At 40.3% G+C, this 480,285-nt stretch overlaps 1 protein-coding gene across 5 annotated transcripts; it reads right to left on the reverse strand.

The window, feature by feature from the left end:
- Positions 1-3,580: 3,580 nt before the first annotated feature.
- Positions 3,581-245,561, reverse strand: nlgn1 (neuroligin 1). Of its 5 annotated transcripts, none has more exons than XM_084548188.1 (10): positions 244,548-245,561; positions 175,265-175,324; positions 166,778-166,930; positions 13,528-13,740; positions 10,551-10,817; positions 10,094-10,455; positions 8,821-8,981; positions 6,757-6,913; positions 6,036-6,117; positions 3,581-4,340 (listed from the first exon to the last, which is right to left on the reverse strand). In XM_084548188.1, the coding sequence occupies exons 1-10, from the start codon at positions 245,083-245,085 to the stop codon at positions 3,751-3,753; spliced, it is 2,583 nt and encodes an 860-aa protein (XP_084404314.1). In that variant the 5' UTR covers positions 245,086-245,561; the 3' UTR covers positions 3,581-3,750. The 5 variants fall into 5 exon arrangements, with proteins under 5 accessions (XP_084404314.1, XP_084404315.1, XP_084404316.1 ...); XM_084548189.1 differs by lacking the exon at positions 175,265-175,324 and adding an exon at positions 243,627-243,686; XM_084548190.1 differs by lacking the exon at positions 175,265-175,324 and having other exon boundaries at positions 3,581-4,353; positions 6,040-6,117; positions 13,555-13,740.
- Between the last annotated feature and the right edge of the window lie 234,724 nt (positions 245,562-480,285).

Below are 480,285 nucleotides of genomic sequence, written 5' to 3' on the forward strand. Positions count from 1 at the left end.
TCTTCTTAGCTTTACATCCCCAAGCAAAACCGAAATAATATGTGCTCTGTGTATATTAAAAAAATAAGTGTTTGCATGTAGTCACCGCACAACTGCCACCCTGTACTAGACCGTCCACAGTTTATAGCAGTTTTCATTTATGATTTCAGATATATCAGGTGCTGACGAGCACTTCTGTCACGGTCCTCGTGTTAGAGCTGGCTTAGATTTTCATCTATCATCAATCAGACCATCGGAACGCATCGCAAGTTATTAATTATGATTCACCCTCAGCTGTCGGCTACTTAGCATGGCCCCATGTGTTACTATTTACATTAACAGTGTAATTATATGTTTAATCTAGTGGGTGTCCCTTGCTTTGCCACGTTGTTGTTTCTCTGGAGAGCAGTGCTTAAATTTAGTGATTTTTGGTTCATGATTGCTAAGTAATTACTTGGCAATTACTGATTTAGTCACGTAAAGCCAATTGTAGTTTTTACTACAGTTACAGTGTGGGGCAAGGCATGACAAATTGTTAATTATGTGCGCAAACCATCAAATTGAAAAGGTTTACTGGTGTCTTGTGATGCAACATGACAAAGATGTAGATATGTCATGTTCAGAATGATTGTTAGCCAGATGATCTAACATTAATATACTAGAAATAACCCTTAAATGGGATGGAAGGTCATGCAGGCCTTGTTCTTGAAGACAGTAACGTTGGATTCAGACTACACAATGTTTTTTTTTTATCTTGGAGAGATATGGTTGATTGCACATTGGATCTCAATCAATCAAAGTGTGTCATCTTTCACAGCATGTGTAGCAGGCCTTTGGACGTAAACTACCATTTATATATTTAAATTAAGTGTTTTTGAATGAAAGCAACAACGGCTGTTGGTGTTTTTCCATTCCAGATAGTAAGGGGATATTTGATCCGATTAATTAACATGATGAAGCATATCATGGACTTTTGGAATACTCTTAGAGTCTGAATCACTATCAGTAGTCTGACCTCAGCAACGGGTAAGCTCGGTGCCAGAGCTCAATACAGTGCCAACAGACCCACGGGACTGACATTATTTTTTAACCAGATTCAAAAATTTGCACTTTTATTTTGCAGCTGCCGTTGTTTTAAAGAAAAAGCAATTAACGAAGTCCCTAGCCCCTGAAGATAATATGGTAGAAAACCCTGGAATCTTTCTTTAGTTTCAGCACCAGATCAAGTGGTTAACTTAATGCAGAGAAAAAAAATCTGGAGCAAACTGATATAATTAGTATATTCAATTTAAATGATATTCCAAAATGTAACACGCCTTATGACAGACAGTATTTCATTCTCCCATCCAGCTTGTTTGCCACAACATTATACGGGCTAACAGCAGTCTGCACTCATTATTTTGAATGACTGCACAGTGCCTGTGAGCAAACCTAAAGGGGCAGGATGTATTCACACAACAGAGGCCTCCACACATCCACATTTTGGTGAAGAGAAAACAGGGAGACAAGCGTTTCAGCTTACTAAGTACCATCTCTGTGGCGGCATACTGAGTTCTGTATCTGAGCACAATAGGCTTCCCGTCTAGGGTATTCCTCTCTCTGTCTGTTGTGAACATTACCACTTTACCCCACAGTGACTTCAGCCTCCGAAGCGGCCAGGATCGACTACAATCTTCTCCTTTTCTGTCTGACTCTTTTCTACACAGGTGGCTAACGTTGCTTCGATGCCGAGGCTTCACTGACCTAAAGATGTTAAAAACGGCCGACAGCCTTGCAGGAGATGGTCAACTCAAGACACTGTGGATGCGAGATCAGCCGTTTTGCTAAACAGCCCAAGCTGTCAGTTCAGTACAAAAGATGAGATGGAGAGAATCTCAGGTAGAATAAGAGTGGGGACAAAAAAAAAATTGCTCTTCAAAATGAGGTACGTAACTGTGGATCTCTGCTGATGTGGGGAGCCTTTCTGCTCCTTTCACACACACCCCCCTGACATGATCAACCTTGACTAATGAAGAAAACTAGAAGAAAGTGCATCAGGGCATTTGACTTACCCCGGTCCTAGCCTTCCTCTCACCCACCCGCTGTGTGTTTCCATAGAGTTCCACCCAGTGTGACCTGTCTGTGCTTGGCCTTTGACTTGTATTAGTCACGTTAGGCATTCGTTTTTGAAACGGCTCTTCAAAGTGAGCAGAAAACCGACATAGCCCAGAGTGTCATTCTTCCACCACATTTTTCCACTACACATCTGTGTTTCTTGTCGCTGGGCCTCCACTGTGTCATTCAGTCGACATACTTCCCAGGTTACAGTAAAGAAAAAATGGGCAATTGAATAAACAGTGCAGGTAATTACTTCTATACGGTATAGTGGTCCAATAGGTGGAATAGCAAAGAACACTGATTTCAACTGAAGGTACAATGAGTTTGATTGATACAGTGTAATGTGATTTAACCACTATCAAAAAGTAGTACCAACACACGGAGTACAAAACTAGTCCTTATATGCTCAGCTCCACTCAAGCTATATTATGTTATGCAAGAAAGTTTTACCACATTCCCAGCCCCCACTTCTGTCCCCATCTCCAGCCCACAACATCCACAACCTGGAACCGCATTTCCCATGGTCCTGCAAGGGTGTGTGTGTGTGTTTTCCTGTAATCCAATCAGGAAATATGTCTGAAATTTCTCCAGTGCAAGGGAGAGGGTGAAAATTATTCTCAATAATGACATAATCAGCAGAGCAGCCATCAAGCAGATAAATTGTCATGCGCATCGTGCTAATATTATCCAATTATCCTTTGTCCCCAGCTCTCTGTGTTGAAGTTGGAACTGCCAGAAAGCCAGTAGGTGGATCCCACTTCCCACTGGTTCAGTCCGACTGGCACGTTTGTAGTATGGTCGCCCCTCCCAAGAGGGAGTCTCGGCCTCGGTGCTTAGTGTACAGATCTAGCTATGTAAATTAGTCATATACAATAAAATTGTTCCCAATCCTCAAAAATAAATGGATGAAAAGTATTTGCAAGATTGTTTTTTTTTTCTTCAAAATGGTTCTGTTGTGCATACAGCGTTTCTTTTTCTTAAGTTTTCAGTCCTTTCTTCTCAGCAACTGTTTTTGCCTTATCTTACATAGCCTCCTTTTATGATGTTAAGACATGCCAAAATTGGTTTGCATGGCATTTACTTTGTGCCCCACCAACAGAGTAATCTGCAGTGTGATGCCAAAGGAAAACAATGTTTTCTTCCTTTTACAAAGTGCTGCCCTCTTCTCACCTCCAAGGCGTGTCTGATGCTCTGTTCTGCTTCCAGATAATACTGCCAAGCAGTCATTTGTCAAAAGATCCCGAAGGCCATATCTGTCGCTATAAAGAAAAGTATTTTACTGTACCTTGTTTTGCTGCAATATTAGAACAAAAACAATAATAAAAAAACATCCTCCTCTTTGTTTTAGCTTGTGAGGTTGTTTTTCTTCTTTATATGTATTTTTTTTTTTCTTCTTGTCTTACTTTTGTACAAAAACATAGTTTTCCTTTTTTTTCCCCTCTGGTCCAAACCCTCAGAAACCCTTGACTATATTCCCTCAGGTATGAACAGGGTGTCGTACAATCCCAGTGTAATTCCATAGGTGTCTGGCAACTCCAGGCTGGCGTTTCAGCTCCTGACACATCTGTGTTTGTCAGCAAGTCAGCCTTACAGTAAGTCTCTGCTGCAGCAGCAGTGTTAGCTGTTAGCTGCCTGAGCCGTCAGAGTCCTGCCTGTGTGGGTGGATCCACTGGGCTATACTCGCGTGGTGGAGTGTGAGTGTGGGTGTGGGTGGGGCAGGGTGTTATTCTGCCCACTGCTGGGGAAGGTGTTGAAAGAGTGGAGCGAGGTTAGCCCTCCCATGGTGCTGGGGATCATGGTTATGGTGTTTGGCGTCATCAGCGGGATGTCGTCCGGTGAGCGCCTCATGGCCAGTGTGTAGTCTGGTGGGCAGGCAGTCCTCAGCACCACATCATGCGGGTGCAGAGAGTCACCCATGCCTCTGCAGTCCCGGTCCAGGTCCGAGTGTTGCTTCATCTGTAGGGACATTATCTCCTCCTCCTGAGTGTGGGCCAGGTCATTGGCGGTGCTCCGCTGGGGACTGCAGCGTCTGTGGACATCATGCCGGCGCTTGTCCTTCTTGTAGTAAAGTGCAGCAAAGGCCAAGATATTGAGGAAAAGCAATGAGGCTCCCACAGCAATGGTCACTGACAGCTCAGTGGAGTAGTCACGCTGGTCCACTAGGTGTGGCTGGTTGTGGCTGTCCTGGGTCTCGGTGGGGAATGGTGTAGGGTTTGGGCGTTTGGTTACCAGAACTTTGGTCTTTGGGGTGCGGTTGGTGGCTTCTGGTGGAGGGATCTGATCATAGGAAGAACAACAGTGAGTATATAAAGGGTTTAAATAATATATAATATGTCAAAGGATATCACAGACATCAACGACTTGTTGTCACCACAAGACAAACTTCTGAATCATACGACTTTAAGAAAAAGCTCTGCACACGCAAGGAGCAATTATGGTCCGTTGGAGCTGCATGCGGGATGGACAATTTATTCATTTATTCACCACTATCAATTGCATGAGCCTTCTCTGGTGCTATATTCAACCTTCGTACATCAGACCACATAGACTCACTAAGAACCCCATTTAGACTAGAGGATTATCTATTGCTATAATACTACTATCCTTTCTTAGAGTACACAGTCATTGTCTGCAAGACTTTGTTGCCTTCTTGAGTGTTGCAAACATCAGCGTGTGAATTAAATATAGAGCAACAGGCTGAAGCTTAGCATGGCTAGCTTAGCATAAAGACGATAGATGCACACGTATATAAAAGTAGTGACTTTCTGGAAACTGTCACTCAGGTTTTTATAAAACCATAATTTTATAGCTATGTTATGTTAATTATATATATTATATACTGTTGGCAAAGTATATTCCCAAACCTACTTGAAGCCTTTGACTAAAAATCCATTGCTCTCCATTGCAGATAATTCTTGACTCTCTTAAGTTCAGTTATGTAGAATATGACATATACAGTCATGCATAATCAAATCAAATCATGCAGTGGTTTCAGAAAGTATTATCTGTAGCACTAACATCTATTCATAGACTGTAAAAGTGAACGTGGGTTGCTAATGGAAAGTATATTACGGCGTCTTTGTTCGCTTTAATCCATTGCAAATCACTATCTGGAAAGCCCACCCAGGGACGCTGCATGTACATATACAACTACCCCCCCCCCCCCCCCCCCCCCCCCCAAGTTTACCAGTCTATATTTTTATTCAGTCGATATTTTTATTTTTATTCTCATTTTTTTTATTTTATTTTTTTTATATTCTATTTCTCTATCGGTGTACATTACACTTATATCGCTTACCTTGTGTGCAACTACTGTTTACTGTAGTAACTTCTGTTTACTGTAGTACTTATATATTTTTTTACTACTGGCTGCAGGTACAACAGTACATTTCACTGTGCATTGTACTATGTATAACTGTGCATGTGACAAATAAAACCTGAGCATAAAATAAATCTATCTATCTATCTTCATACATTCTGATCCACTAGCTCTTAATCCATTCTAACACATGACAAACTGCTTCTAGAAGTGGTTTGAATGTACGGTTTAATGTACTAATCTACTATGTACCCTATATTCTTGAAAGGTCTTATTGAAAATGTTAATTTTTCTCTTTTCTGTGACAACGCACAGCAAAGCTAATGAATATGGCAACGTCTGGTTCACTTATACTTAAATGACAACTCTGTGTGACTTACTAGAATAAGTTGTTCTCAAATATAATGGGCACTTTAATAGGCAATACCAAAAACATCTAACCACATTGGTAGGAGGAAACAAGGCTCTTGAGGACAGGATTTGACAAGCACTGCCTCAACAAACAAAGAAATGATGATTAAAATACCACATTCAGATTGTTTATTAAGTTGTTTGGGTCTACTGCAAAACCTTTAGTTTGGAGTGAATGATTCGGGTAGTTAATTTTTAGTGGCATGAAGAGATATAGATGATTTAGTACCGACCTTGGTGGTGGTAGGTATGAGCTGGGTGACCTCATTGAGGCTGTGTAGATGAGGAACCAGCTCCAACCACAAGTTGACCTAAGATGAGGAAAGAATGTATAAAGCTTTAGAATGATCATCCTAAAGAACTACAGTACAACTAATATCCCAATTTAACGTTAGACTCATACGGAGGAAAGATCAACACAATGACAAACTGTCAATTCAGATCACTTCAATTCAACACAGTGTAATATTAGAGAGAGAAAGACAGCTACTCCCACTTGAGCAACATGTGCTAAGAGCATGGAGGAAAATCTCCATTTTAACCTCCAACAGAATGAGACTCAGGGTGAGAGGCTGTCTGCCTCAACCAGTCAGGGAGAGAGGAGAACAGAGCAGAAAAAAAATGAACATTTGGATAAGATCTAACAGGATTGTCATGATTTGAGGATGATATGAGGATTTCTTTAGGTTACCTGGGTTCAGTGGTTGTAACGTCTATGATCCCGGATTACCAGTATCATAGATTTACTAAGCTGATTTAACTTTCTCAATCCAGTTTTGAGCCTACTCCCAAGAAATTGATAGTGTTGTGAAAACAACCTGGCCAACTTTCGTTCAATGTTTTCGGGAAAATCTATATCTAAATTTTAATATTCAGGACTGAAGGTTTTACCCTGGATTTAAAATCAAACAGAAAGTGAGTCAGTGATAGTGAGTAGTAGCCAGGATTACCTTGTTGGCACGGTAGTGTTCTTTGACCCGGGGCTTTAGGCCAATGTGCAGGTAAAGCTGGTCTTTCTGGTTGTAGCGTGTCCATGCCACTTCTTCAAAACGATTGGGCTTGGTGTGGATGAACTTGGTGTCCTGGGGGACAGGCTGGTTTGGGTCCCTGTGAAGAAATAGTAAAGAAGGAAATCTTTTTTCAGTGAAATACTCCACAGAGAGCTGAGATCAGCTGATGGTCTTATACAGGAACACTACATGTGGGCATTAGAAACGTTGCAACAGAAGGCACAGAGCCTCCCTGGACTGTCATGTCTCCTTATGGTTGTTTAGTCTAGATGACAGGAAGAACTAAAACTAAACTAAAAGTGGAGTGGATCTTTCCAGACACAACTGTCTGGTTATTACATTTTTAATTTTGACCTAAGTGTAGCATCAGCCTCAGGCTAATCAGTATAATTATGAAAATAGTGGGATGGAGTGGTGAAATGCAGCCTCTAGGTTTCATCAAATTTTAATCAACAGTGTCTGAGATATCACACCTGATAAAATCCTAAAAAAGGTCAAAAGGGGTATTACTGCTCACAGATGATTGGTTTTCTAAAGATTCTGATTGGATTAAAAGGTCTTAAGGTAGCTAATAACCTCAGATATTTTCCTAATTTGAAATGCATATGCCTTAGCGGTGGGTATAAAGTATAAATGTAATGTCATTTTGGTTAAAATTAGAACTGGGCCATAATAACACAAGGCTCAAATGTAAATGCAGGTCAGCAGCTCACTTGAATGCTTCTCTTATATTTATATATATATCTGGTCAGTCAAGAGGGGCTTACGGATCACATTCAGCATGGCATCCTGTGCTAAATAGAGTCACTTGTACTTGATCTGAGTAGAACAGACCCAGCCATCTGAGCTATGGAGGCCCATTCAGACCTACTAAGCGCCCCATTGTCTGAGGCCGGCATATGGAGCCAGCCAGACCTCATCAGGAACACGCTTAACCACTCAAATCGGTGGCATAAATCTCCCAGGTACCCAGCATTCCATGTCAATTTGGGGTTATATATGTAGATCATTAGTGCCATTCTGTTCCCCTCAGGGCTACTGGGCAGTGCACAGAAAAAGCCAATGTCCCCCTATTACGGCTCCGGAAAAACAATTACCGCCATGACTATAAGCTGGAAGGAAACATGAGACAGAAGGGGAAAAAGGATTTTAATTTTGCTGCAATGAGAATGCCGCTCTTCAGGCTATGACCATTAATTAATAATGTATTTGAAGATATGTAGAGGGTATCTGCAAAGAATACCAATTATACTGCACAGTTCATAAAACCCAGCAGCATGATTCACTACTAGTAGTCATCAGCTGTGGGTTAATATTGAGGAAATGCAATTACACACAATTGAAATGATCAATTAGTTAATGGTCTTGTAATATTAACCATGTATTGATCTGGTGTTGTAAGAGTGAGCGATAAGCAAATGCTCACAAAAATGGTTTCTATTACCCTTCGGCAAAATAATTTTATAGAACTGTTACGTTTGCTCAGAATGTCTAGGGGATGAGTGGAGTAATAGTATAATAATAATATAATAAAAAAGTTTAATGGGGAATAATTGCTATGCTATGTGTGATACTAACATGTACTGTGTGGGATCATTTGTTATGCTATCACTCTTTGACTAATGTCTAATGTCTAATGTTGAATCTCATATATCCTTTGAGACATAGCAATAAAATCAGTCATATACCTTTAAAAGCTAATATCTGCGAATTCTACCTAGAGTCAACACCATTTGCACCCAACATTGTTTTTATACAATGGAAAATACTTAATATACATTTATGGCGAAAACAAAAACTGTGTAAACCTGAGGTCAGCCATGCATGCGGTCAGTACAAAGCTACCTGTATCCGGATGTTCTGGTCATGCAGCAAAAAAACTGAGACTGGCATAAAATCTTCCTATCAATTTCCACATGTTCCAGTCGAACAGTTCAGCTGTGCCCTTGTTAGGCTTTCTGTTATTCTACATACATACAAGTCAAAGCTGTAGTGTCATCATACCCTGTCTTGGCGAAGTTGGTCCAGTAGGTCATGACCACAGCACTGAGCATCACGTCATTCTTGGAAAAATTGCAGGGAAACAGCTCTGTTGGTCCGATCATTGGTAAGCCAAAGACGTAGGGGATCTCATCTCCATGTGCTGCATCTGCCCACGGTGGTACCTATTAAGCAGCAGATACATTAAAATCGCATTAGTATTGTTATAGTTATCTGACAAATACAGGACATTAATACGTATTATTTCTGTATATAGCAATGACATACACAGATAGAGCCAGATAAAATAGATGGGACAATGTAATCTTTTGGATAAAGAAAATGGCACAAGAAACACTTTTTAAATATTTTACAGAAAGAGATAAGATGACAAATAAAGATATGCTGATGACAAAAAAAATGAAACTGCTGTGTGATAAATTTCAACTCAAATGTAGAGTACATGCTGTGAGTTGCTGAATAAATAGTCTGAGTAAAGTTTGAAAATAACTGATGCTGCAAACTAAAACTTTTCCAGACTGTCAGCTTTTCATTAATGTTATTGTTGGTTCACTCTACTGTGTAAAGTGACTCTTTATTTCTGCAAATCTAAAGCCTCAACGTACACATTATGACCACTATCCTAATATTGTGTAGGTCTCCCTTGAGGAGTCCAAAACAGTTGTGACTCATCAGAGAATGGACACGGGCGTTCTGAAGGTGTCCTGTGGTGTCTGGCAACAGAATGTTGTTAGTGGGTTGAGGGGAGGGGCCTAAAGGTCAACACCTTGTGCTGTTCTTCATGTTTTTGAGTTGTTCCTAAACCGTTTTTGTGTGTGTGCCTGTGTCAGGCTGCATCTTGCTAGGGATGGCTGCTGCCATCAAGGAGTATCATTGCTATGGGGTGGGGGTGACTGGTCTGGTCTAGGTGGGTGGTACATGTCTAAGTAACATCCACACGAATGTCAGGTCCAAAAGTTTCCCAGCAGAACATTGAATTGTAACAAGATCAATGTTACTTAATTCTCCTGTCAGTGGTTGTAATGTCGTGGCAGATCGGTGTATGTGTGGTTATTATTTAGAATTAGAGCTTTAAATGGTTTAGTTTAGTTTATTTCGAACATGTGCGGGTAACATAACAAAGTAAACAAACAAATCCAATAAGAATAGTCAAAACAAAAATAATAATGTGAACCCAACATGTCCGAAAAGTTCTTTTCTATGCCAGTCATCATTTTCATTTCATGAAGATCACACATATAGTAGATGCACCTTCACTCTGGTAGCTACAACCCACCTGTTCTGTTTGACAGTGGTGGTAGAAGGCGTAGAAGTAGGTTGGTGACCCAAAACTGGAGTGCAGGTCAGCTGTGGCAACAGCTGGTGCCACCCACTGGTGATCGGTAAAAAGGGCCAGCAGCGTCTTCCGGCGGGTCTCTGGGTTGTGCCTGTCGGCCCAGTCGGTGTACATAAACTTGATGGTCTCTCTAAGGATGTCTTTACCCTCTGGGTAGCCATAGAGATCATCAACAAAGCTGGACACGGCGTAGTCAAAGTCATTGGCCTGGACACCATTTTCGTTGTCTACGATGAGCTCCACAAACTTCAGGCCCTCGCCTTGGTTCACTCCCAGCATGATATCATAGTTGAGGAACTCACCTGATAACAGACAGTGCGTAAGGTTGTTAAATGACTAATTCTAGGTAGAAAAACGTTTGGCAAGTTGTAGACTCTTAAGCACAGTGAACTGATACCTTGCTCCATCAGTATCTGAGGGTCATCAGGTATTACATCCCCATCAATAACAGGACCAAAGGCAATATGATAACGGGCTGGCTGGATGTCTTGATCCACAAGCTCCTTGTAATGTTTTCTCTGTAGGCATGCCACCAGCTCGACAGTGTCTTCCAGGTTGCAGCCCACCTTACGGGCCAGCATCCGGGCATACTTGGCTGGCTGAAAACTGACGGCCCAGCTAGACAAAGCAGTGCCGCTCTGGGCGATGGCCCTCTGGAAAAGGCCTGGAGACAAAAAAAATAAAAAATAGCAGTGGCACGGAGGAAGAATTAATTACTATTCAGGAAGCCTTTTAAATTGCCCACAAAGAACAATCTGAGGTCATTAAAGTCTGCACACAAAGACAGGCTGTCTCAGTTGAATCCTTTTTAAGAAGAGAATAAAGAGGAAATTAAGCAACAATCTGACAGGTGGTTGAGATGAAGAGCAGTGAAATTTAAGCTGTAAAATGATCGCCTTCTAAAAGCACAATCTCATGTCTAATGCTAAAAGATCTGCTTGGTTAAATGGTACCACTTTTTGAATTGTATATTTTTCTTATTGTCAATAAAATACAAAGAAACAAATCACACATTTGTGAATCCAAAGCCTCAGTGTATCGTTCCTTCATACTACTCCGGGGGACATGCTCCATTGTGACCATGAACATTGTTAATGTAGTAATGGAACAAGAGGATTTAGTCATTCGAAAACCATACTGTATACTTACACACATAAGTACACACTTTCCTCCAGACAAAAAGTAAGACGGTTGTTTCTTTTGCTTGTGTTTGCCTGTGCTCACTTGTATTTACTTTTGATAAGTACATTGTAACTCCAAACCAAACAGATAAAAATCTCTGAATGCCAATCTCACTCCAAATGATCAATTTATGACCCTCAGGTGTGTTGATCAAATTTATTTTCCATTTTCTGTTTTACAGTTGTATTACACTGTTATTCCTGGATCTCTCCACCAGAGAAAGGCCTCTGCCGGCTTTGTCTTTGAGAATTGTCAGATAATTTTTACATATTACTTTGTAAAACATTGCCAGGCTCACAGCCGGTGTTGTCTGCTGAATATCTTTGCCTGCCTGCCACGGTGGCGTTAACCTTGTTACCACTGTCATGTCATCTTCATCATACAGGTCACAGATGTCCTTTTGCACGAAACCTGTGTTAATCTGCAGGTGAAAATAACTTGAAATAAGCCAAGCCTTTCTCTCAAATCATAATATTTCATTCCTAAAGTGAGTGTTCCACACATATTATTTGTGGCATGTTTCAGTTTTCATTATGAGCACATAAAACACAGTGCAAGTCGTTCATTTTTCTGCAACAATAAATTTAAAGAACTACACTGAGTCTGCACTATTTTCATTGGTTCCAATACATCTGGCCTTATCCTAATACAGTCAGATAAATGTATGTTAGGAGAATAAGTTAATGTCTTTACACTGACATAAGCACCCCCCATCTCCTTCCTTGTTGTTCTATGTGTTACAATTAATATTTCACTGTGTAAACTGTGAGTTCAGGGTGTGAAAATGCACAGCATCCCACTGAATAAAAGGCTCATGTGGGACAGATCTGGTAGCTTTATTTGTACAGTTTTTGTCTATCTCACTGCTAAACAACATAACACTTTCAAACCTCTTTTAATTGTAGGTGTTCAGTCACAGTTTAATTGTACTTGTAGTATTTCAACTGTGAAGTGTTTTACCATTAATTAGTATTTTATTGTGCCAGGTGGAAACAACACCATTCATTCAGGTGGCAATTCATTTTGTGGTATTTACGTGAACTGTTAGGGTAAAATTATTTTATTTCGACAGTCACACTTGAATTGACTTGGCACAGGTGAGACTGGTGAGGGCAGAGAACACGGAGGACAAGGAGAAACCAATCAAATAATCGATATAGGGAGAACATAGGAAGCAAAACATCAAGAAACAGAAACAGGAAATGCAAAGAAAACCAAACAAGATTACAGAAAATGTTTGAAAGTCAGTACCATGACAAGACCAACCATTTCAGCTGACTCACAACAACAGACATGATCGACAGGTAAAGGAGCAACACCCATCAATGAAGTAATTTTGTGGACTTGGTAATTAACTGGGCATAACTAGAATAGATAGTGATTATTGTTGTGACTTTTTATAATTAAGTTTTGGGTAAGTGGCTGCGCGTTGATGAGTTCTTCGCACCTTAAGGATCACAGACACAAGCTCAGGCTTCTAACACAATCACACATGAGCAGGGTGGAGATAAATCTCCCGCCAAATAGACTCCCTTGTCATGCAGATTCCTGCATCATGGGTCCACACACATTACTTTTATCTCACTCGCCACGTGTTCTTCCATTCGATTAAATGCATATATTATGTTTTCAGGTATTATCTTGTAAATACATGTTTTTGAATATATAAGATGGTCTGTTTAATGTTGCACAAAAGTAAACTCTGGCAACCTCTACTATGTACAACTCCAAATCCTTCAGTAATTTTGATTGTAGTTATCATTTAATTATCAGATTTCAAATTAATAGTTAAGAATATATGCTTTGAGACTGAACTTCATATTTGGTTATTAGTCCCTGTTGCCATGGTGGTGTCCCGCAATATTTTAAGACATTAATGAATATTAATTATTGCTAATAACAATATTTGCTCTGACAAAGCCCAACAACAACAACATACAAAAAAAAAAAATATGAAATTCACATCATATTTAGTCCAAGACAGAATTTTTTTGCATCCTTTTGCAAATGTTGTATTAATACAGTGTTTTGTGTTTGCTCATCCCAATGGGGCCACATGATCACACGTTGCTGATGTACACATACAGTATTTCATACAAACTTCTCAGAAAGGCTTCTCTCATTCTGTGGGGGTAAAAACATCAATCCCTAACAATACCTCAGGGTCTCACATGAATGCTTGTCAGTTTTACCTTTGGTGGAGTTGCTCCAGCGGTTGCCCTCAGAGTAGTGTGACAGCGTGAGCAGGTTCACACAAGAAGCTCCGGCACCTGAGCCGAACACCGTGATACGTAACGGGTCGCCGCCGAAGGCAGCTATGTTCTCACTGGTCCAACGTAGAGCCTGGATCAGATCCAACAAACCGTAATTCCCCTTGGCTGCCTGGTCACCAGTACTCAGAAATCCTGAACGAGAGGACAAAAGAAAAGAGGACATGATAGTTTAGTGGCTTAGATTCTTTGTATTATATTGCTATTATTGCTGTTTTAAGCAGAAGACGGAAGCAATTGAATGACTTTACCAGTTAACAACTGACACAGGAAAATATTATATTATATTTTCATGACAAAAGGAAATTCCTCTTTTTTTAAAAAACAGGATCCATAGGTCCCTTGTGTATTTGGTTTTATGGTACATGTGCAAAGGAACAGACTTTTCATTGGTGAAAGCAATGCATGTCATGAAAACAGCTCTTGGTTTGGTTCAGAGTAACATTAATTTGTTTTCTCAAAGCAAATAAATCTGATTTCCAGTGAAATCAGTTGTGTAACTTGTCTTCATTCTTTAGTTTCAGAACTAACAACATAATAATAAAGGATCCTAAACAGATCCAGCTATGTACCATCTAACACCATGTGAGTAACATGGTACGTTTATTTACTTTCTATCACATCTTTAAATATTATTACTTTAAATTATAATTAGAATCCACCCCTTATACCTAATAGAAACTTAAAGATGATGGTCCAGCTATATTTTTTCACAGCAGACATTTGGGCTTGTAACAGCAGGGAAAGCACAGGTGGAATTAACCCCGGCTCAGTCTAAGCCTATGACAGGCCTTTTATGTTGTGGTGAAAATGCAATAATAAATGTTTAATGTTTAATTTCAGTATGTTGCAAAGAAATGTCACCAAACTGGCCGAGAACACAAAACCTTTGCAGCAACAAAGTAAGCTACATGTGCAATCAGACCATTTAGTAGGTGTACTGAGTCTATATCTAAACCAGTGTCCTCGAAGAAACTGTGCCAATCCACTAATCCGGCAAGTAATGAACATGCACATATTCATTTATTCTTTAAATCCATAGACTTTTATTAGAGTTTATTTAAAGCTCAGTGAGTGTTGCACATGTCCTTACATGGACCCCATCATTAAACCCCTCAGGTACTCCTGGTAAGTGAGGCCGCATAAAGATCGAGTGCTAGTGAGGTATGAATGTACTGACGAGACAAGGGCCCCCAACTATACCCACAGGAAAGCTGTGGTCTTTGAGAGCAATTTTCTATCCAGCCCCAACGACATCCTTCTACCTCTAATTTCCATGCTAACAGCTCCGTAACCTGCTGCAGGTATCCAGGGAGCACCCTACACCCACCAACCCCGTCCATGGACTATCCATCTCCACCCCACATGCTCGAATACAGTATGTCCTATGCTGTCGTCTTTTATGTTCTTATTCTCTCCACTGTGTGACTATATAAAATGCTTATTATCCCGTGCCAGTCAATGCTACACTCATGTCCACTGGGATGTATCCAGGCCACGTGAACAGAAACACCCACAGTGATGTGTTTGAGGAGGCCATATAAAGCAGAAAGAACAAATAAATACAGAAAATAAAGCAGAACGCAAAGAGGTGTGAATTACAGGGAGAAACTTAATCAGGAGCAAATTAAACTTACAGACACTACATTTAGTGTGAAATCAGTGACGACCTCCCCCAGGTCTGGACACTGAATAGAACAATGGTAGATGTGCACCACCATCATTTGGCAGCATGTCAAAAGATGAGAGCTTGTCTGTTTTGTCTGCAGGGAAATTAAAGGCTTGCTACGTTCTGAGAAGAAATCAGGGCACACTCGGGAAAAGAATGTGATATCATGGCGTGGCGCATACAGTAAAAAACACATCACTTCTGGCACATGTCACATGTAAGCTTTTCATAAGGCAAGATTTCCAGTAGGGCTCAGGACAAAGGTGGGCATCCTTCATGGGCGTGAAATAATGTCAGTGCATCAAATTCTAGGTGGCTATGGAAAATCCACACACACAAAGTAGTTTGCCTCGTAAACAAATGGTGGGAATAGTCCAAGCAAGGCAAAAAGAAACCCCATCAAACAAAATGCAGCAGGGCAGTTGGCTTCTGATTACCGGTTACTGAGGAATTGAATCCACACCTTTTGTGACCATCTAGAATTAAAACTGCTTTTTACTCAATGCACCTGGACAGAAACAAGCAAGTGAACTCAACCAAGGAATTTCAGGTCCATGTTTTCTTAAGGTAAAACAATGTGTATTATTTGTAAATGGTCTTGGTTAAAATAGAATATTACTGTGTCTGGAAGTTGTCCTTAATGGCAAACAAAACTGATGCAAGCTTCAAAAAAAAAAAAAAAGAGAGGAAAATTTTTTTTTTTTCCCCCACAGAAATATTAAACTACACACTACTACAATTACATTGCAACAGCGACTTTCTGGCTTTCTGTGTGTAAATATATGGAAACTGAAAACATCTGGTTTCTTTGACACCTCTATGCATATTTAAGAACGGCCAAAAATGGAACAAATTCACATAAGAAAAGAAAAACAAAAAAACAGCAGTCCCTAATTCATCTCAGGAGATGTTTTCATTGATGTATTCTTTTATATTCTTGCTGTTCCTGTATAACAGAACAAAGAAATGAACAGACCAATTATAAACACATACAGTGCATCTTCTTTTATACCTGGATCCTGTCCATGTTAACATTAGCTTTGAGCTGAAATCACTGTAGTGTCTCTGTGCAACCTCAAAGAGCTGCTGCATACCTGTAGACTCTAAGTCTTCTCAATATAAAGCCGATATCTTTTCCATACAGGTCTAACATACTATGTGCAGGATTCATCTAAAGCTGAAATACATGGGTTGGTGCTGAACCTATTCTACACAGTTTTTCACTACAATAGCGTCATAAATGTATGAATTTTTATTGCCTATTACCGAGTAATTTCAATTACCGTGGCTGTTAAGAGATGTATTTATGACAATACTGCGAGTGTGACTGTAATAACCATAAGGCATATGTTTACAATTGCTCATACAGAATCCTCTTAATGGTACTGAATGCAAACCTTTACTGCAGAAATGTGTTTAATTGATTGCTGGGTAGTATAGAATCACTTAATAATGTGTGTTTTATAGAATAGCGCTGGGAGATACACACAGACATGTTCTGCAGAAGCAAAAAAATCACAATGCCTTCAGATCACAAGTAGCATCCCGCTCTGCATGACCACTCTGTCTCAAACATACACTCGTGCTTCACGCATGCAGCACTGAAACAAGCCACGGTGCCACGGCACAGTTTGCGCAGACTCCCACACAATCCAATATGCCACATTTGCATCCACACACTCTCCCACCGACACCCACAGACAGGCACGTACCCTTGGCTGACTGTTTAATTGAGTTCATTCCTGTTCTATTCCCTTTCCACTGGCTTATTTATTTATTTGTGTGTTTCTTGATCAAAGCCTAATCTTGTGGAAGCAACGGCAGCCATCTACAAGAAAGATTTTAACTGATTCAATTTAGCTGCAGTGCAGGGATGGGCTGGCAATCACAAAGAGCGAGGCAGGAAGAATGATTAGTACGGCAACAGTGTCGGGGCAGCGGGTTAGGGCTCTCCCTCCCTCTCTGTTCAACACGCACAAGCACACTCACTCACATGGTGACTGGTAATGCAGACATGTTGTGAGGAGAAGATTATTTTTCATCTTAATAATCTTGCAAGGGCATTTTCTCCTCCTCGTGGATGAACACATGAACACACAAGAAAGAAAGCTAAGATACCAGAAAAAAAAGAAAGAAAAAGAAATCTCAGATATGTGAATAGTAAAAACAACAGCAACCAAGACATTAGCGTATATTTTACGAACATTGTACGACTATATTGTGGTCATGCAGATTTGCTTCACAATTGGATTTTTTCCTACTCTCATGGTCACACGGACTGCTTCAAGGAGCGGTTGGCATGGGAACTTGTAGTCGTCATGATGTCACATACTGTTTCTGTAGCGTCAAATAACAAACTAAAATGAAACCTTTAAAAACATAAAATGCTTAAAATTCATGTATTATGTTAAAAGTAGTTCAATACTACGGGGATGCACCATTTTCCTCCCCGAGGTTAGATCACACGCGTCTACACCTAAGGTTTGGCTAAAAGCGTCCGTCTCTGATCAGTGAGACCGCGATTCAGCCGCTCGGCCTCTAAGCTTCTTGGGATGACAATATGGAGGTGAACCCTGATCCATGAATCCTGCTTTTATCCCTGCTATCTCTGTCGAACCAGAGAGAGAAGGCTAGACGGAGAGAAAGATGGGGTTTCTTTCTATACTTCTTCCTCTGCACACATCTATTTTTCACAGTCATGGTCTGTATACTATAATCCTCTCTCTGTTCTCTCTCTCTTTCACTTTCTGTCCTTTTGACTCTGTGTGTCAGAAAAGACGGAATGAGAAGGAAGAGGGACAAACGCCATCACTGGAGCATGTAAACTCTAGCTGCAGATGTGGGTCGTTACAGGCAGCGAAATTAAAGTTAGAGTGAAAGAACAAAGAGAAATCGTGTCACAATGTAGAAAGGTTAACATGCACGCTGAAGACAAGACAATGAGTCTAGAGGAGAAGAAGAAATTAAGAGGTACAAGAAATAAGACAAAAAGAGGAAGAAAGCAAGAGAAAGAGGCTTAGCAACAGAACAAGAATGCCAAACCAGCCATTGTTGCTCCAAATGATGAATAATTTAGGTATTTTAATGTCTGAAGTGGCAGTGTTAATCTGCCTGTAGTTTTCAATTCAAATCCATTATGTTAAATATGACCATGTTATACTTAAATTTTCCCCAGTGTAATGCAAGATAACAAAGTGAATTCCTTCATTCCTGTATCCTCTGGAATATAACTCTTAGTACTGTAGCATTTCAAGAAAGAGCCCAGTGATCCACCATGGATAAGAAAGGTTTGAGGTACTGTTCTGTGAAGAAAAAAAATGGAGTAAATAATTAAATTAATTAATAAAATACACATACAAAATGCCATAATTTGTGCACTTTGATTAGTAGATTCTAATCTCAAATTACCAAACCTAATTACTAAAGTTGATATGAGAAACTTGTTTGCAAACAGTTGCACATTTAAACATCCAGTGTGTCTGGCCACCTGATGAATTTAAGCCCACTCTCTTCTTGCTTTACGTTTGCTCTCTGCTTACTCCAGAGGGAAATATCTTAGCTACCAAATATTCCACAGCTAATTGCTGGTGACTGCACTATGTCTGTCTGAGATTGCAGCAAAACAGCCAAACAATGAGATGAAACTGTTCTATAAAACCTGAGGGGATTGAGTTGGGCGATAATTCTGTGTGGGCTCTTCACATTGTAACTTTTTATTTATTTTTTTGTTCCCACATTGTCATTGTGTACACTGTTATGGAATGGAGGATTATAGCCAATTTAATTTGTGGTAAATTTGGAGGTTTTGTAAGAGATTTCATAAAGTTCCCCCTTAAGCTATGAGAGACACGACAAAGCTTTTTTAATGTGCTAAATAGTACAAATAATTTAAAAGATTGCCATGAATAAATTCATTTTTTTATGAGTCTGGTAACAACTCATTTTTATTTCATTATGGGGCATGTTTCAACTGATACAGAGAAACAATCAGAGCAAGTCAAGTTCTCAATAAATGCCTAAATTGCTGTTAACTGTTCGTTCTTTAAGATTTACTCGTCAATATTCTTTAGGCATGATAGCGGACTCTAAACTGCAGCCAATTTGGAGTAAAAAAAAAATTCAACCTCATGGCAGTCAGATGGCGTGTATGACTACATTGCCGTTACTCTTCTGTCCATCACCATATGAAGCCTGACCAAGCAATTTGATTGGTCCATCAGATCTTTGCATGGTTCCACACCAACTTTCCACCACAAAACAATCTGCGGTCAGGGAAGCTGATCCTGCTTCCAAGGCTAAGAGGTGCATTACAGGAATTTTTGGCTTAATTGCGTTAAATAAAACCAAACGTATCGTCAAAGCGTGGCCTCACCTCATGTCCACCCACCATTCCCTGACCCACATCTGCCTCTGAGGCTGTCTAAATAAAACAAATGGTACAACAGCAGCTCCAAACATTTACAGTACCTCAGCAGTGCTACAACTACACTATCTCTGCTCCATGCATGCAACAACACCGAAGACAACGGCACACACAGGGCAAGTGTCTGGGGAATATGCTGATGGGGCACAAAGCATTTCGCACTGGATATAATGAATCCAGGGCTGCGGGATATTCACTCATTCAACCTTTATTTAGACAACGCTGGGGACGAACAAATAGCAAGTCACATTTTCAGGTGTGTTCTGTTTGCACAGTGACTGTGAAACGTGTGAATCAGTGACAACGGCGACAAAAGGGACAACAGTGTTTAGCAGTGTATTATCGCATGGCTGAGTTTAATATGTGACCAAACAATTCTAAAAACATGACATGTAGTAGTGTAGTGTATTGTTACTACTGTGCCCTTATGCTTGACTTTATAATTAGCTGCACTGGACCTTTGGTTACATCCCCCAATAAATAAATAAATGAATAAAATATTAGGGATATTTCCCCAGAGTGATTTCCAGTGGCCTTGCACTGTTGGTGCACTGTGTGAAATATGTATCAGTGAGGACACAGTGTTTTGTTAAGACGAGTACTGGGCAATTATATAACAACAAAAGGAGTGAAATTCATACACACAGAAGGAAGCAATGATAGACTTGTCTATCTAGTCCATCTGAAAGTGTATTTAATTGATTTTCCAGTCAATCTGGAAGTTGAAGAACTAACTAACTAATGTCATGGTGTCTGCACCCTCTATCTCCGTTTCATTAATCTGTGTGTTCTGAATTCTCTGTAACTCAGTTTGTGGGTCCCGTTTTATTTTTTCCTACTGTATTTTGTATTTTTCCATCCCTTGTGATCGCTCCCACGTGTCTTTTCAGGTATTTGATCTTTGTGCCCCTCCCCTTGTTAGGTTTACATGTTTCTTGTTATCCCATCAGCCCCCGTGTGTATATTTTACCCCGTCTGTCTCACCGTGTGAGCTGTCAAGTTGTCCCGTCGTCGCTGCCTGAATTCACAGTTTCTGTGTGCCTTTATTTTCGCTTCCCTTTTGGATTATCCTGTTTCTCCTTTAGTTTACACCTTTTGTTGAAGATATGTTTTGAACTTCCCCCGTCTTCGTTTTTGTAAGCGTTCCTTTAATTGACTTTGAGTTGCTCATCCCCCCTTTCCTGACTATCTTGCATTTGGATCCTCCATTGCTTGATACACAAATGGAGTTTAAATGGACAGAAAACTGAAGAATAAGTAACTGACATATGAGAATAGAGGTGAGGTGAATTGCACAGTTACTGCATGTGACCATTCTCTGTCCTCACAACATATAAACGTTTCACATCTGCTCATGCTCATCTGATTCTATATTAATATAAAAATTTGAATGATTCGACTTTAAAGCAGGGCGGCACAGTGGCGTGGTGGTTAGCACTGATGCCTCACAGCAAGGTCTGTCTCTGTGTTAGCCCTGCGATAGACTGGCGATAGACTGGCCACCAGGGTGTACCCCGCCTCTCGCCCGATGACAGCTAGGATAGGCTCCACCCCACCACGACCCCTCACAGGACAAGCGGTTACAGAAGATGAATGAATTACTTTATAGCACTGATATGCAGCGATGAGAACATGCAAAATGAAATGACTCGTCGTCAATATACACTATTTTTTTTATTCATGTCATATTACACTGTGACTCGTGAGAAGCGCTGCTCATTTGACAGCAGAGACATTTTCACTTGTCTTTGTGTTTTCCTTCAGTTCTGAACTTACTGTCTACAACTTAATTGTTATATTTAACTCTCGCTGCCCTCGTGAGCAGCTGTTTCCAGTGGAAAAAAGCTCAGACAAAGCCACCGTATGCTACAAACCCCAAGCAACAGACAGGCAAAATTAGCAAGTAGATTGTGAACATAGTGGAGCACTTAGCTGCTTAAGAGCCAGAAATGTCCCTTAAGAGTGGATGTTCCAAATTAGTGTTAATGTCCCTCTGTTTTTATGTAAACCGCTTCACTGTTATTGCGAATTTAAAACACAACAGGAGAGAAGAAAAAACTGAGTATTCACTTTTGACCAAAGGTAGATAAACACACAGCAATTCTTTCGTATGGGTAAAAAGAAAGACGGAGTCCAGAGACTTCTCTGAATGTGTGTCGAGACAACTCTTACGGACACACAAATACACACAACTGACAGGTTGAAATGTCTGATTTATCTTACCCCTGTAATCCACTAACTAATTCAGTTTCAAGGACAGATGTGTACGTGAGTGTGCGTGTTTGTGTGCGTCTGAATTTGCATTTAAAAGGGACAACTTATCTTCAGTAAGAAAAGTGACACTGCAAAAGCTAAAGGTTCATCTAAATAACACAGCCAGAGAGAGAACACACACACAAACTCAGGTGCTGGTTAACATATGCGACGTGCTGTATAGGTCAAAGGTATCTAGTTCTGTAAATATTTTGTGGTAAACCCCCAATTCATTCATCGTCCATCCATCACTTTCTGTCTTGCTATGTTAATCTACCATCTCTGTTTCCTTGTCCATCAAATGCTCCTCTCCATTTCCTCCCTCTCTCCCTCCCTCCTCGTGCAAATCAAATTATGCTGTCAACTTCAAAAATGAAATGAGCCACTGTTCATATTTCTTGTTCTGCACAAACACAAACATGTGTTAATTTGTGTCGCTGCCCTAACAGATTTGCCTGCAGGACAAGCTGGTATAGATTACCTCCTTCTGCCGGGTTGAAGGCGGTGAGGGAGTGGGGAGGGTTTCTCTGTGTGGGTGTGGATGTGATTAAACTGTTACTCAAGCTATTCCAGCTTTGTGGAGTGAATACATAATAGCCTGTAATTAAGAAAATGTAAAAAATGATTAGACCTTGACTGGTGCCACATCAAGTGTTCTACTCCATAATGTAGAGAAAATGTTGAAAAAACTGAAAACTGAATGAACAATTAGACTACCTGAGCGATGAGGAAATTATTTAATGCTTAAATGAAACCATGCTAGGCCAAATTAACTGCTTAGTTTACAGTGGATTTGAGCAAAAAGGTAAGAACACACCAAACATGGACGTGTCATTCTTTGTGATTGAATCACAGCCAACACACTCAAAAGTCATGGCAGTAATCTGAAAATTCGCTCAAGTCTACCGCTTTCTGCAGGCCACGACAAACACTACAGGTAGAAGCAGTTACATTCATTCAGCAGTGGGGGGAAACAAACAGAACCCATAGAGTAGAATCGTCTCCCTTGACCTGGGACATCACATGTTTATTAACAAGTCAGCAAGACTAATTTGCAGCTCGGATCAAAACACGGGAGCACTCGGGATTACAAGAACACATTTTAACACCGGGTGTAAACAGAAAGACCCATGGATCACATGTCAGGATCATAACAGTGTATCCACATACAGATAATGCCAGGTGTTAATACCAGGTGTAAATGAGCATTGGTCCTACATCTGCATTTGAAAATACATATCTGCATATATGGAAGTATAATACAATACCATTGCATTTTTTCTTTATATTTATCAAATACCTTCCTGGCAGCTCATTCATTAATTATGGTATGTAATTTCAATTTTAGGTAATTCCATGTGTGGGTAAAATATCCTTGCAGAAGAAGAGGATGAGTGCTTTGCTTTCACTGAATATGAAAGATTGCCAAGTTAATGCATTGGTTGACATACGTAACCAATATCAAACGTGACATACTGCAGTTATTAATGAGCACTTGTTTATAATTTGAAGAGCTTTGGAGATTACTGAATACATTAAAACAGATATTGGGGCGTCTCAGTATAGATTAAACCATGTGGATACTTTCAAAATCTGTAAAGCTTTGATTACAGCACGCAATCGCTGTGGCATTGTTTCAGTAAGCTTCTGCATATATTTCCATCCAGTGTTGCATTAATTTTTCACCAAGGTCTTGTATTGATGATGGGAGAGTCTGACCACTGCACAAAGCCTTCTCCAGCACATCCCAAAGATTCTCAATGGGGTTAAGGTCTGGGTAAATCTGGACTCATAAGACCACATGACCTTCTTCCATTGCTCCAGAGTCCAATCTTTCTTCCTTGAATACGATGGTCCCCCACTACCCTTCCAGTTTTTAATAATGCATTGGACAGTTCTTAACCCAATTTTAGTAGTTTCTTCAATCTCATTACATATTTTCTCTGCTTGATGCATGTCAATGATTTGAACCTTCTCAAACAGACTAACGTTGTTTAAGAAATGAGAAGCTACTCATTGCATCAGTTCTGGTGAAATAACTTGTTGCCAGTTGAAAGATAATCACCCATGCAGTAATTATCCAATAGGAGGCTCGTACCTATTTGCTTAGTTAAATCCAGGCGGCTACTTTTTTTTTTTTTGGCCAGGCAGTGTATATGCATTAGGTATATGTGTGCAGTAGACCAAGCATTAATGTGAAAATACTGACACCACTGGCACTTCAAAGAGAAAGACAAAAACAAATCATAGCAATCCCACAACATGTGCTATTACAGAAATACAACTAAATATCACACGTTTGTTGAATAGCAGTGGAGCATAAGACTGCAGGAGAGAGAATTATTATATTATTTTCTGTTTGTAATAATGGCTTCTAGTAAATGAAAAACTGTTTAGTGGAAGGACAAAAGTGATGAAGCTCTGCAGGATGAGAAGACATGAGGGCTGCTTCACTACAGGATGGAAGGGAGGAGAGGAATGAACACTTCCACAGGCAAAAGACTATTGTTTGTGTGTGTGGTTGTGTGCGCGCATGCGTGTTTGTTTATGCATGCGTGCGCGTGTCGAGTCCTGATGTGAATGGGTAAGCAGCTTCCTTTCTTAGCACAGGGACATTATTAGCATACAGGGAGAAGTGCACCCCCAGACAGTGAGAGATGAAAACAGAGTGGTGAAAACCAAGCGGACAGATAACAAGACATTTTAGTGAGGGACCAGAGAAAGAGAGAATGAGGAGTGCGAGAATAGATGACAATGTGAGAAAAGTGTGTGGGAGGTGCTGAGAGAGGAGAAAAATAGGAGTAAAAAAAAAAAAAAGGAAAAATGAAGGAAGAGGGCACTTAGAATGGAAAGCGGCGTTTCAGAGAAACATGAAGCCTGCAATGGAAGTGAAGACGAAGATAGCTCTGACATGTTCAGTCCTGTAGATGGATAATAAAATAAAGATGGAGGCAGGCACACAGATGGACAGAAGGAATGAAAGAGTATGCAGCCACTTTGGGTTCAAAAGGCTTTGGTGGAGAGTGAATGGTACAATACAGTACCATGCACTTTCTCCTTTCTCTGAGGTGAGGTGATGTTTGTTTACCTCTTTAAATTGTAGTAACGTAACACAATAAAACCACTGAAACATTAATTCACGGCATATTGAAATGTAGTACACACATAATGAAGAGACCTAAATGCAAAGAATAATATCGAGCATGTTCAAACATTAGCTAACATTAGCCCCAATACTGGTCACAGCAGGTCAAATAAGCACATGTACCGCCCATAATCCCTAGAGGCCCAGTCTGCTCTGATTGGTTGGCATCAGTGGCCTCAGCAGCACCACATATACAGTATGTGTTCAAGCTGTGAGCTGAAGCCACCGGTACTATTGGTGAAGGACAGATGGGAGGAAAAGAACATTTTGGGAAATCAGTTACATTTGTGCTCGGATTAGAACACGCCCCCTAGTGCAGGATGACTCATTGACATTTTACATTTTCATTAAAAATGCCCTCATAATAACTTTGCTTTTTAGGCTACCCCATCTGTTTGACAAATAACAACACAAAGATGCCAGCAAGTACAAAAATAATCAATAGATTTCCAATAAAATCTATGCTCAGTATACTACATCACCAGGGAGAAGAAAACCTAAGCCCACACAGCCTGAGTGTGACTTAAGTGTGATTTAATGTGACTCAAAATGCTTGTCTTTGGTGAAATACACTTGAAGTGAAGTACTGTGCATCCCTTTGAAAACCCTGAACCCTCTTCAGATTTTACAATACTGGCTATTAGAACAGAGTACTGGTTCAAAGGTCTCGTCAGCTTCAATCCCTATCAGGACTGGTCTTTAAAAGGTCAAATAGGTCAAATCTTGTGGCTAGGTGGCTTTCAGATATGCATGTATTTTATAAGAGCAGCATAAGCTGCTTAGTGCTTTTATAAAGAAGGCTCTTTGGTGGATTCAAAGCCATTGAGCTGTGCATCACCAGCCCCTGAAGAAGAGACAGAACATGTTATCTATGTTATCTTATATGAGCTGAATGAGAGACTCCAGGACAAGGTGGGAAAAGAAAGAAAAGAGAAAGAAAAAAAAAAAATCCAGTGAGACTGAAATTGCCCCCTGCGGTTTCTCTTTCCATCAGCCTGGAAATGTCCCGGCAAATCATTTGCATTAATTCAGTCTGAATAGCTGGTGAAAATCTTGGTGAAAATCTGGACCACAAGTTGACAGAGAGGTGGTGACATGCAGTCGCAGGAAGTGAGTGCATTAAAATGCTGCTGTTGTCTCTACAAGGGCCTGGCCATACATCTACTGAAACAAGCATTATTTAAAGGTTAGAAAGGCCACATGGTAGAATAATGACTAGAGTGGATGTAGTCTCCTTCATTTTGGTTCCTGGAGATGTGGTGGAACTGCAGTGGAGAATGTACAGGCTCAGATGCATCAGTGTGTACTGACTCATTGTTTAATAGCTGTTATTTGCTACTGTAATTCTGTCTGGTGATGGAATACACTTAGGGTATATCTAAATTCTACCAGGTAGAGCCCAATCTTGCTCAAAAGTAAATAAGCAAATGTTTAAATAGAATATTGAGTTATTGGACTCTAGTTAAATATTAATGCCACTTACTTAAGACATATTACTTCACAGAAATCCCAGTTATTGTAAAGATAGGATTTTAAGTACACAAGACAGGTTTGGCATATTGATGGTATCACTGTAGATGTAGATGAAGACGTGTTGAAAGTGTTTATGGATCAATGATGGTATTCCAATACCAGACTATATACAGTACATGTACACCGATCAGCCACAACATTATGGCCACCGACATGAGGAGTAAATAACATTGATCATCTTGAGACAATACAATGTTCTGCTGGGAAACCTTTGGACCTGGCATTCATGTGGATGTTACTCAGGCATGTGCCACCCACCTAGACCAGACCAGGCACCCCCACCCCATAGCAATGACACTCCTTGATGGCAGCAGCCATCCCCAGCGGGATGCAGCCTGACACAGACACACACACAAAAACGGTTTACGAACAACTCAAGAAACATGAAAAACAGCACAAGGTGTTGACCTGGCCTCCAAATTCACTAGATCCCAAACTGATCAAGTATCTGTGGGATGATCCACAGAGGCCCCTCCCCTCAAACCCCTATGACCCAAAGGTCCCCACTAACAACATTCCGTTGCTAGACACCACAGGACACCCTCAGAAGGCCCATGTCCATTCCCTGATGAGTCACAACTGTTTTGGAGGCACAAGGGAGACCTACACAATATTAGGAAGGTGGTCAAAATGTTACCGCCTAACCTTGGGGGTGGCTGGAGCCTGAGCGGTGTGAGGTGGAATTTGACCAGGACATCATTCTCACTGACATTCACACCAAAGGACAATTTACAGAGGCCAGTTAACCTAACCCGTGTGTGTTTGGACTGTGGGAAGCTAGATATTTACTGGTGAATGGAGACAGCAAAAAATGATGCTTCCCACAAAAAAATACACTGTACTACAAAATACTGCCAGTATATCCATGGCAAGAAAAAACTGTGCAGCTCTAACAGATAGTCTGTTGCTAATGATTTTAGACACCAAACCCCCGAGTGACCCAATTCAGATTATGCGCAATCATTGGACACTGATTGTACACTGTCAGAAAGTCAGATTTTGAAAATATACTAATTTCAACATATTAAAATCCAATTATCCATGTGAACTAACATTTCACCATTTGCTGTTGAAAGTAGTTTCACACTTAGAGGCTTTTGGCTACATATGTGCAAATCATTACCAGTCAAGTCTGGGGTCTTGAAGGCTACATTTCTCTCAACTCCCCCTTTGGTAATTACATTATATTGGCATGAAAGTAAAGAACAATATCGCCCAAAGCAACAGAGCACAAGATCAACATTTAAGGTGAAATCCTTTTCTCTCCACATATTAAAGTCCTGCATTCTTCCTCTCCATCTTCTTTTCTCTCTCTCCCCCACAGTCTGACAGTGCTTCCTCCCTAATGAGGCCCTGGCCACCCAGGAGGTGATGTCGCTGTGCGGCTGTCCATTGCCTCCAGTCATAAACAGGCTGGCTGGAAATGTCAGTCCGCGTCTTGCACTATCTCGGCACTGCACACACACACACACACACACACACTATTCTCACCTCAAAGGTAGCTTCACACATACTGTTATGCATAGTGCTGCAGCATTACATCTTCCTTTCCTTTCTGCCGTTACTTTATAAGCTTTGACAATTTAAATAAAAAATAAAAAGCTTCATGTCCAGCATCCAAACAAAATCACACTCAGACAGAAGCATCCCTGCCCTCAAAACACACTTATACAGTAAATACCTGCGCACAATCACCCCACATGAGTCCCAGTCGCCTGATTGGTGACTGGAGAAAAGGTTACTTGCCCAGATGGAACACTCTGCTCTTTTCTCTCTTCTTCTTTTTTGTCAATTTGGGTGAGGCTGAGTAAAGGTTAGCATCGCTGAGGCACTTCTCTGTGGCCGTTTTGTCATTCTTTGGCCTTTACTACTTCAGACTGCACTACTGGCTCTCTAGTGAGAATCCAGTTTGAGCTTTATTGGAGGCTGCAGAGGAAAAGGGGAGTGTGAGGTGACTAAATACAAAAGTCATGTGTGTTAAACGAGTGACAGGTATGGTACCTGTCAATGATACCACTTTACCTCTATATGGAAAAAAAAATGTGGCTGGAGCGTATAAGCGACGTATTTAATCCTGAATGTCTACATATTGAAGCTTTGATTAGTGTTTGTACCATCACTCTGAAATACATTACAGTGTTCTGTCAAGTGGATGAACGTGGTGGTTAATTCAGCTTGACACTGTGTTATCTCACATCAGTCAACTCATGCATTGCTGGATGCATGATTGTAACATCAAAGTACAGAACACAAAGAAGCATTTTGTATTTACCATCATAAACAGAAGAATAATTGCAGCAGCAAACTGACATTAGACAAACTCAGCAACCAGCCTTATTTTCAGAGAGGCTACAGATGTATGGGAAACACTTACGCAGGTCTATGCAGCGCCTACGCCAGTGAAAGCATTTATACCTGTGCAACGCGTAGCTGCATATCTGGGGAGGTGCACGTCACGCTACGGCATAGACTATACTATTAATCAAACTTTGAACTGTTAAGGCAGTGTATTCTAAGCTGCACTGAAACTAATGTAAACTAACTATGTGTAAATTTGACTTAAATTATATTATTTGAAATCTTTAAATATTTGTGGACATGTACAAATTAGGGTATTTATTATCATATTACACCCCTGATAGTACCATATTAAAAATATATGATAACCTGTCAATATACAATGACATATTCCATTTTGTCCCATCGCTCCTATTTAGAAATAGTAAATTGCAACTGAAAGCTAGTTTCCTGCTGACTGACACCTATTTTGATTGTGATGTTTAACTGGGCATCAAGAAATTCATAGCAATATTTCTCCAATGATAAATTATTTACCCTAAACTGAGAGGAAGGGCACAGTCGAGTCTGTTTTCCTGACTTGACACAAATTCCTAATGTGTGTTATATAAAGAGGCTTTAATTAAACTGAAGGAACAGGGTGAAGCTCTCCTATGTCTCTTGTGGACGTTTGATTTGCCACCTTTTAAATTCAGTTTAGTTGGTCTTATGCCCCACTTTCTGTGTATAATGGTTACTTCCATCAGATCCTGCTCAATAAAATCCCCACTGGCTTAGAATCAGGTTTATTATGAAATACAAGAAAGCTAAAAAAGCAAGGCTTATATTCCTTAGGCTACAGAGGATTATCTGTCTTATACCAGTGTTTACGCACATGGCATTTCCTGAGTTTATTGAGCTGTGTAGTACATATAACACCAGGAAACTTAACAGGATCTGCTAAAGCATGTGGAAAGTTGGCCACATTAACTTTGGAGTATTGTTGTGTGAATATTTCATCACATGCATGGATACCTGTGTTTGTCCAGATTATAAAAAACAAACCAAAACACAACAATATGTGCTGAGCCAAAATAAGGACTTTTGTTTGCTGCAACAGTCCCAGAGTAAACCTCAGACATGTTTGTCCAGAAGGAGGATGAACGTAAATGTGATTTCAGTAATCTACCCCGTGTTTGTTTACAACACTATCGTAGCCAACTGCTATTGATCCCGAGTTGCGTTTGATGAAAAATCCTTTCACTGAATCCTTTATATACAGTCTGCGAGCATGTCTCCAGGGCTATCCGATGACCTACCAAGATAAGCCATTGTTCAACATTTTAGTTAATAAATAGAGGAAACAGGTAATTTACCCTCCATTGTTATTACACATTATACAGTTGACTGACCGCTCTGCAGATTGTACCTCAAAAATATGGAGTCTCCCTACTTTCAATGTACTGAACCTGAGTTATGTTTAGTAAAAGTTATTCTTCTTACCTCTTTTACCAAATGACTATCCTAACTGAAAACCTGAAGATATTCATGAACTTGTTTGTAGTTTGTCTACATAGTTCTGTCCTGTGTAAATCGTAAATCGTTGGCTGATTCAAATTCTATTTCAGTTAATTTCTATGACTAGGACTATATAGTTTGCTCACTTGTTCTCGTGGCCACATCGCTGTTCATATTTACTTTAGTATCCGGCACTTCGGTACAGTATGTGCAGGCAGAGGTGAATGCATCATTGTCCTCACTGCCAATGCACAATTGAGCACTTTTAGTTTGTTATTGGTGTAAGCTGCTATGTTCACTTCCGCACCAAAAAGTACTAGTCCAAGTTAGTGCTGTAAATGAGGTTAACACATCAGCAGGCCATCTAATTTATTTATCTGGTAATTGTTCCTTTTGTGATATGGGGAGATACTGTATTGACAATCTGCTGACTGAGGTCAATTCATTGGTGTACCCAATGAAGCAACTGCAAGGGCAAAAAGATTTTGCCCTTGCAAGACAAGTTTAATTTCAACCTAAACGGCAAAGGACAGAATAAAACAAACAAGCAAAAAGATATACAAAAACTAGTTTGATCACGGCAGAGATGTGAGACAGGATCCCAGATGTAAGACTGTTCTAGAGGGAGAGCGAGTGCAAAATGTCGTTGGTCCCTGCCTGGTTCTTCAGAAAAATCTGTTCTCATTCACGGTGTCCAGCAGAGACTTTGGCTTGACTTTCTTTTCCTCAGATTTCTGTTTGAGTTGAAGCCTCCATGCTGAGCCGAGTGACATAGATAGACTCACTGTCATATGCACACATAAACACACACTTACTCACTCACTCACTGAATGAACCACAGACACCGACAAATCCTAACAGATGAAGACCGAAAATAAAATCAAGCCCATCAAGAGGGAGTATGTTGCAAAAACTTCCACAAATAAACCCAGAGCAAAATCATACACGCACAGAGAAAAAAACCAAAACAACTAAAAGGCCTGATGAGAGCTGACAAACTCTAAATTAATTCTGGAGCTGTAGAAGGAGCAGAAGTAGGGTTTAGCTTTGATTCGTGAAGCCCGTCAGTTTTTAGACTGTCTCTGCGTACCTCTGCTGGGAGGATTTCTTATGATTAAAAACCATTTGTCTTGAGAAGAGACAATGGATTTGACGTCAAGAAGAGAGTCCTTCTACAATGGCTATATTATATTGCTGTCTGTCTCTTCTGCACTAGGCCCTAACTGAAAACTGTTAAAATATGACGGTAAATATAAAAAGCATGACAGTATAAACAGTGGCTTTGCTGAAATAATTATCTAAAATAAAGACAGGTTTGTGTTTTAGTTCTTTTTCTCTGCAATACAACTTTTCGCTCCATAATCAAAATGTCACTTTGTGGCCCAACCTCTCTCTCTCTCTGTCTCCTCTCTGCTGTACTCGGACGCTCTTGCTCATATGTAGTTATCGATCCTCTTCTCCCCATCGCACTGCAGGGAGACTCATAATCCACTTCATTATTCCACCTACTGCATACATACACACACGCTCGCAGACTCACCAATAGGGAGAAGAGCAAACACACAGGCATTTGTGCAGCTACACACCACGGAGGCACACCCAAACAGAAGCGGCAGATAATTTTTCAATTAAACCTCAAAGTCCCGCAGACTACCCACCATGCACTGCAGCTACCAACTGTGAGCCTCATTTATCAAAGCGTGCCTGGAACAAGTTTTAAATACACAAGAGCTGCACATACCCACAACAAAGACGCGATAAATCAAACGTATGTACACACGTGCGCAATGCACACTGATAAATCTCACCTGTCTGTGCACAAGTAGGCCTATTTCCAAAAAGGGATCACTAGTAATAGAAAGCTCCCATTTAATATAATAGCATAGCTTAAAATGCAGCTACTACAGACAATGGTTTTGAGTGTTTTGATTTGAGTTTTAATATGGGACTCCTCAAAAGACATGCCTTTAATATACACTGTTGTACGCAAGGAAAAATATATCTCCAGGTATTACAGAAGGGACTGCAGTGGTAATATAAAGGGTAAAATCAGGGTGAGATGATGGAAAGATGGGCATACCACTCTGTATATTTAAACTACATCAAAGTGCATATCAGTAATTGTTTGGAGTATAATAAAATAGCAAGGCTGGTGTGGAACTATAGACTTGACACATGTGTCTTACCTATATAGATGGAAAACCAGTAATTCTGTTTCTGAACAGAAGTGAAAATGTCTGACAACAGCTGTAAACAATCTGTCCAAATATACTGTAACTGCAACTTAATGTAATAGTATGAAAAAACAATCATCATATGTATTGTGTTAGCCTCTAGTGTCTGTCAGTTACTTTATGGCAAGTTCCAAATCAATATGTTTGTCCTTATTTTCCTCTCTGATCCTGGACCTACTTCTGATTTAGCTTTTTGCCTTCTTTTGTTTAACATTACATGAGCTGGATATTACATGGACTGAGATATAATCTGCTGTTTGAGGACACCTTGAGACCAGACTCTTGGCTTTGAAAAGTAGCAGTAAAGTCTATTTTTATTAAAGAACAACATAACTAGCTTCACATGCTACTTGAGTTGTCTGTGCCGTTTTCTCCATCAGGTTAAACTCAGTACAGGTGAGTGATGGGTGTGTGTGGAGGGTCTGGGGGGAGGCGAAAAAACAGGAAAAACTATGCAAGCACAACATTGTTTGAAGCATGCAAAATATTTCCGTTATGAGACCATGGCGGAGCGAATTAGAGCCTGGCACAGTATTAACATTGTATGGGGTACTCTGGTTAAACCGTTCATTGCAGAAGAGTAACAGTATCAGAAGAGGTTCCTCTAACTACAGGAAAGTAGCTGGTCATTGACAGACCCTAGTCATGTGGTTTCAAGGTGGACCTCACCCACAGATGTTGTAGATTAAACCCCAACTCCCCACCACACATTTAAAACTGAAGAAGCGACATGGATGGGTGGTAAAACGTCTTCAAGAATCTTTACAAGTTGAGTTGGCCTCAGTTTAAAAGCCACCTGTGTGCCAAAGCCATGCATAGTTTCAGATTGGCAGTTTAATGTAGTGTGAATACAGATGATTACATGTAGAGCAACTTAGGGATAACTTATGCACTCTTTGATGTATAAATAACTTTTGACCCACTTAAGCGCTCACAATTTGTAGTCACCGTGTGGACTAGGCTCTGCCTTATGAGCATGGCTCCTGCATAGTTAACACTTTAGTTGCTAGCTTCAGCCAGAAGGAGGTGTTTTAAGTCCCACATGCAGGAAGGTTGTGTTTATTGTTGCAATGTTCCAGAGGAAATATTTGGGGTGGGCAAGATTTGGGGTTATGTAAATGGTATTTCAGTATTAAGGTAGAAAAGGTATGTTTATTTACTTAGCTCTCCTGCCAGTTTTGAGAGTGGTGGAAATGATTAAACAGGGTCCCAACATATAACTTCAATCAACAGCTTTAAAGCATATAAAGATTTTTCTCTCAAATGTTGATGAGCTTATCATGCATAAAACGCTTCGGCTTCTGCTGCAAAACAACAGAGACGAACCAGAGCCATATTCACATATTAATTAAGCATGGCCCGTCTCATCGTCACCCGTCAACAGAGGCATCTTTTATTCATCTGTCGTATGGCTGGCATGTCTGCAAACAGATGCGCACGGCAAAACTCAACACACAAACAGGCTTGGCGGGGAGTTACACACAGTCAGTGCTGCTGAACACAATTCAGTCAGAGTTTAACTAAGTACCACAATGCATTCAGCTGGCAACATTTTGTTTCCATATATGCTTTTTTGTACCCCAGTTATCGTTCTATAGTTCTATACTTTTCTTTCTACTCTTGTCCATTGCAGATTACATATCAACTAGATAGAAGTGGTGCACCCATGGGTGAGTTGAGTGACAGCGACTTGTCTAGACAAGATTTAGAAACTGCAAGGAAGAGGCGACTATTGAACAAATGACATTAGCTGACAGTGTTAGTGTCTATCATTGAAATAAAAATCCCACAGTAATGATGGAGGCATGGTGTACACTGGTGTCTCTTGGTGTCTCATGTCATGGCAAGGGTTTTCTTTTTGAGCTCATGATGCAACCTTGGAGCATAAGCTGAACTCCACTGAACGGATAGGATCTTGTTCACCCCACCTGCCATACTACTCCCCATTACACTGTCTTTGATTTGTTTTGTCCGTCCTCCAAGTCGGGGACAAGTGACAGATCACTGCCGATAGCCCAGCTTCCATGTGACTGTATCATGTGCACGTGTTTCTCCTCTTTTACAAGGAATATATTATGCATGCCAGGCTTGATTGTAGGGTTTAACCTTCAGAGTTGCCATTGACCACTTTCATGCTCCAATTCTTAAAAAAAATTGGTATTCACTACGAGAGTTAAAATAATTATAGTGCGTAAAAAGTAGAATGGGCTCAGGCTCCTCTCCTGTGGAACCAGCTCCTAGTTTGGGTTCGGGAAGCAGACACCCTCTCTACTTTTAAGGTCAGGCTTAAGACTTTCCTTTTTGATCAAGCTTATAGTTAGGGCTGGACTAAACCATCCCTTATGCTGCAATAGGCCTAGGCTGCTGGGGAAAGATGCACTGAGCACATGTCCTCTTCTCTCTTCTCTCTCGCACCCAGCTCCTATCCTCTCATTTCTTTTCTCTGGCACTGAGCTCCTGTCCTCTAATGTCTTATCTAATTTCTCTATTACTAGTCATGCAATTCTGTGCTACTACTGTATAGAATGTTAACTGCTGTGGGTTCTGCTCAAGGTTTCTTCCTGTTAAAAGTGAGTTTTTCCTTACCTCCGTCGCATTCAGGCTTGCTCTGGGGGTTTTAGGCCGGGTTTCAGACCGGATTTTGTAAAGCGTCTTGAGACAATTTGTATTGTTATTGACGCTATATAAATAAAATTGAACTGAATTGAAAAACAGCATCTTTATAGCCACTTCTGGTAGGTGAGCAGCTGCTTGATGAAGCAGGTTTTCCACAGCCCACAGGAGTGATTTCTCAGTTCAGACATATGGTATAAAATAAGAAAAGCTTATTGACGGGCTGCGGGTGGCACTGTGGCGTGGTGGTTAGCACTGATACCTTAGAGCAAGAATGTTCCGGGGTTCCTGAGGTAGACTAGCGACCTGTCTAGGGTGTACCTCGCCTCTCGCCCAATGGCAGTTAGGATAGGATCCAGCCCGCCCGCAACCCTTCACAGGACAAGCGGTTACAGAAGATGAATGAATGAATGAATGAATGAATGACGGGCTGCAGTCTGCAAAGATCCCATGCCATATCAGAGGCAGCTCACTCTGGCTGATATCTGATTTTTAATTCAGGGCCAATATTGGCAAATCCGTATATCACCAAAAGCAAAGCCACGTGTGCACAGATACACACACACACACAGATGGGGAGCAGATTTTGTTGTTTTGCCTCAGAAACAAGGAGCTGTGAGGCTCCACATGAAACTGTCAATGAATACGAGCGCAAAGATGAGAACTCGCTGTCGGATTCCCTATGCATGCTGGGAAAGAAAGATTGGAGCACCAGAGAGAAAGAGAGAGGGAGGACACTGGAAACGACGGCACAGAATGCAAAGTAGAAAAAGAGAGAGAGATGGAAGGCGACGTATGGAGGGAAAGAAGAGACAGAAGCCTCAGTGTGGCGTCTTTGGGGACTTGCTGTCAAACCTCTCTAGGAATGTGAGCAGAAAGAGAAACAGCTTCACATGCGCAAGCGAACAAACACACACACACACACACAAACACACACACAAGACACTGACAGCAGGTCCACGCAGATTGATGTCTATTGAAGTCTTTGCACAAACATCACTAAGCAGTACTCCCATACGGCTTTGCTTCAGCCCAGACATCACCTTATCACGAACGAAATGCTCAACATCCACCGGAGTGATGGGCAAAGTGCATTCAATATCAAAGCAGCAAGATGTCCACGGGAGACTTAAACTGACAAAAACACACACAGACAGACAGACATATATTCACGCAGAAGATATTTGACCTGCAAACGAGTGCTGTTAAAAGTTTGTCACAGGCTGGCAAGGAAATAACATACAGTACCTTCTTCATCTTCACCAACTATTATGCAGGATGAAGTGTTTCCTTTTTCTTATTTATTTTATTCTGATTCAGGTATTTTTTCTCCTTACCATGCAGAAGGATTACAGAATGTCAGTTCTGCGTGTTGTCTTATTGTTATGCATGTCTGTTGTTATGTACACTTTTCGGGCCAAGAGTAAGCACATTCAGCAGTGGAAGTCAACTTATCCACTATCTCACCGTACAACTGAAGCCTTGCATTTTAGGAATGTAAACTATGGTCAGTATGAATTGTGTTCAGGCACTGCTGCACAAAATTTTGGATTCCAGGCACACGTGGTGCCACAGTAACAGAGATGCAACATTTTGAGAAGATGGGCCCCTAGGCCTTGTCAGTGCAAAGCCCCAAACCCACCATCAAGTGTCTACACAGTTTATTGTAACTTTCAGAGGATTCTGACAGAATCAGACCATATAGACCTTATTTCACAGCGGACAGTAACTTCTCATGGCAGCAGACTGTTGAATATTTGAAAAATGCGCATGGATTTCAGAATACTTTAGTATTTGCTGCCGCCCTTTTGCATTGATGACAGCAGCACTAAAGGTCAATATATCAGCCCAACAATATTCCATAGACCTTCTTGTGATGTCAGGAATGTTGGAAGTTCACGACAGTCAGCACTGCTTCTTCAGTCTTCGTTGATTTTCTTGTAATTCTTGCAAATCTTCTAAGGTGTCTTTTGGAGCATTATCCACCCTGGTCAGGAATGGAGTTAACTGTGCACGTGTCCACCTCCACAGTGTACGCAACACCGTGTTTTACTGTGTATTAGAGACACTACAGTGAAATACTTGTATGTCTTAGATCACCTGCAAGTGTTTGCATCACTACTCCACCAGTTTCTTTTGACGAGACGTTAGCTGATTGGAGTCGTGTGTTCTTTGTAAATTTAGTAACTGTGATGAAGTTTATTTTCTAGTGAACAAAGCTTGTATTTACATTTTAATGGTGTGCTCACTTTAGGTCAGTCATCCAGATTATGGTAAGTCCTTGGGATATACAACTAAGATAGTTTGTGTTAGTTTACCATACAGTGCCCATTTAGAAACCTCAAGTTTTCAATGATTTGTGTGTTTTCAGGTGTTTTTAAACATATATATCTAAAGACTAAAACCTGCGGCAGCACTCACAGGCAATTAATCAATGATGGGTCGGTATAGTTTTGCTGCATCTTTTATTATACCCAGATGAGTTTCATTGGGTAGAATTTGTTTACTGCTCACATTTCTGAGGCGGAAAATAAAAGCTAACATGCAGAAAATCATTTAGGATATTTTTCGTGGCCGCCTTTAACATTTCGAGATGCATAATACCATGCTAATATGCTAATATGTTAGTAAGATAGACACACACACGCACACACATACACACACACTGATTTGCCAGCCGCTAGCAGGAATGGCAATGCAGTGCTATTAGCCTAACACAGCCTTTGAAAGACACACACCGTGTCTTTCAAAGGCTGTGAATGACAGATACTGCTCCACGTTTGTGTATGTGTGTTTGTGTGTCGTTATTGGTGAAACCAACAACCGCCATAAAGCCATGGTTTCAATAACACATTTTCCTGAAAAAGCACACAAGGGGCTCTTCAACAGCCCACAGCTGTGTGTGTGTGTGTGTGTGTAGAGGAGTTGTGTAGGTGTGCGTGTGTGCGTTGATTATAGCCACTGAGGGGGCCATAACAGTCTCAGTGCCTCGGCACCATGAGTAAACTGTGTAGAAGTGTAGCCAAACAAGCGTGCAGACTCTCTCTCTCTCTCTCGCTCTCTCACACACACACAAAGTAGATATATGACCTCAGGGCTGGGTATGAAGGGCCAGCCATGGTGATGTATAGGCCAAGGCCCAGGTCATAGATCTAATAGATACAATGGAATGGACCTTGGCGTGCGTGCACACATTTCCTGGCTAAGGCTGAGGACTGGCTCATGAAAGCTGATGATCTCCTTCTCTCTCCCTCTCTCTCCACTCACACACACACACACACACACACACACACACACACACTGGATCACTTAACATTTCAGCATCATGTCAGTCATTTGACATGCTGTTCCATGGCGTAACTGGATGTAACTGGTGTACAACTGGTTGTTTCACAGCATTGTGCAGCGTCATCTCGTCCACTTGCTCCGGGCGAGCCATCTGCTGAGCTGACATGTGATAACCAGGCAGATAATCCACTCTCAAGTCTCTCGCTGTACTTTGAACAGCGCATTTCAGAAGGTTTCAGGCAACTGTTAAAACTGCTGAAGGGACAACCTTATTTATTGTCTCATGACTGGAGAGGGTGGTCTCTGTTTTCTGTTATATCCTAAATGTAGCCGTACAATTATTGGTAAGATTGAGTATGTCAAGTTTCTTTTATCCTGATAATCTCAGTTTTCAGACGTACATTCCACCACTTTGAATCTATATTTCTTTTCTGAATTGTGACTGTTTTACTTTACTTTCAGTGTGGTCAAACAATCAACTCAGCCCTTTCTTTGTGTTTACCTGCTGTCTAGAAATTTGGTATAATGTACATTTCCACGCTACTGATTCCAACTATTCGGTGCTCATACGGTGGTCATACTCTTTCTGGTGTCAAATCTGCATGAATAACAGATGGATGAAGATTAACACCTTCATAGTGCCACAAAAATCAGGTTTGGGTTGGCAAAAAAGCGTCTGCAACAGCTCTGCACCTTCAACATGGGCCTCTGCAAATACCTGCTACTGCATTCAATAATGACAAGATTATCTTGCAATTTTTGTACTTGTTCTGAAGAACACAAAGTCATTTTACATCTACTTTTATTCTTATTTCGGAAATAAGATTACCTACATTACTGGTTCATGATATGGTTTTAATTTGTTTTTTCAAAAAGCAGTATTTTGCATGCATATGTGTGTTATAAAAGAATCCTGCAGCAGATCCATGAGTGTGACAGGCAAGCATCTGGGTCACCCACTGACACCCCAGCACACATTTACACTGGTTTGGACTGTTTGTCAAGCAGAGACTATGATGTAGCAGCACACGTACATGCACAAATACAGACATACACAGACACTCGTACACAATCACCAGCTGACAGAAAGTGTCAGCCGTCCTGCTGATCTGATGCAAAAAGCAATACTGCTGATGGACATAATCGCTTTTGGGGAGAGGGAGTAGGAGGAAGAGATGTAACACTAGATGACAGTGAACTTGCCCCTACAGGGGGAGGGGCAGAAGACCCAGCTGAGGGAATAACACAGCCATGACAATAAATGATGGCTTTAATGAAGAATGGATGGAAGATACTGCTGCTGTGCATAAACAGACTGAGTAGGAAAGTCCCAGTGGCTAAGCACAACATGGCTGGACATGTTTAAATCACTTCCAGAAAGGGAATAAAAGTATTTAGTGTGTGCGTTTGTTTATGTGTTGATATTCGTGGGGGCAAACTCTGCTGTTAGCAGAATGGAAAATGCTCCACATTGACTTTGTGTGATTTGCACAGCACCTTACCCTGTCTGATGGAGCGGGTATGCTTCATCTTTGCTGTCTCAAAAGGTCTTTAAGGTCGCTGATTGCAATGATTTGGCCGGCCAGGTACATCTAGCTAAAACTAATGCAGCTTAATACAATGCTACAGCAGTAAATTGTCTCTTCATTACGGTTATAAATCTTAGTTTTAGAGATGTGATGATTCAACTCATTTAAGAGGCTGCAGTTTCTTGTGCAGCTGAGTTGTTGTTGGTGCTTCGTATTATTTCACTCTCGCTCCATTTATATCAATAAAGGTGCCCTAAAGAATATAAGCACCTTGGTATAATGTAATACAGTTCAACAGTACAATAGCTTTACCTTGATACACTTTATAAACTGGCAACTGAGCAGATCATCTCTTGCACCTGCAGTGTTTTTTTGGGGTTTATTTTCCTCTCCTGGAAACACCTGCGCTATTCACACCTGCTCATTTATACTATACATTTATCACAACGTGCAACCTAAATTAGGATTTAGTCGAGTTTATTTTAACAGTAAATGCTTTGAATTTCGAGGTAAATACACAGTTTTTATTGTAAGGCATTAATATATGTCATTTATACCAAACCATGGAATGGTAGAAAAATACTAAAAGTGGAAATACTAAAATCAAAGGTGCTGCATCCCATTTATCTTCCATGATCTTAGTGCCATAGTACAGAGTTTGCTGGCTGACAGTAATTGTCCCAATTTAGATTTTTTATAATGAACCCTATTCAATCATTTTGCTTGCTTTATTGTGTCCCGTTTGCTTTTACTTCCTGCCGTTTGTTATTTTAACTGCCTTCTGTGTCCTGTATGCCTGGGTACTTCTTCCCTGAACCATCATAGCATCTTTCTGTACCAAAAAGCCTTAAACCTCTAGTGAAAATACCTGCATTTATTACAACAAATACTGTAATGAAATATCCAATTAGAATTATCCAGTTCTTATCAGAACATGAGTCTAGTAACACGCCATGTGGATTTCATTACGAGGCATGTTTCAACTCACACAGAGAGTTATCAAATTCAACTCAACCACACTGAGATGATGTGTGTGCCAATGTCTGTCCATCACCACATAAAGCCCACCTGAATGATTAGACTGGCCTGGCAGATCCTGGCAGGGGCATAATCAGTTCCACCGCAAAATAATTTTGTGGGTGCAGCACCATGAATTCATATCATCACTCATGTTGTGTTCCATTTACTTTGGAAGTTGTAGAGAAGAGCTGGGAATGAAGTTACACCCGAGTTGACCATGTCGTAGCTGAATAACCAAGAGGCTAAGCCTTTGTTAGCATTAGCAGATGATGACAACTCATCAGATGGTATTTTGCACATACAAACACTGTGATTTCCTTCCACCATGCCCTCTCTATACCATCAGAAATGAGCTTTAATTATGCTGCATATTTGTGTGGTACTCATGTCTCATCCATAATTAAATGGGATGTGTTGTTTTATCCTTGAGCTAAGCTAAACAATCAGAATGATGAAAACTATGAGACACCTATAAAACTATAAGCAAAATGATTGCTTGGGGAGGCGTGCATATTCTTTTCAAGGAGCAATGAATTAGTAAGAGAGACAGAAAAGAGAAATTTAGATCCACAACAGGTTGAATCACCCATGATTAGCCAAACACCAAGCTGATGAATAGCATCGACACATGAACTTAAAGGTGAATAGTTTTGTCTCATTTTATAAAAAGACAGCAGGTGGATTCCAAGGTTTGACATTTGCTGGGGCGTATTTAGTATCGCAGCTTAGCTGAATGACATCGTCCTTTTTGCTCAAAACAGAGTCAGTAAATGATGTGTTGAATTTGAATACATAGGCATTACACGCAAACATCTCAAGCCAGAACCAGTTGAATACTTTACCGCCACGAACTTCTCTTTGTTAACATGGCCATGAAAATAAATTAATTTAAATGCAATATGAAAATCCAGATAACTGCAACAGCAGTACAGCTGCCTTTCTCTTCATTTACTCTTCACTCTGACTCGAGAAAGAAATCAAATCATGCCACCTTTTAAAACAACATACATTTTCATCATTCATTTGATAGGAGGCTGTAGAGGTATATAGATTCACTGGACTTCATGTCTAAAATAATATATATAATATATAATATAATGATACTCAATAATATTAAATGGTGCAAATGTGTGGCCGATCAGAGCAAATGTGTCACCTCAGAGCGGTGTACAGATGGTACAGTGAGTGACTTTGGACAACACAGCCAATTGTCTTGGAATTGTCAGTCAACCAAAGTAAAGCTGGCATTTCGTTGTCCATAGATGAATTGCCTCAATTTTTCGTTCTGGAGAAATTGTAATCTGATAAAGTCTCAGTCTTTTTTCTTGACCAAACAAAGGATGGGAAGTCAGAAGAGAGGGCAGAAATTAGGAGGACAGGCAAAGGCTATTAGTCTTGAATCCTACAACGTGTACTCTTTCAGGAGATAACGCGAAATTGAATGGGAAAGTGCAGTGCTGCCTTCTTTTCAAATGAAACATTCTTGATGTGTGATGCTTGTGTGCGTGCGTGTGTGTGTGTGAGAGAGAAGGAGAGTACGCTTGTATATATACGTGGGTGTGTTCCTTCAGATGAAAGGTTAATTGGGTGGCTGCTGTTGTCCCAGAGACAGAGACAACAAGATTTGTAATAGCTGTGACATTCCTGCCTGCTCCCTCTACACACTCCAGGCAATGGTGTGAGAGCGTGTGGCGTGGGTGGATGTGAAGGGAGAGGCGGGAGGTGTGACGTCCCTATATAAAGTCTACTTTTCACTTGCAGGAGAATAAAGAAAAGACACAACTCTGATGATTCCACAGTGATCCCATTTGTGCCATGATGTGTGTGTGTGTGTGTGTGTTTCCCCCCCCAGGTATCACTACAATTCATACTAATTTGTCTTACAAGGAAATCATGTTACAGATTTCCACTCCATCCCAATGCAAATGGGAATTTGTTTTTTTAAGGGCAGTGAAAATAGCCTTGTAAAAACAGCAGCATCTCTATACATGAATTAGCGTCTCTGAATCCCAATCAGTCCCAGTTAAGTAGCAGTGAGATCTGCAGATCAAATCAAAGCTAGCTGGGATGCTAATGCACTGTAACCTTCTGAAAACCTTTGAATCACATGCACAGCTACATACTTTTATTTATTTATTTATTTTATTTTTATTTTTTTTACAAAAAATCAGAGCTTTTATTTTGAGAATGTATCCACTTGTAGCCTGACACTAAACCACAGCAGCAGTTAAAAAAAAAAAAAGAAAAAAAATCCACTGTTGCCGAGAGAGATATCCCACATCTGAGAACAGCTCACCGATCTCTCATTCCGGACAAAAGTGTGGTGAGACATGCAAAACGCATCCCTCTTGTGGGCCAAGGTGATGTGAGTGCAGGTGTCATGAGCCATCAGCTCAGTGCATGTGCAGGAAAATAGCCAGATATAGACACAGGCGCACGAATGAAAGTTGCATTGGTGTGAACAGACAAGAGAAAGCTCCTAGCTAAAATGAGTCGGCGCTCATCTAATAATGATGCTGCCTGAGAAAATCTGGCCTGATAGAAGCTTTCATCACCATCACATGTATAATGTACACAGAAAGCGAGAGAGAGTTACTGTGACAAAGAGGCACTGATAAAAGTCTTTTTATAGTTTCTATTCCCTCCATATATGTCTAAGCACACACGATGCTGTATAATTTAATTTGGTTTATCGGTGTCGGGAGGTTTTAACTGTCGCCATTCATTTTCTGGAAGTCATAATAGATCAGCGAAAGGGAATTAAATGTAATATTGTGAAACACACAAAAAAAAGCTCTGGTAACATAACAACGTTTAACAAAGCTCCAGAGACTAATGAAATTTACTGACATACAGTGTGATGCAAACAAAAAGTTTCCCCTAAACTGAAACACTTTGGTTTCTTCCACCAACATTTGGAGTGGTAAGAACGTCCACTGGTGTCCCAGTGTCAGCTGCAAAGTGATGGACAATGAGTGAATCATCTTTAGGATAGGGCTTCATAAATACTAGCTAATAGTAATAAATAATAATGAGTGAAATACAACTGAGACGAGCCATATCATTTCTTTTTCTTTTTTTTGCAGCTAACTAGAAAAGTAATAAGTCCAGTAGAGTCTCACTGCAGTGACAGGTAATGTACTTTGGAAAGGTTTCCAATGCAATTTGCCAGAATTTGCATTTAAATTTCTGTGCTAATAGATGACATTACAATATTATAAAATCCTTTAGAGAGCCAAACAATAGCGCAAACGCTTTACAAGCAGGCTAATAAAACCAACAATTATAAAAGCTTAGAATGAAGAGAAATGGAAAATATAATGAAGCAATACGGTTTGCTTGTTTCAGGCTCTAGCATAGACTGCAAATAAATATGGATGAATGCGTCCCCACTTCCTTACATTGACTAAACTGACACTATTTTCCGCCAGACTCACTCACACTTTCGTTTAATTAATACTGCGCTCTACCTCCACCAGTGACAAGGAAATGTTGGATTATACACTGTACTTATTTATTTACTTTTTCCAACTTTTCTCTCACGGTCCTACGGGAGGCTTCATGGAGTGGTTGGCATGGAAACTTGTAGTCATCATGATGTCACATCCTGTTTCTATAGCGTCAAATAACTAGCTAAAACGAAACTCATCAGAAAAATGGACACTTGATTATGCATCAACATTATATTAACTACCTAAAATGTTTTTATTTGATGTGTACTTTCGTATTTTAGTTTGGCCCAATTCCCATCCACTAACACAAAGGGGGTGGAGCTTATGAAATATACCGCAGGCAACCACCAGGGGGAGCGCTATTTGTCTTGGCTTCACTTTTGAGGAGGTGTTCCGTCATCCATCTTTATACTGTCTATGGGTTCGAGAATGTGAGAAAGTTTCAGTTCATGTAGTTTATAATTAAGGATTTAAGGCTTTTAGTTGGAGAAATTTTCATTTATTCATTTATTTATTTATTTATAAATTAATGATACAACTAACCAGGTGATTATGCTCAAGAATGTGTTTTTTTTAAATCATTTATGACACTGTCATAAAAAAAAAAGGTGTGTGGAACGGTTTCAGGGGCAGTCAGTGAATCAGTGAGTGAATCAGACGCGCCTGAAGCTTTCAAATGGGTCGTTTCATACGGAAGGGAAGAAACCTACAGAGCGTTGACTGCTCACGCTATGAGCAAATTTACACTCATTCAACTCAGATACACACATAAACACACGCTTGGCCTCTGGCTGAAAGTTGCCATGTGGAAGTCCTTCCAGGTCACTGACTTCAGTTCTACAAAAACACACACACACACCCATACACACACCCTCACACACACTTTTGTCCAGTTTCTTGCTTTTTGTTTTGTTGCATTATTCTCTCTCTGCTTCTTCTCTTTACCTGTTTTTTTTTCTTTAATATCTGCTAATTCATAAAATTGACATCAGCATGATGCCACCTTATCGTCCTGTTGCAGTAAATCTCACATTAAATCTTTACTTGCACACTATTTTACCATTAGTACAAGTATTTCTCTCCGTGCTTTTATTTCTCTCTCCTTAGCTCCCTCTTCTCTGTTTGTAGAAGCTGAAGGCAGCAATCATCTTGCCACACCATAACCGTTGTGACAACTCAGTATCACAGTGGTCAGCAACCAACCAGAGAGAAGGAGGCAGGAGGAAGGAAGGATTGATGAAGCGGGAAAACAGACAGGAACGTCAGCTCAATCTGGTTTGTGTTATTGTGTTATATGTGATCTGTCACATTTTGTCAAGGCACCTCTTCTGCTGTCTGGGTTGGTGAAATCAGGACTGTTCCACTGTCATCTCCTTTAAAAACATAACAGAAACTGAGATAAAAATAAAAAGATGTAGATATTTCTGATGATACTCTGTTAAACTGTGATTTTTCTTTCTGTTTTACAATAAAACAGAAAACTTAAGCTTTTAGCAATTCTATTTTTTCCCTATCCAGATTATAAAAGCCTCTGAAACAGCATCACAACATCTGGCACTAAAACTCCGAAACCACGGAAAAAAGCAATAATGAAAATTCGGTGTGGAATCCAATCAAAATGTGTCAACAGCAGGAGTACTTATTAGACTCTTCCAAATGACAACCTGTGTGATAAAACAGAATGAATGAATAATGAATAAGGAAACAAAGAGGTGAACAAACAGGCAGAGAGAGAAAGAGACAGCAGATGACAGGATGTACTGTAGGTGCCATTCAAACAGTGTGTAGCTGCTGTCTTTCCTCTCTTTAACTGCTCTCTCCATATGACTTTGACGGTTCTGCTTAACGAGGCCACGGTGGCTCTGATGTGGAGCGTCTGCTTATTTACACCACATATGATGGCTCTAATGTGAACACTTAAGATGCCCATTTTCGTACATTATGATGTTTTCTTTCACGGCCATTTTGGCTTCAGTTGCTGCATTGGTTATGGATGTCATAGAGATAGAGAGTTAAAAAATGACAATTTAGACAATGTGTAAACAGTAAAAATTAAACCATAGACTGTAGGAAAAAGGGACGACGTGTCTCCACTTCCTCCCGCTGGCCACACTGACGCTAGTATCCCAGGGATACCGGTGCAGCCATCTTGCAAGTTTGGAGTTAGAGTCTGAGCTGTCTGAGAGTGGAGCCACATTACCGGTGACCAACCCTTACCTCCACTAGACTCACTGCTGTTTGCTGTGCTCTGCTCTACCTCCACCAAAGAAATACTGGATTATACACAAAAAATATATATTTTATTTTTTCTACTCTCAGGGCCTCTTAACAGAGCGTTTATCAATGGCAACTGTTAATCATCATGATGTCACATCCTGTTTCTATAGGGTCAAATAACTAAAGCTAAACTTCTCAGAAAAGTGGTTACTTGCACATTCATCAGCATTATGTTTACTACCTAAAATGACAGAAACCATTTAGTGTTGTAGTTTGGTCAAAGTCCAATCCACGGACATGGAGGGGACAGGGCTTGTGACCTACAGTGCTGCCAGCCACCATGGCGGGATCCACATGCTTTGGCTTCACTTTTGAGGAGCTGTCATAGCGTCCACTTTTACTACCATCTATGAATTAAACACAGTCCAGCAAGGTTGGACAAACATGTTCATGAGTCTTTTGTAAACACACAGATGTTTATAATCCCTAAAAACAACATAGCCCCTGCAATAATCATTGCATTCTGTGCCATGACAATGGACAGTGGAACACCAGAAATACCTCATTCATGTAACAAAGTAATCTACCAACGCACTTGCGTAGCGAGTGCAGTGCCTTGTCGGATGATTGTGTTGGAGTAAAGGTTCAATCAAATTCAAGTATTTGCCAGATGACCCAACATTAGTTGGAGTGCTCATTCAAATGAATAACAGAGTTCCATTGTAGTCCTGTTGTGTAACTAAAGCAAAAATAATAAAAAGTTCATTTGTATTAGGTCTAGTTTGCATTCAAGATTGAACTTAGCACTTCTAAATCAGCAAATGTGTAAAAGCCAATGTTTTGTGAGGTCACAATGACTTTGACCTGTGACGGGAGATCTGGAGGACGTCAGCCCATATAACCTCACAATTATATTCATTTAATGAAAGTATCTCCAATTTTAGTTGAGATGAATTTTAGTTAAGGTGTCACTGCACTGGCAACACAACACAGTGTACCTAAAACACAATATATAAATTCCCTAAAAGATCGGATTTCATATAACTGAATGGATCCCTTTTCTCAACCCCACTTCTACATTCGTCTTCATTCTTCAAATTACAGGGATCATTGTCAGCTGAAATAGGACACAACCTACCTTCTTTAATTGGGATTTTCAGTTTACTTGACACTTTTACTCAGACCAATTTAATTTTAATGGTTTAAGATACATAGTCATTCTTTTAGCAGTCAGATAAGGCTTTTAAACCGACAAATGCAAAAGCTTCATCACTGTGAGGGGCTGGCAGTCTAATTATCCAGCCTCCTAACCAGGTATTGGACTAATTAGTCCTGAAATTGACAATGTAACTCACAACAGAGACTATAACGGCTTTGAGGGCTGACACCTCAACACGGACCCTTGACATTGTTTTACAGAACTGGAACTGAAAATTGGATGTTTATGTGTGTTCTTTTTGAAAGACGATCATTGCAGAGTAATCAGACAGCTATCCATTGGCCAACTTTGTTGAGATGTATGAAATAGGTACCAATACATTCAGACCCTGAGACTGTAGTTTTCTCTGTGTGACTCAGTAACTGTGATCAGGACAGAAAGAAGGCATTCCAGTTTTCAATGCTCTCTGCCCTGCTCCAGAAACGTTCAAAATTCCTTTTAAGAACCACTCCCTCGATTCATGTGGATTTGTATGGTGCCGAAATCAAATTAGTCTCAAGATGCTTCACAAAACCCAACCCCTGATTCGCCATTGGTACAAAATGTCTGTTCTTGAAGCACTACTAACTCATCTTTCTTTTCTATCATACTGTATCAAGCAAGTCCATCAGTCGCCAAAGGCAAGACTCTTGGTCACAGTTTGACTTCACAAACGGAGAAGACCTGCCCTCTAGATAGCAGTTAGACCACAGGCAGATCACACGCAAACACTAACACAAACCCAGAGCTGTCTTGTTATGACTATTATTACAAGCACCATTTTGCCTAGGAAGTTACCGCCGTCGGGAGGTATTTCTTTGTGAACGTAGCTTGTTTAGATTTGAAGGAGGAGGCAGCGAAGGGGAGAAGGAACTGGAAAGCAGGATGAACATGGAGATAATAAAGACAACATAAGGAAAGGGCATGGAGGAAAGAGTGCAGTAAGGAGGAGGAAGAGCAAAAAGAGACGCAGGCATCTCAGATAAAGAGGTTTAATTGACTGTCACAGAGCCTTGTGGTTGTGCTGCAGTTACTAATAGCCAGCTAGAGGCTGCTGAGGCTAGTGGACGCACAGTGAAGCCGGACTCGCCTCTCATTATCACTGCTACCCTCAAGCTTTTGCTCTCGTTTCCTCTCTGTCTCCCACACAGTGTGTTTCAGCTCCATTTTGGCTTATTCGGTTCAACACACTGTGCTTTATTGGAACAGATGTTAGAAGAATCCAATTGTCAAGGAATCACATAATGAATAGAAATCATAAAAATAACTATCACACAGTAATTGCCTGCATGCTGTGACTGTGAGCCTGTATATCTGCACGTATGCGTGCTGCAAGATCTTGCTGTGTGTGAAATGTGTGTATTGCCTCCATGTTTGTGTGTGCATGTCATGCTCTCGATTTTTGGTTCAATTTACTGCTTTGTCGGAATGAATGTTAGATGAAAGGTGCTGCAAAAACATCACAATGTAATTAAACAAAGATAACAGAGAAATTAATTAGTACATCTCTGGGTTTTGTATTATAATGTGTCTGTGTGTGTGTGTGTGTGTGTGTGTGTTCTACAAAGAACTGTTTGGGTTTAATATTTCTTAAAGACTAAGAATAAATGTATCTTCTACTCACCCAGTACCATCTCCATGCCTTCTCACCTCTTCCTAATCCTAACTCTACCCCCCTACACCTCCATGTCCCTCCTGCCCTGTACACTCTAATAGGCTATTGATTTTCCATCTGCCCACGAAGCAGCCTCGACTTTTACCTTTCACTCATGATATTAGTTGTCCATTAACAGCAGCAGGCAGCTCAGCATTCACATCAGCGCCTTGGTTCACACAGATCTTTGACACAAACACACAGGTCAGTTGTATTTGTCCTGTCCAGCACTTCGAATTATCTGGCATTTCTTTTTATTGTTCTTTTAATAAACAAGACAATTAGAGGTTAAAAATATGTATTTTAAAACTTAACTGCTTGGTTTTGACACACATGATATGCAAGCAATAACCTGCTGTCATAAATGTCAGCTTCATAACCAATACTTCAGGTGTTCTCACAGTTTGCTTGTAAACAAATGTGATTTATCCATTAGCTTAACACAAAGGGTTAATATGTTGCATCCTTTATTCTTGTGTGCTGCCTGACTACAGATTTCTGAAACCTGCAGCTTAGAGGTGCACCAGAAATGTAACCTCTCTGGTCTTAATGAGGACCATGGCCTGAATTTATGTGAAAGTACTTTTGTTTATTATAATTATTATTTAGTTATGATAATTTGGAGTTACACTATATTACCAAAAGTATTCGCTCACCTGCCTTTACTCATTCTATGAACTGAAGTGCCATCCCATTCCTAACTCATAGAATTCAATATGATGTCGGTCCACCTTTTGCAGCTATTACAGCTTCAACTCTTCTGGGAAGACTGTCCACAAGGTTGAGGAGAGTGTTTATAGGAATTTTTGACCATTCTTCCAAAAGCGCATTGGTGAGGTCACACACTGATGTTGGTCGAGAAGGCCTGGCTCTCAGTCTCCGCTCTAATTCATCCCAAAGGTGTTCTATCGGGTTCAGGTCAGGACTCTGTGCAGGCCAGTCAAGTTCATCCACACCAGACTCTGTCATCCACGTCTTTATGGACCTTGCTTTGTGCACTGGTGCACAGTCATGTTGGAAGAGGAAGGGGCCCGCTCCAAACTGTTCCCACAAGGTTGGGAGCATGGAATTGTCCAAAATGTTTTGGTATCCTGAAGCATTCAATGTTCCTTTCACTGGAACTAAGGGGCCAAGCCCAGCTCCTGAAAAACAACCCCATACCATAATTCCTCCTCCACCAAATTTCACAGTTGGCACAATGCAATCTGAAATGTACCGTTCTCCTGGCAACCTCCAAACCCAGACTCGTCCATCAGATTGCCAGATGGTAAAGCGTGATTCATCACTCCAGAGAACGCGTCTCCACTGCTCTAGAGGCCAGTGGCGGCGTGCTTTACACCATTGCATCCGACGCCTTGCATTGCACTTGGTGATGTGTGGCTTGGCTGCAGCTGCTCGGCCATGGAAACCCATTCCATGAAGCTCTCTGCGTACTGTACTTGGGCTAATCTGAAGGTCACATGAAGTTTGTAGCTCTGTAGCAATTGACTGTGCAGAAAGTCGGCGACCTCTTTGCACTATGCGCTTCAGCATCCGCTGACCCCTCTCCGTCACTTTACGTGGCCTACCACTTCGTGGCTGAGTTGCTGTTTTTCCCAAACGCTTCCATTTTGTTATAATAGAGCTGACAGTTGACTGTGGAATATTTAGGAGCGAGGAAATTTCACGACTGGATTTGTTGCACAAGTGGCATCCTATGACAGTTCCACGCTGGAATTCACTGAGCTCCTGAGAGCGGCCCATTCTTTCACAAATGTCTTGTTTCACAGTCTGCATGCCTGAGTGCTTGAATTTATACACCTGGGGCCAGGCCAAGTGATTAGAACACCTGATTCTGATCATTTGAATGGGTGAGCGAATACTTTTGGTAATATAGTGTATCTTTCAGTCTTCTTCCTGCATGGAAATGAAGCAATGAATTTTAATTCGCCAACCCACATTGCTGGCTGAATGTTATTTATCTGACTGTTGCTTTGCGGCTGTGCATCAAAGCTCCGTATCTAAAATACTGTACAGGTTAAGTCACTTTTGAAATAATCGTAAAATTATTATTATTATTTTTTAAATTTTCATCATTATTATTACTGTAAAGATATGTCTGGACAAAACAGAACTTCATTTTGTCTTGCGAATTTAAAACCATTGAATGCAAATTGCCTTGCTTTAGTGAAGAGAAACTACCCGAGGTGGTGCACTGCTATTCCCGCATGTCTATGCACCTTTCACTGAGCCAGAATTAAGTTATTAGCCAGCCTTGGTATGGCGGTATCACAGCAGCTATTGGTTCCTGTTGACGTGTTACAGTAAGTGTTGTCTCTTTTTCTGTCCCAACTCCAGCTGGATACCAGACGTGTTAATTGGGTAGCTCCTGGCGTACCCTAGAGGAGTTTAAAGCATCGTCTGTGAACCATGTCATCGTTGACTCAAGCACAAGCCAGGGACCTTTGTCATTCCCTCTCCTTGCTTGTCATCTGTCTGCTGTTGATTCACTAATAAAAGGCATGGTACAGTCAGTTAGACGGCTGGATAAGTTCTTTTAATTCTTTGTATTTGTATCCATTTCAATGATATAAGGCAGGAGATTGAGAACAACTGCGCTAAACGTAGTATATACCCTAAACAGATTTAAATATGATTTCCGTGATGATATCTGTCAACCTGGGATGATATGGGAAACACGTAAGGGATGGAGACGTAATGTAGCAATATAATTCATGTAAGGCAGTTCCATCCATTTTCTTAGTTGGGTCAAATGACAGTAGGACATCTGAGGGAGGTTAATGATGTATTTTGTTGTAAGTTTGGGAGTTTGTCTTTTTCCACTACCATCAATATTATTATCACCTGAGGGCTGGACATCTTGACAGGTGAAGATGAGTGAATGTGCACTTGGAGTTGGACTACTACACACTCAGTGTAATTCGTTACCCGTCTTAAAATTCTTCTCATTTTCAAGTTCCCTTCCCTTTTACTGCTCTGTTAAATTTTTCCACTTTATCTTTGATTTATTTTCAATCCCTTTTGATTTCTCATTTCTCTTCTCCTTTCCATCTTTAAGGGAAGCCAGAGGAATGTCTGAGCAGTAGCTGTCTGGATGATCAAGTCCCAGCTTTCCATGCATCTTTTATTGTTTCTGACACAATAGCGCACAATCGAGCCTATAGACTCCTACTTTTGCTTTCATTCTCTTCCCCTGATTGACAGCGGTGGCATTAAGAAGCATTAGCGTTATTCTTTTTAATACAATTGAATTTATCACTTCACATAACTACACACATGTATTAGTGTGTATGTATTCCAGCCAGGCATGTTTTTATTTGCTTTGAATGCACATCAGTGACTCATCTGATGCTTTCTTTTCAGGTTTCACCTGTGTTTCCTAATGACTAGGGATTACATAGCAACATGGAACCGAACATTTATCTCTGCTTGAAGTAGCACAAGGTTAATAAATGGTAATACAAAACTGGCACAGGAAATGCAGAACCAGTGGAGCTAATTCATCTGTTTTACAGTGACTAAATTCAAGAACATATCATTAGAAAACTTAATTGAAACCGAATTGCGCAAGAGTTTTAAATGATTTGAGATTAGCAGATTGTAGTATAATTATTTCTATCTCTCTGTCAGTCCCTCACTATTTATTTTCCTCATGCATAACTCTTTGTGCATCTGTGCCTTATTTGTTCCACTGCCAGCCCATGCAAGAGAACAGTTGCTTTCGTATTGAATATGATCCATGTAATCAGATATTCCAAAAATAGGAGATTTGTCACATTTCCTGCCACGTCGCTCCACAAAACTCTCTTCTCTGTCGTTCTTCCAGTCATCTCATTTCCCCGTGCTCTGTTCCTCCATTACCTGCTTGACGCCTCTAATCTCTCTACCCACGATTAAAATCACACAATCCAAAACACACAAAAGCAGCTCATTTGCGATCCTACGCTTTACTGGCCTCCAAATGTTCAACTCCCAAAAAGGCTAAAGAGGAACACGCAACAAAATAAATATACACTATCATTTGTGCTCAAAACAAAACTAAGATACTGTATGTAGCCATGGGAAAAAAATCGATTACCAACTATTACCAATAATTAAGTGAGGTTTAATAACACACAAACAAAACTAAAATCAGCAGAAGCTCTATTTAGAAGCTGTTCTGGAGGTCATCAACTGAAAACAAGTGCTTAGTCAAAATAAAATGCTTGGAAAATTATAAATGAACAACAGAGCAAACCATGAAAATGATGTGACATGGTCAAAAGATCTACAGCTATTTGATTTACTACCAAATCTCCAATGACTCTGAAGTTTGTGTTTGCATATTTGTTAATCTCAGTGATTAAGGAAAACAGATGTTTAAGGCTGTTAACATGCCATGCCAGTCATCACGCTTGTACGGAAAATATCATAACGGCTCCTTCGATGTCACACGATCTGTTGCATCAAAGCAATTTGCAATTTATGAGCTTTTAACTGGCGCTAGCCTGACCATAAACTTTCAAATATTTGACTTTACAAGTTGAAGAGCACCTGAATGCACCATTAGCCAGCTTTGTGAGCCACATCCTTCAGGGGATCCAGATGCAGCTATTTAAGTCATCGACTTTATTATCGACACACACCTTTCAGCATTTCAGGACCTCAAATGCAAACACTTTTACGGGCAAGTGAGACAGCCATTGTTCGGGAAACTTGCAAGTTCAGGTCGAAGTTTAGAATCAGGATTAAGTTTGTTGGCTTGGGAATGAATTTAATCAATGTAAGGTCTCTACAAGTGGTGTGCCACAAGAGTGCATGCAAGTGAGTGAGTATGAATATGTGTGCGAGATGAAATTGCGTTGGCCTTTACGGAGCCGAGTTAATTGTCTGATTGGACGGTTCGGCTCCCTCCTGGACGGCTGTAATTTACGGATCCCCCGGCATATGTGGGGCTGCCGCAACACATACTTGACCTTCTCAAATACCCGGGCCAGAGAGAGGGAAAGGCAGAAAGAGAGAGAGAGAGAGAGAGAGAGAGAGAGAGAGAGAGAGAGAGAGAGAGAGAGAGAGAGAGAGAGAGAGAGAGAGAGAGAGAGAGAGAGAGAGAGATGTCTGTGTGAGCATGCACACATGTCTCTGTGTGATGCGTGTGCTGACAATTTGTTTAATGCTAAAGTGGACAGCTGGGCCGACAGCTCTCTCTTTGGAGAGCTAAAAGCCTCTTTTAATTTAGAGAGCTGGAGCGGGGGAAAAAGAGCGAACGATTGACACCGTAGGAAAGTGCACGCTGCCCAGTGAGAAACAAAATGAAATGAGACAGATGTTGGTTTCGGCTCCTAAGTCGAAATAAATAAATAGATAAAAAAAAATTACATGGAGATAACACATTAAAAACAGATTAAATCCAAATCCCCCTTCTGGTTCTCATAGTGTTGACCATTTTTTTTTTTTTCCCAAAATAATGCCTCTTTTACATAATTCATTTGAGGTAATATTCAGTTTTCTCTGGGCTGAGTTAAATCTGGAACACAGCTAAAACTAAACATGTGCGAGTGTGCATGAAGTGTATCTATATCTTTCCATCCTCCATTACACTCACCAAGCTGAAAGCTTTCTGACAACACCTGCACTAACATCACCTGAGCTCCAGAAAGGTGTGCGTGTGTGTGTGTGTGTGTGCATATCTGTTGAAATATTGAACATCACTGCACAATTTCTCCAGCATGAGAGCTATGTAGGACACCTTTTCCACCTCAGCTGCATTTGGTCTGCTTTAAAACACCACTGGTGCAACATGACGTGGCTGTAAGATACAAAACTAGACTGAAGAACCAGGTGAACTCAGAGGTTGGATGTTGCGCGAATCCATTCGTGTTGGGGAAATTGTAAGCCATACAAGTATGATCCAAAGTTTCACTTTCATCACTCTGACATGAACTACACCGATTAGGCGTAACATTATGACTACCTTCCTAACATTGTGTAGGTCTCCCTTGTGCCTCCAAAACGGTTCTTGCTGTCCAGGATTTTGTTGAATGACTTCCTCCCTGGACAGTCTTTGTGGTGCTATAGCAGCATCTAATTAGCACAACTCTAGATGAAGCTTAGGAGAAAGTTCAATAAGGAAGATCTGTCCCCTCAGGTGAATGTGGGCTGTCACCCTATTTCCTTACCTCTTCCATTTTCCCACACAGTCAAAATCACCCTGTCCTCAACTGTCACGTCACTACTTTCATCCACTGAACTATTAGCCTGCCACTCATTCAACTGGTTTGAATCCACTCTCTCTGCATGGTCATCTCAGAAAGTCTTCAGCAGATGTCCCTGATCGTTACCACCTTTATTGTTTGGGACTCAACTCTGTGACACCATCACTCTTTGGAGTCTAACAATTACCTGCGTTTCCTCTAAAAATGTTCATTCTGCACCCACTTGAGCTCCTATCATAACCACTAGAGCTGTGGGATGGAGGTGACACACAAATTTGAGAAAATGGCAGCTAATGACTTTCTTTTTGGGAGGACTGCCTATTCCAGACATTTGGTGACTCTTTGCTAAGGAGCAATGAAGAAAGGCCATGGTCTTTTTTTCATATTAATAGTGAATTACTACAAAACCAAGTATTAATCATAGAAAATGAAACACACCGCTGTAGCCTGTTGTAAGTTCTCACTGGCATGAAAAACTGAAAAACAAAAATGCTCTGGGAAGAAAACGGCATTTATGATGTTAAATGTTTGATATACTCCCATCAGCTTACAGACATGTAGACATGCGGTATAAAACGCCTCTTCCCTCTGTTCCTTTCCTCTCCCCTGTTCTCACACCCTCTCTTTCACCCACACTCTCTCCTCCTTTTCCATCTACAAACTTAAACACCATCAAATATGTCTTTGAAGAAAAGTTCTGTCAAATAACTTCCAAAGAGCTTTCATTCAGAGGGAGCAAATTTCACAGCTTCAAACTTCGATGGGCAGCCATTACAGCATGCAATTCTAGCTTTAATATGCAGCATTTAATACACACTTCACAATGATATATTCAGAACATGTCAACATGTGTGTAACTTTGTATTTATGTATGTGCATATTCTACCGTGGCTGCTCTTGCGTGCGTGCGTGTGTGTAGGATGGATGGGCATGCATATGTGTGCCTGTTTGTTGGCGCAATGACTGCAACATGAACTTCCAAATTATTCATCATATTCCTCTGAAGACACCACAGGGAACCCAAAAAAAGACTATTTATACCGCTGAGACACCATGCACTCATCCACCCCTCTGCATTTTAACTTGATGTGGACTTAGTGGAAAATTCTATGCAATGTAAAAATGTACCAGAAACCCTTCTTCCATCCTCTTGTTCGCAGTTAAAGATCCCAAACCAGACAGGTTTGTGGCACAATGGCTCCACTGTGGTAACCATAGCAAAAGTCATCCATATTCCATGAAGGCTGAGAGTAATTCCACAATACAGATTTATGTCTGCATCACTGCCAACAAGAAATTAATTAAATATCCAGTAAGCCATGAAAGCACATCTCAAATGACTGGATGGGAAAGCAACCTTTGCCTGTGGAACAGGCAAAACAGTTGTGACTCATCAGAGAATGGACATGGACCTTCTGAGGGTGTCCTGTGGTGTCTGGTAACAGAATGTTGTTAGTGGGGGGGCCTTTAGGTCCTACAGGTTGAGGGGAGGGGCCTCCGCCGATCAGGCTTGTTCCAGTGCATCCCACAGATACTTTAGGGTATCTGTGGGATCCCCAGCAGGCTGCATCCTGCTGGGGATGGCTGCTCCCACCAAGACGTGTGGAGTGGGTGTGCCTGGTCTGGTGTAAGTGGGTGGTACATGTCTAATGAGTGCCAGGTCCAAAAGTTTCCCAGCAGAACACTGAATTGTCACAAGATGGTCGATGTTATTTACTTCACCTGTCAGTGGTCATAATGTTTTGCCTGCTCAGTGTACATGGCGTTAAGTATCTTAGTGCTACATTTTTTGTTTTTATTTCACGAGCAGCCAGTACACAGTTCCTACCTACATGCAGAAAAACCAACAGCTGTTTCAGCAACAAATGCCCAGCATCACATACTCATCCTGAACCTTCCTTATTGCCGACAGCAGTAAGCCACTCTATGAGTCCAAAGGGAGTCAATTTCTCCAACCAGCAGTGCATCTAAATTTCCCAGCTGGTTGCAGCTCCCTCCTGGTGGTGGCTCTCTATCTGTTAGCAAAACCCAGTCTTGTAACCCCTCCAGCTATCCGCTTGCTGCCTTGTTGATGCTGGCTCCTCTGCTCTCTCTTATGGGACTCCTTTCAGCCCTGCTAATCCTTCACTTTCAGGCTAATCCCACTCGTTCGCACAGCTTCTACTCTCTCCTCGCTCTCTCGTATCTACAGACCTTGTTTACTCAATCTCTCTCACTTTTACCAGTGTCTTTTTCGACAATTTTTTTTAAAGTACCCATCTGTTCCGTTCTCATAGTCCCCCTCTTTTGCTCTTTTGTAGTAACAGCTCCTCTCACCTTGCTGCCTTATGTTTTACTTGCTGCGAATGCTTACCTCAGCTGCGGGGAGAACCATGCCTACGTCTGAACAGGAAATGGTTCAAACTGCCAATAGTTTCACACGATTCCAGTGATCAGTGGTCCTAACACGCTCAGATGTACTGAAATCATCAACCTGTTTGTTTGCATGAGACACTGACAAGTGGTTGGACCAGTGTAGCCAACTGATAAATGTGACTGGGCAGTGATCTTTTATTTATCCCTGGATGTAGTGGTTGTGCTCCAAATCTGATGTATGATCCTCTCTCTTTGATACACACTCACTGAATAATTAACACGAGAGTGTACGTGAATGTTTCCATGGATCTGTCAGTGTATGCTGATTCAAATGAGATATTTTGATCATCTTTCCACACAAGCACACATTAATATGTATGGATGCAATAATGGTTTTTGCTATTCAGGTTTTTAATGGACACTTCAAAGTCCGAGGCTACATGCTGTTCTAGACACTAGTGGCACATACACACACACGAACGCAAGCTAACTACGCACTTGGAGATGGAGCTGGTTTAATGGTCACCAGCTTTCAAATACATGAGTTGAAACCGAGTTTTCACTGAGGGTTCATGTTTGTGCTTTACAGCTTTGTTTAGATGAAAAACAGAATGATTTTTTTCTTCCTGTGTCTTTACTCTCTGCAGTGGAGCCAGTATTGGAGATCATTTGGGCAAGGCCGAGGGAGGTTATTACTTTTTCAGCCCTCTGATGTTACTTCAGTCCTTCGGTGGCACGTAGGGAGGGCAGAGGAGCTATTAGACAGACAGCCCACCCATGTATGGACTGAGAAACCACTCAGATGCTGTCTGAGGCTAAAAGCTCTGTATGTTGATGCACTCCACTCACAGTTACTCTGCTGGGTGGGTTGACACAGTGAGTGGATGTGGTTACAGAGGAAGCAGTAGTTGTCACTGCAGGATAGAACCTAATCTGTGTTTGTGGGGTTTTTTGTGTGTGTGTGCCTTGTGCTCCTGTGCGTATCCAGCAGCAATTTCGACATGTTGAAATTTTGGATTTAATTTCTCTTCTGTTTTCTTATGAGAACCAAATATTACATTTTTATTTGTTGAGGACCATTACCCTACAAATCAATCCCACAAAACTCACTATATGCATCCACAAATTCTCTCTTCAGAAATATTGAGCTGATGATTGCTCTGCTTTTATAAATCAGTGTATGGATACAGACATATCAGCCTTAAGATGCAAGGATAAATATATAGATTAAGATGCTGCCCTATTAATGCATCAGACAACCATACAATTTCATCAAACAGCACTGTGTCAGCACAGGCACGTAAAACCGAAAATGCGACCGCAGAAAAGCAGCAAAGGGACATGTGACAGTCCTAATACGTTTGAAGTATTATTTCCACGAGTACTGAAAATCCATCTTGCTCCTGTCAGCTGTGACACAAAGTTTGGAGTATGAAGACATTTGGACTGATGAATGGCCGTCATCTGTCATCAGTAAGTGGTAACGGTGGATGAGTAGTTTGATGCCAGTGCGCCGTGTGATGATACCATCAGAGGTGACCGCCCGCCCTGCCTGCGGCGAGGGTCGGGTAAAGCATCCTGGCAAGAACAAACCACCTTGTCAAAAACGTGATTCGCTGTCTCTCTCTGTACAGTCATGAGATTAAGGTTAAGCTCTGCCAAAAACCACTGTCAAAACAGTATCAGTGTGTGCGTCTGTGTGTGTGTGCTGACATAACACTGTTATTTCTCTACAGACAGCTCTGGGCAGTTGTGAGACCTATTCCTCTCCGAAGCCATCTTGTGGAAATCGATTCACCTTTCGCCTCATAAACACACGCATTGACACATCCACAATTGCACTCAGACACACCGATCCTTCCGCGCAAACACACTGAGGAAGAACCTCACATCTGGTGCCGTGGCGGAGGCGCATTTGCGAGAAGTTGGAGTGACATCAATTGCGCTCAGATAAAAATGGATTTGGCCCCGGCTGTTGGCTCGGTAATACATTCTGATACCTACCCTGCAGAGGAAGATTTATCAGGAGTCAAATCAGATGCCTCACTTTCACACCCAAACACACATCACGTACGGCGAGGCGCCAAACGGAACTCATGCATAGCATTACACCGTGCTCACTGCCACGTTCGTTTCATTTCGAGCTCCTCAAAGTACCTCATTACTTCTGGAAGGTTTGAGAGTATTAGAGGTAAAGGGGAGTTGATCTCTTCTAGTTGAGTGATAATGTTTTGAGCATCCTTGGGATCAGTTTCAAAGCCAACCCACTTCACGCCTCTACTGGCCCTGCTCTTGATTTAAATTATTAAGATTAGTGATTTATCTCGGAAGCATACATTTCATATATCACCAAAGTAGTGTCACGTCCCAAACCCCAACGGCATTTTAGAGGTGATAAAACAAATCTCGCGTTTATATGTTCCGTAATTTTCTCATCAACGATACAAACAACCCATAGATCATTTGAAGCCAGTAATCAGCTTTTAATGGTCTATTTTTATATTGATGCCAAATTCACTCCCTTAACCTTGCTGCGTTTCACTTTTTTGTTGCATCTAGGACATCGACTTTCTCATCTCAGAGAACTCAGTTTTGTCAAAGGTTTTAGAAGACTGAACTGCATTGACTCGAATGCATTCTTTTATTCTACTGTCATAATGTGGTGTGGTTGTTCTCAGCTGTGTCAAAACTTAATAACTCCAACTAATCAAGTTCTCATATTTTCTAGGAATTCTACACAATTGCCCCTCCATTCAAACAACAGATCTTGTGGCAGCATATACAGTTCAAACCTGAGTATCCAGGTAACAATGAATATGTCTTTTTCTTTAATTTATATGACCGAATGGAACAATTGACACAATGAAACGTAACAAGACACAGGTTTGGCTGTGACGTTTTCTCTGTCCTTGACAACTTGTCTTTGAGAAACAACTGTACATTTTCTCTAAAAATGACATTATTAAAGTTACACTTGAAACCTCAAAATGCAGGAATAGCCGTTATCTAGCAGTTGCTGGACACTACTTCACAGTACACCCGAGTGTTGGTGGAAGAGTGTTCTCCTACTTTCATCCTTGTGAGACCTACTTTAAGGTTTACACCTTAAGGGTAAGGATATTTTTGAAAAATCGGAACATTTCAGTTGGTCCTCACCTCCTCAAGAGGCTTAAAATGGGAAGATGGCAAAGAGACTGAGGAAAGAACTTGCCTGGACAGCACACAAGACAACAGCAGTACCAAGTTACATAAAGTATATGGCTCGGAAGAGCACTGCAGACGAGGCGTAGCAGCAGGTCTCATCCTCACTCTGCACTCATCCAATACCTCTACCCAGTCTTCTTAATGAACTGTCTCAACTGAACACTGGAGCTGGCTAAGTCAGGCCTCATGATCACCCAGAAGTCTTGATCCTCCCTTAGTGGCCTGTAGTGAATGCAGAGCTCCATTGGTCTGAAGTGAATGGTGGGGTTGGGTTGGCTGGGGATCAGGACTCTTCATCATCCAGATATCCAGCTGATGGTCTGTTATCTGAACAGTGTGTCTGGCATCCATTTTATGCTCCAGTGGACCCGTTGTTGGGCTACGGTTCAGACGCTGCATTGCCCTGCTGTGGAACGCTTACAACTTTGATCCTTAATTGACATAAAATCCTTTGCAGCAGACTACAGAGGAGAACAGCGAAAGAGATGGCAGGGACGGGTGTTTCTTTGGGATTTAAGCCCGGCAGACATTTGGGAAGAGACATTTGACTCTACAATTATGTGGCAATAAAAAAAAGCTGAATAAGCCATGACCTTTACTTGAGTCAAAGAATTTGATCAACAATTCATTTTAGTTGTTTCAAAAACAATTAAGCTACACGACTGCAAATGAAAACTTGAAGCGTTTGTGTGTTTGCCCTCCATCACACTCATAATGATGTTCTCTGTTCTGCTACCAGACACAAACTTAATGGATTTGATTGATTGTACGTGGTTCAGACTACGCACTCTCATACTGTAGCTTTTCCTTTGAGCCAGCCATGGTAACACTGAAATACACCGTTGTATTTGGTTGAAACTTAAGCTCACAGAATTACCAGAGTGCATTATGAGTTTAAGGAACATTTATAAAAACGGTTATATGTCAGTTGACATATACATGAAATAACCCAAAAGATAGTAGTACACTAGTCTTATATTAAAACCACACAGACATATGCAACACCATACATTCCAGTTGTTAGGTATTCTTCTTTCAAGTATTGTCTTGAGCAAATTCCACATTTTAAATGACTGTAGGTGCTCACATATCATAGTACTGTACATCTATTTGTTATTACTCTTTCTACCACACGAAGAAGAAATGGGAGAGGTCAGCATGACGTTTATTCTGTATTTCATCTGACAAAACATTAATTTTATCAATTTTAAAATTTCTGAGATTCAATCAAAATCTTGGACAAGTTCCAGGAGGTTTATAGCACAGTCTTGATGCTTCGTAAGGTGCATGTTTTATGCTTTTACTATGGATAAAATTTCATGATTAATTTCTGATAGACTGATGGAATGGCAAAAAAAGAGGGTCAGAGAGAAAGTTAGAAAGAAAACAGCCGAACTAGCCTGAGGTAATCTAATAGTACAGGTGTATTTTTGGACTTGAAAAGACAGCTGGGGCTGGGGGACATGAATGGAGCACTGAGAGATAACAGGGGAAAAGGTAAACCAAGGAGTCTAGATCTCATGCCAAGCCTAATTACCTTTACCTCAGAGAGAACAGTAGGGGGAAACTGTTCCTCCACAATGACTGGACGGAGGGAAAATTACTCTCTGGAGAAGAATGACAGAACAAAACCCCAATCTGTCCAAAAGGTACATCTGTGTCACGCACTATGTCTCAATGTGTGTGTGTTTGTGTCTTTGTTCCACACGGACTTGCAGATATGGGGAGTATGCACACATACACAAACCAGTGATTGTCAGGTTTATAGGGGTACTGCAGTGCATCTTTCTAGCACGGTTGTGAAATTAGCTAATTGAGAGACTCAGAAGGGCAAACAACAAGCAGACGGACAAGTAAAAAGGCAGACGATGCAAATATCTGGCATGTCTCTCTGGTTGGTTAAAATACAAATACTTTAGCCTGACTGATTCTTAAGTCTGCTGAATGTCTGATCAGTAGAGAGCTGTAGCATCAGTTTGGGAGAAGGTGAATGACAACACCTCTAAGAGGCTTGTACTACCAGTCATGTACTTAAAAAATAAAAAAATAAATAAAATAGAAAGGTCAAAATAGATTTTTTTATTTATTCACTTATCTTTTTCGTTACATATAGCCATTTGGAAACTTCCATTTGTAGTAATCTATGGAAGTGCAAATCTCTCAGATTAAAATTTCTCATTTTTTTGCCCACTGTTTTTTCTCATTACCTTTGAACCAAACAGTGAGGAAATATGAAGCAAAGGTTAGATAACACAATGGGAGAGTACGGCTAGGTTTAATTTTCATCTCATAGTGTCTGATCACAGCCTTCCACATATCCCCTGGGCTTTTGTAGCACATGGCAGGGCAGACGGGAACATGGGAGTAGGAGATGGACAGACAGGGAGGAAAAAGGAATGAAGGATGACAGGGAAGGAGAACTACAATAGATAGGATACACTGTACATTTTGTGGCACAAGGAGAGGTAATGACACAGAGAAACTTGTTAAAAAATGTAAAAAAGAGAAGGAAAAAGGAGTGGCAGAGGTTGTTAGGATAAGAAACAAGACTAAAGTGGGAGTGAATAGAAAGTGGTGAGAACCAGATGGTGGAAAATACCAATACTCAAAACTGCACTATAGACTGTTAGATCTAAATGGTGATTTTTAATCTGCCAACTCTACTGGCGGGAAAGCATCGCTCATCAGTGCCTTCCAAATGAACCATATGACAGCTCATACTTTGTGGTGTATAAATACATTCTTCCGATTTGCTACCTCTGCTATTTTTGACCATATGCAGTTTTCTAAACATCATGTGGACATGGCAGATAAAAAAATGGATGGGACAAAAATAGAATTGTTTGGTTTAAATGAGAGGTTCATGTCTGGAGACTAAACAACGCTGTATTCCAGTATCGGAACCTCATCCCGTCCATGAAACGTGGGGTGGTAATATCCTTGTTTGGGGCTGTTTGGCTTCATCTGTGCCAGGGCGGTTTGCCATCATTGATGGACCAATGAATTTTGAAATATATCAGCAAATTCAAGAAGAAAATGTCAGGACATCTGCCCGTGAGCTGAATCTTAAGAGAAACTGGGTCATGCAGCAAACCAATGACCCCCAGCACACAAGTCGTTCTACAAAAGAATGGTTACAGAAGAATAAAATTAATGTTTTGGAATGACCAAGTCAAAGTCCTGACCTTAATCCAATAGAAATGTTGTGGAAGGACATAAAGCAAGGTTCATGTCAGGAAACCCACCCTGGAGTGGTTCTGTACTGAGGAACGGGGTAAAATTCCTCCAAGCTGCTGTAGAGGACTTCAGAAGTTACCGGACATGTTTAGCTGCTGTTATTGCTGCACAAGGGGATCACCAGACACTGAAAACAAGCATTCACCTACTTTTGCACCTCACAGATATGTACAAATGATTAAGTTTCTTGAATAAACAATGAAGAAACAAAAGCATAATATTTTCATTTGTTTGATTGGGTTCTCATTGTCTATCGTCAGGACTTATGTGAAAGTCCGCTGATGTTTTGAGTCATTTTTATGCAGAAATGTAGAAAATTCTCAGTCCTATTTACATACATACTTTTAAGCTGCACTTTTATCACCAGAATAAAACACCCAAAAACTCGTATCAACTTGCATTATGGGTAATGCAGCCAACAGGCTTTGACATAGATAAACACATGGTATAAAATGGACACTATCTGCTGCATCTGTTTGAATGTCTGGTTTTATAAAACTATGAAAATCTGATTTCAGATAACTGTCAGTTAAGCTTCAATTCAGGCAGAAGTTCCTGGAACATAGTGTGATGGTACAATAACATAATAACATAATAAACAAAGTATTAAAAGGTGAGCTGAGTTTGATGCGCTTAAACCTCTCCAGCTCCAAGTATGTCATCAGGTTCAAAACTAATTTGAAATTAGGATGATTCCAGTCACCGCTTACGTAAAACTTTTCCCAGCATTCGTGTGACACTGCATGAAAACCGGCAATCACTTGACTAGCCTGCACAGCAAGACATACTGTAAACAAATACACATGCCAAAGAGGAATGGTTTTCGTGTCAAGTACTGTAGAATGAAGAGAGGCCAGAGGCTGTGTTTTAAGTAATGCAATCTGCATCAAGCTGAGAAGTACCTGGCACTCCTCAGGGTCAAGCATAATCACAGAATGATTTTGGCTCCTGTGCAAATATAGTATTACCTTCTGCTAGTCAAACAACTAAGCCATGATTCTCAAGTGCTTGACAGTTCAGTGCAAGTGCAAAACATGTACAGTCCCTGACAAAAGTCTTGTCACTTATCCATTTTGTAGAAACAACAGTTTATAACCTGACTTTTAATTAATCCATTGGTTTTAGAAATGGCTCATATGAAAGCTAAAACCCTCCCAAATTATGATTGATATACTAAAATAAATTTGCTTCACTGAAGAAAGATTGATCATTTAATGAACACAGAAAGGTCAGATTTTGGCAAGACAAAAGTCTTGTCGCTTGGGTACAAGTTGACCCTAAGTGCCCCTCAAATATATGTATTATCAATTTGTTTTACAAGCAATGGCTAATTACAATCCCAACAGCTTTTGAAATAATGTTTTGGTGCCAAACAAAACTGCTAAAAAGCATTCTAACGTTCACAGCTTGGTAAAGCCCACTGAGTCAGTTTTTGCAAAGACAAAAGTCTTGTCGATTGTCATATGATGCACCCAATCCTAGATTACAGCCTCAAAGAATAAGAAAAAGATTTGAAGAGACTGGAGATGTTTTTGACAAGCCCAGGTCCGGCAGACCCCGCAAGACAACTGCTCGGGAGGACCGTTTGTTGGCTCGAAAATCCAAGGCCAGCCCCTTTTCCACTGCAGCAGAGCTCCACCAGGCCTGGTCACCTCAAGTCCCCTTGTCAACCAGAACAGTTTGTAGAATTCTGTCTCGAAATGGCCCAGAAACCAGCACTAAACAAAAGGCAATTAAAAAAACGTGTGGCATTTGCCAAGGCCCACAGCCTGCTAAAAGGATGGACGCTGGAAAAGTGGCAGAAGGTGGATTTCTCAGATGAGTCTTCGGTTGAATTACATCACAGCCGCCGCAAATATTGCAGGAGACCTACTGGATCTCGCATGGATCCGAGATTCACCCAGAAAACAGTTCAATTTGGTGGCGGAAAAATCATGGTCTGGGGTTACATCCAGTATGTGGGTGTGCAAGAGATTTGCAGGGTGGAAGGCAATATCAATAGCGTAAAATATCAAGAAGTATTAGCTACCTCTTACATTCCCAACCATAAAAGGGGTCAAATTTTGCAGCAGGATGGTGCTCCATCGCATACTTCCATCTCTAAATCAAAGTTCCTCAAGGCGAAGAAGATCAAGGTGCTCCAGGACTGGCCAGCCCAGTCACCAGACATGAACATCATTGAGCATGTCTGGGGAAGAATGAAAGAGGAAGCATGGAAGACGAAACCAAAGCATCTTGATGAACTCTGGGAGGCATGTAAGACTGCTTTCTTTGCTATTCCTGATGACTTCATCAATAAATTGTATGAATCATTGTCAAACCGCATGGATGCAGTCCTTCAAGCTCATGGAAGTCATACAAGATATTAAATATGGATCTCACAGCACCAGTACTTCATTCACTGATGTTATGCATCATATTTTTGTATTTGAAGTAAATGATTTGTTCAATTTTCACATTACTTTCTGTAGGCGACAAGACTTTTGTCTTGCCAAAATCTGACCTTTCTGTGTTCATTAAATGATCAATCTTTCTTCAGTGAAGCAAATTTATTTTAGTATATCAAACATAATTTGGGAGGGTTTTAGCTTTCATATGAGCCATTTCTAAAACCAATGGATTAATTAAAAGTCAGGTTATAAACTGTTGTTTCTACAAAATGGATAAGTGACAAGACTTTTGTCAGGGACTGTACACTGTGTTTTCTCCGTATTGCAGCACACTGTGATGGTGAGCAGCATGAACCTCTGCTCATAACAAGTAAATGCATTTGTGCTCTTTAGTTGCTCAAGGTGGAAGTGCGTAATGGTAGTATGAATTTACAAAACTAGAGAACTTGTGAAACTTGTATTCAAAGACATGCTGTTTTGTTCATAGGATTCACATGAATCATTCCTACCTCCCGACTGGCCAGCTTGCTACATGAAGAGTGGATAGTATGCCAATTATAATGAAACTTGAAGCTATATTTTTTTATAAAACTTTTACGCATCTGACTTTGGCGGTACTTTGGTCCTAAATTTTGGACTGAAAGACCTTTTCATTCAGACCAAAAATGACATGGGGCAGTGGTGCAATTTCTAGTATTACCAGAAGCAGGTGATAGACCAGTAGCACACATGATCAGTACAGAAAGAACAAAACGTATAAATAAGTACCAGTTATCATCAATACAACTGTATTATTCATGCTTTTACTGACACAAGCACTGCTCTAAGTGTTATAGTACTTTTCCTTTTCTTCGCTGTTGCTGTTCCAAGGGGATAGATACGGGATGTTGATAGGAGAACTGTTATAGTGCTGCTGTATTTCATCTTAAGATTAAAATGTGTCCATGATAATGCTGGTTGGAGAGGAAGGGTACTGTAAAGCACTTCAAGTCCATCTTAATCTCGCTCTAACAGCTAGAACGAGCTCATTTCCACACAGATGTACCAACCCAGTGGACTGCTCCTTTAGTGCTGTCTGACGGCTGGGGACCGTAAAGCACAGCTCTGCCACTCAAGTAGGGGTAAACACAGAAATATGTGCAATCACATGATGATATACATGCACCCAGAGGGGATACAGATGAGAGTTTTTAAGTCATGATGAATTCTGCCGTCACAATGTTTTCATTTTTTTCTCCCTCCCTTTTTTCCTTTCTATTTCCTTCCATCTCACTTCTCATCTTCTTCCTCCCGTTTGCTTTTCTTCCTTGCCGATACTACTACACAAGGTCCTACCTACCTTTTAGTCCGTTACTCCTCCTCTTCCCATTTCTCTTTCATACTGTCAAAATCCAATTTATGGCAAACCCCTTCAAACGTATACATTTTTGTGTTGTGCGCACGTGTGAGTTTTATGTGCACTCATGGTCATGGAAGTGTGCACACGCTTTCATAATGTATGTATGACCATGCAGTATGTGCACAGAGGGTTTTGTATGAACCTGAGATGAAGTTAGCCCTCCTATCTCAGGGCTCCTGGCAGAGGAGCAATAATAGCTGCCGCAGCGACGAGGCCACGGCAATCAGACTCCCAGGATAGTTGTAAATGTTCAATCACGTTTCCTCTTTTCTCTCTACCTTTATCTGCCTATGGCCAAATGAAGGGGGAGGGGATAGAGAGACACAGAAGAAGACGTGGAGGCTGAATAGAGAGAACAAAAGCGAAAGAATTTGACTTAATTAATGAACGGATGGAAAGGGAAACTAAGATAAATGCACTGAAGAAGGGGGAGAATAAGTTGAAGAAGAGTCAGTGACAGAGAGAAGTGAGTGCACACACAGCAAGGACATCTTGGTGTTTAACACCTCTCCTAACCCCGGACAGATGGCCCTGAGCTGGGAACAGAGAGGGCTGACCAGAATATGAATTTGTCCGTGCGTATGTGTGCATGGTAGTATTATTAGTGCGATTATATTATAGGGCGGGGGTGACAACGGCATTTCTATCACAGCTGTTATAACTTGTGGTTTTCTGAAACCTAAACATCTACTTCTAGTATTACTGCTACAACTGCAATCAACATCCTTTCTACCGTTACTTCCACTGTTTTAAGAGCTGCTGCTACAGCTAATGCAATGACTACAACCACCACTCCTACTCCTCCTCCAATTCAACAACTGTCATTACTGTTACTATACCCTGAACTGCTACAGGGAAAACAGCAATACTGCTACTACTGCTACTGTTCCTACCAGTTTAACAGCTCCTTCAGCATTCAACTTCTATGCTCCTGTGCACTATAATTTCTTCTGCTGCCACCATTAATACTGCTACAGGGGCTAATATCGCAAGTGTGCCAGGTACATCCTCTAATATTGCAAAAAAATGACTTTTTCTGCAACACCAGCTTCTGCTAACCAAGAACTGCATCTCTACACCTTTTACCAATCCTGCAACTACCAGTACTACTGCTATCCATGGTGCTGATACTCGCACTACAGGTAATACTGCAAGTCGTCTGCTGCTGTTCCTATGAGTATAACAACTCCTGCTGTTACTACAACTATTACAGTAACTACTATTCAACTACTACACACCTCTGCAGTGCATCTGCTTTCCCTACTGCTACTTCCATACCTCCAGTGTGCTGGCAATGACCACTGCAACTACTGCCACTGTTGCAGGTACATCCATTAATATTGCTAAAATTGCTACTACTATTTCAGTTTGTCAGCCTACTACTGTTCCCACTATTACCACTGCCATCTGCTTGCCAAGATATTGTTGCTTCTGATCATATTAGGCTTGTTGCAGAACTACTTTGTTATTGACAGTACTCCCAGCACTTTCAATCTTGCTGAACTGCTCAAAGTAATCACATCCTATTTATCAAACTTTTTTGAGTATCACGTATTTTCTAGTTATGTGTACCCTGTAGTTTTTCTATGTACACGTACCCTAGATGGAGGCAAAGCAGCTGAGGATTGAGCCATCGGTCTGTCTGCGTGACAGAGACAGCTTCCCCTGCATCATTCCTAGTAAGCAGCAGACTCAATCACAATAAAAGCCTGCTGCGCTGGCACTACACACTCACAGCGCCTGCTCAGGGGAGATCCATGTGATGGGGAGGATGAGGACAGGGCGGGCAGAGAGGAAGAGCAGGCAGAGGAGAAGGCCACCTCTGGGCTTCGCTTTCTCTCTCCTCATCTCCTCTGTCGCTCTCTCTCTCTCTCTCTCTCTCTCTCTATGGATAATGAATCAAGCACTGAGAGTGGGGTTTCACAGAGAGTGGCCAATGCATAAATAACGCCTGCAGAATAGAGGCCCTATTATAGTGTTGCTGCATGAATCCAGGTTGCGCACACACACACTTGAGACACACGCACAGACACACACCTCTAGCAGAGAATAGATGGTGTGGTACCATAACAAGGTCTGCACAGTCATAAAAAGCTTTCAGACAAATGGCAATCTGTCCTTTATCATAAATTAGGTGACATGAGCAGGGAGATCTTTGTGTGTGTGTTGGGGCTCCAGCTCCTGCACATAAAACAAACAAACAAACAAAAAAAGTAAGCTAGAATGAAGGATCACAACTGGTCTTTACATGATACATCCCGGTGGACAGACTAACAAATTGCTGTAAAATGACGGCCAAATTCCGACAGTAACATGCAGTATGTTACTGTAGAAAACGCTGCATTCTGGGTAACAATTACAAAATACTGTCTTAGGCTGTAAATTGCATCACACTGTGGGAGTGAAGTCAGAGTCAACAGAAAAAAGGCCTTGCAAATAGAGAATTCTACCGTATTACATGAGGAGACATGTGGAACAACAGTGGAAGGCCACAAGCCGACTGTCCATCAGCAATCGTCCATTAAGATCCCATACTTTGCAGAAAAATTAGATGTTAAGTTTTGACACACCTCCGTTTCTTGCTGCTGGAATCTAAGCTAACCTATTTGGCGGTTTGTCTACCCTTTGTGCATTATTACCTGTGTGATTAAAAAGAAGTTACAACTTATTCAGTTACATATGTGCTGTGTTGTTGTCATCAACAATCATGACGTGAAGACCACATCACAAAGTAACAGACTATATTTATGTCTGTCCTCTATGTTGTGCTTTTCAGGTGCTTCTTGGGGATCAATAGAGAAAGAGATTCAAAGGCCATCCCAGGCAGGGTTATCCCAAAAAAGACAAGGAAAGTTGTTCAGAAGAAGTCTTGCACTGTCAATCGCCACATCTCGTCTTTTCTGAGGAAACTTATTGACTTTAAATGGCATTTCATAGATCAGTGAGATCATCACTGCAACCACATTTGTCATTTTGTGTTAAATCTATCATCATATTGCTGTTCTCTTGCTATATTACATTTAAAAATGGGACATTTCCTGTACAGTGCTGCAGATGAAAACTATATTATGTAAGCAAAACTGAACCGTAAACTAAAAATATGACTTCTCTTAAATATATGTTGGTATTTGTAAGTGTCTTATCTATCTATCGATCTATGTAACCTAAATCATTTAATGTTGAAGAATGTCATCGTAAATGTGCTAAAGTAATAGTAAAGGGCACCAGTATGTAATTTTATGTAAAATATAGACCTATGATGTATATTTGAATTTGGTTATAAAAAAGTAATATTCTGTAAAATAGTTATACAACAAACTAAAAAAAAAACAAAAAAAAAAAAACGGTAATTTACTGGCGAGTACCGTATTTTCCGGACTATAAGTCGCACTTTTTTTCATGGTTTGGCTGGCCCTGCGACTTATACTCAGGTGCGACTTATATATTAAAATATATAATTTCACGTGTTCGTTATTTTCACACTGACAGCCGCGAGAGGGCACTCTAGGCTTGTGTGCCAGTATCTGCTACTCCTTTTACTCCTGCGTAATAGCGGCGGCGTAGAAGTGACACAGAGGATGAAGAATTCAATGGATTTCGTGATTTGGAGTGAGATCAAGAGTTTGGTAAACTTGTTATGTTATGTTGTTTATGCAATAGTTATCGGAATAGCTGTTAATATGTTACGTTAACATACCAGACACCTATTCAGCCCGTTGTTCTCTATTCTATTGTTATTACTATAACTTGCCTTTCAAGATGAAACGTGTTCTTGGTCTCTGATTTTATCAAATAAATTTTCCCCCAAAATGCGACTTATAGTCCAGTGCGACTTATATATGTTTTTTTCTTCTTCATTATGCATTTTTTAGCTGGTGCGACTTATACTCCGGAGCGACTTATAGTCCGGAAAATACGGTAGTAGTAGTAGTAGTAGTAGTAGTAGTAGTAGTAGTACTGGTGCTAGTAGTATACTGTAAATTTACGGCACAATTTGTTACAGTGATGCTGTGTAATTGCATGGCAGCAAAATCTTTTTTTGTGCAGCCATATATTGCAGAAAAATATCCTCTCATGACACTTTCATTTTAATTCTTGACTCCTTTCATTTTTCTCTTCATAACATATCTTTAAAGTCACCACATACCCCTTTCAGACTTTCTTTCTTTGATTGCTCTATCCCACACCTGTCTTTGTGTTCCCGCAGGAAATACAACAAACACCCTGCTCTATATTCCCTTTGAACCGATGATTCAGGTTCATTTATCATTTACCTAATCTACTTTTTAAGGCAGACTGGGGAACAACAAAAGAAAAATACCCAATGCATTTCATCACAGATTCTGCCAAACACATTTTCAAATTGTTAAATAACATGCTTTTATCTGTCTTTTATCCATCATGTCAGTGTTGCCTATTATCTCTGCAGTCTCACAGACTCTCCACCTTGAAGGACACAGGGTGAAGTGAAATCCCTTCTTTGCTCTTTGTGGGGAATATGTGCATATGTCCTTCAGCAATGCCGTCTTTCTGTGTCTTTGGCATAGTCAGAATAAATATTGGTCAAATGCTACATAAAGTATTCAGGGACATAATACTAAGACTAAAAGCATTCACATTTATTCCATAGTCAGGGGTTTTTTTTTTTTTTTGTTTTTTGAAGAAGAAGAATTGGCATAGAAAACAACATTGGTTACAATTGAAAATCTTTAAATAATAATTACAGTGCATGCTTACATTCATAATCATATATTTATATTGTGTAATATTATTATTATTATTTTGTTATTTAGTTATGTACTCGGCTAAATGTGCCACTTCATACAGTATGATTTAGTGCCTCCATTTCTTGTTCAACCTTAGCATTAATAAATACTAGGAATATAACAAGTAAAAGTTTTTGTTTTCATATTACCACCTCCCTCTAAACATCCGAAACCTTTTCTTTTTGATTAGTTGCCCTCTGACTGAAAGCTGAAAATTTTCCCAGGCTACTTGTTTTTCCATTTTAGCTTATTACCAGAGCATAAGGTGGTAAAAGTGGAGAAAAATGGGCTATGAATGCAATGCCGCAGTTGGTAATATGCTGACAGGGAGGAGTTTCGTATCGGAAATGCATCTCTCTCTCTCTTTCTGTCTTTGTCTATTTCTCACAGTCTTTTTCCTTTCCTCAGAGGCCTGGGCTGAACAAGCTGCTACAGCAGAAGCTATTAGATGAGGAGTGTGTGTTAAGTGTGTTTGAGTGCATTTGTGTGTGGTTGGGGGGGTCAAAACCTGTTCATCAATGCATGAATCTATGTGGATGTTCATTTGTTTAGTTGTAGAGTATTTTGCAGCCATTTGCTTTCGTTGGATGTGCTTGCTTATTGATGCATGGAGTAAAAACGTGCACATATCTACACACCATATGGACGTACGTGTACGCGGTGCGTGTGTGATACACTAAGAAAAACAGGGGGAGTTAGCTGCTGAAAAGAACAATGTCCGACTCCAATATCCAACTCCCACTGGCTCACTGCAGACAAAACGCCAAGCCAGCAGGCCAGCAGATCACGTCTGAACCTTGCCCAGCCACACACACACACAACTCACACTTAGAAAGCACGCTGAACACACACATACCCTCAGGGCAATGCAACAACAGCCGTTGCCCTGTGGCATGGGACACTCGTGTGTGGAGCTGGACCAAAATGCAACAGAACAGACTATCAGAGGCGGGCAGATCAGTGTATTCCCAAACACATCCAATCACACACACAGGAAAACACACACACTAATCTATTGTCAACAACACAGTGAGCCAGGCTAACCAGACCAGCCACGACCAATATCAACCAATTCCACGAGGAGTTACGCTAGTCCTACTACAGCTGCAGTTCTGATTGTGGCAACCTGCACCATCTGTGGGCATGAAAAGGAACAGCACGTGACAGCAGATAATACACAAGTAAACTGAAATAATGTCATCAAAACTATGGCTTAACAAAACAACAAAAAACAAAACAGCAACATAATAATAAAAAGAATATCTGTATTATTTCACTCTTAAATAGGAGAGGAGTATAAAGAGAGGTATTGTGAAAAGCCAAGCATTTCTCACACACTGATCCAGCATGAAGCTGTTCCATTAAAGAAATCCAGGGCTAATGTTATCAGCCTGGATTAAGAACTGCTCATTCCCGGACTTAGATGTCTCCACCTGATACATCAAGCACAGATCCCTCCATGGTTAGTGTAATTAAGCTCAGTGATTAGTTACAGAGCAGCCTATATAGTGTGGAAATGCTGTTTGAAATTAGCCATCTGGCATTCTTGTATAAAACACAGACATGTAAGTCGATGTTATTTGTTACATGCTACTTTTTTTTGTTTTTAATTTGTTTCAAGAAAAATTAAAGTGTTGAGGATAAACTCATTTACCCAATAAATGTAACCCTGCTGTAGCTGTATCATAATTACTATTGTGTATATGTATATAATTCATTTTGACACAGCTAAAAATAAAACTAGCATATCTTTCACTCTGACAAGCCTAATAAAGCATATGCACATAATTTGTTCAGCCTGATTTGTTCTATAGACATCTCCTGCATTATGAACAGCTGAGCAGAATCCACAAACTCTCTTTTGGCAATTAGAACTGAAAGGAGTTTGTGTAATGAGGCTGGTTTAAGACTTTAACCCACTGGTGATGCAACCAGCTTAAATCTATAGCTGACACCTACAGTAATTAGGCTGGGTAATATACACAGATAAACAGTTCCCTGCATGTCAAAGTACAGCGAAAGAAAACAGCGTAAATAAGTGGGAGAGAGTCTTGTTCAACACCCTGACCCTTCCTGTACAAAATGTAAGGAGACTGTGTTTGACCAATTAATAAAGTGGTGAGGAGAAAATGAATTATATATTCTACTGCAGATGCATGTGTCTGATCGAGTAGTTAAAAAAAGAATTCTCATGTGTCACATGTTGAAAATCTGTATTGCGAAATACATATCGGTATGTATGTAACTCTGCGCCCCCAGTGGCCTTGCAGTGGCAGTGCAAGTGTCCTTGGGTTTTTTTTGTGGGCATAACAGCCCGAATAGGCTCTGTCGTCTTGTCTCCACTTTAAATTGTGGCACTCGAGACATTCATTCATTCATTCATTCATTTTCTGTAACCGCTTGTCCTCTGGAGGGGCTTAATATGGGGTCCTATACTAACCCCCAACCTATAACATGCTGGTTAACATATTGGAATCTCTCTATAGCTATATCAAGCATATAGGTGGCTAAAATAAAGAGGCAACCGTCATTATATAGATTTAATTTTAACATCAGTTTTTGTGTAATATCTGTTCTGATAGAAATACTGTTAGACCTGCTGTTAGTTGACATGGTCTTGTGCCAATGACTGCAGGTGTTTTCATTTATTCAAAGTTGTGTCCAGTGACATTAGTTCATTTAAATTATCATTATTATTATTATTATTAAATGTTCAGGTAATGCTGTGATTACTGTCTTTGTTTTGACTGTGTTTCTGTGCATTATGAGCAACACAGTGCAGATGGATGTGAAATTTCTGACATGACAGAAAATTATCTGATGAACTGATTTACTACATTATACTCCTAAAGCTCTCTTATTTGTTTTTTAAAAATTGCATTAAACTTGAAGTATAGTGTCAAGTCTAAGTGTATACTGTAGACTCTAGCACTTAATACATCTTTATTCCGCAGGCTTCTCCTCTGCAGCCATATCTCTGTATTTGACCAGCCAAGGCCAGCACTGTATCGTTTGGCAGCGGCCGGAGCGAGTGCAGAGCGGGAAGGTGAAGGTGAGTCAAACTGGTAACGTAGTCTGGAGCCAAGGTGATAATTCTGTTAGCTTGCACAGCCATAGGAAAAGCGATGCAGCGTTCTGCATGCACCCGTCTTTTAGAGCAATCTCCCGAGACCCAGACAAAGAGCGGGCGAGAGATAACGGGGGGGGATCGAGGAAATGGACACATGAGGGAGGCCGAATAAAATAAAGAGAAAAGGCGATAAAAGGGATTTCTGTATTCACTTGGCTTCCATCCTCTCTTCCCCAGCGGGCCAGGACTGCCTCCACTTATTGAAGAATAAGAGCCATTGGTGGACTAGCTGATAGCTAAGACAATATATGGGAGGGCAGAGGGAAGGAGGACAAAAGTGAAGAGTATGCCTGAGACTTAAAAGGGTGGAGAATCGCAATGTGTAATAGTTTCCCTCTATGACTACGACACACGAACACATGGAGGGCTGCACACTCCACACAATAGTCTAACTAGAGTATTGGGTCACTGCAGCGATGTGACATTGCATCACATACCAAGGTCATATCAGCATAGTACAGCCGGAAAGTGTACAGGGGAAAAAAAAAAAAAAGTCAAGTAGAGATGCAGGAATCTCTAAATCTCTATTAAAGGCAGTCACATTGGCTCCCATTAGCTTCCCCATTCAGTGATAACCAAACAGGCTTTGAGGAGGCTATTGTAAGCACTTGTAGCCTAAAAGCCTTCTTTCCCCTGAAGGACCCACCACACAGAAAACTCATTGAAATGCATGAGGTTAAAATGTTATCATTGATGTCTGAAAATTGGCAAAAATGAAAATAGGAAAATACAGTACTACGACACAATTGTTGGAGAGGTCAGCATGAATAAAGCATATTTCATGTGTATTTATATGTGGACCGCGACTTGTTTTTATACCTGGTATGAATACAACCTAACAACAAAAGAAAGAAAAAGTGAATAAACAGACAAAGCAGAGGATATATTGTAAGGTCCTGAGAATAGCTCAGACCTGAAAGGAGACACATTGTGTTTATACTCTGTCATATCTGTGATGTGACAATGTTGGATATTCATACCGTTTTAAAACATGGTCAGCGTTTTCAAATAATGACGTACTGCACTGTATCTATGCAAGTAATTTCTGTGAGCCAAAAGCTCAGGCTATAGACTGCACCAGCCTTAAAACAGTTTTCTAGTTGTGTTACAATCTGATGTCATTTCGTCACAGATTTATTTATGCAGTCATCTGCTGTAAGCACAGCACACGCATAATATTTCAAGTCAAATGTCTTTCAATCTACAGACTTCTCTCACAAACTTTTACTTGCGATATTCCTGGTATTTGTCACTCACTCTTCTTGAGTAGTATTATATGCATTTGATTTACTTTCACAATACCATTTACTATACTATATGATATAGTTGTTTGGAACAGAGGGTCCTGCTGTATTCTTTGAGCATCATGTGTCTCCTTTAAGGACTTTAGGGATTAGAAAGTGAAGAAACAAATGCTAAAAAAGATTTTGACAAAATGTTAACTTGTCTTTTATGTCCTGTGATGCTGATTCTATTTATTAAAGTCAACAATTTATGCTGTCAAATGTGCTTCGATAAATGTATTGTAATATAGTATATAGCTATTGCATGCTATGTATAAACTAAAATGGACTATAAATGACAAAAATACACATCAGATCTGATTACACACTATTTGCTATCTGTGTGGCTCCCATTTTGAGATTTGATTTCTTGGTAGTCTATCTCAATTGTGAAAGTACCCAAGTTTAGCACTCCAATGGAATATATGTTGAACCTAACCCATTTTTATTATTTGTTATATACACGGTTGCCCATGAAGTTGGAATAATTTTGTTTTCAGACACATTCCTCTTTTTATTCCTAATTATATGACACATGTCACAATCATTTCATGAGAAGAGGCAAAAAATATTTTATTCTTTATAGACAACAGTGATTATGATCTTGTTCTACCCATAATCCTGACCCTATTAGCAATGCTGGGATAGTGTAATTTAAACCATCTACCTGTCAAGCCAGATGATGAGACTGTTTAGGAGTCACATTAAAATAAATAATAATAATAAAAAAAAAAAAAAAAAAACATCTAATAGCAGGAAGGATTTAAATACTATTCTTTTTAATTAATTATTGTGGGTGGGTTTCAGCTTGTGCTGCTTCATCTTAAATATCTGATGTTGGTTCATAGCTTTTAGTTTTGTTAGGTTTAAAAAAGAAAAAAGAAAAAGGAACGGCTACAATGCCAGAAAGGAATAAAGAGCTGTTTTGTGAATGAGAACCTTGACGTTTGTCTCCCTGGAGAGGCACAGCCATTTGCGGATAAATTAAGGCTCTTAGTTCAACGTTAATTGGATCAACTGGCAGCGCACCTTCCCAGTCACCGGGGTCACTTCAGGATTATTCATAAGCAGGTAACTATGTGTTGGATGTTATTTTTTTATTTTTTTATTTTTTTCAGCCTGCTACTTTATCTAAGGCCTAAACTCCTCACAACATGTGAGAGGGTTAAACCGGCCTCCAGCAGCAGGGCATCGAGAACAAATAAGGTGAAATATTGTCACAACATGGCACTGAAATCTGAGGGAAAAATAGAGGGCCTGGTAAATGACTTAATTTGTGTCAGCGACTCAGAACAATACGCATGTGATTGTATACCCAAACACACATGGTTCTATTTCCAATATAGGTTCTTTTCACATAATTACAGTAATTTCATTTCTTTTTTTCATTTCCTGACAGTTACCTCATCTGCTCACCCACACACTCTCTGCTTCACTCTGTCTTGCTCACACACATCCTTACACACACACATACACACACCTTGTCACAGCTCACCTACACACATACTCACACTTTCATGCCGTGGGAGACTGTGGCTTCTGTCCCGGTGAATAAAAACCCCATTATTCAGCTAATTAATAACTTAATTAAAGCTCGCTGGCACGTCAGCCGTGCTTGATTACATCATTATTAGGAGTAATTGGGGATTTCTTTAATGGCACCTTGAGAGAAAACGAGAGAGAGCGTGAGCGAGATGGAAAGTGAATTAGAGAGTGAGACGGAGAGAGATGTTCTTGCAGCTAGAAAGTGTTTGCTTACCCGTAAATGCTCAAATTAACATTTGAGAAACATCTCAGGAATAAAAACAATAAGAGAATTCAATTTCACTAATTTTAGTCATCACATAACAGCCGCCAGCTAGTGCTGTTCCCTTAAATACATTTAACCTTGTGTGTCTCCAGTTGGAAACTATACAGTAATTCCATGTCAACAATATAATATCTGTGCATATCAGCTACAGAACTGTTAACAATAGCTGAATATTAATATTAATTTATAAACAGGAAAATGTCAACTGCACGTCGGTGACAGCGTGCAAACTCCAATTGCCCAACATGGACGGATGTATTCCTAGCAATACATGTACAATAATATTCCTCTATTTTTCCATTTAAGGCAAAAAATCAAATTTGATGCAAGAAATGTAAACAGAATATTCAATTGAAGATCTCAAAAAACATGTTTGAATCCGTAACTTGGTTTTGGATATGTGCAAATATTGTACAGTCTCAGACATTTTCCAGAAAGGGGCTGAAGGAATGAAAGAGGAAGACGTGTTTCAACAAGCATGCCACTGGTGGAAAACTTAGTCTAGTGGGATTTTTTATGTATTTTATGTTTTCAAAAATATTTTTAAAAAGTACATTTTATATTCACTGATATGCTCTACAGATAACTGTACCCTGTTCACAAACACAAACTGAATGACACTAATAAGCATTTTGAAGGTCATGAATGTTTGATGGAAGACTCAATACAGTTTCATTACAGAGATAAAATATCACAAAAAATATGAGAATGGTGTGTATAAAAGTGTTACCCATTTCCTCTTTAATTGTGATTACCGGGTTCATTGGTCAGACACACACTCTTCCCAGCCAGCAGTCCATAAACAATCTGAGAAGGTCCTCTTTATCTCTGACTACAATGACTGAGGACAGGAGGACTCTAATGAAATTAGTCCCAGCAAACCCCTTTCTTCTTGCCTCATTAGAGCCTGATGTCCACTCACTGTGAACCAGCCAGTTGCACACTGCCCACCCCACAGTAGTCAAGTATTAAGAGATGTAGTAGTAGCAGCCGGAAACACTAAAGTGGAAACACACTACTACCAAGCGGACCAATAACAGCTCTTGTGGTCTACATCACTGTGACGTGCAGTCTCATTTCTGGGGAGGTGCACATCAGGGTACAGCATTAGGGTCTGGGCTGTCGCCGTAGCTACGGCGTCAAATTGACGCAGAAGCCTAAACTGCCTATTACAAGTCTCAATTCTTACCACTGACATACTGACGTTGAGAGAAGTCCAATTCGTAGGAAAACACAGGGACTTGCATAACTAACTAACTAACTAACTAACTAACAAAGCAGATTCAGAGGTTAAATAACAAGCAGAAAGTAAAAATCAACATGACTGAGACAAAGGCAATAAGCAAGATACATAGCATGAATGGAAGCCTCAGGATTAGACATGTTTAACAACTGGCCAGAAAAGACAAAGCAAGATGCGACTCAGTGTCTAAAGGGATAAGGAAGTCAACTGACAATCAAACAAAGTTTAAGAGGGGTGTGACAGATCTGAAAATCCCCTCCAAAAAGAAATCACTGAAAAAGTCTGAATATCTAAGAAGTCAAGTCTTACTTCTCTTCACATTCTGTCTCAAATATGGTTTTAAATCCTTGATTAGAAACCATAGTCTTTTAAAATCAAGTCTTCCAGTCTCAAATCATGTCCAAACAATCTTAGATTAAGTCTCAAGTCTGTGAGTCTGTCACATCTATGAGAGTTTGAAGCGTATAAGTGTTTAAAGCTCGTCAGATGAATTGTGCCAGATCTAACTTTTCAATCATCAAAGGGATATAGATGCATATGGAAATGGCACGGAGCTTTGTCAGTGCTTACGATTCCTTTGTTTGTCTCCCAGCTATTAACCATCTCTAACGCACCTTCCATTCTGTCAGATTAGCTCACAAACATTTCTGTGTGGAGTAAGACAAATTGGTCCCTTTGTACTAAAATAAGGAGACGGACTGGGGTAGGGAGTGGAGAGAACAGATGAAAAAGAAGAAAGTGAGAATGTGGTATGGTAGATACTAAACTTGTCTGGACTTTGGTAAATGACTAGCCGTGCAATAATGAATGTGTTTAGACCATCTGAGGGGACTAGAGTGTTTGTGCAAAAGAGCTATTATTAAGTGGATTTTATTGTTTCCCTTCCTCCTCTAAATCCCTTTTGTTTTTGTGCTTTTCATGCTTTAGCAGATGAAGAATAATCACCAAGGCACAAGGCTGGGTATTTCATTTACAAAGCACATTTAAACAGATGTTAAATCTAACCTGTGAGAATTAAGGAGTCGGCATCTTTGTCTAAAAGTTGCTGATCCACTTTTAAATCCTTATTTATTTAATTTTACACACTTAGGAGGAGTAGATTGACTATAAGCTTATCTGGAGATGCAATTTTCAACTTAATCTGCATACACAGAGGCAAAGTAAGAAACAAACAACTATATTACCCACATTACCTTGTTACTATCGCAATCACACCTGCAGTATTTATTTTTTAAAGGATTTAAATGGCTCTTAAGGTTTGTAAATTCATTCCCATACTGTGAAATATAAGGCAATACTAAGTCTGAATGTGCATTTTAGATGTATAACCAGTGTATGTTAGAGAGAACTGAATTAGGAATTCTAGCTTTCTTTTTTACCTAAGTGTTTACCTAAGTATTTAACTCTGTGCCCTGATGTTACTGAATACATATTTTTATTTTACCTCCTGCTGTTAGTGTTCCCCTTGCAAATATGTGACAATTGCTCTCTTGGGATGAGCATGCTCCATAAAACCCTATGAGTCCAGCACCGCAGGGAGATGGAGTTGGTATTGTCACACTGAGCGGCAGATTGTTCTCTGCTCAGAAGAAAGAAAGAGATAGAACTGAAGTTGTCTGCCAACAGGACTACAAAGGGACTGAAATTGACACCTTGCAGGAGGGAAGAGGAATTTGCATAAGTTTAGGTGTTCACTAGTTGAAAGATAAATCAAACTCAATATAAAAGTTTAAGAAGGAGAGATTATTAAGGGAGACATATTGGTGCAGCATTTAGACTGCACCATTCTTTTCTTCCAGTTCTCTGTCAGCTCTCTGTCTCTTTAACTATTATCAAGTGCCATCTGTTATGCTTTTTTTCTTCCTCTTTTAGGAGTTTCTGATATTTCTACACATACAGCCCCATACTGATCTTCTTATTAGCAAAACTGCATGTTTCTATGAACATCTGCGTCACAGAGGGTTCATGTGTAAATCACATAATCTCACTACAAGTGCAGTTGCAATCTTTTTTCATTCCTTTGTCTTGAGAATAGTGTTTACTCTTTCATAAATAAAGTTAATTGCATAATTGAAATTTAATTATTTAGACAAGTCATGGATAATTTAGCAACTCTGTACGCACATATGTACTCACTTTCAAATAGCTGCCAATTACATTGACAAGTGCTTTATGCCCTACTGAGTAATTCATGAGGCAGGTCCACTAAGTGTAATCATTCTATCAGTCAGTCAGCTATTCCTATTGTCTAGTAGTCAACTTAGTTTTTGGCATGTTATATAATTTGTCACATTTCTGAACAGACAGGACACACTGGCAGCCAGTCTATTGGTGTAAAAACCTAAAGTCCAACTGGACAGCAATAGGCTATCAAACTGAAACAAAGTGGAACTGGAACTTTATCTGGTGCATATGGTATAAATTGGTCCATCTAGACACAGAAGAAAATGATAAACAGTATATTATCAGTCTAGACATTGTGGTTTCATTATTTAACAATTTTGGTCCTACAAATGAAACTACAGCAAAATGACTCATTTACACAGGAAGTAAATGAAACTTTGTTTTCTTTCTTCATGTTCACCTTCCACATAATACCAAGGTGATGGTGGTGATTTTGACATTGTTGTTGTTGTTGTTCACTCCTCACCCAAAACTCGTATGTATTATTTCTCATTTCTTTCCAACTCAGCAGTGATTTCAGCCAATACATGCTAGGAAATTCAATAGCAAGGATGAGACAAAGTTGAATAACAACATTTGATTCAATATTACATGTAAACATTTGAAAATGGAGTGAATTATGATTTTTATCAACATCATGTCTTAGCAACTGATAAATTACCATAAATTAAGAGTATTTACATAAATATGTGGAAAATAGCAGTGGCCCCGATGTAGAACCATGGGGCACACTCTTAAAAAATTCTTTTAGCATGTAGCTACACAACTAGGCTACTAATGAAATGAAATGAAAAATAAAGAGTTGCTATCCCATCATAACTGCATTAGAAACATTTTGCCATAAAGAATACATTTGTGATTATGCCCTTTAGGTTCGTATGCTGAAAGTAAACCAAATGCTTCTGTTACAGGCACCAAGAGCAGCTTTAATCAGAGCTGAACTGGTAACACAGATGTCAGTTAGGAATCCATGACAGCTGCTGCTCATGTACAATGATATGACAAGCAGTGTTTCATTCAAGAGCCCTTTAACGCCTGGACGCATTTGTCAATTTAAAAAAAATAACCGGTTAAATATTTATGTATGTTTACCGCACGAGTCTGTCTAACTGGCTGTCTGTTGAACGGCCCCTGTAACTTCATGCCACGTGCTAACACGTTCTGTCACATCAGTGCTGGCTGCCAGCCAGACACTGGCTAATCACACACTGTCCGTGAAAGCATTTGCATGTGTGTACACAAGTCTGCAAGCTGAGACACTAAGCAGGAGGAAAAAAGCAATCCAGACTTCCTGCGCAATCAAAGTATAAAACAGTCATCATCTCACTGTTTCTGCAGAAAAATTACATTTTTGGGCAGTCCTTTAATTGGCTTTAATGCATCTATAAATCAGGAAGAGATACAAATGTTCCATGATATGTCAGTAAAGTCTTCAAGCACGGAAACAGATGGGAGCGGTTGATGTAATTTCAATTTCAAATAAAAACACGATGAATGCACATATCCATCCTCTGGTGCCGTCCGGCTGAGGCAAATAACTACTTCTCTGATGACTGCATGCCTCTTCACATGCAGACAGCGGTCATCTCTCAACGAGTACACAGCTGCCTGCTGGCACAAATCAAGCACACCCAAATTTAATCAGTTTCACATGAAGGCAAAGCAATCCTCAGGAAACAGGGAAAGTGTACAGTAGATTTTATTTTGTTTTTCTGTAAAATCGGCATGTTTTGGCATGTTGAGGGTTTTTTTTTTCAGTTACTTTCTTTTCTCTCTTTCCCAGTTTTGTAAATGTCCGTTCAAGTTGGGACCATACCACATTGAAAAATACTGAAATTATGGTGATGGTGAAAATAAATAAAACTGTGTAATTCATTATTAAAGTTTAGGCTTTATCTTAATTGCATTATATTATGGAGAAATTAAACTGTGGCTCTTCGTCTCAGGGACTGTTTGGACCCAACAATCCCTAAGGGTGTGAAAACCCCAATTTGAGAAGCAGTGGTCCATATATCCTCTTCTACAGAGTACAAAGAAACAGCTCTGGCCTACATTTTACAGCTCATTAACTATACGAAGGCGAGCTGCACAAAATATACAGACAGAGAGCATGACTGTTTTGTCTCCAGGCCGATCCCCGACAGCAAATGTGTGGGTAAGTTACAGTGTGTGTAGGCATGCATGTACATAGAAGAGACATGGCAAGACATAGAGGTCAAAGATGTGGGCTTGTGACTAGAAACTTACGAAATGAGAAAAACAGAAACTCGTGTATTTTCTAACCCTCGACAAATATGCGTTGAATATGTATTGGGAGGTGAAAGTGAAATAACTAAGTGAATAACATTGATCATCTTGTAACAATACAATGTTCTGCTGAGAAACTTTTGGACCTGGCATTAATGTTACTTAGACATATACCACCCACCTACACCAGATCAGGCACCCCCACCCCATAGCAATGACACTCCTTGATGGCAGCAGCCATCCCCAGCAGGATGCAGCATGACACAGACACACACACAAAAGGAACAACTAAAAAAAAACATGAAGAACAGCGCAAGGTGTTGACCTGGCCTCCAAATTCACTAGATACCAAAATGATCAAGTATCTGTACGATGCACTGGAACAAGCCTGATCCACAGAGGCTCCTCCCCTCAACCCACAGGACCTAAGACACCACAGGACACCCTCAGAAGACCCATGTCCATTCTATGATGAGTCACAACTGTTATGGAGGAACAAGGGAGACATACACAATATTAGTAAGTCGGTCACAATGTTATGCTCTATTAATTAAAGTGCATTTCATTTATCTGGAATAACTGACACCAACAAAAAAAATTAAAAAAAATCCAGATGGTGTATGTTATAGATGTGTATTTATCTACATCTACTCTAAATATGGATATGTATACAGTAGGTATGTGTTAATATACATGTGTTAAGTGTAAGTAAGAGGTTAGAAACAGACACTTCTTTTATGTAAAAGATACATGCCTTGCAAATGAACCATATTCAGATGGCTACACAAACTGTATAGACTTGTGTCTCTTCAACACGTCCTTTCTCTCTGTCAAATGCATTTTCCCCTCCATTGTGTTTCTGGATGTCACTGAACCATCATTAGCTGATTAATGATTCCCTTCTGAGATTGTTAATTGACATAATCTATTCTCCATTAGTGCTTGCCCTCAGCAGACAGAGTCAATGTGTTCATTCACCCCTCATTTCACCTAAGGGGGTCTTGCCCTTCACCTTGGGCTAATGGTAGCTTAGACCATCTCAAGGTCCTTGCAGGGGTGCTTAAGGGAAGTATGGGTTAAATTTAGACATTGTGGGTTGTGTTAGCACTGGTCAGATTCTTAGTCACATTTGAAGTTCCTTGTACAGAATATACAGAACTACTTGAGCAATGTCAACTGAATGACACCACTGATGAGAGAAACAGCATGAGCTGTCTCAAATTCGGCTTCCCTGTGTGACTCTCTTAGAGCCCCAATCATGGAAAAGAAGAGCTGTTATCATGAAGATATTACTGATCACAGAGTGCATTGGGATGAGACAAAAACCCAAGCTTAAATATTCAGAAAGACGTAGTGAAACCCAGTGAGGGCATGACATAATACTGCACAAGACAATGAAGTCCTCATTCTTAAATCCATGTGCAAAGCTTTGGTTTGGCTATTTATTTATTTTTTTGGCAGCCACTGAAGCAGCCATCAGTGACACAGCTAGGATATGTTTATGAGGTTTATAGAGTTGATTTTTGGGGAAGGTGCTCAGTTGAATAATTGAGTCAACACAATGTTCTTTCTTTTTCTTTAGGGAAGTCAAGAAAATCAACCAAATGAGGACTTGTCAGCTGAGGGAAATGAAGCAGAGCTGAACACTGTTCATAATGCGTAGAAAAGTCCAAAAAAAACTTTAAATGTTTTTGTGAAGTCATGAAAACCAATCACAGCCAGGCTGACTTTTGGTGTATATTTAGCCAGCACAGAGAGATAGAAAGTAAAAGAGCAGGAACGGATCAGGCGAGAGAGTAAAATGAAGTTGAGAAGAGTGGAAGGGATTGGTTTTCACTGACATTTCCCACTGAAAAAGTTCTGAACTTGTCACACAGACTTGGGAAAAAAAGACTAAAGAAAGCATATCTAATACATACACTGGCTCCCCTATCCGTTTCTTAGCAACAGCCTGCACCCGAGGCGAGAACGACGAGCCATGGAGATGGAGTGATAGAAGCAAAGATAGCTGCAGAGAGGCAGAAAAAATTTGATATTGGAGTGCACACCCTACAAAGTATTTGGATGATGCTTTGGTACATATTGATTTTAGCCGATACACTTAATCCTTCAGGATATTTTGAACATGCTTATTTTCACCACTGGATTTCCTGAAGCAAAACATTTTTGAAAACCCTCATCTACCTTATACCTGGGTGTTATGTCACCAGAGATGGAAGAGGGTACAAGGGGAGTAACAATAAAAAGCAACCAAGGAAGAAAAACCCCAATGCACACAGTACACACAGTTTTGCAACTATAATACAAACACGAAGAATAGTTCCACACAAACTAAAATATAAAACACATCAAAGCAACAGCTTCTCTCCATGGGAAGGGAGTAAAGTACTAGGCTAAATAAGAAAACAGTTAGATTTTCCCATGAGTTTGTGTCTATGTGATAACATTATAAGAGATGGTTAGGGACACGAATACACAGCTGTTCATCGAGATTCCATGGCATAAAGCAATACACCAAAAAACACAATGTGTAGTGATAGCACGCATCTGCTTATATTCTTAAATGATATCAGGCTCTTTGTAGAAATCAAAGGAGATCCAAAAAGACTACATAAATTGCATTTATCAAGTGATAATACACATTCACTACTACTACTTGATGTGCAGACTGTGTTTTTACGTTGAAGTTATTTTTTCTCTCCTTTGGCTACAAACTGAAAAATGTAGCTGTGCAGTTTTTCTCTATGGTCTTGTATTTATATGGCGCTTTTTTACCTTTTGGTACTCACAGAGCTTTACCGTTACAATGACAAATTCATTCACACAAGCACACACACACAGTCACACACCAGTGCCAAGCCCTTGAGGTTCAGAATTTGAGGTTCAGTGTTTTGCTTAAAGACACTTTGGCATGAGGTCAGTGCACCAGGGATTGAATCGCTCAACTATTTTCGTAGGCTACCAATTCTACTTACTGAGCCACAGCCGCCATATGAAACGGTTTATTTTCAGCAGTCAAAATAATGAGATGCAACAAATGTAACAAAAACAAGTACTAAAGCTGCATTTCTTGTGACCAGTCATGTAATGTACAATGAAGTACACGTAGTAAGGAAACACAGTTGCCTTTGTCACCAGTACACACAGTTGACACCATAGCATCTACAAATGGAATCCTAGGGATTCTAAATTTAAAAGATTAAACAAATACTATTTATAGAAACAAATAAATCACATGTGCATTGTATGAACTACTGCTCATGGTTTATGAGCCAGTCACTCTGGTGACTAAAATCACGAGAATCATGACAATATAAATTTAAATCAATCTTTCAAGACAGACATAAACGATATTAGCATTGTGCATATGGACATTTGATAAAGCTGCAAAATTAGATCTTTAACAGTCCAAACATGCTGTCGAGTGTTTGTGGTGTGTGCCTGTGTGTATGGTCATCAGCATAAAGTGAGTATATGACCTTGATGCCAGCATGGCAGCCACCAGATGGCAGATGACCCATTGACTACAGATGCTGTGTACAGGGTGCAGACACGTCCTTTACCCATTATCAATGGGGGAAAAGGCAAAAAAACACTTTTAAGGGACTGAGGCACGGGAAGTAAAGACAGTAAAGAACTGTGGAATACAGTGAGCAAATAACACAATTTGCTTTTCCTTTTTAAATCTACTCTGGACACAGTTGTCACTCATGTGATTGGAACCAGCACTGGCTAATCAGATTTGATCCTCAAGAATGAGCTTTGACAATTTGTTTGTCCCTACTAAAAAACACTGAGCAAAATCATTTGAACTTATTTGCAGCTAGTCAAGGCTTTTTAGATAAAAGCTTCACCAGGGATGTACAATATCTCTCTATATTTGCGTCCTCTCCATTTTCCCCCCATTTTATACGGAGACAGTCTATTTAGGACAGCGATGGCAGCTAAAGATAGAAGTCGACTTTGAGAGGCGAGGACAGGAAACATGGGTTGTTTCAGAAAAATGTAATGTATGATCTAAGCCTGAATCAAGGCAGAGAATAACAGATTATAAATAAGCAATGATTCTCTTTCTATATATCATTTCTGTCTTGTTAAGATCTCCCTCGCCTCTTGCTCTACCTGTCTAGATACTTCCAGACGTCCTCGTGTGTTGTCACAACCCCCGTCTCCTTCTTCCCACAGATTTATTTTTTTCCATTTCTAAGTATTGCTGGTTTACTCTCTTGTATCTTTCTTCCCATCTTCTCTACCACAACACCCACCATATGTGTAAAGAAACAAGGTTGCTTTCAAGGAAGACATGAGGCCTTGTATTTTCTGCATTTCACACCTGCATGCTCTTCATTCGTCTTTTATCAATCCCTCCTACTTCTTGTCTGGCATACACGTTGCCGTGCCAACAAGCAGAACTCCTGTTCTCAATTGCTGTCCTTAATTCTTCAATTGGATGCTACACTGCAACTAGCTACTTTATTTACCTCAAATACAAAGGAAACTCTTCCTTTTCTTGGAACAGGTGTCAGGCCTCATGCAGATGGCAACAATTACTATTACAGAAAGAACATTTATGACTTTGTTCTCCCAGGACATGAAGATGTATCGGGTCAGAGGAAAGGAATTTGTGAGGCAGGAGATTTGAGCCTCCTTTGTGCATATGTGAAACGCTACACTCTCTTCTTGTTTATCCTTTGTTTTCAAAATGCTGGAATTGTGGAAATACGATGGGTCCCTTATGTGCAGTAAAACTACTTTTACGTAAGTCTCAAGAACAAGTGGCTTCAAGGAGGCAAACAGTTCGATGTCAGATCAGAATGTCTAATGAAATATGCTAGGAAGTTTTAGCTTAAGCCCATCCCAATCCAGTATTATGCAGAATTAACTTGAGTAGTTGAGGGTGGATGGAAGGGTGAGAATTATTTTTATTTCTATCACCCACGGTGTTAAAGCAGTGCTAATGAAGCTATTTTTGCTTTGTTATTTAACATCCTGCTAAAGCCTCAATGTGCAACATTAATTTCTTCACCCTTCCCATTCACAATCAGACTCCAACTCATGGACCTCTATATAGCTCCTTGCACCGGATACTCCATAAGCAAATTTCCATTATTCATGAGATTGTTTGCCAATTGGCTGGTGGTAAACGTGAAGCCCTTTGGAGTAAGTGTGGATGAATAATACAAATTTAGTGTAAATAGCTTCCAAAACTGGCAGCTCGAGGACAGAGGGGATTTGGGCTGTAAAGAAAGATAGATTTAGAGAAATCGAAACAACTTTAATGAATAAACTGTTGCAAATATTCAAATAGATTCAGGTGTTTCCCTTCAAAGGCCTTCCAGGAAAGCATTAGACTGTGGAAATATTCAAAACACCTCTTCATTTAAGTCAGTCCTTATTAGCCCCATCCTTGACTTCCTCGTGCTGGTGGCTATTGTTTAAGACTCTGGTATTATTATAATGTGTTTATTTAAGTTAAAGGCACTGAAAACTATGATAAAGTAAATCAAGGTTTATTGCAATACCAATGCAGTGATGACAGAAGCGAAAAGACAGTGCCAATCTGCATGTCTGTCACCCTGTCGGTTTGCTGAAGTGACTATGCTGTCACAAGTCCTCTCTTGGCCAAACCACAAATCAACGCTAATAGGAATAAATATAAAATATGCATGAGTAACTGCAAGCCTACTCATGCATGCAGTTATCATGGTAGTGCCGCAACAAGAAAACAAAAACCCAATCAAGCTGAAGATGTTGGGAATGACTCAACAGACTAAGCCATGAAGTTCTGGACTAAACCTTTTCCGCTTTTCTACAGCATAAGCACGCACAGTGAAGCCACAGCACCCTGAGATATGCTGCTTGCAACACAAATCAACCAGAAATAGTTCTGGCAAACAGTAGTATGCTTAAGTATTCACTATGGAAACTCTGCAGGACGTTGCTTGGCCTCTTAGCTCTGCTCGTATGATTCTTTTACTGGTTTGTTTACTGGTAAGCTTAAAACACATGAGGGGCTGAAAGTGGCTTCTGTAAAAGCACCACCAAATGAAAGTGATACCAGCTGATAATTAGATTAGATTAGATCAGACTGGAATAATAATAGCATAGAAACACTGATAATAAGAGAAATACTGTTAATAAAATGGCAATAAACTATTAGATACTATTCCCTTACCATTTACAGTTTCACAATTTACACATTTTTGTCTGCTTCTTGCAAAAGGTAAATCACACAGAATCTGAGAAGAAACATGTTTAATAAACAACTATTTATTTATGTTTACCATTTTGAAATTAAGAATCAGGCAACCACTCACACTGAAGGTCTATTATGATTTTGAGCTTGATGCACACGGACATCTGCCACATATGCCTGTATGGCTCCTACAACATGCTTATTATCTATTTCCTGGGTAAAAAAAAAAACAAAATAAAAATACTTCCACCAGTATATAAACAGCTGAAATAAATATAATGGTGTGGATTTATGACATGCGGTGCTGATGATTGGATGCTCTGTTTTCTTGTCATTCCACTGATAAGGCCACTGAACTTTGCTCCTGCCATCAGGCTGATTTAGCACTGAGGCTAAGTGCACAGCAAGCACAGATGAGTCTATATCGGGAGGAGCCATGCACCTGTTGGTGAATTATTCCAGCTATATCACTTATTCGTATAACTCAGGGAAACTTGGTTATAAGTAAACAAGCAGTAACTCCAAAAATGTATGTTTTAGTGCTCTTGACATTTCAGAATTGAAGCTTTTGCAAAACTGGTCCCTGCTCTTTGCACCATAACCAACAAATATAACATATTTTTCCACTCCATCAAAGCAGACTAGTGTGTACCCAATCTCTGCTGCATTTATGTCTCTGTGGGGGAAAATACAGAGCGTGTTACTTGATAATATTGTTCAGTTCAACTTCCAGAGGTTTAAGTGAAGCTACAGTTACAGATTCATTTATTGCTTTGTTATAGCCTTTCATACACTGCGTCAGCTGTGAGTTGACAACAAATCATGTAGATTGGGTTAATGATGTAAAGTCATCCTTAACAATGTCATTAATCCTCCATGTATTACTCCTGTATAAAACTGCCATTACCAGTTAGGCTGCGGTCACCTTCTTGCCAATTTGGCATATGGTAACTACAACTGATGTTTGTGAAATGACTCACATTAGCGTGAGAAAACAAAAGTGCAATATTTTAATTAACCCTGAATGGTGGATGATGATGAAAAATCCTGACTCATACTGTCATATTCACTGATGTTCATGTGTCTTGTCATGGATTTTAAAAGTAAAGTGTAATCAAAAAGTTACCTAATAGAAAGAAATCCTTGGTTTGAGTGTTTTACATAAAGTTGATTCATCATTCACTCACTAGCCTAGGAAGTGTCATAAAACCCTCAGACATCAATATTTTTCCTACTTTTCTTTCATAAATCTCTTCAGACTTGTTCATCTGGTGGGTTTTTATTTTATGGAAGATAATTCAGTTTTTGTGTTTGTTTTTTTTTGTAAAAAGGAGTAAATGTGAGAGTAAACACTAGATTTCAAAAATGTGACTAAAAAGAAGTGTTCCTGCAGAAATGTATGCCACAAGCTGTAACACAGCCAAAATGATCACCAAATGAAAAAGAAAAAGTTGAAAAAAATGTACAGAAGTGCCCGAGGAGGGCATAAGGGTTAATCTACCTTTGTACATTGCACTTCTTCAGTGTTTTATCTCAGCTTTACTTCAGAATTGTACTACGTCTCTATGGCGATAAACCACTTTAGAGGCTCGGGCTGGCCCCATATTTTATCTCAGCACCATCACAGAAGGCAGGTGGAACTGATTGAAAAGAAATTATGAAAGAGGAGAGAGAAAAAAAAGAGGCACACAGCATCTGCAGAGCCTGGCTGAGGACATTGGAGAGAAGATTGAATACAGGTTATCAAATCTGAACCCAAAATAAATCTCTTTCATCAAGCTCTTCGTCTCATTCTCTCACCGACTCTTTTCTTTGAGTTGCCTGTATACTCCGTATAACCAGATCAAACCTGCAATGAACCGCTGACTCAGTCAAGGCTCTGGCACCGAACCTCGACACATAGAATTATCACTCCTACTAAATCCTGAAATGGAAGACCCATTCTCCTGGAATCTTTTCTAAGTTTGAAATATAAGATTACATACTAACAATGCAAACATTTATGAATGCCAGTTGAACCTTAAATGATTTATATTATAAATTACGAATGATATATAACACTCTGTGTTTGATGATGATCTAAATTACCACTCAAGTTTAATGATACTTCCTGTATTTGCTAATTAAAACATGTTTGCACCTGAGGAGGAATATACTGTATGGCGAGATAATAATAATAATAAGAAGAAGAATACATGTTCATGTCTTGCTGTTACACAAACAACTAACAGTCACAACAACTGGATGGATGTGATCTCACATGATGTGATACTTATCTCACCTGTCTTAACTCCATACTGAGGACCAGCAAGCCTTAGTTTAGGGGTGTCAGACTCATTTTATTTCAGTGGCCCAAGTCAGCCCAGTAACATAATAGAATAATAGCCAAAAAATAATGGCGACTCCAAATATTTCAGCACAAAAAAGCACATTATGAAAGTTTACATTTAATGAACTATCCTTTTACAAAACATTTTACGAACAACCTATTTAAAAAAAAAAAAAAAAAAACAGTGCAGTATTAGCACGTTACCGCCACCTGCTGTTTATTTCCGGGTCTTAGTGTTGTGTTATCTCCGCAACTCTTACTAAAACATTTTTTGACAGTTTTGGCCCCGGGGCCGTATGTTTGTCACCCCTGCTGTAGTTTTATAATAGCACAATAATGGAGGGTCGTACCTTGATCACTTAGTGTTCCCAGTTGTATTACAAAGTAACTATCTGGAAGGTGTGCCATTTACAGATTTTTAAAAATTGGTAATGTATGACTATTCTGACTGTAAGGCAAACACAATCTTTTAAAAAAGCTAAAAGCAGAAAAGTAAACACATCTAAAAATAGAGAACACTGTATTTTCCTGTATAAGAAATGTGATAACTTCATCAAATTTGTTGCATGGATTTTCTCTGTAGGGTAATTTCAGTATGATGATGATTTGTTTAAAGTAATATTTGGTCCCCCATCAAAAAGCCAACTATATAAGCATTTTTTTTTTTTTTTTTTTTTTGCAAAAATGAGAATATGGTCTACTTAAATGTACCTATTTATACTGTATAATAACTGCAAATAAACTCTTATTGATGGGGGAAAATATTAGTTAATTGACTTGTCAGGGACCATTAGTGATGTCCTGATCGGTATCGGGGCAGATCCAATGATGGGATCGGTATCGGGCTTCAGCCAAGCCCAATCTTTTGTAGTCATTTATTTTAGCTCTGCTATAAACTAAAACCACATCCTTGTAGCGTCAAAAACTCTTCATCCTCTTCTGTTTTAGTGGCGGTTGGCTAGCGTCAAAGCTGCCAAAAATCAGACAAGGCCAAACATCACAAAACTCAACAACTAAACTAAACATGTCTGCTAGTAGGAGATCGTCACACAATACCACCACAAAAAAACAGAATATGTGGAGTACACTCTGTTCTAAAAAGTTTCCTCCAGATAGCGTCAACGCCAAAAATATTACAGAAGGGGTTACAGAGTTTATTGCACTGGATGACCAGCCCATTTCAGGAGTACAGAACACACATATTTATGAATCTCCAGGGGAGGACATTTTTGTCAATTTAAAATTAGATAGGTCATCAGATCAGAAGATACTGAACATAAATGAACATAAAAGATCTGTACCAGATCGAGGGGCAAAATAACTTGATGCACACAAGCACACACACATTCACACACCAGTCCTAAGCATCGGGAGTTCTTCGAGGTTCAGTGTCTTCCTCAAGGAAACTGTACTGGTCCATTTACCAGGCTATCAAATCACTTATCCTCTGGTTTGTGAACAACCTGCTCCGCCTACTGAACGACAGCCTTTGTGTGTGGCTCTCCATTAGAGTCTCTTCAGTTCCCCAGCAAAGCTATACATTTAGATCCATGACCACAACCAAATAATTTGTCTGTTAAAGGAGTAGCGTTTCTGATGTATAATTATTTTGACATAATGAAGAACAATACTGAAGCATATATTATTCTGGGCTTTAAACTGTGAGACCACACGCACAGAATCACTCAAACAGTTTGTATTACATGGAGGTATTTTGTACGATAACACCAGCAATCACGAAGCCCCGAACAGTGAACATCTGGCAGTCCTATATGCAAACTAACACAGAGGCACTCATCTCAACAGCACCTTTCATCAGTATTCTTAGGACAGTGTGTTACATGTGGCAGACAGGTCGTGGCGGGTCTCTGTGGGCTGTCTGAAATGTGATGTGTCCAGCCCAGCACAATTAACGCACTCATACATGCACGCCCAGACACAGACAGATGAATGCACGAAGCCAGGCTGTACAGATACAGGCTTGCGAACACACACAGATGTGGGGCGGAGCCACTCTGGTAATTGCAGTGTGCCCTGACAGCCATCTTAATGAGATAACAAGAGAAGGAGAGGGAGTCAGTGCCATCCTCCTCCTTCCCTTCCTCCTCCTCCTCCGCTACAGAGCCAGAGACAGACGAAGAGGTCGACCTCAGAACGAGCAAGATGACAGAGGAAAATATAGATGGGGGTTAAAGGAGGAGAAAGAGGAGACATAAGACAGAGACTGGAGAGAACTGGACAATTATAAAAGAAATGCATAAAGGGAACAAAGATAAGGGAGGGAGATAGGAATGTAAGAGGAGGACGGGAGATGGGAGTCGCATATGTGCAAGAGGCTAATACAGACTATGGAGCTGCACATCCTGTGGTTATGATCCTGAAACCTTGATTTGCCCCAGGCAGGAATGGCTGATTGGATCCTACTTGCTTGGCAGACAAATATGAGCAGCAGCAAATAGGGCTGAACTAAAGGAAATATTCGACAGTGAGCTACATCGAGCTCCAAGAAACACACAGTAGCTCTGACCTGTCGGACAAAGCTTAGCAGCAGGTAGCAATATTATCTGAAAAACCTTTGAGCTCCGATACGTCAAGTGGAAGACTGAAGAACCTTGTTAAGAGACTCAAGGAACAGAAATCCACTTTTATGATTTTCTATGTTGTGCTGTAACTTCAATTCCATGACTTAGCCGCTGTGATCTTTTGAGCTGCAGTTCATCTTTGCCTGATAAACTGGGACAACAATGGGATAACACATATCGGCTCAATGAAAACAAAGGAGCACGCAGATCCAGACTTTTACAGGTGTGCTGGATTAAAAGAAAGATTGTCTGTCTCAGCTCAACTTGTCCCAGTCTGAATTTGTACCTTTAAATGATCTGAATCATTAGGAGTAATCTTTAACGAGGTGGAAGATATACATTATGAATAAAATACAACATTTCCTGATTTCTTCATCCCTACAGGCCACAGCAGAACCCTGAAAAATATGACGTTCAATGGCTGTGTGCTTGATAGTTTGGCCCACAAAAAAAAAAAAAAAAAAAAAGCATTTCTTTTGTGTAGTGTTTGTATCTGGAACTGAACTTTTTTTTTTTTTTTTTTTTTAATCTCTCCCTAACACCACTGACACACAAAACAACACAGTCTCATCTCAGATTTTCTCTTTTTTGTGCTAAAACACTTGTATTTCCTAATCCTGCCCTCAGGTGTTTTATTTCACCAGGTTACTAATATGGAGCGAAACAGCTCTGAACTAGGGCTCATTGTTCTTTTAAGCCACACACACGCGCACACACACACACAGATGTGTGTGAACATGCGCACATTAAGGTAAACACACAGATGACACACATGTATTTAAACATGCACACATACACACTCCGAGTCAATGCCAGATGGCCACATCTGTGAGCAACTGCCATCTCATGCAGACCAGGTGCTGAGGTGTTCCTGTGAGCGTATGTGTGTGTACCAGTGTGTGTGTCATTATTTTTACACAATGAAATCGCATTAAAAAACCCTTTACTGGATTGGATAGCCATCCTCAGATTAGAGAATGTCTTTGACCTATTGTGTACCATGTGAAATCTAAAGCATGGATTAATTATTATTATTTTTTATTATTATTTATTTTAAATGGACCACCAACAAATATAGATTACATAGCATCGCCGACTCCATCAACTGGGGATAAATATTCTGATACGTAGACACAGGTATGTAAAATAAACTAAAAAAATAAAGAAATGCTCCATATTCTCAATAATTATACCATTTCCTATACATTTTAAGGATCTTTGCACCCATAAAACAATGCACCATTGAAGCTTTCATCTGCATCACCCACCCTTACGTAGACTAAAGACCCACACTGTCCTAAAATAGCTCTGAATTCAAAGTCTCTTTCTTTGCCTCATTCTTTATGTATCACTTATTTCCTTTCCTCATTCTCCTTACATCAAGCATATATTAAGGAAGTATGTGTTTTTTCAAGGGAGCACTTAAGTCTTCCATATTAAAATCGCTCAAATTATCTCCCTCAATTATAGACCCTTTGGTGTCAAAGCTGAGGAGTCAAATGCAACACAGTTCCCTGTGAACTCTGTTGGAGTCCTTTTCATTTAAAAGTGCACACTTATTTCTGTCTTCCTTGGTTCTGCTTGATGTTCCTCTCAAAAAGTCACCCTTAGAATAAATTCCTCACCACCATGGAACGCCGTTTGATGCTAAAGATGAATGTTCTGTATCATCCTAAGTCACAGTCCAAAATTATTGTTTTGCTTCTAATAGGTGTTTTAAGCTTTTGCGTCCTTTTGACACCGTAGCTACGGCAACAGTGCAGACCATACACAGACGCCGTAGCTGACGTGCACCTCCCCAGAAATTTAACTATGCAGCATGTCGATGCTGACTGCAAGAGCTGTGATTGGTCCACTTGGTAGTAGCGTATTTCTTCTTTATTATATCCGACTGCTTCTCCATCTCCGCAATTTTCGAATCGATTGCCTTGGATCAATAAAGACGGAACACATTGAGGAAATGTTAACTGAGGAGGTTCAGAGATACACGCATTTGTATGACTCATCTTCGGCAAAATTTCGGTAAAACTTTCAGTTGCCATTGTTGAATGTGATGCAGGAAGTAGAAACAAAAATTAACCCGACTGGCAAAAAAGACACAGCGCCAACTAGTGTTTGGCTGGCGTTCTTACTGAGCGAGCCAGACTGATGAGCACACTAGTACAAATGGCTCACACCGGTGTAAGCTATGTGCTTTTGAGCCTTAAAATCAAATACTTTACTTTCCATAATGTTTCTTTATGGTCTTTACCAGGTCCTCACACTCGCACTGAAATAAACCCATACCCCAAGTTTCCTGATGCTATAGAGTGGCACGTGCTGTCAGGTTTCCTGGAGGTGATGATGGTGAAACTGATGCTGATTTATAGCAGGCACAGAATGACTGCCTTAGATGGATGCAGCACCACACACAGTTTTAATATATCACACACATGACGCACACACTCCCATATTGTTTTAATTCATCATAGCTGAGTGACCCATATATTGCTACAAACAGCACTAAGAAAAAAGCTAAAGAAAGGAACACAGAAACAGAGGGGTAGCTAACGGAGTGGGCTGACAGCTGAGAAATGGGGGAGAACATAACAGATGGAAGGAGGAGGGTAAATAATGATCCATGCTGGGCAATACAAGATGATACCAAAGAATAAAATCATAGATCAGACAAAGGACAGGTCATCAAAAATCTTCCATGACATCAACTAAACGCACCTTTCGCCATTAATATCTTACTTAACGTTATCACTGCAACATATTGCTTCGTCCACAATAAAGAAGCTGCTTTCCTAATCAACCTCTATACACTAACAGGTTTTTGCGAAAGTTGTTGTAGCTCATCAGCCTGGAAAGGGTTACAAAACCATACAAACCATACAAAACGGTTATAAAGCCAGACCCTCACGGCTTGCCATCATTGATAGACCAAACAAATTCTGAATTATGCCAGCAAGTTCTAAACGAAAATGTCAAGATAGCCGTCTGTGACCTGAATCTTAAGATAAACCGTGTCATGCAGCAAGACAACGACCCCAAGCACGCAAGGCAAAAAAAATAAATAAAAATGGTCAAAGAACACAATTAACGCTTTGGAATGGCCAGGTCAAATTCCTGACCTTAATTCTATAGAAAGGTTGTGGTAGGACCTGAAACAAGTAGTTCACATGAGAAAACGTCTCAGGACTGAAACGGTTCTGTACTGATGAACGGGCTAAAATGAACTGGAACCGTTTAGTTCTGTTTTACTACACAAGAGGGTCAACATTCATTTTCATTTAATTGTGTACTCTTTCTCCACTTTCAGGACTAGCGCTGAGGGGGGCAAATACTTTTAAGCAACACTGTATATATCACTACATCACAAACCACAGTGGTACATGTGTTTGGGTATATACTATTAGTCTTGTACTTCACATTAACTATTGTGAAGTCTTAATGTTTGTGTGGGGTTGGACATCTGCTGGTGTTTATTTTGGCTGAGGTGAGTTTTAATGCCAACTTCCAGACATTAGAAAACTACGTACGGATCAACATCCAAAGGATCTTTCACAACAAACACTTGTGTCCATATGTATGGGGTCAATTATTACATAAAGATGAAAAACTTGATCAACAGCAATTGTTTTTTTATTGTATAAGGTGCTTAAAAGTTTTGTCGTACTCCTGACCGGATTGCAGATCACTGTAATTAAGACTCCTTCTGAGAAAAGTCTAAAATAAGGGAGGTAGGGTATTGGTAGACGTGGAGTAAAATTAACTGCTATTCCCATCACGAGTCCACTTCCTGGATGAATATGTTTTCAGTGCTCCAAAACATATTCATCCAGTCTCAACAGAATACAGGCCGACATCTTATAAAACAAAATCGGAACAATTTGATGTTTCATTGCCAGATTAAGCATCTGTGTCTGGATATTTTTGTGCATTCAAGAAAAACAATAATCTTACAACATGTCACGCTTGCTTCCCGGCGTACAATATCTTATTAACCCCATCCAAAACAAAGCACAGAGTGATAAACGAGGCAAAAAACCTGTTGTGATGGATGATGCATTTCTACAGAAAAAGGCTACAATGGCATCACTCCTCTTTGTCACAGAAACCGAGCTATTAACATTTTTTCCATCTCTCTATTGATCTGCAAGAAGTTACTCTCCCCCTCTCCCTCTATCTTTCTTCCTCTGTCTCTACTCCTCTCCCTCTCCAGTGTGCAGATTACATCTGTGCTTTCATTACACGGCTTTATTTTCCATCGCAGAGTTGAAATTGTGTCTTGCTGTTCGCCATCATTCGGCTTTATTACTGAAGCAGCCAGACAGTGTCAACAGGCTGTTCCTTCTGATCCTCTGCTCTGTTGGTTGTTAGACTGTCATGTTATGGAAGCTTGTTGACTTGGGAAATTCCTCGAAGCTATTGCAGATATTAAATATCAAAATATTGCAAGCAGGCCTTGAAATTAACACAAACCGCCAGCCTGCAGTAATCACATTATAAGTCTGTTAGGATTTTATGTCTGTCAGTTGCTTTGGCAGGCAGAAACCCCCAGCTGCGCTAAACACTTATATTCTGAATCGGCTGAGGTTCTTTGATCTGAAATAATACACGGTCATGAGTGAACGGTCACTGTCATGAGCTTGTTTATGCAGCTTCCTATTTTCACAAGTACTTTCATTTCTTCTCTGATGTCCGTTTGATTCCTATGTGTTTCACATGGGCCACCATCCATCTACAAATCCATCACCACCGCGAGTACGAACTTATTCAGTTACTGTACCTCCAGTATTTCATAAATTTTGTTAACACGTGTAACATAATGTACACATGCATGCATGGTTGACAGAATTGTTTGCAAACCCTCTGGGGATATTCTAGACCAACAGATAAAATCTTACAAATGAGAACATTACTCTGGTTAATAATACTAATAACTGAAACTTGGGAGTTGAATGCCATATATGGTAACTATAGTACACATTTTAAATTGCGTCCCTGTGCCTCTCAGTGAGGTTTAGAAGCATGTGGTTTCCACCCAGCGAATGAGCAAAGATCAAGGCAACATTCTCAGGTCAAATCAGGGTCACATGTGGTCTGCAAGGTCCACCTCTGCATGAACACCGAGCGTAACTGCTTTATTGGGTAGCACAAAGAAGTGGCCCAATGTTGTCTAATGTGATAATGTGTATGTTGACACGTGCCTGAATCAGCATTTGTGTTCTAATGGTCTAAATACATGTTTACATTTGTTTACCACTTAAGGGCAAGGAACCGTATATGGCAACTTCATTGATCTTGATTTTCTACATGAAAATTAAAAATTTTGAATAATTTCACACAGGTTAAAAAGTCTTTTTTACGCCCTACAATGACACTCTAGGGTTGAAATTTGGAATTTCCAAGTATTTCAATGAATGTAGGTATAATAAACGTAATCGATATCATTAGTTTATTTGATTCCTTTTAACCCTATATTGGTCTTTTTTGTAATATCTACAACAGAGTTAAAAATGTATGATTAGCATTTTCTTCTTTCTACTGTAAGTGTAGAAATCTGAAACACAAATGAGATCACTAATATAATGAAAAGAAACTAATATGTAAACATCATTACTCACTACTCACACATACAGCAGTAATGATCTGTGTCACAGCGAGAGCCATCTGATAGAAGATGAAGGACAAATCCATCTTTCAGGCATTTGAGGATATAACAACCTCTCTGCTCATCAAAAGACTACTGGCCAATATCCTGGCTCAATGGGGCGCCAGGTTCCTGGTTTTCACACATACACACACACGCACACTTACGGGTCCCAGGCCTTGCCTCTGGGCTGGATAATAACCGTGGTGTCAGAGATCTAATCAGAATGTCAGCTACAGCAGACTGATAACAGAAATAAAATGCTGAAATTCAAAGAATAAGTTTTTACTTATTTTACTCTTTCTTTGTGGTATTTCTATCTGTGTATTTTTACCCAAGCTAAATTTGCGTCACATCTCACTTTGGTATAACATTAAACATATTCTTATCTTAATGCCTTTGAAAAAGCAACTGGGGAAGACCCTGTCCCTCATATACAAAAACTGCATTTATTTTTTTATTTTTATTTTTATTTTTTTTTTTTTAAGAAGAAGAAGAAGAAGAAGGAATTCAATCATAATATTTGTTGTTGATCCATTTCAGACCGACTGTGGATGGTTCAAGAACCTGTACATCCAAATGAGCTTGAAACTGTGACACAGCATATAAAAGATACCATTACCACACAAAAACATTGAGTGTGTGAGCGTGGTGGACACTGTTCATAAACGCCACTCCAAAAGGACTGAAAACCACACATCTGATGAATCATGAGCCTTTACTTTGGGAGGTGAGTAAACCCATCCTCAAACACAACTACAGTTTTGGCCAAAGTGCATCAGAACACAGCAGAACTACAGATATGGTAACGCATGGTACAGTAAATGTTTATAACACTTGCAATTTTCTTTAAAGTTGCTGCTTCCTGTGCCTTTCCATTAGCTCTTACTCAGTCACTCTCCAAGCTGATTTGTCTCCTGCCTTCTCACAACTCTCTCCTGTTACTTCCTAGCATTGGTCAGTGCCGCAATTAGTGTTTGACCAAGATGTATTTTTATGGACTTGCAGTTCTGGATAGAAGCTTCCAGCGGAGCCTATTCAACACAAAATTATATTATAACATGTAAATTAACTTTTTCTTCTTCCATGTCATGTGTTTGCCTGCTACTCTCTCTGCACTAAAATTAAAGAAGCTGAAGAGGTTCTGACTAGTGCACTAGCGTTTTATTTACAGCACACCGTCTTGACACCAGGTAGCTAAAATACATCTTAAACGGTTACAATTTATGATGCTGTAGGTTGTAAATAAAATATATACAGTCAATATTTGTGGAATCTGCTCACATTAAAAGCTACCACTTTACAACTACCATAATGGTTATGACTAAAACACATCCCCAACCACTGTGATGGTGAGTATTGGTGTCTCTCTCGAATTCTTTCTGCGTTTTCCTTTGTCGCATTTTATGGAGGACATGGATTTCTTTGGTATTCAAGATGTCAGTGTCATCACTAAACAGAGCATTCTCTCCTGATTTCTATGCTACACCTACAGTGTAATGTGACCAATCGGGTTCAGATTTGGGGAGAAACGTAAGAAATTAAATACTGGGGCTTGTCAAAGGCTAAAAATAATAATTAAAAAGACTTCTAGGTGTTTATTGTCCACAAACAAGTCAAGGACGTCACTGTTCTCACTTAAAACCATTATACTATAATTCTACAAGTCCTTACACATTGATATCCCACAGTTCCTTGCTCCTCTGACAGAGAACCACATAAACTTCCAGTTAATATTCATAGAGAATATCATTATTACATGCTGTGATACACGAGAATAAATCATGCAACAAATGTAGGGCTGGATTGCATACATTAAATGACAACATGGCATTTACATTTACTTACCTTTCTCACTCATGATAAAAGGTATCACACACCAAGCCACTGTTAAAACATATATGGTCATTAATGAGAGCTACCTATTTTTGTTGCATTCAATATATTGTTACATTTATGTAGTTGTGTGTATTTTAATACTTTGTCTATGTTTAATTATTTACCAATTCAAGCAGCTATTATAAAAGGGATGTAACTTATTATATGTCACCATGGCTTTTTCTTTTACAGAAAAATCTTTTATCTTTTAATTACAGAACTGTTTGCTTTCCATGATTTCCTTAATAAACACACAATTAAATGCAAATCAATCACAGATTAAACTGTTAATACTCCGTCCATATTAAGCATGAGAGACAAATATGCTTTCCATATGCAAATGTATGTTATTAGGACTGCAGCAATTGCAAACAATGACAAATACCGTCCGGCATATTCTCCAGAATAACCTCAAAGTTAATGCATGCTCCAAAAATCTGGTGCATATATATATATATATATAGCGGGCTGTCTGTGGTGGTCTGCCTTTGGTGAGGGGGGAGGAAAGGATCTCTGTTTTTAGCTGTGTGCTAGCGGGTGGTTTTTGGGACTCGAGTGATGCGGTGGTGGCTCTGTTCTCGACGTCAGTAAACGCAGGTGGCTTTGTTCTCGTCAGGAGAGCCATCTGGCAGCGCTTTGGGCCTGAGCTTGCCATTTGGACAACCATTTTCTTTGTTCATTTCCGCTCAGGGTGGCTTGTGTCTGCTTCCTGCACGGGTCGGACCGTGGGTCAAATCAAAGAACGTCCAGTAATTGTGCGTCAAAAAGAAAACAACAGCATCAATTATACTTCTTATTAGGACTGTTAAAGTGGCGTTATCACACAAATTCCTCTCCAGTGGACGGGAAAAGTAGTTTTCCTTTGAGAAACCCCAACACTATAGTTATTTTTGATTTTGGCACTGCCAGTCTGGGATGTTTTATTTCATTTCACTAATTACACCAATTTGTTAAAAATTTGTTGCAATGTATTTTCTTTCTTGTCGTGTTCCTTCCACATATTAGGCATGAATGGCTAGTGACCCTTGTCTTATCAAATGTCAGCCTCAACAACACACAGCCCCCCACCAACACACTCTCATATCTCTTTGATATGAGCCACGCTTCTGCACAGGAACAATATTTTTTATCTTGATACCATCTGTTATGTTTTCTGGCTGTGTTTGTGTGTTCATCTCTTGCATACATTTTTGTGAGTGCACATTATGTATATATGTATTATATACCTCACTATACAGTAATTTAGGTGTGTGTGTGTGTGTGTGTGTGTGTGTGTGTGTGTGTGTGTGTGCTGTTTGAGTGAAATGTCACTGGCTGTTGCCACTGAGCTGTGAAGTAACACAGCTATCCACTAATTGGCCAAGGTTTGCAGGAGCTTGTTTTTGCTTCCATTCTCCTCTCCGCAGATGTCTGTTTGAAAATGGAGGAATAGAGCCGGTTAGAGCCTGTCTGAGAAAACCAAAAAAGGAAATGAGGAGACGCACTTGCTATAAAAGAAAGCTAAAGTAAAAACGTCACTGAGCTACAATGCCGCTTCTAGATTTGTCACCTAGATGGGTAATAAGACTGTGTTGGATTTATGTAGCAAAGATGACAAAGGCAGTATAACAATCTTTCTTTCTGCTTGTCTGTCTGGCTGTCTTTGAGGAGCTCAGTCTCTTCTGGCACACTCATGCTCTCCGTGTTATGAATTTTCTCTTCTCTCTTTTCCAACCCTTTTCTTCTTCCCCTGTCCATTTCTGAGTTACTTCACCTTAAGCACTGTCTGATTTTCTCTGACTCTCTCCGTCACTTGTATACAGTGTACACCCATCAGTCACAACATTTAAACCACTGACAGGAGAAGTAAATAACATTGATCATCTTGTGACAGTTCAATGTTCTGCTGGGAAACGTTTGGACCTGACATTCATGTGGATGTTACTTAGACATGTACCACCCACCTAGACCAGACCAGACACCCCCACCCCATAGCAATGACACTCCTTGATGGCAGCTGCCATCGCCAGCAGGATGCAGCCTGAACAGACACACACACAAAAATGCTTTAGGAACAACTAAAAAAATAAACATGAAGAACAGCACAAGGTGTTGACCTGGCCTCCAAATTCCCTACATCCCAAATTGATCAAGTGTCTGTGGGATGCACTGGAACAAGCCTGATCCACAGAGGCCCCTCCCCTCAAGCCATAGGACCCAAAGACCCCCCACTAACAACATTCTGTTGCCAGACACCACAGGACACCCTCAGAAGGCCCATGTCCATTCTCTGATGAGTCACAACTGTTTTGGAGGCACAAGGGAGGTAGTCATAATGTTATGCTCTATTAATTAAAGTGCATTTAATCTATCTGGAATAACTGACACCAACAAAAAATAAAAAATAAAATAAATAAAATTCACCATGTTCACCAACATAATATTTGTCACATTACTCAGATAATCCTGTGCAGGATCACAGTGCCTGTATGCGCATATACAAAGTTTATTTTATTTCCCCTCATCTGCATGACCTTGGGACATTGGAGAAAACTGCAGAACCCAGGAATGGCACTCAGTAAGCTCATTTATCAAACTGAAATAAATGTACAAGTTGCAAGTTACAGTTGGGTATCATGGACTACATTCACTGGGTGGCAGGAAATACACCTAAAAATACGTTTGTTGTTTTGTACTCTGTGTGTAAACCATTTTAAATACGATTTGCTGTATCATCTTGACAGCATTATAATCTTTCAACACCCTGCACTCCCCGATGCAACCAAAAAATGAGTTAATACGGGTTTAATCTCAGCATATGGTATGGATTGCTACTAGGATCAGATACAGCCAGCAGCCACCGAGCTGGAGCTGCTGTTAATTCAAAATACGGAACATCAACAACTCCGCAGGTCGCTGTGTGAAAGCTCCACAAGACTATATCTCTCTGCCACTCTACTGTCTCGCTCCGTCACTCTGTTCCACTCTGCTCGTCCTTCTTCTTCACTGTCCTTTTCTTGCTCCATCTCTCTCCCCTTCTCCTCATCGCTCTGCCTCACAGATACATGCAGCTATCAAAAGGGGGAGACTGTGTGAGAACAGAAAGTATGCGTTTTTATTTCCATGTCACAGGACAGACAGACAGGAGACAAAGTACATGCATGTAGTCTGCTCTGTAGTGATGCCGTGGAAATAGCTGGCCCCTCAGTGAACCGTTGAGAGTGCCTCATAGCTCTGCACGCATAGACACTCGGAGAGCTCTTGGTTCATTCTACCCCGGTGTTCCACTTCCTTCAGTGTTTTCCGATTTTTAGCGGTAATGAAAATGAGTCAGAAATAGCTGGCCTACTTTCACTTCAAACTGTCTAATAACCTGCAAAAGCCTAATTTCCGTTTTTTTTTTTCTTCATGCTTCAGGGTGACAAACATGTCATAGTTTAAAGAGTAAATTTTTGGGTTAAGCGCTGTGCCGTACGCCAGCGAGTGACACATGACTAGATTAAGTGTAAGAAGTGAGAGGTTTAGTTTCTGCTACAAGTTGTAAAAAATATGAAATGAAATAACTTTAAGAGACAAAGAGTTAAGAGCGAGTAAGGCATATGTCACTTAGCATACATCATATCATTTGGAATATTTGGAATTATATACATACACCAATCTGGTGTAGCATTATGATTTCATTCAAACATCTGCTGAGAGGACAATACAAGCAAAAAGAAGCTCCAGCGCACCTTGGCCAATTAGTGGATAGCTTACTTCACAGTTCAGTGGCAACTGCTAGTGACATTTCACTCAAACCACACACAATATAATGATTTGTCGCTCTGATTGGTTGTTGGACTCTCCAGTTGTGGGCAGAGTATTTTCTCCCTGAATCAGTTGAAGCACGGACCGTAATAAAATCCTATGGCCAGTAAAGTGTTTCTTATTCAACACCTTTATGTTTTATGGATCAAACATAACACATGCCATGTATAAAATGACTCCACTTCCACTTCATCCATAACTCACTGGAAAATTCAAACTTTCAAAACAAATGGTCTACGGCTAATTTCACTATTAGTGTCCTGAAAGTTGTATCACACGTCTTTATGCCTTTTGGAGTTGGTTGTCTTTTAATTTAATTGTTGTGTCATAAATCATGTTTTTGATGTGTGCATCTTTAAATTAGTGAATTCAGTTTCCTTCTTCAGTGAAAAAAAACCTCAGGTGTTAAACTGCATTAGCTTCATTCTGACCATAAAACACACAATTTACAATTATTAAATAAAATGGTTAAATATAAAGAAAACTGTACATTTTTACAGGTGCACATTTTACACATGGGCTCTAAACATTCTTCACAAATGAAGTATCAGAAATTTTGCTGGGCGTTTCATTGACTAGCTGTTAACTGTTGTTAAGAATATTTTATCCATACATTGTATTTTATTTTTTTGTGAGTGACCCTTCTTAACACTATGTCCAAATTCGCTGTGATGCTTTAAATTAATAATGAACAGGTTCCTTTGTTTTTATTAAAGAGTTAATGGGTCTGTCACCTTTGAGAAAAAAAAATAAAAATAATAAAAGACTCTCGTATGCTCTTCACTCAAGAGACTAGAGGGAAGTATTTTCACTGAAATATGTCTCGAGTGTTTCTGAGCATCCGCAGCCTCTTAAGTGTTGTGTCTTGATCCATTATGCAAGAACTGTTATCTCAAGTGGAAACTGAATATTTTGCTTCTCAGCACTTCCTCAAGTTGCCCTCTCAGACTCTGATTTTTGCATCTTTGAATATCACAAGGTGAAAATTGGTCAAGTAATAATAAACTGGCATAAACAACTGGAACAAACAACAGAGTAGGCCTACCAGAAGGGCCTCAAATAGCTGTGCTTGAACCACTTAGGGTTTCATACAATTAGGTACGAATTACAAGAGGTGTGAAACTAAGCTCAGTTAAGAAAAACAAAACAATTACCTCATTCAGCAGCAAGACAAGAAGGTCATAAGGTTTTTGAGGTCTCAAATTCTACCCAATTACCAGGAGCATACAAAGAAGCTCAGGGCAGAACAAAATGATCCCCACCGAAAGTGAAGCAAGATCAAACTTTTTCAAGAGGATGCCACCGAGATCAAAATCAATCAGTCAAACCAGTCAAATGACCTGAAAATCCATCGGCACAAACAGACAACACAGATGTCACTGTGAACTGAAGGAACTGAAGGAGGCCTCCAACAAGAATACCCCTGAACTCCTAGAAGATGTATTTCAGGAAGAAGCTGTAAAGAAGAAGAAGAAGGAGACCTTCAATGGCACCATATTTGAAATGCGATGATTAGAAAAACAAGTTCAGGTAAATGGAGATAATTTTACAAGAAAAAGTGAACAAAATAGAAGCGAATAAAATCAGATCATCTTGGCACACTGGCCATGGCCTCAGTCAAAAAAAGCCAACAACCTTTTTACAAAGTTTCTTTTTTGGTTTCGTTTCTTGTGGTCTCGACGTTGTCTCAACAATTTCTACCAACCAAAAGGGAGAAAAATAATCAGTAACATTAATCTAATCATGTACGACAAGTTTTTCTTCAAAGTTGCACCACTGTCGTTATCACTGTGCCCTTGGGTCAGGCGTTGTCCCTATAAACTCATCTCACTCCAACAGGACATTAGGATGCATCAACATGTCTTGGCCCTGGTAATCAGCCAATTTAGGGATTAAATGAGCACAACGAAAGGCAAGTGGAACATTATTTCAGCAAAGCATAACTGGACAAATACAATCAGCCACATATTAAAATGTACCCCCCCCCCCCCCCCCCCCCATTATCACTGACACCATGTCTGAAGTGTTGGGATTTGAATCTGGCTCATATAAGTGAATGTGTGAGTGTGTGTGTGACATGAATCAAGTGTCTGCTTGTTGCTGTAGGAACTCATCAAACATCATTTAGACAAAGTTGCTTCTAAAACAGAAGATGAATAATTCTCTTTGAGCCCCCTCCCCTCTCCTGCTCTCTTTCCCCTAGCCGTCCTTCCCTTCCTTTAACTCTTCCTCCTCCCCTCACCCCCAACACTTTTTTTTTTAAATAATTTTTTTTTTAGGAGACGAGCTGCAGCCTTGAGATGCTCTTCCTCCAGGCTGAGATGGATTTATGATGTGCTGTCAACTTGTGGAGGGAGAAGGAGAGAGAATAGGAAAGCACAGTAAACATGTTTTCCTCCTTGCAACCACAATATGAGTTGGGTGGAGGGAAGAAAAAGAGAACACATCTGGGTGTTTTTTTCCATAATCCTTAACAGTTAAAATCAAAACTAGAAAATATCCTAATGCAAAGACAGGATGAGTCCAAGTAAGGACCATATCATCAGGTTTTGGGTTATTTAAATGTATTTAAGAGAAACACAGGGCACAATGTGTGAGCATTTTACTGACCGACCTTGACTGAACTTTCATCTAAACACTACTGCAGAGGTTTTGTCATAGGTAAACAGCATGCCAATTCATTTTTTCATGTTGAGAATGTGTTAACTCCTTGACACAAGTTAACCTCTAATGTGACCAGTTAAAACTAATGTTATGCCTCATCGGTGAATGTGTTATGAGAGAGACAAATAACATTATGGCCTATGGGGTGGGGGTTCCTGGTCTGGTCTAGGTGGGTGGTACATGTCTCAATAACATCCACATGAATGCCAGGCTGAGGTTGTGGCTGATCAGTGTATGTGTTTATTTTCATTACATCATGGATTTTGCTTTTGCTGCTTTATGCTTGTTAAAACATCCCCTGTTAAGGTAAAAGTAGATTAAAATGGGATGATATTTGTCCACTGAACGCGTTATATAATTGATATTTTTCAACCAGAAAATAGTAGTGAACAATCTGTTGGGATTTCCTTTTTTTTTTTTTATTCAGTTTGCATTCTGGCTAGCGATCACTCCTGTCATCCGACAAGTCAGTGTGTTGTGGAGTGCAGACTGAGCCCGAAGACAAAAGCAGTAAACCTGAATACATGTCAAGTGAATAAAAAAATATGTCATTCTTTCACAACACTATTTTTTCAAGTAGCCACTCTAGCCTAGTCTTTCTAACCTGGCGTCCTTCCCACTCACAGCCGACACCAGAGTTGTGCTATGTGCTTAAGGAGGCTTTGCATACATGATAAAAGTATGGCTTCATTGTATGTGTCTGGCTTCAAGATGATCACATAAGCCCATCAAACAGCGACTTTCTCTTTTTCTTTTTACCGCCATTACTGTTTAGCGTATATGCCCTGACACTTCAAAAGCCTGGAATCTACTGTATCCTGTACCGTGGGAGTTGCTAGTGACAGCAGTTGTCATTGTAACAAAATGTGACATGCTTCACAGAAGATGGCATTTCACAGTCATGTTATAATTGACATAAATCTGAAAAACTGAAACAACTAATAATTACTGCATCTGATCTCTTTCTGTGCACAAGGAAATCTGTATTTAAAGGACTGAAGCCTATGCACACAATGATGGTGGGCCACTATGATCTCTCTCTCTCTCTCTCTCTTCCTCTGTGTAGTACTTCCTCATACTCACGCATCCCCCTCTGTCTTTCCTATTTTGGCTGATTAAAATGTTCTTTTACTGCCTTTGGACAAACAGAATCTAGATAAGGCTGCATATTAGCAAATGCAATATTTCATCCTCACAATATGATGAGCCTGCGGGAGCCTAAGTACGAGTAGGAGGTGACTGCAGCAATATCAATACACGATCATCACATATCCATGAACAGAACTAGCTACTGTTTCATACGTATCACCACTTTCCAGTTAAAACCATGTACAGTGTCTTTAAACGTTCTGATTTTGAATGTTTCACTTAAACTGAACTTTCTTTGCACTATTCCCTAACTGGAACCCCATTTACTGCTACATGTAGATAATGTATGTTGCATATTAACTCAGCCATACTCAAACACAAGCATACTGAAATGGTTCTGACCTTGAGGTTTATGGGATTTCATTCCTAAAAATGAGGCTTTTATGTAAGTTAGTGGAGTGGTTACTGATGTTTGTTAAGGTTATTATCCATCTTTCAAAATAATTTGTTTGTCTGGCTGGTTAATACAGTCTAAAGAATTGTGTATGAAAGTGACAGAGTGTGCCAGCATGGTTAATTCATTTCACATTTTCTAAAGCCAGTTTGTCTTGTGTCTTTAACCCGAATCAAGCGAATCAATGCATTTCACTCTACATGTACCCAGGATGATTCTTGATGCAAGCGGATTTACATTGGAACTAAGTGAAGTTACTCACTTCAATGCTTTTTTTATCCCTCTTACTTATCATAATAAAAGCTGGATTTGAAGCCACTGAAGGCTTGAATAAATTACTTATTAAACTGACCGAGACCTCTCCTTTCCCTTCCCTCTCTAATGCAAACAGGATAAACTCACCCTTCAACTGGACTGAAAAAAAGGAAAAAAAAAAAAAAAAGGAGAAAAACACCAATTCAGCATCCCATGATTTGCCCAGAATGCTGGTTTCCATAGCAACGAGTGTCGATGATAAATTAGCCCAGTGGCGCTAAGAACTCCACTCACACACCGGTTCTGCCTCACTCATACTTTCTCTTCTACTTCTCCATTTCCATTTTTCCTCTACCCCCTTGCAGTGGCCTTAGTCGCATGACTGTTCATCCAAAAAAATGAAGGCTGCAAATGATGGGAACACAGTGTAATCTTTAAAATGAACAAAATATGAACATGATTTCTACTCAGTCAGAGAGTTTTGAATAGCACTGGTTTGTGGTTACAAATTGTTCAGACAACAGTGGGGACACATACAGGTCACCGCAGTAGTCAATGAGTGTCTCTGCTTGGCCAGCATCCTCCAGCATTTCTCATTGGTCTTGTTTTGACAAAAGCAGAGTTTTGGAAAGTAGAGGCATCCACTGGAACAGCTTCCCGAACTTGTAAACCCTCCAGCTAATTTAATTAAGGCTTTTGTGTCTGCAAGGTTTTTCCCAGTATTAGTCAACTAAAAGAACAATTACACTATAGTGGCTGCTGCAGCTTTGGTACCCCTGCCGACTGGGACACACATTTGTGCGCACACAAAAACGCACTCAATGTTATGACCTTCTGGTTCACAACCATTCCAAGTTCAAGACATTTCTTTGAAGGTCTGTGTTAATTAGGTAAAATCCTCTGGCTCTGACACAGTCCATCTTCTTGTTGGGTAACATCATACTGAGGACTCGAAAAATTTTATTGTCACTTTCTCAGCTAGTGTGAATGCACCATTACAACATGGGTTGTCTGCTACAACATTAAACAACGTTGAAAGTCACAAATGGAGGGCTACTATGACCAAAACAAGACACATTTAAAATAATAATGTTATACACTGATCAGGCAAACTGTCAGGCTGCATCCTGCTGGGGATGGCTGCTGCCATCAAGGAGTGTCATTGCTATGGGGTGGGGGTGCCTGGTCTGGTCCAGGTGGGTGGTACATGTCTAAGTAACATCCACACAAATGCCAGGTCTAAAGGTTTAACAGCAGAGCACTGTATTGTCACAAGATGGTCAATGTCATTTACTTCTCCTGTTACTTCTCCTGTCAATGGTCATAATGTTGTGGCTAATCGGTGATAAAAACTGAAATAGTGCACCCTAAATCAATTTAAATATTTGGATAAACATATCAGTTGATGTTGGAAACGGCTCACAGCGGTGAATCTTCTTGTATTCATTTGGTGCTTTTTCTACTCAATGCGCTTTACAGTCCTGTATGTTTGTGATTTGTACTTAGAAGCCACCATATTTTGTATTTTTGCAAAGAAATCCTTGGAGAAACAGCTCTGGAAGAAATATGGATGGAGATATACGGTAAGCAATCAAACAGCTTGAAAAGAATGTCTCTTTTCATTCCAAGCACACTGATTACCCCGAAGAAACATCAGTTGTCAAATCTTAAACATGTAGTGTGATTTTTGATATGGATTTGTTTGTTTGTTTCGTTTATTGCTTACGTGTCTATCATTTCTCAGAAGAATTATTGTTTGATTGTAAAACAAAATATTGATTTTAACATGTTCCATGTATATTTAAGGTGAAATATACTGTTAAAATGTGTAGAATACATACACATTGACTGATATGATAAGACCCTGAACAAGTCTATCCATTCATTATTTCCTTCCACTGCTATTTTTCTTAAGAATTGACACCATGCTCTGCATCAGTAATTGCTTTTTTGTGTCGACTCAATTCAAAAAGGAATATCGGATCTGTAACCACATTAAAACTGTTGAGATTCATTTAAAGATAGCTGAATATACACTATATTACCAAAAGTATTCGCTCACCTGCCTTTACTCATTCTATGAACTGAAGTGCCATCCCATTCCTAACTCATAGAATTCAATATGATGTCGGTCCACCTTTTGCAGCTATTACAGCTTCAACTCTTCTGGGAAGACTGTCCACAAGGTTGAGGAGAGTGTTTATAGGAATTTTTGACCATTCTTCCAAAAGCGCATTGGTGAGGTCACACACTGATGTTGGTCGAGAAGGCCTGGCTCTCAGTCTCCGCTCTAATTCATCCCAAAGGTGTTCTATCGGGTTCAGGTCAGGACTCTGTGCAGGCCAGTCAAGTTCATCCACACCAGACTCTGTCATCCACGTCTTTATGGACCTTGCTTTGTGCACTGGTGCACAGTCATGTTGGAAGAGGAAGGGGCCCGCTCCAAACTGTTCCCACAAGGTTGGGAGCATGGAATTGTCCAAAATGTTTTGGTATCCTGAAGCATTCAATGTTCCTTTCACTGGAACTAAGGGGCCAAGCCCAGCTCCTGAAAAACAACCCCATACCATAATTCCTCCTCCACCAAATTTCACAGTTGGCACAATGCAATCTGAAATGTACCGTTCTCCTGGCAACCTCCAAACCCAGACTCGTCCATCAGATTGCCAGATGGTAAAGCGTGATTCATCACTCCAGAGAACGCGTCTCCACTGCTCTAGAGGCCAGTGGCGGCGTGCTTTACACCATTGCATCCGACGCCTTGCATTGCACTTGGTGATGTGTGGCTTGGCTGCAGCTGCTCGGCCATGGAAACCCATTCCATGAAGCTCTCTGCGTACTGTACTTGGGCTAATCTGAAGGTCACATGAAGTTTGTAGCTCTGTAGCAATTGACTGTGCAGAAAGTCGGCGACCTCTTTGCACTATGCGCTTCAGCATCCGCTGACCCCTCTCCGTCACTTTACGTGGCCTACCACTTCGTGGCTGAGTTGCTGTTTTTCCCAAACGCTTCCATTTTGTTATAATAGAGCTGACAGTTGACTGTGGAATATTTAGGAGCGAGGAAATTTCACGACTGGATTTGTTGCACAAGTGGCATCCTATGACAGTTCCACGCTGGAATTCACTGAGCTCCTGAGAGCGGCCCATTCTTTCACAAATGTCTTGTTTCACAGTCTGCATGCCTGAGTGCTTGAATTTATACACCTGGGGCCAGGCCAAGTGATTAGAACACCTGATTCTGATCATTTGAATGGGTGAGCGAATACTTTTGGTAATATAGTGTATATAACTGCAGTTTCTGCCTCCAGCATACGTTGCATTCATTACTGCTTAATATATTGTTGACTTTTGATCCAGCTGACACAAGCCAATCAGAGGAAAGCCCATGGAGTTGATGAGATCAATAAAAGTCAGACAACAAATAATTGGAAAAAGGGAAGACAACCTCAGCATGCCACACACACATTCAGCGAGATGAGTTGATACAACACAGACTAGTTCTGGCAGCAGCCTCTTCTGGCATCAGCTACCAACAGCACGTTACACTTCACGATCACCTTGAGGTCATTGTTTGACTGCTGCGTTCGGGATGCTTACAGCGTGTCGGAGCATCACCTCAATTAGCATATAAAGTGTGAGGGAGATCTCCCTGTGTTTTCTCACTCATCTGCCTATCTCTTAATGTTTCCCTTGCTGTTTCCTTCTGGGTCAACTCCTCCATCTTTAGTAGAATGCTATAGTTACGATGATGAAGACACAACTATATGCATGCAGGCTTACAAGTTACCGCAAGCTTGAAAATACACGATCCAGAATGCAATGATTGTATTTGCAAAATATCATTAACAAACTAAAATGAAAATTACGTTAATCACATGTTATTGTAACATACTTGTCAAAAATCTTTATTAGTAACTGCAGTATGGAGGGCAACATATCTGCAATTGAGCTGCGAATGGGACTGATGTAGCGTGGAAGTGAGCCCGACTTCACCCGGTCACAACATTTTTGCAGCGGAAAGTTGGTCTGGGGTCACTCTTTTGGGATCTGATAAAGCGCCAGCAAAGATCAGCCAATCAAGTAGTTTGGGCGGCCTTTATGCGGTGATCGACAGTGACGTAGTCATACCCATCATCTGAGTGCTGTGGAGTTGAATTTGTTTACAATAAAATGTCGCCGATTAGTCAGTCATAGGACTGTCCAATTAAGTATTTTACATCTGACTAGGACTGAGGAACAATTGTCCAAATCAAAATCTCTCACGACTAGAAGAACACATAATCTTACATTTTCCAGATATAGTCCCTATTTTTAAGTCAAGGAAAACAAGAGATAGTAGAGCTTCATTAAACATGTCTGTTGCAAACAAATACAGAACATATAAAGCAAGGAAAATATGAAGCCCTTAAAAATGTGTCAAGAATTCGTAATCTGTTTTCAAACATATGAACCTTTAAGGGTTTGGGGCTAAAAGGATTTAGTGCCTTGCTGCACGGTTCTGCCTGGCATCAACTACTGAAGGAGAGCACAGTTTTTCTCTTCCACCAAGACTGACCGGAATTTGCATCAGATCCAGCCGTTCAAATCAATGAGCTGCCACAAGCCTGCTACTCACAGCCATTACATTCCCTCCTACTCCATTTTGCTATTGTTACCGCAGAGTGGAAATGGCAGAATAAATTGAAGTGGGTTCATATTTGGGGCCTAATTTTTCAATGATGTTGCTTTTCTCTTGTTTTATTGAAAACGGTAGCAGGTGCAAATTGAGCTGACGCCTGCCAAGGTTATCAATTTCATAATAGTTATTAGTCCCCAAACTCCTCTAGCTGTGCCTTTCAATCAACACAGAGTCCATTACACTGATGTCTCGGCTGTCAACACACATAAACACACACACACACACACACACCCAGCACTGATTTCTGCTTCCAGCAACTGGTGTCTGCTGCCACATTAAGTGGCGCACCATAAAGCCCAAATCTGTCCATTCATCCTCTGCTCCTTCTGCATGACAACCACAATAACTCGGCCATTTTAAATGCACAATTACATACAAGGGCTCTCGGGCAGACGGGCTGATGGCACACTCGGCTCCGCTCGCTCAACCGTTTACATGTACAATTTGTCAGAGCAATCTGAGAATCTCCTGACCGTATCTGTCTCTCCGTGTTTATGTATTCCATGCAAGTCAGTGTGAAGTTAGAAGTTAGTCTCTCTTGAGATACAACTTTGCAGTCAAGAGTGGTGTGAACATAAAAACTTAATGTGCTTTGTCTGTAAATGGTGACAAACTTGGAAAAGCGGTGTATCTGCTAGTCCTACATGGAGCACTGTGCACCCTGCCCACATGGGAGGAACTGAAGAAAGATTTTAGAGCTGAAACTGAGAATGAAGCAGCAAAAAAAGGTAGAAGAACAATCAGTCATTTGAAACAGTAAGACTTGAACAAATTCCACATATACACCTATCAGGCATAACATTAAAACCTCCTTCCTAATATTGTGTAAGTCTAATTTGTCCCTCTACAACAGTTCTGACTCATCATAGAATGGACATCACCCTAATGTTAGTCGGGGCCTTTGGGTCCTGTCGGTTGGGAAGGGGCCTCTGTGGATCAGGCTTGTTCCAGTGCATCCCGCAGATACTTGATCAGTTTGGGATCTAATGAATTTGGAAGCCAGGTCAACACCTTGTTTTGAGTTGTTCCTAAACCGTTTTTTGTGTGTGGGCATGTGTCAGGCTGCATCCTGTAGGGGATGGCTGCTGCCATCAAGGAGTGTCATTGCTAAGGAGTGTCATTGCTATGGGGAGGGGGTGGTCTCGGTGGGTGGTACATGTCTAATTTGGGCGCTAGCACTTCAAACATTCAAAGTTGAAGTTAAACAATGTGTTGCACCTCAAGGGTTTCCACATCATCACAGAGAATGCGTTCACAACACTCCAAAGCCAGTGAATCGCTCAGGGTTGCATGGTAAGCTTAACATCCACATGAATGCCAGGTCCAAAAGTTTCCCAGCAGAACATTGTATTGTCACAAGATGGTCAGCGTTATTTACTTTTCATGTCAGTGGTTTTATTGTTGTGGCTGATCGGTGTATATATTTAAAAAAAAAAAAAAAGAAAAAAAAAGAAAAGAAAATGCCATAGCTGTGGTTAAAAAAAGGATAATTCAAATTTCATTCTGAAGACACTTCATAAGTGTGTGTGTGTGTGTGTGTGTGTGTGTGTGTCCAGTGAGTTGAATAATTCTTCTTCTGCCTCTTCTTCATGCTGCTGCATCTTAAGAACCGCTTATCCATCCATCCATCCATCCATCCATCCATCCATCTATTCCTCCATCCATTCACGCATATACCATGGCAGTCATCCAGGAATGCCCAGTAGGAACTCAGTGATGCAGAACTCTAAAATGTTGTCGACCAGTTATTCTCAAACGATAGTGTTCGGGGGTAAAAGTCACCCTGAGGGCCGAAGAGGAGTTGTCCGTGTCATTGCTTCTGAACAGAAATGCTCTTACTGCAAATATGCAGTGGTCCACTTACAGTCTCATGCCTTCCTACTCCTTGGACACCAACATTAGGAGTCAGATGATTAAAGAGGTTAATTCATTTCAAAGGTACTGAGCTTCTCTACAATTATCAGTGTCATATGATCTGACAGACGTTGTTCTGTACTCTCCTTCAAATGACAATAATTTGGCAGTTTTACTAACACCATCACTATTTTAGTATTGTTTTTTTTTTTTTATCACTTTCTATTACTTGGTTTATACCACTCACTATCATACGCTGTGAATTTATATTAAAACTCTTCAAACTGTGCGAGAACTGCGGTCCATACCCACACAGGTACATCTGATAAAACGCCTGAAAAACCGTGACACAAAAAGTCACTGCATAAAATCAAATGGCCCCTCAAGCTTTTTAGTTTATTTTGCATTGTAAAGCCAGTTTATTTTGTCTTTCCCTGGCCCTTGAGGCTTAAACCTTTCTCTGCAGGTGTTGCACCGGAGGGAGACATATGGCATGATCAGCACACTCCTGCTGTGTCTCCTACCGAGCTCTGGGCCATGCTGGAGGTGGTGTTTATACACAGTTAGCTTTCCCTGGATGGGTATGCACACACACTCAACAGCCACCAGATACAGAAAACAAGCCTAGAGTGCTGGGCTAGATGGGGAGTCAGTGGAAGTAAACTCCGGGCATTACTATATGAATGCTAATAAGAATGCATTAGTATAATGAACTCACATTTGATCACAGTTTCCAGTATTTCCATTATTAGCACCAACACAGGGATTCTATTATGAGGACAAAGCAATAATTACAAAAGGATATACGATGCATTTTGAGGAATGGATATGAAGAGAGCAAAGCAATAATACTCAAGTACATACTGCACTATCATTTGCATAAAACAACAATTAGCTCATGATTAGAATGAATGCCACAACTAACGCATTGCATTCCTCATTTTACTATTCACTCAGTACTTGTCTTTTTTTTTCCTGCAAGGAAATATGCCTGATACTATTCCTGAATGGAAATGAGCTTTTTGATTAAATTCCTGACTTGCCATGTATGACTGGCAGCTATCTCACTGTTTGAACTGGAGTTCATCCTGTTACCTGAAACAAGACAAGCGAAGGACAAACAGCTGCCTTGGCTCATCAAGCTTGGCCTATATCACATTAATTCTGAGTAGAAAAATCCTAAAGCATGCCAAATACAGTTTACAAAGGGTCATCACAAACAGTGCATGAAGCTCGTCCCACAGCAGGAAGGAGAAGGACTACGACTGAGAGAATGGACTGAAAAAGAAAAAAAAAAAAAAACCTCATTCAAAGTTACACTGGAAAGGTATCAGTTATTTATTGTATTGCTTTTAAGCTACAGTGATGCAGACCTTTAGATTAACAATGGATTAAATGTATGTATAATATGAAATGTACTATTTATAGCAGCAATCCATTCATAACCTTTGCTGTTCCCCATGAGCCAGATGTAGCCAGACTCAATTCCTATCAGAATATGAGTCTGTTAACATGAGCCGTTGACACCATTAGTAATTTTCTTTATTGGGTGTGTTTCAACCAATATAGAGATTTGCACACAATTGGATAGTCCTACAACCAATCACAGCCAATTTATTTTAAACTAATTAAATTCCACAGTGCTCAGATGACATGTGCGACTATGTCACCACATAAAGCTCGCCCAAACGATTTCATTGGCTCGTCAGATCTTTACTGGAGCATAATCAGTTCCCAACAGAGTGGCACCTGGCCAACCTTACACTGTAAAAATTAAAAGGGTGGATGAAGTCAGGCTAGTGTTCAGGCTAGGTCCCCATAGATCTACAAATTGTTTCACTGTCTTTCATTGCTTCTCAAACTGTATGAGACAGCAGTATGTCAATTTTATTTACAGTCCCCAAACCAGTAAGGTATTTTTCGAACATTAACAGCTAGCTAACCCTTTTGGTTGAAGGTCAGAGTTAGGGCCAAGATCAGCATGAAATGAAACATATAAACCAAAAAAATGTGTAGCAATATTATTCATATAATTAGGCAGCTTCTTTGCTTGTTTGTTTGAACTGAATTGGTCAAATGCTACAAGAGTCCCGGACCAACCCAACAGAACACAACAACACTAGAACAGTACTAGATATTTATAGGTTACAAATATGGTTTGGGTGTTTATGGTAAACTGTAGATTATGTTGTTGCAGTTATGCGGTTGTGTTAAGTCTGTACCACATGGATTTAACTTGAGTGATGTTTTTCTAGTTAGGGTTTTCAATTCTTTATGCGATTCATCACTGGAAAGAAACAAGGGCATTGTAATGAATTGCTCTTGCATTACTGCCACATATAACCAGCTTACGGTCATACAACACATTTATCCATTATGTACCACCTACTCTTGAATAAATTCACCTGATAAACGAAAAAGGTGTGTGTGCGCATGTTCTTCTGCACAGGCTGATTTAACAGATTCTCCACTAGAGGTATTTCTATGCTCAGTGGCTGGGGTGAAACAGTACTCACACACCATCATGGGAAGTGAAACTCTCCACTGACACTGTGGCAAATGAAATTGTTTTAGGTGGGTTAGCAGCTCCTTAAGCTGGGGTAAGGAAGCTTTCACAGCAGCTTTTACTGACTTGTACCCTCCAAGCTGCTGAGAAAAACCATACCTTCCCCTCTATTTTATTGGCTTGGGACAGAAGGAAATCGGAATTTTAATAAAAGGCCAATATCTTGAGGATAAAAGCGATTTATTTTTTTTCCACAGACAAAAAAGTCAGACAGTGCAAGTGAGGCAGCTTTCAAGAAACGATAGCACAACCTATCTAAAAACTAGCCTGAGGAGCAAACAGTATGAGTAGCTGTAAGCCAAACCAATACGATTTATTAAGCTATATTGAAGAAAATTACATTTTTATCACCACAAGAAATACCCCTAACACACTTCAGACATGATACACTGACCAATCACCTGCAAACTCGTGCAGCTGTGTATTAACACCACTGCACTTGAGGACTTGTTGACCATTGGATGTTGGGGGTTTAATGTTGATATACAGTATTACTGGGTATTACAGCATAACTTGGAACTTTATCTACAGGGAACTTTTTTTTTTTTTCTGACCGTTACTGTTCAGGCTGCAATGTAATATCAATACTGCACAGAAGGTTGTAGCTGTTATGGCTTAATGGTAAAGGTTTATGCCACATGACTACAATGTCCATGATTTCACTCTGAGCCCTCATCTGCATCGCTACACCCACTATAAAACTGACAAGATCTAGAAAATAATATTAACATGAGAAAAAAAAGAAAAGAAAAAAAACATTTTGACGTTACAGGGCCAGACATTTCAAGTCATCCTCACTGAAGCACATCCCATCTCATAGCACATTTTATCCCCTTGCTGCCCAGCACCCTTCTTGACATGACACGTCTGAACACATCACTTGCAGGTAGACCACACAGTAGGGGCCTGGTCAGCTGGTGGACACATAGATTTATTCATACTACATGTATGTTGATGCTTTTTGGACCAAAAAACAGAGGAAAAGGAACTCCTCTGTTTTTCACTCTGTCCTTACGTCTGTCACTTGCAAGACCCCTGCCCTTTTTCTCCAACCTTCTCGGCACATGGGAGATATTAATAATTAAATCCTGAGTCATTGTTTCAAATATTAGAAAAGGAAATTGACTTTTTGAAAGCTTCCACAGAAAAAAAAAGTCAGCCACCTTTCATAAAGAAAAAAGCCAATCACCTTTCAAATGAAAATAAATGTGAAGTACAATCATTGTCTCAGTTCAGCTGTGGTTATTCCACATAAAGAATCCACTCGCATCCCTTTGCTGTGCACTGTTTACTGTCTGCAGCTATTGTCATTCAAATCATTAAAGTTTGATCTAACCTAATCTAATCAAACAGAATTTTATTGTGATAAAATCTCGTCTTATCTAATAACAAAGGTGTTAACCCATATATTTACAGCCTGTGACACAACATACTGCATTATACGTATGTGGTGAATATAATGCACCCAATGCTTAGAAAGTGCTTTCCAAGTCTTATCAGCCACAGAAATGTTAAAGGGATTAAAGGCCTCGGCTCCTTCCATCCCTCTTCCCTCAAGTAAATCCCCCACATCCCTGCCCTTTATTTCCACTGCAGCTTCATCTTTATCCACTTTTTCCTGTCCATACACAAAAGAGCAATGTTTATTACCCTGATTTCCCACACATGGGTCTGCTGTGTAAAATCATTAGCGGAAAGGCCTTTCATCGTGTAATTATTATTGATTTGGCAACAAGCCGTTTCAGTCGTCAGAATACGCTGATGGCAGCAGCAACAGCAGCTCTACAAGTTATTAGCATTTATTTATTTATTTATTTTTAATCTTGAAAAGAGACGCCAATATAAAGGACTGAACTAAGACGAGTGAGCTCGGGCTGATGTTTCAGACTTATTTGGAGAGAAAAGAGAGTTGGATAAAAGATGAAGGGAGGGATGTCAACTGTAACTACTGTCAGGAAAATACATGTGCTTGCTACCCATTAAAGTCTTAACAGACAATATAGCCAAGGCTGCGCTAAAACAAACACACAGCAGCCTAATGGTGACATATGACACAGATGTGATGTCATGCAAATCCAGATGTCCAAATATAAGGTCCTGTAACTTACTACCTCATATGTGATCTATCACCAAAGCAGTAAGTACAATCACTCAATTTGTAATTTTTAAAAGCAACCCTAGGTGATGCAAGTTTGCACTGAAACACATCTCAAAAGTGCTGCTGCTGGTTCAAAGCTTGTATCAAAAGGAAACTGTAATGATTTTATGATGATATTTATCAAAGGGCTTCTCAACTGTAAACATCAGCCTCATACCATCACCCAGTATCAGTATCTATGAGTTTGTGCATTTATATTTTAGGCCACTTAATCTCAATGAAGGACCTACTACTACCCTTGTCCTTCACTCCAACCATCTCGTGTGTAGTTACAGCATTGACATGAGAAATATGCCAGGTGTGCTATTTATACAAATTCCAATGGTATCACACAGGTAGCCATATACAGTATGAATTGCAAAAGGTGTGAATTTAATGGTGGTACAAAACTAAAAAATATAGAGTGAAAAATATGTGGCTATACATTTTTGTCAGGACTTCCCAAAGTGATTATATACTAGATGCATTCAGTATATGGGCTGCAAAGTCAAAGGCAGGCTGAATGATACAGGTGCATGCATCATTATATTTTGTACAGTCTCTCCTGACTATAACACTCAAAACAAGGGCATTGGTGTGCATATAAAAGTCCAAATTTGCAGGCTTTTGTTGTTTGATGACAAGACATTGATCATGAATTGGGTACAGCTGAATAAAGCTGTAATAATTTATCAATGTGAAGTGTAGCAGAATAGAGTAGACCTTCAGTCATTAATAACCTCATCACCCCCACATTATTAGACTAACCCCTCACACCCGGCGTGTTTTCAGAAATATCCATGAGAATAATTTGAACCCAGCTTCTTTTTCATTGTTGTTTTTATTCTGTTTTGAAGGTTCACAGTTTATGTGCAGCATACACTCATCTAGTTTCTTGTGTGTCCTGTAGACCTCCAATATCTCTTAACACAGTCCGCAGTGCTATGTGCGTTAACCTGTGATTTCTGACCTTCAACTGAAGACTACTGGGAGATCCTGGCGCCTAAAATAGTAATGTCCTACTGTGATTTGCTTACTGACAAGCAGTGATGTTTAGTCTCTGATTAGATGACTCACACAGCAGGGCTCTCTGTGTTTATTATCAGCTATTTAAACTATTTAAGATGAAATGAATTTAGGGGCCTTGTGTACTGAAATTAACCACAAAGCGGGGGGGGAACAACCTGACTAATTTCCACTCAAAACAAGTAACAAAGACCAGTAACACCTAGTAATTAACTAACATTTTTCACTCCAATTAAATTGCACTTATTTATTCAAAATAACCAAGAGTCTTTTTGAATTGCAATTAACCAGAACAAGGGGGTGATGTGTACCTTGTGTACTTCAATTAACTCAATCAAACTGAGGACCAATATGCATCTTCTGCCCTTGAATTAACCTAACAAGAGACTTAATGTGCATCTTTTGGATTACAACTTATCTAACAAATGAGTTATACATATCTTTTAGATATAATTTATTAAAAAAAAAGGAAAACAATGTAGTGATGTCTGAATTAACAGTAACAAGGGACGCCCACTATTGCTAAATATGTCCCATAAAAGATCCTGGAAAGGTAGTGAGCAGTAACCTGAAACGTGCACTAAAGCCCAGTGCAGCTGAAGTTCTGGATAATAAATCTCTGTAGGTTCACCACTATGACAAAAATACTGGCAACAGCAATTTTAAACAACAGAACATTAACTAGTCATTGTATTGGTCACATGCCTTACTGTTCTCACACGATTCCCTGATTTTATTCATGTGTACTATGTGTACTACAAATTAACAGTAACACTGTATGCCTGGTTGTGTGTGCAGAACCTCAGTAACGCTCTTGTAGCTGAATGGGAGCACAGTTGCCTTGATTCTCACAATTTGGCTGTACGCCTGCACACCTGTTGTTTGTTCCCATGATTTATGGAAACGCTTTGTGCCTGATGGAGATCTATCACTGGATGAAACTAGAGCAGTGAATAAAAATAAAATTATTTGTTTAATTTTGCAAGTAATCAAAATTAGGTTCCATTATTTCTCATCCAGTTTGCCTGTTGGTGAGTTTGTTTGTTTTATGTGTGTGTGTTTGTGCACTGTGAAGTGGAATGATTGATCCGATCCAACTGTCTGCATTATTTTTTTATTTTTTATCATAATGCCTTATTCAATATTGAATTAAACAAAGAATGAATAAAAGTAGCAAAGCCCCATACAGTAAACTCATACAACGTGCTAGTTCTGTGTTCAACTCAGACTTTTGTATGTTTTCTTCTGTAATCACTGCAGGATTTTGCTCTTTCTGTGCCTTTGCTTCTTCCTTCATTGTTTCTTGTGATTTCTCCTCTTTTTGTGTTATTTGTTCAACTGCCAAACAGTTATGTTATGTTTCCAAATGCTGTAAAAAGTCACGTCTTGATGAACAGCTTTTTGTTGTGTTATGTGTTGGGTTATTGTCTGTTGTATTTTCCCATTAAACAATACACTATCTCTCAGCAGAAAGAGACCATGGATTTGCTAGTGGTAGTTTTTATGTAGCCCGAATCCCGAAGAAGAATCCTCCTGCAGCTAACTGGCCCAGAGTGCAGATTATCCAACATTATAATGGGTTGATAACCCTGTAAATACCGTATCTTTTCCAGCGTATGTGTGTGCATGTGTGCACACATCCGTGTATGGGTGTGTGTGTGTGTGTGTGTGTGTGTGTGTGTGTGAAAGTGCCTATATCAGTCACAATAATAATAACTCTCAGCCCTGCTAAGATAACCCTAATCTGACACAGGAAGTAATTCCATGTCTTCCTCTAACAACAGTGGGATTTGCCACTGTGGCTGCAGGCTGATAGTGTCATGGGAGAAGAATAAGGGGCTTCTGCCCCCACAGTGCATGGATTATGTTAAGACAATGTGCCTCTGTGAATTGGCTTTCTCTTTATCTGAACCGTCATATTAAATTATACTACATAGATAGGCATTGCAATTGTTTAATGGATTTGTAATTACACAATTACAAGGTGTGAAATGTAAATTACTTCAATACACGCTGAGTAAAAGAAGGCATGGTGCTGCAACAGACTCTTTATTAGACGTTTTATTCCTCTGCAACTCTTAACAGTTCTAAAGCTGAACATTGATCTTGTTATCTAGAAAATCTACCACTGCTGCCACATTCTAAATGAATTTACATATACATGCAATGGATATGTATGCATATTTCTTTGGATTTACATTTTGTTATTTGCATATTTTGAAATAGATATTACTCACAGGATTACTTCCACATGTTTTTACAAGCTCAGCTGCAGCGCAGAACATAAAAGCGCTGCACATATTCTGATTAAGCTGGAAATTATGCTTATTACAAATCATCACTGTGCTAAATAATAAACCTGGTACTGCACATATTTGTTTTCTATTGAATTTTATGTGTAGCTCTAAAAAAAAAAAAAAAAAAAAAAAAAAAAAAAAAAAAAATGCGAGTGAGTTTGATCTATAGTATACACTTTTTGGATGTTCGCCTTGTACTGTAAGAGTGGCAGTGCAATTCCTGAAGTCGAGCACATTCTTTCCGGTCAGACAACCAAACAAGCCAGTCCACAACAAATTGCCTGTAGATAGTTCTCCATTTATCTGTCAACATCCAACAAATACAATTACCCTGATGCTTCCAAATGATCAGTTCATATTTTGTGAAAAATACACAATTTTTAACAATATTTTAATTCCCTAGGGAAAAAAAACACATCACTGCACAGCAAAACAACATGGCTTTGTGCTTCCAGGTGTATCTCTACGCTGCTCCCCAAGATCCGTTGAACTCACAGGGGTATCCCACCTGGCTACATACGCATCCGTCTATTGGATCAAATGAGGGTCAATAAGATTTGGAGCTTGTAAAGTGTGAGCATATCAAATAGTTCCAGAGTTATTATTTCTAAATCAACCTCTGTGAACCTAGACACTGCATAAAGATGAATTCCGACCCTGTCTTTACAGCTTAATCTTATTGGACAATGACAAACCACAAAGCTCATTCAATCTGTCTAATCAAAGGGCAAACAGTTCCACTTCCTTCAACTCCGCTCAAGGTGATGGAAGGCGTGGGAGATTTTCCAGATTTAAGATGGACAACACAACAGTCTTTTTAAACCCAAAACATGGAAGATCTCATTAACACTCTTCCCCCAGTAAACATATACAATCATAGTCTATGTATTCTGTATAAAGAGGTTAGCTTATTTTATGTGGATCAGAGCACTTGCATTATGCTGAAGTGGTTTATTAGAGTAGGTAAACTGAGGGCTATCCTGCCAGGATGAGGAATGGATGGGAAAACACTGTCTGTGGAGGATAATCCAAAGAGAGGGAGCATGAGCAGAACAGGATGTCAAGAGGCAGAGGTAAAACATGGGGACAGTATGTTGAGGTAAATCTAACGCCATCTGTGAATTACATAACTGTTGAAGCAGCTTGAAAACATCACCGTTGTTACACTATAACCTGAAATAAGACGAAGCTCTGATAACACTCCATATGTGCAGTGTCATCCCTGCACATTTACAGTCCCAAATTAAATGTTTTACATACTGAAGACTCCTCAGAAGAGATTCTGTTGATAAAAATGACCAGCTATTACCTTGCACCAACAACCAGCCCCAACCTATTAGTTAATACCACATGACATTTCATTTTCCTACCAACATTTCAATGTTGACATCATAAATAGATGCAGAAGTGGCAGAAAAGGATTTTTTTTCTTCCTGCATCTTAAGTTCCTTACAGGCAGTGTTTAGCATCTATAAAAGGTACATCATAAATGTAACTTAATGTGATCTGAAGCAATGTGTGATTAAAATACTGAATTAAAGGCAATAACAATTAAAATATCTATAGAAATCAGGGCTATTTCAAGAATAACTAAAACAAAAAAATTAAAGCCAGTGGTCAGTGATGTGGTTTTGCTTTGATTATTCCGTTTCATTTATTTGTTTAATCAAAAAAAACTAAAGATGTTACACCAAAATGTCAGACTGTTCCTAGCTGCCATTCAGCAACAACTGAAAGTTTTCACTAATGAACAGAGACTGTGTAATTTAGCTTTTTTTGTGGGAGAGGAATAAAAAGAGGACAGCATCCTCAAGAGAGCTCCATTCTGTTGGATGGCATGCAGTTCTGATACTGGCAGTCGAATCAGGACACATGTTCTTTCTTTAATCATGTCACACATTCTGCTTCTCTATTTTTCCGTGTTACGTATTTCTCCATCATTACTATGGACGCACAAACTCGCAGCGCACTCCCATTGGCACATACGTATGCAAACAAACGCCTGCCTGACAGGAACACAGCGGAAATCCACACACACAGGAGTATAAGCACTGTGTTGGTCAAAGAAGACAGCCATGACTTTGCCAACGGGTGTGAGGACAGTAGAGGGGTTAAGGGGGAGGGACTCAGAGATTAATGATCTGAAACGCTCTGTTTCTCCTGTGTGTCTGTGAATGCATCTGTGCATCTGTGTGTGTGTGTGTGTGTGTGTGTGTGTGTGTGTAGCCCCTACGGTGGAGACATTATGCAGAAGAAAGCTCCATCTCTGAAGGATGGGCTCGTTTAACGGTGAGAGGCTATTTCCACTGTGACTAGCACAGGGGTGGAGGTTTGGCTGAGATGTCTCCCACACTCACTCAGGACACACACACACACCCACACACGTATACTCTGACACAGTAAGCAGTGCCGCTGGTGCAATGTGGGGTGTCACAAAAAGTCAGCTTTTACCAGAACCCCCAACTGAGTGACATATTAACCTGGTACCCTCACACACACACACACACATACCCACACACACACACACACTCACTTGTCAGTATTTACCCTCAGCATGTAAACCAAGGCAGGATGCCAGCATGATAAGATTACTGTGGAGCTTGGCAAAAGATTTTGCCTATTTAGACACACACATACACATATGTACAGACACATATACACATAAACGCATGCAGAGGCACACACCAAAGTAGGTGTGTTACATAATCAACACAGCAGACACACGACATGAATTAAAGATTGATTGACATTTAGCATGTTCTCCCTTGTCAGATGAGTAACTGTGGTTTGTTTGACATTCTAATGATTCTTATTTTTTAACTCTCCTTACAATACTGTTTCTTGAACGTGGGCGGGCCTTGCCTGAAGAAGCAGCATTATGCTGCTAAGGTCGCCGATTGAGCGACTTGGAACAGCTGGGAAACTTGTCAGCTGTGCTGGTGGGACACACCAGAGAATGTGGTGCCTTTCAGTGAGGTGCTTACTGTGACCTTTTAGTGTTGGTTTCTCCTGGTGGAACCCATGTGAGGATCCATATAGCTGCATGAGTGTGAAGTGTGGTAACTGAAGCGAAGAACACAGAGAGAAGCTATGACATGCCATCCCTGAACACTGTAATAGATTTAGATGATAACTGGTGAAGCTGAGAATCCTCAGAGAATTCTCCATCACATTCACAATTTCATATCCATCATATCCAAAATAAAGGAAACAGAAAAACTCTTGTGTCCTCCAGATCCCACTCACTCCCTTGCTGTAATGTTTTAAATAATTCTGTCACATGACAGAATCGTAGCTTCTCTCATTTTTTGAGACTTGATTATAAATTGTTTCATTGTAATCTTAGTGGGCGGCACAGTGGTCATGGTGGTTAGCACTGATGCCTCACAGCAAGAAGGTTCTGGGTTCAAATCCAGGCCGACTGGGGCCTTTCTGTGTGGTGTTTGCATGTTCTCCCTGTGTCTGCGTGGGTTCTCTCTGGGTACTCTGGTTTCCTCCCACTGTCCAAAGACATGCTCGTTAGGTTCATTGGTGAAATTGACCGTTTGTGTGCATGCGAGTGTGAATGGTTGTCTCTCTGCATTAGCCCTGTGATAGACTGGAGACTTGTCCAGGACGTACCCCACCTCTCGCCCCATGACAGCTGGGATAGACTCCAGCCCCCCCGTGACCCTTCACGGGACAAGTGGCTACAGAAGATGAATGAATGAATGAATGAATGTAAACTCAGTTATCTTTCCAGCTTATTGTACATTTTAAGGACGATAATGTCTATTGACCATGTATCTCAGAAGCTGTGACATTACAATCCAATACATCACAATGTATTATTATTACAAAAGCAGTAGCGATCCAGCGATTACAGATACAGATGGTATAACATATAAAATATACTGTGCTAATGTTTTGATCAGGAGGGTTTCTATCCACACTTTATACTCATGGTTTTGTTTTGCTCCTGGCTGACGAGCTAAAATCTAAAATCTTAACCCTAACGCATCACAATGTGCAGGAGAGAAGTGTCGGGTAAGCAGTTTAGCCACAACGTGCCTCGACTATACATATACTGCTCAAACTCATGCATCCACTTCACGTAATACCTGCTTGTCCAGTTGGGATTTCATTATCTTTCATCCAAACCTGTCATTCAGCTCACTGTAATTTGAGTGTGACTGGGGTCTAAAGCTTAATTTGTGATTTATACAGTGGAGCACATCAAACAGCAATCTGTCAGTCACTGTGTGGTACCGACGGAAAAACAACAACAAAAAAAATAAAAAATAAGGCAAGCTAAGCTCTCTCTCCATTATAGCCTCGCTGTCACCTCTGATTCAAACCCGCAGGCAGATACAACAAAAATACCCACAATACACTATGTGTGAATTACAGCAGACAAATTGGCATCATGCAAATGGGAATCGTGTTGATCCTGATGCGGATGAATCAACACCTGGTGAGGTGTACATGGAATGGAGAGGAAGGGTGAGGAGAGGAGAAATACAAGAAGGAGGATGGGGAAAAAAAAATTATGACTAATAGGTACAGTAGGTAGAGGGATGTGGGCAAAGGTAGAGAAAGAGAGAGAGAGAGAGAGAGAGAGTGTGTGAGTGTGTGTGTTCCAGCAAATGAAATCCATCTCCATAAAAATCCAATCCTCTTACTCTGCAATACGCTCCAAATGGACAGATTGACATTAGGGGTCGCAACCCTGACTGTAACCCTGGCAACCATTCTAGTTCCCATCCCAGGGCTCACACCCCGCTCCCCATATCTCCTTTGCCTCCCGTATCTTATCCGTTTTACCATTCTTAGCTCTTTCCCTCCACTCCTCCCCATTTATATAAACGTGCAAACTGCATTTCACTCAGATGTATTGCCTGTGTTGTGGATATTAAAAGATATATAGACCACGACCTTTGGCCCTTGTTAAATGATATAGGATTGCTCCCTACAAGATAAAGATGGAAGGAATGACTGTAAATATGTCAAAAAGGAACTATAAGAAAACCCTAAGGGTCTCATGCAAGACATTTTTGTATTCTTATGCTAAATTGCTCATACGCCATTCTGTGAGAGAATTCCAACTCGGGTTCATCAAACTGTTAACGGTCACATATCACTTGTTTCAGTTTGAAGAGCGTTGTCTGTTCATAAGGAGATCTATGGTCATGAGCTTTCAGCTTTAACATAATCAAAACCCCTCAAGTTTCCATGTAAGGCCAAATGTTCCACTCCATTTGTGAACAAGTGTCATTCATCAAAGGACACAATGCTTCAAGTGCTGCTTTTTGAAAGCAGAAGACAAAATTACTATGAATTTAGCAGCGTCAGTCATATAAAAAGGACATGAAATAATTACAAACTATTAATATCAACTGCCACTGATAAGCTGTCAAAGCAGAGCTGTGACAGATTGAAAGTTTTTGATTTTGTTTGGGCTACAGCTGATCTCATTATTTAAATTCATGCATTAACATTCACTAGTTAAGCAATTTTGTCAAGCATTCACTATTTTGAGAATCAAATCAATCTTGGTTTGAAACATTTAAATACCACAATTTCTTGGATCCTCTCATTTTCTTCTTCAAGAAACTTCTCAAGAATGGTTTTGCATGACAAATTTTGTGGAACCGTGCAATGATATCAGTCCACATGTGAGGACACCCAAGACAGAAGTTATAATGCATCGCCATTGAATTTAAAAAGGATGACGAGTTGCACGTACAAGATGTGAAACTAAAGTTGACATATTGTGGAAATATCACAAATCTCTGGAACTATTATCAATATTAGTTTTTCCTTTCATCACTAAGTAAAATGGTTTAGATACTGAAATATGTCAAAATTAACTGACATCGAATTGAATCAAATTGAATTGGGACCCTGAGAATTGGAATCAGATCGGTTCAGGGAATAAGTACCCAGCCCTAATGTATAGTATATGGTACAGTGCAGTACAGCTCCCATTCAGATGCCGCCTTCATTCAAGTCCATTATAGTGACATATAGAGCTTTGTCTGAGGAAGATAAAATGGAAAGCAACAGAAACACGTAGTGGTTTGATGGAGCATACCTTTCATATGAACAGATTTAGAAGAAGTACAAGGAGACCTGTAACCCTTCAGTGTCAGCTACTAGGTTTTAAACATACAGGACTACATGGTAGAGTAGCCATTAGGTAATGGTAATAGTCACCTTAAAGTGCAAACCCCATTCCATCATGATGATGTCTTCAATACCGCTCATGTCATAGTGAAATCATCAACCACAGTGAAGCCAGAGTCCTTCCATTACCACCAATAGCAGAGGTATAGCAGAGCAAAACCATTCACAGACCAATGTGACTACAGTACAAAGACAACAAACAAATGGTTATGTTTAGGACCAACTTTCATTTATATTACACAGCATGAACTAACGCATCAAAAACACAAAATGTGTACTGATAGCACCTTGCATGTGGTGGATGACACCAGGTTGTTGTGTCACATTTGTTTTTATCACTCTCTCTCTCATGCTTGCACAAAGCAAAGTTAAAAGAAGTATTATTAATACTTCTTTTAACAAAATCACTAGAAATTACATTCATCCATGCCAAAAAAAAAGAAAAAAAAAAAAACAGTCTGCCAACTTCAAAGATATATTTTACACTTGCTTTTATGTAGGACGATAACTTATCAGCTTAAATCAAGCACTATCCCCAAAACTCACTCATTCCCACTGTGCACCAAGACAATGAGTCCTAAAAATACCACAACAGTTCTGAATAGCTAAGATGAAAGAGGAGTCTTGGAAAGTAAATTATTTAATTCTTCTCACAGTATGTGTCTTACTGAGGCTACAGGTAAACAACATAAGTGATGAGATGTTTTCATCATTACCATATAGTGTAGTGGAGACATGGACGAGCTAGCTTTGCCTTATTTTAAGTACATTTATTTTACTGGGTATATTTGCGTCACTTTGCCTACTGAACTGTATTTGCACAGTACACAGATATCATACCACTCAATGCAGGGAACAAAGTAGCACAAACCTGGCCTTTATTTGTACTCTGTAAAATTTATGTTAAAAATAACAACACTTTATTTTTTTCCCGCCAAGCTTCTGTCTTTTCAGTGGTTTACATGATTCATAGAAAACCTGGCAGAGCATGCAGAAGGTGGGATGCTGCCGCCTCAAAGATTTTGGGAAACTCTCAAATTCCCAAACAGAACCACATCACAGATAAAAGTCCTTCTCATTTTTTCCCCCCTTTCTCCAAAATATTAGTCAAGTCACTCATTCAAAGAGACTAGTATCTATTCCCCCCCTGCACTGTGCAGAGTTTGTGGCAGGAATATATATTTTAATATTACTTCTTCATTTATCTTACCAGTCTTTGTACTGTTCTATTTTTGCCACTTCAAACACTGGGAGACATCACTCCACAGGAATGAACTAACCAGGCAAGGCTCCCCTGGCACTGAGAATTATGCAGCAAGTTACTGGAGCAATGTTTCTACTATTCACTGCAGTATTACAAAGATAGTCACATGCACTGAGAAAACAATACCCTAAGAAAAACACACACGCAGAGGCACACAACTGCAGACGCAGACAAACACACATGGAGGCATGGCACATTTTAAACGGGAAGAATTATAGTGGTTTGTTAGGGGGAGGGAATAGACAGAATTTACAGACAGTGCATTGGTAAACACGAACATGCTGTGGACATCACTATGCCAGATTTGTAGTCCTACATTTAAACAGGTTCCTCTGGCTGCTTCATCATGTAAAGTGCCGTTTTAATATGGACTTCTCATCTTGTCCTGGTCTCTGTCTTGTCACATCATTTATAATCTAGCAAATGGAGCAGAAGATGAAACGCATAAAGACGATTTTCCTGGTCCAAACAACCAAGTGTGGAATGCTAATAAAAGTGTACCGATCAATTGCTTGATCGGTCATTCTCATATGGTCAGTCAAAACACACATATTGCAAGGAACACGGGCGAGTTGTTGAATAAATAAATAAGATAAAGTACAAAAAATATCTTCAATTGCAATATATACAAAACAGAACGGGACGTAAATGCAATAAACATGTTATTAAAACTTCAGGAAAAAGCAAATAAGACATCTCTGACCTAAGATTATTTTCAGTGTTACCAAGGCAATGGACTTTCTGGCTCTTGACAGATTTACTAAAGGACATCTGCATTCATTTGTGCTTATAGAGCTGCTTCACCTTGCACCGGGTTAGTCTGCTTCAGACTTTTTAATTACAATTTTAGAGCATAATAGTGCAAATAAATGAAGCAGCTGACTGCTTTACTATACGTGATGCAAGTACAGTAGGTATTAAACTTATCTATTGCCATATTCATTCATTCATTACATTCAGCTAACTAAAGTAAAGGCATGCAATTTAAATAAGATTCAGGTGTACAATATACTGTATATTTATTTGCTATTAAACAGCAATTCAAACTTAACCTTAGCTCTGTATCATTTTGTTTTATTCTGTTTACAAGTTTCTAAAAAGTTGAATTCTGAAACTTGAGAAAATAATCCTTAGTCCCCAAGTCAAGTTGAAGTATTTCCTTTTTTTAAGACTATAAATCAGACATATCGCCCAACTGTAAAATGTTATTATTGCATTTCAGCTTTTGAATCAAAGAGTTAATGAATCCAGGAAAAGACAAGGCAGTACGACAAACTGAAAGATGAAAAATGACCACAGGCGCTTGTCTTAAACACTACAGCCGGCCACAATAACTCACTGGAATAGGTTCAATGCCCATCAATCATTCCCCCATCCAATCACAGAAGCACCGATGGCGGGGCTCGCCATCAGCAGAGTTGTGATTGGGTTAGAAGGTACATAGCATGGAATCTGTTGGTGCATTATCGGCTTCAATCACTGTAATGCACCATGGTCCCACAATGACCTCTGTGGTGTGCGAATTGGCCGTATATCATCTTTTGCTGGACCCACTGACCAAAACACACTCACTGTCTCACCACATATTCTGGAACAGAGGCCACAGACAAACAGGCAGTCAACATAGCACAATACGCGTGAAATAGCTCATACAGGCTATTGCAGAGCATGAATGCAGCCTAAAGTAGTCTATCACAGAGCGTGTGAAAAAGGAAACCGGATTAGAGCAGTGGTTGGCTGGGGCAGGAACCTGCGGCACAGACGCAATGCTCCATTACGGTTAACAAGCACACAGACAGACAGAAGGCAGGAAGCAGATATGGAGGCAGGGGCAGCCACGAGACTGTTAGAGGAGTCCCAAGATGTGACCATTACTTGACAGCAGTATACTTATGCATTAAAATCCACCACATGCATTCCCTTTCTTTTGCCATCTCCACAAATAGGGGCTACTCATCTGCACTAGCAGAATGCTGGTTTTATACTTGTAAACTGTCCAATTTGGGTGTAATTGATACGCATCATTACAGTGCAGTGACGTGCTGCTTGGATGTTCTTGGATTGTGATTCTTGACTTAAACACCAAAACAGTAATTTCCAGTATTTGCATGAATGAAACGCAACAGCCAGGTGACACATGACATAATTGTTATTAATATCATGTCTAATATATGCATGATTATGCAAACATCTGTAGTTACTCATTTTGTGTTTCTAGGCCCTTGTGCGAAGGGAACACACAGCCTGCAAGTGACCAAACTGGCACCTGTGCTTAAAACTAACTTCTGCTGTTGTTCCCAGATAAAGCTTTACCCTTTCAACTACGTGAGGCATTTCTGAGGAAAATATTTTTTACTTAAATGATATGCATCGGATGGCATGGAGCAAAGGTTGTAAGGAGCAGATTTTTTCTTGTATTCAAAACACGAAGCTTGTTCAATATGCTCTGTCAAAGTTTAAAGTCTTTGGTGGGACAGAAAGGAAGGTGTCTGCTTCAAAGGAACTTTCATTTTCATCAAGTTTTTTTTTTTTTCCCAACAGCAAAAAATGGTTTAATGTGGAGTCAGACTTCATAGAAAACAGAGTCTACTCTTTCTTGATCATTAGTGGATGAAATGAAATGTGTGTGTGTGTGCGTATGTGCTTTCATGTTACTGTCTCTTCAAACAACGTCCAATATCAGGAATGTATCAAGTAGTCAGACCGCAAGATTAAAACATGCATTTGGAGCAGGGGTGTCAAACTCATTTTAGTTCGAGGGCTACATACAGCCCAATTTGATTTCAAGCTGGCCGGACCATTAACATTATAGTATAATAACCTATAAATAACGACAACTCCAAAGGTTTCCTTTTGTTTTAGAGCAAAGAAGTACATTATGAAAATGTTTACATTTAATGAGCTATCCTTTAACAAAATATTTTATGAGCAACCTGGAATTTCTTTATAAAAATAAAGTGCAGTTGTATTGCTGTCTCCTGGGTGTTGTGTTCTGTCTGCTACTCTTACTAAAACAGTGGACAAATTAGGAATAGCAGTTACTTTTGTAGCGCTCTGTTCTCTTATTTTACTGGAGGGTGGAGGACAACGTGTCTAAAAACTATTTAAAACCTGGTTAGCTTCATATACAGCTATGCTGCCCATGAGAGCTCAGCATCCCATACATTAACAAAACATATATATTTTGAATAGGCCTACCTTTAATTAATTATGGTACCAAACCGTTGGTGCACGCGCATGTTGGAGCTCATTTGAATCCAGTTCAGTGTCTTAACAGTACTCACAGTTCCTGGGATGCAGAGTGCTGTAAGATATAATTTGGCAAACCCCTCCATCAGCAGTGTCCCGTCACTGTGGTGTAGAAACACGTCCTCAGGCTCCGTCCACGTCCATAAGCATCCAGTAGGTTCTCAGCAGCTTGGTGCAACAAGTGTTTCCCAAACACAATTGTCTCTTACTGCTAGCACAAGGAGCTAGCTAGCAACATTCCGCAGTGTGGTCACGGTTTAGCATCAATTGAGTAGAATTCCCGACGGAAAAAGGCTCCCACGGAGCGTCCAGCCTCTCCAGCAAACAAATACACTAAACCGGGCAGGTAAGCACGTAACTAAATTACATATACCTTACTGAACCAAGTTTTAGCGGTGACTTTCGTTCTCACTCCGTCTTTCTCCTCTCGGTCGCACCCACCTGGAACCCTGGTAGGTTAACTTGAACATCACTAATTGGCTAATCAAACAGACACCTGTCCATACCATTTCCAACCAGAGACCTATACTGCAGCCAGTCACCAGGGGGAGCCCTACTTTGCGTTGGCTTCACTTTTGAGATGTTTTGTCATCTATCTTTATATAGTCTGTGTTTACCACAGTCAATGGTGTTTACCCATGTTTACCACACACAACACAAGACTATGGTGCATTCAGGAACCATGTTGAACATAGGATATTCGATATACTTAATGAACCTTCCCAAAAACTAGTAGTCCTCTATGTTATTCTTGGATTTTGCACTTTGCAAATTCATGCCACAGGCCAGATTAGACCCTCTGGACGGCCGGTTTTGTCTCTGGGACCATAAATTTGAAACCCCCGATTTAAAGGTTTCGTTTTGACATTGGATTTGAATTAAATACAATCTAATTATTATATTTGTGACACAACATGTGTAAATGTGTAAATGTGTATATTTTCCTAAATATATTCCACCATATATATATATTTCATACAAAAAAAGTTACACTTATGTCACGTTCATTTAAAAGAATGTGAGGAATTTGATTTTCCAAAGTGAGTGAAATATTTCACCTGCTGAACATTAACTCAGACTTCATCAGTATGTTCATGGAAGTGGCAAAGCTGCACTGGTTTGTAACAGCACAGCAAAAACTTGGCAAAACAGGGACATTACCGGTTAGCAGCAACACGCTGTGAAATCATAATGGCAAAATAATTAGCACGCACAATTACACAGTGTAATGGGAAGCTCGACAAGCGCAGAGCTAAACCTGAGAGATGGTGGGAGAGACGGAGAATGTGAAAGACAGAGAGAGAATTGTGTGCACTTCATATAATAGAAAGATTACATGATTTAATTCGATTAATTTATGTATTTATTTTATATCTTAAGGCTCTTGATCCCAAGAGTAAGCCATCCTGAGTGTATATACTGTGTTCTCTATTGGAAACAAAACTCCCACATACAACTTAACTTGGTACTGATGAGTCATTATTTATGAGCGGAAGGGCATGGCTGCATTTGTTTGTTCAGTGGGTTTTTAACTTGTCTTACATATCATCCAAAGTGACTTCCTTGAGCCTCCTAATGAATACAGTTTAGAGTGGAAGCTATTGCTTTGAGTACTTACAGAAGGACATTTTGTCCGTGTGTGCATGCAGATTGTACTTGTGTGCGTGCCTTCTCCTGTAAAGTCAATTTAACAGTCACTTGAGCATCAGGGACGTGATTGAGAAAATCAGAAGTAAGCAATGGAGTAGGTCAAGTAAAGTAGCATCATCCTGGCCTGTTTCATTTAGATTGATTTACCCTGAGCAAAGGGTCTGCAATTATTGCGGGAGCAATCTCTTCAAGTCAAGAGCACAATTACAGTGGAACCACACACCTCCTTCTACGCTACTTCTCTTCTTCTCCAGCTGTAGACGGCCTCAGCGGTGAAGTGGATAGGCAAACTGGCAAACTCAACAGCCACAGAACAAGCCTCGCCAGAAAGGAAATCTACCCAGGGTATTCTGCGACAGCTGAGACAGAAATGCACTAAGGCCACAACGGCCAATAAATTACATACAGTGGTACTGTGCTGGATCACAAAGCTCCCCTGAGTCATGGTGTTCCTGGAATATAGAGGCATTTCATTTTGTTAGGTAGGTACTAACAGAGGATGTTGGGAGTGTGGTGAAGGCAGATCTCACTCAAATTCTTTCCCAATGTGCAACACTCCACAGAAAACACTGTAATCAATCATTTTTTTTTGCATTTAGAAACCTTTTATGTGTGGGTTTGTGTCTGTGCACACTGGTCACACTTTGTCAAGTCAGCTGTGTGCATGTCGAGCAGGGATTCCCAAAGTGTGGTGCGTGAGCTGCCTCTAGGGGGTGCATGAGGTGAAAAATGTAATGGTGGAAAAGAAATTATCTTCTTCTACGCACTGTATATGCGCACCTAGCTTGTGGCCTCTTACGTCATTCATTTTTGCAAATATGATCAAATGGCAGAAATCAGGGAAACTGTCAGGTGGGATATCTCAAGCCAAAGTTAGTGATGAAGGATATTTATGTTGTGGGTCGTGTGTAACTTTATTGCAATTTAATTCAAATTACTGGTGTCCTAATTTCATTTCAATATGATGAAGGGGTTGTGTTAGCTCCACGGTCATTTAAAGTTGCTGCAATTTTTGTTTAACACGGCTGAAAATGTTAGAACATTTCCCCCAACTTATCTGCTTTCAGCCTCTGAGCCTGAGATCCATTCTCTGTCCACTGTGTCACAACCCATGTATTTCCCAATACTACACAGCAGCATAATGCACACTTGGCTTCAGAGGGTGTGGGTAGGGGGCATGTGCGTAAGTATGTGTTTCTGCAGATGTGCATTATGTCTCTTCATAATTTGCATGCACGTATACAACTTTATATCTGTATGTGCTGCTGATTTGTGCTGGTATGTTCGCGTGGTTCGCGCTTATATATGTACATGTGCGTTTGTGAGCCATCAATCCTATAAACCTAACTAGATGTAAGCAGAAGGGCCAGTATAATCCAATGGATCCCCCTGTAAATAGGATAGACAACTATATAGATTAGCTAGGAGTTATAACTCCTAGCTCTAATCAGATAGAAAGAGAGATGGAATGGAGAGGAAGGGGGAAAGAAGAATAACTGAAGGACGAGGTTGCGGGGGGGGGGCATGATGTGAGTAAAGGAAACTGGGGATGGCGATTGGAGAACGTGAAAATAAAAAAAGAAGAGAGCTCTTCATTACGTCTGCCCTGGCTTGACCACTTGACCTGTGCACTAAAATGAAAAATGTGTTGTGTGCCTGTGTTTGAGTGTGTGTATATTAATGTACATGTATGCGTGTGCATGTGTCAAAAACAAAACCAGAAACAACCAAAAATAAAAACGGGCATAGTAACCCCAGCCACTGTTTCTCTTTCTGCGTATTCAAGCTTTAAACACAAAAATCCCTTCAGGATTAAGATTATTCCTTCACCTGTCACTCCCACCCTCCCTCCCTCCCTCCCTCCCTCCCCTGTTCTCCTCCTTCCTCCCTTCCTTCCCCTCTCTCTGTCAGTGGTGATGGATGTTGCCTGTGCTTCAGACTGAAAAGGGAATAGACTGTTCTCTCTGTGCGTTTCACAGCAATCTGGAGCTGTCAATAGACACACACACACACGCACACACATAAACACAACTGTGTGAAGCTGTCATGTCTCTATCAAACAACCTGCCTCATGCATCAAAGACAGAAAGCAAAACACCCAGAGAACACACAAACAGCATCAACAACTAAAAGTTTGTCCGAGCAATAGAAAAGTTGCTTCTTTTTTTTGCATTAAGTTGAGCTTTGAGTTATTTTTTTTTATCATTATTATTTTTGTTAACTGCTGTTTTCTTGTCATTTTAAATCTCCTTCCCTGACTCTGTGTGATTACATATACACAGGACATTGTCAGTGAGGCAAAGTCATGATAGCGACTTCTCAACTTGCTGAAGAGGTGAGTTCAACTCAGCTTTTTACCCTGACCTTGACATTTGACCTTACTGCAGAGAGGGGTGCTGAAAGGAAACTATTGTGATCTCGTTCAGTTTTGCAAATCACTGGCATCCAACCTCAATGCAAGGCTTCACAATGTTTACATTGACCTTCCTGTGTTTCAGTATGACTCATACACATTACAGTAGCCATGTCACTCTTTTTATAATATATATTTTATAAAATAGCAGTATTTTTTTTTTTACTATTATTATTGTATTTATTTCTCTCAGTTACCCTCAGACTCCAGTTTGTTTTTGTTGCTTCACACATGCAACACATACGCATGTATTGCAGCCCTGTGAGTAATGCAAGTGCAGATTGCATGTCCCTTCTGATCTCATTCTCAGTCTTCTGTGCCGTCTCGTTACTATTTGTCATTGCGCCCCAATACACAATTACGTTAATTAGTGCTACAGCTTCATTAAAAGAATTAAAAATTCATTAGGAGTTCATTAAGAGTTTCGGACATTCATCCAGTTGGGGTTTTGTTTTGTTGTAAATTCTGCTCAGTTCATTCATTTTAGTTACTTCGTTTTAGTTTAATCTGGTTTGTGTTTTGCTTACTTATGTTTGTAATCCTTTAGTTTGTGTATTACCTTTGTTGGGCTACTTTTTGATTATCCTGCCTTAGCTCTGCAGCACCTTTTGCTGTAAGGTTGTCTCAAAAAAAAAACAAATCGTTATTTAATCCAGCCTTGGCTCCTTGTGCGTGTCCTGCAATTGGGTCCTTCCCCTTTTTGCACCAATCCTGATACATGGTTACTTCAAGCAAGATTGTGTGTCTCTACTCTACACAGGCAATGAAGAATTTAATAGATTCAGTACAAGTGTGTCCCAGTGTGCTGTAAGTGAAAAAAACAGAATTCCCATCCTTCCAGTGAACAACAAGAATGCGTCCCGTATGCTGTGTTTATGAAGCGATGGCAGAAAGGGAAGACGTGTAAAGCGGCACAATACAATTGTTTAGCAGTGCACAAGCCGAGACACGAGCTGTGAGTGTAGCGTCATTGTTTCAAAACCATTCCATATTGTTGTTTACCTTTCGTGTTCCTGGAGGATTAAAACGTAGACTCCCTTGGCAGTTTCTCTTCACAATTTATTCCATTGTTCTGAGTTCCAAAGCTGCTGCTGAGTTTAGTATCTGCCCCTGAAATGCTTCCTGCCGACAAGTAGCACTGAGGACACACTCAATGAACTGTCAAGGAACCCAGGGCTCCTGTGAAGTCAGACACTGGTAACCATAATGTGCATGTGAATGCCTTATTCGTTGTTATCATCATTCACCGTCACACCAAGATAATGTTCTCTTTTACAGGAAAGGGAGCACTGACCTAGTGTCTTTCTCAAGGGCTGGTTGTAATGAATACAAATACTAAGGTTTGCACTACCGTTTGTACTGTACATGTTCTCTTGTTTTTGGTGATATGGTAACAACTTAGACTGCTAGTCACTAACTGGACAGTTTAATTCAGATCTATTCAAGGGCAAATATGCTGATCAGCCACAACATTAAAACTATTGACAGGAGGAGTAAAAAACATTGACCATCTTGTAACAATACAATGTTCTGCTGGAAACTTTTGGACCTGGCATTCGTGTGGATGTTACTCAAACATGTAGCACCCACCTAGACCAGACCAGACACCCCATAGCAATGACACTCCTTGATGGCAGCAGCCATCCCCAGCAGGATGTAGCCTGACACAGGCTACTTTAGGAACAACTAAAAAAAAAAACATGAAAAACAGCACAAGGTGTCGACCTGGCCTCCAAATTCACTAGATCCCAAACCGATAAAGTATCAACCCATAGGAGGCACAACGTAGACCTACACAATAAACGTATATGGTCTGGCGATGGCCTTCAATTTTAGACCCTTCCAACTACTAGCATTGCCAAGGCAGGGTGCCTTAAATCAACTGTTGGAATTTTGATGGTCAAAGTGTGACACAAAAACACAAGTATACCTTTACATTTGTCACACGCTCAAATGAATCAGTGGATATTGTGGTTGCTGCTGTGTCTGGCAATGAATTCAGAAAGATCTCCAAATTATTTAAACTAAATCCTGCCACTTTTAAGTTAAATTTTCTACAGGGAAAGTAGGTTTTGAATAACTGCCATGCCATCCTGAAATGGACCTTTCATCAGCATAATAAACTTAAGCACATGCATGCCAGGAAATGCTCAAAAAGAAGAAATGGGGGGTTATGGAATGGCCTAAATCAAAAGCATAGATTTCAGTTCCGTTTGAAAAGAAAACACACAAACATCTGAGCATATGATAGGAACTGATGGGTAATTATGCAATAAAAGACGTCATTCTGCTAATTGAGCCAATTCTAGCTTCTTTTTCACAGGAGAATGTTGCCTCTATCAATATTTTTGTCGAGTAGATGATTGAAAAGCTATTCATGTGAACATTTTCTTGTTCAAATGTGTCAAAGAAATTGACTATTTTTATGGGAAGCATTTACCTGTATTCACTCAGACAATCAGCACCTCCAAGTGCCAATCAGGATGTATTCACTGCTTTCATCCCTAACAAATAAAGTAATTTCCTGTTTAGTTCTTGCTTTCCAATCAAACCCACATTACTGACTAACTAGCCTGACTGGGTAAACAAAACAGATCAGACTGAATTTGTCCAACTCCCTGATCCGTCTTGGCTGCAGAAAGAACAAACAAACACTGTGATCAGCATGACAAAAATGCTCAGACCGCTGCGTAACCAGCTTGGCGGGGATATAAAGATAGATCAAATTTGATTTTCTGCATTCCACAGAATATTTGTGGATCACTTAAGTTGCCTTGACAGGAACAATGTATCTGGTGGAGCACTTCCAAATATAGCTAAATGAAGCCCTGCGTCAATATTATTCTGGCCTAGACCTGTGTATTCTAGAGATGCCTCTGGAATTTAAGTGACATGTGTTCACAGTGAGGGGACAAGGCTGAAGGGTATGATTTCATATAGTTTACATGATTGTCAGCCTGTCCATCAAGCCAAATTAGTAACACCATGTTTAAACACTTTTAGACTGGCAAAAGATGGATTAACTGATATTGTACTACGTTCATTTTATCTTCATCCAGCATTTATTTATGTGTTTTTTTGCAAATGGTCTGAAAATGCAAAGTCTTGTGGGTGGTAATGCCTTTTTTTTTTTTTTAAAGCTGTGTTACTCTAGTCTTGTGCTTAGTAAACACTTGACTTAAACTACTAATTCAACTCCAACTGAAATGATCCACGTCCCTCTTTCACTTCTCTCCCCCGCCATGCGCCAAGTGTGGCTGCGATGCTCGAGATGTGAAATTGAAAAGCCAGCCAGCTGATGAAATATCCCACTTATTGTCACTCGCTAATGAAAACGATCTTTCACTGTTATATCTGAACAGGCGAAATTGTATTTAAAAATACATAAACGATGAAAGCCTGACAAATGTGAGATGACAGATAGGGCCGGTTTTAGATCGGGGGGAAAGACAGCTTTCAGACAATCGTACCGACAATTGGAAGAAGAAAGAGCTCAAAATGATTTTCCGGTCAAGTATGTCCCCTGACTTGAATCCAGATCATCACCAACAAAACCCGTCAGCAAAGAGCAGATTAAAATAATCCTCTGTGAATGATGGCACAACATCTCTCTGCAAGACTAGAATCATCGGGATGAACTCTCATTTATGGACATAAAGAGATATGTGGGAAATAAAGCTGCTGAATCTCACTAATGAAGGGTGCATTAACTATTTATAGTTTTCAGTCATGCGTGTAGACCTGGAGGGCTAAATATCAGTCAAAAATGCCGTCTCACACCAGACTCCCCTTAGAGAGGCAGCAAAAAACAATTTGTTTCCCTTCAATTTCAAGCCAAAAATATTTAGATCAACTCTCAACTGACAAAAATCGCTGATATAAAGACAAACTACAAGTTTTGGGCACCTGCGATCCATGAACAGCACCCGCCACGGTATTTCAATATATAAAAATGGCGAGCTCCTTGACAGAGCTGGACTTCGGCGATGTTAACATCTACCTCACTGAGAGTCTACAAATGTACAGACCGTTACATGTACTTTCAATCTGGATGGGTCAATAATGCAGTCGTTTGGGAGGAGAAGAACAAGAAATTCTTCATTGTAAAGGCAAAGGTGAGTACTAATTAGCAAACACTCGTGATTAAATGTTAGCTAACGTTAGAGTAAACATTAGTTTCAGGGAGAGTCAGTATATAAGGGCTGTAATTATGTTATGTTACAGTGATATAACATACATCTAAGCCAACCTTATTTTCTAAGCCAACTTTAGCTAAAGCTAACTCAGACGCCTCTGTGGTGGGCCGCCACTGTAAAATGTCAGAATGACTACGTAAAAATAAGAATTACGCCTAAAAACATACAATTAATACAGCTTATAGTGTTTACTAGAGCTTACCTGCAATAAAGTGTTTGCTGCAAATACTTGTGTATTTGGACGGCTGCCATTGTTTGTCCTCCCTGGGGACAGAGGTATGTTTAATAGCGCAAATCCACAAATCTCCTCCTCTCTGGGTTTTCTGTTTTGGACTGGGATGTGGAAACAAAGCTCAGGTTTGTCTTCTCATCAGTTTGCACGTCAACTGTCTGCTACGTAATGTAGCAGGCACCACAGGGAAGTATGGAAGTAGTAGTTGCCCTCCCCTGAGAGCATGAGGTCACGTAAAAACTACTGTTTGTTGCTTTTTGGTTCCTAAATAACATTACAGTTTATGTCTTGACATGCACTTTCTTCTGTCTTACTCATTCCTTTATGACTAATTTATCAGCTTGTCTCATTACCACTACACTTCATTAAATCTAGACACTGACATTGTAGGGTAGGTTATTTAGTAAAACCATCCTTGGGCTTTGGCTAAAAATAAATAAAATTGCAGTTGTACCCAAACTTAACTTATCTTCACCAAGCTTTCTTAAATTTATGACTCTAAATAGAGTGCCCAGTTCCAAAAAGCTCATCATCATCATCATGTAAATGGTGCTGAAGGTGATCTGAAGCATTCAAGTGCATTAGATGACACTGTGCCAACGACTGTGTGATGGTCCCAGAAGTATTGATTTAAACACAAGTGTGATCATACTACCGAGGAGATTGCAATATGATACTGCTGCTCACACTGTATCAGCCTCATAAAAGTTAGATCTCTTTCTAAGAGATCAATAGCTGTGGCCAGATAAGGTTGCAGAGGTCTACAGCCTGGGGAAACAATCCCATGTTTAAAAAGATAGAGTGACACTGATACAAGCACAGAGGAAGTTGGTTCTTATTTGCGCTTGGGATCTGGTGGAGGATCTTGTTGCAGATCAGTGTTTATCCAATAAGTTTAATTGACAAACAGTGACTGAAAACAAAAGTGTGGATCCAAAATGGTATAATAAATCAGCTACGTGAAAATGGAATGTTCCAACATAAGATTTAACCCAAGCCTCCTCACTTAAAGTCCAGCATTTGACTTAAGCTGCCATCCACCACACCTCCTCTCACCCTTTATAAAACCTTTGTACATTTTATTTCATCAACAAATGTTGGATGCAAAGAATTGACTGATTTGTTTATGCATGAAGATGAGTCGACAACATCATCAACGGAAGATGATTACTAGGAACATCTTACTGCGATTTTCCATCAATGGGATGAGTGACTTTAAGATGGACAGCAAGAAATTCAAATTCACTTAAGGCCCTTTCTATCAAGACTAAATCAGTAATGAGATAAAATATATCCCTGGTTAGGACAAGAAAAAACACACACAAAAAGAAGTTGTTTTTTAGAACTGTACTCATACTGTCAGATTTAGAAAGGGGAGTTTATATGTGTCTTTAACAATCAGCTGGTTAAGATAATTTCAGTGCTACAGAATACTGAACACATACAGTTGAAACCAGATGTTTACATACACTGTGTTAAAAGATACATAAACCTTTTTTCCTCACTGTCACCTCACTTTAGGTCAGTTAGGATTACCAAAATTATTTCTATTTGATAAATGCCACAATAATGAGAGAGAGAATTTCTTAGAGAATTCTTTATTACTTTCTTCAAAGTTTATGTCTTTAAACAATGAAGGAAAGCCCTGATGATGATGTCATGGTTTTGGAAGCTTCTGACAGGTTAACAGACAACATGTGAGTTAACTGGAGGCACACCTGTGGATGTATTTTAAGGCTACACCTCAAACACACTGCTTCCTTGTTTGACATCATGGGAAAATCAAAAGAAATCAGCCAAGCTATCAGGAAGAGAACTGTGGAGCTCCACAAGACTGGTTCATCCTTGGGTACAATTTCCAGATGCTTGAAGATGCCACGTTCATCTGTTCAAACAATTATACGCAAGTAGAGACACCATGGGAATGTCCAGCCATCATACCGCTCAGGAAGGAGACGGGTTCTATGTCCCAGAGACGAACGTGTTTTGGTCCAGAACGTGCAAATCAACCCCAGAACAAAAGCTAAAGACCTTGTCAAGATGATGGCTGAAGCTGGTAAGAGAGTGTCATTCTCCACAGTGAAACGAGTCCTGTATCGACATGGGCTGAAAGGGCACTCAGCGAGGGAAAAAGCCATTACTCCAAAAGTAAATGCACACAGGGACAAAGACCTTAAGTTTTGGAGACATGTCCTGTGATCTGATGAAACTAAACTGTTTGGCCATAATGACCATCGTTACATTTGGAGGAAAAGGGGGGAAGCTTGTAAGCCTGAGAACACCATCCCAACTGTGAAGTATGGGGGTGGTAGCATCATGTTGTGGGGCTGTTTTGCCGCAGGAGGAACTGGTGCACTTCATAAAATAGATGGCATGATGAGGAAAGAACATTATGTGGAAATATTGAAGCAACATCTCAAGACATCAGCCAGGAAGTTAAAGCTTGGACGCAAATGGGTCTTCCAAATGGACAATGACCCTAAGCATACTGCCAAAGTAGTTACAAAGTGGCTTAAGGACAACAAAATCAATGTTTTGGAGTGGCCATCACAAAGCCCCGATCTCAATCCCATAGAAAATTTGTGGGCAGATCTGAAAAGGCGTGTGCGAGCGAGGCGGCCTGCAACCCAGACTCAGTTACACAAGTTCTGTCAGGAGGAATGGACCAGAATTCCAGCAGACTATTGCGAGAAGCTTGTGGAAGGATACCCAAAACGTTTGACCCAAGTCATACAGTTTAAAGGCAATGCTACCAAATACTAAGGAAATGTATGTAAACTTCTGACTTTGAAGAAAGTAATAAAAAATTCTCTAAGAAATTCTCTCTCTCATTATTGTGGCATTTAGCAAATAGAAATAATTTTGGTAATCCTAACTGACCTAAAACAGGACAGGTTTAGTCTGATTTAACCTCAGACAGTGAGGAAAAAAGGTTTATGTGTCTTTTAACACAGTTTATGTAAACATCTGGTTTCAACTGTATGTAATTCTCTTAAAAGGTTCTACTACTGGGCAGAAATGATTAATCCCAGTTGACCAGGTCATCCAGAGTCACAATATCACGGTGCAGGCAGACACTGTAATAATGTTCACCAAGAAGACAAGGCCAGTGACAGTCCAAGTCAAAACAACAAAAAGCCAATGTGACACAGTGGCGTTGAGGTTTATGAGTAATTTTGATGCCATGTCCTACTGTAAGGAGCCCTGATCACCGTGTGTGTGTGTGTGTGTGGATGCTGTGAGATATCATTTACAGTGCCAGTGACAGCTATACACCAGAGCACAGAGTACCATGTCTGGTAAACCATTATTATTTCTCCTTCTCTTGCCAACTCTGTTGTTCACCCGTTCCCTTCCTCTTCAAACCGGTGATATCAGAAGCACACTCCATATCCAGGCTCAAGCAGCTTAAACAATTTCCTTCGAGCCAGGCCAATCACAATCACTTGAATGTGATTGCAGCTCTCACAGCGAGGCCGCACAGTGCCAAAACGTCTTCAGTCCTAGCCCACTGTCACTGCTGACTATGGGGCTGATAGTGATGCCGACGAAACCACACAGGGTTCCGTTGCAGGTTTTCCTTGGACCCTCAAATTACTTTAAAATTCAACTGCATAATGCATAACACCTACTTTTAAGACGTCAGCACTTTTGGGTTTAGCTTGTCTTCCAGAATACTTTGGGCACTGTCAAGTAATATCATGGTTTAAACATTTTTGTCCCCAGTGCCAAAGTAGTTATTTCACAAAGAATGCAGATTTCACTGCCCAACCGCATATCTGCAGCAATTACATGTGATGTTGGCAGTAGATCTAATTTAATTATCAGTGCTCTGAGGATTTATTTTGCATTCAACTCAACAGTAGATGTCTTCATACTTTTAGCTGACTCCAGGTCAGAAACTCCTAAGCTAACCTGAACAAGTGAGGTCTAGATTCTCTGCATTGACACTTTGGATCTTACAGTGTTGAGGTTGCCAAAGTTCAGTCACACCTTAGCAATAGATTAATTGCCGTACTTTACAATTGGTTGCTAACCTTAAATGCACCCTCATACAGTTTTCTTTAACCACTTAACAGCCTTTGTGAATATCTACCACCATGTAGCTGTGAAAGCAGACTGTACCTGTGTAATTAATATTTTGTCTCGACTAAGGTATGTGGTTGGCAAGAAGGCGTGTGTGGTTAAGAGAGACAGTTAGTGGGTCAGCTATCTTCCTGCAGCACCATGTCTATGTGAAAGCCCCTCCATGTGTAACGCTCATTCACCACTGCAGTGGGTACTGATAAAGAGAATTGGATTACTGTAATTAATTCCATGTGTCACTTGTAATGTCTTTAACGGTATGAATCACAGAGCTCTGTGTACACAAAAGTAAACACACTCACTCACCTATTTGGACAGTCTTCTCAAAATATAAGTTGCACAACAGAAAAAAGCTTGTGTCATCCATTCCAAACAGGTCTTATATCCAATTTAAAGGTTAACACACACTGGCAGTCTCTCCATCTCCCGTCTCCCCCCCCCCCCGCCACACACACACACATGCACACATTGTTACATAGTGTATGCTGTCACCCTTGGTGATTAGTCACAGTTTGGTAACCCTTGGGGTTCAATAAGAAACCAGTCACCATGTGAGAAATCTAAACATAGAAAAGGATTTGTGTGTGTGTGCGTGTGGTTTATCTGGGTGTTCAGGGCTATTTGGCAAATCCCAAGTGTCCTGTAGTGTGTGCAGAGTCCCCAAATTGAGAGCGAGGGGGGGACATAATAAGTGAGCAAACACATGCACACAGTGAGAGATGTGTCAGTAACCTGAAAGAGGTGTGCGTGTGTGTGTGTGTGTGTGTGTGTGTGTGTGTGTGTGTGTGTGTGTGTGAGTTTCCTACATGGGACGGACTCCTGGCTGAGGCTCTGTCTGGCCCTCAGGCACAACAGATGTTGCTCTATTGCCCAGAAATACACACACACCCACACACACACACACAAATAAACATATTTGTTGTAGTGAGGAAAAGAAAGTGGTGTTGCACTTGAACTCGTAATGACCGTGGACTAAACTGAGACTAGACAATGTCTGACGGTGATGCGATGATAGCAGTCATATGCGAGTATAGTCACAAGACTTGATTGATTTGGATTACACGTATATTGATGTGTCGTGGATATATTTTCAATTATTCAAACCGTTTAATTTTTAAATGTAGGTGGGACTTGGGGACTGCTAACCCATGCTCAGCACAGATGTTCCTGTAAACGATTCCAGCCACTTTGAGCTGTGCCTCTCAGTGTGCACTGCCCCAGTTTGCATCTTCCACCCTGCTACTGCTTGCTGGACTGTCTCAGGGGCACCTCTGTGCAGCCTGGATCTCGGGTCCTCCATGCTGTGGTAAACGCTGCCTCTAGACCTGGTGCGTAGAACAAGTTGTTGTACCGTCATGATCGGAACATCTGTTTTTCAGACCCTTAACCTGGGAGGATTTCTTGGTGTTCGATTTTTAGATCTCTATCTGCCAACGATAGAGCCAATGTGGTGGCTTGGTCTCCCATCATGTTTCCTTCAGCGCTTCATTACCCTCTGTCTTCTGCTGCCTGACATATTCATTGATACCCCTTGTTCCATCCTGGATAGTGGCCTTGACATTCCCTAATCCACATCCAGCCTGTTGCTGTTGCTTGTAGAATTCTGGGGTGCTGGTGTTACGGTGAAAGCCTCCAATCATTGTCAGGAGTTTGCACAGTTCTGCTATTCTGGTGCTTGGTACTTGCACACCATCAGCCCTGATCACCATGCGGCTACACTTATCCAGTTCAAATGATACCCTGATGTCCTCACTGTAGGTCCTGGTGAGGTGAATAATCAGTGAATATATGTCTTCTTCATTCTTTGTGTATAGCTAATGTGTACGAGGGGTCTGATGGTTGCTTCATTTTTGAAGTTGTAACCATACAGTATGTCCGACGTATGCAGAACAGGAGGACTTGGTTTATGCTACACTACATGAGGACTTGAGCCATAGCATTGGTTTCCAGGGTTGTTTTTTCCACAGCTATGAGTAAGGCTATCAGCATTCTTACCTTTGTACAGTGCAAAGGCCTCACGTACCCATGTGCGTTAACCCATTCATTATTTTTAGTGATCTGATCCATACCTTATTAGTATTCTTGCTACTTTACAAAAGCGTTAATTAACACTATTTGAAAATGTCCAGCTTCCCCAAAATTCTTTGCTCGGTACAAAGTGTGCGCGGTGATCCCGGACACACAATACTAAGGCTGTAGATTGAAAGCAGGGGTCAGCTATAGGCTCGGAGTATAAGCTGGGTCAGCAGCGGTTAAAGTGTAAGTGTCAATAAATGTATGATAGCGGAAGGTCTCCCCGGGGCAGTAAATGAAATGCTCCTCCGCTTTCATTTCTCCATCAGTGTAACCACGGACACACCACCTTCCTCTGGTACACACACACACACACAAACAAACAACTTGTCAACACTGTGACCAGTTCACGACTCCCATGGGGTCTGTTATGAACCTGCAAGGCCAGCGCTTATAGATCTCTGCTCCAGTTCTCCCCACATTTACACACACAGACCTACACAAACTCTCACCATGCACAAAGGGGTAATTGGTACCTAATATGTGTTGGAGGTGTATCCTTCCAGTTGCTGGTTAGCCCCACAGTGCAGAGCAACAGTTTAGACAATTTAAAGGCTGCGGTTGTTTCTTATCCATTACGTACTACCATCATTGTGTCTCATCAAATTTACTGTGCAGCATGACAGCAAGATACAGCAATTAAGATCTATCTTCAGTGACAAGAAAAAAACAAGATGTCAACACGAAGTCAGTCAGGTATTACATGAAGAGAGCGATGCATCCGAGCCAGCTTACACTAAAGCCACGGAAACAGTGTAGTAGGTTCTCTGCTTGCAACAACATTCCCACGGAGTCCTTCTGGAATCTGTGTACCAAATGAAAACGTGTGCTGTCTTCTAACAAATATCAGTTAGATTTTTGAATGAATGTTGAATGAATTTTGTATAAATTTAACTTAAAAACTATGTCTGAGCAAATAAAACCATAACTATATCTGCATGGCAAGATGCCACAGAAGTTGATGGGTGATGTTTGGATTTACTAAGATTAAGATTCACTAATTATTACTGTTAGTACAGCTGACTTCTGTTTGAATACTGGCTATGAAACGATCTTTGAAATGCTTCCTGAATTTTATTTATTTATTCTTTTGCTTGTTTTAGCTATTGTAGTGAGACTTAATTTAAAACCGTAATGTATGCCATCCTAATTAAACTGCTCCAAATGGACAGCAGGCACTAACAGATCATTTGCATCCTAAAAAGTAATCAAGGGAGACGCTTCAAATTCTGATGACAGCCACATACAGCGAGTGAAAGAGAGAGAGAGATCGAGTGGAGAGAAAAATACAGTGGTGAAAGGAGACACGGAGATGATAAATAGAAGGTGTATAATGAAGATAGATGCCGGCGTAAACACGAGAAGCTGAGGCTCTGCAGTGCCGTCGCGTTGGTGTGGGAAACAGAATTATAAATAATCATGCATATTAATATTGATGATTAAGTGGTTGATATTAATGGTTACTTCTCTAATTAGCATCAGTGGAACGGAATATGCTGCGGATTAATTTTACACATGCAAATCAAGCGGTGAGTCTGCAACGATGACACTGCACCTCACTCTCTCACTCTTTCACTCTCTGTAATTTAACCAGTGTGTTGACATGCACAACCGGCTCATGGGTGCTTCTGGTTGACAGCTACTGCTAGTATTTGTTTATTTTTTTGCGTCAAATGTCCTCAGCGGCATTGACTGGGTATAAAATTCAAATTGGAAGTTGTAGCAATGCAAATGCAAACTCATCATATCTCACAATGCAAACATGACATACGTAACTATAACAATATGGGGACAGTGTGTCGAGATATATGATAGGTGTATATACTGTATACCAGTTTAAATTTGTTTTGCTTTTCTGCTTTGAGGGTACTGATCGTCACCAAATTATGGGTTTGCTCAGTTGTGATGCTTTACCACAAATAAAATTAGTATGTTTTAGCAAACAGAAAAAACGAGTTCAAAAGTATATGGATCTAGGGATATACACCGATCAGCCACAACATTAAAACCAATGTTAGTTCAAGTGAATAATATTGACCATCTTGTGGCAATGTAATGTTCTGCTGAGAAACTTTTGGACCTAGCATTCATGTGGATGTTACTTGGACATGTACCACCCACCTAGACCAGACCAGAGACCCCCACCCCATAGCAATGACACTCCTTGATGGCAGCAGCCATCCCCAGCAGGATGCAGCCTGACACAGACACACACACAAAAACAGTTCAGGAACTATTAAAAAAAAAAAAAAAAAAAAAAAAAAAACAGCAAAAGTTGTTGACCTGGCCTCCAAAATCACAAGATCCCAAACTGATCAAGTATCTGTGGTATGTACTGGAACAAGCCTGATCCACTGATGCCCCTCCCCTCAACCCATAGGACCCAAAGGCCCCCCACTAACAACATCCTCAGGACACCCTCAGAAGGCCCATGTCCATCCTCTGATGAGTCACAACTGTTTTGGAGGCACAAAGGAGACCTACACAATATTAGGCAGGTGGTCATAATGTTATGCCTGATCTGTGTATGTTTGGATTTTGATATCAGGTTCTTGCATGGACTTTGTGAGGCAACACACTTCCCTTCCCAATCAATTCTCTACTTAATTATGAATCAATCCATTAACAAAACTCTCCATTTTATTTTATCACTGACAATGGTGGGCTGTGTTCAATGTAATGATTTAAGTTCTAAAACCAAACATGTCTATCCAGTGAAGTGCTGATTGATGGCATTTGAAAATCCTCCTTTACACCAATACACAATTCAACTGAATCCAAATGAATTAAAACAAAAAGAAACAAAGAGAGAGACTGAACAATAATGCATAAGGGAGACGGCGAGAAACAACGGGATCCTTCTCGTCTCCCCCACCTCCTTCTTCTCTTTTATCTTCCATATTGTTCTATTATTTCCATCGGGGAAAACAAATGAATACACAGAGTGTGAGAGAGGTAGCGGGGGGAAAAAAGAGAAGTCTGACCTTTGAGAGGATTATGGGATTTGTTTTAGAACAAAGCGAGGAGGCAATATGGTAGCTGGATTCTGTAAAATAGACCATTTAGCAGCAAAAGCCCAGAAGAGCAAAGAAAGCAAGAGAGTGGAAGACAAAAAAGGTAATCTAAAGGTTTGTGGATGTTGACTCTGGGCCACAGGGGTGATGCACGCGTACTGTCAGATAACACAGTCTGTCATTGAAGTTGAGTGGTCTCCGGAACATTTGACAGATTGCACATTTATGTCGAACTTACTAATTTTACAGTGGTAATATTGGGGGAAAATAATTGAAAATTGTACCAGATTCCAGGTCATGGCCATGAATATTTTTTATTATGATTCTACGTTTGTCTTTTTAATATAAATCTGTCAGATTTGGAAATACTGAATATCAGAAGTTACATGCCATGTTACCTAGCAAAGATTGTTTCAAGAGCAACAGTGACGGGAGGATGAAGAAGACTGACAAAAATATTGATACTGGCTGAGCTGACTGTAGCAATACTTCCACCATCCACTTAAAATCTGGTAGGCAAAGGCCAACTCTTTTAACCCCCCCCCCCCCCCCCCCCCCCCCCCAAAAAAAAGAAGAAAAAAATAAGTTGGATAAATACACACAAGGAACACTCTCTCAACTCCAACACAGACTAAAATGGCATTCTGGCTTGTAGTTGCTTGGGTACAACAGCATTAACCGGTGATTTGGCACAGGTTATTGCTGCCGTTGGCAGATTTGATTAATGGCCTGTTTTAATGGCACTCATATAGATTTTTTAAATCTAAACTACTTGTTGCAACTTGGTTTTTATTTTCAGGCAAACATCGTCCAAACTGAACATTCCATGTTCTCCTTGTGGGGGAGCAGCTTTGACCTTGCAGATCAGAAGTAGTAGTCCCGTTAAACTTGACGCTGACAACATGCCGATTGAACTATACCGGTAACATATTACCAATACGGCTGAATTAAGGAAATCACTGTTATGTTGCTGTTTGTTAAGGCAAGTTTTTCTGCATGAAAGTCACATGTGCTACATGCTCATCCATCACCCCAGCATCCCCGCTGAGCACTTTCAATGATGCAACATAAAGGACACACTACTTTTTCCACTGACAATGAAAGTTGCCACTGTATGTACTGTAAGTCAAGGACAACAGCCTCATTTGGCCTAATTAATGATATGTATCCTTTAAAAACAACTTTTAAAGAAAGTATTTATTCTATTATTCATTGAATACTTCGTTCAGGATGAAAGATACATCCTTTTAGAGACAGAAGTATGGCTCGTCAATATCTCTACATATTTAATAAAAGCTGCGTATTAACCTAACTAGTGCCCGAACGCAAACACACACACACACACACCATTTATCTCTTTTAAATTTTAACACATCCCCTCCCTGTTTCCCCCTCCCTCCGTGACTGCGTGGCGTCTCAGCAAGACACTCCTATCTGACCTCTAAAAATATGGCGACGGCAGATTTGTGGCTCGTGCTGATAACCAATCAGATGGCTTTTGTCGTGCAGGGCAGACAACCCCCATTGAGTCTTAAATCACATTTTCTCTTCATCGTCCTCTCCCTCGGACCCTCTGTCTTCTTTATTGCTTGTTGGGGATGGTTTTATTTGGTGCATGGTAGATAGTATGGTGAGTTTCTCAGGGGCTGTAGAAAGGCTGACAGCCTGAGAAACAGAACCGATCAAAACGGGGCTTACCAGGAAACACATCAGACCAGTGAAAGAAATAGAATGATGCAGTTATATAACATAAAGACATTAATAATCATTTAGACGGGCAGGTGATCGCAGGTAAGACTGCACCAAAGAAAGGTCTGTATATATGTGACTTTCAGTGATCAGAAATGTTAATACTCCTGCTGCCCTGTCCATCTAGTCCGGCAGGATTAGCCCCATTACAGCCACATAGGCTCAAACACTCAAGCACATACACTTATGCTCAAGCATGCATTCACACGCAAGCCCAAGTCAGAGCTTTGATCAATAAATAACTCTGTCACAGGGGGTTCTGTGCACACACACACGGGTATCTACACGTGTCGCCCGCAAAGAGGTGTCTTGTAATAGCTCAGTGTGGATGGATGTAATCTATTTCTCGACCCATCTCTCCATCTGCCCCCACTCCCTCCTTCCCTACAGAGCTAATCAGCTTTGGTCCAACCTCTGGCAATCAGCTGACCTCTCTCAACCCTACGGACCCAAAGGTAATGTTGACACAAGGCTGTATTTGAGACAAAACCACAAAGAACGGAGAGCCAATCTGCCCAGGAAGCCAGCTTTGTGAGCAGCCATATTGATCATCCAATCAAATCCAATGTTATTGATGTAGCAGCAGGCTTAAAAATCCAACATATTTTAGAGGACAATAAATCTCTGGGCGAACACTACACTACAAAGCCAGCAGCATGTGCCGGATTAGGATAACTTCATTTTGAGGGTTCAAAGCCATGAATGTACAACTCCAAGTAGGAGGGGGTTGAAGTGTTGACATGAGGTCATTTTGTACAGAAACCTCTAATTTATCAGTTGGGTGAATTGGACGTTGCATAGGCATATGTCAGATCTCCCAGGATGAACTCTGCCTCAAACCCATGCATGCTGGCTCCTGCAACCCTAAGACAGTTAAATGGGAGCAGTTGGGAGGATATTTCCAGGCGCACATGTCCATTTCTCTCCCTCACTGAATGATTGTTCATTAGACTTGCAGGTTTTTGGTTCAGAGGAAAAAATGTAATGTCAACCATTTCAACCAAAATGAAAGAAAACTAACAGGTCTGACTTTCACGAGCCAAGATTGGTCATAGAAACTCACCATTAATTGCAGCCTAACACACTATTTTTGCAGTATGCCCAACACATTGGTCTGATTATTGATCAGGCAGGGCAAAAGAAAATCACACACAATTGATGCAAAGTTATGCCCACAAGGAAGACGGTAGACAAAAACAAAGAACATATAAAAGAAAAACAGGGACAGGCTTAGTCTGAAAGCTCATACGGGCTCTGAATGTTTGGGCAGTGTTTATACAAAATGCAGAAAAAACGTAGTGCTAGTTGGATGTGAATATTTACTGCTTAATTTCTGAAATGTTGGTTGTATGAGATTTCAGACATTACAGGGAAAATTCCAGTTAGATAAGCAGAAAGGAATACAACAAATAGCTCTAATACTGGCATTTCTATTGCATAAAAACAGCACATTGAGTAGTTGGGTTAGTATTTTTGATATTAGTAGCATTAGTAGCATTTCAATAGAAAACATTGGCTCTTGTTAGTATATTTAGTGTTAGTATGTTTAGTATATGTACAGTCAGTTTTATAGTTGAAGAGCAAGGCAAGAAGTAGAAAGAGGATTTAAACAAGTAGAGGGCTCATGGACACCAAGCATGCACATGCAAGAATACAACTACTGGTATTAGTTACTGGTTTCATTTGAACACTTTTTGTTCAAGAATAGGATTGGTAATTGTTTTGTGCAAGAACAGGAGACACATGCCGTGTGGTTTCTCCAATCTCCACTGAGGGTTTTTAAGTACTTGAATTAAGTTAGCTAACTTAATGAATTTGTCAGTTGGTCAGCGGTTTCACCTTTGGGTTTTCATGACTGAAGACTGAGGATGCCAAGAAAATGATCTGTCAGGAAGTCATGGAGTAATATTATTCATGCAGTCACATTTATTTTGGTAAGTACAGACTGGGTTTTGGAAATGGCTAGTAAGTGGACCTTATGATTATTTTATCAAAACACTATTACCAGCGTCACTAATCCACGCCCAAATGGATCTTGCTCAGTTGTCACAAAGACTAATCTGTTGCAAGCTTAATGGCCATTAATATTTTATCTTTTTTAGAACGACTCTTGTTGGCCTAATAAGCTTTCACTCTTAAACATAGTGAGAGGATCTTGAATAGGAACATTTTTGTTAAACTGGTAATAACGGTTTATGAATTGTTGCACACAGTTTCTGTATCCTTGCATAGTTTCTAAATACATATCTTTATCCTACTTCAAGCACTTCCAGTACATCTTCAGAAAAAACTGACCGAATGAAACCAGTAGCTTTGTTTGTGCCTGTTTGCTTGATCAATTTTAAGAATCATTAGGAAGCAAAGAAACATGCATGTAACTGTGTGCAGTGGTTTAGCAGCAAGGTGCAATAGCTTTGGTTACAGACCTTGGCACTGTGAGGCACGGCCAGATGGTTGTTTGTTCTCCTGGCCCGGGCGAGAATAAGCCAATCCTCGACGCATCACAGAGCTGCTGTAAACTTCGCCAACCCCCCCTCCTCTCGCCAGATCAACATTAGCATAGCATAGCTTCCATTAGCATTGCTGCCCACTCACTGAATAATTCATTATGCCAATAACACTGAGCCAAATGAGTAGGACAAAAACAAACTGAGCAATGGCAGACAGAGACAACCTCCCAACCAGAGACTACTACAACATAATGACAGGACAAGGCCAAACAAAGCAAAGAGCGGGTTCCGAATAGTGGACACAGTCCATGTGGTTTCAACTGCAAGCTAACTTGATTTAACTGATGTTCATTATTGGATTCTCACACAACTAGATTTGTAATATAGATGCTATTAGCGGACGCTATTATCTGCTATAAACACCATTACACACCAATAACTGCAGAATATCTCAAGGACTGAGTGTCCCACAAAACTGAGCATTTACCATTATAGGCCAGAAATTGCCTCCGCAAAACTGGCTCATAATAGCACACAGTATGTATTGGATTTTCATAAGAGCTTGAATTGTGACCATTCAGTTTGAAAAATAAATCTGTTATTAAATTATCATATCAAACATAGAACCACACCGACTGAAGCAGACTGCCTTCTAATCAAAGGGCATATTTGGGCCAATTTCACACCTAATGGATGAAAAGCTGTGTTTTTTGACCACGTTATCTATGTCTCTTTTTGGTCTGAGGTTTGATCACACTGCAACGTCTTGCAATGAAGATCTGTCTGTACCTAGAAGCAAAATAAAATTCAAATAAAAGATGTAAATTTCACAGATTTTGACATCTTTCTTCTCAGCAGCAGTGAAAGTGGGACATATTCCATGTAGCCTGTCCATAGATCAAACTGCATTGAATATTTCTATGTAGCTTTCCATGTACTCCATGATATCTAAAGTATCAGAGGGAATGTTTTAGCCTTACTCTGTAAATTTACTGGAACACCTCCAATGGAATGAAACATTTCAATGCACAAACTTAAGGCTCTTTTAGAGTACTGCAGGACACAGACAACCTACTCATGAGCTTGTCACCACCCAAACGCTAGTCTGCACTGTGTCTTTTTTGCCAGTTGGGTTAATGTTTGTTTCCACTTCCTGCTTCTCTTTCAACAATGGCGACTGAAACTCCTCAGTTAACCTCCTTGATGTTCAAATTCGAAAATTGCAAAGTTGGAGAAGCAGCCGTAAATACTAAAGCTGAAACACGCTACTACCAAGCGGACCAGTCACCGCTGTTGTGGTCTGCGTCGCCGCGAAGCGTAGTTACATTTCTGGGGAAGTGCACATCAGCTACGGTGCTAGGGTCAGCGAATGCTCTGCACTGTCGCTGTAGCTACGGTATCAAATTGACATAGAAGTCTGCTTATTACTGCATACTACACAATGTCGGTATCATCAGATGAAAAAAATTGAATGATACGGTGGGATAGCTTTCATAATGACCAATACCCACAATAGCTATGAACATTGCTAACCATGATTATCTGTGCCATCAGGTTAAGAGAAAGCCTGGGACAAGCAAAGAGATTGCTAATAGGAGTCCCAATGTTTGGAGGGGGACTAATCACTTCGCACTGATGAAAACTCAAGTGAATCACTTTGTTTAAGGGTTAGATGCTTTCCATGAGTCCCTGAACAAGCTGTGTCAGGGGTACTAGCAGGAAAGTACGCAGAGGAGGAGGGAAGGGGGGGGGAGAGAGATGGCACGGAGGCACCACAAGAGTAATGAACCTAAATCATTGGGGTATTTGTTTCAGGGAGAAAGAAATTAATAAGCATGAAAATAATAGTTCTCAACATTTAGCCAGCAGGACAAAATCTAACGGGAGAGAGAAAGCCCAATTACTGTGCATGGTGTGAAGGAGAGAAGATATATGAGAGGGAGAAATGGAGGGAGAGGGAGCAATATTTGGGAAGGGTAAACATTAGGGATAATGCCTGTGAGAGAAGAAATGCTCTTCAAACAAACACACGCAGTCCTAATTTGGACACAATTAAAGCTGTTCTAACTGGAGCTGATCTACGTGTGCTACGGGCTGAGAAATAACAAGTATACAATGTGTGGAATTTATCAGCGTGTGCAGTTTATCAGCATCATGGGACCGAAATCACACAATTGTCCATAAAGAAAATGAATAAGGTCCTGTTTGTTTGCGCCTGTGTCTTAGATGAAACCCTTTTTATAGATTATTCAGTAGCTATCATATTAATCCAGTTCAAATAAATCAGTTGTTTGAAACACCTACATTTTGCATCTCAAACCAGGACTTTGTAGATGTGATCACAATGCTGGAAGCACAGCAGAATTAGAGGAGCGGTACCGTGCAGAGAAATGGATATTTTACTGGCCAGGTATATCTTAAAACAATCAGAGGCTTGATGAATTGGCTGAATGGCTGATGTATGGCTGGAATGGAAGGGGTATTTGGAGAAGGTTTGAGTCAGGGAAATGCACCTCATCAATCAGCATGATTAAAGGTTTTGGCTCGGCTGAAACAAACTCAACACTGCGAGGGCCTGCCCTTAAAGGCATAGTTCGCTCTTTAGACGTCCAGGTCTAACAGCTTTGCCCTGCTGGGGCTTTGGTCTCCTGTATTGGCACTTTTCTTCCACTTCTGTCCGTTTTTGTTCGGCAGAACGGCACTATAGTGCATGTCTGAGCATTAAAACTATTCTTAGGATTTACAGATACTATACCCTCCTTCAAAAATGTTAGTCGCTTACTTGGATTATTTTCAGAGTACTGTATCTGGGAGCTAGAATATTTAAAAGTAGAGTACTAAGTAAAACTGCAGCCTGCCTGATTATAAACCAAGGAGGAGAGAGATGACATGGACAGTAACCACTTGTCACTTTCAATAATAACACTTTGACAGCAGTATGTTTCATTAGCACTCAATCTGCACACAGGACAAACTCCTAATTCATTAAACCCACACAGGCTCATACACACACTGACAGTTGCATAGTATATACATGCCCCACGGCCAAATCCATTGTAGCCAAGGTCCTTAACCAATAAATACAGCTTCGCGTCAGCAGCTTTACATATTTAAAGCCACTAATGGCTTCCTGCAAAGTGCTCGTTCTTGCACACAATCACACTAAGCCAAGAAGAAAAATCACTGGTGCGGGAGTAGGGAGTTCTGTCAGCAGAGCAGCGTGTCCATGCGAGCAGGTTCGGCGATGGCTGGTTGGGTAAGGTCAGCCGCACGCTTTAAGACGCTGAGAAGCTAACTGGCTACAGAACATAATTATGAGGCTAAGAGGCAGCTGGAACTTAATCATGGTATAAACTGTCAATAGAGTCTCAACACGTTTCTAGTCTTTAGGCCAATAAACTGTCAGTCTCCGTTTCAGATGGCTCTGTTAATGAGATACAACTGTCCTCTTGTGCATAGCAGTCACTCATTCATTATTTTTTTTGGTGCATGGTCATCCCTGCTCTGACACTGGATAATTACATGTAACAAGCGATTTGCTTAAAAAAAATCACACATGATAGGAGAGGCTTTTCTCAGGTGTGCACTGCAAACCACTCCACTTCAAAATGTGATCTGGGGTTAGCTATGAGTGAGTCCCTACCAAATGTTAAAGCTAACAACTGGTCAACATGGCACATTAATGTTATACTACGCTTAATTTTGATGTTGTATGATGAGTATATGCGATATATTTTACAGTATTTTTCTTATGGTGGATCTGTGTGGTCTTTATAAGATATACACTTAAATCCAGTCAAAGCCTGCATTATCAGAAACCTTGCTGGATGGATATGGTGCTTGATTAAACGTGTGGCTGGATTACAACATGGAACATGTCCAAGAACAGTTTCATTTTATTTTTTTTTGCATGGTACTGGAACCAAAGGAATACCCCAGAGGTGAAGAGCTGTTATTGTAAGCTAGCCATTTTTCCCCTCACTTATATACTTAAACTGGATGACTAACCGGAAAGCCCCGTGGTTATGAACGCTAAAACCGACTCTCTCCCTGTCACTCACGCACACACACACCATGCCGTACACACCACATCACGTGTTCCGGTAAGGTACAGTCGTATGCTTTTGTCCATTGCCAGGGGGGTAAACACAAACACACAGAGAGTCTAATCTGAGAGCAAACAGCAGTGCCTCATGTTAACCAGCAGGACTACAGTTTCCCTCAACACTATGAGGCCTGCAGCGGTTAAGAGCTTGCACATCAATGAGAGAAGAGACGGACACAGAGAGACAGAGAGACAGAGAGCGAGAAAGCAAAAGAAATTACGTTATAAGGTGTACCCACACAAAAAAAGTGTATGCTTTTGATAAATTTATGACAGTGGCGTGGTGGTTAGTGGGTTCAAATCCAGGCAGACTGGGGCCTTTCTGTGTGGAGTTTGCATGCTCTCCCTGTGTATGTGTGGGTTCTCTCCAGGTTCTTCGGCTTCCTCCCACTGTCCAAAGGTTCATTGGTGATTCTAAATTGGCCGTAGGTGTGCGTGTGAGTGTGAATGGTTGTCTGTCTCTCTGTGTTAGCCCTGCCATAGACTGGCGACCAGCCCAGGGTGTACCCCTCCTCTCGCCCGATGACAGCTGGGATAGGCTCCAGCCCCCCCCGCGGCCCTCCACAGGAACAAGCGGTTACAGAAGATGAATGAAAGAATGAATGATTTAGTTTTAAACCGCAGTTTGTAGAGTTTCACACAACAAATCCGACAATTCATGTTAGCCTTCCGAAGCCACTTGACTGGTGGATGCAAATTTCAGCTTGTCTTAAAACCCATTATCATTTAGTGCAAAAGAGAAGGTCACATGTAAATCAAGTATTAACTGGCTCAGAGATTTCACTATTCCGTCGCAAATGCCACGCAAGGTCCACGCAAGGTCCACAATCTGGATCATCAGCCTGGACAGCTTTGGACCGCGGCGTTGAGAAATGCCCACAGCTGGGAAAGCATGGATCAGCGTGGGCAGATGCGTACTTTGAGCAGGTTTTTCCTGCACACTGGGATTACCTACAGCACCACTGTGACACTGAAACTGAATAAGCAGGTATTAAAAAAACAAAAAAAAACAAAAAAACATTGCCGGTAAGTGCAGATGATTGAGTACTATATTTAATTTCCGCTTTTGTGGTTTTGGCAGAGCTCGACGTTTGCCAAGGGGGCTGTCCGTCTAGTCACTGGATGGCTGACTGTTATATCTCTGAGGGACATCAACCACAATCGCCCAGCCTGCATTCAACAACTGAATGAAATCTACTTTAGCTTTAATGTTTATAGCTGGATTTCTAGCTGTCAGGAAATCAGTATTTCATCGGAATATGTGTGAGAAAGCAACAGGCGCACTCACCGATACTCAGTTTCTGCAATTTAAACAAATATATGTCTTGTAAAAGAAATCTGAGTCTGAATAATTGAGAGAACACAGCAACGATCTGGACCACCTGCAGACAGCATGAATATTTGATACTTGTTCAGCTTCTGCTCTTTCTTCAAATGCATGCACAAATATATGCATGCAAACATGTGCTCAGAAAAAAATAAAAATAAAAAAAAAAATGACTGAAAGCCGGATATTGCCCTGCATCTTTATACTGGTAAGCTTTAATCAAAGAGGGTGAAAACCCCAGTAGCCGAAACAACATGGAAATGAAATTGGTTCTTTCCATTCAAAACAAATGACAGCATAATCTCATTCAGCACAGGGACAGGACCGAGGCAGTGCACCTTTGTTTCCATCATGTGTTGCAATATTTACCTGCCCTCTGGGTATGGCAGTGACATCCATACGCAGGGGGAAAGGAATTAGGAATTAGTTTGATGAGAAGAGCTGGGGTAGAGATGAAAACAGAAGGGAACGAAAATAAGAGAAGACGCTGCCATGATAGATTAAAGGCAACTAAATACACTGCCTGGCCAAAAAAAATAAAAAAAGTTGCCACCAGAAAAAAAGGTCACACACTCTAAAATGTTCTATATTTTCCATTATATTCGCTGTGGCATTACTTCGATAAGCTTCTGCAATGTCACAAGATTTATTTCCATCCAGTGTTGCATTAATTTTTCACCAAGATCTTGTATTGATGATGGGAGAGTCTGACCACTGCACAAAGCCTTCTCCAGCACATCCCAAAGATTCTCAATGGGGTTAAGGTCTGGACTCTGTGGTGCCCAATCCATGTGTGAAAATTATGTTTCATGCTCCCTGAACCACTCTTTCACAATTTGAGCCCCATGAATCCTGGCATTGTCATCTTGAAATATGCCCATGATGGAATAACCTGGTCATTCAGTATATTCAGGTAGTCAGCTGACCTCATTCTTTGGACACATAATGTTGCTGAACCTAGACCTGACCAACTGCAGCAACCCCAGATCATAGCACTGTCCCCACAGGCTTGTATAGCACTCGGCATGATGGGTGCATCACTTCATCTGCCTCTCTTCTTACCCTGATGCCCCCATCACTCTGGAACAGGGTAAATCTGGACTCATCAGACCGCATGACCTTCTTCCATTGCTCCAGAGTCCAATCTTTATGCTCCCTAGCAAACTGAAGCCTTTTTTTCCGGTTAGCCTCACTGATTAGTGGTTTTCTTAAGGCTACACAGCTGTTCAGTCCCAATCCCTTGAGTTCCCTTCGCATTGTACATGTGGAAATGCTCTTACTTTCACTATTAAACATAGCCCTGAGTTCTACTGTTGTTTTTCTTCCATTTGATTTCACCAAACGTTTAATCAGGATTAATCAGGATTTTTTTTCTGACCATATTTCTTCCTCGAAGATGCTGGTTCCCCACTATCCTTCCAGTTTTTAATAATGCCTTGGGCAGTTCTTATCCCAATTTTAGTAGTTTCTACAATCTCCTTAGATGTTTTCTCTGCTTGATGCATGCCAATGATTTGACCCTTCTCAGACAGACTTTTCCGTGACCAAGGGATGTGTCTTTCAGCATGGTTGTTTGCTCATTGCATCAGTTGGGGTTAAATAACTTGTTGCCAGCTGAAAGATAATTGTCCATGCAGTAATTTTCCAATTGGAGGCTCGCTTAGTTAAATCGAGGTGGCGACTTTTTTTTTGGCCAGGCAGTGTATAAGGAAGGAGGCAGGGAGCGTAGATGCACAACTTCTTGGTAGCCGAACCCAAGCTGTTCAGCCCTGCCAATGATGCATGTGCACAACGTGATATGTCCCAAAATAAACATGCGATATTGAATAACCCAGACACTGATATGTTATAATACCACGTTAATTTACAGCAAAACTCTATGTGAACCATCAAACTGAAAATTTAACACTTTCTTTTCCGACAGTGAAAAATGGGTTTTGCAGCATTGGTGTGGAGTTTCTCTGAACTTTTCTAACAGCATGCTATGTCTTTAAAGTAATGTAACAACAACAACAACAAAAGCAACACATATCCAGTGTTTGAATCAGACTAGCGCAAAGACCAATTAATCCAAGTGAAAAGCTCAAGCCTTAGTTTAAGGAACTGAGAAACAACAACAAAACGTTTCCCTCTAAAAGTATTAGATGACAGAGGAATCAGTGAGAGAAATAAGTTGATTCCTAGTCTTAGCCCGCACACTGTGCCAAAGGAATAGCCAAAAAAAAAAAACCAAAAAAAACAAAAACAGAGAAAGAACAGATATAACAACAATGGCGGTAGGTCACATTGGGTAGCAGGATCCTTACCTAGGACGCCCAGTCGGTAGTTGACAGTTATGACAATCACATTCCCATAGCTGGCGAGGATGCTGCCGTCAAACATATTCCCAGTTCCTTCCATGTAGGAGCCCCCGTGGATGAAAACCATCACCGGCTTGGGGCTTCCACTCTCCCTAATGTCTAGAGGAAGGAGGAGGAAGAGGAGAAGACGGAACAGGCAGAAAGACTGATTAGGTGACAGATTGAAGATGACAGCCAGAGATGCATTTTCAATACTTTAGGGGGCTGTGGCCACCTCTTTAATTTTATATATATATATATATATTTTTTTCCCCTGAATAATCTTGGCACACTGGCTTTTTTTCTTTTTCTTTTTAACATCGACACCTTGTTAGTTTTAGGCATCAAACTGTTTCCCTCCATGAAGGTATGACATTTTGCAGTAATTGGAAAATTTATATTTATTTATTAACTTACTTGAAATTCCACATAGGTTTTAATGAAATGGGACATTTAGTGCGAGGAATTTTAATTTTCCTTGCAGGCAATGGACTGTCAACATTCAAGAGTGGCAATTTGCGATGTCACGTCATGTTGAGGTAAAGCTCGCGTGATGAATCTTGAGAAATGAGAAAATCGCACACTATCTTTGACAATTTTATTGAATTGTGGTTTAAATTCATGCAAGCACATTTTAGCACTGGTAGTTCACTGTAGGGAAATGTTTGTCTCGACTTTGCTAATATAAATTCATGTATGCACTCTTTTTTTGGTTTTTGCACCAGGGGCAATTACACAGGTCTAAAAGACTAACTAAACCGCTTGTGCTTTTTAAATATTTTAAAGGGTTTTGTTAACGTGAAAGACAGAATGTTTATTTCGGTAATGCAGGGAAATAATAGGAGATAGAGGCTGAGTTGTGATACTGAAGTTACTTATACTGCAGTACAGCAAGAGGTGTTAATCTCAACAAAGGGATTTTATGTGTCGTTGTGTCTGTCATGGCGAGAAGAATGGTGAACCAGCTGTTAGCATCACGATTAGCTGTAATAAACTGTGTTACAGCTCACTGATTAGAGTGGAATAAAGAGCGGGTTTATTGTAAAGCTTTAGCCCCTGTCGTACTTTGGTCTGTACTGGTTTGTGAGCAAAAAAATAAATAAAAAAAAAAGGATGAGAAGAGCTGGGAAGATCTAACAACATGCCGCAACCCGCGCTCAAAACAAGGTTTCACTTTCATCTTCTGTTTCGCAGAGATGAGGCTTTTCATCTTGCTTCCTAACTATCTCCATCAGTACATGTATGAGCACACACCGTTTACCCCACTGATGTTTTTACCAGAGAGGGACTCGGGTCCAGGGAGAGATCAGTGAGTCTACGGGGAATTAAAAATTAACCAACCAGGAAAATGGGAAAGTGTTACCCCTGAGAGAGGAGAGTGAAAAGATCTGCTGAGGGAGTGTATGCTAAGCAGAAAGATACCGTTTGCGTCTCAAAAATTTCCTACACTGTGTGTTTTAAGTTCTCCAAATCGAAGGCTAAGACAATCAAATTATGTAAAGACCTGGAGGAACAATTTGGATCTTATGGTAGTTAATTGCAGCAACGCATGACGGTGACTGATTTGATTTTAAATTGCGTGGAAGTGCCCGAAACTTTACTGTACACCCATGACACTCGCATAATTGTTTTTAATTTAAAAAAGGATAATGTTAAAATGTTGGACAGCTGCAGAAATGGTTTTCTTCTAAACAGAAGACGCAAAATTGACATAAGCTTATGAACTCAACTGAAAAAGGGAAATGAAGTATAAGAAAACAAAAAAATCTAGCAGGAAATTGAAATGAGGCATATTTTCTCTTTATAAGCATGTGTGTGTATACTGTGTTTGCCCTTCCTCTATTTCTCTCGGTGCAAAGCCCATTACATCACTTCTATCATTCTTTGTCCTTTGCAGTGTTTTCTTTTTTCCTTTTCTTCTTTTTTTTTTTTTTGTCATAGTTGTTCTCCTCCCACTGTCGCAGCGGGCAGCGGCCACATGGTAGCGGCACATCATAACTCTCCTCTGGAAGGCTTCCAGAAACTTCTGACAAAAAAGGTCAGGAGATTATGGCAAGTGCGTATGTGTGAATGTACCCCGCAGCACAGATATGTGTGCAGCCTAATGAAACGAGAGGAGGGGAGGACGAAAGGAGCGGCTGGTGACAACAAACAAAAGAGGTCACGGTGACGATTAGGAATTTCTGTTTGAAACTGTGGTAATGTGATGATGATGATGATGATGATGATGGCGATGGTGTTGGCAGTGGCAGTGGGTATGATGATTACTGACAGCCTTGATAAGTGAAAGCGGTGCCGGTGATGACATGGTGGATAATTACGATGATAACCACAACACTGTTGATAATATTGATTATGATAATGAAATCAACCTGAATAATGCTGACAGTGATGATGGTAATAAACCTGTCAATGATGCTGATGATAATGTCAACCACGGCAGTGATGAAATTTGTACTGATGCTAATAATGATTACAATCAATGGCCGTGGCTGCTTTGATCACGGCGGTTTGCATACCATGACACTGATAATGATGACACTACTGGAGCTGATAATGCTCATTGTAAGCGTAATGGTGGGAATGATCTCAGAGACAAAAATGGCGTTTGTTGGACTGCTATAAGAGTTACACACTACAGAGATGGAAACACGGATAATGATGATAATCATGATTGCAGCCAATCATGATTAGGACAATGCTGAAAATGCTGAAAAGGACAAATATGGTGGCAATATCATGATAATGGTGACAATGCTGATAACGCTGATAGCAACGGCATCATAGACGTAGTGCTGTTGATTCGTGATAATGGTGATTACGTTGATGAACACACTCCATGCAAAACAATAGATCTGTTTTCATGAGAGAGTACCCCAGTTACAATGGTATTTTTACATTTTTTTTTTTTATGGATCCCAAATTAAATTTTATTAGTGCGTGAACTTCTCATCAATTTTCACACACCTGGAAAAGACCGTACCCCTGTATTCAGAAACCTAGTTTTCTCTAGTTGGAAAACTTCCTACGAAAAAGGGATACTGTCGCATTTAAACATCCTATCAGGGTTTCTGACAATTGCCAGCTACCCACAGTAAGTAACTAACTCTGGCAACAAGTGTCCGAGATACTGAGTTTTACGGCTCTGTACGGAATAGTTAAATATAAAAAAGACAAAACATTTAAGTGCTGACCTATTCAAGACTGTAAGGGCAAGGGTGCAGGATAGCAAATGTCAAACAAATTTAAGGCTTGGCTAACAGTTACAGGAATGTCAGATTAAATTTAAATTAAACGGACGGTTTTTGTTGTAAATATCACAGGCACCCATGGGAATCAGTAAGGGGCATACTGGGATAACACTTATCCTGAATATTACCAAAACTGGGAAAAGCCTCATAACTGGGATACTGGTGCACATGTAAACACAATCAGCAACGACAGCTGATTTGAACCGAATTGCCTCGAGCAAGGACCTAACTACCAATTTGCTCCCCCGGGCGCTACACAAGTAGCAGCCCACTGCTCCAAGTGTACACACTACTGTGTGAACGAATGGATGGGTCTAATGCAGAAAAATAATTTCCCCATGTCGGATATATAAACATGTGAATTATTTTCCTCTGGAGTGAGCTACATCCAGCGTGGCTGTTATAACTAGCCCTCTTTGTTCTGTGTAGGTGCCCTGAAGGTCAGCGGTAATGAGGTGAGGTTAGGATAAAATTGCCTTGGCAATGTTGGAGCATTTGATGGATTTACCGAAAGTTATCTGGATTTACAGACTAAAAGAAGTCCCTGTGTATACCGAATGTATTATACCTTGAGGTTTTAGGTTTATGCTATCCAGTCTGTAGAATCCTACACTGACTGTCAGAGCCAAAAACTTTCTAGCTATTAATCCTCATTCAGCTGATTTCAGTGGTCATTACTTTCCATCCTCATGGAGAAATCTGTTAATGATGCATATGAGGTAATTACTGGAACTATAGGCTATATTTACCATTGTATTATATTTCTGTGTATTTATCATGTTATCCCTCTGTTTAAAGCCACTCTAAAGCAGTATATTTTAGTGTGGTCATGAACATCGAGCAGTCCTCTTGTTTTTTTGGCTGTTTTTATTTCCACAGTGAGAGGCAAGATGAATGCTTGTATAAGAAGAGTGAAAATGAGATGCAGTCATGTTGCAATTCGACCGTTCAATCTACTGTGCGATGAGTACTGGTGCAGGAGAGTTTGTCAGAGGATAGGTACCATGCCGGCATGGAGTAGATCATTGCTTACTCGTGGAGGAGTTTATGATCAAAGAGATTCAGGTGCTTTAGATTTCCTAGAGCAAACCCTTAGAGATGCCCCCAGGCTGTTGCAACAACTTCACTATCCTCTCCCTCGGCCAGTGTAGAGGACTTACCAAACCAACAACAGTTACCAGGAGCAGTGGAGTTCTTTTTTTGTTTTGCTGTATATATACTGGCTTCAGCTTGCTGCTGCAGGAAACAAAGCTATGGGGATTCTCAACAGAAGCAACAGGTACCAAAATGAGGCCCAGTGCTCAACACTGATTCAAATGCTTCCAGATGAAATGCTCCTGTGTAACCAGTGCAACTGTGCTGATGTAACTCTTTAGAGTGTGCATGTACGATCATCAATAAGCAATGGGCTTTATACAAAATGTGTTAGCATATGGATCTGATGGCATATTTACTTAAATCCACCATGTGCAAATCAATATTTGCTTGGCACAGATGACATTTTGAAATATTCCTTGTATTGTGGAAATTGCTCAGTTATTTTAAATGCTGTGCCGCAGTGCAACACACCATTGAACACTGCTTCTTAACAACAGTAGTGGAAACATATCGATATGCACCGATCAGGCATAACATTATGACCACCTGCCTGATACTGCGTAGGTCACCCTTGTGCCTCCAAAACAGGCAACAGGATATTGATAGTGGGGGCCTTTAGGTCCTATGGGTTGAGGGGAGGGCCTCTGTGGATCAGGCTTGTTCCCATACATCCCACAGACACTTGATCAGCTTAGGATCTAGTGAATTTGGAGGCCAGGTCAACACCTTTTTCATGTTTTCTGAGTTGTTCCTAAACCAGTTTTGTGGGTGTGCCTGTGTCAGGCTGCATCCTGGGCGGGTGGTACATGTTTAAGTAACATCTACATGAATGCCAGGTCTCCAAAAACTCAAAGGTTTCCCAGCAGAACATTGTATTGTCACAAAATAGTCAATGTTATTTACTTCTCCTGTCAGTGGTTTTAATGTTGTGGCTGATCGGTGTACATGCTTGACTGCATTTCTTGCAGCCAGTGAAGTGGTAATTTAAGAGAGACTGGGATGTGACTAATGACATACAGGACTGTGTAAGGTTGTTTAGCCTGGGGAACTTACGTGACCAGACATTCACCATTGAATAGTTTATTTTCATAAAACACCAATGGCTGCATTATAACACATACATAGCAATGGTAACAGATCTATGTATGTGATATCATGGAGTCTCCCCATTTGGGAATTGCAAGCATGAACCGGATGGAACAATGCAACATTCTTCCCAGTTGATCTTTTATGATCCTCTTTCTTTCTTTTTTTCTGGCTCCAGGATCATCTTTGTGGGATCAGCAAAATCTATACCCCTGTGCCCTCCACACTCTATATACTATATCCTTAGTGTATAGGGAGATTAATATCTCACAGGTATTGCCATATAATAGTTTTTAGGGTACCAGTGGCCCCATAAGATAGCACTTTCCACCCTTAACCACTCCAGCAGCCTTTGCTGTAAAAACAGGAGCTTCTAACAAATCCTCAGCTCTTGGGGACTTTCCTGTTTACAACGCTATTCCCAGCACAAAAAGGATTACAAACGCCATCTTTACTGAGCATAAAGAGATTGCAAAGTGCAAAATACCCTGGGCGGTAGGGGTGCTGAGGTTAGGGGATGTCATCGCCGGGCTTGCATCTACAAAGCAACAATGGGTCAAAGGTTAAGAGCATCAAGAACCATGTGTAATGGTGTGTGTGTGAGTGAGAGGGGAAGAGCTGATTGGAGTCGGCCTGACAGAATGTGTGTGTGTGCGTGTCCTCAAGCATATTTTCTTCAATATTAAACTGGATTAGTTGTGTGCCCTGCATACTTTATCGAGATAATACTTGGGGCTTGCTGGGATTTTATTGAATAGATCTGTTTGAGCTGTGTGACTCTCTCTAATCTCATTGGTGTGTGCGCGTGTGTTTGTGTGTGAGCTCCCAGAAAAACAGCATGATGGCACAGATCAAAGGGATCAGGATGGGTTGTGAGTCTTATTTGGATGTAATTGCTGTTTACTTCGTCACATTATACAGTAGAGGTGCCTTATTAAGACTTTCTGCCTGTCATTAAAATTACACTGCAGCAGTCTTAAGGGGATGCGACTCTATCTCTGGGTTTTATCAAGGACATTTTATTCCTTATAAGACTTTTCAAAGGGCGTTTTTTTATGGCAATTAAGCTAAGGTTTCTTTTTTTTATATTATTGAGATTAATGGGTTTCAAGCCCACTGCCACAGCTTTTACACTGCGCTTAATTTAAATATCAAGTGGAGCAATTGCAATGTTTCCATCCTGTGTCTTTGTTGGGCATGCACTGGATGCTTTAATATTCGTTTTTATCAATATGTGCTCACGGATTAGGCGCCTTTAAAGCATTACCAGTATGTGGAAAATATTAATTAATTTCCGCAGCATTTATCTGGGTTTTCCATGTGAATGACTCCCAAACATTTAGCGAGTTTGAGTGAATTAGGCCATGGATATATGAGATAACATGGCGTGATACTACATATGATCATATACTGCTCTGCACAGTTAAAGTGCATTGCAGCCGGGTTGGCATCTGTGATCACTGTAATCACACAATAGACTTCTTTTTTTTTTTTTTTTCATTTCCCTCCACTTTGAAATTGCAGGTGCCCTCACCAGGGCCGTGGCACAGGCTGGAGTTTGATTTAGATCAAAATCACAAAGGCAGAACTGGTGAGGACATTTATTTCACAGTTATTGTAGACACACTATAGAATCCGAGTTTTTACAGTGAATAGGATCGGCTCATTCGATTTATCGTTGTCAAATGACAACTGAGCAAATGCTGGCGATGGCTCAAGGGGTGATCAAAATCTCCAGAAAAAGGTCCAGAAGACGGAAATATTTTAATCATATTCTCAAAGTCAATAATGAACTGAAATGAAGTCAGTGTTCATGGAAATGAAACCGGGTGAGCCATTCCACACAGTGAACAATGATACCTTTGATGTTGTTTGCACATTTCACCGAGTTTGAATTTTGTCTGAGAGTTTTGATTGGAGTGTCTCTAGTTTTCCAAAGAAGTCGATACAAAAGAAAGAAATATATGAACCACGCTTTATTTTTCCTTTCATTTCACTGAACGGTGAAGGAGGAGATAACGTACCCGTATGTACGTCACCTACGTAGCTGGAGGTAAGCTCAATTTTCTCTTACCTTTTGCAGGAGATTTAATTCCACCAGTATGGTATTACCTCCTCGGTAGCAGCTTTGTTTCCCAGACGCTTAAAATGTTTTATTACAATCCGATGTCAATTTCCAAGTGACGGAGAGTGTGCGTGCCCTATTTTAAGAGTGAATCCTCCAGAAGGCACTGAAATGTAGAGATTACTAGATTACTTCCAACTAAAGGTCGCTTGAGATGAGCTCCATACTAATGTTAGCTCATTTCATTATTGCAAAAACTGTCATGTTAGCCAATCCACAGTTCATGTACCTACAAAGCAACTGATTTGACAGTTCGGGACTTAAGGTCTAACACCCCCTGTGGGTGATTCACTACAAAGTTAGTTTCAAATACTGATGCATGGCAAATTAGGTCTGACTTAGCCCTGTAGGAGAGGAAACCGTGCCTGGAGAGACAGCAACCCACATTTCTCTGCAGTAGCCAGCATTTTTGTGTCGCACTGGTTTGATGCCCAAAACTTGAACAGGTCTAAGTGTTAGTATAGACGCGAGCCAGTTAGCCAGTTGTTGATCTCTTTTGAACATGACCAGATTCATAAAGGAGGAGAATTAACAGAAAAAAAATATATACATGCAAAAATGTGTTAAGAGCTGGCTATAGGTTAATAGTTACTCTATCTGCTGGTGGGATGCAACATAGAAAAGTAAAGAAAATGTAAAGGAAACAGCAAATCCAAGCAGAGAATCTATGTTACAGTGGGAGACATGTAAACTTTAGACATCAAGCGGAAAAGGACAAAACACATCCAGCCCAAAAAGAGAGTTTACGAGTAAAGAGCAAAAAGAAAATGTCCATCACTTTCAAAAAAAGGACAAGAAATGTAAGAAAATCAAAGAAGATAAAAATTGGAGGAGAAAGGGTAAGTTTGGTTTCCCTTGTCATGCAAATCAGTTTGGCATTGGGGGAAAAAATACCTTCATCATCCGTGCGGTCATTATCACCTAAATCATCAGTGTGTTTCTTTGTAAGGGGACCTATAGGACCAAGAAGGAGAAGATGGAGGAAAACAGGGTGATCAAGAACACACACAGCTTTCAAAAGATGCTCTCAAAAGATAAGAAAGTTTCTCAGTAATTATCCTCTTTATAGCCCCTTTCATTTTTTTTTTATTTGAAAAATCCTCACACTGACAAGGAGACTGGGTAAACATTACCACAATGTCCATTTCACACGTTCACAGTCGGAATTTACTGTATTCACTTAAGAAGGTTAAAGAGCAAGAAAAGTGGGACTTTGAAAAAAAAAAAAAAAGAGGCCAAAAAATATAAGCTCTCTCTTAAAAACAAAGACATAACTGAAGATAAAGCACTTAGGATCAAAAGACATTTCAAAGAGTGCATATAATAGTAGCACAAATTCAACTTATCAGAGACATTGTGTTAAGCATTGCAGGTGATCAGAGCAGCGAGGAAAAACATAGAGGCTGTAAAAGAGGCAGCATTTGTAAGAGCAGGGCAATCAAAAGAAGCATGTGACAAACTGCCCCTGTGGTACTTGTCAGTCGTTCTGCATCATGCAAATCTTTGCAGGTTTCAAAGAATTTAAAAAGCAGAGAGAGAAATAGATGAGAACAGAAGGTTTTTTGTTTTCGATCGTCTTTGTTTTGATGATAATTATGATGTATTATTCATTGACGTATTCATTTATTTTACTCCTTTTGTCACTTTGCCAATGTAAACTGGAAATGCGCATAAACTGGAAAGTTATGAAGAAAAACTCGACCTCAATAGGAATTAATGAAGACTTCCAAGTTTTGGAATAATCCTTATAATACCAAAGACAAATAAATCCACTGTCAGCATCAGTAGCGCTTGGTTGTTTGTTTGGAGAAAAGCTCATAACTCCGAAAAATCCTTTGCAATTTCCGTTCCAAGAATTAGATGAGTCCGAAAAAAAGTTCAATTTAAAGTTACAAACTTTCTCTTTTTAGCTTAGCTGATCAGGTAAAGGTAACAGTGTTACCTTTGGACAGAGCCATAGCCACCTGTCTCCAGTCTTTATGCAAAGATAAGCTGACGTAAAGCTGGATGTTAAAGTTTGACATGAGATCGGTATTGATTCAAATGTATCGTTGCCATTTTAATAGACACTGGGGCTTTTTTCATTTTTCCTTTTGGTGTTTAAGCACCCGCTCTAAATGTTTGGCAGGGGAAGTGGTCAGGTGCTTCTTCATTGATAGTGACCAGTGGCGGAGCTAGAGGGGAGGCCGGGGTAGCACTGGACCCCCCTGAAATCTGATTGGACCCCCCAGATGCCACCCCAGATGATTGACATATCGCGGCACCGGCGCACCGCACTTCTTGTCGGAAGGAGCCAGTTGCATTTTTAAATCAGTGAAGCCTATTGACTGCTAAGTCCCTCCTGTACAGTAGTTGGCGCTATATACCACAAAGCGTTGCGAGCCACCTTCATTAGGAGAAGAAGAAGAATCGCCACTGAAGAAGAGGAAGATTTGAACTGGAGTCGGTTATCGTTGCCTGTTACCGGAGATCAACGAAGTGACAAAGAAAAAGAAGGAGAAGAAGGATATCCTTCATGGACAGAGAAATCCTTGTCGTAAAGTAAGTGTGTGTGTGCCTGTGTGTTGATATATGAGGGAGAGGGGGAGAGAGAGGGAGGGAGGGAGACAGAGAGGTGTGAGTAACTATGAATGTGTTGGTGCATTTTCACCATTTTTGTAAAAAATAGTTATTATTAAGTAATTATTGAAAAATTGTTGCCAAGTTGTGTTTGATATATTGATGCCTGTGTGTTGATATTGATGCCTGTGTGTGTGTGTGTGCCTGTGTGTTGATATGGGAGAGGGAGAGAGGGGGAGGGAGAGGGGGAGGGAGAGAGAGGTGTGAGTAACTATGAATGTGTTGGTGCATTTTCACCATTTTTGTAAAAAATAGTTATTATTAATTAATTATTGAAAAATTGTTGCCAAGTTGTGTTTGATATATTGATGCCTGTGTGTTGATATATTGGAGAGGGAGGGAGAGAGACAGAGAGAGATGTTTGTGTGAGTAACTATGAATGTGTTGGTGCATTTTCACCATTTTTGTAAAAATTAGTTATTATTAATTAATTATTGAAAAATTGTTGCCAAGTTGTGTTTTACATTTTCTGCATTGTTAATAAACTGCAAATTATACACAAATCTGATCTCCTGTGTGCTTAGTATGTACATTTCAACATTTGACACTCCGATTGCAATTGATAAGTCAAGAAACAAATTCATTGTTATAGTCTGTGGACCCCCTGAAATAGCCTTGGCCACCCCCTGGCCACCCCAAGGATAAAAGTCTAGCTCCGCCACTGATAGTGACAGTTCCACATTTTAATACACGTTTCTGTACGTATTGACACGTAAACACATGCCGTCCTAAAAAAACAACGACATGTACACAGAGGCAAACACACACACGCACAAACACACACATACACACAAAGAAAACAGAGAGAAAGAGAGAGACATACATGTGTGTGTAACATAAAAGATCAGAAACATGCGGTCTGGAAGTCAGAAATATAAGCTAGCATGGTGCATGATACACATGACATTAGAATAGCATACTGTTCAAGTCTTCAAGTGCACACACACATACACACACACACACACACTGCTTCACAGCAGCGCATTCATTCCTAAATAAAAACTTCTGCGGCTGTGTTGACTTCAGTATCTGTTTATGAAACGGAAAATGGGGGGATTAATGAACTAAAAGGCTTGAGAAAGTTCTCGTCAGTAATTCACTTTGATGGGTAATAACGCCTCCATCATTCAACATCCTGCAGGTTTATTTTAAGACCAGTGATTTCTTTTTCCAGGGAGTTTAAAATGGAAGCCGGCTTCCTGCATACCATTCTGTCCTACAGCATTCTCCCAGCTCTCTTTTGTGAATCTGACAAGCAATTTGATAAGCGGGCGCTGACTCGCTCTTTCTTTGTGCTGAATAAGCACCGAGACGTGAGAGTCGCTTCTTTTAAATTTGTGAAACGTCTAAGAAACACAGAGAAACTGCTGTCTAGGGATGTGTCACCTGTTTATGGAGTTTACCGCATAGAGACATCACCGTCTAAACGGCGCATAAAGGTTGTGGCGGGATTCGTGTTAACCTTTTAGCATACATCACACTGAGTGACAGAAGGCTCAGCGTTAATAACCAAACATACATGAGTCATTTCGTCATTAACCTCTTAAGCTCTCTCCTGTCACTCATCTTTGCGTGCATGTTGGAGTTCAACACAAACTCCCGATTCCAGTTTGTCTGTTTTCTCTTATCCCTCTATGTATGTACATGTACATACACATTCTTATATTCTTATCAGAATATGAGTCTGAGTCCGGTAGTCTGTATTTGGATGCCGCCTGTCACCGCATAATGCCCAAACTATTTCCCCTTCGCAGGCTGGCATCCAGGCTAACATATAGTTTACATGTGGAAAATAATTATGTGGTAAGTTTTGGAAGGGTGAAAACTGAAATCTTGTGAAAATAAAAGACTCAAACATAAAATGTCGGATGTTTTTTTTTTCTTTCTTTCTTTTTTGGGAGACTGCACATGTGTGTCCATTACACAAGCATCTTTTTTGACTGGGGGGGTTAGTGGGGATCAGAGCAGACAAGACCATGACAGCATGACAGCTCATTTGACACACGCACACACGGCGAGAGAGATAGAGAGAGATAGAGAGGGAGAGAGAGCATGCAGCAATCATGTGTCAGTTCTAAACTGTCCAGTGACAAGCAGGCCTTGACTCTGACCCGTACTCCACCTCCACCTCCACCTATGTCCATGTGTGTTTTCGCAATCTGTGGCTATCTCAAGCACAGACGCTGGTGAGGTCTCAGCTGGCACCAGCTCCGAAGAGTAATTAGGAACGTGAAATGTTCTATCTCTGACTCTCTATGGTTTCTTATAACTTTATTTTGTATCCTCTCTGACTTACATACTAACACGCGCTCTTTGCTACACCTCTGTCCTGGTTATATATATGGTTATATACAAATATATACAAACAAAAACACGAATGAATTGACTGAGAGGCAGCATGACTTCCAATTGAGTGGTATAGCTTTATGGCATCAAACAGGAGGAGACTTCCATAAAAGAAGTGAAAAGCTACGTGATTACGAGCATCCATGAATAGAAGAAGGAGTAAAAAAGCTAATGTACAGAAATGTTTTTTGTTTTTTTTCCAGGTAAGAAGAAAATAGATTGTACGGAAATTACTATTTTAAGTGTATTAATCATGTAAGCTTAAATCTAAATCCGATGCAATACAATTAAACATTTGCATCTATATTTATCTCACCTCAGTTTTGGACCCGACTGTTTCTCAGCATTAATCTCCCTTTTAGCAAATATAACCATGAGTGAAGCTACAGAGTTGTCCTAGTTGTATGAAACTGAATTTCCTTTTTTTATGTCCAAAAGAACTAGAAACAGCACATGCAATCACCCTGTGCTGTGATTTCCATTCGCCAATCAGTGCAGCAAAGAGATTTGATTTCCAGTCCCTCAGTGTATAATCTGCACTCTCTGCTTTCTCCGGTTCCTTGTTTTCTGTGTCCATCGCTCTCTTCTGTCCTCACATCTCCCTCTCTCCACCAACAGCATTGATTAGAAACTGATGAAGAGGAGTTTCACGCTCTCTGACACCGCAACAATCCATGACTTAAAAAGTCAGCTGGGAAGCAAGAAGGACGCACACACACACACACGCGCACACACACAAATACACACTCATGCTCAACCCTGAGGCTTTCCCCTCTCCTGGATGAGGTAATTATTGCGAGGAGAGTCTGTGCATCGATCGCACATTCCGCACAAGAGCTATCCATACATATTGCTCTCCGTATGCATCAGTCAGGACCCACACTGGCATAGAAACACACTAGCTTAATCAATCACCAATGCACATTAAAAAAAAAAGAGGGGGGATCTAACACAGCGCATGGCTCAATGAGCCAAATAGGTAATCTACTACTGACCTTGGATAAAATCCCTACAGGGCTGTAAAGTATAAATACAGAAGTCATTCCCCAAGCTAAAACTGAGAGTCTAATGCACTTCAGCAAAAACTCTGATGGGGGAAAATTAGACAGTGCCCTGTAAGCGCGGGATCAGAGCTTTATGGTGGGCTCGTATCTGAAAGCACCGGTAGTCTGATACTCCACATTGCATGTTTGTAATAGCTAATATTTCATGCATATACTGCTGTTTTATGCATGAACACATACTGGGTTTGATCATTTTTCACCACATTAGCTGTGTAAGCGTAAAATACCCCACGGGTTCATTTTACCTCATGATCTCAGGTTAAAGTATGTCAATTTGAAACATTATATTCACCTGGACAGCCTCTGATTACATACAAAACCTGTAGTTTTTAAAAGAAAAATATGAAATATGACTCAGTGGTATTCTGGCCTGTGTTTTTGTATTATTCTCCGGTCACATTGTTTTTCTTCCCAGACCATCATCAGTCACACTTTTAGTTAGACTCAGTTTAGATTTTACTTTCTTCTTGTGGAGGCAAATATTTGAAACGTATTGGTGAGTGATGAGTCCTATCCCTCATGGCAAGCTGCGACATGACAACAATCCCTAACATACATGAGCCATATTGGGTTAGCACAAAGCAGAAGAAGTAGTTCTGATGGTGTGACTCCCTTAACTCTACGGATTGCACATTAAAAAAAGATTACATGAAGAGAAATGTCCAGCTGAAACAGCCCATAACGTCCTATCTATGGTTGGCCAAAACGCAAAAGAATGCATCTTCCGGATTTTCCATCCAGCCACAAAGGCTCACCGATGGGACGTGAGTTTCCTAGGCAGAGAGGAAACCCCTGTTTATGTTACGCCAAAACACAAAGTTGAGACAAGACATTGGAGTTACACATATGAAATAAAACAAGCGAAAATAGGCAAATGAGAAGCGGTGAGTCATGGCTCTGTAGCTGAACAGTGGGGTCTCCTCAGGCCGCTTCAGCCATGTCTTTTCGCCGTTCCTTGACAGGTCTGGCCAATTAAGGTGATTAAGGCCATGCACCAGCGGAAAACACTCGGGCTGTCACTGCAAGGCCAGTGAAAGGTACAGAGGGACTCGACACCTTCCCCCACAAAAGAGTTCCTAGATCTTCCAAGACATGCAAGAATAGATGGCGCCGCACATTAGAACTATGCAAAACGCTCCACAGCAAAGAGTATCACAGACGAGCCCGCATTTATGAAACGAAGTGGCTCGAGGTCTGCAAATGTCAAGTGGTGACATGACGACAGAGTTGCAAAAGCAAAGTGTTTATATCATTTGAGACAGGGTGAGCCTCTGCAGGCTGAAAGGTGGTTTCTAATGCGGCCTGCTTAGTCAAATCTTTAAGCCATACCTTCACAGCTGTGACTGACTGAGGGGATTAAGCCCCAGTCAGAAACAGTTGGCGGTGCAAAGGGACGTAAAACAGCCCAAATCCATAGAAGAACTGTGAAGTTCTCCAAGAAGCTCAACATCCTACCTGCTATAGATCTGATTTGGATTGTATTTTTCTTTTTTCCCCTCTTTACTGCTCAAATTAAACCTATTTATAGCATTATTTTTGAAAGCACCCTACTTTACATTAACTACTTAATGTTGGCAGTATGGTTCCATGCAAAAAAAAATAAAAAAAGATGCATGTGGCATTTTCTTCCAGTGTGTATATATACATTTTATTCTCTTTGCTTATGAGCAATTTTATGGCAACTGCAAAACTCAACCAAGTAGGTCAATAGCCAATCGACACAAATACTACAACCTTCTAAGGTACATATTTCTTTCTGAGAACATATGCTGCAGTGAACACATTATTACCAAGTTCTTAAAAAGCTAAAATTGCTTCAGAATATCCTTGAATATCCCATTGAAAACACAAACAGTGATCTGTAAAGCTGGTCTGAGCTGTAAACCAGTGATGCATTGGAGAACAAAAAGCTTTCACGCCCACTCTAATGTTCCTCTCACCTTGTGTCGAGTCCACCCTGCATTTCCTCCTGTCACCCATTTCATCTACTCACATTTCCTGCTCTCCCTCCTCTCTTTCCGCACTACTAATAATTTTATTCTCACATTCCTCCGCTGTTCTCTCTCCTTCTGCTGCTTGCTGACGAAACAAACACCCACGCTGTCAATGTCAGTGAGTCAATTCGAAGCGGTGAAAAGTCCGGGAGGGGAGGACATGAGTGAAGATGTGTGACTAGTGTGCAAACAAGCAAGAAAGCGGAGAGCTAGAGAAAAGGAATAAAATGATGAGCTCCTAGCTTTAATTTTCTAATCTTTCTGGGTCATTCATCTGCTAAGAACATGTGAACAAGTTTTGCTACGCAGAGACTAGCAGCTGAAGCCTTGACAGAGGTCTTACTGTAGAATATTATTCTATGTCCATCACACTGAGATGCAATTAAAGGACTTTAGTCAATCATAAGGCATGTCATATCATCAAATAACTGTCTATCATGTGTTTTGGACAAAAAACTGTGCATATTATTAGCAATAGAACAGTATCTGGAATGCCTTGCTCAGTTAATGTCAAATCTCTACAAGAAAGGCAGTGAATAAGATGTTGTGCGTCATACAAACGAGTCATTTCGGCGTGTCTTGCAAACAGATCTGAAGGCCAAAAGTGTTAAAACTTGTAACCAATAGCAACACTTGAAAACTGTCCAAAAAGCCTGCCATGTTACCCTCCTGTCACTCGATAGACAGGACGAGCCAAGCCAGGGATCAAGCTGCCAACCTTGCGATTAGAGGACTTCCTGCTGTGACTTTAGTCGTCGTCAGCCCAAATAAGGCCAAGCACAGAAACACCTGTACTGTGTTGAATCTGAAATCAAAACGAATCAGATTTATCGGCCTTCTACACAAGTACACATGCAAGGCATTCCTTCCCTGCATTTAACCCATCCATTTTGTGCACACAGAATAGTAAGCAGTTGGCAGCCATGCGTGGCACCTGGGGAGCAGTTGGGGGGGGGGGGGGGGGGGGGCTTTGGTTGCTTGCTCATCAGCTACAGTCAGAGAGATGATTCAAACCAGTGGCCTCACAGTCACAAAGCACTTTCTCTAACTGCTATTCCATCCTACATCCTGATTTTTTTTTTCCCCTATCTTTCATGTGTTCTTCTTACACCAAACCATGTCCAGTGGTGTGAATTCAAATATGGACACTATGTACCCAGTTACACACCGGGTTGTCACACTGGATTTCCATTGGAGCCCATCCCAGCTATTATCGGGCAAAACGCGAGGTACATACGTAGGCAGCCTAGCACGAGGATAACACAGAAAGACAAAGAACCATTCAGCAATAACCCTAGCAAACGTCACCTGGAAAAAAAACACACAAACTCCACACTGAAAGGTGGTGGTTCAAACCCAGAACTCTTCTTCAGTGCTAACTACTACAACCACTGTGCCGTCCCCAGTTGCCAAAATGCGTATTTCAAACTAAGGGTTGAGGTTTGCAAAAACCACACAGCTGGCATCGCCCATTGTTATGCTAGATTTGTAAGACTTGACTCAGCTTACTACCAGACATGACTGAGCCTCGGCCAAAGTGGTTCGGTAGTCACCAACCAGTCAAACCAAATACATCTCAGGATGTGTCAGAGCAGCATGTCTCACATCCAAAGAGACACGTGTTGTTTTTTCTTCATTTTATTAACTGACTCATTTTGACCAACATTGTCAGCTAATAGGCCAGAGGCCAGTCCATTTATCAGGGAGTCAAGCTGTTTTTGAACTGAGCCTTCTCTCCTCATGCAGAGAGACTTGTCAGCTCTGCTCTGTGTTCACCCACTGCTCTGTGAAATATGGCATGACAGGAACTGCAGAGGTTTTAAACCCGAGTTTGTGACCCTACTTACACAAGAAAGAAATATGGATTTTGACTTCAGGCTTTGAGGAAAGGAACTCTACAGAAAAAGATGTTTGTGTAATGCTGCATAAGAAATGGCTCCAGTGATAGAATGTATTGTACTTTAAGGGTGATTTAAGGTTCCAGCTACATGAATGTTATAGCTTTTGCTTTTGAATAAGGAAAATAAGAAAATGCTTCAACTCATCTTCCCTTAAAAGTGGATTATGGGCCCTGATGTGCACTTTTCGCTGAATGTTTTTGCATTCGTTGGAGAGTTTAACATTTGACTGTTCTCTTAAGACTGACATTTCTGCGCCTTTACTGGAACATCACAGCACTGAATCGAAAATCTCAAGGATTATCACACTATAAACATGAATCAAAAGTGCTCCGTAATCCTGGTTCAGAAATAAAGTGCCAGTGCCACCCAGGCTTTCATCTACATCTGCATCTGCATCTACTCTATTTTTGTCACATGAAGTGGATGGTCACAAAAATGCACTCTATCATGAAATGTCAGTACATGATGCACTCTTTAGAAATAATGAAGAAATAAAAAATGACAACCTAGAAGAACGGCAAACAGTCACAATGTCAGTTTTAATCGGGTTTTGCTTTTGTTTAGACGTCTTATGATTAGGCTCTGTGTTATGAGTAGTAATTTAATGACTGACACACTTACTGATTTTAACTTACTATAAAACAAAACAATTAAGACTTAGCCATTCTGCTGTAAAAGCAGAAAAATAAATGCTGAAAATATCCTGTGGGGCTGGATTTACTTTCCCCATTCATTCACTGCCTCTTTAGAAACCCCTGCAGACAGAACGATGTCTGTTATCCAACATAAAAGCCTACTCTTTATTTTCTTTAAAACAATTATTTTGAAGTTGTTTTCATCGGGCAGGGACGTGGCATGAAAAGTGAAAGGTGGTAAGGATATAGTAGATACACACAATGCCTGTACCTTGGCCTCCTGAGCACACACAACAGCCAGAAGCCACACTTGAGCGTAAAACGCCACTTCTTGACTGTTTCCCCTGCTGTGTGTATGTGATGTGTGTGAGATCTTAAAAAGGAAGCCCTGGGCTTCATGGTGACAAAACCAATTAGTATAAAAGCTGCGTACATACAGCTGCATGGGAAAGAATCCCAGCTCATTTTCTGCTGTCATGGCTTTTTCCTCTCGCCTGTCCCTACAGCATAACATCATTGAAGGAATTATTAAAACATTCAAATAAGGCTGACCATTCACCCTCTGATTGTAATTAAGAAATGATATGTCTTTAAATCAGAATACAGCTAATTTCAGGAATTCATATATACGGAGCAAATTGTTTTTTAAGGTCGATGAAAACTCATAGTATCTTCTGTGACCGCTTGTCCTGTGAAGGGGACAGGTGCTGGAGCCTATCTCAGCTGTCATCGGGCGAGGGGTGGGGTACACCCTGGACAGGTCGCCAGTCTACGGCAGGGCTAACACAGAGAGACAGACAACCATTCACACTCACATGCATGCCTACGTCCAATTTAGAATCACCAAGGAAGCTGGAGTACCTGGAGAGAACCCATGCAAACACAGGGAGAACATGCAAACTCCACACAGAAAGGCCCAAGTCGGCCTGGATCCCGAACCTGGAACCTTCTTGCTGTGAGACATCAGTGGTATCTGGATGCCACAAATATCCACAAAGTTGTATCTTAAGATTAAGCCTGTGAAACATGTGGGCCTGTGTTTGCATCCTGTATTAGCACTGACCTCAAAATACTGTAATACATTTTGATCGCACCCTGCCTCTTGCCCGATGACAGCTGGGATAGGCTCCTCTAGATCCCAAACTGATCAAGCATCTGTGGCATCATCCACAGAGGACCCTCTCTTCAGAAGGCCCCCCACCAACAACATTCTGTTGCCAGACACCACAGGACACCCTCAGAAGGCCCATGTCCATTCTCTGATGAGTCACAACTGTTTCAGAAGCACCAGGGAGACCTACACAACATTAGGAAGGTGGTCACAATGTTATGCCTGATGGGTGTATATTTAAAGCAAATCATTTGTTTGACCATAGTAAAAAAATATTCCCAGTAACTCAGTCACAAATATAAACCGTACTGGTACTTTGTGTAATTTATTTACTTCTTGGATATCAAATGTCACTAAATGTCACAACATCTTAAAATACACGTGTGTATGTGCGTGGCCACTCCATGTGTGTTTGATTGGAGAATCTCTCGGGGGGGGGGGGGGGGGGGGGGAATCTATTATGGACCTGAAGAAGTGAAAACATCAATGAGGACTGTGATGTGAGGAGCTCATTAGTCTCAAAAGAGGCCTATGGTATGGTTGAGAAAGACATGCTGTTGAATTATTTACACATCTAGACCGGATAGTACTGCCCCAAGCCGAACCCAATCTCAAGAAAGACATTTAAAAAGCACCAACAACTTTGGGTAAGGGTGTCATTAAGTGATGACAACAGGAACTGGTCATGAGGGAGTGGCTGAAAACATTTACATTAAACTGATAGTCAGCATCTGAGCATGCTGTAAATAAATACTAGATTAACTGAGACTGCTCTTTACTGTATAAAACAAATCAACCCTGCACTGACTAAAAAGGTTTTGCCAAAAAAAAAAATGTCTCGGAAATAGGATTTCTTTTTTTTTGATTACATGATTAGTATATGTCGTCTGGGACAAAAAAAAATTGCAATTGAAAGCACATTAAAAACTAGAACCAAGCTGAACATACAGTAGTAGTGGTGGACTGAGAGGAATTATGTTTCCATAGCAGCGGGTGGCAATCATCTATATTCAACATTCAGAAAGGAAAACTGGAGGAGCAAGGATTATCAAATATGATAAGGTGACCTCTTATGAGTCATGCTGATTAGTTGGTCTTCAGTTCCTTGATCCCAGATGATTATGTCGTTGTGAGAATATTTGCCTTTTAGAATGTCCCGATGTGATGAAAAGTCGTGAGTTTAATCTCTCTTCTTGTGGACTGATTACCTTAGCTGAACAGCTAATCATAGTGACCTCTCTCAACAAAGGGGCTCACCAGCCAAAAAAGTCAGTCAGGTGCCCAACTAACATCTGCTGGGCAGATGCTCGACGCACCGCAACTACTAGGACCGCAGACACCCACCGATGGCTCAACATTGGCTAATGGCTGACCATTAGCTTGATGTTTTGTCAGGCTGAAAAATACTTGCTCATAACTTTAGTGTTATTCAGTTTGAACTTGTTTCCACTTTGCTGGTACATTAATGTTTCCTTATGTTTACAATAAATGTGACTGCATTTTACTTGTACTTTACATAGTACACGAATAAAATCTAAATTGTCATGTAAGGTGTATTGTCCCCATTTATACCCCTGCTTTAATTGGCTGTGCCTCAAGTCCCATCTCTAAAATTAGCCTCATATGGAAAAGGTCAAGTGTGTCTAATTAGCTCTGTGAGGTTGATGTGATTCTAACTCAACAACATGACTCCGTGGTGCTAATTGCCTCTGGCAAATAAGGGGATGCCATATTGACAATTGGAGAGTTAAGAAGACATGCTGCTATTGGCAACACAGTCGCCTGTCTTTCTGCAAAGCTCTCTACATTTTCCAATTATTGACTGAGAATATTCTTCGGACTGATTCTTACCGCTTATACATCATTACCAGCAGTGATCAATCACTGATTATTAAATGAAATGTCCATTAAGGCTGAAGGGTATTTCCATACTGGGCGGCGGGCCAGGGAGTGATGCTGAAGGCAGTAGCAGCAGCAGCACAGAGGCTGGAGTGAGGCTAAGTCAGGCCACGCTACCGTTTCATATGCATCCAACGACTGTGAAGTTGAGGCTCTTTTTCTTTTTTTTTAAGGACAGAAACCGACTGATTTGCGAGCACCAGCACATCAGCCAGTAGACATACGGTGCATTCACATACTGTTATAAGTTCGTATCTTCATTCACAAAATCTGTTTCAATCACACGCACATAGTGACACACAGTCACGAGTTTTCATCTTACTGTTTTTTGTCAGTTTATCCTCTGCAATCAAATTTTCCTAATTCCGTGACTCAGTTTCATTGACTCATTAATTCCTTCAATCACACTATGAAATACTTTACAGAATATACAGAGAAAACATATTTGCACACACTTGACTTGAAGCCCTGTGGAATCTGTCTGTCTGTCTGTCAATCAAAAGGTTTGTTTCATTTAGACAAAGAAGAGTGAAATACTGTTCAATCAGTCTACTCCATTTAATGTTCATACTCACATGTTTAATCAATCCATAATGATTATTATTATTCCTATAATTATTAAGGCAAGTCAGCCCTTCAGTGGACTGTCATCCTGCATCAGCTCCAGTGACTGACGGCAGGTCATTTAACTTTATTCACTTTACTGAAGCTAATGTGTTCATTCCTTCCCCATATTATCTAATATTATATTATATATTATCTAATATAATATTTATATGATTTAATTTAATAATATCTAATATCAGCAATAATGGTCAAGGCTCTGGACTGAAACTAATTTGTCCTACACAGCAAGAAACAAGTCTTTTGTGTTATAATGTTATGGGAAGAGTTCCCATGTAGTGTCTGTATTAAATTCAGTTAAATAATATTTCATTTTTTCTGTGTGCCATCTTTCTATTGAGAGCCGTATCCCAAACTGACAACATTTATACTCCTCCTTTTTATATAACACAGCTTTGCTGCACTGTAGCCTGCGTGTGTGTGTTCTTGTACAACTATCTTTCTGAGGACCAGTTTGAATTCCATCAAAGTGAGAACATTTTGGCCTGTCCTCACTTCTGTACAAGGCTGTTTGAGGGTTAAGACTTAGTTTTAGGGTAAAGGTTACAGTTAACTTAAGGTTAGGGGTAGAGGTAGGCACTTAGTTGAGATGGTTATGGTAAGGGGCTAGGGAATGCAGTCACTGAATGTCCTCACAAGAAAAGCCATACAAACGTGTGTGTATGTGTGTGTGTGTGTGTGTGCATTTGTGTGTATCAAAGGCAGAGAGCATATTCAGGGGGATTAGAGCCGTTATCTAAAACACTGACATTTAAACGTTCCCTCTTCTCTTCTGACATCTCGGTCAAGCCCGTGTCTTCACTTCACTTTTGTCTCTCTTGGTTTTCTTATTTCTCTGTGTATGTGCTTCTCCACTCTTTCTCTCCCGAGCATCTGTCTTTCGTTTGTGTGCGTGTGTCTTTTTCTCCACACGAGATACTGTTGATGGGATTCCTTGTCAAAAAGTTTTTTCTGCATTTTGTTTGTAACGCTGACAAGTTTTCCGAAAATGCTCATGACAGGTGTGTGTATGTGCATGTGTCCTATCCCTATCTACAAAGCTGTCCGTTGTTTTGTCTGTGCACTCTAGCATATTGAATTTGAAATGAAACATTGTCTATGAGCTGTAAAGTGCTTGAAGATGTTTACGTCTTCACTATGGGAGGTCCATAATAGACCCACAGCAAAAGATGACATGTGATAGTATGGTAACTACAGTAAAAACATTAATGAGTTGCTGTAATATATGCTTCATTTGTTAAATAAAATTTTAGTAGATATTAGATTTTGATACTTTTAAGTTTTAACATGAGATCTGAATACCCTCTCATATTTCAACACTGTTGTACTCCTTCTTAGTGCCTTCATACATTCGTGTCAAAACCTCTGTATGCTAATGAGTTTGTTTTGAGGATGCTCATGTGCAAATGTGGCTAAGTTTAGATCCACGTGCGTGTACGCTTGTGTGAAAACAAAACTCCCTTCCATTCAGTTTCGGCCTGATCCCCTCTCCACTGGGAGCTCTCCAGCTGACGTGAGAAGGGAGGGGAGCACCAGAGAGACTGCGGCCCAGAACAGGGCCCCCTCGCTGGGGGAGAGACGCGTTCAAAGGGCTCGTTTGGCCCCGACGGTACCAGCAAACACAGCTCATTTGCCACTGAAATTCTATTTTCACATCATTTCAATTTCAAAGAGACTTCTGGCTGCATTAGCATTTGGCTTGGATAAAAGAAGAGTTAGTGAAGGGGTGGGAGGGTAGGAAAAGAAGGAAAGAGTGGAAGATGAGGAAGCAGAGCAGTAAGTCTATGCCTTATGCACTGGTACTGCCACAAATTTCTTCGGCATTTCTAAAATTAGTGGCAGAAATTTATACCCACTGCGGTGGGCACTCATCCAGTGCTGGATGCTTTTATGTTGGTCTGTCACCTCAGTGAGTTAATCTACATCTCAGTGCTTGGTCTCTCCTACTTAGAAGGTTTACTGTCCCATTGGTCAACTGTCATCTTCTGTTATAAGTGCTTACCATTATACACCATTAGTGTTGCTGCACTAGATATTGCAATACAATAGCAGTGCATGTGTTATGTAATTAGCCTGTTGTATATAAGTGGAAAAATAGGACTTAATATTTCGACTTAGTGTCAATAGGGACAGCAAAGAAGCAGATTTTGATGTACAAGTGTTTTAAGTCTGTTCTGCATCTGTTCCTTTTGCTGTTGAAAATCAGTCACATTGTACTCATTCACTGCTGTGGAAGGAAGTGGAGCTTGAGGAGTGGGGCCGATTCTGGGACCTCGCAATGCTGCTAGCACAAAAATTGTTCAGCTAAGGATCCCAGAGTGGTTATGACTGTGACTTTAAATAATACTCAAATTGAATTTCGAATGCCCAGGGTAAGGGGATAATAGCGGGTGTGGAGAAATTTATCACACCAATAAAATGAATCCAAGTGAGCAACAGACTCCAGAGTACTGGTTCTCCACCTTAAAACTTTCTGAACGGCAAAGGCAGTTTTTCAGCTAAGCCAACAACGACTCACTTTTATGAAGCTGCAACAAGGAAGTATTTATAATTGAAATGATGGTTTAAGTTGCTATTAATATATTTGTGCATGAATACCAGACTGGTCTAATGAACATATTCATGCATTACATGAGTGGGATCCTTATCACATTAGGTATAAATCTAGTGAGATATACAGTAACATAAAAACTACAAAAAGACCACTGACATTGAAGTGTTTTTGTATTCCCGATACCATACAAAAAAGAGATCGCCTACCATCCTGCAACATGATGTTATCAGACTGTCAGTGACTGAATTCCTTCACGTCTCGTCATCATCTGTGCAGGTTTGGATGCATCTATACATCTTCCTTGTCTCTCCCCTCCTCTTCCCTCCTTGCTCCCTCTTCCCCTCATTGCACCAGTGAAGCAGATGCCTTTGATGCCATGCTACAAATCACACATTTAGCTTTTCATCAATATTTCATCTATCCATCCTTGGCCCTGCTCTTTCCAGCTCTCTAAATCAGCACTGGCTGCGGAGGAGACGGCGAGGATTTTGGAAGTCATTTGCCGCACGCTGGTAGGGAAAGACCAGAGCAGGACAGGGTCAAACTATTCCGGTAGGAAGGTCAGGTTAATGGCTAGGGTGCGGAATGCATGTCACACCCCATGTCACACCCTAAAACAACTCATACACACCGAGCCAACCACTATTCTGTATGTAGCACGGTTCTGAAGGGTAACATAGGACATATGGTTGTTGCAAAACCATACATAGACGGATGTAGTAAAACCAGCATGATATCCCTTAACACTAAAAGCTAAAAGTAAAGCCAACTCCCTGACATTTCTGTTAAATAAATAAGTAAATATAAAGAGTAGGGATACTGAACATCAGCAGAAGCCATGGACAAAGATCCATGAAGAGAAGTGTGTATCCACAGGACAGAAGAGGCCTTTGGGCCTGGCAATATTTGGAATGTTTCATAATATCATAACAATTCCCACAATGGACCGAACCACTAATGAACTGACATTTCAGTCTAAGTCATCCGTAAACCTGCTATTGCACAAATATGACTAAAAGCTTTTATTTTGAGCCAGTCCCAGTTGTGGTGCACTGTAGAGTTGTGACTTTCGCGAACGAACCAAATCTTTTAATCAGCTCTTTAAAACGAATGATGGGAAACGGGTCACGGTTGTGAGCTGTTCGTTTTCTTTTCATTTTTGTTTCTCTGCATTTCACACGTGAGTGCCTCTGTATTTCCACAGGGTGAATAAAGTATCAATCTAGAATCAATATTTCAGAATATTTCAAACGTAGATATCTACCAATAGAATATATATTGCCAGGAGTTCAGTTTAGTTTCTAAGTTTAAATGACTGTGATCCGAATCTTACACCATCATTCCTCCCAGTGATTATTTCCCGGATAAAATGAATTATCCACAGGCAGACATCTTAAAAATATCAAAATGAGCCAGTCATTTGAACGGCTCTTTGAAAGGAAAGGATTCAAAAGATGCACAGGAGCCACAAGAGCCTTAAATCCCATCTCTGCTACCCTGCTATCTGATGCACTCATGCTAAAATATTGAAAATATGAAAATATTGAAACGTCTGTAATTGAAAGGAGAATCTTCATAATCCATGTTAAACATTCACAATCCAGGCAGAGAGCCACAGAGAGGGAATTGTGTCAAAGTCTGAGAGGAGTGGGAGGACATTTCATGCAAATTGTTGATAATAATAAATGTATAGAATACCACCAGCTATAGATTTAGTCAGTTTAAATAGACTCTTGACAGCTGATAATGCGGAGAAAAACAGAAAGTAAGGAGTAAGACATGGACACCATTAAACTAAATCTTTAAATTCAACTGGTAGAAAATGTAATGAGCTGCTCAGTAAATGCTGGCAAAATTTCAGCAAGAGAATGACGCCTTCATCATTCAGCAAAGAAAAGTAAGATGTCGGTCTAAATACAAATAAAGTTATATATACTGTTATATACTGAACAGTTGAAAACTCTAAGAAATGAAGGAAAATAGTATTAATTAACTTAAGTTGTGGATATACATACATAAAGTAAAAAACACATACTTGTATGGGGTGATTTACCTCAACATAGGCTACAGTCCTTGACAGCAGAACTGGGAGACATTAGCGAAGAAAAGCAGGAACACCCCGAAGCAAAATTTTACATCCCTTTCTTTCTTTCATGTTCTTTTTCTTTTTAAAGCAGGAAGGCTTGGGAGAGAGAACGGAAGAGGATAATGAGCTAGAGAGAACTGCTGAAGATATACAGTATCTTTACAAAAGACAAAGTCAAAGAGAGGCAGATATTTTCTTGTTATGACAAAAAAAAAAGACAAAACGCATGAAGGGGCAACAAAAAAAGCAACGCATTTTTCTTAGTTTGGATGCTTTTTGTTATCTGCACTGCCGCAGTTTGGGGGGGGGGGGTGTTGATTGTTGATTCATTGTTCTCTGCTGTGTTCGTTGTTTAGCCAAGCGACTGCACACTATTTCTTTCTTTGATATTTCTGTTACAGCAGGGAACTGGCAGTTAGAGTAGGACCCATTCTTCTGAAAGGTCTGTGTAGTAGTTTCAACAACCTGCATGACATGAATGTGTTACAAAAAATAAGAATTCTTTGGAACAGGGAGTTTTACTGACACATTCTGTGACATTACAGCGGCACCTTAATAGGACATTTTTTTTTTTGTTTTTTTTTCTTCACAAATTTAATGACGACATCTGTTACAACTCAAACCTTAAAGACATGAGTGAAATGAACTTTGACCACACAGACAACACAGAAGTCCTGTCCTGGATTACTTTAATTTCTGAATATTTCTCAAATTGAGTTCACTATCAAAAACATGTCATTACTATTGGGGTTAAAGTGAAGAAAAAAGTTCACCTGACTTGTTGGGGCTGTAATGTTTTGTAGTGTAACCACAAAGACAAAGAAATAATAATAATAATTTTGATGAATTTCCTGGTCAATCATGGTAGCAAAACTCAGTTGATAATGAAATAAGTTCATTGAACCCCCGGAGGCCCACTGTTGTAATGTTAAAACATCACATTTTGGTGGGTTTTGGTGGTTAAACTACTGCAGTCTATTCTAAAAGCAATGCAGTGAATCCTGCTTTTGTGAAGGCTTACATTTCAGAGAAGTGTAGTACACTAATGTTTCACCTATGACATATCTGTCAATGAACAAATAATCACGAAAGGAGCTCCATGATGTGAATACTTGCAGAGCTATCACACTGAATTCCATCAGTTTGAGCGTTCAACATTATCTGAACAGCTGATAGTAGACAGGAAACAGTCCACAACCACTAGTCCACAAGGACATCCCAGGCCTGTCTGAGGCATGTCAACATGGAAAGTGTTTCATCACAGTGTAGACTGATTTTGTTCATTTTCGATGTCTAAGAAGGCAAAACTACACCACAAGAAACAAGACAAATATCTATCAAATATCTCCTGTTTTTTTTTTTTTCTTTTCATTAATTACCTTATGAGGGCTTAAATTGCAGAGAGCATTCATCTGATCATCATGTGCACTGAAGTCACAACAGTCACCACCCTCCAATGGAAAACATGCAGCAGTTAGCGCCATCGATGCATTCACATGGAATAAAATGTGGGAAACAGTGCTAAAACGGTGAAGAGCTGGGCTGTGTAATCGGCTGCACAAACAGACTGAGTAAGAATTCAGGCGGAGGATTTTATAGACTGCTGAGGGATAAAGAGAAGGGTACAGAAGAGAGTAAAATGTGAAGCAGTATCTTTTCACAGACAGAGACTATGTTTTTTTTTTTTTTTTTTAAATCATTTAAATAGAACCTTTTCCCTCCTTGATTTTGATCACACAGACAAATCCTTAGATAACGTGGAACTAGGGGTTATTTCCTTGGTGTGACATGACACAGTGTGTAAAAAATATACAGTAGGAGGATTTCAATCTCTTCAGACTACCCACTGTATTTGGAGAAGAAGTTAAAGAAGGTAAAATGCAATAAGTAAATATGTGTACAGTATGTGGGGGCACTACTATGTAGAGGCCTTTATTCATTACATGCTTTTACACGTACTATAACCGTTATGTCATCATAGAACTATGACATATATTTGTTAAAACCAACTATTCCAATGTCCTTAATTTTTTACCCTTGGATATCATCTAAAGACATCGTATCTCAAGAGATGCCTTCAAAGCTAAGACTCTGTTAGGAAAAATGTGCCCCACACCCAATTAAATGTTGGTTAAGTGTGAAGCACCTGTGAAATGAATCTAAGTGTTCGTTATTCTGCTTATTATTCAGTCAGTAATTTTAGTGTGCGGCCATAATTCCTCTGTGTAATTATAGGTGCACTGGCTGAATGACAAATCTCGCTCATCTATCTTCAGGCACGCACCGAAGGCTTGGCAGCCAAGCACTGTTTCCTCAACAGTCCACAGAAAGGACAATGTGTGTCAATGAATCAGATATATTTTAGTCACAGCTGCTGCCGCACTCGCTAACATTAAGTATATTTGCATCTATCCACTTTGACGCTGAGAATTCTTTTTTTTTTTTTTTCCAGTGATTAATACTCATCTGGAGACACTAATCCCCGTTAGAAACCATTCTAATAAATTCCCCTTAGGTAGGTTAGCTGTTCTCTGAAGGCACACTAGGACAGGGTTTAGACGCGTTCCTCGCGAGTCAGACATCCTCCATGAAATTCTAAACGGTGGTGGTCGTGGCAGATATATCAAATCAGATGATAACCTCACCGACTGGGTAATCCACTAACTGGTTAATCCAACTCAAGTATCACTGACAATAAAACAGTCTATTCCAGCTTTCTTATGTGCGACTGCACCTGGCTCACTTCTCTATGACTAATGGTTGGGGCTCCTCATTGTTGCAGTTTGGGCAGAAAATCCTTGCTTGGCTAGAGAATGAAACGGCGCAGCTGGAGGCCCAATCCTTGCCCCCTATTTGCATTTCCTCCAGCGTCAGCACTAAGGTCTGGCTAATTGATCTCTTCCTCCTCTGGTCAGTAGCTCAATGAGCACACATACAGTAACAATCCCAAATGAATCGGAACTAAAACTTTCAATGGAAGTGTTTCAATATTGCAGACAAGGGTCTAATCCCCACTAGTTAATGCAACCAGGTTATGGTTAGGGTTTTTTATTTCTCTAGCCCTGAGTTAAGGAAATGGGTTACCTTGAATGTGAAAAAATAAGGGGACCCTCTGCTTCTATTCCGAAAACATATGACCCTACTCTTTTTCTCACTTCCCTCCATCACTAATCATTTTCTTACAGTCTCTTACTAGAATACTTCCAGAGCTACATCTCATGGCAGATGGGGTTTGTAGAAGAAAGGAAACTAGTATGCCTGCCAGCACTGTCTTTCCTAGGTTTTAAGGCCAGCCTTCTGTACTCACTGCACAACATTTATTTTTGTCTGTTCATGTTTTGTGTATGCAGAGTTTTACACCACGCATTAAAGATTTTCAAATTACAAATAATAATAGTATTGTCTCATGGTTCATTTGTGCTCTTGCCTTGTGTCTTCATAGCAATTTCACTCCCCTCTTGAACAAGTCAACAAAGCCGAGACTAGTAGTTAGAGACTGCAATAACTGATTGTTGGCTATGAGAATGCATGTTACCCGTCGCCCCGGAGAAATGATTATGTAATTTAAATTATATAACCAGTCAGTTTAACTGATAGTTACTCTTCCAAATACGTGACGGGTGAATAGGTCGTCGTCTTCTAAGCAGCTGTGCTCCTTTTCAGCAAGTACTGAGCATTACAACGCTCAAGCTGAACATGCCGTTCATTTAGAGAACACTGGTGCATGAACCACAGTACGGCAGTAAATGCTGCTGATGCTCCAATTACGGTTTGATTGTTTCCTGATTTCCTGCAATGCAAAGTGCCTGCAAAATTTCAACCGATCACAAAACTGTTTGCAAGCACGTAGTGTTTTGGACACAGTGTTGCCAGATACACAATAATTATCATATTTATATGATAGTTTCAAGGCCCATACGTTATAAAAGGGCAAATATACAATAGCTTGCCATTTGACTGACAATGAATATGAAAAGCAGTTTTTTCATTCAAATTGTCAAGCCTCTGTGTTTATTCCTAAGGTTGTTGAAGTTCCATGCACATAGACTATAGACACATAGATGTTAAATGCACTGTATTTGTGTGTGCTTTTTTGAAATTCTGTTTGTACATATGATAGTTTGGGTCAAAATACGATAATTTTAAAGCGACAATACGATATTTATTCATTTCCCATCTGGCAACACTGTGAGGGAATGTCAGAACGTTGTCTTGATTACCCTGTGAATACATCAAATCAAGTTAAATGCAACGCTGTAACCATATTGTAATAATAACTCTCTGACCCGGTATGAAATATCAGTGTAAAAGCACTCTAAGGCATGCCCCATCAACTGAACTCAACTGTTTTCTAAGTCTGTTCTCCACGCCCTGCATACTGATATGAGCCAGTCACATAAAGACAAAATCACAGCATAACAAATCCGAACTGGAGAAACTTTCTGTTCTTTAGACAGTCTGACTGTGATGCGACTGATGGCATGTGAGCACTTTTCTACAAAAAATACCTGAAAGCACATTTTATCAAATTACTGCTCATCTCTTTAGCATTCATTTATTCACAGAAACACCTCCTCGCCTTTTTAAATGATAAATGCGATCTACATAAGATGCCATGTTGTACTAAACTAGTCAACGTGTACTGTGTACAATATTTTGACAGTTTCTCAAAATGTAATGTGTGAAATTACGACCTCGTGACTCTGAAGAGCCTTGAGCAGATCCAGAAGAACATTACTATAGAATAAAACTGGAAAGGATTGATTTGCTCTTCATAACCTTCAAAACCAAGTTTGACCCTGTAATTTAAATTAATTGTCTAATAAACATAATAGTAGACAATTATGTAGCATATAAAAACAATAAACACAATTAAAAAAATTGTTTTGTTTTTTCTTTAGTCGAATGTGTCATTTCGAGTCCGACATTATTAATTCATAGTGAGGATTTATTGTTATAAATTGAAGCTCTTTTGACTTTCATAAAGTGTTAGGCAGGTAATTATCACCATTTAACAGACCAATGTTCAGCAGCTCGCTGTGTGTATGTCCATTAGTGAAAATAGTTACTAATAAATGGCAGTACTAATAAAATAATAAATAATAATAAATAATCATTACTTTAAATGGCAGAAATATACATTTATACATTTATACAAGTATACTCTGTGCAGTATGAGCTGACACTGAAATCTAATGTGTTAGTGACCTTTGCATTCCCTCATACAAACACACAAGGTAAGCTGAAGGAAGCCTCCTTGTTTCGGGAACAAAAATAAATCTCTCACACAGTATATATCCGTGAGTGGAAACGCTGTGCAGGTAAGATTATGAGGTGTACAGAGACCGAAAACTGTAAAATAACTATGACACCGTTTCCCCTGCCAGCTCCATTCACAAGCAGTTTGGTGTTTGTTTTGCCTCTTTACCAATATGTACTCTGAACGGTCCCTGGACATACAAACTCTGCTGGGACGGATAAAAAACATTTGGCACAGGAAGGCAAGAAATCGAGACGCACGAGTGAGAAAATGACAGAGAGGAAGCCAGACGGCGCGATGAACAAAGCAGGATGAGGGGAAAAGACAGAGAGCAAGTTAGAGAGACGATGAAGGTGAGGGAGTGAAAAAAAAACGACAAGGTGAGGGGCACGGTGGAGTAAAGAGAGGAGGGTTCCCGGCAGGAGTAGAGAGAAACAAAATGGCCTTACAGCAGACAATGGCACTTAATGTAATTCACTTAATGTAAAGCTTTATTGGATGGGCCTGTCTTTTGGTGTGTTGCACTTGACAAAAAGAGAGAAATTGGTAGCTTTAAAAATACAAAGCTTTCATCCCCATCTCTAAATGTTTCAAGCAAATTACCCACAAAATCCCAATTAGCGAAAAAGAAGACAAAGCAGAAACATTTACAACCAAAGAGGCTTTCAAATGCCTTTCTCTTTTTCACCATTACCCATTTCTACTCCATGAGTAAAACATGGAGTTACTCCTTTAAATAATGCATTTAATGGCTTAACTAACCAGTGCTGGTTAAATATGTAACTGATCATTAGAAAAACTGCGACTATTTAAATCACTACTGATGAGTCATGCATGTTAAAAATCGTTTTTTGAGTGTGCTGAATCATAGCTCAGGTTTCTGAGGAATAACCAGGAGACTCTCCTGTCTGCCTCAGACTTGTAAGGAAGCAGTTCTCTGTAGTCTAACACATGCGGGCTGTTGCTCAGAGGATCCAGACAGATGTGTAGCATACCTCATAATGTGTGCTAAGTGTTGTGAAAAGGGCTGCTTTGATACAAATCTATTCCTCTCCCTAACCAAGCAGCTTTAGTGCCTAACCCCAACCTAAATATTTGAATTGCCCAAACCTAATAAGTGATTTACGACGCACCTACGACGACAGCCCAGACCCTAACGCTGTAGCCTGACGTGCACCTCCTCAGAAATGTAACTACGCATCATGGCACCGCAGACCACAAGATCTGTGATTGGTCCGCTTGGTAGTAGCGTGTTTCTGCTTTAGTATCTCCGGCTGTTTCTCCATCTCTGCAGTTTTTCGAAATCATTGTTTTGGATCAATGAAGATGGAACACATCGAGGAAAGGTTAACTGGGGAGGTTCGGGGATACAAACACTTTCGGCAAAAGTTTCAGTCGCCATTGTTGAAGGTGAAGCAGGAAGTGGAACGTGAAGCAGGAAGTAAAAACAAAAATGAACCCGACTGGGAAAAGAGACGCAGCGCTGACTAGTGTTTGGGTGCCGTTTTTACAGAATGAGCCAGACTGACACAGAACACAAGTATGAATGGCTTGCACCAGCCTAGGCTACGTGCTATGTCCTGCAGTACCCTAAATGAGCCTCAACCAAGCAGCAACTGAAAACAATCAATCAATGGAGCAATAAATCAATGATGTGGTCCAATAAGGGAAATGAAAAGTCTCCTAGGTCAAAGCCAACATGAGACAAGGTTGCTAGTGTCAGTACCAACCCCTGCACCACCCTGCCATCCTGCTGTAATGCCATTAAAGTTTTTCAAGGTACTTGGCAGGTAGGTTGTTGCCCCAGTTTTTCTATGACTTTATGCTGTCTAATTGTTGAAGAAGCTGAAATTGTTGTCAAGCAATCCAGAGCGTTGCAACATGAAAAGGACGTGAGCGTCACAGAGCTTTTAGAGTAACAGCCTTGTGCGGCTTTTACCTTTGTTGTAATATACGACTTCAACTTCTCTCTTCCATCTCTCTCACTTGTTCTCAGATCTGAGATATATTTTCTCCCCCACAATCCTTGCTCCCTCCCCGCCTCTCTCTTTCTCTCTCCCCCCTTCATTCCTCTGTCTATTTTTGATGACCTGAGAGGCAGTGGCCAATGAAAGACAAAAGGTAAAATGGATATGGATTTTTCTCACTCAGCCAACCATCCCCAAGATGATTAAGTAGTTCATCAGGCAGAAATATAGAATTCTTCCCGGCGTGCTCATCGACCTGTCCTATAGATACATTAAAATGTCGGCAGGAAATCGTTTCAGAATGCACCGCACTACAGATAGACTGCGATCCTCTCCGACTCAATTGATCTCTGTTATGTCTTTGTGTGCTTGTGTGTTGAATATGGCTACCCCGCGAGACGAGTCTTGCTTATCACACATGAGCTGTTACGCATGGATTCCGCATGACTGATGGGTTGGGAATTAGTCCTCAGCATGTTGTCACAAGAACAATTTCTTGGCAGTACAAAACATGTGGGCGTCTGTTAAAAAAACAAAACAAAAAACCCCCACAAATTTATGATATATTCATTTGTTCTAATCTTATTACCTAATACAAGACATACAAAATTAATATATTGTGTTTTTTTTCTGCAAGTCCAACAGATTTTGTGACTTAGCAGTCGAGTGTTCAATTGCAAGGCTTGAGTCATTGTCTTTTTTATTATTAATAAAGTAAAAAATACTTTGAAAGCTACTTTAAAGAGGCTTGTTTCACTTGGAAGTTGTTGTTTTTTTTTTTTATGGGGATATTTTCTACCTCTGCTGTGCATCAAATCCATATTACCCCTGCCCTGCACATGTCACGCGTGCAACGCATAGGCTGCACCACTTGTCCCCCTTTGTGTCCTTTTTATAGAACAAATCTGCACACACGGTGGCTTTACTGTGCGTCGCGGTGGCTGCAGAGGCACAGGTAGAAAATGTGGATCCTAGTTTATTATGAGCCAGGAATAATAAATAATCCCAGCAGTGGGACCTCTGAATGATTCAAGAGGCCCAGAAATACCGCCCACCTCCACCCAGGCATGGTAACAATTCCAACACTCCTCCTGCATCTATGCTACATAACCACTAGTCATGGATATCGCCCGAATAGATTTACTGTCTTTGGCGCCTCTAGGACTGTATATAAAGCATCTGTGACCAAATTGATGTAATGGAAATGACCATTCAGCCTATTTTTGCACCTCATCAGATAATTTTTTTTTTGTTTTTACACTCATATGTGTACTTTACCTGACAGCAAACCAATTTAATCTCAAATTCTAAATTGTTATTCAAGGAATGTATATGCAACTTGCCTCTGGTAACCGCTACTGTAATTATGTACTCACATATTTTTGTACATCCTGTCCCTGCATGCTCCAGCTTCTTGCAAGAGTCCAGAGGCGCGCTTGTTAGGTTAATTGGTGATTTTAAATTGCCCGTTAGCGTAAATGTCTGTGTAACTGGTCATCTGTCTCTCCGAGTTAGCCCTGTGAGGTCCAAAGTGTACCGTGCCTCTCCCCTGATGCCAGCTGGAATAAGCTCCAATTCCCCTGTGACCCGCTACGAGATAAAGCAGTACATCTAATGGATGGATGTCAAATACAGGGCACCAGTGGACAAACAAGTGAGAGAGAGGTCTGCACACTAGCTCAGTGCGTCTGCAGCAGATTTTAGTAAGCTACCTTGAAGTTTGCTAGCGCCCTGAAACAAAGTTATATGCTAGTTAAATGGAAATAACACAACCTGTTTCTGAATTTAATAACATTTAACAAGTAGAAATAGGCAGCACAAGACAAATAACGCCAGAAAAGTAATTGTTAAGGGACCTCTAGCCCAGCTGTGCTTTGCATATGACGCATCGTCTTACCAACTCTGCCCAGTATGAAATTAAAAAGTGGGTAGGTATGACAAAATAGGAACTTTAAGAAGGTTAATACAGTGTAGGCCTAAAATTAGGACAATTAAAGAGCTTATAGACACACTAGATTTTGTCAACCATACATACTTTGTAATTAATGTATTATTGTGGATAACAGTCTAATCATTGTTTTGAGCAGGTTAAATGATTTGTCATCTACTCAGGCAATGCTCTTAATAATTAAACAGTTGTTGTGATTACGTTAGCCATATAAGTGCATAGGAATTGAATGGAGGGGGGAGAGAGAAAGAAATGGAGGAGCAGATTTAATTTCAGACCTCGGAGTGTGTTGGCTGAGATGGTGTACATACTGGGTCCCTGACAGATCTGAGCAGCTCATTATTCTCCCTCACTCCCTAACACACACACACACACACACACACATACACACAGTCCTACAGGTAATTTTGCTGTTGCCATGGAAGCAATGTCAGTGTGCCCACGCTCTGACTAATACGAGATCATATGCTAAGCATGAGAACTGTATGGATAACCAGCGTTACTTGTCTCGGGCTCATAACGCTGTCTTTCTTGCTTTTCACAGCACACTGAGGGATTTACATCATTGTTCTGACGCTGTTGCAAACTTATGCCAGGCATCCAAACATTGTTCCGTTTGTCTCAGTGCAATCGACGTATGCAGTTCCTCAGCAGGGAATGAGATGATTTAAGAGACTTAAAGCTACCTACGGGAGAAACAGGAAAATGAAAGAGACAAAGTATGTATAGCGGTTACGGTGGGGCGCTAATGAAGTGACAGCAGCGACTGAGACTGAATTCTCATCATAAGCCTTGAAATCAACATCCAAGCTGCTGCAATGAAAAAAAAAAGATAAAATAAAATAAATGATAATAATAAAAAAAAAAAACACTCATCAAAGCAATGCAGAACTGGATTTGCAATGTAGAAACTGTATATACACATACACCAATCAGGCATAACATTATGACCACCTTCCTAATATTGTGTAGGTCTCCCTTGTGCCTCCAAAACAGTTGTGACTCATCAGAGAATGGACATGGACCTTCTGAGGGTGTCCTGTGGTGTCTGGCAACAGAATGTTGTTAGTGGGGGCCTTTGGGTCTTATGGATTGAGGGGAGGGGCCTCTGTGGATCAGACTTGTTCCAGAGCATGTGTGCCTGTGTCAGGCTGCATCCTGCTGGGGATGGCTGCTGCCATCAAGGAGTGTCATTGCTATGGGGTGGGGGTGCCTGGTCTGGTCTAGGTGGGTGGTACATGTCTAAGTAACATCCACATGAATGCCAGGTCCAAAACTTTCCCAGCAGAACATTGTATTGTCACAAAATGGTCAATGTTATTTACTTCCCCTGTCGGTGGTCATAATGTTATGCCTGATCGATAAATAATCCCAGCAGTGGGACCTCTGAATGATTCAAGAGGCCCAGAAATACCGCCCACCTCCACCCAGGCATGGTAACAATTCCAACACTCCTTCTGCATCTATGCTTCATAACCACTAGTCATGGATATCGCCTGAATAGATTTTCTGTCCTTGGCTCTCTAGGACTCTATATAAAGCATCTGTGACCAAATTGATGTAATGGAAATTACCATTCTGCCAGTAGCCTATCTTTGCACCTCATCAGATTTTTTTTCATATGTATACTTTACCTGACAGCACACCAATTGAATCTCAAATTCTAAATTGTTATTCAAGGAATGTAACTACTACTTCAACTGCGGTAACCACTACTGTAATTACGTACTCACATCTTTTTGTACATCCTGCCCCTGCATGCTCCAGCTTCTTGCAAGAGTCCAGAGGCGCGCTTGTTAGGTTAACTGGTGATTTTAAACTGCCCGTGCGTAAATGTCTGTGTAACTGGTCATCTGTCTCTCCGAGTTAGCCCTGTGAGGTCCAAAGTGTACCGTGCCTCTCCCCTGATGCCAGCTGGAATAAGCTCCAATTCCCCTGTGACCCGCTACGAGATAAAGCAGTACATCTAATGGATGGATGTCAAATACAGGGCACCAGTGGACAAACAAGTGAGAGAGAGGTGCACAAGCTCAGTGCGTCTGCAGAAGATTTTAGTAAGCCACCTTGAAGTTTGCTAGCGGCCTGAAATGAAGTTATATGCTGGTCAATGTTATTCACTTCTCCCGTCAGTGGTCATATTGTTATGCCTGATCGATAAAAGTGTAAAGTCCTGAGATCTTGGCCATACCATGTAATGATCCCTGAGCTCACTTACAGTATGTTATGATTTGGAGCTATTAATAGATAGACTGAGAGAAAAGGCTGTGTCATATACTTTTTTTTTTAACCTACCCAACCTTGGCCTCCTTCCAGTAGACTGAAGTTCAAATCTGTAATCATGCCACCTCGGCCTTTTACAGCAGCCTTCCTTCACACCATGCCTACAGGTATGAGGTAAAAATGTTTTAATTTCCTTTACAAAAAGTTAGGATTATTTTCAACTGGTACAAAACGAAAGCAGTGAAACTATTTTTAGATTAACTGATTAAAACTACTGCGACACATGTTTGGAGCTATTTATCCATCATATGTATAACTTGTAACATGACTACTCATTGCACCTCCTTTTTTTTTTCTTTCGTCCCTTTTCACTCGGCCATGCAACAGTTTGACTTGGTCCCTCTTTTCTAGCTCAACAGGCCTACAGAGGATTGCTCTGGTGAATAAATGTTGCCTAACACTCCTTGACCTCTCCTCGGACAGAAAGGCTGAATCTCAGGCAACCTAAATTAAGGCTTCCTCTCTGTGGAACTGAAGGGCAATGTCAAATTTAGTGAATGTCTGCGCACTCTCCCATCTCATCCCCGTTCCGTCTACAGTGGCATAATAATCACTTGGATGAACAAAGGCAGATTGGCCGATCGTAATAGCCTTATTATGTCAACCTTTAACAGTGTTGCCTTTATTCACTCACTTTGTTGGACCGTTCTATCATTTGTAATTACAGAGAAGATGCCCTCTCATCTCTCAACTGTGTCCTAATGTTCTCAAAGTGTCAGATCCACTGTCAGGTAATGTGCATATTTAATCATTAACTCTCTGGGTCAGGTGACACACTTGTATGAAGTTCAAAATACCTGTAAAATACTGCTGATGAAGGTGTTGAGAGTTAATTCACGCGGACAGTGTCACAGTATACTCTTTGTCTGCATGGGGATCCCTGCTGTAAGCTCAATAAATTGGTTTGTCCTTTCTGGGCTACAGTATAAAAATGACATGGAAGACTCTTGACTCTAAATACCTCCAGCCAAACAATTGCCTCTCTTTTTTCATCTGACACTCCCAGCTCTGTGTCCTGAGACTGTGAATGAGTATACAAACTCCTTCATAACTAAACATTACTGACACCTAGACAGTAAGAAAATCATAAATAATGACAACACCAGAGAGATACCCAAAGTACCATAATCTAACCCAGCCCGTAGCCCTAACCCCTTTCGCCCTTAGTTTTCAAATCACTTAATGCTGTAAAATGACACGCCCAACTGAAAAGCTTAATATGTGTAGCATGACACGCAAAATGTGCTGGATGTGTCATGCTATGTAGGGTTACCAAAAATGTGTGTGGGGGAAATCAACGTACATTTAGTTTGCATAGTAGCCTGCAATTTCCAAAACTGCGACCGCAACCACTATGGCTCAGCAACGTTGCTGTTAAAAATACCTGTATTTTTACAGCCACCTGATGTAAAGGAAGTCTGGAAGTCTATGCCAGATCAGGATAGAATAAATAAGAGTAAATAATGTTGATCATCTTGAGACAATGCAATTATCTGCTAGAGAACTTCTGGACCTGGCATTCATGTGGATGTTACTTAGACATGTAGCACCAACCTAGACCAGACCAGACACCCCCACCCCATAGCAATGACACTCCTTGATGGCAGCAGCCATCCCCAGCAGGATGCAGCCTGACACAGACACACACACAAAAACAGTTTAGGAACAACTTAAAAAAACATGAAGAACGGCACAAGGTGTTGACCTGGCCTCCAAATTCACTTGATCCCAAACTGATCAAGTATCTGTGGGATGATCCACAGAGGCCCCTCCACTCAACCCATAGGACCCAAAGGCCCCCACTAACAACATTCTGTTGCCAGACACCACAGGACACCATCAGAAGGCCCATGTCCATTCTCTGATGACTCACAACTGTACAAGGGAGACCTACACAATATTAGGACATAATGTTATGCCTAATCGGTGTATTTTCATTCATTCATTCATTCATTTTCTATACCCGGTTATTCCTGTTAAGGGTCGCGGGGGTCTGCTGGAGACTATCCAAGCTGTCATCGGGCGAGAGGCGGGGTACACCCTGGACAGGTCGCCAGTCCATCGCAGGGCTAACACAGAGAGACAGACAACCATTCACACTCACACGCACACCTACGGCCAATTTAGAATCACCAACTAACCTAATGAGCATGTCTTTGGATGGTGGGAGGAAGCCGGAGTACCCGGAGAGAACCCACGCAGACACAGGGAGAACATGCAAACTCCACACAGAAAGGCCATCCGTTAACACTCAACAATTGTATAGTCATTCAACCAATCAGAACCATTTCATGTTTCTCTTCCGTCCATCACCACATAAAGTCTTCCCAAAAAATATAATTGAGCTGACTGATCTTTGCAGGAGCATCATCAGTTCCCAACATAGAGGTTTCGGACCAACTTTCTGCCACAAGAACTTGCGGATTTTTGTCTGGCTTCCAGGCGACTCCCGTTCAGGAGATGGGCAGCTCATAGAGGAGATGAATGACTTTACTTCTACCAATCCCACTACTGTCAACAAGTGAATACGGATGAGAAAATGTTACTGATCAGTAAGTTGCAATGAGTTTAATACATCAGACCACACAGAGCTAAATAAGAGCCAAGGAGCACATAAAGAAAGCACTGATTCTTATTAAAAACTAATTTTCACCACCACTGTAGTTATCTCTCTAGAAATATTTCTATATCTTCCCTGTCAGTCCTATTTTTGGCATCTTATCTTACTCTCATCCTCACACGCTCATAGTCTTCCATGCTTTTCATACCTCTCCCCATCACACCTAAAGCCTTCCGAGCCTCGAGGATTTAGAGCACAACTCTCTTTTCTCCAGCTCCTAATCTAAACCTTTAATAAAGCACTAAGCAGTGCATTATACTTCATCCGTGCTATTAAGAATTCTACGCGTGTCTTATTTTATCCAGCCTCTCGTTTTATTAGAAATGTTCAATATGCTAAGTCAGACCGACAAAATGAGGGGTTGAAGGAGACAACAGTTGTCTTAGTCTAAATGACTGCAATAATTTAAATACTCTCTCAGGGCAAACCGTGAGGCAAGCAATATGACTCGTAGGAGTGGACCGAGTGTGGCCACAGACATGTACATCACAACAACTAACTGGTACCCTGACTGCTAACTACTCTGAAGGGAAAGAAAGGACAAACTGTAATAGTCTGAGTTCAAGGGGGGGGGATAAAAAGTGGAAAATGATAAAGAAAGGAGTCTACGATTGAAGCAATGAGAAAATGATGCAGGAAAAAAGGTGAGTGGGTGACAGAAGAGATGAAAAAATAAGACAGAAGAAAGAGTGAGGGAGCTATCTTCTTTAAGTAACAAGGGTCCTTGTTTGATCCCTTTCACACACACACACACACACACACACACACACTCCTCCTTGGTGACTCAGTCACCACGGCAACAGAGCAGAGGGTAAATCGCCGCAGCAATTGCCCTAGGACGTGTCGAGCATGGGAATGCTGAATCCCTGCTGCCACCACAGTGTGGCACACACGCATCTGCACGCACACAAACACACACATCAGTATTAGTGGCCATGAACAACTCTTCTGAATCCCCTAAAGGCACACTCCACAACCCAATAACCCCACTCGCCACTGTCATAAACAACCCTGACATGCATGAGATACCGTTTAGATCTCACCATATAGCTCAGACACTCACTCATAGCATGTGCTCGAGAGAATTGTGTTTGCTCTATATTTGCGCCAGCCTCGACTACCTAAATGTTTTTGTTTGTTTTATTTTATGACAGAACTGCACATTTGCCGGAAAGCAGCATTTTATATTTAAACACTACTTTGTCTTAAAAGCCCAACAGACTGGCACACCGGAGGAGGAGAGCTTGAAGTTTATCATCCACAACCCAGAGGGTGACACCAGTAAATTAAAAGTCCTCTCCTGATGATGAAGAAATAATGGAGGCTTAAGTATGCCAGTGGAGTAAATACAGACTTTTTTTTTATTGGTTTATGTCAGTCAATTAACTTATACAGTAAAAACTGTACAAACCATGATCAACTAAAGTACTTTTGGCTCATTAGCATGAACTGATAACGGCTCTTAATGTTTTAGTATGTACTTAAATGAAGAGTGATATTAAAGTAAGAAACGGATATGTAATACCAATTAAAATTAGTGAGACAAACCCGTCATCTGACAGTACAAATGAACAATTTCAAGATATGGAATTTAAAAATTTCAATAAACTGTTTTTAATTAAACTAGTTTTGTCCAATGGTAATAGTAATTAATAATTACTAAAATGACACAGACTGCAAATACTGCAATAATCCCTCCCTCTATATAATCCATTAATTACAAAGACAGGAAAAAACTTACTAAATGAAAGTATACCACGTACAAATGCAAATCAAAATTTATAATGTTGGATTCACCTTATTTTTTGTGTTTTCTCCATTGCATTTATATTCATATATATTTATATACTTATATGGAAAACATAGAGACAAATAGTTGACTGGAATTGATAAAGAAGCTCACATAAAGACTAAATAAAATAAAAACTACACCATGTAAACAATTCAACCTGATTACTTTCTGTGCGTGGCTTTCAGATAAATTTGTGGGGATGTATGTGTCTCCACTTTCTAAAACCGGCCTCCTACCGGGTCCTAAGCTGAAAAGGAAATGGTCTTCTGTTGGGAGTTTATTTTTTCTTTTAATTTTTTTTTTAATACAAACTCTTAAAGAACTAAACACAGTGTAAAGTTCAATATATCCAATAATGAATGCCTTATGGGGCAAAATGATAATTAAGGATGTGCAGTCTTTGATTGATGGCTAAATCACATGTTGGCTTTGCAGAAATGTAAATAGCAAAGTGTCTCTGTCGATTAATGTAAATTGCAGAGGTCAGTTTATTTGGGAGTTTAACCTATGTGAACTATCCTCTCCAATCCTGGTGTAAAATCTGGATATGTACACACACAAAAAAAGCTGCATTCCAGCTTGAAATAAAATCTCGGTCAAAGGAATGCCTTAAGAAACAAACTTTAAAGATATTAAAATATCATATAGTGTAGAGCAACATGTGTTCCTTGAGAAATAAAGAAAGAAAGAGAAATCTGTTTTAGAGTGTGAATACAAGCTCTGTGGGACTTGAGGGAATTGCCTTTACTTATAAATAGCACAACAGACTGATGACAAAAGAAGTGTCTTCTTACTTCACAGCACCATGTTCTTGATACTTTGTGTTGTCACGCCTTAGCTGTTTGGAGAAATCTTTACCATTCATAATGTGCATTGCAGAGCTTTCAATATGTGATTCATCACGCGCTCAGGCCCAACTATATATGCAGCCGGTTTGCTGACTGACGCAATGTCCACAGAGGGTTTCTTTATGTATGTGTGGTACATATTTATGAGTCTCCTGAAGTAAACTCAGACTCCTTTTTGGGCCCAAAGGTATACATGTAATAGATCTCAAAGTAAAGCTTGTGAGCAGGAGAAACAGCAATCAATTGCACCTCAAGCATCTGGAAAATATGCATTAGAGAGAAAAATATTACTCCGTTACACTTGGGAATAGCAGTACAGAGGTTTACACTAACCCAGAAACACCTTCGCTAGTGTAACCTTGTGCTTATGTAACCAATTCTCATTCCAGAAATCTCAAGTTTTAGAACACATACAGTATATGAAACTGATGTTTTACATGATTTGTGTATGCCACTTATAGGTCTCTTTTGAGAATATAAATGCATGACCTAACTGTTACTATATGTTTATCCACTGTGTCCTTCACAAGGCCTTACAGCTCAAGAACCTTAAATCACATTGCCTTAAAGATGTGCATGTAGAAAATGTTGAAAATAGATTGTGACATGACCTCAAATGGTCTGTGTATTTGCCTCCGATAACACTGCAACAATGCATTGCAAAGATTCCTATGTAAAGAGAAGAGCTGTTTATGTCTGGACTCCTTGTCACTTCTTATTAAAACACTGCTTATTCAGGTGGCTAAAAATCAATTAATTATCACTTAGAAGTCATTAGTTTCACACAAACTCTCCTCCAAGTAGGAAAACAATCATCGCTGTCAAAGCTTCATTAGTTAACTTTGTTTTTTTTCCCTTCTGATTTATTTTTTTCCCCTCGCATAACGTTTAAGTTAAAATGGTAAGTCAAGTGCGTGAAGACCATGTCAGTGGGTAAATTAGCTACGTCGCTTTGATGAGTGGAGAAATAATGAGACGTTGCTTTTTCCTTAATGGCTGTAGAGGCTTAACCAGTCGACAGAAACCTTAAACGTACACTCGAAGGAGGCACTTATTTATGTGTGATTAAAATAAAATACTGACATGCATTCAAAAACACGAACCCTCTCTAACACTCAGTCTCACCCGCTGCTACACACTCATCGTTTCTCCTGTCCTCCATGACCTTTGTGTCACATTTCTCATTCACTGCATGCAGTAGCTGTCGACTTAAGTTCGTGGAATATGTAAGTCTAACTTTTTTAGTTTATTTCCTAGGAAAATCCTCGAGGATACTGCGAAGAAAAAAATGACAACAAGCTGCAAGTCTTTTCGACGAGCTCTTCAATTATTTCTGTGACTGACATCAGTGCATAGAACAGACAAATTTGGATAAGACAATTAATGCTGATGCCTCAACAAGGAGACCGGCCAGTTTGAGAGCACTGCAAACTGGGAAAAATAAAAGGAGCCGTGAAGGGTGGTGGGATTTAGCTGAGCGACACTGCATTTCAATTCGATTCAATTCAACTTTATTTCTATAGCGTCAGTGGCAATACAAATCGTCTCAAGACGCTTTACAAAACTTGGTCTGAAACCAGACCTGAAACCCCCAGAGCAAGCACGAAGGAAACGGTGGCAAGAAAAACCTCCCTTTTAACAGGACGAAACCTTGAGCAGAACCCAGCCCATATGGAGGGACACATCTAGTTGAGGCCGGCCGGGTAGAAACAGAAAAAGAGAGAGAAGAGAGAGGATAGGAGGAATGTCATATATACATACATCTGACTAAAGCGTGAATCTAATTGTGATATGCAGTGCTGTTTTCACAGGAAAGTACAGAATTTCATTGTTAACAGTGAGAGACACCTATCTGATCTGGTTTTAAGGCTTCCATTAAAAACTGATATTTTGTTCATACATAAAAGGATTTCATTATGGGGAATGTTTCAACCGACACAGAAAAAACGAAATAAAACTCGCAATTGCTCGCAATTAGAGCCAATCTATCAATCTATCCATCTATCCTTGTTCTTCCTAAAATGGGTCAACATGATGGCCATGTTGATAACGTAGAGTAGATTGCATTTCTCCTGAAATAAGATCCCATGGCTGGGGGTTGCCTCTCTATAAACATAAAAATCACAAAAAAGTGATACAAAGAATGTCACTATACTGTGCATGTTAACTATCCTTACTAACGAGTGGGTGGGTGAATGAGATGCAAAAGAAAATGGAAAGATATGGCTCAAGAAAGCTGACCACATTCTCAGTTGAAGTTCTGAGTTCATCCCTAAAAAGCTACATTAGTTTTGATGATGCTAAGCTACTTATCTACAGTATATTGAAAAGAAAAACTAAAACAATGCTCATCTCTGTCTTTCCTACATTTCTATTTTCCTAACCTAGGCAGGGACGTCACTGGATTGTGGAACTTGTAGCAGTACATTATGAGGGGTTGATGAGGGGATGATTGAGTCGCATCAACTGTAGAAACCTTCAATATCCCCTGTAGCTGGCGGGTGATCACAATAAAGGGAGAATAAGAGCAGGTAATTTGGCGTCTTTTGACTCCGGGCAATCTTTGGTATTTTCTGAGAGCTTTAGACCGGAGCAGGGAGGAGAAAGGATAAGAAGGTAAAAGGGGTAGGCTCAGACTAATTGCCTAAGCAGTAGATCAATATCTGAGCTAAGAAGGAAAGACCACAGCTCAGTGACGAGACAGCCAATAGCTCCCAGGAGTTCAAATGTTCCCCTGGGTTGAGATTTGTCATTTGCACTAGAGCAGTCAAAGCAGTTGTTGAGAAAAATGTGGTAGACAATCAGTTGTTGTCAATCCGGGTGATCGATCAACTCAGGATAGAAGAACTGACTCAGAAAGTCATGGAAAGATCCTTATAGTTTGGAAAAAAAAGGTGTAGGATGTGCACATTTTATGCCTTTTGTTTTCTGAATGCAAGGGTGCAGTAAAAATACACATTCTAATTCCCATAGGATAGGGGAGGTGGGTGTAGGGAGGGCAGTAATCAAAGTGCTGTTAAGTGAAACTGAGCATGCAGACGACAAGCATTTATATTTCTCCGGTTTGATTTAAAAGCCATTCACTTCAAAGCAACACCCAGGTATTTGTGCCATCGTTTAATTAGGAGTTTTCCAGAAGGACATCATTATCATAACACAGGGCTTTCATGGTGTCCCTAGTGACCATTAAAAAAAGGCACAAATGACTGTATATTCGTTTTACACTGTCCACTCGCAGTAGTGTGAGTCAGGGAGTATGAAACTATATTCCAAAGGAGAAATTAGTTTGGAGGATTTTGAAGCTAGGGTTTTGAGAAGTGTGGAGTCAACGTGGAGTGGAAATCAAATAATAATTGTCAGCTTCAGCGCACAGTGAACATCACTAATTCCTGTTTTTGTGTATTGCCAATTATCCAATTCAGAGCCTCGCATTCGGCAAGTATCACGCTGGAACACTGCGTCTTCCAGTCCTGATACGGAAGTTCAGACACAACGCCTCGTAGAAAACAAAAAGAAACATTTGCGAAACCAGCTGATTTTTTTTTAATATATATATATATTCCTGCTGTGAAAATACAGAGAGTGAGGTGGAAGGCTCTGGACAGTGGAGACAGCGGATGTAGTGGGAGGTGTGCTAGCAGACTAATTGCCTAAGGGGCATGGCCGGGTGATAAAGCAATAGGCTGAGCAAGAGAAGTGGCCATGGCAGTGAAAAGACCCTGCTCATAGCAACATCATAAAAGCTAATTACCGTCATACTAAAAGACGCCCCCATCATTGTGCCGTTTCAAACAGAGCAGAGAGAAAAACTGTGAGAGAAAAGGAGCACGAGAGAGACAAATAAGTAAAAGGACTTGCAGCAATAAAGACTTAACCAGTAACAATTAGTCTCCGGCGCTGCTAATGAGAAACCTGAGATAAAATGGTGGGCTAAATTTAAACATATGGCTTGCATAGCGCCTCCCAGGGGTCCAATACTCTTCCATGGCAATAATGGTTAAGTCGTACTAGCTTCAAAGGTAAGTTCGAAAGAGAGTCTGAACCACAGATCCTTCTTACGGGTAAGAATGTCTTGAACTTTGGTGAGCAGTGGCACTGGAATGAGCCGCAAGCCGCAGGGTGGAAGGGTCCTCTCAAGGAAAATGGGTGGGGTGCAGTTAAATAGGCGAAATAAATGCCACAGGTATGCACAATATAGAGTACAGCTCAATTATACCATGAGTGACAGTACATCAGCAACTATTTGGATTAACCCTGGCTCTAAGAAATCAAACTAATACGTGGAGCTGATAATAAAACAACTTGGTGAACTGAAATTCAGCTTAAGACTGAAATGAAATTAACATGTCATCATTCTAAAGTAATGTAGTAGTACAGTTGAGCTTATGAATTTAATAAAATGTGAAATTAAAATATTAAGTTTTAATGAGGACATTCCACATTGTCTAATCCACAATTGCATGTTCAGTATCATCGACCGAAGCTGCAGTAAGCAGACACAATTACTTATTTTTTCCTAGCCGGCACACATATGGCAAGGTTGTGTAAGAAGGCATGCATCCTGGAGTGTTGCTGAGACAGGACCCCCTGCTTAATGTTTAAAAAAAAAAAAACACATCAAGACAGCATTAATGTGACTACTAGATATAAGAGGAATCAGCAGGGTAAACCTCCCCATCTATCTTTTGTTTAGGCAGCTATGTGCCAGGAGCTGTGCGAAGATCAGCCAATTAAGGAGAAAGCCCCGATCTGGTCAAATCTGTTGGAGTGGAACGCTGAGAGTAAGCACTGTGGACTGCTGTGTTTTGACGAAACAAATCCTTAGTCCTCAGTGTGTATGTAAACTAGCTTCCCAAGGTTGCTTTTATTCAGTCAGAGGTTGGCATTTTATATTCAGTTCATTGCTTTTTTGAATGTTTTTAAGGAAATGTATGTATATTTATAGTAAGTGGTGTTGAAATGCTCAAGGATTGCAACACCACTCCGACTAGTGGTGCCGTAGCAGCTGTAAACATTTCTATATATACAGCGTACAATAATGTATGAACAGACATTGTCCAAACAATTTAACAGTGTGATATTGGTCAATCATAGTGATGAACCTAGATCAAATTATCACATTATCTGCTGCTCCTCCAGTTTTAGAAGTATACTTTGATATAACTAACTTTCAGCTTATTGTTTAGCTCTCCAGCCCCCAACCTTACTGTACACTCTTTTCTTTTTTCCTCACAATGGAAAATTGGTCTGGAGTCACTCTGTTGGGAACCGATTATGCTCCAGCAAAGATCTGCAGGGCCAATCAAATTGTTTGGGTGAGTCTGATGTAGTGATGAACAGAGGAGTAAGAGCAATGTCCTCATACCGGTCATCTGAGCGCCATGGTGTGGATTTTGTTTACAACAAAATGGCAGTAAGTAGTTGTAATTGTGCACAATTGTATTTTTTTCTTTCTCTGTATCAACTGGAACACAACCCTTCGCTCCCGAAATAGCAATGTTGTGACTGCAGCAAAAACCAGGATGAGCTTGGATGAACAGACTGAAAGCAGGGTCACAAATGTGTGGCCTACCAAGTAGCCTAATGGGTTTTTACTAGAAATCTGAAGTATGAAAGCTGTTTATACAAAGATACACCAGGTAGATCCTTTCCTGCAAATGGCTGTACCTTCATTATCTTCAGTTAGTGCTCGTCAGAATGGTATTCTGAGAAGCTAACACATATTGTACGGAGATGTTAGCTGTCATGGTTAAGGTTTAAGCACACAAATTAGTTTTGCATGTTATACAAGAATGTTTGTTTTAATGTATATTGAAGATGTTTGTGGCATAGGATGTGCATTTTCCAATTGTGATCATGACAAAAATCATCATTCACAAACATTAGTTCTAGGGCTGGCAATCGACACAAATCCTACCTTTCCTGTCTAGCACAAAGAACATATGATAAATGTGGGAAGAACGCCAAAGATGGAAGGTATGCAACACACACACACGCAAGCATAGAAACAGGCCCTCGGAAGTCTACCTGCATCCAGCTATGAGCCAGCTTTCTTTGATACTGACATCTTGGAGAGAATGGAAGAAGCAGCAATTCCAGCAGGCCCTGACTGTAATGAGGGGGCAATGAGGTTTGAAGTTGCTCATTACCAACACCTAGAGCTGCAATGAAGCTAGGCTGACAGCCGTCAAGGCAAGAAGGGGCCCTGGGAGGACCACCACAGGTGGTAGAGGAACTGGAAGAAACAAATGAAGGCCTGGAATAGATATCACCTCCAGGGTTTCAACTGACAGTAGGTTTTTCTTCAACATCAGTTCCTGTAATTTTGGCCCGAAGCTACTGGTTGGGTGGAATTCAGGATTTAGACCAATATAAAAACCTAAAAATAATTAGACCATAAAATTAAGTGAGATAAAACCGGGAGACTAGTGATCCCCCACAGTTTGTGCTGTCAAGGTCCAAAAGCCCTTGAAAGAGAACATTAAAACTAAGGTTAGCAGTCGCTGAGGGCAGGGTGACCTGCGCAGTATATTTAATGGGAAAGGGAAAAGTTTTTAATCTTGCAGGGAGGATGAAGGATTCATTTAGTAAAATGTTACTAGACAACTGATTGGAAGAATTAAAACAACAAAGAATTTAACTGCAAGTTTTATAAACCATTTTAATGGTGTAGTTATGAGTAAAAACAGGCAGTCCAGCCTGCCTGGATATGAAATCCGGAATTTACTTAGAATTTACTGTACACGCTAATCCTATAATTTTCTGCATAAATTAAATCAATCTGTGGAAGCATTTAGTAACACACCGATCAGCCACAACATTAAAACCACTGACAGGTAAAGTGAATAACATTGACCGTCTTGTGACAATACAATGTTCTGCTGGGAAATTTTTGGACCTGGCATTCGTGTGGATGTTACTTAGACATGTACCACCCTCCTACACCAGGATGCAGGCTGACACAAGCACACACACAACAACAGTTTCGGAACAACTCAAAAAACATGAAAAAACAGCACAAGGTGTTGACCTGGCCTCCAAATTCCCTAGATTCTGAACTGATCAAGTATCTCTGGGATGCACTGGAAGAAGCCTGATCCACAGGGGCCCCTCCCCTCAACCCATAGGACCCAAAGGCCCACACTAACAATATTGTGTTGGCCGACACCACAGGACACCCTCAGAAGGCCCATGTCTATTCTCTGATGAGTCACAAATGTTTTGGGAGCAAAACGGAGACCTACACAATATTAGGCAGGTGGTCATAATGTTATGCTTGATTGCTGAATATGTTACTTGAATAGATTAAAGTTACAATTCATAGATTGATGCATGTATCTACGCTTGTGTATGCAAAGCCAACAGAGAACTGGTACATCTGTGGTGAATAAACTGGCAAATTTGTGAGTTTGTCAGTAGAATGTTTGCATTTGAGTTTTATTATAATCTAGCACACATTCAATGGTAGACATTGCTTCTAGGAAATAGTCAGAGCCTGACAATGCCGAATATAACACTGACAAAATCTCCTTTCCCTGTCAACTTGTCTTGAATATACCAAACTAACAGAAACAGTTCATCTTGGCACCTTCAGTACTTCCAACAAATGCAGTAAAAATGCCAAATGTAAAACTAGGCAGCTGCAGGGTTTAAATCTCAACACAATGTTATAGGTGAGGCAAAAAACACGACAAGTAGGAACAATAAAACAACACAATATACATAAATGGCAAAATGTGTTATATCTATAGTTTCCAGCAGTTTCACATTAATCAGTTAAATGGTTGACACTTTCGGTCAGGCAGTTGCCAGATCACCTTGTTTACTATCTCTTCATGCCTGTACTTGACAAGTCAGGTACAGGTCCCCTGCCTATACTTTGTTTGAACACACATGCTCATTGCCAGTCACTGAACCTTGCTCTAATTATTCTCCAAGAAATGCCACCTCATATTATTCACTGACTGCACAGTGGCTGACAAATAAAGCTCGGCTCCCCTTCCACCACACGCCTGGTCCTCTGCATCAGAACAACTACATTCTTTACAAAGCCCAGTGAGGATCTGGCACCAGCGGTAACAATTAAAACCGCTTCCTTAATTCAGCATGATTCAGTCATATCGTCTGCTTCTCTCGTTTATGTCCCGCATTTCTGACGAGCCCTGGGGTAATTAATACTTGTCAAACATCTCAACACACAACCTCCACTTTCCCATTACACGCACGCACACCCTCCCGCACACATTAACAAATATTCCATTGTGCCACAGGAGTAACCACAGGGCTAATTGACTCTTGACTGAGAAATCACAGAGTGAGATCTGGCTAATTACCCAAGTCTGCAGCCACATTAAAGACAACATGCACAGGCAGATGCACATACACATAGGTTCCATGGACATTCGTATTCAAGAGCCGTCATTTGCTGCCATGCAGCACTGTCTTGATTAACCCTCATAGCATGGGTACAGCTGGCTGAGAGACAGCTCAGAAGCAAACTGGTCCATATAAAAAATAAAAGAGACACAGAAAAAGAGAGATATATACTTATTTTTAATAGAGTTCTGAGTGTTTTATCTTTAGTTTTTAGACATAATGATATTTGGACTGCACATGTCTTATCTCGGTTATTATCAACATCAACCGGCTCTGGGTTTATTGTTTCCCATTTTTTCTCTGATTAACCTTTGTCCGTGTGTCCTCCATGAGTCTGGTTTTGTTTATTCTTTCTTGTTTGAAAGGTGTCTTACCCCCCCACTGTCACCAAGTCCTGGTCAATGGGACATTGTTAGGTTTCTCTTTAAAATATTGTAGATTGTTGACCTTACTATGGCCAGAAAAGACTTGTGTTATGGATTGACCTTACATAAATCAAATTTAGATAAGTGGATTGTGGTTTTACTGGATCTTTAACAAAAACAAGCACTCATCCCATAATTATGAGATGGCAAAATTCTGCCATCAGACATCACATTAAATCTGAATGTGGTTCACTCTTACAAAGTGGACTGTGTTCCAAAACCAGGACATTTCAATTAAGGTTCACATACCAGCCTGAGACTTTAAAAGATAACTACAGTATTTTTGCCGGAGGGCAGCACAAGAGACTAGTTTCTGACTGCGCTAATAGACAGAATTTACACAATTAGTGCAGGCAGAGAGAGAGAATGGATAAAATGTATTACTGCCACACAATACAGCTGTTACCTTGGCTGCAGGAGCCCGGGCAACATCTGTGCCGTGCAACAAATATCTGAAATGCACTTCACGAAACAAAAGACACAGAGATGGGAGCACATCAGTGAAAGGCGTTGTACGTATTCTGTCTGGGGCATCTAAACACATGCCAAGTTTAAATGACAGATTGAATCACCACTTGGTTCTCTGGTAAAGGGTTAACAAAACTGCCTATCCATCACAGATTGCAGACTAACATTCTTGTTTTCCTTAATAGGACTTTCACCCAATTTTCCATCGGTTAAAGTTTCCTGCACTGTGATTATAACCACTTCAATAAATATGTGTGCTAAATTTGAATTTTACATCCTATTTTACATGAACAATAGTATGAAAACAAAAAATACTATACGCACTTTGTTGTTCTTTTTAGGATGAGATAATCCTTTAATTTGTCCCCCACAGAGGGGATAAATTGTCTAATAAGCAGGTGCACATTAATCCACATTCACTATACAACAGCAGGATAGAATGAGTTGAAATGAGCTACAGTTTGTTTCATGTGAAGAACAACATTTAAAACAATAGGTTATTGGCATTTAAATCGCATCCTGCAAAACAGGAAATGCAGGAATGCCAAAATGACCTTTTGATTCTGACGTGTGAAGGAGAGAAACAGTGAAGGATAAAAGGGTCAGGCGGCATGTGATTTTTGGGTCAACACATCCGATCCATGACGTGTCAGGCTAACTACCTTATATAGCCAAGCTTCTCCAGCTCACTTCCTTATTCTTTACATACAAATCCAAGTCAGCAAACACAAAGCTAGACCAACGCAACCACATTTGTGTATATACACAAACTGGAGATATTCATGTATGAATCCACACATAACCATGACCAGACTTCATTCACACTCTGAGGCTGTGTTGCCCCCAACAAAGAGCTTTCACAGAAGGGTGGTTTCCCAAGCATGGACCTCTAGAGACTATGAAAGGGAACTATACAAACATGACTGTGTGTGTGTGTGTATAGTGTGTGTAGCAGAAGGCAACATCCTCTCAGGGTGCCTGTACTTTAGCCATGGTGTTATCCCTGTGGATGACAGTGAAGAGGAGTCTTTACTGCTGCTGACTTGAGTCCTCATATGAGTGCCTGGAACAAATGGATTAAAGAATGGTACAGTCTGAAGCAGTAGTATGCCACCTTGCTCCTGCACCACACTGGACTCATCTGACGTCAGTTCTTGGGAATCGCTGCTTTAAGAATACAACAGTGCTTATGTAAAGTCTTTATTTATATTGAAGGTAGACTAATATAAACTGGATAAGGGTTTAAATGTACATGTTTGTTAAATTATTTGGGAATAGGAAATGGTGGGGTTTATGCATTATTGATGACTTATTAACTACGTTCTATCTTATTATATTTATTAGAGACATATGGATTAACTAATGAGCACTCTAAATATTTAACGTCCTAGACCTTGACTGTTACAATGAATACATTAAGGTGCCATAATTAAAATGACTCGTGTGTCTGGAATATGAAAAGCCAAACTGACCTCCATACAACTTTAGATAATTCACTTTCAAATACTTAAATACATAAAATATAAGTAGCACTGTAAAAAAATCTTTTAAGCTAAATGAAGTAATACAATTCCAAAGTTCCACAGTTTTTATTAATTTAACTTGCAGTTCCATAATGGGTTCAAAGTACAGACTCTGAGCTTTAATACAAAAGGGTCGTGAAGCTCTTAGGAATAGTAACCAGCTTTATTCAGTCTCTTATGTTCAGTGACTCAAATATAACTGGACAAATTAACCTTATCAGGAATCAAAATGTCACATCTAATAGTTCATCAAGAATCATTTGCAGGCAATGACTGCTTGAAATCTGAAACAGATGCCACATTAGCAAATAATGGATTTCCTCCTTCCTTCCTTCCTTCCTTCCTGGCGTTAGTTTTCTCTCCAGCAAGTTAAATGCGTGCTCGAATTCCGTTGTGATCAAGTGGCTGATTCTGCAAGATATGCCACGACTTAACCATTAAAAAAAAACACCTGAATTGCTTTCACAGTATGTTTTGGGTCATTGTCCATCTGTACCGTGAAGCTACATCCAGCGAACCTTGCTTCATTTATCGGAGTCTGAGCTGAAAATATTTCCCCTGCACGCTTCTGTCTTCTACAGTATCATCAATAAACCCTAGTGGCACTAGTAAAATAACAGAGTGAAATAACAGAATCATAAATTAAGAGGTTACTGACACGAAAAGGTTGGACAGCCCAGGTGCAAGCAAACTATTAAGAAAACTGCACTGTTGTAGAGGAGCACAGAAAAATAGTTCCCCGCCTTCTGATCAGTGACTGTGGCATTAAACGCAATGTATAATCAATCAATGGACTGGAGGAAAATAAATAATACAGTAAGGAAATGACTGCTATTGTAAGTGTCAGCGTTCTGCAGTCATTTGCCAGAATGAGAGGTTCCGTACCCCCCGTCCACCTCCCCACTCTGTCCCTCCTGCCATCTCTCCATCTCCCATCATCAGTCCCAGGGCTGCCTGTCCTTCTCAAGGTCTGCTCTGTCGTTAATCATCATTCCCTCCTCAATTTTGTTTTTTCACGAGCACACAAACGCACCAAGACACGATGGGTTAATCAGTCATTCCTAACGTAGCGCCCTGACAATAATTATTCAGCGCCGTGTGATCTTTTATCACTGCTCTAGTTGTGCTTGGAGCAGATTGTCCCTAAACATTAAAATCCCAGTAGTGGTCCATTATTAAGTCTAGAAATCTAAAATAAGAAAAGGGTACACTCAGTGCACTGAGTTGTGACTCGCTCATGCCTGTATGCACGACAAGAAAAGTTGAAACACGTCAATATACTTGACCACAGAGGACGTGGGAAACTGAACTATTCAGCCCTTTGGACTGTGTAAAATGTTAATTGATTAAAAGTAGAGATGATGAATTATATTATTTGAGTCAAACAACTGAGTTACTGTAAAAGGCTCTGGTGTCATTTAAGTAATTAAAACACAGTAAAAAATTATTTAAATTCCATAATTTTACAAATTATGAGTTATTACTACTCAGTCTGATGACAGAATTAATTACATATCCATTTATATTTTCAGCGTCTGTCAAGGCTTTTGAGCTACTGTGGATATATCAATACACACATTTACCTCAAACTGAGTTTCTGGGACAGCGCTTACAATTAGATTTTACATATCGGTGGACAGTCTGAGAAGAAATGGGACTTATGGACTTCCATCAAGCTTTTTGGCAACAGCTTCACAGTGCAATTCAATGAAAATGCTTGAATCATCTTGCACTTCACAATACCTTGGGAAAATTGCTGATCCTTCTGACTTTAAACGACACTAAATAAATGCAATTTCTGGGTGATGAACAAATACAATTGTGCAGACAGGAAAAAGAAAAACTGCAACAATTCTGCTGTTCTGTTGTACCACTCTGTATATTCTGGTAGTTCTTATTCTCGTCATTTCATACACTAAACTTATCGTCCTATTTAGCTGTACGTTTGTGAATGAGTGGGTGTGCGCATATATACATAGTTACACACCACATATGCAATCACTATCTAGTGATATTATATTAATGTGACATCATGGCATATTAAACTTAAATTGTGTTATGTACCACTTTAATATTACACAGATGAAACACTGAACTCTTACACATGATCATGAATATTATCATTATCGAATGACATATCACCATATGCATTACAATGATCAGTGTTACTTGTTTTTAGCTTTTTATTTTTTCTCTCTCATTAATTCCTTATTTGTTAACCCATACTTTCTTCCAGACTGAGTCCACATCCACATGACACAGCACAACCTTATAAACATCACAAACAACCCCATGACACAGTGCAAGTTTGAGGCCAAATGGGGGAAAGTGAGTTACTGAACCAGAGAGAAATAATTAGAGGACCATGTCACGCTGTATTGAGTCTGGAAAAATACATGTGAATATGCGCTCTGGTTCTGATCACTGGGCAGCAGTGCAGTAATGACATCTCCAGATTTCTGTGAGTCCGAATGCAGGGTCACGGCATTATTTTAGGACTTCAAGGCTCAACTCTCAAGGAGTTAAGAAGTCTATACCTGCTCAAAAGACAAAAAAAAAAAAAAATGGCATTTCAGCTCAGTTCCACCTTAACTCTTCAAATACTGTCTCTTTCATGTATGACATTCCCTTTGGAAAGCTCAGATAAGGCTTCAGCCAGGTGATGGGCTTTGATATGCTGATATCAAGTTGTATGAATTTCAGGTAATGATATCCTTGACATCCATGTGAGGAGACTCTCTCTCTCTCTCTCTCTCATTCTCAGTCTGTGTTCATCTTGAGAACTCCTCTGAGGTCAGAGTATTGAAGCCGTGGCCTACTGGTTAGCGCTTTGGGCTTGTGACCGGAGGGTTGCCGGTTCGAACCCCCGACCGGTAGAAAGCGGCTGAAGTGCCCTTGAGCAAGGCACCTAACCCCTCACTGCTCCCCGAGCGCCGCTGTAGCATGGCAGCTCACTGCTCCGGGTTAGTGTGTGCTTCACCTCACTGTGTGCTTTGTGTTCACTAATTCACGGATGGGATAAATGCAGAGACCAAATTCCTTGTATACACAAGTATACTTGGCCAATAGACACTTAATCTAATCTGAAACGGATGCCATGGTTAGATTTAAGACTTTTCAGTTCATGTCCTTTTTTTTTTAAACCAGGGACATGTTGCGGCTACCATTTCTGAATTATTTCACCTATTTTTTGAAACTGAATCCAGAACTAACCAGTAAACCAGTTAGTAGCAGGAGAATGATAGAAAATCCAGAAAGTCTTGTCACGCCTCTCAAAATGCCTTACTTATAGATATATACAAACCGATTCCAACTGCTGATTGTTTTGTCTGGTTTCCACCATGTCTGATGTTTGCAACCGTGTAGCTTAGTGTAACCAGACTCAATTTGTGTAAGGACATGAGTCTGGTATCATGACATTTGGAATTCAATTATGGGTCATGTTAACTGATACAGAGAGAAAAAATACCCCTGCACACAATTGGATAGTCCTATAACCAATCAGAGCCATTTAGATGTAATCAGATTCAACTCTATGGTACCCAGATGACATGTATGACGATGTCACTGTTACTCTTTTGTCTATCACTGCATTAAGTCCATCCACACAATCTGACTGGCCGGATTTGATCAGTTTGCCAGAGCATAATCCAGAGTGGCTTCCAGGCTAGTTAAACTGATGATCAAATCACGGGAGCTGCTATTGAGATGTTTCAACTGAACGTACCTTTAGATATGGTCCGTCTCAATACAAAGCAGAGAAAGTTAGAACTTTTCTGATATAGAGTTTGTGTTCTTGTGCAGAGTGTACAGAAACTCTGGCTAAACACTAAGTCAAACCAATGCCAATGAAGAGTGTAGTAAGTTCAAGCATTTGCTGTGACAATTCCTCATTAATGTGTTGGTGAAAACCGCAAATAAAAAGAATACAAAAACACTGCAGTGTACATGTACTATAAATATACCTGTTAAACAAATAATATACAATCAAATCAATGAACTCACAGCATTTTGTCTATGGTGATTCAAAGCAGATGGTAGCAGGTTGCTTCAGGACCATGCACACCTCCTCAGAGCCAGGTAAAATGGTGAAACAGGAAGTGACTGAACAAGAAGTGACTTTAACATGCTGTGACATCACAGGAAGTGATGTCATTAACTAATTCTACCTACTTGTGCAATTACCCAAAAACAAATCTACACCTATCTACACCTTAAAGCAACAAATAATCAACATATAAAGAGAGAATGTGAAAATGACTTAAGGGCAGCACATTTTGCATTACCAAATATGGTTTTGGGGTAAACATACAACAAACTTTTCAGCAAGGTATCACAGCTCAGAGGTCCATTAAAGGATTACACAAACTGCACATTCCATATGTAATAATAACTGTATCAAAATACACAAGCAGTGTAACAGGTGCTTTTCTGTTGCAATCCCCACACACTGAATAATGCTCTCTGAAGTTGTCATCATGTCCTATATAGGGTATTATGTTGTACTGTGAAAGAGTGCCATGCCGTGGCCGTGTTGAACAGGATGTGGCCTATTTTCTGTTTGGAGGAGACAGAGAGAACTAGTATTTCTAGCCAGATCCCATGTGACAGGCAGACATGACAGCGAGCCCAGCTGTGCTGAGGGGGATGCATTTCCTCTCACGTCTCTTGTCTCTCTCTTTTTTCACTTATTCCCTGTCTAATTTTCCCACCTTCTCTGAGTCTCCTTCAGCTTGTCTACATCAGACCTTCTGTTAAACATAGAAACATGGAAGAACTCTTAATGGGTCCTGTTTTACCCCCACCATTCATATTGCTGCCTTTTTGATTCGACAGTGTTGTTGTGTTGCTACGCTGACTGCACAGTTAGTGTATCCTTATTATCCTGTATGTATGTACCCTTCTGTGACGTCCTGTCAGCCTTAAAGTGCCAAATTTGATTTCAAACAAGTACTATACTGATACCAACGGATGGCAGTGGTTGCATGAGTTTAGATACTTAACGGATCCATTTGCTTTCTTAAGGACTTGCTGAGTGACTTGATAAGTAGGAAAATTATGTGAACCATTTGCTATGGCCTTCATAGTCAGATCTCAGCCTCGCGGACCTTTTATGGATTTCAAAAAACAACTTGTAATGAGCACTTCTGTGTTATTTTCTGTGCAGGGGGTAAGCTAACTATGTAGACAGACGTCATTCAACATTGTTCCACATGCATATAATCAATGCTAAAGAACACTGAAGTTGCTCTTCAAAGGCTTGAGTTGGAAAAACACCTTACTAAGACACTTAACGGTGGTTCCTACTTTAATCTTTCAACCACCGTTATACACTGCCTGGCCAAAAAAAAAAAGAAAAAAAAAAAAAAAGTCGCCACCCAAAACAAAAGGTCACACACTCTAATATTTCGTTGGACCGCCATTAGCTTTGATTCCAGCACTCATAAGCTTCTGCAATGTCCATCCAGTGTTGCATTAATTTTTCACCAAGATCTTGTATTGATGATGGGAGAGTCTGACCACTGCACAAAGCCTTCTTCAGCACATACTGTACCAAAGATTCTCAATGGGGTTAAGGTCTGCTCTCTGTGGTGGCCAATCCATGTGTGAACATGATGTCTCATGCTCCCTGAACCACTCTTTCACAATTTCAGCCCGATGAATCCTGGCATTGTCATCTTGGAATACGGCCGTGTCATTCAGTATATTCAGGTGGTCAGCTGACCTCATTCTTTGGGCACATAATGTTGCTGAACCTAGACCTGACCAACTGCAGCAACCCCAGATCATAGCACTGCCCCCACAGGCTTGTACAGTAGGCACTAGGCAATCTGCCTTTCTTCTTACCCTGATGCGCTGGTTCCCCACTAAGAAATGAGAAGCTACTCATTGCATCAGTTGGGGTTAAACAAGGCTATGAGAGAGTTTCTAATTGAAGTGTTTGAAAACAGTCCACTGGCAATAAGGAAAAACTAATTCATAGATTCCATGTCTGTGACGTTGCACTTTTCAGGTACAGAATCCGATAAAGTATCGTTGCTCGTTACAGAGTGGGCCACAATACATAATTTCTGGAGACTTTGGAGCCATTGTCTTGCCAGGAGTTTAACAGCACCTGGGTGTCCTTGCACTGGCACAATAAATCTCCTCACACAACCTCTCTTCAAAACAAGCTGGTTCCTTGGTGCTTGTCCAGTCATTGCACTTGCACATGTCAGAAATCTTTGGCTGCACATGGACGTCTGCTGAGGGGTCCACGTTGACCGTCACAGACATGGACAGGTGAAAAAATGTACTTCATGTGGAAAGGGAGCGTATGAATTGGCCTCAAGTAAAACATGTAAATGTGATCGTATTCCTTGGCTCCACTCCCATTTAACCATGTTAAATATTCTGAGGAGAGGAACAAGTAAATTATTCTTATTAAATGCTAGAAACAATTAGTTGCCATACAGATTGGAAAACATCATAAGTCGATGGCTGTCTTCCTCCCTGCCCTCTGCCTCCATCTGCTTCACCTTTATCTTAGTATATATAGCATTCTTGATTTGGTACATTAACTGGTGGAAGCACTGAGTCTGGAAGAACATGGGGGAAAAGTATAAAAAGGAGGCACATGGGATAGGCGATGAGCACATAAACACAAAAGACGCATGAATAAGGAATCAGTCTGCTCTCCCCACAGAGCATCACAATGACTTTCATTACAAAGTTTAAATGACTGTCTATCTACAAAAACACTCCCATAAAAAACCTCAGTTGGTAAATAAGCACTGAGCTCAGAGGGCTCTCAGGCATTCGTGTGTGCTTTTGTGCACTGTAATAATATCAGGGACTGTGTGAATAAAAGGGTGCAGCTCAACACCTCCTTGATATACAGTATTTACTAAATAAAATATCTGACATCGTATTGGAAATATACATGTAATGTGCACGCAGTAAATTGTATGACATTTGGTATGCTTGCCAATGACTGAACCTAAAGTTAGGATGTTTTTTCTCCAAGCCTAGTGTATAGTGTAGCTGTATTTGTATGTACACGATTGTACATATCCATTTAACACGTGCTGCTGCTAAGAAAAGCCACACACATGCAGTCAACACATTCTTTAAGAAGTAACGAGTGCTAAACCATAAATAAGGGCGTTCAAAGAAATATTAAATGGTAGCACTTCTCAAGCGTCCCAAATCAAGGACAGAATACTCTACACTTCGTTTTTTATTTGTCTCACATAAAAAAAAAAGGTTACAGCTTCAATCACTTAGGGCACAGCTGATGGATACCCCCCAATCACTTTTTTTCATCACATGGCTCTGGTTACACGTACCAATGACAGTTTGTAGATTTAAGGTAGCGGACAGTCACTAATTTAAATAACTGATCTGAAATGGAAGCTGTCATAAAGTCCATTTGATGTCATGGCGTTGGGCGTTTGCATCCAAAACATTTCTCTCTGAGACAGTTTCTTGAGATGTTTTCTTCAGCATAAGGTTTTGTAAATGGAATAATCCGTGTTGCCTGAATGGTTTGCAGTTTTGTGCTCTAATATTCATAGTTTCAGAGAGTGTTCGGTCAGTCCCACATACGCAAGGCTACACGGTTGTTCATCACTTTATAAATTCCCTGATAGGTCTTCTCTCAAGCTTTTATAGGATTGAGAAGGCCATGACGCCCAATGACCCTCATTTATGCATTAAGTTTGTATATTTAACTGGATTGAAGCTGTACAGCTGTAATGCACTGAAGAAGGTTCGAAGCACGATCTGAGCCAAATAAACAGGTGAAATGTTAAGCATTTTGTCTTGATTTGGGAAGTTTGAGGCGTGCTGCCATCAAGTATGCTTATGAACGTTTACTAAAGTGGCTCCCATTACTTCTCTGTCCCCCTCCGTCCTCTCTTTACCTCTTTCTGTTATCTAATCAACAGCATCCATCCTCTCCTTTTCCTATTTTTGTACATGATGACAGGTCCGGAGTTGCAGACGACAGCCTGTCCATCTGCGGCTTTTCCCTTGCTATGCTGCGTCGGAGAAAAACCTTGAGGCTCTTAGAAAGTGTCAGCTTGTCATCAGTGACAAAAAAACTTGCTTCGTGTTTGGATTACGAGTTTCAGACTTTGTACAATGACCTGAGTGTCTGAGTTGGGGCCCTTGGCGACGTTACATTGTGCTACACGAAAAGGACCTTGACACTACTAAGGGAAAGAAATATATAAAAATAAGTTAGAAAGGATAAAATAACTTTAAAAATAACACTGCAAAACCAATATGTCCAATGCTGACTTTGTGAAGCTATAGTCTGGCCGTTATTTAAATGGTGGATGCTCAGAAACATTGTCCAAAGCAGTAGGTCTCGGTTACACAGACTCCGTGGGTGTCTTTAAGTGCCTAAGCTAATTAGGTTCATGTATGTGCAGCAGCACTAAGTGCAGACATGAAGTGGATAGATGTTGGCTAATTAATAAATACACTCTCAGGCCGTCACATTACTTCTCTCACAGCTCTGAAACAGCAGAGCCAATCACAGTTAACCTGTCCATTTGGCGAGCAAATGACATCTACTCACGAAATGGAAACGAATAACTGCATTAATTCAGCAGTATTGCTTTACATAGTCAGATCATGCTGTAATGAGTACTTTCAGAATGAATTACAAGAAGTCACCTGTGCTAAAAAAGAAAAAAAAAAGCTAGAAAGAAAGCTTTGATATATAAGCTTAATCAGCCCGGTTAATTTGATACCTCCCACGTAAATATGTAATATAAGTGATCATTCAGCCATGTGTGCAGGCGTGTCAGGATCATTTGTAGCAGCTTGGTACAGTTTGCGGGAGATTTATTAAATCTATTAAATGCAGCGGATAGCAACGGGAAATGGTGGCTGCAGACATAGAGACAGATGTGACCACTTGATGTCAGCGCAAAGATTTAATAAACTGAAGGATAACTTTTACATGCTGTATAACTCAGCTGTAGTTAAGGATTTAAAAAAAAAAAAAAACATATACATGCACACATTTTAAACGCGGTACATGTTCTTCGCTGCATGATTTTTGGGTTTTAGTTTGGTTGGGCTAAATAACCAGCTTGCCGCTCAACAAAAGAGACTTTGTTTGGACGGTCACCCACCAGGGCTAATTCATTATTCGCCCCGACCTCACAGTTGATCTCTTGTTCATGGTTGCTAGCTCCTGTTCAGCCTCCACCCCCGCCCTCAGTGGAGTTAACGTGTTTACCGATGCTCTCTTAATACATCATCTCCTCCGCCTACGTCAGTCCCCTCCACGCTACCTAGCATTATCCATCACCTTTGCTTTTACCTGTCAGCGTGAACCTATTCACACTGCACGCTCATTCCCTTGTGCTACGGCTCCATCTGTTTGGTCTTCTCACGCACGCACACACACACACACAGAGAAGAAGCTTAATGGTTAAATGGGCCTTGAATGAGGCAAAAACAACACAGGCACACAGTCACTGAACAAGCAGGAACAGAGGACACACGCACCGCACACACAAACATGCACACGCGTCCTATTTGACAGGCTGCCGATACACTTAATGAAAGAAGTGATGAGTTATTGACGTCTGCTGTATATCTAAAGCTGCTGAGGTGTCTATTGCTGTCTCTTGTGTGCTGACACACAGACACGCACACAGGTGGCCCTGGAATTTAGATCAAATGTCCAATACAGCGTTTTAAGCAAAACAGTTGTGTCTTATTGTGTGTGTGTTTGCAGTGAGAAATACTGAATGCATCATCTTTGAGCACACTGGTCCTTGAACTATCTATCATGGTGTGAACTGGTGTGTGTTTGTGGGTACCTATAGGAGGAAACATGCTTTGATGGTTCAATAATGCACAGCATGTATTTGTTGGCAGATGTCTTTCAGCATCTTTATGTGATGCACAATGAGATATTTGCGCGGCACTAGGTTTAAGGGTCCAGTTATCGCCACTGACTCGCATTCTTTACAATAATGACTATATTTCTACAAATGCTACTGTGCTACCACCACCACCACCACCACCACCGCACAGAGGCAAGAAAATCTGCTGCTGTTGGAGAGATAAGGCCGATGAGGCATTCACAATTTGTGATGACTCCATGCATGCCCCCAAACACACATAAAATTAACAAACATATCCACCCCTGTGTGATCCTCTACCCTCTGCTACTTCCACGCTATCCTCCTCCTCCTCCATCCTGTCCTCCTCCACTCGTTTGGTGTGAAATTAAACGTCGAAGCCGAGCAGCACGCTTGATGATGTCAACTTCTGGACAAATTTCTCTGGAGAAGCAGGCAAATACAACATACAAAGGCAAAGACACACACTGAACACATGAACTACACAGCATCCACATTGCTCTTACTTCATAAGTTATTTCAAGGAGATAGGGCACAGACTATCTAATACATCTATCTAACCTGCAACTTTTCAGAATTTTTCATCATCCTTTGCAGCACTAAGCCAGTGGCTTTCAAAATCCGATAGCAGATTGTATATATACACATACACCGATCGGGCATAAAATTATGACCATCTGGGTTGAGGGGAGGGGCCTCTGTGGATTATCCCATAGATACTTGATCAGTTTGAAGTCTAGCGAATTCGGAGGCCAGGTCAACACCTTGTGCTGTTCTTCATGTTTTTTGAGTTGTTCCGAAACCGTTTTTGTGTGTGTGCCTGTGTCAGGCTCCATCCTGCTGGGGATGGCAAGGTGTGTCATTGCTATGGGTTGGGGGGTGTCTGGTCTGGTCTAGGTGGGTGGTACATGTCTAAGTAACATCCACACGAATGCCAGGTCCAAAATATTTGAGGCAGAACATTGTATTGTCACAAGATGGTCAATGATATTTACTTTTCCTGTCAGTGGTCATAATGTTATGCCCTATGCCCTACATAGTTCCAGCTCAGACTGTCTCTTCCAGGTTTACTAAGCCTATGATTTGAATGAAATTATCATACATGCTGTGAGCTCATCTGCTCTAACCCTTTAGCTTTGGTTTCCGACACATGGATGATTAGCCAATTGCACAAGCAAACATGTTCCAAGAAAATGGACAATATAAATGAGCCGTAGAGAACACATCAGTCATAAACTGCAATGGCATCCCTGCAGATTACTGGAATGATTCGGTGTCAGTCAACACACATGATGAGTATATTTTCTACTTAAGTGGCCTCATGTTGCGCGCTGATGCAAACTGAGTGGTACATGCTATGCTGTCAGCCAACCGAGTACTGAGATATTCCGCTGATTGTGTAAAATAAATCTACCTTTAGTTTAATGGTAAGTAGAAAATCTATAAGTTTATAACACGATTTATTTATACATTTAGTCTACTGACCTCCACCATGGACCAGTGGTCTTTGCGAACTGCCTGGGGTTTAACATGTGGTTTTATTATAATGCTTTGTCTTTTTCCTGCTATGCAGCCAGCGGATATTTTCATCTTTGGCAATGAACGAGTTGTCTCACCAGTCTTAAATAAGCTTAACCATGACAGTCAAAAAACAAAATTGGAAACTTGTCCCATAACGTGGCTGAGACACCAACATGATAAACCTTAAAGAGTATATTAAAACGGAGTCTACAGAACAGACAGAGCGCAAGAGAGACAGACAAAGAGAGATCGACTAATGCCAAGGCCGGGCCATTGCAGAACACCTTTGCAGTGGGTATGACTGCAGGCATTTAAGTGATTTATGTAGTAGTGCAACAGCAAATTACATCTAATTACTTCTCATCGTGGCAATAAGCTGTTCTGTCATTCTTGTGTATTTGTTAGTGCAGCACATAAATATTACTGATGAGACACTAGGTAGCAATTTGGGATAGAGCTAATGACTTTTCATCTGCTCAAGTGTGAGTAAACAGCAAGCAGTGAGCACAGGGAAGGGGATTCGAGGGGGGGTTGGTAGACAGGCGCGCATTCCAAAATAAAACATTTTTTAAATATTAAAATCAAATAATCAAGATAATCAGAGAGAGAGAGATGTGACAAGATGTGTGATTTGACAGAGTGGATGCCGCCGTGCGTCCTCCAGTGAAACTAATCTGTTTTCTAAAGGCTTATTTATATGGCAGCGACACTAATGAAGGACTTTTTGACAGCATTACAGCTCATTCATGTGCACTCAAGCTGAGCTGTTTCCCTATATGAGACAGCTTTACTGTATATAGATCACAAACATGACACACAGAAGTTCACTCATGCTTAGACATACAATATAATGAGACCTCTACCACCTCCAAAAAAGCCTCTGTAGAACCCTCCAGGAGGTATAAACGTGACACTGTAATGGATTGTAAAGCCTAAGCAGGTACGCATCAACAAATCACTGGCTCTTTTGAATTGCTTTAAGCATCCACAGCAGCCACCGCACCACTCCCTGTCTCATTATCAAGCTAAGGTGACACTTTGGCTTCTGTGTGGAGCATCCAACACACCATCTGGCCCAGCATCACCGTATCCATTTAGTTTCCAAAGCACACACACTGTAATGTGGACGTGCACGGAAACAAGCACGTTTACACTTCTACATATGTATGAACACACACATGCACACCTGTCAGTCCAGTAGCTGTCTGAGCCTAAGCAGAATCCATTAGACTGGAAGAACAGGGCTATGGTGAAGCCAGAAATATACATTATATATATATATATATATATATATATATATATTTATATATATATTTATTTTATCTTTTTACTATGGATTTAAATTTGCTAACATGTAATAATACTAGCTTTGCAACACAAGGATTTTCTTTCCCTGGCACCAAAGTGTGACATGCTAAGTTTAGACTTCACTCTGCCAACAAGCCCTGTAAAGGACCGGGGAGCAGTGTCAGGCCCTATGTATCTATGGGTACAATAAACCTGGGCGTGAGGCCAGTGCTACAGTGTGCAACCTGCTCTATTCCTCCATACCTAATTTAACATCACAGCATAATTAAAGAGACTTGGCAGTCCCTAACAGCAGATTTCATAGTTCCCTGGACTCTGTCCCCAGGACAAACACAGAATACCACAGCAACGTGGAAATGGCTTACTGTTTCCTTAAATAAACTAGACCACAGAATAGTTATTGGTTTTTGAAGAAGTTCAGACATCTTAGACAGCTTTCTCTGGACCGCAGTATATGTTTGCATGATATTCTAATGTAATCATAAATCCTAAGCAAAAACAGTTTACAGAGTGAACAGAAAGGAATTCTAGGATAAATGTATACCAGTGGATTTCTTTCCCCCGATTGCACTATTGCACATCCATGTTTGTTGCGGCATACTCACTCTTTCCTGGAGTTAATCTTATTTAACCTATTAGCTCTTTTGGTCTCACTACCATGTAAGATGTGAGAGCATCTGCAGCTCTTTCAGATCTGTTTACAGTATAGAGCCCACTTCAGTGCTTCTGAGATGATGCAAATCTTGCTTCCACATGAACTCAAGAAACTCCAAAAGCAAAGTCATTATCATGCAGGGTAGCCGGCTAAATAATTAAGTGCTATAAAGAAGAATGTTCAGCAAAATCGCTTGCCTCATAATTCAGTTTTGTGTGTAATCGCTGTTTCTTTGCATCTTATTTCAAGTTGCTTGCTGCTAATTGCTTACTACAGTACAAATATTATATGCAACAATAAATCATATTTACAGTATATTATAAGCGCAGTATCGATTAACGTTACAATTCCTCTGAGATGTAACTGCATTGTGCATTACAGTGCATTGTGTGGATTTTCTTAGATGATTACCTATTTATTTTTAAGCTTGAAAAATATCTCCACAGACTAATAAAAATATTTCACCATAAATACCTGTTCAGTGTAGATTTTTGAGGAAAATTGTCAACATCAAATAATGAAAAAGGGAAAGGGAACAAAGAATGAAGAAGTACTCTAACAGCTTAATGTTCAACGTATTGTTACTAAGAGGAATCCTTTTCATACTACGATGTTGCCTGCCTTACTATCAGCCTTTCTCCTCGAGAGATCTATGACTGAAAGGTGTAACAGGAAACGCCTCACTGATCTCTTGTTTACTCCAACTCCACTCATGGTTCGCCTTATTTATAGTACATTGTGGAGTCAGGCTGCAACAAATAGACACCACTGGCCAATTACAATGATCAAAACAAGACTGTGGTACAATGGTAACAATACGCTCTAGTTCATTCTATTTCATTCCCTTTTTCCTGACGTTTGAGTGCAAAGGCTAACATCATTGCTTGCATTTACTTTACAGCTGCCAGTTCATCGTCCCTGAAGGAAATGCACATCTCCATCCGATACATATTTGCATGACCGTTTCGGAAAGGGTCCCCATAAATAATAACTTGGGAGTGAAATGGAAACAAGGGGAAACGCTACTTCCGTTGTTAACAATGTGCCGTGTCTGAAATATGCATGAGACAAAATGTGTCCCCGCTTCAGCTATAATGATGATGTGCTAAAGACAAGGGAGGAAAAAACACATTGATCTGCTGCGATCGATCTTAAAAATGGGGTAATGTTATGACGTTCACACCCCTGCTTCTACGTGCGACTACAATGGCTTACGTTGGCAGTGTGCCGAAGATTCAAACGCCCTTCATTTAATATTCGGGGGGGATTAAGCTGCTTATTTATTTATTGTAATGCAAGTGACATGAATATGTATGAGCAGCTATCAATGCTGTCACCTTGAGCGGAGTAGCTTGCATGTACTGTACGTGTTTGTGTGTGCCGTTTGAGTTTAGGTGGGTGGATACTGATGTGTTTGTGTGTGTGAGTGTGAGTGTGACTATTTAGAAAAACAAAAGGCTGGAAAACTGTTAAAAACAACTAGTCAAGGTCATGCGCTTCTCTTTCTTGGCCATTCACCCGACCAAGCAACAAACAAGGCTATTATTCAGCAACCGCCGAACCTCAGCATTTAATGAATGATTTAAGCAGAGTGATGGTTTAATTCTGACTGCACTCCTTTAACTTTAAAGGTGCTGTATTTATTCATACTGCACTGACCTTTACTGCTTGGGACTAAGCTTATGTAAAAATGTATTTGGATGTCAGTGATGACATAAAATGCATTAAAACCAAATGAGAAAAATACAGTAGTATTTCACTTAACACTTGGGCAGACAAGAACAGTGATAATGACAATTTACATTTGGTAAAACGGGACTGTACAGCTTGTGTCATATCAACCATCTTAGAACCTTTCTTTGTGGTTTCTGACACCACAGTTCTAAAACATAGTTAAACACATCAGATTTTAAAATATCTCTGTATCTGTGATTGGTGTTGAATATATATTAGCACTGAGAGTAGTTATTAGATTATGTGTGACCCATATACCTGATAAAACATGAAACATATTGTGTAAACACAGCCTATTAAAATGCAGATACAAATTTAGAGAGTAAATGAAAAATGGCAACTTTAATTGCTGTTACTTTTTCAAAACAAGTGAGGGAAAGGACCGAATACTGACTACTATGGGCGTAATGTAGATTACCTAGTCTGTTACTGTGATAGAAATGAGGACAGTCAACATTTACACTCAACCGACTGCGTATTTGAATTTTGCTTAAAGGACCGATATCACAGACTGATATCACACGAGCCTATTCCAAACTCGTGTCTCTGATTTCCAAGAGCTTGACACTCCGCTAATACATGATTTAATACCGGTGCTGTTGCAATGTAGACAATTTTTCATAATCCTAAATTCAAGACTTAAGGGCAAGGCCTTACAAAAGAGAATGTTGTTTGGAAGCGATACGCTGCGCACACAAGAGCCCACACAAGACTGTTATCAACTTTCAGAGCGAGTAAATCAAATACGTTGGCCCAGTTTTTTTTTTGCAAAAATATCTTTCAGTCTGTTCTTAGTAGTGCAGAGATATTCTGCCAATTTACTTTCTCTATTATTTAGCAAATCATAACTGAGTCTGCTTTGGACTTGTTCATGTTTTTCTTTTTTCCCCATGAAGTACTCAAAAATACTCTAATCTGTGTCTTGGAATAAATTGGCTGTGATTAAACTGTGATTTTTCAGGAGATGGCATTTAAACTGAGATTTATATGTGTGCTATACAAAATGTGGTAATCTAATAAATTGATATTTCCACTCACTTTCAACCACCATGTTTCTCTTGCAAGGAGTTAAGGCTGTTTCCAGCAAGAAATGCCTTAGCATTGCAAAGTCTAGACTAAAGGTCATTGTGGATTCCACAAATAACTCATACATACATTTGCACATTTTGACTAGGGGTTAGAGAAGTGGACTGCCCAGTGTGCTCACTGTTCTTTGCATGTACAAAATATGCATGTGCAAATCAGCACCTGATAACTCAACAACAGGTGAGTATCTAGCCGCTAATGGACACTAGTCGTGCCAGTTTCTGGTCATTCACAGAAACAAGTCAAGCAAGTTTCTGATGGGCTACACCCACAGATGCTCCTATTTAAACCTCAATTTCCAAGTTACAAAATATATTTAAAAAAAAAAAAAAAAAAAAATTCTATATACTGTTCATACAGCCAGTCTATGACTATTAGTATTACTTTCACGCTAACATGCTTATCCTACAGTGTCAGATGTAGTGCAGGCAAACGTTATCGTTGACAATGGAGGGTTTTGAGGACTACAGTTCTCAAACTGAAGACGCACCGCATTTATTTTTTCTTTTTGTGAATCAGATCACATAAAAGCAGACTTGAGGCACAAGAATGAGACAACCTACGTCCCGAATTACCTCTACCTTGGGAAGCCTCACAATCTCAAAAGCAATCAGTACACTTTTCTGAGCTGTTAAGACTTTCAAAAGCTTTATTTATTTATTTATTTTTTTTTTATTATATCATTTACAGGAACAAAGCACTTCAGGTTAGAAACTTACACACAAAAATGCTAATCACAGTGCATATAATGCTAGACTCTGTTAGACTGAGATGTTTTAAATAAATAAAAGAAGGAAAAAAGTTTGGTAATAAAATCTTATATATTTTTCTTTCATTTTAATACCAGTTTCTAATTATGACAAGAATTAATTAATTAACGTATTATCGTACTTAAAGTAATAGGCTGTATTATTAGCTTTAGATAATGTAATATTGTTCTGGTTTTAAGTTTTGTTGATTTTAAAATTTAAATTAAATCACAGCACCTCTGTCACTTTTGCATGATCACAACTAGAAAAGGAGCGTTCCATTTAAAGGAACAAGGATTTGACCACATTACAATGAATTCTTTTTTTCTGTATTTCCCTGTCCGTTTACTTCTAAGATTCAGAATCAACTCAAGGTCCAGTGGGGCTTGAGTTGGAAATGACAACTCCACCACCTGTCCAGCAGCAAGCATAGATAGTCAGCCGTGCTATGACACAAAACCTGTTAGACAGGACCGAACTAAAAATTCTCCTGACACATATACACATACCCAAATTCATGCATCTGTCGAGACAGATACTGACACACACCCAAGAAGAACACCCTAACATAAGAAGAAATGGAGAAGTTAAGTTGTGAGTGGAGGTGACAGAGCCCCTCAAGGGAAACCCAAACACAAGAAGGGCCATGCCTATTCCTGCATTCTATTTCCTCCACTCTGTTTGTGTGTGTATATGTATGAGTGTGCGTGTGCAGTTTCCCACGGGATCTTCCCTCAACGACTACAAAACTAGGACAAAGCCTGAGGAATAAGAGAGGAAAAAAAAAGTACGAGCAAGAGAAAAAGGACATAGGAGGAAAGTGAGACGGTGGAGGTGGATAGGTCAGGATGGATGGAGACAGACTTAAGGGAAAAGGCCAACCTGTACTAAGGGAGATCAAGAAGGATGGAAAGAGAGGCAACAGAACAAGAGAAAACAAAATGAGGGAAAGAGGGAGCTGAACAGAAACAATTGTGAAAAATTCCCCACCTCTGAAGTTGACTGCTATCTTGACGAAAATCACATCTACAGTGGAGCTTCTATTCTAAACCCCTCTGGAGCGGCGACAGAAGTTTTCGAATAATGCAACATGTAGAAATATTTCTAGAACTGTTTGAGATATTAAACTGTGTACACGCACTGGGAAATGGCCTAGTTTGCAGTTTAAATGCCCTAGTTTGGTTTTTGAAAGTGCTACCCTTAATTCATCATAAAGTTAATGTAAAGTCAGCTATGACATGAAACAGAAATTCCTTAAAGCGATTTTTTTTTTACCCCCTTTTTACAAGGTATGACAGAATTGAAGGGTGAGCAATACATTCTATCATGCACACAAGCCATATGCCATGAGGCACAGAACATAGCCAACATGCTTCACAGCAAATAGCAGTGTAATTTGTACACCAATCGGGCATAACATTATGACCACTGAGAGAAGTGAATGACACTGACCATCTTGTGACAATTCAATGTTCTGCTGGGAAACTTTTGGATCCGACATTCGTGTGGATGTTACTTAGACATGTACCACCCACCTAGACCAGACCAGACCAGTCACCCCCACCCCATAGCAATGACACTCCTTGATGGCAGCAGCCATCCCCAGCAGGATGCAGCCTGACACAGACACACACACAGAAACAGTTTAGGAACAACTCAAAAAAACATGAAACATAAGCACAAGGTGTTGACCTGGCCTCCAAATTCACTAGATCCCAAACTGTGTATCTGTGGGATGATCCACAGAGGTCCCTCCCCTCAACCCATAGGACCCAAAGGCCCCCACTAACAACATCCTGTTGCCAGACACCACAGGACACCCTCAGAAGGCCCATGTCCATTCTCTGATGAGTCACAACTGTTTTGGAGGCACAAGGGAGACCTACACAATATTAGGAAGGTGGACATAATGTTATGTCTGATTGGTGTAAGTCATAGGTATCCGCAAGTCCACAGTGGTATGTCATAATCATCCCAATCAGAGGCCTATGCATCAAAAATAGTCATTTAGTCATTTATCTTCTTTCTGTCACCCTCTTGCATGCAGAATATCTATTGCTGCAGTGCAGGTGATGCACTATAAGTAAATAAACTATATATTTTTAAGTTAATTTATATGACTTGACGTTAATGCAGGGCATTTTTATATTACTGTTTCAACAGTGGTTAATAAAGCGATCGCATATCATGCTGCCTACAGTGTTGGTGTTGTTTCCATTTTATTTATTAGCTCCCTCAGGTCCATTCAAGTCTGGCTGGACTCCATTTTTTTTTTTTTTTAAGTTAACTTATATACATCAGGATCGTGAGGTTTAAGACCAGATCTGTAAACCTCTCATATTGCCAGATAATCTGGGCAGAACACTGCTACTTACCAAGGTCCAAACTGGATTTCTCCTCCGATTGTCAGGACAGGTGAATGGGAGGATAAATCAGAGCCAAAACTCCTTTAGTCTGAGCACAGCTTTAATTAAATTAACTCAGAGCTGTTTGAATGTCAGAGATCCTTTTTTAGCCCCTTTAAAGCTACCCTTCAGAAAATATGAATGTGCGTGTTGCATCAATTTAGTCGACTTGGATAGCTAGCCTAAATGTTCAAAATGTGAAATAAGGCTGATCTCATCATCAAATGCCACGTTTGGTAGCTTAAAAAAAAAAAAAAGAGCCTTAAATACACACTACATTGCATGCTTCGGGTTGAGTTTTGCTGAGCCTGACCGTTTGTATATGAACTTCTGGCCACTGGTATCCGGTTATTTCAATTTTGAAATTGAACTGAGAATGCATGCTGCTGAGGGTGATGGAGACCAACCACTGCGCGGCTTGCTCTGATCTCAATGCAGAAACCACTATCCCAGCATGTCATAACTTAATGACCATCCTCCCTCCCAGGGACATCAAAACACTGCTTTTAACCACAGAAGACTTCTTTGAACCAGCGTTGCACAGGACAGTACAATAGTGTTTATGAGGACAATGAGATGAGTCCCGCAGCAATTACACTCTGACTCACTCACTTTCACCGCTGCCCCATTGTTTTGCTCTGCGTGTCTTGGTCTCACTTTGTCCTTCTCACCATTTTTGCTTCACTCCATGTCTCCCTTTACCTCCTGCTCTTATTCGATACTCATTGCTGGCTCTCGTCCTGCCCCTCCCCCTAACTTAGTTTTTCTTTGCTCAGTTTGTTAGCTGTGGACACAGGGACATGAACAAAGGCACTATTTAATCTTATGTTGGATGTAGATATGAGTTAAGTCATACTGCAAATGAAGTAGGTGAAACATAGTTATACAGAATACCATGATGTATGTGGTATAGGGGAAGTGATTGGGGGCTCTGTCGAAGCATCAGTCCATGGATCTTAAAGATTTTGGTAACAGTGTCGGCAGAAGTTCCTAATTTCAGCCTAAGCAGGTGAAATTTCAAGTAGCACAAGTTCACCTGTGATAAGTTTGCATCTGCAACTCAGTGTCAGCATCCCTTTTCATCCCAGAGTGAAACTATTCTTTTTGTTAAAAAACAGTGGCTCTCAATCGGTCATGTTTACAAAGACATTACACAATTGATTGAGTCACATTTAATCATAAGGTATTTCTTCCTATCCAGCCTTGCGGGGAAAAAAACAAAAAAAACAAAACTATACACATCTAACCACAAATCACTGTTAAACAACATACGTTTAGGTAAAAATGTGGTTGTAACATGACATATTTCTAGCCAATCCTGTTTATTGTTATGATGCCTGTGACAATACTGATCTCCTTGGTAAGGAGGCTGGTAAGATGATGTTATTCACTTCACAAACGGGTGCAAAGCACGCTATAAATTGTGCTTTCATAGTTTACTATTGTAGTCCTCAGTTTAGTGAACAGCTATGCTTTCTTCCCCAATGGTACTTGGTTACTGCCCCTTCCCAGGCGTGACACATCTTTGTTAATCTTGGGCTAATAATACAAGCCTGTGGCACAATACTTCAACATTTCCCATCTGGCTACACTGACACCCACCCAACCAAGTAATATCCAACTACATGTAGGCCACACTGTTGCCTGTGTTAAATCTGGTGATCGGCATCAAAATTAAATAGCGAAGTTTAAAGTCTGAGTGTGGAAGACTGCCAAAGGTTATACCCTGACACCTCATCAACTTAGCAGACAGATGTGGAAGCTGTCATATACATGGTGCAACATCTGAAGATACATCTTAAGATAGAAACTTATAATTAAGCGGTTGCTCCGAACCATATTCAAAACTTGTTTTGCGTGAATTAGACATACTGCTTTAGGTGACATATTGTTACTTTTACTCTATTTTAGCTGTTTGATTAATATGTGCCTTCCTTCCATTTTTTCCACTCAGGTCTTTTCTGGTCTTGTCTGTATTAAAAGCATAAAGCTTCTATTTGCAGACAAATCGATGACTCTTTGACCAGTAGAGGAGTGTAGGTACTAGCGTAATACCCATTAAACTGTAAATCGTTAGTACTTTCTTTTACTTGTATTTGGGGTACATAGTGAAATTATTGTTTATATTACATGCTATACAGAAAAATCCCAAGTGGCCTATGTGCATTAATCTTTAATTTAATTTATGCAGACATGAATTATGTAGGGGATACCGTATAGAAAATCGGACCATCTGCACAGAGCATTGCCTATTATGAAGTGTATTCAGTAGTACTGTACGAGTTAAGAGTTGTCTTTCTACAAGAAGGAATATTTTTTTGCTTAGTGAAAGAGAAAAACGGTTCTAGTAATAACATATATGTTTTTTTTTATAATAAGATGAAGGAGAAAAAAAGAAAAGATATGCAAGTGATCATCTGGGCCTTGGTTTCAAAATGATAATGTGCCCTACTGTGCGACAATATGTGTGTCAGATAATCTTCCAATTTAAGTTAATTTTCCATCCGTGCATTTGTGTATGCAATATGTTTGAAGAGAGGAGGAGAGAGGAGAGGAGAAAAGAGGAAGAGTAGTGAGGTCAGAACGTACATGTAGCGCTGTAGTGAGAAGAGAGAGAAGATACAATAAGTGATAATGCAGGTTGGTGCCAATGACATTATCACCCAACCTTATCAAGGACAATGTCAGCATCTCTCACTCTCACTCACTCATTTGCTCTCTCTCTCTCTCTCTCTCTCTCTCTCTCTCTCTCGCACACACACACACACACATCTATGCACAAACACGTGCACGCATCCAGGAAGGGAGAGGCTGAGAGACAGAGAGAGAGAAAGAACGACAGAGAGGGGGCTGAGGGCATTATCTTGATGAAACAGTGCTTGATACAGTAGCCTGAGCCAACCCGAACACAACTCTGCTTTCTTTTAATGGAGATTACACAGTCAAGGTCCAGACCGCGCTCCTCTTACTTAACACTGCACACGACTACAACGCTGTAAGTGTGTGTATGCTCCTATCGGGTCACACACAAGCCAGTGTAACAGCACATCTTCTGACCTCTGATCTGGCATCCCATCAAAACCCCCACCCCACTTGAGCAGACCAATGAGAGCACACATTAATACCAGGGAATGTGGTTGTAACACACCTCACCATTGTTCCATCATCACAAGGTCTACAAATGACATGTCTGATTCAGGGTTTTAGTGGCAAATACAGTATGGTGTTGTTATCGTTTGCAGGATATGAAAGGGACCTTACAAGGCGTGACACGTCGGAAAAGGTCTGCCCACTTATACTTTCTGTTATTAGGTATGTTCAGTCAGAAGAATACAGATTCTGACATTTTGGTTTTCCTGCTAAGGTTTGCTAAATTGGTCTTCAGTCCAATTCCAGATAGTGAATAAAAGGTCTTTTCTTTTAGCTATAACATTTTAAAAACCAGAAGATGCCCTGAGTCAAGACCTGAATAATTTGTAGACCTTGATCTCACGACTGCTTTCTGTACAGTGAGCTGTTCATCATCTTGTTTTTAGGATGTGTCTTCTTTCTTGCAGCATTGTATAGTTTGCATTCAGATTATACATACCTCCTTGTCTACATATTTTCTTGCCCGGTTTCCTGGCACATTCCTTCGATATTCTTTTGACTGTAAAATGAATAGAAAACTAAAGAATAACATGGAGCCCCTGGACGCGCAATGCACACAGGAGCTGGCATGCACACACACACACGCAAACACACACGCAAACACGCGCACACACACACACACACAAAGCTGATTGACTGAAAAAGACTCAGAGAGGAAGGAAGGAAGGGAATAATAAAGACAGAGGGAAAGAATGAATCACACCAGCTCAATCAGAGCAGTATTCACTCTATCAGTCGGCCATCCAGTCATTCAGCCAGTCAGCCAAATCAATCTGTGATTATCATGACAACGACTGTCTTGTTTAATGAACTGTAGCTATTGTGGCAGAGCACAATACGCCATGATGAGCTACAGACATGAGAGAGGAGTGGGGAAGGGGCCTTCAGAAGAGGGCAAATAAAGCAATGAGGAGAAAGAGGAGCTGGGGATGAGAAGATAATCTGTTTGAGGAGCAATAAGAGGAGGATGGTGGGTGAAAAGGGGTCAGAAAGGATGGAGGATGGAAGAAAAAAATATTAAGGTAGCTATTAAGTTAGCTATGGGGTAGAATGAAAATTGAAGAAATGTGTCTAAATGAATGCCGCGCAGACATGAACATGATGTTTTCTCTTCCACAGATCCCTCTCATACACACATGTAGTATAAGAAGTATCATGCACATTAAACATGCACAGGGTCATGCTTTGCCTCTACTGACAGAGAAACAGGGACAGAGACACAAATGCACTCTAACATCTATGACAACACACCCCAACAACACAGTCTTCTCTCTACCGGAAGGTTGTGGGTTTAATTCCCTTAGCACTTCCTCCCGCTGTACCCACAACCATCCTACCCTGGTCCTGCAGGCTAACTCACCATCCTCAGTGGGGACGTAGATGTTAAGATAGAGGCAGTCCTCACTCTGGTCCTGGACATATGTGGACACCACGTCAATGCTATTGGTAAACCACACCGGCAGCATGACATCCGGAAGGCGTCCCTCCACGATGCTCTGAGGACACACCGAGGCAAAGTGAGTGGCGTTGCGTATGTCTGGCCACGATGTTGGTGGCTCGGGAGGCTGAAAACGGCGCTCGCCAGTGGGTGGCGCAGCATATGGGACTCCTAGAAACTGCACGACGGGACCCAGGATTTCATTGTTCAGCTCCTTCTTGATGCCACGCAGCTTGCCATAGGCGGTGGTGACGACCGGGTCGTTCTCATCAAGTTTCTGAGCTGACACGGCAGCCGGACACGCCTGCAGAAGCAGCAGTCCCAACCACATTAGAGTGGACGCCCACCACCCTGCGTTTAAGGAAACTTCAAGCCCAACATATCCCATCCTCCTGCTCCCACTTCTGGCAGTCTTAAGTAGTCGACACCCAGTCTTCAAATGGTGCCTCCACTGGGACATAGCTGCTACTCCCCTTTTTCAACTTTTCTTTCTTGTCCTTTGAGAGTTAAAATCCTTATTTGCTATCTCACTTATGCCATGCAGATACAAACACAAACACTCAATCAAATTTAAATCACATTCACACACAGGCACAAGCAAGAGGGGTAACTCTGAAGCAGATGATGGCTGTGGTTGCTAAGGATCCTTTTTTCAAAACCCAGGCAGTGCCAACCATCCAGTGGAAAATGTAGCAACCATCAGTTTCCTCCGGCTCGGTGAAGACGAATTTGAGAAATATTCCTCAGAATGGAGAAAGTATTCCTCAGATAGGTCCTGTCAATAACCACCGGAATGAAGAAGAAAATGATAAAGATTTCATCTTTAGGCACCGCTTCTCAGAAGGTAGACAAACCAGTCAGTGAAGAAGGTTTCCATTATTTTGAGATGAACATACTGCCATGTGCAGCAGTGGCTGCAGGAATAGTGGTGCGGTGGTTGTGGTTGCTGAACTTGATGTACTTAGTCAAGTCCAACGTCTGTCCCCTGCAACATACAAAGAAAAGAACAACACTCTACATTAATACAAAGTGATGGTATTGAAAAGGTAAAAGTATTCTCAATTCAACATCCTTTACTTTCACCTATTATTGAAGAGATTAAAAGATAAACCATTAACAAAAGTGTCATTTTTAACAAACATCAATCACGAGAATAAGTGGACAAACCATTTTTAGATTTTGTAACCTTCAGGCAAAGGGAGTGTAGCCAATAATAGGGCACAAGGTATGAGAGGAGTCCATAAAAACACAATGCCCAGGTTAAATAGTTGTCTTTGAGGAAAGTGGGAACCAGCCACTTACACATGCAGTGCCAAAAGTCTTTTTGTCAACCTTAGTGTGGAGGTTTGGCTGTGTTTATTTCTCATGGAGGTTTTAGAGAGTAACCTCCATGAAACATTCAACATTCATAACATCGTATCTCTCTGATATATTGCTTCGTTCTCACTAACACCGCTCGCTCCCTCTATTCATTAACATTCATTCTACTCTTTAACTTGCCTAACCACCTCTACTGTCTCTTGTTTGTTCGGTTTGTGTTTACGAACAGCAACCGACAAATGACACCAATTATACCTTTGTTAAAGGTACAATTAGTGTGCAACAGCATAGTGTGCAACAACGTGCCATTGTCCCATTTTCCAGTGCTGTTGCACTTAATTGTCCAAATGAGAAGTCATGTATGACACTCATTCCCCATCGTATCCTAGTTGCTGCACCATGACCAATCCTTGTCAGGTGAGATCTAAGGTTTTCAGTATGTAGCACCAAAAAAAAATTAAAAAATTAAAAAATCCACTTAAAGAAGACGACAGAGTAGGAAATGTGTATGTTGTTTATGCTTGTGTGTATGTGAGGGCGTGGGTTTGCTGTTAATAGTGTGTGTACATGTGTGTTTGCTTGTACATGCTTGGAGTACAACATGAAGGCTTGTCATCTCCAGTCTGTGGTTTTCTATTTTTTTGTTTTCACACTACTTAGGAGTCAGTGTTCCACCTGGATGAGCTCACCTTCAGATTTCATACACTGAGGTAATCCTGTTTAGCTGCACACACTCACACATTCACAGCAAATCGTTTGGTTGGATATAAAAAACTTGCACTATTTTGACAGACACACAAACCCCCAGAAGCAAGCTGAGAGGCCTTAAGACAGAATTTACATAATTACACACACGCTTCGGGATAGACAAAATTGGCATTAGGGCTGGGAGGTACAGTATATTGCTTTTCATGGTATACCAATATTCTTTCAAAGGAGATATAGGATGAGACTATGGCATTCATATCAATAAAGTTGGATGTTACATAACTGTTTCTTCAGTAAAGCTGTGCCAGTGTTTGGATCGCTCCGCTCTCGGTCTTTGCGCAACCCTGTACTCACTCTCTCTGTGTCTGTGTACAAACCCATCCCCTATTGCTCACCAGTTCACAGTGTTGAAATGCAGAGATGGTATACACTTTGAAAGAAGATTAGTGGCCAGTGGAAAGAAAAACAATGCAGTTATTTGGAGGTTTGGATTTAAAAGATCGGATGAGCGACAGCACCATGTCATCTACGTAGAATGCAATATGCAGGTTACACCCAAAAAGGGAGGCACCTCAGACCTCTACCATTTACAACAATGCCTTAAACTGCCATGCAAATAGGTTTTTTCTACTGAAAAACTCATGAGCCAGAAAACTTGGGTTGCTATGACAACCAAAGCATGACACCAGCCTTAGTTACAGATCAGCACGTTCCTCATAGTTTTGTAGGATTCTTCAAGTTGTGCTTTTTCTGGGCTGTTTTCTTCTCTTTTTTTGTTGAAATGTTATTTAATATGATAATGTGAGGCGACATGGTGTACGATTAAATGTAAACACCTTTGGCTAATCCTAAATCATCCCACTGCTTTACGGAGTATTCTCACTGTGCAGCCAAGATAATTCAAAGGAAAGCTGTCCAAATTATCATCTGGGTTTCGCTCCTGGCTGGGGACTCGTGGCATGAGAAAAAAGATCAGAAACGTTTGCATAAAGACTAAATAAGACCAAATAAGTGCAATGCAGCGGAGAACACCTTTACTGGGATGGATTCTGCTCTGCAAAATAATGGAAAGTAAAATATGACAAAACATGATTCAAGTATTTGGCCTGCATCAGTGAAACTAAAAGGGACTTAATTTACTTAAAATGATCCCAAACAATATATTTAAAAAACATTTTTAGTAACTTTTTGCTGAAAGTGTATTCAAACCATTATAGAAACTACGACTTGTTTGTTCCTGTTGGAATGATTTACTGTATTGTAACTATTATTGTCTACTATTGTTACACCACTTTTGACAAAAACGCCTTCTCCTTTCCTCTTATGCCACGACTGGTTGGTCTACACTGGTCTATGTGTCTGAATTTGATGGCTATATTCGTGAGACCTCAATTCCAGAAATTACAGATTCAGTTTCTCTTTGAAGCCAGGGGAGTGGAACTTTTAATGAGCGACATGGCTGCGCAGGCAGGAAAACAGAATGTTTTTGGGATATTTAAATGCAGATAGAATACAGACGTTACTGCAAATCTTTCCTGACAGTTTCCGCTAACAAGTCAGTATAAATCACACTCCACAATTCAAACGGATTTGTGTTAAATGGAACAAATCAGGGCACTAATATGGTTCCCCATTCTCAAAGACTCGTTTTGGTGTTAGCTGTTTGAATGAATGCGTCGAGTTTCTTGATAAGTGGCCCCAGATTACACTAATAATGGCACACAGTCTAAAATCAGTCCACATGGATTGTACCTTGATTAGCTAAGTCATAGGAGGTGCAGGAGGTGTGACTGATACAGAATTGGTTCAACAGTAACATTAGCTTGGAACTGGAAACTGGGAAGGCGGCAGCTGTACCGACACCATTTAGTCAAAATTACAAATGCAGAGCAAAAGTACAATAAGAATAATTTCTCTGAACACAGATGCTGACCTTGCATCCTCTGTCTAGGACACCATTACAAACACACTGGGAAAAGATAGGTTGCAATTACTGTAGCTACAGATTTCGCTCCAATACTGTTTCTTTGTTAGTTGTTGTTGTTTTTTTTTTTTTTTATCAACAGCCATAAGGTTACCTGCTGCACACACATGCACACACAAACAGAGGATAACAAAAGAACACACACTCAGTGAGGCCAAAAACACAAGCCATTTAATTTCCTGTGCTATGTTTCTCTCTGTGTCTAAGGATACATCTCTCAAACACACTGCATATGTGAGGACACACACACACACACACAAATGTTTGTACAGGTATCTTGGTGAGGTCATTCATTAACATAATGCATTCCCTAGACCCTTACCCTAACCATCTCAACTAAGTGCCTAACCCTGACCCATACCCTAACCATAAACTAATTGTAGCCCTAAAACCAGGTCTTAACCCTCAAATAGCCTTGTGAGGAAGTGAGGACCGTCCAAAATGTCCTCCAAATGTCAACGGTCCTCGGAAAGATAGCTTCACACACACACACACACTAGAAATATAATAAATGTTATGCTTAAAGTCCATGTAATATCATTGATAATGTAGTAAATCTAATCTATTAGTAATCTAAAACATAAATAAATAAATAAATAAATACTAATACTAATCCTTTTACTGCTAATAATAACAAAACCAGCAGACTGTGGTCCCATCACATGCTATTTACTGAACATATACTGCATTAGTCCATATTCACAGTGTAAAACCATGTTGGCTGCCATGTTGATGCCAGGGGGACAAACTGCTTCGTCGGCCGCCTTTAAAAGTCAGCAGTTTTTGTTATTTGTTCAGGGACACAGAAGAATTGCCTACTAAACCCCTTTTACTTTTAGCAAACTGAAGCATGCTAAATGGTCCCTTCGGATCATGTCAAACAAGGGAACCAGTGGAAAATACCCACTTTTCATGCATAATGATGGAAAATTACAGCAGTTTCAAACACAGAAGGCGCTTGGATTTGAACCCTGCCATTTTAATATCACGGCCGTGCTTTAGCCAAAGAAAACGTTCAGTAAATGTTGACCCTACCTCTATTTAAAATTCAAATTAATCCTATTTTCTTGATCAGGTTATTACACTGACCAGTGAGAAAATATATTCACACACAGTTTCTTTCGGGGTCCAGTTTTGATTTTCCTGACTTCAAACTGAACCCATACGAAACCATCGTGTCCTATCATGAAACTTGCTCATCCCCGGGACAAAACCCCAAAAGAAAAGCAAAGAAACACTAAATGGCTCAGCGCAGGAGAGCCAGTTCTTCAGGTCTGGACTTTGCAGTCCAAAGAGGACACTCTTTTGAAGACGTCCTCATTTTAGTCAAAGAGCACAGATGGTTTGAAAATATTTGGAAAACTCTTGTCTAGACCATTCATTCATTCATTCGCCTTGAGTCTGGAAGGTTGTCTGGCCATTGATGGGTTGTTAGAGAACCACTAAGTGTGGAAAAGCAAACAGCCCACAGGTTAATATGAAAATGTTTTAAATTATCACATTATTAACATTTAAAACATCATAAAATACAAGCAAAATAAATGCCAAGTCATGTGAGTTTCAGGCGGGCACCACCAACTTCCCACCAGCCATTTAGAAGTCATTTGGAAGACGTCATCAAGAAATGTCAAACATGTCCAGTTGTCTTAGAAAAACAACTTTTCAAAGTGCAGTATTAAAACAATCCATGTAGACAGACTGTAAAATCAGATCCAACGTTACAAATGAAGAATTATTTTTTGTTTGTTTTTATCAGCATACCTCTTACTTTTTAGATCCGGAAACAGACCATGAATATGACACTGAATATGGTTAATGTCTGTTTTTTTTTTTCACCTTAAGCTAAGGGATGTGACAGTTTGCATCTGCTGTTATTTCCTCTCGGGGCTCATGGGAGGCAGGCAGCAAGCCGTCAAGTGGCCACAACGTGGGAGTAAAGGTGAGGCATTGAGGGAGCAAACAATTTCTCTTTCCCATCTGCTAGCTCGAGAAACAGGAGCGAAATCCCCATTTTTCCTCATGAAACATCTGTTGAGTCAGACCGAGAAATCCCAGACGTGGGGCCCTCTCTCCAGTCAAACCACACAGAGGAGCGAGAAATGAGAACTGCAAGTACACACGATGATGGAGCAGACGACAGCACAAACAACCACACTGGCAGACAGAGGTCCCTCCTACCCCTCATCCTCGCAGCCATATTTCTACACAAACCACCGCTTATCGACAACGGCGCATAAAAGATATGCACACAAACAAATGTAAAGCAGGGATCCGGCACTCGCACAATAATGGCAGACAGACAACGAGAGGCAGAGGCAGCACTGAAAAGAAAACTGTTTCCATTGATTGTTGCGCTATTTTGTTAATGTGCCCATAAAAGCGGCTGCAAGTGTTTTTACAGTGAGGCTGGAGAGAGAGAAATGACATGATGCCCTTTGTCATTATGAGCACATGAACTGCTGGAGGGGCACATAAACCAGTCAACAAGTCAAGCGCTGGTCATTCTAAAAGAAATCAGGAAAATGTTTACAACAGTTTTTCTTTATGTAAGTGACACCACATTTCTTTATCAAAATCCAAATCTGATCTGATTATGTTGCTTGCCCATGGGGAAACTGCATTGTTTCTTGATATACCACATGCGGCCCTCTGTTGTCTTCGTTTTACATGCAGCATGTAATTCAACACTACAAAATATGGCAACATGACATGTCCTACAGACGTTAAATAGTATGCCATTTCCAGCTGATTTCAGGTGTCATGTCCAGGCACAGCATTGCCAGATAGAGTAGATGGGTACCACTGAAACCCACACAAAGCTATTTGATGAAGTCATGTTGTCAATTGATGAGCCTATGAAGCACTTCTCCACTCTTAAAGCTTGGTTCAAATGTACTGCATACACAGTATAAATATTGTAGAAAGCGGCACAAGCACTGCACATTTAGTGCACATTTAGTGGGGACGCTCATTGGTTTTGTTTCAAATCCACATTTAAAAGTAATTAGAGTTGGTTCAGTGAACAAAATTTAGGCTGGTTTGGAATCATTTTGCCAATTTTTTTCTATTTTAACCCACAAAATAAGATCCTAAACCATGCAATTCGGCGTGAAACCACCCTATCTGGCAACACTGTCCAGGCATTTTAAGCTTTTTGTTTGTCATTTGATTTAAACTAACTATGGTTGGGGATAAGTACTGGAAAAAATGTCCAGTCACCTAAGCAACACATAGAGATTAATGTTGTTGAATTTAGCAGACAGCATCATAAAGTAATGTGAATGGTTGATGAAGATCCCAGTCATCGTCAGACCAGGACAGAAACAACCAAATTAACAAAGAGCATAAGAAAAATTCCAGTGGAACTTACACTGCTGGATGCTCCAGTTATTCAGCTTGAACTTAACACAAGCGGTTCAATTCATCTCTGCACCCTAAATTTAGTGTGTGTGTATGATATACACAGATCAGGCATAACATTGAGACCACCTTCCTAATATTGTGTAGGTCTCCCTTGTGCCTCCAACTCATCAGAGAATGGACATGGGCCTTCTGAGGGTGTCCTGTGGTGTCTGGTCTGATTGGTGTACATTAAATAGCATGCCACATCCAGCTCATTTCAGGTGCCATGTCCAGGAACAGAGTTGCCAGATACAGCAGATGGTTTCCAGCCCAAAAGCTGTTCAAAAACCACCAAAACCCACAAAATATTAGGTTGATATACCCAGTTTGCTGACACTAGTGTACTCTGTTGCAAAAATAAAAACTATGAATCAGTCCAACACTTTGCATTGTTACAAGACAGTCAGTGTTATTTACTTCTCCTGTCAGTGGTTTTAATGTTGTGACTGATCAGTGTAGACCGCATGGAGAGTAGAGAGAAAGATATACAGTACAGTATGGTGCTTGTGATATCACTACATGCAGCAACCTCCTGCATGGGTTGCAAACACAAAGCAGTCAGCATTTGCCATCAGTTCATCTACATGGAAAACACGGTAAACACTATCACGGTAAAGAGCAGTTGTGCAATAGAGCGCACAAACACATTCAGCAGCAATTCAAGCACAAGTTGTTGTTTTTTTTTGCACACTGCTGAAGGCTATGCAGTAGAACAACATGAAAGGATTATTTCCAAACAGCTGAGTAACATCACACAGCTATATCTAGATGATGTAATTCACCATTGGAAATTTCATTTCCATGTTTCGGCGGCGCATGGGTATTGAGTTCAGTGGCGCTGGCACCGCAGCGATCTCGCACCTCTCCTGCCAAAATTAAAATGCGATGCGCGGGATTATAATTCCATCTAAAGTGCACGGATTAGTCAATGCTGGAGGTGCAGCTTCAGTCAGTAGCTGTCAAACAGAGACACTCCGCCCTCTTGTCATGCTGTGTGTGTGTTTGTGGCAGCGGCACGCAAACACACACACACACAGCACGTCATCAGATCAAATCCAGCGACTGAGACTGTCCATCTCTTTCTGGCTCTCCCATCCGCATTCATCCACTTTGTATAATACAACCCAAATCCTCTATATTTACACATAAATTAAGTGCTGTAATGTATTTATTATTCATTAATTTGTTAATATGGGTATATTTTATCCTATCATTTATAGTAGTAGATCATCATAGTGTATTTGTGTTGGTTTGTCAAATGCATCGCATTCTCCTTTGACAGCCTTCTCTGACAAACAGTCATGCTATTACCACTGTACGCACTGTGAGTCAAACTGGGTATCTCTAGCACCATCTCCGTCTGTGTCAGCTGACTGAAACAAAATCATTATGGCCACATGATTGCATTAGCTCTCCAGGTCTCTGTTTGTCTTGCTTGTCTGTCTTGGTTATTTCTCATTGTGTCATCATGGTCTTTACTCTCTGGGCTTCTGTCACTGCCCTCTTCGGTTTATTTCTGTCCTCCTCGCTATGAAGCGACAGGGGATTTTATTTTATTTATTATATTTTTCCAAAGGCAGAGCCTGCCAGTGATCATTGCTAAGTGGAGGGAGCTTTTTTATTTATTTATTTTTTTAACTAAAAATAGTTGTTAATGCAATGATCAGCCTTCACACTCATGAATCATGGTCTGTTTTCAGTCTGAGCACAATCTATTTCAATAGTCGCCACTTATTAATAGCTGTTCCCATAGACAATGAATGCCTCGAAGGAGGGATTAAGAACGGAGTTATCATGTCTGCACGCTAGAGCCAGAAACAATATGAGAGAAAAATGACCAGAAAATTGACCTGAACGAACCACTTACAACCATCCCATTTTCTTTAGGTTGCCATAGAAAAGAAGAAGAACTTTATTGTCGTTATATTGAAAATTAGTAATCGGTATAACTGCCCTGAGCAACTACTACTGCAGCTTTCTGTATGTTATTTAGTGCATTTCTTATCCTATTCAGGTCATTTGATATTCATTAAAAAACAAAACAAAACAAAACAAAAAAAAAAAACTGAAAAAAACCCCCACATACTTTATCCCATAATGACGTTTGAGCAGTCTAAATAATGGAAAATGGATCTACCCCCAACCCTCAGTCTCTACCCCCAACTGTGTTTCAAATGAAATCATAACATTAGGTCATGTACTATAAAAAAATAAAAAAATATATCAAAATAATATAAAAAAAAAACATTGCCAGATGTCACTGTGTCCTCAAAAGCTTTGACAGCATGAGTGACATGGATGTTGGTCTGAATCAGAAAAATAATATGACCCCATAGACCAATAATTCCGTTGTGTTTACTGTTTCAGCAGCGCTGCTATGCAAACTCTTTACGTGAAGAATTACGTAGCAACACGTCAAGTAAATGTACCCATTAGTTTCCACTGTCTGACTTTCATTATTTGCATTTCTCACTCTGATGATGATTGGACGCCCCTGGGTGTTCAGAGCAAATTTCACACGTGGTCGAGAACAGATAACCAACTGGAAAATCCCTCTTCCATCTTCACCTCTCGCCTCCATTCCTCTTCCTCCTATCCTCTGCTCACTCATATCTTTTCACTGATTTGTTTTTTTTTCCCCCCTCCTCAGCTTAATTTCCTCTTCCTGTTCATGCATTGCTAGTCTTCTTGATTAATTTCTCTATATCCTGTATGGATGAATACTACCTGTTAACATGGATACCATTACATTTTCTACTGTCTGTAATGAACATGTGCATATGAACTTACTGTATACCCAGGCAACGGTCACATTTTAATACGACTAAAACATACACACATAAACTGGTTCCCTGCAGTAGGATAAACAAAAGGATTATCTTCTATTAATAATTTCACATCTTTTTTTTTGTGATATTTCCTCTCTTCTCATCTGTATTCTGTGTTTTCTTTCACTCATTCCTGCTGCTACTTTGCCCTGCAGGGATCAATAAAGTTTTTCCTCTTATCTTTTTGCAACCTCTCAGCTCCTACTCTTCAATCCACTCCTGCTTCTCTTTCCTGCTTTTCTCTTTTTACACCTTTGATCAGCCTTCACCCCCCCCCCATATTTACTGTTCTCCTCGTCTACTCTGCTCTTCAGGGCTTCTTTATGTGTGTTCTTTCTTTTTTTTTTTTTAACCAACTTTTACCTCTACGTTTTTAGTCTTTTCCTTTGGTTTATTTCCTTCGTCGCCTTTCTCTATCTCTCCTTTTTTTGCTCCTTCTCCTTTTCTTCCCCATTTTGTCGACTCTGTGCCTTCGCTCTCAATTTCCTCTTGCTCTGTTCCATTTTACCTTCTCCTCATCCTTCACTTCATCTCTCCCAATTTCACCTCCTGGCCGGGGCAAGAGTGCTGTAGCGGCGTAACAAATCCTCACTGAATCCCCTCAGTCTGAGTCGCTGTTCTAATGAGCTCAGATCAGGCACGGCCGCCTGCAGCCACACTGCTGCCATTTCACTGACGCTCAATGACAGCCATTAAAGTGACACGTGTGTGTGTGTACTTGTATTACTAATGTTGTGAGGACAAAAATACATTTCACATTGTGGGGTCTCTGTGTCCTTTCTGGCGATGCCACCATAATGTAAAGATGTAAGAGTTTAGAGTGAAGACTTAAGGTTACGGTAAGTCATTGGGAATTGCATTGTAAAGGCTCATTTAATGTACTGCGGGACAGAGACGCCACAACCTACGCAAGTAGCCTACGCCAATGCGAGTCATCTATACTTGTGTGCTCGTCATTCTGGCTCACTCTGTGAAAACGCCACCCAAATCAATTTTTGTTTCTACTTCCTGCTTCACTTTCAACAAAGCCATTTGAAACTTTCACCGAATTTTTGCCGAAGATGAGTCATACAAATGTTTGTATCTCCACACCTCCTCAGTTAACCTTTCCTCGATGTGTTCCATCTTTATTGATCCAACACAATCAATTAGAAAATTGTGGAGATGGAGAAGTTGTCAGAAATACTAAAGTGGAAACACATTACTACCAAGCGGACCAATCACAGCTCTTGCAGTCTGCGTTGCGTCGTTTTTCTTGGGAGTTGCATGTCAGCTACGCCGTTAGGGTCTGCGTAGGGTCTGGGCAGCCGCAGTAGCTGTGCCGTCAAATTGATGCAGAAGCCTAAACTGCCTATAAGTCAGTGCAATATCTTCTGAAGTGATTCTAGCATGATTGCATGTATTGGACAGTGCATGTAAGTGTGTATGCATGATGGACACACTATAGGCTATGAGTAGCAGTGTTTACCATTAATTGCCCTAAAGTAACATTTAATGATTCAATTCAATTTGCTAACTTCATCTTATCACATACATAAAAGTTCCGGATTCTCTTAGATGGTAAGAACAGAAGGGGAGAAAATTGGTGAAGCGGAGGAGCAATGAAGGACAAGCGGTGGTCACTTAAACTTTTGTTTATCATCATGTAAAAAATTTAATTCACATTCACAAATCTTACTAAAGTCTTATTACCAAGGCATTTGATCATGCCTCTGAAATACTACAGGATGTTCACCAGCACTGATTCCCAAGTTGCAGATCAAGTCATTATTTCACAAACTGTCACAAAATAAACTATGTTGAAAATACGAGATGGAAGGCTGGAACTAAAAGTCTGTTAGTTTATCAAGTGCAGTCCACATTAACCTCAGTTATTCATTCATTCATTCATTCATTCATTCATTTTCTGTAACAGCTTGTCCTCTGGAGGGTCATGGTGGAGCCGGAGCCTATCCCAGCGGTCATTGGGCAATGGTAAAGCTTGGGGAAGAGTCATGAGGCATGAATCTTCAGAAAAATTTGTAAAAGACAAAAGGTTGGACTTAATATCTCTCAATGTTTTTAAGAAAGACGTGTTGCAAGAATCCTAACGGTCACAGGTAGCCTTTAGCCGTGTTCGAATCAATGGCAGAGGTTAGTTAAAGTATGCAACATCTGAATGCATTTCCATTCAGACTCAACTCAAAGCTCAGCAACAAGCAGTGAGACGCTAGAGACGCGAGAGATGTGGCATGCAAGTGTCAGCAATCACTGTCATACATTCGGAGCTGGAGACAAAGGGAAGATCTTAATTTAGGGTCTCATACCAAAGTACTGCAACCACTGTTCTGCCATGCAGCTAATAACATACTTCTTTTTTTGTATTTTGGTGTCTTCTTCCATATCACTTTCCATATCCCAGGAACACTGCTCTCATTAACCTCTTTTCCAGCCACATAAGGCAGAACGCGTAATCAACAAAGGTCTGATGAACCCATTCTCCCGTTCTTTAGTTTCCTGGCTACAGTTTAGAGACTAAAGTAGTGGCTGGCTGGTGCATGGTATTTTTCTCAGAAGTTATAGGAGAACAGAACAAAGCTCAAAGCGTAGTGAATATGGCAAAAAAAAAAAAAAAAAAAGCCCCTCAAGGGAAACGTACATGATTCCAAATGAATGCTAATGTTCCTCTGAGCCTCTATACAGCGGTGGAAGTATTGTATCAGGAAAATTTCAATTCCATATCTCTCTCCTCTGTGGTGTCAATCTGACTGGCATCACATTTTGTGGTTAAATAGGGCCTGGGTATAGACAGGTTAATTGCCTTTACCCTGCTTGACTGACTGACTGACGGAGTGGAGACTCAGGGATATGCTGTCTATATCTGTATATGGTCTGGAAGTTAAAGCACTACTCTGTTGCAGTTTTCAAACTCATCCCAGTCAAAGCACTGACAGTTAACTACACCAACATAATGCATTGAGAGATTGCCTTTAATAAAGTAGAGTCAGCATGTGGAGGCAGCCAGTAGGTGTAGTGATTATCTGAGAGGGCAGTCGGGGGAAAACTAAGGGCCAATCATTTCATCCTGGCTTGTCACCACACAGAACATAGTGTTATTTTAAAGAGAGGCAGAGAGATGGAGAGAACAGATAAAGGGAGAGGGAGAGTGAGGGAGGGTGAGAGAAGCACGGGAGACTTATGGCTTAGTCAGTCACTCAGCTAAACAGTCCATCAGCCTGTGCTTTAGTCCGTCTCATCCATATCCACCTTCTATTTTCCATCGTCCATCCATCCATCTCCCCACTAGCCGCCACTGCGTGATAAATCCTCACAACATTACAGCATTTTAGCCATCTCTCCATCCCATTGTCTGTCCTATTTTAAGCATCTCATCTCACCTATGTCTGTGACACACACCCACGCACAACGGGGATTGTGGAAAGGATTTATTGAAGAGGTGCTTATGACTATTTGAGGGATGTGCTTAGCTTGCAGGTCCATCCAGCTCCTCGCTGGTCCAGTCAGTCTGAGAATATGAGGCCTGCATGTGTGAGTGAGAGGATCTGTGTATAAGAGTGTGTGTGACAAACAGGGAGAGAGAAATATCAAATGTGATGCTGTTGCGGTGGGCCTTTGAGAAAATAATTTAGTTTTCAGAAATGATTATAATAATATTTACACGCAGCTTTTTTTATAGCTCTGTCGCTACACAGGGACTTCAATAATTACAATACATCGATCAGGCATAACATTATGACCACCTTCCTAATACTGTGAAGGTCACAAAACAGTTGTGACTCATCAGAGAATGGACATGGGCCTTCTGAGGGTGTCCTGAGGTGTCTGGTAGCAAAATGTGGGCCTTTGGGTCCTATGGGTTGAGGGGAGGGGCCTCTGTAGATCAGACTTGTTCCAGTACATCCCACTGATAGTTGATCAGTTTGCGATCTAGTAAATTTGGAGGCCAGGTCAACACCTTGTGCTGTTCTTCATATTTTTCTTTAGTTGTTCCTAAAGTGTTTTTGTGTGTGTGCCCATGTCAGGCTGCATCCTGCTGGGGATGGCTGCTGCCATCAAGGAGTGTCATTGCTATGGGGTGGGGGTGCCTGGTCTGGTCTAGGTGGGTGGTACATGTCTAAGTAACATGCACACGAATGCCAGGTCCAAAAGTTTCCCAGCAGAACATTGCACTGTCACAAGATGGCCAGTGTTATTCACTTCACCTGTCAGTGGTCATAATTTTGTGGCTGATCAGTGTAGATATCAGACAGTTTTTCTTCCCATTTATTTCAACATTGTCCATGACCTGATGTTATGCATCGATCCACTCTCGTATTATTCTCCACTTTTCAACCTAAAGGGCTTTCTACATTTTTCTTCAGATGATGGCACTGACCAGAAATCATGAAGTGCCGAATCATCCCATACGGACACAATTCTTTGGGATATTGTGGAGGTATCACCAGAAGCGTTTTGAATATCCACGAGAAAAGGAGAAAATAGCAATAGGGACTTTAAAATAAGTACTGAAGATGTAATTACTGAACAACAAACACTGAGTTAAGTAGCACACTGGAGCTGTATCAGCGCGGATGAATACAACTATAGAGCTTCAGGTCAAAACCTCCAGAGCAACTCAATAAACAAAGGTTTATTTACGTATATAGATTTTGGAGAAAAAAAAGGATACCAATAAATTATTGTTCTAGGTCAATTTGGTTCCAATTCAAAAATTTCCGTCTGCTTTCCAAGCTGTTTGTTGACTGCCGGTCTCAAGGCAGCCCACTCATGAAAGAGGCTGGCGGACTGTTGTTCAGGCCGTTGACTGGGGAATGTAGCCTGTGTTCGGGCCTGTCAGTCTGGATCAGTGTGCTGGGCGCCCTTGGCTCCTACGAACAGAGTTAAACTCCAGCACAGAGCCTAAGGCACTTCACACACACACGCACACAGCCCACGCCAGCATATACACACACACAGACGGTAGCCTCGAGAATAGTAAGGTATATGAGCACAGAGAGGATGTGTCAGCTCACTTTTCCCCATGTTCTGTTCCTCATCCTCATCCCTTCTTCTCATCGTCTACCTCTTTTTGTTTTTTCTTTTTTGTTCCCCTTCTATTACAGTAGAAATCTTTGCATGGACACATGCTACATCAACAATATATATATATATAAAAGTTACATATATTCATATATGCATTTATTTATTGATCTATTTCCTTATATTTATATAAAACTATCTGCACAAACACATGTGCCTTTAGGCTTTAAAGTCATCATAACCTCACATGAAGGATGAGGGCTGTATTAAGGCACCGGTCTGCCTGCACCATATTCCATCATCTAGACTGTGGAGAATCAATGTGCGGTAGGCGTCCATTCTAAGCAGGCTGGTGTCACGAGTCCTGTATCATGGATAAAGTGGAAAGTGACTCGTATTATCCATGTGGTTGGTGAAGAGCTGAGCTTTCCCTCCTCTGTTTGTTTCACCTGGCAGACATTTTGTGCCTGTTCGCCAGGAGAGTCAATGAGGAAGCAGTGGGTTGGCGTAAAAATGGCTTTCCTTGCCACCACGCTGGCCTCTTTAAGGTTCCACGGGGATGTGCTTAGTCAGTCACTCAGCTAAGGTAAGGTTCCACAGGGAACCTTAACAGGCCAGAAGCTATACTGGAGTGTGAAAGTCACAGGCAGGAGCCCAGAAACGAAATTGAGTTTTCATGACTTTTTGACGAACTTTTGGCTTAAAGGTGCGAAGTATTTCAGAGGACTGAGGTTATTCCGTTTGAAAATCAGAGTTAACAGCATTTGAATGTTTATGGAATTTGGCCAACAGACATCAAAACAAATCAAGCGTTTGACATCAGGGCCCCTAAAGCAGTCTGTTGTTTGCGCTTCAACAACAACAAAAAAGCGGTGTTTCGTCACTTGGCGATGTTTGTCACGCAGCTATCTGCCGTCGAGCACGGAAAAAGAGATCCTGGTCTATGAAAATCTTCCAAGACCCCAACAAGAAATATAAGCTCCTTCAAGTTATTTGGAATACACTGTAGTGATGTTTAGAGGGCTGCACTTGTGATTTTGACCACAAATAACAAAGTTTTCAGGGTGAGTGTGGTTAATATTAAATGAAATCGAACAATCGTTCATTTGTCCTGGATGGTAAATGTTAAAGAGGCAGACAGGAAACAAGGAACAAACTATGAGCACAGCAAATGTAACAATAATTGAGTGTCATGAGAAGAGAAGAGAAGAAGAAATACTGCGGTCTTGTAACACAGAAGCAGAGGCAATCTGTTAATGCTTCTCCACTTCTACTGTTTTCAGGAACCCCTGGTGCTATTAATGCATGCCTGCACATGGACACAACAACAACAACAACAACAACAACCACAACAACAACAACAACAACACACACACACACACACACACACACAGTTGCACTCTTTGGCCGTGTAACTTTAAGAGACATACCAGCCTGCCAGCACAGTCTGTTCTTTTCAGCCTCATCCTCAGGTGAGGTCTCAGCTGATACAAATGTGCGAAAGTATTTGAAGCCTTTAAAAGTGACACCCCCGGGGGCCGGCACACACAAGACACGGAAGAAGAGACAAAGCCATCATCTCCTCGCAGCGACCTGGCTCCGCGCCGACAGTGTAGGTACAGGTTTTATTCATTAAGATGAAAACACAGACGAAAAAGTGGGTGCCAGTAATGGCCCTGTCTTCCCGTCTCACTTCCCGAGTGCCCTCTGCCACTAAAGGCTCTCGCGGTGAGTCAGTCTTTCAACCGGAGAGAATAAAGGACTGGAAGAAGTATATGATTATATTAGTGAGCACATGTAAATAATTCCACGGGAACTGACAATCACAGTGGTTTGTGCAACGGAGGCGGTGATTCATGGCTTTCAGCGCTCTGTACTCTGTCATCTCAGCGTGACAGCCAAATGTTCTCATAATCCAATAACAAGGGCTCGAGCAGATGAGTTTAGTGAATTTAAGCTAATCATAAGCACTAAATTATAGTTCATTAGGTCATTCTGCATAACGTAGTGTCCCTGTGCACCATGAAATACACTTTTGTGCACGGTCACGCCTGCTGACATGCAGTTTGACTGTCATGTCAAAAGTCCCCCAACCACTAAAAGCAACCTGCACACCTATGGGTCTGACAAGCTGGTAATCAAATGGCCATTGTAACACACACACAACATGTTATAATTTGTTGAACTGCACTCTAACAGCATCTGCAATCGTTAAAATTGTTTAGAAAAAGCAACTATAGTATGGTTAACTTTTTAACATGTGGGTTTATGCAACCAAATCACAGTTAGAGAAAAGAAGAAGGAAAAGTCATTGACATGGAAAATCTAAAGACAAATCAATGTTAGCTGATCAGAGACCAGAAGGAAAGGGAGTTTCCAGTTGTGTATTTTATTTTATATTTTTAATAGATTTTTTTCTTTTAATTAATTAATTGTGGTTTTAGGGTATGGGTTTTGTAAAGCGGCTCGAGATAAATGTGTCTCTCTAAATAAAATCAAATTGTAATTCGTGATTTTATTAACATAAAAAATTGGTCTTTCATTAATAGTATGGCTGATTGAGAAAAAAAATTGGAAGTTTAATCTTTTTTAAAGAAAGAAAAAATTATAATAATAATAATTCACCCACCTGCGTGTAGCCAGTAATAATTCTCTTGACTGCAACTCTGAACAAATTACTAATTATGTTCTATTTCTAAATTGTATGTCTGTGAGTGACTCCTCGTCCTCTGATAGTGATATTTTGTTTGATGTGAATCAAAATGTAATCTTGCATACCAAACACAGCGTAGTTCAAGTTTTGTCTAACTTGAATGCAATTTCTAGGGAGACTGGGTGATGTTACTACATGACAACAAGCTCGCATTTGCAAAAATAACTCAAATCTCAACATGGCTGCTCCGTTCAACCATCCCACACCACATACGCCATCCCTACACAGTATCGCACAGTATCAGTTTACTTCACACTTTCTAATCTTAATATAGTTGACACCAGTTATATCCACACTATAGCGTTATAAAAGACGAGGACTTTGTTCAGACTTGTGTGTTTATAACACAGTAGGTTGTTTCTCACTTTGGGTTCAGTATTTCGATATTTCATTTGCAGTTTTGGTTGGATTGCCACAGTTATATCACTGTTTGTTTTGTTCCAGCAATGGGTCGTTTCCCTTTAAGGCCCTCATTACATATTCCTGAACGTGACACTATGCATTTTCCGACCAATTGTAGTGTTAAGTGCGGGCTGGCGGTTTTGTGGGAAACGCAAAGCACTTTATTTTATGCATCATGTGACGCCATCCATGCAAATACAACACCACTGTTAGCCCTGCTCAGCTCATTCAGCTGTGTTCACCCAGCAAACTAAGCAAAAAACGGAGAGAATCCCGTTACTCCGTATAGGCCGTTCTGTCAAGAGCCATTTGCAGGGCAGAGGCAGCAATGAGTGGTTTGAAAAGCAGTCGAATGAATGCTGTGCTACATTAAAGCGCCGATGTCGCCAGCACTATAGGGAAATTAAACAAACCTGCATTATGGTAGGATGTGCATATGTAATGAACTGTAATATGAAATGTTTTTGTAATCCACTGTTGCATACAACACCACAACTTCTCATTAAACGCAAGGATTCATTTTGTCTAGGCTAAGGATAAATATAATGAATTTCACGTTCTGGCCCAGTTGGTCTCTGTTCTGGCTTCTTACAGAAAAATAAAGAGGAGTAAACATGAAGTCATATGGGGTTTACAATGACTGGACTGTTTTGTCAGCTGTCACCCTGCATCATCAGATCCTGAAAATCATGTGACAGACAGCAAGTCATGTTGCACTATACAGAACCTAAAGCATATAACTCAGAAAGAAATACATGAATAATAGGATTATATTCTTTATATATTCATATATATTTATGTACGTTAGATTATTCAATCACGATTCATTGCATGATTTCTATATTTAATGCAAATTAATCACCCTTTTATCAATATGTTTTAAACGCACCTTACACATCACAGTGTAAGATGCCCTCAAGACTTTCTGTTCCATATGGTCCCCACTTCCTCCTCATCTCTCCCTCCCTTGTTCTTATTGATTACGGCATGCAGATAAAACTAACCAATGGTTACACACTCGCATCAGTGGGCACAGAAGTGGCCATATAGACAGAGAAAATGACAGGTCTGTGGTTGCCAGGAACTTCAATAAGTATGGTTCCTTCCCTTACACCGCGTTTGTCTCTGTCTGTGCAATAGACAAAGTCGTCCCATCATTAAAAAAAATAATAAGAATTCTCCAACGTGGACTCCTGAGATGTGATGTTACAAGGCTGAATTGGACTCCCAGTCTGCGGAGTGGTTTTCAGCGACATCTGCCAGAAACAAAGTTTCCCACACTGAAATAGTATAAAATTGTATTCTGTCTTTTCTGCTGCTGCAGTGTTTATCACCTGTGTCTGCCATTACTGATGCACACTGTGGTTTACTCTATTTGTGCAGGAGTAGCTGCCTCCCAGTCCTCCGTCCCCAAATTCCTTATTTGGATGTGACTACTTAAACTTTGCCTGTATAAATGATCACCTCTGTTGACTTACTTATTCCCAATACATTTTGACACCAGCTGTCAGTTTTTTTTTTCCCACCAAAATATTATATTTTTGAACATGCTTTTCCTTATTTCCTATTTTCCATCTTACATATAGTAATACAATATCAGATGTTCACATTAAACACAGCAGTAAACATATGTAAATGTATTTATGTGAGCCAAAAGCTCAGGCTTCAGGCTGCTCTGAACAATAGGTTTACAATCTTGCTGTATTTTCTCTCTATTTCTGTGTCAAATTGACGTCGGCACAACACAGATTTCTTTACACAATCACCAGCTCCAGGCACAACACGCCTACAAAGTCAAACCACGGTTTTCTCTGTAACTGCCCGGTAATACATCTCCAGTATACATATAACCACCACTATACTCCACAACAAGAAGCTAATGAGGGTAATATTTGTCAAAGACGTCCTGCTCTAATCTTTGTTGCTACGCGTGCTCCTGCTGTGCATTTCTATTCCAAGCCAAATTCAGTCCCAAACACGTGTGCATGGATGTGAGAAGATGCCATTTCTGATGAAGAACAAGAGACTGTGTTACTTTAAAGGCTTACCGTTTGTTTTCAGAAGTTTCAGACCAATTTTATAAACCTACTAGATTCTTTGTTAACTGATATCTCAGTCAGTCATAAGCAAAGGATTCCGCAAAGGCTTGAAACGCGTTTGCTTCAAAGAGTGGATGAACTGAGGATCTGCGCAAAGGGCCACTATACAACAAGTATGTTTTTTCTTTCAACTGTAAATCATGCAAATATACCCTAGTGGGGTATGACGTGAGCAAAATAGACTCACTTTAAGCATGCAAAGTGTATATATTTTATTTATATTCTATTGAATTAAAACATTCTGATAGTCAAATGAGGTTAAACGGTAGTAATATGCACCCTGCAAAACCCAGGCGCTGACAAAAAGTTGAAGGTGCAGTATCTGCACGGCTACCAAAGCAAGAGAATGGCTGTGGTTTGTTTCTTCAGGGATGGATTCCGCTCTTGCTACTGCTGTTCATAGGCTACACTAACCTACAAAACAAAGCATCCAAAAGGCACTGGCAGCACATTCTAGGTGTGATAAACACAGGATAAGGTTGTGTTTTGCATGAATGAATAAGCTTGATACATGCATTATGCGTCTATCTGGTTCGCTCTGAGGATACAAACCAATTTTAAAGAGCGCAAAACCCATTTTTTTTTCATCAGCTCAGTTTGGGATTTCATCTATGAGACTGTTTGCCAAGGCGAAGTTTCCTATTTGTGTCTGACCTTTCAGATATCACTGGCGTCTTATACCAGTTTTGTCATTTTCGTCGAACGAATACAGCACTGCTGAAGAAGCAAGTGGCAATGAGTGAGAGGAAATAAAGTGGAAAACTGAACCACTTCTTAAGTCACAATCATTAGCCGAGTGGAAACGGTCATGTCCTCTCTGTATCCCTGTCAATACCTAATTTACTTTCTGCTGTCTCAGTAGAGAAAGATGCATATTTAAAATATTGTAATTGTTTCCTCATTGCCATGATTCCAGTATAATTAGATCTTCTGAAACGGTACATTCAGCAGTGTTTCAACGCCACTGATTCAACAACACATAGTCTTCACTTAACCCTTTTTTGAAAAAACACTGGGAGCAAACCAGCATCCTTCTAGTTATTAGTCTGCCTCTATCTCTAGACTGAGCAGCTGGCTCAATATTAACAATCCCATCCAATGTAATATCACACGAAACACACACACACCATTTGCTCTAGGGATCATATACCGGGACAAAAATAGGTTTTTAGTTCATGTCGTTCAGAAACGACCCATGTGATCATTGTCAAAAACAACCCTTACAGTAAACCGTGCTAAAGTCTGGTCTCCAACGATTCAACATGAAGGTTATGAGCGACAGAAAGCCATTTACTACTAAATGGACACATTTTAAGACAAGATCACTGCTGTTATTTTCTGGTTTAAAAAAAACAACAACAATCATACTAGCTGCTAAAATGTTATAGAAAGATATTCCTGAAGCTTACAGTGAATACAGATAATACTGTATTCGCCATAAATAGGTTGTCTGTGCTTGCTTTATATTGATTATTGTGAAGAAAAGCCAAATCTTCAAAATGTTAATACCTTGCTGCTAAGTCGCTGTAGCTCATTTCTGTCTGATATCTTAGTATCATTCTGATTTAAACAGTTTAAAGCACAAAAGGAACACTAAAAAGGCTTCGCCGAGCTTAGAGGAGGACGATGTTCTAATTCAACTACTCATGCGATGCAGACAGTGTGACACATAATGATTTATTGAAGGGAAAAAAAAAACCCACATTCAAATCATACAGGAGCTGCAATTTCAAGAGCCAGCTTGACATTCGGAACACCTCGAAACAAAATGGGTAACCAGACACGGAGGTGGCCACTTTCTCCAGAAACAATAGGATGACAGCACGAGTTGACGAGGAATCTATAATTCACAAACTAGCTCCCTCTGTGTACATAAATGGTAGATGAGGTAAGAGGAGGAGAGGAGAGGAGAGGAGAGGAGAGGAGAGGAGAGGAGAGGCTAATATGGGTAAACCAGGGGGGCACCACGTAATGGGGGAAAAAAGGAAGACGATGATGAGCGGCGAGTAGAGGTTTTCATGGAGGACTGAACTATGCAGATGTCAATCACACATCTACATAGTTGTAGATATGCTTTAGAGCCCCGTCCCAAGGGATTCAACACAGGGGTTGTGTGAGAAATGGAGAAGACAGCGAAGAAAAAAAAAAAAGGTCATTTGGCAGATCATGCCATCCTCATCTACGCCTGGAATGCTGTTCCTGTCACCTTGCCTTTCTCTCTTTATCTGTATCTCTTCATTAGATGAAAGGAACATTTCAGCTTTGATGCATTGCTTATACTGTGCTCCATATATTATTTTCGTCCATGCATTCCAATGTGTGGGGAGAGGGGAGTCAAACGTAATCCAGGAGACTCTGTAGCTCTGTAACTTTAAACTGTATCTTGGCAAGTCTTAATGCTATTATATAATTGTATCACATTAAAATTCACCTGCTGTGGCGCCTTGTAACAGTAGCCTCTTTTATGAAAAAAAATAAATAAAAAAATGCATGATCACCCAGGCTCTATGAGGATCATCTGCAAAGCCATATCCAATGCCCACATACTGAGGTGTGTGTGTGTAGGCATCAATGATCTCTTTAACAGAGCAACTTCTCATCTCATCAAAACCTGATCAGGGCTGCACCTACGGGTGCAAAGGTGCCGGGGTAATGCCACTAAAGCCAGGATCACGCTGAAACACCACGATGCTCGTTTTTACTGCATCTTTTAGTGTGTGTCAAGTCACTGAGGCGTGCACACACAAATACCGCATTCATCCAGTTTTATATGGTGATGGTGCCCCCGCAGCGGCCGAGAGGCGCAACTTTCCTCCTCTTCCTCCCGGATCGGAGAAAGGATAGAGAGATTCCATTCAGCACACACACTCACTCGCGCACACACACACGCAAACACACACACACACGCACCACTCTTGCACCCCCAGCAATCAGCCTGAGAGGAGGTTTGCGTTCATTTGATTAACAAGATGGAATCAGCGCGACTATTTCAATACGTTCATTCAACTAGTATCAACGTCTAAAATCTAGGCTGTAGATTTAGACGTTTAATAAAAACCATAATTAAAAAATGTTATGAAAAGAAGATCTTGCAGGGGAGCGACTGCATATTTGCACTCACACAAACAGTCTGCAGGTGGTAAAATTAGGGACTGGCGGATGACACACTGGTCATGCATGTCCACAGCAGGCATATTCGCGAGAGCACATTCACCACTGAGATTTTGAGCCAAAGCTTTGCTTTCTAACCGGGATATTTTGCGCAGCTTGCTCGGCGAGGGTGCGCAGCTCTGTGCGTCCATGCGCTTGGAACGGAGTGAGAGAGTCAAAAGTGGCAGACAGAGGGAAAGAGGCGATGCTGCTTTCTGGTGTGCACGGGACGCTCTCCAGTGCACAGATCCCCTCATTACTTAACCCCCTCCACAGAGCAGAAATAATATGGGTATTTTATAAAGGCACAATTATCTCAAGCACGTGAACTTGTCCTCCTCCACCAACACCTCCACTGGGTTATTCTGACGTGTAAATCATGAACTAAAAATCAGCCCACTGTACCGTAGTTGCTTGATTTCACCAGTAAACTGTCAAAGCAACATTTCTTAATACCTGATGGAGCGTACAGAATTGAGTCTGAACGTGTATTTACCGGTAAGGAAGGATCCCATCCGCTGCTTTTTTCCCCCACCTCAGACAATATTCCTCTCCGCGTTACGTCCCGTTAGAATAAGGTCCATTCCCCTTTCAAAAGCCAGATACCCCCCAAGGAAAAAAAAATCCCGACGTTCAAGGGTTGGAAATAAGCCTGGGAAATAAGACTGGCGCACTTTTCACTCCAGAGGGTAGAAACTCGGGTAAAATGCGGTCCAACATCTACACACGCGCAGAAACAAACTGAGGAAACCCTTTAGTCCAGAACAAGTGCGCCGTTAATCCAAAATGTTTTTTGTTTTTATTCACAACTATAGTAAGAAAGATATTCTCCTCTGATAGAAGACACCATTACGCTCCGGGTCTTTTGACGCGCACCGGTCTACATGACGGTGATGCTGGAGAAAAAGAAACATGAGTGGGATTTTTTTCCCCCCATCGTCCGCTCCTCACGATCCAGGCTGCACTTGGCTGATAAAACATCGTCCTCTCTCTCTCTCTCTCGCTCTCTCTTCCTCCCCCTCCTCCTCCTCCTCCCCTCTCCTCCAGTCTCTCTCGGAAGCTTTCATGGAGCAGAGACGCGCCTAGCGGCCTTGGGTGGAACTCCACGGCCAAATCAATTCACCCCCGCCACAGCCTGCTCTTTGTATGCCAACTGCCAACGCACTGTCTCAAAAACAAACTTTATCGTAGACATAAAATTGATGCATTTCACTCACCACGTCTTTGTTTTCCGTCTCACCGGAGTGCATGGGCAGCCATCAGCACTGGCCACAGTGACGTCCGTGAGGTCAGTCACCTGGACCGTTACTTACGTGGCCTACGTTGAGTGGCAGATGAATTTGAAAAAGTGGATAGCTGGTTGACCGTTGAAAGTCCACTATTGCAAGATTTAACTTTAAAATTTCAGATCAACTGGATATTGTGATATCTGTCCTGTTTCGACAAGAACGCTAGGGTGATTTTGATTGACATCCCTAATACATATCAAGAATATTTAATTTATTTATTTTTATCAAATCTGTGATGTTAAACAACAACTCACTCAAAAATATCGAAAACTTAACTTTAAGGGTGGGATGAGTCCAGCCTCACATTATGTAGCCCAGAGGTCTAATTAGATATATGGGCCGAATACTACACTCCACAAGTGGCCATGTTTGGTTCACATAGGCTACCTTATGCCAGTGCCGACTGAACGCCACCTGTGCCAGCTTCAAGACAGATCTGGGCCAAATGTCACTGCTATGTGGGCACCATCACCATTAGAGAAGGATTAGTTATTCCCACCACTTCAGCAGCTCAGGAATATCAAAACACAATCAAAGGCTATTAAAACAACGGCGTTACCGGCCCACTGAGAAGCACAAGTTGGTTTTCACTTCTTTTTTTCTCTTTTCTTTTTTAATCAAGAGGTGGTGCAATTTAGCTGACCATATACACGACATGTCAATATCACACCAAGACATGTTGCCAGCAGGCTTGTTGACATGTAGAAACTGTCATGGGCGTCACGCCCATGGGGGATGGGGGTGTTGCACCACCCCCACTTTTTCAGCAAGGTGATTTCATCCCCCCCACTTTTTCCTAAAGTATTAAACCGTTTGCCCGCCCTGGCAGTGTACCAGCGTACTGAAATGGAGCGCACCTCAGTCCCCCAGACATGAAAACCCATTGGTCAAATTAGATTGATTGACAGCCATCCAGCCAATCACAGCCATTTGACCAAACCCACTAGTCCCGGCCGCCCGGCAAAGTAAACAGTTAGATGCTAACACGGAGCTGCCTGCTGTCACTCGCTGCCGCAGACATCGAACAGAGCAGAGGAATGAAACGGTAATTTAACAAGTTAATAATGTAGATTTTTCTCTGTAAATAACTAAACTGTGTCTTGCTTTGTGGCATGTCTGCTAATATTAAGCAAGCCAGGTGGCAAACAAAGTTAATGCAGGCCCAGTTGGTAACTAGCCATCCACTGATTTTGATATTATTCAACATTATCATTAGTGTTAGGAATGCCAAAAAGCAAGAGGCAGCAGAAGATTGACTTATTTTTCAAGTCAAGTTGTCATGCAAGTGGTTATGTGACAGGAGGGAAACGGGAAGCTGTCAATCCATAAATGCACAAATTCAATTATATGGTAGGCCTAGTACATATTCTTGCATTAATGCCATGTAAGTGTTCATTTACATAACTTAAAGCGGTTTGTTGGAGCTTAAAACCTTCTTTTCAATGAAGAAAATCCCCTACATCAACTCATCCCTGTTACTGCATTCAGAAACTAGAAAAGAATATAAATGAAGACAATGAAATGCAATAGAACTATTAAAATATTAAATAATAAGAGGAATAAAATAATAAGTACGATAAAGGCTTATGAAAGGTGCATAGCGGTCACTGCAGTCGACAGGTACTAAAAAGTCATTTTCTCCTTAATGCAATGGTTTCTCACTCCATTGAGGTCTATTCAATGGTCAGTCGGTGTAACCATAGGCATATATACAGGTGTAGCTTCCTCTGAATCCAAGATGGCCGCTAAAGAGCGACCCCTGCCGTCGTTAGCTTAGTTTGTGTTAACTATAATAATTATTTTATCATATTTTGTAGACTTCAAAAGCAGCAAAGAATAGGGCAACCTACAGAATAGTTCAGAAAATTCCATCCAGCTCCAGTGATGAGTATAGTGTCAACAGTGATGATGAGTGGCTGCCAGAGAAGAACAGAGACATAAGAGCTGAGGATGATGGAGATACAGACAGTCCAGATGCAGAAAGTGAGGGTGCCTATAGTCAAGATGAGGGGCAGGATGCAGAGGGAGGTCAGCATGATCAGGGAGCTGTGGAACATGGGAACATGGCACCCGACCATACTCAAGCCCGCCAAAATATCTGGAAAGTCCAAGACAACAACTTTGATGGAGAACTGCCTCCTTTTCTAGGACACAGCAGATCTCATTGATGATATAGTGCAGAACACCAACTTGTATGCTCTCCAGAAAGGGAAAGATCATGGGGTACATCCAGTATCCTAGGGCACGAATGTACTCGTCTAGTGAGGATGGCCTTCGTCTTGGAATAATTGCAAATGCTATGTCTGTAAACAGATATGAGCAAATCCTGAGATACCTGCACTTTGTGGATAACTTGACTTACCAGCCAGCAAACAAGGACACGTTCTTCAAAATAAGACCATTGCTAAGTGCGCTTCAAGAAACTTTCAAGGCAGCAGCAGACCCTGAGGAATTTCAGTCAGTTGATGAGCAGATCATTCCTTTCAAAGGCTTACTGTCCATCAAACAATACATACCAAAAAAGCCCAAACCCTGGGAAGTGAAAGTGTGGGTGAGGGCAGGAACCTCAGGCTATATGAATAGATTTGAAGTGTACCAAGGCTCTGCAAGTAGTGGTCGCATCAGTGCATTGGGGATGGCTGGAGATGTGGTGATGCGTCTTTGTGATGACACAAAACACAAAAATCACAAGGTGTTTTTTTGATAACTTCTTCAGCAGCATTCCACTCATCGAGGCCTTGAAAGACCAAGGCATCTATGGCACAGGTACATGCAGAGCAAACAGGCTGAAGGGAGCAAATCAGAAACTCAAGAGTGAAAAACAACTGAAAGAAATGGGCAGAGGCGCTTGCTCTGTTGTCAGCAATGATGCAAACATCTCTGTCACATGTTGGCTTGACAGTTCAGTCATCCACATGGTCTCGTCCTGTGCTGGCCAGTCCCCTGAAGATGTTGCCAACAGATGGGTCAAGAAGGAAAAAAACATGGTCAGGGTCCAAAAACCCTTCTGTGTGGCCCTTTACAATCAACACATGGGTGGGGTTGATCTTGTTGACCAATGTCTGGCAATGTACCCCCACAGACGTCGAAACAAGAGGTGGTACAGCCGAGTGTTTTTTCATTTTTTGGATGTGACCTTTGTAAATGCATGGCGCCTCTACCTGATGTCTGGATTGGAAAAGATGAGACTCCTCCACTTCAAAGCTTCTGTGGCTCGTGCACTGATAAATAGTGGCACCCTCTAGCATGGCAAGAGGAAGACCCAGTGTGACCCCACCCCCCATGAAGTGGAGAGCAGTCACCAAAGTAGCCTGTGAGGTCAGATTTGGCAAAGGAAATCACTGGCCCCACCTCACGGAGGTGAAAAATGCAAACAGATGCCATGATGCTGCATGCACGCGAAAAACCAAATACATCTGCATGCAATGCTGTGTGCCACTGTGACCTGGATGCTTAGCGAACTTTCATACATCCTAGGTGTGATGAACATAGAAGGTGTTCGGAGATGCAGAGACAGTTCTTGTTGCTGAAAAACAACATGCTAGTATAAGGGCATGGTAATATCAGTCCTGCATCCTTATAGAACTGTGGAGAGTCACAATAATGTCTCTCCTGTTGGAGATGGTTTGACACATTCAGGTGTAAGATTCACAGCTATGAGTGTTATTGGTTTTCTTATTCAAGCCTGAACATTGCACCTATACAGAGTTGAAATTTCCCAAAATTTGTTGAAATGTTTTTCAAAGCATAAAAAGAAAGGAAGTGTTTGTATATTTAGAATAAAACACAAGTTAATTCATTTTAACAATAAGTTCACAATGTTTTATATTGAGTTCTCAGGCGCATGTAGTCCACTGGATTGGACACGTCTGGAACTCTATGAATAAACCATATTTCTGGGGAAAAAAAAGTTTAACATTTTTTTCATGTCCTGAGAAGAATAAAAAAATCTTGACCAAGGCTTTCATAATTCATGCATCAGAGAGTTAAAACAGATTAGAACAACAAAATATATGTGAAATAATTAATAAAAATCATATAAAAGAACAAAGGAAAGGAATGTTTCCTCATCAAAATCAAGGCTGTAGAGGTTTGTTCTAAGTTTACATAAAATATTTCAACACTTCCATGTTCAGGAATATTAACATTGAGTTCTTTATGTAGGATGAGGAAGGGAAGTCCAGGAGTCAGGACAAAGGAGAGCATGGAGAAGATGAGGGAGAGAACAGGCGAGAAGAGAGAGAGAACATAAGAGAAGAAGAAGGGGAGAACATGAGAGGAGAGGGAGGGAACACAGTGTTCTTGTCACTCACACTTGTTCCTAATAAAACATAAATGAATTGCTTAATACCATGGTATGTGATTGCTTGTGAATATATATCTTGGGTTACAGAGCGTTGTGCTATAATATAAATTATGAAAGCAGTATTATTTGCATATCCTCATGAAGAAAATCTAGAAATGCATTGCATTAGTTTTGGAGACTGAAAGAGGGGCCAAAGGTGGTTGCATGAGCTACCCCTAGAACCCCCACCACTTTTAAAATTGCTGCTCCACCCCTGTAAAGACACATGGAAAAGTGATACTTTTTAAATTTTTTTATATTCCCGTGTTTTTTTTTTTTCTTCGAGAAATTGTCTTTGAGAGATCTGCTTATGACGATGCAAATAGTGCAGCAAACTAAAAGCAGGTGAGAGCGTGCAAACTGACAATATCCCACCAACAAATTCTGATAATATGAAATACTTTGGTTGAATTTTTGGAAGGTGTTTGACATTTAAAATTGAACATCAAAAGACATTTTGTACAAAATATGCGTTTTCTGTGGTTTGACCCTTTATAAATATAGGAAAGAGCGCTACCTGACAAAGTGAGAAACTTTAAAATAGTCATCAAAACACAGAGGAATCACCCAGAATGTCAGTTTAAATCCTCACTCAAACAAAGTCATTCAAATCAGGATTCATTCCTTGTCCATCTGTAAATCAATTACACCGAACAGGCATAACATCATGAGCACCTTCCTAATATTGTGTAAGTCTCCCTTGTCCCTCAAAACAATTCTGACTCATCAGAGAATGGACATGGGCCTTCTGAGGGTGTCCTGTGGTGTCTGGCAACAGAATGTTGTTAGTGGGGGCCTTTGGGTCCTACGGGTTGAGGAGAGGGGCCTCTGTGGATCATCCCACAGATACTTGATCAGTTCGGGATCTAGTCAATTTGGAGGCCAGGTCAACACCTTGTGCTGTTTTTCATGTTTTTTGAGTTGTTCCTAAACAATGTTATGCCTGATCGGTGTGTGTCTGTGATTTACTCTCTGACTCCTATTTTTTTTGTAGTATATACAACTTCACTTGGCTCTATAATACATATATAAAAAAATGAATATTATTTCATTGATATGCAGACCATACACTGCTGTGTCTACCAGTGAAGTGGAACGACCCTGGTGGCCTTGTATTTACCTTTGTGAGATAAAATCTCACGAAGGTTCTTATAGCTAGTGTTAAATAGATTGTCTCTGATCAACTATTTACAATTCAATGGAAGTAGATCAGAAGTGTCTCATTCAGCTTTGTAATACACCATGTATGATTATTCTTTAATTATTTTGATGTTTGCGGCACTTTCTCGTCTGAATCAGCCTCAAATATAAAACTCAACTCGATGCTTGTTTCTTGAATTGTAAGTACAGGATCTGTTGTTAGTGTTGGTTGCCAGAGGTGGGAAGTAACGAAGTACAAATACTTAAGTAGATTTTTCAGGTATCTGTACTTTCTTGAGTATTTCTTTTCCTGACGACTTTTTACTTTTACTCCCTACATTAGTACACAAAAATCTGTACTTTCTACTCCTTACATTGGAAAAACAGGCTCGTTACTTGTTTAAGCTCCACGGGTGACATGACGTGAAAGACGTGACATGATCGGACATGACTAGAGTATCGATACCCTCCGTCAGCTCGGTACACCGGTGTTCCTGAGTTCTTCTTCTACTGGGCTGAACAGGCAGCCTGTTGATTAGTTTGAGCTCTGCTGCCACCTAGTGACTGGAGGCGTGTTTAATCGTTCAAGCATCAATAAAGACACTAATACTGAAAGTCCCCCACTGTCTGAAAAAACTAATTCAGGTATGGTGTGGTTTCTGTTGTTTGCTATCATTAGCTGTTTTAGCATTTTTTGGAAGCCAGTTTACACCGTTAGTAATGCTATGGGAACACATCGCTTTGATAGTTTATAGCTAACACTAGCTGGCTCCTGGTTTAAAAACAACAACCCAATAACCCTTAATTTATTATTAAAAATTATCCAGATGCTCGTGTAGGACCTCTGGTCAGTTCAGTCTATAATATTCTCCTAGAACGTTTTTCATATTGCAAAATCATCAATTGTTTCATTAATGTCAAAATCATTTTTACTTTTTACTTAAGTACATTCCAGAGCCTGTACTTTCTCACTTTTACTTGAGTAAAGAAATAGAGTCAGTACTTTTACTTTTACCAGAGTATTTTTTTACACAAGTATCTGTACTTAAGTACAAAATGTGAATACTTTTGCCACCTCTGTTGGTTGCACATGGTCTGCTCCTAATAACACACCAACTGACTTCCATGTCCAGTTGGGAATGTAATTGGAAATTAAACGGTTACCTAACTCGGTCAGGTTATTTCACATTGTTTTACACTGCCTCCCATCACGGCAGTGGCACATCAAAGGAGGCGACATGTCCTGTCACCCACTGTTACCCCTTCAACTGCTGTCTGACACAATCATCAGGATTAGCATATTACTGGTAGGGTTTTATAAGAAATGGTAATAATAAATATAATGGTTCAGCTAAGTCAGTGATTCCCAATCTGGGGTACGCGTACCCCCAGGGGTACACCAAGTGACGTAGGGGGTACGCGAAAGAGTTGATTCTGAACTCAGCCTGATTACATTTTGAAACTGAAAAAAACGGATAATGGGTTGTTTTCTCATTTTCTGATTCTCCACCTAAATGAAAAATCAAAAGACTGTTTTTCATGTGAGTCAATTATGTTAATAGCTTGATTGTAAGACAACTGGCTTTGAAGCTATGTATCAGTTTGCTGCTAATGTAGCTCGCGCTAGGTCACCTAAATAAGAAAGACGCAGATTCCCTGAAATGTCTGATTGGTGGGCAGGTGCGAATCTCCTGATGATATAGCTATACTCGCTACAGTTATTTTCCCCCCAGAAACAAGCAAATCTTGTTCTTGATTGGGTCTTTAAATTATGTCGTCAACAATTCTGATAACTTTCTGTCATTTGAGCTGTCAAGTCATCAGTCTGAGGTAAACTAGGTTGCCCGGCTAACCGCCAAAAATGGATAAATGGCTAAAACGGATAGATTGCCCTTCCAGAGAGACCTCAACTGCTACCACCAGTCAGGCTCACAGACATTTCTTTTTCTAGCTGCTACAAGTGCGTGAGAGTAGGGGGTACATGGCTGGAGGTCAAATGACTGAAGGGGTGCGGGCTGTGAAAAGTTTGGGAACCACTGAACTGAGTAAACAACTTGCTGAACAGAAAACAGTTATCACTAGAAATGATCATCATTTCAATGGACGGTTGGGTTTCTTTGAATTGGGGTATTTATCCATGGTCAGTGTATTACCTACAGTAGATTGCTTCTCCAAAGTCAGGGTGTGCTGACAACTGAGAGTAGCACTGCCGGCATGGAAGCCAACCAATAAACTGCTTTGGTCAGGGTAAGTGAAACAATGTATTACAGCCAAAGGCCAACCTAAATACCCATAAAGTATTTTTTGATGGGGAACATAAGTTATATCTGTCCCTTCAAAGATACTAGACTCGTTTTAAAAAAAAAACAATTATTATGTCTTTCGGAAGGTAGAGTTGCTGGTCTACCGTTACGTGATCTGGAAGCATATTCCATTGTGTAACGTTTCACGATCTCTGGCGTCATTATGTTGTTACTAATTCTGTCAAATGACTGAAACATATTACCAGTTTCAGAAAAGATCATCTATCAAGTCTAGTGCAATTTAGTTACCAAACCAAATAGGTATAATAGAAAGCCATTTGATGCCCCTTTCCATCTAATATTTTTCATGAGAATAGAAGGAGCTGGTCAGCAAAAAAAAAAAAAGAAAGAAAAAAAAAAAGATCAAATTTACTTTTTGGATGGCATTGTACATCATGATTTATTTGCTGAGCCTGTTTCAAGTGCATTTTATCCCATTTGCCTTTAGTTGATACAATTTATCTGAACCTATCTTTTCTGAACATTGCAAAAACTTTCTTTGTGTATTACATTTCCACACAACATCAGTATTTCACTAGAAGGAATTAATCTAACCTTTAGAGCGAAAGATAAATCTTTTTGTGGTTCAAACTGACGCTTGTGTGATGTTGTTCTGTGGTACAATGACAGAGCAGTTACCTCTAAATGTTATTTTTCTTTCGAAGATAATGATAACAATAAAATCGGAAATTTAGAGTGCTACAGTAATATCACTAAATTATATTAGTTGGATAACAGTTTTCACACAGTTGTATTGAGTGGGTGAATAAATGATTGGGTACAGCAGTGATGATGTGCAGTCCTGGTCAGAGATTGGAAAATAAACTAACACATTGCTTTACACTACTTCCCACTACAAGCGACAAAAACTACACCTCTGACAGCACTGCAAGCAACATTGTTGCTGTTGGAGTCACTCAAGCACCCAGTGACGTCGTTGAGCAGGATGTATGGAACAGTTATTGACTATATCTATAACACGGACAATGGGTGAAGCAAGCACATATTGTTGGTTGAAGTGTCACCGCATCAGTGGAGTGACAAAGAAAGTTAAGGCCAGCTAAACTTTCAGGTTTCAAACATCAGCTTGTCGGATCATATCGCCTGCTTCCACTAAATATGCGTTGTAGCTTTTTGCTCTCTCACTGCTAGTGTGAACGCAACATAAGGGCTTTCCAAGGCTGCAAATTGCTTTTTACTGAGCAAAAAGATATTTTAGACTGATGTGTTCACTTTCACCTCAATGGTCTGTCCAAGAGGCACGTCAGAAAGCCGTCAGAGAGTCAGAAACTCTCTCAATACTGTACTCACACAATACTGACGCAACTCACACCTCAAGCATTTACCTCTAAATACAACATATATATACACCGATCTTAATATTGTGTAGGTCTCCCTTGTGCCTTTAAAATGGTTTTGACTCATCAGAGAATGGACATGGGCCTTCTGAGGGTGTCCTGTGGTGTCTGGCAACAGAATGTTGTTAGTGGGGGCCTTTGGGTTGAGGGGAGAGGCCTCTGTGGATCAGGCTTGTTCCAGTGCATCCCACGGATACTTGATCAGTTTGGGATCTAGTCAATTTGGAGGCCGGGTCAACACCTTGTGCTGTTCTTCATGTTTTTTTTTGTTTTTTTTTTAGTTGTTCCTAAACAGGTTTTATGTGTGTACCTGTGTAAGGCTGCATCCTGTTGGGGAGTGTCATTCCTATGGGGTGGGGGTGCCTGGTCTGGTCTAGGTGGGTGGTACATGTCTAAGTAACATCCACACGAATGCCAGGTCCAAAAGTTTCCCAGCAGAACATCAGATTGTCACAAGATGGTTAATATTATTTACTTCTCCTGTCAGTGGTTTTAATGCTGTGGCTAATCAGTGTATACACATACAGAGGCATACACACCTTTTGCTAGAACATTTATAGATAAACATAATAGTACAGACAGATCTAAACTAATATAACTCAACTCAAACTCAAATACCTCTCACTGTAAAACCCCATAGATTTAGCCCTTACAATTTTAAAACCTATGCGTAGTTACATTGTCACATCTTACCTAGCACATGTTCAGTGTCTACACATACACACACTGCGCAGTTGCCCCACACGCTTTCTTCAAACAGGCATAAAAACACGAAATGTCATCATCTCAGATTACATACACGCAACTCCATGCGCCTGCAGTGTTACATGCAGGTCCAGTACACACAAAATGCACCCGCAGGAACACACATCTAAATTACACCTGCCATGGTACTTGCAAACCCCCAAGAAAATAAGAGAATATTTTAATTCTATTATTTTTTTAATGTGTAGACTAAAATCTCAAGATCCTTATTACCCTTCAACATGCCATTCCACCAGAACTGCAATTGCTTTGTGCAATGACCAGATGACCTTGTTTAAATCACCCAAGAGAAATTCGTCATGGCAGAACAAGGTAATATGTCGTGGCCTACTTAACCACAATGTTATGAAATAAACTAACTGAAAGATGCTGACGTGAACATTTAAAAAATATGCAAATTTGTCACACTGCATTGTTAGAACTTAGACAAATGCGTGCTGACTTAACGGTAAGCAAAACAAGATGGCTTGTGGCTACAATAGCTGATAACTCGTTTGTACTTTGAGGAACGTTCTGGAAGCATTGTAGCACAACGGAAATACTATAATTAGCTTGTCACTGTCGTAATTAGACTCCATGTCCCAGAGTTTTTGGTGTGGTGCCAGCCAAGAAAAAGCAAAATACATTGTTGGAACTTTTTTCCCAACTGGGTTCCTGCTTCTGCAAAGATTTTTGAGTTGAACGTACTAGTTCCTCTAGTTCCTCCATTTCTTAAAAAACTCCACTTCCATGTCCAAACCGGTGAAATTTTGCCACCAGGCAGTTGAATAAGGAGAGTAGATGAAGATTGAACATTTATTGAGGAAACATGAACGTGAAGGTGCAAGGTAATAGTTTGACGGTTAGACTCCGAGAGTGACGGTATCGTAGAAGTGAATCTGAGATGACAGGAGACAGGACCACCCGGAGTCTACACGCTGGTGGTGGCGGAGAAGAAGACGTTGGCAGATGGCAGAAGGAGACCTCTGATAAAGACTCCTAGTACGACCATGGAGAGGGGGAGAACGGACAGCCCGCGGATGTTGTGACAGAATGACAGTGACTTTAAAGCACAAGGAGAAGGGAATGATTGGCTGGGAGAAGGCGGACAAATAGTTAATTGGCTGGAAGTATTGACGTGCCATTTGAGGACGGACTGATTTTGACAGCCTGGGAAAATGGAAGAGATAAGGAAATAGAGCGACAGCCCACATTCACCAGAGGGGAACAGAACATAAGAGGACAGATCTTCCATATTGAACTTTCACCCAAGCTTCATTCTTTATAGAGAAATGAAGAGTCGTACAAATCATTACATTTCTGAACTTCCTTGATTAACGTCTCTGAAGCCTGATTCATGTTTATCCAAAGCAACAGAATCTGAAAATGGCAGAGATGAAGGGGCAGACAAATATGTGAAGTAGGAAATGCGATCGTACCAAGGTAATTAGTTACAGCTGTTGCAGTCTGCACTGCTGCAACATGTAGGTACATTTCTAGGGAGGTGGACATCAGGTTGTGGCACAGGGTCTGGAGCTACGCTGGAGTGACATGCGACCTATTTCATCATCCATGGACACAGAATGAACTGAGATCCCAGATACCATACTCAGGAACGCGGTTTGTGAACACTCTTTTCTAGCACCAACATAAATACTATACACCATCAATGCAATTTGACATTTTTTTGGATACAATTCAATAAATATAAAGGATTTTTAAACGTCTCAGTACTTTTTGAGACCAGTGCATTAACCTCCATTCAGTCTTGACCTACTTGTAAGTCATGTTTTTTTCAACTTTCTTAAAATCTTACTCTCTCCTCAGACCATCTGATCTCTATTAAGCTCTCATGTCGTCACGCTGTGCCATTATTTAAATATGCTTCTTCAAGTTTCTAACCATTAGGCAAAACACTCGGTTTGAAAATTGCCTTGTTCTTTTGTTTCATTGTTTTATCACAAAGGCATTATATACTAATTAATTAGAAGGCAAATACAGGTATGAACAACAGCAGTTTTACATTCTTAAATCAACAGTTATAAAATTACCTTTCTGTAATGTGGTTTTTCCAGACAAAAGCTGGCAGTCATTGTGTTCACAGACAAATCATAGAGAATGTCTGTCCTAGATCACACTGTGAGATGTGTCTGGTTGCTGTGTACAAACATAGCATTACACGGTGTGACTGTCATCCCAGTCCAACTGGAAGGTAAACTGGCATAAGTTTCTTTTGAAGTTTTTTGGTGCATAGAAATACCAACCAGCAGTAAGAGCAACTTCATAGTAAGCCTGATGAAAGTCAATAATGATAATAGTAACTATTTGCCAGTCTCAACTACTCCAAATGTTTCTTCACTACGACTGGTCAAGCAATCCCTTGAGGAGCTGGTGATATGCACCAGCCTGCAGCATTGGACACTAAATAAGTGGCAATGCATGTGTGTAAGAGAGTGGGCATTGGTAAGACAGAGTGTGTGCGAGTCACCCCGAATATGTGTGTGTTTGTGTGTGTGTCTCCAGGCAAAGTCTGTGAGAGGCCAGATGTTAGTGGTGGCAGATATAGTCTGGGGACCCGTCGCTGCTGCCAAATAAAACATGAAACATGAAAACACTCAGTCTGAGATACAGCCTCTGTTGAATATCTGTTACTTGTGCATGTCCATAGATCTTTACATTTAAATATAGAGGTTTGGATCAAGAGGTGTGGGAATTTTTTGTTTGATATAGATATGAGACTAGGGTTGATCTCCTTAGACTTCAGATATTCCTTGACTGTGTTTCCTAGATTATTTAACTGATTTGTGCACGAGAGACAATGAATGAGACATCAAATTAAATACAGTGATGTAAGAAGGCAGCCTTTAGAAGTGCTGCGGCAGCATTCATATTCATTAGATGCAATTCAGGTCAGATTTTTGCCATTTTGAAAGGGATACGAAACACTTATTAAGCCTGGCTTCTTATTATTTATTGTTGTAACTGTTAATGGAAGTGATCAGGTTGCAGTGTGTGATATATAAAATCCTAAATCCATGCAAAGAAACTGAAAATACTGTTACAAGTTACATTCCTCTAGTACTTGGTTCCAGCCACTAACCTTATACTTGTTGCCAACTGTTGACAGCAAACAATGACAGAACAAGGTTGATTTTTAATATTGATGTTTCTGTTTAATGCATTAGATGTCAGGGCCTGGATGGCTGGGTTGTGCCATCGGCCACTGACTTTTCCACCACTGGGTCAAGACAAGGTGTTCTGGATAGCTGAATAGATTAGTGTCTGATGCTACTAAAACTGTCATGTCCAAGAAGTCTTCCAGTATCAGCAATGTAGGATGAATAAAATATTCCCGCATTATACTTTCAAATGTACAAAACATCAGGTGCACCTTTCTAATACTAAATTGCACTTCCATGTCTCAGCTATCTTCAAATCTTTAAATCCCTTCCTCACAACACTGCCTTAACTTTATTTGCATATGACGAAAAGTGATGTTTTCCTTGTCAACGGCAGGCTCCGACAACAGGGTAGACAATGAAAAGAGCATACATTTTATTTCAGTGTATGTGGTACCCTGTAAATTCTATTTTGGGCTGAGTGAAAGTTTGTTTTGAAAAAGTGGGTCTACAACACAGTTTGAAAACTTCCTGTGTGGGTGTATGTTAACATTCTGTACAAACCTTTCCAAACCTTGAAGTCAGAAAGGCAAGGCAGCTTTTAAATTTCGTCTTAAGTAAAAGTGATATCCGTACACAACATACATTCCAGAGTCAAATAATTTAATCTCGTATGCAATACCAAAAGAAAATACCATAGATTTACAGTGAAATGTCTTCGGTGTGGTAATTATCCTAGTCTCCAAAGTAATTTCACTTTCAGGAATGTTCTAGTTGTGTTAGTATTTTTAATTAGAACACAAGAGAAGCACAAAACAAATTCCTCCAAGTTCAAGTTACGTTTTAAACGCTTTTCTTTAGGTGGAGGATGTCACAGTGACCGTGAGGACTCTTCCACTAATTTCTAGAAAACATATTAAAAATCCTGCGTAAATAATCAAACCCTCACAGTCACGGCAAACATCGGGAAGAAGGAATGGGCGAAGCTTGAGAAATACCAAAGGCTGAAAGAATTAGGAAGTTGGATGGAAGTTGAAAGAGGTCCCTGTGGTGATAGGAACACTTGAGGCAGTTACCCCCCATAAGTGAGAGAGTGGTTTCAGGAGTTTCCAGGAATAACATCTGAGATCTCTGTCCAGAAGAGTGCAGTACTAGGAACAGCTACTGTGTAGGACCTTCAAACTCCCAGTCCTCTGGCAGAGGACCCGCGCTTGAGGGGAAGAAACAAAAGAGACCACCCGCAAGGCATGAGAGGGGGATTTTTTTCTAGTTATACTGCATACAGTATATATTAATCAGAGCTAGACCTAGAATAGCAAAACCTATGTTTACGTAAATATTGCACACTTCTTTAGCCTATGTGTGTGTGTGTGCATGTCTTTGCGTTAACCCCCCCACAAAAAAAAATTAGTGAACCTGTTGTCAAAGAAACCCTGCAGGACCCCTAGTCCTTTTATGTAGGTGTATAATAACCATTAATCTGGTTTGTCCTCATTCCCCCCTTCTCTCCTGTCCATGGCAGGCTCCATTAGCAAAAAAATGGGTCAGCTTTAATCCACAGCCAAATTAATGGAAATGAAAACGCTTCCATTTGTGATTGATGCTGCTGTGTGTGAGTATGTCAGTGTTTCTTTGAGAGTGTGAGCTGTCAGCATTAATTAGTTATGCAGGTGCCCTGTAATGAGTATATAAGTGTGTGTGTGCGTGTGTTTGTCCATACTCACAATTTTGGAATATGTCTTCTTATCAAGGAGACACATTTCATTCTTCCAACATAACTACAAAATAAAATGTTTTACATTACTGTATGCAAAATGAAATGGAAAAAAAAAATCACACTTCAAAGGAGAGTGCTAAACTAGTGCAGCGGAAACTCTGTTATTCTATTTATAAATCTATGGTTGTGGCACTCTCCCTCTAGGCAGCTGGCATACTGAATAGCTACAGATCTGAGGAACAACACTCATTCGACCTGTCAGCAATCTCAGCTCTCTAATGACAGAGACAGCCTGACAGACTCGGTTCTTAACAGAAAATTAGTTTGGATTTCATTATGGGGCATGATTCAATCCGATACAGAGAACAACATACCTCTGCACACAGTTGGATAGTTCAATCAGCTTCACAGTGTTCAGATCACATGTATGATCAAATTAGTCTTCTGTCCATAAAGCCCTCAAAAAGGAATTTGATTGGCCTGGCTGATCTTTATTGGGGCATAATCTCTTCCCAACGGAATGACTCCAGACCAACTTTGTATGTTTTGGAACTTTGGACTGGTTTCCTGGCTAACATAATGAAGAAGCTGTGATATAGAATGAGGAAGGTGATAATACATATTTCATTCAGCTTAATTCAATGAATTTGTCACAGAGCAGTGAACCACAATAGTCTATTTCTGGATAGTTGGCTACTGTACAGATTTGGTCAAAATATTACAGATCAGGCCAAAACATCTGGACCATATCCATCCCAAATGAGCAGCAATGTTTCTGATGCCGTTTCTTTTCATAATGTGTGACAGGAATCACTATGTAAATGACCCATGACCAAATTCTTCAAACTGTGAAGGACTGAACATACGGTATATTCATATCAAAAAATGGCATCAGAATATCATCACAGACTGCAACCATTCTCTGCCCAACTGAAAGAGCCTTATTGGCCATGTGTGCCTTTGTAAATACAAAGGAAGCCAAAAATATTGGTTAGCTGCCATTAAAAACCTTTCCTGAATTACATTATCCTATCTTACAACACGCTGCGAAGTACTATTAAATTTCTATTGACGGTGCCAATTTATATAGGCTAAACATATCTGCAGTGCACAGTATTGATACGCTCATGTGCTTAGGTTCAATTCTGTTCCATTAGTTGACATTCTTGCTGTGGTTGTAGAGCGTTTTTTTTTTTTTTGTTAGTTTTTGTCCTTAATGTCAGTGAATGCACCATGTGAGAGACAGAAGTTATGGCAGTTAAGTGTGAGACTGACGGTGTTTACGGTGTTTATGTCGTGGGCTATGGCTTCAGTTACCTTGTAGAAAAGCCTTCGTAGCTTCCTTTGTGTGAGACACTACAATATGTATTCAGGTAAAAAATATAGATTTCATTGTTGCAGAACATTACTTTCTACTGTGTGACATCATCGACGAGTCTACGTCGACTCGGCTTTGTTCAACCCCCCCCAGTACCTATAAATATCTTGTAACATAAAGCTTTTCATCTAGGAGTAATTTTCCTTCTTTCATTGAATACATTTCATAGGCTACATTTTCCGCATGTTTATGGTTGCATTTAGCATTTACAATGTCAATACTCTGTGCTGCTTGAAAGTGAAGATAAGTTTTCGTTACAGCATTAGACTCTGGGCTTGAGATGACAATTCAATGCCCAGTAGGTCTGGGCTCTGGTATTAATTGGGTTTTTCAAAGGGGACCCTTCAAGTGGCTTATGTCCAGATGTCTATTTCTACGATCAATATTTTACTCTGACTTTGCAGAGTAACTCTAGAACAGTTCTATATCAATAATCAAGTGTTTGCCAATCAAGGAGAGAGCCGGTAAACTCCATGTTAACACAAAGAGTACACAAACAAACCACAAACCAAGACGTCTTGAACTATGACTTGACTGAACTAACATTAGCTGAACAGCAATTCTAACACCATGCCAGATCACAATAGCCCTGCATTCAGTAACCAAGATTGTGTTGACTGGAATCAACAATATGTTACAAACTGGCTCAAAGTATGTGAACGGGCACATGCCAATACAGCATTTAATTTGTAAATGAATGGACATAGTTATTTACAAAAAAATAACCGTGGATTGTAAGGATCCCTTGCATCAGTGGTGGGTAGAATGTCTGTGTCACTTAAGCAATGTGTATGTGTAAACAACACCTCAAACCTATATTTATATATTACCATCAAACGATATTTGTACCTGCAAGAGAGTAGTACAGGCAAAAGTTGATTGAAAGATTGATAGATTAAACGGACGAGGTTGTATCACAAGATTTTGACACAAGGGTGAGGCACTTCACATCATATGGTTCTCATTCCCCTGCATGCCATTGTTTTGCATGTATCTTCAATTGTTCAGTGTGATTAGTTCAATAAAAGACACACTTGCACAAGAATTTTCAATTCAGTGGTCAGCTACAAAACAATGGCAAACCAGCAAATAATTGCATATATAGACGTGTACTGTGCCTGTAAAAATAAGACAAATCCATCTGACAAACAGTGCGCAGTGTGTATGATAAAGAAAGAAAAATCCTTTGCAACATTTAGTCAAGTAAATAACATTCTTCAGGAGACTATTACCAAACAAGTTAACCATATACAAAAGAGTTTGCGGGAGAAAATACGGTGGGATCATTCAAAAAGCCAGACCAGTTCTTTCTCGTCTTTGGACAGATGAAACTAAAATCAGTGTGTGTACCAAAATGATGGTAGCAAAAGGAGAGGTGTGGCTGATGGTCCGAATCATGCACCATCATTTGTAAAACATGATGGAGGCAGTGTGATGCCATGGACATGCATTCATTCTTAGGTGTAGACTTCAGGCTGCTCAGATGATTCAAAGTTAATGGAACGGCAATTCACAGTACAGGTGGACAATGACCCAAAACCTGCTACAAAAGCAAACCAGGAGTGTCTGAACATAATTAAGTGTAATATACTGCAATACAACAAGTCAGTCACTCGATCTCAACTTAATGTATTTCACTTGTTGAACACAAAACTACAGACTGCAAGATGAACTAACCACAACTTTACAAAGCATTGCAATGATCAGGTCTAGTTACCCAATGAAATATTAGCAATGCACATACATGGATTTGGCAGGACGAGACTGATGACTGCGGGGAAGAGTTTGTTTGTTTGGCTTTGTCTTGCTCAGGAATGGGAGACTCTGCCTTTAACAGGACTGATGCATAGTAACAGCCAGTAGCCTAATTCCAAAAGTTCCATAGAATTTAGTTTTCCTGTTGACTTGATTGATTTATGCTGTGCAGCTTAAATAAATACGTGGTGTATTTTTGGGGGGTTTCTTTTTTTTTTTCAAACTAATGATGAGTCCCTATTCACCTTGATTCATCACAACCTTTAATTCAATGTGATGCTATTTGTGGCTGCAAACCGTCATGGCTGGCTTATTCACCAGCTCTAAATCCTCCTAAAGCACTCTTACGTCTCCATGTCTCCCTAAAGCCCCATCATCTGATAAGCATGCATGTTCTGCTACTTTGGTGCTTTTATCCGTTGCGGTTAATGGGAAGCCCATTCATGAACGGAGGAAAGTTCCACTTGATTTATTACTACATTAAATAAAATGTGCATCCTGAGGATTGTGACCTGTGCTGCGAGCAGAGGTGATATGCAGTAAAACATAAAAGGAACAAACATGTACCCAAAGGCAGTAGTACAGTGCATTTCATATAGGTATTCAAAGACACATTATGAGTGAAGAGTTCAGAGTCGTGTTTTTATCATTTGATTACTATTCCAGCTACATCAAGAATATGGATATATACAGAGGGAAAACCTCGAACAAGAGAAGTAGGATAGAGGAAAATAAATGAATGAACAGAGGTGAGAAAGAGTAGGATGGGGATGATTAATAGGAGCCCAGAAGAAATGAAAACAATTCAACAAAGGGGGGGGGGGGGGGGGGGCACAAGAAGATATGCAGGCACCCACAGGAAAATGGGACAGCAAAGCAAAGAAAGAGTTGAGCTCGATGCTATTGGCAGATATTAGCTTACCTCAAATGTCCTTTTATGCTGGCAAGCAGTCATGGAAAAGTGCCACTCCTGTATGGGAAACACTTAGGGGAGCAGCTGTGTTCTACTCTATGAAGTTAAGTAAATACACATACATTTGTAAAACTGACCACTTAGTCTGCATTTTTGAAGTCTCTTTCCTTGTAAACCATAAATACATTAAGACTAAAAGTCTGCAAGTATGATCATAGCTCTGTAAGACTCTGCCAGAGTGAAATATGGACAGCCATTTGGTTATTATTCATTGCTATGAATTAGTTGTAATAAAGTCATGATGTCCTTTGTTCGTGGAGTAAGCAAACATTTCACACAGAACATTTTAGTGTTCATGAGTTTGTTTTTATCAACTATTCCTGCTCAGTTAACTGGCCCGACAACCTTTCATACATTTTTCTGTAAGTAAATGTTACTTTATTTGTGTAATAGTATCTGATGTTAATGGTCTTTAAATCCAATTAAGCATTGAATTAGCATTAAGCAGAATATGTACCTTATACACCGATCAGCTACAACGTTACAACCACTGACAGGAGAAGTAAATAACACTGACCGTCTTTTTACAGTTCAATGTTCTGCTGGGAAACCTTTGGACCTGGCATTCATGTGGATGTTACATGTACCACCCACCTAGACCAGACCAGACACCCCCACCCCATAGCAATGACACTCCTTGATGGCAGCAGCCATCCCCAGCAGGATGCAGCCGGACACAGGCACACACACAAAAACAGTTTAGGAACAACTCAAGAAACATGAGAAAAAAGCACAAGGTGTTGACCTGGCCTCCAAATTCACTAGATCCCAAACTGAAGAATCTGTGGTATGCACTGGAACAAGCCTGATCCACAGAGGCCCCTCCCCTCAACCCATAGGACCCACAGGGGGTGTTTGGAAGAGAAAAGCTGCCGGCGCTGCCCGAGATTCATTAATACACAGGATTAGATGTAACAATCCCTTGTGCCAAAATCCCAGGCAAAACACATTTAGAGGCCCTGTCCAGCTGAGAAATCCTAACAAACCTACAGTCATGTGATATGCCGTTTAACTAACAATCTAAATAAACTAAGTGCCGCTCAGCAGCAGATGCTAACTCAAACCTTGTAAACTATAAGCTAACCAAATGCTACTGGCTAGCTTAACCTAAAATCTAAATAAACTAAGTAAATGCTGCTGGCTTGTAGGCCCACAGAGCAGCAGAGGATAATTCAAACATTGTGAAACATAAACTAACCTAACGCTGCTGGCTTGTATGGCCCGCTCAGCAGCTAACCATAGCTCCCAAACAATATGAAGACATCAGGAACCTAGCCTAAACAACAGCAGTATGCAGCATGTCATTGGGGTTTTCAAGTGGGCACCTCCCTTCACCGATGTTTCGTTAAGTTAGGCCCACGACACCTCAAGAAGGCTTAACAGTGAATTCCAGCGTCCTGGAGTCACCCCCCTACACACTGCCACTGCAAAACCCGTTTTTCTCACCATTTCTCACCATTAATATTAGACAACAACTAATATTTCAATAATAAGCCTAGTCCTTTTATGAATCACGAAACAAACAAATCAACCATGGTTCGCCCAATTGATGCGGACTGAACCACGAACCAAACAAACCAATCTACCGTGAATCGCCCCGTTGATGCGGGCTGAAACACGAAACAAACAAACAAATGAAACACGAACCAATCGACCACATCTATAATGATTTGCAAGCACACTAACGTCACGCAGCCATCCTTACCTTTAGCTAGCTCCCCAGCTAGCCACTCGCTCGCTCTCTCTGCTGTCTGAGACATGTTCGATACCGCAGTCCTCTGGCTTTTTCCCCCGTATGCCCAGCTCGCTCAGAAGAGCAATCGCCGATTTTGCTACAAATCCACGGCATCCCACTTCTACCGGGCGGAGATAAACCTTCCATCCATTCTGCTCTGCATCTGCTGCTAACTCTGCATACTTAGCTCTCTTGCGCTCGTGAGCCTCCTCGACTCTATCTTCCCACGGGACAGTCAGCTCTATGAAATAGACTACTTTCTCTGGCTCAGACCACAACAGCAGATCTGGCCGTAGTCGGGTGCTAGCTATCTCGGTTGGAATAACCAGTTGTCCATTTACATCCGCCCTCATCTCCCAGGCTCCTCCTACTCTTAGCTGTCCCGTGTTATGCCTGATGCCTGCTGGTCTAGCCTTTTCTCCCTCTCGTACAAACTTAATGCATCTATTCTCTCTGTTAACGGCCATGGAATTTACATTCACCCGTTTTTCCTCAATTACAGCTGCTAAACATTTCAGTACCTGGTTGTGACACCAGGTGTAACGTCCTTGGGAAAGACTAACCTTACAACCTGTCAGAATATGGCTAAGCGTGCAGACACAAGTGCACAGTGGGCAGGCAGCATCCTCACCTACCCACTGGTTTAGGTTCTGGGGAGTTGGCAGACCATCATAAGTAGCCCCTATCATAAATCTAATCCTGCTAGCCTCCATGCTCCAAAGCTCTCTCCACTTCAACTTCCTTTTCTCCACACTCTCCCAGTTCACCCATTGACCCTGCTCAGCTTGCGACACTGCCTTAGTGCATCTTACTGCTTCCTCTTGTTTCTGTACCTCTTCCACTACCATTTTTCTCCTTTCTACTGCTGATGCCTTGCTCCACAAAGGTTTCCCTTCACACAGGCCTAAGCCTCCACGCCCTTGCTGTACATTGCCTATGATATCCCTATGCCTAAGAGCTGCCTGTGCTTGCTGTACTGACTCTTTTGGGTTCCACCTCCTCCCTGTCTTAACAGTGGGCGCTACACTCCTAACCACTGGATCCTTTGACTGAGTAAGTGTAATTTCCAGTCTAACTTTAGCACACTTAAACTTCTCTGTTAGGCTAGTAACTGGGAGCTCCAATATGCCTTTCCCATACAAGGCTGTGCCGCTTAAGCAGCGTGGGACACCGAGCCATTTTCTGATAGATGAATTAATAATTTTTTCTAACTTTTCTACCTTTGACAGAGCAACCTCATAAACTGTTCGCGGCCACATTAGCCGGGGCAGTAAACCAAATTGCAAGCACCATAATTTTAACTTCCCTGGTAGCCCTGACCGGTCTATGCCTGAAATGCCTTGAATCATTTCCTGCCTCATCCCTTCAAACTGCGCCTAATCGAGACTTGCATCATACCATCTTCCCAAACTCTTCACTGGCTTCTCCAGCACTGTGGGAACCACCTCATCAGACTGATAGAGCCCACCGCTTGCCCAATTTGTAAATTGATTTATAACGGCTGGAAAATCCGGATTGTGGAAGACTACTGTCCCAAAGTTTTTAAGCAGCAGGCAGGATGTGATGGCCGAACTTTACCACTGAGGTCTGAAGCCTGCTCTGCTCTACCCTGCTCGGCTCCGTCCAACGCTGGCGAATGGAACCAGAAAGTGCATCACATCTGACGATGAGGCTCAAAAATATTTCCTGTGTCGGGACTGTTCAGCCACTTCTTATCCAGATGGTAGATATTACTGCTTATTACATCGCTATTAGAGGCCAACGTCAAATTTGGGGTTGCTGCTTGTTTGCACTAGCATGCACTTTTAATCTATAAATTGGTTTCTGCTGAGGCCCCCGCCAGGCAACTCACTCACAAAGCTTCCACTTAAATCCTTGCCTGCTCTGTTACAATTCATTACCTTGTTTGTTCTGAGTGTTACCTAGATTTTAGAGTTGAGTGCTCACACTGTATTCCTCTAAATTGTGGCTGGGCTCCCTTATTTGAGTCTTGCAGTTACTTCACTGAGACTGTTTGACATGACTGTTGTGATTCCTACAAATCATGGATTTGATGCACCTCATGTTTAAGTTAATCTCACCTTTGATGTGTAGTGTTATTTGCTTAGGTGCAATTACAGTTTTTGAGGTGGTGCATTATTTAAGTTTAAATCTCCGGAGCAACAGGTTGACAAGTGTGAGTTAGGAAGATGACATATTGTTAAATTATGTGTTTCTTGTCGTCCATTTCTCTGGCAGTTGTATTGTTAAGGCATTGTGGGGTGGGGGGGATTGTCACTGTCAACACCTTAACACTACTTGTGATTTTAATTTTCATAGAATGTATTGGCCACTTAATGTTCTTTTTATGCCTGCTGCTTAGCTTTCTGCACTTGTATACCTACCACCTCGGTGAAGCTGTGTGAATAGACACCTTGAATTAGTGAGCTGGAATGTTAAAGGCTTGAACCACCCTGTTAAAAGAACAAAAGTTTTCTCGCATCTTAAACAATTCAAAGCGGAGATAACCTTCAGACAACAGTCCCTTGCTATCATAATGGGGAGGACAAGGCTTCCATTCCTCTTTTCAAGCTAAAGCATGGGGAGTTTCAATTCTAATCAATCAGGACATTCCTCTTGAACCACACAATGTAATTTCTGACAAATTTGGCCGATATGTGATTGTCACTGGCAAGCTATATAATTTACTAGTTGTCCTTGTCAGTTTATATGCCCCAAATACAGACGATGTGGGTTTCTTTAATAAGCTGTTCACATTACTACCAGATCTTAACACTTATTCTCTTATACTTGGGAAAGACTTTAACTGCTGGTTAGACCTAGCCTGACGTAGCCATACTCAATTCTAGTCAGAATGTGAGTCTGATACTGCTCCATTGGGCTGTGATTATGGGGCGTGTTTCAACCGAACCAGGAAAAAACATGCCTCTGCACTCAATTGGATAGACCTATAACCATCAGAGCAACGGAGTGTGTGACGTATATTAATTGTGTCCCATCTTCTTAGCGACCATCGGAGCCAGCTGATAAATTAAACTTTTGCCGAATCCCGTAGGAAGGACGGCAAAAACATCTTTCCGATTAAGAAATGCCTTGATCGCATTTATCTGTTCCTCTTTTAAAATTAATGCGCTGTCGATATCTTCTAGAACAGACGCGATGGCAGAATCTACACATCTCAGTTCTCCAGCGGCAGCCATCTTTGTTGTAAACAAATTCAACCCAAGCGCTCTTTGGTGACGTGATTACGTTACTGTTGATCATCTGTCCATCATCGTATAAAGCCCGCCCTGAGAATCTGATTGGTACGAACAGCTCCTGTTCGAGCATAATTGCGCCTCAACGGAGCAATGCCAGACCGAACTTCCAGACCTCAAATGTTGTGGGCGGGACTAAGTTCGGCTGGCACCCAGGCTAGGTTAGACCCAGCCCTTGATCGATCCTCCACCAATCCTGGTCTGGCGAGTAGGTCCGCCTGCTTTAATCAAGACTTCCTTTCTAACTATGGTGCATTCGATGTGTGGCGCTTTTTGCATCCCGATGAAAGGGAGTACTCCTTCTTTTCACATGTCCGTCATACGTGTTCTAGAATCGATTATTTTTTCATTGATTGTCAACTCATTCCCATGGTTCATTCATGTAACTATCAGAGTATTGTCATCTCTGTCCACGCCCCTGCTACTTTGTCTATGTCCCTTCTGGGCCCTTGACAGGCTGAAATAACCGTAGCTATCTCCTCTATGTAGTCCAACAAGTGTCCAGGCCCTGATAGCTTTCCAGTTGATTTTTTTAAAGAAGTTTTCTGTGCTGCTTTCCCCTTTACTATGCTCGGTCCTCCAGTGATGAGAATAATGGCATTAAAATAGTAACGGCGTTACTAACGCTGTTGTTTTAACGATGTTTCCATTGCTACAATGCCGCTACAACGCCATTACAATTAAATGTGGTGCATTATGAAGTGTGAAGTGAAGCAATTACTAGAGCTCCGGTAGCTGACGTCACCCTGCACCAGCAATCACAACACCGCCATATTGGCAGGAAAGACCACTTTGCTAATTACCTACTCAGTTTTCCTGCCAATAAGGCGGTGTCAACAAAAAAGTAACGTGATGCCTGGAGCTCTATTGAAGACATCCGGCTTGGCTTTCTGATTACAGCCAGCCACAAGCAAAAAATAAAAATAAAAAAATCCAATTCTTAGACATATTTAAACTTAAAAAAAAAGTAACGCAATAGTTACTTTCCCTGGTAACTAGTTAATTTTATAGTGGAGTAATTCAGTTACGTTTTGGGAGAAGTAACTAGTAACTATAAGTAATTACTTTTTAAAAGTAACGTTCCCAACATTGTGGTCCTCTCAGAATGCTCCAAAGAAGGCTCTCTACCTCCATCACTCACTGAAGCCTGTGTTATCCTCATTGCCAAAAAAGGACAAGACCCGACTGAATGTACCTCCTATCTCTCTCTTGAATACTGATGTCAAAGTTCTAGCCAAAGCTATAGCTCATAGATTGGACGGTGTTCTCCCTACAATCATTTCCAAAGACCAAACTGGCTTTGTCAAAGGCAGACAGACCTATTTTAACACTAGACGACTTCTTAATATTATCTACTCTTCCCCTGATGATGTCCCAGAGTGTGTCATCCCTTTTGATGCTGAAAAAGCATTAGACCGGGTGGAATAGGTCTATCTGTTTGCTGTGCTAGACAAATTTGGTTTTGGACCGAACTTCCCCTTTTGGATCAAATTGCTTTACTTACCAACAGTCAAGACTGTTTCGCTTACACCTTGGTACTCGTCAAGACTGGCCCGAGCACTATACTTTTTGATGTAGTAATAGAGCTCTTGCTATAGCAATGTCCCTACAGTCACTCTGTAACTGTAGGGACATCACTTGTACCGTAAATCCTCTAATAGAGGCCTGTATTCAATTACTGGCCGGGTCTCCAATATTGGCCGGTCTCGCTGTCAGCGGAGGTAAATAAAGGCCGGTCTCTAATAGCGGCCGGGGGGCTATTATTAGAACCATCGTTTTTCTGGGCAGGCCTCAGCCTCACCATTATGCTTGATCCGTGGTGCAACGGATCATCATTGATCCGTGATCCGTTCGGATCAATGTCTTCGGTTCGGAAGACACGTGATCCGCGGAATGATTTATAAAAAAAAAAAAATTAAAAAGAATTGTGCGCATGTTAAGTCCACACACAGCGTAGTCATGGCGAGCGGAGGAACGCTCGCCACGGGATTTAAATGACGTCCCGCGTCATTTAAATCCCCTGTATGAGGTTAGTGGATAAAACCGTGAAGGTGTGTAGCCATATGACAGTGGAAACACATCAAGCATGGCCACGCATCTGAAGCGACATCACGCCGGTGTTTTTCTCTGACACGAGTGAAAACGAGATATGCCTTTTTATGTTGCACTTTAAGTGTTTTTTCATTAATTATGTTAAACAGAAGATATTATGCCTTGTGCACTTTAAGTTGATTTTATTTATTTTAATTTAATAATTTAAGTGTTAATAAACAAAAAGACAAAACTTGTGTTCATTTGTCTTGTCTATTTATTTATTTTATTTTTTTTACTGATCCGAAAAATGATCCGATCAGTGACTCTGATCTGCGGATCGATCCGATCCGTGAGTTTTTTGATCCGTTGCACCCCTAATAGCTATTGTTTTTATTCATTCTACTGGTAGTTCGTTTTGCTCAAATAGAAATAGAGGCCTGCCTCTAATTCTGGCCTCCTTCCAATAAAGGCCGGGGCCGCGATGCGCTTGAGTCAAATAAAGGCCCGGGTCTCTATTAGAGGATTTACGGTATACAAAGGAATAACATAGAACACAAGGTCTCCCTCTATGCAGATGACCTATTGCTTTTCATCTCTTGTCCAGACCAATGCTGGACAAGGTCTGGACTGCTCAGTCACTTTGGCAAATTCTCTGGTTATAAGATCAATTTTAACAAATCTTACCTTGCTATCATAGTGACCAGAAAATACAAAGACCTATACAAAGACCTATGTTAAATCAGGTTAAACATACACTAACACAATGGTCACCCCTGTCACTATCCCTTGTGGGGTGTATTAACTCCATCAAGATGTGCATTCTGCCTAATTTTTTGTATCTATTTCAGGCTCTACCACTTTTCATTCCTTGCTCCTTCTTTCAGTAATCCCATCTTTTGTTATGACAGGGTAAATTACCACATTTAAACAAATTTCACCCTCAAACAAAAGTCAGTGGAGGTCTAGCTTTGTCAAACTTGCGCTTTTACTACTGGTCGGCTAACTTGCGGTGCTTAGTATTCTGGTCTTTCTGCTACAATGAACCAGACTGTCCTGACTGGGTAGCGATGGAGCTACACTCATGTAACACCCAGTCTGTGCTGGCACCTCTTGGTCCTTCCCTCCTACTTAAACCTATCAGTCTCATCAAACACGGCGGTTAAACACGCCATAAAGATCTGGGTCCAGTTCAGTTAAGTTAATTTTGGTCTTCATTGTTTCTCTCTCTTAAACCCAATTGCTTCAAATCATCTCTTTAAACCCTTAGCTTTCCAAAACTGGCACAGTAACAGAATTGTCAGGTTCAAGGACTTGTTTATAGGTGACAGTTTGGCATCCTTTGCACAGTTAAGTGATAAATTTGGCCTAAATAAATCAGAGTTCTTTAGGTACCTCCAAACAAGGCATTTTGTTCTCGCCCAACTGTCTAGCCTTTTGCCACTAGTAGACTCATCTATGAAGAGCAGAATTCTTTCCCTAGACATCTTTAAAAAAATAAATAAAAGTGGCTCATTTCAAATCTTTATAACATGAAGCTTTACAGATCAGCTCCATATCAGTGGATGCTTGGGCTAACATACTCAGACTGGTCAACTCATCCTCACTATGTGCCCGTCACTGCCTACTTCAATTCAAAGTAGTGCACAGAGCACATACCTCAACAGCAAGATTATCTTCCATGTACCCTGCAGTTCGTCCGTACTGTGTCAGATGTAATATTGCTGAAGCTTCTCTTATTCCTATGTACTGGTCCTGTCCTAGCCTGGTCAAATATTGGAGGGAAATCTTTGACCACTTGATTTGGGATCATGGAAGGACAGGTTAGATTGACCTCAGAAAAGAAACACAGTTTGGCCTCCGCCTCCCTTCTTGCACAACAAGCTAATCTGCTCAAGTGGTTGGACTTTTCTTCAACCACTCACACACAATGGCCGCAAGACATCATGTCCTGCCTAAAACTCGAAAAAATTAGATACTCACTCCAGCATTCGAATGGGAAATTTCAGAAAGCTTGGGGTCATATTTTAATAGCGTTCAGACTCTGTAAAGTCGGTGTTGTCCTGTGCAGCTTGACCATAAACACACACTTTTCTTTTATTCAAGTGCAGGCTCTTGAACCCGTAATGTGGCTACAGTAGGTTTATTATAATGACAACGACTTATTTAGGTTATTTAGTTGTGAGGCGTGTTGTTTGGTACACGTATCTCTTAGTTCTTTATTATTATCGTTTTGTGCATCCCATACATGCCTATTATATATTTTTGTGTCAGCCACTGTGAAAATTGTGCATATTCTGTTAATACGATACATATGGAATGAACGCTGTCTCTACACTTCTGTTGTATACGGTAAAACTTTTATTGATTTAAAAAAACTGTTTTGGAGGCACGAGGGAAACTTACACAATATTAGGAAGTCATAACGTTATGCCTGATCGGTGTATACTGTATGTGCCTCATCACGGCCATTAGCAAGCACACTGATGAGCTCAAATTCAATCTGCTTCTTATATTTGGAAGATCCTGGCTGCAAAAGAAGAGCAATAATCCAGGCCTCAAGTTTCTGCTGAAGTGTGGCATCTTATTTGCTACTTTAACCCTGGGAACTATTTTCCCACCATGTCACTATTACTAATGCAACTTCATAGAGCATTGAAAATAAATAAAAATATTTCAGAATGTCATCAAGTACCAATAGTCCATTTCAGTAATTTCATAGTATTTTAGAGGACCCTCACAAATCTGGAAATAGCCTATAACCACTGGAAGATAATGCTTTGGAGGGGAACTGAAGTGGTGGTGTGATGTGTTACAAGCTAAAGTTAAGTGGCGCTATCCATGATGATTATAAAAGTGAGGATTTAATTCTGACATTTCAAACTACAATTTAAAGTTTTGTTGTACAAGGCATGACAATTAAATTATCATGCTACTTAAATGAATTAAAAATCATTTATTAAAATATTGTACATGGAGTAGTTCACTTCCAGTCCTGAGTATATTTTTTACAACAGCACTAACATGTGTTGTTAAGCCTTCCTTTTGCTGCCAATCAACTCATTGTGTGGTTGGTGTCCAGACATGGTCCACACTACCTCATCAGCAGCAGGTTTTGTGCTGCCACAACAATGTCTCACCATTTCTTCCGTTGCTTCTTCTAGCCATTATTCACACAGCCTTTGAGAGTCCTTTCTGATCATGGTAGAGACACATTCCAAGTATGGAAGTGGGGCTAAATGCCAGTTAGAAATCCTTATACAATGGCAGACTTACAGGTAATCAGCCACACAGCTGGGGTAGGTCACACAGAATAAGGTATTAAATGAAATAACAGGAAAGGATTTCATTTATTACTGTATCTGACAAACCCTCTCATTCCATTTTCTCTTACTCATCCTTTTATCTTCCTTTATCCTAATTACGTTGGTTGAGATCCGATTATTGGAAAATTGCTGTTTCAAAAAATAAATGATCTATAGCTCTTCATCTGTAGTGATTTGCAAATAAGCTGCACATAAAAAAATAAAAATATGCTATCTGTTTAGTTTTCAAACAGAGCTCGGTTACAATTCAGTTACATGTCAGCTATCAGAGATGCTAAATGAGATTGATGAAATCATTATCTCTCAAGGTCCAGTTTCCCCCCTTTAATTAACCGTGCTATTATCCCTGCCTTAGAATCCCCAGCAATTCAGAGAATGAAAGTACACATACCAACTCAGGTATGTTAGGTAGCCCTCTAAATTACAGCTCTCTCATTTCCATAATTATGCTCTAATTAGTGTCTAAAGTATCAAAGGCTGTGAACTGTTTTCTTACTCTTTCAAGTGGAAATGGATTATTTATCTCAGGGCTCTGGCCAAATCCACCAATCCTTGCACAAGGGGTAGAACCCATCTGGGACCTGGGAATCGATGCCACTTCTGATTCAAAGGCCCTTAATTACATTATATTCCTCGGTTTGAAACACTGCTATTTTTCTCCTTAATTGGCACTATTCATTATTAGAATGAGTCAAGTGAATATGTTTCAAATCGAAACATTGTTTTTCATGAATGGTCGAGAAGTAACAGTAGAGATCACAGATGGCTGAGATTTAGTGACAAAAAACTGAAATAAACCAGCGATGACCGCTCACAGGTTTATGTGCCAACTGTAGTTTTTGTCGCATTACTACTGGCTACTTTTTCTGAGCTGCACAATCTCACCCTTTTATTCTTTTTTAAAAAAAATTAATTTCTTATTACCCTTTTCATTCCATGAAGCTACTGTTGCCCAGCAACTCCACACAGAGGATACAGTGGAAGAACGACATGAGAGAAGAGGTAAGTCCAGACAACAGAGACTGACGGAGAACAAGGGATACTGGATAAGTCTTATCTCTCTTTAATCATCAAGCTTGGAATGGAGGGGGACTTTTGTGAGTATAGTATTACTGTATGTGAAAAGGAAAAATTCTGGATCCCATCATTGCTACTAACACCTTTCATAGTTTGGTCTGACAGTAGCAAATATGAGAGTGGCAGCAAATGGAGTCGCCCTGGTAACACTACTGTAAAGGAAAGATTCTGTAGGCAGACATTGACGATTTAGGAGTGGTGGTACATCTAGACATTTTTTGTCATTGTTTAAATCCCTACCTCCGCTAACCATGCAACTCTGTGTGACTCCACAATGAGGCTGTTGCTTTCACCAATTGATTTGATCACAGCTGTACTTACACAACCATTTTCAATACAGACTTTTTAAGAAAAGGTGGACATCATGAGGAAAGGCTGGCCAACCCCGAAGCTTGCAACTCTGTCCCAGCCGGGGAAAGAGTTTGTGCGCCACTTTCACTTCAGTAACTATCGACTGCGTTTGGAGCCACACTGGGTTTGCAAACTTGAGTCGTCTATCCGAGGCAGCAGGGAGACACCAATGCCTGGACACTTACAAGCAACGGTGCTGTTGGAAACTTTCGGAGAAACCCAGAGTGGATCTTCTGCTTAACAAACAAGTACACAAGAAAACGGAGCTCTACGATGAAAAGGTGAAGAAAAATAGGGAAACAATGAAAAGACGGATAGATTGTGTCATATTTTTAGATAACAGGAACAGAATGAGATACCTGTCTGTAATGCAATGCCCCTTTATACTGTATTTTTGTGCAACATTGATGGTTTCGATTACAGTGGCGTCCTAATGATAGCATTAGGGGCTGGTTTGATTGAGGTAGGACACCACTGAAGACCTAGGTGTAAAATGCACGTCCACTTCTTCCTCAAGTGGATCATTCATTCCTTTCCAGACTTTCCCCAGTGTCACATGTTCTGAAAAGCAAACAAATGCGTCTTTTCACCATGTCATTGCAGGTCAACATGTTGCTCCAACAAAATGCTCATTTAAAACCGCGCCCTACACAAACTTCTTCAGTAAATACTACCAGTGTTGCGCATGAACTCTGTCCTTTAGCATGTGCGTTGAACACACTTTGAGTGAACAGTGAACATATTGGTTTACAGCTATAGAAAGGTAATCAGAGTGTCATTGACATGCCAGGTGAGTGGCAAAGACTTGGTCCTCTAAATTTTCTGGAATATTAAGATTTTTACATATTTGGGATCATGATGGACTCAACCTTTTCATTCATTCATTAATTTGCTGTAACCACTTTGCCACTGGAGGGTCACAGGAGGCTGGAGCATATCCCAGTTGTCACTGGGGCGAGAGGTGGGGAACACACTGGACAGGTTGTCAGTCAGACAGAGAGACCACACTCACACCTACGGCTGATTTAGAATCACCAATTAATCTAACAAGCATGTCTTTAGATAGTGGGAGGAAGCTGGAGTACCCAGAGACAACTCACACCAAGGGACCCCAAGGGCCCCAGATGCGCCCCGGCGGACTTGAACCCAGGGCCTTCTTGTTGTGAGGCATCAGTGCTAACCACTACATCACTGTGCCGCCTATCAACCATTTCACAAAATGTGAAATATTTAGCCACTTTATTGTAGGTGAGTAGTGAGTAATGGGTCTTCCAGTCACATTGGATAATCAGTGATTAATCCTCCTGTTGAAGTTCCCATGGTTCAAGACACTGAACCCCAAGCTGCAATCCACTTTAAACCCATAAATGGAAATGCCACATTTCCAGCAACAGTTCAGGCTAATTACCACATGAGAGAGGAACATAAGAAGGATGAGGAGATAGGAGGGGAATGAGAAGGAACTGTAACTGAAAATGACAGAAGAATAGATTTAAGAGTGAACAAATAGATGAACGAATAAAAATAAAGGAAATTGAAAAGAAAAACTAATAATTTCTTCCCCCATCAAAATGACTCTTCCAATTACATGACCTCTGATAAGTGTTGTAGAAAGGTGGGGAACATAGCTGGTTAGAGAGAGTCTAGTGGGAGGAGGAATGGGAGCGAGAACTGAAGAGAGGAGAGGCAAGAATATGAAACAATTTGTTTCTGTCATTTTCTAGCAAGGTCAACTAGATAGGGCTGGTGCTATATGAATTCCACACACCCCTTCCTATTCCTTTCACTACTACTACTACTACTTTTTCAACCCCCCAATCACCTTCCCTCCTCAACTTCCATCTCCAAACAAAATTGCCTCTGACATTAAGATCACATTTGTTGTCCTTGCGGGGCCAGGGGCAAGAGCTCATTGCAGTGCAACCTGCATCATGAGGGCTAATTTAAATTCCTTCTCGTCACACCTCCCCACATCTAGCCAGCTCTCACCGTCGTTTTCCTTTCATACGACAAAACACAAATCTCTTACTTAGTTCTTGGCAGTGGAGGGAAAATGGTGTTTGGTAGCCTCTGGTTAGACCAATATATGGTGTTCACTTGATATCACGCTCTGACTCTTGCGGCTCATCTTGACAAGTTCCATAACAGTAAATGGAGCCGTGATCAGAGATTGTGATCACAGCTGCTGACTCCATTTACTATTATGGAAAAATATATGGTGAAGTAGCACAATTTATTTTTAAATCAAATTTCATTCAGAGCCAATTGTGAAATTAAAAGTAAGACTGAATTTGTGGTAAAGTGCCAGTGGCCCTCTGACAGACTCAGATTTCATGTGTTCCACCACAAAATGTTTGACCATAGCTGATATGTATGACCTCTATTTCCACTTTTTGCAAGCTGCAGAACCTAAAATGCATGTTGCCATGAAACATCCAGATAACACAAATTCTCACTGTGGAGGTGCTGCCACATCCTTTATATAGTGTTTGAAATTTCACATCCTCCTGTACTTGGACACTAGGAAGATGAAGGTGAGATCAGTAAGTGCTGCACATGCTGTAAGTGTTCAGCACAGGGGCTTAGTATTTCTAATGGGCCTTCACTCATTACAAGAAAGTGTGATTCTTCTGCTTAGTAAGCCATAACTTCACCAGTGAATGTAAGTTCCCTGGCTTGTGTGTGTGCTAGGGATCAAACCGTTTATTTAAAGTTGACTATTATGTGGTGAAGTTCGAGTCGAAGTCAACTAGTCGCCAATGACTTCACTAATATAAACACAGTAGAAATTAATGCTTTGAAACAATGAAATCAATATTCTTGACCTGAATACATATTGTAGTGTGTCACACAAAGGAAGCCACGGAGGTTTGCTGCAACGACCAACTGGGCTCCTCATCTATATTCTCAGTTCTCAATGAGAATACCGTCAACATGATGCTTAAAGCATCATGGCACAGCAGTGAAGTTGACTAATATTTTTTATGGCAAAGACCAAATGTCAGTTACCTGGTAAAATGTCAAAAGCTTACACTGCTCACCATCTCTTCAATAGACTGTATCCTATGTCTCTCTTTGCTGTGGAGAAAATTCTCAGTCATTCAAGTCGTAAGTATTATAACAAAGAAACTGCCCTTGCTGCAGATTTTTGTTACACCTCTCATGAGAACGAGCTCCTAAACAGACTTGTTGGCCTCCCTGGCATCCTCTGCGGTTGTCGAAGGTCATCGAGGTGGTTTAACCTTTTATCGATAACCACAAAAGGGTCATTATTCATATCCATCACGTGAGACGTTAGCTGCACCAAGATCGAGCGCTGAGTGGATGTTAAGCTATCTAGAGGTTGTGGGGTGAGAAGATGGTCTCTCAGACCGCCCCCTCCATCTGTACTAAGATAGAATATGAATTTGTACAGAAAAAAAAGAATGGTTTATCCCACACTATACAGCAAATGTCTCAATGAACACAGAACTGAAAAAGAGAGGTGTTTTCCTCTTTTGCGTTTCTTCTCTGTCTCACTCTTTCGAACCAATCTCTTGATGTAATTGTGTCTGACATGCAGGAATTCAGACTCTTTTCTGAGTGAAAGCAGAGCACTTGTATCATTTACAAGTTGTTTCTCAACCCATAATGCACTGTGATCCGCCTCAACATAATGGATGAAACAAGCCATTATACACAGCACTATGGATATCCTCAAAAAACACTCGAGAGGCACTTCATTGTCAAAGAGCATCAGTGTGAGTGCATGCAAAGGGGGTGGGGTGGGGGGTAACTTTATAATACAGGATGTGTCCGGAGCAGGTTAGGGAGGAGTGGCACAGCATGCAAGTAAATGCTTTTTGTATTCATTCCCTGCCTTTTTTTATTTTTTATTCTGGCAACCCCATGAAATGATCACCCCCTCATATGCAATGGCAGTGATTGCAGTGAACTTCGACCCAATACTGTGCTGGGACTGTGACACTGTTCTGCCAACCTGCTGTTCCTGCAGTGCCTTTTGTTTAGACATTGTGTCACACAGGCCACTCAACCAGGCTCTGAGATAAGTAGGAATTAAATAAGGTGAAGGTTTAAGAGGGAGAGGAAGCAGGGGAGAGAGTGAAGAGTGAAGTAGGGGATATGTATTGTCACACCTTAGTAGGAGTAGTCATCTCCCGGCTCTCTGTAGCCATGGATATGCCAAGGCCTTTAACAATGATGACCAAAAAAAAACAAAAAACAAAAGCATCTACAGACACAGAAAAATACACATGACACCAAAGACAACTGACATAATTACAAAAATTCATCTTCGTACTTCAATCTTTACAAGGACCCTTCACTCAGTAAGTGTCCTTTCATGTCCTCACCATCAAGATGCTAATTCCCATCTGTCCAGGGACACTCAAACGTGAATCACATATGGCTTTGTATCAATACAATTACTGTAATAGGGATATTCAGCCTAACTTGTGGAGTTGTATGACAAACTTTTAGATTTGCATAACCACAGAAGATCACTCAAAAAAAAACCAAAAAACATAAACTTAAGTTGCTTTAATTAACATAGATCTGCCCTTTGGATGAGAGACAGCAGAAGTCATTGAAACAGGAAAGTCCTTAATATCTGGAAATACTGGAACATGTTAAGAGCTCTGTCGGTTTTCTTACTCCTCTACTAGTGTTGTTCTAATAATGGAATTTGTACAGTTTACAAGGTCTTTTAAATTGCTGAACAGCTTGTCTTGTAAATGTTTCTGTGTGGGAACAATAGGAATAATAATTGGAAATTGTCCATGACTTGAAATATAACTTGACTGATTATGATCCCAATAGCCCTGGGCCCAGCATGTATGTTCATTTTGGAATTTCTATGTCAAAAACTAACCTAAACTGTCTTGTATCAGGAGAGTTCTGTAAATAAACACTACATTTCCACCTCTAACCATCTGCTTTAAGCAACTGCAAATACTAAGAGATAGCTTGGGCAGTTTTAAGAAATACACTTCCAGGTATCATTAAAAAGATATTCAAACATCCTAAACATGCTTTTGGAAACCAGCTATACCTTCTTTCAGCACAAATTAAAAGTGTCTGAGAGGTAAGATGGCAGAAGTTTGCCTTTCCAGATGGCACTGGCTAATGTGTTGGAAATGAATCTTGAATAAGGCTGCAGTGAAGTCGCAGCGGCAGCTTTGTCTGCCGGCATGGCCTTTCCAATTTGTGTGTGTTTATTATTCTGGTATCATTTGTGAGAGCTCTGACTGCTTCTGGCCTTCCAACTTGCTCTCCATCTCACTGTACCCTCCAGTTGTGTCAGCTTTGATAAAACTGAGTCACTTAGAAGTAAACATTGCTCCCATTTTCTTTGGCACTTTATCACTGTACATGACACAGATGCAGCAAAAGGCAACATGTAATACTAAATAATAAAAGATAAAAGCATTGATGGTTAGCTTTGTTATCAGGAAGGCCAATAAGTGTTTATTTGTGCCCAAGATGAAAGTGTTTTTTGGAACTTTTTCTTTTAACCAACAAAAGCTGGTCACCTATTAACCCACTACTCTGGAAGAATTCTCTTCGTTCCTTCAGAGTTGCTTCAGACAAAATATCTTTGTAAAAAGATCTTAAGAGAAAATACTGATTTATGCTTAATACTAGTCTTCAGTGCCAAAACAAAATGTTTTGAAATGTAGAAAATGTAACTCAGTGCCGTGGATTGCCATGAGCATATCTTGTTTACTGACCTGTTCTTAAGGGTTGCCTTTTATATATATATATATATATATATATATATATATATATATATATATTAGGGATGCACCGAATATTTGGCCGAAAATGGCCCAAAAGTGCATTTTCGGTCTTTTATCACCGAAACAACAGCATAATAATTTCTTTCGGTGTTTCGGTTTTCGGCCTTGGGCGAGATTTGGCAAATGGCTATTCTACGTAACCTATTGGATAGTTGGTTGTGCAATATTATTGACATATGGAACTACAAGATGCAATCATGCATGCCGATCGTGGATGTACACAATATGAAGTAGTTTAAGACACAAACTGAACGAAAAATGAATGACTGTGAAGGTGTTGCTTTGTGAAACAGTGGTTATGTCCTCAATTAAGATATTCTGGTGCTGGTCAGGGGCAGTTGAGGCTTGATCTGCCTCCTAGTGGACTATATTTTAATTTAGCTATATACTAATGTTTGTACCTGAACAATACTCACGGGATTTGTAAAAAACGCCCACTATACAACACATAAGAATAACATGTGACCTTTATACAGTACATCTCCTCAGCTTTTGTAATGTCTGCATGTTTTCCGGTCATATCCAAGAATGTGTGCACAGCAAGGTCTTTTATAAATGCTTGTATGAAAATGTGGGTTAATGCCCAAACCAGCGTTAGAGTGTGCCTGTGTGCGTATGTGTGTGTGTGCGTGCGTGTATGCGTGTGTATGCATGCATGTGTGTAATTGCTACAGCTGTTCTGTCAAGGGAGAGAACCTTACAAGACTGCTGGTTGTGATAGAAGCGTTGGTACAGCAAGAAACATGTGCTGCATTTTTATCATAGCGGCACACTGACAGAAAATACACGCAACCTCATCAGACAAAGTGGAATGACTGCTTTTGCACACGATCCCTCACTCTAACACACAAACACTAAACCACACACTGCTTCATTTATCAGTGGTGCATTATTTATCAGCACCAGTGTTGGTACTCCTCAAGGTATTTACAGCAGGGAATACATTAGCAGTGAAGAATACAGAATTGGGGGGAAAAAATGAATATTCCCCTAAATTAATATGCACATCACAGCTCCTGGAATAATCCATCTAGCTGCACTGGTCTGACTAAACACCACTGGGATGGGTAAATATAGACACCATCAGAAATCTGTCAGTCAAGGATCATTTTATTAATTTGATCTAATCAAATCACTGCAGCTTTATGTGGAGTTATTATGAATCCCAGTGCATCACTAGTAACAAGGCAGGAAACGAGTCACAGCAGTAACTGGGGAAACTGAAATGATATACTGTAACTGAGGAACAGCAGGGACTAAACTGTCTCTGGGTAAAAGTAACACTTTGTTTCATGAAGCAAATGCACAAAGAAAATATTTACCATTTGTGTTCCCCGCTCACTACAGGACAGCTGATTGCGTTATATTCTCTTTTGTTGATAAGGGAGAACAAAACTGTCTGTTGTGGAGGTGGGATGCAAATGACTGCCCCCGTGGCGGTAAGTAAACTTTAAACATTTTCAAAAGGTAATGAGCGATATATAAATATGTTTATGAGTCACAAACGCATCGCAGGCGCAACATTTCGAAACTGACGACTCTCAGAGGCTGCGTAACGCACACATACACATTCAGAAAGCAGAGATCATTTTAGCATAGGCAAGAAAGGGGCCTGATTAAAACACATTCACAATGGAAGAAAAACTGAAACAGAATGCACCAATACAATCAAAGTGAAAAGGAAACAGTCGGTAGAGATTAGCTTGAAACAACTATTGCAAATTTGACATCGTATCATATTGAGTTATAATAAGTACGTCCCATGGAGATTGTTGTTTTTTAATACATATATGGACAAACAGATAACGGTGGTGTACTGGAACAAACATTTATTGAACATAACAAATCAATAGATGTAGAATCCCTCTGTGGGAAACCACCCTTGGCCTCAGAAGCAAACGTTGGCCCCTTTGGCAGAAATAACTATGTGTAGGTGTTTTGCATAATTATCCATCAGTCTTCAACGCTGGCTTGCAAAAACAAATTGCATCCAAAAGTCCATCAGTTACAAGATGTTTGAGGGTTTTCTTGCATTAACTCCTGTCACAGCATCCTGACAATACAGTAGTCCCATGAAGATGCTTATGCCTGGATGAAAATTGTGTATTTTGCAATACAAAGGTTCGAACCACTAACACTGTTAATACAAAAATCATATTAGCTTTTTTGCCATCTTTTTACTTTATAGTATGTACACAATGTATTTGCCCTGACAAACTGTCTTTATCACACTGACAAGCATTAAACATATTTAGTATTTAGTTTTTTTTTTTGTTTTTTTTTAGTTTAGTTTGATTGTTTTCTCAAGTAAGATTAATTTATTTCATCTTTCAGATTGTTTGGCACTCACTTCAGCCTTGACGCTAGAGACAATTCAGCTGGAAGGAAGGTTATATTTCATGTCGGTTCTGAGTCTCAGAATATCAAGCACTGAACACAGGTACTTATCATAATTACGGAAAAAACATTTCTATATACAGCTAATTCTATACCTTTGGAAACATCAGTCAAGGTTTTCACACCATGAGAGTGCATTAACTCATGCTGCGTTGGCACTGTGGCACTGGCTTCTTTGCAGCTCCGCTAGGAAGCAAAGTACAAAAAAAAAATAATGTACAAAACCTCCCCAGTACAAATGGATGTGAGGATCTAATTAGCGCATTTATCCAGCAACTGAGGGAGGCGACTATTTGTGCCACAGTCTGAAAGAAGACTAATGCTTACGCTTTATGGTGCCACTGGGACATGATCAAAGATTTTGAGACATGGTTAAGTGTAAGCCATATTTTGCTTTATCTGAAGCTTAGGGAAATAGTGGAGCTACTTACCCAAGGGCCCCAAAAGTTCTAAATAAACATTTTCTTACGTGCAGTTTTACATGGGTGCCGAAGGTTATTGAAGCTAGCTGAATCTGACAGACGAACAAACATACAGTAAATCAGAAAGTGTTCAAACTAAGACTAAAGGAAGATAAAAAGACAAGACCTGACGAAGCAACGACGAGCTTGAGAGAGAGAAGGATTTCCAGCCTTAAAAGCCTAAATGTAGATAATGCTGGACAAGGTTTGATAGCAGTCACACTATCTTTACTTAGGGTACATAAAAGTACATCTGCTATAATATGGTCGTATAAGATTGTAAAGCAGTGCATTTTATTACACTATGAAAACATCCTGCACTGTCAGATGAAAATATTACATTACAAGAGTACGTAACTTTAGTAGTATTAAAAAAATATGACTAAATAATAATAATAATAATAATAATAATAATAACATAAAAATAATTCAGAACATGGGATTGGATTTGTATTATTATGTGTCCCTGCACATCTCAACAAGCTGCAAGATGTATTGCCCTACCACCGCTGTTTAATTTTACACATTTTCTGTTTATTTTATATCTATACTGTTAATTTTAAGGTGAGAAACAGCGCTTTTATTCATCTGTATGTCCTAAAAAAATGTCATACGATAGTTTGTCGGGTGTTTTAATGTGTAGGAGTTCATTCAAAAGTATGAGCTTTATATTATATGAAATACTACTGAAAAGCAAAAGGGAGAAATATATATATATATATATATATATATATATATATATATATATATATTCAACACTACAGTAAACACATGGAAGTTCTCTTTTTTCCCCCTCCATAACACGACTAATTAGAATAATTGGATCAGAATCTGCAGTCTGGTCAAAGTGTGCCTTTAAACAGCAGCTCCATAAAGGGCAGACCTCATCCTGTGGCATTCTTACAGCTCATTTCTTCCGTTTTCCTCTCATCACGTCTAGATTGCAACGTGTGGATGAGAGGCTTAACCGAGACCAACAATGCCGTCTATTTGTGAGCTGTGAATGCGTCTTATCCTTAAAACAGAGACAATTGGCTAGTGTGCATCTGTTCGTGATGGCACATTGTTTTACACACAGACAAATACATACTCCTGCCAATTCTTCTTTTGTGCAACCCTCAGCTAATCTTCCACACTATAATGCACAGGCTGAATAAGAAAAAGGTGGCTCAAATCTTAACGGGGATGCAGTGTGTACTGTGTTATTATGCCGAGCTTTTGAAATAAATCCGTGAGGAATGAGACTGTCCCGATCCATTTAGTGATCATTAAAGGTATAATACAAGTGTAGTGCAGCTGCTTCAGTAAGCTTAGCCTGTTGAAAAAGAAGCTCCAGAATCCTGGTACGCCTTAGCCCAAAGAAAAACTTATTATACATGGTATTGCAACAACACGTTACCCAAGCTTATTGAAGCTGCAGCCCCTGACCTCTAGAACTTTTTTTTTTTTTTTTAGTTTTGTTGTCTGAAAACAGACTGAAATTACTACTGCGCTACTGCCAGATGTCTTCATTAGGTAACCAACTTGTTATGAGGCTTTTCTTTTTCTCAAAATTTCCTTTGGCAGCGAATGAAATTTGCTGGCAGTATTCTCAGTGCGAGTGCCAGTGCGTCTCAACCCAGATTTGCATAGTACAGATCAGCAGCAGAACCAGATTGCCTGATTCTGTGATCCATAAAGTGATGTTACATTCGAACATTTATTTCGCTTTCTTCTTCTGAAAATCAAAAATAACGTGGTGGAAAAAGCCCCACACAATGTGAAATCTGGCCTGCAACATGTGATGAGGCACTGTGGCAGAGAACATGAAATCCAATGGGCGGCTGTGGCTCAGTAGGTAGAGCGGGTTGTCCACGAACCAGAGGGTTAGCGGTTCGATCCCCGTAATGTGCCACATGCCGAAGTGTCCTTGAGCAAGACACTGAACCCCCAGTTGCTCCCAGTGCGTGGCACTGGTGTGTGAATGTGTGTGTGCTTGTGTGAGCGAATGGGTAGATGTGTCTATGACTGTAAAGCGCTTTGAGTACCAATAGGTAGAAAAGCGCTATATAAAAGCAAGGCCATTTACCATTTACCATCCACATACAGTCACAACAGATGATTGATAGATAGATATATCTGGCTCTTGGGAGTCAGTCAGAAACCCAATAGTGTAGCTTTTGTCTTATTATTCTGATTGCGACATCATTGGGGTTTGGTTAATGCTAAATCTGGATGAATACATTGTGAAAGTCAGAAAGCCTCCCTTGCAGAAGAAGAGGAGGAAAATGAATTCGGAGAGATCACTGACGTAAATTAAATATAAAAAATATTTAATTGTGTAGGTCGCCAAACAGCTGCTGTCCTTATTCAAAGGTTTGTTGTAGTGGGGGTTTACTGTTACGCCGGTTTAAGGGAAGTTTACAGACACAGAGTGTGGGTCTGGAATAGTAAGCCCCACCCAGAACATTGGCAAAGTGCCACATTTAGGAAGGGAGGGGGCAGTATGTAAATGCAGCTGTGATCAAAGAATGGGGTATGGGTTTGCATACAGGTCTGGTCGAGTCTCTACACTGACAAAAGGTAATAGTATTTAAGGTCCAAGTGTTAAAATTATAATGCAAGATCAGTCATCCCCAGCAGGATGCAGCCTGACACAGACACACACAAAAAAAAACATGAAAAAAAGCACAAGGTGTTGACCTGGCCTCTAAATTCACTAGATCCCAAACTGATCAAGTATTTGTGGGATGCACTGGAACAAGCCTGATCCACAGAGGCCCCTTCCCTGAACCCATAGGATCCACACTAACCCACACCAACAACATTATGTTGCCAGACACCACAGGACACCCTCAGAAGGTCCATGTCCATTCTCTGATGAGTTACAACTGTTTCGGAGGCACAAGGGAGACCTACACAATATTAGGAAGGCGGTCATAATGTTTTGCCTGATCAGTGTATATATTACTGTCAGTGTATTGAAAAATGTTTGTTATAAATCGTGTTTTTAAATGAGACACATATTCTGAATATACCGCAAATGTCCAAAGAATACTTCGAACAATTGATTGATATTGGAATATCCCTTATCCTTAAAATGTTACATTTGGAAAAAATTCAAAATGGAATATGCTACAAAATAGGGAAAAAATATTTTTTTGTTAAAACACGGACATAAAACAACAACACTGACTGCAGAAGATTCAACACTCCATGCAAGTGAACAACAAAACAGCATAATTTGTTATAGTGACAGATTTTTCACTTCATTAACGAAACATGACTTCGGGGCTCAGTCACAGTTTTGTTGTTCTCAGTTTTCCCAAAGTTTGTGGACACCAAGGACCTGTCCCAGCACAAAGCCTTGTAGCACGTACTCTGCCAGTGCATACTGGTGCAATTTACAGCGTCTCCACACTTAAAAGAACATCACAGGCACAGCAGCAGCAAGAACTGATGAAGAGGAATCCTTGACTGCGTGCCATGGATTTTATTTAGTTATTTAAATTAAATATCTAAAAATGCTAAATTAAATGAAATGTTAATGTTGGGGATGTTTGGATGGTTTGAGTGCGCTGCTGCCAATCTATGGTTTCTCAAGTCCTCAGCATCCAGTGGTTAGTAGTTAAGCCTCCTTATATTATGATACAAGATGCCAAGAACAAAATATAGAAAATAGAAAAAATTATTAAGAGTATATTGATATAGACTCTTGTATATAGCTCAAATCTAAAGCAAAAATAAGAAGAGATCATACGTCACACATGGTGGGACAGTGAACTCTGTTCTACTTTGCAAAACTGCTGAAGTTTAAAGTATCTGTTAGACTGAGGTCTGTGCTTTGACTCAGTCCCTTCAGAACATACACCTTGTTGTCTTTAAATCATGGCTGTGTGGATATTGCTGAATGCGGTGGGTCATAGAGTTGCTGTAAAATAAGTTGTAGTTCTCTTGTAGATTTTTATTAATTTCTAGATATCTCACAAAATATGTTTTTAATAATATAATTCTATATTTTATTATTATTATTATTATTATTATTATATTAATTTATAAGTTCTTTTTGGATGTGTTTTGAGGGTCTAGAAAACGTGCCATCTGTGAATGAGTTACTGCATATATTCTGAGACACATGTAGCACAGTGTTTAGTCCCGCTATAGGTTTAGCCCATAGGCTGTATATAAATATGGATGATACATCCCCACTTCCTTGCATTGGCCAAACTGACGGGGATATGGGCAGTGCCAACTTGCGAGTTTGGAGCCAGAGTCTGCGCAGTACGGTCCGAGAGTGGAGCCACGTGGAGCCCCGTTATCAATGACTCGACCAAGTTTCCACCAGACTAACTCGCGTTTTTGTTTAAGTAATACTGCACTCTGCTCTACCACCATCAGTTACAAGGAAATGTTGGATTATACACTGTATTTATTTTTTTTACTGTTATTTTTACAATTCTCACGGTCCCACAGGGCTGTTTTACAGAGCGGTTGGCATGGCAACTGGTGGTCGCCATTATGTCACATCCTATTACTGTAGTGTCAAATAACTAACTAAAACGAAACTTATTCAAACAACTGACAGAAACCATCCTTGAAAAAATAATATTTGACGTGTATTTTAGTGTTTTAGTTAGACCCAAGTGCCATCCACTAATATAGGGAGCTGTACTTGCTTTGGCTTCACCTTTGAGGAGCAGCTCTGCCGTCCATCTTTGTACTTTACACTGTCTACGGTCATGGTTTTGTTAGTAGCAGTTCATAATTGGTCTGTGGGCATGGATATACAGATAAAAATCAGAGGGATTACATTGGTCCAAAAAAACAGTTTTTCTTTTTAAAGCTACACTCATTGACATTCTTATGTTAACTATGTCTACGGTTGCTCTCATAGGGATACACCAAGACAATTATTCCCAACTCTGCTCCTCGCCTGAATTCTCGTCTCATTGTTATTGTTTTAAAATCAGCAACCTAATTATTTGGATGAAACTTTTCACTCTGTTTGACCTCATTTCCAGCATAAGGCACTTGTTCTCAGTGAAAACAGCTTCTTTTTTTAAAAAAAAAACAACAACAACATTGTACACAACCTGTTCAGCAACACACGGTAGATGCAAACATAATGGAGCAGGTAGCACGGGTTGTCAAACATATGGCCCGCCGGCCAAAAACAGCCCACCAGAGGGTCCAATCTGGCCCATGACATGAAGAGAAAATGACAGAAGATATTTCAACAAAAGTAACTGCTAATATTAATTTGTCTACTAGGGGTCCCACAGTTATAGAGTTACTGACATAACACTGAAAGACAGAACTAAACAGCAGGTGGTAGCAATATACCTGAGGTGCACCTTTAAAGAAACTTCAGGTTCTTCAAATGTTTTGTGAAAGGATAGTTGATTAAATGTAAACATTTTCATTATGCACTTCCCTGCGCTAAAACAAAGGGAAAATTAGGAATTGTCATTATTTATAGATTAGTATGCTATTAAGCTACTGGTCCGGCAACCTTGAGATCAAACTGGGCTGTATGTGGCCCCTGATGTAGCCGCTAAAGAAACACATATTTATCTTAGGATATCACAGTCATCAGGTGAACAGGAACAACTTTAAACCAATACATTTTTGATGTTTGTGTTTCAATAGACAACTGGTTGCCAGCACATTCGTCACGCATACACTAAAAGTAAAGTTGAATGTCAGTGGTGTGTTTAAAACCTGCTCTGCTGTCCACAAGTGACGAAAACATAGGTAAATGCATTTAAAGAATTATGATTTTGACCAGATATATCAATGTTTGTTGGATGTGAGTTATACCAGTGGTGTGTTCAGAAATGACTAGTGTATAACTGAGAAGAAACGCTGGGAGTTTGCCACAAAATGCATCAGTCGTCCTCTAGAGCTCAAAATATCTCTACACCGTGTGTATAAGTTAAGGTCTAAGTGTCTGTTGTATCTGACACTCATATATTCTGACAGCCGCACGTATACAATCTCTCCCCCCCGCTGCGCACAGACTTTTATCCAAAAACACGTGACGAGTGCAGTGTCTAAGTGAAAGCAGGTCACTTACTGTCAGCAGGTGCTAACTGAAGAGTGATGGACACTGTGCCACTTAGGCCATTTAGCTGCTACCTTGAGATGACATGACACACATTCATCAACTGCCTCATGACTCACACACACACAGATAGTAAAAGTAACAGCCAACAGCACACCACATCCCCTCGAGGGGACACACACACAGCACTACACTTTCTGTTTACTCCCATAGTGCTGTCACTCCCTCCAAAACCCCCCATTTCTTCTCTTAGCAATGCACACAAACACTGTGCTCTTCCCGTGTGTGTGTGTGTGTGTGTGTGTCGGCTGGATCTCCAGGAGAGTGCTAAAGGCATTGTGGATTAAGGACATGACACAAGGTGTAACTCAACCAGCTCAAGGGAACATAGAAAGCATACAAAGCTGTACTCTGTGTATGTGTGTATGTGTGTGTGTGTGAGTTGACATTCAAGTGTTCTGGTTCAAGCTCCTCTCAGGACCCTGCTGTCAACAGCAGCTACTGAAACAATAAAGTTGTGGGGTACAAACTACCACAGACAGACCCTTCAGCAGTCCCACCTCCACTACTGTACATCACACGGAATCCCAGATTGGCTCAGACAGCACAGACCTCTGCAGTACTGACACCTGCATCTTTATATGTTCAGCCAGAGGCTAATGCAACAGTTACTCAAGAAAGTAAGGATTTTTTTTTTTTTTTTTTGTGGTTACAAAAAGTGATTCTTTTTAACAGGTTCTTTCATCAGTGCTGAAAAGGTCATTAATCAAGCTGCGAATGAAAAGTCTGAAAAACTCTATTTGGTGATACACCAATCAGGCATAATATTATGACCACCTTCCTAATATTGTGTAGGTCTCCCTTGTACCTCCAAAACAGAGAGAGAGAGATATCAAATCTGATGCTGTTGCAGTGGGCCTTTGGGCAAATAATTTAGTTTTCAGAAATGATTATAGTAATACTGAAGTGCAGCTTTCAACAAACAAAAAATGTGTACAAAGCTTATTTTATGATTTTCTCCATAACTTTATTTTGCCTTTATTCACACGGTGATTGGGTCCATCATGAATAAAAATTTATATCATAACTCCCCGCAGAGGGACTTCTGCCAGGCTTCAAAAATTACAATTACAATACACCGATGAGGCATAACATTATGATCACCTTCCTAATATTGTGTAGGTCTCAGGTCATTTGACAGAATAAATTTCAAGTTCAATCAATGATAATTTCATATTTTAGACATTGTATATATTGGTCAGTGTTTATAACCAGTATTTTGATATAACAGAAAAAGCAAAAGTCATCAATCATGGCTACAGTCCACTTACCAAGTACCTGGTGCTGCCAGGTTGATATGGCTGAAGTTCTTTTCCTGCTATGAAAAGTTAAAATGCCTACTTTAAAAGGCCTATAGCTGCTATTATTGATTCAGCTCTGAAATTATTTAAATATAATCAGTCAACGTTATGTTTTATTCATTTACTTTGCATAGTTAAGTATTATATGACATAAAATGAGTTGTTCATAAACTGCTGACAGTTTAGAGATAAAAATATTGATAAGGGTCTTTAATAGCCTACATCATTCAAAACCATTTAAAAACCATCAGCATTACGATGCAGTAGTTTCAAGAAACTGCTGAAAAGGGCTTTACAAATGTCTGAAAGCCATGAAAACAATATAAGAAAGATGGAAGCAAGGCAAGACGCTTAAAAGGAATCACTACATTGTATTGATCAGCAACAACAGCAGGGCATTACACAAAAGTAAGTCAAAACAAAATGTTGCATTGACAGGACAACAATACTGTTATGATGTGTAGCAGAGGCAGCACTGAAACCAGGATGCGCACACAAAAACTAAAGACTGGATAAAATAATAATGAAACCAGAAACCACGAGGAGCTGAATAGAAACACTAGGGACAATGAACAAGCAAGTAACGCAACAGATGACTTGATAAAGGACAAAGGGAAAGGCAGGCCTAAATATACACCAAGACTAATAAGGCACAGGCGAGGTAACCGAGGAAGGAACACACAAGGAGAAACAAATCATATAATGAGAGGTTAAACACAGACAGGTCAGTAAAATAGGACATGGAACACCAAGGAAGAAGCTTACTTAATAAAATAGAAAACCAAACAAAGAAAACATTCAAAACTCAGTGTCATATTGAGAACACAGAAAAAAGTTAATACCATGACGCAATATCATGTATGCGTTCATTTATCATTGAAAATAAACATTAAGTCACAGGCATCATTTTTAGCCAGGTCATAAGGATCCATGAGGTAGCCTCAAAACGCAGTGGGAAATTTCCAGTGGGAAATCTGCAACTATTACTGCATTATGTAGTTATAAAACGATAGCACACTTGTCAAGCCAAATATCCCACAAAGTTTATTAGCATTTAAATGATAAAATAATAAATAGTTGTGCTACACTGATGATCACACAGGTTCATCTAGCAGAGTAACGAAAGATGTAGTTTAGTGATGTGTCATGCACAAAAGAGCCGATGGTAGTGAATCAGCTCCTCACGATGTTTTCCCTTTTGCTCATTCAGACATTGGGGAAGGCAGAGCAGAGTGTCAGAGTTTGGTTCTGTTTTTGCTTGTGTGGATTTGATTACAGTATTTTGTTAATTTGTTTGCACGATTAAAGTTTTATTGAAATATTTATCAAAAGTAAGAATGTTCTTGTAACAGAATAACTGCACATAATGAGACTATTATTAGGCTTATAATAAAAACATTGAATGCAAATTGGCTTATCAACATACAAACCATATGTATTTGTTGTGTTGGGCTAAAATATTATGCTATAAACATTACTAAATAAAGAGCCGTAATGGAGCCAAAAGAGCCAGCTCTTTGTTGGGAGCTGTGGCAAAAGAGTTGGCTCTCAGAAAAGAGCCGAACTGCCCATCACTAGTGTAGTTCAGTACATTAACTGATGGGGATGTTCCACCAAGTGTTCTCCCTGTGTCTGCGTGGGTTCTCTACAGGTACTCTGGCTTCCTCCCACTGTCCAAAGACATGCTGGTTAGGTTAATTGGTGATTCTAAATTGGCCGTAGGTGTGCATGTGAGTGTGAATGTTTGTCTGTCTCTCTGTGTTAGACCTGTCCAGGGTGTACCCTGCCTTTCGCCCGATGACAGCTGGGTTAGGCGACCCTTCACAAGACAAGTGGTTACAGTGAATGAATGAATGAATGAATGTTCCACCAAGTTTTGTATAGTTTAAGTGGTTTCAGAATTTGAAAGGGGACTTAATACAGATCTGCTTCAACATCAGCATGCTTTCACTTGTGAAAAAATCACAAGTAAAATCATGCTGATGTTGAACAACTAAGAACAACTAAATGCTTGTAAGAAATATACAGTAAGTCATTTTAATAAGTCACTGTACAACCAGTAGGTGCAAGTCAGCATTAACAAATATCCCATTCTGTCAGGAAAGCAGCCTGAAATTATGCATACAATTAATTAACTTATTCCTCCAGTACCTGCTTTGGATGTAGCTTCTGCTTTCAAAGAAGGCTACGGGACCCAGGCTGATAAATCCACACCCTTAATTTAAGAAGTGCTGCAACAGAGACGCAGTCATAATGCATATCCACTACATTCACCTTCATTAAAGCACACACAAATCACCATTTGATACTTCAAACACCTGACTGGTCCATCATGACACTGTATTCTGTCTGTGTGGACGATAGCAAGACGTAACATTGCAGAAGCTAATTTATATTGTGTGTAATTGAATCCTAGTCAACCTTCTTCTAGAGAATATAAATACAGGAAATACATACATGATGCGAAAGCTGTAAATTACGAGTATAAACTCAAAGAGCTTTGATGTGGTCAAACAAATTGCATCGTCAGCATTTTATCCATTATATTTATTTCAGTGCTCATCTGCCACTGGTTAAAGAGTTTAAGTGTTGGGTGTTCAGTTCATTCCCCACAGAACTATTTGACAATAATGTATTTCACATTAGTTGAGCTGTTGTCATCGTGATTCTGGATATAAAAGCTTTTGCACATTCCCAACAAGAAAACAAACTTATTCTCTTCTATTGATTTATATCGTGTAATATGCAACATGTCCTGGTCTTGCTGTACTCAGCAAATGCACTGCTAAGGTCCATTATAGCTTGAATGACAGAATGCCAATGTGTACCAATGGAAGTGGTGTGTGTGCATGTGTAGAAGCAAGGGGAAAGATTGGTATCGGTTAAGATGGTGCCGAAACAACATGAATGTACACAATAGCTTGGGTCGGTCACAGTTAATATTCATGGCGGAGAGATTGTTGGAATAATTTAGAACATTACCAGCCATTAATGCTCTCTTTTGGGGTCAGTGGTGAATGGTCAAAGCATATTGGGGTGTTTGGGTTGCCCAATGGTAAGCTAAATGATTTACTAGCCCATATTCAATTTATGAAAATGACATGAATCCAAATGAGTAATTAGCAATCCTGAGCCACAAATAGGACTAGCAGGTACATGAGCTACTGACACAAGGTGATATAAGTGAAATGAGAATAGCCAAATGAGTAACTGGCTTCTCACGTTTGAACTTTTCAAGGGGTTTTCTTTTAGCTTCCTCTGTGTTGGGCTGTTTAGATGTTCAAGCACTTTCTGAGACTAAGATTCAGTGTCTAGGGTGACTGCTGCACCACTTTTATCTTCTCTCTGAATTCCTCTCCAGTTCATTTAGTGCACCGCATTCTTTATAATTCAAATGTGAGCGCTAGGGCCTGTATGGTTTTTTAAAATAAATTTCCTCAAGACCCTTCTCAACTAGTTTGTTAAAAGTCACAGTCACATGGCTCAAGGAAGGGTCTTTGTTGAAGGGCAAGACATTGCCTTTGGAGAAAATGGAGAGGTTTTCTATAACTCTGTTTCTTCTTCAGTTGATGAAGCCAGTTTGTTAGGAAATGAATTATTGATAGGAGAAAAGAAATGCTTCAGATGAAGCGGTCTCATGAACTTAAAAGCATTTAATCACTGCAAATGAGACATTTACGTAGAATTGCACTAAGAATTAAACTAATACTTTTCACTTTAAGAAACCTAAAATGGTTACACACTTGAAGGCAAGATGTTGTACCTCAGACTCAATCCAGAAAGATTTATCTTTCACACAGAGACCCACACTGAGAAAAAAATCCCTACTTCGGAATTTATAAAAATGCAAAAAAAAACTTACGTGATTTAGATGCCACTCTGGTCCTTTTGCCTTGCGCGTTTAATGGGACAAACCAAATGTTTCCTCAAATAATAGGTGATGTAGACTGTGCAATTGCAAAACACAGTGCTCAAACAAAGGTTCACCCTCTTCACTAAGATACTGTGGGACTGTGAAGTTCAGGATGCTTAATAGTGGAGGAGATTATCATAAAGCGGAGTTGGCATTTATCAACCAAAAGCTTTAAAATCAATGTTGCATTAAATAATGTAAATCAACAACATTCAGATCGACAGATCGAAACTAATCCAAATGAAAACATTGTGAGAACTACTGGACTGAAGCAGCTGATGACGAGATGGAGATAGTGTTGTTGTGCAGATCACCTGTGATGACTATTGGTGAAAAGTGGTTACAAGTCCCACATAAATCTACAGAGTGTGTTGATTGGCAACTGAAGTGGAGCAGTCACTGTATGTGGTGAATCATTAACCAACTATAGCTGGGCACTTATAATGTGAATGCAGCATGAGTGTTGAACAGCTGTTTCCTAAGAGACAAAAAAAATGTCAGCGACAAGAAGATGTTGTCATGCTAAAAATATGTTATTTGAAATGATAAGATGTTATTTAAATTTCTGACACTGAAAACACCTGATTTCTTTGTGCAGGCTGACTGTGCGTCCCTGTCACTGCATTGGATAAGGGACGTTTGCCTATCTCATCTCAGGCAGTTGATGGTGGCATGTCAACACTAGCAAGCTGCCACAAACCCTGTGGCAACAAATTAGGTAGGAAGAATACGGTATTTCAAGGCACATCACCCTGCTATTTATGCAGCCTCCATCATGGTAAGTATGAAGTTAAATAAGTCTCTTCTAAGTACTTTTCAAGTTGCTGTTTTGCACTACATTAAGTTATTGCCTTCTGCTGCCTTTGATATACTGACACATATTCAAACAGTGTACAGTACAGTTTCTAATGGATTAGCATTTAGCAAACTAAAATAGCTGATAAATGTAGTTCCTGGAATGAATCCTTCTTGTGTATGCTACCTATTTTATCTATCTGTAATAAATTAGCAAGGACAGCACAGCAGGCTGATATCCAACTCTAGAAAGGGATGTGTGGAGTGCCACAAGTGCTAAAAGTGCAGTGTCAGTACAGCCCGTTTCCTGGACTCAAATTTCTGCTACTTATATAAACTTAATTAAATTGGTGTAAAGTGAGATAAATTCTGATTACTATTTTGTCAAAAGACAACATATAAAATAGCTGTCAAAATTAATGTTATTAATTGACTAATATGCAGTTTATGCTTCTGTGTCCATTTGACGTTGTAGCTACGGCGACAGTCCATACCCTAATAGGCGGTTTAGACTTCTGCGTTAAGTTGATGCAGGAGCCACAGTGACAGCGCAGACCCCTACGCAGACCCTAGCGCTTTAACTGACGTGCACCTCCCCAGAAATGTAACTATGCACTGCGGCGAAGCAGAGCGCAAGAGCTGTGATTGGTCTGCTTGGTTGTTGAGTATTTCTGCTTAGTATTTCCAGCTGCTTCTCCATCTCTGCAATTTCCAAATGGTGTTGGATCAATAAAGATGGAACACATCAAGGAAAGGTTAACTGAGGAGGTTCGAAGATACGCACATTTGTGACTCGTGTTCGGCGAAATTTCAGCAAAAGTTTCAGTCACCATTGTTGAAAATGATGCAGGAAGTAGAAACAAAAATTAACCCAACTGGCAAAAAAGACACAGTGCCGACTACCGGCACAGGCTGCGTGCGTAAGTTACGGCGTCGAGGTCCCGCAGTACTCTAAAAGAGCCTTGTAGCACCCTACAATGTAATAATTTCCTGATAATGTAATAACGCCTGATAATGTAATAAAATTTGCACTTAACTCCATCGAAAATGTAATAAAACCCAATAATGTAATAACTTTACCAATAATGTAATAAAATATCCTGACTGATATTGATATGTACAAGTAAATCTCATAATATACTATAAGTATGACAGTATGTCAGCTGACCACTATGTCACTTGACATAGAGTAAGATGTCAATTTGACATTGAAAGTGATATAATAACAATTTATGAGAGGATATGTAGGCCTATGTTTATGTCAGGTGTCATGTAATGTGTATGTAGGTGTTATGAATGCTTATGTATACCCTCTTCAAATGAAGTGTTACTGAAAGTTGTTTTGTTGGTTTGTGGTTGTTTTCATGAGGTAGTGATTTGTTGGAAATATGTGAAGAGGTACGTTTAGGGAAGCGTTACCTGGGGTCTCCAGTGCTGCTCAGAAGCTTATCTGAGCTGGAATTCTGGTCTCCCGAGGAGGTAAGTCCATCACCCTGTCAGTAAGACCAGGATGTAGTTGCATGTCCCTGCGTATCTGCACATGTGCATATGGCTGTATGCTACTCAAGGTCTGCAATTTAACGCAATAGTCTTTGTGTTGTTTCAAATCCGGTGTATATAACATTCTTAGATTCTCAAAACGCAAAATGTAGAACTCTGGACTGAAAATGAACATATATATTACATTATCTGTCAAGTATTACATAATTGAAATATGTAAAATTACAGTTTTGAAAAAAAAAATAAAATCCTGAAAATGTAATAAATTCCCAATAATGTAATAAGGTATTACATTATTGTTAAAAATGTTATTACAATATCAGTCAGGATATTTTATTACATTATTGGTGAAGTTATTACATTATTGGGTTTTATTACATTTTCGATGGAGTTAAGTGCAATTTTTATTACATTTTCAGGCATTATTACATTATCAGGAAGTTATTACATTATAGGTGCTACAAGCCTTAACGCTGTAGCCTGATGTACACTAGGGTTTAATCCCGGGAAACGGGATTCCCGGGAAATCTGATCAAGACTATTTCCCGATTCCCGGGAAAGGTTATGACGGGAAACGGGAAATATATATTTATTTTTTGTTACACATGCGCTTCTGTTGTTGTCTTACGTTAACGCTGAATTCAGTGCAGCAGTAGGCTATAGTCTAGATATCCACGCACCCTAGCGGCAGCAAACGTCATTTGCAGCAGTAGGCTACCAACCTCCTAATGATGTCTGCAGCCAGCTTTGTTAGGCCGTAAGGTGAACCCTGTTATCGTTTCATCCCGCTCCACAGTCTGGCATCTACACAATCTTTAGTTCATAAAACATAACGAGTCATGCTAAGCTACCCAAAAAAAGTTTGTCGCAAAAATTCCAGTCGATTGCCGATGCGTCTATGTTTTATGCAGAACTAGTTTCTTCACGGCGTAATAAGATCTTGGTCGCGAGTGGTGGCACGGTTGGTCACGTGATCGTTCTACACCAATACGGTAGCTGCTTTTTGGCAGATAGGCTGTCACGCACGCAGCTCACTTGATCACGCAGCAGAATTGATCATTGCAAACTTTGTTGATATGGACATTAACTGTGTTTCTTGCCCTAATAATGTTACAAATAATATAAAACATGCTGGGAACGCATATTTGAATGATATCGATACATTACTTGGGCAAAACCAACAACAACAAAAAACAGCTATTTCCCGGGATTCCCGGGAAATGGGTCGTCTTTTCCCGGGATCTGATTCATCTAATTTTCGGGAAAAATATTAAACCCTAATGTGCACCTCCCCAGAAATGTAACTAAGTCACGGCAATGCAGACCGCAAGAGCTGTGACTGGTCCGGTTGGTAGAAGCGTGTCGCCACTTTTCTATATCCGGCTGCTTCTCCATCTCTGCAATTTTCAGTTGATCGTTTTGAATAATAATGAAGTTTCCAGCTACACCGTAGCTATCAAACTATTAAACTAGAACTTGATTTACTGTATGAAGTAATGATTTATGAAGCAAGGTATTTTCAATATTACAAAGCCGAACGCATTAACCAAAGCAGATCCTTGTGATAACCATTGAGATTCAAAATGTAGACCCTTATAAATCAGTCAAGTCACTGGAAACATCATCTTGCAAGGATCCTGACATGGACATCAATGTTCAGCTAACAATGACTTGCATGTGCGTTTTATTTATTTCATGTACTACATTACTGCTAGAATCATTTCAGTCTACTTTTGTGTGTGTACGGATGTGTGTGTGGCGGTATGTGTAAACTTGTACTTCATTGGATCTGGCAGTAGCACCAGAATAATGAAGTTTCCATCCTTTTTAATACCTTTTAATGGTTTTTGTGTGCGTGAGTCTCAGGTCCCTTCAGCAAAATATGGATCTGTTTTCCGCCACTGTCAAATGTCAGTGGGAGAATTCACATTTACAGATAATCTAATATTCTCCTGCTCTGGCATCTGTAAAAAAGCACCAATCTGTTTGTCCTTGGCTCTGACTTATCTCGGCTGCTTTTTGTTGCATCTCACTTCAATATTCTTCACCTGGGGCTAAACTAGTTTTAGGCATATTAATGGTCGACCCTGAAACTTCCGAAGGAGTCAAAGTAAACATACTTTGACCACACCTGATCCATGGTAGGGGTAGGGCAGGATAGGACACATCAGAAAAAATGGAAGGCAAATCAGTAAATGATTTCCAAGATTAGACAATGTACCTCTCCTTACAACTTACACTACAACCAATTCTTTCCAAACACCTCCTCTGCTTTGGCCAGTTCATTTAGCCGTCAACAGTTCTCTTTGACCTCCGTCCTCAACAAAACACATCTCTGAAAAAAAAAAGAAATAATGCATTTTGAGCTATCATTCTCATGCTTTTATCACATCTAGACTGGATCACTGCAATGGTATCCTCCTTGGGACACACTCAATAAATTCATACAAATATGCACAGATACAGTACATGCACATAAAGTGTGGTTCTGACAATTTGACTTGGCACTGGTTTAGATGATTTTTTGAGGAGCAGAAAACAGAATAAAACACAAGAATTATATATAAAACAACAACTTTAATTCGGTATCAAATACTGGTTGGTACTAATGATTAGTGTCAAAGACTAAAGGAGCCATTTCTTCCCATTGAGCAGTGGCCAAACAGGGCAGGATGATAATTAAAGGCTTTGATGTTCCTGAAAAGGGTCACTCCTTTCTTCAGAAGAGTGACCCAGAAAGTTGGTTAGATGCTTCTTGCTTTATCTCCCAGTCTACTCTGTCTCTTCCAGTGAGTTCCGGTTACTCTGCATCTACTACAGTCAAGGCTTATGGAACCCCCCCAGATTTTTTCAGGTCTTTCCTTTTCTCCTGCTCTGCCTCTCCTATTCCATTACCTTCTCAGTTTTCCTCCATATTTCTTCGGGGAGTTTGGATTTTTGCGGCATCTTGAAGAAATATTAAACACTTGGGCAAATCTGTCTGTCTTTGTTCTGCCTTTCTTTGTCTTGTCTCCCTCCTTTCTGACAGCAAGGACTATGACCTCCACAATTTCTCCAAATCACACGGAGTCTGGCATGTAAGGGCAACTTGGAGTTGCAGCTCTGTCCCTTGGGTAAAGTGCTGACAATGAACACACTGAGTCTAGACATCACCTGCATACTAATTATTGAGTGAGGTATATGTATGATGCTGCATCCAGAGTTGGTAATAATTTGGCAAGTTTCACTTTTCTATTGCATACCACTTGACCTCTTGCTCTACTTGCATCAGTACAATAGTATTAGGAACAATAATGATAAAAAAAATAAGCAATTGTAGTATCATAAGGCACCCGTAGAACTACAATAGTACAACAAAACAATGCCTTTCTCAAACTAAACAGCATGACAGTTTTCTGCAGGAATTGGTTTGGGGGTGACAAAGTCAGAAGCACATGGAATACGGTGAAAGTGTTGCCTGTCTGGAACCAACTACAGGTAACAACACTAAAAGACAGTCTTGTGGCAAAAAAAAAAAAAAAAAGGCAACCCAGAGCACCCTTATCATACGTTTCCTTTAGTTTAGACTATTCTGGAGAAAGGGAGCAGTGTGCCAGTTCACAAGTGGTGTGCAACCTCTCTCTGAATGAACTGATATTGTTAGCTGTCTCGGCTCAGCTCGGGTCTTGGCTCCTATGAAACTAATGCAGCTGGCTGAACTCAAGAGATTCCTGTGTGGTTCACTGGACACCCAAAAATGTCGTAAACCCGCATCCCACTCCTTGTTTGACTCTGTGTAAACCTTTCGGAGCATGGATTTTAATGTTGTGTGAAATCAATCCAGTGCACCAGATACACACTAGACACCTGATGCTTAACAGACAAGTCCAACATGATCTGCGTAAAAACCTTGGCCATACTGGTCAGTCCGTATGGGGTGCTTTCACACCTGCATCATTGCATCTGAAATTGAGGGCCTTTATCTCTCAGGTCAGTTTGTTTGGGCTGGTGTGAATAATCACACTCTGCTCTGGAACAAATGACCTTAGCTGAGTCAGGATGTAGAAGCTGGTCTCAGCCCAGTCACTCCCCAGAGCAGTTCATTTTCAGTGTGGACGCATGTTACCCATGAAGAGAGTGCACACCCAACTGTATGCCCTGCTACACACCCAACAAAGGCATCTGGCTTCAGAGGTGAGTGGCAGCAGCAGTGTGCCCTTTCATCATTTAAACCTAAACATTGTTTTCTACACATAGACCGAACAGCAATAAATGCCAGTGAGTGGAGTGTCTATGCTCCACTTTCAATTTGATCAATTGCCTTGAATCCAATTTTACCAGCAGAATTATGAACAACTTTGTCTTGATTGCCGTATGAACATAAAGTGAAACAAGGTTTATGCAGCTTGAAAATATTATATCACTTGCTTTCTGAATTGGAATTAAATATAGGCATAAAAGCACCCTAAGGCTTTCCCCACTGCTACAGCCTTCACTGTGAGCAACGGGATAGCCTCTGGAAAACATGTGCACACCATGGTGAGCAGATATTGGTATTGGACATTTATGATGCAAGGAAGGGACAAAAAAATCTTATGAGTCAGAGCAATCTCATCTGTACGGACAGCAGCAGCACAGTTTCTATCGTTCATTCACCCAAATAAACCACAATGTGTTCCGGAAAAAACAGTTTTTAAGTTCCTCTGGGAACTCTCACTGCTGTCGGCTGTGCAAAATCTTGACAACACTTATCAAAAAGGATCCCTCTCTCACACACAAATTCCACATAAGTCTGACTGCCATTTTTCACATGATACCTGAATTTTTGTATGTATGCTTCAGGCTCTAATTCATAGGCATGCAACACTTCCAATTTACATTGAAGCTATACCAGACATCCTTCGGCCAATTTGAAATGGCTGAAATTCACTGTCATGCATTTAAACAAGAATCCGCCTCAGACTCTCTGAACTGAGGCACCAGTGTAATATGCCAGCTCACATCAATGCTTTCATGGGGAGAGTGCAGGGTTTTGCTGAGAGACAGATTAGTGAGGGGCCACACTAGACGGGTATTGCAGCTCTAAAGCTTTCACCCTGAGGTGCATGGTCTGAGTGTAAGCTGTACCTCCTCTGCCGGCCTCCCCAGCATAACTGGAGGATCTATTGAAGCAGGTGCAACGGGCAGCACAATCAGCTTTTGCCACCCCTTCTATAACAGACAGACCAATGCTGTTTCATTTCCTCTTCACATTTAGAAGCACTTGAGCATCAAGTCTATTTGGTCCACTACTAAAAGTCTCTTGTGGGAAGAAGGTGTTGTACTGACTAGTTGACTTTACTGCTGTGCTATGACGCTTTAAGCATCATGTCGACTAGTCGCCAATTACGTGACAATACCAATATGGACGCCTCCGGGAACACAGGTGAGGAGCCCAGTGGGTCATTTCAGGAAACTAGCAGCGGTTCATCAAGTGTGTGGAAATTTCACTCAAGATGAATCCCATTCTACCGTGACATGCAGAATATGTAATACAACAAATGTACTACTGCATTACACACCAGCAGAGGAACAGTCCAAATTCTCTGGACAGCTGTCAGTTAACGACTTCACCAAACGTCCTGCAGTAACAGAGAGAAGGAGGCTGGAAATCAACAATTTGCTTGTGAATTTCATTGTCATTTCATTCAAGTTATTAGATCGTTAGCTGCTGTACACGGAAAAGACTTTAGAGATATACTGCATTTTTTTTTTTTTTATCCCAGCTACACTATCCCATCTTACAACACAAAGTGGAGTACTATTAAACGCTATTGACGGCATCGATTTATATAGCCTTAACATATCTGCAGTGCACAGTACTGATAAATGCATGTGTTTATGTTAATTTCTGTTGTGTTGTGTTCTGTTAGTTGACATTGTTGCTGTGGTTGTAGAGCTTGTTTTTTTGTCCTTGATGTCAGTGAATGCACCATGTGAGAGATTGAACTTATGGTCGAGCTGAGAGTTTGCTGAGCGACAGCCGCATATTAGAAGTGTTGGACTGACCGTGTTTAGGGTGTTGACAAGCTTCAATAAACTTCAATAAAGAAAAACCTCCGTAACTTCCTTTTTGTAAAATGCTCCAATATGTATTCAGGTCAAGAAAATAGATTTCATTGTTGCAAAGCATTATTTTCTTCGGTGTTTTTATGCATAACGTCATCAACTAGTCGATGTTGACTCAACTTTCACCACCCACACATTAGTCGTGGAAAGCACACGGGTGAAAACTAATTTAAATTAAATGTGATTATTGAAACTGGAAGATAGACAGATAAGACATTATAACACATGCAGCTTAGGAAGCAGTATTCACTGCGTGATTGTAAGGGATTTCACCCAGACACTACGAAAAATGGTTGGCAAGAACACAATTGACAATGGAGCAAAGTTGCTGAAAATTTTCTTTTTTCCTTTCTTTTTCCTTTCAAATTTGTTCACAACAGCAGGTAAAAGGTCAGTTGGGTAATGTGGCATGCTGTTTTTTTGTAGCATAAATGCATACTAAGGCCTAAAAGCTAAAAGTAAGGATATCTCAGTCCTCAAATCCTTCTGTTTTCCTGATATCTAGAAACCCTTTCTGTTTCAGCATTCAGATTTTACTAAGCGACAGTAGCAAGGCGGAAAACTACGTGATCAATGTGTACACAACTCTCTCCTCTAGTTTCCCCATTATGCATTTGTGTCCAAAAAAATAATGTAAATCCTTTGCTGCTATCACCTCCTAGCACACTCCTTGTCTCTGTCAAAAACACTGCAACGTACCAAAGCCTACAGCATCCTGCCTGTACAAGAAGTGCTATCGCAGCTTGACGACACACCACTAAACCATTAATCTCATTACTGCACACGACACCGCAAAAATGAGAGGGAGAGAATGAGTAACAACAGTGAAACATGTTCAGTATTGGATTATTGGAAGGTAATAGGGAGACTCTTTTCCTTAGTCCTTAGTCCTCTCTCCTTTCCTGAATCACAGCAAGGGGATTGTTGGGCTCCTAATGTTATAGACAACACGCCAGTAAACTGGATCATGAATGCATCTTTTGTTCACACCGTCACTTCCTTAACGTTGTATTTTCTTCTACAAGTTTAAACCTACCACTACACAAGTTAGGGGTTAGGCTACAATGCAAAAACTTTTCATAATCACAGTAAATCGTGCAATTTTAAACTTAGAAATATAGAAATATAGTCCAGTTTTGAATGCAGAAGTTCTATTCCAGTATGTAGATCTATACAAGTTTGATTTGCATATTAACAGCGTTGTTTGATGAGCAATTTTGTCTTTTATCTGTTTGGGTGTTTAAATAAATGTCAAAGATCCATCTCAATTCGGTTAACAAGTAAAAATAATGGTACAGCATATTGCATGTTGATCGATGTGGATTATTTCATATTCTGGTTCTTATTGTTTGGCTGTAAACACCCAGGTAAGCTGTGAATTTTTACTGGTGGGAAGCATGTTAGGTATTGCATTACTGCTGCAACGCCCCAAAATGGTTGTTATACATTCTTATAGTAATAGTTTTTGCAAAATATGCATTTGACAATTCAACAGTTACGTAAAGCATACATCATCCTATGACAAATGCTCGAGCTCCCCAGCAGGATTGCCTTGATCAGAGTAACAAGTCAAACCCTGAGGACTGATATTCAATTGCTATTGTCTCAACCTGTTGCTGTAGGATATGCCGTCACATCAAAGGGCACCCTTTGTTCACAGTTGGGATCACTGAATTATACAACAAAGAACAGCCCAGTCTCCTGCCTTTGTCTTCATACTGTGACCCATGGATATGTAAGTAACTGCTCTTTGATTTGTATGGAGAGGACTGTCTGACAGTGGCACAGATTCTGTTCTTACCAAATCTCTGCAGAATTTTCAAATTCCTGTCTCACAAATGGATTGCTTCATCATACCATTAGGTACCATCTGCCTTTTTAGCATGTGCAGTAGAGAATTAAGGACTGTACGCAATCCATAACCATAAAACATGTCATGTGGCTTTACATTTTTCTCACAGCTTAGCACAGGTCTGTTTTACTTTTATCAATATGGATGTTATGATTTGATTCACTGAGATTTATAGCTCCAATCTCTTTGAGTAGTTAGTTTATTGGGCTGTTGGCTTTGCCACACCTTTTGCTTTTGACCAAGTACATGCACCTGTGCACACAGGTTGCAAACTGAAAACAAACTGAAAACATAATACTTGCATAATACTTGTGCTTTTCCCACAATGAAGTTTCAGTTTGTGCAGAGAAACAAACATTTCGCATTTAAGAATGGCTTCACTAATGAATGTGATCTTTTCTAGTAGTTGCTGCTGTTTTAGGTTGATGTTTGTGGGTCTTTCTGCCTTCTGACTTGTCTTCAGTATATGTAATGAATGCATGGAAAAATCTAATTTGGCTATCTTAATGCCTATGAATGTTTGACACCTTGATGATCTCTGTGTATTGGCTCTTGTTAAGTGTCTTTAGGGTAGACCCTCTCAAGAGTGTTTTTTTTTTTTTTTTTGTCTGGATGTTGTAAAGGGCTTATTCTGTACCATGTAATTGATCCAGAGATCATTCACCACAGGTTCCAAATGCCACAATTGATTTCAAGTCTGGATGTTTTTATTTGTTTGACTGATGAAGAAAAATTACAAAGGAATAGTCAATGGTCCAATTACTTGTGGTGCCTTGAAAAATGGTTTTATTTGAGTCTTTTTTTAATAGCAATTATCCTCATAGATCTTGTAGACATACAGACACACATACACATGTACAACCTTGTACGTCCCTGGAATTAAATTAAAAAAAAAAGAAAAAAAAAGAAAACGCTGCCACATTTTCAAGGCAACATCTGGCACGGGCAGTCATTTCACAGATCATCCCGTACTTAAATCATGATAGCTTTATGAGTGCTGACACATACATGTCACTTCTTTGTACCACACAGGAATTAGTGTCTGTGATAGGTCCTGCTAAATAAGGCTTGATTTATGAAGCAGCCCACAGTTCCTTGCTATACCATATGGTGAAGACGTACGTGTACACGATGAGGTATCCATAAAGGACCTTCTGCGGCTGATTTAAAGCTGCCGAATACAGGTGCAGAATCACCAAGTCACCGTCCACTTTTTTGTCAACTTCATTCACCACTAAAATAAAAATCTTTTCAGGAAATGCTTACGAGAATCAACAGGACACTATAGGACTACACATATGTAGGCAATAACAGTCTTTCAATGTCTGCTAATGAGAAACTGGATTTAATATTGGATTAACAAAATCTATCAATCATGAATGCTAACATTATGCACAAGGTGTTGAGTATATAAAATGCACCGTCTCATGTTTCTGATCCCACTGATTCAGTGTAGGGTACCAGCCCATACTATTGCCTCTTTTCGAGAACTGTAAAACTGTAATAGTTTTGAAATTTGATTGCCCTGCAACGTATGTGAATGATCTCGACCATTTCACGAACGTCTGAAAAAGCAGTCACTGTCGCTGCTGCTGCTTTCTGTTCATTACCCTTGTCGCAATAACAGGAAACACACCTGCTGTATGTGTGGCCTCAACCCCGCCTCTACTAAAGCAGACAGTCTAAACTGCCCGGGCCAAATTAATCTTGATGTACTACAAAAAACAAAAGCCTTTAGAAAATAAACGAAGCATTCTCACAAAGCAAAGGCTACACTCAAGGCTTTAATTTAATGAAAGCTATTGAAGTTTAATAAGTATACTAAGCTATTTCAACTCAAACATGCTTTTTCATCCACAACCAGTTGCAAGCTTCCGTGGTAGGTACCATAGACTGTATAAATATGGATGACGTGTTGCCACTTCCTTGCATTTGCCAAACTGATGCTATTTTTCCGAGGATATGGGCAGCACCATCTTGTGAGTTAGGAGCCAGAGTCTGCACAGAATGGTCCGAGAGTGGAGCCTTGCGGAGTTGCGATATCGATGACCCGACCACACTTCTACCAGACTCTAACATGGAGGAGGTGAAGTATATGACCTATACTGCAACCAGTCACCAGGGGGAGCTCTACTTGCTTTGGCTTCACTTTTGAGGAGCAGTTCTGCCGTCTATCTTTATACTGTTGATCAAAGTCAACAACTGAAAACTAGGATTGACTCTTAATTGGATGATCCAAATTATTAAGGTTCCTCATTTTACCTTAAAACCATAAGGCCTGATTTAAATATGTATTATAGTAAAGGATCAAATACTCGTTCTATGGACAGACAAAACCAGCCATCATCCAAGGAGATGCTTCAAATTCTGTATTACACGGACAAAGCAATATTGTCCTTTTCTCAAAGTATTAGAGGAGTGAGAGCTATTCACCCTCTCAAATTTGAACACTCGAAACACCATTACGATGGGCCGTTTAAATCAAGCACTATCCCCATTTAAGAGTCCCTCTCAATAAAGTGAGGAGATAAATGAAGAAAAGCAACATGTAACAGGTACTAACAGGCAGTAAAATGTTCAGCACTGACCATCACACTCCCATTATTCTGGTTGCATTTACATTCACCCACGTCTTTATGGCTTTCACACAGTGGATGTGGTAATTCTAGCTTGTAAAGTAAGTGCAGAGAGGGAGAGGGACGTATTAAGTTTAAAAGACACACACCAGCCATATTATCATTCTTTCTTTCTTTCCTATTCTGTCTTCTCTTTTTGCAGACTGTGCTGTATTTAGTCTTATGTAATGAATTGAGACGTTAATGACACTTTCTTGGCCAAGAAGGTTGCATGGTGCTTTCTGCCCATGCATTTGTTTGTCTCTGACCAACACACTGTATGTTGTAACTAAGGACCAGTTAGGCTTGAGGTAACCACATGGCAAGACTGTACCCACATCATTATGCCAAATGCCCAAATTTCAAATGCTGGATTTTCATACATAAGTAGGCTTAGGTCTACACTACACTCACTTGCCAGTTCATGCATGATGGCGATACAGTGTTTTCATTTTGGAATCTGTGGTTTGTATTGCTATTAAACTGTATTGTGTGCTTTGTGAATTAAAGTTTGCCCTTTTGCTGATGTCCAGCTAACTCGAAGTTCGAAGATGTTCTAACTCAGAATAATAGAATAACTTCTGACAATAAACCTACAAAAGGCTATGCTGCAGCTACACACAACATGTGAAGACATGGATTATAGGAGGCTTGCATGAAAAGTGACCACGGATCCCTGTCCTTTAGCCAATCTGTTTCGAAAGTCCACATTTAATAGGAGAAAAGAAGCCTTATAGAACCAGGTATCAAATTTAATTGGTCTGACACTTCTTGATCTGCCTACACTATTCTCTGTGTGAGTCAGTCAATCTTTTATTCCAGTTCTGCATTCATATTCAGAGATGCTCTGTATCGCCGCGCACCATGATCCCTCTTATTACATCCCTGTTAGTACCTGCTGCAACAGTTCTGACTTTCTATTCCTGAATGCCTCTCTTTTATTCTTTATTTCAGCCCCCCACCCACTTCAGTTTTTGCACCTGTGCTCATACTGTGGTGTGTGCTTCAGTGTAACCATTTCTTTCATCTTTCTGTGCTTACACTCTTTGGTGGGATATTCACAATGTGGAAATAAGAAGTAGAACTCTGCTGGCGCACTGCACTTTCATGCTCATTATTTTTGTCATATTTATAAAGTCATTTATTGAACACATGGCATGATTTCTGCGGATACTGTCAGGCAAGGCCAGTGGGGGTGCAGAGGGGCGCAACAAGTCATAAATGGAAGCAAACAAATCAAAGATGTTGAGCTTGCTCTCTGGTGCCGTTTATAATCTTTTATGTTATCTTGGGGACTTGTGCAGTACTAAGCTGCAGTGGGATCTTTGTGTTTTGCCAATTATCAGTTTCAGCTATAATTTAACTGAGGTTAACAACACTGTTCAGTACAATATTGTTTGATATTTGACTCCAAAACAACCTCAGTTTAGTTTAGAGTCTTAATATATATATATATATATATCTGTAGTGCCACTAAAACTCGGTGAGTCATCAAACACAGTTTGAAATTACCATTTCTTTAGTTTTTCATACGTTTAAATGATCTGATCTCAAAGATATGACTTTCATTTGCTGATTTATATCTGAGCCTTGCTGAACACAAACATTCTATCCAGTGCATTCAAGGTCCGCGGGGGGGCTGGAGCATATCCCAGCTGTCATTGGGCGAGAGGCAGGGTACACCCTGGACAGGTCTAAATTCTATCGCAGGGCTAACACAGAGAGACAGACAACCATTCACACTCACACCTACGGCCAATTTAGAATCACCAATGAACCTAATGAGCATGTCTTTGGGCGGTGGGAGGAAGCCAAAGCACCCAGACACAGGGAGAACATGCAAACCCCACACAGAAATGCCCCAGTCAGCCTGGATTTGAACCGGAACCTTGCTGTGAGGCATCAGTGCTAGCCACCACGCCACTGTGCCGCCACCTAATGTTGTTCTCATTCCATGCAACTTTTTTTTGGTGTAAAAGGTTATTCTATTTTGATGGCTGGTTGATGTACAGGGGGAAGCAAAACTGAGATGTGGTTAGTGATTCCAAGGCCCCGTTGTGGGAAAAATCAATAAGATCTGAAAATAGAACCACAACATTTGTTCAGAATCTTCCTGAGTTGTGTAGGGTAGTCAGTGTATACAGATAAAATGTAATACAGGTAAAATATCATCCAGCAGACAGTGGTTAAAGTGGCCTTGTTGAAAGGTTGATGCATAAGCAGATATTGTATTGGTGGTAATCATGTCCATTATAACTTTGATGCATTACCTGCTAAGGACGCAAATGGATACAGGACAAGACTGCATATACTCTATAAGATGAAGGATTGGACATTGTGAATAATGCTGATGTAAAAAGACAGTCCTTATTTCGATGTTAGCCTTGCATAGTTTGTTTGGTACACCACTCACGCCACTTTTGATTAATGTATAAGTAGATGCCTAGGGGGTTTGTCCATGAACCAGAGGGTCAGCGGTCCTTGACCAAAACACTGAACCCTGAGTTGCTCTCAGTACTTGGCATTGGTGTCTGAATCTGAATGAATGGGTAGACGTTCATTGTTACTCTAAAGCACTTTGAGGTAAAAAAAAAAAAAAAAAAAAAGCCCGAACTATTTGCCATTGGTATGTTAGTTCATTTTTTTTAGACAAATTCTTAAATATAATGTGTTGTATGCATTGCTTTATCTGTAAAAAGTTCTCAGTTCCTTCCAACCCTTGATCTAAGTGAAGGGCTATATTCTCAGCTGGGGTGACTTCTGGGTTCAGTGTAAAGGAGCAGTAACAAAAATCACACAACTGCCAGTCGCCCCTCCCTGAGGTTTTCCACATTCCATCACCAAGAGCTTCTCAAGGGGGAGTTGTTGGGTCAGTCTACATAATACTGTACAGTCTTGAATTTATTTTATGATGACATATGCACTTAAATTAAGGAATTTAGAGATCTGTATTTATATCTTTAATGTAATGGTTCTCTATAATAGCTCCTTTCTCAGAAGAAGTAACACCACACACGTTTGAACAGTCCAGTAAAAACAACCCCATTAATAACAGGAATAAAAGAAAAAACTTTCCAGAAATGTGTGCATGAGTACTAGGAATTTCTGTCCTATTCAGGTAAACCCCATCAGGAGAGCAGAGCACAATTTAGCATTCAATATATTAGAACAAGCTGTTTTGTGGTCAGATCCACCCTGTTTGCTTTAATAATAATTGAGATGTGCATAGAAGGGAGTCCAATTATGACTAAATGAATTGGAAATTGTTTAGACGGGCACACATCTTTTATACAAATACGATCGAATTCAGATTGCATGACAAGACAAAAACAAAACCATTAAGACCAGGGAACTCTGTGCTGAAATCCACAATAAAACACCAAAGAGAAAAATGTCTGCTCTGAGATCTTAAAACTACATTTCAAAGACTCTTAAAGATCTTCAGAAAAACTGAAGTATTTGGGCAGAGCTCCAATCAGCATGTCTGACACTGCTCATCACTTGGTTCGTAGCATCCTTATAGTCTGTTGTTGTGGTAGCATCATGCTACTGGGACCAGGGGGACTGGAAAGAACTGTGAGACGAATCAGTGCAGCCAAATGCAGAGTCTTTGAAAAGACTTGCTCCAGAGTGGGGTGACATTTAATCTTTCTGCATGATGAGGACTCAAAGTACACAACCAAACCCTACAGGACTGGCATTAGGACAAGTCCATCACCATTGTTTAGTGGCCTGACAAAAGCCCAGATTTAATAACCATAGAACATCTGCGGAGAGCCCTGTACGTGGCAGTGCACTGATGCATTTCATCCAATATGACAGAGCTTGACAGGTTCTGACAAAAAAAGAAAATTCTACTTTTTTTTCTAAATTTGCATACATTTCCAAAGACATGCGAAAAATCACAATGCAATTATTAGACCAGCGTCTGACTGAAACAGGGCAATGAGGATATTGTAAAAGCAAGCTGTTGATACCACAACACAATGATCCCATCCTAAAATCCACAACGTCAAACAAAGCCCACAAATCCAGTACAGTTTACACACAAGTGACCAAGCACGAAAGGAAAGCCAAACCCACAATGATCACAACTAGTGTGGCAACACACCACGCACCTTTACTGCCTCCACCCAAGAACAATCCACAAGTGATCCACCTAACATGGGTTGACTTCTCCACATCGTTAAATTGTCACATACGCAAAGCACCCAATTAATCCCACCCATAAATGTTGATGGCGCATTGAGAATGTCCACACACTGCTCTACACTTACATACATCATGTAGCTCACCCAGAAATAGATCTACCTGCTATGAACACAAAACCATTAGTAGGAAATGGTCGATAAACACCAAGCTTATACCACGCTATAACGTTCTGGACCAGAAGCCATGTTAACAATAGTTACTTTAAATTAAAGCCATGGACCAGCAAAGGGCAATAACTTACCCCTGACTGACTCACCTAGCTAGTGGTGCTAATGCTAGCCTCCAGCTGTCACATCAAGCTGCTCACCACATTGCAACCAAGGCAATCTCCCCTACCTAACTTTAACTACATCCTAAATATCTCCTGAATCTACCTACCTACCTATCTACCTGACAAAGAAACATGTGTCCAACCAGAAAAAATCAGAAAGTTGGCTGAGTTACTCAGTTCAGCTGGTTCACTCCCAACCTAACCAGGGAAATCATGATTAATACACTAAAATGCATTCAGACACAATGCTCAACAATGATTCACCAAAAGGGAGAACATATCAGGCATTAACACTTTTATTTGTTCTCCACAAAAAAAGAAGTCCAAAAGATATCCACTTTATCATAAACATAAGGAGGAGACCCACATCTGAGTTACAAAAGAAGATGACTAATTTTTATAAATTACATTAAAAACACTAACTGAGGCCAGTGGGGGTGCAGAGGGGCGCAGCAACCATTAATCTATAGAATGGAAATGAGATATTAACTGTGCATAACAAGAATAATTTCTTATTTGTACATTTTACTGCATGTTGATTTCATTTAGACATCCCTTGGGGCCACACAGACCTCAGAGTGCCCAAGCACTGCAATGAAACCAACGCCTAATCCGGAAAACTAAAAATAAAAGAGAGGTTCTACTGAGCAGAAGATTGGGAAACAGATCTGTCCAGTAACCTCAATGCAACATTTGTTAGCTTAGCAGCAGCAAAGAGGGGAACAAGAATAGACAGGGAGGGAAAAGACCCTCTCTCTTCCACTTCAGAAAGTGTTGGTCGGTGTTTATAAGCCTCCATTAATGTTGCAAGCCTTGTCTTCCCAGCTCCAAAGTATAAAATCTTTAAAAAGAAAGTCTGCGATGAGCCATCCTGTGAGAGGTGCTGTGAATGTTTTTTTTTTATTCCTCCAAGAAAGTGTGCACTGTGTGGCTGTGTAGTTTTGGTGAAAGCATTTAACAGCAATTGAACAGATGTTCATTTTCCTTTATTTGTTAAAAAACCTTGTTACCATTTAAATGGACCAATGGACAATTAAAAAAATAACCTATATTTTCTTTTGTAATACTATTTCTGGTAACTCTATTATGAGGAATCCTGTAGGAAATGTGAATTGAAGCATGTCACTTTTCAATAAACAGTTCATATAATTTATAACAGTTGCCATGGGAATAGCGCCAGAAACTTAATTTTCCTCATCACTTGTGAATACACTGCCCAGAATTTACTGAAGGAGAATTAAATGGTGTTCTTGCAATGTTATCTTATTATGTTTATTGCATGACAAGCTTTATGTAGCCACTGCAATTTCTACAACTCAAGTCTTGTTGGGATTTTACAAAGCTTTATTACATTGATTATGCCATTGCTGGCTCGCCAAGCTAATTCTCTGTCTCTCTTCTCACTTGACATAGTGTGTAGGTTTCTCAAAGTACTACAGAATGAAAAACACAAGTACAATTCTTCTTCTTAACTTCTGTATATATTACATTTTAATTACAAATCGTATTCTTTATATATTTTTGCTTTCTCTTTAATGAATCTAAGGTTCACTCCAAGCGCGACACTCCAAGCTCAATGTTATTGAGGTTTTAAGGAAGAATCTACAGTGTTCAAAATAATACCTCCACATTCAGTTGGATAGTCCTACAACCATCCATCAACCCCCACCCAATTTATTAGACTGGTCCCACGGTCACACCACACATGACTCTTTAAAAAAAAAAAAAAAAAAGTAAATTCACTGTGTTGACTGCAATCAAATATGCAGTCATATCCATGATGTATGTTTGAGTGAGTGAAAGCTAGAATTGAAGAACACAAGATTAACCAAAGCTCAAGTCAACCAAGCCACACCAAACCAAAGAAGTGTGCAAGAGAGAGACTGCTCACACACCTATAGATATAGGTTAGCCGTCACATCAACCTGGCCATCAACGGTCACCCATCATTCCAAACGACCCCAGACACCAACAAATAAGGAAGTGGGACTTGAGGTCTGGAGGCCGTCACAAAAGCAACTCTAGAGAGACTTCCCCCACAAACACGTTGTAGTATGCAGTATGGGCTGGCTTCCAGGCTACATATGTGTGGGGATGTTTTATTTTTTTTATTTTTTTTTTAGAAAATGAGGCCACAATTGTGAAAGCTTGTGGTAAATTCTTAGTATTCAACCCTAACAGCGATCAACTGGTTGTGAGCGCAGTATTTGGCACTGCAGCAACAAAAAACAAAACAAAAAACAACACAAAATAACAGTCTCTCTCCACTTCTCCTCAAAGTGCTACAAAACATTCCTAAAAAAACTAACATGGGAAGAAAATGTTGAACCCCTTTGCATTTACGGATATGTGTTGTTCCAGGGCAAAGGCAAGGAAACAAAGTTACATGGTCCAGTATTGTGAACGTGGTATAATATTTTTCTCATGTGTACTATGGGTTCCAGTTGTACATATTGGAGTGATCGAATAATAGAGAACATTGAAGCAAAGGCTGACAGCAACAGCTCATTACCCTGAACAGATGAAAAATAGGCGAATAAACAATTAGAGTAATTACATCCACCATGTACTAACTAGGTGTTGAGCTCAAGGCCGAGGCTAGAGCCATTACTGGGAGAAAGAGACAATGAAAGGAAAGACAGGAAGACATTTGACTTGAGCAGAAAAAGAAAAGTATGAAAAAAAGGCCTCATTTTCCATTTTAGGTTTCTCAGAAATAAAGTGGATAACACAAAGATACAACATGATTGTAATGCTTTTAAATAGACTGTAGATAATTCAGTTCAATCCAATTCAGTTTTATTTGTATAGCGTCAATAACAATACGCATTGTCTCAAGACGCTTTACAAAATGCGGTCTGAAACCGACAGAGCAAGCCTGAAGGTGATGGTGGCAGGGGAAGAACTCCCTTTTAACAGGAAGAAACCTTGAGCAGAATCCAGCACATATGGAGGGACCCATCTGCCTAAGGCCAGCTGGGTAGAGACACAAAAGAGAGAAGAGAACAGCAGAAGGAACGAGATAAACATTCATCTGTCATAGGTACATACATCTGACTACAAGCGTACATTTAGAATCTGATGATGATAGAAATACAAGATATAGCTGATGATGTTACACGACAGTTTGAGAATATAAGACAAATCATAGGCAGGTTGATAACCAACCAGTTGTGCTGAACCTCGTGAACATGTTCTTCTGCAAAAGCTTTGCTAGCATAACAGCTGTGGCCTCCGCCCATTCTTCAATAAAGGGGTATTTTCATAATTAACTACGAAGCATATGTGTGTTCTTTCAAACATTCTGTGTGCGTTTTTGCTTTTCGATCCCTGTGTAAAAGAGGATAGGACGCAGGGACCGACTGCACAGCTTCTGAATACAAATCTGTGCACAACTTTCTGCTTCATTGGCTGCAATAACACCCCCACCCACCTATATGCACACACATGCACATTTGCAAAATGGGTTCTGCTATAATTAACTCTGGCCACATCTCCCTACCCTGTACACATGCACGCACGCACACACACACAAACTTGATTTTGATTCCAAAGGGGAATCCTTGGAGGTGATCAATGTTGAGAGCCTTCTCTGTTTCACTCCCCTGGTCACTGGTTATTACAGTGTAGCAAATTTCATTTAATATGCACAATAGGCTCTTACACACAAACATATCCACACACACTGTGCACTCACTAGAGCAAACACATACGCAATTGCCTGTACACACACATGCACTTGTGGACACAATACTCATTTCACACACTTGTTAATATGAAAACACATGCACACACATGCACATGTGCACACACCCACACACTATAAGTGTACCGCCTTAATCAAGGCAGAGGACTAATTTGATTAATAAACTGTATTTGAAAAGGTTGTCCTTTCCGCTATTCGTACATGGAACAATGTGTGGCAGCAAAATGCCCAGCACTGGCTCCTCATTAATCAAAATGGGGGGGGGGGGGGGAAAGAAGAAAAAAAAAAAGACCTGTATGCACACCTTAAAAAATGCAATAATAAAACATTTTGATAGAAGATATTTTAATCCAATTAATTACCTCAGTCAGAAAACAAAATAACATTTCAAAATTTAAAATTAAATTTAACTATACGTAACTGATGTTTTGACAGAACAAGATGTGAACAACACAAGGACAGAAATATGCTGTACATAGAAAGGCCAGGCACGACATGACATGGCAGGCTAAGCCTGAAGGTTAGCCTGCCATGCCGTAGCTTGTTTGTGCACAACTCTGTCTTGTTGCTTTTGCTCGGCTACACTGGATCATGGGGTCTGCAGTAGCTAATACTGTGATAATGGCTAGACTTGCTTTTGTTCCACTGTAACACTATTTATTTGTATCATAAGACAGTGGGATCATCCAAAAACTGAGAAAGCTGAGAAAGCTACAATTAGGAACAGGCGCTTAGTTTTATAATAGAAATTTCTTTTGTGGCAATGTCTAACGCTTTAACAATGTTATGTTTGAAAATGATCTGTCTCTGGTTTCCTGTTGCTGTTGCTGCAGCTGTTTAATTACGTTCTGTTTTTCTCCTCTTTACCCCCTTCATGGAACTTGCTGTTTGTATATAATGGGTATATGGTGTGTGAGACACATTTAAAGTAAGTAAAATTATGTAAAGAAAATGCAAACAAATATTTTAACTCAACTGTCAACAAGAAGTATTCACTTTGCAGTACAGTAGTTTTCATTTGACAAACGTCATATCCGTGCACTTAATATGCTAATGCAAAGGGGTTCAACATTTTCTCCCATCAAACATATCCATCTACAGAATTCAGAGTCAAATTCCCTGTATGTGCACACATACTTGGCCAATAAAGCTGATTCTGATTCTGATTAAAGACAAATATTTCAGTCGTCCTCCGGTTTTGATGACCATCACTGTAGTGGAGGGATACAAACAACCTCAATGAGTCTTACTTAAAGTGAGAGGTATTCATACTGTTCCAATCATAAATCACTGCGATGTGCAGAGAAAGTAGTTTGGGCTTTCTGGACAGTGTTTTATAGATAAGTGGATGTTGGATCGATGCCTCAAGGAATTGTGTTTGCCTCGTATCATCTGAGTCAGGTCATCTTCATTCAGGTCTGTGTGACGCTAAGCTCCGGGCTTATTTCATCATTAGTCTACTGGGCATTGAAGGGGCACTGCAGGGGATTATCACAGAACGGATGCAGGAGAGTGGGTGAGCGTGAACATTTATGTAAATCCATACTGTGTTTTCAAAGGAGGCAGTAATGGAGCTGGATTTTATTGTCGATTGTGGAGTGTACAAAGTGTACAAAATAGGAACGTCATAAAAACACATGTATAATGATGCCAAAATTTGTGATGCTTGTTTTGGGGACACCACCCGGGACAGCCTGGGACATTAGCTAATAAAAATAACCTATTTAATCAATCACCACCATTTAGCAATACATATTGACAGTCATATTTTATTTCTACACACATAAATGAGGCTGCAATGTCGCTGGCTGAACAGGAAACTTCCAAACTACTATTAAGGGGAGTCTTATTATGGTATCAAAAACTGGAATGAAGCTTGGCTCCTTGATTTTAGAAGTAGAAGATACTTAAGGCTCACTTCTGCTTAAATATTAAAATTGTGCGTGACTAAAAGAAATGAAAAGTGGCAAAAGCGAGTGGAAGAAAGCAGTCTTTTGCCATCCTATTCTTTGTTGGAATGAGATAATTCTCTAAACTATGGAATGATCTAATTTAGGATTTGCATACAAGAGTCGTCTACTCCATGTATCACCATGACTCATTGAGATGTGACTTTTGTTACAGCACATGGAATAAAGGTGTCTGGTTCAAACAGAAGTACTCTGTTAAAGTCAATACTCTACTGTACATTACTTCTAATCACTATGTTTTCCAATACTGATAAAACACAATAAAGATATTAAACATCATTGGTAGCAAAGAAAAGTCAGTAATACTCTTGCTGTTAATTTTATTTTCCTCTCCAAATACGAGTCGAACTGAGTTTGAAAGGACTAATTTGGATTTGGTCAGTGTTGTGCCAACACATTTTAGGAGATTCTTAAAGTCCTTCATTCCTAGACTTTCTGCATAGATGAATTCTTAAAACATTCTTTACATCTTTACAAAAATAAATCAACGTGAGGTCCTCCCCTTGTTGTACAGTTCTATGTACACTATAATAATCATGAACGTTACGACGTTGGCCCCTTTCTACAGGATAACGTCCCCTGTCACAAAGCAAAAACTGTTCCAGAATAGTTTGAGGAACACAACACTGAGTTCAAGGTGTTGACTTGGCCTCAAAATTCCACCGGATTAAAAAAAAATGAGCATCAGCGGGATATGCAGGACAAGCAAGTCAGATCCATGGAGGTCCCACCTCGCAACTCGCAGGACCTACTAGCCAGTGTACTTGTTACTAGGACACAGCACACCTTCAGAAATCTAGTAGAGCCCAGGCCTAAGCAGGGCATGGCTGTTTTGGCAGCAAAAGGGGGCCTACACAACATTAAGAAAGTGGTCATGATGTTGGTTTAACAAGCTTCGTATTCCCGCAAAGCATCTTTCATTGGTATTTTAAAACAGTTTTTTTGTATCTGCAGTACAATTGACAACAACCTTTCAAACAGAAGATTAAGTGACATTCTCTTGTATCAGAGTGCAATGAGATCTGTGACTCAGAACAAAACAAATCAGCCAGACATTTTGATTAACTTAAGTCATTAAATCCACACAATTGAAACAGGTGATTGGTTACCTGATAAATTCAGGATCAATTGGGACTAGCTAAGTAATCTTTTTCTCATTAAAGTGTCGTTCTAAATTTTCATTCTAAATCCTCATTAAATCTGTAGTATACAAACATAATTTCTAAGAGAAAAATATGCCACAGAAGTTGAACTTGATGTTTACTGAGCTGCACTGAGGGGAGTTGTGCCTTTTTGTGACAGCATACGTACATGGCGAATCTTAGTTCACGACCGCCACGACTTTAATTGCACTGTCCCTGCGAAAGCAGATTATTAGCATTTTATCAGTAAAAGACAATTTTCTCATCGTGCTCCATACCTAGCGAGCGTGTCATATTTAGACATGTTATCGGAGCTCGCTGAACTGCACTTCTCAAGCTCTCCTTTGCTCTCAGAATGTGTCTAGAGGGCAGCCAGTCTCTGATTACATAATGAGCCGCTGCCTTAGTAAATCAGACGCTAATTACACACAGATTGTGAGTGCACATTTATTAACATTTGCAGTGCAAATTGCTGGTACACTTTATGCACATAAATGCAGGCCCGAGTATTGTAATGCATATGATCAGAATGGGAAATGCGGCCTTCCCTGTTGTGCTTTCCAAAGTGACCTTTCTCTATGTGTTCCAAAAGCCAAAGAACTATTTTTGAAGTTATCTGAAGTAAGTCTATAACCCAGGATGAAAGCTGAAAAATTCAAGAAGCACTGCTTTAGAAGTGGCTGTCGGCTGTTTATTTGACTGTTGTCTGCGTAGCAAGAGCCCAACAAGTGGCTATTTCAAGAGTTTACCAAAATGGATAATAGTGGCACGCTGACGTGTGTGGTGTGTGTGTGTGTGTGTGTGTGTGTGTGATGTTCAGAAGCCAAACGCACAGACTCTGCAGTAATGAAGCCCTCTCTGTTTGAGTGCAGACAACAGCCACCATAATTAACTAAACTGTTTCATAACACTGCTGGCATGTAAAAACATCACGTCTCTGAAATACACGTGAAGAATACACATGTAAGAATGAGTGCTCGAGGAAAACATTTAACATTTCTGGGGTATGTCAGATGAGAGCGTCTCACCCTTTCCATGATGGCTAAGCAGAAAGACAGTAAGAGAGGAGAAGTTAAATAAAAAGGATGAGCAATGAGAAGAGTAACACAATAATAATAAAAATAAATAAATAAAAGGAAATATAAAATTAATAAAAATGTCGAAACATATAAAAAATATATGTTTAAATTAACTTAAATTAGCAGCCACTTAAGTTGACATTAATTTGCTAGTCCATCCAATACTTTGTATATCTTGAGTTTCAAGAAAGTCATAGAAAGAGTTCCATATCCTCCAAAATTTGCTGAGTCTGTTTTTTTCCCCAGTAGCTTATCTTTTCCAGTGCCAGATGAGATGGCATTCCTTTTAACCAGCGAGCGATTCCACATGCTGTGGGATTTTTCCATGAGAGAGCGACACATCATTTGATCTCCAAGAGACAAGCACTGAGAAGTTATTTCTCATAATTTAAGACTTCTCAAAACTGTCAGGGTAAATATTCAGAACATATAGTATGAACCGTCTTTTAAGCAAAGTCAACACATTCCATAAATAAGAGTACAGGCCCCTGCCATGGGTCAGATGCCAGAGAAAATGGGACGTGGGATTCTATGCATATGGCAACCAACAGATTAAATAACTGAGTTCACAAAACTAATCTACCACGCTGAATCAACACTTAGATTGTGATGACTCCCGCCTGGGTTACAGCATTTCACAGCTCTTGTGGGGTGTTTAAATCCTGGTGCATGTGTAAAGTGAAGGCTGTGTGGTCTGATCCAATGGACAAAACTGGATGAACACTTATGGGCATTAAGTAGTAATAAGTAAGTAGTAATCTTCTGTAACCGCTTGTTCCTGTGAAGGGTCGCGGAGGGGCTGGAGCCTATTCCAGCTGTCATCCGGCGAGAGGCGGGGTACATCCTGGACAGGTCTCCAGTCTATCACAGGGCTAACACAGAGAGACAGACAACCATTCACATTCACACCTACGGCCAATTTAGAATCACCAATGAACCTAACCAGCATGTCTTGGGACAGTGGGAAGAAGCCGGAGTACCCGGAGAGAACCCACGCAGACACAGGGAGAACATGCAAACTCCATACAGAAAGGCCCAGTCGGCCTGGATTCGAACCCGGAACCTTCTCGCTGTGAGGCAAGGCATCTGTGTGTATCAAAATGTAGCTCAGACTTTCATTTTACTTTTGATTTACAGTTTTGCTCTCTCTGCTAATCTGAAGGGGTATTTCATCCAACTGTGTTTCTCATTTAATTCTCACTGGCTATATCATCAAGTCAAATACGCTCGCCAAACTTGCTGCGACTCATTGGTTTTCGGTCGGTTGAAAACCTCCCCAAAACTGTCTGCTCAATTTATTTAATGCATTTGAACAGTTTGCCTACTTTAACAATCTGTACTCAAATGGGACTTTGTGTTTGTCAGATTTAGAGGTGCTGATATGCAGATAAAGTTCTATTTAATAGCGTAAACCACACGACCCTTGTATTTCCTCGATAGAAACCACAGTTGCTCCTACCTACATAGCAATAGCTGCATGTAAAAACACTCAAGTAGGCACATAAAACATATAGACGCGGCACGTTTGGTCACATATGGTGTTCCTAACATTATTATGTATCCTACAAAGTAAGTCAAATAGTAATGATTTAGCTCAGCAGGCAGCCTGCCTCTCTTTTCAATACGACTCAAAACGTGACTAGTGGCTGAGAAAGAAGAGAAAGACACGCACACACAGGAGAGAGTGAAGGAGGACACTGTGTGTTTTGTCTTGATAACTGATGTACTGTGGTAATCTCAAAGTGGGTAACTCAGGCATTGAACCTCTACAATCATACAAAGCTGTGCTTTCTGTTGTAACAATTATTTTAAGTTGATTTCATGATGAATTCATCTAAAAATATCTGAAAAGCAGGCACTGGGTAAGCAGCAGGATGTAAGCATTTGCCATGGTTTGCTGTAAAAAGCGCAAGGCCATACACTGCAAAATGAATAAAGAAAGAAAGAAAGAAAGAAAGAAAGAAAAACAAACTGTTTTATATAGCCAACTGGAATTAAATGGCCATTTTATCTCTTAGATCATACATATCTGCTCTGTAACTTTTCTCAATGGAAGAAAAACTCTGAAATACAGATATCAATCAGGCATAACATTATAACCAGGAGAAGTGAATAGCATAGACCATGTGACAACTCAATGTTCTGCTGGGAAACTTTTGGACCTGGCATATGTGTAGATGTTACTTAGACATGTACAATCTAGACCAGACTCGACACCCCCACCCATAGCAATGACACTCCTTGATGGCAGCAGCCATCCCCAGCTGGATGCAGCCACAGAAACGGTTTAGAAACAACTCAAAAAAACATGAAGAACAGCACAAGGTGTTGACCTGGCCTCCGAATTCACTAGATCCCAAACTGATCAAGTATCTGTGGGATGCACTGGAACAAGCCTGATCCACAGAGGCCCCTCCCCTCAACCCATAGGACCCAAAGGCCCCCACTAACAACATCCTGTTGCCAGACACCACAGGACACCCTCATTCTGTGATGAGTTGGAACTGTTTTGGAGGCACAAGGGAGACCTGCACAATGTTAGGAAGGCGGTCATAATATTATGTCTGATTGGAGTAAATTGAACAACCACATTACCCTTCCTGTGAAAGTCTCCTCTTCCTATAATTAACACACATGAGCATAATTTTTGTCCTACGCCTCAAACTTTAATATAAATCGGACTGATGATGAATACATGCTCCATTTGTCAACTTGTTAAACGAACAACCAAACAGAGGGGAAACGTGCTCTGCTAACTTGACTTTGTAGGCGGAATAGCCATTTAGCTACTCAACTGTAAAACATTTAACAGCATGTTAATGTGGCTGCAAATATCTCTTCAGTTTTGTATGGTTTGGTTTCTCAGTCTTCAACAGAACTAACATAACTTCTTTCCTTCCAGTGTGTCACTGACATTCCAGCAGCCTACCAGCTGCTGTTGGACACCGGCATACCCTTTCAGTTTTGTACTTGATGATAGAAAGCTATTTCAACAAACACACACACAATACTGCATCTGGGCCGGGACAGCATGCCATCATCAATGGACCAATGAATTCTGAATTCTACCAACCAATTCTAAAAGAAAATGTTAGGACATCTGTCCGTGAGCTGAACCTTAGGATCACTGTCTTGCTCCATGACTCAGTTCCTCTTAAGGACACAAGACATTCTACAAAAGAACTGTTAAAGAAGAACAAAATAAATGTTTTGGAATTGCCAAGTCAAAGTCCTGACCTTAATCCAATAGAAATGTTGTGGAAGGACCTGAAAGGAGGTCACACCAGATACCGAAAGTAAAGGTTTACATACTTTTGCACCTCACAGATATGTACAAATGATTTATTTTCTTGAATAAACAAACGGAAAAGCAAAATATTGCAGTTTCATTTGTTTGATTGGGTTCTCTTTGTCTACTGTCAGGACTTGTGTGAAGGTTTGTTGATGTTATGAGTAATTTTTATTCAGAAATGTAGAAAATCTGAGGGGTGCAAAAGCAGCACTGTAGGTGATTTTAGACAGTATTTGCAAAAAGATAAAAATGTTAAATATTATTTCAGCTGGACTTTAAAGATAGAAATTAAACTTCCAAAATCGCACATTTTCCGCTGAAAGACGGCCAGAGCCACCACAGCTTCTGCTTCCAGAATTCACACAACAGCCAGGCAGGAATGGGCATTCTCCGAGACACAAGCGCCTATCTCTCACTGCCGAGCTGCTATCCATGCTGTTTTCTGCTTATTATGCCGATGACAATCCTCAGCAGAGCAACCATTTGAGGAACGGCGTGTATTGTCTTTCGTTTCCGTTGTTTTTTTACATAAGTGGTTGAAGTTTTATTAAAAGTATTATGCAAGGCTGAAGTAGACACTCAAAAAAATTAATTCAAGTTTTCAGTTTCTCATTTAGTGCTTCCAAATGTAAAGTTTGGGCTGCGAGATTGTGAGAATGTCCCTCTGCTTATTCTCCTCGATAAGGAAACCTAATTTGTCTGTTGGCTATTGAGCATCTGGACCAAAATACAGCACAATGTTTTTTTGGAAATTAACTTTTCACTTTGTTCAAAAGAGTTAGCAGAGAAAAATAAACCACTTCAATGTCTGTCTGGATGATTTATTATTTTTTTTTGCTGGTGGCTTCATGGAATGTGGGAAACACCATCCATTCACCCAGCACTTTTTAAATGTATACTGCATTAATATATAACTGCAGAATTAATTTATTGTGTTTAATTGATTCGTCCATATTGATATCTGCCGTCCTATTAAAATATGACAACTCTGAAAATCAAAAACCTGTGTTTATTAATAGCTTAAAATCTAGGCACCAGCAAAACAATGACTTACATAATATTTATGGAGTCTGCATTGATAAGAAGTGGTTATGTGATTGAATGTGCGTGGGATCATATTGGATTTGTAGTTCTTTCCGCTTTTTGCCCCAGATCCCACTGCCTGGCAGAGACTTGGCGCCTTCCTCCTACATATACAAAGTGTAAGGGAAGAAACCTGAACAAGCTGCCTACATTCATTCACTCATTCATTCATTTTCTGTAACCGCGTGCATTCTGGAGGGTCGCGGGGTCTCTGTCATCTCAACACTGATGTCAACAGGTGTTTTTGGACAGTGGGGGGAGGCCGGAGTACCCGGAGAGAACCCACGCATCAGTGCTGTGAGGCATCAGTGCTAACCATCACACCACTGTGCCGCCCAAGCTACAGCCTACGGTTTACATCAATACACGCACAATCACTAGAGACAATGAGGCTCCTGCTGCTCTAATGGCAGTGATCTCAACAGGTGCACTTTGGGTTGTGCTCGCACTTACTCAGAGAGACCAGATGACGGAAGACAAAGAGCAAATACACAGATGAGAACTGCTACTTGTAGTTCTCTGGCCAGTGGCAGAAATGTTAAAACATATAGGATTTAATTATCAGCCTTTAACTAACTGACTCACTCCACTTGCCTCTTGAAGGAAATTTCCCTCAACACATGGAATGGACATGGGTAATCGTATTTCACTTTGCAAAAAAACATATATCCTTATTGTCTGCTTTCTATCGAGGATGTCTGTTGGGGGTTGTATTACAGTGAAGGACATCAGTTGCTATGGTAGGACTGGAAATTAGAAGACATCACTATCAAACAGTTATTAAAAGCTATCTTGGGAAAACTTATTTGGAGGAGTTTCATCATCTCAGACCACAAGACTCAGCTGATGTCTTTCTCAAAAGCACACCAAGAGATGGGAAATAAATTGTTCATGGTTCCTGCCCCAGACATCTGGCACAGTTTGCAAAGGGGGGCTAAACTAATTAATCTAACACATCTGGCAGAATTAATAAATTGCTTCTTTAAAAGTTTGTTATCTGTGTCTGCTCTTAGCTTACTGTGGTAACATCTGTTTTAGTAGTTGTTGTTGTCCGATTTTACCGTCTGTACAATACTGTACCGTAGTATGTGCTTACTATACAATGCTGTATGTTCCACTTTTTGAGGCGCAATGTTTCCCAGGTCTCTTGTTGTGCTTTCAAAAGAGGTTTCTAATATCAAAGAATGAAACCGAATGAAATAGCATTTGATATATATATGATATACTCTGATACATGGCAATTTAAATCATTCATCGCAACACACGCGTCTGGTATGCTGGAGTTTCATGCAACTTATATGCTACCTATTGAACTGATGACTAGTTCGTCCATGGAATAGAGGAAGAAAGTGTGAGTGAGTGAGTGAGTGAGTGAGTAAGAGAGAGACAGAGAGAGAGACAGACAGAGAGACAGAGAGAGCGAGAGAGAGCGAGAGAGAGAGGGAGAATTACTGTTCAGCAGTTCAGCACCATGGACAGCTCAGCAGTGCCGCTGTTAAACAGGTTGGCTGCGCCTGGCTCTGCGTGTGCGCTTGTGCGTGTTTGTGTGCGCGTGTTTGTGCGGATGCGGGTGACACAGAGACTTCAGATGCACTGCTAAAACCAAAACCTTCCACCAACCTGTACCGCGAAGAAGTCTTCTCCCGGTGTCCCTCACAACACCGAGGATCGATTAAAGCATCCCCGCGTTTATCCCCCTCTCCGTTTAACACCGCGATGAACACGCCGAGGATAAAAACGCAGAGGAGAAGCGGAGGTGGATTTTTCCGCGTTACAGTTTTCCTCTTCTTCGACAGCCCGCTCCTCTCCTCTGCCGTTTAACTTTGAACAGATAAGGGGAAGTCTGGAGCTGGAGCCCCTCTCACATCCGTCCTCCTCTTAAAGTTTGAACTCCATCCATTCCTTTCTCCTTCGCGTACTCCTGGCGGGTTTTGCGAGCAGACCGTCAAAAAGGACCGGAGGGGATACAGAGAGATAGCCGTTTAAGCCATGCGAGGGCTTCTGATTCGCGCCCTTGTGGTGTATCGCGGTGTCTGCAGGCTGCAAAGCGTGTCCTCTCAGATTTGGGGCTCTTGACCAGCGTAATCATTTTTAATTTTGCTCCTTCTTCTTCTTCTGGAATATTGTGCTAGCAAGTCACTCATTTCCTGCAGATCAGCTGTAATTTGTCCAAAGTTTAGTCTACCCATCAGTAATAAAAACTAATCACAGTGCTCCCATCCCTATGTATACATACCAGTAATATAAAACCAACATAGAGCTTCTCCGCAATCAAACTGCGCAAACATAAACATACTATGCAAACATTGTATATTGGTAATGATGATCTCCAATGCTGAGAGGATGAATTACAGCAGGATACCACGTCCCTACAAGGACAATTCAGTCAGTGTAATCAGTTACTTTTCTCTTTACTTTTCCAGCAGCTATCATTTGATTCTTTTATGTTTAGTCAGTGTTCATTGATCGGTATCTTCTCTAATGACTATCAATTATTGCTATTTCAGAGAACAGAGACAGCCCATTTCTGAGACAATTCCTCATAATTATGACTCAATACAAAGCAAGAAAAGAAAGAAAGAAAGAAATAGAACTAGCCTAGAAATCAAGATGACACTACCGGGTAAATTGGAATAAAAAAATGACAAGATGTCATCTCATATTGTTTTTTCTTGAATAAAACATGCAATATGCAAGAGAAGGAAATTGTAACACCTGGTAAAAATGTTAAATGTGTTGTACGTCTTGTAACTCCCCTTTAGAATGACACATACATACAAGTGTTTTCTAAACAGACACGCCTATTGAATACTCCCAAGACATTGCCATGTCAGGTTTATAATGCAACAGCTCCATGGTTTGTTTAGATCATAGGTGCAAAAGCATCTTGATAACTGAGAGAGAAAGATCTTGGAGTAAGTTAGAATAAATAAGTAGGCTAGCCCATGTGTGATTAAGATGAACATCACTGCTTTGCTGAGGCTAGAGAACCGTTGGGACCCTTGAGACAAATGATCGGTCTATTATGATCTTCACTATTTTTATCCTCCACGCCACACGTGCCACAATATTTTATTGAGACTGCTGAATTGTTCTTCTCTCCCGCGCTTCAGCCTTTCATGGGGTTTTGACATTTAAATAGTGGAGTAGGTGCTCATGTTGCTCGTGTGTCACAAAAAGTCTGCCCATTGAAACCTTTTGATTGCAGCCACTTGTAAAACTATGCAAAAGCTCAAAATGAATAAAGAATGAGGTCGAGTTCTGCTTTTTAAAAGAAAATTTTAGAATCATTTAATTTTAAAGGATACGTTTTTCTCTTCGGTTACAGTTAAGGTAACGAAGACTTTTCATTCATGGCCGGTGGTTCAAGTGTTTTTTGCCCTCAGTCTATAGTACACGCTGTGGGGAGTCTTTCAGGCACGAAGTAAAGAGGCATGCTCATTTTGACATATTGTTAAAGCCAACACACTAAAGACATTAATGAACTTGGTAGTTTAGTTTAGTAAACCATGGTAGTTAGAAGTCAGGAAATATCTTAAAGATTCCCTTTCGATTTCCTGTTTTAGCCCAGTCTGGGGTAATAGCTTTTTCAGTCCAGGAAAAGCAGACGGAGGTTTTAAATTGTGGGCAGATAGAGGGGTAACACAAATAAAAGACATTTATGTTTATAATGAGAATATCCTAACAATCGAGGAGTTGATCAGGAAATACAATATCCCTCGCAAACATTTTTTACCTCCAGTTAAGGAATTTTATTAGAGCAAATCAAATTCATTACATGTGCTGCCCGCCCCTGACCCTAATGGAGAAAACTCTGACAAAGAATCCTTTCAGAAAGGGCATCATCACTGAATTTTATGATTTACTGAAAGCCTCCTCAACCGAGTCTTCTGACTCTAAGTTCTATGCATGGAATTCAGATCTACCGGAGGAATTAACATCAGAACAGTTGCACAGCGCATGTAAAACAGCCCAGACAGGGACGGGTAATACTCACTTAAGACTCCTACAATATAACTGACTGTTGAGGGTGTATATCACTCCAGAAGATTTAAACAAATTTAAAGTAAATATTCTGGACACTTGCAATAGGTGTGGTGTAAATAGGGGCACTATTTTTTACTGCCTTTGGCAGTGCCCAAGAGTGGGGGAGTTTTGGGAAGAGGTTAGATTAAAGGTGCAGGAGATCCTCTCGATCAGATTAGAGCTAGAACCCAAACTCTTTCTATTTGGCATCTACCCAGACGTGCATAATCTGAAACGTCATGAAAAAATATTTTTAAACATATGTCTTCTACAAGCAAAGAGGACATTAGCTTTAACATGGAAAAGTAAGCCAGGTATTGCCATGTTAGGGAATCATCTTGCTTACCTCTGGAAACAAATTCTTATATTCTTAAACACAAACAGCAGACATTTCAAAAAGTATGGGGTCGATTTATTCATTATATTAAAAACAAAAAAACAATGACCAATCTATCCCATATGTTGAACGGACCTGGAGCAGAATAAGGGCATCCTCATTCTTAAATCACTTTATTGTACGTCAGTGATATTAACCGCCATATTTATGTTTTTTTTCTTTCTTCTACCCTATCCCACTTTGTTTGCACCGTTATAGTGACCACACGTGTGTAAAGGGGAAAACCAAATGTAGGGTTTTAATATTTGTGTTTCACAGACTGTCCCCGTCCTTTAAAGGCCTATATTGTATGTTAACACAAAAATCATGCGTTAGTCAGCATGTGCAATACAAGAAAAACTGACACTGGATAATCTAAATCACAAGTGTCAAACTGATCCGTGAAAGGGCCGCTGTGGCTGCAGGTTTTCATTCCCACCATGCAGCAGCACACCTGACTTGGCTCAATCAATCAACTGAACTGCCTTCACGCAGTCATTTCAGGTGTCCTCTTGCTTGATTGGAACAAAAACTTGCCAGCCACACCCACTGCATGGGTGCTGCATGGTTGGAATGAAAACCTGCAGCCACAGTGGCCCTTTCACGGATCAGTTTGACACCCCTGATCTAAATGAACTGCTGTTGGTTCCATGTTATGTTAGCTGTGCCTCTCCTTCTTTGGCATATCAAAGTGAATAATATATGGATTCATGTTGGGAAAAGTATTAAAAATTAAGCAAAACTTAATAATACTGCATTTTTTTGCCTTTAATCTTTAAAAAGTGTGTCACTTAAAAGTGTTTTGATTATTTGAAATGAAGACGATCTCTTCTCATTAACCCAACAGTCTGACTGAGGGAAAGTTCATGTGGGAAAGTAACACTAGACTGTGAATCTGGGAACTTTCAGATTTGACCCCGCTGACTAGTAGCTGCCTGAAACAATGCCATACACATGTCGACGCTTTGGGAAATAAAATGAGAACTGATGGAAGCGAGCTTCGTTTTTTTTCCGTCAGGGTCCCATTGGCATCCAAGGACGCTTTTATATCTGCCAAAGCCATCTTGTTTACCTCTGGAGACACATTGCGTATTTCAAGTTCACTTTCAACGGGATCATATTCTCAATATTCTTTGGTACGCGCAATGGATTCCTTTTTGTAAAATCACACTTTAAACCTAAAGCTGTTTTAAAGTGTCAAGGAGATTTGAGGATGGACATTTTTAGTTTTCCTCTTGATGCAGGCAGTGCAATATAAAGCTGAAAACACTTCTGAAACCTTCAGTGTGTGGAATAAATCATGGTTATGCGTGTAGATTGAAGGCATAAAAGGGACCTTATTGATGTAGAAAACCTAATGCATTCACTGATGCTTAACCCATCTGCTAACTGAGGCTAGATAGCAACGTCTACAGACAAACACATAGAAGAAGAGGTGGAAAAGACATAACTGACACTAATTTGCAATAAACAGTATTGTTACTAAATGTAGGTAGAACATTCTTTAATCATTTGTATGAACATGGCTGTCAGTCTTAATTCAAATTGAATCAGTTAATGTGTTTCCTTGAAATGCAATCACGTCTGTACAAGAAAAGAAGAAAAGGAAAGACTACATTTGTTACTTCATTAACATACCCAATGCAAAGTGTACTTTTTGTATCTATATGAAACCAATATTAACTATAGGTAAGCTCCATCAGAAAATACTATATGTATATGTATATGTATATGTATGCAGTGGTAGGGTGATGACAAGTAACATACAAACCAGTTATTAAGGAGTTATCAGGGGTTGCATATAAAAAGTATAAGTAAATGATTGATTAGATAGATTGGATAGATAAATAGTCTAGCCGCAAGGTGCCCTACTTCTTAGGGCTGCCTCCTTAGTGCTTGATCAGTCCAGTCCGTAATCCAGCTGTAGACCCAAGTACTTATAGATCTGAACCACCTCTACACACACACCTCATTGATGGTTACAGTTTGCAGGTGAGACCTGGACCTCCAGAAATCCACTACCATTTCCTTGGTTTTAACTGTATTGAGCCGAAGGTGGTTCACTTCACACCATGAGACGAAGTTGTTCTCCAGATTCTTATACTCCTGTTCTTGTCCATCCCTAATACACCCCACAATTGCAGTATCATCTGAAAACTTCTGCATATGACATGACTCTGTGTTGTACTTGAAGTCCGAAGCGTACAGGGTGAATACGACAGGGGAGAGACCCTGCTGTGCTCCAGTGCTGCGGACGATGGTCCCAGACGTGCAGTTCCTCAACCTGACATACTGAGTAGAAGGTGACATTTTTTTCGGGACTCCCGCACAAGTCCCGCGGTACAGGAGTCAATTTCACTGTTGGTAACGTGATGACGCTGCAATGTGGTGAGTGTGCCCAACTTTAGACAACAACATAGGGAGCGGGACGGGATTTGGGAGTCTTTCTCTCGTGATTTTGTGGGACAGGTTTTTTTTTTTTCGGGGGGGCAGTCACGTGATCGGGATATGACAGGAGTATTTTTGTGGGCTCGGGATGGGATGGCAGCGACAACTGATTCCTGTGTCACCCTCTAATACTGAGGTCTCCCAGTGAGATAGTCCGCTAACCAGGAGCTGAGGTGTGAGTCCACTCCCATCTCTATTAGCTTGTCTCTCAGCAGCAGAGGCTGGGTGGGGTTTAATGTGCTGGAAAAGTCAAAAAACATGATCCTCACAGCACTATTCGCCCTGTCCAAGTGTGAGAGAGTCCAATGGAACAGGTAGAGGATGTAATACTGTAATGCATGGTTAATTAAGGTAGTTTACTAATGTCTATTAATGTAGGAATAATGCTTTATAAATGAATTAATTATTCACATTGTGCTTAAGTGTTACCTGTAATAATCAGTTACTTACACCTTTAAATGATCTTATGAACCCATGATCACTCTTTAATAACTAGTTTGTAAATAGCTTGATATTAAATCTATGAATGATAAATTGATCATTAGTAACGTATGAAAATAAGATGTTAAACATATTATGGCGATACTTATGAATTAGGAAAAGTTAAGTTATTTTAGTTGTGTGAAGGGAATTTGCAAAGTAAGAATTTAATTTCATCCCTTTGCTTTGTATATGACAATAACCTTTTTGAACATTGAATCTTGAATAAAGCATACTGCATTTACAAACTGCTTATAGATGTATATTAACGTAGGAAAAAGGCTTTATAAATGAGCAATTAAGTATTTACTAATGCTTTATTATAGTAACTAATGCAGTTATTACAGTGTTACCCATGCATGTTTACTTCCAGTCATTCCTGTGATACATCTACCAATAGAGGATTTAAGAAAATATGAACCCGCAAATCTGTTCCCTTCATCTCTGCGAGGCATCTTACCATCTTTTAGCTCGTTGGTCTGGTTTTTCTGGCCCTCAACTTTAGCTCTCTTGGTTCCGTCTCGCTGCTCTCATCAACAGGTTCCAGCAGCAGTGGGCAGCTGTCGGCTGCTGGCTGCCTTCCCAGCATCAAACAGCAGACAGAGACGGTGACTAGCTGGTGAACATAGTGGAGCGTTTAGCTACTAAAGAGCCTGACATTTCTCTCAGGGGTTGGTGAAAAACCAAACAACAGTTATATAACATTGAGTCACTGAACGAGACATGGCTCCAAGTTAAAAGCCAGTGGTGCTCTGTGTCTGTCCCACTCGCTGGCTTGAAACATCAACTTTGTAAGGTGATAATTCATCAGAGTCATATTGTCAGCTTCCTCAGTCGAGCCTGGTTGGCCACAAAAAGTAGTTTTGTGGAAAGCAAAAGAAAGCTGCAATTAAACCTGTCGTCACTGTTCTTTTTTGCCGTTACTCTTCTTCACTGAGTCATTTAACTCCTCTCAGGAGTGCTTTTCAGCTATAAAAAGACTATTCAGTGACATTTATCATTTAATGTGAAGACAATTAAGAACTAGATATGTTCCCAGTCTCCCAGGCCACCTAACATTCATGAGAATTTGGGCTAGCTAGATATAAACTAAGCGCAATGGAGACATGTGTATTTATTTATCCATTCATTTATGTAATTCAGAATATACACCAAATAGTATGAAACATGTCCTGTAAAACTGAAAAAAATGAAATATATTTATACGGCCCAAGCTTCACAGGAAAAAAAAGTTATTTGGATGATACAAACTATAAACTCACAGACTCAAAGCTACTAAAAATTTTTAATTGATGAACATTTGAAATTCTCCCTTCTCAACTCATTAAACAATTCATAGGCCTCGCTGGAACCGACAGGCTTTGACACATTTTGCTTTACTAATTGCATGGTATCACACACACACACACACACACACACACACACACACACACACACACACACACGCACACCCACCCACACACACCCACCCACACACACACACACAGACACAGAGAGAACCCCTTTCCACATGATGCTGAAATGATTTTGGTGTCCCAGATTTGAAAACCTCCGACAGGCACATTATATTGTTCTGCAGTAAAGAGCATGGAGGCAGACCTTTAGAAGTGCCAAGCTGATGTTCTTAAATGTTTTTTTCTTCCAGGAAATGAGGTGGAGGATAATGTGAAAAAAGCCTTAAACCGAGTGTGTCAGCGAACAAAAAAGGGATATTCTCACCTTTCTGGGCTGAAAGCACAGCAGAGAGTCATTTTCGTCTACACATATCACACCTAATCTGATCAATAGTATGTTAAGAGGAATGGAATCAGATTTGTGCTCAACAGGGGGGTTACCTTACAACAAAGTTCTTTATTTTTTTTTCTAAATCCAGTGAAAGCGTGATTTACACTTTCAAACTGACAAGACAACATAATGCGTGATGAAATCTGAAGCTGTTAAAAGCCCTGGGTTGTGGCAGGAGGAGAGAGATCAGACACACTGTGACTGACCTGCAGAGGAGAGCAGATAATGGCCATTTTGCAAAGATCAAATAAATCCATTAGGGGAGGAACAATTACAGCCGACTACACTTTCTTTCAACAGCAGAATCAGCTCAAATGAGATTATCAGGACTGCAGTTCTGAAACTATGCAATGTATGGTCTGTTTATCCGACAAATTTTTAGCCACACTATGGTCATCCCATCTGTCTCTGGGTTTCACAGTTTGGGTCCAGGCTTCAGCATCTCTAGTGACAAACGGTCATTCAATTTTGTCACCATTAATGGCCCCTCCCCAAAGCAGAGATGCTAATCACTTGGTTGTTTGGCACAACATTAAAACTACTGACAGGACAAAAACAGCACAAGGTGCTGACCTGGCCTCCAAATTCACTAGATCCCAAACTGATCAACTATCTGTGGGATGATCCACAAAGGACCCTCCCCTCAACCCATAGGACCCAAAGGCCCCCACTAACAACATTCTGTTGCCAGACACCACAGGACACCCTCAGAAGATCCATGTCCATTCTCTGATGAGTCACAACTGTGTTGGAGGCACAAGGGAGACCTACACGATATTAGGAAGGTGGTTTTAATGTTGTGACTGATCGGTGTATCTCAACATCTCCGGCGCCACACTACAGACATCTAAGGATCCTAAGATCATAAAAAACATAGCAATTCTCATATGTTTCCTCTATTGCCAGCATAAGTCATATCATCAACTAAATTTGTCCGGGGGCTGGTGTTTAATATGTTTGGTAAAATCTTAATGGATAATCCAGATTTTTAACTGACCAAAGACCAAATGCCCGCAAAAAGAATGCAAACAGATTCAGCGGTAAATTGTTTGGACTAACAAAAGTTAGCATACTTACATCACAAACCCAGATAGCAAACATCCTAGGAAGCCCTGTAGAACCTCACTGTCAAACCTAATTGTCAGCATGTTAGTATTGTTAGCATGGCGGCTTTAGCATGTAGTTGTATGTAAGTGCCACCTCCCAGAAGTGCCTTATCGACCTTCCTGCAAATCCACTTTAGATTCCTTTGTGCTTTTTTATGGATAAACAACTCCATAAAGTATTGTACTTAGAAATACTAAATGTTACACAAGAGCAATTATAGGCAAGAACAACCCATAAGTTGCTAAATTCAGTGGCAAAAAAAGAACAAAATAACTGCGCAGACAGATGATGATGTCTATGTTTGTCTCATCTGACCCTAACTCAAGCTTGTCTGCTTTTCTGTTGTGTTGCACCTTTATTACAATTGCGTGCCAAGGTGTAAGTGCAGTCTGATATTGATTGGTTGTCTACTTCGACCAGTCTTTATTGACAAAACTCTGTCTGCTCTAGAACAGGTTGTTTCCTCTGGCTTTAAATGTGAGGCCGTATAACGAACATTAATGCGAAAATCCTCCCACTCCTCTCATCTTTGATGAAATACTTAAAGTGGCTGTTTTATCGAAGCTGCTCAGAGCTGAACAAGTCGAGTATAAACAGAAATCAATGATGTTCTCGCAGACTTGTGAAATGAAGCTGACAGGTTCCTGATAAACTCTGCAGCACAGTTGTCAGTTACTACAACTCCTGCTCGACAGGAAGCTTCTTCCGGACAAACATAATAACCCCTGGCCAATCACTGACCCACAGTCTTATTAATGAAGTAGAATGCATGTTAAATGTATTTGTAGATTACAGAATAGAGAATATACAGGACTAAATAAATGTTAAGTGGCTCCATTAAAAAGAAAATGCATTGTAGTACATTTAACAAGAATCACATCTAAAACGGTATGAAACAGTTTATTCTCATTTTATTTGACAACATCCATTCCTGGCAACCAATGACAGCTATTCTAATAAAGAAAAAGCAACCACCTTGACAATGTGCATCACCCAGAGGGAGGTATGTGTGCTCCTAGTTTATGACAGTAAAGCAAATTCATCAGCTCCATCCGCCAGTAGCTCTGCCAGTCCCAATCAGTGAACCTAATATTAACCATTATTCTTCCCTGCACACATTATTGCAATAATATGGACAAACCTGCACTTTCCCTCTGCAGTATTTGTGTTTTCTTGCTATTCATGCTAAGCAATGTGAGGCATATAGCATATGCAAAGTGCGGTTATCTGACAGCAAACTGCTGTTTGACCTTAAATAACAACGTGTGCAACTATTCCATTGGATTGGGATAACAATGACTTTATATGCCCTGTCAGAGATGCAGACAAGAAGACATCATTTGTTTGTGTTCAACACAAGGAAAAACAAAACATTTATCCAATAGTTTTTAATTATAGCAGCTCCTCACCAGGAGGGAACAACACTCCATTCAATAGGCAATTAAATTGACCGCCTTGTCTGCCATTGCAAAGTCATAATTTGCTCCATAATTCAAATGCAAACTACTCTGCAATCAGACAAACTCACATGTCAAACAAGCTGGACGCCCACAAACAAATTCAATAACCGTGGGACTCATGGTGAGGTGTGGGCTGAATTGATAGGCTTAATCAAACAATGAGTGTCCATAGAAAGAATGCAGGCTTTTCCCGTGCAACTTCTATTTTTTAATTGGCTGTAATGTGAAGGAGCTCGCAGAGGAAAAATATTTATGCTTAGGCAGTTGGGGATATGCAGGATGGTGTCATAAACGCTTTATTGCCGCACAACAGAAGTTGCCATTGATCTTTGTGATGAGCACAAAAGATGAGAGCCATTACAGGGTACGCGGCGCCGTCTACCTATAAATATGAGCCCTAAATACACCTCCCATACACGTATAGCAGAAATGCATATTGCTCCAGTCTAATTTTACCTCGTTTTATTGCAGATGTTTTATGTATGCAATCAAGCCAGACTGCTGATGAGGTGCTGTAGGATTCCCAGTGACACATTTTTTATTTTTGTTTTGGTGACACAAGAGTCTTAAGACAGAAAGCACTCACCCTCATCTTATAAAATCTACAGCTACAAAAGGTGTTATGAAGGTTAAAAACCTCAGCTTACACAACAAAGCCCACACAACAGAACAGTTTTTAGAGTGATGCTGTATATTCCTCATAGAAGTTAAACATGGATATGTGTAAAATGCGTCAAAGAAACATACTGAGCATGAATGACGGATTCTTATTGTGATATCTCAGTTGTTAACAATAAAACACCTTGTTTTGAGGCAGTTGTTTTGGTAAAGAGCAATAGGTACAGATTATGGATGTGGATGGAGCCCTGGACTTTTAGGGGGAGTTTTTTTTAAATAGTAGACAGATATTAGCTGTAAGCAGCTTTAAATGGATATTGTGTCCTGGGATTACTGGACCTGCCAGTATTACATTTTCTGCCCCTTATACTCATTCTGTTATATTGCGTTTACTTTGGTTACCTTGCCTTTAATAAAAAAAAAAAATATATATATTTTGCTTTAAAAGCCCGTTTTATATCCATTATCTGGTATCATATACTGTATATGCTCAAAAAATAAAAAAGCACACTTTGAAAGTTCAAATGTTTAGGGAAAATGCAAATGAAAAGCCATTGCGCTGATGTTGGTATCTATACAACGTTATGGGTGTTTTCTTATGGAACATTATGTGTATTTTGATGTGGTTTGAAAGTTAATGACGGCCATGAAAACATTACACACGAGCACTGGCCCAAACCTCTGGAAGTTCGGTTATTTACCATCCTGGTAATTACAGTCTCTCTGGGGAGTCTGCCGCCCCCCAATCCACACACACACGTCTGTGCTTGGCTATCCATAACCCTGACACTGCTGCAGTGGCAAAGCTCTTTGAGACCCAACAGTGTTTGTTCCCATCTCTCTCTAACCTGCACACATGCATGCGAGAAGCAATATCTTTCTCCGTTGTCGTGATCTACCAAATCACTGAGCCCAAACAATTAACCCAACAGATTGCACTTTAAATTTTATAAAGCACCGGTTGCAGCCTGTCCCCGTTTCTTACACCATTGGAAAATGCACTACATCGTAGGCAATCACGTATTCAAGGGGTTTTATCGCACGTACCTATGCCACCTGTCTCTCGTTTAACTTGAAGTGTAAGGGCATTATTTGAGGGCAAAATATAGTGATGGTGGCCAAGGCTGGCTCTGTAATATTTCCAGAGCATTCTTTGCAGACACACACACAGAGGGAGAGAGATCCCTGCTTTGGGTCTCTGGAGTGTGTCCCTAAAACATTTCCTCATCCCTATTTTACTTTCCTCTGCACTCTATTAATCTTGCCAGCAGATACTTATCCCAGGCTCTGATTTACCTGCAGATAAATCTGATGCCATATGGATTGGATTAAGCATTGGCACACACTTAAGTTTACAGCGCTGGTTTATGATGGAAGCCGATGGGCCGGTGCCTGGGTTTAGATTAACACTCTAACTCTCTCCCTCAGTACGGGAGATTATATCAGGATTAAGATTACAGTCAATCAACTTTGTTCTCGGTGCAACGGCCCTGTAAATTATAATCACAGGCTGCGATTTTGCAGCACTGACTCATCCACAATGAAAATGTGACCTAGATTTCCACACCGAGTTAAGACAAAGGAATGCGTACTTGTGAAGTTTGGGACTTCACTGGTTCACTTGGGGTGAATCATTGACTGTATTCCACTGTATTCACAATGTAGTGGCATGGGAATGGATTACTGCCTCAGACAATTATCTTCTCAAATACTGTCATCAGAATTTGCGCTTCAATTATATATTTCACTCGGGCCTATAAATTATAAATGTATCTTCACTGTATGTTCACTGCTCTCAGCAGATACATCACAACATGTGTATCAAAGGATGAGAAGGATCAGTTCAGCGTGCTCTTTTTACAGTTATTTCTGATACATATTAACAAAAAGAGAATTATAGAATACTTTTAACAGGAATCTCCATAATTATGAGCAAATACATACACTGATCAGGCATAACATTATGACCACCTTCCTAATATTGTTTAGGTCTCCCTTGTGCCTCCAAAATAGTTGTGACTCAAAGAATGGACATGGGCCATCAGAGGGTGTCCTGTGGTGTGGGGCTTTTGGGTCCTATGGGTTGAGGCGAGGGGCCTCTGTGGATCATCCCACAGATACTTGATCAGTTTGGGATCTAGTGAATTTGGAGGCCAGGTCAACACCTTGTGCTGTTCTTCATGTTTTTTTGAGTTGTTCCGAAACTGTTTTTGTGTGTGTGCCTGCGTCAGGCTGCATCCTGCTGAGGATGGCTGCTGCCATCAAGGAGTGTCATTGCTATGGGGTGGGGGTGTCTGGTCTGGTCTAGGTGGGTGATACATGTCTAAGTAACATCTACACAAATGCCTGGTCCAAAAGTTTCCCAGCAGAACATTGTATTGTCACAAGATGGTCAATGTTATTTACTGCACCTGTCAGTGGTCATAATGTTATGGATGACCGTTGTATGACTTAATACACTTGATGTTTTGTGGTTCACAACAGCAATCAGTCAAATACCTAAAAGCCGTCCTGTATCACTGTCAGCCAGTTAACCCGAGTGATTAATGCAATTTGTTCACTCACCAGACTAACTTTAATGGAAAAGAAGTGATTACAGTTTAAACGTTTTTGGTTTTTTCCCATTTCTCTTTCAGGATGAGTTATTACTTTGATGTGAAAACGTTTTATAATTTTATGATGCAAATAGACTTGTAAATTTCAAAGACCATTCCTCTGTTTGCAGTGTCTGTGTAAAATGCCAGGGAAGACGTGAGAGTTCTCTGGGCCTATTTGTTTGTGTTGTTAATCAGTTACGGGCTGATGCTTTTAATTAATATCACACTCCCCTCTTGGAAATTAATTTTAGGTTATTAACAGTTTCCCTTTTCTCCTCCTCTTTCTCAGTTCTCTTTTTTTGCCCCCTGTCTATTTACTGCTCCCCGCACTTGCTAAACATCTGACACACCGCAATTACCGAGATCTACTCACAAATCTCAGCATGTACCATTCGGGTGTATTTTAAAAGTGACTGTACAGGTAAATGATTCATGGTTTTGTACTTCTTTGGGTTCCAGCAGTTTATTGTTGTGCAACATTAAAAAAACATTTTAAATTAAGCTGTTTATTAAAATGTGTTTATCGTGTAGTTAATGAAACTATTAAGATTTTAATTAAAAGTATTCCAAAACCAGCATTCACTTCATTTAGCCAATGAATGGTATGCTTTCTTTTTAAGGCCCAAACTAAGTGGCGCAAAAACCCTTAGGAGGTTTTTTAAGGACCTTATATTTTAAGGGTCGTAAATGTCCTAAATACATGCTGCAGTCTGCATCCCGTAATCTAATTTAAAAATCTATGACAGTTGTTGACGTTATTGGGGAAACTGCCAATGTGTGTTGTGACAATCAGAGCAAAAGAGATATGCATTAACAGCTGCAGGCTCTTTTGGCTTGGAAATGTTAACAGCCGCTAGAGCAAGAGATGGTTTGAGGAGCGACTTAACCCAGAGTTTACTCTCTGTGCTTTTTGTTTTTCTCTGAGCACACAGTACAACAGTGAAGCCACTACTAAGCTGTAATTTTTGGTTTATTTATTGCTCCACAAATGTGCCATTACAGCGGTCATCAAAAGAAGTGGTTACACCCAGACCCTTGGATCACTGTTTTTAAGGCTGTACAGTAATCTGTCAAAAATAAAAACTGTCAGCGCACTGGACAGCTCCACCAGGAAGTCTGTGTTTTGCGTAATGAATGAGGCTCCATATTGACAAAAAGCACAGGGAGGTGGCTGGAGCGGATGATGGATACACCTTGTCCTGTCTGTTCTTAGGTTTATTCAACAAACACTTTTTGTTAATGTTTGGAAAATGTAATGGTTCGGGTCAATTTATACATACTATGTGTCAATTTGTGTGTATCCAATATTGTGAGCTAAATCCCAAGCCAAGCTTTTGCAGTCATTGACGCCATCAATTTGACAACAAACGCATTAGGGCGGGTGCAAAACATCATTCAAAGGCAAAGCCGAGGGTATAAAAGGAAGCATGTCATTCTAACTTTAACTCCTGTAGAGTGACATATGCTGTGCACATGGATCTGTGCATCTCATTTCTGTGGATGGAACAACAGGCAAAATAAAAAAAAGCCTTTAGTAGTGCTAAAGAGCTATTTTTATCCAGAACAGTAAAACCAGCACTCCTTATCACTGACAACAATCTCTATCTGCTTATATTCTTCTTGTTGTCCCTCCCTTTCTGGAATGAGCACAGTTTGAATTGTCTTGCCCAGACTCATTAATCCTCACATGCAAAACAAGAGGGAAGGAGACAGAAAGATAGAAAGTTACAGCAGCCTGGAATAAATTACTCAGTCCACTAAACTAATGTTATACATTTTTACTGAAGACAAGTGTATAATGATTTATTGTATATAAAAAATAAATAAATAAAAAAAAAGGTAAACACATCAAGGAACGATTCCACATACATCCGGTAGTTGCTTTGAACCCCCTGAATCTTCCCAGCCAGTCAGGTCAGGCCGCTTGTGGCCGACTTCCAGCACACTCAGCTGTTTTCTGGCACCTGAAGACCAAACGTGAGCCAGCTCCAGACCATATATGGCCGCAGCTTTGGCAACCGTTTCAGGGTGCAAATTTGAATCGATCCGGGTTGAAAATCATTAACAGTTAGCAACAACTGGGCTCTGGCCACATTCAGCACCGCGAACTGAAGAATAATAAATGATTAAGTGTGTTATCAAAGGTCAATATGTCCAAGCTGAGACGCTGATACACTCCTGTAGCTCTGGATGAGGAGGTCTAGAGAGGAAGAAGATATTTTATTGTCCTATGTTGGCTATGGCTCAGTAGATAGAGCAGGTTGTCCATGAACCAGAAGGTTAGCAGTTTGATCCCCAGTATGTGGACCACACACCCTCGAGGAAGACACTGAACTGTGCTTCTTAGTGAAGTACTAACAGGTAGAACAGCGCTATATAAAAACAAGACTTTTTACCATTTATTCATTCTTTTGACCCATGCATTCATGCACACACACACAAGCTGATGAACACACTTGGCGCAGTGGGCGGCTGTGTGCTGCATCCGGGGAGCTCAGGAGGTTTAATGTTCCTTTCAATCCCAGGATTTGTACCGGTGACTGTCTAGTCCCAGGCCCGCTTCCCAAACCACTACTCCACAGATGTCCATTTAACCAGTGCCAACAACAACAACAACTTTTCTTTCTGTCAAACTGACAAAAAGACAATTATTCGAAACTAAGGTGTGGATACCAGAAAGGAAATTTCTATTTATTTTCACCAAAGGCAGTCTTGGATCACAATTTGTACTCGTATACAGCTTCGCAACTCAAGCAAGAGTCAACAGCCTGAGAAAAAAGATGATATCACAAACCAACTGAGTGCTTTCTAAATGTATGTCTCACACTTCCTTCAACTTTAAGGACATTCGCATCGTTCTGTGATCGTCTTGTAAGGGATCTGCAACAGGCATACCACATTTATAGCAAGCTACTTTTAAAACAAGTCCTAAACCTGTGTCAGGAGGTAATGACTTGCCAAAAAGAGTTTGCGAAATTGGTCACCATGTCTATGAAAATTAAACAGGCTCTCATAAGGACAGGAAAACAAGAAGACACTCACACACTGCACACATATACACACACACCTGCTCTCGTCAGAGTTAAGGCCAGTGCAACCCACCTACCCTGCGGCTAACGAAAACAGGCACAGACACTATGAAACAAATATAAACAGCTATTTATATGCAACAGAGAAAACAACGGCCAAGCTCTGATAAAGAGCCGCATGAGTGCATCCGCCTACTACCATCATCCACTGGCCTCTGTCTTCTTCTCCGTTGCGCTGGGAGTTCAACTGCTTTTCCGTCTGCTTTCTCCCGCCCGCCTCCACACTTTCTCACTCTCTCTCCTTCATTCCCGACTCTCTGTTCCTATCTGGTATGATGTCAGCTGGGCTTCCTGCGTTTTTTTTTTTTCCTTCTAAATACGGCTTTCACTCAGTCACACTGACATCCAGGCTCATACGCTCGTTCACCCCTATTCTCTCCCACTGCCCCACCGCAAAGTGCTCCCGTCCAAATATAGTTTCTGTGAGTTAGATGACGTATTATATTCCGAGTCAATGAAACTCTGACTCAGTGCAATTAGACACAATCTCCTTACCGCTCACTAACCATTCTTTCGTTTGCCTGAAGCAGACTTTGTTTGGAATCCAAACTGACCGAAATGTTCCAGTTGAATAATAAATGAGGAACAAAATAGCGCGAACACAATTCTCACATACGTGGTTAATTTAAACACGTTCTCACAAGCGTGTTTTATTTCCTCATGTATTCAATTATCCATTTGATTTCTCCTTAAGAACCTAGGTTATTAAAATAATTTTGGCTGTGTTATGCATTTTCTTCTCCAACTCTTTTTTTTTTCCTGAATCTCTGGTTCTGTATACTCTGACTATGCCTAACCTGCTTAATCTCTGTAACTGAAGCTGTATACAGGAATAGGCATCAAGTAAAATAAGAAGAAAACTGAGGTAAATATATAAGAAAATCACTTGACATGTGCTGAAAATAAGACCTTTGAGCGACTCTTTGCTTGTCTCTTGATCTATTCCTCTACTTCTTTATCGCTCTGCCTCTTTGTCTTGTGTGGGAGTACTATTGTCTGGGAGAAAAAAAAAAAAAAAAGCCTGTCACTCAACCATCTAAAGAAAGATGGCATACACATTCACACCCAATGTCTCACCCTGAAAATACACACTCCCATCAAAAGCGCAAATATTGTTATTTCCAAGTAACTGCCACTCAGGGAAGCGCATATCACCAAAAGCACTAGAAGATGATTCATACTCAACACAAGCTTTTAGGCTCAACATCAGCCATTGTTCTCCAACCATCAGAGCATCTGACAGCGGAGGGGGAATAGACAATTTACCAACAATGTCACTTTTAGCTCAGCTCTGCTAAGATCTTACACCGAGAGAAACTGAGGAGTAAAGGGTGAAGATGCAGGAAGATTAAAAGATGCAAATAGGCCAATCGGCGTATACTTGGCAGGTTACTGAATGCACTTTTATAGTTACACAAGATAAAACCTGGAGTGTTTTCTTGTCCTGTCACTTATCTGATGTCACTCGCTGAATACTGAGTGTACTAAAATGCCTAATCAAATGTTGAATGTCTTCAACAAATTCAAGTGCATTCCTTCCTTAGAAGACTGATAGCACTGTCATGTCTATACATATGTAGTTGTTGCTGCATGGGAGTTCCCTCTTTTGGCTGGTTGGGACAGTTCGTCTTTATCTATTTTTATTTATTTTTTTTGCTTTGTCACATCTCAGTCTCATGCATCCAAACCTCATCCCTTTTATCCACCCAGTCCTGCGGGTTGAGGCTACCCTCAGAGAGTGCGCTCAACATCTGTCGCCAAGCTGTTTTTGAGGTGTACAATCTCTGCGGTTGCCTGCCTGGGCCTCATTATGCCGTGTCCTGTATAAACAGGCAGCTGCTGCTGTACCACCTGCCCATCTATACTCACACACTGTTGCTTTAACAGACTGTTAGGCCATTAAAGATCTGTGGAGCACACTGGAGTTCACACACTAAGCAAGAGAGTGGCACCCATACGTGAATATGAAGTTGGATTTCTGCCATTAACCTGCTCCCAAATATTGGGTCCGATGGGTAATTGGACGCTGCGTCCTTGGCACAAAATGATCCTGGTCAGACGGAAAAAACTGTAACATGCACAAATAAACTAAGTTGTGAAAGTCAAATCATTATTTAACTCCATATGTCTGCATATCACGTAGCACTGTACACATGCACATTTTACAATCTTAAGGATAGTTGAATATGGTTCTTGGTTCAGACTCTTGTAAGCAGATGGTTAAGGTGCAGTCCTCACTCATCTAGTCATAGTCTTGTGAAAGAGTGGTTCAGGGAGCATGAGACATCATTTTCACACATGGATTGGCCACCACAGAGTCCGGACCTTAACCCTATTGAGAGTCTTTGGGATGTGTTGGAGAAGGCTTTGCGCAGTGGTCAGACTCTCCCATCATCAATACAAGATCTTGGTGAAAAATGAATGCAACACTGGATGGAAATACTTTGTGACATTGCAGAAGCTTACTGATACAATTCCACAGCAAATGCGTGCTGTAATCAAAGCTAAAGGCGGTCCAAAGAAATATTAGTGCGTGACCTTTTTTTTGATGGTGACTTTGTTTTTTGGCCAGGCAGTGTATTTTATAGTGCTGACTGGTTATAAAATGAGGTGGGCCAGTTTAACAATAGATACAAGGGTTTAGTCAGCCACATATCCATCACTGTGTTTTTATATGAATAGGGCATAATTATGCAAGAGTTGCACATGTGCAAAGTTGCACCTGCATAGAGTTTGAAAACGGTAAATGTTCTTGTATTTGTATAATCCTTTTCTGCATATTGGTACTTAAAGCGTATTACAGTCACAACAACACATCAACCCAGTCTTTCACACAAGCAAACACATTCAAACACCAGCACTGGGAGCAACTCAGGGTCCAGTGTCTTGCTCAAGAACACGACTTCTGCATGTGGTCTATGTATTGGGGATGGTGTGTTGATGCTGAATACTAACTGTACAATATAGATAAAGAAAACGTCCTGAAGAGCCGCCAGCTGCAATGAACAAATACTGAGCATTCCTACTTACTGTGAGCACCTACTGTGCTCCCCTTCATAGATAATCACACAGAGCCGAGAAAAAACATATAAAAACTACTAAACTAAATCCTAACAAGTATTACAATGTAAAACGATGGAAAATGTGTAAAGTAGAAGCACAATACAAAATATTTGATAAACAGTTCAAAGCACAGCCAGCTAGTGGACATTTGACCGGTGCACAAGTTAAAATAGTAACTCAAGATGTGAGCTCTCGGCACCTGAAAGCTCATAATGCAGAGATTATCAATATAGACTGACAATATTATGACATTACTGTATAATGCAATGTTGACTCCTAGAAGTTTGTATATTACTAACAGTTGGATTGCTCCTAATTACGCTGGGGTGACGAACGTAATCCAGCATTATGCTCTGCGCCAACTTTTTTGTTTCTTTTACTGTATGAGTTTCTAACATGACGGGTTATTGTGTGTCTCAGTGCAGGCTTTTTCATGTGTTAAACCAGAAACACAGTCTTCCTCTGAACTTGTCCAATCAAGTGCTGTCAGGGTTTAACATACAAACAGTCAATAATACTGAACCGCATCAGACACTGAATGTTGCATCAGACACTGAATGTTGTCAGTGCATGTTTGCAATTTGTTTTTTTCATGTGTGTTTATTAATAATAATATATTCTATATTGATCCCATGCGGGGAATTTCTTTTTCGGCTTTTTAACCCACCAATTTATTTGCACAGCAGTGTGCAGCACACAGAAAGCAGTTTGGGGATTCAACTCAGTGACACTTCTGTCCCAAAGCTGCTTTTCTATCCACAGCTACCATGTAAAATGTAATTTCTTACTAAAAGAGCTGTCAAATAAAAAAGAAAAAAAAAAAAAAAAGAAAAAAGAAATGCAACAACATATCCTATCCAAACTGGTCTCAGTCCTACCAGATATCACCAACCACTCCTGTTGTAACTGAGGTTAAAAGGTCAAAAGAGCAAACCAGTCGAGTAAGAAAGGATGTCGAGAGTAAGGAGGAAAAGGATATAAAGGACAACAAAGACAGAGAACACACCAAGCACACTCCCAGGAGGAAAAGCCTCACTTCTCATCAGTGGATCTCCCAATATAGACTCCTGAATGTAGAGAACAGCTCACCCCTTGCGATGGAGACGTTACCTGCACTTGGCAAGCCCTCACCCTTTCCTTTCTTCCTCCTCCCACCAGGCTTCCCTCCCTTCCCACACTGCAGCTTCTTTTTCAATCCCCTCAGGGAGTCATGCCCATAAATCAAGTGATCAAAGCCACAGACCTAATCCGAGCTTTCTGCCTCCAATTGACAAAGGGCTGTTTGTACTGTTGCAAGATGCCAACTTGTACTGCAGGACAAAGATATACACAGCGGCTGTTAGCTGCCTCTACACTGCCCCATAGGTATGGCCTTAAAAGCTTGAAATCACACATACACATACTGCCAAAAACGGGATCTGCAATACTACTATTACTGTTGATTTATTGTTATTTTTGTCAGGTTTTACTCATGCACCTCAAGCTAAGGGAAACTAAAGCAACATCGTAATTTACTGGTGGATGCCCTCTGTTCACTGCTCCCTTTCGCGCCTTTAACCCAAGGCTGAGAATTGTTGTGCCTTATTTGCAGTTTTATGCTCCATACTTATGAGCTGAAACAGAGAAAAAACATATGGCTACAAAATATAACTGCCCCCGAGGGGAGGTGGCTTATGGCCAAAAGTTGAACAGCCATAATGTGCCATGCATGGCCAGAGACATTGAACGTATAGCATATACTCTATGCATCTGCAAATAGTTACCTCTCAAGCAAGCTGGCAGTTGAAGCAATGCGCATTTGTTCTGTTCAATGTTCAACAAACATGCAAGGACTTATCTGATAGTCCCAAACCTCAGTGTAAAAGTCCATTATACTTCAGAAAATAGCATCACACTAATCCTGCACCAATCGATTTTTTTATCTAAACAATGACAGAAATAAGAAAGTGTTGTGTTAGTCACAGTGAGCCACAGCGAGTTACAACTTGTCTAACACAACATGTAATTTATCATATTCTGATTGGCTGTTTTGTGTGCATGTGTGTTGTAGGATGGGTCACGCCATAAGAATTTATGACTTCCACCACGTGCCGTCTTTGGTCACCCAAGCCCAAAATCAGCCTCGAGTGGGCACGTGTCATGTGTGATAATGTGTGGGACGAGTGTCCAATCTGCAGTTTAGGGATTTTCCTATTAATTGACATTAAGTTTAAACAAAGACACTTGGTTATATTTCATTTCTAACAAATCATCTCTCTCATCATTCCCGACGACATGAAAAAAGCAAAAAGACTCTACTGTCACTATTCCATTAGAGCAAGAGTATGATCAAAAGATAATGCCAATAGAAGCCAAAATCCAGCTAATTTACAACACATAGTCTCACTTTAAAATTTAGTGGAAATACAGAAACACAGACTGAAACAATTCCCCTGAGCTAATTTGTTATACATCATTATATGCTGATATTAGTCAGACACTCTAAAGGGCATGCTTTAACTTTAAGACTTGCACAGAAAATGCACAACAGATAACGCATTCCTCATTAAGATGGTTGCTTCTTTGGTTCTCACTTACTCAAAGCCAAAACTCGGACATTGTTTCTGGTTCATAATTAGGATAAAGGAACTGGGGCTACATTATCTTTGGGACTGATGCCGTTTCAGTCATCTCTCATTTTTGCACATCTTTTGCCTGTTTCCTATGGCATACAGATCAGCTACCCTAAGCCACCAAGATACAACTTATTTTTCTGCAACTTTTTTTCATCAATGTGACGGAGCAGCACCGTCACTGACTGTATGAGGAGCGCACGGAGACGCACATCCACGCACGCACACACACAGACGAAACATTCATTCTGATCGGCCGTCATTCATTTCTACACCCAAGCTACAGCAAGGCGGTCGTAATGGATTTGCTTACCTTTTGCGTGTGTGCGTGTGGGCGTCCTGGAGTTCAAACCGAGGCTCCAGCCAATCACAAGTTAAATAGGAGCGGAGGAAGGCGCGTGGCGGCGACGTCACAGCCATGTGACCGATCCAATTTCCGTTGATGTTACGTTGTGTTTTTATTTTTTATTTTTTATTTTTTTAATGTGAAGCCTATTCTTTGCCCCTTATTGACAGGTAAGGGTGTGGTGAAAATGGAAATTTATGAAATGATTTGTGGTAGCATTAGTGAGAAAATTAACTTTACTATGTATGAATGAGCGTGGTGGGAGGGGCTTACCTGTTTCAAAACGCCACCTTCAGATGGGACAAGACATTAGTATGCAGCAGAGAAGCTAACAGTCCTTTGACTCAAGGTGTTGACTGAATAATGATTGCAGTACTTGGTATCGATTAGTATTTTTTCTTCCTTTTTCTATCTTGTATGGAGGTGACTTAATAATAAAATAATTGACACTCTACTGCAACTACGCCTGTGACTGGGTAAAAGAGAGAAACCCATCACAATTCATTACAGTTCTTGAAATGATAAACCGACACTATAGTAACCTAGGTTATGAAACTATACAGGGTGCAGAAATTCCTGGTTGTCAGACGGTATATTACGCACTCATTAGTAAAGACATGCTCAGAAACCACTGCTGTAAATATCTGTATCTAATATGACTGCAAGTGGAAAGTCTCTTTTAATCTATTGATTCATTTTATGGTGTATGACGTTCAGTCTTTATAGAAGCAGTAACATCTCCATGAATGAGTCCTCATTAAAATGTTGTTTTTTTTAAGCACAGAAAAAGTGAACAAGAACATCCCTCAGGTCCTCAGAAAGAGCCAGTTCCCTTCATCATCTTCAGCCTTTCTTACTTTTTTTTGTTAATGTTAGTCTTCCGCTTCTTAGTTCAGATGCTTCTTCCAAATCATACAAATAAGCTTTTATTCATGCAACGTATGTCATTTTAGTAGAAAGACTAAGCAAAACTTTTTCATTTAGTATCACCACACTTCCTTTTCTCAAAGTCTGTCATAAACTGGTAGCAATTCCTGACTCCTGGTCTCTCCCTTGCTCTAGCTTACCTTTAAAGGCCACGTGCTGAGGGACCTGCAGTGTGCCAAACATGGGGAAATGAACTTTGTCATCGGCTACATCCACTGTTGCTATCCGAGGATGAGGAATTCCCAGATGGCCCTCGAAAAGGAGTGGGGCTGCATTTGTCTCTTCATTGGATTGTGCATTGTTCTTAGACTGAGACTTCCACAAGGGAAATTGTTTGGTCACAGTAGCTTAGTTACACATAAAAAACACTCTGAAGAACCACAAGTAAAAGGAAAGATAAAATATAAGTAAAATCTAGTAAAATAAAATAAAAAGGGTAAAAATGTGCAGAATGAGCATATGGACAAATGTACAAGAAACAGAGACAGAAGAATATACACTATATTACCAAAAGTATTAGCTCACCCATTCAAATGATCAGAATCAGGTGTTCTAATCACTTGGCCTGGCCCCAGGTGTATAAATTCAAGCACTCAGGCATGCAGACTGTGAAACAAGACATTTGTGAAAGAATGGGCCGCTCTCAGGAGCTCAGTGAATTCCAGCGTGGAACTGTCATAGGATGCCACTTGTGCAACAAATCCAGTCGTGAAATTTCCTCGCTCCTAAATATTCCACAGTCAACTGTCAGCTCTATTATAACAAAATGGAAGCGTTTGGGAAAAACAGCAACTCAGCCACGAAGTGGTAGGCCACGTAAAGTGACGGAGAGGGGTCAGCGGATGCTGAAGCGCATAGTGCAAAGAGGTCGCCGACTTTCTGCACAGTCAATTGCTACAGAGCAACAAACTTCATGTGACCTTCAGATTAGCCCAAGTACAGTACGCAGAGAGCTTCATGGAATGGGTTTCCATGGCCGAGCAGCTGCAGCCAAGCCACACATCACCAAGTGCAATGCAAGGCGTCGGATGCAATGGTGTAAAGCACGCCGCCACTGGCCTCTAGAGCAGTGGAGACGCGTTCTCTGGAGTGATGAATCACGCTTTACCATCTGGCAATCTGATGGACGAGTCTGGGTTTGGAGGTTGCCAGGAGAACGGTACATTTCAGATTGCATTGTGCCAACTGTGAAATTTGGTGGAGGAGGAATTATGGTATGGGGTTGTTTTTCAGGAGCTGGGCTTGGCCCCTTAGTTCCAGTGAAAGGAACATTGAATGCTTCAGGATACCAAAACATTTTGGACAATTCCATGCTCCCAACCTTGTGGGAACAGTTTGGAGCGGGCCCCTTCCTCTTCCAACATGACTGTGCACCAGTGCACAAAGCAAGGTCCATAAAGACGTGGATGACAGAGTCTGGTGTGGATGAACTTGACTGGCCTGCACAGAGTCCTGACCTGAACCCGATAGAACACCTTTGGGATGAATTAGAGCGGAGACTGAGAGCCAGGCCTTCTCGACCAACATCAGTGTGTGACCTCACCAATGCGCTTTTGGAAGAATGGTCAAAAATTCCTATAAACACTCTCCTCAACCTTGTGGACAGTCTTCCCAGAAGAGTTGAAGCTGTAATAGCTGCAAAAGGTGGACCGACATCATATTGAATTCTATGAGTTAGGAATGGGATGGCACTTCAGTTCATAGAATGAGTAAAGGCAGGTGAGCGAATACTTTTGGTAATATAGTGTATATTATATACGTAGGAATGATAGTAAGGTGCAATAGTGTCCATTAACATGAATAACATGAAGTTATCTGTTACAGAAAGGTGAGTTGTTGTACAGCTGGACTGAGAATGGTATTAAAGAAGTCCTGTAGTGTTCACTGTGGGAGTGGAGCTGGATCAGTCTGTTGGAGAATGAGCTCCACTGCCCATCTATTGTCCGGTGTAGTGGATGAGATGGACTGTCCATGATGGAGAGCAGTTTGTCCTCACTGAGACAAACGTCTCCAACTCACTATCAATAACATGACCAGCCTTTTGGATCCATTTGTTGATCCTATGTCCTTTTTGCTGGTGCTGCTCCCCCAACAAACCACAGCAAAGTACAGGGCGCTCGCAGCAACAGACAGAAATCTCCAGCAACTTGCTGCATACATTGAAAGACCTGAGCTTCCTCAGGAAGTAGAGTCTGCTCAGGCCCTTCTTGTATACAGCATTGCTGTAGTCCCTCCAGTCCAGTATGCTGTTCATGTGGACTCCCAGGTACTTTGTGGTCCTCTACTTTCACCTCCAGGCCCTGGATGGTGACGGGCTCCGCTGGTGTCCTCTTCCTCCTAAAGTCAATGACCAGCTCCTTAGTCTTGTCCACATCTAGGAGTAGGTGGTTTGCCTGGGACCACTCTACAAAGTCTCCGATCGGTGTCCTATACTCCACCTCCGACAGCATCATCCACACACAACATGAAGCTGATACGCAAACTGAAGAGGGTCCAAGACACGGGCCACCATTATTATTCATTCATCAACTCTATTTACTCCATGTAGAAAATAACAGAACATTGATGAGATTTTTTTTCTGTTCTATAGGAGAAAGGTTCCACATACACCAGTCAGACATAACATTATGACCACCTGCCTAACATTGTGTACGTCTCCCTTGTGCTTCCAAAACAGTTGTGACTCATCAGAGAATGGACATGGGCACAGATACTTGATCAATTTGGGAGCTAGTGAATTTGGAGGCCAGGTCAACACATTGTGCTGTTCTTCATGTTTTTTGAGTTGTTCCTATACTGTTTTTGTGTGTGTGTCTGTGTCAGGCTGTATCCTGCTGGGGATGGCTGCTGCCATCAAGGAGTGTCATTGCTATGGGGTGGGGGTGCCTGTCTTAGTAACATCCAAATGAATGCCAGGTCCAAAAGTTTCCCAGCAGAACACTGAATTGTCACAAGATGGTCAGTGTTATTTACTTCTGATTGGTGTGTATTATATGAATACAATTTACTGGATACATTTTTCTGCCTAATCAGAACATTTCTGCATGGTGCCAGAAGCAGTCAAAACAAGTTTCCAGTCTTATTATGATCGATACATGTATATTAAAACATTTCCATTCACACTGAGAAAATCAAAAAGCATTAGAGTTGGTCTTAAACAGCTTGAAAAACTACAGCTTAAATTCATATTGTGTTGTGCATTAGTGCTGCATTTCATGTTTCCTTGGACTGTAAACACAACATCTACAGCGGTGCCTTTTATTTCACAGAGAAAATAACAGGTTGTCTGAAGAGACCAGCAACACACTAAATGCAATTCTGCCGCGTCCGTTACAGCTGTCACAGCACGTCATACAGAGGATGTATTTGTAGATGCTCTGCTGGTTGCATTTCTCTGTCAACAGAGCAGTTTGTTGTGAGATTTATTTTCATCTCTGCATTCTCTAGTATAGTCATTCTTCAAGTGGATTTCAAGTTTTTCTTGATGGATGAGACAACCCTGTGGCTTTGGTGCCAACTGGTTGTGTGTCATTGGGGTAAACATTCACTGTGATACTCTTCATTTGGATGCTCAAGAAATGCATGAAGAATTCAGCACTATGAATCTGCAGAACAGTATGCCAGATCAGGTAAGCCAATTCAGAGGGCTACTACAATGGGTCATCAGGAGTCAGGCAGCAGACAGACTGGCAAATACGGATCAAGGCCAAAAAACAAACAAACAAAAAAACATGGGCAACACAAATTCAGGCAGAGTGAGCATGAGACTTCCCAATTAGACTAAGATCATTTGCTAATAAGTGCAGGGCTGGGGACTGGGTCACACGAAGAGCAAAATCAGGAAACTAGAGTGGGCATGTCACAGTGTGAAACCTCATCCTCAACATCCTCAGTATTAATGTGGAATGATTCTGCAACTCTGGGTTTCATTCAGTGACTTGATGGCTCAATAATCTGGGTACCAGTCTCCTTGTTATATACAACTGAGAATCCAAACCAGGGAAATGAAAATCAATTCATTTTTTTGGAGTCTGACACACACACACATGCACAAAAAAAAGATGCACTTCCAGTTGTGTACTCAAATCAAAATAGGAAATGAGAAAACTGTCCAAGGACAGAATTATTTAAATCAAGCCTACCAAATAAGCTATAATAGTTCATTTTTCTGTATCCGACTGGAATCTATCACTGCATGTGAGATACTGTATATCTAACGCCTCACAGTACGCTAGTTTACTTCCATCAGCTGTCACATAGTTAATATTTCATGTTGCAGCCCACAGAGCCACTTACTGTATCCATGGCAACATTATACTTCACATTTCTTGTGAAAGTTTACATCTTTTCACACAAGCAAATACTTCCAGTGTCACATTTCCCAAAATATTTACAGATTTAGATAATCAGGCTCATGACATGAAGTCAGGCAATACCATCGTCCCACTCCTCTCAAGTATAGTGGTGATTGACAACCTTCTCTTATAATTATAAACACCCCTAATTATTGTTTTGGTTACATCTGTGTGTGTTTCCAGTGCTGCTTTTGTGCCAAAAACCAAAGTCTACTGAAAAATAAATACTGACACAGTGCACCAGAGAAATACATTAGCAACTCCGCTGATCACACAAATCAGACACATTAAATACCACAGTTAACAAAACAAAATGACAAATAATTTCATTTTTTCATTGTACAATTTTAGTCCTTAGGTGAATATGAAATGAATGTATGTTTATAGCCATTCATTCTTGTAAATATATGGATAAATGGATGGAGGGATGGACAGACGGCATGAGGGAGGGAGGGAGAGAGGGGGGGATTGACGGACATACGTACAGATAGATAGATACTTTAAATAGAAAGATGACTGCAGTAACACACTGCATGCTCTGCTGCCAAAAATAAACCACCACCGATCATTCTTATGTGACAACATCAAGCTTGATCTCTTTCTCTTTTCTTATTTTGTACGGAAAAGCCGAAAAAACTGCTTTCACCCGTGTTAAATATTGTTAAATTTTATGTTACAGTTGGATGCAATGTTTACTGAAATAAAGGTGATTAGTTAACTTAGTATGAACTGAACATTGTGGGAGCTATCCAGATAAGATACATGTAAGACACACATCAAGCCTTCATCTTGAACCGCTGAAGACAGCAAAGACAACAGGCAAATACAATTAGAATCATCAATAAGAAATTGTTGAGCCATTTGAAAGAGCTGTGTGTCACAAGACAAAACTGTTTAATTACACAAAAGTGGTGAAAGAGGTGTTTTCTTGTGAGCAAACAAAACCTTGCTCACATGCAGTGTTACTCACTCGCTATTCTTGAAGTCAAGTGCGTCTGGCAACCATGGCAACATCTTCTTTGCCAACTGAGGTGGATGCATTACTCGCCATTGACTGAAGAAAAAAACGAAACAGTAACTCACCTCTAAAGAAGAGAATTACGGAAAAAATAGCTATGTGATGCAAAATGGCAAATCAGTCCAATTATAAGAGCACTTCTTACCGTTCTCAAAATTGCTGCTGTTCATCTCGCTACATTTATGATACGCATCTTTTTCCACTAGCACGAAGACCTTGTCCTGCTCACAACAGTAAATTAGGTAGTATGACTTAGTGGTACAGTTTACAGGCTGTTAAGAGGGAAATGAAGTATGTTTTTCTAAAACATAAGGAGGAAATAAAAATATTATCTTCCTCAGATAATGGATCCCACCGAGTATTCATTCATTCATTCATTCATTCATCTTCTGTACCCGCTTATTCCTGTGAAGGGCCGCGGGGGGGCTGGAGCCTATTCCAGCTGTCATCGGGCGAGAGGCGGGGTACACCCTGGACAGGTCTCCAGTCTATCACAGGGCTAACACAGAGAGACATACAACCATTCACACTCGCATTCACACCTACAGCCAATTTAGAATCACCAATTAACCTAATGAGCATGTCTTTGGACAGTGGGAGGAAGCCGGAGTACCCGGAGAGAACCCACACAGACACAGGGAGAACATGCAAACTCCACACAGAAAGGCCCAGTTGGCCCATGGATTCAAACCCGAGACCTTCTCGCTGTGAGGCATCAGTGCTAACCACCTCGCCACTTGCCGCCCTCCCACCGAGTATTTTTCTGAAAAACAACCTTTAAAACTGGTAGGTCTCGTCGACTAAAAGGACAGGTTTACTTTTTCTTTTTTCTTTTTTCTTTGCGGCTCATGTAAAACCATCTTCTCAAGAGTACATTCATGCACTCCGTGTCAAGCACTACATGAAAAGCAACCCATTAAAAGAAGAATGTTACAGCAAAATGTCAGAAACAGCTTCTGCTTAAAATAATTGAGTAAGTGCTTCAGCTCAGTTTCATCTTTCTGCTGTAGCACATAGTGCCTGATGCTCATGGTAGCAGTACATGCCAGGCTCTATCATCCACAATCTGTCAACTCCCACTTCCTTGAATCTCTCTTTTATTTTCTCGGCCTGGAGGAGACATTGGGACATTGTGTACGGGAGGGTTGTCGGCTGGCAGTCTAAGTATTCTTGTCTGTTTTTATCTACTTCTTTTCATTACTGAAATGCTTCATTTTATCCAAAGCGGTTCATTCAGCCTTACCTGTATCTTACTGGGCTTTTGTACGTCTTTGGGGGAGAATTCCTCATTTCATGTACTCTAAGGTAGGAAGATTATAACAGCTGGTTTACAGATGTTACAATCTCAGCACCTGAGCAATTATTAACACAGGACATGTGTTAGGTGTAACACTGCAGGGAAGGTTGTCTCAATATATTGCAGTGTTCTGATTCAGAATAGCATACGTATTGTATGGTTTACTGCATTTGTTTGTGTAAATTGTGTAGTGCGGAAACGAAGCCAAACCATAGCCTCGTTCTGACGTTGCATTAACATCTGTCCTGGGCAATCAAATCTAAAGTGGCCGGCTTTAAGTACCTGTGTTCACACCTGGCATTAAGATGTGTGTCCACATGCGTCCCAGGCAGGTACTTGAGGTCTGATCCCGTGCTCCGTATGCAAATAAACACCGACATCATTTGGGGACATTATAGACCATTATTAGAGCGGCTGTCTCTAATGGATCTCTATCGCTCTGTCAGGACCATGCACAGCTGTTTGTTGTGTACATCATGACTTGGGGAAATGATTTGTATTTTGGAGTAAGCTGTGATGTCTCTCTCACTCTGTGAAAGCACACGTTAATTATTTCAGAGGCCTGCACAAAGGCTCAGATAATGAGTGAACCCTGAAAGCTTCCATATGCGGCGTAATTTCATCGCTGCAGTGTTTTCAGCAGTGACAGAAAAGAATTTACAGGAAATATGTAGCGTGGCTCCTCATACGTCAACATGATTGCATCAATAACAACGTGCCAATGCATTTTTTAACGACTCACACACGGTGTACTCATATTAAATAATTTCTTCCATTCATTCAAAAGGCCCCAGTTGGCCAATTTGAACCCAGAACCTTCTTGTTGGGAGGCATCAGGGCTAACCACCACACCACTGTGCCGCCTTTAAATAATCTCATTTTAGGTTTAATTATTATTTAGCTAGTTAACAGATACGAGGACAGAATATTCTCAAAGGCCCTAAGGCCACTAATGAACAGACATCACTAGGTGCTTTTTTCTTTTCAGGTGATTATTTACGATAGAGGTTGTGTCCCAGACTGCCTCCAAATGTGCTCAGAGATCACATCACTCAAATGCATCCTCAATGTGACCTAGGTGTGCTCACACCTGTTCTTTAAGCTGGCCACTTTCAATCGGATCACCCAGGATGGATGTTAATACAACGTTTGAAGTGGGCCAGTGTATCTGAAGAACTATGTCCCATTAACATTCATATCACTGGCATTTTGTGGAATCATTAATAATTGCCAAAAAATATTCTTTCTATTGACGTATAAAAGTAGTGTTCTGGTTTGCAGAACACTGGCAAAACAAAGCAGATCCAACAACCAAAGCCTTGCAGGTTCTAACAGTTTCAGGGTAATGAGAAGGTGAGAGGCCAGATATGTTCCAGGAAAATTATTTGACAGTCTCAAAGAGACTTTGAAGAGAGAGTGCAAGTTTGTGGTCAACTGTGAAGTGCTACGCCTTCTGTGGAAGACATGTACAGTACACCATCTGTATATATAGTATATCAAGAAAAAAAAAAGGGGGACTGTCTGAAAATGTCATTTACCCTGGAAATGTCAGGGTGAGGCAATGCTTCCTTCTCTCAACAGTTGAACTGATATAATAAAGTTATTGTGAAGCCAGTACCGGTGCAGCTCTGTGGTTGTATAGCGCAGCTCCCAGTGTGAACATGAAGAGGCCTTTTGCCAGGAAAAAAAAGGTCAGTGAAACAGTCTGCTGTGGCTGGTTAGTTCAGATTGTTTTCTTGACCTTGTCCAGCAGATAGAGCACGCCATCAGCAGCATGCAGCTCACACAATCCAAGGTTCATCCTCTCTTCTTTAGCTCCTTATTCTCAGTATTCTTTGTTGACTCTTTTCTTTCTACATTGTGTCTTCTTCTTCTCCTGCACTCGCTTTACTCCAAATCTCTTTTCTGTTTGCCTGTCTTTTTTTGCTCTCTTCTGTTATCTCCTTCATCTTCGTCTTCTAAGCTTACTCATCCTCCACATTACTCTTACACTTGTCTCTCATTACCACGTCCTGTGCTTCTTGCATAGGCCATGTATGATAGATAGACAGATAGATAGATGCTTTATTAATCCCAAACTAGGAAATTTCACTGTTGCAGCAGCAATGTAGATATAACAAAAAAACTAAACATCTATATACACAATATTTACAAGAATTAAAAAATAAGGGAATATTAAAATCCAGAGTGTCACCTGTCACACTGAGGAGTTGTATAGACTGATGGTTTGAGGCAGGAAAGATATCCTGTAGCGTTCTTTGAGATAACAAAATTGTCTGAGACAACAAAATTGCCCACATGAATGCCAGGTCCAAACGTTTCCCAGCAGAACACTGAACTGTCACAAGATGGTCAATGTTATCTACTCCTCCTGTTCGTGTAGAACGCATGGACACAGCCGATGGAAACAATTGGCTTTTGAACAAGACAACGTTTTCTCCTGTGCAGTGTACAGATACAAATGGTTAAGCTGAACAACACCACAGAAGGTATTAGGTAGGTTAAATAGCCTTGTGTGAAAAAAGTCAGCGCACCTTTGTCCTCAGTAGTGTCACACGAAGACACACCCTTGTTTATGCATTTTGCACAACTGCCCACCAACTGACATAGCTTGACTTTTAAAATGCTCCTTTTAACTTAAAACCACATGCTACTACTGCACTTCCTGCATCCATCCAAGGGTGTCTTAAAAGATGGCAGATATAGTAAGTTCCTAATACTAAATTCACTAAATAAATCAAAACACTGAACTGTTGCAGGCTGATGATTCTCATTGTGCTTGACAATAAAATCAACAGAAATAATTGTAAACTGTGAAAAGTGCTTTACATTGCAATTATTGCACATACTTAACAAAAGTTAAATTATCATACCAAATTAAATGAATTTGTTGCTGCATTTAAGTGTATGACCCAGTGCCAACTTCAGCTTGTGCTACGGTGAGATACTGAAAAGTGTAGAATTAAGAGCCTAATTTTCAGTTGCACGTCATTTGCCATTTACTGTCAACTGGCACTGTGCCCTTGAGCGGGGCGTTTCACGCTCCACTGCATGCAGGGAGCGCCATGCATGCAGCCACTGTTAGTATCCAGTTGAACAGTCGAGTGTAGCTTTTGTTGTGGATTTATTATGATTGCTGAGAGGCTTTTTGATGGAGGAACACAATTATTGTCGGCTCACATTTCCATAATGCTCCCAGTGTTCGCTTCTCAGCCAGAATCCAATAGTGGCTGAATCTGCCCCATAGGAAATATATATTATCCAAACAATATTGAATGCTGCCCCCTGTCCTCCAGCACCAATTGAAAGCTAAGGATCAGACTTGTGGGTTTGGGGTGTGCCAAGTGCACAGATTTCCAAACCAGCTCAAGTCATGTTCATAGTTACATCACCAAATGGATGAGCTTCTTTTTACTTCTCCACTAAACTTCCACCCGATCTCTTTTCCCTCTCCGACATGTTGCATTATTTTACGTCTGCTTCATTAGGAGTGAGGCAGTGTTTAGCCAGCGCGTAGCAGTGTTGAGCCAGCTTCCATGGGGCCCAGAATTCTGCCCTGGGCCTTCTGGTCAAGAAAGTAGCTGAATGCTGCTACTACACGTAGTCAAATTGACACTGAGGCTGCCAAATGAATGCTAATAACACAGGACGATAGAAATGGTGTTCAAATTCTTCAGCTTTCTTCATCACTGTTTGGAGCATAATGTCTACTAAACTACTACCAATCATCAAATAACATAATATGAATTAAATGACTGCCTATGGTGCATTGAGGAAAACACTATAGTATTTACATTATTAAGAACTGGGATTATATGCCAACATTCCTGTACGAAAAAAGGCAGCACTGACTTGCTAGCAAAACAAAATCACGATGTCATCACGGGAAACACAATATGTTTTGTGATTGATTTTTGACATTTTATGTCAAATAGATCAGTTTAAAATGTAGCACTAGGTAATGGACTAAGAAGGAGCAGCCGCATTGAGCTGTGAGATGAGGAGCTGCAGGGTCATTATGCATCTTCATTGGACAGACGCTGTATAAAAGTAATTGATCAAATTAAACCGAATAAGTGGTGATAGCCAATGCTGGCAAGAGGGTGTTTTCCACTGAGACCCTGGACTCAGGATTAAATGTAAACACTCTCCTAATTTACTTGTTCTTCTTTGCACTAAAACAAATGGAAAAAATCTGGAGTTGTTGTTACTTATAGGTTATTATGCTGTTATCTTATTGGTTGAGATCTAATTGGACAGTATGTGGCCCTCAAACTAAAATGAGTTTGACACCCCTGTTCTAGGAGTTTCGGGCTGTAAAGACAAATTAAGCAAAATTTGGTTCTAGAAATCTGATAATTTTGTATTTATTGTAATAAGCAACCTAACTGAAGTGATTTCATAGTATACAGCACCTACATTTTTTTGTTCTTGTGTTTCTTAACCTTTTTAGTATTCTTTCTGAAGTAAGACAGGTGGTATTCATTAATGTACCTCCCTATAGGAACAGAGAGGTAGAGGAAGTTAAAGGAAAGATATTGGCACTGGCAGCAGAGCATCTCCCATGTTTGAAGTGTGGTTGTTAGGGAAGACAATGTTTTGTTGCCGCTGCCTTGTTCTTGGTTGTTTCCTTTCTTTGCCGCTTCCTCTGCCGGGTTTCTTCTGTCTGTCTGATGTCTGCAGGTTGTTGTGCATGCCACATTGTTTTTATCGTCGTTACTGCTTTTTGCAAGGCTGCTTTCTTCTCCTCCTCTTCTTGTTTTCCTCGCCTCATCTCCCGCTCATTCTGTCATGGTTGGCATGGTGCAGCAGCACTAAGTTTGGCATCTCTGGAAAATGGTTATTTTGAAAGTCGTCTGCTTTCAGCAAAGCGAATCAAAAACTGCACGGTTATGTTTGCGCTTTGGCTCCTTAAAAAAACTGCCTAGTGTCATTTCATTTTCTGTAGAAGAACATTATATTTTGTTCTGAGTTTTCGAATGTCAGTAATTATTTGAACCTAAAGTTTATATGGAAAGATGATTATTGATGCCAAATCCTGTATTAATCCCTTAAATGCTGTACACCATAAGAACACTATAAAAATGTGCAGATTTTCTACAAATTATTAATATGTTTTTCTTCAATTACAATTCAATATTTGCACGTTATTACAAAAAAAAATATATAAAAGCATTTTACTGTTAATATTCTTGATCCACGTCTTGCGAACATCTTTGTAATCACTAGGAATGCAATGCCGTGTACAGTATCGGTATATTTTTTTTCAAAACTGAAGTTTGCTTTCACTGTTGGAGTAGTTCAGGACTACACAGATCCTTCCCCGTGTCCCACACATCGAGAGAAAAGTCACGTAAAAAAATGAAGGTAGAAAATTGAGCAGAAAGTTCAAAGACGCTGTAGTCATTGCAAACACACTGTGATATAAATTTTTATCATAATTTCACATAGGTTTGAAAATATGCAGTAGCTACACTTTACAGAATGATTATTGCTTTGAGGCTGCCATTATATCACTAGTGGTACATAAAATAGAGTACATAATTATTTATGTAAAGGGCATGTTTTATAGATCTATCATCTGCAGGTCTTGCCTCACATTGCTTATTGTCAATATGAGCGATTGTGACGGTGTGCTTCATAATATAAGAACAGCAGTGTTTTTGTTTGTTTGTTCTTTTAATACAAACCCTATTAAGTGGCATATAATGTTCTGGGAAATAAGCTGGAGAGGAAATAGCCATTAGTGATACTGGTGGAAGTGGGGTCAGCCACCTTGTGCAATTCTCCCATGGTAAAAGTGGCTTGAGTGTTGTTGAAAGCCACGGAGGCCGAAAGTAGCTGTTGCAGACGTAATGTGTGTTCGTGTTATCACTGTTGCCATAGCAACAATAACATATTTTTGGCAGGTCGGCTAGAACACTGGAGTTTTGCAAACTGCTCAGTGGAACATTTTCAGATGTTTGTGAAATTTCAAAACAGTGTCGGTTTAGGTTTTTCTGTGCCTAAGGCCAACTGTTACACGAGACTGGTTGAATAAAAGTTATTGTTTTAATGATTAATCAAATGTACACATTCGACAAAAGTGAAAAAGTTTGTTTCTTGGCTGCATGTTAAATGTGTTCCTTGCACTCTTACTTTCGTGTCATCTCTGTCTTGATACCTCACACCAAGATTTTCTCCTCTGTTTGTTCTTCATATACTTTTTCAGCCGCTATATCACACCAAGGAAAAGTGTCTGTGCTATGCTTCCTAAGACCTGAGAAAAACTTCGAGTGAAGGCTTTTTGAGATTATTTCGGGATCAGGTCATCTGTTAATGTTAGCGATGCATAATATCAAACATGCATTTCTATAATTAAGATTAGGGAAACTGTCAGCAATGTACTTGCTCCCCCTTTTTCACTTTACCACTTTCATTACTCACGCATGTCTTACTTTCTATAAATATAATAAGCAAATACTTCTATTTGCTGCAACCAGTGATAGGTACTTTATCTTATCTGGGCAGAATTCAACACAGAATGATGGATTTGGGATAAGGTTTGATGATCAGTTTTACCACTGACTAAAATTCTTAATTCTGATTAGCCTTGAAGCCAGGCCAACCTCCTTGGCCACAATTTCTTTTTGTGATGCAAAGTTGGTCTGGAACCCCTCTGCTGGGAACTGACTATGCTCAGAGATCTGCCAGACCAATTGAATCATTTAGCCGGGGTTTATGTGGTGATGGTGTCCCTCATAATGATAATATTTCTTGACATGAAGTGATATTTGTTACATAGTGACAGTCATCATATGATAGCCACAGGCATGATCCCAGCTACAACGTGTCTCAATTAGCCACAACAGCAATCGGTGAGAAAGTTGGGTGAAATAGTGCATCCAACCGATGTTGGACTCCGTTATAAACCTTAACGAAAAAAAGTCAAACTGAACGTTATAATTAACTGTGCCTTCCAACTTAATTCAGAAATCCAGGGTCTCTCTTTTGAAGTACTGTCCCATGGGACAGGTAGCTGGACAAAATGAGAATTGTTGTTAATCCCTGACTGGGTAAATCTCAGGGCATTCACAAAAATACTTTCCTCTGTCAGACTCTCTTATTTATCTAAGTTCTATTATTTCAATATCCCAAGTGTTTAAGACAATGGTATTAAAATGAGAAAAATAAAACCATGGAGGACAAGCGGATTGTGAGGATGTGAATGCTTGTTTCTTGTTTAGTTGTTTATGAAATGTGGTTTTCATGAATAATAATAAAAAAGCAGTCAGCTAAAGGTTTTTTGTTTTTTTTATTAGTGTCCTGATGTATATGTGTATTTCTATACATTTTGTTTCAGATTAATTTGGGTAGTTACGCAATCAAACTGGTTTGATACACACCTTAACCTGAATTAGATTGTATTGAGTAGTAACTGTCTTAAGTTAGAGTTAAGCCAATTAACCGTAGCAAATCAACTGATCAAACATCTAGATAAAGGTTTCACCCCAATACATCCAATGCAGTTTGGTTTCCGGGCACACCACTCCACTCAATCACAGATTGTGTGTTTGTTGAAAATATTAAGTGTCTGTTGGATAAATACCCTTGTGTAGGAGCTGTAGTCCTTGACTTTAAAGAAGGCATTTGACACCATCGAGCGCCAAGTTCTTCTAACAAAGCTCACATATTAAAATTTTTCTGATGATGCTTTACAATGGTTTAAGTCATATCTGTCAAATAGAACACAACGTGTAAGTGTCGACAGAGTCAAATCCTCCTCCCTCAGCAGTCCTGTGGGAGTCCCACAGGGTTCGATCCTTGGACCCTTATTATTTTCACTGTACATAAATTACCTCCCAGATGTATGTCCTGATATTAACTTTCAAATGTATGCAGATGACCAGATAACAGTCATTTTTACCCAAGGTTTGACCACTATCCAAACTGCTTTAAACATGGTACAAAACTGGCTTAATGACACCTGTCTTATGCTTAACACACACACAAACAAAAAACGGTTGTTATTGTACCAGTAGAGCAGGTCTATACAGGTGGTGAGGAACTCGAACTGGTATCCCAATTCAAGTACCTATCGTTTTCATATCCATTCAGTTTTGACAGGTACACAATCTATAATTTAAAATGTTGAATAAGATGATGTAGCATGTTGATTTATTTTATTTTTTATATTTAAATAATTTTGTGTGACTTGCTGTTACTTTTGCGCTAGAATCCATCTTGGTTACCCCTGGGTACAGGTGGTGTTGTGTGGTCCTATGTGTCCTATGAGCTGGCGTAATAGATTTGATTCATCATCATCTACTGCAGACATTACGTTTAACAAGCAAGAGACTGTAAGGATTGTACGGCTTCAGTTCACTGAAGCAAGCTATTGTGCTGCTATTCTTATGTTCTTTTAAGCTCCTCCCATTCTGCATTCATTCTTGTATTAGTTTGTGTTTTCATATTGTTCTTTTTGGTCTTTTGTTGTGAAAAATGAATTGTCAATAACATTGCACGGCTTCATAAACATCAGAATACTGTGAAAGAGATCATTGTCAGAAAAAAGGGGATTTAAATAGCAGAGAGACTACGAAATAAGGAAGAGTGGAAGAAAGAGCACAATATGTAGAAAAAACTTTTTGTATTTCTGAGGTTTCTGTGACTGGTTCTTCCTCTTCTTTCTATCTACTTAATTTCCTTCGCCCATCCTGTCATTTCATTCTTCTGTCCCTTCTCATCAGGTCATACTGTGCTGACAATGCACAGCCTGCCTGTCCTTCCATCTGTCCAAACCCCTCTGTCAGCAGCCATCTCTTCCCCACTCCCACAGTCTCATCCTTGATTAGCTTTACTGAGGAATGAGTTCTGTCACATGCTGAAAAAAAAAGCAGACAATGGGATCTACACCGATAGGCCACAACATTAAAACCACTGACAGGAGAAGTAAATCACACTGATCATCTTGTGACAATGCAATGTTCTGCTGGAAATCCTTTGGACCTGGCATTCATGTGGATGTTACTTAGACATGTACCACCCACCTAGACCAGATCAGACACCCCCACCCCATAGCAATGACACTCCTTGATGGCAGCAGCCATCCCTAGCAGGATGCAGCCTGACACAGACACACACACAAAAACAGTTTAGGAACAATTAAAAAAACATGAAGAGCAACCTGATATCCAGATCTTGAAATTCACCGCTCATCTGTGCTGTATTGTGGTGCCAAGCCCAGATTCCACAAATTAACTGTGACGTGATGAAGCAGCAAATTTATTGGATGCCACTTGACTGTATAAATGGACAAGGGACAGTAGTGAAAACTGGGCAGTGATTTGTGCTTCTTTCTCCACTCTGAGCTGTTCTCGGCATGCACATCTCTGTAGAAAGTAGCAATTATGCACACACACAACAGAGTCAACCACAGCACACAGCTCCAAAGAGTTAGATAGCTATGCTTAATGATGACACTGATATCACGAGAGAGTCAAATTATCTGCTTTGAAGAATGTGATTTCAAACAGTGTTTCATAGATTATTTGTGCTTTTTCCTGCACGGCTGGATGAGATGCTTCAAATATTAGGATTTGAGCTCAGTTAAGGAATACTTCACTAGTTATTTTAGCTCTAAGGAGAGTGGGATATGTTAGAAGATTCAACAACCGGTAGAGACTGGATTCCATGTGAAGCATTTATACAAAAAGGGGATTTGAGAGACATTTCAAAGCAGCTCACCTAAACCTTGCCTCTTATCGCACAGTATTCAGTGAGTCTTCATACTTAAAAGCTCCAGTCACACCAGCTTTTACAACGGCAAGATTTAGTTCTGAAATCCATTCATTTCAGTTACACAGAAATATTTTGCAGATGACTGACAACAAAATCTGAGTGAACAGGAAGTTGAAGGCTCAAAAGAAAGGGAGACGTTGTAATTAAGTGTTGTGATACGGCTCAGCTCCTGATCCTTAACAGAGCATCAGCCAAACCCACACTTCAATTATGAATGTGAAGCAGAAGCACTGTCTTTGGTAGTGTTTTGGTTGAGTTTCTGCATGTGATATATGTTCTGTCTTTGCATTGTTGTTTTTCTAAAAGCCCCAGATTGGTGAAAATTTTTCTTCTTCCTCATGTTTTAGCCATTTGCATGTGATCTCTCTGGTTGCAGAATGTGGCAGCAAGTCAGACCCCTCGGTTCTGTACTATTTATGTGTGTATATCATCATAAACTGGGTCAGATGTTCAGACAAAGGCAACCTGAGTAAACAGTTGTACATGCTGAAGCAAAATGGTTATCCAATACCAACTGGGGATTCACGGAAAATCGCGGCATTTGCTACAGCAGTTAATTATGTTGCTAAATCCCAAATACTGCCAATCGGCACAAATAAGTGGTTGCTGTTGAATCATTACAATTAGACATTTTTTGACACCAACTAAAAGATCTCACCAGTGGCACTCTATGCTGAACACAAAGGTATTTCAGAAGAAATGAACACAGCAGTGATGGCAGAAACTGATCTTCAGTTGTGAAGCTATTTGTAATGAGAACATTTTTTGATGACAGAGAAGGTGTGAAGAATAAAAGCGTTTTCGGATTGAAGAAGCGATAAAGAAAAAACATAGAAAACCTACGTTCAGAAAACCTACGCAAAAAACAACCTGAGTAGACACTGAGATAGATAGATAGATAGATAGATAGATAGATAGATAGATAGATAGATTGATGTACAGGGTGAATAGGACAGGGGGGAGCACGGTCCCCTGTGGCGCTCCAGTGCTACTGACGATAGTCCCGGACGTGCAGTTTGTCCTGACATACTCCCAGTCCCAGTGAGATAGTCCACTATCCAGGAGGTGAATTGTGAGTCCACTCCCATCTCTATTAGCTTGTCTCTCAGCAGCAGAGGCTGGGTGGTGTTGAATGTACTGGAAAAGTCAAAAAATGTGATCCTCACAGCAACATTCGCCCTGTCCAAGTGTGAGAGAGTCCAGATGGAGCAGGTAGAGAATGGTGTCCTCCACCCCCACCTTTTCCTGGTATGCAAACTGCATACCCTCACTCACTCATCTTCTGTAACCGCTTGTCCTGTGAAGTATCGCGGGGGGCTATCCCAGCTGTCAAACTCCACACAGAAAGGCCCAGTTGTCCCATGGATTCGAAGCCGGAATCTTCTTGCTGTGAGGCATCAGTGCTAAGCACCATGCCACTGTGCTGCCCTTAAATAACTTCATTTTAGGTTTAATTATTATTTAGTTAGTTAACAGATAGGAGGACAGAATATTCTTAAAGGCCCTCACTACTAATGAACAGACATCACTTGGTGCTTTTTTCTTTTCAGGCGATCATTTACGATAGAGGTTGTGTTTTTTTTCTAAATGGATGAGGCAAAATGAGTCGCAGACCACTTCCACTTTCCACACAGAAAGGCCCAGTCGGCCCATGGATTCAAACCCGGAACCTTCTTGCTGTAAGGTATCAGCGCTAACCACGTTTGTAATCTTACCCTAGTAGAGCATAAACTGTTTCAAACAGGAGAAATTATTTTGTTTTGGAGCTACTGTCACTGACTGTTTCTAGTGTGTTGCAGGCTGGCTAGCATGTTAGCGTAACAGTGGATACGTGGTAAATGATCTTTGCTGTACATTCTTTTGGTTTGATGCAGACATAAAATGGTATGAAAAGGTGGAACAATTACAGTGACCAGTCACATTTAAAGTATAGAGTTGCATTTTTATTAGTAGTATATCGTCACACTGTTAAAATAATCGCTTAAGTCATTTTTTGTCAAAATTGTTTTTTTTGCCGAAATCATCTCCTCATGACGCCGGCCACCTATGGTAAAATCGCCAACATCCTCAGTTGATCAGTTCATGTGATTTTACCCCTTTAAGATGATGGCCTATGGCAAGTGTGTGAGACTTCTGGTGAAGTTTTTTGTGTTTCCTGAAAAACTTGAAAAAATGAGTTAGGCGATTATTTTAACAGGGTGACGATATTTGAAATACTCACATAAAATATTTAACATATTCAGCTAGTCATTTATCATCCCGTGTAGCCGCTGGTTGTCCTGGGTTAGTGTTTAAATGTCTACCTCCTTGTGATGTTGTTCCCCCTTCTTTCTGCCGACCTTATTCTCCGCTCTTCTGTCCCTCGTCATATTTTGTATCTGGACAGCTGTCAGAAGGCCACCAGGGTTATTATTTTGATATGAGATACAACTTGTCAGCCTTGAGCATCTTTCTCTCGCTTTACCTCTAGCTCCGGTATGCCCCTCACCCTGGCTACCCCCCTGACTGTTCTTAAATCAGGTAATAGGTGTATTGATCTCTGGCTACCTCTGTTGCCAGGTGACAGACGGACTAGTGGGAATTAAGTGCTCAATCTGCATTATTGGCATGCTTGCCCTTTTTATAGCCGTTCCCGTGTTTGTGCGTGCATGTGCGGTCATACACACGTACAGATGCATGCATACGTGCATGTGTGATGTTGATGTGTTAGTGCGCACACATCACACATGCCTGCCAGTTTTCAATTCTATTCCTCCCTCAAAAGGGCGATATAAACTATCATGGATGAGCCACACTGATAGGCTGAGGGCACTCTGATTAATCTGATGTCAATTGAAACGGGGCAACCTCCTCTCTTCGTAATGAGAATTGGACGCTTACGTCAGCTCGGAACGTCTGAACCAATTTGCAGAGATAGAAAAGAGGAGACGTTTGCATCAGCCGTGAACCGCGTGTCCACTGGGGATCTCTTCACAACAGTGGGGTATTTCTTCTCATTGTTTACCGTGGAAAGGACACACTGATGACAGCTCAGAGGACCGAGTGTGTGCTCATAGCTCCAGGCTTCCAAAGTTAAAAAATAAATAAATAAGTTAAAAAATAATAAATAAATAAAAAATCAGCTTAAACAAAAGAGTGCGTTGCTTCAAAGGGGTTTTCAGTACTTGGCATAGCAACAGCAGGGGCAATGACAAGTGCTTCCCCAAGTGGCTGCTGTGCACCGAGAAGTAAAACGGAGATGCTTTGTAAATGCTGGTGTGGAGTGTTTTGAAGCACAAACTGTAGTGGAGCGCTGATAAAGATAACAGATCCCCAGCTTATTGGTTGCAGTATTTAAAAGGTAAATTCCTGAAATGACCCCTCCACTATTCAACCAAGACTCGAGTTAGATTTTCAGATAAAGAGAGGGCGAGGTTGCAAAAAGTGGCCGCTTTTCTATCGGCTTTACCGCTTTCACTGGGATTGATGATGGATCAGCTTTTCAGCCTATGAGGGCTCCTTTCCATCTGAAAAGCAGAGTTTCATGTTTTTGCCTCGCTTGTTTTTTTCTGAGAGGGAAAAAGGCTTGATGGAAGAAGGGGTGGGAATGTGTACATGAATGTTTGCATATTGTAATCATCTAAGCACTGATATGCATCTTTTTACATTTCTGTTGTAATAAATCTAAGCAATACAAAATTGTCTGTACAGTGTGGACTGCACAGTGAGCCTTGTCTACATTAGTTATTAACCACCAGATGTACTGATGGCTATCACTTCATGATGTTGCTGCTGAAGTAATATGAGGCATTCTCGGGCATATCTACACTGTGTGCTGCAAATCCAGCCTCATTTTCTAACCTGCATTTGTTCATGGTTTGGAAAACAGAGTTTTTCTGGGTATATCTATCACTAGTTGGATTTCTTCACTTCCTTGTGTCGCTACACATACACAGCTGGACGTGTGGGCGGGCATCCTGTGAGATGTGTCATCTGCTTGCTTTTTGTGCTTTTCGATGTTCCATACCTCAGCCCCGTGTACTGTTTCACAAGGGACTTTAAATCCCCTTGTTGGTGTCAGACACATCCCTCCGATTCACGCTCCGTTCTCGGTCTGGATTTAAGTTTAAGGACATTGTTTCAACGTTCCCTTGTTTTAGTGTAGACACTTGTTTTAATGTTTACAATCAAATCTTTAAAATGTGCAAAGAGAGTACATGCAAAATTAGTGCTTCATTCACCATGCACTGACAAATTCAGTGGAAACTACAGAAAAACTGAAGGAAAGCTGAAATGGAAATCTCAATCACTCTTTTTTTATTATAGTATGTTTTCTTTGTGGTTTCAGGCCCTAAGTAATGCACTGCAGTGATGTGGACATTGACTGAGTTTGACTTTACCCACCAAATTGGGTGCACAAAAGTCCCCTTCTCCCACAAGATGGGATGATTATACTGTCACTCTGCTCTGGTTCCCCGCGGTACTGTAATGTGTATTGTCCAGTGAGTTGGACAAAGTCTATCAACTGATTGTAATCTTTTGACAGCTCTCTCTCTCTTTCTGTGTGCTGTAATAGATCGCCTATTGCCATGGGAGGTGTCTATCAACCGGATGTGTAGCACTCTCTCGCTTCTGCAGTGAACTCCCACAGGATTTAATTAATCACTTCCTTGGTTGGCTGCCACACCGTTATAGACACATGTACACGCACACACACGTGCATGAATCATGTGTTACTGCAGGGTGACATGCGCATCAGCTGGCCTATTGACTGTAAAGACTTATGGATAAGGCAGTTTGTACATCATAATAGTCGGAGGATTATGTTGATGCTGGTTCTTTTTCGTTCTATAGTCGCAATCTATGCAAAAGTTCTGCCTTTCAAATTCCATTCACAGGCTGTTGTTTGATGTCTGAAAAGCACCTGTTCAGCCTTGATTTGTTCGTGGCTGTCAGGTTGAAGTTTGGAAGCTGTGATGGCTGAGCAGGTTGAACCAGAGGGTTACCAGTTTGATCCCTGGTAAATTTTCTGTTTATATACAGTAGTTTCTGCTGTTGAAATGGTTTGAAAATCCAAAATATTGTGCCTTTGTATAGTGCAGTGATGTAAATGGATTAGTTACTGCTTGCAATTATAGCTTGCATTATGACTAAAGGAAAGGCTTACTAAAAATTCCCCTCTATAACAACCAAATATAACATTTTAGGCTGAAAATAATCGGATTCAAACACTGATCAAGCATAACATTATAACCTAGGTCTCCCTTGTGCCTCCAAAACAGTTATGACTCATCGCAGAATGGACCTGGGCCTTCTGAGGGTGTCCTGTGGTGTGTGGCAAAAGAATGTTGTTAGTGGGGGCCTTTGGGTCCTATGGTTTAAGGGGAGGGGCCTCTGTGGATCATCGCACAGATACTTGATCAGTTTGAGATCTAGGGAATCTGGAGGCCAGGTCAACACCTTGTGCTGTTTTTCATGTTTTTTGAGTTGCTAAGGGGTGGGGGTGCCTGGTCTGGTCTAGGTGGGTGCTACATGTCTAAGTTACATCCACACAAATGTCAGGTCCAAAAGTTTCCCAACAGAACATTGAATTGTCACAAGATAGTCATTGACAAACATTGAAACCACTGAGGAGGAGAAGTGAATAACAATCTGTTTAAGAAATGCAACAAGAATTTTGAATTGAGCGCATGCGCAAACATGCGTATGACTATTTCTAAATCGCTAAATCCACTTCAGACACCTCAAAAAGCCACTTAACACTGGTTAAAGAAGCAAATAAATATAACACTTTACAACATTATAACACTGTAACATTAATTTACTAAGCTTTACTAAGAGATGAGTAGCATATAGCACCACCGTATGTGGCAAGTAGGGGCACCACTAAATGAAATAAAGTATAGTTCTCTCATTTCCTCACTATGTTTGTCTGTCTTTTTCTGCCCACAACCATGACACCAATCAGCCCACCCACCCCAGCTTCCACATCAGACATCCCTGTCGGCTTTTTTTGTGATGGGAGACACACTCTGCCGGTAAATGTAGCCCGGAGGGGTACTTAGCAAGACAAAACATGGCTGACCTAGGAGAGCTGGTGTCATAAAAAGACTGTATAAAAGTATAAAAGAATATGTAACCAACGCGCACATGCATGGACACATCAGTCATGCTTATGTAAGCTCCCTGCGGTCGAGACGTGCTTTACATTCGTAAAACAGAGACCGAATGCTGCTTTTAATGTTCCACTGTATCAGGGGAGATCCGTGCATTTGCCGCCTCCTCCAGTCATTACACACACACACAAATACATAAGTGCACACACATACTCTACCTGATAATCCACACGCAAGACAAGAAGTAAAACCTGTAAGCTGTAACACCTGGCTTGTGAACGGCAACACATGGTATAGTTACACATTTTTTCCCCCTTTTTGTCATCAGCTATGTGGCTTTAAGCTTAGTTCTAAAGGAGGATGAGAGAAGAGCAGGTTAGGATGATCTGTGTTGTGTTGTGTGAATCTCAATGTGTTTCAGGAGTCGAGCACATTTATCTACCACTGGGAGAGCAGCTCTGTTGATTGTAGTGTGGCCACTGCATTAACATTTAATGTGAACAGTGAACTTTACAGCTCCCACTGTGATGCGGATTGTTATTTATGACCCGAGCCGTGGCAGGCGTGCTTTCTCTTCATTCAGAGGTATGTATTTAAAGTTAAATAAAATATAAAAACAACTTTAAGCTTCTGTCGGTAAACAAATTATTGCAGTTTTTTTTTTTTTTTTTTTTAAATAATATGTTCTCAGTTATTGTCCATGGACTGAGTCACTGTAGATGGATACACTGGATATCGCTATCATATATCCTGTATTCTCATATGTGGAGAACATACCATTGGAGTAATGAGTGAGGCCTTTAATTGTGATTATGGTTAGAGTGACAACCCTAACAGGTAAGCATTAGATACTGCTGTAAAGAATTTTGTCTAAAGTATTACAATTAGAAGCATGTCAATGACCTCTGGATAGTCCCATAGTACAAGTTGTGTTGAATTATATGGGGCACTGGAAAAGTTATTAAGTTGCTCACAAAATATTAAAGTCAAACAAATTGCAGGGATTGAAAAAAAATAATAATGAATTTCCAAAAAATTGTATGTGTAAGTCACTGCTCAGCCTCAGCCTCATTTTGACTTTGCTATCCTTGCCTTTTCTCACACCACAGTAACTACCGAGTACATCAGCTCGTGTCATAGTTCTTATGATAGTGGAGGTGATGCTGTTGGGGGTTTGAAATTCAGCTCTAGCGGGGACAGAGAGATTGAGTACCCTCCAGAGGAACTAGATAACAGGAGAAATCCAATCTGTGATAAATGGGATTGCAGGAGAAAGTCCATGTTAAGGTATAAGGGGCAGTGCAAATGAGTAAAGTGAAGGAAGGACAAAAAGAAGAGAGGTGAAAAATATCATCATGGCCTATTAAAGAAAAAATGGGACCAAAGAGAAAGTAGAATGGGGTTGGAGATCGGCAGGAAAGGACAAAAAAAGAGGAGGGGTGGACTAGTAGGAAGGAGTCTGGGTTTTATACTGAGCGATTTATGATCTCTGGTTTTGAGGTGGACGCTTTGCCATCTCTTCTGCTATAATTTCATTACAAATCCCAGGGGAGATTTGAGGTTCCCGAGGTAGAGATACCATTTCCGAAGACTCCACTGATGCATTCATGTGTTTCAGTGGGGTCTTCCAAGAATTTCATCAGTGTAGGTATCGTGAAATAAGAAAATAATGGAGTTCATAAAGACGAGGAACACGTCAACTCAGAGTCGTGCCACATCCTCAACCTATTATGTCCCATAGTTGTGATCTACAGACACAAAGTTGTCCTGTCCTTTCATCTGCTTTCTGAGTTACATTAGTACTAGCCACACTGAAGAGTTTAGAGTGTCTGCTGTGAGTTTAATAAGTTACTTAGTATGTGTGCTTGTTGTTGTATATTACCAAAAAAGAACCATGTCTGCAGGAGGTTACGAGTCTATTTCTATCTATATTAGTTTTATAGCTTGTTCACTAAAAAAGAGCTTTATGAGTTATGAGAGACAGTTAAAAAAAATCACTTTAAACCATTATACATACAGTATATAAAGTATATTGACTGTATATACACAGTATATAGTGTAAATATACACCAATCAGTGATAACGTTACATACAGTATATACGTACACACATATACACAATATTCAGTATAAACTCACTAAGCAGAAAGAAGGAGGCAGAGGACTAGAGAGCGCTTAAGCCCCTTCACATGATGAAACAACAAAGATCCATGATGAAGCACTTACTAAATACCTCAGTCAGCAGAAACCCAATGAGGAAGAGAGGGAAGAGCAGGAACCAGCACGGGAGTGCAAACGCCTGTAAGGTACACTATATTACCAAAAGTATTCGCTCACCTGCCTTTACTCATTCTATGAACTGAAGTGCCATCCCATTCCTAACTCATAGAATTCAATATGATGTCGGTCCACCTTTTGCAGCTATTACAGCTTCAACTCTTCTGGGAAGACTGTCCACAAGGTTGAGGAGAGTGTTTATAGGAATTTTTGACCATTCTTCCAAAAGCGCATTGGTGAGGTCACACACTGATGTTGGTCGAGAAGGCCTGGCTCTCAGTCTCCGCTCTAATTCATCCCAAAGGTGTTCTGTCGGGTTCAGGTCAGGACTCTGTGCAGGCCAGTCAAGTTCATCCACACCAGACTCTGTCATCCACGTCTTTATGGACCTTGCTTTGTGCACTGGTGCACAGTCATGTTGGAAGAGGAAGGGGCCCGCTCCAAACTGTTCCCACAAGGTTGGGAGCATGGAATTGTCCAAAATGTTTTGGTATCCTGAAGCATTCAATGTTCCTTTCACTGGAACTAAGGGGCCAAGCCCAGCTCCTGAAAAACAACCCCATACCATAATTCCTCCTCCACCAAATTTCACAGTTGGCACAATGCAATCTGAAATGTACCGTTCTCCTGGCAACCTCCAAACCCAGACTCGTCCATCAGATTGCCAGATGGAAAAGCGTGATTCATCACTCCAGAGAACGCGTCTCCACTGCTCTAGAGGCCAGTGGCGGCGTGCTTTACACCATTGCATCCGACGCCTTGCATTGCACTTGGTGATGTGTGGCTTGGCTGCAGCTGCTCGGCCATGGAAACCCATTCCATGAAGCTCTCTGCGTACTGTACTTGGGCTAATCTGAAGGTCACATGAAGTTTGTAGCTCTGTAGCAATTGACTGTGCAGAAAGTCGGCGACCTCTTTGCACTATGCGCTTCAGCATCCGCTGACCCCTCTCCGTCACTTTACGTGGCCTACCACTTCGTGGCTGAGTTGCTGTTTTTCCCAAACGCTTCCATTTTGTTATAATAGAGCTGACAGTTGACTGTGGAATATTTAGGAGCGAGGAAATTTCACGACTGGATTTGTTGCACAAGTGGCATCCTATGACAGTTCCACGCTGGAATTCACTGAGCTCCTGAGAGCGGCCCATTCTTTCACAAATGTCTTGTTTCACAGTCTGCATGCCTGAGTGCTTGAATTTATACACCTGGGGCCAGGCCAAGTGATTAGAACACCTGATTCTGATCATTTGAATGGGTGAGCGAATACTTTTGGTAATATAGTGTATGTACCATCGGCAGATAACAGAAGTATCAAAAAATCCTCCCTGTGCCTGGAAAAGGCTTCACAGAAAGACAGGTCAGAGGCTCTAATCATGGCAGCACAGGAACAGGCCCTGAGTGTAAGATCAATAAAGGCCAGGAACTACGACCCCAGGTGCAGGATGTGCAAACATGCCCCTGATAACAGTGGGGTGTAAGATTTTAGCAGGCAGGGCTTACATGGAAAGGTATAACCAAGTTGCCGGAAGGTCAAAATGGGAGACACCTCCATAGGTAGTGGGAATAACTGAGCTCAGTTGTGGAATTGTGTGGGTTTTGTCTATGTTGTGCTGTTCTCCCTCCCTGCCTGCAGGGGCTGCTGCTACCCCTTTTTGTCCTTCAGCTTCCTGTGTTCTGGGCAGCAATTGGGGGAGAGCCGGTCAGTCTAGTTGCGTCCCAACTAGACTGTGCTGCTGATGTGGTCAGGTCCTACAAAACATTTTTTTTGTGTTGCCTATGTTGCTTGTAAATACTTGCAACTAACCTGAAGCGGTCCAGCCAAAATAGCTGTAAGAAGCCAGTGTTAGCTTCATTATGTTTTCTCCTGTTTTTGGGATAAGAGAGCCTCAGGGAAGTGTCTATATTTATTTTTTCTTTTTGATTGATAGGTAAGCTAGAACATGTGCTGATTAGTTGTTTTGTTTGTTTCAGTCCTGCTCACCCTGAAGTTTTACCTTGTGTGGAGAACAAACATTAATCTGCAGGTTCACTGTGTCACTGGTCCTTCTTAAATATTATGTGGTTAACCCTAGGGTGATCATACCACTGACAAATGGTTATATTTATATATATATATATATATATATATATCAACATGGGAGTGGATAAATATACTTGCTGTATGTAGACCATATTGCTTGATCTGATGGTAAATCAGTTCACATTAACAGTAAACATAGATACCTTTGTTCCTGTTGAGGGAACCATCTAGCAGGACATTGAATTTACACTTGCCATTCAAAAGAACAATTTCTTTAAGCATTTCTGCTTGTTTGTTTCTGCTTGCTTTCTATTTCTTTTGAGATTTTTGGCAGTCTTGCAACAGGAGATACACCAGTCAGGCATAACATTGCGACCACTTCCTAATGTTGTGTAGGTCTCCCTTGTGCTTCCAAAACAGTTGTGGCTCATCAGAGAATGGACATGAGCCTTCTGAGGGTGTCCTGTGGTGTTAGTGGGGGTCTTTGGGTCCTATGGGTTGAGGAGAGGGGCCTCTGTGGATCAGGCTTGTTCCAGTGCATCCCACAGACACCTGATCAGTTTTTTTTTTTTTTTTTTGAGTTGTTCCTAAACCCCACCATTGTTTTGGACATTTTCAGTGTATTATTTTCAATGCACTGTAGAAAAAGAAAGCTGTTTAATTATTAGATGTTATTTATCTCTTGTGCTTGTTTTATTAGTTATATTCTGAATGATGAATGAATGATATATCCATTGCTTTGCTTCATATATTCTTACCACATTGTGTGGTTCAATTGAAAATGTACCAGTATCCACAGAAAGGAGGCTTTTTGAGTGAACATTTAGAACAGACAAACAGTGCTGCGAAGTATTGGACAACTACAAATTTCAACCTGCTGATCATTGTAGTTACTACATTTTATCCTGAGGGGAACATCCGTATTGTGTTGTGACACTGCATGCTAATGTCACAATTGTGCAATAAGACATGTTATATCCTCAAGGTACCACATCTCAATATATAAATATATAACTGTTTTCATTTGATCAACTTTAGGTTAAATTGTTACCTGCCAAACAACAAGATCCGAATACAACTTCTTCATGTGGCAGTCATGCATGCTGTGCATCAAAATAGCGACATGTTACTATATGTGTCAGTACACCTTTTTAAGTGAATTGTATACTTGATAAACAGTGGTTTCTGGTGTTATACCAGTCTGTTCTGAACTGATGGATTGACCACCATAGAGGCCTGGCTTGGCACTCACAAAGTACTTTTCTAGATGTTACACGAAATATTAGGAAAAATAAAGATGCAGAGAGTGGCTCTAAATAAAAAAAAAGGGCAACGGCATATACAGACTCTTATCTGTCTCTGCCAAAGTGAAAAGAAATCTGAAAAAGATTCTAAACAAAAAGAAGTGTTATAGTAGTAATGGTGGCAATAGTGGGATATATGAAGATACTTCCTTGGCAGAAGCTTATGTAAACTGCCTTCTAAGAGAAGGTGTGCATCGTACCCACCTATACACACTGCAATCTTAAAAGTTGCTTGGGATTTGGGAGCACAGACCTGGAGTCTCTTGATGTGCTGTGTACTAAAACCACTCCTCGCATTTATCTCACATCAAGCGAATGCAAATGACCAAGCTTGGATGTCGAGAACACACACATCCACACACAGGAGAGCACATATCCTTAAAACAGCCATGAACACAAAGAGAGGGCATTGTTCCAGGTGGAAGCATCGGGGGGAGCCTTCATGTTGTCCTAAGGGCTGAAGCTATCTCCCTCCTCTGTCCTCAAATACAGAAGACAGGCAAAAGCTAAACAAGTGGAGGAGGAAAATAATGACTCTGAACTTCATTGAAGACGCCCTTTAACACTGCATTCATCTTCTTCTTTTTTTGAAGTCTGTCCCAGAATCCATCTTGGGGTGTGGGTGTCATCAAGAACACTGATGTTACAATTCCAGAATGGCCATCCTATGTCCTACCAAGTAAGCAGTTCAGAAGTTCTTCTGGGTATTAATAAACATTGAAATTCAGCTCCAGTGCTTGGGTGGTGTGTATGATAATGCCACTGTTACTTTTCTGTCCATCAGCATATAAATCCTTCTCAAACGTTTGATTGGCCCAACAGGCCTTTGCCAGAGCATAATCAGTTCCCAAAAGAGCAACTACAGACCTTTCTGCTGCAAAATTATTTGGGGCAGGTAAAGTTGGGCTGGCTTCCAGGCTACCAATTTAGTGTCCTGTTTCAAATAACACCCCATCTCTGAAGAAAATAATTCACCCCTGGAATTCATAAAACACCCGTAGCAGACTAGTATTTATTTGATTGAATACAAAGGAGGATATAGGAAAATCTATTTAATTTATAAGGTCTGCCGTTATTGAGAAATATATATGATGCTAAAACTTTAGCATTTGGGTAACTGTTCTCCTTTCTGATTTCTCATCTCAAAGAAAATGCTTTGCAGTTTTACAAAGTTTCAGTTTATGTTAAATTTAAAGCAATCTGTATTCCATATTTTCTCAATATAAATTAAATTAGCACAACTGACACGTACATCACTTTAGCTGTTGACTGTCTAATAATAGCCAGATCAATTTTTGCTCCCCCACAGCATCCAGGGTCAGAGAGTTCAACAGCAAGTGTCAGCAAAGACAGACTGGGTGATATATGGATTGTACCCTTTACTGTTTGATTTCTAAGGTTAAGTCAAGTCTGTGGTCAGGGCACAGACACACACGCTGCCACACACACTGCCACTTTGCCCTTGTGGGTTCATTATAAACACTTTAGGAGACCTTATGCTATAACCAGAGGTTGTTAAACAGCTCTGATTGATAGGTCGGTGAAGGCCCCAGTCGGCAAGTCCTTTAACCAATAATCATTCAGACACTTCCTCTCGTCTGTTGAGCGCCCATCTGTCCTACACACCTGCCAATAGAGTTTGAGCAGCGTGCTGATATGGCGCTCAGTGCCTCCCAACAGACAATACAGCCAGTCAGCAGTCATGGCACTCCTAATGAGAGAGAGAGAGAAAACAATGTGTCAGAATTCTCAATCTAGATAGAAGCTTGCATCAGCTGATAATGTGAACACTGTAAAAGAAAAAAAAAATGGCAAGAGCCCAATGTTCTCAAATGTCCCTTTTTAATTGACACAACTGCGTAGTCAAAATTGAAAGAGCAATAATTGATCAACTGACAAGTTATCGTGATTTCACAATATGAAATTTGGCTTCCATCTTCTCTCCATTTGACGTATTCATTGTAGAAGCAGTGGGCTTTCACAAAAGTTTTGATAAAAACCTAAATTTAAAAAGATATAACGATATAACAGAGAGAGTACAGTCAAAATTCTTAAATTAAAAATATGACCAGAGTGATGTATGGCAAACATTACTTTTTATCTTTCTTAGGAACTGTATATCTATTTGTATATTGTCTTTGCATCACACAATAAAATGACTAGACTAGACACTAGGAATATTACATTTTTGATGTACTGTGGACCTTGTCACAAGGTATTCTCTGCAGTACTTTGATACAACATGTTTTTTTTTTGTTTGTTTTGTTTTTTTAATAAAACTGGACTCAGATGTGGTTCCTGGGGAGCTCACTGAAGTCAAATTTACTTACTGTCATGAATCAAGGTTGAATTGGGACTTGGTGCATTATCATGCTTGGAGTAACCATTATAAGATTACAAATTGTGACCTTACAGGGATACACATAGTAAGAAAGAATACTCAGATGGGCCGTAGCATACATTCCTTAGTATTAAATTAGCTGGTATTAAGAGGCCCAATGTGTGCAAAGAAAACATCACACCACCAGCAGCAACCTATTGTCTCAACACAGGTTGAGTCCACGAAGTCATGATAATGGACCTATACCATTGATGTGCCTCAGGAGAAATCAAGATTCATCATACCTAGCCAAGTTTTTACAGCCTTAAAATGTCCAGGCCTAATGAGCCTGGATCCACTGTAGTGATTTTCTTGGAAGGAGTGGCACCCAATGTTGTCTCCTGTTGTTGTAGCCTATCCATGTTCTGCAAAATAGATGCTTTCTGCTCGTAAATGTTCTGAGAAGTAGTTTTAGTAAACATAGCTGGAAAATTCACCAAAAACAAGCAAACCTAAAAAAAAAAAGGCTGACTCTCCATTTGGACATTTGGATAATCAAAGTACCCAGAGTGTGCCACATTGGGTTTTTACCTTTTCAAAGGGAATCTGGCTACAAAATACTACTGATTCCTACTACAGGAGAAATTGTGTACACACAATTCAATCTTTGGACATTTTATTTAGCCTTTACATCATCACATTCTACTATTGTGCACATTGTAGAATCCGTAAAGACATTGATATTTCCTCAATATGATTGTTGTTCACGCATGTAATTCCCCAGGGAAAACAGTGCCTGAATGGCCGTAGGCACTGTTGTATTTAGGTGTATGATAGAAGAATATTCATTCATTCGTTCATTCATTCATTCATCTTCTGTAACCACTTGTCCTGTGAAGGGTCGCCGGGAGGCTGGAGCCTATCCCTGGACAGGTTGCCAGTCTATCGCAGGGCTAACACAGAGAGACAATAATAGAAGAATAGTAGTTGTAAAATGGTTACACTTGTAATGGAATGTGTTCCAACATGTGGATTTGGATTTGATAAATTGCTTTAGTATCTGTCCTCTGCTAAAGCTCGTCTATGAGGTCAAAGCAGCCTCAGTGCAATGTAACTTCATCGCAGTGAGTAGACTGAGCACCGAGCACTGGCTTTAGACCAGAGGCTTGTGAGAAGATTCTGGGGAAGGTGATATCTGTTTCCCTATCCAGCTGTCCCTCCTAATGTTTGATGACCCTGAACTTAGTAATTGGTTCCTTTGGATCTGGTTCAAATGCATTTTGTGTCATTCCACACCTGCACCATTTAGTCCATTTAAATTAAATCACAGTGTGTTTGACCCCTTGTTTTTTTGGGGTTTTTTTTGTTTGTTTGCTTGCTTTTTTTGAGCAGGTGTGAACACAAAAACTCTTGAGCAGCTAATTTCTGGTGGGAACGTGATTCAATCTTAATTTGAGCCAGCTACCAGGTGTACTCTGCAAGTTGGAGCAAAACAGCTTTCAGCTATTGCCTCCCTTGCTCTTCTCAGTCATCTGAGGGCAGCAGCATAGTACTACATAACACACATACACATGCATATTATGTATATATATATATATATATATATATGTGTGTGTGTGTGTGTGTGTGTGTGTGTGTGTGTGTGTTTGTTAAAATGCTAACTGAAACTTGTGAGTTCCCTTCACACAACTAAAATAAACGACTAAACTAAAGGCAATAAACTTACTCTAAGCACAGAAAATAAATAAATAAAGTAAGCGAGTAAGAGTATAAGGTGTAATTAGTTGTGCAATACTGTCACAGAGGAACGACATTCAAAATGTGCAAATATTGTTAACATGCACAAGATACATGCAAATGTCGCATTGTCGCCGATGTGTGCAGATGTGCAGTGAACCAGTGATTCAGTAGCCTGATAGCCTGTGGATAATTTAATCTCTCACAGATACACTGCATGCAGTAGTACAGAGATGACTTGCATTCTAACTCTGACATGTAGGGTTTGCTGTTTGCATTGCTGCTCAAGTGTGCGGTTCCATAATGCTAAAGATTTAAAGTGCTTTTGAAATAAATGATTCCACTGTGGACAAAATCATTACAAGTGACTTTCCATAATACAGGTGGGGCCATTTTAAGTTACACTACATGACCCACATGACACCTTGTAATTTTAATCATGATATTATAATTTCATTTTTTTCTATTTTCTGTTGGGCTGAATTCATATTGTGTGTGTTCCATGACTACATGTTACATCTGCAACACTGACCATAAATGCATTTACTCTCGAAAACATATTCCTTTACTGTACTTGTAGTACACAGGTGTAACTAACATGATATGATATATATAACAATATGTTTACTAAATGTTAATTCACTCTTCTAGCCACAATAAAGATTACTCAGTAGACATGGTAATTGCTGAGTTGTCAGTTTACTGCAATGTATAATGTAATTCAACATATTTTCCATACATGTAAAGTCTATAGATTTGTCACAATTAATTGGTGTCCTAGTCACTAAATACAGTTCAGTTACAAGGACAATCAAACATACAGAGACGAGGGCACAAGACAGACCAAGGGAGCATCTCTAGAATAACGTGGACAGTGTTTCAATTTGCAACACAGAAAGGAGCAACTGAAAGCCATCACAACAAATCCACGGACACAGGCTGTTAAGCTGTAACCGAAGACATTCAAGTTTTGATCCAGCAATCGGTCTTCTCTGAAGTGGGCTTAAAGTTGTCATCCAGACTGAAGAGCGATGCTTATACCAACACCCTAAAGATCCAGAACAAACATAACTCATTTACTGTTATGTTAATGCGTGTCATTAGTTCTTTTCTTTTCCCTTTATCCAGTTTTCATGTGGCAATGCTAGAGCAACAGCTGTAACCCGCTGGACTCCACAATTAGTTTGTGCTTTCTGTCTTTTATATAAGATTTTTTTGTAAGACTTTTTTAAACTTGCATCTAACTGATGATGCTTGACTTTTTAGAACAGATTATTTTTTTAAATGTCAGACTATGTTGTTTATGTTCTTAGTTTGGAAGTAGCTTAGTGCATGTGGGTGTCTGTGTGCATGTGTGTGAGTGTACCCTCAGGCAGATAGTGAACACATGGTGAAAATTGGTTTTCTAGTTCATCTACTGTATTTACTGAAAAGTCAAAAATCGGCTCTGAACTCTCCCATCCATATCCATGCATCTGTGATCCTACCCCTTTTCCCTTCTTTCGTACTCAGTAATAGCATTGTCACATGTAGACACGCAGACCTCAGGGAGTGTGTGTGTGTGTGTGTGTGTGTGTGTGTGTGTCCGTACATACATGTAATTCTTGGCCCCATTAACCTCTAGCTTGAAGTCATGTGGGTACAGGGGAGAAGAATGTGTCCTTCAAAACACTATAGGAATAGGCAGAGGAAAGAGAAAGCACATTTTCCAGACAATTCTTTAATTATTACTGGGGTTTGTGAGGAATTTTCTCTTTCCATGTGCGTGTTGACACAAGAGCATGGCGTACTAACCCTCTATATGAGGTCTCATTGTCTGCAAAACCTGAAGTCCAGTACACAGGTGGAAAACAGAGGTCTCTTCAAGGTCCTGCAGTCTTCTTATTAAATACAAACCAAACACATTTTTATATATATATATTTTTTTTTCCCAACTTGTCATAAATGTTAGTTATCACAAGAATGTTGCTGTTGTTGGACAACCACAGTCAGTAACACACATCCACGCACACATAATAGATCAGGTTTGCTGTATGCAGCAACTTAATCTGACATTAGTTAGAAATTCAGCCATAGCAACCAAGAACAATAACAAAAACGAATCGAATCATTTACAAGATCGTCAGTGTGCATTCAAAAACTCATAACTGGATGGTCCTAGAAGCAATCAGATCATCAAGTATGTGACATTAAGCCATTAAGACATTCTTGACAAATGCCTTAACCTGTGTTACCTGTTTGTCCTTTAAAGTTATTTCCCTTTCAGCATCTTTTTGAGCAGACACAGTACCCATGGTATGTCGGGCTGGGTGTTATATAACTGGAAGGCTACAGGGATATATAAGGAATAAACATGTTATCTAGGCCATTCTATGCTTGTTGTTCCTCTATTCACTAGTAATTAACTGAAATATCCAATAAACTAAGAAATTAAAAGGATGAATATGAAAATAAAAAAGGTAGACATGATTGGAAACAGGGCGGCACATTGGTGTGGTGGTTAGCACTGATGCCTCACAGCAAGAAGGTTCTGGGTGTGATTCCATCTGGGGCCTTTCTGTGTGGAGTTTGCACGTTCTCCCCAGAGGCGGTCCTGGCTAGATTTACGCCCTGGGCGAACCATCCCTTGGCCGCCAACACAACAATATATTATATTATTTGTATTATTTTATTGTATATAATCTTAAATACAAAAAGGTAACAAGAACAGAGAAAAAGCAAGATAAATAAATGAAATACAGTATATAAACACCAATGTAAATTGCACAAATCCTTCATCAAAGGATCAAATAACCATGCTTGAAAAATCCCTGAAGAAAGCTAAAAATAAATAAAATAAAAGACTACATTAAAAAAAAAAAAAAGATTCCTGCAGTAAACTATTTCGTATTTTACATACGAGTTTTGTTTTGTTAAACCCTAATACCATCTGAACAGTTCCAGTTATGATAACACACCAGTTTTGTACGTAGAGAAACAGCAGATAATTAACATAAAAAATTATTAACAATTAAAAAATTCCACAGTCAGGACGTCTGTGTGAATTTGCACTTGTTGTGTTGCAAACACAAACTAGACTAGGTTGCCTGGGTGAAATTAGTTGCATGACATGATGCCTCAGTTCTAATAGTTGCTAGTTCAGCAAAACTAAAAACCAAATACAGTCGTCTTCTGTGGCTAATAGCAACATATTAGCAAGAGGCTAATAAATAGCCTATAGCCTACTGTCACTCACGTCACTCATAGAAATCTGCATACCTTTATCTTTTGCCCGTTTCTCCTTTTCTTCTTTTCTTCTTTTTCTGAACTGGGCACCTGATGCTTCTTTGGTCTTTTAATTTGATCCATGATGAAGATGAAGACTCGACATCATTAACTTTTGCATTACCTTTTGCCAACACCGTCCATTCGCCCGTCAATCAACCGGAGTTAGGTGAGTCACGTAGATGACTGCACAGATTTTTTATTTTATTTTATTTTTTTCATTTTTCACATAACCCAATTAATTACATGTAGGTATATGGGCCTATGTTAATTTTAGGAATGAAATACAATTTATTTGGAAGCAGTTTTGTTGTGTGGCCTGGGATCAGTCTATCCCTCGCCCCCCTCCCCCTTGCCTCTTCTGACACACACACCTGTATGACTCGCCCCAGCGCCCACTCCACTAACTTGACATGGAAATAAGCGGTAAAAGAGTTTTGTTTTGAGGGTTTTTTTGTTTGTTTGTTTTTTTGAGGGCACTCGTGCGCCCTCACATAGATTACGCCCTGGGCGGTCGCCCACATTGCCCATAGCAAAAACCGGCCCTGGTTCTCCCTGTGTCTGTGTGGGTCCTCCGCATCTCGCCCAATGACAGCTGAGATAGACTCCAGCACCCCTGCGACCCCCAGAGGACAAGTTACAGTAAATGAATGAATGATTAGAAACAAATATGTACGGAAGCAGGATCATGTTGTAATGTTCCCCAATATATCTGGAGTCTTGAAAAAGTTTAGTGTTTGTTTTAATGGTGAAACTTTAGTCTGTAGAGTACATGCTGGCTCACTGCCATGCTGTTATGGCCTTGAGTTGAACAGAGCTAATGTTACTATAAAAACACTTGTGCTTGTCCTACTAGAAGAAACCAAATCGTCTTCCCTGAATGCTGTAGAAAATGATCTGCAGTATTCTAATATTACACATGTTCTTGTTTTTTTGGCTGTGGCTCAGTAGGTAGAGCAGGTTGTCCACGAACCAGAGGGTTAGCGGTTCGAGCCACGGGATGTGCCACATGCCCAAGTGTCCTTGACCAAGACACTGAACTCCCAGTTGCTCCCAGTGCATGGCACTGGTGTGTGAATGTGTGTGTGCTTGTGTGAGCAAATGGGTAGAAGTGACTGTGAAACCCTTTGAGTACCAATAGATAGAGAAACACTATACAAAAACAAGGCCATGGCCATTTTTGTTTAATTTATTTGCTTTTCTATTTTTTTCTGTTTTCTGGTTTGTCTAAATTTTGTATTTTCTAAGAACTGTTATCAATGATACACTTAACTGCTTTTTTCATTACAACATTCACTACCCAACTCTCCATATTCATCACCAGCCATTCCCTCACTTGCACTGATGCTGTCAGTGTGGTTTGTGACTAAAGGTACATATGAGTCTTTTCTCAGGCATAGCATGCTGCCCTTTAAAGGCTCAGCACAATGTTGTAAAAGGCACAATCAGCAAAGTTAACAGTAGGAGCTGACAAACATCAAAGGCCTGTAAACTGGCGGAAAACTGCAACCAGCAGGTCTCTGACAGATGGAGGGGAGGGGGTAGGAGACGCAGCAAACAAGTGTAACGTGATGCATGGGACTACGTAATATCTCCATTGTGATCACTGCACTTTGAGGTTAAAGGTCTGGTGTGTGGGTTACTGGGGGCTCTCTGAAGGTTGTAATTTACCATGTGCATATAACTCTAATTATACAGATACACCAACAGTGTAGTGAGGAATGTCAGCAGTGTAAACAAGGAATTGTGAACTCAATGTTAAAGTGCTCGGTAATCCACAGTACAAATTAGACCATGTTCGTCTTATTGAATTTGTAGATGAGCTTCATAATTTATGATTTACAGAACAAACAGACAAGTGTTTTTCTGTTCAATTAACCAAAATCAATGTGGAGAATAAAAATACAGAACTAATAAGGCTCTGAAAAGGAACTGATGAGGCAGGTAAATCTCTATTTGTCCATTTTGCCAGTACATTAATCAGACATTATGAGGTGTAATCATGCCGCTTTGCCAACATTTTGGCTTGGTGCTGCTGGGCCTTCATTGCAGGCATCACTGGCACCTTTATAGCTGAGCCAGGATATGGTGGCCTTCCTCATACATAACCAACAAACGGTATGGAATGGATTCATCAATTTCCATCTGAGGGAACTGTTGCTGTCATGAACAAAGACACAGCTTTTCTTTTTTTTTTCTTGGCTGTGTAATCTGAAACACACGCCACCATGTCTGCTCTACACAACTCTCTGACCAGGTACTGCCAGCTTTCTTCCAATGAGACCAGCTTTTGGCTGCTAAAAACTTGAGGAATGCAGCCAGGCGACATTATACGCTAATTTGCATATAATTGCGTCTCTCTGCTAAGAATCTGTTCTGGCAGAAAGAGAGATTTACTATGTATAGGATGTGCTGTGATGAAACGTCAATAGATTTGTCAGGCAAACAGTGCACATGCATGCATGCATCAGCTACGCTGGGTTGTCACCAAATGCTCAAGGAGTGAGGATATTAACAATTTTTCCAGTAGCTGTTTGTCAAAAATGAGTTTTCTTGTTGGCTGAAATTTGCTAAATGTGGCAACCAAGTCATCAACTTGGCAGTGGCTTGTGTGAATAACTTGCCTGGGAACAAGACTACAGACTATAAAACTAGAAAGGTAAAAGTTGAGGTACGAAGTCTTTCTTGCATCAGCATTCGAAGTGTATCATGTTGTGAATGTAATATGATATGATAAGATGAAAGACGGGATCAAACATTCAGTGGGAGCCTACACACAAAGAAGAACTACAACACTTTTGAAAATATTCATATAAAATACATGAGCATAATCTACTAAAAAAAAAAAAAAAAAAATAATGGTACACAAAATCAATAGAAGACAAAATTTGCTTTTCAACAGAATATAAAGAAACTGAACACAAATTTCCTACTACCATGCTGACGGTTACCTGGATGCCAAACAGCACAGTGAAAAACGTGCACAGTCAGAAAGTTGGCTGTGGACAACATACGGGATGCGGTGCCAGCTTTCAGAAAACCAGTTTAAAAACAGACTAACTATGCCCAAAACGTCTCCAAGTGCAAAACATGCTTAAGGCAACGCACACCCTTTAGAAAAACAGCTTTGGAAACCTCCTATTTTTCGATTTCTGCCATAAGAATGCGGTTTACTTTTTGTGTATAAAACAGTCTTTTGTCTATCGCTTCTCTTTTACAAGCTGCAGCTTTACACTTTTCTCTGTACTGCAGATTGCTGTGCTCTGAAAAGGCGCTGAGTTGCCGATGAAAATTAAAGAAGGAAGACAACACCCGTATAAAAGTAGGGGAAGGCAAAGCAAAGCAAAGCAAAGCATGGCTAGTAGGCCCTAACAACTCCGATAGGCAGACCTTGGACTTAGCACGCTACTTCTTGCAGACTTCCCCTCTCCTAACACCCGGCGATCACCAGTAGTCGTCCATTAACAACGACATTCCACAGGACTGGACTCACATGGAAAGCTGAGGTCAGGTAACCCGGAACAAGAGGTACATACCCTTTTTTTTTTTATAGTTACTCTGCAGCTAATTGGCTGGCGACATACCAATCAAAAGCAGTAGACCTGAATAGACAGAGAAGGAGAAACTCCTTCTGCTACATATTGTTAAGAGGCCACTGTTTGTTTGGTTTCTTTTTTTTGCCTCAGGTGTGCAGAGTTGAGCTGTTGCTGGTCGTTATGATGGGGCATCTCATCTCCTTCTCATCATCCAATCAAGCTGAACCCTACTTGACTACTTTCCACTCTCCCACTCATCGCCAGTTCTTCAGTTTACCCCCATGGTAGTAACACAAGAACCAGCTATTATAGTTTAGCCTATTTTCTTCGTGCACAATCCGATTAATCTGCTTTCCTTTGTTTGCTCCAGGCGCAGCCCACGCTCCAGCCTTTTTCGGCAGCAAGCTCCTCCTGATCTTTTTTGTGTCTATTTTGTAACCCCGCTTGAGTTTTGTTTTCATTCAAGTCCTGTCCTTGAGCCTGAACTCGAGTCTCGCGCCGGGGTTTTTCCCCTCAAGTTGTCCACACCATAACACATATGGGTAGGGAGAAATTATTGATTTATTGATATTCCACGAGAAGCGAGATGAAAGAAGCATGTTTTCATGTAGGATCTTTGCTGCTGTGCTAGTATTACACGTTTCAACACTGAATGCAACTGAATAAGGCAACTGATCAGCAAACATATTTTTCTAAAGAATATATTTAAATGCGGATCTTGATAGTGTCTGCTAACATGCAAATTGGCACTGGACACAAAGAACAGTTGGGGCTGAATTATGTACATCACATTTCATTGTTAAGTGTTGCATGGTCAAACAGCTTTGGAAACCTCTTATTTTTCTATTTCTACCATAAGCATTCTGTTTACTTTTTGTGTATAAGACTGAGTCTTTTGTCTACCTCTTCTCTGTTACAGATAGCTTTTCATTCTGCCTTCAAGTGTGGCCTTTGGAAACACGTTTGTATTTGGACAAGGTTGGACAGCACGTCATATAAACAATTTATTATTGTATTAATAGTTTCTCCCAACTGTGTATCCTATACCTAAACTGTAAAATGTAATTCTACTTTGTCATTTTGACCTTGACTGAGGTGCATCATCAGCAGCTCTTCCGGTTCTTCCATGTTCCTCCCTTCCTACCATCCCGGACCCATTTGAAAAAAATTTTTTGACACAGGATTTTTCTATCTTTGTTATATTGTTACACTCACATAACGGATTTATTTTAACCCACAGTGTTGTTGAGTGAACTAGACGAGTTTAATTTTCTGCCTGTTTGAAGTTTGAAGTGGGTTCCATGTTGGTATATGGAGGCTAAAGCTAGTCTTTGATCGGTGAAAGAACAACACTTTTGAAGTCAAAATGTGTGCTGTTGTTTTTTTCCACATTAAATACTAAAGTAATATTATTTCTAACACTGCCTAAGCCTCAAGATGCTGTGATGGTTAATGATTGGACAATTAGTAAAGCATTTTTCTTGTCTGCCATTGTTTGTCTCAATTTTAATCCCAGCTTCACACGGAAGTACAGAACCGTTCTTCTGCTGGGCCTTCCTTATCTTCTCAAGGAGGATCCATCATGCCTTAACAAGCCTGCTTTGGTAAGCATTTTTTAAGCCTGTAAGTCCTAAAACGTTTTACTCAAACATACATAAAGGTTCCGTAGATTTAAGGCTTCCTTTAAATTTGCGGAGGCTCCCAACAATGAGGACGCATTCACAAAGGTAATACAAGTTGTAATGGTGAAAGGAGAAGACATCATTAATGTTTCAGTGGTCCTTGAAGAAGCAGTGGTCCTGTGTGATCTGAAGGATGTCCTGCCGCTGCCATGCTGATGGTACTTGTTTTTCCCCCTCAACACCGCCTATCCAAAGCAACTGTAGATGCACTTTCAAAGTCATTCAGAATTTCCTCATGAACATTGGTGGAGGACAGTGTTCTTCTCATCGTTACGTAACAGAAGGAGAACCTATGGAGAACCGTTCAAGATTGTGATCTGATGATTCTTCTCGTGCCTGACTGTTAAAATTCCATTTGTTTGGTATCTGCTGTACACATTATTTGGAAATTCACGTTTTTCTGTTTTTATTTTTTTTTTATTTTACTGAATTAAAGGACAATTCCGGCGCAAAATGAACCTAGGAGTTAATAACACATGTGTACCGAGTTCGACCGTTCTCTGGTATTTGTTTTCATGCTAGTCAAATGTGACCAGTTTTCTTGCAAACTGCTAATTAGCGTATAACGCTAGCCTTCGGGGCACACGTACACATAAAAAGAAATCGCTATTTCTATACCACTAACAAGGCTCACAATATCACCACACTTACACGGTAGCATAACTAGGGTCTCTACATGTAAACCGAAGCATTGAGAACTTTGCAAGTATACAGGCAGTTTATTAAAAAAGGAACACAGTACCGTTCACATCTGGCTCACAAATCCAGGCGGGCGCCATCTTGGGGAAACTGAACTCTCTGGGACGTGAACGTGAATCTCGCGTGAAACGTTGTTGCCGGAAGAAAGCACTGAGAGCATAGAGAAGCACTGAACGCAACAGGATACACATTGAAGACATGGCGGGTTATTCAGACGAATTTGAAGACATCGAGAACGAACCATTTCAGTTTGATGGACGTCCATATCTTTTCGAGCCGGAGTATACTGATGAAGAGCTGCAGGAGCTCCGTGAAAGGGCTACGAGAGAGAGAGAGCTACCTGTAGTCAATGCCGCCGCAACACAGCCTCGCACTTCTGGAAACTGGTGGTGTACCTGCGGACATTGTGCAGCTATGGCCACCGAAGAGGAGTGCCTGTGTTGCACGGAGTGGGACCTGTTGCGTTGCGACTCCCAAGAGACACAGTGTTTTGTAGAGTCGGAAGATTTCCCCACGTCCCAGAGAGTTCAGTTTCCCCAAGATGGCGCCCGCCTGGATATGTGAGCCAGACGTGAACGGTACTGTGTTCCTTTTTTAATAAACTGCCTGTATACTTGCAAAGTTCTCAATGCTTCGGTTTACATGTAGAGACCCTAGTTATGCTACCGTGTAAGTGTGGTGATATTGTGAGCCTTGTTAGTGGTATAGAAATAGCGATTTCTTTTTATGTGTACGCGTGCCCCGAAGGCTAGCGTTATACGCTAATTAGGGGTTTGCAAGAAAACTGGTCACATTTGACTAGCATGAAAACAAATACCAGAGAACGGTCGAACTCGGTACACATGTGTTATTAACCCCTAGGTTCATTTTTCACCGGAATTGTCCTTTAACACACAAGAACTTGAAGCTGTTGTCATGATGACTGGGTATATTTGCTCTCAACAGAGTATACCAAAGGGAACAAAACAGCAAACGCTATACTACAGATATTCATTTCAGGGTCCTCAAGAACATTGTTTGGGGATACTATGTTTCACTTTGTGCATTTTTTGAAAGAAAAAAATACTGTGGAAAATCATGGTACCCTGAACTCTGATCATCTCATTTGTTCGACTTATGCAAGCGCATCAGCTATAAAATGGGTGTCATGGTGCCAGGAAAACTGCCTTCAGCTAATTCTGGCTAAAACCAAGCAGTTGGTGGTGGATTTCCGCAGGCACAAAAACACACCACACATACCGGGGAGCATCCAGGAAATGGACATTGACATCGTGGACTCCTGAGTTTTCACCTCAGCAAGAATCTGGACTGGACAGGCCACTCTGGCACCCTTTACACTCAAAAAAGGAAATTGGCTGACTGTTATATTTACTAAAGTGTAACATGTTAGAAATAATTTCATGTTTGCAAGATGAACGTGATTAAATCACGTATAATTTGCATGAAATCCAACGACTTTACATTTATTAGATTCATTCACGTTGAAATAAACGGAGACAATCACGTTTCTACGTGTAACTGGGAAAATTACGCAGTCATTGCGAGAAGTCATCGCGAGAAGTTATCGCGAGGCGAGAAGAGAATTGGGAAGAGCGCAAAGAAGAGACCTGGGAGTTGGCGTGTTCATGGAAAAGGTAAGCAGAACTTCATTATCATCCATCTGAATGTAAACGAAATACTGTGCAAAAATACTGTAAATACCACAGTCTTTTAGTTCATAATTTTCAGCATTTTTTTTAATTTAAGGGTATTTGATATTTTTAATCAGACTTAAAATACCGACTGTCACCATGTGTATGGCTATGGCTAATTATCAGGGGTGGAAGTAACGAATTATATTTACCGTCGTTATGGTAACGTCTTTTTGTCAGTTTGTACTTTTTTGAGTTTTTATTTCTTTAAATGGGTCATTTTACCAAAGTAAAAGAGCCCCAGAGAAGAGATGTTGCACTCGGCTGACGGAAACGCACATGTTCAATGTTTACATTTGCTGGCTGAGGGTCAGGCGTCTGTGTGTGTGTGGGGGGGGGGGGGGGGGGGGGGTGCACCTGGACCAGGGTTAGCAGTTCGTCAACAGTGAAATAATACACTAAAATGAAGGATGGCGTCCATATGGGTTACGGTTAAGGTTAGCGTGCCGTCGTGTCGTCGTGCCTTATGAACTGGTCGCATCTACCATATACTGGTTAAATGTACCACCCCACAAGCACTTCAAGTGACCTAAATCAAACACACCCACGATGTTGCGTGATGGTGCATGCTGGATCTTGCTAACATACTGAAATGTTAATGGTGGATATTCCGGATGACTTCTGAGTTTGGCGTGTGTGAGTACTTTATGTCGTCTGTGGCAATAATCCCCGATGTGTCTGCAAGTGTTAAAAACGTTTGGGGAGTGCGGTGGAACAGAGAGGCCAAGCAGACTAGTTGTATGATGCATTGAGAGTGAATGAGCTGAACCTATGGAGCCAGATCACTGACATGAAAAATTGGCTTTGAAAACAGAATTTGGCATTGTATTAAAAACTTTTGGCATTGAAAATAAAATTTGAAAAATCTCATCAATGCCAAATTCTGTTTCAGAGCCCAGTGATGCTCCTGAGGATGTTGGAATGATTCTGGAGGGGGTAAAAGTTGCTGGATGACTTGAGAAATGTGCCTTTTGCGGTGGCAATGTTGCTTGCTCTTGTGTATGCTCTAAACCTGAGCTACCCTCCAGAACTGAAATACACCTTTGAAGCTCTGCAGAAGATCGTTATGGAACTAAATGGAAACAAACTATCCAGAAAAGTACAAGTTCTCAAAACATTGCTTTCCCGTTAGTCATTTAAGTGAGAGTCATCTCACCATGGAAAAACACCTGTACCTACCTATTTGGTGGCTTCATAGAACTGACCCTGTGCAATCAAAAACATGACTTAAACGTAGTTATACTGGAGCCTGAGAACATGTACACTGAACTCCTACTGCTTACTGTGTCTACTGTTTATTGTGGTCTGGACAACAAAGTTTTTGTAAACTACTGTGTTCGTGAGTTTACCAGCACTAAACTACAGTACAGGTGCAATGTTTAGTAAGTGCAAATGTTAGAGGATAATGTCAAATGTTTATAGGGGGATGTGAGTACAATTCAATTTCAACAGCATTAAGAGTCCAGATCATCTGGGACTTTTTTTGTTTGTTTGTTTTTTTAAGCCTGCTTTTTGTTAGAACTGATTAAGTGCTAAGTACTACAGTTCATTCTGCTGGCACTTTGAAAATAAGGGAAGCAGCGTGCTTTATTATTTTGTTTTCACTTTCATCAGTTTTTATGTTGTTTGCAATCATCTGCCAGTATAAAACATTGTTGCACTCATTGCCTATTCTGGGAAACAATTTTATGGCAATCTCTCTTGTGGTATGGTTACAACCTTAACAGCAGGCTGTAGACTTTGTTGACTTTGAGTTTCGGTGACTGTTCATTGAAAAAAATTTGAAGGGGCATTTGAGTACAAAGAGCCGCGTTTCTCAACAGCATCTTCAAGTTCAGATATTGGACTGTGTTTTCAGACTGCCTTTTTTAAAAATGTAAAAAGTACAAAGTACAGTGATCTTTCTGTTAGCACTGTAAAAAAATAAGTGAAGCAGTTTGCTGTATTTTGTTGTCAGTTTTTGTTCACAAAAGAGTGAAATTTTTATGTTTGCAAGCCAACTGCCAGTTGATTATTGCCTCTTTTGGGAAATACAATTTGATTGCAATATCACCAATTTGTTTTGTTATGTTTTCACCCTTGATACCAAACTGGCTGTAGACTTTGTGAAACTTACATTAAGTTTCAGTGACTGTTCACTGTAACTGTGTTTTTATTGTTTACATTTTTTGAGTGTTTACACCCACTAGTAATTCTTTGACTGAAATTGTTCATGGAAAGTATTTCCATATGATTAAATGGCTTTCTTTCAGCATTAAGCAATTCTGTTGAGCCAACTTGATTTACTTGGGTTGGTTTAACTTCATTTACTAGTATAATTTTAGTATGCCCAAACCTAAATAGGACCTAACCTACAGTATATAAATAAGTTGTTCTACCCCCAATAATGTAAGTTTACCCAACCCAAGTAAATTAAGTTGGACTCAGTCCTAGTAAATATATTGAATCAACCATAATAAATTAAGTTGATTCAACCCAAGTACATTAAGATGGACCAACGGAATTGTTTAATGTTAAATAAAAAATAAAACCATTTAATTATGTGGAAATACTTTCCATGATTTTTTAAAGTTCATTCAAAGAGTTATTTTTTTGAGTATATAAGAAAGGCCGGAGCAGACTAAGGAGACTTAGGCCCTCCAGAGTGCAGGGCGCACTTCTGAGGACTTTTTGCAATGGCATCAGCCATGGAGTGGTCTGCTGGAGCTGCAGCATCTCAGCGGCAGAGATGAAGGGACTGAAAAGACTCTGTTCTGGGTTGCCCTCTTGAGCCTGCGGAGACTCCTGTCCTGCTGTGACGCTGCCCAATCAATCCTGCTCCCAGTAGACCACACACACACTGGACAAATACTATGTGCAGTAACTTTTGTTTACATATCCTTTATTCCCTGATTTGCAATTTATCAACTGATATATTTTACATGCATACATTTCTATTGTATTTAATTTTCTATTTTTGCACTATTTAACGTTTACTTCCTATATTTCCTGTGTGCACGGCCTTTAAACTACTGCAGTAGCGCTGCAAATTCCCCCAAAGCAGGATAAATAAAGGATTATCCTATCATATGAGGTCTTTTGATAGCCTTCTCCAGCTTATCCCAAAGATTCTCAATAGGGTTAAGGTCCGGACTCTGTGGTGGCCAATCTAAACCACTCTTTCACTATTTGAGCCCCATGAATCCTGGCATTGTCATCTTGGAATATGCCCGTGTCATCAGGGGAGAAAAAATCCATTGATGGAATAACCTGCTCATTCAGTACATTCAGGTAGTCAGCTGACCTCATTCTTTGGGCACATAATGTTGCTGAACCTAGACCTGACCAACTGCAGCAACCCCAGATCATAGCACTGCCCCCACAGGCTTCTACAGTAGGTACTAGGCATGATGGGTGCATCACTTCATCTGCCCCTCTTCTTACCCTGATGCCCCCATCACTCTGGAACAGGGTAAATCTGGACTCATCAGACCACATGACCTTCTTCCATTGCTCCAGAGTCCAATCTTTATGTTCCCTAGCAAATTGAAGCGTTTTTTTCCGGTTAGCCTCACTGAGTAGTGGTTTTCTTAAGGCTACACAGCTGTTCAGTCCCAATCCCTCGAGTTCCCTTCACATTGTACGTGTGGAAATGTTCTTACTTTCACTATTAAACATAGCCCTGAGTTCTGCTGTTGTTTTTCTTCAATTTGATTTCATCAAACGTTTAAGTGGTCGTTGATCACGGTCAGGATTTTTTTCCAACTACATTTCGTCCTGGAAGACGATGGTTCCCCACTATCCTTCCAGTTTTTAATAATGCGTTGGACAGTTCTTAACCCAGTTTTAGTAGCTTCTTCAATCTACTTAGATGTTTTCTCTGCTTGATGCATGCCAATGATTTGACCCTTCTCAAACAGACTAACATCTTTTCCATGACCACAGGATGTGTCTTTAGACATGGTTGTTTAAGAAATGAGAAGCTACTCATTGAATCAGTTGAGGTTAAATAATTGTTGCCAGCTGAAAGATAATCCATGCAGTAATTATCCAATAGGAGGCTTGTACCTATTTGCTTAGTTAAATCCAGGTGGTGACTACTTTTTTGGCCAGGCAGTGTATTTTGAAGATTTTTAGTTCTTTACATTGTTGTCATACAGCTCTTTCTTCTCGGCACTACATTCCCTCAAACATATCACTTCAGTGTTCTGAAGTAGTGGTGTTGGCTGCATGCTGTACTACACTTCAGATCAGCTTGGGTCAGTCTTTTAGTAATTTAGAGATGGCAAAATAAAATTAAAATGTTCAACATAGATCATTTTTTTGAAGGGTTGCAACAGCACAATACTCCTATTCAAGGACAACACGCTGCTTCTCCACACAGGGAAAGCTGACTATCATCTTCTGCAGATAAAAACATGACTAGTTTAAAATAAATTACATCAAAACATCCAAATCAACTGAGTATATGATGCCAAACGTGATGTTCCCTTTTATTCTTGGTTGATGTCCAAGCCACTCAAAGGAGGTTCAGTAAGTCATGTCATGTTGGCAAAGATGAATGCTGAATATTGCTTATATATTGGTGTCATTTTACACTTAGTAATATTTTTAATTAGGATTAGATATGCAAGATTTTATATAATTAGGTCAAATGGCTCGTCTGCGTCTGAAGTTTAAAGTGAAACGAATGTATAAATTCAGATAAAATGTAATAAGGCGACATTAAAACAGCAAGCTATATTAGATATTTTTACTTGGTTGTTTTAACCCAAAGACATGCCGAATTAAGTAAAGTAAATTAAGGAATTTAATTAAAAGGACCTATTAAAATTGAACTGAAATAGATTTGAAAGTTAAACCAAGTCAATAAGGAGTTCGATTAATTAACAAATTAATATCAACCAAAACAAAAGTTTACACAACTGATAATTTGAATTAAGCTGAAACACAGTTTAAATTACTACCAGCTAATAATTTCAAATCAACCAAACTGACTTGCAGCCCTTTCATACATATACCCCATTCATTGTGCATGCGCTTTTCATTTATCACTTGTGCTTGTAACATCCGTTTTATTGTTTTAGTTTTTTGTTGTTCTCCCCCAGTCAGGTGAGTCTGTGGGCTGAGGTGTGATTTAGTGCCTTCTGTATAGCGGCCTGCTGGTTAAACTGGGCCACCACAGAGAGCACAGCTCCATTATGCTCCGCTGCCAGGCTCAGTTTACCACCGCACCCTGCCTGTCACAGATCACCACACAGCATCAAAACACAGTTGTAAGCTGTTGTAATCTGTGGGTGATAACCACATGTTTATGTGGTAGCATGTGAGTTTTACTTCGTACAACAACAACTCTGGCAAATGGCAGACAATCACTTGAAACAGGTACCAGCTGCAGGTAGTTCCTTATTGGGATTTGTAGCAAGAACTGATGTTGATTTTTATATCATGGAGAGAAGTAGACTTCAATATTTGATGTTTGCAGCAATTTATTTATTTATTTTAAAACCAGTGAAAACATTTCAACATTAGTCAGTGTTTTGTTGTGAGAAAAATCTATAAAAACTCAGCATGACTGTTTCCAGGCCTCACCTTCACATTTCCTTGCTTGTTTTTTCTGACCAACAGGTAAATAACAGAAATTATTATTTTTTTTAACTTATACAGTTATCAAAATGATTATTAATTACCCATCTATCATCTAATTCATACACAGATTGATCAGTTTTGTGACTAATATTTGTGGACGCAACCTCACAGTTGGGGTTAATCTTCTGTGTCCATTGCAAAGGCAAAGAGCGTATCTTGCCTTGTTTTGCATGTAAAATGTATGTTTTAACACAACTTTTTTATAATACTGTGCCAGTGTAATTAGTCTCTCCAATGAGTGCTACACTAGTACAGTTCACCCCTGTGTGGAGCTTCTCTATTTGCCGCTCATCTACAAAACATATAGTATCGCATACAGTACTGCATGCTAAGCACTGTTTATGCACAGTTCAGTCAGACAGCTCTTGTGGAAATCATTACATCGTAAATGTAGAATACCTACAGCACTAACATATTGATTTAGGCGTGACCTTGTGTCAAATAGTGACTTACTGACTCACTAGCTAAACTCAGCCCAGTTCACGTCTGGGGTTATGAGGCGCCTCGCAAGATCAGACCACAAGCGCAGACAAGCACAGATGGGAACACACCTTAGACACAATGAGGACACACTGAGATCCAATCGCTCAGATGACATTTAGAGGTGATCTGGACTGCATATAACATCATTCTTTAGCAGTGTGGAGGCGGTACGTCCTTGGCCACGCTGCAGGGCACAGAATGAATGAATCCCCCCCCCTTCATTTTGTGAGACAAAACACAAAACTAGCTTCTTTCATAAAACTTAAGCATGAGCTCAGCCACTACAAGAACTGGATTTGTAATTAATAGTAATTGCACTCAGGAGGTAGCTGACACTAAATTCAAATGCCTATGAGTAATTGCATGTCCAAACATGCAACAAAGAAAGCTAATTCCATAAGCACTGGATGTACTTGGAAAAATTTAATATATTTTATTGCTGCCTGGCAAAAAAATAAATAAAGAAATAAAAATACCTTAGTAATGACAGTAAGTGTTGCTGTGACAATGCAGCACCTTTTGTGGGTACGTTTACTATATAACCAAGAAATAACAAGCATGGTTAAAAATATGTCATTGTGTAAATGGTGTCATATGGAATATTTTTATGAGAACAAGACCCAGGTTGGCAAGTATAGTCTGTATTAGGGTCAATGTTTGGTTGTGGATAAGTGAGTTTAGACTCTGTGTGCGTGCATGCCAGGATGGCCTCCAGTGTAGGAATGCTTTTAAGCAGCACAACATCAACAGATAAAGAAAGCTGGGCTGGTTTTAATAAAGTCTTGAATTATGCACAGCACTAAGCAGAGTTCGGATTTGAATATTTATGAACCACGAGAAAGAAAATCGGAAGGCAGAGACTGTCCCTCTTTATGTCCTAGGTTTTGCGAGTTTGTGCATCTGTGAAAAAGCGGGTAATGAGCAGGGGGGTGGTGGAGGAGGTGAAAAAGAATATGTCCTTCGTAAGGAATGAGAAAAACTGTATGTGAGATGCGAAGAACAAGTACATATGTTAGTGTATGTAAAAGAAGTAGTCAAAACCACATGAGTGTGTGTATACACTGTACTGTGGAGGACATTCAAAACTGATATAAGTCTCTATGAGCTTTACCCACCACTGCATTTAAGATCAGACATCAGACTGGGGCCTTTCTGTGTGGAGCTGTGTCTGCGTGGGTTCTCGCCGCTTCCTCCCAGTCCAAAGACATAATGGTTAGATTAATTGGTGATTCTAAATTGGCTGTAGGTGTGCATGTGAGTGTGGATGGTTGTCTGTCTCTCTGTGTTAGCGCCCTTGCCCTGTGACAGCTGGGATAGCCCCCCCACCTGACAGCCACCCATCCCCATGACCCTCCAGAGGACAAGCGGTTACAGAAAATGAATGAATGATCTTTATAACCTACTAGCCAATCTGACTTTCATGAACACAATGTCAGGTTGATGAATGAATTCAAAATAAATGGTATGTCAGTCTGATTATCAGAGTAAGAACACTGAAGAAGAAACCAAAAAATAAAAAATAATAAAAAAATAAGCACTGTAGGAAACTGACTACATTGCAAAGTGAGACCAAAGTAGAAGTTGCATGCTTTCAATGTTCACTTGTCCATTTTCCAAGAAGTGTAGATGAATATTTTCAACTTCTAATAATTCAACAGATATAATGTTACACTGGAAGAATTCCCAGCAGTATTGGACATGTTTCATTGATGTCTAAATATTACAATTAAATGAATTATCGCCACATAAAATTAGATAAACCATATTGACAAACTGAACAAAGTGGTGGAGACCGGACCTTGACTGAGCAACAGATGGTTTCAACAATATAAGTATGACCATTACGAATACATCAACTTGTGATGGGTATAGGCCAGTCACTAAGACAAGAGCTTTTTTATCTTGTTCACACATGTGCAAAACTCTTTCACTTGTTAAAAAAAAATAAATAAAAAAACAGCCCTGCCCACACCATCTTTATATATACCCTGTGCCATTTTTTTTCTTTTACTCATCTATTCTGAAATAGAGGGATAGAATTAAAGCGGCAACTTGAGTCAAAATCCATGTATGTGTGTGCAAAATAAAGCTGCTTCTGTTTCTGACGTGGGACACAATGGGATTGCCAAATCTGAGGTTTTACTAACAAACGCAGGGCACACACAGGAAAGACCGGATGAAATGCCACAAGTCAGTTTAATGGAGCTAACAGAACAAAAGGCACTGCTGTCACTAAGCAGGATAAATCCAAATGAAGTCAAACTAAAGACGTCCCAGCAGAGTGAAAAGTCCAAGTGTAGTCCAAGCTAAATCAATCCGACAAAACATAAACTAAAAACTGAAAGCCAAAACTCCCATGAACAAAGAGACACAAGGGAAACATACAGGAAGAAACACAGGCACATCAGACAAACACAACAAGTATAAACCGGGTTAAGAGAACAGATGAAATGACACAAGACAAGGGCAAGGAGAGGACTATTTATAGACACATGGGGTTACGAGAGACAGGTGAAACTAATTACGGAGGAGGGGCGATAAGACAAAGTGAGGATCGTAAGGGAGGAGCCAAACAATCACACAAGTGGGAAAATCATCAGGAAAAGGCCCCAAAAACCCAAACTGAACAAAAGTCGAAAACTAAAACCCATGAGAGACCCAAGAAAAAGACTGAACAACAAGGAAAATCCAAGTAAATATTCTGACAGGGATAAGATGTGTATTTTTATTGAGTCTAAATGAAAAGTTTCTTGGCCCAGAAAGCATCCAAACCAACAACTTCTGCTTTACTTCCTACCCTACACAACTCCTTGAGCTTGAACAATATTACACATCCAGCTCACTTAATTTGCAAGGTATTCCTCCACAACAATTTGCCTGACCGCTTATTGTTTGTAGCATGTGGTAAGGGTGGTAGCCATTGTTAAGCATGTCATGCTGTGTTCAGACATGGCATTAACATGTATCCTGAGGAATGGGATCACAAGTTGACAGCTTTAAAAATGCTGTTGTAAACACATACACTAATGTAGCATATGACTTCACTTTTAATCTCACAGAGACAGGATTTTGTGATATATGAGGTGATGTATTTACCAAGGTAGAGACGGGGTAAAAAGGGGACAATACAAGAGAAGATCAAAATGGATAGCATGAGCCTGAATAACACTTGAACTGTGATAAATGGTGATGGGGAAGGTGAGTTAGATTAGATTACAGCTACTCAGACTCGCCCTTAAAGATAAAAGTTTAGAAATTCTAAATTTATTTGACATCACTCTGGTCACAAGACAGCTGAAGTGAAGCGATTGTGCCTACTTGAATGTCGTTACAGACTACAACTGTTATACTGGACCAATGTTGTGAAGCTCTCCTAGGGACTATTCTCCAGGACGCAATGTTTGTCGGGGCCATGCAAATCACCAGTAGCTCTCAGCGGTTCTGCCGTTGATGAAGCAGGTTCAGGGTGGGCACAGTCATGTAAGATCAGTGTGTAGCTACAATGACTACACTGGCATAGGGAAATTTACACGCAGGCTCAGGAATGCTTTAGTTTACTACGTTATTTTAGGCTTGTTCACACTTGATCAAAGGGTGAAAGAAAAATTATGTGCACACTGGGCAGAAGAAAACTTCAAGCAAAGCAAAAGAAAAATTAATTGATGATCACTTACAAACAAAAATGATAGATTAAACTATACTAGATAAAACAAGACATAACTGAGAAAAGAAAAAGAAGAATAGCTAAGAAGAAAAAAATGATTGGCCTGTATGCTAGAGTCAGCTTTTATCACATGAGAGGAAACTACGTGTGCACTGAAGCGTTGCCCTGGTTACTAGTGCGACTTTGAAGACCCCCTCTCTCTTTTTGTCAAGGAGAATTCAAGTTTGACCTATTTTCTGAGAACTGGTCAAGTTTGGCTGCTAACCCAAAAATAATATATCACACATTACCCTCTGCGCCAAATTGATGTTTTTTGTCATTCATTGCTAATAATATTAATGGTAAACACTTTTCATGTACAGTGCAGTACTAGTACTAGTAGTAAGATTATTTGAAGTGCACCGTGTCCAGACACATGGTTGCCAACCACATACACACACGCGTACAACCATATAGACTATTTAAAGGTAAAAGCTCCTAAGAAAACCCACTCCTTTTTTCCCGTTTCCTCCACCACCCAGTGTCCTTTTCCTCATTTATTTTCCAACCCCGTCCTCAGCTTCTGCTTCCAGTCCATTTCCTTAGATCCACTCCCCCACCCACTCCCACCTCTCAGAACCATTTCCCTCCCCACCATTTTCTCTGTTGCACTGAAGATAGCGCAGGAAGTTAATTTTCATGTAAGTGGACTCTTTGCCGCTTCAAGTGTTGCTTTCCAGGCCTCGAGCACATCCCGGCCAGCCTTATTCATCCTAGCGGTGGATAGCGCTATGGCTAGGATGTCAAATAATGACACACTCCACTGGTGCAAGGAGAGAAAGTGTGCAAAGGTTTCCATCTAAAAGCAGACAACGTGTTTCCCACAAGCCAAGGTCTTCCCAGTTACAATGGGGGCTCTCAGTTAACTGTGGTCGGAAGCAATTATGTAGAAGTTAATTTACAGTTCTCTTCTTAAAAATGCATAACTGTGTTTATTTTCTCATGTAATCCAAAACTTAAATGTGAGTTGAGTGATAATTTTTTGTGGGTTCATCATATTTTGCAAAATGCTTTTGAACATTGATTTTTGAATATTAAGAACCAGGATACTTAGTTGGATGGTGTGACTGATGCAAAATTTACTGATATTCAGTGATTCCGAGACTTTAAAATGCAGTGAAAATTAAGGACAGTGAGTAGTGTTGTAGGTGTAGTGGATGTAGTGCCCATACCAGACAATAGCTTTGCCAAACTAGCATGCTTGGGCTTACTGCTTAAAACATACGCCCCATGACCATGACTCCTCTGGCAACAGCAATAGAGTTCCGGTAGCTGTCACCATGCACCAACAATCACAACGCCGCCATATTGGCAGGAAAGTGCGCTTCGCTAATTACTATTCTATACTAATATTAACTGCCAGCAGATAACTTGTCCTAGTACCAGTTATATCCAAAAATGGTCGTGCCCCAGGATGCCAGAATAGTCGGGGACAAGCAAAGGGGGAAATCGTCTTATAGGATTCCCAAATATCCCACAAGACGACAGATGTGCATGAGAAAACAGAGCGGTTGCAAAGAAACATAAAATAAGGCAAATTAGGACGCCTCCAGCCAATCACTCTGAGTGCGTCTACTGTCCTGTCTGAATGCTGTCGTGCGCAGTACATTGTTCAGAGCGACACAGTCTATGGAAAATAACACCCGATCCACCTAATGGATTTTTAATTAGTTGTAACAGTGGCTGTTTGTGTGTGTGTATGTGCAGGCGCATGAAATGTATGCATTCATGGAGTTACAGACAAACTTTGTCTTTCCTCTTATGCTACATTCTGCGTTATAAACTAAAAAAAGTGATGCAGAAATTCTTTTTGGTTCTCGCTCAGGTTGTTTATTTGCTCCTCATCCTCCTCCGAGGACTCTGAGGCTGACAAGGACAGGACAGGCCTCAGAGGTAGAAACAGATCAGCTGGGTTAGGGTTACGGTTAGTGCTACATCCCAGCAGCCAGAGGTTTGATCCCGGGACCTACACACTATGCACCGCCCGAATAATTGACCCGACATCCAGCTATGCACTGCTGCTGATGGATGAAATCCTGTAGCACATTGTGGCCATGACAAACCTGCATGGAGATGCTCAATTGCGGACTGGCAGGATCTGGACACAGAGGAACTGCAGGCTTGCGGGGAGCTGCTCATTTTGGGTGGTGTTTACCGGTCAAAAACTGGAATCAACCCTGAGGTGAGAAATCAGAACGGAGCATTTTTTTATTATTATTATTATTATTATTATTAAAAAACTGTGGAGTTTTACCAACATATTGACTTTTAAAGAGTTAAAATAATATATATTTTTTTTTATTGTTGAAAAGCAGCTTGATGGGGATGCTTGCCAGGAAGCCTCTCTTTGCCCATATAACACACTTTTTCCAAAAGATGAGAGAGAACTTTCAGCAACATCAGAAGCTTATCCTGTCCATCTTCCCAAGATTCCTGGATACAAAAGGATTGGTAAGTATGCAGTGGTATGTTTAGAATGACTTGAAATTTTGTGCTGAATGTAGTAGAAGTATATTTTCTTTTTCATGTGTGAATCAAGAATTCACTCTCCTGTTTCATGATGAGGTATCCACCAGGCTGCTTCAGAAATGGGATCCAAAGCTGGACTTGTTGTTTGCAGTTCAATGGAGGAAGACATGCCAGTCTTTTGTCAAATACTTGATATACTTCTGATTGAAGATGACATTTTTTTTATTGACACACAAGCTATTTGTAGAGAACTTTGATGAACATCACCATGTGTTCAAAGTATTACCAACCAAAGAAAGGTGTGTAATAAAAATAACTGAACTTAAATGTCACAAACTGTTTGATATTCAAAGATCATGTGGTAATGCAGATGAAATTTTGTATATTATCCCTTCCTTTATTATGTTTTAATTGATTGCATGGGAAAAAATAAATGTTTTTGAAAATGTATTGTTTTTCTTGGAATTAATTATTCTATCATAATTTTAATTACTGTTGTATTATAAAGTTATATTAAATTATTACATAAATATTAAATTTAGGGATTAGAACTACCTAAATAAAAAAGTAAGTAAAAGAAGCGTTATTTTTCAAACTGTGTAGTGTTAATTTAAGGAACTCTGACACAGCGTTAAATGCAGTTTTTGCTGTGTAGCCAGTACTAGCAAACTCCAAAGTAAAGAAAAATAAAGGTACATTTACTCAATTTTGTCTTTTTTTTTTATTGTGTTCTACACATTTAATTACATTATACTGGTGGGAAAACCGAAGTGCTTAGAGTAAACCCCCCAAACCATACATTACCGCATCTACAGTCACCAGGCAAATTGAAGAAATCGGGCATAATGTACATGTCCAGCTGAAAGAGAAAGCTAAAGATTTTGAGTGTTTTGCATTGGCAATGGATGAGAGTAATGACGTGCAGGACACAGCACAACTGCTGATTTTTATTCGGGGAGTTAATTCAGTTGTCCGAGGAGCTGGCAGCTCTACAAAGTCTCACAGATACTACGACAGGAGAGGATATTTTTTGTAAAGTTCACCAAACGATGGAAGAGTTGGATTTAGACTGGTCTAAGCTGGCTAGCATCACAACGAACGGTGCGCCAAGTATGACTGGTGCATCGCGGGGGCTAGTGGGGCGCATAAAAAGAGAAAAGGAGGAACGAGGTCTCACTCCCCCACTACAAGTCCACTGCCTGATTCACCAGCAACCACTGTGCTGCAGAGTTCTGAAGTGGGAATCTGTCATGAAGGTGGTTGTGTCTTACATAAACTTCATCAGAGCAAACAGACTAAAACACAGGCAGTTCCAAGCTTTTCTATCCGAGGTGGATTCTGCCCATGGAGACGTGCTTTACCACACTGAAGTCAGATGGTTAAGCTGGGGCAGAGTTTTGAAGCTCTTTTACGAGCTGCTACCTGAAATCAACGCGTTTCTCCTGACAAAGGGAAAAACTGTCCCAGAGCAGATCGACGCAGAATGGAAATGGGACCTCACCTTTTTAACAGATGAGACAGAAATTTTAAACGGCCTCAATTTACAACTCCAAGGTAAGGGAAAATTAATCTGTGACATGTATTCCCACGTTAAAGCATTTGAGGTTAAACTAGCGCTGTTTGTTGGACAAGTGCAAAAACAAGACTTCACCCATCTCCCTGCTACTTGAAGCCTCTCAGCTGAGAAACCAGCGGTCCCATATCCAGCCAAGAAGTGCAAGGACGCTCGGGAAACGCTGAGAGCGGAGTTCAGTGTGCGGTGTGAGATTAATGCCCACATTAAAGAAATTCACATATTCCAGAACCCCTTTGCTGCCGACATTAATGACACCCTGCCTTCTCTTCAATTTGAACTGGCTGGGTGTGTGTTTGTAGTATGCACTTACATTTCTTACTTCAGGAGATACCACGACAGGTAGCAGCACACCAACAGTGGGGGGCCCAAAACCGACGTGTGGCCCAAAATGGTAGGCCACTTTCGGTACCTTTGGCCAATCAAATTGCGCAGCCGTGAATTTGAGAGAAGAAGAAAGAAGAGTAAGTATCAAGGTTAAAGAAAACGGACAGAAGAAGAACATAGCCTAAGATGGAGTGTTTGGTTGAAAATCAGAGAATATTTTACCACATTTAACATAACAAAGGGATATAGCTATATCACTTTGCATGCAGCTGCATGCAACACGTAAGCGTGATTTTGTTCAATTTATATATTTTATATCATAGGGACGTTAATTACTTTATTACAATTGTTAGCTGCTACCGTTAGCTAATTATGGTTAGCTGCTAACATTAGCGATGTAATAGCCTATTACTGTTAGCCGCTTTGTGCATTGATTACTCCCTGCATGTAAAGGCCATTTCAACCAACACAATGTTTATCTGGAGAGAACTGCTGACTTTTAAGCTAACAAGTGTTTCTAAGCAGTCATTTTCAGCGTTAGCAAAGATCGCTGGCGGCTAATGTTAGCATGGCCCACATGCTAACATTAGCAGCTAGCGATCTAGGCAACTCATGACAACTCTCATATGCTGAATGTGTAGTAATGATTAAAATTATTTTCACAGAGCCATTATGTCCAAAAGGAGAAGAAGAATAAAGCCTGTAGATGGCAAAGACACATATTCTGTCTTGCACTGACAAGTCTGGATTTATGGCAAGACTTATTGACAGTTACAAAGTGGCAGAAGGTTCCTTGACACAACTTATGGATTTCAAAAGCAAAACAGTAAAGTGGACAGAGTTTATTTGTGTTTCAGGTTATATGTGGCGTTGTTTGCTTTTGTCAGAGAATTTCAATCAGACAGAAGTGATATTTTACAGTCCAGGCAAGTTAGTCAGAGTGCTTTGTTTAAAATATCCTACTGAAGTGTTCAATGAAGTAGAGGCTATTGCTGTGGTATCAGCCTAGCTGCAGTTTAGGCCTCTGCTTGAAAATACCCATAATGAAGTGAGTATATCTCTGTAACCACAATGCCTCATGAATACTTGTGGTGTCATGGTTAGTAGTGTAAAACCTGGATCTTTTGAGGGATTCGGATCAGTCTGAGTCACTCACTAATATGAGCCGGCTTTTGCGAGTCACTTGAGTCACTTGACACAAAATGGGCCGATTGCGAAAGAAAGTGTTTCCAGTACATTCACTCGAGACATAATAAAGCATAGTAAACACCTAAGAACCTAAACCTAAGCCTAAGCCTAAACCACAAAATTAGGCTGTGCAAAAAATGAGGACAGGGTCACTACTACGAATATTTAATATAAAGAATATTTAATTTTCTCATTGTCTAAAATGTACATGGAGTGGATGCTGACCGAGTGAGTGGCTGTTGACTCCCTGCTCTCGTGTAAGCAGGGACTCATGAGTAGTGAATCCGCAGCGGACTCATAGCGATTCGCAACTCAAAATGCTAGCGTTGCAGAGGCACAAACCCGGATAGATGATTTGGAGTCGGCTTGCCTCGAGATGAAGGAAACGTTAATGACGGTGGTGAAAGAGAACACACAAATGTGGAACAAAATTGTCGACTTAGAGAGCTGTTCGAGAAGAAACAATATCACGATTTACAGAGTGCCAGAAGAAAAAGAGGGAAAGTCTGTCACCAAGTTTGTAAACGAGTTATTTAAAAGGCCTCTCTCCCTGCTGGAAGGAGTGGAACTTCAAATCCAGTGGGCGCACAGAGCATTGACCCCAAAGCCAGCAGCAATTAAAATAGCTAAAAGTGATATATGTGAGAAGGAAAAGGAGAAGCTGCTAAAAATTTAACAACAGCATAAAATTACACAAGACACCTCACTGCTTCCGAAAATGAAAGAAATTAGGGACAATATAGACAGCTTGTTAACCACAGAAGTTGAAAAGAAGACAAGATTTCTAAAACAATCCTATTATGAAGTGGGGCTGAGAGCAACCAAATTATTGGCAAAAAGATTAAAAAAAAAACAGCAGGCTGACTGGATGATTATAAGATAAGGGATGAAAGCACAAATCAGATAATGTATGAACCAAAAGAGATCGAAAATAAATTCATGAACTATTACAGAGACTTGTATAGCCAACCTCCTTATGCTGATATAGACCAAATGATAGATTTTCTTGATGTATTAGACTTACCAGCAATTGGAAAAAATTAGAATGATCTTTTGACTTCACCTATTACAAAAGCATGAATTGTCATTTAACCCTACGCTTGAACATGGTAAAATACCCCCATCCTGGAAGGAAGCAATAATTTCAGTAATCCCCAAGAAAAAAAACAATGAGACTTGTTCTATTGACTATTGACCCATATCATTACTCAACATAGATTACAAATTATATACTTAGATTATTTCAAAAAGATTTGAACAGTTTATCAGTCACATTATTGATGAAGATCAGATGGGCTTCATTAAGGGATACCAAACCCAAGATAAGACCTTTACACATTATAAACCTTATTCAAAATAAAAAATATCAGTGCAGCCTTAATAAGCCTTGACACGGAGAAGGCTTTCGATAGTGTTAATTGGACTTTTCTATACCAGGTACTTGGAAAATTTGGACTCGATGACAAAGCTGTTAAATGTATAAACTCAAAATCCAACTACAAGGATAAGAATAAACAGCAGGCAGGATTGTTGTCTTTCACTGACCTTGTTCGCGATCTTCATAGAGCCCCTAGCACAAGCAATCAGACAGAATAGAGATCTTAAAGAGATAAATATTGGGGGAGAAGAACACACCATAGGGCTTTTTGCAGATGACGTGATCTGTTTTTTAGAGGACCCAGACACATGTATCCCCATATTAATCCACCAATTAGAGTTGTTTGGCCTCTGCTCTGGATATAAGCTTAATATAACTGTGGAGGGGGCGTGGTGCATCAGCTGCAGGAGAGAGGTGTGGAGAGGGCTCAGGAGAGCAGCACACCTGCATCCTGTTGGGCTAATCACTCTCTCCTTTTAACACAGTTGCGTGCTGGACCTGGGAGGGACGAGACGCGATGCAGAGAGACCCACACACGGCTGTTGGCAGCGCCGAAGCGAGTATACGCCTGCGAACGACAACGTATGGTGTGTGGATGTGTTGTGTTCTCAAATAAAGCAACTTAAACATCATCACTCTCCGGTTGATTCTCTGCTGTAGAACCCACAGTGGCATCAGAGCATGCCACAATAACTAAAACACAAATTCTAACATTCAATTATTCACCATCCAAAAACTTGCAATCAAAATATAAGATGAATTTGAAATATCTTGGGGTCACCTTAACACAAAGAACTAAAGACATATATTAAGCTAACTACACCAAGATGGATAAGGAAATTAGGAATGACATGGACAGGTGGGCTATCCTTTCAATGGACACTGGTTCACGAATAGAGACCATGAGTATTCTCCCTCGAATCCTTTATCTGTTTCAATCTCTACCCATCGAGATACCTAAAAAACAATTCAGAATATGGGACAAAATCATGTCAAGATTTATTTGAAATGGTCATAGACCAAGAATCATATTTGAAACATTACAGATTGGGAAAGGGTGGCATAACGATGCCAAACCTTAAGGAATATTTCCATGCTGCACAAATTAGACCTGTAATTTGCTGGTGTGACAAAAACTACGTAGCCAAATGGAAAAATCTGGAACAATTCGTACAAAGGAGAGAAATTCAAAGCCTTATTGGTGAGAGAGTAGAAGCGATGGGTGGAATCGAACAGGTGGATGCTGTCAACCAATTCATATTAAAACTGTGGATTACTATAGTAAGAAAGTACAAACAGGAGAAAGAGCTTGGACTGCTTCAGTGGATAGCCTATGATCAACGTTTCGCCCGTGGTTCCCTTGACCAGAAGTTTAAACAATGGATTCCAAATGGAATAACAGCAATGTGTACGGTTATAAAAAATACGAATTTCATGAGTTTCCAAGAGATTAAACAAAAACGTAAACTAAATAACCAAGATCACTACAGATATCTGCAAATAAGGGACTTTTATGACAAAGAGTTAAAACACAAGGAATCTACAGTTCAAACAAATATAGAATAATATCTACAATATATGGCCACCTAATGGAGAGGAGAGGGAATGCAACCTCATATGTAAAACTGAAATGGGAAAAAGAGCGAGGTGTGAAGATGACTGGCTTCATGTAGACACTTCCGTCAATAAATCTGATTCCACCACAATATGATCAAATTTATTTTTATTTTTAACGTTATTCAAGAAAGGCAGTGATTCCCAATCTGGGGTACGCGTACCCCCAGGGGTACGCAAAGCGACGTGGGGGGTACGCGAAAGAGTTGATTCTGAACTCAGCCTGATTACATTTTGAAACTGAAAAAAACAGATAACGGGTTGTTTTCTCATTTTCTGATTCTCCACCTAAATGAAAAATCAAAAGACTGTTTTTCATGTGAGTCAATTATGTTAATAACTTGATTGTAAGACAACTGGCTTTGATGCTATGTATCAGTTTGCTGCTAATGTAGCTAGCGCTAGGTCACCTAAATAAGAAAGATACAGATTCCCTGAAATGTCTGTGATTGGTGGGCAGGTTCAAATCTCCTGATCATATAGCTATACTCGCTACAGTTATTTTCCCCCCAGAAACAAGCAAACCTCGTTCTTGATTGGGTCTTTAAATTATGTCGTCAACAATTCTGATAACTTTCTGTCATTTGAGCTGTCAAGTCATCAGTCTGAGGTAAACTAGGTCACCCGGCTAACCGCCAAAAATGGATAAATGCTGGTAAATCTATTTTATGAGAAATAATTCACTTTAAGAGAAGTAAGGTAACACGTAACTCTACAAACAACAAAGTTCAACTATGCTAATGCAAAAACAAAACAAACAAAAAAAACACTGTGTGTGCGTGTGTGTGTGAGAGAGAGATGTCAAATTTTCCATTGGTTCTCAAAAGTATTAAGGTCAGACATGAACTTCAGCAACCTTGGTGTATGCTGCTTTGCTCCTTCTTTCTTCTCTCTAATGACCGCAGCGGAGCATGACACAGTGTTTCCTGAGACGAGTGGACCAAGCCGGCCAACTGAGCCTCAGCTCTTCCTCCGCCGTCAGGCGGTGATGGGCCCTAAGCAGCTAACATCCCATGGGTGAAAATGAAGCGGCTGAATCACAACACCGTGTTTTGGTCATGTCTTATCAGTAATACACTACAACATGACGGGGATAATAACTGCTTTATCCCACAATGCTGTGAATATTGTACTGTATATGATTATCTTGAGCTGAACGTAAGCAAAACCAAGGACATGATTGTAACCTTCTCACCCAAACAGAGACAGTTGGCTGAGGCAGTCACCACTATCATCCAGCAGGAGCCAGTGGAGATAGTGGAGGTATACAAATACCTGGGAACAGCCTTTGACAACCTGCTAAGGTTCTCCTCTAACACAGAGGAAATCCTTAAAAAGTGCCATCAGAGACAATATCTACTCAGGAAGCTGAAGTCATTTGGGATTAACAAAGACATTCTCACCACATTCTACTATGCTTTTATTGAAAATGTAATAACCTTCTCTTTCACTAGCTGGTTCCACTCCATCACCCTGCAAAACAGAAACCGCCTGTTGAGTGTGGTTAAGGTCTGCTCAAAAATCATTGAGCAGCCCGTCCGAACTCTCACTGCCCTATGTGACCAACAGATTGTAAAGGTAGCACGCAGGATTATGCAGGACCCCTCTCACATCCTGTTTTCCGAGTTTGAGAGGCTCCCCTCAGGACGCAGACTCCGCTGTCCGCCTTGCCGGACACAGAGGAGGAAGGCAACCTTCATCCCGAGGACTGTCCAGCTTTTGAATGATAACAGACTCATGAACATATGATTCTAACTGCCTCTTATGCACCTTGTTTTAATTGAAGCACTAAGGAAGCACTTTAAGAACTCTTAGAACTTTTTAGAACTACTACTATGTGATGAATGATGATATGTGTGGTATGCAGTGTGTGATTGTGCAGTGTGCCTGTGAAATATGTGTTGGTTGATTGTACAGTATGCGTGCTGCTTATGTTGTTGACTGTGTCTCTTGTCCCTTGAAATTTTGAAATAAGCTACTACAATGCGCCCTTTTAAATTGCCCCTTGGGGACAAATAAAGTGCTTTGAATTGAATTGAATTGAATTGAATCTTTTTATTTATCTATGGTGGAAAACAATCGAACAAATCTATGTTAAAAAAACTAAACAGAAAAAAGTGGGCTTGATTATAGGCTACCGCTGGCAGAAATGCTGCAAGTAGTCGTTTGTCATCTAATAGTCATTTGTTGGAGAAATAAGGTTCAGGTCAGCACAATTTTTGCAAAACTATAATTCTAACTGTTACACTTACCTTTGTATGAATTCCAACGTCGTTGACATCTCCTTTGGGTATTTTATGTTGCAGACATAAAACACGGAAAAGGCGTTGCTCAGGGCCACAAGGGGGGACCTTATGTGGTCATTGACAACTTCCTGATTGACAGCAATCTTGAAGTGGCGGTCACCTTAAAATGTATATTTAAGAAAAATAAAATTAATTCAAGAAAGCACAATATCGCAAACTCTTCAAAAAGACACTAAAAGTCTTCCAGAGTCTTTTTCAGACTCAGCATTGTACATACATTAAGATTTTTGTCCATCAACAAGCCCCACACCCTCCCACGATGCACAACATCAGTAAAACTAAAAAAAAAAAGAAAAAAGCTTGAGCTTGTTTGGATGCAGAAATTATACAGATTACAAACCTGTGATTAGGATACACGAGGAACTTGGGAGGCTCGTCAATATCAGTCCTTCACCATCAGATGAGTCCTTTTTGTGAAGATTGAAGCAAAATGTACACTGAATGTGATGAACACACATGAAAACAGCACCTCCTATCAAAAAATAAACTAGACCAAGCGCAATGAGAGAACTTCCTGAACATTTGAGTATTTGGGGTGATTGTAAGGTAAATATTAATTTTCATAAAGGCAATTTAGGGTACATTTATATTATCTCCCATGATGCATGCAACAGTACCTTTATATGCCTTTCCATCAAAAGATATGCCCTTTGACTCCAACTCACACAGGTCTGACGCAAGCCGAGTGAAAACTTTATCCATTCCAAAATATTTAGTCTTTCTCAATACAGAGCAGTGCAAACTGGATTTGATCAACAGTGGATCGCTGGTGTGGATGTAAATTTCCCAGAGTGAAGTAGACAGCTAATACTTTGTGTTTTTGCTTTGCAGATCCTAAAGGATTAGCAACCTTAAAAAAGTATCTTGAAAAAGAATCTGGTTGTAGGGTAAACATGGCATAAGATCTAATGGAATGCCCATCAGTCAAATCACGGAGGGTAGCATCTTCAACAGGAAGAAGACTAAAACTGTGCTGTGCTCTGAGACTTTCCAGTACTGGGATGTAGTGATAGTGCCTCTTCTGTCCTCTGTCGTTGTACCCAAGTGTGACTTCAACAGGCTGAACATAGTTACAGTGTGTTTTGTAATATTGCAACCTTCGGTGGTGTGTAGTCAAAGGACCATTTGCATGCAAAGCTTCGTGCATTGAGCTCTGCTGGCATGCTACCAAGATGTGTTCAAGATTCAAGATTCAAGATTTCTTTATTGTCAATTTCTCAATACGTTCACAACATAGAGAAAAATCGAAAAAACTTTTCTCTCTCTCTCTCTCTCACATAATAATAAAAGAAAACCTAAATAGACGAAAAGTGAATGACGTTGGCAGTGAAACAGTTCTTTATATATATAAATATAGTGAATAACTAGAAATTTCTATGTACAACAGTGCAATGTATGGTTACAGCTTGGATTTTCCCAGTAAATGTGTTAATGTCTCTGTTGAAATGCCATACTGTTCAAGTTCTCGAGATAGCACATCCAATGTGTAGTCCTGTTGAAGATCATTTAAAGTTTTCATTTCATTTGCTATCTCTGCAATTGTGGCCGCTGGAACTAAATATTTTGCCTGAAAACCCAAATAAAACAGACCTAGATTCTGTGTGTATGTGTCTTTTATTTTATCACTGTCTAAACTGACATTTTGTCCTGTATCAGTGACATCATCATCATTTCCTTCAGGCTCTACAACATGAGATCCTTCACCTGGAAATGACTGCTCTGCAAGTTCACATAGATGAACAGGTACTTTCCGAGCGACATCCCACCCTCTATGGCACCTGGAACCGCGAGATGAAAAGGATGACTGTACATTAAATGTTTTAGAACATCCATCAAAGGGGCAAGTTACAGTCATATCGTCTTGTATGTGGCCACTCAAGTGAGACACGAGCCCTTTCACATCTACATAATTCCCTGCAGCAAAAACTGAATGAACACTTTACCTGTACAGACACACCACGGTTCCAACTTTGTCATGTCTTTGAATCTGGGTGAATCCGTGACATGTGGACAGCAAAACTATTAAATGAGGAAAACCTCCTCCCACAGTCTTTGTGACCACATGAAAAAAAAAACATTGTTAATATGTCTGTGACACCTGCAGTCATACCTGCCAACTTTTCAAAAAACCTTGGAGTGAGATTTTGTCGTGGGTGACCAAAATTATGCCGTGCACGCAGTCACACAAATTGGTGGCTCAGATATAAGATAATTGGAATTAATTTGATGTTGTACCCATGTTGTACCCTGCATTCTGGTGGTTTGTGGGGAGGTCCAAAGCTGTTGATAGGGGCAGCCCACTGAAGATGGACAATATTGGTTACATTCTGTGAAGCAGACATAGCTGAAGGTCCACCCCCAGGAGATTTTGGATTAAGTAGATGTGGTTTCCAGCATTCTAGTGGATTTTTGGGCGGTCTGCTAAAGATGTGCAATACCTGAACTTATTCTGATTCATGTTCGGCATCATGACTTGTAGGTCTTAGTCTGTAGACTTGAGCTGAACATTCAACCAGAAAACTATCGGTGTGCCTAAATGACAATAAAGCCTTATTTATAGATCAGTGTTTAAGATTTGACCTAGGTAGGTTGATTGATATTTTGATTAAAATGGTATTAAACTAATTCTTAACTAAAACCTAACCTATGTTGTGAACAATTGTATTCTTAAGAGCACTAAATGATTTATGTTCAGCCAAAAACAACACAAGATTAGTTAGGGAGGGACATTATTCTTCATTCAAAGTCTCCCACCACACGGTCCATCAGAGACAAATAAAGTGCAACAAATAAAGTGCAACAAATAAAGTGCTTAAACAGTAGGCTACAACTTTTTCAAGCAATAAAACAGATGAATGCATTACAAAAATAGCTAAAATGAGGCATAATCAGTATCAGATGCAGATCAGAAGCTGGGTAAAGTCCTTGTCTATGATCTGTGTGCATGGTTATACTGGCCTAGTCTCAGCTCAGATTCTCTTCTTTATCAGACTTCTCAAAGTAGTTTCTGGTTACTCCTGCTGTCTTGGCGGTCTCTGTATCTCTTCTTCTGTCTACTTCGGGGTGCAGGCATAGATAGTAAAGGGGTGCACTGCAGGTGTAGCGCAGCGCAAAGGTTCAGGGGCGCTCATCAGCGCCATCTACCGTCGTGGAGTTTGAAAAGGAACGGAAGCGTCTCGGACCAAGATCGGAATTATTTATTTTTTTTTGCGTGAGAAATTGGATGTGTGGCGTGAGTGCGTGTGAAAACAGGCAAAACCGTGTGTCACACGGCGAAAGCGTGAGAGTTGGCAGCTCTGCCTGCAGTGTTTCAGGTAGTCGACAGAAGAGACACAGTTAACACCGCAAATATTGCACACCAACATAACATCAACTCTATTTTTGTGGGGGAAGTATTTCAAACTAACGGTAACGCTGACATAAGCAAAACTTTAAAGCTAACGCTAGCTTTAGCTGCTAGCTCTAGCCGCTAGCTTTAGCCATTAGCTTTATTCAAATATTTTAGGGTTAGGGTTAGGGTTTTTTTTAGTTATATCTAACTCACTCCCACCTGAGCGAAGTCCAAAATTTGCTGTGTGCCTTGATGTCTGTAACCCTCTGGTCAGAAGAGCGCAGTGAATGATGGTGGACTTTAGGAGAGTTTTTGAGGAACAAATGGGACAAAGTGGGCGAAATACGGTGCTCCTTGTCAACCTAATGCACTGCTTCAGACCTGCAACAAACAAAAAAACCCACCAACAGTACACCGTACACAGACACTACGTCGAACCCAGGCCTGGGGCCGTCACACAATGCAATGCACAAACCTGAAAAATGGAAAAACACCTGTGACAATGAAATACGGGAAACTCCTTACTGTTAATAGAGTAGATCGGACCGTAAATTTCTTACAGTGCATATTTGGAGAGCACAACAATCAACTACATCATCACGAACTTGGAGATTATACTTCAAGAATTTAATTAGATTCTTTATCACACCCAAAATTAGTAGCAAATACTCATCTGTACCACAGACATGTTGGAGAAAATGTGGAGACATAAATGTAGATCATTCTCATGTTTTTTTGGCTCTGTTCTAAAATCATGGACTTTTGGGAAGATGTTCATCTAATTATTGTTGGAATTCTGAGTTATGGTATATCTAGGTCATGTATGCTACTGTATTTTGGCAGTATTACAGGAAATGTGTTAAAAGAGGACAGATATTTAATGAAAATCTTGTTAGTAGCCTGTAAGGAAGCAATGTTGAGGAAGTTGTATAAGCCAGACCCACCAACACAACATGAATGGCTGAAAATTGTGAATGAAATATATGTTATGGAGCAACTGACTCATAAAATAAGGATCCAAGAGGAACAATGTCGAGAAAAATGGGAGAGGTGGACTACCTATACGTCAACGACAGGTCAAGGTCTTCTATACTGATCGTGATAGAAAATCAATTGTAGAGACATAGCAGTCCAGCTTGTTATTTTCTGATGTTGGTATTTGCTTTTTCATTCTATTTTTGTCAATGTCTATGCGTTGCAAAAGAAAAATGCAATAAAAGAAAGTATCAAAAAAAAGTGTCAACATTTTGAAATAGGAATGAAAGTAGAACTAAGAATCATAAGGAAGTTAAATAATATAATCAAGCTGTAGCATCCACAGTTATTGCAGCTATCGGAAATATATTACAGTCTGAAACTAGTTATCAGCCAATGAAATGAGTTGCATTGTCACTGATGCTTATATTATTGTCAGGTAAATATTTCTTCTGAGTAAAGAGTATGATGATCCTCTTCAGCATTTATTTAGTCCTCATTTCAGTTTAAGTTTTAAGTTTGCATTCAAAGTCGTTTTTTTTTTTTTTCTTTCAGAAAGACATATCAATATTTCTTTATTATCTGGAGAACGAAGGTGCAGTACTTCCCTACTTTGTAGTCCCAAATAAATATTTTATATTCTTATTTCATAGAAGTTATGTAAGTTTTCTACATGATCACATAACAATCATTTTTCATGCATGCTCTTGTTTAACCACAATTTATCAGGAATGCTTGGCCAACATGCTCAGCTGGCTGTGTAGCTTCTTACACATTCCAGTTACAAGCATGAGACTGGATCCACATGTGGAACAGTACAGAAGTCATGCTGCATGGTTATCTTGTGTTTAAACAGGAAGGGCTCTTTGAATATCTTATGGTATGGTGCGAACTTTAAGTGCTTATTATATATCTTTATTTCCACCTACTTGCACAGGCGGCTGCTAAAGGTTTTCTACTGGTGCAAACAAAAGAAGTCACAATGCGACCTGAAGATGTGAAGAGGGTGTTTCAGAATACTGCAGACGATCTTGTGGAGTGAATTACTAAAGGTAAATTCCTTTTTTGTTATCTCTGTTGTTGTTTATGTGTTGTTGCCAATATATCGGCTGTTCAGGAACTCAACCAGGTATGTTAGATCATCATAGATAATCTTAGGAAGCTGTTTTATAAACTTAACCACCACAGCATACTCTACACATTAATATGGTGTTCATATTACCACAGAGCAGAAATAAAACAGCAGTTTGTGTTCTAAAATACCTAAACTGATAAAAGGAGTATGGCATCACTTCTTCAAGTAATTTTATTATTAGACCTGTAAGTTGTTTTATGAAAGGATCTCTCTGTTCTTTTTCTTTTGGATTCTGTCTTCTACTGAAAAACGTAAGAAACTTTACTCCCTCTCGTACGACAGCGTTTCCGAAAGTATAAATACATTTGGGATGCTGCTGCTGACTGCGAGTTTTTCAATCCTAATCTTGTACTAATATTGCAGAAATCAGTAGAATACTAGAAAAGCTCAGGATCTTAACTTTGGTAGAGTTGAGTTGCTGTTGTGTAACTGAAGTATGTGAGAGGATTTTACAAACAGCAGGGGAACCCGTATTGATCTATGGTGTGAATTAATGGTGGATACTGATATAGGAGTTGGGATTTTACTGAAGCATTGTGACCTTGATACTGTATCTTACTACTAAAGGTCCTGTCACTGCCCTCGAGCTGAACGGCGACAGAGTTGTGGAAGCCTGCAAGAACATTGCCAACGAAGTGTCAATGAGACCGAGGTAATCACATTATATTTATGACATATGTCTCTTTACACAGATAGGCTTGATATCTTAAGAAATAAAAAATCCCTCCAGTCTAGAGATATGTTATGCTGTCTTTCACAGGTTTTTGTCTGAGATAACAAAAACGCTATTTTTATTTCTTTTAAGGATTTATTTGAGTATGTTGTTTAGGTAAATCACATTTATCATTTAAAATGTGTATATTTGAAACATTCTATGTAGGTGATGACTACATGTTTATGGATGTTTGTTAGGCCAATGCTGGTTTGTGAAAGTTGATCACATTAACTCATCCGTTTACACTAAATTGCATGAACGTGTATAATGGCTGAATTTTTGATGTAGGTAACTGGTGATAATTTTTTTAAAGATTTGTAAAAATTTGTTTTATACTCTACTTCATGTTTTTGTATAGAAACAAGTTAATGTCCATTCTAAGTTTTAGTAAAAGTTTCAAAAGCTGCATGAAGTTTGATGAAGGCTGGCAAACTTGAACCAACGACAGTTTACAATTATGATATAGTAAATTAATGAGCTGAAATAGTTTCTAAGGATCATCAGAACCACTGCTTGGTTATAAGGTTGACATTTACAAAAATGTTACAGACAGTGGGGTAAAGGGAAGTCACCTGGTTCCTCTTTGTAACCTGATCAACTCTTTTCTAAAGAGCTCTCAAAGTTCTGAAATTGAGTGATTTTATATTATATTTTGAGAAGCTGTGAATTTAGGCACACCTCTTTGGTGTTGTAGAGACCCCATTTTCCACTCATTCCAGCATTTCTCAGCAGACTTAATCATCGTTGTCTTTCTCACTGGATCACAGTTTGCAGCTTTCTTTCCAGTAATTTCACTTCCACCTATGTAAACAGCATGAATTGGCTAAATATTAAATGTTCGATTCAATGGCAAACAGCCTGACCTCACCCAGTCAGGCTTATCATTTATTCACTTACCACTGATAAAATGCCTGATATATCAAACAGTTTTGTACACTGGCCTTTATTAAAAAAAATAAAAAAAAAATAAAAATATCTATAGGGACTTCATGTGATGTACTTTTGTATTTGTAATTTTTTTGTACTGGAGCATACAGTTTTTGTAGAGCATTTTCTCTTATCAATGCACGTGTCTGTAATTTTTTTTGTTTGTACACTCAAACGACATCTTGTCTTTATGAAATTCAGAGACACATTAAAAGCCGCAGAATCAGATAATTTGTTTGACTAGTTATTTAAGATAAGTTTGATATCGGTGTTGAATGCCTGGTGGTTACCACTGCTTCTTAATGCATAGAGGTTAACGCCAATGGAAAAAACTGAGCGCGGTACAATAGAGCTGTGCCGTGTTGTTGGGCTACAACACACTAAATTTAACCTATAGCTAGAAGCAGAGCCACTGTTTTTACCAGTGTATGATTGTACGGTGTGTATGGTCGCATATTTGACTGGAATAAAGCAGACAGCAGAGCGTGGACTGAAGGTAAGATGGAAGGAATGTGAACAATATGCCCGTGTGTTCAGTGGGGCTCAATGTAGCAGGATTTGCCCTGGATGGTTTAATCAGGCCACAGGGCCTGCTCCTTTTTTGCTTTTCTATCTGTTTCTGCCTCCTTACTCCATAAACGACTATTAGGTGAACATCTTTCCGCTAGCATATGGGTTTCTACGCTGGATAGTAAACCCAGTTTAGCCATACTTATATTCGCATAAATGGCTGTAGGAAGTGACATCTTTGTATGATGGTGGCGCCCGTGCTCGATTTCATAGCCTGCGGTGCAGCAGGCCTGTGTGTGTGTGTGTATGAGTGAGTGACAGATAGAGTGCGATAAAGAGAAGCCTTTGTAGTGTTTAGACCACACTCATAAATCAAAACTGTCCATTATTTGCAGTGGTAACATTTTTTTGTTAGTTATTATATAGTAGTATAATATTACGACATAGCAAGACATGGCAACTGTAGCATTGTTAAGTTATGGTAAAGGCAGCTACGTAATTTTAGAAGGAATAAGAATTTTTTCATCTGGGGTGGAAAATGAAGAGAAAAACATGGCGGCAAAAACATGTTTCTTTCTTCAATTCCCTCAACTTCATTATTGCTGGAAATACCAAGTTTGCATCCTCTGACATCTATTTTCCCAGTTGACAAAAACAACCAAGACAATGAAAGCATTGTAGGCCACATTTTGTTCCATCTGTTGCTTCAGAAAGTCCATAACCACTGTAATAAGAACAAAAGTAGATGATACTGATACAGCTGTAGAAATTGCCATGCGTGGACTCACAGAAATAACAACTTGCTATTCCTTCAGTTGTTCCAAGCAGAGAAGCAACAGTTTTTCATATCAACTCTCACAAATGGAAAATCACATTGAAATGATGATGAAGTGGAAAGAATTCTCAGCGGAAATAAGCTAATATGAATATGGAATTTTAACAGTATAATGCTAGGTATGTCTTTGCCTTCCAGACACTCTTATATGTCTCCAAAGTTCCAGGATAACTTAAACAGCAAATACACAGAAGATTTTTGCAACTATCATCCAGCACTGTCCGTAACTCCTGGCTACCTCCATTCCTACCACCTGTGCAACACAGGCTGTTGCTATCCAGAGAGTTGTGCCATTCAGACAACTGCTATGTGCTTTACAATGTAAACAATGGATGCAACCACAGCTGGGTATATGACCGCCAGGTGTTGGTACGTTTAAATTAGTAGTTTACTCCTTTTTTCCAGTCAGAATGATAGTGGAGAACATGTTGCTGAGTTTCATTTACTCTCAATGAATAATATGAAAATATTTAAAATTATGAATTAAACTGTAGGACAATTGTAAAGTGAGAGCTGGGATAGGCTCCAGCCCCCTGCAACCCTCCAGAGGACAAGCGGTTACAGAAAAAGAATGAATGAATGAATGACAATTGTAAAGTGACGTTTGCATAAGTAATGGCTTGTTTGATTGGTCACATCTTGCCAATGGGAATGAGTGAACCTCCTCCAGACAGAAAGGTTAAGATACCAAATACACTGAATGTAATGACCTGTACTGAGTATGAGCCGATCAAAAGAAGGAGATGTGCAAAGAGGAAATTCCTTTTGTTGGCTTCTATAGTTAGTGTTAAATCTGCTTTGTTTAGTTTAAGTTAAATAAAACTAATTATGGCAAATTATATTTGTTTGCATAGCAGATCCAGTGGCAAGGCCATTAGATATAACAAGGGTGAAAAAGGCAATTAAACATGACCATGATAAGAGTAGAAAAATAGAAGAGAAGGTAAATATATGCTAAAATACAGTGAGACAAATTAAACGCAAGAATGAAAATTAGAGCACAGAGTGTAGGGCATACTAAACATATACATCCCTGTATAGTATTAAGTATTAAATTATTATTTGTGTAGCACAAAGGATCATTGTTTTATACTGTATAGTCATAGGTATAATTTCAACAATGCATCATATTTTAGATCTAAAATGTATATTTTGGACGACAGTCTGAACAGTACTTGAAGTAAAGAAACACCTAGGTCGTTGTTCCATAACTGGGAGTGCTTCTACCCCAGGTCCGTTCATTTGGATTGGCATGGAAATACCTGCTCATATACCCCAGCCTGTGAAATTTTTTCCACCAGGATCTGTACTGCTTTTTTGAATAACCATTAACTGTATATACTAGGAAATAACTCAACTGTTTGTGTGGATCAGTTGCTTCTGCGGTGCCAAAGGCGGCTCCTCTTTCAGCTGCACCAGCCATGCTGTATGCCGTAAATCGCATGTCAGCTGACAGCTGTTGTAAGAGCGAAACTCACGTCTACGCTCACAGTTGGAAAAATAATGCGTTCATAATGAGTTCACAAAAATATGAACGTGTTTAATGAACGCTGTTCATTGAATGCATTCATACACAATACTGATCACCCACCTAGACCAGACACCCACCCCATAGCAATGACACTGCTTGATGGCAGCAGCCATCCCCAGCAGGATGCAGTCTGACACAGACATACAAAAATAGTTTCGGAACAACAAAAAAAAAGCACAACGTGTTGACCTGGCCTCCAAATTCCATAGATCCCAAACTGATCAAGTATCTGTGGGATACACTGGAACAAGCCTGATCCACAGAGGCTCCTCCCCTCAACAATCAAGACCCAAAGGCCCCCACTGTCAACACTCTGTTGCCAGACACCACAGGACACCCTGAACAGGCCCATGTCCATTCTCTGATGAGTCACAACTGCTTTGGAGACACAAGAGAGGTGTTTATTAGGAAGGTGGTCATAATGTTATGATCACTTTATGTCAGTTAACACCACTTGTACATCCAACAAACAAAAGAAATACAACAAAGTATCAGTTGTTAGAACCTTTATATATTATTACATTATATGACACATGGTCATAGTCAAATTCCAAATTCTAAAAGTTTTATCAGTGAAAACTGACTAAAACAAAATAATACCTTTATTTGGCTAAGCTGATTGTACTAACATTGTCAGCCTCTGTTAATAGTAAGATTCAATCAGTTAAGATATTGAATTAGCAGGGGTCCATTTTAATGTAAGTATAGACTGGGAGGAGAAGTTGATTCAAGACTTAATGCAGTCAAACGTCAAAGTTCGGTCAAATTCAGAGAATATAATAAAGTAACACATATTTTTCTGGCTGAGTGACACTTTGATATTTAACATGAGAACAGTAACACCAAACACTGCCCCCCCCCCCCCCCCCCACACACACACACACACCCCACACACACACACACACACACAACAGTCTGTTCTTAAAACAACACAAAAGTGTGAGGCAGACAGGGAAGAGAGAGGGGAAGAGTGGAAAAACCCCACCTCTATTTTTAATCATAAACAACCTCCTCAGCCAGCCAAATTTTACTTCTTTTTAAGTATTGAACTGAAATATTGAAAATACGTTCAGTATCACTGTTTGACTAGCACTTGTCAAAGAGCAGTCTGGTACCAAACTGGATGGCTGATGAATTCAGTAGTCTGCCTGAGACCTTGTTGTTTTATTCAGAGCATCACCTTCAACATCCTGGGAGATAAAGTATTTGGTGCAGTGAAGTGTCCAAGTGTTTGAAAAAGCAGTGAGAGGTATCAAACTAGATGCCCTGCAGACTAAAATCGCTGCCCAGTGACTGCAAGACACTTTTTTGGATATGTTTTTATTGATTTCTATTGCAAGTTTTCATCGCTGATTTCATCATTCACATTCGCTTCACACAACTACTTACCATGTGCATGAAGGTGAGAAGATCTTAAACCTTCCGAAGCTCAACCTGCACTCATCCCCCATTCCAACTTCACACGTGGGTGAAAGGCCTGAAAGGGAAGAGGGGATGGAGAAAGAGGTAAAGATGTGAGGGACCATTTTGATTTAGTACATTTAAGTGATTTAGGAAGACAGCAGAGAGAGACAGGGAGAAAAATGGAGGAGTGGAGTTGATGGCTTCTGAGTCCGTGTATAGTGGAGAGGAAGAGTGGGAGTGTACAGTTTGGGAAAAAAGAAAAGTACTTACAGCTCCCTGCTCTCCTGCAACTTGGATGATAAATGGCACAGGCGTGACTTTGAGTGTGTATGTTTGTGTACATGTGCATTACCTTGTGTTTGTGTGAGTTTTGTGTGGATGGGGAATCAGTCTCCATGCTGCTCAGTCAAGCGAAGCTGCTGTGGTTACTGATGGGCAGTATTAATCACGCCATCAGTGACTGGATGACATACACACTGACAAAAGGCTCACACGCACACACAGCGTGTGTATGGCTGCATCCAAACTGCCCCCTGTCTGTATTTAACCAGTGTTTATGTTGTAACGTATCATCTTTTTTTTTCCACAATATGTTTATTATCATTTTTCAAGTTTTACAAACATACAACATTTACCAATACAATACACAGACACACACCTACACCTTTCTTGCACCATTTTCAAAAATATAGTTATATCAAATCAACCAACTAGGGGGGAAAATAAAATACATAAATGAAATGTATATAAAAAAAAAAATGTATTTAAATATTTAAAAAAAAAAAAAAAAAAAAAAACCACATATTTTCAGATAAATCTTGCACTTTTATCCGTCATAATGTTCATATATGGTTCCCAGAGTTCGACAAAGTCATTTTGTTTGCCCTTGGCAATGTACGTTAGTCTTTCCAGTCCAATACAGTCAGAAAGCTCTCTTATCCACATTCTCAATGTAGGAGTGTCCATACTCTTCCAACATAGTGCAATAGCTCTCCTGGCCTGGAGAAGTCCAAAATCCAGAACTGTATATTGTTTTGATGTTTGTAGAAAGTTTTCTGGCCATATTCCAAGCACACACAGTTTAGCACTTAGGGGGACTTTAACATTAAAGATCTCTGACAAACAATTTATAACGTCTTTCCAGAAGCTTTGGATCTTCACACATTCCCATAAGCAGTGAAATAATGTTCCTTTCTCATTCAAACATTTAGTACAGTTATCCGGAGTGTTTGGATTCATATGGTGGAGTTTAACTGGAGTTATATACACTCTCATTAACCATTTATATTGAAGTAATCGAAACCTTGTGTTTATTGTTTGTGTTTGGGCTTTTGAGCATGCTTCATTCCAATCTAATTCATCAATATCTTCTTTTATATCCATTTTCCAAGCGTTTAATTTGTCTATTGTTGATTCGGTACTATGTGCGACTAGTATATTGTAATATTTAGATACATGGCCCTTCCCTCCCAAATTTGCAAGTGTTATTTCCTCTAATTTAGATAAAGATGGTATACACATAAACTGTTTGTGTTTTGAAGCCACATAGCTTTTCAACTGCAAATATTTAAAGAAGTGTTTCTTCGGGATTTGGTACCTCTGACATAACTGGTCAAATGTAAGCAAAACTCCATCTACATAAAGATCCTTTACTTTCTGAATACCTTTCAAATTCCATAACCTAAATCCCCCATCTTTACAGCCAGGTGTAAACTGTTCATTACCCCAAATAGGAGTAAACTGGGACAATACAGGCATATCACCTATATGTTTGTGTGCGGCATACCAAACTGAGATTGTATTTTTAAGAAGAGGATTTTTTACACTTCTTCTCAGTGCTTTAATGTCTGAAGAATATAGGTATAGACTTAATGATAGTGGGGTGGACTCTTGCTCAATACTTACCCAGGCAGGAGGCGCCGTTGTACTGAAATAGTATGATGCTGAGGTTAGCTGGGCAGCCATATAATACCACCTGAGATTGGGAAGTTGAAGTCCTCCCCTCTCATAAGGCAGGTATAATAGTTTAAAACGAATTCTGGCTTTCCTATCATTCCAGATGAACTGACTTAACAGTTTATTAAGTTTGTCATAAAACAAATTTGGTAGCGGCAATGGGATTTGTAACGTATCATCTTAATGGCTTGATTAGCCTGCCATTACTGCCTTCCTGGATTACATCGTGATTGCCCTTTCTCAGTTCCCCCACACTTTTAACGTCAGAGGCCACAGAGATGCCTGCCCGATTTGTATTTGACTGTAAGGTCATGGGTTTGTTAAAATAGTTCTTTTCTGACTTGATCTAAATAAAAAGGAGATCCAAAGCACCCCAAACAACTGTTTCGGAAGTGATGATTGGTGGATTTAGCAATTTTTCTTCTTCCAAGCCAGGAAAATTTAATTTCAGTTCCTTTGGAAAACCCCTAAAAGCATCACATCCAAAGAGCATTTCCTCCGTCTCACCCATTATAGTGGAGAATCCACAGTTCACAATTGTTGAAGTGATTTGTATAGCAAGCCTTGACAGCACTTTTTAGACATGGTGAAACATCCTCATTCTCGGTCACAATGTGAGGCAGGGAAGTAGGACCCAGATGCAAACACATGAGGTGGCAGGGACAGGAAAGTGCTTACTTTGTATATCACAAAAGGTGCTGCAACGACAAGGCACGGTATTACAAACATACCTGCCAAAGTCCAAAAAAAAAAAAACAAGTGCCACAAAAATTCAAAAACCAAAAAAAAAAAAATTCCACAGAAAGCCAAAAGGGGTCAAAAACAGAAACACAGGAAAACTGAACAGATAAAATGACAAAACACAAAGGGAAATACACAGCCGCACACATGCATGTGGGCTGATTAACAAAGGACAGGTGAAACTAATGAAGGGAGGAGCATACGAGCACAGTTGAGAGCAATCACAAGGAAGGGGTAATGACACCAACAGGATATGCAGCTAACAATTTCAAAATTAAACGTGAAACAATAAACCAAACAATAAAAAAAAAATGAAAGTCTGAAACTCACGTGCACTTTCTCATTGAAAACAATGTTTTCAGTGACATTTGTTGTATAACTGGACGCTGATGGCAATCAGCTATCACTAATAAAAACACAGTAGAAAGTAATGCTTTGCAACAATGATATCTATATTCTTGAATCCATATGTTGAGAACGGACAGCTCATATGTATAGCCTGTATAAAAACAGGCTGCAACTCAGCACCATCAGTAGCATTTAATAGTACTCCACAGCGTGTTGTAAGATGGGATAGTGATGCCCGGTTAAAACAATGCAGTATTTCTCTCTGTGTATAGCAGCTTAAGGTCTAATATCTTTGACAATTAAATTCAACAGCATGTTGATTTGCAGCCGCCTTCTGCCTGCTACCACAGGATGTTTGGTGAAGTTGTTATTTGACTGCTGTTGAGAGGATTTGGACCATTCCTCTGTTAGCATTAGCAGATGCCTTTTCAGATGAGTGTGCATTGCAGTAGTACTTTTGTTGTATTTCAGGACTGACTTACATATTTTGCATGTCATGATAGAATGGGCTTCATCTTTAGTTAAGTATTTCCACACACCGCTACTAGTTTGCTGCAATGACCCACTGGGCTCCTCACCTGTCTTCTCGAAGGTGTCCATGTTATTACTGTCCTGTGATCAGTGACTAGTTGACATGATGCTTAAAGCGTCATGACTCAGACGAGAAGTCGACACACCGACTAGTCGACTAGTCTGTACAACCCCTACTCTGCACCCAACCTTGATCTTATTAAGCTTCAATTTGCCCAGAACTTCCTCAGAATTCACAGACTCAAATAATGTTTTGACATGACAGCAGCCATATACTCTATATTTCACAGTAAATTTTCTTTCTGAGTTCGCTGAGCCCATTGCTGAATGTCTTCTGCCCCTCATTAAAATTCCATTACATAAAAATAACTGCTGTCCACTTCACCTTCCCTTTCTTTCCCTCCATTCTCTCATTTTTTTCCCACTCTTAGTTCTGACCAGAGCAGTGAGGCTGCATCAAATGTTTTCCACTCCATAAAATATCTATAAGGGAATTTGCAGGCTGTGCCGCTCTGCTGCAGTAGAGATGGGGGTGCTTTTTTATTTCAACTGTGTTGGGTCTATTTCCAGACACTGGCCCCCACACCACCCCACTCTTGGTTTATTCTCCAGTTCACCTTCATCTTTTCCTCCCTCCATCTCCACCTTTCTTTTTATTTCCCTGCATGCTTTCTTGTTTCTTGTTTCCTTCTCTTCCCTTTGACTGTCAATCAGGTATCAGGTATGACTGTCAATCTGACGCTCAACGCACATACATGTGTGCATGCCAGTGTGCTCGGATTGTGTTCCACAAATTTCATTGTCACATTTCTTTTTTGCTTCCTTCTTTTACACTCTCAGGTTCTCAAGCCAAATCAGACAGGTAATTACAATCTTGATAGATGGGAAAGGGAGGGAAAGGGAGCAAGTACTGTATGCAGAGGATTAGATGGGAAGAAGTGAAGAGTTAAAGCTGTGTGAGAGAAGGGGTAAGATGCAGGCAGAGGGAAAAGAGAAGAGTGATGAATTTATTTTGGCGGACAATAAAGCCAATTCATAACCTAGTGTCTTTGTGTCTGTAACTGTATTACTCTCTGCTAGTTTACAGCCTGTAATGGAAAGGATGTATTCTGGATTATCTTCAAAAAGAAAAAAAGGGATTTTAGCTCACACATAAATTCTTAATGATATGTTGAATTGGTTGTTTTGATGACCAGACTGCTTTTAGTACACATTTATTAGGACTGCTGTATTAAAGGCACGCTGGGCATAGAAATCTCATTGAAAGTCCAAGATCAACAATAAAGTGACTCAACAAGATAAAGTGTGATTACGAACAGCTATGAGAATATCACGAATCAAATTTCCAGATAAATAGAGCTCCAATTTAACAAATGTTGATGTGCTATTTATTATCAGACAGTATATATGCGGCTCCAAACTGAGCACATGGTAAACAGAGTCAACAGGAATAGTAAACTTGGAGTATTTTGGGGTTGGGTGACAGCATGCGTCTTAAATCCATAATATTTAAAGTCATCCATGAATATTTATAGTTTCAGCCCCATTCGCTTGATGAATATTTATGATCAGCATGTTTTGCTCCTACAGTTGGCATGACAGAGAATCTGAATGCAGCCTATGTTGACCTGTATTCTCACCTTCATATGAATATTTACTAGAATTCCACAGACCAAGGAGACTTCTTATATTATTTCCCAGTGTGACCTGAGACACATCTGTTGCTTGCATTCCCAAGTTGGAGATTTTTTCTCTCAGCATTCAGCGTGATGCTTTGTAGCTAATTGCAATAGCAACTTCTAAATAATGGAGCAATATGTCAAATTAAAAATAAAAGCCCTTTATCACAGTGATTGCTGCTGCTTGCTTTTCTTCATTCAGTTTCATGTTTGCACTGGCTTCATTCACACTAGACAGTGTAGATGAGTGTGCAAATGGATGAGTCACTCTGAAAGCATTGTCAGGAACTGGAACAGTGTTGTTTGTCCAACAGGGTGACGCTTTACACAAAACTATAGTATATTTTGCTGTTCATGCAATCTACTCCGACATTCATCCTTTCATTCATTAATTTTCTGTAACCGCTTGTCCTCTGGGGGGGGGGGCTTATACATACTACAGCCAATCACCTATCACCAATTGACCTAACAAGTCTTTGGACGGTGGGAGGAAGAGGGAGACCATGCAAACTCCACACAGAAAGACCCTGTCAGCGGATTCGAACCCAGAACCTACACTGACATATTGTAAATCTAACTACGGCTTTGGGATGCCACTGCCAATTAAACTTTACAAAACAGAAAGCAAGATTCAAGATTCATATAAAGTACTTCAAGATAAATATAAAGTACTTCACACACAGGATTTAACGCATTTAACACACTGTTTCAGTATACTTTAGATGATCTGCTAAAGTGCAAATACACTGTTGCACATAAAGTTGGAATAACATATGTTTTACCTCATCTCATGAAATGATTGTGACAATGTGGTTTAAATAAATAGGATAAAAAAGTGTGTCTGAAAATAAAATGATTCCAACTTTATGGGCAACAGTGTACACAATAGATAATAATAATACATTTTATTTGTGGGCGCCCTTCAAAGCACTCAGGGTCTCAAGGTCACCTTACAAGGAACAGCAATTCATAAAACATCATAAGAATAAAACAAACAATGCAATAAAAATAAAACCAGATAAAAGCCAAAGGCGGGGAGCTGAGCGACTGAATGCTCTGAAACCCATGGTAGACAGGCGGTGCAATAAGTTGGATGTCCGAGGAGGATCTGAGAGTACGGGACAGTGTGTATAAATGGAGAAGTTCAGACAAGTATGATGAAGCTTGGTTGTGAAGGACCTTGAAGGTAAGGAACAGGATCTTGTACTCAATATTTGATTTAATAGCAAGCCAGTGGAGCAGCTCAAGAACTTGGGTGATGTGGTCCATAGATGGAGTTCGAGTGATGATACGAGCTCCAGCATTTTGGACCAAATTTGGACAGTAGACCAAAGAGAACATAGTTACAGTAACTGATGAGTGATGTAACGAGGGCGTGGACAAGAATGTCATACATTACATATTATGAAACACTTGCATTTCATTCAGACACAGTATTCGACTCATTAAGTAGAAAGTAGCAAAGGCTAACATATAACTAGATTATCTGATTAAATAAATAATCAGATTTCCTTGTTTGCTGTGTTACATGCATCTTACTTCCTGTGTATCTGCTTGCAACGTCTCCAGAGAATTATATTCCTGTGCCTGCTACTGAGGTAAATTAGCAAAGACAATCTTTCCTTCACCTACAAAAAACTGCTTCTGTTTCAAAGACACCTTCATAGTTCATCAGAAGAAAATGAAACTGCCTATGAGAGCTTGTTCTCTTCAAGGAATATCCCCTCCAGTTATACCAATCAAAATAATGTGATGGAAGCTGTGAAAATGATGTAAAGCTCACCAGCAGTTTAAAATGTCTGATGTGTCCATAAAACTATATGGCAATGTAGGTCCAGGTTTATGGTACAGATAGATAATGAGAGCCTTTTATTAAATATTATGTCCTTGTAGCTGTTAAGAAACTAAACTAATAAATCTAAACAGGAATGAACAAATGAAATTATTGAACATGAGTTTGGCTTCCTCCTACTGTCCAAAGACATGCTTGTTAGGTTCATTGGTAATTCTAAATTGGCCGTAGGTGTGCATGTGAGTGTGAATGTTTGTCTGTCTCTCTGTGTCAGCCCTGTGATAGACTGGAGACCTGTCCAGGGTGTACCTCGCCTCTTGCCCGATGACACGTGGGATTGTCTCCAGCCCCCCCCCAAAACTGAGATTGATCTCAAGTGCTGGCTGGGGACGCAAACAGATACACATTTTAATGTCAGATGTGAACACAGGGACTTAAAGAACTGCACAACAATTTTTAAAAGATCATGTGTTTTGTAGCACCAGAGGAACATAATTTGCTGTGGTAGGGCCTTAAAGAATTTATTGTTTTAACTGGCTAACATTTATCTGAATACAGCTTTAATTCTACTCATTTCTACTTCAGTAACACTGAGTTTAAAATCCCTGTTAGGGCTATAATGCCTAATTCTTACAACATTACTATTCCTAGTAATGTAGTAAGAATTAGTCCAATTGTGAGGATGGGGAATCTTGTGCACGTGTGTTGAATAAAACAAGTCAGAGAGTCCTAAGGTGAAATTTTCTAACCAATAATTTAATTTATATGACTGCTTAGCTACAATGTCATTATTTGACACCTGTCTCATGAGGTCCGCTGGAGCACTTGGTGCTACAACAATGTGATTAGACTATCGCATATGTGAGCGGGCTCTCCTGACCCAGAAAGTGTATGTTGAGCTTCCATCTGGTAAACTGCTTTTACTGTTTGCCAACTGTAATTGTTCTTAATATTAAAAGTAATTGTCCATTAAGTAGTTTGAGTTACACACTGTATAATGGTCACTCAAACTTCGCAATTAGACAAAGCTGAATGTTAATGTCACTCATACACACTATTAAGCTTACTGGCAGCAAAGCTTAGGTTACACCAATGCTGTATTTGTTATTGATTAAAGATGATAAAAATCAGCTTACAGTATACGTTTGATCTTCTTACAAAGGACTGTGCATCGTCTTCTGCAGCTTAGACAAAATGAAATGAAACAGAAGTTACTTTCATTTTGGCGCGTTAACATGGACAAAATGTTGAGGCCCTGTAGCCACAAAGGAGCAAGTCTTATCAGGTTATACCAGGAAAACAGAACTATCTCGTCTCTGCTTTGAAGAATCTTTAAAGAGCACGGCACACACAATCCAATTTACATTTTTCGCACTCCACCTTACAATCTCACATTCGAGAAATGACTTTATCGGGCTCCTGTCTCGCTCATTTATCTCAGCTTCTATTCTCCTGCATTAAAGGAACACATTCTGGGCCTTGACCAAACCATTCCCCTTTCCTTTTTCTACTCATCACCTGCAATCTTCTTCTCTCTCTGTCCTACGCAGCATGACTTTGATGCGGCACAGACATGATTGTTCAGCCGGACGTGCACATGTTGCAGTGGAGCTTCACATTTTTAATTCCTGACAAAGTGAGGGACAATCAAATGTGGCTACTATCACATGAATTAGAAAAGCAGAGGATTTTTGGCTACATTTACTGTGCTTTTACTTTATAGTTTCAATGTGTATGCCAGAAAGTTATTTTATTATGAGGATGTCAGCTAATTTTCATATGTCTACAATAATCTGATGTTAAGAAAAAAAGTTTAAAGAGGAACTCCATCACCATCTTTCTCATAATTATAACTGTGCTTCTAGCCATGCACCAGTGATGTGGAACTTTAAGAAATTTAGTTCACTGTTTGATTGTTTGCCTTGTGCTTCTCCCCTCGTCAAATTTAGATGCCACAGTGTGTCGTTCCCATCTTATATTTATGAGATTTTATCAGTTCAACTCAACTTTGATTTAATTTTTGTGGCTCTGTTTGTCTCTGTTAGTTGTGATAACACCCTACTCACCAAAGTAATTGCAGCAAAGAGTGAATTTTGCTATAACCAGACCCTCACAACCAGTAATAATACAGTTTTTAAAAAATGAGTTTTTATAGAGAATAGTAAGCACTTTAAAACATTTTATTTGAGCGTTTTATTTGAAGCTTCACCCATGCAGTTAAATTTTGTTTGATTAATCTTTCTGACCACTCAGATTTGACCCAGTTTTAGTTTTATTGATGCCGCAGGATTCAGTGCCATATGTGTAATGTTATCTAGTGTAGAATTTGGATGATATGGGAGACAAAGACACTACTGGCTATGAGTTGTGTTGGTAAGTAACCCATTCATTGCTTCACAGTGGAACGATAGTGTCATCAAGTGGTGATATACAAATGTCAAGCTTGCTGGTAATATAAATTAAACAGAAGTTATGTCTTATATCTTTCTTAAGGGATCTCTTCACAACAAGTGAAATGTTTTATACAAAATATACATACAAAAGGCACTGCAGGAGAAGTGGACTGAAGGTCACAGTCCTGGTGGAATCAGGAGATACTACAGATCCACACAAGGCAGGATTTCTCCTCACTGGGAAGAAAACCTAGTAGCGCCTGTTAGTGACATTTTAAATATAAAAAGAATGTAGTTTGTCATGGATAATATGATGATAGATGTGGTAATATAATTTCTTTAGTTCTCTTTCAAACCTTTCCACCATTGGCAACAATGATTTTAGATCTTGGCATCTGAAGATTGTTCATCAATACTGAACAAAGTGGTCATGTTCTGTTCTGTCAGATAGAGGTCAGAGGGGGGATCTAAAGGTTCAGATTTCACCAGAAGACTGAGGCATTGCCTGTTTCCCACGGACTGAAACCCAGCTGACACTGGACACATCAAACAAACACCCCTTCTTTTTTCCTGACACAGCTGAGAATCCGATTGCCATCCATGCTCGTGGTCCCGTGTGTCTGCGTGCGTATTTGTGCACGTGTTTTGTATTTGAAGGGATCGATGGGAATCAAGAGTGGGAGGAAGCCTCCCATATGTGTGCAAGTCATCAGTGACTACGGCAGAATCACTGGCCCAGCACATAATCATTGGCTACTCAGCAAGTGGGATTCCCAGAGAGGGACAATCACATAATACAGGTTGCATCAACACATCCTGCTGTCTTCCTCTTAGGGTCTATGTATTTGTGCGGTTTCCTCATCAGTAGAAGAGGTGGACAAGTGTAGTTAGTCTAGCCTGCACACAGCAGGGGTTGAACAACTTTTTAGTTGAATTTTTTAAAGTCAACTAATATGTGGTGAAAGTCATGTCAACGTCAACTAGTCAGTGAAATCTATATTCTTGACCTGAATATGTATTGTAGCGTCTCACACAAAAGAAGCTACGGAGGCTTTTCTGCAAGTTTACTGAAGCTTGAACAAGGGCTACTGTCTAATGGATACTAAATCGGCACCGTCAATAGCGTTTACAGCAAGGGAAACCTCAGTCTTTGCAACTGTGGGAAGCAGAGAAAACAGTATCAAAAAGCACAACATGCTGAACCTTGAGCCATATCATTTTCCACTGCATATTAAGAGGCGACTAATTTCTGTGTTTACCTTCAATCAAACTGAACACTAGTACTTACAATGGTTCATGTGCATCTATCCAACAACACCCACTCATTTAATGTATTAATGTGCATCTGCACATTGTGCCAAGTGTGCAGTTGTTCCAAAACCGGGAATGTTTGTCCCTCAGGTTCGTTTGTTTGGGCTTGTTGAAGCCAATTATGTAATAACAGCCGATAACGTAATAACAGCCGATAACGTAATAAATTAGCTCTTTTTTAAATGTAATAGGCCAATAATGTAATAACTGGCCAAAAACGTAATAAAAGTCCTGAAACGATAACGTTATAACTTTTGGCCAATAACGTAATAATTTATTACGTTATTGGCTGCTTATTACGTTATTGGCCTGATAAAAGAAAAAAACTTTGCAAATGTAATAACTGAGCCAATAAAGTAATATGTCATTTGATATAAATATTTAATTGAACTTATAATTGGATAGAACTGTGAAAATAAATACTCAGTCTCTTCTGCAGTCTGTACCTCCAACACTTATGTTTATAAACACAGACAATTTATATATTGCATGTAGACCTTTAATATGAAAACTATGCCTCTTTGAGGATGACATACAGTATTCTCAAATGAAATGACCACACATGTTGGCCAAGAAAAAAATTAAGCTTTATTAAACAATTAAACTTTGTAACAATTGGAAAGAATCAGGAAAGAATTAAGGATATCCTGTCCTCTCCTTAAGTAACTGGAATGTCGAAATCTGCTGGTTTCAGTTTTTAACCTCTTTCAAGACCCTGAACTGTAAATTTAAATTAAAACATATAGCATGGGTTTCAAAATAACTTTGTACAATTGTCACTTTTTTAAAGAACTAAACATTCATCATAAAAAAACAATAACATTTAAATTATTTGCTTACCTGAAAAAACAAAAAAAAAAAACAAACAAAGAAAAAACACCAACTAAAAAAAGTCAGTTCTTCTTCCAGTAGATGTCCTTAATTTTGTACTGGCCAAAGGCCACATGACTTAACACAATCCAGGCTTTCATCCATCTACTGTCCTTGCTAAACAGCTCTTTAAGACGTGTGCTGATACCACTGCCACGTCCAGCAGCCTTGTAGAGTTTCATAACGCTTATTGAACAGTTGTTATTCTTCTCAAGTTCCAAATTCTCAGCAAGCCTCTCTCTGATGTGAATATGAGGGTGAAATGGTGCAGCAAGGTTGCAGAACAAGACTGAGACACGATTGAATGTTCCTAACATGGACATGTCTTGATTGAGAGAACAGGCAATGATCATTGACAGGACTTCTGTGGGTAGATATGGAGGTTCATTGACTGACATGGTGAGGGATGCTGGCAACGTGTTGGTCGTTGATTGAACTTCAACATCAAACATAGGGACAGGTTCATTGTCAGAGATACATGTAGGGCAGGGTTCAGTGTCAGACAGTGGACCATCTTCAACATCAGACACAGGGCCGGGTTCAGTGTCAGACAGTGGACCATCTTCAACATCAGACACAGGGCCGGGTTCAGTGTTAGACAGTGGGCCATCTTCAACATCAGACACAGGGCCGGGTTCAGTGTTAGACAGTGGGCCATCCTCAACATCAGACACAGGGCCGGGTTCAGTGTTAGACAGTGGGCCATCTTCAACATCAGACACAGGGCCGGGTTCAGTGTTAGACAGTGGGCCATCCTCAACATCAGACACAGGGCCGGATTCAATGTTCAATTCAATGTTAGACACTCGATTCATCTCAGCCTCCTGAATGGCCTGAATATAAGGAAATATTGGTCCCTCTAAACTAACATAATGTTCCCCATGTCCTTCAGCAAAATGGCCAAGAACCAAGACAGGCAAGCTTTCACAAAAACAACCAGTTGGTGAGATAACAGAGGCTGCCTCTGAACCAAGGGTTGAGAGAATAAGAAACTGAACATTGAATATCTGTGATGCTCTTTGAACAGTGAGGTGGTCACCATATGTGCCACCTAGTGCCATCCTCTGTAAGTAATCTGCCCATGTCCCCTCGACATACTCTGAGAGGGGTGTCCCATCGATTCCATAAGGATGAAGTGTTAAATCTGTCACAATATCTTTGCGCAATAGTGATGCTGAGCGGAAAATTCCAATAGTGCTCAATTGGTCACATCATTGCCACCTAGTGGTCAATTATGGGAAATCAAAAATCCTTAAGAGTGAAATTTGTTTTACTGTCTTCAAGAGTGAGTTACATCTCATATTTCATATCTTGCCCATTGTCTATGTTTGCAAACAAGCGCAAGTGACATATTTTTATCACAGATATATATTATTACTTTATTGGCTCAGTTATTACATTTGCAAAGTTTTTTTCTTTTAACAGGCCAATAACGTAATGAGCAGCCAATAACGTAATAAATTATTACGTTATTGGCCAAAAGTTATTACGTTATCGTTTCAGGACTTTTATTACGTTATTGGCCAGTTATTACATTATTGGCCTATTACATTTCAAAAAGGGCAAATTTATTACGTTATCGGCTGTTATTACGTTATCGGCTGTTATTACATTATTGGCTTCAACAGGGCTGGCGTGAACACCAGAATCGCACTATGTCACGGAACAAATGAACTAAACAGAGCCCGATTAGAGAGGGGGGTCTCAGCCCGACTGCAATCGCACCCTGGAGTGCTTTATTTGCAGCGCGAACACACGTTACTCAAAGACTCACAGACAAAGACTGCCTAACAACTAAGTCGTTTTTTTTCCTGATGCGTCTTTGGAAGAGTGCACACCGGAGTCCACGCTGCCGCTCCTTCTGAGCCAGATCAAAACCACAGCCAGATCCAAGAAGAAAGCCAGCTCGAAAACAACGTTGCATAAGTCGGGTAAACTTTACCTTGGTTTACTATGATGAAAGCTGTTGGAACTCTAACTCTGTCTAAACTCGCAGTTTTACACGGGAAAGAGTTAATAAAGAAAGGTTTAGTTTAAATAGCTTTAGTGTATAGGCATTAGACATGGGATTTATGGCTCTTTGAAAGGAGCTGGATCTTGTGGATCCATACCTTTCCAAGAGCCATTCAAAAGACTGTCTCATATTGAAATAACCACTGTGATATGGTAAGATTTGGATGAGAATCATTCAAATTTAGACATGATGGGATATCTGAGTCTATGTATATCTAAAATATAGGCTCTAGATAGACAGATGCTTTACCATTGCGCTGAAGGGCTATTGAACCCGGGTCCACTGCTATGCTCACCACCATACCAGCTCCATCACCGACACTGACTCAAAGCAAAGCAGGAACTTCTGTGTGCAACTGTGTAAAACACAGCAAAAAATAAATGAATAAAAACAGCTTGCAAATGCGATTCGGTTCCTGATGTTGTTTAAATGTCACAACTCTGATAGGCATCTCTGAATCAGTTTGTCTGCAAAGGTTCTCGGTTATCCAAAAAAACAAGCTGAAACAAAGGCGACTGAACTTGTAGAGTTTGAAGAGGATGACAGAAAATATTCAAACACACTCTAAGACCTTCAGCTTTCAGCTAGTGCTGGAGTATGAGAGGCTATCGAGGAGACCTGCAGATTACAGGAACCACTTACGTTTCAGCCTTAGATGCAGGCACACACAAGATAATTCCCATCAGTTTATGCCCAGGCTGCACAGTAAAGGGCCACAGAGTGAAAGAAATCCTCCAGGAAGGCTAAACCCAGCTGCTCAATGAGAGAGTGAGACAGGTTCACTTCATCAATGATGCTTTTAAATCAGGAAGCTGAGCAGATGCTCAACAAACTGGCATCACATCTACTCGAGTACCTTCTGGAGGAAGTTTCCAAATTTGTGTACAAGGCACAGATCTCACAAAGGTAAGAAATGGCAGAAATGCAAATTTCTCTCTTTTTAGAGAACTGAAAAAGCGACCTCGATGAGCGGCGATACGTCCAATTCAGTTGCCCGGGTTTCAGATTGTTTTTTGGATATCACCAAATCAAGTGAACAGGTTTTATCTCATTATCCAGATTATGCTGTCATATATTGATGTTTATTGTCTCAGTTATTTATCTGTATAACCTCATTCATCCAATAGTCTGTAGAAATGTGTGTACAAAGAAAATGTCTTCATTCATTTATTCAAGGCAAAAGATAGAGTTTAATGTGCTGGGAATTTACTACTTCTGATTATGAGATTGATTAAATTGATTCGTTTTATGTGCCCCCAACTTCTAACAAGTGCAAGTATGAAAAACCAAATTGTAGTTTATGCTACAAAGTGATATGAAAAGACAATGAGCAACAAGAAAAAGTGAGAAAAAAGTCAGACCACAAACAAAAATAACAAAATGTTAACAGCAGCAAAAGGCTGTTATGCTGTTATGTTCATAGCAAAAATGCATTTCTATCAGTCTATCCGTCTTTGCTCTTTCGTAGGAGGTGCGAGCTGCCTTTTACATGTGTATGCCAAAGGGGTCTTATCTAATAACAGTCTCAGTATGCCCATGTACCTCTCTTCAGCTCTCTGCCTTTCCCTCCCTCCCTCCTCCAACTCCTGTGGGACGGCAATGATACACAATGAGGCAATCAGCAATATGGGCATGCATTCATTTCACAGCTGAATAAATTAGTGGCATTTTATTGAGTGGCGAGACATAGTGGGGAGACTGTGTTGGCATTGTTACTGTATTGGCATCTTAAAAAGATTAATTGTGCCCAAGGTGGTTTCCAATTGGTAAACAATTATTATAATTCTGCAAGCTTCATGTATAATTAATGAGTGGATTAAACGGCTGATGCAAGTTCTCCCACTCCCACTTCACGGGATGAAGCGATATAAGAGTATGGTACAGGTTAAAGTAAGTAAACTCCTTCTCGTTTCATTTGGAGCTGTATGAGCAGTGTGGAGTGTTCAATAAGTACAGCATAATCGACTGTAAATGCAGATAACTTTGTTCGTGTTGACAGAACTGGGACCTGGGAGAACTTTGAAGCTGAACATGTCATTCCAAAATGCCCGTTCCTTATCAATTTTTGCTTGTTTGTTTCTGCTATTTACAACAGCTGCACTTCAGATTCTGCTTGCTTTCCACAGCACCTCTGGTGCTCTTCCTGATTTCCAAAGCCGAGGCCATAATAACAGGACATGCATGTGTTATTTGGGTCCTCAAAGGGATTAGTGGGACTTAGTTTGACTGCTCTAGCAAAAAACTAAATGATGAAATGTCTAGATTTATAAGCACATGTACATAGAAAGACACAATTTTTTTATGAAGTTAACATGGAAAGGGAGGTAGCAAACTGTTACATCAAGTGTGAGGAAATATGTGGGCGAGCTACTTTTCTTTGGACGAGGTAGAGAAGATAAAAGGAGGCCTGATGATGTTAATACAGAGACAGCGGAGGACAAGACTGCACAAAAAAAACAAAAACTTTTCCTTAAGTGCTAGTGTGGCACTTATGGCCTTTGGCACTGTTCTGTATTCTCTGCCATTACTTATTTTTTCAGGATAACAGGAAGCTGTTGTCATTATTGTGCAGTTATTTTGACTGCGTGGATCGCATTTAAGTCACAATTAAAACGATTTCTTCCCCGTTACAATGTGTGACTTCAGAAACAGAACTTAACAAATCCTTACGAAGACAAATGCACACCAAACCATTATGTTGAATTATGCCCTCAGAGTTAGACAGTGTTACAAAGTACTTTATCGCACACTGAGATTTTATCTGCTGCTGGTCTTCTTATGTGTGACTGCAGCTGTTTGGAATATTAACAAATCTGTTTAAATATTAAAATCACTTGAATAATGTAGCGTGTCAATTCATAAGCCATCTGTTCTTCCACAGTTATTCAGCTATCGTCAAGATATTTACAGCTTTGTGCAAAGACAAACCATGAGCTTAAAACCAAAATGACCAGAGCTTACCAAGAGAGACGGAAGAACGTTGTTGTCACCCTGTCTTAAATAACCTGCAGTAAATGCCAACAGTAATACAGGCATGTTTGATTAATAATAGCATAGTAGATAATCCAAACCTGGAAACAGTCCCCTCTTTAGTCCCCACCATCCCTGGATATGCAACTCTGGCGTTTCAGTCTGGTCTGTCTAAAAACAGTTGAAATTTTACCCATACTTCTGCCTTCTTTATTAACAAATGGACACAAACATAAAACATCTTCAGCCTTGGCCTTCAAGCACCTCAGATCTGGTATCACTCACTGGTTCCTACTGTTAAGGCCATCGTGTAAGTAGTTTATGAGGATAAATGCAAAGGCAGCATTAATAAAAGATGAAAAGAGAAGTTTCACAAGCTTGCTCATAGCCACAGATAAAGAGGGGAGACAAGACTCATGTAATCTCTGGGTGAAGACCTGAGCAGGTTCATCCATATCCGTCCAAAGACTTTCCCTTTTTGATTATTATTATTATTATTTTTTTTAACAGCACCAAAGTGTGTGTGTCTGCGCAAGCATGTGTGTGCACCAGTCAAATGGCAGGGAGGATAAAGGAGAAGTAAAACTGTACTTTATAATCATTTCTGAGCACAAAAGAGAGGACAGAGTCAGCTTTTTTTTCTTTGCCTTTTTGTTCCACAGTGCCTTTAGCTTTGAAATGTTGCTCTGACTGGCAGCATCTGAGCAGACACCGTAGAAACATCTAACTAAACTTTTCAGACGTGGTGCATGAAAACTGAAACAACTAGTGTGAATCAAACGTATCAAGCCATAGCAAGAAATTGTATCTTATGTTTGGACAGTGCATGATGTTGAGATTTTACCTCATACTACGCTGTTGTACTCCTACATTACCTACAGTACACAGAGATGAATACATGTGCAGAAATACATTTCGATACTCAACATCAAAACCATATACGAAGAGCAAGTGTCGAAGAAAAATGTGAGACACAGGGCAGGGCCAGATAGTAGCCTGTACCTCTTTACTTCAACATGTGATCTAGGTTCTTTGAATCTACTGGTATCTGGAGTATCTTCAAAGTCAAAAAGAATCACTGGAGAAAATCCAAGTTTGATACAGGCAGAGTTTATTCTCAAAAAGATACAAAGTCGAGTGAGATTCTGGGAGCCGTGCAGGTTCAGACTGATTTCATGGTGTCACGCATCAGTTTTTATATAGTCTGGTGCTTCATTAACATATGCTGGGCGCAGCTCTTTGCCAAAAAATGCAGCACTTTCTGCTCTGGAAATACCATGTTTGCCCTTCCTCCTGACAATAGCTGTGTCCATATATGGACTTTGAACCCAACAGTAGAGTACTTTTTATCCATTACTTGTCACAGTTCTGTCTGCTCCTTATCTCTTTTTTTTTTTCTCTTTATTTTTAAAAAGAATAACAATTCCATATGTGGTCTGGTTGGCACTGTGTGCTGCTCTTACGTAAGTCAAGTGACTGTGTCCATTTTCCTTACAGTGTGAGTATATGTTTAAACCTTACTGATATGGTATTCGATATTATAAGCAAAATGTTACATCAATCAAAAGCTTTCAAGTCATGATTTCTCTCAACACAAGCTAGTTTAAATTCAGCATCATGTTCAAACAGCTGAGTCTTCGATTAAATCTATTCTTGCTGAGGCTGACTGATGACAGATGAGTCATGTCTGAATACTAACACATAGCTACAGACATGGACAAAATTTGTGGTAACCCTAACCTTAACCCTACCCTTACGTTAAAGAAAGAAAAACCCATGGTGGTCACTGAATAGCTTGAAACTGATGAAAGTAATAATAAATAAAAAATTACTGAAAATTAACTTGTGAAAATCAGGCATTGATTTTTAATTGTGGTTCAACCGAATCATTTCACAAATCAAACTAATGACAGCAATCAAGCGATTTCTATAACTCTTTATGAGACTTCTGCACCTATTAACAGGTATTTTGGCCCACTCCACTTGAGCAAACTGTTCCAGCTGCTCAGGTCTCAGGCATTTTGCTCCAGAATATCTTGGTAGTCTTGAGATATCATGGTACCCTGCATAGATTAAAACCCCCCTGTGTCAGACGCAGCGAAGCAGGCCCAGAACATAACCGAGCCTCCTCCATGTTGCACAGCAGGTACAGTCTTCTTTTCTGTGCACGCTTAATTTTTGTGTCTGTGAACATAGAGCTGATGTGACTTGCCAAAAAGCTCCAGTTTTGTCTCATCTGTCCAAAGGACATTCTCCCAGAAGCTTTGTGGCTTGTCAATATGCATTTTGGCGAATTCCAACCCAACAATGGAGTCCTCCTCGGTCGTCTTCCATTAAGTCTACTTTGGCTCAAACAGCGATGCATGGTGCAATCTGACACTGATGTACCTTGACCTTGGAAGTTGTTCTGGGCTCTTTGGTTATCATTCGTATTATCCGTCTCTTCAATTTGTCATAAATTTTTCTCTTGTGGCCAAGTCCAGGGAGGTTGGCTAAGGTCCCTAAGTTGGACCTTAAACTTCTGAATAAACTGTAGTCAAAGGAACATCAAGCTGCTTGGAGATGGTCTTATAGCCTCTACCTTTAGCACGCTTGTCTAAATTGCTTGTCTATAATTTTGTTTCCAATCTCCCGAGACAACTCTTTCCTCAGCTTTCTGTGGTACACACCATGATCCCAAACAGCCCAGTGATTACTTTTCACCCTTTCAATAGGCAGACTGACTGATTAAAAGACTGCAGACTAAGGACACCTTAGTTTAACATGTCCCTATAGCAGAGGTTGCGCTAGACTTTTTCGTTGTACGTCATTTTGACTGACAGGGTCCTAAAAATCCTGTCATAATCTATTTTTACCCGTCACTTTCATTTTTAATTTTTTAAAATGATAATAAAGACATATTCAATTGCATTTGATTTTCATTAAAGTTTCATTAACTTCAAGTACTTTTTTCAGAACAGTATTGATTTTAAATGGTAACAAAAGATAATGAAAATAAAAAAGTTTTGGCTGCCGTCAGTCAATGCTGCCGACACGTCTTGTCCATACTCGGAACGGGACTGCTAGCGTAAACAGCTCTTAGACGGTACCGTAGGGTTGAAGCTATACAGTCAATGGGTTGAAGTGCTTCGGTGGTATGCAAATTCCATTTTGGTAGCCGTTAGCTGCATAGACATAGACCATAGACATACAATATATATGTCTATGGTCCATAGTTAGCCAAGCTCTGACGTGTGCATCAGTGTAATTGGTGTATCAGGAAATCGTGCACCGACAAAGATTCTGCGACGTTTGGAACACAAACTGCGATGAGAGACAAGAGCCAATTAATAAGGTCACTCGCCACCAAGTGGTCAGGGGTGTGAATTGCAAGCTGTCAAAATGACGGATGGCCTTCAGATTTTTCCGTCACAGTTAAAAAAAAAAACGGTCAATGACGGAAAATATTCGGTTAACGCGACCCCTGCCCTATAGTCAAATTATTTTTACTGGCTCTATCCATTATTATTCTAAAACTTTTAGCCTATTTGGGCTGTTTATCCAGACAAAATAGAGCACAGTAATATTAATTCACTCTCGGTCATGGGTCACGACTTTCATAAAGTTGGTATGGCAATAAAGAGACTTGACGGTGAAGGCAATAAAAGCTTGAATACTAGTGGTGACAGCAGGTCCATAGGGCAGTTAATTTAACACATGAGCTAGTCTGGAACTTTGAAAGGTGTGCATGTGTGTAAAATTAAAAATATCTTTTCAAGGTGACGCTAAAAAAGGGAGCGAGATTTTAGTATGTCTGACCTAAATAATGCTTTAAATGCCTTGCCGGATGTTTATAGTCATGTTCAAACACTAGTTTAAGATTGTAATGCTGAATTCATTCATTTAATTCCCATCAGAATCTGCTTCCTCGCAATAACAAAATACAGACCACATCTTGAAACAGGAAAGTGTCTGTAAGAAAAAAAGTAAAATGTATGGATCTCATTTTGCGAAAAAATATCCATTATAAGCCTGTCTTCATCTGTCTGTTAAAGTAAGCTGTTATTTATGAAGTAAATGTTGTCTGTGGTTGTGATGAAAACGTGTTTTCCCCCCTTCGCACAGTAAATCCTCTGATAAATTTTCTCACCAATTTCATTATTTATCACAAAGGGATTTTAATGCCTGTAATATCCAGCAGTGCACACGCAAATAAAGACTAGACAATCATATTTTATAGACTGATGTCAAATGAAAATAAACTGGTAAAGCAGAGCTAGAGAGGCCATGAGGACATGCAAATGGTTCCATTTTATCCAAACCATTTTCTGAGTAATGATTCTCAGCATTTAAACATGAGAGTCTGCCGCCCTGCTGATATACCCAATGAGCAAATAACAATTTATCCAATAGTTATCAAGATTTCTGAAAAAAAAAGATGTAAACCTCCTAGTGGCCCCAGTGAGACACGGGCTTACCAATATCAATAGGGGTCTCCCTATTGGAAAGATCTTTGATGGTTTCATTTATGAAACCATAGTTGTTTAGCTTTTTCATTCTGTCATGAAAAGATACCATTTGTGACCATGACTGTGAGTTCCCCAGAAATCTTCTATTGTATGCTACCAGGTCAGATAAGAATTACCAGGCCTGTTTCTGACACCTAATATACACCGATCAGGCATAATATTATAACCTTCCTAATATTGTGTAGGTCTCTCTTGTCCCTCAAAAACAGTTGTGACTCGTCAGAGAATGGACATGGGCCTTCTTGTGGGGGGGGGTCTGTGGATCAGGCTTGTTCCAGTTTATCCCACAGATACTTGATCAGTTTGGGGTCTAGGGAATTAGGAGGCCAGGTCAACACCTTGTGCTGTTCTTCATGCTCTCTCAGTTGTTCCTAAATCGTTTTTGTGTACCGCTACCATCAAAGAGTGTCATTGCTATGGGGTGGGGATGCCTGGCCTGGTCTAGGTGGGTGTACATGTCTAAGGAACATCCACATGAATACCAGTTCCAAAAGTTTCCCAGCAGAACATTGTATTGTCACAAGATGGTCAATGTTATTCACCTCTCCTCATCATAATGTTGTGGCTGATCAGTGTACTTGGACGTTATTCCATATAGGAAGAACCAAAAACTCTAACCCTAACAGAATTTACTAAACTTGGTTAAGTAATATTTACTGGTAAAACTAGTTAATGAAACATTTTGTAAGCGTGTCATTTTTTTAAGTGTATTCTTGCCTCGTGCTCAAACTACATGTGAATGAAATGAAAACTATTAAAATATAAAACAGATTCTGTACTCAAATAGAGAACATTTACACATTACACTTTAAGCTCACTGATGCAGCTTTCAAGCATTTGACAATGTCGTCTTTGTTGAAAGAAAAACTGCCTCGGAGGGATAAAGTCAGATTTCGTTCATCTGCTGTTCTTAAAATGAACAAATCAGTCCGACGGCGTTACAACAAAAGCATGGACTGAGACTACCCACTGACGTACAGGTCTATTCCTGACTAAGACGGTTGCTTTGCTAGCATTTAATTGGTGTTGCTGGGAGGATCTGCCTTGATTATTTCACGTCTTTTAAGAACTTCTTTGGCTCAAATCCTCCCCTGTAGCACATCTTCCTCTCTCGCTCCCCTTAATTTTTACTCTCTCTCTCTCTCTCTGCATCCCCTCTCCCTCTCCTCTATTTGCTCTATCAGTGTCACCGCTGCTCTCCCGCTCCCTTCCTCCCACCTCCTCCCTGTCCTCTGGCCTCTGGCTGCACCTCCTTATCACCTTCTGCTGAATGAATGTGCTGCCAGCTCATTTGCGAACAATCAGCGTCGTCAGAACACAAAAGAGCGCACAAAGCTCCTCTGCTCTTCTCCAGAAAGTTTTTGGATGAGGCAATTACTGGAGAGGAGATTGGATACGGGCCAAGATGTAAAGCAACAGCAAGGGGGGGTGCGGAGGTCGGAGTTGGGGTGGCGTGTGGGTAGAGAAGCTGAGGGAAGGAGGAGGAGTGTGAGAGGAGAGTATCAGAGTAGAGAAAGGGGGCAGGTGAAGTGAAGCTCTCCTGATTTCATAATTTATTTATTTTTTCCTGAACAATGGAGGGAATCAAGTATTCATGGCCGGGGGAGAGGCCTGGTGCTCAGACTCCCTCCACTCTCTGTAATCAACTCCCCAACAGTTTTTATTTACACGAACATACTGCTGCAGTCATTAGGGACATTTCTTACGAGTACCAACATCGCATCCTCATGATGTCATAGCAGTTGAAGACACCAGCACCTCTATACAGTCCCAGAGGACAGGATGTGCTGTGATTAAATACAAATACAATGAGACAGCTGAGAAAAGAAAAAAAAAGAATACGATGGCATTAAAATTTTTCGCATACCGGTCCGATCGACCACATTCTTTTGGCAGTGTGAACAAAATATGTCTTGAGTCACTTTGAAGGACATACTCAACTGGCGTCCTGAGCAGAGTTTTGTCTCATCTATTTTGCGCTACACTCTCACATCTTGCCTTGAAGGTAGGGGAGAAATAGCTAATTTAAACCTCACATACCATTGAGTAGTAAAACACAGGGTATTAAGATAGATAGATAGATAGATAGATAGATAGATAGATAGATAGATAGATGGATGCCTGGCCAAACCGCCTGGCCAAAAAATAAGTCGCCACACACTCTAATATTTAGCTGAACCACCTTTACCTTTGATTCCAGCACGCATTTACTGTGGCATTGTTTCAATAAGCTTCTACAATGTCACAAGATTTATTTCCATCCACTGTTGCATTAATTTTTCACCAAGATCTTGTATTGATGATGGGAGAGTCTGACCACTGCACAAAGCCTTCTCCAGCACATCCCAAAGATTCTCAATGGGGTTAAGGTCTGGACTCTGTGGTGGCCAATCCATGTGTGAAATTGATGTCTCATACTCCCTGAACCACTCTTTCACAATTTGAGCCCCATGAATCCTGGCATTGTCATCTTAGAATATGCCCGTGCCATCAGGAAAGAAAAATCCATTGATGGAATAACCTGCTCATTCAGTATATTCAGGTAGTCAGCTGACCTCATTCTTTGACCACATAATGTTGTTGAACCTAGACCTGACCAACTGCAGCAACCCCAGATCATAGCACTGCCCCCACAGGCTTGTATAGCACTAGGCATGATGGGTGCATCACTTCATCTGCCTCTCTTCTTACCATGATGCCCCCATCACTCTGGAACAGGGTAAATCTGGACTCATCAGACCGCATGACCTTCTTCCATTGCTCCAGAGTCCAATCTTTATGCTCCCTAGCAAATTGAAGCCTTTTTTTCCGGTTAGCCTCACTGATTAGTGGTTTTCTTAAGGCTACACAGCTGTTCAGTCCCAATCCCTTGAGTTCCCTTCACATACATGTGTTTAAATGTTCTTACTTTCACGATTAAACATAGCCCTGAGTTCTACTGTTGTTTTTCTTCAATTTGATTTCACCCAACGTTTCAGTGATCACTGATCACGACCAATCAGGATTTTTTTTCCGACCACATTTCTTCCTGGAAGACGATGGTTCCCCACTATCCTTCCAGTTTTTAATAATGTGTTGGACAGTTCTTAACCCAGTTTTAGTAGTTTCTTCAATCTCCTTAGATGTTTTCTCTGCTTGATGCATGCCAATGATTTGACCCTTCTCAAACTAACGTCCTTTCCACGACCACAGGATGTGTCTTTGGACATGGTTGTTTAAGAAATGAGAAGCTACTCATTGCATCAGTTGAGTTTAAATAACTTGTTGCCAGCTGAAAGATAATCACCCATGCAGTAATTATCCAATAGGAGGCTCATACCTATTTGCTTAGTTAAATCCAGGTGGTGACTTTTTTTTTTGGCCAGGCAGTGCATATATCAACTCCCTATATTTCATACAAGATATCATGTACGGTATATTGTGAGCTATATAAGATATGTAGTTGTAAAATATATAAGATATTAAATATATAATGCTGTATAAAAATACTCAAAAAACATGAAAAACAGCACAAGGTGTTGGCCTCCAAATTCCCTAGATCCTAGACTCATCAAGTATCCGTTGGATGCACTGGAACAAGCCTGATCCACAGAGGCAACTCCTCTCAACCCATAGGACCCAAAGTGGTGTCTGGCATCAGGGTCTCCACAGAACAGGACACCCTCAGAAGGCCAGTGTCCTTTCTCTGATGAGTCACAACTGTTTTGGAGGCACAAGGGAGGCCTACACAATATTAGGAAGGTGGTCATAATGTATGTGTACTGTATTGCCATTTAAGGCTCAGCTTATTCAGAGGAACTCATTTGTGTGACCAAATCTCTCTATTGTCTCTCTAACATATTCTCTCCTTATTTTGAAATATAGATGGAACCGTGTGTCTGGTGGCAGAAAGCCGGCCCGAGAGGATCTTGGCCATCACAGAGTCGGGTGCATTGAAAGAATATTAGGAAGGTCACATGACGCCATCAAGCAGGAGGAGTGGTCCCAGGTTGTCTATCCTTTTTGTCCAGACTCATTACCACATCAAGGTTGAACTCTGAGTCCCTCACTCTCCCTCGTTCTTTGTTCATCCCCCTGTGGTGAGATGTAAAGTCTTCAATGGGCCCCTCAAGGATTACATCATCAATAAGCGATTAGCATTCTTATGTTTCTTTTCTCTCACACACACTCTCACACACACACTCACACACACACACACATTACAAACATTTTGATGATGGCTGCTTGGATGTCTCTTGATCCAGACGCGATTAGTGAATGAGTGGAAACCCTCAGTGTTAATACTCTGCCTATTCACCCTGTAAACATGAAGGAGCCAAGATGTGACATTGGCGAAGGACAGTGGGAAGCAGAGATATGACATGTGACATATCAGAACCGTGAGTGAAGACTCATTGTGAAGCATGATGAAAAATGAAACCAGGAGGAAAATTCTGACTGATACTGGACAAACATAAACACATATGAGTACAGAGAATGGAATGGAAACTGGAAGCTCAACAACTGACTTGAGATTAATGCACTGCCCTCATGATGCCCTCGATGACCCCTTCCCATAGCAGATATGTTAGAGAGGTCTTCATACTACGTCACCTTTGGAACAAAAAGATGAACCACTTTGATTTGATTGTGCCATTGCCTGAATACCCTCCATAATCTAACCTACTCTTGAAATATAGGGGGAAAAAATACTCCTGACAGCCACTACGTAGATTCTAAAAGAACACAGGCTTCGAGAAAAAACAGTCAAAGTATACTCATCGTGAGACACTGTGTGCGGTGTGCTTTACAACAAGCAGGAAAAGAGCAAAATTAGACACAGACATCCCATCACTTAGAGCTCATGTGGAACTGAAGCACTGAGCCAATGACAGGTCAATTCATCTGCTGCCTCTTGACTTTCATCAACAGCAACACAGCTTCCTGGGCATGCTGACCTTTTCCACTTCAAAACAAAGCACAAGTGCGCGTAGAAAGGGAAGTGCACGTAGATAAAGGTAGATGAAGTAGTATTCCGCTACCAGATCGCTATTAGATAAGAAATTATATATATATTACAAAAAACAGATTTTGTGTGGGTTTGTAGATTCACTTTGAGTGTGTAGAGGGAGTAAAATGAGAAGTGTGTGTGTGTGTGTGTGTGTGTGTTTGTGTGGGTTTGTGTGTCACCCTTGCACTGAATGCTAATGAATGACTCACTATAAAGCAAATGCACACTAGAGGCCGAAATTGCCTCATTCCTGGGTTGATGGCACAAAGCTCCTCGCATGTACGCACGCACATGTAACAACAGACACACACACACACACACACACTTGATTTGTGTTTCGAGTCTCCGTGCACTTGATCAAGTTGACAGTCTCGTCTTCAGATGCTGCAATCTGCCATTTGTGTCACATCGCTGTGTCTCACAAGGGAAGGGCTGCAGGTTGTGAAGTGTATTCTAGGAGGGATGTCAAGGATGTAACCTTGAATATTTAAAAGAGAAAAATATCCATTTGATCATTCGTGATACTGTTTTGCACAAACAAATTGTGGGACTTTCTCCTACAGGTGCATGTTTCAGTTTCAACTGGGGTTTCAGTGCATACACATAATGCAGCTAAAACTCCTTGAGCAGCTGCTTTGTCAGAAACACAACATCAACTGGTGTTTGCGGTGCAGACGAATAATAGGAATTCAAAAGTCAGTCATTCATAACTGCAATCAAACTTTGTGGTGCACAAAAGGCACGTTGTTTTCCACACATCAACAGGACACAGTAGCATTGGTTAAGTGTTTATGATTTGGTGATGTGCAGCTCTTTCTTGTTCCCTTCATCTCTGCAGTATTTAAAACATTGTCACAAAAAAGACAGTTTTCCTTTTCTGTGAGGGTATTTTTGTTGAATTTTTGCTGCGTCTCAACAAAAGTGCTTTTGTGGTAGTCTTTTAATGCGGAGCAGCAGCAGTCAGGAAAAATGTGTCATTTTGGTCATTATAGAAATGCACCATGGGAGCTGAGGTCTTTAAGTTCTCCAGTGGTGCTTGTGCTTCAAGTTCTGGGGTTGTAGCCAGGACACAGCTTCTTCATATCCTTGTCCGTCCAAGCCTCGCCAGATAAAACTCTGCCTTACCAAATGAAGAGTCCCGATCAGACCCTGCTGTTGTGCTATATCTTAGACAGCCCTGAACTGCTGATGGCCACACCAACTGAAGCATTTCCATTCAGCTTGCCAGATCTCTAGTCTCTCTCTACAAGATGATTTCACAAGGAGGAGAAAGGAGGTTTTCCCTGTGCTGCTTCGGGGTAAGAGGTCCTGTACTAAGTGCACAGTGTTCTCATTTGGAGGGGTTTTGAGGATGACAAAAGGCAGAATATTCAAAGTCACAGGGTCCTGAAGCTGCTGCTTGTGACTAAAGGCACTTTTAGAGTACTGCAGGACCTAGTCAGCGCTGTGTCTTTTTTATCTGTCGGGTTAATTTTTCTTTCTACTTCCTGCTTCACTTTTAACAATGGCGTCTGAAACTTTCGCTGAATACGAGTCATACAAATGTTCGTATCTCCGAACCTCCTCAGTTAACCTCTCCTCTATGTGTTCCATCTGTACTGATCCAAAACAGTTAATTCGAAAATTGCGGAGATAGAGAAGCAGCCGAAAATACTTAAAGCGGAAACACACAACAATCGAGTGGACCAATCACAGCTGAGCTCTTCATTGCCACTGCGCGTAATTATATTTCTGGAACAAAGACAATTGAGCTGGATGATGGAAACAATGAGAACTGCAAAAAAAACTGACTGACATCAAAGATCACATTGGGAATCTGAGAGTTTATACTTTTGTACATCTCTGTCAGCCTTGTATAAAGAATACAATCCCACCATTTTAGCCCACTGAATAATAGGGGATTTATTACTGTACATCATCAACTTCAGTCTCTAACATCTAACTGCATGGCCAGTTTATCTCCGTCAGGTAAACTCAGATGAACCCTGTGATGACTCATGGATTACAGTGGACACCATCTATTGTCCTGTATCTGATCAGCTTACTCTAAGATTACTGTGCCTCACGCAACATTTAGTTCATGCTGTGTCAAATTTAAATCTGAGAAGGGAGGTTGTAATTGACTAGAACAAAATCTAGGAGTTCCCAATGATCCACCCACAGGGTTTGCACCTTCCTTTTGAAAAACCATGCTCTTCCAAAGGACACACATGAATCAACTGCCTCTCCTCCAGGGAAAACCAAATCTGTTCATCTGAATTTTGTCATACATGGCAGAGTTTGCATCTGCTTTAGGACTTTGATAGCCCTAAAGGAGGTCACTAGAAGGCAGAGGTTGCCAGAATTATTCAAAAGCACACAGCTGAACAAGACCATCAGGCAGGATAGCAGGCCAAGAAAGTCTGTGGCTCAGAAAGTAGAGTGGGTTTGTTAGGTTTCCACAAAAACTGGACCCAAATGCAGACACTGACACAAACCCAGGCAATTGAACTGTTTAATAACAAAAAACACAAATGGTGGAAAAGAGCTGAATATGGTGGAATCCCAAGGCAGCAGATGGCAGGTGGTGGTGGTAGTAGTACTGTGATCTGGAGAGAGTGGGACTGAATGCAGAGCTTAAGTAACTAAAGATCCCCAAGCAAACTGTGGATGAAGAAGAGGACAAAAGGCAGAAGACAAGCTCTAGAAAAAGTCTACTAGATCTCAAAGGCACAGTTGCACAATCACTATTGAACAAGATGGAACGAACTGACAAAGCTGGACTCAGAGATCAGGTCTTTTATGGAGGCTTGATGAGTAGATGGGAAGCAGGTTAGTTCAATCAACCAGGGCAGAGGGCGGAGAGAGGGAGCTGTTGCGAGACAACACAGGAGGGGGGAGCCGAATACAGAAGCTTGATCCACCACATGCTAACAAGGAAATCTGAGTTGCTCCAGGTGCTTTTCATTGGTATGTCAATTTGTTTGTGCTTGTGTAAATTAACGGGTAAATGTGCCACACGTCATGTGTGCCTCCCCCTGACTTGACAACATGACAGCAAACAGGCAGTCCCAAGAAGTCAAACTAAACCTGACTCCTACTGAAGGCATCTAACTATTTGTTTCCATTTAATAATTAAGGGTGGAAATAATACTTTTAAAAAGGTTTCAGAAAAAAATACAAGTTATGACAGGAAACATTTCTAAAATCATTTACTTAAACTAATCAGCCACAACATTATGACCAGTGACAGGTGAAGTGAATAACATTGATCATAGTTTGACAATTCATTGTTCTGCTGGGAAACTTTTGGACCTGACATTCGTGTGGATGTTAGTTAGACATGTGCCACCCACCGAGACCAGACCAGGCACCCCCACCCCATAGCAATGACACTCCTTGATGGCAGCGGTACACAAAAACGATTTCATCCCCAGCAGGATGCAGCCTGACACAGGTTCACAAAATGGTTTAGGAACAACTCAAAAAACATGAAGAACAGCACAAGGTGTTGACCTGGCCTCCAAATTCACTAGATCCCAAACTGATCAAGTACAGTATCTGTGGGATGCACTGGAACAAGCCTGATTCACAAAGGCCCCTCCTCTCAATCCATAGGACCCAAAGGCCCCCACTAACAACATTCTGTTGCCAGACACCACAGGACACCCTCAGAAGGCCCATGTCCATTCTCTGATGAGTCACAGCTGTTTTGGAGGGACAAGGGAGGCTTACACAATATTAGGAAGGTGGCTTTAATGTTGTGGCTGATCGGTGTATATCCTACTGATAGGTGTTTACAAATGTTTATCTTTTCCATTTACTAAATATGATCTCAGTGCTAAACCGTAAATTAACCCCTCCATGCAGTGACAAAAAATACTGAACATTGTAAGCATACAAGTAGGCTTTATGGTGGGACATTTGTATTAGATTGCATTTCCCAGTGAGTTATTGTAGTGTCCTTTGTTCAGGAAGAGATTCTTGGTGGATTTGAGTCACTTATCAGAGGACGCTTATTGAAATCACACAGTGAGCGGCTTAAGGTCCTATAACCTGCGGTAAATACCCAGCCAGCAACTAAGCTTATACAGCAATTGCCGTATTCACTCGGCACAGCCAGCTTATGCAAATAGACATCTGGTTTGCTCTGCATTCACAGAGTCACCTCAAGGGGAAGGCTTCCTTTTTCTGCATCCTTCATCCCCTCCTTCCAGTTTATTGCTCTCAACAAATATCATTGTGCTGAAAGTGTCGCATATGTGAAGCTATCTGAAAACAGAAACTTCCTCGGCGTCCCTTCCATCAGAGCTACGGCGTATACAGCGTTTCCGTTTTGTTGATAATTAACTTTGGCCTGTTTACAGCGAAGTAGAAAGAGGGATCTGCTGATGAATGGAAAGGGGATGTGTTGTGTTTTGCAATTCCCTCTGAGCAAT

This window comes from Chelon labrosus (genome assembly GCF_963514085.1).
Source record: "Chelon labrosus genome assembly, chromosome: 7".
NCBI classification, from domain to species: domain Eukaryota; kingdom Metazoa; phylum Chordata; class Actinopteri; order Mugiliformes; family Mugilidae; genus Chelon; species Chelon labrosus.

What these genes read in the sequence shown, in the direction of transcription:
- nlgn1 (XM_084548188.1), bottom strand. Translation starts at nt 245,085, where the DNA reads ATGTCCCAGTGGAGGCACCATTTGAAGACTGGGTGTCGACTACTTAAG. An exon ending in CTGGAGCAACTCCACCAAAG is followed by an intron (nt 10,818 to 13,527) that starts GTAAAACTGACA and finishes TTTTGTCTCCAG; the next exon opens with GCCTTTTCCAGAGGGCCATC. An exon ending in ACCAACTTCGCCAAGACAGG is followed by an intron (nt 6,914 to 8,820) that starts GTATGATGACAC and finishes ATTTCTTCACAG; the next exon opens with GGACCCAAACCAGCCTGTCC.